The sequence below is a fragment of the Saccopteryx leptura genome, chromosome 1, assembly GCF_036850995.1.
Source record: "Saccopteryx leptura isolate mSacLep1 chromosome 1, mSacLep1_pri_phased_curated, whole genome shotgun sequence".
Lineage (NCBI taxonomy): Eukaryota > Metazoa > Chordata > Mammalia > Chiroptera > Emballonuridae > Saccopteryx > Saccopteryx leptura.
In genome coordinates this window covers 144253238-144829953 of record NC_089503.1, presented here as the reverse complement: position 1 = coordinate 144829953, position 576716 = coordinate 144253238, and the positions used below count along the sequence as shown (strand labels likewise).

The 576716-nt window shown below is 41.2% G+C and overlaps 7 protein-coding genes and 1 pseudogene across 18 annotated transcripts; 2 read left to right on the top strand and 6 right to left on the bottom strand.

Moving 5' to 3' along the window:
- Positions 1–19851: 19851 nt before the first annotated feature.
- Positions 19852–103660, bottom strand: LOC136388142 (large ribosomal subunit protein eL21-like; annotated as a pseudogene).
- Positions 103661–113308: 9648 nt separating this feature from the next.
- On the bottom strand, positions 113309–115529 carry CARTPT (CART prepropeptide). Its single transcript, XM_066360817.1, has 3 exons — positions 115206–115529; positions 114688–114771; positions 113309–113850 (listed from the first exon to the last, which is right to left on the bottom strand). The coding sequence occupies exons 1-3, from the start codon at positions 115362–115364 to the stop codon at positions 113743–113745; spliced, it is 351 nt and encodes a 116-aa protein (XP_066216914.1). The 5' UTR covers positions 115365–115529; the 3' UTR covers positions 113309–113742.
- Positions 115530–159303: 43774 nt separating this feature from the next.
- On the bottom strand, positions 159304–329581 carry LOC136400275 (methylcrotonoyl-CoA carboxylase beta chain, mitochondrial). Of its 3 annotated transcripts, XR_010750279.1 has the most exons (18): positions 329329–329581; positions 322524–322590; positions 318248–318332; positions 315506–315607; positions 310595–310722; positions 307442–307554; positions 297632–297745; positions 288362–288426; positions 287146–287245; positions 286942–287037; positions 282464–282536; positions 266221–266301; positions 256585–256647; positions 253537–253693; positions 252591–252705; positions 250634–250719; positions 244917–246066; positions 159304–159594 (listed from the first exon to the last, which is right to left on the bottom strand). XR_010750279.1 is itself a non-coding variant. In XM_066376650.1 (17 exons), exons 1-17 carry the CDS (start codon positions 329455–329457, stop codon positions 245949–245951), a joined length of 1692 nt encoding a protein of 563 aa, XP_066232747.1. In that variant the 5' UTR covers positions 329458–329581; the 3' UTR covers positions 243753–245948. The 3 variants fall into 3 exon arrangements, 2 of the variants coding, with proteins under 2 accessions (XP_066232747.1, XP_066232762.1); XM_066376650.1 differs by lacking the exon at positions 159304–159594 and having other exon boundaries at positions 243753–246066; XM_066376665.1 differs by lacking the exons at positions 159304–159594; positions 266221–266301; positions 282464–282536 and having other exon boundaries at positions 243753–246066; positions 256585–256651.
- LOC136400285 (methylcrotonoyl-CoA carboxylase beta chain, mitochondrial-like) lies at positions 159588–231648 on the bottom strand. 3 transcript variants are annotated; one of them, XM_066376678.1, is made up of 17 exons: positions 231396–231648; positions 228974–229040; positions 225325–225409; positions 222683–222784; positions 213105–213232; positions 211365–211477; positions 202944–203057; positions 195463–195527; positions 191819–191918; positions 191615–191710; positions 178592–178664; positions 177202–177282; positions 173321–173383; positions 170254–170410; positions 169307–169421; positions 166997–167082; positions 159588–160729 (listed from the first exon to the last, which is right to left on the bottom strand). In XM_066376678.1, exons 1-17 carry the CDS (start codon positions 231522–231524, stop codon positions 160612–160614), a joined length of 1692 nt encoding a protein of 563 aa, XP_066232775.1. In that variant the 5' UTR covers positions 231525–231648; the 3' UTR covers positions 159588–160611. The 3 variants fall into 3 exon arrangements, with proteins under 3 accessions (XP_066232775.1, XP_066232785.1, XP_066232792.1); XM_066376688.1 differs by lacking the exon at positions 202944–203057; XM_066376695.1 differs by lacking the exons at positions 177202–177282; positions 178592–178664 and having other exon boundaries at positions 173321–173387.
- Positions 329582–334630: 5049 nt separating the features above from the next.
- On the bottom strand, positions 334631–461305 carry BDP1 (B double prime 1, subunit of RNA polymerase III transcription initiation factor IIIB). Of its 6 annotated transcripts, XR_010750272.1 has the most exons (40): positions 460821–461305; positions 456569–456845; positions 447801–447910; positions 439980–440039; positions 435791–435919; positions 434456–434589; positions 433783–433877; positions 428013–428067; positions 424153–424296; positions 419945–420232; positions 418259–418406; positions 407997–408156; positions 405878–405969; positions 403826–404021; positions 402576–402712; positions 396086–397919; positions 392945–393132; positions 391890–392109; positions 388674–388849; positions 387543–387750; positions 385761–385900; positions 380638–380839; positions 380182–380366; positions 378291–378675; positions 376562–376684; positions 371874–371910; positions 370926–371018; positions 369293–369521; positions 368650–368810; positions 366881–367031; positions 365482–365662; positions 362376–362439; positions 361843–362029; positions 360878–361082; positions 357050–357089; positions 350708–350972; positions 349089–349338; positions 347297–347331; positions 345902–346036; positions 337123–337257 (listed from the first exon to the last, which is right to left on the bottom strand). XR_010750272.1 is itself a non-coding variant. In XM_066376604.1 (39 exons), exons 1-39 carry the CDS (start codon positions 461054–461056, stop codon positions 337126–337128), a joined length of 7839 nt encoding a protein of 2612 aa, XP_066232701.1. In that variant the 5' UTR covers positions 461057–461305; the 3' UTR covers positions 334631–337125. The 6 variants fall into 6 exon arrangements, 5 of the variants coding, with proteins under 5 accessions (XP_066232701.1, XP_066232671.1, XP_066232687.1 ...); XM_066376604.1 differs by lacking the exons at positions 345902–346036; positions 347297–347331 and having other exon boundaries at positions 334631–337257; positions 396086–397020; positions 397099–397919; XM_066376574.1 differs by lacking the exons at positions 345902–346036; positions 347297–347331 and having other exon boundaries at positions 334631–337257.
- A 3919-nt stretch (positions 461306–465224) lies between these two features.
- Positions 465225–469428, top strand: LOC136389044 (small EDRK-rich factor 1). The gene is made up of 3 exons (XM_066360816.1): positions 465225–465422; positions 466168–466276; positions 469225–469428. Exons 1-3 carry the CDS (start codon positions 465416–465418, stop codon positions 469295–469297), a joined length of 189 nt encoding a protein of 62 aa, XP_066216913.1. The 5' UTR covers positions 465225–465415; the 3' UTR covers positions 469298–469428.
- A 14266-nt stretch (positions 469429–483694) lies between these two features.
- Positions 483695–515463, top strand: LOC136400352 (survival of motor neuron protein). Of its 2 annotated transcripts, XM_066376892.1 has the most exons (9): positions 483695–483813; positions 494730–494801; positions 496856–496972; positions 499143–499343; positions 499491–499646; positions 503965–504066; positions 505574–505684; positions 506929–506988; positions 514855–515463. In XM_066376892.1, exons 1-8 carry the CDS (start codon positions 483736–483738, stop codon positions 506974–506976), a joined length of 885 nt encoding a protein of 294 aa, XP_066232989.1. In that variant the 5' UTR covers positions 483695–483735; the 3' UTR covers positions 506977–506988; positions 514855–515463. The 2 variants fall into 2 exon arrangements, with proteins under 2 accessions (XP_066232989.1, XP_066232979.1); XM_066376882.1 differs by lacking the exon at positions 514855–515463 and having other exon boundaries at positions 506929–507124.
- A 19954-nt stretch (positions 515464–535417) lies between these two features.
- NAIP (NLR family apoptosis inhibitory protein) lies at positions 535418–576013 on the bottom strand. Of its 2 annotated transcripts, XM_066376627.1 has the most exons (15): positions 575967–576013; positions 570977–571547; positions 568094–568193; positions 562792–562873; positions 561259–561310; positions 557410–557529; positions 554507–554606; positions 553536–553617; positions 551087–551144; positions 548288–550396; positions 544591–544755; positions 543367–543519; positions 542279–542365; positions 538077–538241; positions 535418–536518 (listed from the first exon to the last, which is right to left on the bottom strand). In XM_066376627.1, exons 2-15 carry the CDS (start codon positions 571542–571544, stop codon positions 536154–536156), a joined length of 4206 nt encoding a protein of 1401 aa, XP_066232724.1. In that variant the 5' UTR covers positions 571545–571547; positions 575967–576013; the 3' UTR covers positions 535418–536153. The 2 variants fall into 2 exon arrangements, with proteins under 2 accessions (XP_066232724.1, XP_066232733.1); XM_066376636.1 differs by lacking the exon at positions 557410–557529.
- Between the last annotated feature and the right edge of the window lie 703 nt (positions 576014–576716).

Below are 576716 nucleotides of genomic sequence, written 5' to 3'. Positions count from 1 at the left end.
TAAAGATTTGTCTGCAAGCCAGATGCAGCCATCAAAAGAGCCACATCTGGCTTGCGAGCCATAGGTTCCCAACCCCTGATTTATAAAGTGTGGTAGGCCAAATAATGCCCTCTCCCAAGATGTCCATGCCCTAGTCCCTGGAACCTGTGACTATGTTATATTAAATAACAAAAACAACTTAGTTTATAAGGGTTTTTTTCCTTTGCTTATTGACTTATAGACACAGACAATAGTGTGGGGATTGCAGGAGGAAAAGGGGTTGGGGAGGTTTAGGAGGGTAGAGGGGGATAAATGGTGATGGAAGGAGACTTGACTTGTGGGGTGAACACACAGTACAATATACAGAGGATATATCGTAGAATTGTGCACCTGAAATATGTATAATTTTATTAATCAATAAATACAATTAAAAAATTTTAAGGGGCCCTGGCTGGTTGGCTCAGTGGTAGAGCGTCAGCCTGGCGTGCAGGAGTCCCAGGTTCGATTCCCGGCCAGGGCACACAGGAGAAGCGCCCATCTGCTTCTCCACCCTTCCCTCTCTCCTTCCTCTCTGTCTCTCTCTTCCCTTCCCACAGCCAAGGCTCCATTGGAGCAAAGTTTGCCCGGGCACTGAGGATGTCTCCATGGCCTCTGCCTCAGGCGCTAGAATGGCTCTGGTTGCAGCAGAGCAACGCCCCAAGATGGGCAGAGCATCGCCCCCTGGTGGGCATGCCGGGTGGATCCTGGTCGGGCGCATGCAGGAGTCTGTCTGACTACCTCCCCGTTTCCAACTTTGGAAAAATATACACACACACAAAAAAAAATTTTTAAGGGGCTTTGAAGGTGGAATTAAGGTTATCAATCAGTGACCTCAAATAGGGAGATTATCCAGGTTAACTCAATCTAATCATGTGAGCCTGTAAAGCAGAAAACTTACTCTGGCTGTAAGAATGAAAGTTAGAGATTTAAAGCATAAGAGGGGGCCACATGAAAAGCATGAGATGGAAAATGGGCAGCCTTTAAGAGCAAAAGACCAGCCCTTGGCTGACAGCCAAGAAAATAGGGACTTCAGTCCAACAACCACAAGGAACCAAATTAAGCCAACAACCAGAATGAGCTTGGAAACAGGTTTATTCCTACAACTTCCAGAAAGGAACAAAGCCCTGCCAATACCTGCAGAAATCTAAGCAGAGACCCACCCAGATATCTGACCTACAGAACTGGGAGACAATAAATGAGTGTTGTTTTAAACCACAAAATGTGTGTTAATTTATCATAGCAGAAATAGAAAAATAATACATGGGAAGTCCCTAACAATTGCTTTACTTTAATATGATGAGCCTGTCCTTCCAGGACACCTCCTTCCACATCTGGATGCAGGATGGCAAAGCCTGGCCCAGGCCATTGGGCTCTGTCTTGCTTCCAGGAATTGACCTATTTTAAAAGCTTGAAAGAACGGATAAAGAATGCATAGATGAAGAGAGAGAGGAAAGGAAGGATGGAGAAAAAGAACTGACTCTGATACTGTTATGACAATAACTCCCTCAGGCATCAAAATCCCTACAATGTCCTCTTCATAATTAAGAAATGTGAAGTTGTCGGCTGTGACCATATGGAAGAGAAGGGCCCAGGAGGCCCCTGGGGACACTCTGGAATTCACCAACTTAAAGATCTGCGGAGAACATCTTGTGAGCAGCCCTTTGGCTGTGAAAATGCAAATGACCCAAGCTGGCTGCTGAGTGTCACTCGGGAGGCCCAGCTGACACAGGATTTAGGGCAGAGCTCCATTCTCAACTCTCCTTCCCATAGAACTGAATGGCAGAACACTCAGAGTGAGCTGTACCCGGGAGCCTGCCCAGAGCTGCTCAGCCAGGGAGGCAGGGCACCCACAACCTCTGCAGCTCTGGGGCTGCTCACCTACTTCTGAAAAAGGAGTGTGAGGGTGTGAGGTCAGTCTTTCTCTCTCTCCTCCTCTCACTTCCTTTTTAAGTTCCAAATTGAAAAGTGAAGGTTAATTTTGCCATCTCCAGCTCCTTTCTCTGATATCCCCTCAAATTTAGGCAGTGACATTATACCATTAATTTCTATTCCTCATAAAAAGAGATAAAATTCAAGAGGTCATTTAAAGATCATATATATATATATATGTGTGTGTATGTACATATACCTACATAGGCCAGTATATACACATAAAACTTGTATACACACATAAACTATGTATAGACACATAGACCGTATCATTCTCTAGCTCCAGAAAGTCACCTCCTACACAGACCATGCACCTCCACTCATACTTATCCTGCAACACTGATCCTTCTTCTAGCAAACCCTTATTATAAGCCCAGGCTATAGGGAAGCAGACAGCTGGGGGCAGAGCAGGGTGACCACAGATAATTCACAATGGAGACAAAACATTAACAGCCTTTAGGGCCTGAGAGAGTTCAAGAGTCCTTCCTATCTGGTAAAGCAATTATGACTGAACTCATTCTCCAAACAGCCTAAGCACCCAGCAAGGACCTGTGCTCTATTTAAAAGGTCACAAAGATGAGTCCATGACCTAAGTCAATGTTTCCTAAACTTTCTGTGGATGATCTGCTCATAAACTTCACACAGAGGAAATAGAAAACTGGGAAGGATTGAGAAGCAGAAGGAGGTTCGCTTCCCTGGATGTTCTCCTGTGAAGATGAATACCACTCCATCCACTTGTCTTTCCAAACACTATCATCTTATATGTATGTACACACACACACACACACACACACACACACACACACACATATACACACACACACACACATCCCAACCTCCTATTTATTCCTCCAAGCCCAAATCCAACCTCAGCATTTACAACCTACTTGGGGATGCCATATAAACGCAATCCAATCTGAAGAATGCCCTTTCTAATATGAGTTCGCCTGGAAAAAGAGAATGTTACCATGGTACCTCAAAGATGCCAGCACTACTGTAAGCAGAGCTGCGAGCCACCTTCAAGTGCCACCAAGCCCTCCCCGACCCAGCAGAGCTGTTGCCACCCAGCCCCACTGAACCCGGGGCACAATCTTCTATTGTGATTTCTTTTGCTCATGAAACTCAAGGGAGGAATCTGCCCCAAAATTTGGAAGAGCCTATCTCCTGATTTGATCATTGTTCTTTCTCCAATCCCATCTGTTAAATAGCTATTACTCTACTGAAACACAAACTGTGGCTATATTCATTTCTTTCTCTCTCTTGACTTCCAACCTCATGATACATGGAACAATTCTTTAAAAAAACAAAAACAAGAAAACACTTCAGCATTTGAGTCCCTACCCTGTGAATAGCAGCATAACACCAAGTCATTATCAAGTGTCAGGGACTGTTCCAGCACTTTACAGGATTTAATGCATTTAACCCTCACAACAGATCTCTGAGATGGATTCTATTATTATACCCATCTGACAGTTGAGGACACTGAGGCAAAGAAAGTTAAGTGAATTGTTTGCAGTCATGAGGTTAGGACATATGTAGCAAATTCAGAATTCAAATCCAGAGAGTATGGCTCCAGAGTCCACAGTCTTAAGTCTTAACCACTGTGATTTCAAGATTCGCAAACATTTTATCTAAGGAACTTCCCAGACCCTCGGAAGAAGATTGTAAAGAAATAATGCAGGCAAAATCCAAGATGGCAGCAGCGTAGGTAGATGTTGCGCTCACCTCCTCCCAGGAACAAACTGGGACTACAACTAAAATTAAGACCAATCATCCAGAATAACCCACTGAAGACTAACTAAAGAGAGTCTTATAACCAAGGATTCACAGAAGAAGCTATATCAAGACTGGTAGGAAGGGCAGAAATGCAAAAAGGGCCGGCACTGCTACTACAGGTGGTGGCTGAGGGTCCAGAGAGTTTTCTCAGCTGAGGGTGTGATAGTTTCCCCTGAAAAGTGTGGGGCCTAAATCCCAAGTCTGGTTCCCCAGCCCAGAGCACCAGATCTGGAAAGAGGCACTTATTTAACACCTGGCTGTGAAGAGCAGCAGGGTTTCTGTCTGCCAGAAAGAAATGGAGTCCACAGAAAGGTAAGCACCCTCTTAAAGGGTCAACACACAAAATTTTGTTCACAGCCACTCACACTGGGCTCCAGGGAAGGGAGAGCAGAGTAGGCTAGTGTCATGTGATGAGATTCTGGGGTTTGTGTCTCTGGGAAGACCGCTGAAGGGTCAGCCACCAGGATCTCTGTGCTGAGTCATTCTGTAATACCACAGGTGCCATCTTCTTGGGTGGAGCACTCCCCTTTGTGTGGCATCAGACTGGGGGAAAGCAATTGCCTCACCCTCTGGACTCTTTCTTACCCCATCCTGCAGAAGAAATTAGGGCCTGCTAAAAAGTCAGCTCCTTTGGCCAGGGTGTAGAGGTAGGGACAGACTTAGGAAGTGTCCGTGACTGAGTTGTCTGGCTTTGAGGTGAGGCCCATTCCCCCTACTTTCCCATGAACATGAGCAGCACTTCCCCCTCATGGGAGATCCAGTACAACCCCCTTGCCGGCTTCCGGCAGACCCACCTCCAGGCTCCAGAGGCCCTACTTGCCTGACTCCTAGTGGCTCTGCCCTGCCAAGGTCAGGACAAAATCTGGCACAGATTGAGTCCTGTGGCTCAGGGCCAGGTCCACATCCACCACCTTCCCTGAAGCCTGACCGTCACTTCCCCCTCACAGGATATCCACTAGCCCCATCCTCCTGATTCCACTAGAGACTCTCTGTTACTGAATCCAACAAACAGCCAGCAGGCAGAGGTAGCTGGAGGTGGATCTTATGGTACCCTGGGACTTTTGCTGACCTGCCCCCAAGCCTGGTGCTGATAAAATCCAGCCATGGTGCACAACTTGGTCCTTCCTCCATGCACTCAAGCCCAAAAGAGGCAGCCACAAACTGTGGATTGTTTGTAGCTCCAAACAGGTTGCTGAGGGCCAGCCACAAAGTTTGACATTGGCTTGCATCAGAGTCCCTCCCAAGAGGCCCAGAACCAACACACCCAGTGGCCAGCTTCAGACACCATGAGAGCAGGATCCGGTTAGCTTCAGAAGCAGCATATCCAGAGGGAGATCTCAGCAGGCACAAGACCCAGCTGAGGCGAATTTCACTTTTTGTGGCCAGCACCTGCACAGCAGTTCACATGCCTTGGTCAGGGTAGAGCCTCACAGTCAGCAAGCCTTAGCATTGAACCTACACACAATGGGCCAAGAGCAATCATGATTCATTTACAATAGGAGGGCCCACATAACCCACACAAGGGGCATTCCGGAACACCCAGCTCAGGTGATCAAGGAGACTGCACCACAGGACTCCACGAGACAACTACTACCTAAGGCCACCACATGAAGACTGGCCGTCATAGCAGATCTATCTGATATGTAGAAACAAATACAAAGGGGCAGCCAAAGTGGGGAGACAGAGATATAGGCCCCAAATGACAGAGCATAACTCTCCAGAAAAAGAGCTATATGAAATGGAGGTAAGCAATTTAGCAGATGTAGAGTTTAAAGTAATGGTTATAAAAATCCTCAACAGCATGAAAAAGGACATAAAAACCATAAAACAGTCATAAGTGAAGAATACAATATCTGACATTAAGAACACACTGAAAGGAATAAACAGTAGGTTGGATGAAGCAGAAGATAAAATCAGTGATTTGGAAGACAAGGTAAAGAAAAAATCAGAGAAGCAAAAAATGAAAAAGAATGAAAAAGAATAAGGAGAGTATAAGGAACCTATGGGACAACATGACGTGTAAGAATATTCAAATCTAGGGGTATAAGAACAATTCCAGGAAGTTCACAGAGTCCCAAATAAGGAGGACTGGAAGAGGCTCACACCAAGACATAATTAAAATGCAAAAGGTTAAAGACAAAGACAATCTTAAAAGCTGCAAGATAAAAACAGTTAATTAACTACAAGGAAGTTTCCATATACTGTCAGATGATTTCTCAATAGAAACTTTGCAGGCAAGAAGTGGTCGGCATGAAATATTCAAAGTGATGAAAAGCAAGCATACATCCAAGACTACTTTACCCAGGAAGGCTATCATTTAAAATTGAAGGAGAAATAGTGCACTTTCTAGACAAGTAAAAGCTAAAGGAGTTTGTTACCACCAAACAGTATTACGAGAAATGTTAAAGGACCTGTTTTAAGAATTAGAAGAAGAAAAAATAAAAAAAAACAGAGGAACATAGTTAAAAGAATAAAATGGCAATAAATTTATATCCGTCAATAATCTCATCAAATGTAAATGGCTCAAATGTGCCAATCAAAAGACATAGGGTAGTTAAATGGTTAAGAAAGCAAAACCTATATATATGCTATCTACAAGAGACCCACCTCAGAATGAAAGATACATAAAAACTAAAAGTAAAGAAATGGAAAAAGATATTTCATGAAAGTGGAAATGAAAAAAAAAAAAAAAAAGGCTGGGGGCCTGACCTGTGGTGGCGCAGTGGATAAAGCATCAACCTGGAACACTGAGGTCGCTGGTTCAAAACCCTGGGTTTGCCTGGTCAAGGCACATACAGGAAGCAACTACTATGAGTAAATGTTTACTGCTTCTCCCCTGTCTCTCTCTCTCCTTTCCTCTCTCTAAAAATCAATAAATTAAAAAAAAAAAGATTGGGGTAACAATACTTATAGCTGACAAAATAGACTTTAAGACAAAGGCTATAGCCCTGGCCAGTTGGCTCAGTGGTAGAGCGTCGGCCCAGCATGTGGCAATTCCTGGTCAGGGCACACAGGAGAAGGGAACATCTGCTTCTCCACCCTTCCCCCTCTTCTTTCTATTTCTCTCTTTCCCTCCCGCAACCAAGGCTCCATTGGAGCAAAGTTGACCCAGGCACTGAGGATGGCTCCATGGCCTCCACCTCAGGTGCTAGAATGGCTCCAGTTGCAACAGAGCAACGCCCTGGATAGGTAAAGCATTGCTGCCTAGTGAGCTTGCTGGGTGGATCCCGGTCAGGTGAATGCAGGAGTCTATCTCTTTGCCTCCCCACTTCTCACTTAAGAAAAATACAAACAAAAAAAAACAAAGGCTATATATAGTTAGAGGCCAGAAGGACATTGCTTAATGATAAAGGGAGCAGTCCAACAAGAGGATATAACTCCTATAAGCATTCATGCGCCCAACATGAGGGCAGCTAAATGACAGATATATGTAGAGAGACTGACAGTAACACAGAGAGACTGATATCAATAGATAGATCTTCCAGACAGAAAATCATCAAGAAAATGGTAGCCTTAAATGACACTCTAGATTAGATAGATTTAATTGATATCCTTACAGTTTTCACCACAAAAAAATAGCAGAATATACATTCTTTTCAACTCCACATGGAACATTTTCTGGGATAGACTACATGTTGAAACACGAAACAAGTCTCAATACATTTAAGAAGACTGAAGTCATATCAAGCATCTTCTCTCACCATAATAGTATGGACCTAGAAATCAATCACAAGAAAAAAACTAAAAAACACACAAAGACATGAAGGCTAAATAGCATGTTACTAAACAATGAATGGGTTAACAATGAGATCAAGGAAGAAAGCAAAAGATACCTTGAAGCAAATGAAAATAAGCATACAACAACCTAAAATCTATGGAACACAGCAAAAGCATAAACCTAACAGGGAAGTTCATAGCATTACAGGCACACCTCAAGAAGCAAGAAAGAGCCTGACCAGGCAGTGGCACAGTGGATAGAGCATCAGACGGGGAGGCGGAAGACCCAGCTTCAAGACCCTGAGGTCGCCAGCTTGAGCGCAGGCTCATCTGGTTTGAGCAAAGCTCACCAGCTTGGACCCAAGGTCGCTGGCTCAAGCAAGGGGTTACTCGGTCTGCTGAAGGCCCACAGTCAAGGCACATATGAGAAAGCAATCAATGAACAACTAACGTGTTGCAACGAAAAACTGATGATTGATGCTTCTCATCTTTCTCCGTTCCTGTCTGTCTGTCCCTATCTATCCCTTTCTCTGACTCTCTCTCTCTGTGTCTGTGGAGAAAAATAAAAAAGAAGAAGCAAGAAAGATCTGAAATAAACAATGTAACTTGACATTTAAAGGAACTTGAAAAAGAACAACAAACAAAGCCTAAGGTGAGTAGAAGGGAAAAAATAATAAAAATAGAGCAGAAATAAACAAAATAAAGTCTAAAAAAATACCAAAGAGCAATGAAACCAAGAGCTGGTATTTTGAAAAGATAAACCAGATCAACAAACCTTTAACCACATTCATCAAAAAAAAAGAGAGAAGTCCCAAATAAATAAAATCAGAAATGAAAGAGAAGTAACAACTGACACCAAAGTAATACAACAGATTGTAAAAAATTTACAGGACCTGACCTGTGGTGGCGCAGTGGATAAGGCATTGACTTTAAACAGTGAGGTCACTGGTTCAAGACCCTGGGCTTGCCTGGTCAAGGCACATATGGGAGTTGATGCTTCCTGCTCCTCCCTCCTTCTCTCTTTCTCTCTTCTCTCTGAAATGAATAAAATCTTTTAAAAAATACTATATACAAAGAATCTAAAAGATTCTACCAAATAACTACAAGAACTGATAAATGAATTCAGTAAAGTAGCAGGATACAAAAACATCCAGAAATCAGTGGCATTTTTTTTAAAAGATTTTACTTATTCATTTTAGAGAGGAAAGAGAAAGAGAGAAGCAGGGGAGGAGCAGGAAGCATAAACTCCCATAGGTGTCTGTACCAGGCAAGCCCAGGGTTTCGAACCGGCAACCTCAGTATTCCAAGTCAATGTTTTATCCACTGTGTCACCACAGGCCAGGAGAGAAATCAGTTGTATTTCTGTACCCCAATAATGAATTATCAGAAATGGAAACTAAGAAAACAATCCATTTACAATTACCCCCCCCAAAATAAAATACCTCAGAATAAATTTAACCAAGGATGTAAAAGACCCATACTCGGAAAATTATAAGACACTGAAGAAAGAAATTGCAGATACAAATAAGTGAAAGAATGAGCAACACCCCAGATGGGCCGAGCATTGCCCCCGGTGGGCATGCTGGGTGGATCCTGGTGGGGCTCATGTGGAAGTCTATCTGCCTTCCCCTGCTACTCACTTAGGAAAAATACAAAAAACAAAACAAAACAAAATCCCCACAAATAAGTGAAAGCATGTACTAAGTTTATGGACAGAAAAAATTAACAGCATTAAAATGTCCATACTACCCAAAGCAGTCTATAAATTTGACACAATTCCTACCAAGATACCAAGAGTGTATTTCATAGAACTAGAACAAATATTCCAAAACTTTACATGGAACCACAAAAGACCTTGGATAACCATAGCAATCTTGAGAAAGAAGAAAAAAGTTGGAGGAATCATGCTACTTGATATTAAACTATACTACAAAGCTATAGTAATCAAAACAGCATGGTACTGGCATAAAATCAGTCATATGTATCAATGGAACAGAATAGAGAACCAAAAAATAAACCCACACCTTTATAGTCAATTAATATCTGACAAAGGAGGCAAAAACAGACAATGCAGTAAAGATAGTCTATTCAATAAATGGTGTTGGGAAAATTGAATCAGATACATGCAAAAAAATAAAACTAGATCACAATTTCACACCATACACAAGAAAAAACTCAAAATGAATTGACGACTTAAATGTTAGACTCAAAACCATAAGAATCCTAGAAGAAAATGGAAGCAATAAAATTTCAAACATTTCTCAATGCAATAGTTTTTCTCATATATCACTTCAGGCAAGGGAAATAAAAGAAAAAATAAACAAATGGGACTACACCAAACTAAAAATTTTTTGCACAGCAAAGAAAATCATTAGCAAAATGAAAAGACAACCCACTGAATGGGTGTACATATTTGCTAATACATCTCATTAAAAGATTAATATCAAAATTTATAAAGAAATTATAAAAATCAACATCAAACTCCCCCCAGAAAATTTAATTAAGAAACAGGCAAAGGACCTGGATAGACATTTCTCCAAAGAAGACATATAGAAAGCCAACAGACATGAAAAGATGCTTAAAGATGCTAATCATCAGAGAAATGCAAATTAAAACCACAGTAAGTTATCACTTCACACCTGTCAGAATGGCTATCATTAATAAATCAACAAACAATAAGTGTTGTCAAGGATGTGGAGAAAAGTGAAACCGTGTGCACTGTTAATGGGAATGCAGTCTGGTGCAGTCACTATGAAAAACAGTGTGGAGTTACCTCAAAAAATTAAAAATGGAACTGCTTTATGACCTTGCAATTTCACTTCTGGGACTATATCCAAAGAAACCAGAAACACTAATTCAAAAGAATATATACACCCCTATGTTCGTTGCAGCATTATTTACAATAGCCAAGGTTTGGAAGCAGCTGATGTGTCCATCAGTAGGTGAATGGATAAAAAAGTGGTGGTACATTTAAACAATGGAATACTACTTAACTGTAGAAAAGAAGGAAATCTTACCTTTCACAACAGCATGGCTGGACATGGAGATTAATATGTCAAATAAAATAAGCCAGTCAGAGAAAGACAAGTACCATATAATTTCACTTATATATGAATTTAATACACAGAAGAAATGAACAAACAAAATAGAAACAGGGAGAAGACAAGATAGCGCTGGAGTAGGCGGACGTACTAACATCCACCTCCTAGAACCAAAGTGGATTACAAACTAATTTTAAGAACTATCATCTGGAAAAACCAACTTTGGACTAAACTAAGAGAACTCTTCAACCAAGGAACACTGAAGAAGCCACACCGAGACTGTCAGAGGAGAACAGAAGCTCCATCTCCACACATGCTGCAGATGGCTTTTCCAGTCTACCTGAATCATTACCAGCTAGAAGCAGTGGTCATTGGGACTTGGACGTGAGCTGCAAAGTATAGAATTGTGACAACAATTCCAGTGCCGCCTGACCTGTGGTGGCGCAGTGGATAAAGCATCGACCTGGAAATGCTGAGGTCGCTGGTTCGAAACCCTGGGCTTGCCTGGTCAAGGCACATATGGGAGTTGATGCTTCCAGCTCCTCCCCACCTTCTCTCTCTCTCTCTCTCTCCTCTCTCTCTTCCTCTCTGTCTCTCTCTCTCCCTTTCTCTCTCCTCTCTAAAATGAATTAAAAAAAAGTTTGCTATTAACAATTCCAGTGCCATGTGGACTTTTCCTGGACTCCTGATCCTTGTGACAGCTCCTAATGGACTGAACTGGGGTTGGGTTGCATTTGCAGGGATCTGGAATGGTGTTGGTGCCAACTTGGACTTGGTGAACATGTTAAGGACACTACTCTTTTATGGATTCTTGCTGTATTGGCCAAGAGTTTGCTTAAAGGCTTTAATCACTGTAAAAAAAAATAGAAGACTGGATAAAGAAGATGTGGCACATATACACTATGGAATACTACTCAGCCATAAGAAATGATGACATCGGATCATTTACAACAAAATGGTGGGATCTTGATAACATTATACGGAGTGAAATAAGTAAATCAGAAAAAAACAAGAACTGCATGATTCCATACATTTGTGGGACATAAAAACAAGACTAAGAGACATAGACAAGAGTGTAGTGGTTAGGGGTGGGGGGAGTGAAGGAGGGAGAGGGGGAGGGGGGAGGGGGAAGGGCACAAAAACTAGATAGAAGGTGATGGAGGACAATCTGACTTTGGGTGATGGGTATGCAACATAATTGAATGACAAGATAAGCTGGATATGTTTTCTTTGAATATATGTACCCTGATTTATTGATGTCACCCCATTAAAATTAATAAAAATTTATTTATATAAAAAAAATTGAAACAGACCTAACCAACAGCTAGCTGTCAGAGGGCAAGGGGGTTGAAGGCTGGGTGAAACAGGTGAAAGGATGAAGTAAAGAAAAAACAGACACAGACAACAGTATGTTGATTACAAGAGGGAAAAGGGGTGGGGAGGTAGAAGAGTGTAAAGGGGGATAAATGGTGATGAAAGGAGACTTGACTCGGGTGGTGAACACAGAGTGCAACATACAGATGATGTGTTATAGAACTGTACACATGAAACCTATATAAGTTCATTAACCAATATCACCCCCATAAATCCAATTAAAAACTAAAGTAAAAAAAAGGAAATATGCAGACAAACAACAGCACATTGTTTATAAGAGAAATGTGTTCTTTGCAAACATAATCCCCCACACTCATTCTCTCTCTCTCTCTCTCTCTCTCATACACACACACACACACTTCTGCCATGGATCAAGTACCACCACACAATGAGATTTCACCTGACTCAAAGAGTTATTGGGGCTGCATGGACACACACATACTCTTCATTACCCAGTCACCTTATGCTCTTGGGCGATGATTTATTTTATGTGTCATCCTGGGTGTGCCACAGCACCTGCATGTTCTGTCAGACATTATCATCTATTACTAGGTAACAGAGGCACTAAAAGCCCCAAGAGGCCGCACTTCCCATTCAAACCAGAATTTGCTTCAAATGGAGAAAAAGGCAATGGCGTTTTAAGGATCACAAACCACCATGAACTCTATCACCTTCCATTTACTCCAAAAATGATGGCATACAAGGGGAAAAAGGTCAACCAATCCATAGTTCTTTTTCTTTTCAGATCTTCCTTACTCCCCAGTAAGCCAAAGGTAGAAAGTGTGGGTAGAATGTGAACATCAAGAAGAAGAAAAATTAAAAGTTACATTCATTTTGTGTAGCGTTTCCATAGTTCTGCTAAGGATATAACCCACATGCATGTATGAGCTATGAAATACAATTTGTGTGAGTTTGGTGACACTGCATGTGACTTAAATGGTCTTCTATTTGCATTTAAAACTAAGCTTAGACCATATAAAGATGAACTGTAAATTCATGCTAACAATTTAAAATTTTAATTTTTCTTCACTTAGAATGACAGTAAATAGCAAATTTTTAAAAACACCATGACAAGACAAGAGAGAGGTTGAGGAAGGAGAGAAAACAACATAAACGACAGACAATAAAGCTCCCCAACTGGGAGGACTAAAGCAGGACTTGGTGGGGTACGTTACCCCACCTCCCAGTCTGCCCAGCAGGATTCCACCTGTCACCTTAATGGGAATTTGGGGATTTGTTTAAATTGCTACCCTTCCTAGGCATATTTGCATTTTAAGTGAAAGACACAAAATTTCAGACACCCAGTCAGCTAGAAGATAATCTGGGACTCGGGTCTGACTAGACCCTCAGATCACAGGAGAAAGCCATATTCAACTCTTCCTACCCAAAAAGGCGAACAAATTCAGCAATACCATCATCCTTGAGCTTCTTCTCCAGGTTTTGCTAGGGAGGGCAGTCCTTGCTCTTGAGTTCTGGGGAACAAAAGCAAACTAGCCCCGGCTTCAGGGGTAACTAAGCCTCTTATTAAGCTCCTCGCGGGGGTGAGGCCTGCGTCTACATCTGCTCTGAGGTCTGTTTCCACAAGCCTGCCTGGGGAGTGTTATTTAAAATCTGTCCATCTCCAAAGACAGCATCTTGTCACATGACAGCTGAGCCTGGGGAAGCAGCATGTTACAGACAGAGGTGTCCTTTCTAATGACACTTGCAGAGCAGCAGGAAGAGCTTGCCAAGGAAGGGGCTCCGGAAGTAAGCGGTGACTAACGCAGAGGCTAGGAGGGCACAGCTTGGAGACCGTGTTGCGCTGAGAAACATCCTCCCATCGACGTTTAAGAGAAACTGCAGATAACAGTTTAATTGAGTTGGCTCAGACCTTGTTTCCCAATGGTTTATCCTATAATTTGTTCATATTTTTGTTGAAAAAAAAAGAAAGGAATTTTACATTCAGGAGTCGCTATTGATCCTTGTTCATCTGGTCTATAAGGACAATTTAAACTGACAGACAGGTTGCCATGGTAATGTTCCTGTTTTATTTATGGAAACAAGTTCAAGGTATGGGATCTGGGCAGCAGAGCGTCTCGTTGCTGTGGTTTTCCAGCTATGTTCTGAGGAGTGGGAGTCTGGGGGAGACTGAAGCTGTGAGATTGGTTCGGCTCTGGCTCCCGCCTCCATCACACCTAGGGCTGCCTCAATTTGATCTCTTTTACATTTAAGGATTATATAGCTTTTAAAAATTAAGAAAAGAAAGAAAGAAAATCAGAAAACTGTCATAAAGAGCTCTGAATCAGGAATTAGAAGACTAGGTTCTGGTCACTTTCTCCCCTAAACAGGCAGAACTTGATGCCCATGGCATCTCCTGGCTTGAATAGCCATCGCTGTTGCCCTCAGGATTTTGGCCCAACCTTTAACCCTCTAATACTGCCACTTTCCCCTCGGGGTCTTGTCACAGAGGAGCTCATGTGTCTAATCCTCGCCTTTCCTTTCCTCTTGTACTTTCCCCACTCCCCAAAGGCGGTAGGTGGGGCAGGCTTTCTCATTCTCCATGTCTGGCAGGGACCTCTCTTATGTCATATTCTCCTTCCTGTGACAGCCTTCCCCTCCACCTTTACCTGGGCCAAAAGGGCAGAAAGGACACAGAAAAAGAAACAACAGAGAAAGAACCTAAGAACTATATCCCTACTACACAGGCCTGAGTGGAGCATGTGTGAAATCAGAGTCTCCATGCAGAGGGCTGTGGGTGAAATTACAGCTTCCCTTCTACCCCCTTGGCTGCTGAGGCTTTTTCTTCCCTCCACCCCACCCTTCTTTCTCCTCCTCTTCCTCTTCTTCAGTATCAAGGACAGCCTGATTCATACAGATAAACAGTTGAAAGGAAGCAAATTTCATAACAGTTCATACTGTAGCTTCAGGATTCTCCTTCATAAACAGAAATGGCAGGAAAAGGTTTACCACAAGGTCTGTGCAAAAACAAGTGAATCTGACCTTGCAAGTTATTGACTATGTACATGGGGAGGGAGAAAGGATAAGGTTGGGGCAGAAACCAGGCTTGAAGGCAAACCTGAGAGCCAAGCACATGGCTCAGAAGAGTCTAGAACAGAGGTTAATAATGATGCGCAACAAAGGAAGTGACCCTGACTGGTGGTATTTGCCAATTTCTGTGGTGTATGTACTCCTCCCATGGTCAAGTTCAAGCTACCAATGTGATGCTACCAAATGAGGAGTTGGGAAGAGATGGGCAACAACATCATGACACATTATTTCTATCACACAGACACAGTGGATGGAAATAGCTTCAAGGGCAAAGATAATGGTAAAAATAATTAGGAAATAGTCTTTTGTATGTTTATTATCTCTGTTTTGATATAATTTATTTCATTGTAAGTTCATATAATTTAATTTCCGTTTTTGTTTTTTTTTAGATTTTTTTTTATTTATTCATTTTTAGAGAGAGAGAGAAGGGGGGAAGAGCAGGAAGCACCAGCTCCCATATGTGCCTTGACCAGGCAAGCCCAGGGTTTCAAACCGGCAACCTCAATGTTCCAGGTCGATGCTCTATCCCCTGTGCCATCACAGGCCAGGCCTACTTTAATTTCTCATAGTAGCTGTGTTTAGCAACTGGCTCACAAGATTCCTGAACATTTAACAATGGGCTGTGATGAGCTGGTTTGAGCTTCCCCCAGCATGTCACTGCCCTCACACATCCCTGCTGCTCACTCATGTTGCAGGGTGACATTTATGAAGAAAATTCTCTACCACAGTGATAAAATTAATAAGAGTAGTAATAACACAAAGCTATAGTTTTTTTCTACATCTAAAGAGATGGTTTATTCATTTCTGATCCACTATGTATTGTCCTAAGTTTGGCCTGTTTTTTGGCCTGAGCATCTCAGTTGAGTCTCTTTTAGTATTCCACGTAGACCTGTTCACTTGACCCTGGCCCTGGTCCATCCACTTCGGAAGGCCCTGCCCTGGTCCTTCTTCATCTGGGTGAGGAGTTTGAGGAGCTAAGGGGATGGGGTCACAAGGAACTCTTGCCTCCCCATCCAGCCCATCTCCCGAGGTGTGCGGGATTCCCTGCCCCAAGGGCTGTGAGCCACTTCCAGAACTCTGTAGGTCTTTTCACTGGACCTGTCCTCCTAAGGGCAAACTCCACTGCTACTTGTGTGCATACCCATCAGTTTGAGTGTGGCCAGAGCAGTAGATGGAGGCTGGACATTCAGACTGGATGTCCTCAACTTAAGCATGTTTGCAATGCCCCTCATGGTGATAGATGGAACTAGGGATGGCATAAGAAGGGGGTACCATTTGCACTCTTGTTCCGTGTCCCCACAGGCAGGCATCAGCTCCCTGCATAAGCCCCCAGCTCCACAGGACCCATCTTTCTTACTTCTTGCCCTGCTCATGACTACCAAGACAGCCCCACAAATATCAGGGAAGGACACTCAGCCAAAAGCTGAACTTGATCACTTCCACGGTATGAGAGTCTTATCTCAACCTTAGCAGAGCTAACATGATTGCCCTTGAAGAACAGATGATGACAAGTTTTACCAGTGCTATGACGAGCTGTCTTAACCAGGCCTGCATCTCTCATGAGCCTGAAAATGCTGCCCTGAAGACCCCAGGTTGTCTAGGAGACTGAGAAATCTAAAAAGGTATTCACTTCAAACAGCACGTGCTGAGTTCCATCTATGGTCGAGGCACTTTTGTCACTGCTTTATGCCAAATCATATGAGAAAGACATCAGGCTCTGCCATCAGGGAATGTATGTGAGTGGAGGAAGTAAGGATGATGGAACTTGCACTTTAAACACTGTAATAGCAGACAAAATATTTTCAGTATGATAATAGGTTAGAATTGCATGAGAAATGGTCAAAAATTAGAAAAACCAAGATGTCCTCTATTGGATGCATGGATAAACACTGTAATATGTTCTTAAACTGGAATATTATTCAGCAATAAAAAAAAGAGCTATCAAGTCACCATATAAATATGCAAGGCAATCTGAAAAGGCTTCATACTATATGATTCCAACTATACAACATTCTGTATAAAGCAAAACTATAGAGTCAATAAAAAAGATCACTTATTGCCAGGGATTCGGAGGGAGGGGAATAAATAGCGGAGCACAGGACATTTTTAGGGCAGTGAAATTACTCTGTATGATAGAGTAATGACCGAAACACTACACTGCACATAGAATTGTATCACAGTGAACCTAAACGTAAACTATAGACTTTCTTTAGTAATAATGTATCAATGTTGGTTCCTGAATGTAACAAATGTACCACAATCATGCAAGATGTTAATAATATGGGAAACAGATAATAATAAGTGTTAATGAAGATGTGGACAAATTGGAGCACTGTATACTGCTGATGGAGATCTAAAGTGACTCCCACTGTGGAAAACAGTATGGAGGTCCCTCAAAAAATTAAACATAGAGTTACTGTATGACTGAGCAATTCTTTTGGGGTATATGCCTAAAAGAATTAAAAACAGGGACTTGAACAGATATTTGTAGAGCCACATTCATTGTAGCATTATTCACAATAGCCAAAAGGTAAAAACAACTCAAATGTCCATCGATGTATGAATGGGTAAACAAACTGTGATACCTGCATAGAATGAAATATTACCCAGCCCTAAAAAGAAATGATATTCTGACATATGCTACAAAATGGATTAACCTTGAGGACATTATGCTAAGTAAAATAAGCCAGATATAAAAGAACAAATATTGTTTGATTCCATTTATAGGAGTTACCTGGAAAATTCATAGAGAAAGAAAGTAGAATCAAAGTTATCAGGACCTGAGGGGGGGAAATGTGAAGTTATTGTTTAGTAGATATAAATTTCAGTTTGAAAAGATCAAAAAGCTCTGGAGATGGACAGTGGTGTGGCAGCACAACAATGTAAGTATACTTAATTAAAATGTCACAGATGCCCTTGCTGGTTGGCTCAGCAGTAGAGTGTCAGCCTGGTGTGTGGAAGTCTCAGGTTCAATTCCCAGCCAGGGCACACAGGAGAAGCGCCCATCTGCTTCTCCACCCCTCCCCCTCTCCTTCCTCTCTGTCTCTCTCTTCCCCTCCTGCAGCCAAGGCTCCATTGGAGCAAAGTTGGCCCAGGAGCTGAGGATGGCTCTATGGCCTCCGTCTCAGGCGTTAAATGGCTTCGGTTGCAGCGGAGCGGCACCCCAGAGGGGCTGAGCATTGCCCCCTAGCGGGCATGCCAGGTGCATCCCAGTCTGGCGCATGCGAGAATCTGTCTGTCTGCCTCTTGCTGCTTCTCACTTAGGAAAAATAAAAATAAAATTAAAAAATTAAAAAAATAAAATGCCACAGAAATCTACACTTAAATTATTAAAGAATTAAAAGTTTAATTTTTTGAGGGACCTCCATACTGTTTTCCACAGTGGGAGTCATTTTAGATCTCCATCTATAGTATACAGTGCTCCAATTTGTCCACATCTTCATTAACACTTATTATTATCTGTTTCCCATATTATTAACATCTTGCATGATTGTGGTACATTTGTTACATTCAGGAACCAACATTGATACATTATTACTAAAACGATAATTTAATGTTACATATATTTTACCACAATAAATTACAACACCAGGGGCAACTGCAGGGAGCAATATATGAGGATTCTCTGTGCTATCTGCTTACTTTTTCTATAAACCTAAAACTGTTTTAAAAGTGAAGTTACTAATTTTTAAGTGTATGAGAGTATCCTTAAAATTAATACAATGTTGTATGTCAATTATGTCTCCACTGTTTTTAAGTGCATAGGAAGTGAAAGCAAGGAGAGACCTCATCCAATCAGGGGCTTAGGCCAGAAAAGCCTCTGTGGAGGGAACAGTTTTTGAGACAAGCCTTAGAAGATGCGAGGATTTCAACAAAGGACGAGGTGAGAGAGGGAAGCCATTACAAAGAGAGGTGACAGCATGGGCAAATGTACAGCAAAAGTAAAGGATAAATGGCTGGGATGCATGATTGCAATGTGACTACAGTCTATAAGGATGCAGGTAAACAATGAGGAAAATAGTTAGAAAAGTAAGTACATTGATTTATTAAACAATAATTTAAAAACTTGCTACATGCCAGGCACAGGTATAGGCGATGAGGATGGAACAGTGAAAGTCCTTTGTGCGTGAAATTCATATTCTAGTGGGCTATATAAAGGGGTCTGGTATATCAGGTGTGGTGTTCGTATTTATACATCAGTCGGCACAGAGTCAGAGAAGGCTTTTAGCAGAAAAACTAATGCATATTCTTTTTCTGTGCAGTTTCCATGGTATCTAAGTGCACCAGGGTTAGAGGTTTTTTATTTTACTGTAATGTAACCTCATGAAGTGTACTGGCCCCTGCAGACTGACCTTCTTCAGAAAAATCTTATCCTGTCTCTCTTTCAATCATAGTGTGAAAGACTAAAATCATTATACAAGTAATTTTCAACTGTCAGCAGGGGGTCAAGGTGTTTCCTCACTGCTCAGTACTCTGATGGGAAATTTCAGACAGATTGGATTTAAAACTACATGTGTATGCCTTTAGAAATTCTGAGACATCTCTCTAGAAAAGCATGACCCACCCCCCAACACACACACACATACTAATTAAGGTTTGGTGAAAAAAATGGGTACCACTCAAAGTATTCAATGAAGAGATTTAATTCAGAGGACTGGCCTGACCTGTGGTGGCACAGTGGATAAAAGTGCTGACCTGGAATGCTGAGGTTGCTGGTTCGAAACCCTAGGCTTGCCTGGTCAAGGCACATATGGAAGTTGATGCTTCCTGCTCCTCCCCCTTCTCTCTCTCTCTCTCTCTGTCTCTCTCTCTCTCTCTCCTTTCTCTAAAATGAATAAATAAAATTTAAAAAAAAAGTCTAAATTAAAAAAAATAATAATTCAGAGAACTGAAGGCTTATGAAATTGTTAGCAAGGCTGAAGAAGCAAAGATCAAGGAAAGATGTCATTCACTTCAAAGAAGTCTGGAATTACAGGAGTTTCAGAAAACCATCACTGATAATCTCAGCTTCCTACAACACCAAAAGAGAACTTTTGCAAGATACTCAGAAGTTACTGCAAAACCTCACATCTGCCACTTAGCAAAACCTGTATCTTTGCCTGCTGTTACCACAGGAGCAATAACAGTTTCATTGCACAAATGCCTCTTATTGGCATTTGTTTGACAAATCAGAACACTGATACTCAGGAATTCTGAAGAATATAGCTCAAAGGCATCCAGTTCCTGCAGCACAGGAGAAAACAGAGACGGGACGAGGGTTGAATGCTGATTTCTAAAAAATACCTCCTAGAGTAGGTTGACCTATGTCACCCAAAAAGATATATTCAACTCCTACCCCCTGGAACCTGGGAATATGATTTTATTTGTAAATAGGTCTTTTTGTGGATGTAATTAAGCTAAAATGAAGTCATGCTGATTTAGAGTGGGTTATAATTCAGTGATTGGTGTCCTTATAAAAAAATAAGGAAATTCGGACACAGAGACAAGAGAGAGAGCCAAGTGAAGATGGAAACACGCCAAAGAATGCCAAGGACTCCCAGCAACCACCAGCAGGGGCACGGAAGGATCGTTGCTAGAGCCCTTGAGGGAAAGTGGCCCTGTCGCCATCTTAGTTTCAGACTTCTACCTTCCAGAACTGTGAAACAACAAATTTCTGCTATTTTTAACTGCCAGCTTGTGGAAATTTGTGACAGCAGTCTAGGAAACTAATATACCCCCCTATGCCCATTCATCCCAACATTATATACAGCCCAGTGCCTGAGTGGGTCAGCAGTACAGGCAGGAGTGTGTGTGGGAGCAGAGGCTGGGAGTGTAAGACCTAGGAGATGAACACTGCGGCTCTCCATGGGAGTGCCCTACACTTAGAAGGTGGGTATCATTGAAGCAGGAAGACAACGGCCCTCCTCTAAAGCCACAGCCCAACTGGACAGCACTACCTAAAAGAAAACCTTGGTTTCGCCAGATATGGAAAGCTGGTTACTTTCTTACCCTTGATAATTGCTGAAGGAGCTGTATATATATCTCTGGCATCGATTGTCCCACAAAAGTATTTTTCATTGATTTATTTGGTGTACAGCTACGCTGATTTTAAAGCAGCCAGCAAATCTATTTCTAAAATAGAAGGGCTGTCTTCTAAAAGTATATCCAGTTACCAAGTTCATGATGTTCTTGGACCAAAGTAGCTTAAAGAGGGAAAGAGGAGCCCACCTCTGTTTTTCTGTCTTCCCCTCAAGCCATAGATTCACTCCTCCGACAACTCCTCCCCCGGACACATCAGCACATTATTTGCTTTGAGGCTCATCTTTTTCTTACACAAATTGCCCAGAATTTAACGGAAAAATTCTAGGAGTAGGCAGTTGGCAGAAGTAGTGGAGAGGCCTGTTTGGCTGTGCCATGTGGGTGGAGGTAAGAAATCAGATGATGCCACCAACCTACAAAGACTGGGACACGTTAGAACACTCGTTCTTAGGAAACCCATTTTCTTGGGCTGATATCAAAGAGACTCTTTTCTCTGCATTTCCCTGGACAGCATTTCTGCATAGAGTAAACACAGAAATTACAAAGTACAGTTAAATAGCAACTACAATTCTGGGAAAGGTAACTAAGAAATAGAATTGAACGTTGTATATCTGATCTAGCACGAAAGCAGACTTACCAAGACGCAGACAACTGCAGCTGTTAACCGCTAGGGAATCCTCCCAGCTGACTGTGATGTGCCGGATAATACTACTGGCTTCTTCTTTGTCTTTAGCAACAGAGAAGCTTGCACATTTGCTAGAACCACCTCCTAGGCCACATGGTTGGTCACATTTGGAGGTGCTCCATGGCAGAAAATTTTCCTGCCTTCTCAATTGCATGAAACATCATGTCAAGACTATTAGAGTGGCAGAATTTTTCTACTAAATTCTGGCAAAGCCAAGCACATGCTTATTCTTGCCATTCTGACATGTCTTGGAAGGGCTGGCAGGAAAAGGCAGCTGGCAGTGAGCTCTGTGACACTGATGGGCTTTGCCCTAAACCACACCGCCAGAGGTTACAGCTCTAGGGCTCATATTTGCATGACATTTACATGGATTTAAATCTTGAGTCTCCTCTTTGACACCAGCCCAGGAAAATGCTGAGGTAAAAACTAGGCAGTGACTAGACATTTTCAGTTCTTACCCAGAGGTGATTTCTTCTCCCTCATCAGAATTCATTACCATCGAGATGGTAGGTTTTCTCATTAATAACCATGACAGTGACCAGCCCTCCTCATTTATCAACTTATTGCCCATCCAAAAATGTCAAGTGACCTAATATGATGAGATCACTATATGCAAGTGTCTCCTATCCGTCTCCTCTGGACAATCTAGGAGAAGGAGACAACCTGGCTTTGCGTAAAACCGAATAATCATCAGAGCCTTCACAGGACTATGAAGTCATAGGACTCAATGGAACCTCCAGATGTGAGTCAACTCATTTTCCCTGTCTCTACACAGAGATGTATGCAAGCCATTTAGGATAGTAAGCATAACTAATCCGTAACCACAGTATGGAGAATATTTTTTAAATAGGTAGGTAGGCAGGTAGGTAGGTAGATAGATAGATAAAAGGTGTCTCATACTTAAGTACTTTACATGCATTTTAACTCTTTCATGAGGTATTACTATTATTCCCAGTTAATATCAATATAAGTGTAAATCAAGGTTAAGAGAGATTAAATAACTCATCCAAAAAAGTGGCAGAGGTGAGATTTAGACAGAGGCATCTTTGATCCCAGAAGGTCTTTGTATCTAATAGAATCTTGTTCTTACTATTATGTTTGGTCTTTTCACATAAATCCATAAAAGAAGGATCAAAACAACCTTTTTATTCTACCCCCTAGGTTCAGTGCCTAGCACCCTTCAAATCAGACTGACGAAAGACTGATTAGTAGGAGAAAAGGTTTACTATTACACATGCATATGGAGGACTTCAGAGAAAAATGAAGACCCCCAAAAAGTAGATAAGCCTTAGAGCTTATATACTTTTTTAACAAAGACTGATAAATGGTGGAGACATGACCAGACAAAAGGGGGTTGGGAATAAGCATGGCAAATTCTGGGAAAGTGACTAGAAAATAACGGGGAAAACTAATGGAAAATAAAGGTTTTTTAGTAAGGCCTGTTTGGATACCTATCCCAGGGGTGACTTTTTGTCTTCTTTATGGCCATAAAGCCCCCAAAGAAAGACTTACAGCTGTCCTCATTTCTCAGAAGTTTCTGCTTTTACTCAGATAGGACAAGATCTGAGAAGGTTTCTTTCTGCATCTGTTGATTCTTATTTGCCTCCAGCTCAAAAGAATCATGCCAAAGTAGCATATTTGGGGGCAGCATATTCTGATTCCCTTCAAATCCATGCCATCTTTCTCTCAGAACAATTTAGGAAGTAGTTGCAATGTCAAAACAAGATACACATTCTTTGCCTCATTTTTAGTAATCATCTGATGGCTACAGACTCTCTTCATGTATCCTTGGCGCTACCCAACCACTCTTAAAAGGGAGGCCTTCCAAAAGTTTTATTTTAATGCCTCCCATTGCAATGCAAGCTCTCCCTCATTCTGTCTCTAGGGAAAGCATACAGATGCTTCCCATTTTTTTTTACATGGTTAAAGATTGCTGACTCTCTCTCTCTCTCTCTCTCTCTCTCTGTCATATATCTAACTACAGAGAGAAAGATGATTTTTCTATCAATAATTTGGAAGAGACTTGCTCTTGACAAATAATCTTCAGCTTCTTTAAATATTCCAATTGTTTCACTTGCATTGTTAACTTTCATGGTCAAAATGTAAAATTTAATGTGATATTTATACCACCCCCCCTTGTTAAGACTCTTCTGAGATTCATAAAGTGCCCATGACACTCTTGACTTATGAATAAACAGTTTCTAGTTCTCATGATCTGTGATTCATGGCCCAGAATGATCAAAGTGAAAAATTTACTATAACATCCAACGTTTGAGTAATGAAGACTTAAAGGAATCTCAGAGAAACCATTTGTCTCTGAAAAAGTCTTCCAGGAATCAGCAAAATTAGCTTTATCAGAAGCAGCCACAAATCTGCTGGTGAGGACAGATACATTATTTCAAAACAGGATAAATTTCTAAATCCCTTTAATTTTTTTATTGATTGATTGATTTTTAGAGGAGGGAGGGAGAAAGAAAGAGATACATCAATTTGTTGTTTCACTTATATATGCATTTATTGGTTGATTTTTGTATGTACTCTAACCAAGAATTGAACCTGCAACCTTAGTGTGTTGGAAAGACGTTCTAACCAACTGAGCTGCCCAGCCAGGGCTGAACTTCTCTATCTTAAAGTTAAAAACATTTGAAAGGGTAAAAGCAAGGCCTTTACTGATTCTAATTTTTTTTTATTTTTTTTTCAATTTTTTATTTATTCATTTTAGAGAGGAGAGGGAGAGACAGAGAGAGAGAGAGAGAGAGAGAAAGAGAGAGAGAGAGAGAGAGAGAGAGAGAGAGAGAGAGATGAGAGACAGAGAGGGGGAGGAACTGGAAGCATCAACTCCCATATGTGCCTTGACCAGGCAAGCCCAGGGTTTTGAACCGGCGACCTCAGCATTTCCAGGTCGACGCTTTATCCACTGCGCCACCACAGGTCAGGCCGATTCTAATTTTTTAAAACCATTTCAATTGTTTGTTTAATTATCTATTTTTATAGAGTCCCCTGAGGGGTTAGCTAAATAAATATTTATAATTTCTAACAGCTCTGCAACATTTGCAGTAGCTATAAACTAAGTTCCATCACCAGTGCTGGGTCAAAAGGCAGTACAGCGAGGGAGAGTGTGCACCGTGGAGTCAAGCAGCCTGTTGTGAATCTGGACTCTGCCACTTGTAAGCTGTGGAACCTTGGGAAAGTTTACATGACCTCTTAAGGTCTCAGTTTCCTCATTTCTAAAGTGGAAATAATATAGTACCTACATCACAGGGATGCTGAGTCAGTGTTAAAAGCTTTAAGTGCTTAACACAGTGCTTGATTCCTGGCATTCAGAAGCTGCTATTATCCCTCCCCATTGTGACCAAGGCACCCAGCTGTTGATATTAAGTTATGTGTACAACAAACTATATCTAAGACTAACTGATGCGTGTTAACAGTCAAATCCATGGCCAGGACCTCCTGAGCACCTCACACGAACTCATTGGGCCATCTATTCAGCTATAGTTTAAGTAGGTAGATCATAGGAAAGGTAAAAAGGTTGAGAAGTACAATGATCCATTGGGATTTAGCACAATACTCAGTAAAGTATATGTCATAGAATGAAGGATACAGGTAATGTGTGTGGTAAGGTACCAAAGAATTGAAAAATTAATATTGATGTTTTAGGAGAAAATGTCAGGTTTCTTGTCCTCTCCTTTCTGTGGGGAGTGAAGGGAAAGGGATGTAGGAGTTTTCTGGCTTGCAGAGACACACTCTGTAGGAAACTCCTTTTACTAGGAAGCTTAAAGGGCATTTTATAATTTGGGCTAAGCATACAGAGAGATTTTGTGAATATGATTTTTATACTGGTGTGTGATTTGCACCAACTCAGGATAGACAACAACATTGTATTGTAAAGAGATTTTGTGCTGGGGAGACTTAGATTCCCTCTCCTCCACTTCTGTGAGAAACAGGTAAACACCTACCCAAGTGTGGGGAGGGGGGGGGAGATTAAGCGAATCTTTTTCTCTCCTCTTCTTCCTTCTTTAATGAGCCATTTACAATCGCTTATTCCCTGGTGCCATGTGGGCTCCCCACCCCATCCTGAAAGCGTGTAATCAATGTATATACCTCTAAACAAAGGAATGGCAAATGAACAGTGAAAAATTTGGGAATATCTTTTAATATGTGAAACAACATTTTTCACTATTGTATTACCTTGTAAGTTTTAATGTGTAGAAATATTTTTATAAATCCTATAGACGAATGTTATAAGATTGCTAATGAATTGTGTCATCTCTCCCCCTCCTCCTTTTCCCGCCAACCTGTGTGTGATCAAAGGTATATAACCTGCCTCAGGGCTATATTCAGCGCTCATGATTTGGGTCAGCTATGCCCCGTGTTAGACATATGCGGCCAGCATATTAAATTTCTTCCTTTTAATAAAACTCTTTAAAAATTCATTTGGACTTGGTGTCTCTACGTACACCTGGTGCAGCAGTACTTTACAACATTTGAATCAAGTGGTCTGCCTTTATCATTGACAGACCACTACTGTTGTGATCTAGCGAGTGCTCAACAAAATCAGATCGCTGAACATTGCATTTCCGGAGCCGCGTTTCCCTCACCCATAACAGACGTCATAACATAGTCACAGCAGACAGTAAAACTGTGGGAATGGTGAGGTCATTATTACAGTTTCCTCACAGCATTAGTTTACCCACAAGCCATTCAGAGATTCCTGAAACATGAATTTAAAGTTACCAGTAGTTAGGCTGTGTATCTCCAGTGCATGGTAACTAACTCCAGAAAGTGATCAGAAAGGCTTTGTTTTATTTATTTCTGTCTTTGAGCATTTGTATGTGTTTTGTTTTGTATTTTAGAATTGGAAGGAAGAGGGGTGAAAGGGAGAGGGTGAGAAAGGGAAATGAAATATTTACTGACAGGCACCCTGGCTGGTTGGCTCAGTGGTAGTGATGTGGCTACGACTCCATGATGACAAAGCAAAATGCTTCACCTTAATACGGTTGTTACTGCTTCTTTGTTCTGCTTTTACTAATCCCACCTTTTTAGCTTCTGTAAATCCGCTTCCATATTCTGCATACCTCGTAACCCCACCCAACCGTGTGGCCTTAAAACCCCAAAGACCCTGCCATTCTGGGGCTTAGCCTTCAGGGAATCAACCTCCTCTGAGCCCGCCGGCATAATAAACCAGTTCTCCAACTCTCCAAATGTCATTTGACTTTCTACTTTCCATGCTGCTGCAACAGTAGAGCATCCACCCAGCGTGTGGATGTCCCAGGTTCGATTCCCAATCAGGGCACACAGGAGAAGCAACCATCTGCTTCTCCACCCCTTCCCCTTCTCCCTCTCCTTCTCCTTCTCCCTCTCCTTCTCCCTCTCCCTCTTCCTCTCCCTCTCCCTCTCCCTCTCCCTCTCCCTCTCCCTCTCCCTCTCCCACTCTCCCTCCCCCCCCCTCCCTCTCTCTCTTTCTTCCCCACCCACAGCCATGGCTCAATTAGTTCAAGTGAGTTTAGTCTGCTGAGTATGACTCCTTGGCTTCCATCTCAAGCACTAAAAAAAAAAAAAAAAAAAAAAGGCTTGGTTGCTAAGCAACACAGCAACAATCCCAGAAGGGCAGAGCATCACCCCCTAGTGGGCCTGTCAAGTGGGTCCCTGTCAAGGTGCATGCAGGAGTCTGTCTCTCTGTCTCCCCTCCTCTCACTAAAATAAAATAAATAAATAAAAAAGAATAAAAAGAAATATTTACTGACAGGCAATAGGCTATCTCTGAGAAAGCTATAATGACCAGGGAAGCAGTAAGATTCCATTTCTGCCTCATTCCCAGATTCCATTTCTGCCTCATTCCTCTGGGTCTTAGTCCCTAGGGAGGAGTTTAAACCTTGAGCCACCTGAAGTTACAAGCTAGGCTCACTCAAGACTATTTATAATGTTCAGTTGTAGGGTAGATCTCTTTAGATATTTCCAGCTCTTTCTAATTCAAAACAGCTCTTCCCAGCCCAGGGCCATAACAGTGTGTGTATAAGTGCTTTTACATATCAATAACCTGAGTGTCACCGGATGCATAGATTAAAACAATATTAGTCATCTTGGTTTACTTTATAGAGTAAAATAAATTAGTCAGTAGTAACTACACATTGTTCTCTTTTGTATTGTAGAAGAATTTCACCTCTGTGGTCACTGATTTATTCTTTTCTATCGTTTGTAAAGATAAAAATCCAGCTGTAACAATGGCTCCAGCTCTACTTCCTTTAAGCATAGTCTAAGATTACTCTTCCCCCTTTATAAGAATTCTGAGATTACAGTGTGTCCTCTCCAAGTTAGATAGCATTGTGAATTATGGATACACCATCCACTGTGAGGCCCACGAATCACTGATATTGAACAGTTCTGATGAAATACTGCAGCCAATTTAAATTGTTTTCCAGGGGACTCAGACTACTGATAAAACAGCTCCCACTGCCTGGTAAGGAGTGTGCCTTTATTTAGTGAGAAAACATGAGTTTGGTAAAGGAGTTTAGATTATCACCAAAAATGAATAAGAAAAATGAGAGGATTGCAGACAGGATCAAGAATTGTAGGCCCTTAAATCCCATTTCTTGGGATTTGTCTTGCACTAGGATGAATTTGTGGGGCAGAAGGGGAAGAATGGCATTTGTCCTCATTCTTTTCCTTCTGGCTACAGAAGATAAAAATTTGTATTAATATCAACTTTGGTGGGTAACTAGTCATCTATTTGACACTAAAATGAATTTCTTAATAGTTAGAAAGTATTATATTGATAAACAAGTTTTTAAAAGAGTGACCTAGAATATCAAAAGGCTTTAAAAACTTCCTTGTGATTGTATATGATATTGTCACAATATTGGGCTACACTATATACTTGCTATAGTCTCTGTTTTTCTAGAACTGTGTAAATGTCAGATCCAAAGCCTGAGAGTAGAGATCAACCAAGTCATGGAACCATTAGACTCCCTTCATTTTTCCCTTATGTACTTCTTTTTCCTTTTCCAGTCACAAAACTTGATACAGGTTTGGTGCAGAAAATTTGGAAAACATAAAAGGTATGAAGAAAAAAGTTACTCATAACCCCATACCTAAATGTAACTAATGTTTACATCGTATGTCTTAGTCTTTTTTTCTTTATACATGTATAAATATATGGGTATATATTTTACAAAGCTGATAACATACTATATATTTTAATTTATATTTTACTTTTGTCACTTAGTAAATTATAACATTTTTCTGAGATGGTAAATTTGATTTTTAATGGTTACCATATTTCCCTATGTATAAGACGCACCTTTTTTTTCAACATGGGGTCTAAAAACTGGGTGCGTCTTATACAGTGGTTGTAGTCTTTTTTTATTTGCATTTTCTGCTTTTTTACGCTTGTTTCTGTGCTCATTGTTGCAGACAGTGATTCATCATCAGACACAGATGAGGACAAGCTAATGGATGGGAGTTTTGACAGTAATGAGGAGTTGTATGAATTTTATGATGAATAAAACTTGAATTCAGTAACTTTACGTAATACATTTTTTTTTCAAATTTCGGGCCCCAAATTAAGGTGCATCTTTTTTTTTTTTTTTTTTTTTTTTTTTTGTATTTTTCTGAAGCTGGAAACGGGGAGAGACAGTCAGACAGACTCCCGCATGCGCCCAACCGGGATCCACCCGGCACGCCCACCAGGGTCGAAGCTCTGCCCACCAGGGGACATTGCTCTGCCCCTCCGGGGCATCGCTCTGCCGCGACCAGAGCCACTCTAGCGCCTGGGGCAGAGGCCAAGGAGCCATCCCCAGTGCCCGGGCCATCCTTGCTCCAATGGAGCCTTGGCTGCGGGAGGGGAAGAGAGAGACAGAGAGGAAGGAGGGGAGTGGAGAAGCAAATGGGCGCTTCTCCTATGTGCCCTGGCTGGGAATCGAACCTGGGTCCCCCGCATGCCAGGCCAACGCTCTACCGCTGAGCCAACCGGCCAGGGCCTAAGGTGCATCTTATACATGGGATCATCTTATACATGGAGAAATATGGTATATAATATTACATAGACGTACCACAGATTACCGTACTTAACAAATCTGCTTTGACTATGCATTAGATTGTTTCACAGTTACAAAAACTTTTTGAAAAACATCTTTTTGCATATATATATATATATATATATATATAGCCACAGCTCTGAAGATTTCTTCAGAATGGACTTTATAAGGCATACTTTTAATGCTTTTAGTCAAAACTACTTCCAGAAAGGATGTAGCCATTACCCTCCCCCGACTATGTTTGGAATTGCCTGTTTGCCCACACCTTCACCATCACTGGATGTTACAATTTTTCAATAACTTGTTGATTTGATACCAAAAATAAAAATGAAAATAGTGTTACATTGCTTTCCCTTTTATTTTTTTGTTTTTTAAACACATTTTTCTTGTATAAACTATTTTTTATTTTGCAGCTTGTTCATCTGTGTTATTTGTCATTTCTACAATGAGCTGTTTATAGCTTTCCCATAATTTTTAAGAGCCCTTATTTAAAAAATAAATCAGTGTTTCATCTATCATTTATTTTATAAATGTTTTCCAATTTCTGTTTGTTCACAATGTTTTATGACACAAAAGTTTCTAATTTTTATGTATTTAAACCTATTGTCATTGTCCTTTGATTTCCACCTGACATCATCCTTCCCCTTCTTCGCTCCAAGATCACATATTATTTATCTAATTTTACTTTTTCTTATTGGTTCATATTTCCATGCTTCATTTTTTATCAGTTAAGAACTTATCTTGGAGTGAGTCATGAATTAGGGAAACGAGTGTTTGTTTCCCAGGGGATTAGCCAGTTGCTGAGAAGTCATCTATGGGCTAATTGACCTTTTTCTCTGGAATCTTTGTAACACACTAACACAAATATATAGGTAAGATCTATTTATAAACTTTTAAGGTTTTCTATTTTTTCTTTTGTCTATGTATCCATCAGTAAAAATATTTAAACTTTTTTACTTTAAAAATGACTCTCGACATCTGGTAGTGATAGACGCCCGTTATTCTTGTTTAAACATGTGTTTTTATTTTTCTCGTTTTTGTCTCAAATATACTGAGAGTCATTTTAAAGTTAAAAAATAATGTTTGGACTCTGATTGGAATTATGTGATCAATTTATAAGTTGATAAGCTGAGAACTGACATCTCTACTTACTATCTCCATTTGTCTAATTGCTTTTAGAAATTTGTAGTTTCCTTTCTGCAAGTGATTTGACTCTTACAAGGGTTTTTTTTTTCTGTAATTATTTTATACTTTGGATAGCTATTGTGAATGTGAAGAAAACTATTGAGTTGGGCCATTTTGCTATATTCTGCTATTAATTCTGAAGGGTTTCATTAGTATTCTTTTTTTTTTCCAGATGGACAATTATACAACCCCATGAATAATGGTAATTTTTTCTTCTTTTTCAACATTTGACTTCACTTATTTTTATTTCTAATTGCTTTTTTTCACTTCTAGAATGATGCTGAACAATAATAATTAGCATTTTTGAAAGTATTTTTTTTTTTATTTTAACAAGAACAACAATAGCTACTATAAGGGCTTAAGATATGCAAGACATTGTTAAGCAATTTAGGTGTTTCCCCATTGAATTCATCCAACTGCCCTTCAAGGTAAATATTATTATTCCCATTTTATAGAGAGAGAGACTGAGACACAGAAATACTGAGCAACTTGCCCAAGATCATACTGCAAGTAACTGGCAGAACCAGATTTACCATATTTTTTGTTCCATAAGACACACTTCCCCCAAAAAAAACTGGAGGAGGAAATGCCCATGCGTCTTGTGGGGCGAAAAATACAGTATTTTAACAAATATTTTAACACAGCATTTGGTTCAGAATATTTTTTTTCTTACTTTCCTCCTTAAAACCCTAGGTGTGTCTTATGGTCAGGTGCGTCTTATGGAGTGAAAAATACGGTAAATTCAAGCATTCTGATGAGTAGGATGATAATGACCTATGGTGTGCTCTAGCATAACAATGAATACACTCTCTCCTGTCATGCACTAACTAGGGTACAGGTTGAAGAAGCTGCACTGGCATCAGAAGTATCTCTAGTGTCTCATGCTGTCAACACCAGCCTAAAGAGGATGGCCATTGGGCTCCCCAGTGTCAGTGACAGTGAAGAGCAGAGAAGTACATCAGAGGCAAGGATGGGCCATCAATATCATTAAGGACAGAAAGATCACAATGGCAGCTGGAGCTGCCATGGTATTCCCGAGGACTAAATAGATGGTCAACCAATAGGGCTATTGCTTGATCTATATAATCACAAAAGATTAAAAACAGATCAGCAGAATGCTGAGATCAGCTACCCAAGTGGAAGTTCATTATTACTAACCTTGTTTCCAAACCTGAGCCAATCCCCAGATCTAAAGCAAATCAGTTGAAGGGTGGTTGGGTCCCCTTGTGGCAAACTCTGCAATGACACGGCAAGTGTACACAGTAGTGATTCTACCAGTCCTTCCCAAAGCACAAAGCCATTCACCCGGATAATTTTATACAGAGAAATAAGAACAGCCATGTGAGTTTTCAAGGGCTACTGGATACAGAATATAAATTGACACTAACACTTACTGGCTCAAAATATCATCAGGGCCCTCATGTAACAGAGGAGGCATTGGAGGCCAGGTGATAATGGAGTCTGTCTTATAGATCCAGTGTGTTCAGAGACCTTCCCTGTGTTTTGGTTCATTTCCCTGGCTCTTGAATGAATAAGCTGGATGAATATGCATTGGTAGAACCTCCTATTGGTTTGCCTACCCTCTGGAATCCTAACCCTGTGCTAGCTATTAAGACATAGACTCTCAGCTTCAACTTCACCCACCTCCTTCTATGTTATTCTGTGATACTGGGGTTGGGGCTCTACAAACCACATCTCTGCTTTGCCGGCTGACTTTGTATTTGACTTGGCCAATAGGGCACACCAGAGGGATTAGGAGACTAGTGCTGCTTATTTACTTCATGTTCCTGTCGGCATCACCTTAGTCTCATCCTCACTGTGACATTGGCAGTTAGCTGCGATTGTAGCAGTTGAATTCAGTTTGCATTTTTCCCAACACTTGCAGGACCAGCCTCACGGTGGCCCTCAGAAACACCATCACCTCCTTGAGTTCTAGATCAGAGCCCCCCCAACACACACACACACTCTTCCTTCTAGCTCAGAGCCATCAGCAAAAGCTGAGTAGTGGCCCTTTTCAGAGGCCCAAGCTTCAACTCCTGTAATTCCAACTTTTTCTCCTGGCTCCCAGACATGAGAATGGTACCTGCTACCTGCAGTTTCTGGGATACTTTTTTCCTCTCCTTGCCTTTCCAGTTCTTTAATAATTACTTGGACATTTTTAATATTAAATTATCTCTCTTAACAAGTATGATATCAGTCTCCTAACTGAACCCTGACTGATACATTTTAGGAACAGCAGGTGAAAACCTTGAAATTGCCCCATCTGCCACTGACAGGACGTCAACAGCAGTGTTGCATAGCAGCTGGAGTCACAGAGATTGGGGCCACCCTCCGACACTTAAAGGAGGCAAGGATGGTGGTCCTTGTCATATTTACATTTAGTTCACCGGTCTGTCCCCTAGAAAAGCCAACTAGATCATGCTGCTAATAGTGGGCCACAAACTTAACCAAGGACTAACCCAACCACGGATGCTGTCCAGATGCAGAACCTTTATTTACTACAACACAGCGACATAGCCTCTGGCACTTGGCATGAGGCTACTGAATTGGAAAATGTGTTCTTTTCAATACCCATTAGGAAGGAGGATCAAAAGCAGTCTTCTTTCACTTGGAACACACAGAAATTTACGTTCAATGCTGTGCCCTCAAGGCTGTGTTAACCTCCCTGCTCTATGTCACAGCAGACTTGAACAGCCTCCTGATCATCTGGATATCTGTAGAAGGTCTTACAGTTTCGCTCTACCAATGACATCGCTTTTCGTGATGCCTGGGCACAGGAAGCAGTAAATACTGTGGATGCAAGGGTCAGACACATGGGGATCGGAGAGTGGGAGATAAACTCCACAAACAATCAAGGGCTTTGCATTGGTCTGTGAAGTTTGAAGCAGTCTAATGGTCTGGAAAATGCCAGTTCACTCCAAGAAGAGGACAGAGCAGCATACTTTCCACTTCCTATCACTAAGAAAGTGGCATAATGCTTGGTAGAACTTTTGAAATTTTGGAGATTGCATGCACCACACTTGAATACTGCTCCAACCCATTAATAGTGAATTCCAACGCTGTCAGTTTTCCGTGGGTGTTACAGGTTGCATTGTGTCCCCCCAAATTGATATGATGAACCTCCAGTATCTCAGAATGTAACTATATTTTGAGATAGGGCCTTTAAAGACGTGTTTAAGTTAAAATGGGGTTCCTAAGGTAGGCTTTAATGCAATCTGACTAATATCCTTATAAGAAAAGAAAATTTGGACACGCAGATACAGCAAGGGCTGATGCACAGAGAAAAGGCCATGTGAGCATACATCGAGGAGACAGCCCAAGCCAATGAGAGAGATCTCAGAAGAAACCAAACATGCCAACACCTTGACCTCAGACTTCTTGTCTCCAGACCCTAGAAAATGGGCCTGGAGCAAGAGAGAGCTCTGTCGCAGGTCTAGTTATGGTACATGCAGCCCTAGTGCTTAGGCTTTAAGTCAGATGATCCTATGGTGCTAGGCTTTGCAGAATCTTCGACAGATCCCAATAAAAGAGTCACAATGCAGACCCGTAGATGTATAGAGCAAGCCCATGCCAACTACAGCAGAAAGCTCTTTACTATTCAAAAAGCAATATTTGGGCCCATGGAGGGACAAGCACCTCAGGATGGTACATCAAGTGACCGTGCAACTAGCGTTGCCCTTTGTGGATGGGGTATTATCAGAGCCACCAGGTTGTAAAGCTTGCACAGAAGAAATCTATTATAAGCTGGACTTAGACATCTCAGAGATAAAGATCTCTCCACCAGGCAAGCAACCTAAACCCGCAGACATGCTGGCCACGGAGGAGGGGGTTCTACAAAGGGTGGAAGAGAGGGGAGCTAATGAACATCTAAGGACAAACTGCAGCAGTTAACAGTGAGAACTTGGTTCACCAATCTTCCTATTGTGGGTTCTTTTTCTTTGTCTTTGTGACATTGAAGAATCAGTGAAGGGTATAATAGCTTGCCACAGGGACAAAGGAATGTGAGTGGTATGAGGTCTCCACTGTAGTTGATGCAATCAGTGCCCTGGTCAAACACCCCTCATCCTTAACACTTCAGAACACAACAACCTTCTACTTGCCAGCACCTAGATTTATTTGCTTGGGGGTTTTCTCTGGCCTACAGAGCAACACTACTGTGTACAGAGTCCAGGTGTGCCAGGGAAATTACACCACACCCCCCAGGAGCAGTCTTAATAACTGATGGAGACTGGTGTATAAATATCCCAGTTCTGGCCCTGGCCAGCTAGCTCAGCGGTAGAGTGTCGGTCCTGCATGTGAAAGTCCTGGGTTCAATTCCCAGCCAGGGCACACAGGAAAAGCACCCATCTTCTTCTCTAAACTTCCCCCTCTCCTTTCTCTTTACCTCTCTCTTCCCCTCCGGCAGCCAGGGCTCCATTGGAGTAAAGTTGGCCCAGGCGTGGAGGATGGCTCCATGGCCTCCGCCTCAGGTGCTAGAAAGGCTCCAGTTGCAATGAAGCAATTCCCTGGATGGACCGAACATCGCCCCCTAGTGGGAATTCCAGGTGGGTCCCAGTCGGGCGTATGCGGGAATCTGTCTCTCTGCCTCCCTGTTTCTCACTTCAGAAAAATACAAAAAAAAAACCCAAACAACTCAGTTCTCTCACCTCTTAGGTGAGATGACCCTGAGACCCACGTTTCAGAACCCCAAGGTCTACCTGACCTTTGGTGGCACAGCAGATAAAGCATGGAATATCCCAGGTTCAAAACCCTGGGCCTGCCTTGTCAAGGCACATACGAGAAGCAACTACTATGAATTGTTCTTCCCTCCTTTCTCTCTCTCTCTCTCTCTCTCTCTCTTTCTCCTTTCTCAAATCATTAAAAAAATAATAATTAAAATAAAGCACCCCAAGTTCCCCAGAGGACTTAAGCTTCAGTCACCTACAGTGCTAACTTGTTCGGTAAGAACCTTTATTTGCTTCCCTGCTCTTCCTTGTGTTATTTGCTCCTCTACCACACTTTCTTATAATTATTTCCAAAGTAAATAATTGACTTTATTGTCTCAATGTCTTCTGTGGAAACCCAACCTAAACTAAGACAATGCACTTACCAAAATACAGGCAATCTCTAATCAACAACATTCCTAATTCCTTCCCATTGTTGCTCTCTTCTGTGTGCAGAAAAAATGAGGTAATGCGCTGAGGAGATGATGGGGAAATGACTTTGGCTGCTTAATGGGTCCACATTTGCAAGGTAATGCAACTACACTATTTTCTGCTGGATACAAACCCTGGGTTTCTTTCTAGGGCATTAGAGAGTGGAAAATGTATTGTCTCCCTACATTTTTCAGTTATTACTCTTGTGTGATCTAAAGCCTGGGTGTGACATAAGGCATTCCTTAAATATGCTCCATTTGCCTTTCATAGAGAGGAGGAATTTCTCCAAGATTCTAGCATTTGTTGTCCATCAGCGTTCCTTTTAGTCATCATTGTAAATTTCTGCATTTCCCATGTCTTCATTTTGTGCTGTCATAGGTATTTTAATGAAAGTTGAATGACACTGTGTGGTGGAGGCTGCTGTCCACATGATATTTTGATCTGAACATCTGCAATGAAGCGATACAATGGAGGATAGAATTACAAAGGGCCATGGAGCCCATCTTCCTGGAATACGGACATTGTTCTATATAGAGCCACAGTAGAGATGTAATAATAATAAGAGGCACTGGGTACAGAACTGGAAATTCAAGTCCTCGTTAGCATAATTCCTCAAACGATTTCTAAGAAAATTATTCATAAACTTAAAGAGAGAGAGAGAGAGAAAAGGGGGTTTATACCTCAAAGAGGCCTTAAGTCATAATTATTTCTCTAAAGACCTAAACTAGTCATTCAATAATGCTTAGAATATTTTGAGAAGAATTAAAAAACTATTTCATTTTGAAGTCAGCACTCTATTTCATTCTGCAGGTGACATTTTAATGACCAAGCAATCACAGTGCTGCAATAAATTCTGGAAGTGTAAGCGTTGTTTCCCTTTTGGGCTAGGTCATGATTTGAGTGATTTTTCATTGGTTAAGGTCTGTTTTTATCTGGGTGACACTTTTTTGTAATAATAACCTTGCCTTGTTCCCTATCTTGTCAATTTATCTTTCTTGACCAGCTGCCATTCACACTCTGACCTGTGATAGCAGCTCGCCTGCCCTGACCTTTGCAACTATTAAACCCAAGAGGGCTAATAAGCTACCAATACACACCAAGCCTAATTACCTATTTCCAACAGCTGTAGGAAACAGGCAGCTCTTAGTCATCTTTTCATCACAAAAATTGAGAGAAAGTTAAAATAAGCTGGAAAGGAAAAACCAAGAGGAAAGCATCTTGGAAAATCCAAGAAGCTTCCCAGCCAGACCAAAATCCCATACTCGCACTTCCAAAGCTTCCAGTGTGACTCTGAATCCTGCTTTAGGGAAGATGGTAGTGGTTTCATGATTCACATGTGCAATGCTCCCAAAAGGCACTAGGAGCTAAAGAATCCTGGGACCATATAAGTGAACTAGGCTAGCAAATAAGATGTGTTACACATTTCAATATAAAACATTTGGGTCACCTGGGTATCTAATCTCCTGAAACTCCCATTTAATATATTTAAACTATATTGTCTGGGAACATGCTTTGAAATCATGCATAGTTGTATCTTTTTATTTAGCAATGGAAACCCTATAGAGCAGTGTAGATTTAACTTGAATGGGCATTAAAATTACCTGAAGAGTTCATCTCAAGCCTCAGATGGTCTGCACTAGGACCTGAAAATCTGTATTTTAAAAAATATGGACTAAGTTTATCTTGAATTCTGCCTTTTAAATTTTTTTAAATAAATAAAGATTGAGACAGAATTGTGATAAAACCCAAAGTTTCACTGTAATTTAATGTCTTTGCCAATAGGGAATGTGAAGTCGGTTGGTGTAAAGCCAGTAGCCATGGCCACCATCACAGCAGCCTGGCCCATGCAGGTTCGCATTGGATTTGGACAGTCGGTAAAGAAACAACGGAGCCAAAAACTGGTGGGCCATCATCTATAATCCTAGCTTGCACCCAGCGGGCAAGTAAAAACACACACTGGGCTCCAAAACCCACTCATTCAGTGCTCACAAAGCTATTGACTTATCTGAGTTTCCTAGAATCAAAAGTATCTACAATACCTCACCAGACTTATTCACCTCTGTTCCCCATCTCCTTCCTTCTCCCTGCACAAACTCTGCACCAACTGGCTTATCACTCAACACTCTGCCATCTTGGCTGCTTCTCCTGGCCTCCTCGACATGGCCTTTCTCTGCTCTCCTCTCTAATGCTAATCTCAGGAACCAAGAGAGAGCAAACTCCCAGTCTGCCCCCATTTTATAGTATAAAAATCAAAATCTTTAATTCAATATACAAAATAGGGAAGTCTCTAATACAAAGTCACTTATCTGAGGCATGATGGGATTGCACCACCCCACATCAAAAAGGTTGGGAAAGGCTTAGTCCTAAAACCAAGCCCCAGGCTACAAGCATCTTGCCTGCCCACAGCCCGCCCCCAACACACATTAATATCACCTGGGCGGCGGGCCTCCACGTCGGCAGTGCCATCTTTTGCAAAGTGAGCATAATATATTTTATCTGCCCAACAACCAGGATGAGACAGATTACTCCAGCTCAAAAGCCCAATGGCTGTTGGAGTTCTTATATTTTTCAACTGGCCCCTTTGCATCCACACTGTTTTCGAAGTAAAAATTACCCTAGGACTAAGAATGCAAACCTACTCACTGAGCACCTAATTTGCCTAGAACTGTTCTAGTCACTGTAGGGAGTTCAGAAGACTACTTCCTCAAGGGAATGAGAGATTACGGTACATCATTCCCATGAAACCAGAAGAAAGCAATGAAATTCCAAATTCTAAATAAGTCCTGGCTTTCAGAAGAACAAGATCCATGTAGGTTACAGTGCCCAAAGAGGGCTTCATGTGGGGAGGTGAGAACTTATTGAATTGGGAAAAAGAAGGAAGAACAGGAGTGTTGGGCAGATAAAATGTATTATGCTCACTTGGTTAAAGATGGCGCTGCCCACGTGGAGCCGTTGCCCAGGTGATATTAATGTGTGTCTCTGTGGGCTGTGGGCAGGCAGGACCATTGTAGCCTGGGGCTTGGTTTTGGGATTAAGCCTTTCCCACCCTTTTTAATGTGGGGTGGTACAATCCCATCATGACTCAGATATGTGACTTTGTATTAGAGACTTCCCTATTTTGTATATTGGATTAAAGGTTTTTGGTTTTCTACACTATAAAATGGGGGCAGAACAGGAGGTTGTGCTCTTGGTTCCTGAGATTAGCATTAGAGAGCAGAGAGCAGAGAGAGGCCATGTGGAAGAGGTCAGGAGAAGCAGCCAAGATGGCAGAGTTTTGAGTGAGAAGCCAGTTTGTGCAGAGTTTGTGCAGGGAGAAGGAAGGAGATGGGGAACAGAGGTGAATAAGTCTGGTGAGCTAGAAACCTTTGATTCTAGGAAACTCAGATAAGTCAGTAGCTTTGTGAGCACTGAATGAGAGGGTTTTGGAGCCCAGTGTGTGTTTTTACTTGCCCGCCAGGTACAAGCTAGGATTAAAAATGATGGCTGACCAGTTTTTGGCTCCGTTGTTTTTTTACCGACTGTCCAAATCTAATGTGAACCTGCATGGGCCAGGCTGCTGTGATGGTGGCCCTGGCTCCTGGCTTTACAAGGAGCAATTTTTCAATATCTAGAATGAACATGCAAGTCAGAAGTCAAAGCCAAATATGTCAGGTTCCACCAGCTGATTGGATTTATATATGGGCCTTGGTCTCATACCTTTGAAAGTGAAGAATTCATAGAGATGGGAGTTGTGCCAAACTGTAACTTTCTGGGGGGGGGGGGGGGGACAGGTAAATGGTTGGCATGAATGTTGAACTGGGCTAGCCTTGAGTCCCACACCCAGTTCTGCTACTGCCTGTGTAGCACGTGGATCTTACATGTAACTTCCCTGTGACCTGGCTGCTCTTCATCCACAAGATGGAGCCAACCCTGCTGGCCTCATAAGGATCTCCCGAGTCCGGAATAAATGAGAGAGGCACCTACAAGGGAGCAAACCATTAAAAGAAAGTTTAAGAATTATAAAAACAAAAAGAAGTGGTGACAGTAACCAGTTATCAGGGGAAGAGCCCCCTTCAGCAGTGCAGCTGCTGCAGCTGACAGAGCCTGGGGCAGCCTAAGAGCTGGGACGGGAAGGGAAGGTCAAGTACCCTGCTCCCTGGGATCAGCCGCCTGAGGGGAAGGAGGCGCCTCTAAGAACCAGGGGCACAAATCTCAGATGTGAGCAGGAGAGGAGTGAAGCAATACTCTGTCAACATCTCACGATGGGGCTTCCTGACAACCTTGCCGTCACACTGAGAGGAGAAAGAATGTGTTTGACAGTGAGTGGTTAGAGGGGGCTTCGGGGTGTGCTGCCAGCCTCCAGCATCCACGGAAGGGATCTTTTCTCCTCCCCTTATGCACAGGATTTTCACATACCATTTACATCAATGCCAAATCAGACTTAATCCCCACCCTACTCCACTCCTCTATGGGAATACAGAGCCAAAGGGATTTAAGTAGCTAGGACAAAAGAGATCAGACAAATGTCTTTTAAAGAGAAAAGCTTTGTGTCCCAACATAAATCTCAAAGTATTTCTGGCAAGAAACTCTCAGATATTTCTTTTCATCTTAAACTCATAACATTTTTAATGTGATTTTTCAGAAATAAATCTGAAGGAGAAAGTCATAGGCAGTCAGTCACACAGTGACATCTGCCACATTGTAGAGGTTGTTTACTTCCTTTGGAGTCTTAGGCTTGTGAGTGGGTATTTTAACCAGGTAAGTGGTGATGGGTTAGTTCAGTGGCCGGCTGTAAGACCAGTATACACAGCCACCAGCACAGCCGCACAGCCCATGCAGGTTCGCATTGGATTCGGACAGATGGTAAAGAAACAATGGAGCCAAAAACTGGTGGGCCATCATCTTTAATCCGAGTTTGCACCCAGGGAGCAAGTGAAAACACACAGTGGGCTCCAAAACCCACTCATTCAGTGCTCACAAAGCTACTGACTTATCCAAGTTTCCTAGAATCAAAGGTTTCTAGCTCACTAGCCTTACTCACCTCTGTTCCCCATCTCCTTCTCTCTGCACAAACTCTGCACTAACTGGCTTCTCTTTCAGCACTCCACCATCTTGGCTGCTTCTCCTGGTCTTCCCCACATGGCCTTTCTCTGCTTTCCTCTCTGCTCTCTCTTCTAATGCTAATCTCAGGAACAGAGAGAACAAGCTCCTGGTCTGCCCCACTTTATAGTGCAGAAATCAAAACCTTTAACCCAATATACAAAATAGGGAAGTCTCTAATACGAAGTCACTTATCTGAGGCATGATGGGATTGTACCACCCCACATCAAAAAGGCTGGGAAAGGCTTAGTCCTAAAACCAAGCCCCAGGCTACAAGGATCCTGCCTGTCCACAGCCCACCCCCAACACATTAATATCACCTGGGCAACGGGCTTCCATGTGGGCAGCACCATCTTTAACAAAGTGAGCATAATATATTTTATCTGCCCAACACCGGCAAACTCATTAGTCAACAGACCCAAATATCAACAGTACAACAATTGAAATTTCTTTTGAGAGCCAAATTTTTTAAACTTAAACTATATAGGTAGGTACATTCCTTATTGAGATAGTGCCTGCATGTGGTATTTTGTGGAAGAGCCACACTGAAGGGGCTAAAGAGCTGCATGTGGCTTGCAAGCTGCAGTTTGCGGACCAGGGGGTTAGTTATATCCTAAGGGCAGAGGAGGACTCAGTATGTGCAGGCATTAAGTCCCCCATTCATCCCTGTAAATCTTATTTGCAATGAGACTTGTTAGCAGTGGTCTGACAGGCTCTTGCTAAGAGTGGACTCTACCTGTCTATACATTTCTGGATGAAGCCAAAGACTCAGGGCTTCTACCAGAAAACCAATTGTCAGATGACTAGCTGATAAGCCCAGGTTCAGAGCACTTGGGCCTTCCCACAACACTGGCAAACTGCCTGCTAATCTCAGGGTCAACAGAGGAAGCCCCATACTGAAGACTAGTGTTGGTTCCATCATTTGCTTATCAAGCATTTGTGGGCATGACTTTCTGTGTTATCCTGGAGGCAAAGGGAAATCATTGAAGGCTATCAGACTGAGGTGTAAATTGCTTAAGTCTCTATTTCATCTGACTGCATTGTGGGCAAAGAATGGTGAGGGCTGTCACTTGCCTCCATACTTAGAAAACATATGGGTGTAGGGCCAGTAGCCGCGGCCACCATCATAGTCGCCTGGCCCATGCAGGTTCTCATTTAATTCAGACAGACGGTAAAGAAACGGCGGAGTCAGAGCATGGAGGGCCATCCTTTATTCCTGCTCACAACTGGCGGGCCAGAATATACACACAACGGGGAAACACTTCCCTTTCCATTCAGAGTTCCCAAAGCCACTGACTTTCTCCAGTGTTCCTAGAATCAAAGGCTCCTACTTCACCAGTTCAGTGGAGCTTGAAAGCCCTTCACTTCTGTTCCCCTTCAGCTCCCTGCCATCTTGCTTGCTTCTTCTCTGCCACCACATGGCCTCTCTCCTTGCAACAACATGGTCTTCTTCTCTCTGACAAAATGACCTCCTAGCTCCTCCTTTTAAAACTTTTTGGTGCAAAAAACCCTCCTGCAGCACACATTAGCATAACCAAGCCCCTTCCTAAGCAGGAAGGTAATCAACCACCCCACATGGGCAGCGGCCATCTTTAACAATAAAAGTGAGCAAAACCAAGTAACACAAATTTTACAAATTCATTTGCCCAACAATGGGCAATCCTGAGAGCCCTTTTTAGAGGGCTCACTTCCCTCACACAGGTGAGGCTGACACTCCTGATGGGTGCAGTTTCCAGCCACTGCAATGCCTCCTGTCCTCCCAGTGTCCCCACATTATTCACTACCTCTAAATCCACTAAAGTGGCAGAAGACAAGCAATCTAATTACTGATGGTTGGCTACACAAAATAGTTGTTATGGACTAAGTTGTGTCCTCCCAAAATTACTATGTTGAAGGCCTAACCCCAAATGCAGCTAACTATCTTTAGTAAAGGGTCCTATAAGGAAGTCATAAATATTAAATGAGATCCTAAGGGTTAAGCCTTATCCTATAGTCTTATAGTGCTGCTGTCCTTATAAGAGGGCCACCAGAGATTGTTCTCTCTCCACACATGCACAGAGGAAAGTCTATGTGAGGACACAATGAGAATGTAGCCATCTACAAGTGAGAAAGGCTTCACCTTGATCTTGGACTTTTAGCCTACAGAACTGTGAGAAACTAAATTTTTGTTGTTTAAGCCCCCAGTCTGTATACTGTGATATGCTCGCCTTAGCAGACTAACACAGTTTTAAGCTGAGAAAACTATAAAAGTCTCCTATTTCCATTTTCTGTGATTATAAATACTTCCCCCAAGTTCTCCTATGATGAAAGGGAATGGAAGGGCTAAAGAACTACTTGTTTTTCATAAGCAATAGGCTCTTTCTAAACTAGCGTGGAAGGAAAGTGGGCAGGATTTCTAGCTATTACACCATTTGATGTGGTGGTTCAATCATTAAAATCTCTTTAATGAGATTATCCATGAATCCACAGAAGCTAAATTCTTTGACAAGAGAGCTTTAAGTATTTGTCACATAGAGTCAGAGTTAAGAAAATTCAGCCATGTACATAGAATTAAGCAGATGTGCCTGAAACACATCTGCCTAGCAGTAGAATAGTTACCACCCTCCATTTAGTTCCTAAAAATCCAGGATTAAATGGAATCAGCAATAAGCATTCAGGTACTGGTTAGGAAGGATCTTGACTTTCAACTGAAGAAGTCTTAGTTATGAAAAAAGAGTGGGTACCACAGAGCCCCAAAAGTAGTGGAAAGTAATATGAGTAAGTAGATTGCTGCATCAATCAGAATAGGCTAGGTTCTTCTGCAGTAACAAGAATCTCAGTGAATTAATCCAACCAAGGTTTATTGCTCTCTTTTAAAAAAAATTTTTTTTTTTGAATTTATTGAGGTGACACTGGTTAATAAAATTATATACTTCCAGGGGGCACAATTCTATAATACATCATCTGTATTTTGTATTGTGTGTTCACCACCCAAGTCAAGTCTCCTTCAGTAACCATTTTTCCCTTCTTCGCCCTCTTTCGCCTCCCCCGACCTCTCCCTCTGGTAATCACTATACTGTTGTCTACCTCTATGAGTTGTTGTTTTTTTAATCCTTTCACCATTTTTACCCTACTCCTGAAGCCCCCTCCCCTCTGACAGCTGGAAGTTTGTTCTCTGTATCTATGAGTCTATTTCTATTTTATTTTTTAGTTTATTTTGTGCATTAGATTCCCAAACTAGGTTTATTTTTTCACTCACCCAAAGTGCTCTGGGTGTCTGTCAGCTCTCTAGGGCAGCTCCCTTCCAGGGAACAACCTGGGTTCCAGGCCAAGGGAGTCCTTACTATTTTGTAGCTACATCACCTGGAACATGAGGCCATCGTAGTCACTATGGTGAAGAACAAGCTGGAGACTCATAAAAAAATTTTTTACTGACTCAACCAGGAAGCATCATGTCACATTTTGTTGGCAAACTAGTCACAAGGCCGCTCCAAACTTCAAGAGGGTTGGGAAATAAAATTTCCCAGTGCCCAGAAGGAAGCATATGAAAACATATTTGATGAACACATAGCTTTTCTCTTGAACAGTAGCTGAACACTGAGAACTACCAAACGGGAAGCAGCATTTCTGGGTATCAGACCCTAAGTTGAGCTTTGAATAGAACAGTTCCTAAATGTGTGGTTATAGAGCTGGAAGTCAGGATACTACTCACTCTCCTCCCCGCTGGGCACCTGGCAGATGAATTGCCTCCACAAAGATCATTAGACAAATAAAAATGTAGTATCTAGTTTCCAAGCTCTAATACCCCAGCACAAAAGTTGGTCAGAGCTGAAAAAAGGAACACATCTTAGGCTGGAGGCTGACACAGGAGTCTTTCTTCCTGGTCCTTCCTCCTTAAACCTAATTCTTGGGGTATAGACAGAGTGACCTAACCCAAACAGCAGCATGGACAATAGCAGCAGGCCTGACTTACCCAGCTGGATGAAGTCTCAGCAGAAAGATCTAGGAGGATGGCCAGGCACTATATGAGGGGATGTGGTAAATCCATGTGGGCAGGGATGGAGTAGAGCTTAGACAAGAAAAAGAAAGTGCAGGGTATGAACCATGCCTATATGGCACAGTGACCTTGTCTACACGTAAATATGGCCAGTTGAATGTCCTAGACTTTGACCAATCAGATTAGCAGCAAGGAAGGATCATATAGGCATGGAAGTTGGTCTTTGAAGTACTCTCTCCATTACTTCTTTGAGGAAAGAGACAGGGCAGAAATAGACTTCTTTATGGGGGGAGGACAAAGTACAATATAAGAAGAGAGAGAGAGCCTGACCAGGCGGTGGCGCAATGGATAGAGCGTCGGACTGGGATGCAGAAGACGCGGGTTCGAGACTTCGAGGTCACCAGCTTGAGTGCGGGCTCATCTGGTTTGAGGAAAAAGCCCACCAGCTTGAACCCAAGGTCGCTGGCTCCAGCAAGGGGTTACTCAGTCTGCTGAAGACCCGCAGTCAAGGCACATATGAGAAAGCAAACAATGAACAACTAAGGTGTTGCAATGCGCAACGAGAAACTGATGATTGATGCTTCTCATCTCTCTGTTCCTGTCTGTCTGTCCCTATCTATCCCTCTCTCTGACTCACTCTCTGTCTCTGTAAAAAATAAATAAATAAAAATTTTAAAAAAAAATTTAAAAAAAAGAAGAAAGAGAGATTGAGAAGGGTCCTCCTCTTAACAAAACGTGGGTGATTTTTTTTAATGCCAAGTTGCAATTATCTTGATATGACAGATTCCTACCCTTATTTGAACTCAACGAAGTCATGCTGCCATGGCTACAGACAGAGGCATCTGACTGCTCTGTGCTCCTCTGTCATCACTGCAGTAGCTTCGACAGGGAAGGCTGACCACTTGGAGACTTCTGACACTGGCCATCAACATCCAAGAACTCTCCAGCTGGGTGTCCAAGGAAAGCAGATGAGATTGGTTCTCAGGACTTTTCATCTGTGTCTCTAGCACCTAGCCTATGGAGTATCTATTAGATACTCAATAAAGCACTATCTGAATAAATAAAGAAATAGGGAGGAGAATTGTTTCTCTCTCAACATAGGTGACTGCAGCAAAAGAAAATCTGTGTCCTCCGGTGGTGTGCCCAATATTTTCCTGCTGAAAGAACAACCTTCTGTGCAGCTGACAGTTGGAGCAATAGTAAAAGTCACCTGGGAGTGGCACCTCCTTGGGACCCCCCCCCCCCAGGCCTGCCTTTTCTCTAGACCAGGGTATTCATGGGTCTGGGAGTGGTGGCAAAGTAGAATCCTTTTTTGTTGTTGTTGACAGAGACAGGGAGAGAAACAGAGAGAGGGACAGATAGGGACAGACAGACAGGAAGGAAGCGAAATAAGAAGCATCAATTCTTCATTGCAGCACCTTAGTTATTCACTGATTACTTTCACATATGTGCCCTGACTGAGGGGTTACAGCAGAGCCAGGGACCCCTTGCTCAAGTCAGTGACCTTTGGGCTCAAGTCAGCAACCATGGGATCATGTTTATGATCCCATGCTCAAGCCAGCAACTCCTCACTCAAGCTGGTGAGCCCATGCTCAAGTCAACGACCTCAGGGTTTCGAACCTGGGTCTTCCACATCCCATTCTGATGCTTTATCCACTGTGCCACCACCTGGTCAGGTAAAAAGTAGAATCCTAACACTAAACTCCACCACATCCCCAGTCCAATACCTTCATCCTCCAGGAAGCCTTCTCTGATTATTCCAGGGCTCAGTGAACTTTGAATTCCTATTAAATTTTATCTTTTCTGTCCATTTAGTTTTAATGATATTTTACTGATTACTTTGTTGGTTTTCCTCATGGTTATTGGGGACCGCAAGCCAACAAGGTCTTCGCTATTTACATTTTTGGGGGACAGAGGTGTGGGGAACTGGCAGCAAGCTGATAGTCTTCCCAAACCCCCACCTCACTTGCTTAGTGCGGTTGCTAAAGGCTGTTTTTCTCCACACCTCCGTGTTAGCTGTGGTGCTGGATTGTTTGTACTCATCTTCCACATCCCTCAGAAAGACTGGAGGCAGTTTCCTTTCTATCCTTTATTTTGTGAAGTTAAGATGTTATGTATGGTACGGGGGTTTTCTGCACTTGGGAGAATTCTTGGTTGCCTTGGAAATGTGACTTTGTTTTAATAATCTCTTTGATTTGCTGACCTCAGTTTGCCCTATAAGTAAATCAGGTAGAGGAGTGGAGACACATTTTTTGCAAGCTATCTTCTGTGTTGCAGAGAGTCCTCCCAAGCCCATCTTTTTCTCTCTTTAAGTCTGTTTTCTTAATTCCACGCCATTCCCACTCAGGACCTGGAATTACTAGCCACGCTGGTTTGCGGCACATAGGGTTTTTTTTCACGTTCCCTTATTTTCTCTCTCCAACTACAGTTAATACTTCTTGGTATCTTCCACAGTGCATACTTTTGGTCGACATTTAATATAATATAATATAATATAATATAATATAATATAATATAATATAATATAATATAATATAATATAATATAATATAATATAATATAATATAATATATATGTTGAATGATAGTAATAATAATGAAGACTTTATTGAGTGTTAATTGCATACAAGCACATGAAAAAGTACATTTATTATATTACTTAATTCTTAAAACAAAGTACTGCAGGTCCTTGAAGAATGTCATTTTGTTCAATGTCATTCTGTTTTAAGTTGATGAGATGCCTCAGGTACTTAACTCTTGTTTCTATTAATTAGCTTGTGGCAAAATTGACTTTTTGGGGTTTTTTGTTGTTTTTTTTATTTTTGTGGCAGAGACAGGGAGAGTCAGAGAGAGGGACAGATAGGGACAGACAGACAGGAAGGGAGAGAGATGAGAAACATCAATTCTTCATTGTGGTTCCTTAGTTGTTCATTGATTGATTGCTCATATGTGCCTTGACCAGGGGGCCACAGCAAACTGAGTGACCCCTTGCTCAAGCCAGCGACCTTGCGCTCAAGCTGGTGAGCCTTGCTCAAACCAGATGAGCCTGTGCTCAAGCTGGCGACCTCTGGGTCTCAAACCTGGGTCCTCCACATCCCAGTCCAACGTTTTATCCACTGCGCCACCGCCTGGTCAGGCAAAATTGGTTTTGTTGTACATCATTTCACCTAAAGTTGTAGAACATATATATCACCGACGTTAAGTGAACATTTCTAGAATTGCTACTACTCCCACGTTACAGATGAGAAAACAGAGTTAGAAAGGTAACTTGTCTAAATTCACACAGCCAGTCAGGATGAAGCTAAGACTGGGACCAACATTTGTCTGACTCCAGCTTGCACTCTTAGCCACCCTGAAAATGGGTAAATGGAAGGACAGAGCTTCTGCTGAAGATGGTCTTACATGGCTTTCTCTAAGTATAAGGTGAAAATCAGCCTTCCAGTTCCGTAAATCACAGGGAGATGCCCACAGATTTGTGATGGGGGTCCACTTTGAGTGACAAATATTGAGATAGCCTCTGGGTTTAATTTAGCATAAACCTAATTCAGCACCTGGGCTACTCCAAAATGAGCCTGAGACACAGCAACCCACAGAAGGACAGCTTCTCACTTCTAGCAGTCAAGGAAAGTCACTTTTGAGGCCCAAAGCTTTATAATCAACTGAACTCTTAGCTGATAGAAACTGTAAGGCAAAATATTGTTGGAAAAAAGTAAACAAAAACATATATTCTGGCTACTGACCTAGGTAATATGTTTCTGAGTTCAAAAGAGCCACGGTTTTATCTCCCTTCACATCTTTGTTTAGCTTGTTTCCTGCCCTTTGATTCAGGTGGCCAACAGCTCCCAGAGTTTGTTGGTTGGGAGACTGAGATGCGAGAGGCTGAAGTAGCAAGTGGCCCCATGTGTGCCCCAGGGCTGAGCACATACTCGTGGGGATGGATCTGTCCCTCCAGTGGGCAGGAAAGGCCAGCTCAGAGCTGCACTTTAGAAGGGTAATCAAATCCAGATGGGGAATAACTATTTCCAGCTGAGGGAGCTGGCCGCACTGCTTGGCACTCCCCCAGCAGAAGCAGGATGAAACTGACATCACCCTCTGCCATCTCCATGGGCCTCGTTGGCACCTGTCACAAACAGTCAGGCAAGGATCTTATGACTGAATTCAGTCTCTTTTCCATGCTGAAAGCTCCTCCTTGATAAAATGCAGGCCTGTTTCAATGCTAAAATTAACATTTGCTCTGGGGCTCATTTTCACTGCTTACTCACCTGGTCCAACATCAACCAAGCCCTAAACTGTGTGTCATAGTCCACAATCCCAGGAGCAGAGCCCCAAGCTTTCTCCTTGAGTCAGACAGGCCAGCTTCTGACCTGCCTTCCAAATGAATTCTTGGCAAAATCAAATTAGCCCAATATTCATCATACGTATGACTGGGATTCAGATAAATCTCAACCTAAAAATGAAACTGACTCTTTTTAAACAAGGTAATAGGGGTGAATTGTTTCCTGAGACGTTATCTTTTAAACAGCAAACTCTTCATCTGGATGGTAGAATACAAGGAACTGAGCCAGCGTGGGTCTGATGACTCCTCCAGTCCAGCTGGACAAGAGACCTGCAGTCGAAGCTCACCATTCTGTTGAGTTCTGATTTGCAGAAAAATTCATTTGTGATTTCATCACAAGGAAAAACATAATTAGAGGACTTTCAGTATCCACTTGCATGCCTAAAGCTGAGAGAATGCCAACTTATTAAATTTTTTTGCTTTTGAATGTAGCTGTTGGCAGCGTTTATGCCATTACAGCACCTTTCATCTTAGAACTCAAAAGGACTGCTCCATTTTTCATTAATTATTGGACAGTTGCTATTTATCATGATAGGGAGCCAGTATCAGAACCTTCATTTTTCAAATAACAAGCCTAAAATACAATCAAGTTCAAAAGCATAGCCAACGTTATATGCAAAGGTTTGCTCTCTGGAAATACTTATCTTTCAGTTTCTCAATTCCTTTATGCCTGAATGTTCTTTGCACCCTCCTTCCCCACCAAGTGCGTTTTGTCTGGTTAACTCCTATTTATTCTTCAGATCTCAGTTTAAACATCTCTTTCCTTATTACATGCTTTCATACAATTGTGTCCCTATTTCATAGCACTTACCATAATTTGAAGCAATATATTTATTTTTGTATTTATTTTACTAATATTTCTCTCCCCCACTAACTGTAGGCTTTTGGGGGACTGGGACTGGCCCTGTGCTTGTCCATCACTGCATCCCAAGTGCCCTGTGCAGCACCAGATATAATCGGTTCACAGAAAATGTCTACGTGGATGGATGGATGGATGGATGGATGGATGGATGGATGGATGGATGGGTGGATGGAGGCACAGACAGATGGGTTTACTCTCTGAGTAGTATATTCTTCTGCACAGCAGAACTACCTGATCAAAAGTTATGCATTGCTTTCTAACCTTGATGTAAAAGAGAAAACAATGATTTCAAAAATAAAAGCCAAGGTCACCTCCCTCAAACAACACCTACTAATTGCATTCCACTTTGTCACTGCTGCCATGGAAGAGCCTTTTGTTAAAGAGATCACTCTTTCTCCAAACATGAACACATGGTGTTTACATACATAGAATACACTGCAATATCAAATCATAAAAATTAATTAGCTAAATTTTCAATTCTTCAGAAATATCCATGACCACAATCTTGAGCTGCACCAAGATGTGACACAATCATCCATGTGACTTCTCAAATCAGTGAGATTATCTAAGATTGCATGTGCACCGGGAATATTTAATGTGTCTTCACTTGCAGTTTTTAATTACTTCAATATCCATAGCTCTAATGAAAATACATGTCAGCCAAGTTAACAAGGTCTCTGCAGGAAATCTGATGGAGAATTTGCAATAGAGGCAGCAATGTGAAAACATGGTTAAGCTTTTGCCTCCCCCTTTTAATGCAAACTTTCCTATGTCAAATACTGAGCAGGCTTGGTCCCTGACAATATTGAGAAGTAAAATTTGCCTTAGATCCTCTCCCATCTCTCTCTAGCGACACTTCACACCTCCCCTTTTTGTGTCATCCGCATGCTCTGTTCCTCTCCCAGCTCAGTGCTGGCCCCTCACTGCATGGCTCAGACCCCTTGCCCACCCTGTTTTCCCTCCCACCTAACCCGAACCCCTGCTCACTAAGGCTTGCTCTCTCCATCAACAGCCATGCGCTAGGGCTCATCTTCTTCTGGATGGTCCTCTCCTGTAGCACTCAACTTGTTGCTAGGAAACCAAGCTCTGACCAAATGTCAATAATTAATAGCAGGCTATGTGGTACCCTTGACTGTGTTTTAATTAGGCGCAGTATCACCTCCAAAAAGTGATTTTGCTAATGTTGAGACATCAGGCATCAGTTTTGAGATGGTAATATATCCAAAAATTAGAATAAGCTGAAATCAAATTTTCTTATACATAAGACAACTTCATCAAATGCAAAGAAGATTCTCTCTGATATAGCAAAAGAATTACACATTATTTTACTTCTAAAATTTGCAAGACTTTCTTTGCAGCTATAAGATACCCTGAGAAGACCTGTCAATGAAAAGCAAAGAATCTCCTTGTGTCTTTAGCCACTTCCTCCATTTCCCTTGACATTAGTATTTATCAGTTCAAACTATTTAACAGCAAAATGGAAGTTTTTCATATCTATCACCTTAATACACTCAGTTGTAAGGATACAACAACGAAATAAATGGAGTCAATAAGTCACTACACAAGGAGAATTGGCAACCAGCATAATGCCCTCTGGAAAAACAAAAGTCACTGCTGATATGTTTGCCTGGGTGTAGTTCTTTATCTGCTCTGGTATCTTTGGGAGGGAAGTCCGTTTCAAGCATGAGAGGACAGAGTTCATGCAAGGTCAGCTGAAATGTTCCTGTCTGAGTCTGATAAGGATGGCAAGACACAGTCCTAACTGTCTCAGTGGAGAGGTGATCAGAGCACATTACTCACTCTCTCTCTGTCTGCTCCCTGACTTTTATCTGCAGAAACCTCTTAGCCAACGCCCTGCCACCAAGCTGGGGACTTTCTCATCGTTCCTCACACAAAACAGACATAATCCATCTAAATACAGCAAACGGCCCAGCACAGTAGAGGGTCTAAGTAAGTGTCTGCTTATTGAGTGAATAAATGTAAATGGATAAAATCTTGTACCAAAGCATCAGAGCTTTCTTAATCTCGAGAGCAAGCCAGTTTCATTTTCCACATCTCTGTTGAGCAGGTAGGAGAAGGGGTTGGCTTAATGAACTAAATATTCCTAACAACTGCATTATGTTTTTAATCACCAAAATAGGGTACAAAACAGATTTCCCTCTAGGATATCAAGGTTCAGAGAAGCTACTCAGACTGAAGCAGAGTTAGGTAGGCGGTCTGAGACGAGGTGAAGATTTCTATTGTGTATATTACTTGAGATTTTTAAAAATCTTAAATAGGAAATGCATTTTTATGGTTCAAAATTTTTTCATTAAAAGTTTTACAGTGAAAAGTCTTCTCACTACCTGCATATTCTATTCAGTTCTTTTCTATTATTATTGTCTTATGAATTCTTAGAGTTCCTTCATGTATATGCCAAAAAAAATTTATCCCCTACACACTTTTTTTAAGCAAAAAGTAGCATGCTCTATACACTGGTCTGCAGATTCTTTCTCATAGTTGCATAGTATTTTGTTGTATGGATATACCATAACTAACCAGTTTTCTATTGATGAACATTTGTGTTTGTATATTGTAAAGCCAGCAGCCATGGCCAGAGCCACCATCACAGCAGCCCAGCCTATGCAGGTTCGTATTGGATTCGGACAGTCGGTAAAGAAACAGCGGAGCCAAAAACTGATGGGCCATAGTCTTTAATTCTAGCTTGCACCTGGCGGGCAAGTAAAAATACACACTGGGCTCCAAAACCCAATCACATTCAGTGCTCACAAAGCCACTGATTTATCCGAGTTTCCTAGAATCAAAGGTTTCTAGCTCACCAGACTTATTCACCTCTGTTCCCCATCTCCTTCCTTATCCCAAATACAAACTCTACACAAACTGGCATCTCACTCAGCACTCCACCATCTTGGCTGCTTCTCCTGGCCTCCTCCACGTGGCCTTTCTCTGCTCTCCACTGCTCTCTCTCTTCTAATGATAATCTCAGGAACCAAGCGCCCAAGCTCCTATTCTACCCCTATTTTATAGTGTAGAAATCCAAACCTTTAATCCAATATACAAAACAGGGAAGTCTCTAATACAAAGTCACTTCTCTGAGGCATGATTGGATTGTACCGCCCTACATCAAAAAGGGTAGGAAAGGCTTAATCCCAAAACCAAGCCCCAGGCTACAATGATTCTGCCTGCCTTTAGCCCACCCCCAACACACATTAATATCACCTGGGCGATGGCCTCCTTGTGTCATCTTTAACAAAGTGAGCATAATACATTTTATCTGCCCAACATATATCTTCAGGATAAATTCACAGAGTATAATTGCTGCGTTCTTTTTCCATTTGCTTTTAGTGGGCATCAGAACATCCCTGGGTCACAGTAACTGCATCAAAACAACCACATCGATGTTGATACAAAATGGGAGATGCATTTTAATGGCATTGACCAGTGTTGGAAAAGTGGTTGGTCAACTTTCAGTTTCTTTCCATCCCTTTCTCAAATGCTGTGGACATTTATTGTTTTTTGGCCACTCAGAATCAAAACCCTTAAAAAATATCTGGATACCAAACTTTAAATAGTGCATCTCCTGTTTACATTTCTCAGAAATTGAGATAACTTTAGGTAAAAATCTACACTGAATCCCAGCAAATATTTAATGGTTCCTTTGGACAGTCAGAGACTCGGCAGGAGCAAGAAAGAAGTGGTGAGAAAGAAAGATGGTTGGAGGAAAACTATCTGGATAAACAGCAGAGACTTAGGCCTGACATCAGAGACTATTTGTGCTCCATGCTTACCCACAGGCATTGGTGTGGAAGCATTCTTTAATAATCAGTTTGTTCTATGTATGCTATAAAAATTGAGGCAAGCATATAAAAGAGATCTTTAATAAATGGATAGACAAATGTTATTAGATTAAAAAAAGATTCAATATTATACCAACAACTCAAGCCAGCCTCACTCCTGAACTTCATTCAGATCCATATATTCAACTGCCTACTCAACATCTTCATTTGAATGAGTTGAACTTAATACCTCCAAGACTAAACTATTGATATCACCCTCAAAATCTTCTCTACTTTTAGTCATCTCCCTCACCGCTGAAGACAAATCCCATTGCTCAAGCCAAAAAACTTGGAGTTATCTTTTGACTCTTGCTTTTCTTATATATTCCACGCTGGCTAGTCCCTCAGAAATCACGCTGGCTCTATCTTCAAAATTGTTCGGAATCCCAGCACTTCTCATGATTTCTACTCTACTACTACCAACCTGGTTCAAGCCTTTGTCTTCTCTACTGTATGAGTCTCCAACCTGGTCTCCTTGCTTTTACACTTTGCCCCCCACAATGATATATTCTTTATGCAGCTGCTGGAGAAATGCTCTAAAGTATAAAGTCAGGTTATCTAACATCTCTAGTCAAAACCTTCCAGTGCCCCCCTATTTTACTCACTAGCTGGTCCCCATCACCTCACTGATCCCACCATTATATACTGTCTCCCTCTCCCACTGTCTTCCAGGGACAGGGGACTTCTACACTGGCCATTGGCTCTGCCTGAAACATCGTACCCATCAAAGTCTCAAAGGCTCACTCTCTCACCTGCTTTAAATCTCTGCACAATTGTCATCTTTTCAAAGAGGTCTCTTCTAACCATCTTTTTAAGTGAATCTGTCCCTTCCTCTATCCCAACCCCCTTTCCTTCTTTCCACGCTCTGTTTTTTTCCATAGCATTTATCAACTTCTAACACAGTAGTTGTGTACTTTACTTGTTATGTTCACTATCTGCCCACCCCTTGCTGGAGTGTAACCAACTCAATCAAGGTCGGTCATTTTTGTCTGTTTTGCTCACTGCTGTATCCCAAGTGCCTAAAACATCTCTGGCTACAGAGTAGGTACTAAAAAACTGTAGAGTACGTGAATTTTTAATGTAATTTTTTATATAATTAGCATGGGCCATTTTAATAATCAAAATATTTGGGTAAATGTCTGACTAGGTAGGTATTTTTCTCACCAGTCAACTCTTTTCAATTACAGATTAATCCAACAGGGTTTCTCTCCTTAAACTCGAATAGATCTGCATCCATAAATCTCCTAACTCCATGTTACTACCGTTAAAGTTTATCTGCAGCTCCAAGTCAACAAGCACTGCTGATATTAAAAGCTGTTTAGCTGATTTTTTTTCTGCCATTGGTGCAATGGTCACAAATATTCTCTTCACTCTGCTAAAACTATTGGACCAATGACGAAGACAGCCATAATTGGCCTTTCTAATGCTCCTGAACAAGGTTTTGCTTTGTTCAGAAAAATAGATATCTACATACCAGGAGACCTCGCACTTTCCTCTACCACCAGATTCCTTGTCACCTAGCTTTTACCTCTTTGGTAGACAGCACATGTGCTATTAGCTGATTTCTAGGTAATAGGATTTAGGCATTTAGCTCTTCTCCTGGTCTCATCACCAATAATAGTTCCATCAGATTCTCAGTTCACCAGCACTGCTGCTTTGGAGTCATCTTATTTTCAGCAACAAAGTTCTCCAGAGTAAATACCTGTGGCTAAAAACCTTCATACACCTGGCTCAGGGTGAAGAACTTTCCCATGCCCATAATCTCCATCAGCCACCACAAACAAGTATTTAATCAAAGTTAAGAAAGCTATGCTTGCAACTGAAAAGCAGGATGGTAGAGTGGTCAACTGCACAGATTTTGGGGTAATAAGACACAAGTCCTTTCATCACTATTTGTTTATGACCTTGGGCAAGTTAAGGTGTCTCAAATAGAAATCAGAACAGTGGGGTTAATAATAGAATATCTACCAAAGGATTGTTTTGAAGATTAAATAAATCATAGCCACCAGAATATGTTTTCAGTATATGGCAGTCTCAATGATTATGCAAGCTCTGCCCAGGTGCCCCACTCAACCAGATCAGCATCCCTAAACCCCTTTCATATACAAATTTGGGAGGACTCCTGATTTAGACAGGATTTGCCAAGCATTTTCTGGTTTTCCATGATCACTACTCTACCAGCTTTTAAAAGGAGATGTTAGTTTGCCTATGTTATTGATCGCCTGCTCACCCTCCACCAATACCTGAACACAGCAGGCGCTCAGTAGAGAACCAAAGAACCAGAAGACCACAGGCCATGCTGCCACTGAAGGAATGCCCCTTCTCTGGTCTGTAAAAATGGTAAAAACACTTCCAGATGGAGTCTGGTGTGAAGCAGAAACCAGCCATCCTAGAACCTAACTTTCCATGACTATCTCAATCCCACATTTCCAAAACCCCAAATATTATTGTTCCTCGCAGTTGCTGCTTGATAAGACTCACCAGTCACAGTGTGTGAATACAATTAAGATATCGATGTCTCCCATTTTTCATTTCAGTCAGAGATATTAATGTCAACCCTTCAAAAGTCAGAGTTTCCAGAACTCTGTGCCCAAATTTCAGGCCAAAAGCTGGAAATTGATGAAAACCCCATGTGATTTTAACCCCACACAGACTACTCGGGTTTCTAACATTTAACCCAAGTAATCTCATTTGGATAAAAGAAAAATTTTATTTATTGCAGAATTGTATTACATTCTAAATGGATTAAAGGAGAATTTCTTTTTTTTTTAATTTTTAATTTTTTAAAATTTTTTTTATTAATTTTACTAGGGTGACATCAATAAATCAGGGTACATATGTTCAAAGTAAACATGTCCAGGTTATCTTGTCAATCAATTATGTTGCATACCCATCACCCAAAGTCAGATTGTCCTCTGTCACCCTCTATCTAGTTTTCTTTGTGCCCCTCCCCTTTTCCTCTCCCTCTCCTACCCCAGTAACCACCACACTCTTATCAATGTCTCTTAGTCTCGTTTTTATGTCCCACCTACGTATGGAATAATACAGTTTGTTTACTTACTTTTTTAGATTTTATTTATTCATTTTTATTAGAGAGAGAGGGAAGAGAGAGAGAGAGGAAGAGATAGAGAGAGAACAAGGGGAGGGGCAGGAAGCATCAACTCCCATATGTGCCTTGACCAGGCCAGCTCAGGGTTTTGAATCGGCGACCTCAGCATTCCAGGTCGATGCTTTATCAACTGCGCCACCACAGGTCAGGCCTGGAATAATACAGTTTTTTGTTTTTTCTGATTTACTTATTTTACTTCATATAATGTTATCAAGATCTCACCATTTTGTTGTAAATGATCTGATGTCATCATTTCTTATGGCTGAGTACTATTCGATAGTGTATATGTGCCACATCTTCTTTATCCAGTCTTCTATTGAAGGGCTTTTTGGTTGTTTCCATGTCTTGGCCACTGCAATGAACAATGCTGCAATGAACATGGGGCTGCATGTGTCTTTACGTATCAATGTTTCTGAGTTTTGGGGGTATATACCCAATAGAGGGATTGCTGGGTCATAAGGTAGTTCTCTTTTCAGTTTTTTGAGGAACCACCATACTTTCATCCATAATGGTTGTACTACTTTACATTCCCACCAACAGTGAATGAGGGTTCCTTTTTCAAGGAGAATTTCTTTATTTGCCATTTAGTCTGGACCGTGAGAGGCCACCTTGCCCCCCAAGAATGCATCTCAAGAAGAGAAAGTGGGTTGTGAAGCGATGTTTGGAGTGTTCTGCCCAATCCAAGTGACAGGAAAGGGACCTGTAGGCACAAAGAAGCAATTGTACTTAGAAATATCACACAGCAGGTTTCCAATTAAAAAGCTTTGTTGAGATGCAGGCAGGCATGGGAGATGTCATGTGTTGTGAGAAGTTTTCGAGGCACCTGTGTCACTAGTGGGTGGGTTTCTTCCTTCAGCTTGGGCACCCCCTACGAAGTGAGAGAGGGCATCCCTGCAGTAACTCTGGGGCTCACAGAAAGAGTGTTGATGGAATGAAACACGCCAGTCTGAAACTCATATTATTATTCTACTACTGATTCCAGCACAAAAGGATCAGTCCTCGGGGCCTCGGTTTGTCTTCTGCGGAGTGAGGGTTCTGAGCTGGAGGGTCGCTAAGGTCTGTAACTCCAGCCACAGAGAACAAAAGACTACTCATTTCACAAAAGCTCTTTGTGGTGGCATTTCTTGCTGCTGACCCTCCAGAATCCATGCAAGCACAATCTTTAGAAATTAGCATTTTATTGATTTTTGACATGTGCTGTCATGGACACCTCTGTTTTATGTGTTTTAATTAAACCTTATTATTTGCCACACTGAGTCCTGAGGCCATGTGCTGGGAATGGGTGAGATTACATAAATCAGAGCTGAAGTTCTGTGTTGCAAGCCCATTGACTCATGCCATGATGTCACTGTAATTGTTTTCCTTCAGTCAACAGAGAATTTTTAATGTTCTTTTTATAGCCAAGAGAAGGCTTCTTTACATTTATCTTTCTTTTTGAAAATGCACAGTCCTTCTCTAAAACCCACCCTCCTTTGATGTTCAAATGAGAATTTTTTAATGTTTTCTTTCTCAGAGCCACATATACTTTGGTCATGTGCGCCACCTTACCCTGTGGTATGAAGTTCTGAACTGGGACTGTGGTTTCGGTATGTTCCTTTCTCTGCCTCCATTTTGGTTCCCCTTCTGTTCCCTACACACTACACTGCAGGCTCTAGACCACCATTTATTTGAAACTTCTAGATGCCTACATTGTCAAGGATGTCTTTCTTATTGCCCTCTCTATACCCAGTATGTCTGCCTTGCACAAAGTTAGTGCTCCGTGCATGTTGGTTGAATTTAGTTGAGGGGAGAGAACGAGGAATTTGTATTTCTCCCAAGTGGAATTCTCCTAGAGCCTCCTGAGGTTAATCCCAGAGCCTGAAGCTCATCAGGACAGGAGAGACCACAGCTAGAGAGCAGAGGGGCTCTGGCTTCTTTACATCATCACTGTGTGTGTTAAAGCCAAACAATACTAATGTCTCCCCCAAAAAAGTCCCGTTGTATATATTGAATTCCCAGAATACTTTGGGAATGGGAGTGGGGAGTGGGAGGGATTGCTTATTAGCCATTTATTGCTCATGCTCAAGGAATATTTCTTGAATAAATATGTAGAAATTAGGGACCAGAGCAATGTGAGCATCCCTCAGACTCCACTGCTCCCTCAGCCCAAATCCAGCAGGGGCTTCCCTGACACTAGTATTTTCATTTTTCAGAATTTCTAAAGCCACAGACTTTTGCTTAATTATGCCTTCATTTATTTAACAAATGTTTATAGAGCACTGTGTACCAGACACCATTCCACATATATTAACTCTCCACATATATTAACTCATTTAATCTTTATAACAATCCCATGAGGTAAATGGTATTATTTATCTTCAACTTACTGATGAGGAAACTGAAGCACAAAAGAACTAGATAACTTGGCCAAGGTCACACAGCTAATGGGTAGCAGAGTCAGAATTTAAATGCAAGCAGGTAAGCCCCCAAGTTTATTTTTCACCCACTATTCTAGGCTGCCTCCACCTTAGCTGTGGACTGATCATTAATTACTTCATGTCAGCCTGGACTCCCCGATTGTACTGCAAGCTTCCTGATGGGTGGGACCATGATTCCTACTGCTTTCATCACATCCTCTTACCATGTTTATTCAATAAATATTTATTAAGCAACTCCTCTATGTCTGGAATGATATAGGTTCTAGGAATATCGCAATGAGTCAGACTGTCAGAATCCCTGATTCATAAACTTTACATTGTGATGGGGGGAAACACACAATACCCAGGTAAATAAACCAACTAACCAATTGAGAGCTAAATAGAGATGGTCACAGTGTGACGAAGGGAATAAAAGGGAGTAACAGGATAAGGAGAACCTGAGGCAGAAGAACTTCACTGGATTATATGGTTCTTAGAGCAGGTGATGTCCACACTAAGTCTCAGGAAAAACAGCCAGTGCTGCGAGGATTTGAAGGAAGAGGGTCAGCAGATGCAAAGGCCCTGAGGTAGAAATGCAAATTCCAGAAAGAGAAAGGTACCTGGAGAGTAATGTCTAGGGTGAGAAGGGAGGAAAGCAGAGCTCAGATTGTGCAGGTCTCAGAGTTTGAATTCTTTGTGCAGAGAAGCCATGGGGTATGGCACAGGGCTGAGTCCCCAGAGAACAATCAATAACTCCCACACATTTTCCCTGTATGCCCCACACTGAGCTACCTGGAATCACTGAGCACTGCCTCAGGGGTACGCAATTTTCCCCCCAGCCTACTTCCAACCTGGAGTCAGGTTTCCTGGGTTTCAACCCCTGCTCCCCTATTCACCAGCTGAATGACTTCAGGCAAAGCATTGAACCAGTTTCAGTTCTCTGGTCTGAAAAATGGGATCATAAGGTACATATCCCAGAAGATACTGTGAGAATTAAATGAAAGGACGAGTGTCCCGTGCTCAGCACAGGGCTGGGAGACAGAAAGCAAGCACCTTAAGCAGCTTTTCTGTTGTGATGGTGATTTGTATTAATCTCAGTAGGAGATCAGCCCTGAAGTGTGAACAGTGTCTGGTAGAAGGTGCTAGAATCTCCGGCATCAGCTCTATTGATTTCTGGCCTTACAGAAGCAGATCAGTAAAAAGGGTCTGAAAAGAAAAAATAGCATAATCCAAAACATCTACTATTTCCCAAATAATATGATCTTTACTATATATTTTTGATGTAACATACTGGAAACTTCTAACATTATTCATTTTAAATCACTCTCTAAGCCTGATCTGTTTTGTGTTAGCATTTGTACCAAGACATCAGAAACCGTGTGACCCTCAGATGGAGAATCGCTAGTGGAAAATGTAGGGCACCAAAATGTTGAGAAACTCAATTCTTGGCCTGATAAACAGAGAAGAGTATTTAACCCAAGGAATGCAAGGCCAGGGTTTCTATTCAGATTTCCAGAGCCACAGAGTTTCATCAAAAAGCAACTACTAGCATTTTCTTTGGCGCTCTAAGGATCCATTAAGAACCAAGCCCTGGCGCCATCTGCTGGCAGTCTCCAAAACAGATGTTTAACACGAGGGCCACCTCCCCCTCATTGACAGAAATTAAGTTAAGGGAAAAAATTGGTGATTTTATAGTAACTTCTGTGTTTTCAACCTCCTGTTAATATTTGAATTGAGAAGAGCAGATGGTAACAGTTTCAGCCACTTACAGTCCCCACAAAAGAAAGTCCCTGCTATGCCACTACTTCCTTTGTTTCTGTAAGAGCTTGTCACCTGACAGAGGTTCGGAGAATCGGAGACAGCATGTTTATTTTCAATGGGCCAGCGCTCAGCCCCATTCCTGCCAGTGCACCCCATCTTACAAGAGGCTAGTTCTCTGCCCAAATTCACACCCTCAAATACTTCCACTTAATGAAGATACTTTCTATGAAGAAAACATGCATGGAATCTGCCTTCCAAGAGTTGGGCTACCAGCTCATTAAGAACCACAAGTCTAAGTTCACCTCAGTATCCACAATCTTACAATAAGAATCAGTTTGGGGTCTGCTCTCACTAGAAACAGAAATGGCTGCCCTTGTGATCATGGCCACTTTCACTTTCCAAGGCTCCAGGGAGAGCTGATGGCTTCCTGGTCCGGGGAACTTTGGCAGTTTATCTCCAGCTCCAGAGTCTTCTCCTTAGAGCCCAGACAACTGGGCATCGCCAGACACAGAGCCTGAAATGGCTAGGACAACCAAATCTGCAGCGTTGCTGGCCAGGGGATGAAGCTATAGCCTCAAGAGTCTGGTTCATTCCTCTGGGGAGATAAGCAGGACAGTTCTGAAGACAGGAAAGTCACTGGTTAGACTGGTTCCTCCCTCCCCTACTCAAGAATATATATTTGCTTATTTAAAATGCATTGAGCCCTTTCTGCTTGCCAGATAATTTGATAATCACTTTATTAAGCTCCTCACTTAATCTCAACAACAACCCATGCAATGGGTAGCATTTTTGTTTTCATTTAACAGGCATGAAAACAGGCTTAGAGAGAGCTTAGATAACTTGCTCAACATCTTAGAGCGAGTAAATGGTAAAGGAAGGATTCAAACTTGTACATCCTGATTCCCCTCAGCCAGTATCATAGGTATCTTTCAGAGACCCAGAACTTGGGATTGTTGCAAATACTACTACAAGCACAGTCAATCCTGATATGTGCAGATAAAGGATATGGGATAATTCTCCTTAGGTAAAGAAGTGCTTTCCAAAGCCCTGTGAATGTGTGTGGCGGGAGAGGAGGAGGTACATCTGCACAGGGCACCACCTTATCTTTCTTCTCGAACAACACACACCCAGTATAAATCCTCCCCCGTCTTCATACAGCTGATGCAGTTACTAACTGTAGTCCTCATCCCCAGCGAGTTTTTTAGGACCCTCACGGTAATTTTCTCACACCATCCGTGCCTGACAACTGATTTCTCATGGTTATTTGCAAAAGCACAAATACAAATGCTATTAACTGGTAATAAAACTAGCCAGCCATTTCTAAAACTCAGAGCTGGCAACTGATCTGTGGTCTTTGGGGCCCCTCTTTTTGCCAGATCCTGCTAAAGCAACTATTTCTTTTTGTATTAAATTGTCAAAGAAGGCAACTTTGTCTTTTGCTCTTTCCAAAATGTATAGAATAAAGAGATCTGGTTGGGTTAGGAGGAGGAAGATGGTCTTTTAAGAATCAAAGAAAGCTTTCAGGACTTCTGGTTCTAGAAATTATCCACCACCCTTAATATATAGAATTCATAGATTTTTCAGATAATATTTATTTTTTAAAGTAGTGATTTAATAAGCATTTATTAACCATCTGTTGGACCCCTGACATTATGCTATGCATTATGGATACCAAAGAAAAGACACCATACCTACCTTCACGGTGCTTATAAACTAGTTATGAGACATGACCCGCACATGAAGCAGCTCAAAAGTAAGACAAGGAAGGACACAATCAGCTGTCAGATGGAGAGGTACAGATAGCAGAGACTATCATGCTCATAAGTGGAAATAGTCAGCCTGGTGGGAGCAGTCAGAGGAGAAGTCCACCAGCTCTGCCCTCACTAGCCCACTTCATGTACCTGTTATCCGATCTGTAAAATGGCAGAGCTCAGTTATTCATACAACACATTTGTTTTAAGCACCCACAATAAAACAGACACTATTTGTGGTTCTGGTAATACAGTGTTGAAAAACATAATGACCCCACCCTAGTGGATTTTATAGTCTGGTGGGGGGAAGGGGAAGGTAGACAATAAATAGATCAATAGAAAAATATATTAAAGAAAAGTAAATCAAGGTAAGGGGCTAGCAAGTGACAGGGGGCTGTGTCCGGAGGGTGACTAGGGAAATCTCACCAATCAAATAACACTTGAGAGCAGACATGGCTGATGTAAGGGAGAAACCCAAATTGGTATCCATGGGAAGAGTGTTCCTGGAGGAAGGAAGAGTAAGGCAAGGCCCTGAGATCAGAATGACTTAAAATGTTTGAGGAACAGCATGAACGCCAGTGTGGCTGGATCACTATGAGTGTGGAAGTGGCAGAAAGTGAAGAGCAGCCAGGAGCCAGATCATGAAGGATCTAGAAGGGTAAGGTATGGATTTCAGATGGGAAGACCTGGAAGGCTTAAGAATGTGTACCAGAGTATTCAAACCATCCTCAAATCTAAGGCTAGGACCTGAGCAAGATGGTCCTAAATGAGTAAGATCTAGAATGAAGGAGTCCAAATACTAAGAATTCAAATTTAAGATAGTATGGACTCATGTATAGTTGGGGAGTAATTTATTTAGGGAAGGAACCAAACTAAGGGGGAAACATATCAGGGGTAGAAATCTAGAGACTAAGGAGAACCTCAGGCATTTTATGGGCAAATTGAGAAATATATTGTTTTTCCTTTGAGACTCTTTAGGCAACCAGTACCCTGATGCCATCCTTCTGTCCCAGATCCCCCAACGTGGTGCCATATTAAGACCACACAAGGACTCAACATCTTAAACACTAACCGACAGACCATGCGACACACATGGCCGCAGTTATCTCTAGTACAGATAACAGGTGGGTGCTAAAGTTAAGTAAATCCATGCCAATTGGTTAGTGTTTTCTCATTTCTGACTTTCTATTTACTAGTTCTCCTAAGACAGAAAAGAGAAAATACTTGGCCCCAGATTGTCTGGAAAATGTAAGGTGAAACAGATCACAGAAAGTAGGAAATTTAATTGAAGACTCATCTTATAATTCATTTGATTGTTGCATTTTATTTCAGATCTATAATACTTGTATGATCTTAAGAGCAATATTTTATGTTATTCAAGGAGCAAATATGACCCTTGAAGAAGATATACCACATTTATTCTATGCTTTGACACACACACCTAGGACACTATACTGCATCCCCAGGGCTGGACAAAGTCAACTTACAAAGCATGAAGTTGATAACTAAGCTTGACCCAATTAGAACACTCTTTTCTCTAGAAGGACCCCAAGTAGTTGCTAATATTTGGGATTTCAAGGATGATAACTCACTATCAGGGGTAATGAATGAGGCAGAGGGCTCCTAAAGCAGACTTGAGTATCTTCTTAAATCAAGTCCCTAATGCCAGGCCTTCTTCCACAATTATTTATCTTAGAAAAGCACAAGCCATTTCATATGTGAATTGCATTATTAATAGAAGTTGGAAACATCAACAGGAACCATGTGACGAGCATGTGCAATATGGCAGCTCCATAACTATTACACAAGTCTGAGTACACACCTTCAATGTCACACACTCTTAGGAAGTGATGCTGTTGCAATAAATAAGAAAGCACTCACAAAGAAACTGACATTTCTGTTACCTAAATGGTAATTTACAACATCTCTCAGGGGCTATGTTTCTCATATTATATTTGTTCAATATTTGACAGTATCTTGGCCCATACTGTAGTGGGTTTGAGATAAAATGATTACTTGTATATACACACAGATGGGAGAATGTTTATTTGGGAAACTAAAAGAAATTAGAAGAAAAAAACCCTCCACAATACATGCATCAAGACTACTATGATCACACAAAGCTATATTAATAATATTTGAGAAACTTACTCTAAATCACTGTTCTTCCTTCCAACTCAGAATCCACACAATTACATCTCTCTGGCTACCAGGGAAGCAAAGGCCGCCCCCGCTGGGTGGTAAGCCTGCTGATACTGCCACACAGTGAGGGCTGTTAAAATGGCAGCTGCAGGAAGCTTCACCTACTTCCAAAGAGAAAATAGAAAATATTTTTTTATGCAATTTCTATTTTCAATTCTCTTACGTTTTCCGCAATTAGATAACAAACATAGGATTCTTTATGTAATTCCAGCTGTATTAAAGATAAAGTAAATATGTATACAAAGATAGCATTTCATTTTTTTCAAATGTTTCATATACTACACACACACACACCTGTATTCATACATAATCCTTCTGTGTAAATAAAGAAGAATTTGGAGAGAAAAAATAACTTTTCACTTTATCTTCCTTAGGCATGTAACCATTGTATAAATTTCATTAAATTCCTGAACTCCCACTCTGACCTCAATGTCTGGTTATAGAAAAAAAAAACACTAGGAATCATTGAAAACTGTTAAAGCAGCAACAAAATGGAGAAAACGGGGATCCCCATAACTTTTTATTTTTATTTGAATTATCACTGTGCATTTTAGGAAAAAGGAAAATTCCTAATTTGTGCTCTTATTCTAACTCAATAGAGATGCAATACAAACAGTTTTATAAACTCTTATCACTGTCAAACACAGCCAATTTATTAGGAACAGGAACTTGGCAAACACTAATAGAGAAAATTTTAATTCAATTCAAACCATAAATTGCAAGAAATGTGCCCATGTGTTAGAAGCTCCTTGGAGGGAATATGTCTTTGACAATAAAAAAGGAAATATGATTTGGGAGAAATGTATTTCAGGTTATTATTTCTCTGTGGAAGAAAGCTAAAGCTTGTCCCCAAATGAGTTTTTATAGTCTAGACTGCAATCTAGGGAGAAATGAGACTATAATCTACACAGTCCTCTCGCTTTCACAATAGAACCGCTCACAGTTGTGATGAGAATTATCCCAAATTATAAGGCATAAAAACTGGCATTGCCTCACATGTTATTAGTCTATTTGCAGATGGCACCATACTTTACAATCTGATCCTATTACAAGAAACGCTGATTCTGCAAATACTTTGTTTGTGAACAAGAATGGAGCACTTAGAAATCACAGCAATGCCATATTCTGATGAGGTTTTGCAAAATTTACAGTAAAACTGTTCTTTAAAATTATGGAAAATAAATCTATCTTCTTTAAACCAATAAGCCTGACCAGGCAGTGGTGCAGCAGATAGAGCGTTGGACTGGGACGCAGAGGACATAGGTTCAAAACCCCGAGGTCGCCGGCTTGAGCTTGGGTTCATCCAGCTTGAGTGGAGGCTCACCAGTTTGAGTGATGGGGTTGCTGGCTTGAGCATGGGATCATAGACATGACCTGATGGTCGCTGGCTTGAGCCCAAAGGTTGCTGGCTTGAGCAAGGGGTCACTCGCTCTGCTGTAGCCCCTGGTCAAGGCACATATGAGAAAGCAAGTACTGAACAACTAAAAAGCTGCAATGAAGTATTGATGCTTCCCACCTGACCAGGCAGTGGCACAGTGGATAGAGCATCAGACTGGGACACAGAGGACCCAGGTTCGAAACCATAAGGTCACCAGCTTGAGCATGGGCTCATCTGACTTGAGCAAGGCTCACCAGCTTGAGCCCAAGGCTGCTGGCTTGAGCAAGGGGTCACTCAGTTTGCTGTGACTGATTCAAGGCACATATGAAAAAACAATCAACATCTAAAGTGCCGCAATGAAGAATTGATGCTTCTCATATCCTTCCCTTCCTGTCTGTCTGTCCTTTTCTGTCTCTCTCTCTCTCTCTCTCTCTCTGTCACACACACACACACACACACACACACACACACAAAAAAAAAATTGATGCTTCTCATCTCTTTCCCTTCCCGTCTGCCTGTCCCTCTCTCTGGCGCGTGCTCTCTCTCTCTCTCTCTCTCTCTCTCTCTCTCTCTGTAAAAAAAGAAGAAAAAAAAAAGCCATTGAAAATCTTTTGGACCAAAAGTGGATATACGCTAATAAATATGTTTGTTGCCCCCTAATTTAATCAGAAACAATTACACATAATTGCTTTATATAGTGGGAATTTAAAAGAACTTAATACGCTAAACAAGTAGCAAAACATAGCCAACAAAATTTTAGTTAATTAAGATTCTTCTAGCACAAAATAAAAAATATTGACTATGGAGCTGCCAAATCCAAAAATAAGCCATCTTACTGGCAATAGCAAAGAGGCCGCTGGCTGATATTAGGGGGTTCATCTCAAATAAAGAAAGACTAAGGATTCCAAATCTCAGGTCGTTTTTCTGAACTCTTACATGGATGAGCCACCCTAAGTCTACATGTTTAATGTGAAATCCAAAATAACCTGTCAATTCCTTCTATTTATGTTTATGATTGGACAAATGGCAATTCAAATTATCCTCAACCCTGTCTTCTTTGATTCAACAAACAGCTCCTGAGAATCTGCTGTTCGCATAATGCTCTGGGGTGAGAAATACATCTAGATAAAATCTCCTTTAGGAAGATATTCCTGCTTTACTCTTCCATTCTGTCTGATATATCTTTAAGTTTATTTTATAATTATTAAATAATACATGTGTATCACAAGAAACTTAGAAAATACAGAGAAATAGAATAAAGAAGGGGAAGTCATCCATAGTCTCACCAGGTAGAAGTAATTGTTAAGATTTTAATTATTTCCTCACAATATTTGGCTGAGAATTTTTGTATAATTTCAACCATAAAATATATCCAAGATTGTATAAATTGACTTTATGAAGAAAGATACAACATCATAAAAGAACTAGACCTAACAGAACACTTTACCCAACAGTAGCAAATACACAATCTTCTCAAGAGCACATGGAACATTCTCCAGAACAGACCATATCCTAAGCCATAAAATGGCCTCAATAATTTTACAAGAATGAAAATAGAAAGAATATTCTTCAACTACAATGGAATAAAATTAGAAGTCAATGACAGAAGAAAATAAGGGGAGTTCACAAGTGTGAACATTCAACAACACATTCTTAAATAATCAATAGGTCAAAGAAGAAATCATCACAAAGAAAATTAGAAAATACTTTAAGATGAGTGAATATATAAATGCAGCATACCAAAACTTCTGGGATGGAGCTAAAGCAGTGATTAGAGAGAAGAGTGAAGACAACCCACAGAATGGGAGAAAAATATTTGCAAATCATATATCTCTGCTAAGGCACTTCTATACAGAGAACTCTTACAATCCAACACAAATAACTCAATTTTTTTTTAATGGAGAAGGATTTGAAATGCATTTATTCAAAGAAGAAATGCAAATGACTATAAGGACCTAAAAATACTCAATATCATAAGCCATTAGAGAAAAGTAAATCAAAACCATTTCATACACACCAGGACGGCTAAATAAAAACAGAAAATAACAAGTGGTGACAAGGATGTAGAGAAATTAGAATCTTCATGCATTCCTGTGGTATTATAAAATGGTACAGCTGCTTTAAAAAACAGACAGTTTCCAAAAATGTTAGACAGACTTACCATATGACTCAGCAATTCTGTCATAGGTATATACCAAAAAGAATTGAAATCTTTGTTCACACTAAAATGTGTCCATAAATATTCATAACAGCATTGTTCAAAATACATAAAAACTGGAAACAATTCAAATGTCAATCATTTAATGAAAGGATAAACAAAGTGGTATAACCATACAATGGAATATTAGTCTATAAACGGAACTGAATGCTGACACAAGCTACAACATGAATAAAATTTGAAAACATTATGGTAACTGAAAGAAGCCATACACAAATGGCCACATATTGTATGATCATTGATATGAAGCTCTAGAATACGTAAACCCATAAAGAAAGAAGTAGATCAGTGATTGCCAGGTGCTGAGGGACGGAGAGAATGGAGAATGACAGAATGACGGCTAATGGAAATGGGGTTTCTCTTTGGAGTAATGAAAATGGTCTGTAATTGGATACTGGTGATGGTTGTGCAAATCCAAATACAGTAAAAACCACCAAATGGCAGGCTCTTAAAGGGTGAATTTTATGGTATGTGAATTATTAAGTTAAGAACGTTTAACATATGGTAATTTTTAAGCACAGTTAACACTGGAACAATCGTAGATCATAGACAGAAAATAATACACAAAAGTATTTATTTGATATCATATCAGTCCCTGAATCAGGTATTCTTTCCCAAATAAAAAAAAAATACTAAAGCCATTCAGGATGAATGATCTTTATTATTTTACCTTACTGGATTTTTCTTTCAGACTAAAAAAGTAATACATACTTTTATTGCCTTTTATTACAAGGCAAAAAAAAAATCCTAAAAGTACCAAAGAAAAACCCAACAATATCCTTCTTCCCTGTGACCCTCACTGCCAAGATTGTCTCTCCCTCAAGATGATAAATGTTAACAGTTTAATGTCTACATTCTTCTCTGTGCTCATAGTAATGAACACAAATGAAAATATTACCAAAAAAAATTTTTTTTTACCAACTTACAAAAAAGAGAATCATTCTACATGCACGTCTCTGCAACTTGCTTTGTTGTGGTCTTTCCCATTGGTCAACACATATAAATCTAACCCCTCCTTTTCAATAGCTACAGAATATTCCAGAAATATGGACATATCACAGTTTATTCAACCACTCTCTATCCATAGCATTCAAGCTGTTTCCTCTTTTCCCCCAATCAATGTATATCTTTATATGTATACTTACAAGCCAATTATTTTATTTCTGTAAGATAAAATTGTTCCATCCAAGTTTTAAAGATACATAAAATCATTATGTTGCTTGGCAATAAAAATGGTTTTTATGTGGCATCGAACATCCTGCTTGGTGGAAATGGGAAAGTGAATTTATTTCTCAGTTCAAACTCAGTACCTTGTGAATAGATTAGGTTTTGTGTGCAAATACATAAACAAAATACAAATTACAGGTGCTGACCAAAAACAGGCATCAGATTCTATCTGCATAAGGGGCAAAGGATGTGTCATTGCAGACATGCTTCCTGGTACAGGAACACGAGCAGCTGAGGAAGGAAGTAGCTTAGGGAAATGCTGTTGGACCAAGCTGCACCCTTTGACTGCAAAACTCCCCTGACAACAAAGAATTCATGGTGTTCCTAGGCTCAGGGCGCAGGGTTGGTTTAGGGTTAAACTTAGGTTAGGACCATGAGTTCTTTCCTACCATGGGTCCCCGTCCCTATTTAGCTCTCTACCTGCTTCTTCTTTTGGTTGGCTGGAGCACTTTTTAAAAGAAGGGCATGTGGGTGGTATGATCCCTTCCCCCTTACATATCTAAGAATAGCTTTCTATTGTAGTCATACACAAAAGTCAACTCGACTTATTTTAAATGCTTGGGTCACAGCCTTTTCTTCCTCCAAATCCGGAAGATACTGCAGTTTTAAAAGCCTTTTAGCTCATAGTGATTCTGAAAACAACCCAATTTTTGTTTCTTTGCTGGTGATTTGTATGTGTGTGCATGCATATAGAATATAAATATAGTAAACTGTAAATGCACTCTCTGTCGTCAGAACAGCCAGCAGCCAAACTGTCTGATCGAATATAGCTTCAGTTTATCCAAAGTAATAAGACAAGGAAGGAACTCCACAGGAACTATGCCTACAGCAATATGACCATTGCATCAGTAACTGTGTGTAGTGAAGGCTCCAAACAGAGAGACCATAGCAAATTAGCCTGAGGTGATAATTTAGAGATTTGATTTTATTCTTCTCTTGCTTTGTGTTACCCAATGCCATCAGAAGTTAGCTACCCCATTGCAGAATGCTTCACACCCTTTATTTTCTGGCATCTGCTATTCACTTTGTCAGAGCGCCACCCTCTGGTATATCTGGGATGAACATAATAGTGTTGCTGGTGTATACTGCGCATGGACGGTCAGGCCTCTGATAGGAAAGGGAATGTGACTGCCTTCTTCCTCATTGGGGGCCACTTTCCCAGTCCCCCAAAATCTTCCTCTCTCTTTGGGTCTCTTGCCAACTGGAACAAAAGAAAAATCTACAGAAAATATACAGGAGAATTCAAAATTAAAAAGAAAGACCAACAGGCGTGAAAAGACAGAAACAGAACGACTCCTGGAATTTCAGTTACAGGACCTGACAAGGGACCTTCTAACACTGCAACTAGGGCGAATGAGCAGAAGCAGCCCTCTTCTGTCTCTCCGTGAACTCTGTTCAAGTTCCAGACCCAGAAAGAGAGGGTCCTATTAGTCTCAGGTCACAGTCCCACTTTTTGGCAGGAAAGGATAAAGTATCTGACAGTTCCATTGTACTGACTCACGTGGGGAACAGGCAATTCCCCAAAATAGTATCAGAGTGCTTTTAACAACAACAAAAAAACCCCAAAAACAACAACAAAAAAAGCTCAATATGTTCCTCCAATTTGTAGATAAACTGCTTTCTCTAAGTGAATGTCTGTAGGATTTCTCTAAACTCATGTAATCCAATTTTTTATATCTCTAAATGCAGGTCTCTTCCGTTTTTGTCTGAAATGCATGAGCCACTTTAGCCTGTGTACTCAGGCTTTATTTCATCCTTTATTACTGCTTCCAGTTCATATGTTCCACTGCCTTCCCTAGAAACACAAAATGCCCATGTTAGACCTTTATTTTGACTTCCATTTTCTGTCTCCTGATACTTGTGTTTTTTTGTTTTGTTTTGTTTTGTTTTGTTTGCATCTTAGAAAAGCTTCTCAAAAATAAAAATAAAAAAAAAAACAAAACAAAAAGCCCTGGCCGGTTGGCTCAGCGGTAGAGCGTCGGCCTAGCGTGCGGAGGACCCGGGTTCGATTCCCGGCCAGGGCACACAGGAGAAGCGCCCATTTGCTTCTCCACCCCTCCACCGCGCTTTCCTCTCTGTCTCTCTCTTCCCCTCCCGCAGCCAAGGCTCCATTGGAGCAAAGATGGCCCGGGCGCTGGGGATGGCTCTGTGGCCACTGCCTCAGGCGCTAGAGTGGCTCTGGTCTCAACATGGCGATGCCCAGGATGGGCAGAGCATCGTCCCCTGGTGGGCAGAGCGTCGCCCTATGGTGGGCATGCCGGGTGGATCCCGGTCGGGCGCATGCGGGAGTCTGTCTGACTATCTCTCCCTGTTTCCAGCTTCAGAAAAATGAAAAAGAAAAAAAAAATCAAGAAAAGCTTCTCAAATCTGTTCTCCACACAGCTCGTGCTAATTTGCATGCGGCGAACCACGCACCAGTTTCGTCACTGCGTCCCTGTGCTCTTATTTTACCTGCGAGTCTTTCATATCTCAATCTCTTGTCTTTTCTTTTCAGCCTGTTGTCCCTTCTCCCTTCATGGTGTTTGAGCCTGTTTCACAACATTCAGTGCCTCAGTGAATTCTATTATTGTAGAATCTAAACAATTACCTTACAATTTTCTTCTGAATCCTTTAGTCTCTTCAGAGATAGAAACTCTTCATGGGATTCCAGAATCCTGTCCCCTACACTTTGTTCTGCGGCATTTTTAACTGGATTCATATTTTGTTTTGTTATGTTTACCCATTCTCAAATGAAGCCAGATGTATCCAGACTCATTGATAGATAAGAGGTAAGCATTTATCCTTTGTCTACAAGGTAGAAGTGAATCAAATAACCAACCTAAACCGAAAGGATAGACCAATGTGTGCAGCTCAAAGCTTATTTCCCAGGTAGTTACCTTGAGCAAACACCTGCTGGTGAGGTCGCATCTTTCCCTACCCCACAGCTCTCTGACTGACCGAGGACATAAGCTTGCAGTCCCTAGATGGATTGCCATTAAATTAGTGTGAGTTGGCCTTTGGAAGCTTTAAAACTGGCTACACTCTTCTCGCTTTACTTATTCCATCAGGCATCTTTTTCTAAAATTAAAGTCTTGCATCTACATTAAAAATCTCTTTAGGGATGTCACCCCCTTCCTTTCAACTCCCTCATTTCCTGATAACCTCCAACAGTATTCTAAAAAAGTTTTAGCAACCGTAAGCAAACGCTGTGATGGTCCAATCAGAACTCCTTGGCTCTCTTTTACCATTTCTGCATACTCCTCCAGCTTCTGTATGCTTTGGCTTCTAACAGCCCATATCTGTGACTCTTTTAGGGGACTGCCACTAAGCTACAAAGCCACTTCGCCCCAGTAGGCAGAGAACTGGAAACACTTGGGAATTTCTATGTCCCCAGGTGGCCCTAAGCCAATGACAAACTTGTATTAATATAGAACCAAGTTCCCTGGCCTGAGTCTGCACAAACTGTAAAGGTAACTCACTCCAGAGTCCCCCTGATAAATCAAGCTGATGCTACCCTCTGGAAGACCTCACCTGACAGAGCACCCTTCCTGTCCCTGTCCTGCTTCCGCCACTCCCTAACCAGTTCCTCTTGGGAACCTCAGGGTCAGCATCTGGAAACCTAACCTAAGACACAGGGGCTGTACCCTCCCCTCATCAGGATTCATTTGATGCTGTTCAAATTCAAACAAGCCTTGCACCTTTGCAATTAGCCAAGGCCTGCAGAATTTGCAACAGTATTTTCAGCAACAGCACTTCTGCCATATTTAATCTGTATTTTCTCAAGCCAACTCTTAGCCCTACCTGAAGTTAGCAATACATTAAACATCAACTGACATCAGATTTGATGTCAATGCTGATTCTATGGCCACTGTTAGAAAACCTTAATGATTTTTTTTCTTTTCCTTAGGAAACACACTGGACTTAAAAATTGTGATTTTTATTTATTGTACTTGAATTCTCATTTTTTTCAAAAAATAAATTATACACAAATTCAACAAGAGATGGTATCATTTAATGTTTGCCAAATTCCAAAGAGAACTCTCAGTCAGACCAGAAATCATGCTTGATGACTGATTTAATAAATACATATACAGTGTGTCTGTAAAGTCATGGTGCACTTTTGACCGGTCACAGGAAAGCAACAAAAGACGATAGAAATGTGAAGTCTGCACCAAATAAAAGGAAAACGCTCCCAGTTTCTGTAGGATGAGGTGGCAGCATGTGCGCATGTGCAGATGATGACGTAACACCGTGTATACAGCAGAGCAGCCCACGGCCATGCCAGTCGAGATGTGGACGGTACAGAGGAAAGTTCAGTGTGTTCTGTGGATCGCTAAATTTGAATCCATGACCAAAGCGCAACGTGAATATCGGCGCATTTATAACAAAGTGCCACCACATAGGAATAACATTACTTGGTGGGATAAGCAGTTGAAGGAAACCCACAGTTTGGTGGAGAAACCCCATTCTGGTAGGCCATCAGTCAGTGACGAGTCTGTAGCAGGCGTCCCCAAACTACGGCCCGCGGGCCGCAATGCGGCCCCCTGAGGCCATTTATCCAGCCCCCACTGCACTTCTGGAAGGGGCACCTCTTTCATTGGTGGTCAGTGAGAGGACCACTGTATTTGGCAGCCCTCCAATGGTCTGAGGGACAATGAATTGGCCCCCTGTGTAAAAAGTTTGGAGACCCCTGCTAGAGGCTATACGGGATAGCAACCTAAGGAGCCCTAAAAAATCAGTGCGTGCATGTGCTCGACAATTACAGCTAAGCAAGACTACAGTTCATAAGGTGTTAAAGAAACATCTCTGTTTTACAGGGTACAAATTGCGGCTGTTGCATGCTATCAAACCGACGGATAGACCCACACGATGCGTGTTTGCTACAGATATGCTTCATGAGATTGACAATGATGCAAGATTTTTGCAGAAGATTGTGTTTAGCGATGAGGTGACCTTCCATATCTGTGGACATGTTCATCGCCATAACGTCCGAATATGGGCTGCTGAACATCCTCATGCCTACGTTGAGTACAAATGTAACACCCCTAAAGTGAACATGTAGTGTGGCCTGATGCATGATAAGGTGATAGGCCCATTTTTTTTTGTGGAGCAGTCTGTGACGGCAAAGTCCTATCTTGACATGTTGGAATTATATGCAGTGCCACAATTTCCAGAAGGTATCATCTTTCAACAGGACGGTGCTCCTCCACACTACGCCACCACTGTTCGTGAGTTTCTGGATAGAACATTCCCCTGGCGGTGGATAGGCAGGGGTTCTGTGAAGCCATGGCCACCACGATCCCTGGATCTGACACCCTTAGACTTTTACTTTTGGGGTTATGTGAAGCAACACGTGTACATTGAAGGTATCAACAACATTAATCACTTAAAACAGAGAATCACAGACATTATTTATTCTGTTACACCAGACGACCTTATCTGTGTGTGGCAAGAACTTCACTATCGTTTGGATGTGTGTAGGGCAACAAATGGAGCACACATCGAACTGCACTGAATAGGTATGAAACTGGCAGAGTTTTCCTTTTATTTGGTGCAAATTTCACATTTCTATCATCTTTTGTTGCTTTCCTGTGACCGGTCAAAAGTGCACCATGACTTTACAAACACACGGTACGGTATATTTTAAATATGCTTCAAATGAAATACCAGAGGTATATTTGGATGCCCCAAATACCACAATGGCCCATCATTTGTTCCCATAGAAGAAATAAAAGAGGTCAGAGCACCTTCTATTCTCAAAAAGTTTCTTGGTTGTGTCCACCAAAAAAAACAATCAAATATATGGTGACATTAGAATAAACTTAATCTCACCATGAGGTAACCCCAAAACAGTACTCTGGGTATTATTTACCATTGTCTAGTGCAGAAGAAAAAGGTACACTAAGAAACCCTTTGGTCCAGTGGTGTGCTGAAGCCGACTCAAGCCAGCTCCCCAGATCTAGTTGTGTATGGCTCCTCCCACCTCCCAGGTAAGGTGTGGATATTAGCACTACTACACCCTTCTCCTTTTCCTCTGCTCCTCTACCATCCCACCCCCTAACATCTGCCAACCATTTATTTTGTTTTGTTTTTTAATGGTCAATTATATCCAAAGTTCATTTGAATTTTGATTGTTCATTTATATTTAAGGATGGGAGACTAAGTTACCACCAAAGATTTTCCCTACTGTTCTGTATATAGATCTGTTTCCTGTTTCCCTGTTTTATTCACCAATAGGAAATCCTACGCATCAGTGGAGCTTGACAGCTAGTCGACTTGACTCTAGTTGGGACACTAGAATCGGACATCTCCAAGTGCCATATTGGCATTTAAATTGTAAATACCTCAATTGTTATAGCCATAAAACCATGATGATACACAAGCTCCTGTGACATCTGACCAGCAGTGTTTCTCAATTTCCTATAAAATAAGCAAAATAAATAAATAAAAGAACTATGTTGATAACAACACAAAAAGTCCAGGGCATCATCAGTAGGAATGGACTGAGAAATAGCAGGCTGCACTTCAGCAGACTGACACAGGCTCCCACGGGAAGGACGAGAGGTGCTGGCTCACTCCCACAGTCAGACACAGGAGGGCTTCATTGGCCATACAATAAATGGACATTCCGCTGCTGCACACAAAACGTCTTTTATTTACTTATTTTTGTCTTTTAAATTGGTAGGTGCCACATCCTTCCACCACCACCCCCTTCAGCCATTCTGACTGTTACAGCTGTTGATCAACTGTAGCCACTATAAAGATAGACAGTGGTCCCTTGTCTATTGTGGGGGTTAGGTTCCAGAACTGCCCGCGATAGGCAAAAAACAGCAAAGTAATGAGCTTATATTTATTTTATTATTTATATATTTTAAGGCTTTATAAGCCCTCCCCACACTCTTATAAACCTTTCCCACACTATTATTAACCTTTTACACACTCTTACAAACACTTCCTATGCTCTTAAACACTTTCTAGCCTGACCTGTGGTGGCGCAGTGGATAAAGCATTGACCTGGACTGCTGAGGTTGCTGGTTCAAAACCCTGGGCTTGCCTGATCAAGGTACATATGGGAGTTGATGCTTCCCGCCCCTCCCCCATTCTCTCTCCCTTTCTCTCTCTCTCTCTAAAAATGAATAAATAAAATCTAAAAAAAATTAAAAAATAATAATAATAAAATTAAAAAAAACACTTTCTACACTCTTAAACCTACATAATTTTAACAACATATAAAATTCTATATGGCTACTCACCAGTGAATATACTACACCTTGAATGATGAAGATAATGATGATTTAATATCCTTTTAATATGTTTTAATTAATATTCTTTATATGTTTATATTGTTTCAATTTTTAGGCTAGAAAATGCTTCTTCTACAGAAAAAAATAATTAAAATAATAAATATATTTAAAAACCTATATACCGCTAAATCCCATGATATAACAAAAAACCCACAATAAAAAAATAGATATATACAATTTAAAAATCCGCAATACAGTGAGACCACGAAAAGTAAACTGCAATATGGCGAGGGACAACTGTAAATAAGGTAGCACCTGTACCTACACTAAGCCAAGCCAGGTGACCAGCACCACTAGTCCGCATGACTAAAACACCTCATATGACCCATATGCACTCAGATTGTCTTCCAACACCCTCCCATGTGTTCAGTCAGGGACGAAGAAGATGGAAAATAGCAACATTTGTTGTGGACAAGATACTTACTTTGTAAGACTCTTTACTGAAATGAATGTCTTAGTTTAGTGAGCCAAAAACAAATTAACATAGATCGGGTGGCTTATAAACAACAGAAATTTACACCTTACAGTTCTGGAGGCTGGAAATCCAAGCTCAGGGAGCCAGCCTTCTTCCAAGTTGAAGCAAGAGAGCTCTCTGGGGCCTCTGATAAGGGTACTAGTCTCATTCCCGGGCTCCGCCAGTCACAAGGCCTCCTAATGACATCACATTAAGATTAACATTTCAACATATGAATTTTAAGGGGACACATTCAGTCCGTTGCAGCAATCTTGCATTACACGCAAAAGAAATTAGAATACTAGAACTACGGAAAGCAAAGAAATTTCTAATAACAAAAATCACCAACTGAAACATCTGTATGAAAGCTAAAAACCACTAAACCCACTTAGGTTTGGTGGATTCTGTTTCTCAGAAGTTAAATTATTGCCTCTAGAGAAGTTAAGCCCCTAGACAACTTGCAGTGTCCTGTTCTTGCTGCAGAGGGCAGTAGAGGACTGGTCTCTGAGTGCCTGCTACAGGATTCTAAGAAAACAGATCTACTCAAACCACCGCCTCTGTATCAAAGCCACTGTCAAAAGTAGCAACTCTTTCTTCCACAGCAGGTTAAAAAAGACTCTTGTAGACTCAAAGACTGAGCTTTCTTCCTTATTCTTTCTGTATGAGTCAGTCTTTGAAGAACAAGAATTGGTAAAATAAAGATAATCAAGCCCGCCAAGCTCTACAAATCCAGAAGTATTACTACGCAGGCTCTTGGGGCTCAGGGTTCTGAGGATAAATCTGAAAGGAAGCTTTCCTGCTTCCTGTCCATAGCACAATCTTCCCCACACCCAAAAATGATACCTTTGTTCCTTTCTACATACATAAGATTTTAACCATAGTCTCTTCTGAGAATATCACTACAGGGGTTCAGAGCATGCCTTGCCAAAATATTCACCCTGGTATAAGGATTATTTTGAGCTGAAGGCAATTGAGAAGAAGCAGACGCAAGAAAAAATCATTGCCCTCCCTCTCTCTACCAAGAAGAACAGGGCTATTTTATTTTCTCTCTTTCTTTCTTTCTTTCTTTCTTTCTTTCTTTCTTTTTTTTCTTTCTTTCTTTCTTTCTTTTTTTCTTTCTTTCTTTCTTTCTTTCTTTCTTTCTTTCTTTCTTCTTTTCAAGAGAGAAGGACAGATAAGGACTGACAGACAGGAAGGGAGAGAAATGAGACACATCAATTCTTCGTTGAAGCACCTTAGTTGATCATTGATCACTCTCTCATATGTGTCTTGACTGGAGGGCTATAGCCTGAGCCAGTGACCCCTTGCTCAAGACAGTAACCTTGGACTTCAAGCCAGTGACCTTTGGGCTCAAGCCAGCAACCATGGGGTCATGTCTATGATCCCATGCTCAAACCTGCGACCCCGCACTCAAGCTGGTGAGCACACACTCAGGCCAGATGATCCCACTCTCAAGCCAGGGACCTCAGGGTTTCGAACCTGCATTCTCTGTGTCCCAGTCCAATAGTCTATCCACTGTGCCATCATCTAGTCAGGCCAGGACTATTCTTAATCACCATGGCAACTCTAGATGCTTATCAAACAAGAGCTGGACCACCACCAGCTATACTAGTTTGATACTAACCTATAAATTATCCATAGGAGTGATAATATAAATTAATTTGGAGACTAACTCCAGAAAAAAGAATGCATAAGAATGGATTATAAGGAGAGATGACATCAGAGTTACAGTGGCATGAGAAACACCCCTGATCTTTCCCCTTAAAATTTCTACAAATTGAACAGCTATAATATTGTAAGAGAACTCCAGCTGGGTTCACAGGCTTGCCTAAAAAGACCTGTGCATGGAATTGACTAAAGGTGAGAAGGATTGAGAAGGGGGTATGTGGAAGATAAGACACACTCCTCATGGGATCTGGAGAGGAGAGAAACCCAACTGTCTGGGTTTTTGTCCACTGGGGCTCTAGAGACAGAAGAAACCTGGAGTGACTGGGTCTTCTTCTACCAGGAAAAGCAGTGAGAATGAGGGGCAGTGGGGTAGATACTAAACCAGAAAGCAGCAGAATGAGGGGTGATTACCAGTGTTTCCATAATCTGCCAGAAACACACATTTGTCATAGAGACAGAGAAAAACAAAGTGAATCCCCCAGCCTCCCAGATCCTGTCTCCCTCACCTCACAGGTACGAGTGGCAGAGACATATCCCACAGCTGAAGAACAGAGATGCTCTGTGTCTGGTGTCCTGCTCTGTTGGGAGGCAGAGGAAGGAGAATCTGGAGGCCAGAGGTCAGCCCAGGAGTTTTAAGAGCTAAAACTTGTAGCACAGTGGCATCTACTGAAATTAAAAAGAAAAACTCAAAACTAAAATCTTTTTCTTTTAAATTTGATTTTGTCTAATTTTTATATTTTTTATTCTTATTTTTTGTGGGTGTTTTTATTATATTTTTTGGTTTTGGTTCTTTGCTTTTTGTAGTTTTTCTTTTTATTCTCATTATTTTTAATTTTTTTCTACTTTTCATTGTACTTTTTAATTTCATTTTATTTTTAATTTTTAACTTTTTTTGGTTATATTTCTTAATAATATCACTATGAAATGCCATCAAGGAAAAAGAAAATGAATACCATGACTACACAAGAAAGAGATGTAGTTCAGAAATAAAATAAAAAATCTCCAAAAAGCAATCTCAATCACATGAAAACCTTGGACTTAAACAATAGATTTTTCAAAACTGAAAGTCTGGCCTGACCAGGTGGTGGCACAGTGGATACAGTGTCGGACTGGGATGCGGAAGAACCCAGGTTCGAGACCCCGAGGTCACCAGCTTGAGCGCGGGCTCATCTGGTTTGAGAAAAAGCTCACCAGCTTGGACCCAAGGTTGCTGGCTCGAGCAAGGGGTTACTTGGTCTGCTGAAGGCCCACGGTCAAGGCACATATGAGAAAGCAATCAATGAACAACTAAGGTGTCGCAATGCGCAACGAAAAACTGATGATTGATGCTTCTCATCTCATCTCCGTTCCTGTCTGTCTGTCCCTGTCTACCCCTCTCTCTGACTCTTTGTAAAAAATAAATAAATAAATAAATAAAAACAAAAAAAACCTGAAAGTCTGAAATTACTAATGAGATGTGAGAAAACATTAATAGGCAATTTAATGAGCTCAAAAACAAATTAATGCACAAAATGAGTACTTTACCAAGGAGATTAAAACTTTAAAAACAGAGATGAGGAACCCAATACATGAATTGAAAAATGAAGTAGCAAGTTTAGCTAATATAACAGGGCAGATAAAGAGAATCAGTGACATCAAAGATTGACAACTACAGATACTACAGAGAGAAGAAGATAGAAACCTAAGAACTTTTTTAAATTACCAATTCTACAAAAATTGTGACTCCATCAGAAAAAGCAATGTAATAGTAATGAGTATATTAGAAGAAGAAGAGAGGGAGAAGGGAATCGAGAGCCTATTCCAATAAATAATGGATTAGAATGTCCCAAGCCTATAGAAAGAGTTAGAGCCTCAAATCCAAGAAGCAAACAGAACGCCATTACCTCAACCCAAACAGACCTCCAAAACACATCATAATAAAATTTTCAAAAATCAGTGACAAAGAAAGAATCCTCAAGGCAGCTAAGGAAAAGAAAAATATAACATATACAGGAAGGCTCATTAAGTTATCATCAGACTTCTCAGCAGAAACTCTACAAGCCAGAAGAGTGTGGACCCAAACATTCAAAGCACTGAAAGAGGAATTACCAGCCAAGAATATTATATCCATAAAAGTTATGCTTCAAACATGAATAAGAAATAAAAACTTTTCCAAACATACAGAAGCGGAGCAATTTATCACCAGAAAACACCAGTGCAGGAAATACTCAAGAGGGTTATTCTACTGGATTCAAAGAACAGAACAAAACAAATATACTAAAAGCTCCAAAAGGGTTACAATAGAAATAAGGATACTCTGTGACAACAATAACATAAAAGGGTAGAGGATAAAGATCTGCAGTAGCAAAAAAAGATGGCATGCAGAAAAAGCACTCATAAAACAAAGGAACATTTTTCTCTTATAACCTAATAGTAACCACCCACAAAAAAAAAAATCTGAAACACAAAGCTTAAAAAAAGAAGAAATGGGAAAGAAGTATGGAATACCACCAAACAAAAACAACTAACAGCCTGACCTGTGGTGGCGCAGTGGATAAAGCGTCGACCTGGAATGCTGAGGTCGCCGGTTCGAAACCCTGGGCTTGCCTGGTCAAGGCACATATGGGAGTTGATGCTTCCTGTTCCTCCCTCCCCCTTCTCTCTCTCTCTCTCTCTCTCATTCTCTCTCCTCTCTAAAAATTAATTTAAAAAAAGTAAAAAAATTAAAAAAAAAAAAAAAAAAAAAGAAGTACCAACAAAAACAACTAACAGAAACACAAAGGAAAAGAACCAAAGGAGACACAGAGCTACCAGAAAACAAAACATAAAATGGCTATAGGAAATCTTCAAGCATCAATAATTACACTAAATGCCCTGGCCAGTTGGCTCAGTGGTAGAGTGTCGTCCCAGCATATGGGTGTCTCAGGTTTGATTCCCAGTCAGGGCACGCAGGAGAAGCACCCATCTACTTCTCTACCCCTTCTCTCTTCTCTCTCTCTTTCTCTCTTTTTCTCTTCCCTTCCTGCAGCCATGGGTCGATTAGAGCAAGTTGGCCCTGGGCGCTGAGGACAGCTCTATGGCCTCCACCTCAGGCACTAAGAAAAGCTCAGTTACTAAGTAATGGAGTAACACTCGAGATGGGTAGAGCAGAACCCCCTAGTGGGCTTGCTGAGCAATTTATCACCAGAATACCTCACTGCCAGAAATGCTCAAAGGGGTTATTCTACTGGGTACAAAGAATTCCGGTCAGGGCACATTTGGGAGACTATCTCTCTGCCTCCCCTCCTCTCACTGAATAAAAGAAAAAGTAATAATAATTATTCTAAATGTAAATGGACTGAACTCACCAATAAAGAGGCACAGAGTAATAGATTGGATTAAAAAGAAAAACCCAACCATATGCTGCCTTCAAGGGACACAGCTAAGCTGCAAGGACAAAAGTAGACTCAAAGTGGAAGGCTGGAAAATGATTCTCCAAAAAAATAATACTCAAAGAAAAGCAGGTGTAGCCAAACAAATATCTGACAATGCTGATTTCAAGACAACAAAGGTAATCAGAGACAAAGATGGACATTTCAAAATGATAAAGGGGACATTGTATCAAGAAAACATAACACTTTTTTTTAATTTTTATTTATTTTTTACAGAGACAGAGAGTGAGTCAGAGAGAGGGATAGACAGGGACAGACAGACAGGAATGGAGAGAGATGAGAAGCATCAATCATTAGTTTTTCATTGTGCATTGCAACACCTTAGTTGTTCATTGATTGCTTTCTCATATGTGCCTTGACCACGGGCCTTCAGCAGACTGAGTAACCCCTTGCTGGAGCCAGCGACCTTGGGTTCAAGCTGGTTGGCTTTTGCTCAAACCAGATGAGCCCGTGCTTAAGCTGGCGACCTCAGGGTCTTGAACCTGGGTCCTCTGCATCCCAGTCCGATGCTCTATCCACTGCACCATCACCTGGTCAGGCATAACACTTCTTAATATACATGTGCCAAACCAGGGAGCACCAAAATATATGACATTTACTAACTGATCTAAAAATAGAAACAGGCAAAAACATAATTATACTTGGAGAGATCAACACACCATTGACAGTTTTAGATCCTCCAAACAGAAAATTAATAAAGAAATATTGGCCTTAAATGACACAGTAGACCAAATGGAAATAATAGACATTTGCAGAACATTTCCTCCCAAAACATCAGATTATACATGTTTTTCCAGTATGCATGGAACATTCTCAAGGATAGACCATATGTTGGGCCACAAAACTAACATCAACAAATTTAGGAAGATTGAAATTATACCAAGCATATTCTCTGACCATTAGGCTTTGAAACTAGAATTCAATTGCATAAAGGAAGAGAAAAAACCCACAAAAATGTGAAAATTAAACAACATACTTTTAAAAAATGATTGGATCAAAGAAGAAATAAAAGCAGATATCAAAAGATATATACAGACAAATACAAATGACAACATGACAAATCAAAACTTCTGAGATGCAGCAAAAGCAGTAAGAGGGAAGTTTATATCATTGAAGCTTATATTAAGAAAAAATAAAGATCCCAAGTAAACTTCCTAACACCATATGTTAAAGAACTAGGAAAAGAAGAACGAAGGCAACCCTAAGTCAATAGAAAAAAATAAATAGTAAAAATCAATAGCAGAACAAAATAAAATCGAAAATAAAAAACTATAGAAAAAATTAATAAAACAAAGAGTTGGTTCTTTGAAAAGATTAATAAAATTTACAAAGCCGTGGCTAGTCTCACTAAGGAAAAAAGAGAAATTATTCATATAAACACAATCTAAAAGGAAAGAAGAGAAATTACCACAGACATCATAGATATACAAAAGATCATACTAGAACACTATGAAAGCTTATATCCCAGTTTATATGAAGGTTCATATGCTAGATTATTAAATTAAATAATCTAGAAGAAATAGATAAGTTCCTAGAGCAATACAATCTTCCTGGACTGAGTCATGAAGAAGTGGAAAACTTAAATAGACTCATAAGCAGGGAGGAAATAAAAACCACTATCAAAAACCTCCCCCAAAATAAAATTCCGGGACCAGATGTCTACACTAGTGAATTCTACCAAACACTCAAAGAAAATTTGGTACCTATCCTTCTCAAAGTCTTCCAATAAATAGAAGAAGAAGCAAAACTCCTTAACACATTTTATGAGGCCAACATAACCTTGATACCAAATCAAGGCAAGGTCAACACAAAAAAAGAAAACTACAGATCAATATCTCTAATGAATACAGATGCAAAAATCCTAAACAAAATACTTGCAAATATAACACAACAATACATTTAAAAAATAATACATCATGATCAAGTGGGGTTTATTCTAGGAGCACAGGATGGTTCAACATATGTAAGTCAATCAACATAATACACCAGATCAACCAAAGAACAAAAATCATATGATCCTATCGATAGATACAGAAAAGACATTCAATAAGATACAACATTCATTTATATTTAAAACACTCAATAAAATGTGTGTGAAAGAAAAGTACCTCAACATAATAAAGGCCATATATGACAAACCATCAGCCAATAATCATACTAAATGGTGAAAAACGGAAGGCTTTTCCTTTAAAATGAGGAACAAGACAAGGCTGCTCACTCTCTCCATTCCTATTCATCATTATTCTGAACATCTCAGCCAGAGAAATCAGACAAGAGAAAGAAATAAAAGAAATTCATTTGGGGAAAGAATAAAGGTATCACTTTTTGCAGATGACATGATCCTGTATATAGAAAACCCCAAACACTCCACTGAAAAACTATTAGAAACAATAAACCAATACAGTAAAGTCACAAGATATAAAATCAATATACAAAGTCTACTCCTTTCATATACACCAACAATAAAACTTCAGAAAATGAACTAAAAAATACCAATTCTTTTTACAATCACAACAACAAAAAATAAAATACCTAGGAATAAACTAAAACAAAGGATGTAAAAGACCTATATACTGAAAACTACAAAGCATTATTGAAAGAAATTGAAAAAGGCACAATGAAATGGAAAAACATTCCATGTTCATAGATTGGAAGAATCAACACAGTTAAAATGGCCATATTACCCAAAGCAATATACAAATTTAATTCAATTCCCATTAAAATTCGATGTCATTCTTTAAAGAAATAGAACAAAATTACCAGGTTTGTATGAAACCGTAAAAATCACCAAATAGCCAAAGCAAAGCTGAGAGAAAAAAATATGAAGCCTGAGGTATCTCACTGCCTGACTTTACACTACACTTCAGAATCATGATAATCAAAATGCATGGTATTGGCAAAAAAACAGACATACAGACCAATGGAACAGAATTGAGAGCCCAGAAATAAAACTACATATATATGGACAAATAATCTTTGATAAAAGAGCCAAAAACACACAATGGAGAAAAGAAAACCTCTTCAATATATGGTGCTGGGAAAATTAGAAAGCCACATGCAAAAGAATGAAACTTGACTACACTTTGTCCTCGTGCACAAAAATTAATTCAAAATGGATTAAAGACCTAAATATAAGACCTGAAACAATAAATTACATAGAAGAAAACATAGGGCTAAACTTATGGACCTTGGCTGTAGAGAACATTTTATTAATTTGACCCCAGAGGCAAGGAAAGTAAGGCAAAAATAAATGAACGGGACTATATCAAACTAAAAAATGGGGAGAGGACCTAAACAGACACTGCTTTCAAGAAGATATGCAAATGCTAATGAATATATGAGAAGATGCTATTAGAGAAATGCAAATCAAAAAAATAATGAGATACCATCTTGCACCTGTTAGATTAGCTGTTAGCAACAAGACAGGTAATAACAAGTGTTGGAGAGGCTGTGGAGAAGAAAGCACCCTCATTCACTGCTGGTGGGAATGTAAACTGGTATAGCCATATGGAAGAAAGTATGGTGGTTCCTCAAAAACTAAAGAAAGAACTACCATATGACCCAGCAACTCCTCTGTTGGGTATCTACTCAAAAAACTCAAAAACATTGATATGTAAAGACACATGCAGCCCCATGTTCATCACAGCATTATTCACCGTGGCCAAAACATGGAAATAACCCAAGTGTCCCTCAATAGAGAATTGGATAAAGAAGATGTGGTACATATATACAATGGAATACTACTCAGCCATAAGAAATGATGATATATTGCCATTTACAACAACATGGATGGACCTTGAGAACATTATACTGAGTGAAGTAAACAAATCAGAAAAAGCTAAGAACTGTGTGATTTCACACATAGGTGGGATATAAAACTGAGACTCATGGACATAGATAAAAGTGAAGTGGTTAGGAGGCTGTGAGGGAAGAGTGGGTGGAGGGGAGTAAAGAGGGACAAATATACAGTAACAGAAAATAATTTGACTTTGGGTGATGGGCACACAACACAATCAACAGTTCAAGTGCTATAGAAATATTTACTTGAAACCTATGTACTCTTATTAATTAGTTGCCCCATTAAATTTAATTTTTTAAATAAAATTATAAAACAAAACAATGGGTCATAAGATGGAATTTTTTAAACCCTAGCCTTTGTTTTACAAAAGAATCAAGTTAAAACATTGTAATGGAATTGACTTTGCTTGCTTTTAGTGGCTCTTTTTTGTTACTGTTGCTTAGAATACTGGTTAGTTTCTTAGGTCATAATGAATAGCATTAGAAACAATTTCTAATTTTTAAGAAGCAAGTAATAATGTACACAAGAGGTTGGCAAACTAAGGCCTGCAAGCCAAATTCAACCCACTGCATGTTTCTGTATGGTCCTGAGCAAAGAATGGTATTTACATTTGTTCATGCTTGGTGGGCTGGGGGGGGTGGGGAGGCTGGATCAAAAGAAGAATGATATACCATAACATGTGCAAATGATGTGAAATTCAATTTTTAGTGTCCATAAACAGTTTTACTAGAATACCACTTCACTCATCAGGCAACATATTATCTCTAGTTGCATTCATATTACAACCGCAGAGTGGGGGTGACATAAACTCTGTGGCCCAAATAGTTTGCTAATCCCTATTGCAGGACACTAATTCACAATTATTCCAATTTTATTTTTAAAAGCCTAACATTGTGTGGGCTTTTTATTTAAAATAGGCAAACCAAAATGTTCTAGTTAGTTTCCTTTTTTAATATGCTTCAAATAAACAAGTGGATTGATTTCATGGTTTTGGTCAAGAAGTGTCTGAATGTGTGCAGGTGAGGGTTAATAAGACATGTTGTTTAGAATCTTGTATTGGACAGCTTACCAGTTGTCACTGCTCCCAAAGTTGTTCTAACCTGCTCTGATTAGATGTATCAGGTGAAAATAAAGTTACAAAAATAGTTCTGAATCAAAATAAACACTGAAATTGATAAAAATGTTAACATATACTGGCAAATTTTTTCGTATAAACTGATAAATTGCCCACAGTACAATTTACAATTCCACCCGTAGCATATAATATATTCTTGTATATATCCATGCCAAGATTAATTGTACCAATCTGATTAGTGAAAAATAATGTCTTTAAATTTGTAGTTTCCTGTTTACTAGTAACAAGGAACAACTCTTCATGTTTATGGCTCAGTTTACATTTTTTATGCTGTTAATTGTCTACTAATATTTTTGGCTTGCTGAAAAATATATCTTACTATCTTTTAATTTTTATATCCCTGATTATGAGAGAAGTTAAGCATTCTTTAATGTTTATTGGATTTATTTTTTATTTTGTGAATTGCCTGTCTATATCCTTTGCCAATTTTTCTACTGTGCTGCTTATCTTGTTCTTATTAATATTGAATTCTTAAGATATACTATTGTGTAGAGGTCTCCAAGTGCAGTCAGTTTGCAGGAAGCAAACATAATTTGATGCAACAATCTAAATTAAACTCTTGTCCAAGCCAGTTCTGGGGTTAGCACATTGCCCTTGTCTGTGTTGTACACCTACAATAAGGCACAGAAAACTGCCACATGATAAATTATTTATCTTCTCCAGCAAATGCCACATGCCTCTTCCTTCTTTTTCTAAATGAGCTGTTAGAAAGGAGGAAATTGATCATTAAAAATAGCTTCTGGCTTTATCAGCAGTAATCAATAACAGCCAAAATCAGTTTGGGGCTCACACAACAGCACGTATTGAACATCCTCCAGATGGGCAGTAACTGGTGATCCCTTAAAAAGAGAGCAAAGGACGTTCTAGACCCTCCTGGTGCTGGGAGGGATGGGCGGCATGGGGTTAAGCAAGACCAGACCAGCCCACCAGGGGAAAAAATCTGAGAAGAGGTCCCATTTGCGGCCCTTAGAGACTGCCGTGGTCAACTCAGGAAACAAGGATCTGACAAGTCCGAAGCATAGGAACAGGTCCAAAGGTAGGAGACAAGCTAAGATTTAGGGCACAGATGGACCCAGAAAAGAAGCTGAGGGGGGAGTGAAGGAAGGCCAGCCCTGCAAGTGAGACGTTCCAGAAAGGAAGGTGCCCAACTTGCTGTAACAGCCACAAGACACCTTGCATGAGTCCTCAGGACTGGCTTGGAGCAGGTAGGGTCTCCACTCTCACTGTGTAACCCGTGGGAGCCTGGAGCCCTTTCTATCGAGTGGATTCACTGGTCTTGGGTGCAGTCCTGGCATCAGCATTCTGTTAAAATACTTTTTTGGGTGGAAGGGACACCACATTTTTACTCAATTGAGAGAAACATTTTTTAACAGGACAGAGGTCTTTATTTTTTTACACTGATGCCATGAACTCACAGGGAGGGGTGCCAGCCGCTCAGACTCCTTCCCGCTGGTTCTCACAAAGAGCTTCTCTGGGCGGAGCAGGCTGACGCTTCAGTTGGACCCAGGTAGCTTTCCCTTTGGCTTTCTCCTCTTTCTGATCATTTCCCTTCACGTATCAGGAAGCTATCTCAGCTCTTAGAGTGCTTGATACGCTCAATACGTACATTAATTCTCTTGGCAAGAATCTTGCCCTTAACGTGCTTGTTCACAGCAGTGCCCACTACATGCTGGGTGACATTGTGGGGTCCCCCAGTTTGCCATGGGAACACGTGGGTGGAGTGCAGAGCCGTTCCTAGCAGCTGTGGCTGATGCAATGCTGTGAGAATACTCCAGCTCCCAGAAGCGTCCTGGGCACACCCAGGAAGGAAGCTCCCCGCTATAAGGAAGTGACTTAGCACCAACCACGCAGCTCCCTGATCTTTTCAGCCATTGGCTATGAAGGACATACTGTAACACCCTATAGGCTAAACCCATGTATATAAGCTAGCTTACTTCCTGAATAAAGTGGATCTGCGTCACTGAACCTGGTTCCCCGAGTCGGGTCTTTGCATCTCCGTTGTCCTCACCCCCAGCAGGACTTGTCCACAGGAACATAGTGGGGCACTCCGTTTGAACAATGTGCATCCCCTTGATGTCCACAACATCACCTTTCTTGTAGATTCACACGTATGTGGCCAAAGGAACAGCGCCATGTTTTCTAAAAGGCCCAGAGAGCAGATAGCGGTGCTTCTTCTCTGTCCCTTTCTGTTGGTCACTTTGGCAAATTACTGGAAGGTGGCAGTTCTGGCCAAAAAGAAGAACAGGCATCAGCATTTTTTAAAACCTCTCAGGTTAAACCTGAGGGTGGGGCTGAGAACTACAGGCTTAAAGAGTCAATCAACTGGAGTAGAAGAGAAATGTGGCCACAGTCTCATACATGTCATTAACTTCCGTGCTCTGAAGCCCAGCCTCTGGTGGAGCTCTGCTCTGGACTACCCAAAGTCAGGCCTAAGCGGGGACAAACCCAAATGCCACAAGGGAAGTCTTACGCCCAGAACTGTAGTGTCATAAACACATGGCAGAAGTGCCTGGTTTGTGCGGGTGTGTTCTCTGTGAGACCCTAACGAGTGTGTGGGTTAACTACATGTCAGTTTGTCTTAGTTAGAAATATAGAGAAATTGCTCCAGAGAGAACCCTGGACTAAGTGTATGCATTAGGAAATCACAAAGAGCTGCTATGGACTGAATTGTGTCCCCCCCCTCCCCCAAATTCATGTGTTGAAGCTCTAACCTGTAATGTGATGGTATTTGGAGATGGGGCCTTTGGGAGATAATTAGATTTAGTGCCCTTATAAGAAGAGACACCAGAGAGCTTGCTATCTCTCTTCCTCTATCTACTCCATGTGAGCGTACAGAAAGAAGGTAGCTGTCTTACAAGCCAGAAAGAGAGTCTTCACCAGAAACTGACTATGCTGCCACCATGATATTAAACTTCTAGCCTCCAAAACTGTGAAAACATAAACTGCTATTGTTTAAACCAATATTTTGTTATGGTATTTTGTAATGGCAGCCTGAGTTGGCTAACACAAAAGCCATGGGAATGAATCAGATTACACAAAGGAACACAGAGAGTGAGATGAGAAGTACCCCTAGACTAGAACCTTGGGGAGTCCTACATTTAAGGCAGGGCAGAGTACAGAGACCCAGAGAAGGTGCAAACAAGCCACCAGAGAGACAAAAAGAAGATTTGGAATGTGCGAAGGGAGAAGCAATTTGAAGAAGGCAGGAATGCTGTGTAGAGTAACTGGAGAGAAGGGCACAGTGTGGGGAAGGGAGAGAAGCCCTTCAAATCTGCACTGAGGACATTGGTTACTCAGAGATACACTGTCGAACAAAGGAGAGAGGCAGGCAACAGATTGCAGAAGAGGCTTTCTTTTTTCTTCTGGCCCTTGTAGGGCTTGCTGCCCAGTCCTGATTAGCCCAGCTATGGGCCCAGAGGCTTGTAGGTTAGAAAATACATCAGAAGCTCCTTCTACATTGCTGGTCCATCAGGAATGGTCTCCTGACACAGTCTGGGGTTCACGGCAGAAGCTAACAGTTCTTACCTCCTCCTCTAAAATGTGTGGTCAGACTACTTGGTAGACCTTTCCTTATATCCCAAGTTACTAGATGTAACCCCAGTGAGGCTGGAACCCACCCCCTGTCCCACCCTAACAAAATGGGAGCTGAACTCCCTCAGCTATTTCTTGCCAGCTCCCTTCCTTGGGACTGGTTCTTGCTTCCCTATATTAGCTTAGGTAAACCTCTGATTCATACCTCAGACACTTATATGCAACCAAGAGCCCTTGCCATCTTCTGGAAGCCCTGATTTCATGCTGGGTTAGGCATGGCAAGATCAGGCATGTCAGTATGCCCCTTTGCAATGGGGATTTGGTGCTGACATCCCATTGTTCCCTGTTGGTGCCTTTCCCAGCCCACCACTGGCCATGCCAGTTTAGTCTTTTCCCTGCCCCCTTTCCCTCTGCCTCAAGAGCTGCAATCATGCCAGGGGGTTGGGGGCACAGCAGTGATAATACATGTATTCACACTTTGCTCCAAGGTGCTGTCTTAACTGGCCTTTCTGTGGACCTTGGTGCTTCTGCCTATATAAGAGTCCTTTCATTACTTTTTTTAATAACATGAACAGACAGATCAACACATTTGTCTCAATCACAAGTCAACAGAGAATATTCAAACACTTAACAGAGTAAATATGAGAGCTGTCTCCAGGCTGCAATAATCTTGCTGGCACTCAGACATAACAAATCTCCTTTCATCTCCCTCTGCTGCAACACCCCGCTGAGGGCTGAGGCTTGTCACTCCCGGACCTTGGCGATCCCACCAGTGAATCAACAATTAGGCTTGAAGCAAGTTTCTGGACCAAGCTGAGCCTACACTGCCTGTGGCCTGATCTGTGATGAATGACCAGGGATCTTGGAAAACACTGTGCGTCATATATCATCCAGGGAACAATTTCTTGGTGTCAACTTTAAAAATAATTTTTTTTAAAAAAAGCCCACAAGACATCACCACACTGCTTTAGTTTAGTAGAATCTTCTGATATGCTCAGATGAAAGAAATAGTCCTATGTCATTAATCTAAGCCTGTGGACAGTCCCCTAAGGTCTGATGGGTATTGGACCAAGCCTGATGGGTGTATAAGAGGCAGCATGGGGTATCCTAGCCATGTCTGCTGCCATCCCCAAGGATAGTTAGACAAACCTGGCGCCTCTTCTCAGCTCTCCTCACAAACAGGGCAGAAAAGAAATCCAAACCCAGTGCTCTGCTGATAACCTGAATACACAGAAAGGGTATGATTATCTCTGGACCTGGCAAAACTACCGATCTGTCTCAGTTTCTCCACTGGGATTGAAGGTGGAGGAGGCTTGAAACAGATGCAGTGTGTGTACCTATAATGTTATTATTCTGTGCAGGTGTGCACCTTTGCTTCCAGCCCAGCCCCCACCCTCCTCCTTTAGCCACTTGGTTCCGGGAGAATAGCCAAGAAGGGTCAACCCATCAAGCCAAATGTCAGTATCTCCAAGAAATGATGCTGGACCTTTTCTTCAAAGCCTGGATGTTGCTAAGTACATCCAGTGTTCAGATCCTATCTGCTTCTTCAGGTCCTGAATATTGATCTTTCATTGTCTGAACCCATAATCCTTGGTGAGTAAAAGATCCAATATTATACAGAAATATAGATAACATGGCCCAGATAGTCTGTCATACTAAGCCATTCTAAACCATATACATCAGTGGTCCCTAACCTTTTTTGGGCCACGGACCGGTTTAATGTCAGAAAATATTTTCCCAGACCGGCCTTTAGGGTGGGACGGATAAATGTATCACGTGACCAAGACAGGCGTTAAGAGTGAGTTTTAGATGGATGTAACAGAGGGAATCTGGTCATTTTTAAAAAATAAAACATCATTCAGACTTAAATATAAATAAAGCAGAAATAATGTAAGTTATTTATTCTTTCTCTGCAGACCAGTACCAAATGGCCCACAGACCAGTACCGATCCACAGCCCAGGGGTTGGGGATATACATCAACATCTATTCTTACCATCTCAATGAGAACAGAGTTAAGGCCAGAGATAAACCAATTACTTTCCGAGTTGCCTAGACCAGAGGCTCATTAGTGGGAAAAATGGTTCTGGTGATGACAGAACATTCCTCCCACTGCCAACAGGTAACAGCTGCCAAGCGTCAGAACGGGCCAGTAGGAGGCAGAGGGAACATCAAATCTCAGTCCTAATTGTGTTCCAGGGTCAGTATGGGACTTTGTTCTCTTGCTGCCTCACCTTCCTTCCCTGTGGAATGAGAACACTGGCTGCCTCCCACAGAGAGCCAGGTCGAGAAGTCCCTAATGAGAACTCAGCAGCAATTGATAGCTGTCCTGTGTGGAACAGCACGTCCTTGTTAGCCCACATCCTCCACCTCCCCTCAGAGACACATCAGCTTACAGCAGGCAGCTCTGAGGCACAAACACCCACAGATCCGTCAGCATCAGGCCCCTGCGTGGTCTGGGGGCCACTATCTGCGATCTCACTGCTCATAACAATGTAATGCCTGCACTTCTATTTCCACCAATGATAAGTAATTTACTTAGGATATTTAATAAAAGCCAGACATTGTCACCTAACTGCTGGCTCACCAAATATAGTGGAGTCCATGCCATTAATACTACTGAGGTTTTATGTGGAGTCTGTTTTTCATCTAATGGGTGGGAAAAGTTTAGCTGTATGCCAGTCTTTTAAAAATTAATTTTAATTTAAGTATAGTTGATATACAATCTTATATTGATATATTAATATTAGTTTCAGGTGTACAATATAATGATTTGACATTTTTATACCTTTTAATGTGATCACTCCATTAATTCTAGTAATCATCTGTCACCAGGTAAACATCACAATATTGTTGACTCTATTTCCCTTCCTCCTTTTACCCATCCTCCCACTCCTGCTTTTTTGGTAACCATCCCTTTGGTCTCTGTTTCTACAAGTCAGTTTTGTTTTGTTTTGTTTTGTTTAGATTCCACATATAAGTGAAACCATACAATATTTGTCTTTCTCTGCTTGACTTATTTCACTTAGCATAATACCCTTTACATCTACCCGTTATTTCTTGACTTTTTAGTCACCATTCTGAATGGTGTGAGGTGGTATCTCATTGTGGTTTTGATTTGCATTTCCCTGATGTTGAATACTTTTTCATATGTCTTCTTTGGAAAAATGTTTTTTCATATCCTTTGCTCATTTTTCAATCAAAACAGTATGGTACTAGCACAAAAACAGACACATAGATCAAAAGGACAAATAGCCTAGAAATAAACCTTTGCTTATATGGTAAATTAATTGTGACAAAAGAGGTAAAAATATACACTGGAGTAATGACAGTCTCTTCAACAAGTGGTGTTGGGAAAACTGGACAGTTACATGCAAAATAATGGGACTGGATCACTCTCTTACTCTATATATATAAATAAACCCAAAGTGGATTAAAGACTTAAATGTAAGGCCTGAAACCATAAAACTCCTAGAAGAAAACAGAAAGCAAACTATTTTACATCAGTCTGAGAAATATCTTTTTGGATATGTCCTTCTCTTGTGTAAAACTGGACCTGCCTTGGGTCACAAAGAAATATTCTTTAAAGTTACCTGTGGAACCTGCCCCAGTATTTAGTAATGAACTGCATTCTGATTACACGAACCTCACCTGTGGCAACTCACTCCCTCCTCCCTCTTCTCCTCCCCTGTTCCTTCTCCTTCAGAAGCAACAGTGGCAGCCAAGGCTTCATTGGAGCAAAGTTGGCCCAGGCGCTGAGGATGGCTCTGTGGCCTCTGCCTCAGGCGCTAGAATGGCTCTGGTCGCAACAGAGCAACGCCCCAGATGGGCAGAGCATCGCCCCCTAGTGGGCATGCCGGGTGGATCTGGCGCATGCCGGAACCTGTTTCTCTGCTTCCCCGCTTCTCACTTCAGAAAAATACAAAAACAAAAACAAAAAACAAACAAACAAACAAAAAAACCCAGGGAGATTCTGCTTGAGAACTTAACAGAACTTACCACTTCCCCTTAAACTTGAATCTAGAGACTAACAGGCACAGATGTGCTTATGGAGAGGGATACAGAGATGACTGACCCTCAGGGTGCCCCTGAGTTGAACCATTCAACTCCTTGGACTCAACATGAAAGAGAAAGGAGTGACAGTTTACCAGTTCTACACAATAAGGTGAATGAGAAAGAACAAGAAAGAAAAGGGGGAGGGGAGGCAACGATAACATTCTTCCAGCCGTATTGCCCACACTAAGTATCTGGCACTCTATTCCATCAGCAGATTAGCAAGTATATAGCCCTTGAAGAGGTGGACAGAAGTCACTGCTCTTGAGAGGGATGAAGAGAAAGCACTGTTCCTTCCCTTACAATCGTTATCATCATTGTTGTTATCATCGAGCCTACACAAGCATTCCCATGACTAGGCAGCCATTCTAGGGAACTGCTCCTTATTTACTATGCTTCTCCTTTGTACTAGGCTGACATTTCGTCTCCTGCTCCTCTCAGAAGTCAGGCTGATACCTTTAATTTCTAGTCCCTTTGAGAGGCAAAACTGATAGATACCACGTGGCCCAAAACTCCCATTATAAATCACATTGTTGACTATCTAGTAACCAAAGCCCCTAAGCAAACAAACATACTCCAATCAGGCAGGAAATTCCAAGAGCGCACAGGTCACCCTCCAGAAGCTAAAGAAAAAGGCCAGATTCTCCTTAGGGAAGGTAGATTCTTCACTACACAGGAAGGTTAAGGTAGTCCTGTGTCATGGCACCCCATGGCTCTGCCATCTTCATTTTAGGCCAGCAGAATTAAGGTCAAGCAATAAACTCACAATTAAAATTAATCAAGCACTTGAGAAATTAAGCCATCATGTGTGACAGTCAATGGAAAAAAACATTAGACTTAGACATCTAAAGACTACAGATTCTGGGACTGCTGGACTCAGAATATAGAATAGCTAAATGGAAAATAGTTAAATAAATATATAAATGATGGAATTTGAAATATGAGCAAAAACCAAGATACTATAAGGAATAACAGGCATATCTGAAAAAGAATCAAATGGAACTTGTAAAAAATAAAAAGGGAATCACTACACTGGAAAATAGAGGTGAAGAAATTATCCAGACTACAGCACAGAGAAATAAGTAGATGGAAAATATGAACAAGAGGAGAAGAGTAATCCAGCATAGATTAAGAAGGCCTAAAGGTTTTAAAAGTTGCCCAGGATTAGTTTTAAATTGGGTATGGTAAGAAATGCAGGCACAAAATGACTGTCATGCAGAAAGAAGTTGTTATACTCAAAGATCCCTACAAACAAGAGGCACAGCATGGCACACAGGGCCACACGAGGAAGCACCAGGATTGACCAGGAAGCAGAGGAAGCAAGGAGAAAATGTGAGCAAAGGCCTCTCTTGTGATTTCCCTGGGAAGGAATGGGCAGAGGAGAGTAAGCAACCTAGGACTGGCTGCTTTAAATAATTCCAGCGGGAGTAGAGGCACTGCCTCTAGTTGTCTGGAGCCTGGCTATGGGATGACTAGTGCAGGGGGATCCACCCAGCACCCTTGATCTGGGGCTGATGCTCTGCCCACCTGGGGCCATGCTCACAACTGAGCTATTTTTAGTACCTGAGGTGGAGGCTCCATGGAGCCATCCTCTGTGCCTGAGGCTGATGTGCTCAAACCAATCAAACCATGACTGCGGGAGAAGAAGAGAGAGGGAGAGAGAAGGAAGGGTGCTGAAACAGATGATCATTTCTCCTGTGTGCCGTGACCAGTGATCGAAACCAGGACATCCACATGCCGGGGCTGATGCTCTACCACTGAGCTGACCGACCAGGGCTAAGAACAAATTTCTTAACAGCAACAATGAGTAGTTGAAAAAGGCAGAGAGAAATAACTATCAACTTAGAGATGATTCCTAACAAAATGACCATTCAGAAATGAGAGTGAGGCCCTGGCTCCAGACAAGATGGAGTAAACACACTTGACTGTCACTGTTACCAAATGCAGCTATAAACCACAGACAGAATGCACGGAGCAGCTACCTGAGGATTCTGAATGTAAAGGACAGATAACAAGAAGACCGTGGAAGGAGGTCAAGACTTTAAAAACTGAACTGGCAGTGAGTTTCCCTTTTCCTTTTTTCTTTCCAGTGTCACCAAACCTAGACTCAGAAGAAACCCAAAGCTGGATGAGAAACAGAAGAGTGGCAAGAGGTTTCCATGACTCTGGTCTGAGAAGCGGGAAAGGGAATTGTAAAGTTCTAAGAGAATAGGGGGAAACCATTTCTTTTTGTTTTTGTTATTAAAATCTTTTTAGTTTATTGGGCTGACATTGGTTACTAGCATTAAGTAAGTTCAGGTGTCCAATACATATCATCTGTATATTGCATTGTGTGCTCATCACCCAAGTCAGCTCTCCTTCCATCACCATATATTTGATGCCCTTTACTCTCTTCATGTTCTTTTTTCTCTCCATTCTCTCTCACCCCAGCCCTCCAGGGTAGTACAGTGGCAGCAGTGCAATGGTAGCAGGCCATACAGGCACCTACAGTTCCCCATAGAAGGAATCATTCTCTCTAACCAGAAGAGGAAAGTGGAGTGAATTCCTGCTTTCCTCTGCCTCTCTCTCTCCCACTCTCTCTGTCTGCTGCCATTGCTTGGTCTTTGACCTTGGATGGAGATACAATCAAGGGAAGTACACAGCAGAAGGAGGAAAATAAGACCCCAGATTTCTGGCCAGAAGATTAAGACTGGGGACCCCAGTCAGCTGGAAAGTGTTAGAGAGCTCCATGCAGAAGAAAGAGCTTGAAGAAGAGACACCATCAAGTTGTAATCCACATAGATTAAAGACCCAAATCAGAAAGGCCAAATTTTACAACTATTAAAAGAAAACAACAATATATATTTCTATTGAATAAAATGAATAGGACTATTTTTATTTTAAAAGCAAGGGAATGAAAAAACACAAAATTTGGCACAATGTTTACCTCAGGGAATAGAGAGGAAGCCTAAAGTTTAGAGTAATTTCACATGTTTGTTATATTATTTATGCTTTATAGATTACATAAAAGTCATATGATATCATTTTGATGTATTACATGTATATAAAATATAATACAGAAAATAAAATATAAAATTAAAAGAATACTATGTAGCACAAAATCCTAGCTATGTAAAAAATACATGTATTTATAGATGCAAAGATAAAGCTCTAGGAGAAAAAAGAATCAGAATGCTAGCAGTGTGTATTTCTGAGTTGTAGAGCTTGGGTGTTTTTTCTTTTTGTATAATTGCATTTTTCTATAATAAATATGCAACCCTTTATAATTAGACAAATGTGCTTATTTTTATCTTCAACATGTGTGGGATTCAATTTACTGTAGTCAGTTATTCTTCAATCCCTGTTTATCTCTGCACTGCCTCAGTACAAACCTTAAAAGGAACCCATCTTTATTCTCTACAATAGATGTCTCAGATGCCTTTTTCATGTTTGTATGAGTGATAACAGTAACAATGATAACTGACATTTATTAAGCACCAACTATGTATTCTTATGTTCTAAGTATTTATGAATAAATTCAGTTGACCCTTATAAAAACCCCAACAGCTAGGTACAATTATTTTCTCATTTTACAAATGCAGAAAAGGAGGTCCAGCACTTACTTAAGTAGTTTGGTTAAACTGCTTGCCCAAAACTATACAACTAAGAAAGTGGTTTCCCACCACGTCAGCAAAGAGGAAAGCAACGGTTCACATTTCATAGCTAAGTCCTGTTTTAGGGCCAGTTTTCTCAGAAATAACTTGGTAAGATTATCCTATTACCAACAAAAATCAGGGAGAGGACTCATGGAAAATTTATTAGATTTCCTGATCTAATAAATTAAAACAAGCAATTGTAATTACTACTGATGACAGAACTTCCTGGCCAAAATCAATATCTGTCTCAATGAGCAATGTTTGGCTATTCTCAGTCTAATCAAGACAAGCAGAAACCTGGATGACATCAGCAGTGGTCAGAGTCAAAAGAGCCCTCGGCTTCATCGGGCCCTAGGGACTCCTGCAATTTGGTACACCTTTAGAGAAAGTGGCCTAAAACTCATCAGCTGTGCTATTGACTGCTAGAGAAGGTCTCAGTGACCATTCCCTTCACTCTCCATGTGCATATATATATGTTATCTTTCATGCTGACATAATCAATCATCTTACTTGCCAAATACAATGGAAAATAGATGCTATTGGTTCATCTTAGCAACATCATGCTGGGATGCTGAGGTCATATCAGTCCACAGATGTTGTTTTTCAACCAAAAGTGGCCTGAGTCATCACCAAGCAGCTTGTTTAATTTTATTCTAAAAAAATCTCCAAACTCTTTTACTCAAAACAAACAAAAAAATTTGTTTAGTTTCATTTTAAGAAAGTAAGTACCTTATTAGTCAACCCAAGATCTCTAACCCATTGTGGCAGCAAAATGTGGGTATATTTGTGGGATCTAGCCTCAGAAGTCAGAGTTTGGATTTGATCAGGCTTAGAGTGACCCTAGTGGCTAGTTGCTTGGGACAGCTGCCAAGATAGGAGAGCCACAACCCAATCCAGGAGCTGAGGAGAGAGGATAGTCTAGGCAGAGAAAACAATAACCAATGAGCCCAAATTATCACAAGAGTCCTTACAAGTGGAAGAGGAAACCAGAAAGATGGCATCATGGACGGATTCTGCCTGATGTTGTTGGCTTTAAAGATGGAGGAAAGGGCATGACCAGGTGGTGGTGCAGTGGATAGAACATCAGCCTGGGATGCAGAGGACCTAGGTTCAAAGCCCCAAGGTGGCCGGCTTGAGCGCAAACTTATCTGGCTTGAGCGCAAACTTATCTGGCTTGAGCGCGGGGTTGCTGGCTTGAGTGCAGGGTCATTGGTTTGAGTGTGAGATTATAGACATGACCCCATGGTCACTGGCTTGAGCCCAACGTCACTGGCTTGAAGCCCAAAGTCACTGGCTTGAGCCTGGGGTCGCTGGCTTGGGCAATGGGTCACTCGCTCTGCTGCAGACCCCTGGTCAAGGCACATATGAGAAAGCAATCAATGAACAACTAAGGAGACTACAGAGCCATAGTGAAGAATTGATGCTTCTTATCTCTCTCCCTTCTTGCCTGTCTATCCCTATCTGTCTCCCTCTCTGTTTCTGTCACCAAAAAAAAACAAATAAAAAAACAATGGAGGAAAGGGGCCATGAGCCAAGAAGAGTGGGTACAGAAGCTGGAAAAAACAAGGGAATAGATTTCCTGAATTGATTGTGAGCCATGTACACAGCCTCTCATAACAAGCATTCTCCACAGTCCTATTCCCTGTGTGTTTTTTTTCTCTATTTCTCCGTTTTGCCAAATAGAGCAGAATGCAAAGGCCTTGGTACAGCTGTTGGCACCTGCCCAGCTTGTTCCTCAGGGACCCAGAGAAACACAACACATTCTTGGCCATATGCTTCACTCCAAAACCCTGTACTCCCTCAACTATTTAATTCCTCTGACTTTGAAGAACCCTGAGCCATGTAAAAGTACTCTCTAACACAACATTTACTGTGTGTCTGTCATGTTCTAGGCACTGTGCTTATCTCTAGAGAGCAAATGATGAACAAAATAGACATTATCCTTGTCTTTGGGAAATTATTGAGGGAAAGAAATGGTGAACAATAAACTACAATACATTAAAAAATAAAAGCAGCCCTGGCGGGACAGCTCAGTTGGTTAGAGCACCATCCTGAGATATAAAGGTTGTTGGTTCGATCCCTGGTCAGGGCACATACAGAAACAGATTGATGTTTCTGTCTCTCTCTCTCCCTTCCTAGCTCTCTGAAATCAATCAATTAAAAAAATATTTTAAAAAATGAAAGTAAAGGCCTGACCTGTGGTGGCGCAGTGGATAAAGCATCGACCTGGAAATGCTGAGGTCGCCGGTTCGAAACCCTGGGCTTGCCTGGTCAAGGCACATATGGGAGTTGATGCTTCCTGCTCCTCCCCCCTTCTCCCTCTCTGTCTCTCTCTCTCTCCTCTCTAAAAATGAATAAATAAAAATTTAAAAAAATTATTTAAAAAAATGAAAGTAAATACTTAGATAGGCACTGCTTTAAATACTTAATACACATTAACATTTTATCTTCCCAGCAATCCTAAAGGCTGTTATTGTGTATGTCCCCATTTTACATTTGAGAAAAATGAAGGTCAGAGGAGTTAAATAACTTGGCCAAGTTTGTCTAACTAGCAGTGGAGCTAGGATTCAAACCAGGATTCAGTCTTTTTAATGTATTATCTCTCTCTGACACTATAAATACATATATTCCCTGTACTAGCCATTTTTCTTCTGCAGCAAGATCTGTTTTATCTAGAGTGACAGATCAGAAATAATATTGCTAAAAAGTAGGATAAAGAAAAAAAATAATCAGAGTCAAAAGCTGACAGCAAGCCCAGAAGCCCAGCCTAGTTTGGGGCGAAGCTGTGTGTTCTGGAGTGAACAGCAATGCTGGAGCCCGCTAGCCGGACAGCAGACTCTCCACCATGTGCAGTGGCCTCGCCCCAGAGCAGTGGCTGCTCTGCTGGCCGCAGTTCTGGATAAGCTTCCTCTGGCCCCAAAATGGATCCCGGCCTTCATCAGAACAAGACTCCACCTATCACATTCTCTCCTAGTGCAAGAACTGGGATCTCTGCCTGAGACTTCACCACCAAGGAATGCCGACTGCATTAACAGTGTGAGATCACTAAGAAACCTGCCCTTGGCCCAACTTTCTCTCCTCTCCAAACTCAAATATGACCAGCTCCATTTTGGAGGCATTGTCCAAAAGCACCGGCTGCACTATGAGAGCCCCGCTCTGCATAGGACTTCTCCCCAAAGATATATTCAGTTCAGTCTGCAGAATAGTCCCCCGTGTCTATGAAGGAAAGAAATACAAAAAAAAAAAAAAAAAAGTGAATGAGACACCTAAACTCTCCAGCACTTACCTGTAAGGCCTAAGAGAACCCAACCTGTTCCCTGTAAGAAAAATGAATGTAGAGGATAAAGCAAAACAGTATTACCAAACAGAGCTTTGCTCTCAACTTTCTCTGCAAAAACCCTGAATGAGTCGATGGGTCTTACTTTGACTGACCTTGATTGGCCTAAGCAGCCTGTGTCCAAACCTGAGTGGCTTCCTTGTTCCACTGTCTCTAGGCCCAGGTCTTCCTTTGTTCCTGGAGATCTCACCAGGGATTAGAAGAGAGGAGGAAAGATAAACCTGTGGAAAAACACACCCTCCAAAGCAGGAGTCTTCCTTTCCCTTCAGGTTCCCAGTGTTGGCCTAAAGCTACCTGCCTCAAGGTCTTCCTAGGGCAGTGAGGAGGAGGCGGCTTCCCGAGGACCAGTCGGCTCCAGCCTAGCTCACTGTGCTAAGGGCGGGGCGTTCCACAGGAGACAGCTCCGGCTGGAACTTTTGCAGGAAACCCGGGAGTCAGGCTCACGGGGGAAGATGCAGGAAAGAAAATCTCCCCAAAGTCTCAAACAATAAACAGGAGTGGTAACATTCCTATTTTCTACTTCACTATGATTTATGAAAAATAATAATGAACTTAGAAATTAAGAACTAAAAAAAATAATGTTTATGTGCCTAGGAGAGTGTTTATTATTCAAATATGTGCTGGGTGAATATATACCTCTTTCTGCCCACCCAAGAAAAAATGCTGAACTTCCAGAACAGATATAGGATCCTATAACCACGCACTGGATCCCAAAGCCTACTAAACTTGGCACACGCAGCATCCAGCGGCCCTGCGTGTTTTGATAGGGGACACCCCATCTCAGAGACTACTTCCAGACACCTACCTGCTTTAGCAGAGAGGACAGGGACAACCTGCAAGCTGCTCAGGTGTGCTAGCGAAGCTCTGCTGCTGTGGCCCACAGCGTCTGAAACAAACCCCACAGAAGCCAGTCACAAACACAGCGAGCCTAGGAAATGATGCAGGCCTTCCTTTATTCTTTGGATAGTTGAAGTTTATTGAATAGTACTGTTTTCAAGTATTGTTCAGACAATATACCTCACTTAGTCCTCCAATGGGGGGGGGGTGCCTTCTTAGAGAGCAAGAGTCATGATCTGAACAGAACATCAGTGGCTTTACAACACTATTTTGTTTTAGAAGACTGTGTCAAGTTCTTGGTGCCACACTTAACAAAAGACTCTACCTGTACTGAGAAGACATCCCAGTAAAGGTGAACCCACCTCCCAGGTGAGAGAAAAGACAGGCTGAACGACAGCCACGTTAACATCACACTGACACTGACATTCAAAAAGCATCTTCGCCAGCTTCATCTTAGCCCAGTATGCCTATTTCCATTTTCTCTGTCTCTGCAGAGGAAGAGTCCAAGGGAATGCAAGACAAAACGCCCACCCCTGGCTTATTTATGAAATATAGTTTGTCTCCACTAAGCCTGCATAGGAAGGGAATTATTTTTCTCTTTTCCTGAGGGATATCATTAACATAGTGATGATTAATGAAAGGCAGCAGCCAGGGTTTGGTAAATTATTCATGGTTTCAGTCACCCAGAAAGCAGATAGCCCCTTTTTGCAGTTGTCCTAGGTGACAGTGTGGAAGTGCTCAGAGGAGACAGGCATGGTGGATGCAGACTTGAGCCATGTGTGGGCAGCTCAGCCTTCCAGAGTGCACACACGGTGTCAGCCTTTCTCATCCAAACAGACTGGGTTTTCATGCAGAGGTGTGAATGGATTACAACAGATAATGGATGCTATCAAATTCTCCTGATAGAATGGCTAAGAGAATTAAGCCTGGTTCCCGGGACCTGTTGGAAAGTTGCAGGAAGGAGATGGCAGGTCTCTTACAACAACCACGGATTGGGAACCAGAGTGTAAAACTGAGAAATGCATTAGATCAACGCTAAAGCGAGGCTGGAGAGTGTATCCAAAATGAGTAACATTTGGCTACCTTAAAATTTGTAACTCTGCATAGCAAGAGACACTATGGGAAAAAGATATGCCACAGATTAGGAGGAGATATTTGCAACACATTATAGCCAATATGAAAGTAGTTTTCAAAATATATAAAGAACTTCCACAGATTGACTGGAAAAAATAAACAACCCAACTGAAAAAACAGGCAATACATGAAAAGACAATTTACAAAAGAGAAGATTTGACTAAATATTAAAATATGTTCATCCTAAGTAGTCAGGGAAATGAATGAAAACTAAAATAATACTAAGATACAATAAGTAAGGTTGTGGAGCAATGGGAAGTCTTGTACATGTCTGGTGAGAATATAAATTGGCACAATTATTTTGGAGAGCAACCTGATAACATCTAGTAAGGGTAAGGTGAAAGATGTTCACACTACACAACCCAGCAATTCCACTACTAGACCTAGATAAACCCTCACAAAGCAATATGGAAAGAGATAAGGGGAGGGGGAAAAGAGAGAAGGAGGAGGAGGATGAAGAGGAGAATAGGGAGGGAGAGAATGGGAGGAGACGAGAGAAAAGAAGGAGAGAGCGCACATACGAGTGAGAAAGTAAGAGAGGGAATGAAGGAGAGAAAAAAGAGAAAGGAGGTAAAGATTCCTACTGGTTTGGGGTATTCAGTTCTTTTCCTTCACTTCTATTTCTTGCCTTATAATAACCTTGTATTAAATTCCTCCTTCAGACCTAAACTCAGAGTTGATTTATATTTTTGGCCACCAAATGGCATGTCATAGATTTTCAACCTCTTTTTATACTTGGGGTTGGATGACCTAGCCAGCTGGAAACAAAAACACGTAACAAATAAAGCTTTATCTTACCAGATATAATAGTGCAATATGGTACAAGCTGGTGCTTGATTTCCGAACTCCATATGTACAATGCACTGAATACTACATAAGTTTGTCTAAATGCTTTTTGTCTATTGCGCATGGTTTATAAATGCTCTGCACGATGCAAACGGTTGTTTGAAAGAGCCTATAAGTTCCAAAGGTGTCTAAGACAACCTCAATAGTATTTTTATTGATCGTACAGGCTGATAAGTGGCAATCCCCTGAGCATAGGTTAATTCAACTAAGTTCATCTTACCTGTTGATCTTCATACAACATCAGGGTGGTTAACTCTTTCACAGACCAGCTTGAAATTTCTGGCAGATTGGCAGTGGTCCACAGACCAGTGGTTGAAAAATACTGTCCAAGTTGATTAAAGCCAAAGTGAAATAAAATTTTAATATAGACTAACAGGAGATAGAAAGAATAATATAACATAATCAAGGAGGCTTTATTTCTCCCCAAAACACTTCTCAAGGCATTCTCCCAAACTAAGACAGTGCTTTACCTAAAGGAATTCTGTTGGATGAATGTCCTGCAACTTATTAATAAAGATTGATTGCTTAACTGAATCTTCACATGGTCACAGTAAAAAATGGACAAATCAGTACCTTTAAGACATCTGTTTCCTCATTTATAAAGTGAGCTTTAATTAAATGATTCCAAAGTTTCCTTTCAGTTCTGAAATTCTGTGATCAATCCCAAAATTAAACCTAAACCTAACTAGGTTTAAGAAGCTAAACAGTGGGAATCACAGCAAACACTTAATAAAACCCAACTGCTTCAGAACCTTAATGTAGACACTATAAATCATGAAAAACAACAGAATGTGCCCTGGCCGGTTGGCTCAGCGGTAGAGCGTCGGCCTGGCTTGCGGGGGACCCGGGTTCGATTCCCGGCCAGGGCACATAGGAGAAGCGCCCATTTGCTTCTCCACCCCGCCCCCCTTCCTCTCTGTCTCTCTCTTCCCCTCCCGCAGCCAAGGCTCCATTGGAGCAAAGATGCCCCGGGTGCTGGGGATGGCTCCTTGGCCACTGCCCCAGGCGTTAAAGTGGCTCTGGTCGCGGCAGAGCGACGCCCCAGAGGGGCAGAGCATCGCCCCCTGGTGGGCAGAGCATCGCCCCTGGTGGGCGTGCGGGGTGGATCCTGGTCGGGCGCATGCGGGAGTCTGTCTGACTGTCTCTCCCCGTTTCCAGCTTCAGAAAAATACAAAAAAAAAACCCAACAGAATGTGAAAAGTAGGGGTTGTGAACACTCAAAACCTCAGTTGAGACATAAGTTGAGACAGACATTAGAAGTGTGGATTTAAGATTTTAGAGATTAATGTCACCCCATTAAATTTAATTTCAAAACAATAAATAATTTAATTTAATTAAAAGAATGCATTTTCTTGTATAAATTTTCCAAGTTAGAAACACTCTTAATTCACCTGATCAGGCAGTGATGCAGTGGGTAGAGCGTCAACCTGGGACACTGAGGACCCAGGTTTGAAACCCTGAGGTCATTGGCTTGAGCGTGGGCTCACCAGCTTGAGCGTGGGGTTGCTGGCTTGAGTGTGGGATCATAGATATAACCCATGGTCACTGGCTTGAGTGTGGGGTCATAGATATAACCCATGGTCACTGGCTTGAGCCCAAAGTCGCTGGCTTCAGCAAGGGGTCACTGGCTCAGCTGGAGCCCGCTATCCGCAGTCAAGGCACATATGAGGAAGCAGTCAGTGAACAATTAAGGTGCTGCAACTATGAGTTGATGCTTCTCATCTCTCTCCCTTCCTGTCTGCCTGTCTCTGTCTATCCTTCTTCCTCACTCTCACTACAAAACAAAACAAAAATTCTCAATTCAATAAAAATAAAAATAAATAGATGCTATCAGTTATGGTTATATTTTTACAAAGCTCCTCTATGAAGAGTACATGAGTGCACCTCCTTCTAAAGCCCCAACTGGGTCCTAACCCCCAGTGCAAACTGGGAAAGAGAATACAGAAGGAAACAAATTCTACTGTGTGTGGAAGCAACTAATGTGTATGATTTATACACATACATATATATGATGTATAAATGATATATGCATAAAATATATTGTATTTTAAATATATTATACATATTATATAATTTTTAAATTATGTTATAAATTACATATATTATACATTTCTATATTAATATACATTTATAATTTAAATATATAATTAAAATATAATATATAACTTTTTAAAAATCTCTTCAAATTCCAAGTGCTTAGGGTTATTCACAAGATTGTTTAGCATTTTAAAAATCCAAACTTAGGAAACTGAGGTGATTTTAGATTTATTCTTTCTTGTTAAAGCCTGCAGTACAAGTCAAGTCAAAACCAATTTGGGCAGGAACATATCTGCTTTACTTCTCAATTGCTCAAACAGTTTATTAGATATGACCAAATTGTATAGAATGCAGTCTCGAAATATCTCAGCTGTACCAGGGGTCTTAGACGCCTGCCTGTCGGAGGCCCAGCGAGAGTATGTGACTTGCTCGAGGTTACACAGCTAATGATGGTCAGGGCAATGAGTGGCAAGCCAGCCTCCTGCCCCCACTGTGGCGCTGCCCTGTGCCTGCCTCCCTTCTGGTGAAGCCACTTCTGGATTGGATCTGGAGGAAACCTAGAGAAGCCCCGGGTCCCTCGCATGCTCAAAACGCCGGTCCTCTCCCCGCTATGAGCATCGGCCTCCTTTCCTTTCTTTGGCATATACCCTTCTCCCAGCTTCTCAAATCCCTCGTTTCATGAGTCCCCACAAATCCAGCTGTTTCCAGGTTTTTAGATTGTCTAAACAAGTCAAATTTCTCCCATAACTCTGGCATCGCAAAAGAGAGATGCTAAAATTTTTTTATTAATAGAAACCTTAGGAAAACAGCTACCATCTAGATCCACTACCATTTCATTATAGAAAGGACCTTTTAACACAGAAAATGCAAGATATATACACTTCAAAAGAATGAATTATATACAAATTATACCTCAATAAACCTGACTTTTTTTTTAAGTTTGTTAATTTTTTTGTGTGTATTTTTCTGAAGCAAGAAGCATGAGGTGGAGCATGGGAGGCATACAGACAGACTCCCGCATGCGCTGGACCGGGATCCACCCGGCATGCCCACAAGGTGGCGATGCTCTGCCCATCTGGGGCATTGCTCTGTTGCAACCAGAGCCATTCCAGCACCTGAGGCAGAGGCCATGGAGCCATCCTTAGTGCCTGGGCCAACTTTGCTCCAGTGGAGCCTTGGCAATGAGGGGAAGAGAGAGACAGAGAGAAAGAAGAGGGGGAAGGGTGGAGAAGCAAATGTGCGCTTCTCCTGTGTGCCCTGGCCAGGAATCAAACCCAGGACCTCCACACACCAGGCCAACGCTCTACCGCTAAGCAAACTGGCCAGGGCCAAACCTGACTTTTTACATGCAATATTTGCTAAACTTTGAATTAAAACAATTAGCAATTGGATAGCAATTAGATTAGCTTTGATCACCCTGCCCCCATGCCATTTCACCAGAGATGAGAGAAAACACCATCACAGACTAGACGAGTTTGGGGACACTGCTTCAAACTCTTCCTGGACAAGTGTCTTGCATTCCTCCTGTCCATCCCCACTACCTTTATCCTCCCAGGCCCACATCACTTCTTTTCTGGACTGCTCCAGTGTCTTCCTGCCTGCCCCGTGTGTGCCACGTCTCCCTCTCTGGTCCCTCCTCTAGAGTGCTATCAGAATGAGCTTCCTAAAGCACAGCTCTGATCAGATCATTCTGCTGCCAGGGATAAAGACCTGGCCCCCTTTCCTACAATCTGACCCACTCTCATTTCCTTTTCCACCATTTTATACCCACGGACTCAGCACTCAAGTTATTTCTATCTGCCTTCCCTTTCTCTATGTATGTTCATTCACACTATTTCTCCCACTTAAATTCTTCCCAATCTTTACTTTTTTAAATACTATACATTTTTCAAAGGATAATCAAAAACCACTTTGTCTATAAGCCTTGATAATCCATCTCTTGTGCCTTCTACAGTTATTTTTCACTTTGTCTAGTGCTTAACGTATATGTCTTATTATGGTGAATCTGTCACATTATGGTAGAGGTTTGGCTATCATCAGTTTCTATATTGTGTATATAGAGTTATTGAATGGATGAGTTGCTTCACTTCCTTCTCAGCAGATGGCTTTATATCCTACATCCCTTGGAAAAGAGAAGCCATAATATAACTACTGCAACTTTTTGTCAAAGCACCTACAAAGTCACCTGTATTTGCATACATCATGTGCTCTCTCACCCTCTTCTTCCTTCCCAAAATCAATCTTTTTCCTAGCTCTGAATCCCATCTTCTCATCCCTGACAAGAGCCTTGCTTCAGCAATTACCTCCTCTTTCTTCTACATTTTATGTATTTATTGATTTGAGATAGAGGCAAAGAGAGAGAGAGAGAGGGAGAGAGAGAGAGAGACAAACATTGATTTGTTGTTCTATTTATTTATGCATTCATTGGATGATTCTTGTATACTGTATACCTGAATGGGGATCAAACCCACAACCTTGGTGTATCAGGATGATGCTCTAACCAACTGAGATACCCAGTCAGAGCCTCTTCTAAAATTTTAACCTCTTCCTTTCTATTGATTCTGCTTCACAGTCGTTCAGGAAACACCAGTTAGAATATTTACATAAACTATTTTCAAGCCAGAACAGTTGAGCTGATACACCCACAAGACTAGAGACTCTGAAGAGCGTATCCACCCTTAACAAGGTAAGGGAAAGAAATTATAAACACCCATTGGTCAGGGAGAGATAATGATATGCAACCATCCTCAATGAGACACAGAAGACTGAAAACTGATGCCAGGATAACCACCCTCCTCCTCTCACCCTTCTTTCCCTTGAGATATCCCCGACCTATGAATATCTGTTCATTCCACCTGATACCTGATCGAGGCAACAGTATACATGAGAGGAGGCCCAATGAACTATTTACAGGGGTGGCCACATAGACCTCTTCTCCTCTGGCACTCATTTTCTGAAACTCCATGGTCTTTTTTCAGTTCTTCAAGCATATCAACATCTATTCTGCCTTTCAACTTTTATACTCTCTGCTGAATTTCTTTCTTTTCCTCTATTTATCCTGTCATTGACATTGCTGGCTCCTTAGCCTTCAACTCTCAGCTCAGATATTACCTTTCTTGACCACTCATTTGCTATTACAATGTCTTTCATAGAATTACTCATGACTTATAATTTTTATTTGTTTGTTTTTTATTAATTGTTCTTACCACTAGACTATGAACTCCATGAGGACAGGGATTGTGTCTACTTTGTTTATCATTATAATCTCAGAATCTAATACATGAAAGGCACTTATAAAAAGTGAGAAGGCAAAGTTACTTCTAACAATAGACTATATGAAAAACTAGCTCAGTATTGCAGTGGTTATAGGATAAGAAGCTTAACAGAACCATCTGATGATCTTATTGAAACTATACAATCCTATCCCTCTTCTATAACTACACTCCTGTAAGCTGTAAAAGAAAAACCAGAGCTAAACAATGGTTAAAGCTATAAAAACAGGTTTTATTCAGGACTATTGCAATAGGAGGAAAGAGACCTCAATATAGAATGGGGCTCAATTTCAAATACAGCCAGGCAAATGAAAATTTATTGTCAAGAAGTATTGTGGAGGTCAATGGATAAAAAATTACTAAGAGGAAACATTAGGGGTAAGGAAGGATTCTAGCTAAAATAACCTAACGATATCTTTGTTGAAGACAGGTTAGGGTAATCAAACATCACATGGGGAATGGTAGAAGATGAGGAACCTGGTAAGCTGGTGATGGGTGGGAGGTTCTTGGTAAAATGACTTAGCTGAGTTCTTGCTAAAACTGGATTTTACAAGGAAGTGCACAGGTGGGCCTAGAAAAAGCTTCAAGAGACTGACTAAAGTTTGGTCAATACCCAGATTCAGAGGTACCATTATCAGGACTGTGAGGGAACATAAGTACATAGGTAGATCATGTGTCCCTCACAGCCCTTCAGTTTCTGGTATAGGGTGAGTAATTACTGTGGAATGGGAAACAGTTGCATATAATTGAAAAAGCCCACGAGTAACTTTCACACATCATATCCAGGCTCCCGTGAGGATCCCAGTTCTACGTATATCATTTCTATGCCTTATACTATCCTCCAGATCTTTAGGTATAGCTGCTGGCACCTCTCAGACTTTCAGCCAGTCTCAGAAGGTCTACAGGCTCACATATGGGCAACTATTTTTATCATTAAAATGTTCTTAATACTTAACATTCTTGTCCTCTACAACAGGGATTATTAAACACACTAAGGCATTCTGTTTGAAGAAAAACTCTAATATTGATAAAATGAGAAGGCAAAGTTACTTTTAACAAGCCACTTAAGATTAAATGCTGCTATCATTAGTGTAGAATGTCAGTAGGACCATAAACTTAAAATGGGCCCCCTAGACAAAACGTTTGGAAAAAGCCTTTCCATACCCAGGAGGCCACAGATTCCCCATCACCAATTGCCCATAAGTCCATACTCTTTAGTCGTATCAAACAAGAAAGATGGGATAATAAGGTAGGAGCAGTAGTAGAGGGGACAAGTTAAAAAGGTTTGAGAGCAGTTCTGGTCCCTGTCTTTGAACTACAAATTCCTCCAGCATCTCTGCTTTCAGAGAAACATTCCAGGTTGAAATAGGAAGCTGTTCTAAGCAGTATCCTTGAGGGTCTCGTCTGTGCACTAATCAATGATTAAAGCAATTTTCTGATCTTTTTTATTTAGGACTGACACGAGTGAGAACAGTTAGGAGAGTCGAGGAAATGGTTAGGATTTTAACTGAAATGCCTCTGGAGAAGTAACAGGCTGTGAAACCATGAACTCTTTGCAGTTTTTAAAGGTTAACATATTTTAATCACAAACTAAGCCTGTCATTGAGAAATTCAAATGGAAATGTGACCTCAAAAAATATATCGGAACCCCCAGTGAACTAATTTCTATTGAAGAAAGAAGTGGCTTCTGGGGAGTGTGGGAGTGCAAACAGCCCGTCCAAATGCCTGGAGAAACATGGAGAGAAAGACAAATCTCTGGAGTCAGAGGGAGTAGAGCTGAAATCATGATTTAAGATCATATGACTTGAGCAAGTTCTATCATTTCGGTCTGTTTCCTCCGCTAAAAAAATGCTAAATAATATCTATATTTCAAGGTTGATAAGGGAATTAGCCATGTTACTGGTAACAATAAGAACATACAATAGCAATTGTGTACAAGAATACTTTCTTTCAGCTTATGCTCTCTCCCCATCAGTCAGTGGCAGGACTTTCTTTTAAACTCTACTCTTATGCAGGTTCCTCTTGAGTTTGCATTTAGAAAGCTGCAAGCATCTATTCCTCTCCTGATGCTCTTTCTTAAATGTTATTTGGTCTAATTTAAACCCTGAAAATTTTTACCTCAGGTAAGCACTCACACGTATTTAAAGGCTACTTTAATTTACAATTTTTTAATTTTTTTAGTTGAATCTTCTGCCATCAATGTTTATTTGTTCCCCTCAAAACTATTTTCTAAAATGTCTATTTTTCCTTTGAACAGAGAATTCTTCTAAGATTCTGTATTTACTAGTGGGAATGATTGGATCTCACACCTTTATAGCACCTGCTATATAGCTATTGCCCTTCCTTTCAACAAACCCCCAGAGTCCATTTATCAATGTATATTTTTAAATAACAGAGTTGCCAAAACAAAAGTCCTCATTTTTCAAATTGCTGTTAACGTGTCTAAGGCACAAAACAATTTATCTTTTATTAGTCTCACTGTTCAAGGTAAGGGATTTAACTAAAGATTTTAGTAAACAAAATCATTATCAGCTCAACTACAACCATCTCCATCTCATCACATCACACACACACACACACACACACACCACCACCACCACCACCACCACCACCACCACTGCAACCAAAGAAAAATAGAGCATACAAAAGCTTGTGTGACAAACTCCTAATTAATGACCAAACTCCTTGAAGTCAAGGTGCTGTTCTCTCAATAGATTACTATTTTTAAAATATTTCTCTTTGAAAACAACTGCATAATTAATTTCACCATTATTATTTAAATTACTTATGTAGAAACAACAGTGCAGTATGAACAATTACTAAAAACACTTTATTATGTATAATTTGTACATGCTTTAGTTTGTGATGCTTGGGGTGATTTATTTTTCAGGTTGTGAAATCATTCACCAACATTAGCTAGATCTAATTTTCATCCTTCCATGCTACATAGGAAAATACAATTTTCCAAGCAAAGTTCCCCTATTTTACACAAAGATACACAAGAGTTTGTCAGACAAATAAAACAAGAAAAGAATGCTTTTGCACATACATCAACACCACACAAGGCATTTTTCTTCACAGAGTAACATCTAATGTATTTTTTTTATTTGAAAACAGCAGGGAAAGAGCTCTTTCACCCTCAGAGGAAATGCAAACTTGGTTGCTAAAGCCCAACTCCAGAGATGAAGGTGTGGACCTCTAGGGGAAGTAGAGGAAGGAGGGTCTGATGGAGGAGGGTGGACGCTTCATAAGCACTTCAGGAGGAATGAATTGCAGGAGGTTCCTCGGGGACAGTCGCACAGCTTCCCGATCCTGGCTCCTTTTCGCACTGCGCACTGCTCACCAGCATCACACTGCAAGCAACAGAACGTGTCGTCATCTGGCATGTGCAAACCCAGGCACCCAAACGGCACATCTCCCCATCAGTACAATTTCTGCCTCATGGGAGAGACGGATGGACCCTATCACTATCACCAGAGGTCTAAGTATAGTCAGGCGTTAAATGGCAGGCAGCTTTATGCTTATAATTTCAGTGAGAGAACATAAAAAGAAATTTGAATTATTGTGCCCCTCCCATTTTCTTCCATCTTGATGGCGAGGATAGACTACAGTTCCTGGGTCTTTTAATTGCTCATCCAAAGGGGAAAAAAACCAACCAGATCTTTTTTCTAAGAAATAAACAATGGGTTTATATTTTCTTACAACCTCTGCTCCCTGCTTTCTGCCTTCTCATTCTAAGAAGGAAGATTTAAGTATGTGTATTTATTCTGCATGGAAAGTGATAAGCCCTGGTTAAGAATATCGACCCTAGAACTTAGGTCAAAAACTGACAGTGCTTTGGAAGGCAGGAGGAAAATTGGAGGAACAAGAAGTAGATTAAGGGCTCTACCAACTCAGAGAATTCTTTATGAGGTGGGGAAAAGCTCATCTTCAGGAAATGTTCCTTTGCACACGGACCCCGAGAGCTGGTTCCTGCACATGCTTTTTGGCCCTCTGAAATGGCTGGTGTACCCTCTGTCCTTAGAGATCAAGGGCAAGGGCTGGCAGTGGAAACAAAGAGGGCCTACAGAATTCTGCAAACCCACTTCCTGAATTATTTAGCCACATCCTAAGGAGAAGGCATATATAAGACTTAAGGTATTATATTTCCCCTAGGAAAAACACAAGGAGAGATGGCCCCAAAGCCTTACCATGGGGACTTGCCCATACTTCTTCTCATAGATCGGAATACGTTTACTCTTGAGCTTCTTCAGGACTTCCTGCAGCGCTTCAATCTGCAACACACCGCCCCGCCCCGGGAGCCCGAAGTTGCTGCCTTGGCTGCGAGCCCAGCCCAGGTGCTCACTTCCAGCCCGAGTTATAGGGAACCACAGAACCCCACACACTCGGCCCTGGGAGTCCGCGGACAGAGGGATGTTCGAGGGGTGGAAACTTAGCGAGCGCTGTCCCAGGTACTGACTGACAGCGGGTCCCGGAGCCGCGGAGGTTCGTGTGGCTCCGAGGAGCAGGGACAAGACATTCGCTCTACAGACTGCCGGAAGCCCGTGGGCTACAGATAGTCTTCGGATGACAGCGGAAGCCTGGACTTTGCGCTCATCTCCCCGCGCCCTTACTCTGGGAATGGGGGTGGGGAGGAGGGAAGAGAGGAGGTACAAAGGAAAGGACCGCGCGGCAGCCCTGGGGAGTCTGGGGCGTTGGGGATACCGACCAGCTCCTTCTCGTGGGAGGCATCGTCCACGGCGGAGTAGATGTCCACGGCTCGGGGCTGGAGCTCGGTGTCCTCCTGGGCACGGGCACCCAGCAGAGGTAGCAGCAACAGCAGGGCGGCACCCAGGAGGGGCAGCAGCCGAAAGCGGGGGCTCTCCATGGTGCTGAAACTCGGCGCTGCCGAGGCACCCCGCGCTCTTGCCTTTTATACCGAGCCAGAGCCCGGGAGCAGGGGAAAGGGAGGGGGCAAGAAAGGAAGCGGGTGTGGAGGAGGGTCCAGGTCAACCGTCTGTAGGCAGCGATCCGCCGCCGCTTGACGTCAATGCCCGCCAGGCTCAAGGCGCCCTGGAACGAGGCTCTGCGCACAGATGGGCAAGAGCACAGAGACCGGGGACCCTGAGCCCCCAAATGCCGTCAGCTGCCCAAGGGGTTTCAGTTGAAGTGGAGGGGCGAGAGGGCAAGAGGAGGCTAGGAAACGGAAGATGCCTTCGAGCTAAGGCACAGGCAGAGGAGTCTTTCTCCATCTCCTAGTAGCGGCAGCAGCAACCCAGTCCTCCTCACCAGCCCTGCCTTGACTTTCACCCCAGCCCCATGTGTGGCAGCAAGAAGGGGGTGCTGCCTCTAGATTGGCATGTTCACTCAGCACCTTACTAAACATGCTGTGGGATGGCACAGGCAAACATAGTATATAAAAGAAAGAGAAATTGTAGGCTTCCCCAGGATGAAATGTGTGGTAGTGAGAAAAGAAGACAAACAGACTAACCGTAATGCAGGGGTGGTTTGGAGAGTGGAGAGAGCTAGACCCTGGTTCCAATCCTGGCTCTACAACTTACAAGCTGTGTGACTTTGGGCAAAATAAAGAACCTCTTTGAGCCTCACAAGGGTTTTGGGGGGGGTTTAAACTAAAATGAAAAGATGTGCCTCACAAAGTTATCTGGAGGATGGAATGAAACATTAGGTTAATAAAACCCCTGATCATTAGCACTGGAAGCACAAAGCCTTCCTACCTCTCCCCTTGAACTTTGAGGCTGACCAGATAAGTGGCTGTATATAGTGTCTCAGCTTTTCTTTAGGACAAACTCAACTATCTTCAGAAGTGCTCTAACCCACTACCCAGTTCTGATATCCAAGGAAGATAATAAAGGGGTAAAAAAAAAAGAGGGAAAAAAAGCAACTTCCTGATTATGGAAGTATCTCCAGCAATCAGAAGTCAGTGGTAAGTCAGGTCCTCAGGGACTTGTGAAGACATTGCATTTTACAAAGTTGAAGTCCTTATAGCCTGAATACAAATGAAAGTTCTTTTAGGAGAGGTGATGTTTTGCCACTTAGACCTAGAGGCTTATCCCACCTGCCTGCCCACCTGGCTTCTTTCACAATACCCTCTTTCTCTTAAATGGATCCTCAATACATCCACTCTTCTCCATCCCCATTACTACCACCCCAATCCTGGAAAGCTGCTGCAAGATACTCCTAACCTTCATCTAACCCCCACCCCATAGCCTCTCACCTTCCTTTAATCCATAATTCACCATAAGACAGAGTATCATTCCCTTTAAAATATATTATGGCTTCTCATATTACTAAGAACTGAATCTAAATTCCTTAATCTGACTCATAAAGTATTAAATGATTTGCATCCCTCTCCAGTCTCATGTCCTACTGCTCTGCCCCAGGCCCCTCCCTCACCCACCTACTTTTTGGTCCACTAACAAGCCAAGCTTATACCCATTTTGAGGCCTTTGGACTGATCTGGAAAAGTCTTCCTGCATCTCCAAGTTGGCATTTAAATCTCAGTTTAAATGGCCTTGACCACCCAATCCAAAGTATCCACCAATTTATCCTCCCACATATTTATTACTCAGTAGATGATGCAGGTCATTGGGATAGTTGATACCTAACATGTGTCTAGATATTTCATTTATCAAGTATTTCATTGTTACTCAAATGCACACAGGGAAGAATTTCAAGAAGTAATATCTCTTCTGATGAACTGCACACATTGACAGCATCAAAATATTTCCCTTTGAGATATATGCAACTTGAAAATTTATCTAACACCTCCCCCAGCTCTACCTTCCACACATATCTTTTGATTCTACACAACAAAATTTCAGTGGTAGCACATTTTACTGTTTAAACTTTATAGAGATGTATTGGCACTCATTAAAAAAACATTTCCAGTGATTTAAAAAACATTCTAAGCTTCAGAAGAAAAAGAGCTCCAAACAAGGTTTTAGCCCATCCTTCTACCAAGATGGGGCATTTTCAATGCAATATTTTCTCTCAAATTTTGTTCCACCCAGACACAAGTCACACTTTCCTTTTCTGCCACTTCCGTTGGAAAAGTAGAATAGCATTGGCCTTTTGAGTTATCATATTGCTCAAATGCCAGACTACTTTGTTATCCATCAGCCCCATTTCCATCCCCTCCAAGCAAATCTTGTCCAACAGTAAAACTCCCTTAGTTTTACTGCTTTCTTAATTATCTGTATTTAAGATTGTTTCTCTTATATTCACTGTGCTTTCCTCCAAGTTAAACATCACTCTCTTCTCTTTAGTACACATTTATAATCTCTCAAGTGGCACCCTACATTGTCTACTTTCCACCCTCCTTCAGAAGAGGGATTAATTTCCATTGACATTCATTTACTGTTTACCAAGTTCGATCCATAGCCTTCCAAAGGAGCTGGTGGTCACTCTGTTCTGACTAAACACCTTTACCACTCTCTGGAAGAATATAATCTGCAAGTGAAGGACACTTGGTGCTGATGCTCAGTTGGGAAGGGGCTGTTGGAGATGCAGTAGGAAATAATTACAGACAGCCTCTGAAGGAGTAAAGCAGGGGAAATTAGACAAAAACTTCCCTTCATTATTTTAAGCTTTCAATTTAAAGGCTTTCAGTTTCAATTGTTTCAATTTTTTAAAAATATGAATGCCCAATATATTCACAGCACTGCTAAGTACTATGAGGACTGCTCAGATAATCAAGATGCAGTCCTTACCCATGATTTTTGTCCTTGGTCATGCCCGCAAGCACCTATCATACAGCAACTCTGTGAAATAAGGGTCCTACTAGAAAGGGAAGTCCAGAGAAGTGAGAAATTAACTCCCTCTCAAGAAAGGAAGAGTTATGAAAAAATGGCATATGAGCTGCTCGGTCTTATGGAGGGGGGTAGAATTTCAACAACAACAACAAACATCCCACTCTTGAGCCTTGGGCACAAGCAGGCAGTGTAAGCGAAGTCACAGAGGGAGGGACATCTGGGCGAACACTGAAGGGTCTGGGCTGCTGGAGAGCAGGATACGTGGAGAAAGTGAGAAGAGAGACGTGTAATGGGAAACCAGACTACAAGGGAAGAGTAGAGCAGAAAGGAACCCACAGCAGCAATAGTTAATTTCAAATTTGGAACCAGTGAACAGGAAGTATGAGCATAGGTGAACTCAAAGGGTATAATTTTTCAAATACTAACACTAAAAGCAAACTCTTTAACCTAAAATGTTTAGCCTATAAAAAGCAGCCTATGTCTGATATAGAAAGGTATCACTGATGAAGAGATACTTGCCCCAGTGCAAAGAACCCTTTCTCTGGTTTCTCTCTCAGCCGGCATACCTGGAATCAGGGGCAGGAGGGGCACACCTACCCCACACCCCTATGCCACATCGATTCTATATTCCCTCTAACTTCTCTGCATCCGGATCTCCTACGATTATAAAATGTGTAGGATTAGCACTAAAGCAGCAGACTAGGATGCCCCAGAGATGAACTATATGACTTAATAGAGAGCAATCTGATCCTTCAATGGCTGTTTGTTACCTACAGTTTCAAGTTAATTTCTCAGCATGGCCTGACCAGGCGGTGGCGCAGTGGATAGAGCATCGGACTGGGATGCGGAGGATCCAGGTTTGAGACCCCAAGGTCACCAGCTTGAGCACGGACTCATCTGGTTTGAGCAAAGCTCAACAGCTTGGACCCAACGTCGCTGGCTTGAGCAAGGGGTTACTCAGTCTGCTGAAGGCCCGCGGTCAAGGCACATATGAGAAAGCAATCAATGAACAACTAATGTGTCGCAACACGCAACGAAAAACTAATGATTGATGCTTCTCATCTCTCCATTCCTGTCTGTCTGTTTCTGTCTATCCCTCTCTCTGACTCTTAAAAAAAAATTCTCAGCATGGTGCCAAAGTTTCTCATAGTCCTGGACCATTTTCCTCCACTCCTGTCAGTTACCTTATATTATATTTTGCAGGTATATCATACTTATTTCTTTATTTTATACTGAATTAGAAAAACAGACTAGGTATGCTGCCATAACAAAAAACCTCAAAATCTCAGTGATTTGAAAACATAAAAACCAGATATATTTCTCACTCATGTCACATGTGCATCAAGGGTAGATGACGTGTTGTGTTCATCATGGTCACTCAGGGACCCAGACTGACTGAACAACCAGCAAGTCTAATGTTGCTGGTTATGTTCGAGATGGAAAAAAAAAAAAAAAAGAGCTCTGGACAGTGTTGAACAAGCTGTTAACAGCTTTGGTCCAGAAGTAATACTTCACTTTTGATTCCAACTCATTAACTTGAACTAGTCATATGGTTCCAAAATAAAAGGGTTGAAGAAGTACAGTGTTCCCATGTACCTGGAACACATTAATGACTACTATATGCACTCTGCATACTTACATCTCTGCCTTTGTCCATGACCGTCCCAAAGAATCACACCTTGAACATCTAAAAACTCATGCTTCGAGACATTCTGTCGAAGCCGCCCTCATTCACTGCTCCATCACACCACCATGCTTACGTTGCCTTTGTTTCTATAAAGTTTCTGCTTTTTAAAACACCTAACACTTACTACATCACATTTTCAGATGTCTGTCACACTTGCTAGACAAAGAGATCCTTGAAGGCACCTTTTTATTTCTAGTATTTAGTTTGGTGCTTGATGTTCAGATATATAGGGTAAATTAATTGCTATAAAATGAAGATAACAATTAGACACTAACTAGAAGACTACTTAATAAAGTATAGTTTCTATTACAGAATAGATTTATGAAGCAGTTTAAAAGCACTTTCCATTTAAAATAAATAATTTTTTTAAAATTATTATTTATTTATTTATTTGTATTTTTCCGAAGTTAGAAGTGGGGAGGCAGTCAGCCAGACTCCAGCATGCGCCAGACCGGGATCCACTCAGCATGCCCACCAGGGGGCGATGCTCTGCCCATCTGGGCTGTTGCTCTGTTGCAACTGGAGCCATTCTAGCACCTGAGGTGGAGGCCATGGAGCCGTCCTCAGTGCCCCCACTAACTTTGCTTCAATGGAGCCTTATCTGCAGGAAGGGAAGAGAGAGATAGAGAGAAAGGAGAGGGGGAAGGGTGGAGAAGCAGATGGGCACTTCTCCTGTGTGCCTCTTGACTGGGAATCGAACCCAGGACTTCCACATGCTAGGAAGATGCATTACCACTGAGCCAACCAGCCAGGGCCAAAAAATTTTTAAAAAGAGAAAAAAAGCACTGCCTATTTACTCTTTAGAAACAACATCATCACCCTGTATTAGGGGAAAAACATCCTAGAGAGAGGTAAAATTGTTTCCCAGGTAGTCAGTATCAGAAATGGAACTTCTGGGGTACAGGCTGCAGTCTCTCTCCCCATTTCCTGTGACAACTAAGGGCATTTCTGTGGCAAAATGGAAAACTTTTCCCAAATGCAAAACTTGTATCAGTAGGAAGAGGGCATTGGCTCCACATCCTGTGGCATACTCCTACTTCACTGCTTTTCCTCACACGTCATAGGATGTAATATGGAAAGCAAACTGGGACAGAATCGCATCTTTACAAAACCTCAGGAGGTTTAAAACCTGTCCCTGAGCACCAAACTCCAGATTGTAGACATGAAGTGACTCCTGTGCTGGGCACTTTAACTTCAATGGCATCTAAGGTCACTTTTAAAACCATGATCCTGGGACTCTTGCACGCCTCCCTCAGAACTCATCTAGGTGAAGTCTATTTCTTTTGACATAAACTCTAACCTCAGGAGAAACAGAATGGCATCCGGCATGATGCAAAGAGGCAGGGCCTGAGGGAAAACATACATTTTATAGGGGGAAGGATCCTCAACAAGTCTCTCCTTTACTTTGTAGGGGATCTCGGGCCCTGACATTTCTCTACTGTATGTCAGCCATCTAATCCGGTTCTGGTTTTAACAGCAGATCCATCATGTTAGCTTGGCTTACCAGCTAAGTCAGGCCCAAGTTCTCCTGCTCTGCAAGCTAGATGTATTGACACTCAGATCCGTGCACTTCCCCTCCAACTGCCTCTCTAAAGCCAGCCTGGCAAGGCCTCTGAGATGAATGGGCTAGCAACCATCCCTTAAGCTCCTCTAGCATTTGCAGGAAGTCCGCAGGGACTGTGCTTATTACTCAGGAAGGTGAGATTAGAGTGGACTCTGAGAAGACTGAAACCCACAGCATGGCAGTCTTGCCCAAGGTCATGCGTCCAGTTTTCCTCTTCTATTAAACTGACTGCTGGAAGGCAGTGTTTGGTCTTTAACTTTATCTAATTAAATACAGTTTAACTTTATGAACAGGATTATAGACAAGGGAGGCTCTTATATTTATATATAGAAGAAGCTTCAAGAGCTTAAGGCAATCAAGCCTGTAGAGGAGTGCCAGGGTGCATGTCCTAAAGCCGCATCTGCCATTGAGCGTCACTGTGTTAGGAAGACCTTAGGGAGGTAACTATGGAGATTTTAAGGATGCTGGGGAGGGGAGGGGGGACAACTCAATTTCACTCAGTCCTCCGTATTCCTTTAATTTTCATCCTTTTCTAGGAAAAATAGCTATTCTATTGCATTCTCTTATCTTAGCTCTGGGGCCACCACACACATTCGGCTGAGGATATAAACTATTCCTTCTCTTCCTGTGCATTATGGCAGTCTGTGGCTACCAGTCCCCTGACTCATTGTATGACACTATGTGTGGACTCTGTTACCATTCACAAATATTAGTGCTCCTCCCTGGAGAAGGGTTATCCCTGACCCTCTCCCTCAGAGCAATGGAGGAGGGGAGTCACTGCCCCCCCCCAACAACTATGTGGTCATGTGACTTGCTTTGGCCAATGAAATACAAGCCAAAATTTGATGCACTGTTTCCATGGGGAAGCTTTAAAAGCCAGAGCACACATTGCCCTGCTTTTTCTTCCATCTTCATGATGACTGCCAATGTTCCAGATAGAGGTGGCTCTGTCAGCCTGGGTTACAGAGGTTCTGGAAGGAAGAAATGTTGAGCACAGCTATGACCAGCCTTCAGTGAGTGTAAAGTGTGAAGGAGGAATAAATTTTTGTGGATGTAAGCTACTTTTGAGGTCATTTGTTACTGCAGTAAAATTTAGTTAAAAATGACCAATTCAGGTAGAAAGACTACCATGCCCATCAACCCATCTCATAGTATTAGTTAAATATTGCTGCATAACTAATTACCCCAAAATTTAGTGACTTAAAACAACATGTATTTATTATATCACCATTTCTGTGGGTCAGGAATCCAGGCATGGCTTAGGTCTGTCATGGGGCCAACATCAAGGTGTCAGCCTAGGGTCTCTCACAGGCTGCAGTCACAAGATCATGGCTGGGGCTGTAGTCATTTCAAGGTTCAACCGAGGCAGGATCCATTTTTAAGATAACTCAGTGGTTCTTGGTAAGATCTGTTTTCTCACAGGCTGTTGGGCTGAGTCAGGCTGTCATTACTGGCTCTTGGCCACAGGCCACACTCCATCCTTACAAGTGACCCTCTCCCTGAGAGCAAGCATGCAAGAAGAGTCTGAGAGAGAACACTAGCAAAACAGAAGTCATGCTCTCTTCTAACCTAATCCCAGAAGTGACAGCCCATCATTTTGCCATAGTCACTGGGACCTGCCCACACTCAAGGACAGGGGATTTTATAAGGACATGAATATCAGGATGCAGCGTCACTGGGAACCATGTTAGATAATGTCTACTACAATTATGCTCTCCAAAAAATTAAATAAAATTAAGTGAACATCACTGTGCAAAAACCTAAACTACTTTATAACTAGTGCTCTGAAACCCAGAAGGGTTAAATACCTTTCCTCAGATACACAGAAGAAAAGCTAGAACTGAAATTCGGATCAGTGTTACTTCTACTAGAAAGAAATACGTGAAAAATTAAATAGAAATATATGACAAACTGTATTCAATGGAAACAGAAGCTAGACTATCAATTGCTCATTGAATTGTCAAATAAAATGAATCACCCAGACAATAAGTGAATTAAAAGTGCAGAGAAGGAAAGCTCTTTAGGCTGGGGCAGTTGGAAAGGTAGGTCATGATACGAGCTAGGCTTTCCAGGGTGGAATTATTTGAGCAGAGAAGAAGGGAAAAGTCTTCCTGGCGAGGGACTGGCCAAGCTGAGGCTTCTTCGGGGCTATCTCCAGGCAGCACGTGGGAACAGCTCCTCCCTCCTCAATCTCAATATATCAGATGATATTTTCCAAACAAGCTACCTCTGGCACATTGTGCGCCAGAGGTGAGGCCAGATAGAGCAACCCTTCAATTTTCCATTAGGGAAGTGGTTCTCAGCCTGGTGTGAAAGTACCAGAATCAACTGGAAATTTTTGTTCACCAAAGTACATATGCTTATACTCCACCCCCAGAATCTGGGGTACCAGAGTCTCTGTGGGGGTGGGCAGTCTAACTCATGTCATTGGAAAAGGTAGCCCAAAGTGTCTCTAATGTAATATGAGAGATATAAAGCCCTGGTTAAGGAACACTGCTTAGATCTTGGCATCATCTGGTGAGGTGTCAGGGAGCTCACCTTGCCCCACAAGATCTCCAAGGCCAAGTCTTTTCAGGATTCTAAGACCCGTTTCCCCTAGCACGAGTAGCTTGATGGCTGACCCCATATGGATGGATAAAGTTAAAGTCAAGTTGCTCTGAGTTTAGTGGGCATCTCCTTTGTCTTCTCTTTAAGAGGTTATGAACACAACCTAAGGGGCATTCCAAGAGTGCCTAACATGCAGAGATAAGCCCCTAAAGTAGTAATAAGTAATTAAACCTTGATGAAAGACCATTTAACCCACCTTGATTAGATATTGTGTTCTCAATTTTGAAGGTGAAAAAACTGATCATTTAAGTAACTAGTTCGACCCAGATCTTTTGGAAACCTAGTGTTCTCTTATTTACATTGTCCTTTCATTTTATTTTATCAACTTTATCATTCTTTTTTTAAAAAAAAAGGGGGGGGGAGGAGATGAGAAAAAAGGAGAGAACAAGAGAAAGAAAAAATTAAACTTGAATTCTAAAATAACTTTTAAATATTGTAAAAGATATTCCCTAATGATCAAGTTATTTTCCATTGAAAACTACAAAAATGTCAGGTTGAGTCTCCAAGTGAAAGCACTGACTTTCCCACTGTGAAACAGGACCCTGTGTTATGACAGAGACATAAAACTTTGAATGGATCCATCTCGATGCCCTATCAGAGATCTCCGCGGTGGACGGGGGAGGCCCTGTAGGGCTTCTTGGCTGATGGAAGAGCAAAGAATTCACCCTGTGCCGATTCAACCCCACGTCACCAGACTGATGATGAGAGGCCCTGAGGAGCCACAGCAATGAGCATTTATAATGCTTTTGCCCAAATGCAAATGTCATTTTCTGCCATTTGCACTCTTGACCAGGGGAGCCCTGGATGAAGACACCACTGATGGACACGGCCTTTGCCCAGCACCCTGCAGGGGGTTGGAATGGACTATGACTGTAGCTTTGCCCACAGCAGACTCGGATAACCAGAGGCCAAGCTCTCCTAGTGTTTGCTAATAAAATTTCTCCTCAGGGGATGGAAAAGATTTCACAGATAGCTGTCAGGTTGGCTTTATTATTATGTTCTATTTCTGAGGCAAGGGTGCACATAAGAGCAAGTAGCTTCTAAATGTCACTACCTGTTTCCTAAGACTCTTAATATTTGTCATAAGATAAAATTGATGTTCAAGCATTTCAAAGAAAAACTTCAAAATAATTCTTTGTGTCTTTCTCTTTGTCCAGAATTCTGTTAAAACACATCTTGGCTCTAGAGATGTGGACATAAAGTCACAGGGCCCAGTTACACATGAGTAAATTAGGATGAGGTGCATAGGGCTGACTAAGAGGTGCTGGGAGATGAATGAAAACAGCAACTTTGCATGCAAGACTTTGTGAGCCCATTTCTCTGACACAGAGACCTGAAGCTGAGGTGCTAATTATGGGCAAACACTAAGCAGAAGTTCCTAAATTAGCTGCAGATTAGAAGGACCCTGGGAGCTTTTCAAACAATATCCACCTAACAGATTTAACTGGCCTAGGGTGTTGCCCAGCAATGGTCATTTAAAAGCTTGTTATGGTTACAACAAATTACTCTGAGACCAGATGAAATGCTCCGAGGAGCTGAGGGGAGGCAATAGTCCTGGTCAGCAGAGCAAAGGACTGAAGCCCCATCCCCGACCTGATTCAGATCTTTATCAGCCAGTACAAATAACTCAAGGAAGCAGATAGAAGTTTTCAGAGGGTGAAGTAAAGGACAAGGAACATGCTGACTTCTAATCTCCGTTCTGAGAGCCTAAACATTTCTGTTACTGAATCTTATCCTGCTGTTTTGCTGTTTCCAGTACAGGGTCAGAGGGGCCCTGGACTCTCATCCTCTCAGGGCTTTTGCCCAAGGGTGCCTCTGTCTCTGCTTGTTTTCCTGACTGTGCATGTCTTCACAGCATATTCCTACAAAATCCACCTCACACCTAGAAGCCAGAAGAATCTCCCTCTTTCAGTGATCAGTATGATGCTATGGTGCCTACACACTGAACTAGGCATTTGGCTTTGCTAACTTTGTTCTAACCTAGGGGTTGTAAACTCAGACATGTATGGAGGTCAGTAAGCAAGGTAAAGTACAAAAAGGACCAAGATACAAGGTGACAGACAGTGGAAGGAATTCGGTTTTTCAACAAGAGATGGAAATTTGAATTAGTATATGAAACTTCCAAATTTTAAAATGCTGACAACTGATTTAAAATGAAACTCTTTGAAGGTGCATAAGACAGCAGCCTTGGTTCCAACTCAAATTGTTCCCTACACTGGGTCCTCATGAAGTAGGTATCGCTTTCTCACTGGAATAAACTAGAAAATTGAGGAAAGAGAGAGCATGTCTGTGGAGCTTGACTGCATTACCTGGTGAACACTGGACCCCATCAGTGGGGAGGAAAGCAGTTCTCACGTATATTCATGTATCTTTAATTTCCATTCAACAAGACTGTGGTTGCTGCAGGAAAGGTACAGGAATATCCCCATAACCAACACGAGTGACCCTGACCCTAAGAGACTTCCCCAGGCCTTAGAATTTAAAGGACACCCGATACAAATAAGAAGGGGAATAACCGAACCTCCAGAAGATCTCTGTGAAGTCTTTCTGGTAAGCTCACCAATCTGAGGGTATGATATGTAGAGAAGAGTACAGGCATTGAAACCGGACACTTACCCCACTAGACAGCCCTGGGCAAACTAAATCGTATTCTGAGCCTCAGACTCCATATTAATAAATAAATGGGCATAAAAATACCTTCCCCAGAGAGGTGCAACGATGAGACAGAATGAATATGGATCACCCAGCACAACAATCAGAAAAGGCAACTATTTTCATTCCTCGGTAATCTAATTACACCCTTGTAGATGGAGAGTTCTTCCAAATATCTAATGTAGTTTCAATTTCCTTTTGTTCTTCTGCAAGAGCTGACAATTACACATTCCTTCTACATATTTGGACACAGTTAACAAATGCCTCCCCCCATCACACTTCTTTCTTTCCCTCCAGCATTTTCCCAAATCTCTGATGATCCTGTGGTCCTCTGAATTCTGCCCACCTCGCACCTCCCCAGGTATATCACAGTATTGCCATATCACCTGCCACTCAGCACGCTGGGATGTGAAAATGCCACAGCTTAGCAGACTACATATGATCGCGAAACATTACACTTAGGCTTTGAAGAGACTGTGTCCTTCTTCTTTTTATTCTCTTTAGATACAGACATGTCACACCAGGCATTGTCTTCCAGCCTCTCTCTGCAAAGCCTCATCTTGCCTCCAGCACCAGTCCTGAGAGCGTATCTCCCACCTTGGTGGGCTTTGCATTCTGGAAAGCAGCTGCCATCATGGCTCACCATCTTTCAGAGGACATCTATTTGTATTCAGTTTCATTCCACAAACATGTAGTGCAGGGGTCCCCAAACTACCGCCCGCGGGCCTGTGCTCCTGGAGTACTGTATGTGGCGGCTCCACAAAGCGTGGCATCGCTCACGTACAGTACTACTTCCAGTGATGCGAGATGCATGCCTCACGGCTCCGGAGCGCATCGTATCACTTGTTATGGCTAGCAGTGACAAATATAGAACCGGACATTGACCATCTCATTAGCCCAAAGTAGGCCCATAGTTCCCATTATAATACTGGTCAGTTTGTTGATTTAAATTTACTTGTTCTTTATTTTAAATATTGTATTTGTTCCCGTTTTATGTTTTTACTTTAAAATAAGATATGTGCAGTGTGCACAGGAATTTGTTCATAGTTTTTTTATAGTCCGGCCCTCCACCGGTCTGAGGGACAGTGAACTGGCCTCTGTGTAAAAAGTTTGAGGACCCCTGATGTAGTGACTTATCTTCAACCACTGAACTAAAGCCCTGAGGAGGAAAAGCAGAACACCATACAGCAGTGATCCCCAACCTTTTTTGGGCCACGGACCGGTTTAATGTCAGAAAATATTTTCATGGACTGGCCTTTAGGGTGGGATGGAAAAATGCACAAAATAAAATTATGCAACCGGCGTAAAAACTGTGGTATTTTTAAATATAATTGCCGAACTTACGAGACAAGCGTCAAGAGTGAGTCTTAGACGGATGTAACAGAAGGAACCTGGTCATTTTTTAAAAATAAAACATCATTCAGACTTAACTATAAATAAAACGGAAATAATGTAAGTTATTTATTTTTTCTCTGCGGACTGGTACCAAATGGCCCACGGACCGGTACCGGTCCCCGACCCAGGAGTTGGGGACCACTGCCACACAGCCTTTTGCCTGAGCTCCTACCATATTAAGATTATATAACAAGTTTACTTGAGGGGATGACATTCCATCAGTAGTTAGGCATCTTTTTATTAATATTTCTCTGCTCTACAGTTCTTTTTTTTTTTTTATAACAGACAGAGAGAGAGAGAGTCAGAGAGAGGGATAGACAGGGACAGACAGACAAGAACAGAGAGATGAGAAGCATCAATCATTAGTTTTTCGTTGCACATTGTGACACCTTAGTTGTTCATTGATTGCTTTCTCATATGTGCCTTGACCGTGGGCCTTCAACAGACTGAGTAACCCCTTGCTGGAACCAGCGACCTTGGGTTCAAGCTGGTGAGCTTTGCTCAAACCAGATGAGCCCACGCTCAAGCTGGTGACCTCGGGGTCTTGAACCTGGTCCTTCCGCATCCCAATCCGACGTTCTATCCATTGCACCACCGCCTGGTCAGGCCTCTGCTCTACAGTTCTTCACTAAGCCATCCACCTCTGATTCAGATTCTCTGGCCCAAAGTAGAGTGAGTATCACTGTTGGTCAAATAAGTTTGTAAATATGATATATATGTTTGCTCGCTTATAGTTTGCATTGTGTGGGGGGGACAGGCTGTAAGCAGGCCATGTTGTTATAGCCTGAGGCTTAGTCTTAAGACTAAGCTTTTCCCCACACCCTTGTCTGTTGCATGATGTGGGTGGTGCACTCTCATGAGGAATCTCATTATGCCTCAGATAAGTGACTTTGTATCAGAGACTTCCTTGTTTGTATATTGGATTAAAGGTTTTGATTTCTATACTATAAAGTGGGGCAGACCGAGAGCTTGCTCTTTCTCTCAGTTCCTGCTAATCACCATTACAGGGGCTTCCCTGATTCCTTGCCCTTCATGAGCCTTGTCTTCTCTTGTAGCTTGCCTGTCTTGGTGAGACACCAATAAACAGAATGGCCCACCATCCTCTGACTCCGCCATTTCTCTACCGTCTGCCCGAATCCAATGGGAACCTGCGTGTGAATGGCCACGATGGCGGCTCCTGGCCATACAATCACTATTAACTAATATAACTTGATTAAAAAAAAAAAAAAAAAAAAAAAAGCTTTTATGTCCGAATGGACATGGAAGGAAATCAGGATATGCTACCCCAAAATATACCACTTTGGCATAAGGATTATTTGGATAAGAGTTTGAGCTGAAGGCAATTGAAAATCAACAGATACAGAAAGAGTACTCTGCCTTCCTCTTACCTGCCTAAAAGCAGGGCCTAAATTTCCCTTTGTGAAGGTGCCCCCATCTCCTGTACCAGGAAGAGCAGAGTGACCTTTGTCACCAAAGATGAAGAGCCGGACAGCAAGGTGAGTCTGCAGAAACAAATCTTACTCAATAGCCCTTACCTTCCATTGTTTCCCCCATGTATTTCCTAGTCATTTCCTTAGAATTTATCCTCCCCTGAAGCCCAAACCCTCTTTCCTTTGTTAAGAAGGGCATATAAGCTCCTGGGTCTGCCTGCTTCTTTGAGTTTCACTTCCTTTCCATGAACTCTGCACATAGGCATTAATAAAAATTGTGTGCCTTTCCTCCTGTTAATCTGTCTAATGTCAATCAAATTGTCAGGCCCCACTCACTGAACCTAAGAAGGTGGAGGAAAAGGGTTTCTTCTCCTTCAAAGCAGACATTTTCCAAACCTAAAGACCTACACCTCTTTCCTGGAAGGTTCATTATAGTTTATCAAATTAGCAAACAATTATTGAGCCTTAGTGCATGCGGGGCTGCTGATGGATAATAACAAACACTTACTTGCCCTCAAACAATGGCTAGGCTGTCCGTGGTGGGATGAGGGAACACCAAACAATTACAGCACAGCGTGAGATAAGCTATTGAAGAGGAAAACACAGAATGCTCCACCTGGAACTCACAAGCTGTGCTTCTAGCCCCTTCAAATCCCATTCTCCAATACAAAGGCCATAGTGATCTTTTTAATATAAATCAAATCTTGTTCCCCTGCTTAGACCCCTTGAAGGCGTACCTCTGCACTTAGAATGGAGTCCTTACTACTTTCATGGCCTACAAGATGCAGGGTAGGCTGGTCCTGGCTCCCGCTCCACCCTCATTCACTAGACTTTTGAACATCAACTAGGCAGTCGGCCTCCATTCATCTCATGCCGTGTCATCCCCTTGACCCCCTCCTACTCCTGGCTGGTTCCTTCTTATTCTCTAGGTTTTGCTCTGATGTCACCTCAAAGAGTCCTCCAGCCACTCAAAATAGCTTCCCTGTATTTATTTTATTTTATTTTATTATCCCCCCCAATGAGAAGTGGGGGGGGGGGGAATGGGGCAGACAGACTCTTGCATGCACCCTACCGGGATCCACCTGGCATGCCCACCAGGGGGCGATGCTCTGCCCATCTGGGGCATTGCTCCACTGCAATCGGAGCCATCCTAGCACCTGAAGCGGAGGCCATGGAGCCATCCTAGCACCCGGGCCAACTTTGCTCCAGTGGAGCTTTGATTGAGGGAGGGGAAGAGAGAGACAGAGAGAAAGGAGAGGGGGAGGGGTGGAGAAGCAGATGGGCACTTCTCCTGTGTGCCCTGGCCGGGAATCGAAACCAGGACTTCCACACGCTAGGTCAATGCTCTACCGTTGAGCCAGCCGGCCAGAGCCCTTCCCTTTATTTTTTATCACAGAACTCTTTTTCCTGCAGAGCACTTATCACTTTTTGTAATTGATTAACTTGCTTCCTTGTTAAATGTTTACCTTCCTCCTTAGAGTATAAACTCAGTGAGGACAAGGATCTGTTCTGAGTAGAACAGTGTCAGGCAGTGTCCAGGGAATGAACAGCTCTGCATAAAGAAATAAGTAGCAGGTCAGCCTTCTGGGCCACTCCTCACCTCACCCCCGCCCCTGACATGCCGGCCTGGTGCTGTCGGCAGCCAGCCACCCCTCACCTGTCCATGCTCAGACCCCTTTGCAGCTGCATTCCTGTTTCCCTCCCTTCCCTGGGAAAGCTTTGGAAAGCCAACAGGCTGGAAATAGAAGACTGTCCCTCCCCCACCCTCCTCATCCCATCTCTCATGCTAGCAATCTCTCTCTTTCTCTCTCTCTCTCTCTCTCTCTCTCTCTCTCTCTCTCTCTCACACACACACACACACACACACACACACACACACACACACACACACTGGAGAAGCACACCTAGGGTTTCACAGAGGGAGACACAAACTGCCCAAGAGCATGTCTTATTAGGTGCCGTTTTGGCTTTATTCTAAGATCTTAAATTCCTGGTCCCTCACTCCCAGGCTGTTTCTCAGGGAGTCTATGCTGGGCCTTTGCTCTGGGCCTCCAGCTGAAACCCACAGGTCAGGCCTGGAATGACCTTGAGGCTGCCTCCCATAGCACCAACCATGACCATGGTTCCCGACAGTGCCAGTGAGTGACTGTGCACCCTTGGGTGACATCATGTGTGACCTAGCACTGGACTTTCAATGCCACACAGCACTGGCTTCATCATCAGATCCGGAAAATACAAATTGGATGCCTCCAAAGTGAATTTGCTAAGAGTGAGATCAGACAGACTGAGCTGAAATGGGTGTTGGTAATACCCACTGATTGCATCTCAAGGACCATTTCCCTGAACGAAGCCTGGGACTTTCTGTCAGTGAGCTTATTCCTTTATAGCTGCATCCATTGGGAAAATTTTAGTTTGAAAGAACCTTTACAATTGTATAGTGAAGAGGGGATGATAATAATCTAATTCATTCTTAGGCTAGCATAGAACTTGTTATTGAACAGTAGCCGTGAAGAAAAACACATTAGTGTTCTAGGGGGGACACACTCAATAGATTTGCCATCTGAACCCCACCATGTGGGGTCAGTCAATAACAGAAGCTAATAGAGCCCTTACTCTGGGCCAGGCACTGAGCAAAGAACATTTAAACTGACCACCACGAGTTATTCTCTCAATTTCACAGGTGAAAATTAAGGGTCAGAGAGGTTGAGTTGTCGCACAGCTTGTGGGTGGTGAGTCTGAGCCCTTTGGCACAGGGCTTTTCCTGCCACCATGTCTGTGCTTTTGAACCAGGGGGTCAGCGAGAAAGCCCGGGGAGGTAACCAGCTTGAAATCCACCAGCCACGGCCACACTGTCCTCCTTCTGCCCTCGTCTAAGTCGTCTCATCACAAGCCACCTTCGACAGAAAGTTCTTAAGACCAACTCTTCGAAACAGGACCTGCAGGAGCAGTGAGGAGAACGAAGGGCAGGAAGGTGGAAGCCTCCAGACCCTGACCTGCCGCCTGCTCACACGGCCCTCGTCACCTATCTCTAGGCCTCCCAGCACGCAGGACACTGATGACTTGGCTTGGAAACATAACAGTGCTTGGCACTGGTCACCACATTTTTACTAAAACTGAAAACAGCTTTTAAAAGCTGCTCTCTTTCAAAATGCTATAGACAGAGCTGTATTTATTGGATGCCCTTTAAATATAAGCTAGCACACATTTCTTCCCAATATTATAATAATAATAATAATAAATTCCAACTGTTTACTATTTACTACATGTCAGATGCTTTACATAGATATTCCTCTTAAATAGCTGTATCAGAAATAATGTACACAAAACTAATGCTTGAATCACTATTAACTTCATATTTATTAATGGTATGAATATACTAGTAAAGCATTTATTCATTTTAAATCATTTGCAAAATTAATGATTTCATTCTTTCAGACTCTTATACCACTTATAGTTTGGAACAGTTGCAGGTCTTATAAAATAAATGCAATGCTATTATCCCAGTTTTTGCAAATGACAGAACGAAAGCCCAAAAAGAGAAAGTAATTTTCCCAAGGTCATGTATCAGGTAGGTAGCAGAGCTGAGATGAGAACACTGGAATTCTTATTTCAGAGTTCAAACTATGCTCTGCTGCTTCACCTGCTTAATGATCTCAATGGCTAGACTCTTGAGAGGGCTAAGGATAATTACATGAAATTAATAATTGTTGTTTTTTTTAAAAAAGAAGGGGTAGCAGATTTAGGCAAGAGTCCAGCCTGTCACAATCAGAATCACATACAATTTGCAGAAACACAGTGTTGAGATAAAAATAAATGATAAGGTGCTTAATGTTAGATGTTATAGAGATACTAATTTTTTAAGATTAAGTAAATAAAAATTTAGAAATGCCTACAACACTTATAAGCACTCCTTATTGTCATTGGTTAGGTCACCATTTATAAATGAACAGGAAGGGTTTGTAATCTATTCACTGGATGTTTATGTGGTCAGTGAATGATCAGGTAAAACCCGCATATAGATGATTCTTGGGGGAACATCCCTAAATACGCAGTTGTATATCTGTGTAAAATATATCTCAGCCTCGAAGACTTGCTGAGGGGAAACAGGACCCTGGGGAGAATCCGTGTCTCCACAGCCGCAGTGAGACAGGCGGCAGAGGCAGGATCTGAAGTAGGCCTGGCCCACAGCACATGGGCTTCCTCTCTCCACACTGCTTTCCTCAAGAACAGGGTGGGAAGGGATTTCAGTCTGTTTTCCTATAGAGCCTTGAATTGATGTTAAAAAATTATTAATCAAGAGAGGATAAACAGAACTAATACTCATGAAGTAAAATATATCTGCCCCTCTTTGACTTACTACTTTTCTATCCTTCATAAATTTTATATTGCCAGGGTCTTAAAAAAATCATATGGGTTATCATTAAAAGGACTGTCTATTTAATTGATTGGTTTGAGTATGAAATTCTGTGAAGTTTGCGCGAAGCTTGGAATTCACACCTCGCAGTACTTTCTTCTAGTGGACCATAGAACTGTTCCTGTCTCTCTTTTCAGTAAACGGCTTATTTTAAACCAAAATATACAGCAATTGTAAGGCATTTTGTGGGAAACATATCTGTGGATATCATTATTAGTTCATCGTCTATTGTTAGTAATTGAAATCATAAACCTTATCACCGAGAACTCTGGATAAGACGTGGTCTACAAAGCAGGCAAGGGAGAAAGGGGAGAGAGAAGGAAAATGGCTAGACTTCATCAACTGGGTCACACAGACTGAACAAAATGCCTCTAAGCTGTGTTCCTTCCTTAAAATGCTTTATTTAAAAACCACAATTTGGCTTTCTTTTCCTTTAATCACATTTTCTGGAAAGTTTTCATCTTCCCCTTCACTTCAATTGGCCAGCTAACCCTGGGGTCATTCAAGATATCCTCCCTGATCATGTTAGGCACACACAAAGGATAATGGCTGTGACGTTAAAGGCACAGGCTGCTCCTAAGTTATTTAGATAATCACAACAGCAAGTGCGCCTAACCAGAACGTGGAGGGGGTGAGGATCTGACTGCCCGGCCCCCCACAACTTGAAGAAGAAAGGGACCCACTTGGTGGAAAGACCAGCTCTATGCTCTGTTGTCTATGCATGTCTCTCTCAGACACTTCTGAGACATGGGGTAAGGTTAAGACATGGGACACGAATGAGCTAAAGCAATACTCTCAATTTTCACAGGCTGGGGCTACTCCCCTTCTTCCTCTGCAATCATCCTGAAGTGCTCTTAGTACATCCCAAGCAACCATAATGGCGTGGCATTTTCTGGCACCATGCTGAGCCTTACCCACATTACATGACAGTTATGTGGAGTGAGTTCTACCATTTGCATCCTCGCCCAGGTGAGCAAAAGGAGGCACCGGCTGGGACCACAAAGCCAGGCATCTGGGCTCCAGAGCCCGCTATACCAAAGACACAATTCTGCCAGCAGAGCACCCCTGCCCCCTGCAGGAGTCTGGGTGCCTTGGGAAGAGTAATGGGCAGTAAGAAGGCAGGAGACTGAATGCCACGGAACAGCCTCATCTGTACCACGTCCTCAACCCTCTGGGCCTCAAGAGGTGAACAAGAGCTCCAGGCCCATCTTCTGGCAGCTATCCAGGCCTCAGATGCCTGAAGACGAGGATATAAATTTTCAACTTTCATTTTGGATCTACTGAAGAAAAAGGAAGACCTGCCTGAGGAAGGCTGTCGTGTGTCCCTGGTAATGGACTCCACAGGAGAGAACAGTCCTCTGTGCCGGTACTGAACTGGCTCTGGCAAACCAGGATGTTCTGCTGCGGCCCAGCCGACCTCCAGGGCAGTCCTCTTCTCTCCTCCTGTCTGTCCCTTTCTGTCTCCTCTACAGAGCTTCACTAATTTGACATTTTGAAATATTCTACATGACTACATTTTAGACAATAATTCCATGAGCTCCTTGAAATACAGATAATTAAATAGTTCTTGGCTCAGTGGTAAGACTCACTCTGTCAGACTGAAAAAGATATAGTATTTCAAAACCATTTATTCTCACAAATCATTACTCTTTCAAGCCTGAAACAAATATCTACAATTAAATGTTGATTGAATAAATTTTAAATTTTTTCTATGACCCCTAATTTTTTGAGCAATAAAATTATTCATGTTGACACCATCCCTGTAAATCTTTTTTATTTCTTCCTGTTGTTCTCCGTATATCTCATTCAGCTAAATGACCGATGTGGATTTATTTATAAAATGAGACCTTTAATGTCTCCCCTGTCCAAGGCCCCTCTGGATGACTACTGCCTCTCACGACAATGTTCATCGCTGGGGAATTTGTCCATTAGCCATGGGTCATCACCTCAGAATGTATTAAGTGTGGCTCTACATACGACTCTGTAACTGAGAGAAGTATAACACAGTGCTTTGGCATTAAGCAGGCCTAGGTTCAATCCCAACCTAGAAGTTCTACATTTCCACATGTGCATAATGAGCCATGCACAGGGATAAATATTATAGCTTTGTTGTTGTTGTTTTTTGTCTTGTTTTATTTTTGTTTTGGGGGGGTTGTTTGTTTGTTTTGTATTTCTGAAGTGAGAAGTGGAGGGAGGCAGAGAGAAAGGCTCCTGCATGCGCCCAACTGCATCCACCCAGAATGCCCACCAGGGGGCGATGCTCGATCCTTTGGGGCATTGCTCCTTGCAACCAGAGCCATTCTAGTGCCTGAGGCAGAGGCAATGGAGCTGTCCTCAACACCCGGGCCAACTTTGCTCCAGTGAAGCCTTGGCTGCAGGAGGGGAAGAGAGAGACAGAGAGAAAGGAGAGGAGGAGGGGTGGAGAAGCAGATGGGCGCTTCTCCTGTGTGCCCTGGCCGGGAATTGAACCTGGGACTTCCACATGCTGGGCTGATGCTCTACTGCTGAGCCAACCAGTCAGGGCTTACAGCTTTGTTTTAAACAGAAAAATAAATAGAACAACGTAAATGTCCATCCTTAGGGAAATACATTGAGATGATACAATATACAGGAGTTAAAAGAAGTTATTTAGATAATCACAGTAGCAAGTACTTACAATGGAATAAGTGGACACATGTCATTTCTATAGCTAATAATTTTATGTCTATCCCTGTGCAGCAGTGTTGGTAACGTGTGCTTGAGAATACAAGAAGAATTCAGAGAAAATCTATAGCACCAATTTAATAAGCGATTCAACCTCTTTGTCTTGGAGATGCACAGCCAGGGGCATCTTTAATAACAGCAACAGCACAAATGCAGTTACTGAGCGTTTCCTGTGTCGGGCACTGTTCTGAGTGGTTTACATGTTCAAGCCAATTGATCCTCCTGACAACCCAATAAAATAAAAACTGTTAGAATCTCATTTTACAGATAAAGACATTAGAAACAGAGAAGGCAGGAGATCTGCAAAGGTCACAAAACTAGTAATGGTAGAACTAGAATTCAACCCAAGCAGTCTGACTCCAATCCCGTGATCCTAACCACTTTTCTTTCTGTTTCTTTATTGGAATCTAAATGGATGGATGTCCAAATAAGATTTGAATTGAGTTGGGAAAGGAGGATGCAGAATTTTATGTAAGATATCATTTATGGAAACTTTGCAAGCATATATAATAATGCCATGTACATTAGCTACTAATATATAAATGTAATACAGTGGAACCTTGAGATATAAGTTTAATTCGTTCTGTAACCGAGCTCGTAAGTCAGTCAACTCATATAACAAATTTCTCTCATTTAAAATAACTGAAATAGATTTAATCCTTTCCAGCTCTGTGAAACATCCCCAAACCATCCTAAATTATGAAAAAAGACATGTTTTTAATTAAGAAACACACATGTATACTTTACCAATGCATAACAAAATATATGAAATAAAAGAAAAAAGTGTTATTTAGTACGGTATTCTTACCTTGGAGACAGACAAGTGCGGCTAACGAAGGTGAATGGCGGAGGAGGAGGGAGGGAGGGAGGGAGGAAGGGATGCAGGCACTGTAGACACGTAAACTAAAACTGCACTTTCTTAACACTAAATGTAAACTAAACCTGCATTTTCTTTACTTTAAACAAAACTAAAACTTCACTTTCTTTACTTAAAATGAAACCACAAAAAGTTAATTGTAAAAAAATGCACTTTCTTAACTTTAAACTTAACCTAAGCTTAACATTACGTATTTTTCATTTAATTATCACCTGTTTTTGCCTTTTTGGCTGCACTTCTGGCACTTTCACTTGCAGGACTTTTAAATCAAAATCTATCCAAAGACGTTTGCTTTTGCCTGCCTTTTAAAATGTTACGGAAATGTGACAAACAAGTGTCATTAAAAAGTGCTGAAGCAGGACCAGTTGAAATTTTTTCTGGGTGTTTCTTTTCAATGAAACTTCAAAGCTTCTCCCACATTACCAGCATGTCTTTAATTTCACTTGTAGAAATCACTTCCTCCGACTCTACCTCCTCCTCACTACTAATCTCTTGCAGAAGCTCCGTATGTTGCATCATCTGTAGCTCCTTTAACTTCTCAGTTGAGAGTTCCTCCTCATGTTCCTCAACGAGCTGGTTTATGTCCCCCTCATCTACCTCCAGACCCACTGACTTTCCAAGGGACACAATCTCTTCCAATGCTTCTACCTCGGTCTCAGTCTCTGGTTCAAAGTCCCTGTCTGCAACAACATCAGGCCATAACTTTTTCCATGCTGACTTCAAGGTTCTTCTTGTAACCTCTTGCCATGCCAAGTCAATAATGATAAACATATCACGATGTTGTAGTGATCTTTCCAAAACTCTTGAAGGGTTAGAATTGTATTCTCAGTCACCTCAAAGCAGTGGCAGAACAAGTGCTTTGTGTAAAGCTTTTTAAAGTTGGAAATGACCCGCTGATCCATAGGTTGCAAGATTGAAGTCATGTTGAGTGGGAGGTAGAGGACTTTCATGAATTTGAACTCATCGAGAATGTCATCTTCAAGACCAGGTGGGTGGGCTGGAGCATTTTCAAGGATTAGTAATGCTTTCATCAGGAGTTTATTTTCTTGAAGATATTTCTTCACTGCAGGATCACAGACAAGATTTACCCATTCAATAAAAAACTGCCACGTAACCCATGCCTTAGCATTGGTGCATCACATAACCTGCAGTTTTTCTTTAAGAATCTTGTGAGCCTTAAAGGCTCGAGGATTTTCGGAATGATACACTAGCAGTAGCTTTACTTTACAGTCACAGCTAGCATTTGCACACAATGCAAGGGTCAGACTGTCCTTCATGGGTTTATGGCCTAGCAGCTTCTTCTCCTCTGCAGTGATGAAAGTCCTCCGGGGCATTTTTTCCTAAAACAATTCTGTTTCATCACAGTGAGCACTTGTTGGGGGATGTAGCCTTCCTTTGCGATAAGCGCAGCAAAACGTGCGATGTACTCCTCAGCTGCCTTAACGTCAGCACTCACAGCTTCACCATGCCTCACCGCCGAGTGGATGCCAGATCTCTTCTTGAAATTTTCAAACCAACCATGACTTGCCTTAAACGTATCTTCTGCTGCCTCTTTTGAGGTTGATGGTTCTTTCTTCCTCAAGTTGCCGTAAATAATACGTGCCTTTTCACATATTAGAGTCTCTGTCACTGTATCTCCTGCCAGCTCTTTCTCTTTCACCCACACCAGCAGAAGCTTCTCCATTTCTTCAAGGATATTTGTCCTTAATTGGGACAGAATTGTAGTTCCTTTCACTGGATTTGCGCTTTTGATGGCATCCTTTTGTTTAAGGATGGTACAAATTGTAGATGTATTGCAGTCGTACAGCCTTGCCAGTTCAATCACTCGTACACCACGCTCATGTTTTTCTATTATTTCTTGCTTTACTTCTATCAACATCATTCTCTTCTTCTCACCACTGTCCTTTATACTCACTTTCTTCGGCCCCATGATAGCACACAAAAAAAGTTAGTAAAAAATGCAAAAATGATGCAAGAATGAGTACAGCGCATGAGATTCGACTTGATTCTGTGGGTAACATGTGAGAAAGAACGAGATGCTGGTGTTGTGCTGCCGATACTGGACCTGTGTGCCAATGCGCCAACTAGCGGCAGCTTCCCGAATCACAACTCGTATCTCAGAATTTCACTCAGATCTCAAACAAAGATATGGACCAAGTCACAGCTCGTATCTGAAAAAAAAAAAAATCGTATGTTGGTCTGCTCGTATCTCAAGGTACCACTGTAGTATTTTGTGTGTGCATGTTTAAAATTTCATTTTTATACATATTACATGGTTTAATGGTTTGAGGAATAGAAACAAATCACTGGTAATTTTCACCCCCAAGTATTTTCCTTCTAAAAAATATACAAAACCAAGATTGTAAAAGCATTTTTAAGTGGACCGGAAGAAGCTACACCCAGCTCCTGAGAATGGTTCATTAGGGAAAGACTAGGAAACACATGGGAATAACACATGGGGAGGCAGAGATGATAAAAGGTTGAATATCTCTAGTATTCTATCTCTTTTTAAAATAGATTCCTTCAACTTCAATGAGCATGTGAGGTTGATGCATTGCCCTTTAAGTTTTCCCTGTGCTCTTACAAGATATCCTCATTTTCCCCCTTACATTCATATTTGCATGCTTTAATTTTAATCCTATCAATTACTATTTGCATTTTGAGAGAGCCTTTAAATGGCATTTCCTTTTAAAGATTTTATTTATTCATTTTAGAGAAGGGGGAGAGAGGGGAGGGGGAGGAGCAGGAAGCATCAGCTCCCATATGTGCCTTGACTGGGCAAGCCCAGGTTTCGAACCAGCGATCTCAGTGTTCCAGGTCAACGCTTTATCCACTGCGCCACCACAAGTCAGGCAGCATTTCCTTTTAAACAAATTTTATTAAGGTATGCATTTTAATAGTGTGAAAAGATTAGAAGGAAAAAGCAAAATAGTTTAAAACAAATTCGTTATCTTATAATAAAAGTGACACAGATTCATTTAGAAACTTTAGAAAATTCCAATATGCAAAAAAAAAAAAAAAAGACACTTCACTACTATACTACTGTTTACATTCACTCACATGTATGTTATCCCAGGGTTTTTCTGATTAAATATGCCTGTATAATTTTATATAAAATGACATTATACTATTTATCCATCCCTATAAAAGGTGATTTTCCACTTAACATACAGCAAGTGTCTTTAAATGTACTTTGCATTATTTTAAACATATATTTCCTTCTATGGATGCACAATTTCACCAATTGTTATCTCCTCCTCAAAACATTTTTTAAATAAATAAAGACATTTTCAGAAAAAAGAGAGATGGGAAAATTTGTTGCCAGCAGACCTACACTACTAAATATGTTACAGGCAGTTTTTAGGGCTGGAGGGAAATCATTCCAGATGGAAACTCAGATCTACACAAAGGAATGCAGAGGATCAGATGGTAAATATGTGGATAAACAACTTTTTTGTTGTTTTTTTACATTTCTATAAAAATTACCATTTTAAGTAAAAATGAATAACGATGTATTGTAGGTTTTATAAAAATGTAAAATCAAAAGGTATGACAATATCACAAATATGAGGGAAAATAGAAGCAAACTGTTGTGAGTTTTTACTATTCATGAAGTGGTGAAATATTATTTGAAATAAAATGTAATAAGATGCACACTGTACACCCTAGAGCAAGCACTAAATGATTAAAGCAAAACGTATGAAGTAAGACAGTAAACACAGAGTCAAAGCAACAACTGGCATTTAAAGAAAGGAAGGATCCTTCACAGAGAGATGCAGGCGGACTTTACTATTTCCCCTGCTTCTAATTCAGAAATAAAAATACCGTGAACAATTTGACTCTAGTCTAATGCTTTAGTCCCACCTTTCAACTCAAGATATGGAGCCAACCAAATCAACTTGAGCAAACTCCTAAATAAACTGAATATAGGCAAATAGTCAAGAGGGGTCCACAGAGAGGATTAAACTTGATGAATTCCAAATATCCTTGTCCTAAGCCCATGACCTAAGCAGAAAAGCTTGGGATCTAAAGCTTTGACATGAATCACCTGTATTTCAGTTTTAACAACATTATCACCACTGAAGAAATATTTTTAGATTCCCTTTTAATTCAGTTTGATGTATAATAACCAAAGTGAAATGGTCCTGGAATTTTCAATATCGAGTGATTGCTTTTGCTAAGGTTCAGTTCCTTTTTGCATCCGTGTGTCCACAGAGACGAAAACATTATGACTTGGGCGTGAATGAGCCCTTCAGCGAACATCCAGCTTTTGATGCCAAATACAAACCAGAGTTCTGGTGACGGAAATCAAATAGACTTCCTCAATCATCACATCCTGTTGCCTAGACCCAGGGACAGCTCTGAGTGTCTCTGTAAACTCCTCCTGCTCAGGAAGGTGCAGACAGTGGTTGCAGAGTGCCTACTGGTAGAATTTTTTAAACGGTCCCTGAATCTCAAAATATATATTTATTACTCAATATCCACCCTACACTTCCTGTGAGGCTTTGGGCAAGTCACCTGAACTCCTAGAATCAGTCACCTCGTAATTATAGCTAACACTTAAGGCTTAGTATATGCTTCCCATGTACTTGAAGTGACTATATATGTGTATGTGTATCTCAACATAATAAACCATAAAATATAATAATATATAATATATATTCACTTAGTCCTCACAACAGATAATAAAACTGAGACAGAGAGAATGTGAGTAACTTGCCCCCAAATTATAGAACTAACAAGTGGTGGAGCTTGGACTCAAACCCAAGACTCAGCGGCAGCTCTTCACTTCTATATCACATGGCCTTGGATTAAAAAAAAAAAAAAAAAAAAAAAAGAATGGTGGGAGACTGAGACATCATGAAATCAACTCTTAACAACAATTTCTTTTTCCTAGCAACAATTTAAGGTGACAGCAGGCAGACCTGGGGCAGAGTAATCTCACCTCTTGCTCATGTCCCTACCACCAACCTGCTGCCCCCACAGCCTCCCTTGACCACCCAGATGTTCACCTTGTGAGCACTTTCCCAAAAGGGTGGTGGGCAATAATTGTCCTGCAGTCATACTCGAGAGGTCCATCTGTGTACCAGATCCTGTTCTAGGTGCTGACATGTCAGGCTCAATTGGCTTATTTTCCCTTCTTAAGGAATGCATTAATTTGTACATCCCGCAAACATTACAAATCACCTATTATGTCCCAGGTCAGGTGTTGTGCCAGGGACTGGGAATACAGTGCTGAACAAAACGGGACAGTCCTCATCCTTGTGACACATATAACACTGGGGAACAAAATTTTTGTTGCATCCACAGAAACACTTGTTCTTACATAATTCAAGTGTGCTGATCTCAAATCTGACATTAGTTTTTCTCTGTAAGCTACAGGATTTTTTGCAATTCAAGGTTTTAGGTTTTCATCTTATTGTAAAATTTTCAACATTTAGTTTACATAATGAAGTAGAATGTCTTCTTGGGCATCATCTTTGTGAAAATATAATTTATATAATGCAGTAAATACACTAATACACTAAAAGATATGATTGCATCAGAATTTGTCTACAATTTTGAAATAGAACATATTAAAACACTTATTTTAATCATAAAATTTGCCCAAAACTTATTTAAATTCTATTCAGGCAAAAAGTTGCGTTTATAGCTCTTGCATTTGTGTACTTGTTGAGGACAATCTCATTTAATGCTCCAGCAGTAGTCTGCTTATCACTAACAGCTCCAAGATTTTTGGGAAACTTATCAAGGTGACTGTTCAGGAAGTGAATCTTAACGCTCATGTTACATCCAATGTTGTGGAAGCCAACAGCATCCTTTGAACCAGAAGTTCATAGTTTTCTGCTTTTTTTTTGCCAAGGAAGTTCTTTGTAACTGACATAAAAGACCGCCATGCTGCTTTCTCCTCCTTATTCATCTTCCTGGCAAATTCTTCATCACGTATGAGGGTTAGAATTTGAGGTCCTTCGAATACATCTGCTTTTATCTTCTCAAAAGACAAGGCAGGAAAGCAGAAATAATATATTGAAAGCATTCACTTTCTCTATTCAAAGCCTGAACAAACTGCTTCATTACGCCAAGTGTGATGTGAAGTGGGGGAAAAATGATCCAGTCTCAATTAACTACAGGTTCATTCACAATATTTTGCATCCCTACTTTCAGAGCTTCACGTTTTGGCCACTCCTTCTGTGTCCAGTGTTTCTCCCGAGCTCAGCTGTCCCACAAACACAGAAAGCAAGGATACTTCGTGAAATCTCTCTGTTGTCCTAGAAGGAAATTTACCATTTTAAGATCCACACAAATGATCCAGTTATATTCCTCATACTTCAGAAAGTCGAGGACAATTTTTATGTCATTCTTACTAAGTCATTCAATTTGAATTGGCTAAACTGCTGAGGAGTTAATGACTGCTTGGCATCAGAAGAAGACCCTTCATATTCTACAACCATTTCCTCATGCATCTTATCAAAATACACTTAATCACCATGTTCACTTTCTTCGTCCTTAGAAGAAATAAAACCATTGAAAACTGGAACCGGGAGTGTCTCAGAGTATGAGATAGGTGGTATTGCTGAAGGAATATTAGAATATGCTACCATATGCTGTTTTTTCTTGCTCATGCCCTTTATATGGATCAGACAGAAATAACAATCACTTCTGTGGTCCTTAGGTTCGTGCCAAACCATGGGAATACCAAAAGGCATTCCTTTGCATTTTCCTTCTGTCCAGTCACGAAGCATTTCCTCACAATTATGACATACAATATGAGGAGCCCAATTCTTGTCTTGATCACCAAGGGGAACTTGAAAATAGGCAATATATGCACGTGTCACAAATGATGAAATATTGTGCCATTGATGTTGAAGTGTGTAACAGCTACATGTATAACATAAGGTGTCAGGACTATGATTACATTTATGCCTACTCGAAGAAGCCGTGATTCAGTCTTAAAACAAAGTAAGAGGGTGTTTTTATCAGATAATAATTTTTTACATTTAAAAACAACTACAATTATGTAAAAGTGATGTTTGTAAAACATTAATTGCATTGTGGTTATGTTCAATCCAAGAGTCGTTGCCTTTTAACTTCAATTTAAAAACCAATACATGCCATTAACTGTAACAAAAAGAAATTAAAAGTGCATAAAAAGTAGAGCATGCACCAAAAACCAGATTTCAGATTTGGAATCAGCAATGCAGAGATATATAGAAACAGTTCTAAAACCTCATGCAACAAAAAATGGAAAAAAAATTGTTCTCCAGTGATAATCAAGTAAAGAAGAAAGATATCAAATTCATAATTATCAACTGCTTGAAGAGGGAGGGCAAAATAAGGGGAAGTGTAATAGAAGAGTCAATATTTGAGCAGAATTTTGAAAATAATATAGTGGACTTTCAGATTAACTTTTAATTCAGTCAGACAAGGAGAATAACATTCTAGGCAGAGAGAGAACACACACAAAAGCATGAAAGAGGGACACATTTAAGGGTTTAATGGCTGTGGGATTATAGGCAAATGATGGCAGAATAGTAAATCAAGTTGAAGAGATTAGGCAGCCCTGGCCAGTTGGCTCAGTGGTAGAACGTTGGCACACCATATGGATGTCTCAGGTTTGATTCCTAGTCATGGCACATAGGAGAAGCGCCCATCTGCTTCTCCACCTCTTCCCCTCTTGCTTCTCTCTCTCTCTCTCTCTCCCCCTCCCTCCCTCCCTCCCTCCCTCCCACAACCATGGCTTGATTGGAGCAAGTTGGCCCCCAGCACTGAGGATGGCTCCATGGCCTCCATCTCAGGTGTTTAGAAGAGCTTGGTTGTTGAGCAACAGAGCAACATTCCAGATGGACAGAGAATTGCCCCTAGTGGGCTTGCCAGGTGGATCCCAGTGGGAGTCTGTCTCTGCCTCTCCTCCTCTCACTGAATTAAGAGAGAGAGAGAGAGAGAGAGAGAGAGAGAGAGAGGGAGAGAGGGAGATTAGGCAGGCTTTAACTGAAAAAGGCCAAATAAGCAAGGCTCTATGCTCCCTCACCCCATTTATCCATCAAAATGACAGAGGAGCATAAACGAATAAGCTGACAACAACTGAAATGTAGTCAAAAGGTTATTAATGGATGTACAAAATAATTCATCAAGGTGGAGTGTTGACTCATGACGCGGAGTAGAGGAAGCCACACTCTGCACAGAGTGGCTGCAACCAAATTCAGAGCCCTTGACAGAAATCTAAATTTGGGGTTTCCCAAAAGCAGACCCTGAGACAAAGACTTGTATACAGGTAGTTTATTTGGCATGTGATTCTCAAAAAGCATAATGAAGAAGTCAGAAAAGTGAGATTGGAAAGGAGAGGAGAAAAAGCCAATATATATACTGTCTACAAGAGACCCACCACAGAATGAAAGATACACACAGACTCAAAGTAAAGGAATAAAAAAGATATTTCAAGCTAACAGAAAATGAAAAAAAGCTGAGCTACCAACACTTACATCTGACAAAAGAGACTTTAAAACAAAGGGTATAAAAAGAGACAAAGAAGGACTCTACATAATAAAGGGAACAATGTAACAAAAAGATATAACTATTGTAAACATTTATGCAGCCAACATTGGACCACCTAAATATGAAAATCAAATCTTGATGGACAAAAAGGGAAATATTTAACAATCCCATTGACATCTATGGATAGATCATCCAGACAGGAAATCAACAAAGAAATGGCATCCTTAAATGACACACTAGATTAAGTGGTTTTAATTGCTATTTTCAGATTAGTATACCCCAAAGCAGCAGAATATACATTCCTTTTTTTTTTTTTTTTTTTTTTTTTTGTATTTTTCTGAAACTGGAAATGGGGAGAGACAGTCAGACAGACTCCCGCATGCGCCTGACCGGGATCCACCCGGCACGCCCACCAGGGGCGATGCTCTGCCCACCAGGGGGCGATGCTCTGCCCCTCCAGGGCGTCGCTCTGTTGCGACCAGAGCCACTCTAGCGCCTGGGGCAGAGGCCAAGGAGCCATCCCCAGCGCCCGGGCCATCTTTGCTCCAATGGAGCCTTGGCTGCGGGAGGGGAAGAGAGACACAGAGAGGAAGGAGGGGGGGGTGGAGAAGCAAATGGGTGCTTCTCCTATGTGCCCTGGCCAGAAATCGAACCCGGGTCCCCCGCAGGCCAGGCCTATGCTCTACCGCTGAGCCAACCGGCCAGGGCATACATTCTTTTCAAGTGCACATGAAACATCTGCTAGGACAGACCACATGTTAGGACATAAAAAAAATCTTAGTAAATTTAAGAAGACTAAATTTATACCAAGCATCTCCTCTGACCATAATAGTACAAAAGTATAAATCAACCAAAAATAAAACAAGAAACACACAAAGACATAAAGGCTAATAAACATGTTACTAAACAATAAATGGATTAACAATGAGATCAAGAAAGAAATCAAGCCTGACCAGGCAGTGACACAGTGGATAGAGCATCGAACTGGAACACAGAGGACCCAAGTTCATAACTCCAAGGTCACTGGTTTGAGCATGGGCTCATCAGGCTTGAGCACAGGATTATCAGCTTGAATTCAGGATCGCTGGCTTGAGCATGGGATCATAGACATGACCCCATGGTCGATGGCTTGAGCCCAAACATTGCTGGCTTAAAGCCCAAGGTTGCTGGCTTGAGCCTAAGGTTGCTGACTTGAGCAAGGGGTCACTTGCTTTGCTGTAGCCTCCTGTCAAGGCACATATGGGAAAGCAATCCGTGAACAACTAAGGAGCCATAACAAAGAACTGAGGCTCCTCAACTCTCTCCCTTCCTGTCTGTCTGTCTCTAGCTGTTTCTCTCTCTCTGTCTGTCACACACAAAAAATTAAAAGTATCTTGAAACAAATGAAAATGAAAACACAACAACACAAAATCTAGTAGACACAACAAAATCAGTCTTAAGAGAAATATTCATAGCATTACAGGACTATCTCAAGAAACAAGAAAAATTTCAAATAAATAATTTAACTTTACACTTAAAGGAACTTGAGAAAAACAAAGTTGAAAGTGAGCACAAGGAAGGAAATAATAAAGATCGAAGCAGAAATAAATGAAATAGTGTCTAAAAAACAATAGTAATGATCAATAAAACAAAGAGCTGGTTTTTTGTAAAGGTAAATCAGATTGACAAACCTTTAACCAGACTAATCAAGAAAAAAGAGAGAGGATACAAATTAAGAAAATCAGAAATAACAACTGACACCAAAGAAATTACAAAGGATCATAAGAAAATATTATAAACTATATGCCAACAAATGAGACAATCTGGATGAAATAGATATATTCCTAGAAACAAATAATTTTCTAAAACTGAATCAGGAAGAATCAAAGAATCTGAATAGACAAATTACAACTATTGGAATTGAAGCAGTAATCAAAAGACTCCCAACAAACAAAAGGTCAGGACTAGATGGCTCGACAGGTGAATTTTACCAAACATTTCAAGAAACTCATTCTTCTGAAACTATTCAAAAAGTTCAAAAGGAGGGAAGACTTCCAAGCTCTTTTTACAAGACCAGTATGATCCTAAACCCAAAACCAGACAAAGACATTAAAAATAAAGAAAACTATAGGCCAATATCCATGATGAACATAGATGCAAAAATCCTAAATAAAATACCAGCAAAATGGATTCAGCAATACATTCAGATCATATACCATGATCATGGGATTTATTCTGGGAATGCAAAGTTGGTACTACCTCTGCAAATCAATATACGTGATACACCACATAAACAAAATGAAGGATAAAAACCACTGGATCATATCCATAGATACAGAAAAAGCATTTGATAAAATCCAGTATATATTTATGATAGGAAAAAAACTCTCAGTAAAGTAGAAATAGAGGAAACATACCTGAAAGTAATAAAGGCCATCTATGACAAACCCACAGTCAACATCATACTCAGTGGGCAAAACTACCAGCATTTTCCTTAAGGTTACAAATCAGATGGAAAGAATGAAATTGCAACTGTTGTTATTTGCAGATGACATGGGACTGTATATAGAGAACCCTAAAGATTCCATTGAAGAAACTACTGGACCTGATAAATGAATTCAGTAAAGTACAAAAACAAATATCCAGAAAATAGTTGCATTTTTATATACCAATAATAAACTATTTCAGACAGGAAAACTAAAAAAACAATCCCATTCAATTTGCTTCAAGAATAAAATACCCAGGAATAAATTTAACCAAGGATATAAAAGACCTGTACTTGGAAAAATTACAAGACACTGAAGAAAAAAATTAAAGAAGATACAAATAAGTGGAAGTATATACCGTGTTCACAGACAGAAAGAATTAACATCATTAAAATGTCTATATTGCCCAAAGCAATCTATATATTCCATGCAATTCCTATCAAGATGTCAATGGTACATTTCACAATACCAGAACAAATATTCCAAAAATTTATATTGAACCACAAAAGATCCAGAATAGCCACAGCAATCTTGAGAAAGAAGAACAAAGTTGGAAGAATCATGCTACCTGATATCAAACTATGCTATAGGACCATAGTAACCAAAACAATATGGTGCCCTAAATAGACATTTCTCCAAAGAGGACATATAGATGACCAACAGACATATGAAAATATGCTCAATGTCACTAATCATCAGAGAAATGCAAATTAAAACCACAATGGATATCACCTAACAAGTGCTAGCAAGGATGTGGGCAAAAGGGAACCTTCGTGCACTGTTGGTGGGAATGCAGACTGGTGCAGCCACTGTGAAAAGCAGTATGGAGTTTCCACCAAAATTAAGAATAGAACCACATTTTCACCCTGCAATTTTACTTCTTGGAATTTATTCAAAATAACCCAAAACAGTAATTCAAAAGAATATATGCACCCCATGTTGATTGCCATATTATTTACAATTGCTAAGATTTGAAAGCAGCCCAAGTGTCCATCAGTAGAGGAGTGGATAAAAAAGCCATAGTACATTTACACAATGGAATACTACTTAGTCATAAAAAAGAAAAAATATTACCCTTTTGACAGGATGGATGGACTTGGGAGCATTATACTAAGTGGAAAAAAGCAGGCAGAGAAAGACAAGTACCATATGATTTCACCCACACTTAGAATCTAATGAACAAAATGAACTAACAAGCGAAACACAGACTTATAGATAGAGAGCATGGTGACAGCTGTTGGGAGTGGGGCTAGGGGTATGTGTGAGTGAAGGTATGGAGAAATAAAGAAAAAGAAGCAGAAAAACTCACGGACACAGACAACAGTGTAGTGATTGCAGGAGGGTGGAGAGGAGAGAAGGAGGTGGAGGAGGGTATAGGGGATAAATGATGGGTGGAGAGATGACTTAGGTGTGATCACACAGTACAGTGTACAGATGATATACTGTGGAACTGTGCACCTGAAACCTGTATAATTCTATTAACCAGTGTCACCCCGATAAATTCAATAAAAATGAAAAATAAAATTTTGTTTTATTATAGCAAGAATTAAATAAATAACTTCTAAAGTTGAAAAGCAAAGAAATACTAATGTACACATTTATGTACTCATATCACCAAAATAACACAGAGAAATGGTTAAAAATGGATGCCTCTGTTGATAAGGAATGGATAAGAAAGCTGGAGTAGGGGACTGTTGTGAGCTTTTCTATTATATTTATTTTTTTACTACTTGTAAGTATTACTTCATTTTTAAAATTTTTATTGATTGATTTTAGAGAGAGGAGGGGGCGAGAGAAAAAGAGAGACATTGATTTGATATTCTACTTACTTATACATTTCATTGGTTGATTCTTATATATGTCCTAGTGGGAATCAAATCCACAACATTGGCATATTGGGATGACACTCTAACAAACAGAGCACCCAGGGAAGACCTAATTTTTTTTTAATTTTAAAGATTTTAAGCAAGGTCCAGAAAACTCAAGGATAACAAGTAAAGACATTTGGATTTTATCCCTAAGTAATAAGAACCAAAAATGGTATTTAAGCAAGAGTATGGCATAAACGAAAACATTTTTAAAGCAGGTCAGGGCAGCCTGCAATGTGAAGAGTGCACTGCATGACTCACTTTTCTGTGGAGTCTAAAAATGTCAAATCACTGAAACAGAAAGCAGAGTGGTGGTTACCAGGCGCTGAGATCCGGGGGAAATGAGAATTTGGTCAAAGGGTACAAACATTCATTTAGAAGATGAATACATTTCAGAAACCAAATATACAGCATTGTGACTTTAGTTATTAATAACGTACTGTATTCTTAAAAGTTCCCACAAGAACAGATTCTAAGTGTTCTCACTGCATGTGAAGAAAAACACAGATCATTGGGTGATGGCTACGTCAGTTAGCTTGACCGTGATCATCACTTCAACAGCATGTATCAAAACATCACATTGCACACCTTAAATATATACAACTTTTATGTGTCAATCATACTCAATAAAACTGAGGGGAAATTAAGATTTTTTAAATGTAAAAGAAAGTAAATTGGAGGCCTACAGAATTCAGGGCACAAGATTGTATTGATGGTCAGAGGGGAACTTCCCACACAGGTTCTCAGAGCTGAACAGAGGACAGTGCATTAACATAGGCTTTTCATTTTATTCTACCAGTTATTAATTTGGGATATATGACTTATATATGGCCCCATACTGCACTGAGGCCCGATCAGGATGACTAGAGGAAAAAAAATCTTCCACTGTGAACCAGAGTCAGGGTGGATGCCTGAGGTTTAATGGTCATGGGATAAAGATGGGAACAGAATGAAGATCTGAAAGGCAAGCATGTGTCTTCTCCGGATCCCTTCAGGTACCCTGGGTACTTCCACGCCCAATTCCCTGCAGGCATGCATGGGTGACACTTGGAGGTGGAAATAATCAAGTGTTAAGATACTTGATATTTGGCCTGACCAGGTGGTGGTGCAGTAGATAGAGCATCTGACTGGGATGCAGAGGACCCAGGTTTGAAACCCTGAGGTCGTCGGTTTGAACACGGGCTCACCAGCTTGAGCATGGGGTTACTGGCTTGAGTGTGGGATCATAGACATGACTTCACGGTCACTGGCTTGAGCCCAAAGGTCACTGGCTTGCGCCCAAGGTCACTGGCTTAAGCCTAAGGTCACTTACTCTGCTGTAGCCATCCCCTGCCCCATCAAGGCACATATGAAAAGCAATCAATGAACAACTAAGGTGCCACAATAAAGACTTGATGCTTCTTTTTTTTTTTAAATAATTTTATTTTTTTAATGGGGCAACATCAATAAATCAGGATATATATATTCAAAGATAACATATCCAGGTTATCTTGTCATTCAATTATGTTGCATACCCAAGGCCTTGATGCTTCCCATCTCTCTCCCTTCCTGTCTGTCCCTATCTCTCCTTCTGTCTCTGTTTCTGTTGCAAAAAAAAAAGAAAAAAAGATACTTGATATTTGAACTGATCATGAATTTTCAAATTACATTTTAAAATGTTTCCCATAAAATTTTATCCCAGATGTTTATATAGAATGCATGAATGAAGAGAGAAGGGAAGAGTTTCAAAATGGTGGTTCTATCGCTACGTGATGTGATCAAGGACCCAGATCATTTCAGCCTGCTCTGCCACCCTGGATGCTTCAGTTAACCTAGAACAGGAACATTCATAGAGACAGAAAGTAGAATAGCAGTACCCAGGGGCAGGGGGAAAGGGAAGCATGGGGAGGTACTGTGTAATGAATACAGAGTTCCAGCCGAGGAAGATGAAAAAGTTCTGGAGATGGACAGTGATGATGGATGCACAACGTTATGAATGTACCTAATGCCATTGAACTGTGCACTAATATATGGTTAAAATGGTAAATTTTATTTTGTACAATAAAAACGTCTCAACTATCCTTGTTGGTGAATATTCTTTTCTTCATCTAGAGATGGTTGGTCGGCAGAACTGACCAAAGTCCTCAGAGGCTTAAGTCCTCTGTTTAATCCACTGAGAAGTTACATCAAAGGCACCAAGGCATAAACACGTAACTCAGAAAACAATTCTGTGGAAGCGAAATATCAGCTGTCACTGTGGCCCATTATGTAAATACTTCTCCTGTTCTTGCTTGCTTGTTTTTGGTCTCATCTTTCTTCTTCCCCATCACCTTGGATAAAGCTCATTAGAAACTTTCAGTTATTGGTAACCACTTTTAGTAGTGAGTCTGAAGTGAGGTACATATAGATATCAAAATAAGGCAAACTTTTATCTAGCTTGTTAGCTAAAAAAAAAAAGATATATACAACTTAATCTTTTAAATTCATGGAAATGTCTTGAAATGAACAGATGCTCCATTCTGAAGTCCTCTGATTTAGCCTTCCTCTGTGAAGTGAATCAGCTTTGGCTGTTTAAGAAGCCTTTCAGGTGATTCTGATGCCAGCTAAAATTTGAGAACCTTTGATCTAAAAAATTTATGGGGTGCTTTAAAATCATTCCTCCTAGACTAAGAGACATGGACAAGTGTGTGGTGGTTACCAGGGGTGGGGGGAGGGAGGACAGGGGGAGAGTTAGGGGGAGGGGGAGGGGCACAGAGAATTAGATAGAGGGTGGCGAAGGACAATCTGACTTTGGGCGAGGGGTATGCAACATAATTTAATGACAAGGTAACCTAGACATGTTTTCTTTGAATATATGTACCCTGATTTATTAATGTCATCCCATTACCATTAATAAAAATTTATTTAAAAAAAATAAAATAAAAAATAATAATAATAAAATCATTCCTCCTAAAGATTTTGATTCCAATATTATTTTTTAAAACTCCTCAGCTGGAAAAAAGAGAGAAAGAAAAGGAAGAGAAGAGGAGGGAAGGGGAGGGGAGGGGAGGGGAGGGGAGGGAAGGGAAGGGGAGGGGAGGGGAGGGAAGGGAAGGGAAGGGAAGGGAAGGGAAGGGAAGGGAAGGGAAGGGGAGGGGAGGGGAGGGGAGGGGAGGGGAGGGGAGGGGAGGGAAGGGGAGGGAAGGGGAGAAAGAGAAAAGAAAATTAGAAAAAGACAGGGGAAAAAAAACCTCCTCAGCTGATTCTAATGCAAAAACCAGAGGAGAAAACCACTAATATAGTCCCACTCCTGTATAAGAGCTAAGGAAAGACTAGGCCAAGATCAGACAGCTAGTGAGTCCCACTACTTAGACAAGAACCAAGTCCCTTGTTTCCAAACTGAGCTCTCTGTCCAGCAAGCAATTCTAGTTCTCTTACTCAGAATGCTAAATCCATTCTGGTGCAGACTTAAATCAGCACGAAGACCCCACTGTTCCCTTACTTGTAGTGTTCAGTCCTAGGAACTTAATCCTTGTAAGGCCAGCAGTTGCCATCGTCGTGGCCATGCACATGCAGGTTCGCATTGAATTCAGGCAGACGGTAAAGAAACAATGGAGCCAAAAAATGGTGGGCTATTCCTTTATTAAACTCTTCCACCAGCTGAGACAAGAAAACACACAGCGCTCCCAAAGCCACTGACACATTTTCTTGTTCCACATCCAGGAGAATCTTCTCTGGTTTCTCCTAGAATCAAAGGCTTCACCAGTCCCAGCGGAGCTCGTGAAAGCCCCTCACCTCTGGCTCCCCGTCTGCACACCTTCTCCCTTCTCTACCCAAACTGGCTTCTTCTTCAGCACCCTGCTTTCTCTTCGCTCTCCCTGCAAAACATGGCTTCCCTCTCTTTTCCTTCTTCTCTCTTTTCAAAACTTTCTGGAGAAAACCTCTCCTCTAGCAAACATTAGCAAAACAATGGCCCTTCCCAAGCAAGAATGCAATTTGCAATTTCACAGACCACATATACCTGGCGCTGTCCAGCCCCCAATGCAAACTATAAGTGAGCAAACATAAAAATCGCATTTTACAAACTCATTGACCAACAATCCTCTAGTCGCCTTTCCTATCCCTCAAGGTGGAAAGAAGTTAGAAGACAGGCCACATTAAATCAAAGTTAAAATAAAAGTACCAACAGTTCCAAAATATAAATGGGAGCCACAGAAATACTTGCAAACATTCCTGCAATAAATAGGCAGCATTAACATTTCAGAACAGATTACAAACATCTTTTTACCATTCATAAAAGACAAGCACTGTGGTCTTAAGGCTACCCAAGAAGTCACTTCAGTTCCACCTCCTGTCTTTTGGTATGGCTGTGTTTAAAATATCCCTAATGAAAGACTGTCAGATCCTTTTAGCCGGATTCTTAAGAGTAATCTAGAATCTTGCTCAGTGACATATTTCAGTAATCAAAAGGTTGCAATAAATCAAGTTTCTCATGTGGCAATTTAAACACTCAATCCATCCTATTTTTTTTTTAATCCTACTGATGGTGGTGGGGAGTCACATCCCTCCTTTGAATGCTCATGTCCCCGAGGGAGAAAGCCCACAGTTCACTTCTCTATTACCTTTTTGACTCAGATACCATGTTCCAGTGGTTTCATTTCTGAAAAGTCTTTTCAGTTAGTGTGTGTTGCTACAAGCACAGAGCCCAACTCTGGCATATATATATATATTTATTTATTTTTTTGTATTTTTCTGAAGCTGGAAACGGGGAGAGACAGTCAGACAGACTCCTGCATGCGCCCGACCGGGATCCACCCGGCACGCCCACCAGGGGCGATGCTCTGCCCACCAGGGGGCGATGCTCTGCCCCTCCGGGGCGTCGCTCTACCACGACCAGAGCTACTCTAGCGCCTGAGGCAGAGGCCAAGGAGCCATCCCCAGCGCCCGGGCCATCTTTGTTCCAATGGAGCCTTGGCTGCGGGAGGGGAAGAGAGAGACAGAGAGGAAGAAGGGGGGGGGTGGAGAAGCAAATGGGTGCTTCTCCTATGTGCCCTGGCCGGGAATTGAACCCGGGTCCCCCTCACGCCAGGCCGACGCTCTACCGCTGAGCCAACCAGCCAGGGCCTCTGGCATATTTTTTTTTAAATAATTTTATTTTTAATGGGGCGACATCAATAAATCAGGATACATATATTCAAAGATAACAAGTCCAGGTTATCTTGTCCTTCACTTATGTTGCATACCCATCACCCAAAGTCAGATTGTCCTCTGTCACCTTCTATCTAGTTTTCTTTGTGCCCCTCCCCCTCCCCCTTTCCCTCTCCCTTTCTCCCCTTCCCCCGTAACCACCACACTCTTGTCCATGTCTCTTAGTTTCACTTTTATGTCCCACCTACGTATGGAATAATGCAGTTCCTGGTTTTTTCTGATTTACTTATTTCACTTCATATCATGTTATCAAGATCCCACCATTTTGCTGTAAATGATCCGATGTCATCATTTCTTATGGCTGACTAGTATTCCATAGTGTATATGTGCCACATCTTCTTTATCCAGTCATCTATTGACGGGCTTTTTGGTTGTTTCCATGTCCTGGCCACTGTGAACAATGCTGCAATGAACATGGGGCTGCATGTGTCTTTACGTATTTAAAAGATTGTTAAAAAAAAAATACACCTGCCCTGGCCAATTAACTCTGTGAACAGTGTCGGACCTGCATCCAAGTTGCCATTTCGATCCCCAGTCAGGGCACAAACAGGAACAGCTCATTGTTTCTCTCTCTCTCTCTCTCTCTCTCTCTCTCTATTTCTCTGTTCCCCTCCCTCCTCTCTTCCACTAAAATCAATAAATCTGGTGTGAATAAATTAACATAAAAAAATACAGGATGCCAGGGTACCTCTGCTCACAGTGTCAGTAGCCAGACTGCCGGGGAGCCCAGAACAGGAGTGAGTGAGCAGCCTCTAACAGTTGCCTGGAACAACTCCGGGCCACTCGTCTTCCATCTTGATCCCTAAGCTCAAGAATCAAATGCGAGGGGGTCAACCTGGCCAAGACTCGGTGAGATGTCCTACGCTTAGCAGGGGACCAGGGCTGTTTGCTTGACGCTCACCAAGACTGCACAGAGCAGAAGGATAGCTCCCACAGGAAAATGAGGGTGCAGTTACTGAAAATGGAGGGGGGCTGAGCAGCTGAAAATACTCTCAAGACACTGATCCTGCTGCACAGGGACAGGAGCCAAGCCATACGTCTCTCTGTGCCCAACCCCCAAGGCAGACAGAGCAGGCCTCCAGGAGATGTTAGTTCATGTGAGCAACGTCAACTCTGACAAAGCTGAAGGATGCATCATCTGGTAACTAGTCTGTCTCACCAAGCCATCTGGCACACACTTATGTGTAGAATTTAAAAAGTTCTTAGCATGCCCTATTTTTTTTCTCCAGCTCACTTCTAACAATGTCATGTATTCTCTTCAGTAAGTTCTCTATTAAACCTTCACCTTCTAAAACCTTTCCCTCACCCCATCCATCTACTTGCCCCAGTATTGAGAGAAATAAATGGAACCTGAGGAGGTAGAGAAAAAAAAAGAAAGAACTTGGACATCCGGAAAGAGAGAAGAAAAACCGGAAGGTCAGAGAGGCTGATTTTCCCCACAATTTTCCTCAAGTTCACACAATTTTTAGTAACTTGAACCAGGGCTGACCCAGGGCAGAGCTGGTCCTCTCCCTGTCCTCCTCCCAGTCTAGGGTTCTCTCCAGAACCACGATGCCTCCCATGCATCTGTGCCAAGTCTTCACGACTTGTTAGCAATGTGCCATTATCACCTACATGCAACTTTTTTAAATTAAAGGGAACACTAGTGTCCTAAACAATTTCATTCCAATGAAGTCATTTCGGTATATAAAAGCACCAGGCTCATTATAATATCGAGCAGTACCGTACTTGTAGCATAAATGTACACTTATAGTGCAGCATTTAGCAACATGCCTTAGAAGTCTACACACACTTTCATCCAACTTCTAAAATTTTGTACAAATAATTGCAGTTATGTAAAGCAACCACAGGACATTTACTACAGCATTATTTATATTTGCGGGAAACCAGACATTACTAAAATGCCCAAAAGGGGAGTGGTTAAATCAAACAGAGCATCCATACAACGTAAAATCACACATCAAAATTATTGTACAGCAAATATTAAAAGACATGGAAACATGTCAATACATTTACACCACATTGCCGATTCACATTTTACAGAATGACTTTTTGCATGTGCCCAAACTGGGATCCACCTAGAAACCCGTCTGGGGCCTACAACCAACCCACCTATCTTCAGGTCATAGGGCTGATTCTCTAGTCTAACCAGTCAAGCCACTGGCTGCGGGAGGGGAAGAGGGAGAGAAGCAGATGGCCGTTTCTCTTGTGTGCCCTGACCAGGGATCCAACAGGGACGTCTGCAGGGCTAGCCGACCCCCTATCCACTGAGCAACCGGCCAGGAAAAATCTCTTCCTTCCGAGAGCCTGTTCTCCGTGGACACTCCTCTCCCTCAACATAGTAGTGCCTCAAACCTGGGACTCCAGGTCACCTTTGAGAAAGAAAAAGCTGCCAGACACACCAGAATACTGGGTGCCCCAGAAAACAAAATCGCCCTTGCACTATGGTAAACTCTTCTCTAGAGTCAAGTAAATGGCTCTGTAGAATGCTAGTGCATATCACATATTTGATAACTTTCTGAAATCGATATTAAAGTTACAAAGCAGGCCAAAGGCCCATAGAAGCCAAAAAAAAAAAAAAAAAGGCAAAAGAATGAATTCCCCTTCAGTTTCCAGAAGGAATGCACTTCCAGAATGAAATGAAAACATTTCATGGGCTCATGACAGTCTTCAATACCCTTCTAAAAATAAAACTTACCTCTGAATTGAAATAATCAGTACACATCTCAAAATACTAAATTGACCTGATACAAAGGCAGCCTAAATTGAACACCACAACAAATGTTTGAAATGTTTATTAGGAAAACATCTGATCATCGTATTAGATCATATGATCAAATCACTTAATTTTAAAGTGGATAAACTAAGGACATTAATTAAAATATAGATTTTTTTAAATTCACTCCACAGCTATTTGAGACCAAGTGTCAAACATCGGAGATACAGGGTAACAGGAGGATCCTTGCTCTGATAGAGCGTACATTCTAGCAGGAGAGCAGTATTACAGAAATGTTTATATTTCCTATAAACATAAGACAGACAGAGGGAGTGTATGGTGCTTTACAAAGGCACACTGTAGGTGAGGTGACTGACCCAGCCCAGGGAAGTCAGAGAAACAAAGACACGTGTTTAAGAAGATGAGAGAGAAGAACAGTTCAGGCAGAGGGAAACTTACAGATCCTAAGGTGGAAAAGAAGGACTCTGTAGAAGTCTAGAATGGCTGAAGGACCAAGGGTGTAAAGAGGAGCCAAGAAGATGAAACTAAAGAGATGGTCATGGAGGCCATTAAGGGTCTGGCAATTCTACAGAGAACCAGTGAAAGATTTAAGTAAGGGAGTAGAAGGACCAAATATGCATTAAGAATGGCCATCCAGGCCCTGGCCAGTTGGCCTAGCGGTAGAGCATCAGCCTGGCGTGCGGGGGACCCGGGTTCGATTCCTGGCCAGGGCACATAGGAGAAGCACCCATTTGCTTCTCCATCCCCCCCCTCCTTCCTCTCTGTCTCTCTCTTCCCCTCCCGCAGCCAAGGCTCCATTGGAGCAAAGATGGCCTGGGCGCTGGGGATGGCTCCTTGGCTTCTACCCCAGGTGCTAGAGTGGCTCTGGTCACGGCAGAGTGCCGCCCGAGAGGGGCAGAGCATCGCCCGCTGTGGGCAGAGCGTCCCCTGGTGGGCGTGCCGGGTGGATCCCGGTCAGGCGCATGCGGGAGCCTGTCTGTCTCTCCCCGTTTCCGGCTTCAGAAAAATACAAAAAAAAAAGAATGGCCATCCTAATTCCAGAGTGATGGAGATTAGACCAGGTAAGACTGGAAGCAGGTAGACCGCTTCTAACGCCTGCGGCAGTGAAAGGAACATAACCGGGGAAACTCAAATAGGAGGAAGATCCGTAGAACTTGTTGACTGACTCTGCAGTTCCAGTTAGATCCTCAGTGCAGAACCCAGCATATCTGTCAGACACGCAGGTCTGATGGTCGGAGAACTGTGGCAGGAACTGTCAACGCCGGAAACATCCTCATTTAAATGTCAACTGAAGCTGTAAGAAGGGCTGAAATGGTCCAGAAAGATTCAATTAAAAAATGAAAAACACGTACATTTAAGAATAAGGAGTTGGGGAATGGGAGTTAACGTGTTAATGTTTAACAGAGTCTCAGTCTGGGACGATGAAGAGTTCTGGAGATGGATGGTGGTGATGGCCGCACAACAATGTGAACGCACTTAGTGCCACAGAACTGTACACTTGAAAATGGTAAAAATGGCAAACTTTATGTTAGGTATATTTACCACAATTTTTTTCAACGAGGACAAATGGTGAAGAGGGTTGGATCAGCAGAGGAAGAGGGGCCGGCAAAGAAAACTGAACAAACGGCCAAAGAGGTGGGTAGGAAGCCTACAGGATTACACCACGGAAGCTGGCACAGCATTTCTAGAGGAAGTGCTCAGGAGACCACAGAGAAATTAAATCAGATACAGTTTAAAAAGAACCCACCAGTTTCAGCAACACGGAGGCCAATGGTGACCCTAGCGAGGGCTGTTGGCAGTGGAAGCCAGTGAGGGGTTGGGTGAGGAGAAAATGGGTTGGAAATAGAGCCCCAAATGCAGACAGCAAGAGTCTGTAATGGGAAGAAATGGGATGATGGCTAGAGAGAAAAGGAGGAGATACTTTTTAAAAAGTGTGTTACAATATCACCCATAATCAACACAGCAACATTTCAGTGGTAATACAACTTTCTATTAAAAGTTTTGATGATATGTGGATTTTATAGGTTATAGAACTTTCCGTTCCACTTGTGGGTTAGAAAACTAACTGTAAATTATCTCTCCATTTTAAGGGTGGTAGAGCTGAGTCACAGAAAAATCTAAAAAAATTTACAAGTTCATGGAATAAATATCTTCATTGATTTTTTAAGGGAGAAAAGTACAATGCATTGTGTTAATGAAACTATTTTATTATACTAGTCAAATATGGAAAAAGTCTAAAAACTGTAATGCTACTGAAGTATCAAGTTCTGGTGCACGTCCCATGGAAGATGCTTTGATATTCCAGTTACATCCTAAAGATGCCGAAGTCAGTCTTCTGGATTGGGGCGTTGAGGGCCGCACTAAGACTGAGACCCAGGACCAGCCTGGTGTCCGCTGGATCAATAATCCCATCATCCCACAGCCTGATGAAAGAACAAAATATGAGTTACTAGGAATCCGCCACCAAACTAGCATTTCTACAGTCCCTGTCCAGAAATGCTGAGCAGGTTTTTCTTCAGATAATACATGGATCTTGTTGTGTTAATATTATGTTAGAGTAATTAAATATATAGAAATATAAAAAACAAAGATATGAAAGATATATAAAAGTAATTAAAATATAATATTAAAAATAATTAAGGAAATTAAATAAAATTATGCCGTCTGGATAGGAATTAATATAGTGGGTGGAGATTTGATAAACAGACTGACTTTCAAGCAGGGCCCAGTTAGTGTGTGTGTGAAGTTACACATAGATAAGAAGTGGCTTGGCGTCATAACTTTGTAAGTTAACGTAAATAAGAACATCTTAAAAAGTGGCTTGATGTAAACATTTCAGTAGATTAACATAAAAGGGGTTCCCTGCGAGGAACTCCCAGAAAGATTGACACCTGTTAGAAGGCGTTGGCCAGAAAAGGTACTAAAGCTGAGGGACCCCCTCTGCTGCAGTAGTCACCCAGACTCCAACGTGAACGTGAACTGTCTCCACGCCGTTCTGAGCTCTGACCAAAGACAGCCGAGAGGAGCACACTAACAGGGCCCCTTAAACTGTACCCAGGCACACCAAAAGGATTTGTGAGTAATAAATTGCCTGTGTGATTCTTGCAATTAACTCTGTGTGTCGGTCGTGTATTTCCTGTGGTGGCAGTTAGTGTTGGCACTGATCAGTAGCATCCTCACAGCCGCCTCTAGAGTAGTCTCGAAGAGGCTGCCAAGCCCTGCTGATAAGCAGGAGTGTCCCACTGCACGGGGAAGTCGAATCAGGGACACCTGATCGACCTAGAGCTTGGGCTCTACTGGGACAGATCTACTCATCAGCTTCTGTGTACTATTATGTCACAGCCTGAACTGTGTACAAGATGGGGGGAGGCCTGACCTGTGGTGGCGCAGTATATAAAGAGTCCATCTGGAATGCTGAGGTTGCCAGCTCGAAACCCTGACTTGCCCGGGCAAGGTAAGACGCAACTACCTATGAGTTGATCCTCCCTGCTTCTCCCAGCCCCTCTTCTTTTTGCCCTCACTCTCTCTCCTCTCTCTAAAATCAATAAATAAAACAGAGTGGAGGAGAAAAAAAGAAAAATTAAGGAATTTATCCCCAGGATGCCACACGTCAAATCAAGCTTATGGCCTTAAAATCAACTTGCTATAAGAAACCACAAAATAATCCCTGGCTTAAAAATATTTTTACTTATTTCAGGAAAACTTTCCTGTACCTCTTCTGCCCACATAAACATACAAATCAAGTTCATATATTCCTGTTATTAATAATATGAAGAGCCACATTATACCCAGGTAATAGTCTCAAACCGAAGTCTCTACTGAAAAGGTATATTCCCCCAAAACTCCCTCATCTCTTAAGAAACTATGAAAATTACTAACTAGATTTCAAAGCATTTTAAAATAAAATACCTTTATATGCAGTTATTATTTGCTATAATAGAAAAAAAATACCTTTAAGCTACTTTCTGAAGAAACATTTAAGTCGAAATTTCAGTTTGCTTTTCACTGACAACATCAAATTTAGAAAACGAATGAGAAACATTGCTTCTTTAAAGGTCATTGATAGGTGGCGCCTTTGCTTTCTTTAAACAAACTGCCTTAGTACCTGGACACAGCATCAATTATTAAATCATACTTATGTTGACAGATCATGAATCAAATCTCTGCTCATAAAACATTTATAATAGGAACCCTGCCATATCAACTGCCAATAAAATAAAAGGCCACTCATGTAATTCGTAACCAGGTCAAGTGATTACACTCCCTTCGGAAGCCAACAGCAGAGTAATGCACAAGCGTGATGGTGCCGGGGGCAGGTAGGAGGCTGCTGCCTGATGGTCATTACAAAGACTGCTAAGAGTTCCTAATCAACTGCCTAGAAAGTTGGATTATAAAAACAGCTCTGCAGAATAAAACTGAGATGCTGCATATGTGTAATGCCAGTGGCCGAGGCAATGCAGGTCCGTCCACATTGGATTCGGGCAGACGGTAGAGAAAATGCGGAGCTGGAAAGCGTTGGGCCATTCTGTTTAATCAAGTCACAAAACAGTGGATGAGCACACAGGCAGGGGAAACTGCTTCTCAGGCAAAGAAACAGCAAGAATGGCCCCTCACAGGGGCAGGCAGGCAATTTGCCATCCGCCCTCTGCAACCCCCCTGAGCGCAAGCACCCATAGCCTTATATAGGCTGTGCACTCATGCCTCTGCCAGGTGCTTATGCACTAATCAAGGAAAGTGCTTGCAGCTGGTAAACCAGCAAGCAAACCTAACACAGCTGCCCCACATTCCACCCCTCTAGGGTTGCTCACCTCACAATAAGTATATATTATATACATATCAAAAGTGACAATTACAAAGATGCCCTTCACAATGTCTCCCTGAGCACTCTGCCCAGGGAGTTAACTGTAGGCCTACCTCCAACTCCCCACCTCATGGTGCCAACAGGCCACCCATCATAGGTGGGGGCCTGTATAGTCCAGGGCCATATCCATTGGAGAAAGTGACCGTGGAGCATCTCTGCAACTGGGTGGGAAGCAGTCCATGATAGACAGCCCAGTTGTCTGTGCAAATCACCAAGGTACAAAGTCCATTACAGGCAATGCCAACACCTGATGCACATTGGAAGGGGACCAGTGGATTGCCAACTTCACATGGGGCCTCTGGCCACCACCCATCCCTCTCAGACAGGTCCATCACCCTTCCTCCTATTCAAACTGGGACAACAGGTCTTGAGGATCCTGCAACCTTAATGCCAGCCATTTTCCTGGCAGATGCCAGGGCCACCTGCTTTCCCCACTTTTTCAGAGGCTGGAACCTCTGTTCTGACTCAAGCTGCCACCAAAGTTCCAAGACTTTATTAGGCTTGCCATCTAATTTCTCTTTATCTGTCCTGGCTGCAATAAAATCTACCCACATCTGTGTTTGGGTAATCTTCACAGGCCCAATTCTCTTGCTAGTTGTAGGGGGTGGGGGGCAGCAGGCTCACAGCCCTATGGTCCATCTCTGTTCTGGAGAGCATGATGCCATCCACCCCTATGTCCTGCAACTGCACCAAGCAGACTGCCAGGGGCTCAGTGGGTTTCTGCCTGAATTTTATCCCCAACTCCATCAGCTCTGCCTGGGTGTAGGGCCAGACCACAGAGTGCTCCACTACCTGGGGAGGGGTCTGTGCCTGCCCCTGAGGGGCTCTTGGCTGCTGGGGTTTTACCCTCTGGATGACCACTGTCTGGGCTCTAAGTCTGTAAAAAGCAGTTGCAGCCCAAGTCTCCCCTTCAGAAGAGGCAAAAACACCTGCTCTTGCCAACTCAGAGCCACTCTGCTGGCAGGAATGCAGCTCCATCTTCCACGCCCGCTTTAGTTCCTGTGGCTGCGGCTCTCAGCCTGAAGCTGACTCTTGAGCTCCTGAACCCACAGTTATTTCTCCAATAGCTGTTGCTGCCAACGTTCAGCTTCCAGGGAAAACTGGAGCTCATGAACCTGCAACTCCTTCTCCAGAGACCATTTCAGTTCCAGGTGCAACTGGTGCTCAGCCTGCATCTTACACTGTAGATCTCGAACCCGGTCAGCCTCATTCTCCAGCACTGGTTCCAGTTCATGCCATTATTGCCGCTCAGTCTGCAGCTCACCTTGGAGCTTTAGACCTCGCTCAGCTTCTCACACAGAGCACTTGGTTTCTCCTCACAGGGCAAAAAAACACCCAGCCCAAAATCCCCAACAGGAGAGCCACTGGGAACAGCCACTCCTCTATTCTACCATTCAAGGGTGTCAGTGGCTCCATACCAACCCGCTCCAAATCCTGCCAACTACGCCAAATGTAATGCTGGTGGCCGAAGCCAGGCAGGTCTATATTGGATTCAGGCAGACAGTAAAGAAACTTCAGAGCTGGAAACTGTTGAGCCATTCCATTTAATCAAGTCTCACAATGGCAGATGAGTACACAGGCAGGGTGAAACAGCTTATCAGGCAAAGAAACAGCAAGAATAGCTCCTCACAGTGGCAGGCAGGCAATCTGCCATCCACCCTCTATAATCCCCCTGAGAGCAAACACCTGTATCCTTATATAGGCTATGCAAACATGCTTTTGCCAGGAGCTCACACACTAATCAAGCAAAGCAATTGCAGCCGGTACACCACAGAGCAAGCCTAACACAGCTGCCCCACAATATGTAACATGCAAGGATTAAGAAAAACAAAGGTTATAGAAGAGCAAATAATGACAGCTTTCTCTGAAAAGACATACTGAGCCATATGAAAGCCTTTTATTGTTAAGAGATTTGTCAAACCCAGGAACGGTGCTATATACCAGCTTAAAAAACCTTTCATCTTTGGAAGTTGCTGTCCCCATGCCACCAAGTGTTTCAACTGAAGAGTTAAGCATCTACAAAGTAACAGAAAAATCTTTTAATTTCAATATTACCAAAGATAAGTCTTGTGGGACATTTGCCCTCCAGCCTTGAATATAATCCATTAAAAAAATAATAATGTAAGTATAAAAATAATCAAGGATTCAGTCTTTCTCAAAATATGACTTAGACAGGGCTGAAAAAGATTAATGACTCACACAAAATATGCTATTTTTCAAAGTTTCAAATTTCAACTATTCTTGTGAATTCAGTCAAATCTTATGTTTAAAAAAAATGTAGGTGTGCTTACAATGTGTATTTTCTCTTAACCTTTTAAATGCTTTTATAATTCTTCTTTGCTTCTACTGGCTATTATAAAAAAGAAAAATATGTTTATTTCTCAAATCAAAGACTATAAAATATTTTGTTCTGAATTCAATGAATAACTCACCCCAAAAAACTATACCTGTAAGATTACTTGTTAAAATAAATATTTAAAAAAGAGCAACAGACTTTTAAAAAATTCCCTAATGGCATCATCTGAATTCTGAGACTAATTATGCTCTGGAAAATAAGCATGTTCACTCTTTGAACTCCCAGCACTAGAAGCAGTGCCTGCAACAAAAGACACGCTCACATCACTGAAATAAATTTTAACATTTGATTTACTTCTCTCCCTCCTCTTCAGTAAATGGCATAAATCACAGTGTAACCTTATTTTATTTTAATTTCTTTTTTTTTTATTTTTCCAAAGTGAGAAGTGGGGGGCAGGGGATTGGCAGACAGACTCCCACATGCGCCTGAATGGAACCCATCCAGCATGCCCATCAGGGGGCGATGCTCTGCTGCAATCTGAGCCATCTAGCCCCTGAGGTGGAGGCCATGGAGCCATTCTCAGCACCCAGGCCAGCTTTGCGCCAATGGAGCCCTGGCAGCAGGAGGGGGAGAGAGAGAGAGAAAAGGAGAGGAGTGGAGAAGCAGATGGACGCATCTCCTGTGTGCCCTGACTGGGAATCGAACCTGGGACTTCCACACACTGGGCTGACGCTCTACTGCTGAGCCAAACGGCCGAGGCCGCATAACTTAATTTTAAAAGACACAAATAGTTATTTTCTTTTTTCCCATCTGGACAAGGGATGAAATGAACCCATGAAGCTTATCCTTCAAATACAAAACATGAAAGTTGTTGACAACAGGAGACCTGCAAGCATGTGTCAGCAGGTCTCCAGCTGGGACAGGCCGGGATCACTTACCAGCTTATTCAGTGATATGAGAAACAAGCAGAATAAGATCTGCACAGGAGTGTGAGGGGATTACTTGGGGTTCACACACGGGCTCTGGCTGTGCCTAATCACCTCCTCAATGAACAAGCACTTGTTAACAAGTGCCAAATAGTCTGCAACCAATCGCATGCTTAAATGGGGTAAAAACAAAATAATCAAAGAAAGGGGACACAGGAGTCCACGGGTTTAAGCAAAAATTATAACAGAACTGATTCCGGAAAGTTACACGGCCAGGATTACAGCCCTTCACTTCCCTGCCCAGCCTGGCCCGCATCTGGCCGCGGTGCCCCTCCCGGCCCCAGACACCTCAAGGAACAATGGGAAGAGGGCTGGAGGCTGGCAGAATCAGACCAGTGGCGCTGGATCCATAGCCCAGCTTGGGAGAAGGGGCTGTGTTTCAGCAGCAGGCATTCCCATTACAGAGACAGCAGGACTAAATTGAGTCCTAATGTTATTTTTTGGCTCTCATAGCGGCTGGACCATCCTGGCTGCCCAACACTGTGAAGCTGCTGTCCTGACCACCAACACGCACGCAGCAAGGAGTTAGTCATTCTCTGGCTCCCACCTTGCACTGGAATAGTAAGGGTTGCCCTCCTCTTCAAACCTCTTAATGATGGGCTCTTTTAAAGCTGCTTCATCAGCACTGGAGAACTGAAAGAAAGGGACCATGAGTAAATACACTGCAGTGAACACGGATCCACCCAAGAGAACCTCAGAATAAAGGGATACAGGTGGCATGGATAATGCTACAACCAACATCTCAGGGAGTACAGCTTACAGGTGATGCTTTAACAAGTGTCTCTCACCTGAGACATGGCTATCGAATTAGTGAAACGTACATCTCCCTTATCAGGGACAACAGTCTGGGCTGTTCAATGATAGGTCAAAACCAAAGGTGTCATGTATTCCCGCACAGTCAGCCATACAAAGGAATTCTAATATATAACAAAAGGGCTACATTGCATTTAGCAGCTTCTGTTTAAGAAGTTGAAGAAATGGGGGATTTATCTTTCAAAACAGACAATTTTTTTTCTTTTTTTTTTTTAACAGAGACAGAGATAGTCAGAGAGAGGGACAGACAGGAACAGACAAAAAGGAACAGAGAGATGAGAAGCATCAATCATCAGTTTTTCGTTGTGACACCTTAGTTGTTCATTGATTGCTTTCTCATATGTGCTTTGATGGCGGGCCTTCAGCAGACCAAGTCACCCCTTGCTCGAGCCAGCAACCTTGGGTCCAAGCTGGTGAGCTTTTGCTCAAACCAGATGAGCCCACGCTCAAGCTGGCGACCTCGGGGTCTCGAACTTGGGTCCTCCAGATCCCAGTCTGACGCTCTATCCACTGTGCCACTGCCTGGTCAGGCCAAAACAGGCAAAATTTTAAACAATTTAAAGCCAAAAGGGATAAAATATCTACCATACCAAAAATAACCTCTTCAATTTCCCAGGCAGTTCAGATATTTTCCCCTAACATAAAATTTAATGGCTTGCCCATCAGTATTGCCAGAAACAAGGGATAATCACTTCAAATGTAAAAATCTTTATGCAAATTGAATTTGAAACCCTAAAACATACTTTCAACTTAAAAATATTCTACAACAAAACAAATGACTTATTTCAAATAAATTCAACCTTATGTTACATATTTTCCTAGTTTAATATCACTTATAGGTCAAGAATTAAGAGGGAGAACCACTAAAACCCTGTACTTTCTTATGTAAAAACAGATGAATTCATATATCTGTATCTCTACATAATTAAAAAACAACTATTTAGGAAGAGATAATCGTGCTGGGCTAAAATTAAAGACAAGTCTTCCAAATAACAGGTAGAACCATTTCCCCATCCTCCCCATTACCCCTTAACGCGCGTGTGCGCGCACACACACGCGCGCACACACACACACACACGCAGGCACACACACAGCTACAATACACACAGGTGTAAGCTTTCCTTTTGCTTGGACACTGCTCAATACTCAGGTGAATCTGAAACCTCAGTTGGTCTTCAGAGTTCCTGCTGCTAGAAGACAACTGAGGGTGTGAGGCACGGTGGGATGCGTTCAGGGAGGCAGGAACCACCCTGGCTCTTTATTAGCTACACCACCAAGTAGGCGCTGGACCAGCTGCTCCCTAAAGGGCAGGACTGACAGCCTGAGCAAACTGGCCTCCTCCATGTTGCCCCTTGTTAGGAAACAGTGCACCTAGCATTCAGGAACATGCAATCATTTTCAGGTCTTATGCTCACATAGAATAGTTAAAAGCTGTAACTAGTAAAAATTAATGCAAACTTTCAGGTGACTCTACAGAGACGCAAACAAAGGAATTCACTTGAAAAGCGGCCACTTGCTGATCTCCTTTGCATCAGGCTTCCAGCCCCTTTCCATCTGACTTCATTTACACCGTCACCCTTTAATACTGCTGATCAATTCCCACCAGAACCGAGCCCTCCCACGCCAGGTTTCCTTAACAACAACCTAAAAGTGAAAGAGGAAAAACTATTCTGCTGCTTTAGGTCATAAAATCAAAGAAGAAAACCAGATCTATTTAAAGCTCACTAACTGCGAATGACTAAGAACCAAACATCTTGATGCCTTGGCACTCGCAGTTTCTGAAGAGTTTCCTTGGAATTCTGAAACAGCAGCACATTGCCACAAGAAGGCACCTCAAATGAATTGGCGCTAAAAAGACAGACAGAGAAAGCGAAAGTCTCAACTCCTGAAACACTTCCAGGGCAGCGTCTTCTAAAGAGGGGCCCAGCACATTGGACCCTGGCCCCCGACACGGAGGGCCTCCGGATGCGGATGCGCTGCTCCCTGGTTCAGGGTGTGCGCTGGTGAAAGCCAGACCTGGGGACCGAGAAGAAATGGCATTTACCTCCTTCCCTTCCCGAGCTCTCTGGTCCTTGGCTACTGTTGCCAGCACAGTGGCCGCCTGCTCTCCTCCCATCACCGAGACACGAGCATTTGGCCACATGTAAAGAAATCTCGGGCTATGAGGGAAAACAATGAATGACCAAATTAATCCACTGTACAACACAGATTTTCAGGGGCCCATGTTTACCTTTTAAACTTCCAGGTGCACATGAAATCAGCTGGGAATTAAAAACATTCCAACGCCTGGAACCCACCCCAGGCTATCTCCAGAGGTGGGGCCTCAGAACGGTGACATTTTCTCAGTTCTCTAGGTGATTCTGATGCTGTTTGCATAAACTGTTTTTTTCCATTTCAAGGAGATTTACTGGGTACAGAAGTATTCCAAGCATGCCCTGTTATCTGTGGTCACGTCCTACTGTCCTGTCTAGAGCTGCTCACTTGTGCCTTCTCACTTTATCTTTTAGTTTCACCAGGGGAGCATCGAGTTTGTCAGCCTTTCAAACAAAGCAACCTTGGGCTTTCCTGATTCTTCCGTCTTATGTTTCTTCCTTATTATGTCCTATTTTCTATTTTTCTTGTGTTCAAAATGCTGTTCTTGGCCTTCCTGAGCTAGCTGCTGGCTCACTGATTTTCAGCCTTACTTCTTTCCATGGCATATTTATGTCTACATGCCTTTCTCAAAACATCTGGCCACATCACCGTAGCTAGGACAAGTAGCATTCTCATTAACAGTCATTTCAAAATGTTTCCTGATTTCCATCAGGGATTTATTCCCAATAGTACCTTTAATATTAAATTCCATTTCACTCCCCAGGATGATACAAATTATGGTATAACTGCTCAAGACCTATGAATGCCATTCTATATTTCAAATAAACTGGATCACTATTTATAATTGCAGCTGAGGGACGATGCTTTCCTTCAGAGAAAACTGTGACGATCACGTACCTATATGCTCTGCCACACATGCCGTAATTGCCAGCCCCGTAGGATCCCCCAATGATGACAGTTATTTTAGGCACATTGGCACAGGCTACGGCAGTCACCATCTTGGCGCCATCCTTGGCAATTCCTTCAGCTTCATAGTCCCTACCAACCATAAATCCTACGAGAGAGAACAGAAAGACAGCTTCTGGCTGACGGATTAATGTACAGAAGTCAATCCCACCAAGGCACTGGAAGGAAGGGCACCTCGTCAGATTACAGTTTACTATAGGCCTCTCAGCCTAACTAAAGACTGATAATGTGAAATAAACCCCCAGAAAAGATTGCTTTAAAAATAAAATAAAATGTTCTTCAAATGGCCTGGCCGGTGGTGGCACAGTGGATAAACATCAACCTGGAATGTCGAGGTCAGCGGTTCAAAATCCTGGGCTTGCCCGGTCAAGGCACATAAAGCAAGCAATCAATGAACAACTAAGGTGAAGCAACTATGAGTGGATACTTCTTACTCCCCCACACCTTTCCTCTCTCGGTAAAGTCAATGTTTAAAATAATAAATAAATAAAATTTTAACAGTTCTAATGGATGCAGTGATCTTCCAACAAGGTAAGGGTTCAATTTAATTTATCTTTAAGGAATTATCTCAAACCAGTAGCTTGGTGATGACCGAATGTGACATGGCACACTAAGGAAAAATACTGTAGTCAGCCGAGCAGGGAAGGTTCAGTATTCAGTGACCTGGTTCAAAAATACAGAGTGTTCCCTCTGAAGTGCTGCTTAAACTTTGATGAAATAGATTGTTTCATAGAGCTGCTAAGAGTCCCTGTCACTGCCTCAACAGCAAAGTGAAAGAAGTTTTCATTGTAATTATGGGATCCTTCTGCTCCTTCCAACTCCCATCTCTGCTGAAACTGGTCTGCAGCTGCACTGGCCTCCCAGCCGGGGGCTCCTCCCTCTTTGCCTCAAGACCACCAAGTCAGGCTTCACGTGTCTCCCTCCCACCTGGAGACTCACAAGCCCACTTGACTGTTACTGTTCTTGCTTCACAAACCTCCAGCTTCAAATCATCCCATTCAATCCGACCCGTTTTTATGGAGCACCTGTACTGCTGTGGATACAAAGGTAGTGACCGGACAGCCCTTGTCTCATCGGGCACTGTCTGCTTCCTCCAGCTACGCCTCCGAGCCTGCTGGGCACTCAGAATATATCAAACCTCCTTAATCTCCACTCCTGCAATATTCCCACAATAGCTCTCTCCAGTATCAGCACGCTAAGCTCTCACCCCACACCAGCCACTGCCCTTTTAGTACCTGCAGATGACTTTACCCTCAGAAACATAAAAAGACCCTGCATGGGCAGCTCGGGGTCTATTATAGCATCATCCCCACAACCCAAAGTTGTAGGTTCGATCCTCGGTAGGCCATACACAAGAATCAACTAATGAATGCATAAATAAGTGGAACAACAAACTGAAGCCTCTCTCTCTCCCTCCTTTTCTCTCTAAAATCAATAAATATATTAAAGAACAAGACTGAAGCCACCTCAGCTGGCTTTTTCCTTCCTTCTCCCTTCCCCCATACAAAACAACATAATCGTGCCCGTTTCTCCTTTACTCTCATCTTTGTGAAAGAAATCAGTTATTCACAGATTGTCCCTGAGCCCTCTTCTCTCTTCAAATGTAAATATATATTCTCTATTTACATAGCTTCAAATTCCGTTTCCACATTCTGATGATCCCTCCTTTTCACCTCCAGCTAATACACCTCTTCCGTGGTCGAGATTTTTCAACTGCCTACTACATGTCTTCAAATGGATGTCACACAGGTCCCTCAAGTGCAATGTAGCGAAACCAAACTCAGTCTCGTTCTTCTGCCCCCAACCCAGCCAAAAATGGAAAAATACAACAAAACAAAAAGTTGGGAGTCCTCCAAGCACACAGTTTAACTTATCGGCGGCCAATGAGTCACGGTTCATTATTAGACACAAGGCCCTGCCCTAGTGAAGTTTCAGAATTTTTTTTTTTTTATTCATTTTAGAGAGGAGAGGGAGAGACAGAGAGAGAGAGGAGAGACAGAGAGAGAGAAGGGGGGAGGAGCTGGAAGCATCAACTCCCATATGTGCCTTGACCAGGCAAGCCCAGGGTTTCGAACGGCGACCTCAACATTTTCCAGGTTGATGCTTTATCCACTGCGCCACCACAGGTCAGGCTCAAGTTTCAGAATTTTTATGTGCCGTTTTTTTTTTTTTACATTTTATTTATTCTTTTTTTTTAGAGAGAGAGAGGAAAGAGATAGAACAGAGGGAGGAGCAGGAAGCATCAACTCCCATATGTGCCTTGACCAGGCAAGCCTGGGGTTTCAAACCAGCGACCTCAGCGTTCCAGGTCGACGCTTTTACCCACTGCGCCACCACAGGTCAGGCCGTTATGTGCCGTTTTTACAAGGTTTGCCACATAGGGCCCTCTCAGGCTGCTGTCTGGATGTAACTCCTCTCAAAACTCATCTAACCAAGGATCTTAAAGTTAAGATGAAGATGTTTTAGCACCAGTAATATTTAAAGCTCTGTTGACTGTCAAGAGCCAAACTCCTTCTCATGACGATTTGCTTGATCCGAACAACTAATTAATAAGGCTGTTCTTCCTTTAAAATGGAGAAAATGATGGACGAGTTCGAAGACTGAAGAAAAAAAGTTTACAGCTAACCTGCTTATCTGAGTGTCTCCTGTATGTCAGGCACCATACAACACACAAGAAAGTGTAAACAGGAAAATCATGGAGTTCTACGAAAAAGAACTCCTGAACCACAAGGGACTTTAAATCATTTCATCCACCACGTTAAGATCATCTATGGAACATGAAATCCAGAGAGCTGTCATAGATAACACCATTCTTCGGAGTCAAAGTCCCCCCTGTGGATGTAATGTACAGTTTAGGAAATACAGTCAATAATATCGCAGTAACTATGGACAGAGACAGACGGTTCACTAGACTTACTGTGGTGATCACTTCTGAAGATATGCTGGACAGTGCAGCCCTGGAGTAAGTGTAACCAAACTGAATACATTATTTTCTTACCAGTAATGTTCTGAAGGAACAGCAGGGGGATCTTCTTTTGGCAGCATAACTGGATAAAGTGAGCTCCCTATAAGCAAGAAAGATGAAAGTCTTTTCAAAAGGGGGGTTAACCAGTCTGGGTCATCATGCCTCCTACAAATGCCACACTTGGGTCAAAGAGAAGAATACCGCTATTTGGCTTTTCTGACTGTAGTAATAGTAACAATAATATGCAGTGCTACCCATTATCAATGCACATGTGACTGTGGTTATACAGCATGTTTTGCAGTCACTTGTGTCATTAGGGGCACACGGCTGTAGGAAGCTGCTGTGACACAGATGAAGTCAATCACTAACATTCCATAGAGGAAGTAAAATTTAAGTAACAAAAAAGGACTGACTGCTTGTCTATGAGACTTTCTGAGCCTCACTATGAGATAACTATTTAGTTCTCCACTTTAAAAAAGATAAAATATAAGCCCTGCAGGAAAATCTATGATGATATTTATATTTAATGCTCACCTGAAATTCTTTCATACACCAAGATTATACTAAAATATATACCGTATTTCCCCTGTATAAGACGCTCCCATGTATAAGAGCCCGAATTTTGAAAAAAAAGTATTACATAAAGTTAATGAACTCAAGTTTTATTCATCATAAAATACATACAACTCATCACTGTCAAAACTCCCATCCATTAGCTTGTCCTTATCTGTGTCTGATGACTAATCACTGTCTTCAACAGTGAGGGTAAAAACAAGTGCAAAAAAATGGGAAATGCAAGTGAAAAAACCATAACCACTGTATAAGATGCACCCAGTTTTTAGACCCCAAATTTTTCGAAAAATGGTGCGTCTTATACATGGGGAAATACTTACATCTCTCTTACCAATATATCCCAAATAAATGGAATTTTAGATAAATGTTGGAGACCTTCTAACCTTGAGTTTAGGAAACTGTTTAATGATACAAAAATGTAGTCCTTCCCTGTCCTCTAATCATTATGTGAGTAAGAACACTCTTATAAATTATTTCCTTTGTATTTTACCATCTATTCGCAGATCCCTTTAACTCTGCTGGAAATGCTTGGCAGGTACAAAATTTCAAAGCATTTGCTCAACCTCAAATACAAGAATGCCAAAATCACAGACCTTTGATGCTTAGTTCTACATCTAAAACATCGGACTGAGCCAGGCTTAACTCCTCCATGTTTATTTGCGCCAAACCACCAAATAAAGCTAGGTAAAGTATGTTGGCCTCAGCCTGACAGTTCCTCTATTGTAATAAATGTATTATATGTTCATTAAAAGTCATTAGTTCAGTAATATTTAATATTTTAGAAAACACTCTATATATATATATACTATTAAATAAAAATAAGCAATACCTCTATATATAGTAAGTCCATACTTAATGGTGTTAAAGGTTTTGCAACTTTAAGCAAAATGACACAAAAAAACCCATTTTATCATAGGATCCTATGGCATCTCATCAATGTTATAATGAATTTGTTTTTCTAGAACCTACTGTATGTGGACACTTCAATTTCATTTTTTTAAAGGGAGACTGTTTTGCCCGACCTGTAGTGGCGCAGTGGATAAAGCACTGATCTGGAATGCTGAGATTGGCAGTTGGAAACTCTGGGCTTGCCAGGTCAAGGCACATATGAGAAGCAACTACTATCAGTTGCTGCTTCCTGCTCTTCCCCCACCTTTCTCTCTCTCATTCTTTCTATCTCTTCTCTCTCTCCTCTCTATAAAGTCAATAAATAAAATCTATTAAAAAGGGGGATTGTTTTGAGCGAAAGGCAATTTTAGCTTCAGGTTCAAAAGACGCTTCTGCTCCTCCTTTTAGAAGAACTTGAATAGGGGCCTTCACCCACAATACGAGAGTATCACTGATGTATGGCAGCTACCTGGCAGGGAAAATTTCTATTTACTAAAACATCTGCTCTCCATATCATCCTGCAATGACCTGTGAAGCCCCCAAGGTGCACTACCTCCTCCCCAGCTCAGAATATCTTACAGATCTAGATTCGCCTTTCTGTCTCTGACTCTCTCACGTATGTGGGCTTCCTATATACGTGTTAAATTTGGTTATTTTATCTTGCTAGAAAAAGGTGTGGGGGACACTAAGTAACCATTATAAAATGTTACTCAAGATTATTTCTGGTATGAGTATAGGTGATTTTTATTTTCATTATTTTTACTTTCTTGTTTTTGTCTTAGAATTGTAGTGTGGGGAACAATAATGATCAGCAGAATATAGAAACTAACCTTACTGATAAAACATTCCCTCTAAGACAATTCTTCCTCAACAGGGTCTGAAAGAGCTTAGCTGTTACCTGCATCAATGTGAGACCATTAACCTTGTTATTTCCTCCATCATTAGAAGTAGAAAAACAAGGCTAGACATTTTTTTCCTTAAGAAAAAACTTTATCAAATAAGTACATTAACTACATTTATTCAAGTTAGGCAAATGAGACAATGGTGTATGAAACTGAATACTAACCCAAAAGACATTTGTGAATTCCCTATTTCAAAACCAGAGCTTCAGTAACAAAACCCACTACCTTCCCATTTCCAAAGAGTGAAAACAGTATCAAGTTAAACTAAGGATGGGAGAGAATAGAACAAACAGATCATGTCTCAGAACCACCTGGAAAGTACCTTTGAATTCCTCACATGTATTAAGCACCAGGGAGCGAAACACTTTCAAGACAAGTATTCTTATATTCCTAGAATATGTAAATGTCATTCAAGCAGCTGTAACTCAAATATAAGAACTTTCCTTAAAATTCTTTTGAACTTTTTAAAAATTGATTTTAGAGAGAGAAAGGAAGGGAGAGAGGGAGTGTGAGAAGAAGAGAGAGAGACTGAAAGAGATCAGTTTGTTGTTCCACCCCTTTATGCCATCATTGGTTGATTCCTGCATGTGCCTGACAGGGTATCAAGCCGGCAATGTTGGCATATTGGGTCAGTGCTCTAACCAACTGAGCTACCCAGCCAGGAATTTATTTTGAGAGTACATTTATTAAAGCTGGGTACAGTAAAACAAGGAAGGGCGTAGGGTAAAAGAAACAACAAGAGAGAGCCTAGGTGGTGCTGCTTTGGCTCACTGGTAAGTCAGAAAAAAGGGGGGCCTTAAAGACAGTTCAGGGCCCTGCCGGTTGGCTCAGTGGTAGAGCGTCAGCCTGGCGTGCAGGAGTCCTGGGTTCGATTCCCGGCCAGGGCACACAGGAGAAGCGCCCATCTGCTTCTCCACTCCTCCCCCTCTCCTTCCTCTCTTCCCCTCCCACAGCCAAGGCTCCAGTGGAGCAAAGTTGGCCCAGGCGCTGAGGATGGCTCTGTGGCCTCTGCCTCAAGTGCTAGAATGGCTCTGACTGCGGCAGAGTGACGCCCCAGATGGGCAGAGCATTGCCCCCTGGTGGGCATGCCAGGTGAATCCCGGTCGGGCACATGCGGGAGTCTGTCTGATTGCCTCCCTGTTTCTAACTTCGAAAAAATAAAAAAAATAAAAAAAATAAAAAATAAAAATAAAAAATAAAGACAGTTCAGGGGTTAGCCCAAAAGGAGCTGCCACTGCCCACTGCTATGCTGGTTGCAAGTCTCATGGGGACGCTTACAATTTAGAAGATGTAGCCTGAGAAGAAGGCGTGGTTGTGGCCTGAGAGGGAGAGCATGATTGAACTTTTACTAGTGCTCACGATCCTTCGTTATGTTTGTGTAAACCTTCACAAAACAGTTTCAAACACTAACGCACGCACACACATACATGACCATGCACACACACACACTATTCCTTTTTCCAAAGGCACCTGGTTAAATGTCTTAAAGCTTTTATGCAATAAATTTTCATGCTTTTAAAAGAGAAAATCTTGAAACCTGTTTATCAGTACTTGCCTTTTTTGCAGATTCAGAAAAAAGAACTCCATTATTTCCAATGATACCAATTGGGTAGCCAAATATTCTGGCAAATCCTCAAAAGAAAATTGAAGTATAGGTTTATGTATTTCAGAAGGCTTTTAAGTCACAACAAACAGACATGTTCAACACTCTTTAATTTCAAATCAAAGTTTTAAATGTAGAGATTTTGTCTATGGTAAAAAAAAAATCAGCTCATGTCACATTTTATTTCTAAGGTACTGGAGTCTGGGTTTTTTGCTTTCTTGAAAGGGGTGCTTTCCATACGTGACCCCGTTAAGGCACATATGAGGAGCAATCAATGAACAAGTAAAGTGATGCAACTACGAGTGGATGCTTCTCATCTCTTTCTCTTCCTGTCTCTCATGCTAGAAAAAAAAATGACAAGGACAACCAATCTATCTTTGAGAAAGAAGCAGAAATAGCTTTGACTTGCTTTAAACTGCTGCCCAATGAGAGCTACATCCTGAACTAGTAAAGGACAAATCCTGTCCATGTATCAAACAAAAGCTCTTAATCACTTAACACCTAAATGCAAAAACATAAATTCCACTCCCAATGCAAACACTTCTCTTGTTCACAAATCACACCAGGAGAAAGTGAGGTGACTTAGACATAAGCCTCAGTTTGTAACTTGTATTTTTGTAGCTAGTTGTTCATCCATTCTGAACTGTTGTCTTCAAACTAACTGCTACATTTCCGAGCTCTTAAAAGACCAAATAAAATGCCCACATTTGTTTTGCCATTTGTCCAAGATAGATTATTATAGATCTAGCATCTATGTTTCAAAAACTTTTCTTCGCAGGCCTAAAACTTAACACTTTAGATGAACGAATTAGCTTTTATAAATATCCTTGTTTTATTTTTTTCATATTTGTTATTCTGTCCTGTATTCTGGATCTAGTGTTTGCATAAATCAACATAATACCTACACAGAAGCTGTAAGAGGGTTTAACTCAGTCTATATTCTCCTGGGAAGGTGAAACATCATACAAATCTTCCCAGTTGAATTAGAGGCTAAATAATAAAAAAGTACTGAAATTCTCAAAATAATTATAGTTATCTAGAGAAACAAAAAGAACAAATATTTCTGCTAATTTTACTATGATAAGAAACTTTTCATAGATAATGCTGCTAAATCACAGATAAGGGCCTACACCTCAGCATCTAGACATCATCACTTTAAATTCTGGGTTCATGAAGCCATTCAGCTACAAATGATCTTTACAAAACAGCTCCCTTTAAATATAAACTCACACATTTGTACTGCTCTAAATAACAAACCTCATGCCAAGTGCATGAGGTAAGACATCACTTATTTTCTAAGCATCACAAAATTTCGTATTCAATTCTTCATCTGTATACCTGTAACTAATGTGTCTCCATATAAGGCTTTGAACTCATTGAATCTGCTCCCATCCACGATTCTAGCAATGACCTAAGAGGAAAAAATAACAGTGTCTCTGAGAAAATGTATTACAAAAGAACTGTTACATTAAAGTTATTTATAAGGAAAACAAATTTATAATAAAGTCGTCACAAAAAATTTCATTCTACACACAAAAATCTTCTCACTAGAATTTCAATTTATACGCATGAAGTCACTCTGGACTCTGATTGTACACTTCACCATAAAGCAATAGCACCACGTTGCATACCAGAGAAGCAGAGACTCCATGGGCTGGTTGCTAGACTCAAAGCTTCACTGGCTGTTCAAATCTACCAGCCCAGGGTCAGGGATTCAATCAGAAAGCAAGGTATAGAGCTAGGAGTCAGAAGACTTAGTTAGGCGCCAACTTTAAGTATCACATGATTTGTGTACCTGGAGTAAGACACTTCAACCCTCTGATCTCAGCTCTCGCTTCTGCAAAGATGAGACAAGGCTATGAAGATGTGAAGACCTAGTAGTAAAGTAACCTAATAAAATAGGGCTAAGATGAAGAACAAGCTCTGAGTCTCAGCCCACCACTGAGAAATGAGTCACAGTCTGGTTATCCAAAATCCTCTAGGCCTCAATTTCCTTATCTGTTTTGCAAAAAAGGGTAACACTTTAAAGTGCTAACTACAGCTCACTTTAGGGTTGTCATTAAAAGGTAGCTAGTATTATTAAACCTTTGAAGGGGTTCAGAACAGGCCTTCCCAAGACGTGCTATTTTAGTTTGGAGATTATTTTGAGCTAAAGAAAACCAAACCCTGCAGGCTCATAAGAAACTTGTACACCTCCACTGAATAATTGAGATGAGCGGCCTTGCCCACACTGAGAGTTATCACTGACCTACCTCTAAGACGGGGCAAAATTCTAATTACTGAACATCTGCTCTTGTTACCGTCCCGCAAACACTTTCCTCCCCTCTGAGGTTCCGAGACACCTTTCCTCAGTCTGAGCTCCAAATGCCTTTCGTACCTAATTCTAACTTCCCGTCTCCGAACCTCTCGTGTCTTTGCGTCTCTGACTCTGTTGTACATGAGGGGGGGCCCATACACACACGCCTAATTAAATTTGGCTGCTCTCTCTTATTAATATAATCTGCCTTGTGTAGATTTAATTATTAGACCAGACTAAAGAACCCTGATGGGTGGAGGGAACTTTCTTCCTTCGCCATACCTCAATAAGGTTCACTGATTCTGAATCAGATATACTTAAAGAATCATCTCATAGATATATGTGTGTGTGTGTATTATGTGTGTGTGTGTGTGTGTGTGTGTGTGTGTGTGTGTGTGTAATTAACCTAAAGGGAACAGAAATTACTAAATAGTTCATTGTTGGGGATCATCATTATACATTAGGACTATTTCAAAGATTTTCATATAAGAAGCATATTCCAAATTGCTTTATGATACATGTCATTTTTCTATCTAGTTCAAACTTTATTTTTCCTATTTACCACATCGACCTAAGCCTTCTTTTGCAAGATGCAAGAGTTCAAAAATGAATGAATGAATGCTTGCTTCCCAATATCTTTCTTTCCAATTATACAGTGGAACTATGACAGACATTTGTTCTGAGTTTGTACCTACAAAATGGTACCTATTAAAAACAATCAACACATAATAGCTACCATTCTTCCACATGAAGATGAAGGTACTCAAAGGGCACAACAGCAGAGGGTCACTTAGTATGAAACTAACTTCTATTTGCTTGACGACGAACATCACCAGCCACATAAAATACAGAAACTCACCTTCACAAGGATTCAAACTTCAGAAAGCAGACCTGTCATGTACAGTAGTACTACTATTTTGTATCTAGAAACAGAAATCAGTGCTCCGAGTATCAACCCCAGAAGCACTGACTAAGGAAACAAGGGCTAGAACCTGGGTTTTCTAGTTCCTATTCTGTGGTCCTGTCCCACAGCTCTGTACACTGCAAAGACTTACACACAGGCCACTTTGTTGTTATCAAAAAATATAATATTTTTTATATTATCACCACAATGATGAACATGAGGTAACAAAAGGTAGAAGTCCCGGATACTATTTCAGAAGGCAAAAGCCTATCTTATAAATAATCTCATTAAAATGAAACGGAACTACCATGAAATCATGGATTTGCATCTGTTTGGCTCTTTTCTGCACTCCTAGTACCCGAAACAATACCTTCATAGAACAAGTACTCAATAAATATTGTTGAATAAAGAAAAATGTGGTTATTCTTTTTTTTTTTAATTTTTTTTTTACAGAGACAGAGAGAGAGTCAGAGAAAGGGATAGATAGGGACAGACAGGAACAGAGAGAGATGAGAAGCATCAATCACCAGCCTTCCCTTGTGACACCTTAGTTGTTCATTGATTGCTTTCTCATATGTGTCTTGACCATGGGCCTTCAGCAGACTGAGCAACCCCTTGCTTGAGCCAGCGATCTTGGGTCCAAGCTGGGGACCTCGGGGTCTCGAACCTGGGTCCTCTGCATCCCAGTCTGATGCTCTATCCACTGCACCACCGCCTGGTCAGGCTATTCTTAAAAATAATAAATTCTTAACCATCTAGAAAACTTTGCCATCTAGAACAACTCATTTGTCAAGTACATCAGATGATAAGTACCATTTTTTCCGTGCCTGTAATCAACTGAAAAGTCAAGCTAAAATCCTAATTCTAAAAGTTATAGTTAACTGAGTCACCTTGTTAACCCTTTTAGTACAAACGTTCATGTATGTCCTCGTGCCTCCTGACCATCCAGAGTACAGTCGTACATGTATGTCTTTAAACTTGGAGCTGGAGCAGTAAAGGCGTGCATACACGCCTCCCTTTCAGAAGCATTATAGCATGTGTTGCCATCTACCCTGGAGGCTGGTGAGCCCAATTATCACTATAAAGTATGTCTAAAGAGTGCCACCACCATATATACTCGTAACTACGTTCAGCCTTGAGTACATGGCATACCATATGTAGCTGCCATAGTTCTGTTGACAGAACTTATTGCATTCACAGCTGGTTTTTGTCATTTTATGTTATTATTGTTGTTCTAATACCATGATATTCAAGATCTTACATGGTACAATTGTTGCTTTTATAATTTTTTGCTTTTTCCTCAATAATATACATCATTCATTCGTCTAAAATTTTCAGCTCTTCCCCAGGAAAGATGCTGAGACATAATCAGGCAGTAAGGCTAGCTCTGAAGATAGTCATGATATCTTGACAAATGCAGAGTCTGATGATGAATATTCATCTTGCAATGATAGTGATTTCACTGATGAAATCATTAATTCTTTGTATGATGAAAGTTCTTCTGATCTTGGGCCAGCAACACAAGCAAAAAGGACTCATGTGACACCAGATAAACCACTTGTATTGAGGAAGTGGAAGTCCGCAGAAAAGTTTCTTCCAACAATTTCTCCTGTCTTTGATGATTCAAATTCAGGTATTTTCGATAGTTTTTCTCAGAAACTGGATGATGCTGATGACAATAGACTGGAAATTTAAATTTTCAAAGAGATTGTTGACGAAGGTTTTCTGAGCAAAATTGCAATTGAAATGAATAATTATAAATTTATTCTTGAAAATACAGACATAAAAGAAAATCAAAGTTACACAAGTAGAAAGGAATTACTGTAGAAGATTTGTATGTTTTTATAGCTCTTCTTATGTTGATGGGGCACATAGAAAAGAACAGACTGAAGGACTACTGGCCAAAAAATTCTTTGATTGAAACGCCAATCTTTGGAAAAATTATGTCGTTGGATAGTTTTCAACTGACACTACAATTGTTGCACTTTTGTGATAACAATATTCAACCCCAAGGTGATCGACTGTATAAAATTAGGGCTGTTGTAGACCACTTCAGAAGACAATATCAGTCCATTCTTTATCCATTTAGAAATTTGTGCATCGATGAAAGCATAGTGGCTTTGAAAGGGCGCATTCAATGGAAACAGTTTATTCCATCTAAATGGCATAAATTTGGGATAAAGATGTTCCTTCTTCATGACTGTGAAATGAGATTTGTCCTTGACCACATAGTTTATACAAGGAAGGAAACTGAGATTGAATATGATGAAAAAGTTGGAATCTCAGGTTCTGTGGTAAAGACATTACTTATTCCTTACACAGGAAAAAAACCATAATGTCTACCTTGACAATTCGTATACAAATCCTAATTTGTTTGAATATTTACATGAAAACAGAACTGGTGTTTGTGGTACCGTTAGAAAAAACCGAAAGGAATGCCCAGTTTCCTAAGAATATAAAAAAGGGCGAATCCGTCTCAAGACATACTACAATCATGTTAACTCAAAGATGGCATGACGAAAGAGAGGTCAACATGCTAACTACAACTCATGAACACTTGATGAGTTAAACTGGCAAAATGATTATACTACTGGCAAAGCACTACCAAGCCACTAAGTGTGGTTAGGTATAATGAAAATATAGGTTTGATTGACAAGGCTGATAAGCAAGTAAGTTTCGCAGGAAATATAAGAAAAATCATGAAATGGTATATAAAACTTTTTTTTCATGAAATTGACATTGCTGCTTTGAACTCATACACTGTGAGCCAGAGGAAGACTGGAAGAAGACCACAGCTATCTGACTTCAGACTGAAGCTCACTGTTCAGCTTTTGGAGGAGTTTGTGAAAGAGAGGAAATCACCCAGAGGAGGCCGACCATCGTCAGTAGGAGACAGCCTTCGTCTTTCAGGGCATCACTTCCCAAAGCCAGTCCCTGCCACAGCCTCAAAGGATTAGCTAGGTCGAAAATGCTCCGCATGTCAGCACACTACAAGGAGGAAGCATAACCCGAGGCACACAGGGTGGTGTGCACTGAACATAACAAACCACTTTGCTGCATCCATGATTTGAGAAATACCACAGTCTGAAACATTTTTAAACATAAGGAATAAATAAAAATACCTCTAAATTGTCCTAAGAATATCATCATATGTGAGTACATATTTGAGATTCTGCTAGTAACAATACTTTTTATTTACAGATGGTAGGTATGCAAAAATTGCATAACAAAAATTTTTATTTTAAAAATGTGTAAAGCAACATTAAAAAAAGGCAAATGTATGTTCTTCTTGTTTCCCTAAATTGGTTATCAAACAAACATGATTTTAAGTTAATAAAACTGAAACTAATTTCATTTTTTGAAAAATACTCACTCCTGAGGGTCAGCGAGCATGAAAAAAACTCACTACTCAAAGGGTTAAATAGGAACTCCAAGAATATCCAGGATTTAAGTCCTTCTAACAAAACAAAACAAACAAAAAAAGACCCTCAACAACAATAGGTTATTTCCTAAATAAATAATTATATACATCCATGAGAGAAATACTGAGTACCTACCACATTGCCAGGTACTTTTATATAAAGAATTAGGATCTAGTTATGGAAAATGTTTCATGAGGAACCTTTAAATAATGGGGAAATGTTTGTAATTTAAACTGGAAAAGTATACTATCTCAACTATGTAAAAATGTATGTACATACACATTAAGCCAAAACACCAAAATATTGGCTGCTTTCTCTGAATGGTGAAATTACAAGCAATTTTATTTTATATTTTTCTGTATTTCTATATTTCACAATTAGTATAATAATAGTTTTATAGTCAAAAGTAAAAGTAACAAAATGGAAGACAAGCTGGTATTACAAAGATTTTGTAGCTTAAAAAGTATTCTGCCAGATACAGATACTGAACGAAATAAAAGATGACATGCTATATGCAGAGGCGAAAAGTATGACCAGTGTTGAGCATATAAAGTATATTATGCTCACTTTGTTAAAGATGGCACTGCCCACATGGAAGTCAATCGCCCAGGTGATATTAATGTGTTGGGGCGGGCTGTGGGCAGGCAGGATCCTTGTAGCCTGGGGCTTGGTTTTAGGACTAAGCCTTTCTCACCCTTTTTGATGTGGGGTGGTGAAATCCCATCATGCCTCAGATAGGTGACTTTGTATTAGAGACTTCCTTGTTTGTATATTGGATTAAAGGTTTTGATTTCTGCACTATAAACTGGGGCAGACTGGGAGCTTGCTCTCTCAGTTCCTGAGATTAGCATTAGAGAGGAGAGCAGAGAAAGGCCATGTGGAGGAGGCCAGGAGAAGCAGCCAAGATAGCAGAGTGCTGAAGGAAAAGCCAGTTGTACAGAGAGAAGAAGATGGGGAACAGAGGTGAATAAGGCTGGTGAACTAGAAACCTTTGATTCTAGGAAAACTAGGATAGGTCAGTAGCTTTGTGAGCACTGAATGAGTGAGTTTTGGAGCCCAGTGTGTGTTTTTACTTGCCCGCTGGGTGCAAGCTAGGATTAAAGATGATGGCCCACCAGTTCTTGGCTCCATTGTTTCACTATCGTCTGTCCGAATCCAATGCGAACCTGCATGGGCCAGGCGGCTGTGATGGTGGCCCTGGCTACTGGCTTCACATTTGGCGTAGTCTGTGGCAGGATTCGGAGATCAGTATGGAGCCACCACCACCTTTGATGTGGATGGTAGAGGACTGGTTGCTGTTATGGTTCCCCATGGCTGTCCTTTTGGGGACTGTAGGCTGGCTGACTTTTACAGCCATGTGTGAGGAAACCAAGAGCTCTGTAGAAGAGGCTGCCTGGGACCTGCAAACCGAGCAGTAGAAGGAGCTGGAGCAAACGTGGGAGAAAGAGATGCCAACCCTGGAGCTGAAGCAAGCACCGGAGGAGGCCAACCAGGTTCGTGAGATTCCTTTGGAAATGAAGCAGATGCTAGAGAAGGAATCACAGGTTCGTGAGTTGGAGATTGCCCTGGATATTGTGGAGAGCCAGGAGCAGTGGGAGGCCGAGGCTGAGGCCGGGCCCAGGGCTGCAAGGCCGGCAGCAGGAGCTGATGCTTCCAGTTCCTCTTTGGAGGATGAGGAGAATCGGGCTGGAGTGGCAATCCGCAGTATCCAGAAGGTGAGAGCCCAGCAGCAAGGAGTACTTACTATGTTCCTGGTAGGTCTGCGATTTTGATGGTGGCCACGGCCACTGGTTTTACAACCAGCATAAGAAACGGGTTTGTTGCTATTTTGAAAGAAAAAAATTAATCACGAGATACTTACTTACCATTACATCATTCATCAAGAAGCCCTTTGTGTACAGACATTTCCAGAAGAAATTTGCAAAGTTATGGAATTGGTGATTAAGATTATCATCTCCATTATAGCTAAAGCTCTTAATCCTCGCCAATTTAAAGACTTTTTACTTAAAACAAAAACTGACAAAAATACAATCATACTTGGAGACCTCAATACACCGCTGACGGCTCTAGATCGGTAATCCAAACAGAGAATCAACAAAGATATAGTGGCCTTAAACAAAACACTAGAGCACCTGGATATGATAGACATCTACAGAACATTTCATCCCAAAGTGACTGAGTATACTTTTTTCTCCAGTGTACATGGATTATTCTCAAGAATTGACCATATGTTGGGCCACAAAAACAACATCAGCAAATTCAGAAAAATCGAAGTTGCACCAAGCATATTTTCTGATCATAAAGCCTTGGAACTAGAATTCAACTGCAAAAAAGAGGAAAAAAATCCCACAAAAATGTGGAAACTAAACAACATACTTTTAAAAAATGAATGGGTCAAAGAAGAAATAAGTGCAGAGATCAAAAGATATATACAGACTAATGAAAATGACAATATGACATATCAGAATCTATGGGATGCAGCAAAAGCAGTGATAAGAGGGAAGTTCATATCACTTCAGGCATATATGAACAAATAAGAGAGAGCCCAAGTGAACCACTTAACTTCACACCTTAAGGAACTAGAAAAAGAAGAACAAAGACAACCCAAAACGAGCCAAAGAAAAGAGATAATAAAAATCAGAGCAGAAATAAATGAAATAGAGAACAGAAAAACTATAGAAAAAATTAACAGAACCAGGAGCTGGTTCTTTGAAAAGATCAACAAAATTGACTAACCCTTGGCAAGACTTACCAAGGAAAAAAGAGAAAGAACTCATATAAACAAAATCCAAAATGAAAGAGGAGAAATCACCACGGACACCGTAGATATACAAAGAATTATTGTAGAATACTATGAAAAACTTTATGCCACTAAATACAACAACCTAGAAGAAATGGATAAATTCCTAGAACAATACAACCTTCCTAGACTGAGTCAAGAAGAAGCAGAAAGCCTAAACAGACCTATTAGTAGAGAAGAAATAGAAAAAACCATTAAAAATCTCCCCAAAAATAAAAGTCCAGGCCCTGACGGCTATACCAGTGAATTTTATCAAACATTCAAAGAAGACTTGGTTCCTATTCTACTGAAAGTCTTCCAAAAAAATGAAGAAGAAGCAATACTTCCAAACACATTTTATGAGGCCAACATAACCCTCATACCAAAACCAGGCAAGGATGGCACAAAAAAAGAAAACTACAAACCAATATCTCTAATGAATACAGATGCTAAAATACTAAACAAAATACTAGCAAATCGAATACAACAACATATTAAAAAAATAATACATCATGATCAAGTGGGATTCATCCCAGAATCTCAAGGATGGTTCAACATACATAAAACGGTTAACATAATACACCATATCAACAAAACAAAGAACAAAAACCACATGATCTTATCAATAGATGCAGAAAAGGCTTTCAATAAAATACAATACAATTTTATGTTTAAGACTCTCAACAAAATGGGTATAGAAGGAAAATATCTCAACATGATAAAGGCCATATATGATAAACCATCAGCTAACATCATATTAAATGGCACTAAACTGAAGGCTTTCCCCCTTAAATCAGGAACAAGACAGGGTTGTCCACTCTCTCCACTCTTATTTAATGTGGTACTAGAGGTTCTAGCCAGAGCAATCAGACAAGACAAAGAAATAAAAGGCATCCATATCGGAAAAGAAGAAGTAAAGGTATCACTTTTTGCAGATGATATGATCCTATACATCAAAAACCCCAAAGAATCCACAAAAAGACTACTAGAAACAATAAGCCAATACAGTAAGGTCGCAGGATACAAAATTAACATACAGAAGTCAATAGCCTTTCTATATACCAACAATGAAACAATTGAGAACGATCTCAAAAGAATAATCCCCTTCACGATTGCAACAAAAAAATAAAATACTTAGGAATAAACATAACAAAGAATATAAAGGACTTATATAATGAAAACTATAAACCATTGATAAGGGAAATCGAAAAAGATATAATGAGATGGAAGAATATACCTTGTTCTTGGTTAGGAAGAATAAATATAATCAAGATGGCCATATTACCCAAAGCAATATACAAATTTAATGCAATTCCCATCAAAATTCCAATGACATTTTTTAAAGAAATAGAGCAAAAAATCATCAGATTTATATGGAACTATAAAAAACCCCAAATAGCCAAAGCAATCCTAAAGAAAAAGAATGAAGCTGGGGGCATTACAATACCTGACTTCAAACTATATTATAGGGCCACGACAATCAAAACAGCATGGTATTGGCAGAAAAATAGACACTCAGACCAATGGAACAGAATAGAAGTCCAGAAATAAAACCACATATATATGGTCAAATAATTTTCGATAAAGGGGCCAACAACACACAATGGAGAAAAGAAAGCCTCTTCAACAAATGGTGCTGGGAAAACTGGAAAGCCACATGCAAAAGAATGAAACTGGACTACAGTCTCTCCCCCTGTACTAAAATTAACTCAAAATGGATCAAAGATCTAAACATTTAAGACCCGAAACAATTAAGTACATAGAAGAAGACATAGGTACTAAACTCATGGACCTGGGTTTTAAAGAGCATTTTATGAATTTGACTCCAAAGGCAAGAGAAGTGAAGGCAAAAATTAATGAATGGGACTACATCAGACTAAGAAGTTTTTGCTCAGCAAGAGAAACTGATAACAAAATAAACAGAAAGCCAACTAAATGGGAAATGATATTTTCAAACAGCTCAGATAAGGGCCTAATATCCAAAATATACAAAGAACTCATAAAACTCAACAACAAACAAACAATCCAATAAAAAAATGGGAAGAGGACATGAACAGACACTTCTCCCAGGAAGAAATACAAATGGCCAACAGATATATGAAAAGATGCTCATCTTCTTTAGTTATTAGAGAAATGCAAATCAAAACTGCAATGAGATACCACCTCACACCTGTTAGATTAGCTATTATTAACAAGATAGGTAATAGCAAATGTTGGAGAGGCTGTGGAGAAAAAGGAACCCTCATACACTGTTGGTGGGAATGTAAAGTAGTACAACCATTATGGAAGAAAGTATGGTGGTTCATCAAAAAACTGAAAATAGAACTACCTTATGACCCAGCAATCCCTCTACTGCGTATATACCCCCAAAACTCAGAAACATTGATACGTAAAGACACATGCAGCCCCATGTTCATTGCAAGCATTGTTCACAGTGGCCAGGACATGGAAACAACCAAAAAGCCCGTCAATAGATGACTGGATAAAGAAGATGTGGCACATATACACTATGGAATACTACTCAGCCATAAGAAATGATGACATCGGATCATTTACAGCAAAATGGTGGGACCTTTATAACATGATACGAAGTGAAATAAGTAAATCAGAAAAAACCAGGAACTGCATTATTCCATACGTAGGTGGGACATAAAAGTGAAACTAAGAGACATGGACAAGAGTATGGTGGTTACGGGGGAAGGGGGGGAAAGGGAGAGGGAAAGGGGGAGGGGGAGGGGCACAAAGAAAACTAGATAGAAGGTGACAGAGGACAATCTGACTTTGGGTGATGGGTATGCAACATAATTGAACGACAAGATAACCTGGACTTGTTACCTTTGAATATATGTATCCTGATTTATTGATGTCGCCCCATTAAAAAAATAAAATTATTTAATAAAAAAAAATTTTAAAAAAGAATTTTTAGTTGAAATGGAGAGTGAGTATGCAGATCTTCTGCTGCATAAGAAGGTACGTTGGTTTTCAAGAGGAAACGTTTTGAAACGTTTCGCTTCCTTGTTAACAGAAATTAAAGCATTTTTCATTGAGAAGGGTGTTCACTATCCAGAACTAATGAACAATCAGTGGATCCAAAAATTTTATTTTATGGTAGACGTTACGTCTCATCTAAATCAGCTCACTCGTAAACTACAGAGAAAACACAATTTTTTCGATATTTGAAGAAGTTATTTCATTCAAAAACAAATTATATCTTTTTGCCAAAGATTTTGAAAGGAAACTTTGATTTACTTTCCAAGTCTGTTGAAACATTGCCAAGAAATTAATTTTGATATTGACATTTGCTCTTTCAAAACAACACTTTTAAATATGAGGGAAGCTTTTCTCAACAGGTTTCAGGAAATCAGAAACAGCAAAGTGATGTTAGTATTTGTTAAAAAACCTCTTACTGCTACTGTAACAGAATTAAATTTTTCTCCCTTTAATATTGACATTTGGCAACTTTGAAATACAATTGCTGGATTTAAAAAACAAAGAATTGTGGAGTTCAAAATTTAAATGTCTGTGCTGATACAGAAATATTGGAGAAAAACATATGTGAACTTAGTTCACAGCACAAGTGGTCTGTTTTGAAAGACCTGGAGAAGGAAGATGTGTTGATTTTTAACACCTGGAATAGTATCCCTGACTCATATAATCAGCTGGAAAAACTAGTATTTGCTGTTCTTTCCTTATTCGGGTCTACATATTCATGCGAACAATCATTTTCAAGCATGAACCTTATCAAGAGTAAATTGAGAAGTTGTCTTATTGATGAGAACCTGGAATCGTGCCTAAAATTAAAAACAACAACATACAAACCTGACTTCCCAAATCTTCCAAGGAGATGCAAGGCCATTGTTCACATTAGTGTTTGTCAGTCATTGTCATGATTTAATTTTATGGATACCTTACAATTTAATTTTATCAGTAAATAATATCATTATTAAGTAATCAAGTTTTATTCAATGTATAATTTCACTAAGACTTAAAACTTTAACTAAAGTTTATTAAGTTAACATTAGGGAGTGCTGTAGAGTGAAAGAAGATGTAGTGTCGAGGATTGAGAAAGGTATGTTGAGATGGTGTGGACATACAGAGAGGATGAACGAAAGGAGATAGACGAAGCAAGGATACAAGATGAGTGTGGATGGGAGAGTTGGAAGGGGTCGACCTCAGCGAACATACCTCAATCAGATTGAGGACGTTTTTAGCAAAGGCCAGCTTAGGAGTACCCTAATTAAGTTAATAACAATGTACCTACCTATATAGTTTAAGTTTAAAAAATCTGGCTCTCAAAAGAAACTTCAATCACTGTACTGTTGATATTTGGCCCTGTTGACTAATGAGTTTGCCAACCACTGCTCCAGACTATACAAGGTTATGTCGACAATCTAAAACCAAAGAAACACCTTCACCTGTAATCAAAAGTCTAATCTTTGCTAATGTAATATTGATCTAAAAAGGTATGTTGTTTTCTTTCAAAGACTTACTGACACTTCATACATTTCCTCAAAAAAGAATACTGAAAAGAAACAGCTGAAAATTATGAAGTTACCCAACATCAATCCTAATCTACACATTACAAAGTACTATTACAAACATACTCCCCAGACTGGTTAGCTCAGTCAGTTAGGAGCATCGTCCTGAAATGACAAGGTTGCGGGTTCAATCCCTGGTCAGGGCCCATATAGGAGCAGCTCAACATTCCTATCTCTCTCTCCCTGCCTCACTCAAAAAATTAAATTAAAAAAAAAGGCATTGCCATTGTGCAATGAAAATTTTCAGTAATTAAGAGGTTTACCCCTCCCTTAGTATTTGCTGTGTGCCAATGATACCTACCCTATGGGAAGACCTTTCCCTTATACTCACTCCTTACTGAGACCCAACCAGTTCCTAGGCATGAGCATTCTAAACAGACTCGGGCTTTGAAACCAGATACCCACAGCTCCATTTCACAAACCTCTCGGACATCAAAGTTCCTCTTAAGGTTGGCACCAACTATTCCGTACAATTCATCAGCAGGAAATAGAGGATCCTCAGAAGGCTCAATGGTAACCTGCAGAAAATAGAAGAACTCTATCAGCCATTTTAAAGAATTGTTTCAAGATGACACACATCAAAATGCTTTTCAGGAAAATGAGATGTAAGAACACATCCAACTCACATCCAATTTTTTCTGATAATTTAGACTCCTCACAATCTTCCTAGTTAAGTGAAGGGCATGATTATCATCCAAAGCATAGTAGTCACTGACTCCAGACTTTCTACAGAGTAGAGCACATAAAATAATTAGAATATTGAAAGGGGAAATAATTCAATATCTTAACCCCCAAATATCTTCTTTCTTTCAGCTAAGGATGTCATCATTTTGACTTTCTAACCACTTTAAGAAATGTCATTTAATTTGATCTTCATAATGTCCCTGGCAAACATGGGCACGTACCTGGTATTATCCTTGTTTTACAAACAGGAAAAACTGAAGTATGCATTAGAACCTCGCCCACAACCACCAGCAGCTGCACATAAACCGTGCCCTCTGTTTCCTACCCTGACCTTCTCTACTAGAGCCGGGGCCTTGTGGATAAGGACTTCCAGTTAATGGTCAGGCCATGCTCCTCAAACTATATTCTATGTGATAAAGATGGCATGCTTTTGGGATGTTCTTGGCAACAAAAAGTGTTTGTACCTAACTCAGCTCCCAAAGAAGATGCCAACTAAGGTCTCTCATTTCTGAAAGACTGCTGAAACCCCTCCCTACAAGGTTACATCTAAGAGCAAGCTGTCACAGGGTAACAAACACAAAGGTATGAAGACATTGTCCCTCAGATCATGGGTAAAATAGGTATTGATAAAATGATTCTGTGATAGAACCATGGAAGTTCCTGTTCAATTTCAAGTTCAGTGTCAATGAAGTACGGGTTTGTTCTGGTTATTCTGATTAGATGGCTTGTTATTTCAGATGTAAATGTTCTATGACATTCTAGTAAAATACATACAAAACTGTAAATGCACACAAAAGAACTGAATTTTGGTTCATTTTATGAGTGAGTACTAAGCTGCTGCAATCTAAATTTTCTTGTCTTGCCTATGAAAAATGTCAAACCCTTGGGAGCATTTCGAAGAATTGGGCTCTCACAGTGGTGTTATGTCACTCTCCACCTCTGGACTGCATGTCTCTTAATTAACAGCAGAGCCAGTATTTACTACTCATTAAGGCCCTCCAGAGCCTTTGCAATGGCAGGCTCTGCCAATTCTTCAATACGATAATTTACAACTGACCATTTCATTTAAACATTTCATATGTAATACCAGCCACAATTGCTGACTTCTGGCTACACTGCAGTAATTCAGAAAGCAAACAGAAGCAGAAGGAACTGCTTCCAAATCAGTACATATTTAAAATAAACTGTTTTCTTTTAAAAAACTGCCTAGTATTTACCAAAACAGGAAAGGGAAACCTTTGATGAGCCTGTGTCAAACTAATTTCTCAGGATGACTCATTAGAGAGATATAAATATGTATTCATAAAGACAAAGAGAACCTTTATAAATACACATTTATACCTGTTTGTTTAGACAGAAAGAGCCCAAACCAATCTGTGACTACTAAATTTTATGACACTCTTCCCATAAAAAGCCATCACCATCTCATCATTGTCCCATGATTTTGAACAGGTTATTGTTAATAATAATAGCTCGTAAACAGAGTTCTTAGTATGCACCAGGTACTGTGCTGTAATGAAGGAACTATTCTTATCTTCATTTTATATATGAGGAAAGGAGGCTAAGTTGTTTGTCTAGTCAGAATGGTACCAAGTGAGGAAAGTGGAAGATGAATTCCAGAACCTATACTCTAAACTGACACACTGCCTACAGCTTTCATGGGCACCAGATTACATTTATTAAACAGTCAAAAAAAATTTTTAATTAATGCTCCTCAAATACTACCTTCATCGACTTTCCCTGATTAAGCACGTATGAACAATGGCAGCCCATTCTGTCCTAAACCCACACTCACCCTATTCTACCCATGTCCTCTTTCTCTGCCAGCTGAAACATCCACTCACTGTCTCCTTGTAACAGTCAGTATATGGCCAGATATGGCCAGATAAGACAGTCATGTTGCATATCCACTCACTCGGTCATACTCAGGAAATAAAGCCATTTCATGTCATCATCTTTGTCACCTCATCCTTCTGCCCCCCTTACATGAAATCTATTAACAAGTCTCTCCATCCCCCCTTCAAACGAGAGCTCAAACTGTTCTCCCGCCTCTACCTTCACTACCACCATAAGCATCTATGCCACCAGCATCTCTCACCTCTGCTATCGATACAGCTACCCAACTGGTCCCCCATACAGACTCCTGCCAGCACTCCAAGCATTCTCCACTAACAGACAGAAGGAGCTATTAAAATAAAATACTCAGTAATAGCACCTTCTGCTCAAAGCTTTTAAGTGGTTTTCTAATTACTCTTAAAAGAGTCCAAAACTTTTAATGACCAATTAGGATGATAAACCACAGTAATAACAATGGTTGTTAACATTTATAGGTAAAAATTTTAAGTGGGTATTATTTCAAGTAATTGACATGTATCACCTCCGTTAATCCTCATAAATTCTAGAAGGCAGATGGTCTCCCCACCCCGGAACTCTAACCTGAAAAGCAGACCAGGGATGTGATGGAGTCAGGTTGCACCTCACTCAAAAGAGCAAACTGTGTGCAGCTTTTCCTGATTCCATGCTCGGTGGTATCCTGTTAGTAGCTTGAAACCGACTATGGTGGGATAATTTATACTATAGAAATGGGCAGATGCCACAAAGCAGGACATTTTCCCTCCCCCTGGGAGTCAGCTGTTGAACATTTACCTGCCAAGAGAGAGACACTCCATGGTATTGTTGCCTCAGTATTCATTAACGGCCCGGAGGCCTGCAGCGACTTTAAACTGACACTAGTACAGCTGCAGAATCACAAGCAAATGTATGACCTGATGTGACTTTCCCAACAGCTCTGTGATCAGCAGTTCCCTTTTTCCCAGCGCCCCTTACATAAGAACCCCCATGGCGCTTACCAAAATTCCGCTCTTTTGGATTGAACTGACCTATCTGGCCCAAGCCCAGGAACCACAAGCCACTCCAAACCTAGGACTCTATTAAATATACGTGTCCCAGTTTCTTTCTCTGTCTGCACTCTGCCTTGACCTTCCTGTGTGGCCCCTGGCCTCATGCCATGTACTTCCTTCAGGACCTGTGAGTAATCAACTTCTCTATCTCAGTTTCTCTTGTGGTCTGCTCTTCTTTTCTCTTTTGTTTCTTTTTTCTTTATTCTTTGTTTGCTTTCCTTTTCTTTCCTTTTTGTGGTCTGTTGGTGAATTGCAGCTCACCACCCAGCACCCTGCACTCCACTTCACAAATGTTAATCAACCCACAGCATTTGATCCACCTCCTGTACTCTTTCTGCCGTTTAGCTTTTGTAGGCTTTATTACACATACACATTTATACGAATCTCCGGTAATGGTTTCTTTATCACCTACCTCCCTGATTACACTGTAAACTCCTTGAGGTCAAAGACATTGTCTATCTTAACTCAAGCACCTACAATAGTGCCTGTCTCTCCACTCTTTCTATAATGAAAAAGCTGATGTTCTAGCTTAGACATGGAACTCTACAGTTCAAAGAACTGAAGCCTAAAACAGCAGATAAAGAACAAAAAAACTGGTAATTTTAACACTTGAAAAAATACTGTAAACTTTTAAAAACAAACAAGCAACAATCAATCCTGAAAAGATACAACCACTTCTGTTTCACCTGCAGTGAAGGTCAGCACCTCCAAGGTCCTCAGCTGACACGTCTTCTCCAGTTGCTGCTTTAACCTACAAGAGGAAAGGCGTGGTGAGATCTGTCCATCTGCAACAGACAACTGTTTTCCTAACACGCACATCTCCTATACTGACTATACACACTGCTCTTTCTTCCACAGAGCTAAAGAATATCTTGGTTTTACATTCAACTGCCTAGCAAACCTAGATAACATGGTCTCAAGTCTCCAAATAAAAACTCTGAACCCAGAGTCATTAACGCACTTGCCCACAGCCCCTGAACAAGTGATGGAACTTGATATGAACCCAGGCATTTCTGGCCTGAAGCCAGCACTGTCCCCTCCATTAGGCCCCTCCCTCCATGTGCACATGTCTGCGCCTTTGGGTTTGGGCCCAGCGCCGGGGTGCCCTTCTCCCTCTCTCACCGTCCTGGTGACTCCTTGCCTATCCATCAACCCGCCACCCCCACACTGTGTGGCTTCCCCTGACCCACCCAGGCCTCTTCATCATTAATGACACTGCATGGTAATAACACAGCAAAGCTTGCTTATCGGTGACCCCAGAGAATTCCTCTTATACCTGCAACATGGCACTAGCCAGACTGCACCTCAGTAATTTACATGGGTCTCTGTCGTCTCCTCTATACTGTGATTTCTTTGATGGCAGGAACTGTGACTTGTGCATCTTTGAACACTCAATAAATATGTGAAAGTAATACCTTTTATTCGCCTATGCTGAAACCTCCAGTGACTACTAAAAACTCTGATTGTTTTCTTTTACTTCAAATAGGACATGCATTAATCAAAATAATAAACATTAGTAGAAAATACAGCATAAAATGACTTATTATTCACTCTATCAAAAGCTGTCATAGGATCAAAAGATGGCGACGGAGTAGGCGGACGTTCCAACTCCCACCTCCCAGAACCAAATTGGAATACAATTTAATTTAAGAACAATCATCTTGAAAAACCAACTTTGGACTACACTAAGGAATGTAGAACCAAGGATCACCGAAGAAGCCACACTGAGACTGATAGGAAAGGCAGAGACGCAGAAAGGGCTGCCCCGCTCCCAGGAGCAAGCGGTGGCCCAGAAGGACTCTCACGGTGGGGTGAGTTGCCCTGAGCGGTGTGGGGGGTCCTCAGCTCCAGGACCGAAGCCCTAGAGACTAGAAGAGGTGTACAGAGAGTATTTAGCTGAGAAAAGACCCAAGTCACTGTTTGACAGAAAGAGACAGAACCCTCAGACCGAGGCTCCGTCTTAAAGGGACTGCAGACAAAACATCGTTCACAGCCACTTACCTGGGGCTCCAGCAGTGGGGACAGCCTAGAGGACTGGAGTTGCCAGAAGAGAGTGTAATCTCAGGGGCACAGGGAGAGACACTGTGGGGAAAGGCCACCCTGGTGCTGAGCCATTTCCCAACACTAAAGTGGCCCTTTTTCTAGGAAAAGCAACAACAACAAAGGGAAGCAATTACCATGCCCACCAGAGGTTCTCCCGCTCCAGTCAGAGCAAAGACTCGCTCAGAAGCAGGGGGCACGTCAGGGACACAAGTTTTGAGTGCTTGAGTGCTGAAGTCTGAGCTACACCGCCATCCCACCACCCCCCCCCCCCCACTGCTGAGTACTTGCTAGAGGGCGGGTGGGCCCAGCTCTTGGCAGTGGCGGCTGGTGGGAAGGAGGGTTCCCCACTAGGCAGTAGGAAGACCAAACCTCTGGATCTGAGGCCACACCCACTGGACCTCTGTGGCTACACCCTTCTGAGGGTAACAAAAAAAAGTCTGGACAGAAAGACATCTGAGGCTAAGGGGCAAGCCACACCCACTACCCTTCCTAATCCCTGAATTACCTACCATGCTGAGCCCAACAAGCAGCCAGCAGTAAGAGGCGGAAGAAAGCGGGACTTGGGAACTTGAATTTTTAAGCAGACCTTACCCAGGCCAGCTGATATTTACAACAGTGCCTGGGCCCAACAGAGGCAGCCATAAATTCTGGATCTCTTGTAGCTCTAAGAAGGTTGCTAAGGGCCAGTCATAGGCAGTGACCCCCACTGGTCTGTGCCAGGTTCCTGCTAGGGAGTTCCAGGGCTGGCACATCCAGCAGCCAGATGCAGAGAGCATCAGCTCAGGACCTAACAACCCTTGTTACAGTGGTATCTTATGGAAGGGCTCCTCACACTTGACCCAGCTAAAGCACAGAAAATGCTGACACAAACAGCAAAAAGAACAGTAGCTGCAGACAAGTAGTCCACAGCAAATTGCAAATAATAGCTGATGCCAACCTAAGAAGATCTAGAAACAATACAACTGGAAGCTGGACACAGCTATCCCACTTTTAGGAATATATCCTAAGAACACCAAATTATTGATTCAAAAAAAGATATGCACCCCCATGTTTATTTCGCGTTGTTTACAATAGCCAAGATTTGGAATCATCCCAAGTGTCTGTCAGTAGATCAGTGGATTAAAAACCTGTGGTACAATGGAATACTACGCAGCCATGAAAAAGAAGAAAATCTGCCCCAGCCGGCTGGCTCAGTGGTAGAGCGTCGGCCTGGCGTGCAGAGGTCCCGGGTTCGATTCCTGGCCAGGGCACACAGGAGAAGCGCCCATCTGCTTCTCCACCCCTCCCCCTCTCCTTCCTCTCTGTCTCTCTCTTCCCCTCCCGCAGCCGAGGCTCCATTGGAGCAAAGATGGCCCGGGCGCTGGGGATGGCTCCTTGGCCTCTGCTCCAGGCGCTAGAGTAGCTCTGGTCGCAACAGAGCGACGCCCCGGAGGGGCAGAGCATCGCCCCCTGGTGGGCAGAGCGTCGCCTCTGGTGGGCGTGCCGGGTGGATCCCGGTCGGGCGCATGCGGGAGTCTGTCTGACTGTCTCTCCCCGTTTCCAGCTTCAGAAAAATACAAAAAAAAAAAAAAAGAAGAAAATCTTACCTTTTACTACAGCATGGATAGATCTGGAGACTATTATGTTAAGTGAAATAAGACAGGCAGAGAAAGACAAATATCATATGATCTCACTTATATGTGGAATGTAATGAACAAAGTGAACTGAGGAAAGGAACAGAGGCAGAGAAAAGGTCACAGGGACCAAAGGGACAGCAGTCAGAGGGAGGGGGGATCAGGGGATGGGATCAGAGAAAGTAAAGGGATTCGTGAAACTATATATATATAACACAGAGATATAGATAGCAGGACGGCAAATCCTAAAGGGAATGGGGGAAGATGTTGAGGAAAGTGGGGCAAAGGGAGTATGGGGGATACATGGGGGTGGGGGATGAGGGAGCCGTATTTGGTGGGACACTTGAATCCATGTAAACACAATAAATTAAAATTAATTCTTTAAAAAGCTGTCATAAAGAAAAATTCTGGTCCTGGCTGCTTGGCTCAGTGGATGGAGTGTCAACTCGGTATACAGAAGTCCTGGGTTCAATCACCAATAAGGGGATGCATGAGAAGCGCCCATCCACTTCTCTTCCTGTCCCTTTCCCCATTCTCTCGGCCTTCCCCTCTCACAGCCAGTGGCTCAATTAGTTCGAGGATCAGTCCCGGGCGCTGAGGATAGCTCAGTTGATTCAAGTTGCTGGGTGGATCCCTGTTGCAGTGCATGCTGAAGTCTATCTTTCCACCTCCCACTTAAAAAAAAAAAGATTGCACATGGAGAGGTAATTGAAATGTTCACCTCCAATTAATCCATGCCCAAAACTTAATTTCTGTTTCTCCTCACAAAAAATTTCAGTGTAAAATATTATTGGGTCCCGACAATAACAAATTATGAGAGGTGTCTGGATATTTAAAGTTGTATAAAGGAACAAACAACCAATATACTGTGTTTATTTTCAGAGCTCTGACTAAACAATAAGGATTTGTCATGAGAGGGAATAAAACCAAATTTCCCCAAAAGGCAGATAGATGTTGTTCACTGCGGTATACAGGAACGCTACAGGCCAGAACTGTTTTTGATACCAACATTCAAACGATTTCAAACAAGAAAACTGCCAAGCCTTGAAGTTTTAACGAGGGAATAGAAACGAGGATGGGCTGAAGCACTCCTGACTATGAGTGAAGAGAAAAGGCTCGACGGGAGATGAACCTGACAGGCTTAGGGAAAGAACAGAGCCTGATGCCAGAATCCCAAGTGTAAAATTCACGCCCAAAGTAGAGTTTGCGGTAGGTGACTGAAATAGCACTGCTTCAGATCTAAGGACATCAGCAATGGCCTTGATGAAACTTAAGTAACTAGTTACAGCTGGTTAGCACTGAAAGGGAAGAAATAAACAAAAAATTCAAGGAGTTATGTTAGAATTTCTTTACTTTCTCCACAAACTTTTAGGAAATATAATCCACTATAAATCCCTGAAGTTTAAAATATTTCACTACTGCTGTGTAAAATACTGGTAAGGACAACTCATTTTACTTTTATCCCATGTTGTAAACTAAAGGGCTCAATGAAAATTTACCCAATGTAAAAGAATTAATGAAATTAAAAATAAATACATAAATGAGGACTGGTCATTGGTTAATATTTAGTGAACACCCACAAGACGTTTGGTACTATGATATGTACAAAGATAATAAAAATCAAAAACAGAATTAAAACAGCTCATTCTACTAAATTACTAGTTCAGAACATAAACAAGAGACAGGAGAACAAAAAGCTCCTTCACACTCCTGTATTATCACTATGCATTTTCCAAACCATGTTAAGCTACTGAAAACTACAGCAACTCAATCCCATATTATGTGTGAAACCTACAAAGCCTTTCCTCAATTTTCATAAAACAAGTGTCAAAATTTAGGTAAGGACACTGCTGCTGCTTCTGCTCTCTGTGAACAAGTCTTTGGATAGTAGACTCCTGAACAAGGTTCAGTCTGTGACAGAGTACTTGTTAAATCTGAATCCATCAGTAACTGCTGACCTTTAGACAAAATCTTCTCTCGAAAATAGTTAACATTGCCTGACCAGGCGGTAGCGCAGTGGATAAACCGTCAGACTGGGATGCGGAAAATCCAGGTTCGAGACCCCGAGGTTGCCAGCTTGAGCGCGGGCTTGGACCCAAGGTCGCTGGCTCGAGCAAGGGGTTACTCGGTCTGCTGAAGGCCCACGGTCAAGGCACATATAAGAAAGCAATCGATGAACAACTAAGGTGTCGCAACGCGCAACGAAAAGCTAATGATTGATGCTTCTCATCTCTCCATTTCTGTCTGTCTGTTCCTGTCTATTCCTCTCTCTGTCACTGAAAAAAAAAAGAAAGAAAATAGTTAGCATTATTCTAGTGTCATGATGCTGCCTTCATTCCCAAAAAGATGTTTTCAAATTTTAGTCATATCTTTACTCATTCACTAATGAAAAAGAAACAACAACTACTCATGAAGGTATGCACCCTTTCTAAACAAAGGTGAATTTTGAGTGAATTTTCCTTTAAGTGATAACTGCTATCACATACAGCTATAGAAACGTTAAAGAATAACAAACACCACAGGCTTTTTAAACGTGCCTTGAGGCTGATGTCACACTTGAAATGGCAAGCTGATCTGACCCTCAATAAAAGTTATTAAAAATTAACATAATTGCCCTGGCCGGCTGGCTCAGTGGTAGAGCGTCGGCCTGGCGTGCAGAGGTCCCGGGTTCGATTCCCGGCCAGGGCACACAGGAGAAGCGCCCATCTGCTTCTCCACCCCTCCCCCTCTCCTTCCTCTCTGTCTCTCTCTTCCCCTCCCGCAGCCAAGGCTCCATTGGAGCAAAGATGGCCCAGGCGCTGGGGATGGCTCCTTGGCCTCTGCCCCAGGCGCTAGAGTGGCTCTGGTCGCGGCAGAGCAACGCCACGGAGGGGCAGAGCATCGCCCCCTGGTGGGCAGAGCGTCGCCCCCTGGTGGGCGTGCCGGGTGGATCCCGGTCGGGCGCATGCGGGAGTATGTCTGTCTCTCCCCGTTTCCAGCTTCAGAAAAATACAAAAAAATAAAAAAAATTAACACAATCATTTAGAAAATGTATTTGCTTCACAACAAAGCATAAGCTCTTATCACACTTTTTAAAAAAACTTGTTATTATTCCAAAAACAAAGATGATTCACTGACAGACTTTTGAAGGAACAAACTTACTTTTTGAGATACAATTCTCATAACATAAAGTTCACCATTTAAAGTATACAATTCAGTGTTTTTAGAGTATTTACAAACTTGTGCAACCAGTACTGCTGCCTGCCTCCCTGACGTTCATCACTCCCAAAGGAAGCCCTGTGTTCATTAGCAGTCACCCCCTTCCACCAGCCTGGTCCTGGCAACTACTGATCTACTTGCTATCTCTACATATTTTACTATTCCAAATATTTCACAGATGTAAACCTATACAATCTTTGTCCTTTTGTGTCAACCATAACGTTCGCAAGGTTCATCCATGTTGTTTCATGTGTCAGAACTACATTCCTTTTTTATAGCTGCATAATACCCCACTGTATATATAGTTTCACAATATGACATTCTTCTTTTCACCTATTTAGTATTCTTGAATTTCACTTATATAATGGGACATTATGTTGTAAGGTGTAGGTATTACCTGTACCTTTACCCACCCTCTATCACGTTCAAGCCCAGGGCCATGCTGTGACGTCAGCACAGCCAGTGATGACTGCATTGCTGGAAATCACTGGAATGGAGCTGAACAAGGGGAGAGGAGAAAGAGCCAGAAGGATATAATCCAGGCCTCAGTGCTGCATCACCGGCAGGTGACCAGAGAGGTTACACAGGGTCCCTCTCTCAGAAGAGCCCTGCGCTTCAGGTTTAATGCACACTGGTGGTCACCCTATTGAAATTCTGATTTATCTTTGAACTTGTGTTCTGTAAAAAAAGCTCTGAGAGGACATGGAGAGTGTGTGTTGGGGTTTACAGCTTCAGCTCTTGGCCAGTCTGCCTCCTGCCACTCTCAGGGATGGGTTCTTGGCTTCCTGGGTCCCTGCTAACTGGTGCCTAGGCCCTGGGCCCTGCCCTACCTTCTTTTCCCTGCCCCCTTCCTAATGACTATTACATGTGCCTAAGTGAGAGCCTGGCATGGCCTGGGATCAGCGTTCAGGCACTCAACCCACGGCATCTCGGGGTAACGCACAGCAGCACCGTCACTGTCCTGGGCTGGAAGTGCTGAACCGTGTTCTCCAGCAGATGACCCGGGGGCAGGGGCCATGAGCTGAGGGCTAGCTTTTCACCCACTTCCCATCCGGGTACCAGGCACATCCTAGGATGGAGGCTGCCCACCCTTGGGAGTCATGTAAACACTGGGGTTGGTCTGGTAGGCTGCTGGAAGAAGAGAGAGCTGGAAGGGAAAAGATGAGAAGGTTCTGGAGATAGATGGTGGTCATGGTTGCACAACAAAGTGAATACACTTAATGCCACAGAACTTTACACTTAAAAATGGTAGATTTTATACTACATACATTTTACTTCAGTCAATCAATCGATACTATATACTATATTCTTACCAAGGGGGGCCCAGCCAAGGAAATGAAACCCTGCTTGCGTACAATGATTATTTCATCAGCCATTGCAGGAATGTAAGCACTTCCTCCTATGGAGGAACCCATGACAACCGCTATCTGGAATACAAGCATAGAAGAAACCGTCAGGAACAGCCAAGCAGGAAATTATATGGTCTGTGACTATATGGTCCCATAAACGCTGCTATACCAATGATACCACTAGCTTGGCCCTCTACTTCATTTTAAAAGTAGAGTCCTCTAAATATGAGAAGTCATTTCCCAACTTCTTGTATCAAAGCATTTAGAAGAATTTATGTCAAACTTTTACAAAGTTTATAGACAATCTCTCAGACAGAGAACAGAATAGCCAGTCTATTAGCCTAAACAACTAATGGATAAGAAATTCACAACCAATACCCAAATTAGCAAAACTGTATAAAAGGATAACTCAAGTCTAATAATAGTAAGTTCTCTAAACAACAGCCATTTACCTCACCAGCATACTGAAATAATTCTCAAATGAGTGATGTTAATACTGTGGGTTACCCTGAATATCATATGTTCTAAATATAAAACTAATGTTTATATCACGGTTGAAATTCTTGTGCAAAAGAAAGCCAATTGTATTGAAGCTAGGTGATGCGCAGAGGAGGGCTCACAGAACTGTTTTCTTGATTTTCATTTGCGTTTATATTTTTCATTAATAAAAGCTTAGAAAATATTCTTTCTTAAGAGATTATTATGACACTATGACACAAAAAACAGTAAATATGGGTTATCTCTAGATAGGAATAAATATCAAAAAGAAAAGATGGTAATATTTTTTGAATTATCATATGAAATCAGTTTTTGCTAATAATTCAGATATTTTACCAGTTTTCCTGTGGTCACACAAATAGTTGGGGTTTTTTTAATTAATTGATTGATTTTAGTGAGAGAGGAGAGGAGTAAAAGAGAGACAGGAACATTGGCCTGCTTTTTTATGTGCCCTGACCAGAGATCAAACCAGCAATATGTGTGCTTGGGGACAATACTCTAACCAACCAAGCTATCTGGCCAGGGCACAAATAGCTGTTTTATTTTTTAAATGCCACACTAGAATTAATCCTAAAATGCAGCACAAGTCAACATTTTTCCATCGAAATGGGTATCACAAAAAGCATTTTCCCCTATTTCATGCTGAAATGTAGAAACACCATACCCTGACCATAGAACAAGTTTTGCAAGATTTGCAGATGAGTAAATAAAAAGAGTTGTATAAAGACATAATGTGCCTGACCAGGAGGTGGTGTAGTGGATGGAGCGTCAGACTGGGATGCCGAGGACCCAGGTTCGAGACCCCAGGGTCACCAGCTTGAGCACAGGGTCATCTGGTTTGAGCAAAAGCTCACCAGCTTGGACCTAAGGTTGCTGGCTCGAGCAAGGGGTTACTCGGTCTGCTGAAGGCCCATGGTCAAGGCATATATGAGAAAGCAATCAATGAACAACTAGGGTGTCGCAATGCGCAATGAAAAACTAATGATTGATGCTTCTCATCTCTCCATTTCTGTCTGTCTGTCCCTGTCTATCCCTCTCTCTGACTCTCTGTCTCTGTAAAAAATAAAAATAAAAGATATAATGTTAGTTCTGTTAAGGCCATAAATGTTTCCTGATGTCTAGATTCCAGAAAAGCCCTCAGGATGCTGCTTTAACAACCTCTGGCCAAGATAAAAGGCCAAGATAACCAAGCACATTCTTTTGCTCTTTGTAAAATACTTCACTGAGCACTCTCTCCCTAGATTGTCCCAACAATAACCAAAAGCTTGTTTCGCTTCTGTAAAACTGCTTTGCCTGGGTGCTCACCCCCACCCCTCACTTCTTTTTGCCTTTAAAAGCAAACCCCTAAGTTTGTTCGGGGCCACAAGTTCTTTAGGATGTGAATCCACTCGTGGTCGCCGGCATTAAAGACTCCTTAATTTAGCTACTTGATTGTGTGGCAAAACTCACTGTCCAACTACAACAGTGTATGTTATCAATAATGGCTGCAGCCTGACCTCTGGTGGTACAGTGGATAAGAGCATCAATCTGAGATGATGAGGTCCCAGGTTCAAAGAATCGAGGTCACATACTTGAGCCAAGCTCATCTGGCTTGAATGCAGACTCACCAGCTTAAACATGGGGTTGCCAGCTTGAGCATGGGATCATCAACCCCATGGTTTCTGGCTGAGCCCAAACATGGCTGACATAAAGCCCAAGGTCACTGGTATGAGTCCAAGGTCACAGTTTAAGCAAGGGGTCACTGGCTCAGCTTCAGCCCCCTGGTCAAGGCACATATGAGAAAGCAATCAAGGAACAACTAAAGTGCCACAACTATGAGTTGATGGCTTCTCATCTCTCTCCCTTCACCCTCCATTCTCACTCGCTAAAAAAAAATAAAAATAATTTTTTTAAAAAGCCACAATATTTCTTTGTCAACATACTACAGCAATGTTTGTCACTTATCCTTTTACTTATCAATCACCCAGAAATTTGTTTAAAAAAAAAAAATTGTTTTCAAAATATCTATAACTACAAAAACTCACGCCTATGAGCACAATGACACATTCTTTGTAGCAGCGTTCATCACAGTGAAAATATACAAAAAACCAACATGTTCATCAAAACATTTTGAAAAGTCAAATAAATTATTAATAAGTTCTTAAAAATTTTTGAGGCAATAACACTGAAAATGTTAATACTTCATAATTTCGAGTTGAGGGTAGGTTCTCTGTACCTTCTGCATGTCTGAAACACTTAATGGGCTTTCCTTTAAGGTTCTATCAGGAGTAAAGGACCAGATTTCACCTTGTAGCCTGGTCTCTGTTCCAGAACACCGGATTCCGCTTAAACTAGTTCAGTGCTAAAAGAAAGCCAGGAAGCAGAGAACAGGTACGATGATGTAAGAATCTGAAAGAAGACACTTTCCAAAAGTAAGACCTTTAGGACTCAGCAGGCACAGCAGGGTTCCATGAAAACAACCAGGGACAAAAGGAGAGAAAAGAGCAGCACTTCCAGCAAGTATTCAGACACCAGGGATAGTGTGGAGGTAGGGGTGGAGGAGACAAGGACAAAGGAAGGAATTACCGTATTTCCCCATGTATAGGATGCACTCTTTTTCAAAAAATTTGGGGTCTAAAAATTAGGTGCATCTTATACAGTGGTTGTAGGTTTTTTTACTTGCATTTCCCGCTTGTCTACTTTTCAGATTTCAGCCCCCAAATTAAGGTGTGTCTTATACATGGGGACATATGGTAGTGGGCCAAAATGTAGCAAGACAAAAATTGAGGGAAATGACTGTGTTAAATGTCAATTAAAAAAGAAAATTAAAAACAATGAGGAAAATTAAATTGAATGCCATTATGCTATCTCAGGGGACGAAGAAAGATCTACCAATTTAGTAGAATGGTCTCACAAGTAAATCACACATTTATATCTGGGAATTTTACCACATTCTGAGGACACTTCCGATGCATTCTCTACACATAACCATTGAAACCAAGGAAATCAACAACCCACTTCTCTGACACCAGCTAATTACATCCCCTAATAATCCCTGACTATGGTACCACAGACCTCTTAAGTGTGTAGTGAATCTGGTCGTGTGCTTCTACCAAATGGCAAAAGACATGTCTGTGATCAAGTTATGAGACACTGATTTGTATTCTTGACAAATTTCTCTCTTGCCCACCTGCTTGCTCATTCTGATGAATACAGCCGACAAATGGTAAGACACTGTATGGCAGAGATAAGGAACCTTTTTGGCTGAGAGCGCCATGAACATCACATATTTTAAAATGTAATTTGTGAGAGCCATACAATGACCCGTGTATGTTACACATTATCCAATAAAAATTTGGTGTTGTCCCGGAGAACAGCTGTGATTGGCTCCAGCCACCCGCAACCATGAACATGAGCAGTAGGAAATGAATGGATTGTAATACAAGAGAATGTTTTATATTTTTAACGTTATTATTTTTTTTATTAAAGATTTGTCTGTGAGCCAGATGCAGCCATAGGTTCCCGACCCCTGCTCTATGGAGAGAAGCCCATATGAGAAGAAACCAAGGAAACCTTATAATAGCTAGTAAAGAACTGAGTGAGGCCTACAAAGACCTAAATCCTGCCAACAACCTGCTCATAAAGCTAGGGCTCAGAGCAGTGGTGGGATTCAAATAATTTAATAACTGGTTCTCTGCCCTAATGTCCATTTTAAGTATAAAAAAACAATATATCGAAAAGTAATTATTTCCTGCATTTAATACTTAAATAAGAATAAAAGAGATACATAAAATTAGATTATAAAAAAGTTTTAAAATATTAGTGAAAAAAATATTAAATAATACCTGACAAAAAACAATAAAACTGTTATTTATATCCATATTGCTGCCTTTTTTTTTTTTTTAAGCGAGAAACACAGAGTGGGACAGAGAGGAACAGACAGGCAGGATGGGAAAGAGAGGAGACGCATCAATTCTATGTTGTGGCACCTCAGTTGTTCATTGATTGCTTTCTCATATGTCCCTTGACCAAGGGGCTACAGCACAGCAAGTGACCCCTTAGCCAGCAACCTTGGGTTTCAAGCCAGTAACCTTTGGGCTCAAGCCAGCGACCATAGGGTCATGTCTATGATCCCACGCTCAAGCCAGCGACCACGCACTCAAGCTGATGAGCCTATGCTTCAGCCGGCGACCTCGGGGTTTCGAACTTCAGTCCTCTGCATCCCAGTCCAATGCTTTATCCACTGTGCCACCTCCCGGTCAGGCCCATATTGCTTCTTGATTGGCATCCTCACTTGCAATTTTTTTCACCTATGGACGAAATGAATATTAGTCCAGGTACTTAGAATATGCTGTTGTGCAGATGAACATTAAAAAAAAAGTAAGAAATGTAAATTTGTGATTTGCACATTGCGAAGCTGCCCAGCTCCCTTTAGAGAGAACTCTGATTACAAGTGCCATTTTAGCAACTGGTTTGCTGAACTCAACAAAAAATTAGGTATCTGTTCTGCCAACCCGGTGTGTACCGGCTGAATCCCACCACTGGGTCAGAACCTTCCCACTCAAGCCCTGAGATGACAGCAGCCACAGGAGAGAGCCAGAGCTAGAGGATCCAGAGGACTGTGCTCAGATTCCTGACCCACAGAAATTGCAGATAATTAATGCTGATGTAACAAATTGTTGAGCAAATAAGTTTGTAAAATTTGTGTTATTTGGGTTTGCTTACTTTTATTGTTAAAAATGGCCGCTGCCAAGGTAAAACTGCTAATTGCCTTTCTGCTTGGGAAGGGACTTTGTTATGCTAGTGTGTGCTGGAGAAGGGGTTTTGGCACCAAAAAGTTTTAAGAAGAGAAGAAGGAGGCCATTTTTTGCAGAGTGAGAACAGAGAGGAAGTGCTGGAGAGAAAAAAGTCAAGATGAAAGGGAAGGAGAGAGAAGCCAGTTTGTGCAGAGTAGAAAGCCATGTTGGCAGATGGAGATCCAGAGGTGACTTAGACTAGTGGGGGCCTTTGATTCTAGAAAAAAACAGAAAGATTCTCCTGGTTGTGGAACCGGAGAATGTGTGAGTGAGTTTTGGTGCCCTCTGTGTGTTTTCACACACCCACCAGTTGCGAGGCTAGAATAAAGGAATGGCCCACCAGTTTTTGGCTTCGCTGTTTACCTATCGTCGGTCAGAATCTAATGGGAACCTGCACCTGAATGGCCTTAAAGGCAGTGGCTACTGGCCATACACTTGTCCTGCAGCGATACATAACTAGTACAGGGAGCCAAACTGTCCACCTTAAGACACTGCAACTAGCTCACATCTGAAGACTTAGCACAGTCATAAGTCATGAGAAAGACGTGGGTAAACCCTGAAGCCATTATGCCAGGAGAAACCAGTCACAAAATACCACTTATCCTATGGTTTTCTCCACTTGTATAAAATGTCCAGAGTAGGCCAATCCATAGTCACACGGAGTGGATTAGTGGTTGCCAGGGGCTGAGGAGACTGGATAGAAATGGAGATAACTGCTAACGAATATGGCATTTCCTTCTGGGGAGACAACAATGTTCAACAGTGTAAATATTCTAAAAAACATTGAACGGTACATATAAAATTGGTAAACTGTATGGTATGTAAATTATATCTTAAGAAAGCCGTTATAAAAATATTTTTAAAGCAAGACCTAGAGTTTCTAAGTATACAAGAATCAAAATTCTCAAATTTTCATCAATAACAAAGGCCATTCCAGTCACACATATCCAACAGGAACAAAAGTTGATATCACTAAAGCCAATTCCAATTAACAGAAATAAAAGTTACTGCCCTGGACAGATAGCTCAGTTGGTTAGAGCATCATCCTGAAGCCTGGTCAGGGCACACACAGGAACATATCGATGTTCCTGTCTCTCTCTCTCCCTTCCTTTCTCTCTCAAGCTATCAATAAATAAATATGTTTTAGAAAGAAATAAAAATTAAACAAAGAAACACAGGTAGGTCGCCACAGTCACACAATTTTCTCTCCTCATCATTTAATTCTGAGCCATTCCCTCAGTCACAAAATAGAGTGAATGTGCACCAAGAACAGCCCTGCCTCTATCTGCTGCTGCTTCTCAAAACCGCACCGAGGACTTTGCAAGTCCCAAAGCACTGGTGTGTGGTACAAGATCTGACACTGGGCTACGCTGGACAAAGGATCTGGAACCCCAGAAAGGAAATGCTGCCGCTTTCTATACTAAAAGGACATTAAAAGGACATAACACGCTTGACCATAAACTCTTCTGACCACACTCAGTGTTGCGTGGGAGGCTCAGTGCAGGAGAGACATCACAGCGACCCTCAGTACAATGGAGCACTCCCAAGGACTGCACAGAGAGGCTACGTCCACCCACTCACCTGAGACGGGTCTGCTCTGTGACACGGACAAACCAAGAGTCTCTCTTGCAGGGTGAGGAAGTTCAAGGTAAATCCAAGACCTGAACCAACAGTAAGAAAGACAGCAGCAAGAAGGCTAAGAATGATGTGTAGCTGACAGTATGGTACCAGTCATCACCAGCACAGAAGGCACAGCTAAACTTTTGAGTAAAAAGCAAGAAAGAGAGATGCTATAAAACTGAGGTAACAATCTTAAATTAGAAAAACAACCATACACAGAATTTCATTACCCTCCAGGTCTCGTCTGAGCAGAGGATGGTTCTTACTGTATCCAAAACAAATTACAAATCATAGGTCAGCAATCTGTCCTATGGAAAGGGTCTCTGAGAGGAAGTCAAGAGGTTTCATACCTAATTCTGAAAAGCTGTGTGAGATCCTGACGACCTCCATCTTTTCAATGAAAAACTGCAGACTATTCACTTCAAAGATGCAGGGTGATAAATGTAATATAACTTCAAGGGGAAAAAACATGTCAGTTCCTTGATAAAAAAGCCATTAAAAATGTATTTTTAAATCTCTCATCTTACTTCTTTTTCAATTCAAAGTAAATGCAAAAAGCAAATACTGCCTTGGCCCTGTCAGGTTGGCGCAGTGGATAGAGCATCGGACTGGGATGTGGAGGACCCAGGTTCAAGACCTCGAGGTCGCCAGCTTGAGCACAGGCTCATCTGGCTTGAGCAAAAAGCTCACCAGCTTGGACCCGAGGTCGCTGGCTCGAGCAAGGGGTCACTCTGTCTGCTGAAGGCCCACGGTCAAGGCACATATGAGAAAGCAATCAATGAACAACTAAGGTGTCACAACGAGAAACTGATGATTGATGCTTCTCATCTCTCTCCGTTCCTGTCTGTCTGTCCCTGCCTATCCCTCGCTCTGACTCTCTCTCTGTCCTGTAAAAAAAAAAAAAGGAAGAAAAGCATCCACCTTAGAAGACAAGGATAAGTCTCACACTTAGAAAACCAGCAACATGAAAACCACAACGAGGAAAAGAAAAGAAGGGTTCTTCCAAGCTCATCATGGATCACACACAGCAATTGGCTGTATATTTATTCTACTTTTTTTACTTAAATATTTGACACTTATGTTGATGCATACAATTATACTTCACTCACTTTAACAGCTTAAAATTGTATTATTAATCTCCCATTAATAATCATTTAGGTTGCTCTTTAACTTTTGCTGTAACAAACAATGCTACAACAAACTGTCTTATACATGTCTCCTCATATATATGCTCCAGTTTCTCCAGAGCACAGTTCTAAAAACAATTATTCAGTGCCCAGTCTTTTTAAAACTCTTTTTCTTTGGTGAATTACCTTTTTTTCAGTAGAAGGGTATTCCCATAATTAAAGAATCTGATTGGAAGTAACCTTAATATATTTTCTGTGAAAAAAGCCTCAACACTGAATTCACTAGTGTTAAGTCATCTCAGAGTGCCTACATTACAAAATCATTTATAACAAAAAGCAATTTTATCTCACTCATGAGAAATTACCTGTGCAATATTTTGAGAAGACATAATCGCTTGATGATAGAATATGCGGCCAAAGTGATCTCGATCTGCAAATGCTTCTGCTTGTCGAGTTATGTTTCCCCCTCCTGAATCAACTGAAGAGAACAGAAATGAAAAACAATAAGGACATCTCTATGAACAAAATACACTACACTCAGGAAGAGTTTATCAATGACAGCATCATTTCTTAACCATATTCACAAAAACTTGCTCTGTCTTTCTCTAATTGTTCTACAGCATCTTCCTCCAATCCAACGCAGCCTAAAGGGTTCACTGTTCCCTCAAATCCATTAGGCTCTCCTACCCCTATACAAAAGGCCACTTGAAATGTGTAGGGTATTCTCTCTTCTGAGAACCAGCCTAATAAAGCTCCAGAAACACTGTAAATGCTTAACCCATTCAGCTAAAAAAGTCTCTTTTCCTCTTTTTAATAAAAAAAAAAAAAAACACCTACAGAATTTAGTGACAATTTAGCACATACAGCCTCTGGTACTGTTTTTACTGCAGGTTAGAGTGGTGCATAAGAATGTGTGCAGAGTTCAAAACAGAGCTTGGTTACTTCATACGTTTTGGTCACAGGAGTGTTTCCTAGCCATTCTATGCTGCGGTTCCCTCACCTTAAAATGAAGATAACAACAGTAGCTATCCCACAGAATTCTTATTGGCATGACATGAAATATGTGTGTGATATACTTCGTTCAGCACATACTATACACACAGTCATACTACAAAAACTTATTAGTATCATACCTATTATCCTTGCCTCCAACCATAAGTCTTTTATTGTTGTTTGATACATTATATCTTGTCTCCTATCATTACAAGTGGACTGAAGACAAGGATACCATAAAACTCTTCACTGCACCCTCTAGTGTGTGGCATAGCACCTGCAAGCAGGAGGACCTCATTTGCTGTAGTCTAGATATACAAAGTAGTCAACCAGGCAAACTGATGTTGTCAGGGAAAAACAAAAATTGAAAAGAAAAAAAAGAAAACATCTTTACATCAGTACCTGTACACTGACAGAAATGAATAGTATCTCTTGGCATTTTACTGAAGTAAACAAGTATCCTGAAAGTGGCAATATTATACTGTCTTACATTTATGTTCTTTTTGAAATATCCTTATATTTAATTGTATTTTATTTTTAAATATATTTTAATTTTAAACATAAATTTACTTTCATTTAAAATTAAATTAACATATTAGAGTTAGTAGGGTGAACATTTTGTAAGGTACATAATTGTCTAATCACTATTTGTACACCTAAAAGCAATATAACTGTTTAGCAACAGTTACTAAAACATTTTTAATAAATAAAATTTCTTCTTCAAGTTTTATCTGCTCAAATTATATACATACTCAAGCATTTAACATAGTACTTGACATAAGATATCTAAAATTATTAGCTATTATTTCTTCATTGTTTGAAACCATTATGTTTAACAGAAAAATAAAATATATAGAAAAAAAGAAGCACACACAGGTAGAGAAAGAACTGGCACAAACCAAAATACTGTCAGAGATTATTCCTCAGTGAGTTTATTATGGGTAATTCTTTTCTACTTTTTCTCCCCAAGTTCCCAGCCAAGACCATGCATTTCTTTTGTAATTATGGAAGAAACTAATAGTTTTTAAAATACTCATTGATAATGTCCTATACATAGAGCCTTCTAAACCGTCATGTATTTTACCAGGTTGTTTCATAAGTCTGTGACTTGCCCAGGTAGATGCAGGGGAGCCGGTTTTGCAGTGCGATTTCTTGTGCCCGTAAATGTTTTTTCACAGTCACTGGGTAGTAGACACCTCCTTTGATAGTAGCATCATTGGCAAAAATCATGCATTCTACTCTGAAAGGCAGAAATTTCATTGGAAAGAGATGAGAGATTTCTTCATAGTTAAAGCCAATTACATCACATTCTAAGACACTCCAATGTCACCTTCAACTTCTAGTACAGATGACCAATGACAGATAATACTAGACAATCTTATGATATAAAAGAAAGATTGAATCACAGTTCACATATTCATTTCTATAACAGAAAATGATCACTTTTAACAAGAGTCATCAGTCCTACATTAGTAGTGAAAAACTAACAACCTATGCCACATTTCATAATTGTTATTTAAATGAAAGGGTCCTAACAAGATAATAATAATGCTGCTACTCCCTGACCCCCCCCCCCCATCCAAATCTCAAAGGTGAGGAAATCCCTCATAATTAACTACAAGTTTCCTTTTAGTAAGGTAATTTGCAAAAATAGAAACTGACCCATCAAAATTATGTACTTTTCATGTTTTCAAATGTTCAACATTACTGCCATACTCACCTTGCTTAAAGAAACATCAGATGCAATCTTTAAAACAGCATATTAATAGCGTATGCTATAATGAGTCACCAACGGAACACATTCTCACCAAAACCAGTGTGTTGGGTACCTCGGCCCACAAGGAACACACAGAGACCAAGGTAGTGAACAAAGATGTCAGGTTAAGGAAACTGCTTAGCACCGCCAGGAAATCCGGAGATCAGAGGTTCCACTTGAAACCTGATAGACAGTGACATCCGAGAAATGGCACCGTGAGGAGCGCGACCGACAAATCTCCCCAAAATTTCAACAAGTTCATCAACCAGAGACAGAAAAATCTATCCTTGGAGGGTCCTAGAGTTCCACACACTGAAGGTGAAGGTAGGATTGAGCGAAAAATTGACTAAATATATATTCCACCCTAAAGGAAATAAGTCGGACAAAGGAACACTCTGCCTTCCTCACTAACCTGAGCAAAGGCTGCTTTCACTTGGAACTGAGAGTCGGGGGGGGGCTAAGGGTGTGGAGGAGGCTAGGCTTTGGCACGGACGCTCGTTCAAGCCAAGGAAAGAGTGTGCCTGTGGTGAGTCAGCCCACACAAGCAAACGCCCGTGTGCCACAAGCAGCAGCTGCCAGCGGCGCATGAGGAATGCGCCAAAGCAAACTTCCCTATGCCCAAGCTTCTCTAGATGGGCGGGGCACCTCACCCAGCCATTCAAGCTAACAATCAAGCATTGGGGGAGGGGCGCGTGGGCAGCTTGCAGTCCTTTCTGGAGCAGATCCAGGATCCAATCGCTGAAATTAGCTTAACCCACAGTCTGCTGACCTCCCAACTGACCTACGTGGCTCTAGTTGACAAGATCTCTCTCAGTTCAGCAATCTAAGACAAGAGGCGTGATATTTTTAGTGCCTCTTGCTAAAGGGGTGGGGGCAACTTCTGATTGGCAGAGCTTTCATACTTAGGGATATACGCTAAAAAGAGGGACTTGGCAGATGTTAAGACCTCCTGTACTGCAGGCAGTGACTAGGGCATCTTCTTCCCAGCCAAAACAGGTTACAAAATGTGGAAAGCCTGGGGAGAGTGGTCCCACAGAGTGCTAGGCATGCTGAACAGGCCTGGAGGCGCACAGAAAGTTACCTTGAGAGCAACTGGTTCCCAGCCCCGCCTGATTACGCTGGCGGCTCTGACTGACAGAGCCTTACCCAGAGCCCTGCATTGAGTGGGGATAGAGTGGGGATTTGCCAGCTCTTTGAGCCTCTTACTCCCCAGACAGAGGCGGCGGCAGCCTCATAGCTGGATCGTCAGGCTGCTAATTCAGGCAGGAGAGACTAGGAGAGAGGCTCCGGGAAAATGGACTCTCTTATTGTCAGAGCCTGCAAACGCTAACAAGCCTTGGCTACCAACGAGACTGAAGCCTAATACATGGCATCGCCATAGAGTCTCATCAACTGCAAATCTCTACCTAAGCATGCCACAGGGGCAGAGCCTGGGGTACAGAGTCACCAACCAGGAAGAGGGAGAGGGAAAAAAAAAGGAAGAAGAAGTTAACCTCTCAAAATCAAGAAAAATCCACAGACTTTATAACTTGTTCCACTATTTTTTTGTTTCTTTCATCTTCTTGCCTTTATTATTATTTCTATTTCCTTCACCTTGGTCCTTTATTCTCTGCCCGTCTTACTCTTTCCTCTTCTTGAACTACACTACCTATAAGTGTAACACTTTATTTCTTTTCTTCTGCCTTACTCTCCATGAGGGTTACACTCCAAAACCCTTAACTCTCTCTGTTTGTTTTTTTTATTTTATTTTCCTTTTCCCCTTTTTCTTATTTCTCCCTCTCTATTAGTTTCTTCTTTTCTCCTTTTACTTTTCCTCTCATTCAATCCTCAATCACGAACAAATTATTTAATTTGGGACTCAAGGGTTTTTTTGGGGCTATTTGGGTGCTTTTACTTCGCTTTTAAACTCATTAGCATTCCTCCCAACCCAGGATCTCCATTTTATTTAGTTTTTGCTCCACTTAATACAATAGTTCTTTTTTTTTCCTTTTTCCTGTTTCCCTCTTATCCCTCTCATTATATCTCTTAGTCTACCATCACTTACAAGCAAACTATTTTATACTTGACCCAAATTTTTTCCTTTTTTGCATTTTGTGGGTCCCTACGTCCTTTTTTTCACCTTGAACACTTCCCCCCAACTCAGGCCCTCCGTTATAGGCAGTTTTTGTTCCATTTAGCATAATATAATTCACAGTTTATCACGATATTTTCCTAAGGAGGAGGGGAGAGGAGGGGAAGAGAAGAAAGAAAATGGGGGGGGGAGGGATAATAAATTATTATTGGTCTTTTTGTGGGTTTTTTCCAAAATTTTTTCCATTTTTTTTACTTTTTTTTCTTTATTAATTCTCATTAGTGCTATCAACAAGACCACCCTCAGATGCCATTAAGAAAAAGGAAATCGAATATCATGGATACAAAAGATAGAGAAGTAGCACAGATAGATGTGGGAAAATCTATGGAGATAAAATTTAATATATTGGAAACCTTGTAGCTAAATCACAGAGAATTTAAAATAGAAATCCTAAAAATACTCAAGAGATCTACAAGAAAACACAGAAGGGCAATTTAGGGAGCTCAGAAAACAACTCAACGAACACAAAAATTATATTACCAAGGAAATTGAAACTATAAAAACAAATCAAACAGAGATGAAAAACTCAATTCATGAACTGAAAAATGAGGTAACAAGCTTAGCTCATAAAATAGGCCAGATAGAAGGTAGGATTAGTGACATAAAAGACAAGCAACTTCAGGCACAACAGAGAGAAAAAGAGAGAGACTCAAAAATTTTAAAAAATGAGAAAGCCCTACAGGAATTGTCTGACTCCATCAAAAAGAATAATATAAGAATAATAGGTATATCAGAGGGAGAAGAGAGAAAAAATGGAATGGAGAATATATTCAAACAAATAATAGACGAGAACTTACCAAGCCTGTGGAAAGAACTAAAGCCTCAAATTCAAGAAGCAAACAAAACTCCGAGTTTTCTTAACCCCAACAAACCTACTCCAAGGCACATCATAATGAAAATGGCACAAACCAACAACAACAACAAAAAAAAAATCTCAAGGCAGCCAGGGAAAAGAAGAATACAACATATAAAGGAAGGCCTATTAAATTATCATCAGATTTTGCAGCAGAAACTCTACAAGCTAGAAGAGGTGGACCCTAATATTCAAAGTCCTAAAAGAGAGGAACTTCCAGCCAAGAATACTATACCCATCAAAGCTTTCCTTCAAATACGAAGGAGAAATAAAAACATTCCCAGATACAGAAAAGATGAGGCAATTTATCATCAGAAAACCCCCACTCCAGGAAATACTAAAGGGGGTTTTCCAACCAGATTCAAAGAACAAAACAAAAACAAAACCACAAGTAAAAGCTCCACCAAGAACACAATAAAACCAAATTTAAACTGTGACAACAAAAGCAAAAAAAAAGGGAGAGGACGGAGATAACAGTAGCAAAGGACGATGAAGTACAGAAACACTCATAAGATAGGGTACTACAATGAATATGGTAGGTACCCTTTTCATTACTTAATGGTAACCACCCTTGAAAAAACCACCACAGAAGCACATGACTTAAAAAAGGTAGCAACAGAGGAAAGAAGTATGGAATACAACCAAACAAAAACAAATGATAGAAAAACAAAAGAGAAGAATCAAACAAGATACAAAACTAACAGAAAGCAATTTATAAAATGGCAATAGGGAACCCACAATTGTCAATAATTACACTAAATGTAAATGAAATAAACTCACCAATAAAAAGACACAGAGTAGCAGAATGGATTAAAAAAGAAAATCCAACTGTATGCTGCCTACAAGAAACACATCTAAGCAACAAGGATAAAAACAAATTCAAAGTGAAAGGCTGGAAAACAATACTCCAAGCAAATAACATCCAAAAAAAAGCAGGCGTAGCAATACTCATATCTAATAATGCTGACTACAAGACAGAAAAAGTACTCGGAGATAAAAATGGTCATTTCATAATGAATAAGGGGACACTGAATCAAGAAGACATAACAATCCTTAATATATATGCACCAAACCAAGGAGCACCAAAATATATAAGACAGCTACTTATTGACCTAAAAACAAAAACTGACAAAAATACAATCATACTTGGAGACCTCAATACACCACTGATGGCTCTAGATTGTTCATCCAAACAGAGAATTAATAAAGATATATTGGCCTTAAAAGAAACCCTAGCCTGACCAGGTGGTGGCGCAGTGGATAGAACATTGGACTGGGATGCAGAGGACCTAGGTTCGGGACCCCAAGGTCGCCAGCTTGAGTGCGGGCTTATCTGGTTTGAGGAAAAGCCCACCAGCTTGAACCCAAGGTCGCTGGCTCCAGCAAGGGGTTACTCGGTCTGCTGAAGGCCCGCGGTCAAGGCACATATGAGAAAGCAATCAATGAACAACTAAGGTGCTGCAACGCACAATAAAAAACTAATGATTGATGCTTCTCATCTCTCTCTGTTCCTGTCTGTCTGTCCCTGTCTATCCCGCTCTCTGACTGACTCTCTGTCTCTGTAAAAAAAAAAAAAAAAAGAAAGAAAGACTAGAGCACCTGGATATGATAGACATCTACAGCACACTTCATCCCAAAGAGACAGAGTATACATTTTTCTCTAGTGTACATGGAACATTCTCAAGAATTGACCATATGTTGGGCCATAAAAACAACATCAGCAAATTCAGAAAAATTGAAATTGTACCAAGCATATTTTCTGATCATAAAGCCTTGAAACTAGAATTCAACTGCAAAAAAGAGGGAAAAAGACCCACAAAAATGTGGAAACTAAACAACATACTTTTAAAAAATGAATGGGTCAAAGAAGAAATAAGCACAGAGATCAAAAGATATATACAGACAAATGAAAATGACAATACGACATATCAGAATCTATGGGTTGCAGCAAAAGCAGTAATAAGAGAGAAGTTCATGTCACTTCAGGCCTATATGAACAAACAAGAGAGAGCCCAAGTGAACCACTTAACTTCACACCTTAAGGAACTAGAAAAAGAACAAAGACAACCCGAAACCAGCTGAAGAAAGGAAATAATAAAAATCAGAGCAGAAATAAATGAAATAGAGAACAGAAAACTATAGAAAAAATTAATAAAACAAGGAGCTGGTTCCCTGAAAAGATCAACAAAATTGACAAACCCTTGGCAAGACTCACCAAGGAAAAAAGAGAAAGGACTCATATAAACAAAATCCAAAATGAAAGAGGAGAAATCACCACAGACATCATAGATTTACAAACAATTATTGTAGAATAATACAAAAAACTACATGCCACCAAATTCAACAATCTAGAAGAAATGGATAAATTCCTAGAACAATACAACCTTCCTAGACTGAGTCATGAAGAAGCAGAAAGCCTAAACAGACCAATTAGCAGGAAGGAAATAGAAAAAACTATTAAAAACCTCCCCAAAAATAAAAGTCCAGGCCCAGACAGTTATACTAGTGAATTCTATCAAACATTCAAGGAAGACTTGGTTCCTATTCTACTCAAAGTCTTCCAAAAAATTGAAGAAGAAGCAATACTTCCAAACACATTTTATGAGGCTAACATACCCTCATATCGAAACCTGGCAAGGACGACACAAAAAAAAGAAAACTACAGACCAATATCTCTAATGAATACAGATGCTAAAATACTAAACAAAATACTGGCAAATCAGCCCTGGCCGGTTGGCTCAGTGGTAGAGCGTCAGCCTGGCATGTAGAAGTCCCGGGTTCGATTCCCGGCCAAGGCACACAGGAGAAGCGTCCATTTGCTTCTCCACCCCTCCCCCTCTCCTTCCTCTCTGTCTCTCTCTTCCCCTCCCTCAGCCGAGGCTCCATTGGAGCAAAGATGGCCCGGGAGCTGGGGATGGCTCCTTGGCCTCTGCCCCAGGCGCTAGAGCGGCTCTGGTCGCGGCAGAGCGACACCCCGGAGGGGCAGAGCGTCGCCCCCTGGTGGGCAGAGCATCGCCCCCTGGTGGGCGTGCCGGGTGGATCCCGGTCGGGTGCATGCGGGAGTCTGTCTGACTGTCTCCCGGTTTCTAGCTTCAGAAAAATACAAAAAAAAAAAAAAAATACTGGTAAATCGAATACAACAACATATTAAAAAAAAACACATCATGATCAAGTGGGATTCATCCCAGAATCTCAAGGATGGTTCAACGTACGTAAAACAGTTCATGTAATACACCGTATCAACAAAACAAAGAACAAAAACCACATGATCTTATCAATAGATGCAGAAAAGGCTTTTGATAAAATACAACACAACTTTATGTTTAAGACTCTCAATAAAATGGGTATAGAAGGAAAATATCTCAATATGATAAAGGCCATATAGGATAAACCATCAGCCAACATCATATTAAATGGCATAAAACTGAGGACTTTCCTCCTTAAATCAGGAACAAGACAGAGTTGTCCACTCTCTCCACTCTTATTTAACGTGGTGTAGAAGTTCTGGCCAGAGCAATCAGACAAGAGAAAGAAATAAAAGGCATCCATATTGGAAAAGAAGAAGTAAAGGTATCACTTTTTGCAGATGATATGATCCTATACATCGAAAACCCCAAAGACTCCACAAAAAGATTACTAGAAACAATAAACCAATACAGTAAGGTCGCAGGATACAAAATTAACATACAAAAGTCCATAGCCTTAAAAAAAAAAAAAAAAAGTCCATAGACTTTCTATATGCCAACAATGAAACATTTGAGAACGAACTCAAAAAAACAATCCCCTACACGACTGCAACAAAAAAAAATAAAATACCTAGGAATAAACATAACAAAGAATGTAAAGGACCTATATAAAGAAAACTACAAAGCATTGTTACAGAAAATCGAAAAAGATACAATGAGATGGAAAAATATTCCTTGTTCTTGGATAGGAAAAATAAATATAATCAAAATGGCCATATTACTCAAAGCAATTTATAAATTTAATGCAATTCCCATCAAAATTCCTATGACATTTTTTAAAGAAATGGAACAAAAAATAATCAGATTTATATGAAACTATAAAAAACCCCGAATAGCCAAAGGAAAAAGAATGAAGCTGGGGGCATTACAATACCTGACTTCAAACTATATTATAGGGCCATAACAATCAAAACAGCATGGTATTGGCAGAAAAATAGACACTAAGACCAGTGGAACAGAATAGAAAGTCCAGAAATTAAACCACATATATATGGTCAAATAATTTTCGATAAAGGGGCCAACAACACACAATGGAGAAAAGAAAGCCTCTTCAACAAATGGTGCTGGGAAAACTGGAAAGACACATGCAAAAGAATGAAACTCGACTACAGCTTGTCCCCGTGTACTAAAATTAATTCAAAATTACAGAATGTGAAATAAAATCAGTCCACAAAAATATTACATTGTATACTACCAATTTACCTATCCAGCATCTCTTATTTTTGTAACAGAACTAAACTATTTTTCAGAAACTAGCTCTTCTCTAGTTTTAATCTAAGTGGGACTGACCCCAAAGCCCATCTTCAAAGGTGGGCACCAGAACCAGAGCTTTATACTCAGAGCTACACCGTGACTCAGCAATGGGCTGGCACAAGGCCTGTCCCCACAGGGGCTCCCTTCTACTGCATCTGCTACACTTACAGAATAGGAACCAGGAAAGCCTGCGGCCAGCTCTGAAACAATGACCAATGGCTAGAGCTGCACCTCCCCTGTAGGCACTGAGCTCTGGAAAAGCTGAGGAACACATACCAATAACCAGAATCTGAATTCAATCTACTTGTATCAATCAGGCTCAGAATCCAATTGCCTGAGGTCAAATCTGACCTTTGCCATTGCCTTGATCTTGGGCAAGTAACTTAACTCTGTAATTCCTTTTCCTTATCTTCAGAATATTTATGACAATAATAATACCCACTCTCACTGATCTGTGGTGAAGATTAAGACAACTAATCAGTGCAAATGCTACAGTGTCTGGCAGGGTAACTTCTTAGAAAATGTAAGATTATATAAAAATAAATATAGGCCCTGGCCAGTTGGCTCAGCAGTAGAGCATTGGCTTGGTCTGTGGAAGTCCCGGATTCGATTCCCAGTCAGGGCACACAGGAAAAGCACCCATCTATTTCTCCACCCATCCCCCTCTCCTTCCTCTCTATCTTTCTCTGCAGGTACCTCCTGCAGCTCAGGCTCCACTGGAGCAAAAGTTGGTCCAGGCACTGAGGACGGCTCCGTGGCCTCCGCCTCAGGCGCTAGAATGGCTCTGGTCACAACGGAGCAATAGCCCAGATGGGCAGAGCATCGCCCCCTGGTGGGCATGCTGGGTGGATCCCGGTCGGGCACATACAGGAGTCTGTCTGACTTCCTCCCCACTTCTAACTTTGGAAAATAAAAAATAAATATATACAAAAACACTCATCTTCTAGCAATCTAGAATTCCCTAAATCTATAGTATGTCTCCAATATTAGCACTTGAGAATACTGATTGCAGGATCCCACCCCCAGAGGACGATTTAGTACCTTTGGGAAACCTGATGACCTACATTTCTAACAAAGTCCTTAAGCAACACTGATGCTACCTGAGGACCACACTAGGCGAGCTACTCCTCTAAGACAGCGGTTTTCACCCTAGATGTGAGGAGATCACCTGTGGAACCTGGAAAACCACACAAGCCAAGTCCACCTGGAGATTCTGATTAAGTAGGGAGATCTGGGTTGGCTCCTGGGATCTTTGCTAGGGTTCCTTCCCTTCAATTTTTGTCCCTAAAGCACCACAAATGGATCTAATACATTCCTGTATAGGAAGCTGCAGCCCTATAAAATATCAATAGCATAAAACTTGCATGCTAATATACAAAGCAGTGAGTGGTGGATGCCGTGCCTTGTCAGTCTTGCTGACTCTCAATGTAGAGTGTCAGTAGAATACTCACCCTGATACTCTCCCAATGCCCGTAATAATGCCACCTGCAGGGACCTCCTCGTTTCCATATAGCTGGTAACCAGCAAACTGGGATAACTCCAGAAATGGAGACCTGAGGGAAAGAAAGGATGTTGTCTGAAATAATGTCATTTTTTATAAAAAAGTATATTTAAAAAGTTACACATGAAAAAAAAATTTTTTTTCTTTAATGAATCAATGTTTAATATATGCATATTATATGTAAAGACTATGAAAAGAATATCTCAAACAAAATCTAGTGTGAATATTTGGGGATTTATATGGCATAACCATACAACAAAATACAAGTTACTTATTTTAAAAGATGTTTAAGAATGTGTTTATTGCCTGACCAGGTATGGCACAGTGGATAGAGCATCAACCTGGGATGCTGAGGACCCAGGTTCAACTTATGAGGTCGCTGGCTTGAGCCTGGGCTCACCAACATGAGCACAGTGTCACCAGCTTCAGTTGAGCATGGGATCATAGACACGACCCCACAGTCGCTGGCTTGAGCCCAAAGGTCACTGCCTTGAAGCCCAAGATCACTGGCTTGAGCAAGAGGTCACTGGCTCAGCTGGAGCCCCCAGTCAAGGCACATATAAGAAAGCAATCAATGAATCACTTTAGTTAAAGTGCCACAACTATGAGTTGATGCTTCTCATTTCTCTTCCTTCTTATCTCTCTCTCTCTTAAAAAAAAAAACTGTAACTGTGTTTACTAATATAGAAAGAGCATCACACCTAAAACCTATGTAGCACTTACTGTGTGCCAGGCACACTTCTAGGACTTTCAGAAATCTAACTCATTACACCTAAGAACTACCTTCTCAGGTAGATCCTATTATAAATCCCATTGACTGATGAGAAAACTGAAACACAGAGACTGAGTCACTTGCCTGAGTCACTGGTAAGTAGCAGAGCTGGGTTTTTCGTGTGTTTTTATTATTATTATTTACTGATTTTAGCGAAAGAGGATGGGGGAGAGAGAAAGAGACAGGAATGATATCTGTTCCTGTATGTACCCTGACCAGGGATTAAACCAGTAATTTCTGTGCTTCAGGACAATGCTCTAACCCAGTGGTCCCCAACCCCCGGGCCGTGGGCCCATACCGGTCCGTGGGCCATTTGGTACTGGTCAGCAGAGAAAGAATAAATAACTTACATTATTTCTGTTTCATTTATATTTAAGTCTGAACAATGTTTTATTTTTAAAAAATGACCAGATTCCCTCTGTTACATCCATCTAAGACTCACTCTTGATGCTTGTCTCGGTCACGTGATACATTTATCCACCCACCCTAAAGGCCAGTTCGTGAAAATATTTTCTGACGTTAAACCAGTCTGTGGCCTAAAAAAGGTTGGGGACCACTGCTCTAACCAACTAAGCCATCCAGCCAGAGCAGAGCTGGGTTTAATAAGCAATCTGGAACCAGGCTTTTATCCACTGATGTATTCTAGCTCTTACTAAATGTTCAAACTACAGTAAGTAAGAAAAAACGGAGGATTAGAATACCCACATTCAGTATGATTCTATTTTTCTTTTAAAAAATTATGTGTCTAATACACATACTGTACTAACAAAAATGGTTTAGGAGGATATATGCTAAGTGTTAGCAGTACTTGTCTCCATTTCGGTGCGTGTGCACCCAAAAATACTTTTGGAGTTTTTATTTTCTTCTTTCTACCCCTCCATATCCTTCTAATCCAGTCCTTCAGGAATTCCTGTTGGGTTAGCTCTGTCTTGACAACAGCCCCAGAGCCTGACATTCCCATCATCTCATTACTAGGAAGTAGTACCCTAGTCCAAGTTGCCATCATGTCTGTCCTGAATCACTGCCATAGCCCGCTAAGTGGTCTCAGTGCTCTTAGCTTTGCTGCCCGCAGTCTACTCACAACATAACTTTTTTCAAACAAATCAAATACATCATAACAATCTCCTTTTCAAAACCCCCAAAATCTTTTCAATTTTCAAAGGGTAAGAGCCAAAATTCTTATCCTGGTCTACAAAGTCTTACAGAGTTTGATCCCATGTCTACTACTCTTGTTTCATGCCCTCTACCCAAACACATTGGCCTCCTGGCTCCTCGAGTCCATCAGTACATCTGACACATTCTCACTTCAGGGCCTTTCCACTGGTCATTTCCTCTGCCTGCAACAGCCTTTCCTCAGATATTAACAGGGTTGTATCTCTTCACTCCTTCAAATTTCTGCTCATATGTTGCAATGGTGATGCAATGGATAGAGAGTTGACCTGGAATGCTGAGGTCCCAGATTTGAAAGCCCAAGATTCTTAGCTTGAGCTCTGGCTCACAAGCATGAGCACCAGGTCGCTGGTTTGAGAGTGAGATCATCAACATGACACCAACATCACTGGCTTGAGGCTGAGGTTGCCAGCTTGGGCCAATGGTCACTGACTTGAGCAAGGGGTCACTGGCTCGGCTACAGTCCCCCAGTCAAGGTAAGTACAAAAATCAGTCAATGAACAACTAAAGTGAAACAACTACAAGTTGATGGTTGGTATTTTCTCTCCTCCCTTTCTCTCTCTTGAAAGAAAAAGAAAAATAATAAAATCATTTCTTTACAAAGCTCATGGAATGGAGAACACTGAGTTAGCACTTGGGTAGATACCAACCCTGGGTCCAAAAGACCATCGACTCTTTCTCTGGCCAGCAGTTTTCCTCTTGATATGTGGAGCTGTCTGGCTTTCTCGCTACTTCCTATGATAAAAGCAGGATTAGATTAGACTGACATGCTATAAGGTCTCCTTTTAATGCCTGTAAAATGTTAACAGTCCAAAATATGGAGCTTTTACAAGCTTAACATATCCTATAAAATAGCTAATTTTTCAAATCATTCACTCAACTTACAAGCTGCCAGTTTTCTGAAGTAAACAAATAAACAGGTGTTTTTTTCTTTTTGGATCAGTCTACCCCATTACAATATTAGGGGCTATAACTATGTATGGTGTCGGAGGTAAGACAATTATAAAGGGGATCGCTTTGTAAGTTATATAAAAATCTAATCACTATGCTGTACACATGAAACTACTGTAAAATTTAATATAACCATAATTGGAAGATTTTGAAATTTAAAAGAAAATAAAAAATAAAACTATCTCTGACTTCACAGCATGTCATACATTTTCTGAATTCACTAGTCATTACTTAAAGAAATAGCACAGCATTTTCTCTACAGTTCATGCATTGCAAAGACTGCCTCATCTGTACCACACGTATTAAATACCTACTACAAATATTCAGCACTGTGCCACATGAAATTTGAAAAATTCCTACCTTCATCTGTACCAGGTAAAAGTATTATTTTAGATATGACTTCCATGACAGCACTGTAAAACTTATCTAACGGTGCCATTAGTGACCCATGACTTTGTACACTGTCTCCAAACAGAAGAAAGTTAAACACCTTCCTTATACGGAAATTACAACGTCCCATTTGTTAGTATCTTGACTCAGAGGTTGTCTCTGGTGTTTCCTGATGTTGCTCCAGACAAAAAAAAAATCACAATTATTGAAGAGTCTGCTGAGCTAACCTGATGAGGCAGCTCGAGGTGGGCAGCGCACCAAACCTCACCCAGCCCGAGGGCTGCTGGGCTCCAGGTCTCAATAGCAAAGCAAACTCTCCCCAAACCAAGGCAACTGATCAGAAGGATCAGACTGTACTTCTACTATGTTGATTTGCACTGTTGCCCAAGAATTTCATCTTAACATATCCTCTAACGAAATGTTCAACTATTTAAGAAAGCTATTTCTTTGTTTCTTTAGGTGTGAAAATAGTTTATATCTATTTCAAACAAGCTTCCAAGTATAGCCTTATTTTTCAAACCAGGACTCTTTCCTGTATCTAAGGAGATTTTTTTTTTCTGCTGAAGAGGTAGATATTTTTAAGATTAAATCTGTTGTAAGGTTACAAAGGAAACATTACACATCTACTTTATAAAAATGAAAATAATTCTGAACAGAAGCAACTTAGTTACACATGGTAGAATTAAATCAACCCCTTTTTATCTTTTCTCCCAACCACAGGAAACTTAGAGTTCCCTACCGAGCTGGCTTTAGGGGTCTGAGGTGGGGGAGGAGGGAGGAGGGGAGGAGGCAGGACTGCCAAGGGGCAGGAGAAACTTCTGGGATGGACATGTTCATTACGCTGATTGTGGTGATAGTTTCATGGGTGTATACATATATGTCAAGACTCAAATTGTACTCTTTACATGATGCGGTTCATTGTATGTAACTTATACCTTAATAAAGCTGTTGAAAAATACAGAAACAGTGAAAGAAAAATGAACCTAAAGCATCGCAAGGTTGGCCAGGCCTTGGTGAGGGTCTCTGGAGAGTCAGGTGACGTCAGTGCCCACTACGGGGCCAGCAGGGGTAGGGGTGGCAGGGGAGGGTGGGATCACAAAGACACGATAGAAATGTTTAAGCACTTAAGACAGCCTTCTTCTTAATTCTGCCTACAGCTGAATCTGCAATTTGGAACAGCTAGTGAATTCCACTTTAATTAAGAAAATCCAGAAAGAGGGCTATCCTGATACAGAGTCTCAGATCACAGAATTAAGCTTCTCTGACATTTAAACTGACCGAGGATATATGGACCACAGACAGCTAGCTCAACACAGGATATTAGTTTTTCAAGGACTATTCTGAAAGATTTTGTGTTAATTATCTCCATTCCCACAGACTCAGAGCCATAAAAGCCTGTTTCCTTCTCTCCCATTTACCATACTGCATCATTTTGATACATACGTTTTGTTCACATTTTAAGATCCCCGAAATCAGGACTCAGTTTACAGCATCTTTCTATCACTGTCAGCAGCGGGCGATCGAAACACCACTAGCAGCCTCTGCGTGCACAGCGTGCTGCTGTGCTGAAACAAATCTTAAGAAGCCTCAGTTCAACAATCGATAAACCTGAATTTCTACTTTTCCCCAAATAGCGGAAGTGCTACATGAGCAGGAAAAGGGCCAAGTAATAGGAACAAATAAAATGTCTCCAAACAACCAAATGCACAAAAGCTTAAAGCTACTAGTTTTTTCCCAAAATTGGTAACTATGAACAGATATCTTAATTAAAAGTGTAAAAAATAGGCGGAGGTGCAGTGGATAAAGCATCAGATTGGGACGCAGAGGACCCAGGCTGAAACCCTAGGTCAGTGGTCCCTAACCCCCCGGCCGTGGACCGGACCGGTACCAGTCTGCAGAGAAAGAACAAATAACTTACATTATTTCCGTTTTATTTATATTTAAGTCTGAACGATGTTTTATTTTTAAAAAAATGACCAGATTAACTCTGTTACATCCATCTAAGACTCACTCTTGATGCTTGTCTCGGTCACGTGACACATTTATCCGATCCCCACCCTAAAGGCCGGTCCGTGAAAATATTTTCTGACATTAAAACAGTCCGTGGCCCAAAAAAGGTTGGGGACCACTGCCCTAGGTTACAGGCTTGAGCAGGGGCTCACCAGCTTGAGCACGGGGTCGCTGGCTTGAGCGTGGAATCATAGACATGACCCCATGGTCACTGGCTTGAGCCCAAAGGTCGCTGGCTTGGGCAAGCAATCACTGGCTTTGTTGTAGCACACCCCACCCCTGTTCAAGGCACATATGAGAAAGCTATCAATGAACAACTAAGATGCCGCAACAAAGAATTAATGCTTCTCATCTCTCTCCTTTTCTGTCTGTCTGTCCCTATCTGTCCCTCTGACTCTCTCTCTGTCAAAATAATTTTTTAAAAATGTGTGAAAAATAATACAAATGGACCCACTACCAAAGGAAGTCAGAGCTGCCATTTCAGACAAACTGCCTTGCACATCTTATTCCTCAAACTTCAGAATGTTAAAACTGGACAAAACTACCTTGGACTGGACCTAAGGCAGCACTGTATTCCTAACAAGTATTTGCAAAACAATCGAGAAAGCAGACATGACTACTGGACTGAAAACTAAAAGCATTCTTTAGACTTATCATCAATCACTATGTTAGCTTATCTACAGAAATTCCTTCCTTAGTGTATAAATACTCATAGAATTCCTTCACTTTCTATTCATGTAATTATTCCACCTAACTTTCCCATAAATATACTATCTTCACCTCCTAACTGGAACACTATAGTATTTGGGTTCTGGCCTGAATCAGTGCTTCCGGAATAGCTATTGTTTTGGATCTCAAATAAATGCTTGTTGCTTCTCACTTTGGCCTTTTATTTTTAGGCTAACAGCTGCATAAACTGAAGAATAAATAAGGGTTTACCAACTTTACCTCGTCTTATTTTCTGAGCTCGTTCATGCAGTTGCTTTACTAGTGCTTTCATCTGTTCATAGTTTTCCTAAAACAAACAAAGAAAATTATATTAGAAAGCAATTATCTGTTCCACCAAAATAAGGGTTAAAAATACCATGTGCCTGCCCCATGTGGCCTTCACACTGTGCCACCCCATCCACGTGGTCTCCATTCTATGGAAAGATTAATTGCTGCCTGTAGTTTTGGTCAAGTTCTTCACTACCCCACCCCTCTCTGGTCCATCTATGGAAAGGGTTTATTTCAGGGACATTATTTGGGGCTAATACCCAAGTTAGACCTTCCAATCATTGAAATATACTTCTGCTCATTCCTGTTTAGCTCAACAGCACTAGGAAGGGAAGGAATAGGCAGGTTGCATTGGAGCAATTAAAGAGGGGCGTTCAGCAACCCTTAGTGTGGTTTGTTGTCATTGCTATTAACTTTCTTTCATGCAAATTATCAAACATATACAAAAGCAAAGCACTAGTATGATGAAATGTACCCAATGCACTTCTACAACTATCCATACATGGCCAACGTTGTTTCCTTTATGCCCCTACCCTGAATTATTTTGAAGAAAATCCTAGATATAACACTTGTCCTGTAAGTATTTCCAATTCTCCAAAAGATGAGGACCACTATCGCCTATCAATAATCTGTTAATATCCTCAAATACCCAATTAGTGAAGACATTTTCACAGTCAAATATATTTGTTTTTTAGTTTGTTTATTTGATAGGATCCTAAGAGATGTACACATACCCACAATTGACTGATATGTTTCTGAAGGCTTTTCTAAAATATAACTTCAACCATCTTTTTGTCTTGAAATGTTCTATTTGTCTCATAGAATTTCCCCACAGAGCTAAAGGCATCCTCACAGTGTCCTTTACAAGTTCTTATCTTGTACAGCTAGAGACAATGGAATTCTGGTGTGCCTGTAGTTTTTTTATTCTTTCTCCCCCCACACTACTCCAACTACCTGCCAGTCTCCTCTCAACTTTGCAAACGACAGGCACCAAAGTTCAGAGCTGATGAAAACAGTTCAAATGCGTACAGAGAAAACAAATAAGTGTATTTACTTAAAGAGTTCACACACCACAGTGTACAGTCAATGCAGCCAATGAATTGTCCAACATAGAAGGCAGCAATCAAAGCTAACGCTGGTCTTTCCTCTCATCGCCTTACTCAACAACCATCAAGATCCAATTCACTGCTTCTTTCCTACCAGCAACTTTCTGTAACCATCTTTTCAAGCTTTAGGTGCTACTTGCTACTTATCAAAATGTACAACCATTAGGGTGGTTAACTCTTTCACAAAATGCAAATAATTTCTGGCAGACCAAAACCAGCCTGCCTGACCTGTGGTGGTGCAGTGGATAAAGCGTCAACCTGGAAACACTGAGGTTGTGGGTTCAAAACCCTGGCTTGCCTGGTCAAGGCACATATGGAAGTTGATGCTTCCTGCTCCTCCCCCTTCTCTCTCTCTCTCTCTCTCTCTCTCTCTCTCTCTCTCTCCCCTCCTCTCTAAAAAAATAAAAAAATAAAACCAGTCTGTGGATCTGTGGTTGAAAAACACTATTAAACAAAGTCACCACTTAATGTTTCTGAATTAAACATTCTCTCTTGACCTCAGGAATCCTAGACATTTGGAAGCTTCCCTTTGGATATTGTTTGTTTCAGCCTACTGTTTTTCTTTCAATTTCCTTGTTTTACCAAAGCCAGAGTTTCTTTAAAATGTCTTCTCTGAATGCTATTTACACAATTTAAATGTTACCTGTATAAATTTAGAAAACATGGGACAGAATAAAATGTTCCAGCTCTGACAGTTCAGAAACTGCAAGTTTTTTCTTTGACCTTATAACAACTCCTAGTTCCAAGAAAAGCCATTCAAAGATACTTTGAATACTTTGGGAGAAGTATTTTCTATTAACATAACCAAATACTGAACTAACGTTTGATAAGCACAACTTCCAAGGTTACCTGTCCTGAGCCAGTGGTTCCCAAAACTGGCTGTCACCAGGCCCCGAGGACTTTATTAACCGCGTGAACACCGGACCTCACCCAGAGACCCAAAAGGTCCAGGCGGGGCCCGAGTTCCCCAGCTGACAATGTTAAGCACGGTTTTGAGAACCACTGATTTCAAAGATACTAAAACAAACGAACGAACAAAAACAGTGGCAAAGCTAAAAGTAAACTAAAATGTATTTGATTGGGAATTTGTTTTCAATCTTCACGACCCTAGTGCATCCCAGAATCATGGCTGAAACTCCAGCTCTTAAAACGTGTCCACCTGCCTCGTAGACCGGATACACCTAGTCCCGCGGGCCCGGCACGAGCGACGCGAGGGAGGAAACCAGACTCCGCTCGGGGCTCCCGGCCCGGCCGCTCGCCCGGCCTACCTGGTACACGGCCGAGCCCGAGTCCGGCTGGGTGCCCAGCGCCGCCACCGAGTCCCCGTGATAGGCGCGCGGCCGGGGCGCAGCAGCGCGGCCGCACCGCCACAGCGCCGACCTCAAGGCGGCCCACATGACGGCGGGCCCACAGAGAGGAGGAAGCACGAAAGAGCCGTTCTCCCACAGCCGCTACTGCCTCCTCTCTCTCCCGGCTTCGGATACGGATCAGCCAGAGGCCAGCAGCCCCACGCTGCTTTAAACACCCCAGTTGTCAGGCCAGCCCTGGCACGTGCTGAGAACCTCGCCCGTGATTGGTGGGGACTGCCCAACTCAGCCAATAAGGGACAGCGGGGCGGCCCGGGAGACCTGGTCCTGTGCGAGCCAGGAGCTGGGGGTCGGGCCATTCCGCCTCCTCTAGTACCTGGTGGGTTTTCGGTGGGAGGATTTTCTTGCTCTCGGTCTCAGTTCATTTTCTTTGAGCTTTCTTCATCCCCGCTATCAGGAAGGATATTCCAAAACTTGAAAATCCCGTTCTTATTTAAGAGCTGGGAACTGAGCAGACATTCTGCTTCCCTAAGGAAACTTTTTTTTTTGTATTTTTCTGAAGTTGGAAACGGGGAGGCAGTCAGACAGACTCCCGCATGCGCCACCAGGGGACGATGCTCTGCCCATCCGGGGCGTCGCTCTGTCGCGACCAGAGCCATTCTACCACTGAGCCAACTGGCCAGGGCTTAAGGAAACCCTTTAAAGGGGATACTCATGTAACAAAACTTTCTTACTCCCCTTCTACATCAGGTGCTCTTCTTCCGCTGGGGATGCAGTGTAGAACAAAGTGCCTTCTTTAATAAAGCGGAAAGATCATAAACAAGTGAGTGTAGCATCCACCGGGTACGAGAACAAACGTCAGAGACTTTCAGGAGTTAAGATGTTACTTTATTGGCCAGTTTAACCTGGGCAGGGGTGAACTCCCAAGATGTCCGGAGACACCGTGCCCACAAGGAGCTGCAAACGGAAGCCGCACCTGGAGCTTACAGCCAGTCCCTTATATATCCTAAGTGAGCAAGCATAGTACAGAAGCAGATGTGGCAGTTTAGCTATTGGCTAGGGAGGTCACACGCAGCATAGCAACAGGGGCTGGTTTTAGCTTAGTGGCGAATTTCAAACCTAAACTTCTGATAAGGGTCTCTGACCTTCTTTGTTCCCAGCCTCACAGGAGCCATATCAGCACTTACTGTTCCTTCAATAGTTACACTCTTTGCAGGACTCCCTGTTCCTTCAATGGTTACACTCTTTGGCAGCCCCAGTACTCCCTGAATCTAACAGTGAGCAAAAATATAAATTCGAATTGTTATAGGCTGCAACTAAGAGGTACGATTTAAAGCACTTCGAAAATTTTGCCTATAACAGATCTGGGCTTTCTCACAATCCCTCACCTACTGGATAATGAAAAAAAAATTATCTAGTCCAGTTAGGGCTTTTTTTTTTTTTTTTAAGAGAGAGACAGAGAGAGTGACAGATAGGGACAGAGAGGAGAGGGGAGAGATTAAAAGCATCAATTCTTCATTGCCTCACCTTAGTTCATTAATTGCTTTCTCAGAGGTGCCTTGACTGGGGTGGAGGACAAAGTGGAAGTGGGGGTGTGGGGTGCAGGCATGTTCCAGCCCAGCTGTTGACCCCTTCCTCAAGCCAGCAACCTTGGGCTCAAGCCAGGGACCTCAGGGTTTTGAACTGGGTTCCTCTGCATCCCAGGACTGAGCGCCATCCACTGATCCACCTCTTGATCAGGGCCACTTAAGTCTTTGATTTAATTATTACATACGGTATTAGATAAGGGCCCAATTGTATTCTTTTGTAATTATGTAGTCAATTTTCCTAACATCGCTGTTCAAATACTGCCCTTTCCACATTAATCGTCTTGGCTTCCCTGTCAAATATCATTGACCACAGTATATGCAACAGTTTTTTTCTGGGCTCTATATTCTAGTATATTGGCCTATGTGTCTGTCTGTATGCCAGATCCACACAGTGGTGATTACGGTAGCTTTGTGGTAAGTTTTGGAATCAGTAAACGTGAGTGTTCAAGCTTTGTTCTTTTTTTCAAGATTGTTTTTACTATCCAGGGTCTGTTGAGATTCCATACTTATTTTTGGATGGGTTTTCCTATTTCTGTAAAAAAAATTTCTTTGGATTCTGATAGGGATTGCATTAAATCTGTAGATTGCATTGGGAAGTACTGACATCTTAACAATACTGTCTTCTAGTCCATGAACAAGGGGTGTGTCTCCATTTATTTGTCTTAATTTCTTTCATCAATGTTTTGTGGTTTTCATTGTGCCAGGCTTTCACCTCCTTGGTTAATTACTATTTTATTTTTTTTTATATTTTTATCTCCTTGATACCATTGTAAATGAAATTGGTTTTTGTGATTACTTCCTCAGCTTGTTATTAGTGTATAAAAACGCAACTATTTTTGTGACTTTGTATCTTGTTACTTTGCTGAATTTATCTATTCGATCTAACAGATCTTTCTGTGGGGAATCTTTAGAGTTTTCTACATGTATCATTTAGAACAGAGCTAATTTTATTATTCCTTTCTGATTTTCATGCCATTTCTTTCTTATTCTTGTCTAAATGGTCTGGCTAGAACTTCCAGTACTATATTGAATAGGAGTAGCAAAAGTGACCATCACCCTGGCTGGATAGCTCGCTTAGTTAGAGCATCATCCTGAAGCACAGAGGTTGCCAGTTCAATCCCTGATCAGGGCACATACAGGAACAGCTCAATGTTCCTGTTTCTCTCTCTTTCTCCCTTTCTCACTGAAATCAATAAAAATATTTAAAATTTTTTTTTTAAGTTAAAAAAATAAAGTGGAAATTCTTACCTTGTTCCTGGTCAAGAACATGTCTAGAAAGGAAGGAAATAAGTTTCCATATTTAAAAAGCCCATGAAGTACCCAGGAGCATGAATGTGGGAGCAGGAAACACAAGCAGGCTTACACCAACTCATTATTGCGTAGAATATCAGGGTCAATAAATATGTAACTAGGCAGCCACATTCAAAGGATAGGAACTCAGAATGGCACCCAACTTAAATTCTGAAACGTGGAAGACAACGGACCAGTAGTAGTCAACCTGGTCCCTACCACCCACTAGTAGGCCTTCCAACGTTCATGGTGGGCGGTAGCGGAGCACCCAAAGTATAAATAAAAAGACAAATTTAACTATAGTAAGTTGTTTTATAAAGATTTATTCTGCCAAACTTAGTGAAAATCCGACATAAGATACTTGGTAAGTAATTATTATTATATGCTTTAACTTGCTATCACTCTGCTTTAGAAATTTTATAAAGTAAAGTTAGTTCCCTACTTTATAAATCACCATTACTGTGGAACCAGTGGGTGGTTAGAAAATTTTACTACTAACAGAGATACAAAAGTGGGCGGTAGGTATAAAAAGGTTGACTACTCCTACAATGGACCCTGCCTTCAAAATGATGCAGCAATTCTTTTCAAATATTCAAGAATTCTATTCAGAGCCCAACTAAAAGAGTAGAATAAAGAAACTTTCAGACATGTAAAGTGTCAAGTAATGTTATCATCCATGTACACTTTTCAGTAAATAATGGGACATGTAATTATCCAAACAGAAGATGCTGATGTGGCCTTGAGAAACAAGGTACCCAAACCAGAAAAGAGGGGTAGGGAATTAATAGACTAATGACAGAGGAAGTCCAGGACGACACCTGTACTGCACGTGGAGAGCAATGATTAAAGAGCTCCAGAAAGTTTTCTTCAGGAAAAAATAAACATTTTATCTGACAGTATAACCATATGGAAAATTAGAATCAGAGACATTTTACAGGCTTGGTGGAGGGTTTGGTATGTTTAATCATGGGTAACTTTCCAATGCAAAGAGAAAAGTGAAGCAATTACTTCAAGAAAAACAGAGTGCAGGCCCTGGCTGGTTGGCTCAGTGGTAGAGTGTCAGCCTAGCATGCAGGAGTCTGGGTTTGATTCCCAGCCAGGGCACACAGGAGAAGCGCCCATCTGCTTCTCCACCCCTCCCCCTCTCCTTCCTCTCTGTCTCTCTCTTCCCCTCCCGCAGCCGAGGCTCCATTGGAGCAAAGATGGCCAGGGCCCTGAGGATGGCTCTGTGGCCTCTGCCTCAGGCGCTAGAATGGCTCTGGTTGCAACAGAGCAATGCCCCAGAGGGGCAGAGCATCGCCCCCTGGTGGGCGTGCCGGGTGGATCCCGGTTGGGCGCATGCGGAGTCTGTCTGACTGCCTCCCCGTTTCCAGCTTTGGAAAAATGCAAAAACAAACAAACAAACAAACAAACAAAAAACAGTGCATAATTCAAAAGCACAAAAGTTGCCAGTTCAATCCTCGGCCAGGGCACATACAATAGATTGAAGTTTATGGCTCTCTCTCTCTCCCTCACTAAATCAATAAATAACTTTTAAAATGATTTTAATTATATCAGAAAGAAAGTATCTTAGTATATTATGTGATACAGCAGTGAATAATTACAATTATACAATGAAAGTAGTAAATATAGTTTCATCCCAAATTGTGATTAACACAATGGGAGAAAGCAGGAGGGAAGTGGGGAGTGGAGAGTTGTAAGAAAGCTAAAATTCTTACGCACTATAAAAAAATCAATTGACAATGTCTAAAATTCATAAATTAGAAGTAGAATAATCAGTTTTAGAAATGTGTAACACCACCACAGCTTAAGATCTCACAGCAATACTTACCATTTTTTAATGTTTATTTTTATTGATTTTAGAAACAAAAAGTTTATGTATCTGGAGAAATGACTAGATTACCCTTCAGGATAGTTTCCAAAAATATTTCTCCCAACTAATTTTTTTGACGATATTCTTCAAAGTTCAGGATTTTGACGATATTCTTCAAAGTTCAAATATCCACTTCAGAAGTTCAGGATTGTAGAAAAACAAAGTGGGACATAAAAAAGAATAAAGAGATTCTTATACCTCAAAAGTCATACAAGGAGTAAATAAAAAAGCAATAGAGGTCTCAAATATAGGAGAAAGTCTATTCTTTGTTTGCAAGATGAAAATAATATTCTCTGCATGCATGTAAGAAAAAAGATTAGTTCTTGCAGTTATACAGTTGGCCCTCCATATCCATGGGTTCCACATCTGCATTCAACCAAGTTCATATTCAACCAACCACAGATCCTAAATATTAAAAAAAAAATAGTGGCCCTGGCCGGTTGGCTCAGCGGTAGAGCGTCGGCCTGGCGTGCGGGGAACCTGGGTTCGATTCCCGGCCAGGGCACATAGGAGAAGCGCCCATTTGCTTCTCCACCCCCCCTTCCTCTCTGTCTCTCTCTTCCCCTCCCGCAGCCAGGGCTCCATTGGAGCAAAGATGGCCCGGGCGCTGGGGATGGCTCCTTGGCCTCTGCCCCAGGCGCTAGAGTGGCTCTGGTTGCGGCAAAGTGACGCCCCGGAGGGGCAGAGCATCGCCCTCTGGTGGGCAGAGCGTCGCCCCTGGTGGGCGTGCCGGGTGGATCCTGGTCGGGCGCATGCGGGAGTCTGTCTGACTGTCTCTCCCCGTTTCCAGCTTCAGAAAAATACACACAAAAAAAAAAAATAGTTACGTTGTGCTGACATAGCTAGGCCTACCTACAATGGTTGTGTCAGTACTGAACATGTACAGACATTTTCTTGCCATTAGTTCCTAAATAACAATTATTTTTAGCATTTTCTATATATTACAGATTATAAGTAATCTAGAGATCATTTAAAGTATATGGAGGATGTGGATAAATTATAAGCAAATACAAGGACTTGGGCATCCACAGATTTTGGTACCCAGGTGGGTCCTGGAACCAAGCCCCACAAATACCAAGAGCTGTCGGTACTATATTTTTATGGAAGGAAGAAAGTAAATATAAGCTGTAGATGAAAAACTACCAGTTTTGCCTGGCCTTGGTGTCACAATGGATAGAGCATTGGCCTGGAACACTGAGGTTGCCGCTTCAAAACCCTGAGCCTGCCAGATCAAGGCACACACAACAAGCAGTCAATAAACAACTAAAGTGAAGTGAGTATGAGTTAATACTTGATGTTCCTCCGCCTTCTCCCATCTCTCTGTAAAATCAATAAATTAAAAAAAAGAGAAAAAAGAAAAGAAACTAGTTTGGGTTATTGAAACATTAAGAAAACAAAACAAAAATAGTATAAAATATCTTTTATTTACATCATTTATATCTATAGAACATAACTGCTTTCTTTAGAACAAGAAAATTTACAAATGACAGATATTGCTTTTTTGTCAGAGACTTCTTCAAGCAAGATAGTATGTCCACATGGTCAGTTCTATTTTAGATCATATAGTGGTAAACAGTGGATATTCATATTTTTATCTGTGCCTTAATCATTTACCAACAAATTAGGCTTTTGAACCATCATGTTCACCATTTCCAAAGACAAATATTCAGGAGGAAAGCTCAAGAAAAAATAAAGACCTTAAATCATCTCTCCTTTAAAATTTATATAACACAAGTTCTTCCTAACGTCATCTTACATGAGTTAAATTAAACACAGGTGTGAACAAATCTTTGCACTTTAAAAGGTAAATAAATACAACAATTTTCTCTTTCCCCAAGATTAGTTTTAAGAATATAACAGTAGGGTAATTGAGCTGGGTGACTTGATTCTCTAATACAACAGATGTCCAAAAGATAAAATTATTCTTTATACAGTAATAAATTACATCTTTCATAGAATTAATGCACTGTAGATGAGCAAAACAGACATTAACAAAGTTTAAACATATATTATACAAGAGATAAAATAATACTTTAATTGTGGCAACCTAACATCCAAATTAACATTAATCAAAAGAAACCTTTTCAGGCCCTGGCCGGTTGGCTCAGTGGTAGAGCGTCGGCCTGGCGTGCAGGAGTCCCGGGTTCAATTTCCGGCTAGGGCACACAGGAGAAGCGCCCATCTGCTTCTCCACCCCTCCCCCTCTCCTTCTTCTCTGTCTCTCTCTTCCCCTCCCGCAGCCAAGGCTCCATTGGAGCAAAGATGGCCCGGGCGCTGAGGATGGCTCTGTGGTCTCTGCCTCAGGCGCTAGAATGGCTCTGGATGCAACATAGCGATGCCCCAGATGGGCAGAGCATCGCCCCCTGGTGGGCATGCCGGGTGGATCCTGGTCAGGCGCATGCGGGAGTCTGTCTGGCTGCCTCCCGGTTTCCAACTTAAGAAAAATACAAAAAAAAAAAAAAAAAGAAACCTTTTCAGAATGAGACTTTTAAAACTTTATAAAAACAGGATATTAAAATACCAATGTGACTTACTACCATGATTCTTGTAATCACATGAAATACACACCTATAGAGAATTTCCACTGGGATTTATAGATCCTTATGACAAAAAAGTTCAACTGTAAATTTCATGATAAAACAATGGAGGGGGGAAATGCTCTAATATGAATTGTTTTAATAAATTAGCATTTCTGTTGTACTTCCTCCTGAGCCATATCTTATTTTACTAATGAACTTGAAAACTGCCCACCATTGTTTCTTCAATATGCAAACACAACTATCTAGAAAATAAAATATCAATTGAAATACCGATCAACAGTTTTGTTTTTTTTTACAGAGACAGAGAGAGGGATAGACAGACAGGAACGGAGAAATGAGAAGCATCAATCATTAGTTTTTCGTTGCGCATTGCAACACCTTAGTTGTTCATTGATTCCTTTCTCATAGGTGCCTTGACCGTGGGCCTTCAGCAGACTGAGTAACCCCTTGCTTGAGCCAGTGACCTTGGGTCCAAGCTGGAGAGCTTTGCTCAAACCAGATGAGCCCGTGCTCAAGCTGGCAACCTCGGGGTCTCAAACCTGGGTCCTCCGCATCCCTGTCCGACGCTCTATCCACTGCACCACTGCCTGGTCAGGCCTGATCAACAGTTTTAATTGTTAGGCACAACATATCACTTTGATGACAAATATCTCATAGATAAAGCATCAACACCTTAAGGTAAGAAAATTACTATCTCACGTTGAGGGTCAAACTAAAAGTACAGTTCGGCCACGTCCATCATTTAAGTGTAGTCTGTGGCAGTTTTCCACTGAAATGGCAGTTCAGTAGTTGCCACAGGTCCAGCGTCCATCTGGCCCCAAAACTCAAAAATATTTCATAGAAAATGTTTCTGACTTCTAATGTAATGTGTTATCAACTCAGGATAAATCTTCCTTTGAGAAGTTTAATTTGAACCACATCAAAGATCTGCTTGGGTGAATAACAGAATTATATGTGTAAATCACAAAATTGAAAACAACTCTTAAATTCACATTGATAATCACTGACTTTAATAGTCTTATCTTATATCCTGTTTTTAATATCACAATTATGTTCTGTACTTAATGGCCTAAGTGTTCCTTAAGCAGAATTTAATGGGGATAAAACTACCAAGAAATTGGTTCTTATAAAAAGGAATGTGTGTCTAAGTATATGTGTGTGTAAAGGAGACTGAGTTTTGTATGGGTATGATCTCATAAATGAAGGTAAGAGTTTTTCCCCCATACAAATCCTGAGATTATCCAAGAAATAAGAAAAACAAAATATTCACAGTACAAAGTGAATATACTACACAATGAGGAAAAAAGTATTAAAACATACACACTATCCAAATACTTTTAGTTATATCACTTTAAATATCTTTAAAATTAAAGAGGGAAAGGGGACAAACAAAATTGTTAATATCTTCTTTACCCATAATCTGAGAGATGAAAATAATTAAAACTGAATATTCTTTTAAATAAAAAAATTAAAAATAAATAAGCTTCTTGATGTTTAATCTTTATAAATAAGTTCAAATACTAGTTCTTCAATTGGACTAATTTTAACATGAATTAGAAAAATACATATTTAAAGTCAGTCAAATAGCTGATAATAGAAAAGATTTTAACAATTCATTTTCATATACATAGAGGCAACTGAAATGGCCTTAATCACCCAAAGAAAAATCCAAACAAACAAACAAAAAACCTTTACAAAAGTAGTTCGCTAAGTGTTAAATAGAATCCACCTCCAAATACATCTGGCACTGTGATTTATACACACATGATCCAAAATTTCCAGGTGTTTTCAGCACGGGAAGAGTCAAAATGTTAACAGGATTTGCAGTTTGCAGTCTTAATTGCGTGGTATTTCCAAAATGCTGACTCAATCAGAATAAAAGGAACCTCAGCGATGTTTCCCACTGATTCTAAAACTTCAAGCTCATTAATATTCAAAATCAACATAAGAAAACCAGACATGACACTCTATTCTAAATACTCTTTTGTTGGTATAATCAACTGTAAAAATTCTAACTAAAACAAAAGACTTTCATTCTATTTCATCCACTTCGATAAAGATATTATTAAAGAATTATTCAGAAGCTGTGGTTGGCTCTTCTTTGAGTGCCTGCTTTTGGACACGTTTACCTCCTTCTTTTGATAAGGAACAATCACAAGAAACCTAAAAAGTTAATAAAAGTAAGTAATATAACATTTATATATTGGTAATGGTAATCTACATTGATATCTGTTTAAAAAGCAGTATAGCACAGGGGGGCTTTATATATATATGTTCATACTCACTGATCCAATAATTTCAATTCTATACTATTATTTTAAGGAAATAACCCAAAAGATGGTAAAAGTTTTATGAATATGATAACCTTTGTAGAATTAGTTATAATAAAAATGGAATCAATAAGTTAGCAACACTAGACATATTAAGTTAACAATAGTGTACCCATGATCCATTAAATCACCCTAATTTCCATGAAAAAAAATTTATCAATAAAAACATAACATTATTCAGTCTACAATGAAAATATTTTAGTAAGCAATAAAAAAAACTGGTAGACACATGGAACAGAACAGTACCCAAAGAAATAATCAAAAAGTGAAATACAGAAAAGCTCTCAGCATGAGTAATTTTTGGCAGAACTTATTTCTCTAAAACAAAGAGACTTTGAGCAGAACTTACTTTTTCTAAAAAGACTCCCTACCCCTGGCCTTGAGGTTGGTTTCCCAGGCTGTGGCTTTGGATAGTTCTGCAAGGTTGCAGATGTTCCCAGAATGTTTCTCCCTGAATTAATCTTATAGATAAACATTGTAAGAAAGCTTGTTTCACTGCTTTGTTTTACTGCTTGCTTCTCCTCCCCATTCCCCAATCAGCATGTAATTTTGTCTTTAAAAGCTAACCCCAAACTGTGTTTGGGGCTGCTTGATTTGAAGACTTAGGTCTCCGTGCAGTTGCCAGCTTTAAAATGAAGTCTCCTTAATTAGGTTCCTTAATTGTGTGGCAAGACATCTGTTTCTCACTGTTCCGATACATTTTGGAAGCCCCAGAGAGATCATGTTCTCTGGACACATTTAGTTTATGCCACACATGGGCAACTGGCCTCCTCAGCCTGACTACTGGGAATGGAAACCCAGCAGGGGTGGCGCCACCTGAGATGTTCCAGGGCCCCACTGGCCTTTTCTGTCTGGCCGACAGTTAGCCGTGGACAATCGGCATGCCCATCCACTCATTTGGATTCATCAGGAAAGCCTTCGGAGGTAAGTAGAGCAAATTTGCAATTTGCTCAATCTGTAATCTGTCTGTGGCTAGCCAGTCTGAACTATTGTGATCAATGATCAGACGTGATCACACTCACACAATAGGCTCTCCAGAGCCAAGACGTTGGCGGAGAGTAATCTCAAGTCTGTTTTGGCAGAAGAGTCCCAGGACACGTTTAGATTTGCTCTCTCATATGTTTATCCCCTGCTTATCTTGTCGCCTTTATTTTTACAAGCTATCCTCGAGGACCTTTATTTTCAAGGGTCCCTCTCTGATTTTGCTCCTGCCGAGATCTCGTCCTTTGCTTTTGCTTTGTTATTCTGTCTCTACACCAAAAACCCCTGAGTGAATCGTGTGTGAATGAGGATCTCAGGTGCATGTGCCTGAGTTTCCAGTTTGTGGGTCCTCATGGGGCACTCTACATTGCCGATTGACTTTTAACAATAACATTTTTGCAAAAATACTCCTACAGATAGAAAAAAAGAATAGTATGCAAGAAAATATTAATAACAGCAGTTATCTCTGGTTGGTGGGATTGTGGAGAATTTTCCTTTTATTTCCTTTACTCTCTTTAAAGTAAAATTGTTGGATTTTAAACTAAAAGTAATGTTTTAACAATAGTTGTTTTGAATGATCCTACAGTTCTAGAAATGTGATGAATGGAGCTGTGGTTAAAAAATATCAAATACGTTCTCTACAGAAACCTCTTATATTAGCCCAGTACAGAGTCCTCGCAACGGTTTAGTAGGTTCCTGGAAACCATGACCAGAAGCAAAATGACACAAAGGTGAACTGATATCACAGTTCCTCTGCACATTTCTGGTCACAAAAACATCACCAAATTGCTAAGCAAAGACCCAAAATACTTCTCATATTAATCATTTAAACAAAGATGAATTATGTAAGAATGATTAATACAAAGCAGTGACCGTTTTCCTACCTCGTATGCAGCTCAGGGTCCGGGCAGAGCCTGTGGACGCTGGAGCAAGGGTTCCCCTGCATGACCCGTCCTGCCCCACCCACCTTGCTGACAACGAGGAACTATGGACCCTGCAGAAAACCAGGGCAGTCACCCTGGCCAGGAATTCCCTTTTTCTCTCAGCATGTCACAAGAACACAAACAAAAAGAGGTAAAGTGATGTAAAATTGTTATCCCAGGACCTGCCAATACTCCAAAATACTGAATTGTTCACTTCTTACAATTAAGAGTGGATTACACTTTTTCCCTCCAGTTTACCTCTAACAAGTAGTTCTGGTCATATTTTCCCTTCACTGAGTTCTCTATTAAATCCCCTCAAAGACCCTGTTCTCCGTTGACACTCTTCTCCTTCAACATAGTAGTAGCACAAACCTGGGACTCCAGGTCACCTTTGAGATAAAGCTGCCAGACACATCGGAATACTGGGTGCCTCAGGAGATAAAATCTCCCTTGCACTATGGTAAACTCTTCTCTAGAGTCAAGTAAATGGCTCTCTAGAGTGCTAACGCATATTATGTGTTTGCTGTTATACTGAAATCTATAATAAAAGTTACACAGCAAAAAGGAGGCCTATAGAAGCTAAAAAAGGCAAAAAAATTAATTCTCCTTCAATGTCCAGAAGGAAAGCAGTCTTGCAGAATGAAATTAAAACATTTTACATGCTCATGATGGCCTTCAACATCCTTCTAAAAATAAAACTTACCTCTGAATTGAAATTATCTATCTGTACACATCTCAAAACACTAAATTGACCCGATACACAAAGGCAGCCTAAAATGAACACCACACACAAATGTTTGAAATACTAATTTTATTGGGAAAGCATCTGATAATTGTAGTAAGAGCACATAATCAATCACTTAATTTTAAAATGATGTGACCTAAGGATGTTAATTAAAATAGTTTTCCATTCATTCCACAAACATATGAGCACCATCAAGTGTCAAACATTGGAGATACAGGGTAACAGGAGGATCCTTGCTCTGATAGAGCGTACATTCTAGCAGGAGAGCAGTATTACAGAAATGTTTATATTTCCTATAAACATAAGACAGATAGAGGGAGTGTATGGTGCTTTACAAAGGCACACTGTAGGTGAGGTGACTGACCCAGCCCAGGGAAGTCAGAGAAGCAAAGACACATGTTTAAGAAGATGAGAGAGAAGAACAGTTCAGGCAGAGGGAAACTTACAGACCCTAAGGTGGAAAAGAAGGACTCTGTAGAAGTCTAGAATGGCTGAAGGACCAAGGGTGTAAAGAGGAGCCAAGAAGACGAAACTAAAGAGATGGTCATGGAGGCCATTAAGGGTCTGGCAATTCTACAGAGAACCAGTGAAAGATTTAAGTAAGGGAGTAGAAGGACCAAATATGCATTAAGAATGGTCATCCTAGCCTGGCAGTGGCACAGTGGATAGAGCGTCAGACTGGGATGCCGAGGACTCAGGTTCGAGACCCCAAGGTCGCCAGTTTGAGCGCGGGTTCATCTGGTTTGAGCAAAGCTCGCCAGCTTGAGCCCAGGGTCACTGGCTCAAGCAAGGGGTCACTCAGTCTGCTATAGCCCCATGGTCAAGGCACATATGAGAAATAAATCAATGAACAGCTAAGGTGCTGCAACGAAGAATTGATGCTTCTTATCTCTGTCCCTATCTATCCCTCTCTCTGACTGTCTCTGTCACAAAAAAAAAAAAGAATGGCCATCCTAATTCCAGAGTGACGGAGATTAGACCAGGTAAGACTGGAAGCAGGTAGACCGCTTCTAACGCCTGTGGCAGTGAAAGGAACATAACCGGGGAAACTCAAATAGGAGGAAGATCCGTAGAGCTTGTTGACTGACTCTGCAGTTCCAGTTAGATCCTCAGTGCAGAACCCAGCATATCTGTCAGACACGCAGGTCTGATGGTCGGAGAACTGTGGTAGGAACTGTCAACGCTGGAAACATCCTCATTTAGATGTCAACTGAAGCTGTAAGAAGGGCTGAAATGGTCCAGAAAGATTCAATTAAAAAATGAAGAACACGTACATTTAAGAATAAGGAGACAGGCCAGGGCTGGGAGTTGGGGAATGGGAGTTAACGTGTTAATGTTTAACAGAGTTTCAGTCTGGGACGATGAAGAGTTCTGGAGATGGATGGTGGTGATGGCCGCACAACAATGTGAACGCACTTAGTGCCACAGAACTGTACACTTGAAAATGGTAAAAATGGCAAACTTTATGTTAGGTATATTTACCACAATTTTTTTCAACGAGGACAAATGGTGAAGAGGGTTGGATCAGCAGAGGAAGAGGGGCCGGCAAAGAAAACTGAACAAACGGCCAAAGAGGTGGGTAGGAAGCCTACAGGATTACACCACGGAAGCTGGCACAGCATTTCTAGAGGAAGTGCTCAGGAGACCACAGAGAAATTAAATCAGATACAGTTTAAAAAGAACCCACCGGTTTCAGCAACACGGAGGCCAATGGTGACCCTAGCGAGGGCTGTTGGCAGTGGAAGCCAGTGAGGGGTTGGGTGAGGAGAAAATGGGTTGGAAATAGAGCCCCAAATGCAGACAGCAAGAGTCTGTAATGGGAAGAAATGGGATGATGGCTAGAGAGAAAAGGAGGAGATACTTTTTAAAAAGTGTGTTACAATATCACCCATAATCAACACAGCAACATTCCAGTGGTAATACAACTTTCTATTAAAAGTCTTGATGATACATGGATTTTATAGGTTATAGAACTTTCCGTTCCACTTGTGGGTTAGAAAGACTAACTGTAAATTAGTCCATTTTAAGGGTGGTAGAGCTGAGCCACAGAAAAATCTAAGAAAATTTACAAGTTCATGGAATAAATATCTTCATTGATTTTTTAAGGGAGAAAAGTACAATGCATTGTGTTAATGAAACTATTTTATTATACTAGTCAAATATGGAAAAAGTCTAAAAACTGTAATGCTACTGAAGTATCAAGTTCTGGTGCACATCCCATGGAAGATGCTTTGATATTCCAGTTACATCCTAAAGATGCCGAAGTCAGTCTTCTGGATTGGGGCGTTGAGGGCCGCACTAAGACTGAGACCCAGGACCAGCCTGGTGTCCGCTGGATCAATAATCCCATCATCCCACAGCCTGATGAAAGAACAAAATATGAGTTACTAGGAATCCGCCACCAAACTAGCATTTCTACAGTCCCTGCCCAGAAATGCTGAGCAGGTTTTTCTTCAGACAATACATGGATCTAATCATCAGCTTCCATGTAATATAATCTCACAACTGAAACCATGTTCAAGAGAGGGAGAAAAGGAAAAATGAAATGAGTTTCACCCCAGGCTCCCAGAGAACTTCATATTAAGCTTAGGATCAACTTGCTATAAGAAACCACAAAATAGCCTGACTGGGTAGTGATGCAGTTTATAGGGCAATGGACTGGGACATGGAGGACCCAGATTTGAAACCCCGAGGGTACCGGCTTGAGCACAGGCTCACCAGCTTGAATGCGGGGTTGCTGGCTTGAGTATGGGATCACAGAGATGATCCCATGGTCACTGGCTTAAGCCCAAAGGTTGCTGGATTGAAGCCCAAGATTGCTGAATTGAGCAAGGGGTCACTCGGTCTGCTGTAGCCCCCCAGTCAAGGCACATACGAGAGAGCAATCAATGAACAACTAACGTGACACAACAAAGAATTGATGCTTCTCATCTCTCTCCTTTCTGTCTGTCTGTTCCTATCTGTCTCTCTCTCTCTGATTCTCTACATCTCTGTAAAAAATAAAGAAAAAAAAATTAAAAAAAACCCTGGAGAATTCTATTATTTTTTTTTATAAAAGAAACCACAAAATAATACCTGGTTTAAAAATATTTTTACTTATTTCAGAAAAAACTTTCCTGTCCCTCTTCTGCCCATACAAACATACAAATCAAGTTCATATATTCCTGTTTTTAAAATAAAAAGCCAATTTACCCAAGTAATAGTCTCAAACTAAAGTTTCTACTTGAAAAGGCAGATCCCCAAAACTCCATCTCTTAAGAAACTATGAAAATTACTGAATAGACTTTAATACATTTTATTAATAAAACAGTACTTTTGGCCCTGGTCGGTTGGCTCAGCGGTAGAACGTTGGCCTGGCGTGCGGGGGACCCGGGTTCGATTCCTGGCCAGGGCACATAGGAGAAGCGCCCATTTGCTTCTCCACCCCCCCTCCTTCCTCTCTGTCTCTCTCTTCCCCTCCCGCAGCCAAGGCTCCATTGGAGCAAAGATGGCCCGGGCTCTGGGGATGGCTCCTTGGCCTCTGCCCCAGGCGCTAGAGTGGCTCTGGTCGTACTTTCGTATGTAGTTCTTTATTTTTTGCTAAAATAGAAGAAAACATAGCTTTAAACTTCTTTCAGAAGAAACTTTATTAAGTAGAGTTGGCTCTTGAGATCACAAGTTTAGAAAAATGAATGAGAAATATTGCTTCTTTAAAGATCATTGTTAGGTGGGACTTTTGCTTATTTAAACAAACTGCCTAACTACCTGGACACATAATCAATTATATTTTTAATCAGAGAGAGGGACAGATAGGGACAGACAGGAAGGGAGAAAGATGAGAAGCATTAATTCTTCGTTGCAGCACTTTAGTTGTTCATTGTTTGCTTTTTCATATGTGCCTTCACTGGGGGGCTCCAGCGGAGCAAGTGACTCCTTGCTCAAGCCATAACATTGGGCTAAAGCAAGGAACCATGAACCATGGGGTCATGTCTATGATACCACACTCAAGTTGGTGAGTCTGCGCTCAAGCCAGCAACCTTGGGTTTCAAACCTGGGTCCTCTGCGTCCCAGTCCAATGCTCTATCCACTGTGCCACTGCCGAGTCATGCTCCCTTCCTCTTACTTAAAAAAATAAAGAAAAGACTGCTAAAAGTTCTTAATCAACAGCCTAGAAAGTGTGATTATAAAAACAACTCAGCAGAATAAAACTGACTTGCTGCATATATAACATGTAAGGATTAAGAAAATCCTAGGTTACAAAAGCAAACAATAATAGCTTTCTCTGTAAAGCTATTTGAGCCATGTGAAAACCTAAACAGACCACAAAATTTTACTGTTAAGTAGAGATTTTTGTTGCTCTGGCCGGTTGGCTCAGTGGTAGAGAGTTGCCTGACATTTAGAAGTCCTGGGTTCAATTCCTAGTCAGGAGACACAGGAGAAGCGCCCATCTGCTTTTCCACACTTCCCCTCTTCTTTCTATCTTTCTCTTCCCCTCCCGCAGCCAAGGCTCCATTGGAGCAAGGTTGGCCCGGGCGCTGAGGATGGCTCTATGGCCTCTGCCTCAGGTGCTAGAATGGCTCCCATGGCAATGGAGCAAGACACCAGATGGGCAGTGCATCACCCCCTGGTGGGCATGCCAGGTGGATCCAGGTTGGGCACATGCAGGAGTCTGTCTGACTGCCTCCCTGCTTCTAACTTCGGAAAAATACAAAGAAAAAAATTTTGTGTGTGTGAAACCCAAGAATGGTCCTATACACCACCTTGAAAACCCTTTCATCTTTGAAAGTTGCTGTCCCCGTGCCACACAAAGTAATAGAAAAACTCTCTTTCAATATTTATTTACACAGATAAGTCTTCCTGGGCCATCCACTCCCCTACCTTAAATATGATTCATTAAAAAAATAATAATGTTAAGTATAAAAATAATCAAGTATACTCTCTCAAAACATGGCTTAGCCAGGGCTGAAATGATTCACACAAAATATGCTATTTTTCAAATTTTAATATTTCAGCTGTCCTTGTGAATTTCAGTCAAATTATTATGTTAAAAAATATAAGTGTGCTTACAATATTTATTGTCTCTTAAACCGTTTATATGGTTTTATATTTCCTCTTTGCTTCTACTGGCTACTTCAAAAAGAACATGTTTATTTCTCAAATCAAAGACTATAAAATAATTTGTTCTTTGTTCAATGAATCAATAACTCACCCAACCAAACTCTACCTTGGAAACTCTTTATTAAAATATTCTTTTTTTACGTGTGATGAAAGAAGCACTGACTGGGATCCACCCGGCAATGCCATCTGGGGCCCATGCTTGAGCACAGAGCTATTTTTAGTGACTGAGTCTGATATGCTTCAGTGGAGTAATCCTCAGCAACCAAGGCCACATACTAACTATTTGAGTCACTGCCTGCAGGATGGGAACAGGAAGAGAAGGAAGATGCTTTTCCTATGTGCATTGACTGGGAATCGAACCCGGGACATCCATATGCCGGGCTAACATTCTATCCACACAGCCACCGATCAGGGCCAAAACAGGCTTTTTAAAAATCTCTAATGGCGGAGCCCTGGCCGGTTGGCTCAGCTGTAGAGCGTCGGCCTAGCGTGCGGAGGACCCGGGTTCGATTCCCGGCCAGGGCACACAGGAGAAGCGCCCATTTGCTTCTCCACCCCTCTGCCGCGCTTTCCTCTCTGTCTCTCTCTTCCCCTCCCGCAGCCAAGGCTCCATTGGAGCGGGGATGGCCCGGGCGCTGGGGATGGCTCTGTGGCCTCTGCCTCAGGCGCTAGAGTGGCTCTGGTCGCAATATGGCGACGCCCAGGATGGGCAGAGCATCGCCCCCTGGTGGGCAGAGCGTCGCCCCTGGTGGGCGTGCCGGGTGGATCCCGGTCGGGCGCATGCAGGAGTCTGTCTGACTGTCTCTCCCTGTTTCCAGCTTCAGAAAAAGAAAAAAAAAAAAAAAAAAAAAAAAAAATCTCTAATGGCATCATCTGAATTCTGAGACTAATTATGCTCTGGAAAATAAGCATGTTCACTCTCTGAACTTCCAGCACTAGAAGCAGTGCCTGCAACAAAAGATGTGCTCACATCACTGAAATGGATTCTAACGTTTCATTTTCTTCTTTTCCTCCTCTCTAGTAAATGGCATAAATCACAACATAACCTAACTTTAAAAGACACAAATAGTTAATTTTCTTTTTTCCCATCTGGACAAGGGATGAAATGAACCCATGAAGCTTATCCTTCAAATACAAAACATGAAAGTTGTTGACAACAGGAGACCTGCAAGCATGTGTCAGCAGGTCTCCAGCTGGGACAGGCCGTGATACTTACCAGCTTATTCAGTGGTCTGAGAAACAAGCAGAATAAGATCTGCACAGGAGTGTGAGGGGATTACTTGGGGTTCACACACGGGCTCTGGCTGTGCCTAATCACCATCTCAATGAACAAGCACTTGTTAACAAGAGCCAAATAGTCTGCAAACAATCGCATGCTTAAATGGGGTAAAAACAAAATAATCAAAGAGAGGGGGATAATCAAAGAGAGGGGGACCACAGGAGTCCACGGGTTTAAGCAAAAATTATAACAGAACTGATTCCGGAAAGTTACACGGCCAGGATTACAGCCCTTCACTTCCCTGCCCAGCCTGGCCCGCATCTGGCCGCGGTGCCCCTCCCGGACCCAGACCCCTCAAGGAACAATGGGAAGAGGGCTGGAGGCTGGCAGAATCAGACCAGTGGCGCTGGATCCATAGCCCAGCTTGGGAGAAGGGGCTGTGTTTCAGCAGCAGGCATTCCCATTACAGAGACAGCAGGACTAAATTGAGTCCTAATGTTATTTTTTGGCTCTCATAGCGGCTGGACCATCCTGGCTGCCCAACACTGTGAAGCTGCTGCCCTGACCGCCAACACGCACGCAGCAAGGAGTTAGTCATTCTCTGGCTCCCACCTTGCACTGGAATAGTAAGGGTTGCCCTCCTCTTCAAACCTCTTAATGATGGGCTCTTTTAAAGCTGCTTCATCAGCACTGGAGAACTGAAAGAAAGGGACCATGAGTAAATACACTTCAGTGAACACGGATCCACCCAAGAGAACCTCAGAATAAATGGATACAGGTGGCATGGATAATGCTACAACCAACATCTCAGGGAGTACAGCTTACAGGTGATGCTTTAACAAGCGTCTCTCACCTGAGACACGACTATCGAATTAGTGAAATGTACATCTCCCTTATCAGGGACAACAGTCTGGGCTGTTCAATGATAGGTCAAAACCAAAGGTGTCATGTATTCCCGCACGGTCAGCCATACAAAGGAATTCTAATATATAACAAAAGGGCTACACAGCATTTAGCAGCTATTCTTTAAAAAGGTGAAGAAATAAGAAATTTCTCTTCCAAAACAAACAATATTTTAAACAATTTAAAGCCAAAGGGGAAAATATATCAACCACACCCAGAATAACCTCTTCAATTTCCTAAGTAATTCAGATATTTTTCCCTAACATAAAATTTAATGGCTTGCCCATCAGTATTGCCAGAAACAAGGAATAATCACTTCAAATGTAAAAATCTTTATGCAAATTGAATTTGAAACCCTAAAACATACTTTCAACTTAAAAATATTCTACAACAAAACAAATGACTTATTTCAAATAAATTCAACCTTATGTTACATATTTTCCTAGTTTGATATCATTTATAGGTCAAGAATTAAGAGGGAGAACCACTAAAACCCTGTACTTTCTTATGTAAAAGCAGATGAATTCATATATCTGTATCTCTACATAATCAAAAAACAACTATTTAGGCAGAGATAATCGTGCTGGGATAGAATTTAAGACACGTCTTCCAAATAACAGGTAGAACCATTTCCCCATCCTCCCCATTAACCCTCAACGCGCGTGTGTGCGCGCGCGCGCACACACACACACACACACACGCAGGCACACACACAGCTACAATACACACAGGTATAAGCTTTCCTTTTGCTTGGTCACTGCTCAATACTCAGGTGAATCTGAAACCTTAGTTGGTCTTCAGAGTTCCTGCTGCTAGAAGACAACTGAGGGTGTGAGGCACGGTGGGATGCGTTCAGGGAGGCAGGAACCACCCTGGCTCTTTATTAGCTATACCACCAAGTAGGCGCTGGACCAGCTGCTCCCTAAAGGGCAGGACTGACAGCCTGAGCAAACTGGCCTCCTCCATGTTGCCCCTTGTTAGGAAACAGTGCACCTAGCATTCAGGAACATGCAATCATTTTCAGGTCTCGTGCTCACACAGAATAGTTAAAAGCTGTAGCTAGTAAAAATTAATGCAAACTTTCAGGTGACTCTACAGAGACGCAAACAAAGGAATTCACTCGAAAAGCGGCCACTTGCTGATCTCCTTTGCATCAGGCTTCCAGCCCCTTTCCATCTGACTTCATTTACACCGTCACCCTTTAATACTGCTGATCAATTCCCACCAGAACCGAGCCCTCCCACGCCAGGTTTCCTTAACAACAACCTAAAAGTGAAAGAGGAAAAACTATTCTGCTGCTTTAGGTCATAAAATCAAAGAAGAAAACCAGATCTATTTAAAGCTCACTAACTGCGAATGACTAAGAACCAAACATCTTGATGCCTTGGCACTCGCAGTTTCTGAAGAGTTTCCTTGGGATTCTGAAACATCTGCACATTGCCACAAGAAGGCACCTCAAATGAATTGGCGCTAAAAAGACAGACAGAGAAAGAGAAAGTCTCAACTCCTGAAACACTTCCAGGGCAGCGTCTTCTAAAGAGGGGCCCAGCACATTGGACCCTGGCCCCCGACACGGAGGGCCTCCGGATGCGGATGCGCTGCTCCCTGGTTCAGGGTGTGCGCTGGTGAAAGCCAGACCTGGGGACCGAGAAGAAATGGCATTTACCTCCTTCCCTTCCCGCGCTCTCTGGTCCTTGGCTACTGTTGCCAGCACAGTGGCCGCCTGCTCTCCTCCCATCACCGAGACACGAGCATTTGGCCACATGTAAAGAAATCTCGGGCTATGAGGGAAAACAATGAATGACCAAATTAATCCACTGTACAACACAGATTTTCAGGGGCCCATGTTTACCTTTTAAACTTCCAGGTGCACATGAAATCAGCCGGGAATTAAAAACATGCCAACGCCTGGAACCCACCCCAGGCTATCTCCAGAGGTGGGGCCTCAGAACGGTGACATTTTCTCAGTTCTCTAGGTGATTCTGATGCTGTTTGCATAAACTGTTTTTTCCATTTCAAGGAGATTTACTGGGTACAGAAGTATTCCAAGCATGCCCTGTTATCTGTGGTCACGTCCTACTGTCCTGTCTAGAGCTGCTCACTTGTGCCTTCTCACTTTATCTTTTAGTTTCACCAGGGGAGCATCGAGTTTGTCAGCCTTTCAAACAAAGCAACCTTGGGCTTTCCTGATTCTTCCATCTTATGTTTCTTCCTTATTATGTCCTATTTTCTATTTTTCTTGTGTTCAAAATGCTGTTCTTGGCCTTCCTGAGCTAGCTGCTGGCTCACTGATTTTCAGCCTTACTTCTTTCCATGGCATATTTATGTCTACATGCCTTTCTCAAAACATATGGCCACATCACCATAGCTAGGACAAGTAGCATTTTCATTATCAGCCATTTCAAAATGTTTCCTGATTTCCATCAGGGATTTATTCCCAATAGTACCTTTAATATTAAGTTCCATTTCACTCCCCAGGATGATACAAATTACGGTATAATTGCTCAAGACCTATGAATGCCATTCTATATTTCAAATAAACTGGATCACTATTTATAATTGCAGCTGAGGGACGATGCTTTCCTTCAGAGAAAACTGTGATGATCACGTACCTATATGCTCTGCCACACATGCCGTAATTGCCAGCACCGTAGGATCCCCCAATGATGACAGTTATTTTAGGCACATTGGCACAGGCTACGGCAGTCACCATCTTGGCGCCATCCTTGGCAATTCCTTCAGCTTCATAGTCCCTACCAACCATAAATCCTACGAGAGAGAACAGAAAGACAGCTTCTGGCTGACGGATTAATGTGCAGAAGTCAATCCCACCAAGGCACTGGAATGAAGGGCACCTCGTCAGATTACAGTTTACTATAGGCCTCTCAGCCTAACTAAAGACTGATAACGTGAAATAAACCCCCAGAAAAGATTGCTTTAGAAATAAAATAAAATGTTCTTCAAATGGCCTGGCTGGTGGTGGCACAGTGGATAAACATCAACCTGGAATGCCGAGGTCAGCGGTTCAAAACCCTGGGCTTGCCCGGTCAAGACACATAAAGCAAGCAATCAATGAACAACTAAGGTGAAGCAACTATGAGTGGATACTTCTTACTCCCCCACACCTTTCCTCTCTCGGTAAAGTCAGTGTGTAAAATAATAAATACATTTTCTTAAAATGGTTTAAATGGATGCAGAGATCCTCCAACAAGGTAAGGGTTCAATTTAATTTATCTTTAAGGACTTATCTCAACCCAGTAGCTTGGTGATGACCGAATGTGACATGGCACACTAAGGAAAAATACTGTAGTTAGCCGAGCAGGGAAGGTTCGGTATTCAGTGACCTGGTTCAAAAATACAGAGTGTTCCTTCTGAAGAGCTGCTTAAACTTTGATGAAATAGATTAATGTTTCATAGAGCTGCTAAGAGTCCCTGTCACTGCCTCAACAGCAAAGTGAAAGAAGTTTTCATTGTAATTATGGGATCCTTCTGCTCCTTCCAACTCCCATCTCTGCTGAAACTAGTCTGCAGCTGCACTGGCCTCCCAGCCGGGGGCTCCTCCCTCTTTGCCTCAAGACCACCAAGTCAGGCTTCACGTGTCTCTCTCCCACCTGGAGACTCACAAGCCCACTTGACTGTCACTGTTCTCGCTTCACAAACCTCCAGCTTCAAATCATCCCATTCAATCCGACCCGTTTTTATGGAGCACCTGTACTGCTGTGGATACAAAGGTAGTGACCGGACAGCCCTTGTCTCACCGGGCACCGTCTGCTTCCTCCAGCTACGCCTCCGAGCCTGCTGGGCACTCAGAATATATCAAACCTCCTTAATCTCCACTCCTGCAATATTCCCACAATAGCTCTCTCCAGTATCAGCACGCTAAGCTCTCACCCTGCACCAGCCACTGCCCTTTTATTTTTGTTTTCCTTTTTTTTTTTTTTTTTTGTATTTTTCTGAAGCTGGAAACGGGGAGGCAGTCAGACTCCCACATGCGCCCAACCGGAATCCACCTGGCATGCCCACCAGGGGGCGATGCTCTGCCCATCCGGGGCGTCGCTCTGTTGCGAACAGAGCCACTCTAGCGTCTGACGCAGAGGCCATGGGGCCATCCCCAGTGCCCGGGCCATCTTTTGCTCCAATGAAGCCTCCAAGGGGAAGAGAGAGACAGAGAGGAAGGAGAGGGGGAGGGGTGGAGAAGCAGATGGGCGCTTCTCCTGTGTGCCCCAGCCAGGAATCGAACCCGGGACTCCTGCACGCCAGGCTGACACTTTACCACTGAGCCAACCGGCCAGGGCCCCACTGCCCTTTTAGTACCTGTAGATGACTTTATCCTCAGAAACATAAAAAGACCCTGCACGGGCAGCTCAGGGTCTATTATAGCATCATCCCCACAACCCAAAGTTGTGGGTTCGATCCTCAGTAGGCCATACACAAGAATCAACTAATGAATGCATAAATAAGTGGAACAACAAACTGATACCTCTCTCTCTCCCTCCTTTTCTCTCTAAAATCAATAAATATATTAAAGAACAAGACTGAAGCCACTTCAACTGGCTTTTTCCTTCCTTCTCCCTTCCCCCGTACAAAACAACATAATCGTGCCCCGTTTCTCCTTTACTCTCATCTTTGTGAAAGAAAGCAGTTATTCACAGATTGTTCCTGAGTCCTCTTCTCTCTTCAAGGTATTCTCTATTTACATAGCTTCAAATTCCGTCTCCACATTCTGATGATCCCTCCTTTTCACCTCCAGCTAATACACCTCTTCCGTGCTCGTGTTTTTTCAACTGCCTACTACATGTCTTCAAATGGATGTCACACAGGTCCCTCAAGTGCAATGTAGCGAAACCAAACTCAGTCTCGTTCTTCTGCCCCCAACCCAGCCAAAAATGGAAAAATACAACAAAACAAAAAGTTGGAGTCCTCCAAGCACACAGTTTAACTTATCGGCGGCTAATGAGTCACAGTTCATTATTAGACACAAGGCCCTGCCCTAGTGAAGTTTCAGAATTTTCATGTGCTGTTTTTACAAGGTTTGCCACATAGGGCCCCCTCAGGCTGCAGTCTGGATGTAACTCCTCTCAAAACTCATCTAACCAAGGATCTTAAAGTTAAGATGAAGATGTTTTAGCACCAGTAATATATAAAGCTCTGTTGACTGTCAAGAGCCAAACTCCTTCTCATGACGATTTGCCTGATCCGAACAGCTAATTAATAAGGCTCTTCTTCCTTTAAAACAGAGAAAATGATGGACGAGTTCGAAGACTGAAGAAAAAAAGTTTACAGCTAACCTACTTATCTGAGTGTCTCCTGTATGTCAGGCACCATACAACACACAAGAAAGGGTAAACAGGAAAATCATGGAGTTCTATGAAAAAGAACTCCTGAACCACAAGAGACTTTAAATCATTTCATCCACCACATTAAGATCATCTATGGAACATGAAATCCAGAGAGCTGTCATAGATAACACCATTCTTCAGAGTCAAAGTCCCCCCCGGGGATGCAATGTACAGCAGAGGGAATACAGTCAATAATATCACAGTAACTATGGACAGAGACAGACGGTTCACTAGACTTACTGTGGTGATCACTTCTGAAGATATGCTGGACAGTGCAGCCCTGAAGTAAGTGTAACCAAACTGAATACACTATTTTCTTACCAGTAATGTTCTGAAGGAACAGCAGGGGGATCTTCTTTTGGCAGCATAACTGGATAAAGTGAGCTCCCTATAAGCAAGAAAGATGAAAGTCTTTTCAAAAGGGGGGTTAACCAATCTGGGTCATCATGCCTCCTACAAATGCCACACTTGGGTCAAAGAGAATACCTGCTATTTGGCTTTTCTGACTGTAGAAACAGTAACAACAATATGAAGTGCTACCCATTATCAATGGACATGTGACTGTGGTTATATAGCACATGTATTGCAGTCACCTGTGTCATTAGGGGCACATGGCTGTAGGAAGCTGCTGTGACACAGATGAAGTCAATCACTAACGTTCCATAGAGGAAGTAAAATTTATGTAACAAAAAAGGACTGACTGCTTGTCTGTGAGACTTTCTGAGCCTCACTATGAGATAAATATCTAGTTCTCCACTTTAAAAAAGATAAAATATAAGCCCTGCAGGGAAATCTATGATGATATTTATATTTAATGCTCACCTGAAATTCTTTCATACACCAAGATTATATGTACTAAAGTACATCTCTCTTACCAATATACCCCAAATAAATGGGATTTTAGATGAAACTAGAGATCTAACCCTGAGATTAAGTCATTTTTTTTTAATTTAGAAAATTAAAATTAACAGGGTGACAATGATCAACAGGAGTACATAGATTTCAGCTATACATCTCCACATCATTTGAACTGTTCATTATATTGTATACCCATCATCCAAAGTCAAACCATTTTCCATCACCTTATATTTGTCTCCTCTTTACACCCTTCCCACCACCCCTCCCCTACATGTCACTCCCCCTGGTAACCACTGCACTCTTATCTATATCCACAAGTCTGTTTTGTATCCCACCTATGTGTGAGAAATGATATACAAGAGTTTTTAGGCCCTGGCCGGTTGGTAGAGCGTCGGCCTGGTGTGCAGAAGTCCCAGGTTCGATTCCCGGCCGGGGCACACAGGAGAGGCGCCCATCTGCTTCTCCACCCCTCCCCCTCTCCTTCCTCTCTGTCTCTCTCTTCCCCTCCCGCAGCTGAGGCTCCATTGGAGCAAAGATGGCCCGAGCGCTGGGGATGGCTCCTTGGCCTCTGCCCCAGGCACTAGAGTGGCTCCGGTTGCAACAGAGCGACGCCCCGGAGGGGCAGAGCATCACCCCCTGATGGGTGTGCTGGGTGGATCCCGGTCGGGCGCATGCGGGAGTCTGTCTGACTGTCTCTCCTCGTTTCCAGCTTCAGAAAAATACAAAAAAAAAAAAAGAGTTTTTAACTTTTTCTGGTTTACTTATTTCACTTAGTATAATGTTCTCAAGGTTATCCATGTTGTCATCAATGATCCGATGTCATCATTTCTTATGGCTGAGTAGTATTCCATAGTATCTATGTACCACATCTTCTTTATCCAATCCTCTATCAAGGGACACTTTGGTTGTTTCCATTACTTCACCACTGTGAACAATGCTGCAATGAACACGGGGTTATATGTCTCCTTATGTACCAATGTTTTTGAGTTTTGGGGGTATATCCCCAGTAAAGCGATTGCTGGGTCATATGGTAGTTCTATTCTTAACTTTTAGAGAAACCACCATACTTTTTTTTCCATAATGGTTGTACTATTTACATTCCTACCAGCAGTAAATGAGGGTTCCTTTTTCTCCATACCCTCTCCAACACTTATTACCTCTCTTGTTGATAATAGCTAATCTAACAAGTATGAGGTGGTATCTCATTGTAGTTTAGATTTGCATTTCTCAAATAGTTAGTGAAAATCAGCATTTTTTCATATATCTGTTGGTCATTCGTATTTGTTTAGTTTTTTTTGTGACAGAGGAACAGATAGGGACAGACAGGAAGGGCGAGAGATGAGAAGCATCAATTCGTTGTTGCGACACCTTACTTGTTCATTGATTGCTTTCTCATATGTGCCTTGACGGGGGTGGGGGGCTACAGCAGAGCAAGTGACCCCTTGCTCAAGCCAGCCACCATGGTCTAAGGCCAATGACCTTGTGGCTCAGGCCAGTGACCTTTAGGCTCAAGCCAGCGACCCTAGGCTTAAGCTGGTGAGCCTACCCTCAACCCATTATGAACTTGTGGTCAAGCCCATGACCTTGGGGTTTCGAACTTGGGTTGTCTGTGTTCCAGTCCAAAGCTCTATCCACTGTGCCATCACCTGGTCAGGATGTATGTCCTCTAGGGAAAATTGTTTGTTCAGGTCCTCCTTCCATTTCTTAATTCGATTGCTTGCTTGTTTGTTGCTGAGTTTTGTGAGTTCTTTATGTGTTTTGGGTATTAACCCCTTATTAGAGCTGTTGTTTGCAAATATCATCTCCCATTTAGTTGTCTGTCTGTTTGTTTTGTAGTCAGTTTCTTTTTTTTTTAACTGCTGGGGTTTTTTAAAATTTTTTTTAAAATTTTATTTATTCATTTTTAGAGAGGAGAGAGAGAGGGAGAAAGAGGGACAGAGAGGGAGAGAGAGGAGAGAGAGACAGAGAGAGAGGAGAGGGGAGGAGCTGGAAGCATCAACTCCCATATGTGTCTTGACCAGGCAAGGCCAGGGTTTCGAACTGGCAACCTCAGCATTTCCAGGTCGATGCTTTATCCACTGCGCCACCACAGGTCAGGCTGTAGTCAGTTTCTTTTACTGTGCAGAAGCTTTTTAATTTGATATACATTAGTCCCACTCATTTATTTTTGCCTTGACTTCCCTTGCCTCTGAGATCAAATTCATAAATTGTTTTCTACGGTCACGGCCCATGTTAGCACTTACGTTTTCTTCTATGTAATTTACTGTTTCAGATCTTATATTTAGGTCTTTGATCCATTTTGAATTAATTTTTGTGCAGGGGGACAAACTGTGGTCAGATTTCATTCTCTTACACTTGGCTTTCAAATTTTCCCAGCACCATTTACTGAAGAGCCTTTCTTTTCTCCATTGTGTGTTTTTGGCTCCTTTGTCAAAGATGATATATGTGGTTTTATTTCTGGGCTCTTGATCCTGTTCCATTGGTCAGTGTGTCTATTTTTCTGCCACTACCATGCTATTTCAATTACTGTGGCTGAGTAGTATAATTTGAGTCAAGTAGTGCAATACCTCTGGCTTCAATATTTTTTCCCAGTACTGCTTTGGCTATTAAGGATTATTTATAGTTCTATACGAACCTGGTTATTTTTTGTTCCATTTCATTAAAAAGTAATATTAGAATTTTGATGCAAATTCCATTAAATTTGTATCTTGCTTTGGGTGATATGGCCATTTTAACTATGTTTATCCTTCCTATCCACGAACATGGAATATTTTTCCATTTCATTGTGTCTTTTTCAACTTCCTTTAATAATGCTTTGTAGTTTCCAGTATATAGATCCTTTACATTCTTTGTTAAGTTTATTCCTAGGTATTTTTTGTTGAGGTTGTTGCAACTATAAAAGGGATTATTTTTTTTAGTTCATTTTCTGAAGTTTCATTTTTGGCATATATGAAATCAATAGATTTCTGTAGATTGGTTTTGTTTCCTGGGAGCTTACTGTATTGGTTTATTGTTTCTAATAGTTTTTCAAAAGTGGAGCCTTTAGAGGAGAGCAGAAAAAAAAAAGTGGAACCTTTAGGGTTTTCTATATACAGGATCATGTCATCTGCAAAAAGTGAAACCTTTACTTCTTCTTTTCCAATAGGAATACCTTTTTATTTCTTTCTCTTGTCTGATAGCTCTGCCTAGAACTTCTAGCACTATGTTGAATAAGAATGCAGAGAATGGGCAACTTTGTCTTGTTCTTGCTTTTAGAGGAAAAGCTTTCAGTTTTCACCATTTAGTATGATATTAGCTGACGGTCTGTCATATATGGCCTTTATTATGTTGAGGTACTTTCCTTCTATACCCATTTTATTGAGTGTTTTAAACATAAAGAGTGTTGTATCTTATCAAATGCCTTCTCAACATCTATTGATAGGATATGATATTTGTTTTGTTGATATGGTTTATTACATTGATCGATTTCCATATGTTGAACTATCCTTGTGCTCCTGGAATGAATCCCACTTGATTGTGATGTATTTTTTTTTAATGTGTTGTTGTAATCAATTTGCTAGTATTTTGTTCAGGACTTTTGCATCTGTATTCATTATAGATACTGGTCTCTAGTTTTCTTTTTTTGGATTGTCCTTCCCTGGTTTTGGTATGAGGGTTATGTTGGCCTCACAAAATCTGTTTGAAGTATTGCTTCTTCTTCAATTTTTTGGAAGATTTTGAGAAGGACTGGAACCAAGTTTTCTATGAATGTTTGGTAGCACTCACTAGTGTAGCCTTCTAGTAATGGACTTTTATTTTGGGGGAGGTTTTTAATAGTTGTTTCTATTTCCTCTCTGCTTATGGGTCTATTTACGTTTTCTACTTCTTTGTGACTCAGTCTAGGGAAGACTGTATAGTTCTAGGAATTTTTCCTTTTTTTTTTTTTTTTCTTACAGAGGCAGAGAGGGATAGGTAGGGACAAACAGGAAAGGAGAGAGATGAGAAGCATCAATCATCAGTTTTTTGTGGCACCTTATTGCTTTCTCATATGTGCTTTGACCGTGGGGCTAAAGCAGACCGAGTAACCCCTTGCTCAAGCCAGCAACCTTGGGTCCAAGCTGATGAGCTTTTTGCTCAAACCAGATGAGCCTGTGCTCAAGCCGGCGACCTCAGGGTCTCGAAGTTGGGTCCTCTGCATTCCAGTCCAATGCTCCATCCACTGAGCCACCACCTGGTCAGGCATCCTTTTCTTGATTGTTGAATTTGGTGGCATATACTTTTTCATAGTATTCTACAATGATCTTTCGTCTATCTATATCTGTGGTAATTTCTCCTCTTTCATTTCAGATTTTGTTTATGTGAGTCCTTTCCCCTTTTTCCTTAATGAGTCTAGCCAATGCTTTGTCAATTTAATTGATCTTTTCAAAAAACCAGCTCTTTGTTATATTAAGGTTTTCTATAGTTTTTCTGTTCTCTGTTTCATCTATTTCATATGCTAATTTTTACAGTTTCCTTTCTTCTGCTAATTTTGGGTTGGCTCTGTTCTTCTTTTTCTAGTTCCTTAAGATGTGATGTTAAGTTGTTTACTTGGGCTCTCTTGTTTCTTGATATAAGCCTGTAATGATATAAACTTCCCTTTTATTACTGCTTTTGCTGCATCCCAGAAATTTTGATATGTCGTATTGTCATTTTTGTTTCTCTGTATATAGCTTTTGACCTCTGCTTTTACTTCTTCTTTGATCCAGTCATTTTTTAGAAGTATGTTGTTTAATTTCCATATTTTTTGTGGGTTTCTTTACTTCCCTTTTGCTGTTGAATTCTAATTTCAAAGCCTTATTTTAAGAAAATGTGCTTGGTATAATTTCAATCTTCCTGAGTTTGTTGGTGTTATTTTTGTGGCCCAAAATATGTTCTATCCTTGAGAATGTTCCATGTACACTAGAGAAAAATGTACTCTGAAGTTCTGGGATAAAATGTCCTCTAATGTTTATTATGTCCATTTGATCTAGTGTGTCATTTAAGGCCAATATATCTTTATTTTTGTGTTTGGATGATCAACCTAAAACCACCAATGGTATGTTGAGATCTCCAAGTATGATTATGTTGTTGTCTGCTTCTATTTTTAGATCAGTTAGGAGATGTATTCTTATATAGTTTGGTGCTCCCTGGTTCGATGTATACATATTAAGAAGTGTTACGTCTTCATGATACAATGTCCCCTTTATCATTATGAAATGACCATCTTTGTCTCTGGTTAACTTTGTTGTCTTGGAGTCAGCATTGTCAGATGAGTATGGATACACCTGCTTTTCTTTTTGCATTATTTGCTTGGAGAATTTTTTCCAACCTTTCACTTTGAGTCTACTTTTGTCCTTACAGCTTAGATGTATCTCTTGAAGGCAGCATATGGTTGGCTATTACTTTTTGATCCAATCTGCTAAGCGGTGCCTCTACTGGTGAATTCAGTCCATTTACATTTAGGGTAATTATTGACACTTAAAATTTTCCTATAGCCGTTTTATATACTGCTTTCTTATAGCTCTGTATTTCATTTGGTTCTTTTGTTTTTCTGTAAGTTGCTTTGTTTGCTGGTACTCCATACTTCATTCCTGTTTCTTCTCTTTTTAAGCTATGTGTTTCACTCGTGGCATTTTCAGGGGTTATTAAAAGAAAAATTATCATATTTACAAAAGTCCATTATCTTATGAGTGCTTCTGCTCTCCATCCTCCTTTGCTACAGTAGATCTTTATCTTCTCCCCTTTTATGTCATTGTTGCCACAGATTCTTTTTATTGTGATCTTGCTGGAGCTTTTTACTTGTAGTTTTGTTTTGTTTTGTTATTTGTATCTTGTCAGATAACCCCCTTTAGTATTTCCTGCAGTGGGAGTTTCTGGTGATAAATTCACTCAGCTTCTGTATATCTGTAAAATTTTTGTTTCTTCTCCACATTTGAAGGGTAGCTTTCATAGATATTGTATTCTTGGATAGTAATTCCTTCCTTTCAGTATTTTGAATGTTTGGGTCCACTCTTCCACTTATAGGCTTCTGCTGAAAAATCAGATGATAACCCAAAGTATCTTACTTTATATATTATACTCTTCTTTTCCCTATCTGCCTTGAGAATTCTTTCTTCATCATGGATTTGTAAAAATTTCATTACAATGTACCTTGGAGTAGGTCTGTTTGGGTCAAGGTAACTCAATGTTCTGTTTGCTTATTAAATTCAAGGATCCAACTCTTTCCATAGGCTTGGGTAGTTCTCATCAATTATTTGTTTGAATAGGCTCTCCTTTTCCTTCTCTTCTTCTTCTGACATACCCATTATTCTTATATTAGTCTTTCTGATGGAGAGAGACAATTCTTGTACAGCTCTCTCATTTTTTTAAGTTCCTGAGTCTCTCTCTTCTTCTCTCTGTAATATTTCTAGTCACCAGTCTTCAGTATCACTGATTATCTCCTCTATCTGGCCTGTTCTATTAGCTAAACTTACTACCTCATTTTTCAGTTTATGTATTGAGTTCATTTCTGTTTGTTTCTTTTTTATAGTTTGAATCTACTTTGTGAAGTACTCTTTTTGTTCATTAATTTGTTTTTTGAGCTCATTAAATAATCTATCAGTGTTCTCTCGCATCTCACTGAGTATTTTTAGAACTTCAATTTGAATTCTCTGTCACTTAACACCATGATTTCCATGTAATGGAGATTTTTTTTCTGGAGATTTTTTATTATGTATCTGAAGTACGTCTCTGTCTTCTGTATCCATATTTGATTTCCTCCTCCTTGATATCATTTGAGAGTGGTATTAAGAACCCTAACAAGAGCCCTGGCCGGTTGGCTCAGTGGTAGAGTATTGGCCTGGCGTGTAGGAGTCCTGGGTTCGATTCCTGGCCAGGGCACATAGGAGAAGCGCCCATCTGCTTCTCCACCCCTCCCCCTCTCCTTCCTCTCTCTCTTCCCCTCCCACAGCCAAGGCTTCATTGGAGCAAAGTTGGCCTGGGCGCTGAGGATGTCTCCATGGCCTCTGCCTCAGGTGCTAGAATGGCTCTGGTTGCAACAGAGCGATGCCCCGGATGGGCAGAGCATCGCCCCCTGGTGGGCATGCTGGGTGGATCCCAGTCGGGCACATGCGGGAGTCTGTCTGACTGCCTCCCCATTTCCAACTTCAGAAAAATACAAAAAAAAAAAAGAACCCTAACAAGAGGCAACTAAAAATTGAAAAATAAAAACTGAAAAAATGCAATGAAAAAATAATTCTAAAAATAAGTAGGAAAAAAAACTACAGAAAACAATGAGCAAGAACCAAGAAAAAAAGGAAAAAAGAATATAAAAAACACCACAAAAAAGAGTAAAATATATAAAAATTTGAAGAAAAATGATGTTAATCTGAGAAAGAGAAAAAAGTAAAGGAAGAAAAGGGAAAAAAGAAAAAAGAGTAAAAGAAAAGGTATCAAAAATAAAACACTAAAAGTAAGAATAAAAAATATAAAAACTAAGAATAATAAAATTCAAATGAGAAAAAAAGAAAGAAAATTAAAAAGACAAAAAACAAGAAAATGAATATTTTTTTCAGTTTTGAAAGGTTACTTTTTTCTTTTTCCAGTAGTATTAAAGTTTTGGCTCTGTGAAATTCTTGGGCAGAACTCTGTTGAGTCATTGCTATCGTAATGATGTACGCAAGGCAACAATATCATTGGTGGGTGGGGCATGATGTGACAGCTTTAGTTTCAGTTTTATGGCTTTGCAACTTTATGGCTTTGCAGTCTTATGGCTCTAGCAATGGTGGTTTCAGGTCTCTGAGCACTCCTCTTCACATCTCAACAGGCCAGGGGATCAGATGCAGAGCACCTATGCCTCTCAAGGGAGAAAATACACCCAGAGTCAGCTGTTGGGGGTCAACCATGGCCAATCTTTGTACTGTGCAGGGAAAGAGGCAGGATCTGGGAGGCTGAGGGGCCACACTTTGGTCTTCTTCAACACTGCACAGTGTGGGACAAGTGCACTTTAGTGCCTGCAGGCCAAACTCTGTGGGCTAAGCGTGTGTAGAGCACTGGCAGATGACAAGCAGAACAAAGTGATGTGGGTAGATCATGGGCACCTGGCCATGTACTTGGTTGCACCCACCTTAATTCAGCTATTTCCCCTCTGCCCCTCAATCTCTCTGTCTCTCCTGGCTCAACAAAAAACCCAAGCCAAATAAACCTCCCTCCCTCAGTCCATTCGCTCCTTTGGCTTCTCTCCTTTCCAAAGCCCACTGCAAAAGTATTTTATCTTCCACCCACTTTCAATCCATCCTACCCTCAGTCCCTTTGGTGCGAAGATCTTTAAGGTGCACGCTGCATTACAGTTGCAGAATTCGTTGAAATTTTAAGAGGAGAGACCAGAAGTATCTCTCACATTGCCATTTCTCTGATGTCACTCAGGAAATTGACACAAAAATATAATTATTCCTTTCCCTGTCCTCTAAACATTATGTGAGTAAGGACACTCTTATAAATCATTTCCTTTATATTTTGCCCTCTATGCACAGATCCCTTTAACTCTGCTGGAAATGCTTGGCAGGTACAAAATCTCAACGCATTTGCTCAACCTCAAATACAAGAACGCTGAAATCACAGACCTTTGGGGCTTACTTCTACAAATTAAATGTCAGACTGAGCCAGGCATAACTCCTCCATGTTTATTTGTGCCAAGCCACCAAATATAGCTAGGTAGTGTGTGCTGGCCTCAGCCTGACAGTTCCTTTATTGAAATAAATGTTGTATATATTCATTAAAAGCCATTAGTTCAGAAATGTTTAATATATTAGGAGACATTCCATATATATACCATTAAATAAAAACAAGCAATATCTTGTCAGCATGGTCCAACAGGGAGACCATGGCCTGAACTTTTACTAGTGATCAAGATAGTTCATTATGTTCGTGTAAACCTTCACAAAAACTGTTTCAAACACTAACACACACACATACATGATCGTGCGCACACACACATTGTTCCTTTTTCCAAAGGCATCTGGTTAAATATCTTAAAGCTTTTATGCAATAAATTTTCATGCATTATTTGGTTTTGAAAATTCATGAACTTAAAAACAGAAAATCTTGAAAAATGTTCATTAGTACTTGCCTTTTTTGCAGATTCAGAAAAGAGAACTCCATTATTTCCAATGATACCAATTGGGTAGCCAAATATTCTTGCAAATCCTGAAAAAAATTGAAATTTATGTTTATGTATTTCACAAGGCTTTTAATTCATAATGAGCAGATATATTTAACATTCTTTAATTTCAAATCAAAGTTTAAAATGTAGATATTCTGCCTATGGTACAAAACAGCTCACGCCACAATTTATTTCAAAACTCTGGGTTTTTTATTTTCTTGAAATGGGTGTGTCACATGTAATGGGACCCATTTCTCTGACTGGTTAATATGGTTAGCATAATTGCTTAGTGTGTTATCCATTCATTCATGTAACATATATCTGAGTGCTCACATGTACCAGACCTGAAGGATATTCTAAAATAAATCAAAGACCTTTAAAGGCCGAGTCCAATTGGATTGGATACCAGATGACATCAGAGCCATCACAGCGTGAGAGATACTTCTGATCGCTTCGCTTGAAATTTCAACAAATTGAACAACTATAACACAGCAAAGGAACCCCAGCTGGGCTTGCAGGTGCGCCTGAAAGATCTGCGCACCAAATGGACTTGAGGTGGAATGGGGTGAAAAGGCGGGCAGAAAATAAAACTCACTCATGGTCAGCTCTGGAGGAGACAAACCCAGAAGGACTGGTTTTTTTTTTTCTCTGCTGGATATGAGTAGGAAGGAAGCTCAGGCTGTTTGGAAAATACCTGTGGGGTATATAGAGGGAAACCCAGAATAACTGGGTGGTCTTCTGCTGAGAGGAGTGGTGAGACAGAGGGATGAGGGGGAGATAACCAAAGCAGCCAGAATGCAGGGTCACAGTGATCTGTCTGCAGCCCATACTTGGCAGACACAGAGACGACAAAAGTATGGACCCCAGCCTCCTAGATCTCACCTCCCTCACCTCACAGTACAAAGGGTGGCATAGACAAACCACACGGCTAGCTCTCCAGAACCACTCTCTGCCCTGAAGAACAGAGGTGTTCACCATCTGATCCCCTGGTTGTTGAGACATGGGGAGGAGCGCCCAGAGGCCTAAGATCACCATTGCTAAAGTCAGAAAGCCTAGGCCATAAACCCAAACCCGTAAAGCCCTTACAACACACACTCCCACCAACATGACTGCGGCTGCACCTATGTCATTGCAACAGCAAAATCACAGCAGAGAACAGCTCATGAACATCACAGAGCTAAAAGTTATACTACAGTGACACCTACTGGAAGAAACTTCTCAAAACCAAAATTTATTATTCCTTTTTTTATTCATTTCTTTCTTTTCCCCTTTTTTCTTATTCTTTTATTTTTTCTCTTTTGAATTTCATCCCCTTAATTTTTATATATTTTATTTTTATTTTTGAGCTTTTTGTTTTTTTCTTCTTTCCTTGTCATAATTTTTTTTAATTTTTCCTTTTTTTGGTATTTTTTAATTTTAATTTTTCATATCTTTAGTAGTTTCTTTCGGTTAGGATTCTTAACAATAACACTGTAAAATGCCATCAAGGAAGAAGAAATCAAACACCATGGCTACAAAAGACAGAGATGTAATTCAGAAAAAACTCCAGAAAATATCTCAATCACAAAGAAACCTTGGAGTTAAATGATAAAGAATTGAAAATTGAAGTTCTTAAATACTCAATGAGATGCGAGAAAACACCAATAGTGAACTTAATGAGCTCATAAAACAAATTAATGAACAAAATGAATACCTCACCAAGGAGATTGAAATTTTTAAAATACTGATGACCTCAATACATGAATTGAAAACTGAAGCAGCAAGTTTAGCTAAAAAAAAACAAGCTAGATAGAGGAAAGAATCAGTGACATCAAAGACAGGCAACTAGAGATGCTACAGACAGAAGAAGAGAGAGACTCATGAATTTAAAAAAAAGAGAGAGCTGTACAAGAATTGTCTCTCTCTCCATTAGAAAGACTACTATGAGAATAATGGGTATATCAGAAAAAGAAGAAAGGGAGAAGGAAATGGGGAGCCTATTAAAACAAATAATTGATGAGAACTTCCTAAGCCTATGAAAAGAATGAGAGCCTTGAATCCAAGAGGCAAACAGAACGTCGAGTTGCCTCAACCCAAACAGACCTATTCTAAGGCACATTGTAATTAAACTGTCAAAAATGGATGACAAAGAAAGAATCCTCAAGGCAGCTAGGGAAAAGAAGACCATAACATATAAAGAAAAGCCCATTAGGTTATCATCAGACTTCTCAGAAGAAATTCGACAAGCCAGAAGAGAGTGGACCCAAACATTCAAAGTACTGAAAGAGAGAAATTACCAGCCAAGAATAATATATCCATCAAAGTTATTCTTCAAATATGAAGAAGAAATAAAAACTTTTACAGACATACAGAAGCTGAGGGAATTTATGACCAGAAAACCCCCATGGCAGGAAATACTCAAGGGGGTTATTCGACCAGATACAAAGAACAAAACAAATCAAAACTACAAGTAAAATCTCCTACAAGGTCACAATAAAAACAAGGATAATCTGTGACAACAATAACACAAAATGAGAGAGGATAAAAGATTTGTAGTAGCAAAGGAGGATGGAGTGTAGAAGCACTAAGAAAAAGGATTCCTGTATATATGAACATTTTTCTCTTAATAACCTAATGGTAACCACACACAAAAAAGCCACTACTGGCCCTGGCCGGTTGGCTCAGCGGTAGAGCGTCGGCCTGGCGTGTGGGGGACCCAGGTTTGATTCCTGGCCAGGGCACATAGGAGAAGCACCCATTTGCTTCTCCACCCCCCCTCCATCCTCTCTGTCTCTCTCTTCCCCTCCCGCAGCCAAGGCTCCATTGGAGCAAAGATGGCCCCAGGCGCTGGGGATGGCTCCTTGGCCTCTGCCCCAGGCGCTAGAGTGGCTCTGGTCACGGCAGAGCGACGCCCCGGAGGGGCAGAGCATTGCCCCCTGGTGGGCAGAGCGTTGCCCCTGGTGGGCGTGCCGGGTGGATCCCGGTCGGGTGCATGCGGGAGTCTGTCTGACTGTCTCTCCCCGTTTCCAGCTTCAGAAAGAAAGAAAAAAAAAAAAAAAAAAAGCCACTACTGAAATATACTGCTTAAAAAAAGAACAAACAGGGGAAAGAAGTATGGAATGCCACCTAACAAAAAAAACTGACAGAAACACAAAAGAGAAGAAACAAACAAGACAGAGAACTACCAGAAAACAAAATATAAAATGGCTATAAGAAATCCTCAAGTGTCAATAATTACCCTAAATGTAAATGGACTAAACTCACCAATAAAGAGGCACAAATTAGTAGATTGGATCAAAAAGCAAAACCCAACCATTTCCCAAGCCTTCGAGAGACACATTTAAGCTGCAAGGACAAAAGTAGACTCAAAGTGAAAGGTTGAAAACAAAATTCTCCAAGAAAATAATGCAAAAAGAAAAGCAGGTATAGTCATACTCATATCTGAAAATGTTGACTCCAAGACAACAAAGGTAACCAGAGACAAAGATGGTCATTTCATAATGATAAACAGGACACATTGTATCAAGAACACAAAACACTTTTTCATATATATGCACCAAACCACGGAGCACCAAAATATATAAGACATTTACTAACTGATTTAAAAATAGAAGCAGAAAAAAACACAATCATACTTGGAGATCTCAACACACCATTGACAGCTTTAGATAGATCATCCAAACAGAAAATCAATAAAGAAATATTGGCCTTAAAAAACACACTGGACCAAATGAACATAATAGACATTTACAGGACATTTCATCCCAAAATATCAGACTGTACATTTTTCTCTAGTGTACATGGAACATTCTCAAGGATAGACCATATGCTGGGCTACAAAAATAACATCAACAAACTAAGGAGAACTGAAATTATACAAAGCATTGTTTCTGACCATAAGGCTTCAAAATTAGAATTCAACAGCAAAAAGGAAGTCAAGAAACCCACAAAAATGTGGAAATTAAACAACGTATTTCTAAAAAATGACTAGTCAAAGAAGAAATAAAAGCAGAAATCAAAAGATATACACACACACATACACACAAACAAATGAAAATGACAACACAACATATCAAAATTTTGGGGATGCAGTGAAAGCAGTAATAAGAAGAAAGTTACAGGCTTATATCAAGAAACAAGAGAGGGCCCTGGCCAGTTGGCTCAGCAGTAGTGTCGGCCTAGCCTGCGGAGGACCCGGGTTCGATTCCCGGCCAGGGCACACAGGAGAAGCGCCCATTTGCTTCTCCACCCCTCCGCCACGCTTTCCTCTCTGTCTCTCTCTTCCCCTCCCGCAGCCAAGGCTCCATTGGAGCAAAGATGGCCCAGGCGATGGGGATGACTCTGTGGCCTCTGCCTCAGGCGCTAGAGTGGCTCTGGTCGCAATATGGCAACCACCAGGATGGGCAGAGCATCGCCCCCTGGTGGGCAGAGCGTTGCCCCATGGTGGGCGTGCCGGGTGGATCCCGGTCGGGCGCATGCGGGAGTCTGTCTGACTGTCTCTCCCTGTTTCCAGCTTCAGAAAAATGAAGAAAAAAAAAAAATTTAAAAAAAAAAGAAAGAAAGAAACAAGAGAGGGCCCAATTAAACAACCTAACATCACATCTTTTTTTTTCTTTCTTTTTGTATTTTTCTGAAGCTGGAAACGGGGAGAGACAGTCAGACAGACTCCCTCATGTGCCCGACCGGGATACACCCGGCACGCCCACCAGGGGGTGGCGCTCTGCCCCTCCGGGGCGTCGCTCTGTTGCGACCAGATCCACCCTAGCACCTGGGGCAGAGGCCAAGGAGCCAGCCCCAGCGCCCGGGCCATCTTTGCTCCAATGGAGCCTCGCTGCAGGAGGGGAAGAAAGAGACAGAGAGGAAGGAGAGGGGGAGGGGTGGAGAAGCAGATGGGCGCTTCACCTGTGTGCCCTGGCCGGGAATTGAACCCGGGACTTCTGCACGCCAGGCCGATGCTCTACCACTGAGCCAACCGGCCAGGGCTAACATCACATCTTAAGGAACTAGAAAAAGAAGAACAAAAGCAACCCAAAGTCAGAAGAAAGGAAATAGTAAAAATTAGAGCAGTACTAAATAAAAGAGAACAAAAAGAACTATAGAAAAGATTAATAGAGCAAACAGCTAGTTCTTTGAAAAGAGCAATAAAATCAAACCACTCGCTAGACTTACTAAGGAAAAATGAGGAAGGATTCATATATACAAAATCTAAAATGAAAGAGAAGAAATTACCACAGACATCATAGATATACAAAGGATCATAGCAGAATATCATGAAAGATCATATGCCACCAAATTCAACAACCTAGTGGAAATGGATAAATTCCTAGAACTATACAATCTTCCTAGACTGAGTCACAAAGAAGAGGAAAACCAAAATAGACCAACAAGCAGGGAGGAAATAGAAATAACTATAAAAAACCTCCTTAGCCTGACCTGTGGTGGCATAGTGGATAAAGTGTTGACCTGGGAACGCTGAGGTCGCCAGTTCAAAACCCTGGGCTTGCCTGGTCATGGCACGTATGAGAGTTGATGCTTTCTGCTCCTCTCCCTTCTCTCTCTGTCTCTCTCTCTCTCTCTAAAAGAACTGAATAAAGTTAAAAATATTTTTAAAAAACAACAAAAAAAAACCTCCTTAAAAAAACAAAAGTCTAGGACCAGATGGCTACACTAGGGAATTCTACCAAACATTCCAAGTTTGGTACCTATCCTTCTAACGTCTTCCAAAGTATAAAAGAAGAATCAACACTCCCTAACACATTTTATGATCCAACATAACCTGCATACTAAAACCCAGTAAGAACACAAAAAAAGAAAACTACAGACCAATATCTCTAATGAATACAGATACAAAAATGCTAAACAAAATACTAGCAAATTAAATACAACAACACATTAAAAAATAATACATCACGATCAAGTGAGATTCATTCCAGGAGCACAAGGATGGTTCAACATATGGAAATCTATTAACATAATAACTACATCAACAAAACAAAGAACAAGAATCATATGGTCCTATCAATAGATGGAGAAAAGTCATTCATAAGATATAACATCACCTTATGTTTAAAACACTCAGTAAAGCCTGACCAGGTGGTGGTGCAGTGGATAGAGCATGGGACTGGGATGCGGAGGATCCAGGTTCGAGACCCCAAGGTCGTCAGCTTGAGCACGAGCTTATCTGGTTTGAGCAAAGCTCACCAGCTTGGACCCAAGGTTGCTGGCTTGAGCAAGGGGTTACTCGGTCTGCTAAAGGCCCACAGTCAAAGCACATATGAGAAAGCAGTCAATGAACAACTAAATTGCCACAATGAAAAACTGATGATCGATCTTCTCATCTCTCTGCATTCCTGTCTGTCCCTATCTATCCCTCTCTCCAACTCTCGCTCTATCTCTGTAAAAAAAAAAAAAAAAAAGATTTAAAAACACTTAGTAAAATTGGAATAGAAGGAAAGTACCTCAACAGAATAAAGGCCCTATATGACAAACCGTCAGCTAATATCATACTAAATGGTGGAAAAAATGAAGGCTTTTCCTCTAAAATCAGGAACAAGACAAGGCTGCCCACTCTCTCCACTCTTATTCAACATAGTTCTGGAAGTTTTAGCCAGCGAGATCAGGCAAGAGAAAGAAATAAAAGGCATCCATATTGGGAAAGAAGAAGTAAAGGTATCACTCTTTGCAGATGACATGATCCTTTATATAGAAAACCCCAAAGACTCCACCAAAAAAGTATTAGAAACAATAAACCAATACAGTAAAGTCAGGATACAAAAGCAATATGTAGAAGTCTATTGCTTTCATATATGCCAATGATGAAACTTTAGAAAATGAACTCAAAAATAACAATTCCTTTTACAATTGCAAAAAAAATAAAATAAAATACCTAGGAATAAACTTATCAAAGAATATGAAGGGTCTATACACTGAAAACTACAAAACACTGAAAGAAATTGAAAACGACAGAATTAAATGGAAAAATATTCCATTCCAAGTACATGGATTGGAAAAATCAACAGTTATTAAAATGATCATACTACCCAAAGCAATATATAAATTTAATGTAACCCCCATCAAAATCTCAATGTCATTTGTTTGGTTTTTTTTTTTGTACTTTTCTGAAGCTGGAAACGGGGAGAGACAGTCAGACTCCCGCATGCGCCCGACCGGGATCCACCCGGCACGCCCACCAGGGGCGATGCTCTGCCCACCAGGGGGCGTCGCTCTGCCGCGACCAGAGCCACTCTAGCGCCTGGGGCAGAAGCCAAGGAGCCATCCCCAGCGCCCAGGCCATCTTTGCTCCAATGGAGCCTCAGCTGCGGGAGGGGAAGAGAGAGACAGAGAGGAAGGGGGGGTGGAGAAGCAAATGGGCGCTTCTCCTATGTGCCCTGGCCGGGAATCGAACCCGGGTCCCCTGCACGCCAGGCCGACGCTCTACCGCTGAGCCAACCGGCCAGGGCCCAATGTCATTTTTTAAAGAAACAGTACAAAAAATCACCAGGTTTGTATGAAAACATAAAAGAAACCCAAATAGCCAAAGCAATCCTGGGGAAAATGAATGAAGCCAGAGGTATCAGACTACCTGACTTCAAATTATACTATAAAGCCATGATAATCAAAACAGCATACTATTGGCATAAAAGCAAACATACAGACCAATGGAACATAACTAAGGTGCCCAGAAATAAAACCACATATATATGGGTAAATCATCTTTGACAAAGAGCCAAAACACACAATGGAGAAAAGAAAACTTCTTCAATTAATAGTGCTGGGAAAATTGGAAAGCCACATGCAAAATGAATCTTGACTACAGTTTTTCCCCCACACAAAAATAATTCAAAATGGATCAAAGACCTAAATATAAGATTCAAAACAAAATATTACATAGAAGAAAACATAGATACGTTGGCTGTAGAGAATAATTTATGAATTTGACCTCAGAGGCAAGGGAAGTCAAGGCAAAAATAAATGAATGGGACTACATCAAACTAAAAAGCTTCTGCACAGCAAAAGAAACTGACAACAAAACAAATAGGCAGCCAACTAAATGGGAGATAATATTTGCAAACAACAGCTCCAATAAGAGGTTAATATTTAAAACACATAAAGAACTCACAAAGCTCAGCAACAAAAAAGCCAACAGTCCAATTAAAAAATGGGGACAGGACCTAAAGAGACACTTCTCCCAAGAGGACACACAAATGATCAACAGATATATGAAAAGATGTTCATCTTCACTAGCTATTAGAGAAATGCAAATCAAAACTACAATGAGATACCACCTCACACCTGTTAGATTAGCTATTATCAACAAGACAGATAATAACAAGTGTTGGAAAGGCTGTGGAGAAAAAGAAACCCTCATTCACTGCTGGTGGGAATGTAAAGTAGTACAACCATTATGGAAGAAAGTATGGTGGTTCCTCAAAAAATTAAGATACTATTCAGCCATAAAAAATGATGACATGATGATATTTACAACATGGATAGACCTTGAGAACTGAGTGAAATAAGTAAATCAGAAAAAGCTAAGAATTGTATGATTTCACACACAGGTGGGATATAAAACTGAAACTCATGGACATAGATAAAAGTGAAGTGGTTATGGGGGGTAGGGGCAAGGGTGTAAAGAGGGACAAATATAAGGTGACAGAAAATAATATGACTTTGGGTGATTGGGTATACAACACAACTAACAGTTCAAATGCTATAGAAATGTTTACCTGAAACCTATGTACTCTCAATGATCAATGCCACCCTGTTAAAGTTAATTTTCTAAATAAAATTTGAAAATTAAAATGCAGTCATTCCTCGCCATATCGCAGTTCACTTTCTACAGTCTCACTGTATCATGGATTTTAAAATTATATATATCTAATTTTGTATTGTGAACTTTTTGCTACATTGTAGCATTCTGCAGTACATAAGTATTTTTATATATCTATTATTTTAATTACTTTAGCAGTAAAATAAGCAAAATAAGTGTGGAGAAGGCTAATAACAATGTGGGGAAGGTTTATAAGAGTGGGGGAGGGTTTATAAAGCCTTAAAATATATATAAACAATAAAATAAATATAAGGTCATTACTTCACAGATTTTCGCCTATTGTGGGGGGGTTCTGGAACGTAACCCCCGCGCCAGACCAGGTTCCACTGTAAATAAATAAAGGCCAAGTCCTCTAAAAGTCAACTTTCAAAGCTGTTGACAACTTTCAGGTAACTAGCTTGCCTGAAAATGTAATAATAGGCCCTTGAGATAAAGGATATATTCAGCAAAGGCAATTAAAAAAAAAAATCAGAACTGGCCTGGCCAGTTGTGGCACAGTGGATAGAGCATCAACCTAGAATGCTTAGGTCACTAATTCGAAGACCTGGGTTTGCCCAGTCAAGGCACATATGACAAATAATCAATTAACAACTAAAGTGAAGAAACTGTGAGTTGATACTTCTCATTCCTGCCCCACCCCTTTCTCTTCTCTATGTAAAATCAATAAATAGAATCTTTACAAAAAGCAACAAACAAACAAAAAGGAATACTGTCAAGCCTGGTGGTAACCAAGTTTAAAGTAATAAATACAGTTAAACCTAGAAGAATGAATTATTCCACTTTCATTTTGTTTGCATCCTTTTCTTTCTCCTTTCCAAAGTTTTGTTTGTACCTCACCACCACTTCCACTAGCACTCTAAACACCCATTCTCCACACATACACACAAGAAAGAAAGAAGAAGAAAAAGATGAGGGAAAACATTTTCTGAGGTAGACTCTTTGGATGATTTCAGGAGGTTAAGTATTTTGTGAACCTGAAGAACTTGACTGGAGAATCCTTCCCAAGAGTTATTCTCAACAAGTTTACTTGTGACTATTTATAGATGTCAAATACCTAGAACCTAAAAGTCAACAGCGGTGCTGGTTGAAGTGGGTCAAAGACAACGCACTACCAAAGCTCCTAGAACTGCTCTGTCTTCAAGCTTAAGCTGGACAGGCTGCTACTCAGGCACTCATGGGTAATGCCTGACATACAGCAGGTGGTCAAAAAATTAATAAGAGAGAATGTCAACCTACTGATAGCAGAACACTTAATTTTTAAAAATTTATTTTTGTTCTTTACCCTGACCTTGTCTTGATTTATCTTTTTTTTTTTTTTTTTTTTTTTTTTACAAAGGCAGAGATAGACAGGGACAGACAGACAGGAACGGAGAGAGATGAGAAGCATCAATCATCAGTTTCTCATTGCGACTTCTTAGTTGTTCATTGATTGCTTTCTCACATGTGCCTTGACTGCGGGCCTTCAGCAGACTGAGTAACCCCTTGCTGGAGCCAGCGACCTTGGGTCTAAGCTGGTGAGCTCTTTGCTCAAGCCAGATGAGCCCACGCTCAAGCTGGCAACCTCGGGGTCTCGAACCTGGGTCCTTCCGCATCCCAGTCCGACGCTCTATCCACTGCGCCACCACCTGGTCAGGCTTGATTTATCATTTTAAATTATGTTTATTTAATGTGAGAAAATGAAACACCAACTAGATGGTCACCTAGATTTCCCTTGGTGTTTCAGGCCTAAAATCCCACCTAAAGCTTTACTGCACACCCTCACACTGCCACTTACAGAGTCAACCCAGACAGGGGTGAACTTTGGGAGACGTAGCAATCCACTGAGTCCTGCCCACAAAAAGAGTTAGGACTCTCTCCCCTCTCTCAGCAGTAAGGTGCTGCCCCTCACGGTATCCTGCTCTCTTTGCTATTTTAATCCCTCTTGAGCCCTGTCTGGGATCCAGGCAACACGACCTGCTGCAGGTCACATGCCCCACTATAACAGAGACACCCACGAAGGGAGTGTCTTCACCAGCTTCCTAGGGGCCAAACAGGAAAGTAAAATACCCAAGAAACTACTAGGGCAGACAAATGGCCAGTGCAGAGGTAGGAGGAAACCCTTAAGAGCTGCCAGGGACACCTGATCTTCAGAAAAATTGTTCTTCTTCCACATTCCCTTCTTCCATATGACCCCCACCGTGTCAAGCTTCCTCCTGTTCTCCCTCTCACCCTCTCATGCTCACCCATACCCTCTATTCCTCTCTCCTCTCACTCCCGTCTCTTTCCTGAACCTTATCTGAATTCTAGTAGAGTCAAGAACAGATGGAGGAAACAGGATATATCCCCAGTGTTGCAGGGAGCAAGGTTTGAAACCCCGAAGTTGTCAAATTCAGCATGGGCTCATCTGGCTTGAGCCCAGGCTCACCAGCTGGAACTCAGCGTGACTGGTTTGAGAGCAGGATCACCAACATAATCCCGAGGTCACTGGCTTGAGCAAGGGGTCACTGGATTGGCTTGAGGAACCCCTGCAGCCGGCATCAAGGCACTTATGAGAAGCAACCAATGAACTAAAGTGTTGCAATTATGAGTTGATGCTTCTCATCTCTCTCCCTTCCTATCTCTCTCTCTCTTTCTCTAGAAAAACAAAACAAAACAAAAAAACGATGAGGACAGCCCATCCACCTTTGAGAAAAAAGCAGAAACAGCTTTGACTTGCTTTAAACTGCTGCACAATGAGGGTTATATCCTGACCTAGTAAGTGACAAATCTTGTCCATGTATCAAACAAAAGTTCTTAACACTGGGGAACAAAATTTTTGTTGCATCCACAAAAACACTTGTTCTTACCTAAATCAAGTGTGCTGATCTCAAATCTGACATTAGTTTTTCTCTGTAAGCCACAGGTTTTTTTGCAATTCAAGATTTTAGGTTTTCATCTTATTGTAAAATTTTCAACATTTAGTTTAACATAATGAAGTAGAATGTCTTCTTGGGCATCATCTTTGTGAAAATATAACTTATATAATGCAGTAAATACGCTACTACACTAAAAGATATGATTGCATCAGAACTTGTCTACAATTTTGAAATAGAACATATTAAAACACTTATTTTAATCATAAAATTTGCGCAGAACTTATTTAAATTCTATTCAGGCAAAAATTTGCATTTGTAGCTCTTGCATTTGTGTACTTGTTGAGGACAATCTTGATTGATACTCCAGCAGTAGTCTGCTTATCACTAACAGCTCCAAGATTTTCGGGAAACTTATCAAGGTGACTGTTCAGGAAGTGAATCTTAACACTCATGTTACATCCAATGTTGCAGAAAGCCAACAGCATCCTTTGAACCAGAAGTTCATAGTTTTCTGTTTTGTTGCCAAGGAAGTTCTTTGTAACTGCCACAAAAGACTGCCATGATGCTTTCTCCTTCTTATTCATCTTCCTGGAAAATTCTTCATCAACTATGAGGGTTTGAATTTGAGGTCCATCGAATACACCTACTTTTATCTTTTCAAAAGACACGGCAGAGGCCCTGGCCAGCTGGCTCAGTGGTAGAGTGTCGGCCTGGCATGCAGGAGTCCCGGGTTCGATTCCCGGCCAGGGCACACAGGAGAAGCGCCCATCTGCTTCTCCACCCCTCCCCCTCTCCTTCCTCTCTGTCTCTCTCTTCCCCTCCCATAGCAGAAGTTCCACTGGAGCAAAGTTGGCCCGGGCGCTGAGGATGGCTCTGTAGCCTCTGCCTCAGGCGCTAGAATGGCTCTAGTGGCAACAGAGCAACGCCCCAGATGGGCGGAGCATTGCCCCCTGGTGGGCATGCCCGGTGGATCCCGGTCGGGCACATGCGGGAGTCTGTCTGATTGCCTCCCCATTTCCAACTTCAGAAAAATACAAAAAAAAAAAAAGGACACAGCAGGAAAAGCAAAAATAATATGTTAAAAGCATTCACTTTCTCTATTCAAAGCCTGAACAAACTGCTTCATTAAGCCAAGTTTGATGTGAAGTGGGGAAAAAATGATCCTCCCTCAATTAACTATAGGTTCATTCATTTGCATCCTTACTTCCAGAGCTTCACGTTTCGGCCACTCCTTCTGTGTCCAGTGTTTCTCCCGAGCTTGGCTGTTCCACAAACACAGAAAGCAAGGATTCTTCGTGAAACCTCTGTTTTCCTAGCAGGAAATTTACCATTTTAAGATCCACACAAATGATCCAGTTATGCTCCTCATACTTCAGAAAGTCAAGGACAATTTTTATGTCATTATAATCTTCTCGCAGATGAGTTGAATAACCAATTGGAACCGCTGCATAAACATTACCATTGTGTAGGAGAACACATCTCAGACTTCGTTTAGAGATGTCAGGAAATAGCCGCCATTCTGTTGGACTGTAAGTGGTAACACCTAGCTGGCTGAGAAGACTACCGAGATCATGACAATAAACAAAGTGTTTGTCTTCGGAAAAAAAGCCCACAAAAATATGTTCATGCTTCCTGAAATGGGATACTTTAGCTGACCAGTGAAGTACATTCTTTTCTTGAAGCCTGGAGGCTAATAACTCAGCTGCTTTCTTTGATAGGCCCAAATCTCTTACTAAGTCATTCAATTCAGGTTGGCTAAATTGCTGAGGGGTTAATGATTGCTTGGCATGAGGGGTTAATGACTGCTTGGCATCAGAAGAAGACCCTTCAGATTCTACAACCATTTCCTCATGCATCTTATCAAAATACACTTGATCACCATATTCACTTTCTTCATCCTTACAAGAAATAAAACCATTGAAAACTGGAACTGGGAGTGTCTCAAAGTGTGGGATAGGTCGTATTGCCTAAGGAATATTAGGATATGCGATCATATGCCATTTTTTCTTGCCAATGCCCTTTGTATGGATCAGACAAATAAGAGTCACTGCTGTGGTCATTAGGTTCACGTCAAATCATGGAATACCAAAAGATATTCCTTTGCGTTTTCCTTTTGTCCAGTCACGAAGCATTTCCTCACAATTATGACACACAATATGAGGAGCCCAATTCTTGTCTTGATCACCAAGGGGAACTTGAAGATAGGCAATATATGCACGTGTCACAAATGATGAAATATTGCACCTTTGACATCGAAGTGTGCAACAGCTACATATTTAACAGAAGGTGTCAGGACTATGATTACATTTATGCCTACTCGAAGAAGCCATGATTCAATCTTAAAACAAAGTAAGAGGGTGTTTTTATTAGATAATAATTTTTTACATTTAAAAACAATTACAATTATGTAAAAGTGATGTCTGTAAAACATTAATTGCCTTGTGGTTATGTTCAATCCAAGAGTCACTGCCCTTTAACTCCAATTTAAAAACCAATGCATGCTATTAACTGTAACAAAAAGAAATTAAAATTGCATAAAAACTAGAGCATGCATCAAAAAACTAATTTCAGATTTGGAATCAGCGATGCAGAAATATATAGAAACAGTTCTAAAACCTCATGCAACAGAACATGAGAAAGAAAAGTTGTTCCCCAGTGTAAATATAAAAACATAAATTCCGGCCCTGGCCGGTTGGCTCAGCAATAGAGCGTCGGCCTAGCGTGCGGAGGACCCGGGTTCGATTCCCGGCCAGGGCACACAGGAGAAGCGCCCATTTGCTTCTCCACCCCTCCGCTGCGCTTTCCTCTCTGTCTCTCTCTTCCCCTCCCGCAGCCAAGGCTCCAATGGAGCAAAGATGGCCCAGGTGCTGGGGATGGCTCTGTGGCCTCTGCCTCAGGCGCTAGAGTGGCTCTGGTCGCAACATGGCGACCACCAGGATGGGCAGAGCATCGCCCCCTGGTGGGCAGAGCGTCGCCCCTAGTGGGCGTGCCAGTTGGATCCCGGTCGGGCGCATGCGGGAGTCTGTCTGACTGTCTCTCCCTGTTTCCAGCTTCAGAAAAATGAAAAACAAAAACAAAAACAAAAAAACACATAAATTCCACTCCCAGTGTGAGTCTTTCTCTTATTCATAAATCAAACCAGGAGGATCTTAAGCCCCAATGTATATTTGCAATTTGGATTTTTGCTGCCAGTTTTTTTTCTACTCTGAAATGTTGTCTTCAGACTAACTACTACATTTGTAAGCTTGTATAAGACCAAATAAATGCCCACATTTGTTTTGTCATTTGTTCAAGATAGATTATGATGAGTCTAGCATCTATATTTCAAATACTTTTCTTTAAAAGGCCTATAATATTAACACTTGAGATGAATGAATTAACTTTCATAAATATCCCTCTTTTGTTCTTTCAGATGTGGTATTGTACTGCATTCTCAATCTAGTTTTGCAAAACTCAACATATAAGACCTACACAGAGGCCGTAAGAAGGTTTAATTCAGTCTACAACATCCTGGGAAGGTTAAACATACAAAATTTATCTGTTTATTTAAGAGATTAAATAATAAAAAAAAGTGCTGAAATTTTCAAAATAATTATAGTCATCCAGGGAAACAAAAAGAACTACAAATATTTCTGCTAATTTTACTATGATAAGAAACTTTTCATACAGCTAATGCTGCTAAGTCACCAGAGGTGGATTTAATGGTGGGTGCACCAGGCACACACCATGGGCTCAAACTTCTGAAGGGCCTCGCAAAACTCCAACTTTACACATTTTTCTAATGACACCCAGTTTGCTTTCATATGTGAAATTTTAACACTAATAGTATATAATATTTTTTATTTATTTAAAAATATGGTTAAGCCTGACTGGGCGGTGGCGCAGTGGATAGAGCGTCGGGCTGGGATGCTGAGGACCCAGGTTCGAGACCCTGAGGTCGCCAGCTTGAGCGCGGGCTCATCTGGTTTGAGCAAGGCTCACCAGCTTGGACCCAAGGTCGCTGGCTTGAGCAAGGGGTTACTTGGTCTGCTGAAGGCCCACAGTCAAGGCACATATGAGAAAGCAATCAATGAACAATTAAAGTGTTGCAACACGCAATTAAAAACTAATGATTGATGCTTCTCATCTCTCCGTTCCTGTCTGTCTATCCCTCTCTCTGACTCTCTCTCTGTTAAAAAAAAAAAAAAAAAAAAAAAAAAAAAAAATATATATATATATATATATATATATATATATATATATATATATATATATGGTTAACATGTATTTTCATTTTCACTGTCTCTTTCCTTTTTTTAAGGGACCAGGGCCTCAACTGACCTTAATCTGCCTCTGTAAGGACCTATACCTCAGCATCTAGATATCATCATTTTAAACTCTGGGTCCATGAAGCCATTCAGCTACAAATGATCTTTACAAAACAGCTCCCTTTAAATATAAACTCACACATTTGTACTGCTCTAAATAACAAACCTCATGCCAAATGCATCAAAGCCTTGAGGTAAGACATCACTTATTTTCCAAGCATCAGATAATTTCATATTCAATCCTTCATCTGTATACCTGTAACTAATGTGTCTCCATATAAGGCTTTGAACTCATTGAATCTGCTCCCATCCACGATTCTAGCAATGACCTAAGAGGAAAAAATAACAGTGTCTCTGAGAAAATGTATTACAAAAGAACTGTTACATTAAAGTTATTTATAAGGAAAACAAGTTTATAATAAAGTCGTCACAAAAAATTTCATTCTACACACAAAAATCTTCTCACTAGAATTTCAATTTATACGCATGAAGTCACTCTGGACTCTGATTGTACACTTCACCATAAAGCAATAGCACCACGTTGCATACCAGAGAAGCAGAGACTCCATGGGCTGGTTGCTAGACTCAAAGCTTCACTGGCTGTTCAAATCTACCAGCCCAGGGTCAGGGATTCAATCGGAAAGCAAGGTATAGAGCTAGGAGTCAGAAGACTTAGTTAGGCGCCAACTTTAAGTATCACATAATTTGTGTACCTGGAGTAAGACACTTCAACCCTCTGATCTCAGCTCTCGCTTCTGCAAAGATGAGACAAGGCTATGAAGATGTGAAGACCTAGTAGTAAAGTAACCTAATAAAATAGGGCTAAGATGAAGAACAAGCTCTGAGTCTCAGCCCACCACTGAGAAAGGAGTCACAGTCTGGTTATCCAAAATCCTCTAGGCCTCAATTTCCTTATCTGTTTTTCAAAAAAGGGTAACACTTTAAAGTGCTAACTACAGCTCACTTTCGGGTTGTCATTAAAAGGTAGCTAGTATTATTAAACCTTTGAAGGGGTTCAGAACAGGCCTTCCCAAGACGTGCTATTTTAGTTTGGAGATTATTTTGAGCTAAAGAAAACCAAACCCTGCAGGCTCATAAGAAACTTGTACACCTCCACTGAATAATTGAGATGAGCGGCCTTGCCCACACTGAGAGTTATCACTGACCTACCTCTAAGACGGGGCAAAATTCTAATTACTGAACATCTGCTCTTGTTACCGTCCCGCAAACACTTTCCTCCCCTCTGAGGTTCCGAGACACCTTTCCTCAGTCTGAGCTCCAAATGCCTTTTGTACCTAATTCTAACTTCCCGTCTCCGAACCTCTCATGTCTTTGCGTCTCTGACTCTGTTGTACATGAGGGGGGGGCCCATACACACACGCCTAATTAAATTTGGCTGCTCTCTCTTATTAATATAATCTGCCTTGTGTAGATTTAATTATTAGACCAGACTAAAGAACCCTGATGGGTGGAGGGAACTTTCTTCCTTCGCCATACCTCAATAAGGTTCACTGATTCTGAATCAGATATACTTAAAGAATCATCTCATAGATATATGTGTGTGTGTGTATTATGTGTGTGTGTGTGTGTGTGTGTGTGTGTGTGTGTGTGTAATTAACCTAAAGTTAGGAACAGAAATTACTAAATAGTTCATTGTTGGGGATCATCATTATACATTAGGACTATTTCAAAGATTTTCATATAAGAAGCATATTCCAAATTGCTTTATGATACATGTCATTTTTCTATCTAGTTCAAACTTTATTTTTCCTGTTTACCACATCAATCTAAACCTCCTTTTGCAAGATGCAAGAGTTGAAAAAAATGAGTGAATGCTTTCCAATATCTTTCTTTCCAAAAAGTAAAAGCTTACTTTGAATTATTTTTTAGTTATTTTCCTGAAAGATCCAATTATACAGTGGAACTATGACAGTCATTTGTTCTGAGTTTGTACCTACAAAATGGTACCTATTAAAAACAATCAACACATAATAGCTACCATTCTTCCACATGAAGATGAAGGTACTCAAAGGGCACAACAGCAGAGGGTTACTTAGTATGAAACTAACTTCTATTTGCTTGACGACGAACATCACCAGCCACATAAAATACAGAAACTCACCTTCACAAGGATTCAAACTTCAGAAAGCAGACCTGTCATGTACAGTAGTACTACTATTTTGTATCTAGAAACAGAAATCAGTGCTCCGAGTATCAACCCCAGAAGCACTGACTAGGGAAACAAGGGCTAGAACCTGGGTTTTCTAGTTCCTATTCTGTGGTCCTGTCCCACAGCTCTGTACACTGCAAAGACTTCCACACAGGCCACTTTGCTATTATCAAAAAATATAACATTTTTTATATTATCACCACAATGATGAACATGAGGTAACAAAAGGTAGAAGTCCAGGATACTATTTCAGAAGGCAAAAGCCTATCTTATAAAATAATCTCATTAAAAAGAAACGGAACTACCATGAAATCAAGGATTTGCATCTGTTTGGCTCTTTTCTGTGCTCCTGGTACCCGAACAATACCTTCATAGAACAAGTACCGAATAAATACTGTTGAATAAATAAAAACGTGGTTATTCTTTAAAATAATAAATTCTTAACCACGTAGAAAACTTTGCTATCTAGAACAAATCGTTTGTCAAGCATATCAGATGATAAGTACTATTTTTTCTGTGCCTGTAATCAACTGAAAAGTCAAACTAAAATCCTAATTCTAAAAGTTACGCTTAACTAATTCACCATGGTAAACAGGAACTCCATGCCTGATCAGGCGATGGCGCAGTATATGGAGCGTGAGACTTGGACACAAAGGACTGGGTTCGAAACCCTGAGGTCACTGGCTTCAAATGGGCTCACCAGCTTGAGTGTGCAATCATAGATATGAACCCATGGTCATTGGTTTGAACCCATAGGTCACTGGCTTGAAGCTCAAGGTTGCTGGCTTGAGGACAAGGTCACTGGCTTGAGCAAGGGGTCTCTTGCTCTGCTGCAGCCCCCCTCCATCATCAAGGCACATATGAGTAAGCAATCAATGAACAGCTAAGGAGACTAAGGAGCCGCATGAAGAATTGATGCTTCTCATCTCTCTCCCTTCCTGTCTGCTGTCCCTATCAGTCCATCTCTCTGTCTCTGTCACACACACACATACACACACACACACACACACACACACAAAACAAAAAAAAAATTGGAGCTCCATAAAAATCCAAGATTTAAGACCCTCTAAAAAAACAAAACAAAACAAAAAAGACCCTCAACAACAATAGGTTATTTCCTAAATAAATAATTATATACAGCCTGTGGAGGCTGTGGATAGAGCATCAGATTGGCGGTGGCACAGTGGATAGAGCGTCAGACTGGGATGCCGAGGACCCAGGTTTGAGACCCTCAGGTCACCAGCTTGAGCACGGGCTCATCTGGTTTGAGCAAAAAGCTCACCAGCTTGGACCCAAGGTCACTGGCTCAAGGAAGGGGTTACTCGGTCTGCTGAAGGTCCGTGGTCAAGGCACATATGAGAAAGCAGTCAATGAACAACTAAGGTGTCACAATGCACAACGAAAAACTAATTATTGATGCTTCTCATCTCTCTCCATTCCTGTCTGTCTGTCCCTGTCTATCCCTCTCTCTGACTCTCTCTCTGTCTCTTTAAAAAATAAATAAAATAAATAAATAATAATAATAATTATATACATCCATGAGAGGAATACTTACTGAGTACCTACCACATTGCCAGGTACTTTTATATAAAGAATTAGGATCTAGCCATGAAAAATGTCTCATGAGGAACCTTTAAACAATGGGGAAATATTTGTAATGTAAACTGGAAAAGTATACTATCTTAACCATATAAAAATGTATGTACATACATATTAAGCCAAAACACCAAAATATTGGCTGCTTTCTCTGGATGGTGAGATTATAAGCAATTATATTTTATGTTTTTCTATATTTCTACACTTTCATAATTAGTACAATAATAGTTTTATAGTCAAAAGTAAAAGTAACAAAATAGTAGAGAAGACAAGCTGGTATTACAAAGATATTATAGCTTAAAAAGTATTCTGCCAAAAAAAAAAAGTATTCTGGCAGATACGGATACTGAACAAAATAAAAGATGACATGCTATATGCAGACACAGGTTATGTTGACAATCTATAACCAAAGAAACACCTTCACCTGTAATCAAAAGTCTAATCTTTGCTAATGTAATATTGATCTAAAAAGGTATGTTGTTTTCTTTCAAAGACTTACTGACACTTCATACATTTTCTCAAAAAAGAATGCTGAAAAGAAACAGCTGAAAATTATGAAGTTACCCAACATCAATCCTAATCTACACATTACAAAGTACTATTACAAACATATTCCCCTGGCTGGTTAGCTCAGTCAGTTAGGAGCATCGTCCTGAAATGACAAGGTTGCAGGTTAAATCCCTGGTCAGGGCCCATATAGGAGCAGCTCAATGTTCCTATTTCTCTCTCCCTGCCTTGCTCAAAAAATAAAAAAAGGCATTGCCATTGTGCAATGAAAATTTTCAATAATTAAGAGGTTTACCCCTCCCTTAGTATTTGCTGTGTGCCAATGATACCTACCCTATGGGAAGACCTTTCCCTTATACTCAAACTCACTCCTTACTGAGACCCAAACCAGTTCCTAGGCATGAGCATTCTAAACAGACTCGGGCTTTGAAACCAGATACCCACAGCTCCATTTCACAAACCTCTCGGACATCAAAGTTCCTCTTAAGGTTGGCACCAACTATTCCGTACAATTCATCAGCAGGAAATAGAGGATCCTCAGAAGGCTCAATGGTAACCTGCAGAAAATAGAAAAACTCTATCAGCCATTTTAAAGAATTGTTTCAAGATGACACACATCAAAATGCTTTTCAGGAAAATGAGATGTAAGAACACATCCAACTCACATCCAATTTTTTCTGATAATTTAGACTCCTCACAATCTTCCTAGTTAAGTGAAGGGCATGATTATCATCCAAAGCATAGTAGTCACTGACTCCAGACTTTCTACAGAGTAGAGCACATAAAATAATTAGAATATTGAAAGGGGAAATAATTCAATATCTTAACCCCCAAATATCTTCTTTCTTTCAGCTAAGGATGTCATCATTTTGACTTCCTAACCACTTTAAAAAATGTCATTTAATTTGATCTTCATAATGTCCCTGGCAAACATGGGCACATACCTGGTATTATCCTTGTTTTACAAACAGGAAAAACTGAGGTATGTATTAGAACCTCGCCCACAACCACCAGTAGCTGCACATAAACCGTGCCCTCTGTTTCCCACGCTGACCTTCTCTACTAGAGCCCGGGGCCTTGTGGATAAGGACTTCCAGTTAATTGTCAGGCCATGCTCCTCAAACTATATTCTATGTGATAAAGATGGCATGCTTTTGTGATGCTGTTGACAACAAAAAGTGTTTGTGCCTAACTCAGCTCCCAAAGAAGATGCCAACTAAGGTCTCTCACTTCTGAAAGACTGCTGAACACTCTCCCTACAAAGTTACACCTAAGAGCAAGCTGTCACAGGGTAACAAACACAAATGTATGAGGATACCATCCCTCAGATCATGAGTAAAAAAGGTATTGATAAAATGAAGCCTAGAACAGCAGACAGAGAACAAAAAAACTGTAACAATTTTAACACTTAAAATAATACTGTAAGCCCTGGGAGGTTGGCTCAGTGGTAGAGCGTCAGCCTGGCATGAAGGAGTCCCGGGTTCGATTCCCGGCCAGGGCACACAGGAGAGGCGCCCTTCTGCTTCTCCACCCCTCCCCATCTCTTTCCTCTCTGTCTCTCTCTTCTCCTCCCACAGCTGGGGCTCCACTGGAGCAAAGTTGGCACGGGCGCTGGGGATGGCTCTATGGCCTCTGCCTCAGGCGCTAGAATGGCTCTGGTTGAAACAGAGCGACGCCCCAGATGGGCAGAGCATCGCCCCCTGGTGGGCGTCCAGGTGGATCCCGGTCGGGCGCATGCAGGAGTCTGTCTGACTGCCTCCCCGTTTCCAACTTCAGAAAAATACAAAAAAAAAAAAAAAATATATATATATATATAATACTGTAAACTTTTAAAAACAAGCAACAATCAATCCTGAAAAGATACAACCACTTCTGTTTCACCTGCAGTGAAGGTCAGCACCTCCAAGGTCCTCAGCTGACACGTCTTCTCCAGTTGCTGCTTTAACCTACAAGAGGAAAGGCGTGGTGAGATCTGTCCATCTGCAACAGACAACTGTTTTCCTAACACGCACATCTCCTATACTGACTATACACATTGCTCTTTCTTCCACAGAGCTAAAGAATATCTTGGTTTTACATTCAACTGCCTAGCAAACCTAGATAACATGGTCTCTAGTCTCCAAATGAAAACTCTGAACCCAGAGTCATTAACGCCCTTGCCCACAGCCCCTGAACAAGTGATGGAACTTGATGTGAACCCAGGCATTTCTGGCCTGAAGCCAGCACTGTCCCCTCCGTTAGGCCCCTCCCTCCATGTGCACATGTCTGCGCCTTTGGGTCTGGGCCCAGCACCGGGATGCCCTTCTCCCTCTCTCACCATCCTGGTGACTCCTTGCCTATCCATCAACCCGCCACCCCCACACTGTGTGGCTTCCCCTGACCCACCCAGGCCTCTTCATCATTAATGACACTGCATGGTAATAACACAGCAAAGCTTGCTTATCGGTGACCCCAGAGAATTCCTCTTATACCTGCAACATGGCACTAGCCGGACTGCACCTCAGTAATTTACATGGGTCTCTGTCGTCTCCTCTATACTGTGATTTCTTTGATGGCAGGAACTGTGATTTTTGCATCTTTGAACACTCAATAAATATATGAAAGTAAGGCCTTTTATTTTAACACCTATGCTAAAACCTCCAGTGATTATTACAAACTCTTTGATTGGTTTCTTTCAAATATAAAATACAGCATAAAAATGACATTATTTGCTACCTCAAAAACAGCCTTAAAAATAAAAACAGCCTTAAAATTCTTTTTTCCACATGGATAGGTAATTGAAATTTTCACCATCAATTATTCCATGCCTAGAACTAAATTTTTGGTTCTCTTCCCAAAAAACTTCAGTGTAAAATAGCATTCAGACCAAACAATAAGTAATTATGAGAGGTGTCTGGATATTTAAAGTTGTGTAAAGGAACAAACAACCAATATACTGTTTATTTTCAGAGCTCTGACTAAACAATAAGAATTTGTCATCAGAGGGAATAAAACCAAATTTCCCCAAAAGGCAGATAGATGTGGTTCACTGCGGTATACAGGAACGCTACAGGCCAGAACTATTTTTGATACCAACATTCAAGCGATTTCAAACAAGAAAACTGCCAAGCCTTGAAGTTTTAACGAGGGAATAGAAACGAGGATGGGCTGAAGCACTCCTGACTATGAGTGAAGAGAAAAGGCTCGACGGGAGATGAACCTGACAGGCTTAGGGAAAGAACAGAGCCTGATGCCAGAATCCCAAGTGTAAAATTCACGCCCAAAGTAGAGTTTGCGGTAGGTGATTGAAATAGCACTGCTTCAGATCTAAGGACATCAGCAATGGCCTTGATGAAACTTAAGTAACTAGTTACAGCTGGTTACCACCGAAAGGGAAGAAATAAACAAAAAATTAAAGGAGTTACTGTATTTCCCCATGTATAAGAGACACCCGTTTTCTGAAAATTTGGGGTCTAAAACTTGGGTACATCTTACACAGTGGTTGTATTTTTTTTACTTGCACTTCCCACGTTTTCGCACTTGTCCGCACTCATTTTTTCGCACTTGCATTAGCAATTATATGGTAGGTTACGTTTTGTCACGTTCTACCCCTAACACCACAGTGCTGAATTCAAGTTAAAAGTTATCCAGTTTGCAAAACTGAATGGAAATCGTGCTGCTAAACTTAAATTTGGTCCTTCTCCAACTGAGAAATCAATCAGAGACTGGCTACGGAAAGAAGAATTCTACTAAAAATGCCACGGCAGAAGAAGGCCATTAGAGGCAAGTCAGCAAAATGGTCTGATTTAGAGAGGGAATTGATGATATGGATTGAAGAGCAAAGGGCAATTGGATTTCCTGTGTACACAAAGATGGCTCAGCATGAGGCAAGAAGAACTGCTGATGAAAAGGAAGTTACTGATTTCAAAGGAGGACATAATTGGTGCTTCAGGTTCATGAAACAGAATGGACTAAGCATGTGTACACACACCAGACTTGCCCAAAAGATGCCTGAAAGCTATGAGCAGAAGGTCCTTGAATTTCATCGTTTTATCATTCAATGTCAGAAGACACATCAGTTTGAGTTGGGACAGACTGCAAATATGGATGAAGTCCCCCTTCAGTTTGATGTCCCAAATAACAGAAATGTTGATAAGAATGAGGTGAAAACTGTTAACTGTGAAGACAAGTTGACATGGAAAGAGCCATTATACAGTTGTTCTAGCTTGTTGTGCCGACAGAACCAAGCTGCCTCCTGATTTTCAAATGCAAAACAATGCCTAAAGAAGACATTCCTCGAGGAGTAATTGTCCACATTCATGACAAGGGTTGGATGGATCAGGATGAGATGAAGATCTGGTTTGAGAAAGTTCGGAGAAGGAGACCAGGTGGGCTCTTACGCAAACCTGCCCTATTGGTGCTTGATTGGTTCAGGGCACACATAACAAAAAACACAAGGAAGATTGCTGCAGAGCAGAAAACAAAACTTGCCATCATACCAGAAGACTTGACATCCCAGGTCCAACCACTTGATGTCAGCATTAACAAACCCTTCAAAGCTGCCATGAGAGAAGAATGGAACCCATGGATGAAGTCTTCTGGGGACAATTTGACACCAGCAAGAAGAGTGAAGAAACCAACTATAGGAGAAGTTTGTACCTGAGTGAAAAGATCCTGAAATAATATCAAGATTGAGATCATTGGCAAATCCTTTAAGAAGTGTGGCATTTCAAATGCCGTAGATGGAACTAAGGACGAGGCCATATATGAAGACAGTGATTCGTCATCAGAAACAGATGAGGACAAGCTAATGGATGGATGGGAGTTCTAACAGTGATGAGGAGTTGTATGAAATTTATGATGAATAAAACCTGAGTTCAATAAATTTATGTAAACATTTTTTTCAAATTTTGGGTCCCAAAATTAAGGTGTGTCCTATACATGAGAACATCTTATACATGGGGAAATATAGTAGCTCATTCTTGTTTGACCACATGGTGGTAGAGTGAATAGAGCATTCACCTGGGACACTGAGGACCCAGTTTTTAAACCCTGAGGTTACCAGCTTGAGCACCGGCTTAACCAGCTGGAGTTCTAGGTTGCCAGCTTGAGCATGGGATCATAGACATGAACCCATGATTACTGGCTTGAGACCAAAGGTTGCTGCCTTGAGCCCAAGGTCACTGGCTTGAATAAGAAATCACTGGCGCAGCTAGAGCCATCAAGTCTAGGCACATATGAGAAATAAATCAATGAACAACTAAAATGCCACAACTATGAGTTGATGCTTCTCATCTCTCTCCTTTCTACCTATCCCTGTCTGTCTGTCTCTTTTTTTCTCTCCCTCACTAGTTAAAATAAAATAAAATAGCTCATTCTACTAAATTACTAGTTCAGAAAGTAATCAAAAAACAGGAGAACAAAAAGCTCCTTCACACTCTTGTATTATCACTATGCATTTTCCAAACCACTTAAAGCTACTGAAAACTATAGCAACTCAATCCCATATTATGTGTGAAACCTACAAAGCCTTTCCTCAATTTTCATAAAACAAGTGTCAAAATTTAGGTAAGGACACTGCTGCTGCTTCTGCTACTTGTGAACAAGTCCTTGGATGGTAGACTCCTGAACGAGGTTCAGTCTGTGACAGAGTTACTTGTTAAATCTGAATCCACCAGTAACTGCCGACCTTTAGACAAAGTCTTCTCTAGAAAATAGTTAGCATTATTCTAGTATCATGATGCTGCCTTCATTCCCAAAAAGATGTTTTAAATTTAAGTCATATCGTTCCTCATTCACTAATGAAGAAAAATAAGAACTACTCATGAAAGTTTGTACCCTTTCTAAACAAAGGTGAATTTTGAGGGAATTTTCCTTTAATTAAATGATAACTGCTATCACATACAGCTACGGAAACGTTAAAGAATAATAAACACCACAGGCTTTTCAAACATGCCTTGAGGCTGTTGTTACACTTGAAATGGCAGGCTGATCTGATCCTCAATAAAAGTTATTAAAAATTAACACAGTCATTTGGAAAATGCACTTACTTCACAACAAAGCATAAGCTCTTATCACATTTTTTTTAAAAAAAACTTGTGTTATTATTCCAAAAACAAAGATGATTCACTGACAGACTTTTGAAGCAACAAACTTACTTTTTGAGATACAATCCTCATAACGTAAGTTCACCATTTAAAGTATACAATTCAGGCCCTGGCTGGTTGGCTCAGTGGTAGAGCATCGACCTGGCATGCAGAAGTCCTGGGTTCGATTCCCGGCCAGGGCACACAGGAGAAGCGCCCATCTGCTTCTCCACCCCTCCCCCTCTCCTTCCTCTCTGTCTCTCTCTTCCCCTCCCGCAGCCGAGGCTCCACTGGAGCAAAGATGGCCCGGGTGCTGGGGATGGCTCCTCGGCCTCTGCCCCAGGCGCTAGAGTGGCTCTGGTCGCAACAGAGCGATGCCCCGGAGGGGCAGAGCATCGCCCCCTGGTGGGCGTGCTGGGTAGATCCCGGTCGGGCGCATGCGGGAGTCTGTCTGACTGTCTCTCCCTGTTTCCGGCTTCAGAAAAATACAGGAAAAAAAAATTTAAACATCGTTCAGACTTAAATATAAATAAAACAGAAAAAATGTAAGTTAAAGTATACAATTCAGGGCCCTGGCTGGTTGGCTCAGCGGTAGAGCATCAGCCTAGCATGTGGAAGTCCCAGGTTCAATTCCCTGCCAGGGCACACAGGAGAAGCACCCATCTGTCTTTCCACTCTTCCCCCTCTCCTTCCTCTCTATCTCTCTCTTCCTCTTCCACAGCCAAGACTCCACTGGAGCAAAGTTGGTCCGGGTGCTGAGGATGTCTTGATGGTCTCTGCCTCAGGCACTAGAATGGCTCCAGCTGCAACGGAGCAACACCCCAGATGGGCAGAGCATCGCCCCCTGGTGGGCATGCTGAGTGGATCCTGGTTGGGCACATGCAGGAGTCTGTCTGACTGCCTCCCTGCTTCTATCTTTGGAAAAATACAAAAAAAATAAATAAATAAATAAAATATACAATTCAGTGTTTTTAGAGTATTTACAAACTTGTGCAACCAGTACTGCTGCCTGCCTCCCTGACGTTCATCACTCCCAAAGGAAACCCTGTGTTCATTAGCAGTCATCCCCTTCCACCGGCCTGGTCCTGGCAACTACTGATCTACTTGCTATCTCTACAAATTTTGCTATTCCAAATACAGTGGTACCTTGACACATGAGCACTTTAAATCACAAGCAATTTGAGATGAGCAATCACTCGTGGAATTTTTTGCTTTAAGTCATGAGCAGATACTTGAATCACAAGTGTTGGGCTAATGAGTTTGTAAAATTTGTGTATTTTTAGTTTGCTCACTTTTATTGTTAAAAATGGTGCTGGGCAGCCACGTGTGTGCTTGCCCTCAGAGCAGGAGGGTATATTGCAAATTGAGGATTACCTTCCTCCTTGGGAAGGTCCACTGTTATGCTAATGTTGGCTAGAGAAGAGGTATTGGTGCCAGAAAAGTTTTAAAAAGGAGAGGAGGAGGAGGAAGAGAAGAAGCCATGATGGCAGAGTGAGAGCAGAGAGGAGGCAGACTGCTGAAGGAGGAGCCAAGATGGCAGGGAAAGTGAGAGAAGCCAAGATGGCAGGGTGCTGAAGGAGAAGCCAGTTTGTGCAGAGAGGAGAAGGAAGGGAGAAGGGAGAAGGTGTGCAGATGGGGAACCAGAGGTGACTGAGACTGCTGAGGGCCTTTGATCCTAGGAAAAACCGGAGAAGAATCTCCTGGTTGTGGAACTGGAGAATGTGTAAATGGCTTTGGGAGCCCTGCATGTATTTGCTCATTGGCCGGTACGAGTCTTGAACAAAGGAATGGCGCACCTTTTGGCTCCACTGTTTCTTTACTGTCTTCCCGAATCTAATGGAAACCTGCATGTGTACGGCCATGACAGCCTCAACTAATGGCCATACATTTGGAGTAGTTTGCAGCAGGATTCGGATCAGATCGGTATGGAGCCGCCACTACCCTTGAGGGGTTGGGTAGAGGACTGGTTGTTGTTATGGTTCCCCAAGACTGTCCTTTTGGGGACCATGGGCTGGCTGATTTTTACAGCCCTGCGAGAGGAAACTGAGAGCTTTGTGCAAGAGGCTGCCCAGGACCTGCAAACCAAGCACTGGGAGGAGTTGGAATGGTCATGGGAGAAAGAGATGCAGATCCTGGAACTGGAGCAAGCGCTGGAGAAGGAGGCCAATCGGGTTCGCGAGTTGCACTTGGAAATGGAGCAGTCTCTAGAGAAGGAATTGCAGGTTCATGAGTTGCAGTTTTCCCTGGAAGCTGTGGAGAGCCAGCAGCCGCAGGAACCTAAGGTGGAACCATGCTGGAGGAGTGACTCTGAGTCAGCAGGAACAGGCGTTTCCCGCTCCTCTTCTGAGAATGAGGAGACTGGAGCTGAAGTTGCCGTCCGAAGGTAAAAGCCCAGAAGCAAAGAGTACCTACTAAGCTCCTGTTAGGTTTGCTACACATAGGAGTGGATGGCAGGATGCTCTCTGGAGCAGAGGTGGAAATGTTAACCGCCATTGCCATGTGCTCCCCCTTGGGGCAGCGTCTTAAGAGCTGCCTGGATGACAGGGATGAGGAGGGAGGGCTGAGGCCCCATGTTCGTGGACTGACCCTTGGACTGAGACCAAAGGAGCCACCAGCTCCCTTGTTGGATGGACATGCGGCTTTTGGACAATATGAGAGACCTTGATGGAAGGGGGAATAGGTCTGGTTGAAATTGTATGACTTATGCTGTTGCTGTAATTTGTTTGTGTGATGTGCCTAATTCCTTGGCCGGGAATGCTGTGGTGTGAATTGCAAAGTGAGCAAAAGGGGTGGAATGTTGGCCAAATGACTTTGTAAAATTTGTGCTTTTTGAGTTTGCTCACTTTTATTGTTAAAAATGGCACTGGGAAGCTGTCTGAAAAATTGCTAATTACCTTTCTGCTTGGGAAGTGCCATTGTTAAGCTAATACATCCTCCTCCTCTGCTAGCATCATTGCCTGACCTTGAAGGTAAATACACTTCATAAACCAGTTTATGTCTTTACATTCTCTCTTATTATGTGTGTATATATTTATTAGTTATTTATACAGTACATTTTCTTACTTAAAAGCATATAAAACAAATTCGTGTGGTTTTGGGGGGCTGGAACAGATTAATTGCATTCCCATTCATTTAAATGGGGAAATTCGATTTGACAAATGAGCAGATTGAGTCACAAGCTCGGCCATGAAACAAATAAAACTAGTGTCAAGGTACCACTGAATTTCACAGAAGTAAACCTATATAATCTTTGTCCTTTTGTGTCAACCATAAAGTTCACAAGGTTCATCCATGTTGTTTCATGTGTCAGAACTACATTTCTTTTTATAGCTGCATAATACCCCACTGTACATAGATTATAGTTTCACAATATGACATTCTTCTTTTCACCTATTTAGTATTCTTTTTTTTTTTTTTTTTTTACAGAGGCAGGAACGAAGAGAGATGAGAAGCATCAATCATCAGTTTCTCGTTGCGCATTGCGACTTCTTAGTTGTTCATTGATTGCTTTCTCACATGTGCCTTGAGTGCGGGCCTTCAGCAGACCGAGTAATCCCCTGCTGGAGCCAGCGACCTTGGGTCCAAGCTGGTGAGCTCTTTGCTCAAGCCAGATGAGCCCGCGCTCAAGCTGGCGACCTCGGGGTCTCGAACCTGGGTCCTTCCGCATCCCAGTCCGATGCTCTATACACTGCACCACCACCTGGTCAGGTATTAGTATTTAGTATTCTTAAATTTCACTTATATATTGGGACATTACGTTGTAAGGTGTAGGTATTACCTGTACCTTCACCCACCCTCTATCACGTTCAAACCCAGGGCCATGCTGTGACGTCAGCACAGCCAGTGATGACTGCATTGCTGGAAATCACTGGAATGGAGCTGAACAAGGGGAGAGGAGAAAGAGCCAAAAGGATATAATCCAGGCCTCAGTGCTGCATCACCGGCAGGTGACCAGAGAGGTTACACAGGGTCCCTCTCTCAGAAGAGCCCTGCGCTTCAGGTTTAATGCACACTGGTGGTCACCCTATTGAAATTCTGATTTATCTTTGAACTTGTGTTCTGTAAAAAAAGCTCTGAGAGGACATGGAGAGTGTGTGTTGGGGTTTACAGCTTCAGCTCTTGGCCAGTCTGCCTTCTGCCACTCTCAGGGATGGGTTCTTGGCTTCCTGGGTCCCTGCTAACTGGTGCCTAGGCCCTGGGCCCTGCCCTACCTTCTCTTCCCTGCCCCCTTCCTAATGACTATTACATGTGCCCAAGTGAGAGCCTGGCATGGCCTGGGATCAGCGCTCAGGCACTCAACCCACAGCATCTCGGGGTAACGCACAGCAGCACCGTCACTGTCCTGGGCTGGAAGTGCTGAACCGTGTTCTCCAGCAGATGACCCAGGGGCAGGGGCCATGAGCTGAGGGCTAGCTTTTCACCCACTTCCCATCCGGGTACCAGGCACATCCTAAGATGGAGGCTGCCCACCCTTGGGAGTCATGTATACACTGGGGTTGGTCTGGTAGGCTGCTGGAAGAAGAGATAGCTGGAAGGGAAAAGATGAGAAGGTTCTGGAGATAGATGGTGGTCATGGTTGCACAACAAAGTGAATACACTTAATGCCACAGAACTTTACATTTAAAAATGGTAGATTTTTTTTTTTTTTTGTATTTTTCTGAAGCTGGAAACGGGGAGAGACAGTCAGACAGACTCCCGCATGCGCCCAACCGGGATCCACCTGGCACGCCCACCAGGGGCAACGCTCTGCCCACCAGGGGGCGATGCTCTGCTCCTCCGGCGCGTCGCTCTGCCTCAACCAGAGCCACTCTAGCACCTGGGGCAGAGACCAAGGAGCCATCCCCAGCGCCCGGGCCATCTTTGCTCCAATGGAGCCTTGGCTGCGGGAGGGGAAGAGAGAGACAGAGAGGAAGAAGGGGGTGGAGGGTGGAGAAGCAAATGGGCGCTTCTCCTATGTGCCCTGGCCGGGAATCGAACCCGGGTCCCCCGCACGCCAGACCAACGAGCCAACCGGCCAGGGCCAATATGGTAGATTTTATACTACATACATTTTACTTCAGGCAATCAATCAATAATATATTCTTACCAAGGGGGGTCCAGCCAAGAAAATGGTACCCTGCTTGCGTACAATGATGTTTTCATCAGCCATTGCAGGCACGTAAGCACCTCCTGCTGTGCAGGAACCCATGACAACCGCTATCTGGAATACAAGCATAGAAGAAACCGTCAGGAACAGCCAAGCAGGAAATTATATGGTCTGTGACTATATGGTCCCATAAACACTGCTGTACCAGCGATACTACTTGCTGGGCCCTCTACTTCATTTTCTTTTTTTTTTTTTATAAAATTAAATTTAATAGGAGTGACACTAATCAACAAGAGTAGATAGGTTTCAGATAAGCATTTCTATAGCATTTTAACTTGAGTCCTCTAAACATCTGCATTAGGTTTCTAACTTTCCGTATCAAAGCATTTTGAAGAATTTATGTCACACTTTTACAAAGTTTGTGGACAATCTCACTGTCAGAGAACAGAATGGCCAGAGAGACCATTAGCCTAACAATTAATGAAGAAGAAACTCACAACCAAACCATAAATTAGCAAAACTGGGTAAAAGGATAACTTTCAAGTCTAATAATATTAAATTCTCTAAGCAACTGCCACAGGAATACTGAAAATAATTCTCCAAATGAGTGTTAACACTGTGGGTTACCCAGGATATCATATATTCTAAATATAAAACTAATATTAGCGTCACAATTAGCAATCTTGCTCAAAAGAAAGTCAACTGTGTTGAAGCTGGCTGATACACAATGGAGGGTTCACCAAACTATTTTCTCTACTTTTATATGTATTAAATTTTCCATTATTTTTTTAAATTTTTTTATTTTTTAACTTTATTTATTTATTTATTTATTTTACAGAGACAGAGAGAAAATCAGAGAGAGGGATAGACCGGGACAGACAGACAGGAACAGAGAGATGAGAAGTATCAATCATTAGTTTTTCATTGCCCATTGCAACACCTTAGTTGTTCATTGATTGCTTTCTCATATGTGCTTTGACCGCGGGCCTTCAGCAGACCGAGTAACACCTTGCTCAAGCCAGCGAGCTGGTGGGCTTGGGTTCAAGCTGGTGGGCTTTTGCTCAAACCAGATGAGCCTGCGCTCAAGTTGGCGACCTCGGGGTCTCGAACCTGGGTCCTCTGCATCCCACTCCAACGCTCTATCCACAGCGCCACCGCCTGGTCAGGCTTAAATTTTCCATTATTAAAGCTTAAAAGATATTATTTCTTAGAGATCAGTATGACACAAAGAACAATAAATATGGGTTTGAAGGTTACATCGAGATAAAAATAAATATCAAAAAGAAAAATAAGTGTATAATTAGCTATTTTCTTAAATTATCATATTAAAGCAGTTTCTGCAAATAATTCAAATATTCCATTACTTTTCCATATGGTCATGCTAGTACCTGTTTTAGAAAAAAAATTCCACACTAGTTTTAATCCAGAAGTGGAAGGCAGCATAAGTCAACATTTTTCCATCAAAATGGCTGTCACAGGCCCTGGCCGGTTGGCTCAGCGGTAGAGTGTCGGCCTGGCGTGCGGGGGACCCGGGTTCGATTCCTGGCCAGGGCACATAGGAGAAGCGCCCATTTGCTTCTCCACCCCCTCCCCCTCCTTCCTCTCTGTCTCTCTCTTCCCCTCCCGCAGCCAAGGCTCCATTGGAGCAGAGATGGCCCGGGCGCTGGGGATGGCTCCTTGGCCTCTGCCCCAGGCGCTAGAGTGGCTCTGGTCGCGGCAGAGCGACGCCCCAGAGGGGCAGAGCATCGCCCCCTGGTGGGCAGAGCGTAGCCCCTGATGGGCGCATGCGGGAGTCTGTCTGACTGTCTCTCCCCATTTCCAGCTTAAAAAAAAAAAAAAAAAAAATGGCTGTCACAAACAATATTTGTCCCTATTTCATGTATTATTTAATATGGCACAATATTTCTGTTAACATATCACAGCAATGTTTCCCACTTATAATTTTCCACTCATTTTTATTTTCATTTTATATTTATTTATTATTTAGTAAGAGAGACAGAGAAAGGGACAGATAGGGACAGACGAACAGATACACAGAAAGGGAGAGAGACGAAAACCATCATCAGTTCTTCATTGCAGTACCCTAGTTCATTGATTGCTTTCTCATATGTGCTTGATGGGGGCTCCAACTGAGCCAGTGACCCCTTGCTCAAGCCAGCAACACTGGGCTCAAGCCAGCGACCATGGAGCCACATCTATGATCCCACACTCAAGGCAGCAACCCTGCGCCCAAGCTGGTGAGTCCACGCTCAAGTCAGTGACCTCAGGATTTTGACTGTGTCCTCTGCATCCCAGGCTGACACTCTATCCCCCTGCACTACTGCCTGCTCAGGCTATTTTTATTTTATTTTTATTGATTTGAAAGAGAGAAAAAAAAACACATATTTGTTGTTCCACTTATTTATGCATTCATTGGTTGATTATTGAATGTGCCCTGATAAGGAATTGAATCCCAAACCTTGGTGTACTGGGGTGACACTCTAATCAAGTGAGCAACCCGGACATGGTTATTAATTATGGTTCTTACTTAGCAATCACCCAGAAGATTGTCTTCAAAATATCTATTAGAAAACTCATGACCCTCTAACTTCAAATATCTTCATAAAACCATAATCTTCAAGTATTTTCTCTACTTAGGAAAGCATCACCAACTGGCTAAATTTGGTATTGCAGCTCAGTTCTAGTAAATGCCCAGTTCTAAAAGAAGCAAAAGAAGTAAAAAGGGAAATTATTTCAATCACAAAATAATTTCTAATTCCCCATTACACCATGTTCCAGAAGTTCAGCCATATTTAAAATCTTTATCTTCTCTCAATTTTTCCATATCATTTAACTGCAGCATCCTTCTCTCCAAAATGTTTTGCTCTTCTGAGACTGCCTTTGATATTATAACGGATGCTAATGGGGGAAATAACGTACAAAAAAAAAGAAAGGAAATTCAGGCCCTGGCTGGTTGGCACAGTGCTAGAGCGTCAGCCCGGCATGTGGATGACCTGGTTTCAATTCCTAGTCAGGGCCCACAGGAGAAGCATCCATCTGCTTCTTAACCCCTCCCCTTCTAGCCTCTCTCTCTTTCTCTCTTTTCCCTTCCTGCAGACATGGCTTGATTGGAGCGAGTTAGCTCCAGGTGCTAAGGATGGCTCCGTAGCCTCTGCTTCAGGTGTTAAGAAGAGCCCGCTTGCTGAGTAATGGAGTAATGCCCCAGATAAACAGAGCATCGCCCCCTAGTGGGCTTGCCAGGTAGGTCACAGTCAGGGTGCAGTGCATGCAGCAGTCTGTCTCTTTGCCTGCCCTCCTCTCACTGAACTAAAAAAAATAATAATAGAAAAAAGAAAAGAAAATTCATCCCCACAAGCACAAAAACATTCATTGTAGCAGCGTTCATCATAGTGAAAATATGCAAAAAACCAACATGTTCATCAATACAACATTTTGAAAGGATAAATTAATTATTGATAACTAAGTTCTTAAAATTTTTGAGGCAATAACACTGAAAATGTCAATACTTCATAATTTCAAGTTGAGGGTAGGTTTTGTTCTATTATTCTCTGTACCTTCTGCATGTCTGAAACACTTAATGGGCTTTCCTTTAAGGTTCTATCAGGAGTAAAGGACCAGATTTCACCTTGTAGCCTGGTCTCTGTTCCAGAACACCGGATTCCGCTTAAACTAGTTCAGTGCTAAAAGAAAGCCAGGAAGCAGAGAACAGGTACGATGATGTAAGAATCTGAAAGAAGACACTTTCCAAAAGTAAGACCTTTAGGACTCAGCAGGCACAGGAGGGTTCCATGAAAACAACCAGGGACAAAAGGAGAGAAAAGAGCAGCACTGCCAGCAAGTATTCAGACACCAGGGATGGCGTGGAGGTGGGGGTGGAGGAGACAACGACAAAGGAAGGAATTAGTGGGCCAAAATGTGGCAAGAAAAATTTGAGGGGAAAGATCTACTAATTTAGTAGAAAGGTCACACAAGTAAATAGCACATCTATATCAGGGAATTTTACCACATTCTGAAGGACACAAGATGCATTCTCTACACATCACTGCTGAAACCAAGAAAATCAACAACACATTTGTCTGACACCAGCTAATAATATCCCCCAATAATCCGATTGGCACCACATCCTATGACATCTCATCCTCTTAAATGTGTAGTGGATCTGGTCGTGTGCTTCTACCAAATGGCAAGTGTCATGTCTGTGATCAAGTTATGAGACACTGATTTGTCGTCTTGCTGACTCTCTCTCTTACCCACCTGCTTGCTCATTCTGGTGAATACAGCCGGCCCATGGTGAGATACTCTATGGAGAAGCCCACATGGGAAGAAACCAAAGAAGCCTTACAACTAAAGAACTGAGTGAGGCCTGCAAAGAACTCAATCCTGCCAACAACCACGGGAGCGAGATAGGGGTCGGAGCCTGCCCCCTCGAGCCCTGAGATGACAGCAGCCACAGGAGAGAGCCAGAGCTAGAGGATCCAGAGGACTGTGCTCAGATTCCTGACCCACAGAAATTGCGAGATAATTAATGCTGATGTAACAAATTGCTCAGTTCTGGGGTCACCTGTCCTGCAACGATACTTAACTAGTACAGGGAGCCAAACTGTCCACCTTAAGACACTGCAACTAGCTCACATCTGAAGACTTAGCACAGTCATAAGTCATGAGAAAGACGTGGGTAAACCCTGAAGCCATTATGCCAGGAGAAACCAGTCACAAAATACCACTTATCCTATGGTTTTCTCCACTTGTATAAAATGTCCAGAGTAGGCCAATCCATAGTCACACGGAGTGGATTAGTGGTTGCCAGGGGCTGAGGAGACTGGATAGAAATGGAGAATAACTGCTAACGAATATGGCATTTCCTTCTGGGGAGACAACAATGTTCAACAGTGTAAATATTCTAAAAAACATTGAACGGTACATATAAAATTGGTAAACTGTATGGTATGTAAATTATATCTTAAGAAAGCCGTTATAAAAATATTTTTAAAGCAAGACCTAGAGTTTCTAAGTATACAAGAATCAAAATTCTCAAATTTTCATCAATAACAAAGGCCATTCCAGTCACACATATCCAACAGGAACAAAAGCTGATATCACTAAAGCCAATTCCAATTAACAGAAATAAAAGTTACTGCCCTGGACAGATAGCTCAGTTGGTTAGAGCATCATCCTGAAGCCTGGTCAGGGCACACACAGGAACATATCGATGTTCCTGTCTCTCTCTCTCCCTTCCTTTCTCTCTCAAGCTATCAATAAATAAATATGTTTTAGAAAGAAATAAAAATTAAACAAAGAAACACAGGTAGGTCGCCACAGTCACACAATTTCCTCTTCTCATCATTTAATTCTGAGCCATTCCCTCAGTCACAAAATAGAGTGAATGTGCACCAAGAACAGCCCTGCCTCTATCTGCTGCTGCTTCTCAAAACCGCACCGAGGACTTTGCAAGTCCCAAAGCACTGGTGTGTGGTACAAGATCTGACACTGGGCTACGCTGGACAAAGGATCTGGAACCCCAGAAAGGAAATGCTGCCGCTTTCTATACTAAAAGGACATTAAAAGGACATAACACGCTTGACCATAAACTCTTCTGACCACACTCAGTGTTGCGTGGGAGGCTCAGTGCAGGAGAGACATCACAGCGACCCTCAGTACAATGGAGCACTCCCAAGGACTGCACAGAGAGGCTACGTCCACCCACTCACCTGAGACGGGTCTGCTCTGTGACACGGACAAACCAAGAGTCTCTCTTGCAGGGTGAGGAAGTTCAAGGTAAATCCAAGACCTGAACCAACAGTAAGAAAGACAGCAGCAAGAAGGCTAAGAATGATGTGTAGCTGACAGTATGGTACCAGTCATCACCAGCACAGAAGGCACAGCTAAATTTTTGAGTAAAAAACAAGAAAGAGAGATGCTATAAAACTGAGGTAACAATCTTAAAGAAAAACAACCTTACACAGAATTTCATTACCCTCCACATCTTGCCTGCACAGAGAATGGTTCTCATTGCCCTGGCTGGGTAGTTCAGTTGGTACAAGTGTCGTCCCAGTATGCCAAGGTTGTGAGTTCACTCCCCGGTCAGTGCACATACAGGAGTTAACCGATGAATGTATAAATAAGAGGAACAAATCGATGTTTCTTTCTCTCTGTGTCTCTGTCAGTCCCTTACTCTCTCTCTTTCTAAAATTTAACTTTAAAAAATTGCAGGTACTCCTTGTTCAAAATATATGGATTTTAAAAAGACCTGGTTTTTAAAGCACGTCAAGCTTTAAGGTCCACAGGAACCAAGACTCTCTCTCTCTCTTGGTCCCTCCTCTCTCTCTCCCGCTCTGAGTACCACTACACCCTTTTCTTCCATTGAGGCCCTTTCCTTTACTCTCTCTCTCCCCTGGGCTCCAAGGGCCCTTCTTTTGCCTCTGTAACTTGTTCTCTGAGCCCAAGAGCCCAACAGCCCAACAGCCTCCCTTTTCCTGCCTCTATGACTCTCTAAATAAACTTTCACCTATATTTACCAAAAAAAAAAAAAAAGACCTACATAGAGATTGGAATCATGTAGCCACTAGGTCAAGGAATGCCTGAAGCCCCTAGAAGCTCAAAGAAGCAAGGAACAGAATCTTCCTGAGAGCATGTGAGAGAGCATGACCCTGCTGCTACCTTGATTTCAGACTTTCATCCTCTAGTCTAGAACTTGAGAAAATAAATTTCTGTTGTTTTAAGCCACCTACTTGGTTATCTGTTACAGCAGCCCTAGACACTAATGCAAGTTTAGTACAGGTATAGAAATTATGACATATACATTAAATGGACTCATTTCCCTAAAAAACAAAAGCTCACATTAAGAATTTCATACCAGACAATGCAAGAGCCATCTATGCAAAATTATATATTTCAGAGACAGAGGGGGGGAAAAGAGAGAAAAGAAGAGAGAAAGAGACAGAGAGAGAGAGAGAGAGAGAGAAAGAAACATCGATTTATTGTTACACTTATTTATGCATTCATTGTTTTTTCTTATATCTGCCCTAATCAGGAATCAAACCCACAACCATGGCATATTGAGACAAGACTCTAACCAACTGACCTTCTCGGACAGGGCCATGTTAAATTTTGTTTAGATAAATAAGCCATAAAAATAGCTTGAGTGGTGGTGGTGTAATGGATACAGCATTCAACCCAGAACACTGAGGTCGCTGGTTTGAAACCCCAGGTTTGTCTAGTCAAGGCACATACAAAGATCCAATCAATGAAAAACTAAAGTGAACATGCTTCTCACTCTGTCTCTCTCTCTCTATGTCTCTCTCTCCCTCTCTCTAAAAATCAATAAAATCTTTTAAAAAAAATTTTAAATAGGCAAGGTTGCTACATGAGAGTAAAATATATAATAATAGCATACTCTATTGATAAAAAAATAGATAACACTGGTAAGTGAAAATTGTTTGTAAAAATAGTACAAACTTAAGAAATACAATAAACCATAAACAAAGTAGAAGCATCAGTATTATAAAGTATTTCAAATATTCAAATAAGATTAGAGAATTATAAAGTAACCTTTCACCTAATTAATTCACCTAATTCACTAATTCTTAATAAATCTTGACATTTGGCTAAAATTAATTCATATTCTTTTTTTTTTTAAGTTTTTATTTATTGATTTTAGAGAGAGAAGAGAAAGGTGGGGGGGAGGCATGGGAAGCATCAACTCATGGTTGCTTCTCCTATGTGCCTTGACCAGGCAAGTCTGCGGTTTCAAACCCATGAACTCAGCATTCCAAGTCAACGGTTTATCTACTGCACCACCACAGGTCAGGAACTCAGATTCTTTTCTAAAGGAAGAAAATATTTCAGTAGCCCGGCCAGACAGCACAGTTGGTTAATGCATTGTCCCAAAGCGCAGAAGTGGCCCAGGTTCAATCCTGGGTTGTGACACATACAGGAATAGATGATGTTCAGGTCTATCTTTCTCTCTCTCTCTAATATCAATAAAATAAACATTAAAAAAATAAACAATAAACATCAAAATAATAAAATAATAATATATTCAGATGTACTGAAGCCTCTATATATCTCCTGATACATTCCTCTATTTGATATATTTATTTTAAAAATTGGCTGTATATATATATTTTTTGTGTAAGTGTCTTTCTGTGACAGAGAAAGAGACAAACAGAGAGAGGAACTGATAGGGACAAAAAGACACGAAAGGAGAGAGATGAGAAGCATCAATTCTTCGTTGTGGCACCTTAGTTGTTCATTGACTGCTTTCCATACGTGCCTTGACCGGGGGCTCCAGCAGAGCAAGTAACCCTTTGCTCAAGCCAGCAAACTTGGGCTCAGGCCAGTGACCTTTTGTTTTTTACTCAAAAGTTTAGCTTGTGCCTTCTGTGCTGGTTTTGACTGGTACCATACTGTCAGCTACACATCATTCTTAAGCCTTCTTGCTGCTGTCTTTCTTACTGTTGGTTCAGGTCTTGAATTTACCCTGAACTTCCTCACCCTGCAAGAGAAACTCTTGGTTTGTTCGTGTCATTGAGCAGATCCATCTCAGGTGAGTGGGTGGATTTAGCCTCTCTGTGTAGTCCTTGGGCTTCAAGCCAGCGACCATGGGGTCATGTCTATGATCCCACGCTCAAGCCAGTGACACTGCACTCAAGTTAGATGAGCCCACACTCAAGCCAGTGAACTCAGAGTTTCAAATCTGGGTCTTCTGTGCCATGGCCTCATCAAGGTCCACTAATTTTTTTAATTAAAATATTTTGAGCTCTGGCCGGTTGGCTCAGTGGTAGAGCATTGGCCTGGAGTGCAGGAGTCCCGGGTTCGATTCCCGGCCAGGGCACACAGGAGAATGCCCATTTGCTTCTCACCCCTCCCCCTCTCCTTCCTCTCTGACTCTCTCTTCCCCTCCCGCAGCCAGGGCTCCATTGGAGCAAAGGTGGCCTGGGTGCTGGGGGTGGCTCTATGGCCTCTGCCTCAGGCGCTAGAATGGCTCTGGTTGCAACAGAGCAATGCCCCAGATGGGCAGAGCATCGCCCCCTGGTGGTCAAGCCGGGTGGATCCCGGTTGGGCGCATGTGGGAGTCTGTCTGACTGCCTCCCCGTTTCCAACTTCAGAAAAGTACAAAAAAAAAAAAAAAATTTTTGAAACTTATGTTGATACAAACAATTATACTTCATTCACCTCAACAGCTTAGAACTGTATTTTAAATCTTCCATTAATGATCTTTAGGTTGCTCTTTAACTTTTTTGTAACAAACATGCTAAAACAAACTGTCTTGTACATGCCTCTTTTTTTCAGTAGAAGCATATTCCTATAATAGAAAAATCTGACTGGAGGTAACCTTAAGATACTTTCTGTGAAAAAAGCCTCAATTCTGCCTGACCAGGCGGTGGCACAGTGAATAGAGCATCGGACTGGGATGCATGCAGAGGACCCAGGTTCGAGACCACGAGGTTGCCAGCTTGAGTGCGGGCTCATCTGGTTTGAGCAAAAGCTCACCAGCTTGAGCCCAAGGTTGCTGGCACGAGCAATGGGTCACTCGGTCTGATGAAGACCCGCAGTCCAGGCACATATGAGAAAGCAATCAATGAACAACTAAGGTGTTGTAACACGCAACAAAAAACTAGTAATTGATGCTTCTCATCTCTCCATTCCTGTCTGTCTGTCCCTGTCTATCCCTCTCTCTGACTCTCTCTCTGTCTCTGTAAAAAAAAAAAGCCTCAACTCTTAATTCACTAGTGTTAAGTCATCTCAGAGTGCCTATGTAGCAAAATCATTTATAACAAAAAGCAATATATCTCACTCATGAGAAATTACCTGTGCGATATTTTGAGAAGACATAATCGCTTGATGATAGAATATGCGGCCAAAGTGATCTCGATCTGGAAATATTTCTGCTTGTCGAGGTAAGTTTGCCCCTCCTGAATCAACTGAAGAGAACAGAAATGAAAAACATAAGAACATCTCTATGAACAAAATACACTACACTCAGAAGAGTTTATCAATGACAGCATCATTTCTTAACCACATTCACAAAAACTTGCTCTGTCTTTCTCTAATTGTTCTACAGCATCTTCCTCCAATCCAACGCAGCCTAAAGGGTTCACTGTTCCCTCAAATCCATTAGGCTCTCCTACCCCTATACAAAAGGCCACTTGAAATGTGTAGGGTATTCTCTCCTCTGAGAACCAGCGAAAGCCCCACAAACAGTTTAAATGCTTAACCCATTCAGCTAAAAAAAGTGTCTTCCCCTCTTTTAAACCAATACAAAAACTATAGCCTGACCAGGCTGTGGCACAGTGGATTGCGCGTTGGACTCAGACATGGAGGACCCACGCTCAAAACCCTGAAGTCACCAGCTTGAGCGTGGGCTCACCAGCCTGACCACGGGATTGCTGGCTTGAGTGTGGGATCACAGACATGACCCTATGGTCACTGGCTTGAGCCCAAGGGTCACTGGCTTGAAGTCCAAGGTTGTTGGCTTAGCCCAAGATTGCTGGCATGAGCAAGGGGTCACTCGTTCTGCTGCAGCCCCCAGGTCAAGGTATACATGAGAAAGCAATCAATGAACAACTAAGGTGCCGCAAAGAAATACTGATGCTTCTCCCTTCCTGCCTATCTGTTCCTATCTGTTCTTCTTTCTGTCTTTCTCTCTGTCTCTGTCACAAAAACAAAAATAAACAAAAATATACAGATTTTAGTGAAAATTTAGCACATATAGACTCTGGTACTGTTTTTACAGCAGTTTACAGTGGTGGATAAGAATGCATGATGAGTTAAAAACAGCTTGGTTACTTCATAGTTTTTGGTCACAGGAGTGTTTCCTAGCCATTCTATGCTTCAATTCCCTCACCTTGAAATGAAGATAACAACAGTAGCTACCCTGACTGACCAGTGGTGGCACAGTGGATAAAGTGTTGAACTGGGACACAGAGGTGACGGGTATGAAACCCTGATCTTGCTTGGTCAAGGCACATACAGGAAGCAACTACAAATGGAGTTTTCCTGCTCTCCTGACCTTTCTCTCTCTCTAAAATGAATAACTAAAATCTTAAAAAAAAAAAAAAAAAAACAACCAGTAGCTATACCACAGAATTCTTATTGGGATGACATGAAATAATGTGTGGCCTGACCAGGTGGTGGTGCAGAGGATAGAGCATTAGACTAGGAAGCGGAGAACCCAGGTTCGAGACCCCGAGGTCCCCGGCTTGAGTGCAGACTCATCTAGTTTGAGCAAGGCTCACCAGCTAGAGGCCAAGGTCGCTGGCTTAAGCAAGGGGTCACTCACTCTGCTGAAGCCCCCCTGTCAATGCATATATGAGAAAGCAATCAATGAACAACTAAGGTGCCACAATGAAGAATTGAGGCTTATTTGTTTCCCTTCCTGTCTGTCCCTCTGTCTCTGTCACAAAAAAAAAAAGTGTGTGACATACAGTACTTAGTTCAGCACATACTATGCATACAATCATACTACAAAAAGTTATTAGTACCATACCTATTATCCTTGCCTCCAACCATAAGTCATCTTTTGTTGTTTGATACATTATATCTTGTCTCCTATCATTATAAGTAGAATGAAGACAAGGATGCCATAAAACTCTTCACTGCACCCCTCTATTGTGTGGCATAGCACATGTAAGCAGTAGGACCTCATTTGCTGTATTGTAGATATAGAACAGGGGTCCCTAAACTAAACTACGGCCTGTGGGCCACAGGTGGCTCCCTCAGGTCATTTATCCGGCCCCTGCTGCACTTCCAGAAGGGGCACCTCTTTCATTGATGGTCAGTGATGCATCCTGTGCTCCTGGAGTACTGTATGTGGCGGCGCCGCAAAACGCAGCGTCACTCACGTACAGTACTACTTCCAGTGACGCGGGACACACGCACCAGGGCTCCGGAAGCGTGTCATATCACTTGTTATGGCTAGCAGTGACAAATATGGAACCGGACATTGACCATCTTATTAGCCAAAAGCAGGCCCATAGTTCCCATTGAAATACTGGTCAGTTTGTTGATTTAAATTTACTTGTTCTTTATTTTAAATATTGTATTTGTTCCCGTTTTGTTTTTTTACTTTAAAATAATATATGTGCAGTGTGCATAGGGATTTGTTCATAGTTTTTTTTATAGTCCGGCCCTCCAACGGTCTGAGGGACAGTGAACTGGCCCCCTGTGTAAAAAGTTTGGGGACCCCTTTTATAGAAAGTAGTCAACCAGGTAAACTTACCTTCCGGAAACAACAACAAAAACACCAACAAAAATCCTCTATGTCAGTACCTGTTCAAATACCCACATAAATTAATGATATATATTGGCTTTTTACCAAACAAAACCAATATCAAGAAAGTGGTGATTTTATACTGGCTTGCTTTTGTGATCTTTTGAAAAATCCTTAGATTTAAATGTATTTTAATTTTAAACATGAATTCATTTTCATTGAAAATTAAATTTCCTTATTAGACTTAATAGAGTGATACTTTGTAAGGTATATAAATGTCTAATCACTATGTTGTACACCTGAAAGCAATATAAAACATTTATCAACTGTAACTGAAAAATAAATTTTAAATAATTAAAATTAAGATCTTAAAATTTTCTCTGCTCAAATTATATACAAACTCAAGCATTTAACATAGTATCTGACACTGAAAAGATCCAAAATTATTAGCTCTATACTCTTTTATAGTTTGAACCCATACGGTTAACAGAACAATAAAATATATAGAAGAAAAGAAGCACACACAAGTAGAGAAAAAACTGGCAAAACCAAAATACTGTCAGGGGTTATTTCTCAGTATGGGTAATTCTATTCTACTTTTTGTCTCAGAGTTCAAGCCAAGACCATGCATTTCTTTTGTAATTATGGAAGAAACTAATAGTTTTTAAAATACTCATTGATAATGTCCTATACATAGAGCCTTCTAAACCGTCATGTATTTTACCAGGTTGTTTCATAAGTCTGTGACTTGCCCAGGTAGATGCAGGGGAGCCGGTTTTGCAGTGCGATTTCTTGTGCCCGTAAATGTTTTTTCACAGTCACTGGGTAGTAGGTACCTCCTTTGACAGTAGCATCATTGGCAAAAATCATGCATTCTACTCTGAAAGGCAGAAATTTCATTGGAAAGAGAAGATGAGAGATTTCTTCATAGTTAAAGCCAATTACATCGCATTCTAAGACACTCCAATGTCACCTTCAACTTCTAGTACAGATGACCAATGACAGATACTACTAGACGATCTTATGATATAAAAGCAAGATTGAATCACAGTTCACATACTCATTTCTATAACAGAAAATGATCACTTTTAACAGAGTTATCAGTCCTACATTAGTAGCGAAAAACTAATAACCTACGCCACATTTCATAATTGTTATTTAAATGAAAGGGTCCTAACAAGATAATAATGCTGCTACTCCCTGACTCCCCCCCCAATCCAAATCTCAAGGGTGAGGAAATCCCTCATAATTAACTTCAAGTTTCCATTTAGGGCCTGACCTTTGGTGGCGCAGTGGGATAAAGCGTCGACCTGGAACACTGAGGTTGCCGGTTCGAAACCCTGGGCTTGCCTGGTCAAGGCACATATGGGAGTTGATGCTTCCTGCTCCTCCCCCTTCTCTCTCTCTCTCCCCTCTCTCTAAAAATCAATTAAAAAATCAATAAATAAAATATTAAAAAAAAAGTTTCCATTTAGGAAGGCAATTTGTAAAAATAAAAACTGGCTCATCAACATTATATATTTTGTGCCTGTCCATGTAGTGGCGCAGTGAATAGAGCATCAGACTGGGATGTGGAGAACCCAGGTTTGAAACCCTGAGGTCACTGGCTTGAGCGTAGGCTCACCAGCTTGAGCGCAGGGTCACTGGCTTGAATGTGGGATCATAGACATGGCCCCAAGGTTGCTGGCTTGAGTCCAAAGTCGCTGGCTAAGAGTACGGGGTCACTTGCTCTGCTGCAGCCTCCCCATTCCCAGTCAAGGCATATATAAGAAAGCAATCAATGAACAACTAAGAAGACTAAGAAAACACAAAAAGGCCCTGGCCAGTTGGCTCAGCGGTAGAGCATGGCCTGGCGTGCGGGGGACCCGGGTTCAATTCCCGGCCAGGGCACATAGGAGAAGCGCCCATTTGCTTCTCCACCCCCCCCCCCCCCCCCCGTCCTTCCTCTCTGTCTCTCTCTTCCCCTCCCGCAGCCAAGGCTCCATTGGAGCAAAGATGGCCCGGGTGCTGGGGATGGCTCCTTGGCCTCTGCCCCAGGCACTAGAGTGGCTCTGGTCGTGGCAGAGTGATGCCCCGGAGGGGCAGAGCATCGCCCCCTGGTGGGCAGAGCATCGCCCCTGGTGGGCGTGCAGGGTGGATCCTGGTCGGGCGCATGCGGGAGTCTGTCTGTCTCTCCCCGTTTCCAGCTTCAGAAAAATACAGAAAAAAAAAAAAACAAAAAACAAACAAACACAAAAAGAATCAACACTTCTCATCTCTCTCCTTCCTATCTGTCTGTCCCTATCTGTCCCTCTCTCAGTCTCTGTCAAAAAAAAAAAAGATCATATATTTTTTGTTTTCAAAAGTTCTTCAACATTGCTGCCATATGCTTTGCTAAAAGAAGTTTAAAATACAACATTCATCTAGCTTAAGAAAACAACAGATAATCTTAAAACAGCATATTAAAAATGTATCCTATGCAGGACCTGCGGTGGTGCAGTGAATTAGAGCATCGATCTGGAACACTGAGGTCACCGGTTTGAAACCCTGGGCTGCCTGGTCAAGGCACATATGGAAGTTGATGCTTCCTGCTTCTACCCCCTTCCCTCCCTCTCTCTCTCTCTCTCTAAAAAATGAATTAAAATCTTTAAAAAATAAAAAAAGGTATACAATGTCGAGTTGGTGTGTAGACATCCCAGGTTTGATCCCTGGTCAGGGCACATATGAGAAGTGACCATCTTCTCTCTCTCCTCCCCTTTTGCAGCCAGTAGCTCAACTGGTTAGAGCATCGCTCTGGGCACTAAGGATAGCTTGGCTGGGTCTTAGCATTAGCCCAGATAGGGGTTGCCTGGTGGATCCCTGCCGGAGTGCATGCAGAAGTTGGTCAATCTCCCTTCCTCTCACTTATTAAAAAAAAAAAAATGTATTCTACGATGAGTCATCACTGGTACACTTTCTCAACAAAACCAGTTTGTTTGTTTGGTACCTCAGCCCACAACGAACACACAGAAACCAGGGTGGTGAACACAGGTGTGAGGTTGAGGAAAGTGCTTGGGACTGCCAAGAAACCTGGTGATTAGAGGTTCCACTTAAAACTTGATAGAACTGTGTGTTGCTTATAAAACAATCTTCTTCATATGTATGAAGTTTTTGATACCTCAACTCTATATTCTCTAGAATTCTAAGGTAACACGCATTGAACCCCTGTTGAACAGAGAGCAGAACTGCACACACAGACTCAGGTAGTGCTGGGGTAGATGGGTAGCAGTGCTCACAACATAATAGGGCTCCTCTCCCTTGAGCATCTGTTTTGTTCACCTACATCTGTGGATGAAAAAACAAGTTCTATGGAGCCTCACCAGGCGATAGTGCAGTGGATAGAGCGTTGAACTGGGATGCAGGGGACCCAGGTTTGAAACCCCAAGGTTGTAGACTTGAGCGCAGGCTCACCAGCTTGAGCGAGGGGTCACTGGCTTGAGCATAGGATCATAGACATGACCTCATGGTCACTGGATTGAGCCCAACGGTTGCTGGCTTGAGCCCAAGGCCGCTGGATTGAGCAAAGGGTCAGTCACTCTGCTATAGCCCCCCTCACCAAGACACATGAGAAAGCAATCAATGAACAACTTAGGAGCTTCAACAAAGAACTGATGCTTCTCATCTCTCTCCCTTCCTGTCTGTCTGTCCCTATCTGTCCCTCTCTCTCTCTCTCTCTGGTTCTGTCGAAAAAAAAAAAAAAAAAAAAAGTTCTATGGAACATAATCTCACAGGGTGAACCAATCATAAATTTCAAAGTGGGAAGGTCATGGTGGGTAGTGGTGACCCAACATTTAACTTTTTAGTGAAGGTTTATCTTTGCCTTAAGCAAGCTGCCCATTATTTCTATATATCTAGAAACAGTTGAAGCCATAAACTGAAACCAGCTCAGGAGAGCAGAGAATCTTATGATCCTGTAATTTAATCCCCACCTTGTTTTTTTTCCCTCTAAAGGTCATCTTCCTTAGTACCCTCCTTAATTTCAAATGCTTAAAAGAAGATGCAAAACTGTTACTTTTTGGAGCATTTGTGATCTTACTCCCAGACATGTGTCTTATGTCATCAGTTTGGCTCAAATAAACTCATTAGAATTCTCTACAGGTTTGGATGTTTCTTGCACAGATAGGTTACACATATAAAACTTCGTAATTCCAGCCTGACCAGGCAGTGGCGCAGAGCATCAGACTGGGATGCAGAAGACCCAGGTTCGAAACTCTGAGGAACCAGCGCTTGAGCACGGGGTCGCTAGCTTGAACAAGGGGTCACTCAGTCTGCTGTAGCCCCCTGGTCAAGGCACATTATGAGAAAGCAGTCAATGAACAACTAAGGAGCTGCAATGAAGGATGGATGCTTCTCATCTCTCTGCTTTCTTATGTGTCTCTATCTGTTCCTCTTTCTGTCTCTCTCTGGATCTTCTCTAGTTTTAATAGTGGGACTCCAAAGCCCATCTTCAAAGGTGGGCACCAGAACCAGAGCTTTATACTCAGAGCTACACCATGACTCAGCAATGGGCTGGCACAAGGCCTGTCCCCACAGGGGCTCCCTTCTACTGCAGCTGCTACACTTACAGAATAGGAACCAGGAAAGCCTGCGGCCAGCTCTGAAACAATGACCAATGGCTAGAGCTACACCTCCCCTGTAGGCACTGAGCTCTGGAAAAGCGGAGGAACACACACCAATAACCAGAATCTGAATCCAATCTACTTGTATCAGGCTCAGAATCCAATTGCCTGAGGTCAAATCTGACCTTTGCCATTGCCTTGATCTTGGGCAAGTAACTTAACTCTAATTCCTTTTCCTTATCTTCAGAATATTTATGACAATAATAATACCCACTCTCACTGATCTGTGGTGAAGATTAAGACAACTAATCAGTGCAAATGCTACAGTGTCTGGCAGGGTAACTTCTTAGAAAATGTGAGATCATATAAAAATAAATATATACAAAAACACTCATCTTCTAGCAATCTAGATAGAATTCTCTAAATCTACAGTATGTCTCCAATATTAGCACTTGAGAATACTGATTGCAGGATCCCACCCCCAGAGGACGATTTAGTACCTTTGAGAAACCTGATGACCTACATTTCTAACAAAGTCCTTAAGCAACACTGATGCTACCTGAGGACCACACTAGGCGAGCTACTCCTCTAAGACAGCGGTTTTCACCCTAGATGTGAGGAGATCACCTGTGGAACCTGGAAAACCACACAAGCCAAGTCCACCTGGAGATTCTAATTAAGTAGGGAGATCTGGGTTGGCTCCTGGGATCTTTGCTAGGGTTCCTTCCCTTCAATTTTTGTCCCTAAAGCACCACAAATGGATCTAATACATTCCTGTATAGGAAGCTGCAGCCCTATAAAATATCAATAGCATAAAACTTGCATGCTGCCCTGGCCACATAGCTCAGTCGGTTGGAGCATCATCCCAGAGCACGGAGGTTGCCGGTTCGATTCCAGGTCAGGGCACATACAGGAGCAGCTCAATGTTCCTGTCTCTCTCTCTGCCCCTGCCTTTCTCAAATAAATAAATGAATAAATATTTAAAAAAAAAAAACTTGCATGCTAAGATACAAAGCAGTGAGTGGTGGATGCCGTGCCTTGTCAGTCTTGCTGACTCTAGATGTAGAGTGTCAGTAGAATACTCACCCTGATACTCTCCCAATGCCCGTAATAATGCCACCTGCAGGGACCTCCTCATTTCCATATAACTGGTAACCGGCAAACTGGGATAACTCCAGAAACGGAGACCTGAGGGAAAGAAAGGATGTTGTCTGAAATAATGTCATTTTTTATAAAAAAGCATAAACAATTACACATAAAAAAATTTCTCTTTAATAAACCAGGGTTTCAAATGTGTATATTTTATGTAAAATCTATAAAAAAAAAATCCAAAACAAAATCTAGCATCACTGTTTTAGGGAATTGTACGGTATAACCATACAATAACTAGGTACTATTTTAAAAGGTGTTTAAGAATGTGTTTACTAATATAGAAAGAGCATCGCACCTAAAACTTATGTAGCACTTACTGTGTGCCAGGCTCTCTTCTAGAACTTTTAGAAATCTAACTCATTACACCTAAGAACTACCTTCTCAGGTAGATCCTATTATAAATCCCATTGACTGATGAGAAAACTGAAACACAGAGACTGTGTCACTAGTAAGTAGCAGAGCTGGCTTTTTTTTTAACAATATTTTTTTATTATTAATTTTCATGCAGTGACATTGATAAATCAGAGTACATATGTTCAGAGAAAACATCTCCAGATTATTCTGACATTTGATTAGAGCTGGCTTTTAATAAGCAATCTGGAACCAGGCTTTTAACCACTGATGTATTTTAGCTCTTTCTTAAATGTTCAAAATACAGTAAGAAAGAAAAAAAGAGGATTAGAATACCCATATATTGTATGATTCCATTTTTCTTTTAAAAAATTTTGTATTAATAATATACATACTAATGAAAATGGTCCAATGGTTTAGAAGGATATATACTAGGTGTTAGGAGACTTTCTCTCCATTTGGGAGTGTGTGCATGTCATGAAAAAATAATTTTGCAGTCTTTCTGTTCTCTCCAATCCTCCACATCCCACTAATCCAGTCCTTCAAGAATTCCTATTGGGTTAGTCTGTCACGACAATAGCCTCAGAACCTGACATTCTCATCATTTCCACTACTAGGAAGTAGTATCCTAGTCCAAGTCGCCATCATGTCTGTCCTGAAATACTGCCATAGCCCACTAAGTGGTCTCGGTGCTCCCAGCCTTGCTGCCTGCAGTCTACTCACAACACAGCAGCCAGAATAACTCTTTTCAAATGTAAATTAGAGCCTTGGCTGTATAGCTCCATTGGTTAGAACATCGTACCAACACCCAGAGGTTGCTGGTTCAATCAGATTGATATTCCTCTCTCTCTCCCTCTCTCACTAAAAATCAATATATACAAATAAAATAAAAAGTCAGATAGAGCATAACAGGCTCCTGTTCAAAATGCCCAAAAAATCTTCCTATTTCCCAAGGTAAAAGCCAAAGTTCTTCTCCTGGACTAAAAGGTATTAGGGAGTTTGATCCCATTTCTACTACTCTCCTTTTCATGCCCTCTACCCCAACCATACCGGCCTCCTTGCTCCTCGAGCCCACCAGCACATCTGGCACATTCCCGCCTCGGGGCCTTTGCACTGGCCATTTCCTCTGCCTGCAAAACGTTACCCCAAGATATTCACAGGGTTATCTCTCTTTACTCATTCAAATCTAGGCTCAAATGTCACCTTTTCATTGAAGCCTAACCTAACCACCTCACTTAAAACAGCATCTTTACTTCCATCTTCTCCTGACTCTCCCTTTCTTCCTCACGGGACAGTTACTACTTTCTACATACTATAAAATACTTGATGTTTGTCATTTATTTTCAATCTTCTCTGCTACAATGTAAACTCCAGAGGGCAAGGATCTTTGTGTACACTGTCAACTGATGTATCAAAAGGACCTGGAACAGTGCCGGACACACAGTAGCGTCTCAATGAACATCTGTTATTGAAACTTAGGATAAGATTGAGCATTTAGCCTGACCAGTGGTGGCGCAGTGGATAGAGCATTGACCACAGACCCTGAAGTCCCAGGTTCTAAGCCCCAAGGTCACTGGCTTGAATGAGGGCTCATCCGACTTGAGTGAGGGGTTGGTACCCAGCCTGACTGCTGAATCATCAATGTGATCCCATGGTCACTGGCTTGAGCCCAAGGTTGCTGGCTTGACCAAGGGGTCACTGGCTTGGATAGACCACTCGGGTCAAGGCACATTAGAGAAGCAGTCAATGAACAACTAAAGTGAAGAAACTTTGAATTGATGCTTCACATTCTCTCTCCTTCTGCTTTGTCTCTCTAAAAAATAATAATAGGCCCTGGCCGGTTGGCTCAGTGGTAGAGCGTCGGCCTGGCGTGCAGAAGTCCCAGGTTCGATTCCCAGCCAGGGCACACAGGAGAAGCGCCCATCTGCTTCTCCACCCCTCCCCCTCTCCCTCTCCTTCCTCTCTGTCTCTTTCTTCCCCTCCTGCAGCGAGGCTCCCTTGGAGCAAAGATGGCCCGGGCACTGGGGATGGCTCCTTGGCCACTGCCCCAGGCACTAGAGTGGCTCTGGTCGCAACAGAGCGATGCCCCAGAGGGGCAGAGCATCGCCCCCTGGTGGGCAGAGCGTCGCCCCTGGTGGGCGTGCCGGGTGGATCCCGGTCGGGCACATGCGGGAGTCTATCTGACTGTCTCTCCCCGTTTCAAGCTTCAAAAAAATACAATAAATAAATAAATAAATAAATAATAAAATCATTTTTTTACAAAGCTCTCTGAGAAAAGTCCCATGGAATGGAGAACACTGAGTTAGCACTTGGGTAGATACCAACCCTGGGTCCAAAAGACCATCGACTCTTTCTCTGGCCAGCAGTTTTCCTCTTGATATGTGGAGCTGTCTGGCTTTCTCGCTACCTCCTATGATAAAAGCAAGATTAGATTAGACTGACATGCTATAAGGTGTCCTTTTAATGCCTGTAAAATATAACACTTAGTCCAAAATAGAGAGCTTTTAGAAGTTAAACATATCTTGTAAAATAGCTAATTTTTCAGGTCATTCACTCAACTTACAAGCTGCCAGTTTTCTGGAGTAAACAAACAGGTGTTTTTCCTTTTTAAGTCAGTCTATCCCTATTATAATATTATTGGCTATAACTATGTATGGTGTCATGTGGGTACAACACTTTTAAAGAGGATCACTTCATAAGTTATATAAAAATTTAATCACTATGCTGTACACATGAAACTAATACAAAGTTAAATGTCAAGCACAATTGGAATTTTTTTTTTAATTTAAAAGAAGAGCAAAAATAAAAAATAAACTAAAATGAATCTATTCCAAATTTCACAGCATTTTATACATTTTCTGAATTCACTAGTCATTACTTAAAGAAATAACATAATGTTTTCTCTACAGCTCATGCAATGCAAAGGCTGCCTCAACTGTACCACACGTATTAAACAGCTACAACAAATACCCAGCACTGTGCCACGTGAAATTTGAAAAATTCCTACCTTCACGTGGACCAGGTAAAAGTATTATTTTAGACATGACTTCCATGACAGCACAGTAAAACTTATCTAACGGTGCCATTAGTGACCTATGACTTTGTCTGCTGTCTCCAAACAGAAGAGAGTTAAACACCTTCCTTATACAGCAATTACAACGTCCTCTTTTGTTAGTATCTTGACTCAGAGGTTGTCTCTGGTGTTTCCTGATGTTGCTCCAGATAAAAAAAAAAAATTACAATTATTTTATTTTTTTCTGCACCACCCCACACCCCAAAATCACAATTATTGAAGAGTCTGCTGAGCTAACCTAATGAAGCAGCTTGAGGTGGGCAGCGCACCAAACCTCACCCACCCCGAGGGCTGCTGGGCTCCAGGTCTGAATAGCAAAGCAAACTCTCCCCAAACCAAGGCAACTGATCAGAAGGATCAGACTGTACTTCTACTATGCTGATTTGCACTGTTGCCCAAGAATTTCATCTTAACATATCCTTTGTCTAACGAAATGTTTAACTATTTAAGAAAGCTATTTCTTTGTTTCTTTAGGTGTGAAAATAGTTCATATCTATTTCAAACAAGCTTCCAAGTATAGCCTTATTTTTCAAACCAGGACTCTTTCCTCTATCTAAGGAGATTATTTCTGCTAAAGAGATGGATTTTTTTTTTTTTTCTGAAGCTGGAAACGGGGAGGCAGTCAGACTCCCGAATGCGCCCAACCGGGATCCACCCGGAATGCCCACCAGGGGGCGATGCACTGCCCATCTGGGGCGTCGCTATGTTACAACTAGAGCCATTCTAGTGCCTGAGGCAGAGGCCACGGAGCTATCTTAAGCGCCCGGGCCAACTCTTTGCTCCAATGGAGCCTTGGCTGTGGGAGGGAAAGAGAGAGACAGAGAGGAAGGAGAGGGGGAGGGGTGGAGAAGCAGATGGGCGCTTCTCCTGTGTGCCCTGGCCGGGAATCGAACCTGGGACTCCTGCACGCCAGGCCAACGCTCTACCACTGAGCCAACTAGCCAGGGCAGAGGTGGATATTTTTAAGATTAAATCTATCTTAAGGTTACAAAGAAAACATTATACATCTATAAAAATGAAAATAATTCTGAACAGAAGCAACTTAGTTACACATGGTAGAATTATATCAAACCGTTTTTATCTTTTCTCGCAACCACAGGGAACTCAGAGTTCCCTACTGAGCTGGCTTTAGGGGTCTGAGGTGGGAAAGGAGGGAAGAAGGGGAGGAGGCAGGACTGCCAAGGGGCAGGAGAAACTTCTGGGATGGACATGTTCATCACACTGATTGTGGTGATAGTTTCATGGGTATATACATATTGTAGTGGAATAATCCATTGCATGGCCTTGGATGGGAACACAGCCAACAAGAAAAGAATGTTTTGCCAAGAGAATTGTTTTGTGACTTGAAGGCAGGTCACTGAAACAGGTCTATGTGACTGAAGGCAGTTGCTGGGCTTTTTCTCAGTAAAACATTCTCATAAGATTTCTGTACCTTCCAAGGTTATCCCTTGAGATAAAGAGAGGAATGTTGTGGAAACCATAGAAACAATAGCAATTAATGCCTTTTGATATTATGTTGTTATTAAGCTATCATGCAGGTGTACTCCATGTATCTTTAAGTTACGCTTGAAGTTATGCCAATTTCTCAGTAAAAAGCTTTTTGAAGTCTTGTGAATAAAAATAGGACACAGCGCAAACTCAGGGCCATTTGCCTGAGTGAGCAGTGGTCCTTTGCTAGTCCTTGATGATTTCATCTGCTGATCTCTCTCTCTGCGCCCCCGACTCACAACAACAACATACATGTCAATACTCAAATTGTACTCTTTAAATGATGTGGTTCATTGTATGTAACTTATACCTTAATAAAGCTGTTGAAAAATACAGAAACAGTGAAAGAAAAATGAACCTAAAGCATCGCAAGGTTGGCCAGGCCTTGGTGAGGGTCTCTGGAGAGTCAGGTGACGTCAGTGCCCACTATGGGGCCAGCAGGGGTAGGGGTGGCAGGGGAGGGTGGGATCACAGAGACACAATAGAAATGTTTAAGCACTTAAGACAGCCTTCTTCTTAATTCTGCCTACAGTTGAATCTGCAATTTGGAACAGCTAGTGTGCAGGACAATAGCTGGGAATTACACTGTTGTCCTGAGACAAGTCTTTGTTGTGGACTTTGGATTGGCAAATCCTGCGGGGACAGAACACTGCCCCTGCAAGCACTGATAGGATTGTTTAAAGGAAACAGCTGATCCCTATGGTCTTTTCCCTACATACCTGAAAGGTATTAGTTAATTAGCCTTCTCTGCACCTGAACCCAGGCTCTGCTGATTTGCTTGATGAGCAAAGAGACCAATAAATACGATGAGGCTGCAGAGAGCTGGGCTCTCAGTCCTAGAGGCTGGGAGTCTCCTGTACCCATTTTTTCTGTATGTTGTGTCTTGTGTGTTTTTTCAAAAGTACTGCAGCGCCCTCCTTTTGTGCACACCCACTGCCAAGCTAGTTGCAGCAGTAGTGAATTCTAGTTTAATTAAGAAAATCCAGAAAGAGGGCTATCCTGATACAGTCTCAGATCACAGAATTAAGCTTCTATGACATTTAAACTGACCGAGGATATATGGACCACAAATAGCTCGACACAGGATATTAGTTTTCCAAGGACTATTCTGAAAGATTTTGTGTTAATTATCTCCATTCCCACAGACTCAGAGCCAGAAAAGACTGTTTCCTTCTCTCCCATTTACCATACTGCATCATTTTGATACATACGTTTTGTTCACATTTTAAGATCCCCGAAATCAGGACTCAGTTTACAGCATCTTTCTATCACTGTCAGCAGCGGGCGATCGAAACACCACTAGCAGCCTCTGCGTGCACAGCGTGCTGCTGTGCTGAAACAAATCTTAAGAAGCCTCAGTTCAACAATCGATAAATATGAATTTCTACTTTTCCCCAAATAGTAGAAGTGCTACACGAGCAGGGGAAGGGCCAATAGGAACCAAAATAAAATGTCTGCATACCACCAAATCCACAAAAGCTTAATGCTACTAGTTTTTCCCAAAATCAATAACTATGAAGGGATATCATAATGAAAAGTGTGAAAAATAATACAAATGGACGCACTACCATTTCAGACAAACTGCCTTGCACATCTTATTCCTCAAACTTCAGAATGTTAAAACTGGACAAAACTACCTTGGACTGGACCTAAGGCAGCACTGTATTCCTAACAAGTATTTGCAAAACAATCGAGAAAGCAGACATGACTACTGGACTGAAAACTAAAAGCATTCTTTAGACTTATCATCAATCACTATGTTAGCTTATCTACAGAAATTCCTTCCTTAGTGTATAAATACTCATAGAATTCCTTCACTTTCTATTCATGTAATTATTCCACCTAACTTTCCCATAAATATACTATCTTCACCTCCTAACTGGAACACTATAGTATTTGGGTTCTGGCCTGAATCAGTGCTTCCGGAATAGCTATTGTTTTGGATCTCAAATAAATGCTTGTTGCTTCTCACCTTGGCCTTTTATTTTTAGGCTAACAGCTGCATAAACTGAAGAATAAATAAGGGTTTACCAACTTTACCTCGTCTTATTTTCTGAGCTCGTTCATGCAGTTGCTTTACTAGTGCTTTCATCTGTTCATAGTTTTCCTAAAATAAACAAAGAAAATTATATTAGAAAGCAATTATTTTTTCCACCAAAATAAGGGTTAAGAAGAATACCATGTGCCTGCCCCATGTGGCTGCCACAGTGGGCGGGCCACCCCATCCAGTGGTCTCCATGCTAGGCCATTCCGTTGTACGGAAAGATTAATTCCTGCCTTTAGTGTTGCTCAAGCTCTTCACTAAGCCACCCCTCTCTGGTCCATCTACCCAAATTGTACCCACTTTTAAAGGCAAAGGTAGTTCCATCCCATCACCAACACCACTTCTGGTCACTCCTACTCATTTTAACACCTTTCTTCCTAAACATCTACTGAACTTAACTGATCTCTATTTGTTTTTCTATTTTCAGAAATACAAGCCATACAGTCATTAATTTTTAAGGGTTAGAATGACATCTTATTTTTTCTGTGCCCTCTATAACTATTTGAGGAGAGGGATTCTACCAACGCGGAATTACTTCCTTACTGACAAATTACACTTAAAAACAAAGCCCAGGAAAAAGGTGGGTCCTACTGACACATTACATTTAAAAACAAAGCCCAGGAAAAAAGTGGATTCAATTTTATATTTAAAAAGAAATAAAACTCTGTGGTAACATGTTTAGAAATTTTCTACAGTAATAGACAAGAAAATATAAACAATAAGAAGTGAAAAAAGAGCAGAGAAACTAAGTTTTCACCTTTCTTTTTTTTTTCTTCTTTTTTTTTTTTTTACAGAAACAAAGAGTCAGAGAGAGGAATAGATAAAACAGACAGACAGGAACAGAGAGAGATGAGAAGCATCAATCATCAGTTTTTTGTTGTGACACCTTAGTTCATTGATTGCTTTCTCATATGTGCCTTGACCATGGGCCTTCAGCAGATCGAGTAACCCATTGCTCAAGCCAGCGACCTTGGGTCCAAGCTGGTGAGCTTTTGCTCAAACCAGATGAGCCCCTCCCCCCTCAAGCTTGCGACCTAGGGGTCTTGAACCTGGGTCCTCTATATCCTAGTCCGACGCTCTATCTACTGCGAGGCTCTATCTAATGCACCACCACCTGGTCAGGCTCACCTTTCATTTGTAAATTTTGTTTAATCAGCACATTACTTTAAAACAATATTTACGTAGCTAAATATTTTTGAAAATTCAGTTTTTCCTGTTAACGCATTTTGTTCTCTATAATGGGATTAATATATCTGATGATTTAATTCCTTTCGCATGACCCCTTCCAGCTATTCAAATTTAGATGAATTCATCTGAATGATACAACTCCAATCCTACTTTGTTTAACATTGAGAAAGGGTTTGTTTCAGGGATATCATTTGGGTCTAATTCCCAAGTAAGCCCCTCCAATCACTATAACATACTTCTCCTGCTCATTCCTGTTTAGCTCAACAGCACTAGGGAGGGAAGGAATAGGCAGGCTGCATTAGAGCAATTAAAGAGGGGCGTTCAGCAACCCTTAGTGTGGTTTGTTGTCATTGCTGTTAACTTTCTTTCATGCAAATTATCAAACATATACAAAAGCAAAGCACTAGTATGATGAAATGTACCCAATGCACTTCTACAACTATCCATACATGGCCAACGTTGTTTCCTTTATGCCCCTACCCTGAATTATTTTGAAGAAAATCCTAGATATAACACTTGTCCTGTAAGTATTTCCAATTCTCCAAAAGATGAGGACCACTATCGCCTATCACTAATCTGTTAATATCCTCAAATGTCCAATTAGTAAAGATTTTTTCACAACTATCAGATATATTTGTTTTTTACAGTTTATTTGAGTAGGATCCTTGGGGAGGTCTACATACCCACACCGGCTGATATGTTTCTGAAGGCTTTCCTAAACTATAACTTCTACCATCCTTTTTGTCTTGAAATATTCTATTCGTCCCATAGAATTTTCCCACAGAGCTAAATGCATCCCCAGTGTCCTTTCCAAGTTCTTCCCTTGCAGATCTAGAGACAATGGGATTCTGGTGGGCCTTTAGTGTTTTATTCCTTCTCCCCCCATACCCATCCCGCATCCTACCTGCTGTCTCCTGCCAACTTTGCCAACCACAGCCCCAAAGTTCAGAGCTGATAAAAAACAATTCACATATAGAGAAAACAAGTAATTATTTAAAGAGCATATACACTGCAGGGTACAACCACTGCAGCCAAGACATTGCCCAATTTAGAAAGCAGCAATCAAAGCTAAAGCTGGTTATGCAAGAAATCTTTACCCTAGCCAAGCTAGCCTCCCATTAAAAAATAAGAAAACTGTCACTACCAAGCCTGTCTGAAGCACACAGTGGTCGGAGAAGTGAGGGCCAACATTACATTACTGGTCTAACATGAGTGACTAGGAACATTAGGCAGGGAGAAACTGGATTGTGGTCACAGCCCCTTTGTGCCATCTTCCATCTAAGGCCATCTGTACCCCTTTTATGGGTTGTTTTTTCTTTTTGGGTTTTCTTTCATTGTGTTTATGTGTTTTGCATCAGTTTATCACTTGTAGCCGAAAGTCCCAGGAAATATGGGTGCATCTAAGTGAAATCTTTTAACATCTAATATAATTTAAGAAGAACACACCTACTCTCCCATGCTGTTATTTTTATCTGTGGCAGACTATATTAGCTGCTTATCCACATCCATTCTTCCGGTCTTCCTTGATGATAGAACCTCAATTTTACTCAAAAAGGCAACAAGCCTAGCTGGAAAATTAATATATATCCTGGAGTTATGTAGACAGGTGTGGCTGTGTGACTAAATTCTAACCAATGAAATATGGGCAGAAAGTAAGACTTCTAGAAAGGCTTTTTTAAAAGAGCACAAGAAAAAATATTTTTAAATAACAAAAAAAATATAATAAAAATATTTTTTAAATGGCATGCAGTCCTTGCCGGGGGACACAGTGAAGAAAGCATTGTCCTGGTGCACCAAGATCGCAGATTTGATCCCTGGGTCAGGGCATGTACGAGACGCAATCAATGAGAGCACAACTAAATGGAACATCCAAGTGGAACACCAAGGTCTCTCACTCTTTCTTTCTCTAAAAAATCAATAAATAAATTAAAAATAAAGAAAGAGGGCAAGTAGATGAGGTTGTCCTTTTGGAACGCAGACATAATAGTTGCGTTCCAAGTATTAATAGCTCAAGCAAACATCTGAGACCATAAGGAAAACTGTATTACTTGTTCAAAATTCTTCCTTCCCTACAACTCTTGTCAAAGTTCACTGTGAGATATCACCCCATCACACAATCCATGACTGTGTTCCTATTACTTGTTTTGTTCAGTGGATTGTGGGCAAATGTGACAGTGTACTAATTGCAAGCTGAGGCATTAAAAGTGACAAGGTGTTTCCATTCTCTCCCCTGCTGCCCTGGCTTTCCATTATGAGAGAAGCATTCCCCCAGTAGCCAATGCTCCTTCAGTTTGGTCCTGGAATAAGAAACAAGCAGAGCAGACCTGAATCCAACGCACTGCTTACCGTAACTGCTACCATGAGCTCACAGATTCAAGAGCAAAAAATAAATACTTGTTATTTTGGACAATGATATCTTGGGACTGTTCAGTACATTGCATTACTGAAAGAAAAGTTAGTTAAGGCCCTGGACAGTTAGCTTAGTTCAGGGGTTGGGAACCTATGGCTTGTGAGCCAGATGTGGCTCTTTTGATTGCTACATCTGGCTCACAGACAAATCTTTAATAAAAAAAATAATAACGTTAAAAATATAAAACATTTTCATGTTTTACAATCCATTTCCTACAGCCCATGTTCATGGTTGTGGGTGGTTAGAGCCAATCACAGCTGTCCTCTGGGACAACACTAAATTTTTATTGGATAATGCCTAACATACACGGGTCGTTGTATGGCTCTCACGGAATTACAATTTAAAATATGTGGCGTTCATGGCTCTCTCAGCCAAAAAAGTTCCCAACCCCTGGCTTAGTTGGTTAGGACATCGTACTGATACACTAAATTTGAGAGTTTAATCCCTAGTCAGAAGCACACACAAGAATCAACCAATGAATGCAAAAATAAGAACAAATCAGTATTTCTTTCTCTCTCCCCCTTCCTCTCTCTCTCTAAAACCAATAAAAATAAAATTTAACAAAAAGCTGGCTAGCCTGACCTGTGGTGGCACAGTGGATAAACCACAGTGTTGATCTGGAATGCTGAGGTTGCTGGTTCAAAGCCCTGGGTTTCCCTGGTCAAGGCAAATATGGGATGATGCTTCCTGCTCCTGACCCTACCCTTCTCTGTCTCTCTCCCCCCCTATACCCCACCTCTCTAAAATGAATAAATAAAAAATTTAAAAAAAGAAAAAGAAAAAGCTGGCAAAATACAGATCATGAGATGACTTTGAGGAGAGGAGGTAATCATCAGAGTTAGTATTTTTTGAGGGTTTATTTATTATTGATCTAAGTAGTAACTAACCATCCTGATAACTCTTTAAAATAACCACAATTACACTGCTCACAAAAATTAGGGGATATTTTATAGCTTCATATACGTTCTGAAATATCCCCTAATTTTTGTGAGCAGTATATTAATGCTATTATACAGATGAGGTGACTGAGGCTCAGAGAGACTAAGGATATACTCCAGGATCACTCAGCCAACAGGTGGTATAGCCAGGATTTAAACCAAAGGTCTCGACCTCCAGAAACCACATCCTACTCTGCCTCTTCTGCCCAATGATTGGGCCACTGTTAACATTTAGCTTATTTCCCTTGAGGTTTTTCCCCCCTATGGAAACACATCGTTAGATTTTAACATACATAAAATACAGAGCAGTGCTTTTCCCACCACACCACGGCTACTTCCCCATTCTAATTACTGGTGCACAGACTGGACCAGAACATAAAACATCTACACAGAGAAAGAAGTTACATTCTCAGGCCCACATTCCTTAACCCCTAGCTAATAGCCACCTTCAAGAACGTGGGCCCGCACCTGATGTCAAAAAGGTGGCAGACCAGAAAGCTCTAGGCCAGGGGTCCCCAAACTTTTTACACAGGGGGCCAGTTCACTGTCCCTCAGACCACTGGAGGGCTGGACTATATAAAAACTATGAACAAATCCCTATGCACACTGCACATATCTTATTTTAAAGTAAAAAAACAAAACGGGAACAAATACAATATTTAAAATAAAGAACAAGTAAATTTAAATAAAAAAACTGACCAGTATTTCAATGGGAACTATGGGCCTGCTTTTGGCTAATGAGATGGTCAATGTGCTCCTCTCACTGACCACCAATGAAAGAGGTGCCCCTTCTGGAAGTGCGGGGGGGGGGGGGCGGATAAATGGCCTCAGGGGGCCAAATGCAGCCCGCGGGCCGTTGTTTGGGGACCCCTGCTCTAGGCCCTCATTCTTGAACGGAGACATTACAAAACAACCAAAAACTCGCTCAAGTTTTCCAGAGAAAACAGTCAAAGGCCTATAGAAACCAGGAGAACACCCAGACAAGAAGCAGTCATATTTAAATGGCAGGAAGTCCAGCTGCCACAATGCTGCCATGCTGAGATTTTACACCTTACCTACTTTCACACCTTACCAGATAGCCTGCAAAATGAAATCTAAATGTGCCTTCTGCTGGCAAGGTCCTCCATTATCTGACCACATAATCTCATCAATCGACACCCTAGCCATGACTTACAAATCCTCGCACCCACTGTACATTTTCACAACTTAGTGCCCATGTTCCTGTAACTCCCTTATATTCTATAGTCTTTTCTCTCATTCTCTACTCTGACCTGCTCAGCTCTTACCCATCTAAGTCCAACTTATTCATTCTTTCCTGTCTGTACCTTTCTGTTATCACCTTTCCAAGCTTTAGACACCCCTTACCACCGTGCATTCTAGGTACCTTTCTTGTCCATCCTCCCCACAAGATTATGATCCCATTTCCACAAAGCTATACCAAATACCTAAAATAGTGCCTAGACCACAGTAACCACTTAATGTTCCTGAATTAAACATTCTCTCCTGACCTCAGGAAACCTAAAAACTTTTGGAAGTCTCCCATTGGATATTGTTTTTCAGTCTACTGATTTTCTTTCAATTTCCCTGTTTTTCCAAGGGCAGAATGTCCTTAAAATGTCTTCTCTGGATGCTATTTACACAATTCAAATGTTATCTGAATGAACTTAGAAACCACTGGACAGAATAAAATGTTCCAGCTCTGACAGTTCAGAAGCTGCAAGTTGTTTCTGTGACCTTATAACAACTCCTAGTTCCAAGAAAATCCCTTCAAAGATACTGTGGGAGAAGTATTTTCTATTAACAAAACCAAATACTTAACTAAAGTCTGATAAGCACAACTTCCAAGGTTACCTGTCCTGAGCCAGTGGTTCCCAAAACTGGCTGTCACCAGGCCCCGAGGACTTTATTAACCGCGTGAACACCGGACCTCACCCAGAGACCCAAAAGGTTCAGGCGGGGCCCGAGTTCCCCAGCGACAATGTTAACCACGGTTTTGAGAACCACTGATTTCAAAGATACTAAAACAAACGAACGAACAAAAACAGTGCCAAAGCTAAAAGTAAACTAAAATGTATTTGGGAATTTGTTTTCAATCTTCACGACCCTAGTGCATCCCAGAATCATGGCTGAAACTCCAGCTCTTAAAACGTGTCCACCTGCCTCGTAGACCGGATACACCTAGTCCCGCGGGCCCGGCACGAGCGACGCGAGGGAGGAAACCAGACTCCGCTCGGGGCTCCCGGCCCGGCCGCTCGCCCGGCCTACCTGGTACACGGCCGAGCCCGAGTCCGGCTGGGTGCCCAGCGCCGCCACCGAGTCCCCGTGATAGGCGCGCGGCCGGGGCGCAGCAGCGCGGCCGCACCGCCACAGCGCCGACCTCAAGGCGGCCCACATGACGGCGGGCCCACAGAGAGGAGGAAGCACGAAAGAGCCGTTCTCCCACAGCCGCTACTGCCTCCTCTCTCTCCCGGCTTGGGATACGGATCAGCCAGAGGCCCGCAGCCCCACGCTGCTTTAAACACCCCAGTTGTCAGGCCAGCCCTGGCACGTGCTGAGAACCTCGCCCGTGATTGGTGGGGACTGCCCAACTCAGCCAATAAGGGACAGCGGGGCGGCCCGCGAGACCCGGTCCTGTCGCGAGTCCAGAGCTGAAGGTCGGGCCGTCCCGCCTCCTCTGGCACCTGGTGGGTTTTCTGCGGGTGAATTTTCTGGAGTTCCGTCTCAGTTCATTTTCTCTGAGGTTTCTTCATCCCCGCTAACAGAAGGGGTATTCCAAAACTTGAAAAAGCCCGTTGTTATTTAAGAGCTGGGAACTGAGCAGACATTCCGCTTCCCTAAGGAAACTCTTTAAAGGAGATACTCATGTAACCAAACTTTCTTACTCCCCTTCTGCGTCAGGTGCTCTTCCTGTACTGGGGATGCGGTATAGAACAAAGTGCCTTCTTCATTAACGCGGAAAGATCATAAACAAGTGAGCAAAAATATAAATTCGAATTGTTTTAGGCTGCAACTAAGAGATACGATTTAAAGCACTTGAAAATTTGCCTATAACAAATCTGGGCTTTCTCACAATCCCTCACCCACTGGATAATGAGAAAAAAATTAGTCTAGTTAGGGTTTGCTTTTTTTTTTTTTTTTAAGAGAGCAGAGAGAGGGACAGATAGTGACAGACAGAGAGGAAAGGAGAGAGATGTGAAGCTTCAATTCTTAGTTCATTAATTATTTTCTCTGAGGTGCCTTGAGTGGGGTGGAGGACTAAGTGGAAGTCGGGTTGTGGGGTGCAGGCGTGCTCTAGCCCAGCTAGTGACCCCTTCCTCAAGCCAGCAACCTTGGGCTCAAGCCAGGGACCTCAGGGTTTTGAACTGGGTTCCTCTGCGTCCCAGGACTGCGCCCCATCCACTACACCACCTCTTGATCAGGGCCACTTAAGTCTTGGATTTAATTTTTGCATACGGTATTAAATAAGGGCCCAATTGTATTCTTTTCTGATTGTATAGTCAATTTTCCTAACATCGTTGTTTGAATACTATCCTTTCCTCATTAATTGCCTTGGCTTCCCTGTCAAAAATCATTGACCATAGTATATGCAACAGTTTTTTTCCTGGGCTCTATTCTAGTATGTTGGCTTATGTGTCTGTCTGTATGCCAGAACCACACAGTGGTGATTACCGTAGCTTTGTGGTAAGTTTTGGAATCAGTAAGCGTGAGTGTTCAAGATTTATTATTTTTCAAGATTGTTTTTACTATCCAGGGTCTTGAGATTCCATTTTTATTTTTGGATGGGTTTTCCTATTCTGTAAAAAATCTCATCGGGATTATGATAGTGATTGCATTAAATCTGTAGATCGCATTGGGAAGTACTGACATCTTAATACCGTCTTCCAGTCCATGAACAAGGGGTGTGTCTTCATTTATTTATGTCTTAATTTCTTTCGCAATGTGTTGTAGTTTTCGTTGTACCAGGCTTTCACTTACTTGGTTAATTACTATTTTATTCTTTTTGTATTTTCCTCTCTTTGATACCCTTGCATATGGAATAGTTTTTGTGATTACCTCCTCAGGTTATTAGTGTATAAAAATGAAACAATTTTTAGGCCCTGGCTGGTTTGCTCAGTGGTAGAGCGTCGGCCTGGAGTGCAGGAGTCCTGGGTTCGATACCAGGCCAGGGCACACAGGAGAAGCACCCATCTGCTTCTCCACCCCTACCCCTCTCCTTCCTCTCTGTCTCTCTCTTCCCCTCCCGCAGCCAGAGCTCCATTGGAGCAAAGTTGGCCCCGGGCACTGAGGATGGCTCTGTGGCCTCTGCCTCAGGCACTAGAATGGCTCTGGTTGCAACAGATGGCTCTGGACACCCCAGATGGGCAGAGCATCGCCCCCTGGTGGGCATGCCTGGCGGATCCCGGTCCGTCACATGCGAGAGTCTGTCTGACTGCCTCCCCGTTTCCAACTTCAGAAAAATACAAAAAAAAAATGAAACTATTTTTGTGTTTTTTATCTTGTTACTTTGCTGAATTCATCTATTTGTTCTAACAGATCTTTCTGAGGGGAATCTTTAGTTTTCTACATGTAACATTTAGAACAGAGCTAATTCTATTATTCCTTTCTGATTTTCATGCCATTTCTTTCTTATTCTTGTCTAAATGGTCTGGCTAGAACTTCCAGTACTATATTGAACAGGAATAGCAAAAGTGAACATCACCTTGGCTGGATAGCTCGCTTAGTTAGAGCATTGTCCTGAAGTACAGAGGTTGCTAGTTCAATCCCTGATCAGGACACATACAGGAACAGCTCAATGTTCCTGTTTCTGTCTTTCTCCCTTTCTCTCTCACTGAAATCAATAAAAAATAATTTTTTTTAAAGTTAAAAAAACAAAGTGGAAAACCTTACCTTATTCCTGATCAAGAACATGTCTAGAGGGAAGGAAGTTTCCATATTTAAAAAGCCCATGAAGTGCCCAGCAGCATGAATGTGGGAGCAGGAAACACGGGCAGGTTTACACCAAGTCATTATTGCATAGAATATCAGGGTCAATAAATATGTAACTAGGCAGTCACATTCAAAGGATAGGGACTCAGAATGGCACCCAACTTAAATTCTGAGAAGTGGAAGACAACGGATCAGTGGTAGTCAACCAGGTCCCTACCGCCCACTAGTGGGCGTTCCAGCTTTCATGGTGGGCGGTGGCGGAGCAACCAAAGTATAAATAAAAAGATTTAACTATAGTAAGTTGTTTTATAAAGATTTATTCTGCCAAACTTAGTGAAAATCCAACATAAAGTACTTGGTAAGTAATTATTATTATATGCTTTAACTTGCTGTAACTCTGCTTTATAAATTTTATAAAGTTAGTTCTCTACTCTATAAATCACCGTTACTGTGGAACCGGTGGGCGGTTAGAAAATTTTACTACTAACAGAGATACAAAAGTGGGCGGTAGGTATAAACTGGTTGACTACCCCTGCAATGGACCCTGCCTTCAAAATGATGCAGCAATTCTTTTCAAATATTCAAGAATTCTATTCAGAGCCCAACTAAGAGTAGAATAAACTTTCAGACATTTAAAGTGTCAAGTAATGTTATCATCCATGTACACTTTTCAGTAAACAATGGGACATGTGATTATCCAAATAGAAAATGCTGACATGGCCTCCAGAAACAGGGTACCCAAACCAGAAAAGAGGGGTAGGGAATTGATAGACTAATGACAGAGGAAGTCCAGGACGACACCTGTACTGCACGTGGAGAGCAATGATTAAAGAGCTCCAGAAAGTTTTCTTTGGGAAAAAATAAACATTTTATCTGACAGTATAACCATACGGAAAATTAGAATCAGAGACATTTTACAGGCTTGGTGGAGGGTTTGGAATGTTTAATCATGGGTAACTTTCCAAAGGAAAGAAAAAAGTGAATTAATTACTTCAAGAAAAACAAAGAGTTCATAGTACCAAAGCACAAAATTACTGGTTTGATCCCTGGCCAGGGCACATACAGTAGATTGATGTCCGTGACTCTCTCTCTCTCTCTCCCTCTCTCCCTTAATCAATAAATAATTTTAAAAATATTTTTAATTATGTCAGAAAGGGAGTATCTTAGTATATTGTGATATAGCAGTGAATAATTACAATTAATACAATGAAAATAGTAAAGATAGTTTCATCCCAACTTGTGATTAACACAGTGGGAGAAAGCAGGAGGGAAATAGGGATGGGAGAATTGTAAGAAAGCTAAAATTCTTACGTACCATAAAAAAAAGTCAATTGACAGTGTCTTAAATTCATATATTAGAGGTAGAATAATCAGTTTTAGAAATGTGTAATACCAGAACAGCTTAAGATCTTATGGCAATACTTACCATTTTATAATGTTTATTTTTATTGATTTTAGTAACATAAAGTTTATGTATTTGGAGAAATGACTATATTACCCTTTAGGAAAGTTTCCACAAACATTTCTCCCAACTAATTTTTTTACTGATCTGTTAATATCTACTTCAGAAGCTCAGGATTATAGAAAAACAAAGTGGGACATAAAAAAGAATTAAAAGAGATTCTTATACCTCAAAAGTCATACAAGGAGCCTGGCCTGTGGTGGCGCAGTGGATAAAGCATCGACCTGGAACACTGAGGTTGCTGGTTTAAAACCCTGGGCTTGCCTGGTCGAGGCACATATGGGAGTTGATGCTTCCTGCTCCTCCTCCCCTTTTCTCTCTCTCTCTCTCCTCTAAAAATGAATAAATAAAAATAATTTCAATAAAAAAAATCATACAAGGAGTAAATAAAAAACATCTTTATAGAGGTCTCAAATATGGAAGAAAGTCTATTCTTTGTTTGCAAGATGAAAATAATATTCTCTGCATGCATGTAAGAAAAAAGATTAGTTCTTGCAGTTATACAGTTGGCCCTCCATATCCATGGGTTCCACATCTGCATTCAACCAAGTTCATATTCAACCAACCACAGATCCTAAATATTAAAAAAAAATAGTTACGTTGTGCTGACGTAGCTAGGCCTACCTACAAAGGTTGTGTCTGTACTGAACATGTGCAGATATTTTCTTGTCATTAGTTCTTAATAACAATTATTTGCTTAGCATTTACTATGTATTATAGATTATAAGTAATCTAGAGATAATTTAAAGTATAATGGAGGATGTACATAAATTATAAGCAAATATAGGACTTGGGCATCCACAGATTTTGGTACCCAGGTGGGTCCTGGAACCAAGCCCCACAAATACCAAGACCTGTTGGTACTATATTTTTATGGAAGGAAGAAAGTAAGTATAAGCTGTAGTTGAAAAACTACCAGTTTTGACTGGCCTTGGTGTCACAATGGATAGAGCATTGGCCTGGAACACTGAGGTTGCCGCTTCAAAACCCTGAGCCTGCCAGATCAAGGCACACACAACAAGCAGTCAATAAACAACTAAAGTGAAGTGAGTATGAGTTAATACTTGATGTTCCTCCGCCTTCTCCCATCTCTCTGTAAAATCAATAAATTTAAAAAAAAGAGAAAAAAGAAAAGAAACCAGTTTGGGTTATTGAAACATTAAGAAAACAAAACAAAAATAGTATAAAATATCTTTTATTTACATAATTTATATCTATAGAACATAACTGCTTTCTTTAGAACAAGAAAATTTACAAATGACAGATATTGCTTTTTTGTCAGAAACTTCTTCAAGCAAGATAGTATGTACACATGGTCAGTTCTATTTTAGATCATATAGTGGTAAATAGTGAATATTCATATTTTTATCTGTGCCTCAGTCATTTACCAACAAATCAGGCTTTTAAACCATCACGTTCACCATTTCCAAAGACAAATATTCAGGAGGAAAAGTCAAGAAAAAATGAAGACCTTGAATCATCTCTCCTTTAAAATTTATATAACACAAGTTCTTCCTAACGTCATCTTTACATGAATTAGATTAAACACAGATGTGAACAAATCTTTGCACTTTAAAAGGTAAATAAATACAATAATTTATTTTCCCCAAGATTAGTTTTAAGAATATAACAGTAGAGTAATTGAGCTGGGTGACTTGATTCTCTAATACAACAGATGTCCGAAAGATAAAATTATTCTTTATACAGTAATAAATTACATCTTTCATAAAATTAATGCACTGTATAGATGAGTGAAGTAGACATTAACAAAGTTTAAACATATATTATAAAAGAGATAAAATAATACATTAATTGTGCCAACCTAACACTCAAATTAACACTAATCAAAAGAAACCTTTTCAGAATGCAACTTTTAAAAGTTTATAAAGACAGGGCATTAATACAGCAATGTGACTTACTACCATGACTCTTGTAATCACATGAAATATACACCTACAGAGAATTCCACTGGGATTTATAGATCCTTATGATGAAAAATTTCAACTGTAAATTTCATGATAAGAAAATGGAGGGGAAATCCTCTAATATGAATTGTTTTAATAAATTAGCATGATTGGCAAAAAAAAATTAGCATGATTGTTGTACTCCTCCTGAGCCATATGTTATTTTACTAATGACCTTTAAAACTGCCTACCATTTTTTCTTCAATATACAAACACAATTATCTAGACAATAAATTATCTTCCCAATTGAAATACTGATCGACAGTTTTAACTGTTAGGCACAACATGTATCACTTTGAAGACAAATATCTCATAGATAAAACGTCAGCACCTTAAAGTAAGAAAATTACTTTCTCATGTTGAAGGTCAGACTGAAGGCACAGTCTGGCCACGTCCATCATTTAAGTGTAGTCTGTGGCGGTTTTCCACTGAAATGGCAGAGTTCAGTAGTTGCCACAGTGTCCAGCGTCCATCTTGCCAAAAAACTCAAAAATATTTTATAGAAAATGTTTCTGACTTCTAACGTAATGTGTTATCAACTCAGGATAAATCTTCCTTTGAAAAGTTTAATTTGAACCACATCAAAGATCTGCTTGGAAGAATAATAAAATTACATGTGTAAATCACAAAATTGAAAACTCTTAAATTTACATTGATAATCACTGACTTTAATAGTCTTATCTTATTTCCTGTTTTTAATATCACAATTATGTTCCATACTTAATGGCCTAAGTATTCCTTAAGCAGAATTTAATGGGGGAAAAACTACCAAGAAATTGGTTCTTATAAAAAAGGAATGTGTGTCTAAGTGTATGTGTGTGTAAAGGAGATTGAGTTTTGTATGGGTATGGTCTCATAAATGAAGGTAAGAGTTTTTTCCCCCATACAAATCCTGAGATTATCCAAGAAATAAGAAAAACAAAATATTCACAGTACAAAGTGAATATACTACACAATGAGACAAAAAGTATTAAAACATACACACTACCCAAATACTTTTAGTTATATCACTTTAAATATCTTTAAAATTAAAGAGGGAAATGGGACAAACAAAATTGTTAATATCTTCTTTACCCATAATCTGAGGGATGAAAATAAAACTGAATATTCTTTTAAATAAAAAAATTAAAAATAAATAAGATTCTTGATGTTTCATCTTTAAATAATAATAAGTTTAAATACTAGTTCTTCAATTGGACTAATTTTAACATGAATTAGAAAAATACATATTTAAAGTCAGTCAAATAGCTGATAATAGAAAAGATTTTAACAATTCACTTTCATATACTTAGAGGCAACTTAAATGGCCCTAATCACCCAAAGAAAAATCCAAACAAACAAACAAAAAAACCTTTACAAAAGTAGTTCGCTAAGTGTTAAATAGAATCCACCTCCAAATACGTCTGGCACTGTGATTTATACACACATGATCCAAAATTTCCAGGTGTTTTCAGCACGGGAAGAGTCAAAATGTAAACAAAAGTTGCAATTTCTGTGTGAGAAAGCAGTCTTAATTGCATGATACTTCCAAAATGCTGACTCAGTTAGAATAAAAGGAACCTCAGCAATGTTTCCCACTGATTCTAAAACTTCAAACTCATTAATATTCAAAATCAAAATAAGAAAACCAGACATGACACTTTATTCTAAGTACTGTTTTGTTGGTATATTCGACTGTAGAAATTCTGACTAAAAAAAAACAAAACCCTTTCATTCTATTTCATCCACTTCGATAAAGATATCATTGAAGAAATATTCAGAGACTGTGGTTGGCTCCTTTTCAAGCGCCTTCTTTTGGACACGTTTACATTCTTCTTTCGGTAAGGAATGATCACAAGAAACCTAAAAAGGTAATAAAATAAGTATGTAATATAACATTTATATATTGGTAATGGTAGTCTAAATTGATAGCTGTTTAAAAAGCAATATAGCATAGAGGAGTTTTATATATGTTCATACTCACTGATCCAATAATTTCATTTCTATACTATTATTTTAAGAAAATAACCCTAGCCTGACCAGGTGGTAGTGCAGTGGACAGAGCGTCAGACTGGGATGCAGATGACCCAGGTTCAAGACCCCGAGGTCACCAGCTTGAGCATGGGCCCATCTGGTTTGAGCAAAAGCTCACCAGCTTGGACCCAAAGTCGCTGGCTCGAGCAAGGGGTTACTCAGTCTGCTGAAGGCCCACAGTCAAGGCACATATGAGAAAGCAATCAATGAACAACCTAGGTGTTGCAATGCGCAACGAAAAACTAATGATTGATGCTTCTCATCTCTCCTTTCCTGTCTGTCTGTCCCTGTCTGTCCCTCTCTCTGACTCTCTCTGTCCCTGGGAAAAAAAAAAAAAGAACCCTAAAGACAGTAAAAGTTTTATGAATATCAAAACCTTTGTAGAATTAATTATAATAATAAAAATGGAATCAACAAGTTAACACCAGATATATTAAGTTAACCGTAGTGTACCTATGATCCATTACATCACCCTAATTTCCATGAAAAAATTTTAATAAGCAGTAAAAAAATGGCAGACTCGTGGAACAGAACAGTACCCAAAGAAATAATCAAGAAACAATCCTATGAAGAATTAGCATACATATAAAGCTATAAAAAATTAAGAAAGCATAATATTGGCACAGTAACACATACATCAGGTAAAACAGAAAACTAGAAATATTCACAAGACATATGGGTGGAAATTTAGAACATGATAAAGGCTATATCTCCCCCCAAATTAAAGATGGATTATTCAATAAATGATGGACAACTGTATAACAATCTCAGGGAAAAAAGTAAGACCTATACTTCACCAAAATAAATTCTAAATGGATTTAAAGATTTAAATATAAAAATATTTTTTTAAATCTATAAAACACCATGGGAAAACTTTGAAAATCTGGATCAGGGGAGAAAGAGTGTCTTTTTAAATGACAGAAAAACCAGAAGCCATAAAAGACCGAGAAATTCACCTATGTAAAAATAAAAAATTAGACACTGGCTGGCTGGCTCAGCAGATAGGGTGTCACCCTGGAGTGTGGATGTCCCAGGTTTGATTGTTGGTCAGGGTACAAAGGGGAAGCAATAGTCTGCTTTTCTCCTACTCCCTCTCTCCATTCTCTCCATCTTCCCCTCCCCCAAAGAGTGTTTGGATTCACTCTCTCATATGTTTACCCTCTGCTTGTTTTGTCACTTTTGTTTATTTTTACAAACTATCCTAGAGGACATCTCCTGGTTTAGTCCCTCTTCTGGATCTCCCTTCTACATTCTCCACTGGGTAGAGAACTTTTATTTTCAAGGGTCCTTCTCTGACTTTGCTCCTACCGCGATCTCATTCTTTGCTTTTGCTTTGTTATTCTGTCTCTACACTGAAAAGCCCTGAGTGAATGGTGTGTGAAAGAGGATCTCAGGTGCATGTGCCTGAGTTTCCAGTTTGTGGCTCCAAACATAAGCCACGGAGCCCGAGTGGGCCCTAACCTGTGGTTCCGTGGCAACCTCATACGACTCAGGGCAGTATTAGGCATGGCTTAATCCGAGTCGGATTTTTATACCGGCCTGCCAATGCTAAGAGGCACCTAAATTCCCATGAGAGACATGGCCAGGTGGGCATCTGTGTGGTCCCTTTTTTAAGGGGCACTCAACCTTTGTTTGTCCTTACTCTGTTTCCCATTTAGGACAGAGTGCAGTGACGGACTTCTTAATTGATCACTGAACATCACCACGAATTTTGATCCCATTCCTCCTGCTATCCATAGCTATTGTGACAGTCAGTTTTCAACGGGTGGAGGTTCTAGTACCCCACAGACACCCTTTCAGTGCATGCTTAAGAATTTTAAGTTGCGATTTTCTGATGATTATGGTGTAAAATTGTCTAAAGTTACATAGAAAACTCTGTGAATTAAAGTGGCCAATTCTTAGAGTAGACTGGCCCAGGCAGGGATCTCTAGACACAGGGAAGGTACGAGCAGTCTGGAATATTGTAACTGGGGATCCCGGGCACCCCAACCAATTCCCTTACATTGACCAATGGAGAACTTTAATACAAAACCCACCATCTTGGCTAAAAGGTTGTGCCATGAGCTCAGAGTAAAAGGTTTTGTTAGCCTGGGCTGCCAGAGGCATCTCAAAGCAGCCGCCTGTACTTACTGCAGGCAACCTCTGAGGATTCTGAATTGCCACCCCCATATCCCCTCCAGCTCCAGCCCCCATATTCCCTCCTCACACTCACACTCAAACCCGGAGGGAAGACTCAGAGGAGGCATCAGCCCCTCCTGTCCCTGTTCTGCCTCTCAGAGAAGCCCCTCTGGGGGAGGGCCGTGAAAGGAAGCAGCCATTCCTAGTTTATGTCCCTTTCACTTCAAGTGATTTGTATAATTAGAAAGCCTGAAATCCTTCTTTTTCTGAGAAACCTCATTCCTTCATTGGGTTATTAGAATCTTTCATATCCATCGCCCTATGTAGGATGATTGCCAACAACTCCTCGTAACCTTGTTCAATCAGAGGAACCAGAAAGAATTAGGACAGAAGCCAGGAGGGCAGCGCTTGGAACCAGAAGGGGCTCGCTAGAGGAAAACAAGGATCATGTTAAGAAAATGCTTCCCTCTGCAAGGACCCAATGAGACCCAAACACCTCTGATGGAAGGGAATCTTTGGACATTTTTCACTGTTTTCTGTTAGCAGGGATAAGGCGGGCAGCTAGGAAGCCTATGAATTTGTCAAAAGTATCAGAAACCATACAAGGGCCACAAGAATCTCTGGCAGCTTATCTACAAAGACTGCAGGAAGCATATTGGGTATATACCTCTATAGACCCACACGCAGCTGAGAATGCAAGGGTGATTAACGTAGCACTTGATTCAATATCAGCTCCAGACATCAGAAAGAAGCTACAAAAATTAGAGTTTTTCAGGGATGAACTTATTGCAGTTAGTTGAAATAGCTCAAAAGGTTTTTAACAGAGACCACAGGAGTCACCCGCAGCCTACTTAGAGAGACTACAAAAATTAGACGGCTTCCCTGGAATAAGCCTTTAAAAAGGTAGAAAGCCACAAAAGCATCGGCTGCTAAATAAAGCTAAATGCCTTAGAGGAGACATTGCCTCTTCCTCACTCACATCACCCTGTTTGGCCCCTAAGATGGCCAGTTATTCCTACTCCTAAAGGCAGGAATAATCTAAGACAGGCTCAGTCAAAAAGGGGCCATCAGGAGAAAACTTAAGAACCAATGCAGGGGCTTGCTCACCTGAAATAGTGGCCTTCATTCACTGTCCAGGGCAGCAACGGGGGAACTCCACAGAAGCCCAAGAAAACCGAGCAGCTGATGCTGCCACCAAAAAGGTAGCCCTAAAACCAGTAGGGCCTCTTGACATTCTATTGACTGTTTCAGACCTACAGCTCCTTACTACCCCAGAATACACCAAGGACGACCGAGCCCTTGCAGCAGAAAAGGGAGCACACTTAAACTCTGAAGGGTGGCTAATCCTCCCAGACGAGAGACCTGAGGTCCTTCGGAAGAATAACAGGAGATCAACTCCACCAGGCCACGCACCTTGGGTACACTAAGTTGAACTATTAAGGAAAAACTACTGTTTACCCAAATTAGACTCTATAGTAGACAGCATAGTATCTAAATGTTTAACTTGTGCTGAGGTAAATAATAAACAAGGAAAAAGACCTCCTATAGGTATAAGGGCTAAAGAAGCAAAACCAGGAGAGCACTAGGAAGTAGATTTCACTGAGGTTAAACCCCCAGCAGCAGGGTACTGTTACCTCTGAGTGTTTGGAGACACCTTCTCTGGCTGGGTAGAGGCCTTTCCTACTAAAAAAAGAGACTGCCGTCACAGTTGTTAAGAAGCTCTTACATGAAATTATACCCCGGCTTGGGGTGCCTTTAACCATAGGTTCTAATAATGGACCTGCTTTTATTTCTAAGATTTCACAATTAGCAGGAAAAAATTTAAATATCAACTGGAAATTACACTGTGTCTACAGGCCTCAAACCTCAGGACAGGTAAAAAAAAAAAATGAATTGAACTTTAAAAGAAATTTAACTAAATTCATTCTAGAAACTGGTGAAAACTGGGCCAATCTACTACCCCTGGCTCTGCTGAAAGCTAGATGCACCCCCTGCAGGGCAGGATTCACCCCGGATAAAATTGTATTTGGCAGGGCAACACCCCTTCTCCCTAAGCTCCATGATGAGTTTCTTGCCAAAATCCACAACACTTCAACAACATGCCCTGCTCCAGCCACAAACCGGAAGCTGGCTGGTCCACTTACAGCCTGAGGAACTTCACTATAGGGCTCCTTATAATTGAACTTTGGGAAAAGAGGGAAACTAGAGTCCAAGGAAAGCCAGAACAAGTAATCTTAAGGTTCGATGCATGTGCCGTTATGAGTCATACTGAAAGGGGGTGTAGGTCCCTTGGCCAGGAGAGAAGCTACAAGATAAATGAAAAGTATATATTTGCTCATAGCTACCCCTGTAGAATAACTTGTGAATATTGGTCATATGTCCAATAGACTACTTTGAAAAAAGACACTTCCAAAAAGAAGAATATTTTACAAGAGAATTGCCTATTACTAACAGTTGTCACTGAAGGTTAAGGTTTTTAAAAATTAAGAATTCTTATTAATTAGAAAGGAATTATATAGTTAATGATAAAAGGTATAAGGTATAGAGATACTTTTGAAAGGTAAAAGAAAAGTAAGTTATTGTAAAAGCTAGTTATTTCTGAATAGTGAAGAGGATTTGTGTAAGTTGCAGAAGGTTTGTGCAGGTTATAGGAGGTTTGTACAAAGGAAAAAAAATTAAGTAAAAAGAGAACTTCAAATAGGAGACTACAAAGATGATGAGTAGCCCCCAGAAATGATAATCCAATACTGTAAACCTGCCACCTGGGCAGAGGATGGCTTTTGGGGATACCATACCCCCATTTACATGTTAAACCAGATTATCCAACTGCAGGCAGTCTTAGAAACCATTACCAGTGAGACTGGGAGAGCCCTCCCAGTGCACATCAACAGACTCAGATGAGAAATGCCATCTACCAAAACAGGTTGGCAGAAGGAGTATGTGGGAAATTCAATCTCACCAATTATTGCCTACAAATAGAGGACCAAAGCCAGGCATTAAGGACCTTGTCCAAAAAAAAAAAAAAAAAGACAAGACTAGCATGTGTGCTTGTGCAACTTTAGCACAGATAGGACCCCAATAACCTTTCAGGGAAATAATATTCAGCTTTTAGTAGGTTTAAAACTTTAATAAGAATAGTTTTACACTATCAAGAAATCCTCCAGGAATTAAAAAAAAAAAAGGTAAGAGTCCAATATAATAAAAAGTTATAATTCTCAGAAGACAGTATAACCCACAAGCTACTCAGGACCTAAACCCAGATCTAGAAGAATCAATGATTTGACTCTATGTACAGAAAACCAGTAGGGAATGAAATGAAACAGTAAGACGTTTAGCAAAACTGACTTTCTTACTTTCTCTAAACAACTCCCTACTACTGGACTTGGGGCTAGTTTTACAGGTTGTGGCCTGGGGGTAGTTTTGCAAGGTTGCAGATGTGCCCAGAATGTTTCTCCCGGAATTAATTCTATAGATAACACTAGGAAACAATTTTTTTTTCATTTTCTGTTGCATGAGGTTTTAGAACGTTTTCTATATATTTATGCAATTTTAATTTCTTTTTGTTACAGTTAATGGCATGCACTGGTTTTTAAATTGCAGTTAAAGGGCAACAACTCTTGGATTAAACATAACCACAAGGCAATTAATGTTTTACAAACATCACTTTTACACAATTGTAGTTGTTTTTAAATGTAAAAAATTATTATCTGATAAAAACACCCTCTTATTTTAAGACTGAATCATGGCTTCTTCGAGTAGGCGTAAATGTAAGAATAGTCCTGACACCTTCTGTTATATATGTGACTGTTACACACTTCAATGTCAAAGGCGCAATATTTCATCATTTGTGACACGTGTATATATTGCCTATTTTCAAGTTCCCCTTGGCGATCAAGACAAGAATTGGGTTCCTCATATTGTGTGTCATGATTGTGAGAAAATGCTTCGTGACTGGACAAAAGGAAAACGCAAAGGAATGCCTTTAGGTATTCCCATGGTTTGGCGTGAACCTTAGGACCACAACAGTGACTGTTATTTCTGTCTGATCCATACAAACGGCATCGGCAGGAAAAAACGGCATATGATCGCATATCCTAATATTCCTTCAGCAATATGACCTATATTGGTTTTATTTCTTCTAAGAATGAAAAAAGTGAACATGATGATCAAGTGTATTTTGATAAGAGGCATGAGAAAATGGTTGTAGAATCTGAAGGGTCTTCTTCTGGTGCCAAGCGGTCATTAACCCCTCAGCAGGTTAGCTAACCTGAATTGAATGACTTAGTAAGAGATTTGGGCCTATCAAAAAAAGCAGCTGAGTTATTAGCCTCCAGGCTTCAAGAAAAGAATGCACTTCACTGGTCAACTAAATTATACTGTTTCAGTAAGCATGAACAAATTTTTGTAGACTTTTTTCCCGAAGACAAACACTTTGTTTACTGTCATGATATCAGTAGTCTTCTCAGCCAGCTGGTTGTTACCACTTATAGTCCAACAGAATGGCGGCTATTTCTTGACAGCTCTAAACGGAGTCTGAAATGTGTTCTCCTACACAATGGTAATGTTTATGCAGCGGTTCCAATTGGTTATTCAACTCATCTGCGAGATTATAATGACATAAAAATTGTCTTTGACTTTCTGAAGTATGAGGAGCATAACTGGATCATTTGTGTGGATCTTAAAATGGTAAATTTCCTGCTAGGACAACAGAGAGGTTTTACAAAGTATCCTTACTTTCTGTGTTTGTGGGACAGACAAGCTCGGGAGAAACACTGGACACAGAAGGAGTGGCCGAAAGGTGAAGCTCTGGAAGTAGGGATGCAAAATATTGGGAATGAACCTGTAGTTAATCGAGACAGGATCATTTTTCCCCCACTTCACATCAAACTTGGCTTAATAAAGCAGTTTGTTCAGGCTTTGAATAGAGAAAGTGAATGCTTTCAACATATTATTTCTGCTTTTCCTGCCTTGTCTCTGGAAAAGATAAAAGCAGGTGTATTCAATGGACCTCAAATTCGAACCCTCATATGTGACGAAGAATTTGCCAGGAAGATGAATAAGGAGGAGAAAGCAGCATGGCAGTCTTTTGTGGCAGTTACAAAGAACTTCCTTGGAAACAAAAAAGCAGAAAACTATGAACTTCTGGTTCAAAGGATGCTGTTGGCTTTCCGCAACATTGGATGTAACGTGAGCGTTAAGATTCACTTCCTGAACAGTTACCTTGTAAGTTTCTGGAAAATCTTAGAGCTGTTAGTGATGAGCAGACTACTGCTGGAGCATCCAATAAGATTGTCCTCAACAAGTACACAAATGCAAGAGCTACAAATGCAAATTTTTGCCTGAATAGAATTTAAATAAGTTTTGGGCAAATTTTATGATTAAAATAAGTGTTTTAATATGTTCTATTTCAAAATTGTGGACAAATTCTGATGCAATCTTTTAGTGTATTAGTGTATTTTTTGCATTATACATATTATTATATTTTCACAAAGATGATGCCCAAGAAGACATTCTACTTCATTATGTTACACTAAATGTTGAAAATTTTACAATAAGATGAAAACCTAAAATCTTGAATTGCAAAAAAACTGTAGCTGCAGAGAAAAACTAATGTCAGATTTGAGATCAGCACACTTGAATTAGGTAAGAAAATTTTGCAACAAAAATTTTGTTCCCCAGTGTATTGTAAATGAGTTTGTTTCACTGCTTTGTTTTACTGCTAGGCTTCCCCTCCTCCCCTTACCCTATTTTGCCTTTAAAAACCTGCTACTGAGTATGTTTGAGGCCGTGAGTTTTTTCGGAATGCTAGCTCCTTCGTTGCTCACTGGTTTTTGAAATAAAGACTCCTAAATTGATTACTTAATTGTGTGGCAAACATCTGTTTCTCACTGTTCAAGTATAACAGCATCAGTTGCAGGGTGGATCCCAGTCACGGCGCATGCAGGAGTCTGTCTCACTATCTCCCCTCCTCTCACTTAAAAGAAATAAAAAAATAAGCCTGACCAGGTGGTGGTGCTGTTGATAGAACGTTGAACTGTGATGCGAAGGACCCAGGTTCAAAACCCTGAGGTCACAGATTAAGCGCCGGCTTATCTGGTTTGAGCAAGACTCACCAACTTGAACCCAAGGTTGCTAGTTTGAGCAAAGGGTCATTCAGTCTGCTGTAGCCCCCTGGTCAAGGCACATATGAGAAAGTAATCAGTGAACAATTAAGGTGCCGCAACGAAGAATTGATGCTTCTCATCTCTTTCCCTTCCAGTCAGTCTATCCCTATCTGTCCCTCTCTCTGTCTCTGTCACAAAAAATTAATTAATTAATTAAAATAAAATAAAAAATGTCTGCCCTAGCCAGATACCTCAGTTGGTTAAAGCGTCATCCCAAAGCACAGAGGTCGCTGGTTTGATCCCCAGTCAAGGCGCATGCAGGAACAGCTCAATGTTTCTGTTTCTCTCTCTCTCACTCTCTCTCTCCCTCTCTCCTTCCTCTCTCACTAAAATCAATAAAAACAAAATTCTTTTAAATGTCTATGCAAAAACCACCATAAACAAAATCAAAGGACAAATGACATAGAAGACAAAAAAATCTGCAATGTATAAATAAAGCTACAAATCAGTATGAGAAAAACTATAACCCAAGGCTTTATAAAGTCAAATGACATGAACAGATGGCTCACAGAAAAAGCAAAAATAACTTAAGTACATAAAAAGATGTTCAACCTTACATGTGTTCATCAAATTTATGATAATAAAACTAAAAAAAAATTGTTAACATGTCTGTGAGAGGAAAACTCTCATCTCCTGAAAAGAATAAAAACTGATATAATCCCTATGGAGGACAATCAGCCAATATCTGTTCAAAGATTAATCAGTCCCTTTGACCAGCAATTCTATTTATAGGAAATTTAACCTGAAGATAAATATATAAAATGGCCCATTTATAAGTTATGTACATTGTTTGAAATAGCAAATAATTAAGATTAACCTCAGTATGAGACCAATATTACTTTATGGTATATCCAAATAACAGAATAGTATGTCATCATTAAAAATAATGACAGCACTCTTGGACACTTATTCCTAAAAAGTGAAAACAAATACCTGTATATGAATGCTCATATCAGCTTTACTCGTTAATAGCCAAAACTGAAAACAAGCCAGATGTCCTACAATGAGTAAATGGATAAACAAACCTGATACATCCACACTCTGGAATATTATTCAGCAATAAAAAGGAATAAACTATTGATACACAAACCATATGGATGACTCTCTAGGAAACTACACTGAGTGAAAAGAGGCCAATTTCAAAAGCATATTCCATTTACACAACTGTATATAAGATGCCCTTTACATCACTTTTTCAGAATTACAAATTTAATGGAGAACAGGCTTCCAGGAGTTAAGGAGAGAGTGGGAGGAGGTTGCGTGGGGAGTAGGGGTTGGAACTGGGTGTGTCTATGAAAGGGTAACACAAAGGTTCCCTGTGGTGATAAGACTGTTCAATATCTTTCCTTGTAGCAATGTCAGTATCCTGATTGTGACATTGTACCATAGGTTTTCAAGATGCTACCATAGAGGGAAAATGGATAAAGGGTATACTAGGATCTTTCTATATTCATTTGCACAACTGATGTAAATATACAGTGATCTCAAAATAAAATGTAATTTAACTTTTTAAAAAGGAAGCAAGAGAAGGAGGAAGCTCTTCACTTAGTGTTTTGTAATCATCTTCAAGACAAATACGTACTTACTGTATGATGAAAGCAGCATGGAAGAGAACAGTGTACTATCTATCATTCATATAAAAAAGAAGAAAAGTTTTTATATTTATGCATAAACCAAAAAACTGATAATTCTGTATACCTGTGGAAAGGGCAAATTAGAAAGCTAAAGGACAGATGTGGGGAACTTTTTACTGTAAACTCTTTGTTATACACTATGAATTTGAAGACATGGAATATGTTACTTATTTAAAAAATAGTAAAATTGCAATGTAAAAATAACATTTAGTTTAGATTCTTGCCCCTCACTATACACCTAAGTCAATAACCATGAATAGAATTCATTTTAAAACTGAATATTTTATGTCTCTGAATAAAAACTTCCTATTCAGAAAAGTAATCTAAGAAATTTCAAAGAGAATAATGGATTTGACTAGACATTGAAAACTTATGTATATCAAAAAACCTCAAAAAAATGTAAAAAGGAAATAAACTGGGAAAACTGCTTCCAGCAAACAGCTAGAGAGTTGTGGCTGTTTTACACACATAAATATCTCACACAAATCGGTAAGAAAACACTAAGATCCCAAAAGCTATAAATTGGCAAGATAGGAACAAAAAAGGAAAAAATAAAATATCTAGTAAATAGCCTGACCAGGTGGTGGCGCAGTGGATAGAGCGTCGGACTGGGATGCAGAAGGACCCAGGTTCGAGACCCTGAGCTCACCAGCTTGAGCGCAGGCTCATCTGGCTTGAGCAAAGAGCTCACCAGCCTGGACCCAAGGTCGCTGGCTCCAGCAGGCCCACGGTCAAGGCACATGTGAGAAAGCAATCAATGAACAACTAAGAAGTTGCAACGCGCACGAGAAACTGATGATTGATGCTTCTCATCTCTCTCCGTTCCTGTCTGTCTGTCCCTGTCTATCTCTGCCTCTGTAAAAAAAAAAAAAAAAAAAAAAAAATCTAGTAAATATATGAAAAAACAAGACTCTCGTAACTAAAGAAATACAAATTAAAAATATGAAATGACATGCCCATTGCTGTACCAGTATTGGAGCATTATTATCCAATGTTGGCAAGGCTGTCATTAGACTGCCACTGCGACGCCCCTAGTAATCACAGCACTGCACGCCAAAGCTATCTAGCTATGATAATGAAGACTCAGAAAATCTTGGTCTCAGAAGATAATTCTAGGAAATATTATAAAGTATGTATTTTTTAACTTAAATTTTTTTTACAAAAGTACTCCTTCTTTCGAGTCTCATGCTACCTGGGAGAGGTCACCAGCTTTTATTGAGATCTTAAGTCAACCAATGTTTTCAAGTCTTTAATACAAGTTCACAGATTTTTCCACCTAGAATGTCCAACATGGACTGCCTCGGAATGAATGGAAATTAAATATGCAAACAAATTCTAATTTTACCATTCCTAGAATTCTTGTGGATGTCAGGACATTTCTCTGAAAGCAATTAAGATGCAAGTAGCTGCATTGTTTTGCTTCCACAGGTCCGATGGGTTTTTGCTTGAAAAAAAAATAGCAATTAAAAAATAAAAGAAAATAAAAAATAAAGAAATGGCTGTTAAGTGTCCATTTACAGCTACTTCAGTGGCTCTGTACTAAACTAGCTGTAACCTCCTAACTCAACATCTTATCTTCTTCCAATATAGTGGGGCGATAGGTATAATGGGAAGGAGATGGAAAGATTTGTTCTGCAATGATTTCTGACATTCAAATGAAAATAACAATTGCCATATTTTTCCTTGTTGAGCCTAATATCCAACCCACTCTATATAAACTATACACTAAGTAGTTATCACATACCTGAGTTGCTGAACTGCCAATATCCTCAGACTGAGTATTAACAACACTCGGAGATGGAGGCAGATCAGAGGTCTCCTTAATTTTTTTCTGTCCTTCACTGCCTGGCTTAGATCTTTTCGAATTCTGTCTTGATGCAGGTATGAGAGGTGTTAGGCGTTTCCTACTACGAACATGACGAGTGGGTTCATCAGACTCCAAACTACTCTTTGAACATATTAAAGACAAAAATCCCAGCGGTCTTCTGCCAGGTCTAAAAATGCAAACGTAAAATTAGTCAAGAATATCCTGGAAGACGCATTCTTAATAACAGATCCTTTCCATCAATCCTAATATGGCATGTGTGATTCCACATTAGCAGTATCAGCACATCTTCTTAATACTCATACCACTATGCCATGACATACTTGTGACAAAGATCAAAGCTTGCTCTAGAGCAGGACTTCTCAAGCTTAAAAGTGAATACAAGTCACCTAGGGATCTTACTAAAATGGAGATTCCGACTGAGTTAGTGGGGGGCCTTAGTTCCGTATTTCTAACAAGTTATAAAATGATATTCATCTGCTGATCCCAGTTCCAGAAGACTCTGAACAACAAGGCTCTATAGGTCAGCAAGCTACTGCCCACAGGCCAAATGCAGTCCACCACTTGATTCTATAAATAACTTCTACTGGAACACAGTCATACTCATCTGTTTAAACAGGATTGCTTTTGCACTGCAAATGCACAGTTGAGGAGTTGCAACACAGACATATGGGCCACAACGCCTAAAATATATACTACACGATTGTTTACCAAAAATTTTTGCTGATTCTTATTCTAGACTACAGCTTCTCAACCAGATTTTAACCAAAAATCCCATGATGCCGCCCTCATTCTATAGTCAGCACATCTCTGAGATCAGAAAAGATACTGCTGAGCTTTTCTTTCTGTGGTTTCTATATCGAAAAATAGATTCATTAAATATGCCTTTTTAAGCTACATTGTCCTTTAGTGGAGGTGAGTACATGTCCTCTCCTCTTCAACTCACCAACACCATGTTAATGATTTTAGTACTGTTGATAAGTAAATAATTATCCATAACCCAGAAGGCTTGCTTCTAGAGTATGAGGAAAATAATGTGGCCTTGAGCTTCAATTCCACACTTACTCTCACAGGGAGAAAGCCATGGTTCACCTCTTTGGTGTACCACAAGGGAGAAAGAACACACATTTTGGGATACTTCAGTAAAACAACATCCATAGCCACTTCTGATGTTAGCTCTATGTCTCAGATAATCTACACCTGTATTAAGAGTTACTGTATGATAGAATAATGAGCAAAACAATATCCATTGGCAATATGGAAAACATAGTGTATAATACTAAACTCTAAAAAGTCAACGATTCAGCACTTAATATTAAGCTCTTGATAGATGGGATGTATTATTTACCTGAAACAGTCCTAAAAAAGTGTTTGACATTACTGTATTTCCTTTACATTGTCATCAGAGCACTATTTTCTGAAACACCATCCTTAGTATTGGGTTTAGTCTTTATATATGTATCTGTCCCATATAGGTTATATTTATGCCAAGAGAGAGAAATGGAGAGAGACAAACATTAGAGATTTTCTCAAGATACCTGGACAGTGAGGTTTTTGAAGATGATGTGATGTTATCCACTTGTTCAGACTTAGAAGCTGTGCATGTTGGTTCCTTATCAGACACAATCATCTTATTCTGAGGTAACTGGGGTACAGTCTTGTCTGTGTGAGTATCTATTATTTTAACAAGAGATGTATATCCTGTGCTCTGTAAAGTTGGTTCAAGTTGTTCTTTCTGAGGTTCTGGAGTTGTATATGTGCTTCCTAAAGTAGCGAAGGTATCTTGGCCCTTGTAAGACTTCCCTTAAAAAAAAAAAAAAAAGCAGATGGTAAGCACACATATTGATATTATTACATCCAACTGAACTGCAGTATCTGAAGAAAAACCCATGATATTCTGTCACAAATATGACCTAATAAAAATAAGCTAATTATAAATTAATGGAGTTACTTGGACTCTGAAGAAAAACAGTCAAACCCAAAATCTCGGCAGGGACGAAAAACTTCTATTAATAAAAGCATGATTTTTAGAGAAAAGTGAGGACGACTCTGTTCAATCCCAAATTTGAACAAGATGAATCAAAAATAACCAGGGGGCCCCTGGCCAGTTGGCTCAGCAGTAGAGTGTCATTGCAGCATGTGGATGTCCCAGGTTCGATTCCTGGTCAGGGCACACAGGAGAAGCGCCCATCTGCTTCTCTACCCCTCCACCCCTAGTGGGCTTGCCAGGTGGATCTTGGTCGGGGAGCATGTAGTAGTCTGTCTCTCTGCCTCCCCGCATCTCATTAAAAAAAAAAAAATCAGAAGTATGCCAGATAGCTCTGTTAGAGCATTGTCCCGAAGTGCAGAGGTTGCTGGTTTGATCCCATCAGGGCACACACAGGAACAAATCAATGTTCCTCTCATTCTTTTTTTCTCCCTCCCTTCCTCCCTCATTAAAACCAATACCTAAAATGTTAAAAAATAATAATAATCAAGGGTACTTAGAAAAATTTAATCACCTTAAAATTTATTTCACTCATTGATCTAGAACAAATATTCCAAAATTTACATGGAACCAAGGAAACAAGATGGCGCTGGAGTAGGCGGACGTACCAACAACCACCTCCCAGAACCAAAGTGGATTACAAACTAATTTTAAGAACTATCATCTGGAAAAACCAACTTTGGACTAAACTAAGAGGACTCTTCAACCAAGGAACACTGAAGAAGCAACACCGAAGACTGGTAGGAAAAGCGGAAACGCAGAAAGGGCTGCCCAGCTCCCCGGAGTGAACGGCAGCCGGGAGAGACTCCTGTGGCGGGAAGTGAGTTTAGCAGAGAGGGGAGGGTCCTGAGTCCTAGGAACAAAGCCCCAGCTTGCAGCCCCAAAGCCTAGAAGAGGTGTATGGACAGTATTTAGCTGGAAACAAGACAGGATACTGTTTGTGAGAAAGAGACTGACTTCTCAGACCCAGGGTTCTTCTTAAAGGGACCACGCAGAACACCTCTCCCACAACCACTCACCTGGGGCTCCAGGGGCCAGTGAGAGAGGAGAGGACCGGAGTGGCAGGAAGAGAGTACAGGGAGAATCATTTTGGGAGACAGCCACCCTAACCCCTGGACGAGTCACTCCCCAAATCTAAAGTGAATATTTCCCCCGAAAACAGCAATACCAGCAAAGGGAAGCAGGAGACCAGCCAAACAAGCTCTCCTGCAGCACTCAGAGCAGAGTTGCTTAGAAAGAGGGAACTTTTGGGGTTATAGTAGTGAGTGCTAGGGTCTGAGCTGCAGCCCCCCCACCCACATGGCTGAGGGTCGCCAGAGGGTGGCGGCGGTGGGACGAGGAAGCACAGTTCTGTCGGCAGGGGCGGAAGTCAGCTGGCCGCCACTGGGCTCAGGTGTGAGCTCAGTCTTGCCCGGCTGGGGAGGAGTAGGCGTGCAAAAGCGGTCAAGCCCAGCTGCTGGCAGCCTGTAATCCAGCCTGGAGGAGAAGGACGGGAACCCTGGAAGAAGTGGAGACCAGCCCTTGAGCAAGGGCGCAGGAGCACAGCCCTGCCACGCCTGTGGAACTGAGGCTTGTGGCCTGATTTGGGAGCCGGCTCAGAACAGGCAGAGTCCCACTACTGAGCGTGGGCACGCAGTCCCTGCAAGGACGGGGCGAAAGCCAGGAAACAGGCAGAGACCTGCAGCTGAGCAAGGTGCTTGCCACTGCCCTCAGAGCCGAGCATAACGCCACTCACGGGGGCGGGGCAAAGGCCAAGGCCAGCAAGGCTTGTGCACCCGAGCACGTGATCACAGCCACTCCCTCCATGAAGGAGAGGTGGAAACCACAGCAACAGCCCCAGTGGGCAGGCACTGGCAACGCCCAAACCCAAAAGCCCTAGGCAGCAACAGAAGAGGGGGTGGCGGGCCTGCAGACAAACCATACCTAGGGAACAGAGGCCATACCCAGTAGACTCCAGAGGCCAAAACCTTCCTTTACACAGAGAAAATGCAAAGGCAGAGAAATGCAACACAAATGAACCAAGAGAAATACCCAGAAAAGGACCTGAATGAATCAGATATAACCAAATTACCAGATGCAGAGTTTAAAATAACGATTGTTAGGATGCTCAAAGATATTAAAACAACAATAGATGGTCACTACGAAAACCTAAATAATGAGATAGCAAATATAAAAAAGGACATTGAAATAATAAAAAGGAATCAGTCAGAAATGAAAAATACAATATCTGAAATAAAGAACCCAAAGGAAGGATTTAAAAGCAGGATGGATGAAGCGGAGAATCGAATCAGCGAGTTAGAGGATACGATAAATAAAGGCATGGAAGCAGAGCAGAAAAAAGAAGAGAGACTCAAAAAGTCTGAGGAAACTCTAAGAGAGCTCTGTGACAATATGAAGAGAAATAACATCCGCATCATAGGGGTTCCTGAAGAAGAAGAGAAAGAACAAGGGATAGAGACTTTGTTCAAGCATATCATAGCTAAAAACTTCCCTCAATTAAGGCAGGAAAACATCTCACATGTTCAAGAAGCATTAAGGAGAAACCCAAAGAAACCAACACCAAGACACATCATAATTAAAATACCAAAGCTAAGTGATAAAGAGAAAATATTAAAAGCTGCTAGAGAAAAAAAGACTATCACCTACAAAGGAGCCCCCATAAGGATGACTTCTGACTTCTCAACAGAAACACTTGAGGCCAGAAGGGAATGGCAAGAAATATTCAAAGTAATGCAGAACAAGAGCCTACAACCAAGACTACTTTATCCAGCAAGGCTATCATTTAAAATTAAAGGAGAAATAAAAAGCTTTCCAGACAAAAAAAAACTCAAGGAATTCACTACAACCAAACCAAGGCTGCAAGAAATGCTAATGGGCCTGTTATAAACAGATCAAAGGAGAAAAAATATAGCAAAAGAGGAATACAGTTCTAAAGAATAAAATGGCAATATCAATAATAACCTTAAATGTAAATGGATTAAATGATCCGATCAAAAGACATAGAGTAGCTGCGTGGATAAGAAAACAGGACCCATACATATGCTGTCTACAAGAAACACACCTTAAATCAAAAGATGCACATAGACTGAAGATAAAAGGATGGAAAAAATTATTTCACCCAAAATTTACATGGAACCAAAAAAAGATCCCAAATAACCTCAGCAATCTTGAGAAAAAAGAAGAAAGTTGGAAATGTCACATTTCCTGATATCAAACTATTCTACAAGGCTACTGTAATGAAAACATGACCAGGCAGTGGCACAGTGGATAGAGCGTCAGACTGTGATGAGGAGGACCCAGGTTTGAAACCCCAAGGTCACCAGCGTGAGCGCGGGCTCATCAGTCTTGAGCGCAGACTCACCAGCTTGAGTGCGGGGTTGCTAGCTCAAGCGTGGTATCACACATAGATATTACCCCATGGTTGCTGGCTTGAGCCCAAAGGTTGCTGGCTTGAGCAAGGGGTCACTCGCTCTGTTATAGCCCCCAATCAAGGCACATATGAGAAAGCAATCAAAGAACAACTAAGATGCCGCAATGAAGAATTGATGCTTCTCATCCTCTCTTCCTTCCTGTCTGTCTGTCCCTATCTGCTCCTCTCTCTGTTTCTCTCTCTGTCACACACACACAAAAAAATTATTTAAAAAAAAAAAAACCAAACAGCCTGGTACGGGCATAAGAACAGGCATATAGATCAATGGAATAGAACAGAAGGCCCAGAAATAAACCTACACCTTTATGATTAATTAATATTTGACAAAGAATGCAAGAGCATATACAATGGAGTAAAGATAGTCTCTTTAATAAATGGTGTTCGGAAAACTAGACAGTTACGTGCAATAAACTGAAACTAGACCAGCAACTTACACCATGCACAAGAATAAACTCAAAATAAATTAAAGATTTATATATAAGTAATGAAACCAGAAATATCCTAGAGGAAAACATAGACAGTAGATTTCAGACATCTCTCCTAGTAATATTTTTGCCAATCTAGCTGCTCAGGCAAGAAAAAAAAGGAAAAAATAAACAAATGGAACTACATCAAACTAAAAAGTTTTTGCAAGGCAAAGAAAACTATCAACAAAATGAAAAGATAACCCAGTAAATGGGAGAAAATATCTGCTAATACATCTGATAAGGGGTTAATATCCAAACTTTATGAAGAACTTAAAAAACTCAACCTCAGGAATACAAACAATCCAATTAAAAATCGGGCAAAGGATCTGAATATACACATCTCCAAAGAGGACATACAGATGGCCAACAGACATAAGAATAAATGTTCAACATCACTGGTCATCAGAGAGATACGAATTAAAACCACAGTGAGGCATCACCTCACACCTGTCAGAATGGCTATCATCAATAAATCAACAAATAAGTGCTGGCCAGGGTGTGGAGAAAAGGGAACCCTCCTGCAAAGCTGATGGGAATGCAGACTCATGCAGCCACTATGGAAACAGTGTGGAGAGTCCACAAAAAATGAAAAATGGAACTGCGTTTTGACCAAGCAATGCCACTTCTGGGAATATATCCTATGAATCCCGAAACACTAATGTAAAGAATACATGCACCCTTACGTTCATTGCAGCATTAAGCCACAATCTACAAACAGCCCAAGTGTCCATCAGTGGATGAGTCAATTTAAAGCTGTGGTAGTCTGACCAGGCAGTGGCACAGTGGGTACAGTGTTGGCCCGGGATGCGGAGGACCTAGGTTCAAAACCTCAAGGCCACCGGCTCGAGCACAGGCTAGCCAGCTTGAGCACAAGGTTGCCAGTTTGAGCACGGGATCATAGACATGACCTCATAGTCCCTGGCTTGAGCCCAAAGGTTGCTGGCTTGAGGCCCAAAGTCACTGGCTTCAGCAAGGGGTCACTGGCTCAGCTGAAGGCCCAGGTCAAGGTCCATAGGAGAAAGCAATCACTGAGCCACTAAGGTGCCACAACTATGAGTTGATGCTTCTAATCTTTCTCCCTTCCTGTCTGTCTCTCTCCACTTAAAAAAAAAAAAAGTTAAAAAAAAAAAGTTGTGGTAGCCTGACCCATGGTGGTGCAGTGGATAAAACATCAACCTGGAATGCTGAGATTGCTGGTTCAAATCCTCACTCACCCAGTCAAGGCACATACAAGAAGCAACTACGAGTGCTTCCCGCTCCTCCCTGAATGCCTTAATCATTACCTCTCTCTCTCTCTCTCTCTCTCTCTCTCCTCTCTCTAAAATATCAATAAATAAAATCTTTTTAAAAAAGCACGCTGTGCTAGGTACACTGACACAATGGATTACTATGAGGCTATAAAAAAGAAGGACATCTTACCTTTTGCCAACAGCATGGACAGACCTGTAGTTTATTATGCTAAGTGAAAAAACCACTCACAGAAAGACAAGTACCATGATCTCACTTATATGTGGAATCTAACGAACAAAAGAGAGGATGAACAAAACAGAAGCAAAGCATGGACACACAGAACAGATTGAAAGCTGTCAGAGGAAGGGGTGTGAGGGGACTAGACCAGCGGTTCTCAACCTGTGGGTCGTGACCCCGGCAGGGGTCGTTCGACCCCCAATGGGGTCGCGACCCACAGGTTGAGAACCGCTGGACTAGACAAAGAAAGGTGAAGGGATTAGCCAAAACACACAGACAACATATACATACATAATAACAGTGTGGTGATAGGGGAAAAAGGGGGAATGGGGGCTAGGTGGAGGTGGGCAAAGGAGGTAAAAATGGGGAAGAAGAGACTTTGCTTAGTTTGGGGGGCATGTGATACAATGTGCAGATGGTGTCTGATTGAGTTGTACACTTCACTTAAAAACTGTATGGTTTTGTGAACCAATGTCATCACAATAAATTCAATTAATAAAAAAATATAAATAAATTTTATTTTACTCACCTGTTTCCTCAAAAATATTTATTAATTCCTTTGAACACACCTGTTTTAAGAAAATTTACAAAAAAATTAGAAATCCATTTATTAAATAAAATAAATTTTCTTTCTTTTTTCCTTAAGTAAAGAAAACATGTATCTCCCAGAAAAACTCTAGAGTCAAAATCTCTTATGGGAATTCTATCAAACATTTATAGAAAAGACATTATTACTGTTATTTGAATTGTTGCAGAGCAAAATAAATGAGTGAAAGCTTCCAAATACCTTTTATAAATCAAGCATAATACTGATTCCAACTAACCATTCACACATCAGTGAAAAAATATCAAATGAAATATTACAAAAGACCTGAAAATAAAAAAACAAAATACTTTTTGTAGAAAAAGTGTCCAATAATACTCATTCTTGAAAAGAAAACTTAAAAATGAATAGACATTTTCTTAAAACCCTAAAATACGGCCCTGGCCGGTTGGCTCAGCGGTAGAGCGTTGGCCTGGCGTGCGAGGGACCCGGGTTTGATTCCCGGCCAGGGCACATAGGAGAAGCGCCCATTTGCTTCTCCACCCCCCCTCCTTCCTCTCTGTCTCTCTCTTCCCCTCCTGCAGTCAAGGCTCCATTGGAGCGAGGATGGCCCGGGCGCTGGGGATGGCTCCTTGGCCTCTGCCCCAGGCGCTAGAGTGGCTCTGGTCGCGGCAGAGTGACGCCCCGGAGGGGCAGAGCATCGCCCCCTGGTGGGCAGAGCATCGCCCCTGGTGGGCGTGCCGGGTGGATCCCGGTCGGGCGCATGCGGGAGTCTGTCTGACTGTCTCTCCCCGTTTCCAGCTTCAGAAAAAAAAACAAAAAAAAAAAAACCTAAAATACGCCTGACCAGGCAGTGGCACAGTGGATAGAGTGTCGAACTGGGATACCAAGGACCCAGGTTCGAGACCCCGAGGTCACCAGCTTGAGCACAGGCTCATCTGGTTTTAGCAAAGCTCGCCAGCTTGGACCCAAGGTCACTGGCTCGAGCAAGGGGCTACTCGGTCTGCTGAAGGCCCACAGTCAAGGCACATATGAGAAAGCAATCAATGAACAACTAAGGTGTCGCAATGCGCAACGAAAAACTAATGATTAATGATTCTCATCTCTCCATTCCTGCCTGTCTGTCCCTATCTATATCCTGTGACTCTCTCGCTGTCTCTGTAAAAAACAAAAACAAAAACAAAACAAAACCTAAAATACAACTATGGCAAGCCAAAATCCAGCATCTTACTAAAAGTATTCCTATTAAAGTCAGGAATTTTTTTAAAAATCCAATATCACACCTATTTTCTGCTATCAATTATATTACTCAATATAATTTGAAAAAAGAAATTAAAGGTATAAAAACTTAGAGAAGAATTTTTAAAAAGAATCTTTTCTTTTCAAGTTATATTTGCATATGACTGTTTACTTAAGACAATCCAAGATAATTAACTGAAAAATTACTGCATACAATGAGGGGAATTCAGTAAGCTCTCCAGATAGAAAAGACTCAATGATAAGAGCAACAACAACAAAAATTCTTAGGATAACATAATTAAAAATGTACCAGATTTATATGAAAAAGATCTTAAAATACCACTGAAACAGACCTACCATGTTTTTGCACGGGAATATTCATCATAATTGTGATGTCAATTTTCCCTACTTTAACCTGTCAAGTTTAAGTTCTGAAATAGATAAATCTAAAACTGACATGAACTTTAGAACATATAAGCAACTAAAAGAAACTTGAAAAAAGAAGATAACTTTTAGGTGGGGGGGAGAAAGACCTGCCCTTGAAAATATTAAAGTACTTAAAAGCGACAATAATTAAAACAGTGTGATCCTGGCCCCAGAACAAATAGATGAATCAATGTAGGAGAAAAGAGAGTTTAGGAATATACACAAATGCATATGGAAATTAAATTTTTTTTTATTTAGTGATATTTAGAGAAAGAAAAACATCAAAACATCAATTTCTTTTATTTCTTTTTGAAACATTGGTTTTCATTTATGCATTAATGGGTTAATTCTTGTATGTGCCCTGACTAAAGACTGAAATCGCAACCTTGGCGTATTAGAACGATGATCTAACAAACTGAGCTATCTGGCCAGGGCTACATATGTGAATTTAATGTCTGATAAAAGACAAATTTTAAATGAGTAGAGAAAAAATGAATTAATTATTCAATAAATGATGCTGGGACAACTACATAGGCATCTGAGAATTAAGTTGGTTCCACTCTTCCTAACACCAAAATAAATTTTAAACAAATCAATAATGTTAACTAAAGAATTTATATTAAATCTCAAGATGGATTTTCAACATACTGTATAACATAATCACCAGAAGCCATACAAAGACTAATAAATCTGATCACAAAAAAATTTTAAATGTTTGTATGTATGTCTAGCTGAAGGCAGTATGTGTGCATACTAAAATTTAAAATTACAACTTTGGCCTTTATAAGCAATTTATTTTGTTAAAACGTAAAAGAAAAAACAAGTTAGCCCAACAAATAGTATACTTTCCATCAATGTAAAATCTATTTTTTAAACTATTTGTTTTGCACATAGTAATGCACTAAGATCTTTTTTCCATGTCATTAAGTATACTGTTAAAACAAAATAAAACAAAATACAATATCTGCATGAAATGCTAACTGTTGAAAATTGGGTGACTAGTACATAGGGATAAATTATACTAACCTGCCTACCTCTTTAAATGTTTGAAAATGTTCATATTAAAAAGTTAATGAAAAAGAAAGTCTGCATGAGAAAACCACATAAAATAGTCAAAAAATAACCAAATGGGAAAAGATATTTGCAACTCACATACATACTTAACAGTCCCTCCCAATCTATAAAAAAGAGATCAACAACCCAATTGAAAAGCAGATAAGGAATATATAATTATTTCACATAAAGAATATACAAATGGCTCTTAATATGAAAAGATGCCCAACCTTACTTATAATAAAAGAAATTAAAGCTATTGTTACCATTTTTCATTTTTCACCTATCAGATACACAAGGATACACTGCTTGTCTGCTATCATTTAAGGACTATTGGTCTTCAACTGTCACTTTGAGAATACAAATTATAAAGTAACCTTTCCAGGGTGATTACATAATGTAGTACATTATGACAAGTATGAAAAACAAAAACCAGAGGGTGCTAAGAACCATACAACAAAGTAGAGGTTGACTGTGCATAAGTACCTATATTATCAGGCTTCCCTAAAGTAGTGATGAATGAGCTAAAGAAGTCTATGTTTTGCAAGGGAGGGAATGTTTCAGAAAAGGAGACTGCAAAAGAAATGCCCTGGACAGTGAAAAAGTCCAGCTCTTTTGAGAAACTGAAAGATGGCCCATATGTTTAGAGTTAGGCAGACATTAGCACAAAATACGACTAAAGACAGATAAATAGAGGGCCTTACAGGTTCTGGTTTTATTTCTATTAGCAACGAGAAGCTTTAAGCATTATGATAATAGTGGTAGTGATATTACCATCATTATTTTACACAATAGGAAACTCAATCAAAGAGGTGAAGTATTTCTCCTAAGGTCCCACAGCTATTAAGTAGCAAGCCAAGATCCAGATCTATATGATGCTTTTGGCCTTATTTTTAGCTACCGACAGAGGTAGGAATGTATTTCCTGACTAATGTCCAACAGTTTTCACAAAGAACAGGTTGAAAGTGAAAATACAAAACAAGTTTTACCTGAATTATTTATGGTAAAAAGTATTAGAACTATCTTTATACAAAAAATCTAAAGGAAAAAATAGATCCATTGTAATATGGCCATCTTATTTAATGATTCTCTTACCTCAGAGGAGTACTTTTGACAATTGCCTCTTGAAGCGAGGAAACTTTTTTTGGCAAGAGGAACATGGTCACTTTCATCAAGCCTACAATGAAATCTCTTCCTAGATACAGGATCCATATTAATAGAAGGATTTTCAGAATCATCATTTCCAGAATTAGATAAACATTCAGCATCCTGACCAACTGAAGTTACTGGAAAACTCATACTGCATAGAAAACATACATATTAAATCAGTAAATTAGAAGCTACTTAATGAGGTTAAAGGCTCAACTATTCCAATGTAAACTGTCCAAAACACTCAAAGAAACTAACATATAAATGGACATGGCCACAAAAATATTAGTTTTGTGCTTCATTAATACTTAAAAGGCTTGGAACTGAAATTCCATAATGTTGAAAATAAATATAAGGTATAAAAAATGTTTTCCTTGTCTATAAAGTTATATTTTAATCTAAATGTCTCTTTCCAATATAAAGGGCTTTAATTTCTAACACTACTTAGTAGACATTTAAATATCTTAATTAATGACTGTTAAAATACAAATTAAGAATTCTACAGTAAAGAATTAAAATGAGTATCAAAAATATACAGAAATGTTACCACTCTCCTATTTTTGCAACTTTCTGTAACTGTATAATCATTTCAGAATTTAAAATACATAGAAATGTTTACAAAGTAACCATTCCTCTAATAAATGCCATTTTATGATCCAGATTGCTAAGTATTTTTAGCTTCCAAAATACATACAATACGAAACAAGCTGCATATAAAAGATTATGCATTTAAATGACATCTTTATCAGATATAAAATAAACGATTTCTTCTCTAATTTACCACATAATTACTGAACAAGATATCCAGGACAATTACAAATAATGTTGGTGAATGGCTCGTTCCAATCAATACTATTTGATTCATAAAGCACCTTTCCTCCTAGCAAAAAACAGTTTAGCTCGTTCATTACCTCATGTCATTCTTTCCTTCTGCAGTCACTGATTTGACCAATATGGGAGCTGGCAGGAAAGGGTTTGGCATTAACTGTGTAGTGGTATCAGTAAATTCTTCTACTGCATTGGTTGGAATTTCCACCAGAGTTAAAATAAATGCTTGTTCATCCTCACCATCACGATGTACGTTATCAACTAGATTCGCTGTCAAAATTTTAAAGTTAGTAATGAAAAACTGAACCATGAAGAAACAAAAAATCATTAATTTACTTCATTTCTAAAAAGTCTCAAAACAACTTAACACCAAGAGTAAAAAACTGTATACCCAAAAAAAACAAAAAAGTAATTTTAGAAAGGATAAAGACGTTTCACTATGGAGATTATAATTTTGAGCAATAAAAGTAAAACACAAAATACAAGTTTTTTAAAATTTAACTTAAAGCTATCACAGACAAAAAAAAAAAGGTTTGTTTATTCCATAGTCAAGTGGGGGATAAAAACCATACATACTACTACATTTTATGATACTTATTGAAGCAAATTTTCATACCTGCTAAATCTTGAGGATTGATTATACTCTCTGGTTGAACTTCTGGAATACTAGCTGGAGTACACTGCCATAAAAATTAAAATGAAAGAGGTTGAGCAAATCTGTTTTAACAAGTTTTCCTGAAGGTTTGATACAGTGAACAGTTGTTTCAAAACTCAATTATTTATCTAACCATATGCAATTTTTCATGTGCTTTGAAACTTTTAGTAATAACAATAAACTTTTAATTTAAATAAACACACATACACACAGGAATTACAACTAAACTGTTCAATATGTGTAGTCTATGAAATGATTGTTGAAGTAACAGGAAAGGGAGATCCAGACCCCTCAACCTTCTCTCTATCCTCATCACAGCAGCCATTGTACTATAAGCTGGTGACATCTGAATGAAGGTAAACTTGTCTCCTGGTCTCAGATATGGCTCTGTCCGATCTGTTTTCCATAAAACTGCAAACATTGTTTTCTCTAAAATGCAATTCTGATTATAATTCTATACTGCTTAAAATCTTGAAATTTTCACTTTGCAACCAATAATGATGAACTCTGGCAAGAATCATCAATGTACACTAAAACTACCAGGTACAAGGCTGCTGGGTCTCATTTGACAAATTATTTATTAAGTGGAGAAGATGCTATTATAATAGAGAAATTTGGCAAGCATATTCTAGCCAAGTAATCAGTCAACATCACCAATAATGGGACAAATTGGTATTATATGCCTCCCAATGTGAAGCAAAAGGAATAATATCTTCTATGTACTACAAAAAAGTGTTTAACCTGAATCTAATAATGAGAAAGTATTTTAAAAATCTAGATGTAGACTAGCCTAGACTCTTAGAAAATGTCAAGTTCACAAAAGAGAAAAAAGGACAAGGGAACTATTCTAGATTAAAAGAGAGTAAGAAGAAATGACAACTAAATGCAATGTAAAAGGCTTGACTGAAACTGTATACTACATAATATTATTAAATCAATGTTAGATAGTATATAGTAACAATGAGTGTGACAACAGATTGCCATTTGTCTGTAGGACATTCCTTGCTCTTATCAGATACAAGTTGAAGTGTTTGTAGGTGAAGGTTCATGTCTGAAACTTGAGTTTCAAATTGTTCAGCTTTTTATGAGGTTTTTTTTTGGGGGGGGGGGGTATTTTTCTGAAGTGAGAAGCAGGGAGGCAGAGAAACAGACTCCCACATGCACCTGACCAGGATCAACCCAGCAAGACCCCTAGGGGGCAATGCTCTGCCCATCTGGGGTGTTGCCCCATTGCAACTAGAGCCATTACAGTGCCTGAGGCGGAGGCCATGGAGCCATCCTCAGTACCCAGGCCAACTTTGCTCCAATGGAGCCTTGGTTGTGGGAGGGGAAGAGAGAGACAGAGAGAAAGTAGAGGGGGAAGGGTGGAGAAGCTGAAGGGCACTTCTCCTGCATGCCATGGCCGGGATTCAAACCCGGGACTTCCACACACCTGGCTGACCCTCTACCACTGAGTGAAGCGGCCAGGGCAACCATATTTTTAAGTAAATTAAAATATTATGTACTATTCATGTTAAAATTGCACATATGAAACCAAACCTGGTGTCATTAGAAAAAAGTGTAAAGTTGGGGGTTTGCGGGGCCCTTCAGAAGTCGGGGCTTGTTTGGCTTTTTAAAAAAGCACTTATCTTCAGCCAGACCAGATAGTGGCACAGTGGATAGAGCATCGACCTGGGACACAAAGGTCCCAGGTTTGAAGACCCAAGGTCACTGGCTTGAGCATGGGGTCACCAACTTGAGTGCAGGATCATAGACATGACCTCACAGTTGATGGCTTGAGCCCAAAAGTCACTGGCATGAAGCCCAATGTCACTGGCTTGAGCAAGAGGTCACTGACTCAGCTGGAGTCCCCCAGTCAAGGCATATATGAGAAACAATCAATGAACTAAAGTTATGCAACTATGAACTGATGCTTTTAATCTCTCTCCCTTCCAGTCTCTCTCAAGAAAACTTTTAAAAAAGGCATTTAATTACGGAAATGGAGAGCAAAAGAAGACAGACAAAAGAAAAAAAATAGAACCAATGAGCCAAAATGTTAATATTTTAATTCAAGTAAAGGGTATATAAGAATTCTATGTAAGATTATGTAAGATTCTTACAACTTTTCCCCAAGTTTAAAATTATTTCAAAATAAAAAGGTGGCGGTGGGGGAGAAATCCCTTAACTTTGGATGTGTCCTAACTCCTCAGCAACTCATAATAAAAATTCCTTTTATGATCTATCCCCAGGCTACCCATCTAACTTCATCTCTATCCACTTTCTTCATTTCCCTTTCTCATAACTACTTGTAATCACTCAACATGTCATGATGTTTCACATTTGTTCTTTATACATGTTCCTCTCCCTTTAATTGGTTAATTCATACTTGTTTTGCCACATCAAGAATTCTCTCAGTCCTGGTTGCAAATTAGAATAACCTGTGGAACTTTTTTCTAAAAAATGCTAATACCTGGACCCTACTATTCCTCCCAAAGACTGATTTCATTGGATTGGGCTAGGACCACTCACTCCTATGGAGCTACAGAGTCTTGTGCAATTCTCTTTCATAGCACCTGTCAGACTGAGTTTATTCATTTAATGTTTCCCACAATTTTGTATCTCCGTATCTCGCGGTGTTGGACATGCAGTCATAACATCTCAATAAACGCTGCTCTGTGAGTAAACTTCTCAGATACAAGGGCTAAGAAAAGGTGAGTTCTGTGTGTACAGAACACTTCCCTTTCAAAGCTTTTACAACAAAGCTAGGTATTGGCTTCTTTATCTCTATGCTCAGAGACTAAAAATGCAATAAAAGTTCTATCAGTACATTCTTGCAAAAGGCAAAACAGATCAGTGGTTGCCATGGGCTGGGGGTGATGGGGGGGTGACTCAAAATAAGAAATGAAGAATTTGGGGGGTGACAGCCTATTCATGTATTAGTCACATGACTGTCAAAACTTATAAAATTGCACACTAAAGAGGTTAAAATTTACTTAAACCTCTTAAAATAAGTATTTATAGTATAACTTTTTTTTTTAAATGAGGGACAAATATTTAACCACCATTTGTTATATCCTTATTCTTTTACCTCTGGCACGTATAGTGTAAGCACAGTGTCTTCATTCAAGTCTTTTCTCCGAGTCTCGCCAATAGAGTTCTCACCAAGCTCCCTACCCGAACCAAGTGTGTGGGAACCTGTCTCAGAGGAAACAGTTGGAGCAAATGACAATAACTGAACTTCTTGAGATCCCTGTTCTTGATCTTCCTTTCTGAAAAAGAAATCAGTATGTATTAAGAGTTTCAATATGTATTTGTCTTTTTTCGTTGTTTTGTTTTACAGAAAGTGTAGAAGCAAAGAAAGGAAACTATTTGATTGGCTATAGCTTCAAGCCTAGCGGGCTGTTTGTGATTGTCCTTAGCATTGAGATTTCATAAGCTGAGGCATACCTACCATTTTGATTTGCTTAAGTAGGCTGTCAAAGCATTAGTACCACTGTTACTGGACAGGGGACCTAGCCCTTCAGGTATGTCTAGGGCCAGCCAGTAGTGTGTGGATTCTTGACTTCAATGCAGAAAAATTTCACAACATGAGTCTAATTGACTTTGAGAGTATGTTTAATAAAGCTGGGGACAGTGTAACAAAAAAAAGCCTCCAACAGAAGAAGCAACAGGAGAGCCTAGGTGGGGCTGCTTTGGCTCACTGGGAAGTCAGAGAAACGAGGGCCTTGAAGATAAGATCAAGGCTGGGAATCTGCCACTGCCTAATGCTCCTCTAGCGCAGGGGTCCCCAAACTTTTTACACAGGGAGCCAGTTTACTGTCCCTCAGACCGTTGGAGGGCCAGACTATAAAAAAAAACTATGAACAAATCCCTATACACACTGCACATATCTTATTTTAAAGTAAACAAAAAACAAAAAACAAAACAGGAACAAATACAATATTTAAAATAAAGAACAAGTAAATTTAAATCAACAAACTGACCAGTATTTCAATGGGAACTATGGGCCTCCTTTTGGCTAATGAGATGGTCAATATGCTCCTCTCACTGACCACCAATGAAAGAGGTGCCCCTTCCAGAAGTGTGGCGGGGGCCGGATAAATGGCCTCAGGGGGCCGCATGCGGCCCGCAGGCTGTAGTTTGGGGACCCCTGCTCTAGTGGAAAGTCTCATGAGAACCCTGAGGGTTTAAAAAATACATGCCTGTGGGGAAAGGGAGAAGGGAAAGGTTTGGGCATGCTCCCAGGAGGGAGAGTGCCTCAATATGTATTTGAAATCAAACAGACAACCACAGAATAGAGAGCTAGGTATGTCAAATTCATCTAATTTAATATTTTTTAAATTTTCATGTTCTATTTTATGCAACAGAACCTGCTTTTTAGGGGGTTCTTTTGTTTGTTTGTTTTTAAATTAAATTCTTATAGCTACAGTGTATGACTATAGCTGAAACAGAAAAGAAATGAAATCCCATAATCTCTCCTCTTTTACCTTTCAGTTAAGCTTGCTTCCTGCAAAATATTGGTCTCTTCAACACCATGTACATGTGCCAACCTGCTCTGCTCCTTCCTCTCTGCCGTTGTAACTGATCCAAGGTTTTCATCTTCTAATCCTGTTGCTTTAAGAGCATTCTGCTCTGTTTCTTAAATAAAAAACACTTAAGATATAGTCCAAAACAGTACAGCTAAAATCTTCATATTAGAAACATATTCTCTCTTCTAAGACAGATCACCATATACTGGCTCTTCCAAACATCTCTTAACCCAGATAACAAGCTTATTCATAGAGCAGAATGGCAGTCCTGACCAATGAGATTTTTGAAGAGTAAAACAGATGACTAATGAATCCTGCACTGCACATCTTTCACAACTGGCTGCCACAATAATTGTATCTCTACTTTATGTTAATAGCAGTATAATTAGAAATTCACAAACAAAAGAGGTTTGAGGTGGGTTCACAAGAGGTCTCCACCTTGGGAAAAGTTCTGGGGAGAGAGCTCTTCTACAAGGAATAATCTCACAAAGGGTAAGAAAATGACTTCTATCTAGAAAAGGTTCTTGAGCTTGCATAATGAGAGAGCTTCTGGGTACTGTTCAAACTAGAGTTAAGTAATGAATTAACTAACTGAACCACAGGCATTTCTGGTTGAAAAAGAAATCCTAGAAATCAGGAATCCCAAAACAGAAAAAAGATGATGCTAACATACAAGGTTTAATAGTCTTGGTAAATATACCAAACACTACTAAATTGTACATTTTAAATAGATGTATTGTTTGTATATGAATTATCTCAATAAAATTATTTTAAAAAGTGCTAAACAGGCCCTGGCCGGTTGGCTCAGCAGTAGAGCGTCGGCCTAGCGTGCGGAGGACCCGGGTTCGATTCCCGGGCAGGGCACACAGGAGAAGCGCCCATTTGCTTCTCCACCCCTCCACCGCGCCTTCCTCTCTGTCTCTCTCTTCCCCTCCCACAGCCAAGGCTCCATTGGAGCAAAGATGGCTCAGGCGCTGGGGATGGTTCTGTGGCCTCTGCCTCAGGCGCTAGAGTGGCTCTGGTCCCAACATGGCGATGCCCAGGATGGGCAGAGCATCGCCCCCTGGTGGGCAGAGCATCGCCCCATGGTGGGCGTGCCAGGTGGATCCCGGTCGGGCGCATGTGGGAGTCTGTCTGACTGTCTCTCCCTGTTTCCAGCTTCAGAAAAATGCAAAAAAAAAAAAAGTGCTAAACAGTGTACAGTATGCAAATATTTTTATTCTTTCTGAAAGGACCCATATATATGGAATGCACATTGACACACACACCTCATTAAATGCTTATGTGTATAAAACATTTCTGGAAGTCTACAATAAAAACTGTTAGAGCAATCTGCTACTAGAAGTGGGTTTAGCAGGCTGGAAACCATAAGAAGGGAATTTTTAAACTGTATGCTTTTTGGGCCCTGTCTTATTTTTTGCAACATGCATGTATGCCTTTCTAAGAAATGTGTGCTTGAGTATTCTTGTGTACACACACATACACAGAAAAAAATATATATAAAGAGAAAGCTTGATCAAGTACAAAAAGCAAAAAGGTAATAATCACTAAAACTAGCTGGTGGATTTATGGGTATTTATTTCATAGCTCATTCTACATTTTGTACATTTGAAACATTTTAATAGTAAGTTAAAATAAGTTTAACAAGTGAATATTCCATTTGAAATGTTAATGCAATTTCTTATGTCAGAGTAATTGTGTACTTGCAAGGGAACAATAAAATTTACCTCTTTGAATTTCCACTTCTTTTCCTTTGGTTACAAACAAACTGGGAAGTTCCTGGTGAGCACCCATTCTGTTGGTCCCTAAAATCTTCCTAAGATTTGGCTTAGGCTTGACAAATCTACTTCTCATTCTCAAATTATTGGTCATTTCAGAAGTTGTATTCCTAGAAAAAGGGAAAAAAGAGAGAAATCTGTCAACCATGTAAGAATTCTCTCACATTAATACACTCTTTCTAGCACTGATATAGTTATATGCCACCTTCTAAGGAGCAATACTGTTTCTAAGTTTCATTTCTTAATGCTAAAATTACATGGTAATAACTCTACTAAATGTCTTGACAAGGGAAGAAAATCTGGACCATATTTGTAAAACTGAGACTATTACATAAAACTATTCCATTAAAGCTTCAATGATGCATATATTGCAGTAATTTTAATATGCAAAATATTAAACTAAAATCAAAATCAGCCAATCACTACTTTAAAGAGTGAGAAATTAGCATTATCTAATTTACATTTATACAAGTATTACTCAAAGCTATTAACTAAATTGGTGGTTGGTTTCAATACATTTATTATTTTAATACTATAACTTATTTTTTAGTAAAACTCAAAAGAAATAATAATTTAATAAAGCAAGATAAACCTGGTTGATGTCGTCTTTTCCTTTACTTTCTCCATTAAAACAATTTCTTCTTTAGTACTTTGTTCCTCCAATACAATCTTGTTTTCTTCTAATGATGAAGGAGGTATACTAATGACAGGTGAAGAAAGCTCCTGACATTCATGAACAATTTTGTGATTGGCATTATCTGGGTTAAAAGGAATATGGCTTTTATCCTTGGAATTAACATCAGGAAGCACAGATACTCCTACTGCAGAAAAAAAAAAAATTAAAATTCATCCAATATAAATGTCAAAATAAACCCTTTAACATTCAGCAACCACAAAATTCTATATTGTTTTAAGTTTGCTCTTTTTGGCTCCAAAATTAAATTTATGATCTCATATTTCATGCCAGAGATTTGACCTTGAATAGCTTAATTTTTAGAGACTGAAATTTTTGTATTATAAGTAAAAATGAATCTTTGTTCTTTTCAATAACTATATAACCTCAAATGAATTTTAAGATAGGACCACCTTTATTTATAATTTTTTAAGACCTGTATTATATGTTCTTGAGATTTGTGACAAGCAGCCTCCCATGCAATTCTCTGCCATTAAGGCCCTGGCCGGTTGGCTCGGCGGTGGAGCGTTGACCTGGCGTGCGAGGGACCCGGGTTCGATTCTCGGCCAGGGCACATAGGAGAGGCGCCCATTTGCTTCTCCAACCCCCCCTCCTTCCTCTCTGTCTCTCTCTTCCCCTCCCGCAGCCAAGGCTCCATTGGAGCAAGGGATGGCCCAGGCACTGGGGATGGCTCCTTGGCCTCTGCCCCAGGCGCTGGAGTGGTTCTGGTCGCAGCGGGGCGACGCCCCAGAGGGGCAGAGCGTCGCCCCCTGGTGGGCATGCCGGGTGGATCCCGGTCGGGTGCATGCGGGAGTCTGTCTGGCTGTCTCTCCCCGTTTAAAAAAAAACAAAAAAAAAACAAAAGGAAGCCCTACAGGGAACACAAATCAGAGATCATGATACACACACACACACACACAGTCATAGGCCTAAAAGTCGAATACTTAAACAGCAAGCTACTCATCACCAGTCAAAATAATTAACAAGAATTTAATTAATATAATTATACATTTAATATACTTAAAGTAAAAGGTACTTAGTCAAGATCATTTCACTGCTTCTCTGTAAGGTCAGCCTAAAATAATAAAACTCTGGGCTGATGTATCTTTTGGCTCGGTCTAATAACAACATTCTAAACCAAATGATCTCAGTGATGGCTACTACCCCTTTAGCTTGTATTTGACTGTCATGTAATTGTGAAAACTACCCTAAGAGGCAGCTCCTTTGCTAAAGAAACATGTATAAAGTAATCAGTGATAAATAAGCTCAGTTAACCAGTGATGTTTATGATGAGAAAGGTAACTATTTCACAAATACAAATTATTCTTAATAAACCAAGTATACTATCTCAAAATGGTGGCTACTACATCTAAAGGGGCAGTGAAGTGGATCAATCAATGCACACATATTACCTTTTCAGGAAAAACAACCAAGTGATGCCAAACTCAAATGTCAAAAGCAGGTACTCATTTATTACTCAAATGAGGGTATAATTTCTTAAAAGTTGGTTTTTAAAAGTTTCTTTTTATGAGTACTTATTTTTCATTCTTACCATCACTCGATTCTGTGCTGATCTCTGACTGCAACACTAGATCTCCCATTGTAAGTAAAGTTATGGCTGCTTCAGTGCTTCCATCATTGGTATCTTGTGAGAAAATATACCAACATTAAAAAAGAGTGAATCTGGAAATTTGTTTATTCAGACGAGTTTTTAAATCCAGGTGTTTAGCCCTGGCCGGTTGGCTCAGCGGTAGAGCGTCGGCCTGGCGTGAGGGGGACCCGGGTTCGATTCCCGGCCAGGGCACATAGGAGAAGCACCCATTTGCTTCTCCACCCCTACCCCGTCCTTCCTCTCTGTCTCTCTCTTCCCCTCCCGCAGTCAAGGCTCCATTGGAGCAAAGATGGCCCTGGCCCTGGGGATGGCTCCTTGGCCTCTGCCCCAGGTGCTAGAGTGGCTCTGGTCGCAGCAGAGCGACGCCCCAGAGGGGCAGAGTATCGCCCCCTGGTGGGCAGAGCGTTGCCCCTGGTGGGCGTGCCGGGTGAATCCCGGTCGGGCGCATGCGGGAGTCTGTGGGACTGTCTCTCCCCGGTTCCAGCTTCAGAAAAAAAAAAAAAATCCAGGTGTTTATCCTCTACTAACAAGTTTCAATATTCTCTGTACCCCTAATCCTTTACTAGGGTAATGTTTGGTTCAGTTTGTATACTACAAATAAAGAAATCATCAACTGTTGGCTTTTACTCACTGCAAATGCCTCCCTCCCATTAAATAATTTAATATCTTCAAAAATACATTTGTGCAGAACAGAGAAAATAAACACTTCTTTATTTAACTCAACTGATTTTCTAACTCATTAACATTTCAAGATCCATGTTTCTCCTAGAGAAACATTCAAAAACTGAATCTTTTTGTTCAACTCTCCTGCACAATGGCTCATTCATGAACTATCCCCTGTATTAGTGTTAATCAAGTCGTTTTTAACAGTTTCCCATTAACAGTTACCTGTTTCATCTTGGGTATGTACACCTATGGACATATCCTAAAAAAAAAAAAAAATCTTATTATTTTCCAAAATATATGTTCTGTCTCTCAAAAAGTGCTATGCTGTACCTGACCAGGCAGTGGCGCAGTGGATAGAGTGATGACCTGGGATGCAGAGGACCCGGGTTCAAAACCCCAAAGTTACCAGCTTGAGCTTGGGCTCATCCAGCTTGAGCACAGGCTCACCTGGTTTGAGCGTGGGGTTGCTGGCTTGAGCATGGGATTATAGACATAACCCCTTGGTCGCTGGCTTGAAGCCCAAGGTCACTGACTTAAGCCCAAGTTTGCTGGCTTGAGCAAGGGGTCATTGGCTCAGTACATATGAGAAAGCAATCAGTGAACAACTAAAGGTGCCACAACAAAGAATTGATGCTTCTCATCTATCTCCCTTCCTGTCTGCCCCTATCTGTCTCTCTGTCACTCTAGCTAAAAAAAAAAAGAAGTTTTTCTGTGTTTACTACAATGAAGTGGAAACTGGATTTTCCCCCTTATTTTATAATTATTTTATAAATAAGAACAGGAATAATTTAAAAGCTAAGTTCTTTTGTCTCTTGCTCCTTATTTTACCTTTTCCTTGTATTATATGCAAAATTTAACTGATTATATTGCAATGTGCATCTACCATTCTTATTTCACTTCTTCACTTTTATAATCCTTCAACTTGTCATAGCTGCTTCTAGTTTTGAACCAATGGAAACCAAGGTCTGAAAAATACTGCAATTTTTTTACACTACTAGGTAGTATAGAACTTTTATGAATTTTAATAAATTGAGAAGTTACAGGACTAGTGTTCAGCATGAGCGCACAAGGAGCTCTGCTGACCCTCTCTCCACTGAAACAGGTGAAATTTATTTACAAACAACTATTAAAGCCTCTGGAAATGGTCCTAAAGGCATAGGAAAAAGAAACACCTATTCAAGAAAACTGCAAATTTGATAACAAAGAAGAGAGTCTGTGGTATTTGAACAAAGACTGCTCTCTTCTTCCTTCCCCTCAGCTCAGCGAGGCAGAGACCACCTCAAACTGCTGCCAACCAAGAAGACTGGACCCCTTCTTACTAAGGTCTCAGCTGGAGGGATTTTGTCCCTAAAAGGAGCAGGACTTCAGCTTCTGACTCAAAAATCTAGTTTCAAAATCATAATAAACAGACCAATATCTAATATGAATATGAACACAAAAATCCTCAATAAAAAAACTAGCAAACTGAATCAAGCAACATAAAAATTACACATCATAACCAAGTAGAATTTATCCCAGAAATGCAATTTCTTTCTTAACATTGAAAATTAATCAATATATGTCAATGAAATAAAATATAAAAATCACATGATCATCTCAATAGATGCAGAAAAAGCATATGATAAATTCCAATACCCTTTTGCAATAAAATGCTCACACAAACTAGAAGTAGAATAAAATTCTTCAATTTGAGCCTGACCTGTGGTGGCACAGTGGATAAAGCGTCGACCTGGAAATGCTCGCCAGTTTGAAACCCTGGGAGTTGATGCTTCCTGCTCCTCCCCCCTTCTCTCTCTCTCTCTCTCTCCTCTCTCTCCCTCTCTCTCTCTCCTCTCTAAATAAATAAATAAATTCTTCAATTTGATAAAGGGCATCTATGACAAAACCATAGTTAACATCACACTTAATGGTGAAAGACTAAATGCTTTCCCTTAAGACGAGGAAGGAGACAAGAATGTCTGTTCTTTCCATTTGTATTCAACACTGTATTGGAAGTTCTAGCCAGAGCAATTAGGCTAGCAAAAGAAATAAAGGACATTCAGATTGGAAAATATTGTAAATTGAATTGTGTCCCCCAGAAAGAAAGAGACACTCAAATCCTAATCCCAGTACGGTGAACATGACCTTATTTGGAAAGAGTCTTTGTAGACGTAATCAAGTTAAGATGAGGTCATACAGGGTTAGGGTTGGCCCTAACCAATATGTATGGGGTCCTTATAAGAGAAGAAAAAACACAGACACACATACAGAAAGCCATAGCAATGGAGACAAAGGTTGGAACTGTGCTGCCACAAGCCAACCAATAACAAGGACCACAGGCAATTCCAGAAAGAAATGGAATGGTGTAGCCCTCAGAGCCAATGGATGGCTCTGTTCCCACCCTTCTTGCTTAAAAAAAAAAAAAAAGACAACCCAGATTGGAAAAAAATATTTGCCAATCATATACCTGATATCTGATAAAAGACTTGTATCCAGAACACAGTAGTCCCTCTTATACAAAGTTTCACTTCCCATGGTTTCAGTTACCTGTAGTCAACCATGGTCAAAAACTATAAAATAAAATAATTCCAGAAATAATTCATGTTTTAAATTGAACTCCATTCTGAGTAACATGAATCATCCCTTTGTCCAGCATATATATCAGGGGTCCCCAAACTTTTTACACAGGGGGCCAGTTCACTGTCCCTCAGACCATTGGAGGGCCGGACTATAAAAAAAACTATGAACAAATTCCTATGCACACTGCACATATCTTATTTTAAAGTAAAAAAACAAATCAGGAACAAATACAATATTTAAAATAAAGAACAAGTAAATTTAAATCAACAAACTGACCAGTATTTCAATGGGAACTATGGGCCTGCTTTTGGCTAATGAGATGGTCAATGTCCGGTTCAGTATTTATCACTGCTAGCAGTAACAAGTGATATGACGGGCTTCCGGAGCACGCATGCGTCCCACATCACCGGAAGTAGTACTGTACATGAGCAACGCCTCTCACTGACCACCAATGAAAGATGTGCCCCTTCCAGAAATGCGGGGAGGACCGGATAAATGGCCTCAGGGGGCCGCATGCGGCCCGCGGACCATAGTTCGGGGACCCCTGATATATTCTGTACATATAACAGTACAATAGATATTTTGAGAGGCCACATTCACATGACTTTTATTACAGTATAGTGTCATAATTGTCCTAGTTTATTATTGTTGTTGTTAATCTGTTACTGTGCCTAATTTATAATCAAATTTTATCATAGGTATGTGTATAAAAAAACACGTAATATATTAAGATTTGATACTACCCATGGTTTCAAGCATCCACGGGGTATGTTGGAACATATACCCTGTGGATAAGAGGGGACTTCTATATATAAAAAATTCTACAACTCAATATAGACAAATAGGCCCATAATTTTAAAAATGGGAAATGGCTCTGAATAGGCTTTTTTCCAAAAAAAGATTTAAAAACAGCCAATAAGCACATGAGAAGATGTTCAATCTCATTAATCATTAGAGGGAAAGCAAATCAAAACCACAGTAAGGTACCATTTCATAGCCACTAGATGGCGTAATCCAAAAAGTCAGATAACAAATACCAACAAAGATGTGAAGAAACTGGAACCCTCATACAATGCTGGTGGGAACATAAAATGGTGGAGCAGCACTAGAAAAGTTTGCTTTCTCAAATGACTAAACACAGTGTCATCCTATGACACAGCAATTATACTCCTAGGAATGTACCCAGGAGAAATGAGAATATATGTCTATATGGAAACTTGTACACAAATGTTTATAGCTCATTATTTAAAATAGTCAAAAGACAGAAATAATCTGTCCATAAACAGATGAATGGATAAACAAAATGTAGTATATCCATATGTAATATTATTTGACCACAAAAAGGAATCATTCATGCTACTATAACGAACTTTAAAAACATTTTGCTAAGAAGCCAGACACAAAAGATCATATTATATGAGTATATTTATACAAAATGTCCAGAATAAACAAATCTATAGAAACAGAAAGTGAATTATTGGCTAGTTAGGCCTGGAAAAGAATGGGAGGAAGTGGGGAGCAACTGTTAATGAGCATGCGCTTTCTGAACTGATGAAAATGTTCTAAAAGTAACTGTGATGATGTTTGCACATATCTGTATATTAAAAACAACTGGATTGTATAGTTTAAATGCATAAACCATATGGTGTGTGAATTGTACTTTAATAATGATGTTTTTAAAAAGTTGTAATTCCAAGTCTTCATATGCAAAAATAAGATAAATACTAAGCAAATAAGAATAAATGCCAAGCAAAATGCAATTAAATATATTCCAAATAATTTATATATAGAATAGTTTTAATGCAACATAAGTCTATAGGGATGTTAGGAGCTGTACCCACAAACATACACAAAGATCATTGCTTTTCTGGGTTGGTTTTTTTATTTTGAGAGAGAGAGAGACTAGAAAGGAGAGAGATGAGAAGCATTAACTCATAACTGCAGCACTTTAGTTCTTCATTGATTGCTTTCCATATGTGCCTTGACCGCGGGGCTCAAGACAAGCCAGTCTCCTCTTGCTCAAGCAAGCATCCTCACGCTCAAGCTGGTGAGCCTGCACTCAAGCCAGCTTAAGCCAGCAACCTCGGGGTTCTGAGCCTGGGTAATCAGCATCCCAGATCGACACTCTATCCACTGCACCACCACCGGTCAGGCAAAGATCACTGCTTCAAGTAAATATAAAACCTATGAATTATTCACTAATTATACTATTCATATTTACAGCTCACTACATGACAGAGATTAATGAAATATATAAATATAGAAACAGCTTGTAAATATAAAGTATTCAAAATGAGCTTCCAGTTTTTTGAAAGAAAACAAAACCAAAACATATTAAAACAGATGCTTACAACTGATAATGCATTAAAATTTTCTCCTTGTTTCATTTCCTGAGAGGTCACATCTGTGTTTGAGAGCTGATGTTCATCAACAGTTATGAATCCTATATCTGGGGCATTCACGGTTATTTCAAGCTGTCAAAATGAAGTTTCATTATTTCATTTTAGCATACTATACACAACGAAACAAGTAAAATAAAATGTTAAATTGAGAAAACAATTCACATCCATACATGATAAAAAACTGAAATATAGCCATTTTTAAACCAATTTGACATCAACTTGGCAAAAGTAAAACATTTAAGGTTTCTGAGGGGCTGTGATTCTTATGACCAGTAAGCAAAATTTCCAAATACTAATCTTCCTAGTTCCTAGCATTTAACTTTCCATTATTCCCTCTTTGTCCCTACTTCCCATAATTTCTCTCATCAGACTGTTAACATTTACAGTGTTTCCTAAAAACTTGAGCACTGTAGGTACAAGGATACAAAGCTGATTAATATAACTTTGGTCCCTGATCTCAAGGAACTCACAATCTAAGAAAAACAGATACATAATCAATGAACTAGATTGTCCTAAGTACTATAATGAGATGAGATGAGATGAGATGAGATGAGATGAAAGCACTTAGATATATTACCACCACCCCCACCCAGACAACTACCTTCTCCCACAACGCCAAACCTGTATCATTCTCGATAGCCATGGCAATGGCTATGTAAAATAATGGGTTCACTAACATTTACTAGTCTTATTGGTCAAAGATCCCTATAAATCTGGGGGCTAAAAAGACTAAGATTTATCTCCTAGACCAGTGTTTTTCAACTGCCAGTCCACCAGAAATTTTGTGCTGTCCGTGAAAGAGTTAACCACCCTGATGTTGTATGACCATTATCATACAACATCAGGATGATTAACTTTTTGAGGACAGCATAAAATTTCTGCTACCAGTCCACAGACCAGGGATTAAAAAACACTGTCCTAGACTATATACAACATGATCTCTATTATTAACACAAAGATAAGTATAAAAGACTGTGATTCAGTAGAAACTGAGCGCAGAGTCAAGTATGAAAATATTCTTTTGAGATACTTATGATAATAAAACCTGTGTGTTCTGTGTGTTTTCTCAGATGCAAAATTAGAGAAAAATCTTTGCTAATATTTTAAAGGTCTGGGATGATTGAAAAGTTTAAGTGAGCCCTGGCCAGTTAACTCAGTGGATAGAGCATTGGCCTGGCATGCAGATGTCCCAGGTTTGATCCCCGGTCAGAGTATACATGAATGAGAAGCGACCATCTGCTTCTCTACCCCTCGCAGCCAGTGGCTCGATTACTTCAAGAGTCAGCCCCAGGTGCTGAAGACAGCTCAGCTGATTTGAGCATTGGCCCCAGACGAGGTTGCTGGGTGGATCCCCTTTGGGGTGCATGAGGGAGTCTATCTCCCCTCCCCTCTCTTAAAAAAAAAAGTTCAAGTGATTTGAAAAGACAAACTATTTTCTGAAAGTTCAGTGAAAAATGGGAATATTCCATTTACCACAATTAAGAATATATAGACATATGTACCTTCTACCTTCACCAACCAGAGCTCAGCCTGGGCCTATAGAAATTACATTTGGTAGAGGTAATTTAGAGAATGAATTCTATAAACCCTAATAATCACTAAGAAAAGAAAAAGTGATCATCCACTAAAAGAAAAATACAAGTAAGATAAGGTTCTAAGCATCTGAAAAACAAATTACCTCTTCCATTGTTTCCTCAATCTGAGCAGAAACAGGTTCAGGAGATCTGAGACCAACAGGAACAAATACTGGGGCTTTGTTTACTTCTTCTGGAGCAAGGTGATAGGTTTCTTCTTCATAGTCAGACTCAAAATCTTCAACATCATCTTCGTCCTCTTCCTGGGAAGCCCGAAGAGTCACCAACATGGTCCTGGAAGCTCTAGGTTCCTTCTTAGACGTCTTACTACGAATCCGTTTTGCTCCACGGCCTTTGGTAACATTTGGTTTGTTTCGATGCATTCTTCTTTCACTACGATGTATCACACATCCGGAGGTGGAAGAGTTAGCTGTTCTTCGATTTGGGGCAATTTTAAAGTAATTTGATTGTTTTAACAGTTGTAAATGGCTGCAGGTTTAATCAAAATAATAGTCACTAAATGCACAAGGATAATTTTAATGAAAACCAAACTTTCAGAGTGTAACTCCAATTCAAGCCATTAAAATAAAAACTCATTCTGTCAAAAATATATACTATTAAAAGAAGAAACTTACTATTAGTTTCTCATTCAAAGTTAATTCTTAGTTATCTATACATAATTTTTTACAGTAAGTTTTCATTTCTGGGACATTTTCCCCCCCGCTATATAGGTGGAGGAGAAATACAAGACTGGAAATTATCAAAAGAAAAAATAAAGTTTGATGAGCCGCCTGACCAGGTGGTGGCGCAACGGATAGAGCGTCAGACTGGGATGCGGAAGGACCCAGGTTCGAGACCCCGAGGTTGCCAGCTTGAGCGTGGGCTCATCTGGTTTGAACAAAAGCTCACCAGCTTGGACCCAAGGTCACTGGCTCGAGCAAGAGGTTACTCGGTCTGCTGAAGGCCCGCGGTCAAGGCACATATGAGAAAGCAATCAATGAACAACTAAGGTGTCACAATGCGCAACGACAAACTAATGATTGATGCTTCTCATCTCTCCGTTTCTGTCTGTCTCTGTCTATCCCTCTCTCTGACTCACTCTCTGTCTCTGTTAAAAAAAAAAAAAAAGTTTGATGGGCCAATAAATACAGGATATGGGGTTAAAAAGAGATACTGATTTATCCTATTAAATAAAAAAATTAGATAAAAAGAAAAAAGAGGCAGAAAATCCACTAGAACAATGTTGTTTTTTAGAACTTAGGTTCCCTTTCACTTTTCTAGAAAATTATGGAAAAAGGGTACCCTTTACTTGTGTTTGTGATTCCATTTGAACTAGTACCCTAATGATTTAGGTACTACATACTACTTTTTGGTCAGGCTTATGCTCATGTCTAATATACTTAATACCCAGAGATTTTATATATAGGTAAAAGAAAATTTCTTAAAAAGATCAGGAAAAGGTTAATTTTAATAATTAAAAATCAAAAGAGGGAAAGAAATAAACCTGTCAATAAAAAACTTATTTTACAAGCCATCTTTTATTCTATCAATAAATTAAGGTACGCCTGACCAGGCGGTGGCGCAGTAGATAGAGCGTCAGACTGGGATGCAGAGGACCCAGGTTCGAGACCCCGAGGTTGCCAGCTTGAGTGCGGGCTCATCTGGTTTGAGCAAAAATCCCACCAGCTTGAACCCAAGGTCGCTGGCTCCAGCAAGGGGTTACTCAGTCTACTGAAGGCCCACGGTCAAGGCACATATGAGAAAGCAATCAATGAACAACTAAGGTGTTGCAATGCGCAATGAAAAACTAATGATTGATGCTTCTCATCTCTCTCTGTTCCTGTCTGTCTGTCCCTGTCTATCCCTCTCTCTGACTCACTCTGTCTCTGTAAAAAAAAAAAAAAAAGAGTTATCAATAAATTAAGGTACAACATTAAAAAAGAATAAGTTCTTATTTCCTCTTCTGAAAGTATGGTATGTTGCATAAAATTTTACCTTGCTAGTTTACCAAGATGCTGCTCTTCAACAACTGAAGACAGAGAATTATCCTCCACAGTTTTCTGTCCAACACTTCCCGATGGTCCAACTTCTGACTGACCATCTTTCTTGGCCAAACCAGCCTCTTTGGAAACTACATAATCTTTTCTTGCTGGAACCTCCAGAGATGTCTCATCTTTTCCCTTAAATTTAAGAACAGTTAATATGACCATAAAAACAATCTCATGTAATTTGATTTGATAGTTTGGCCTACAGTTCCAAGCTTGTGCGCGCGCGCACACACGCATTCATGCGTGCAGGACTGGTTTCTAAATTTTATAATACTGGAAAGTCATTCAATTTTCTTGAAAATAATAATATAAAAAAGGCAAAACTACATATTTTTTAATGCTCTCATTCATGATCCTGACAAAATATAGCCCATAGATAAAAATTATATTTTTTCAAACTTACTTTTTGAAGGAGCTGGGTGACAGAATCTCCTTGCGGTAGCAAATTATCTTCTGGCTTCCTTGCCTCGCTCTGATTTGCTCTGTCTTTTTCCTTACCTTGTTCCTCTTTCTTATCATGTGCTCTTCCCAAATTTGGCTTAGCCTCTTGGTATTGCCTTCTTATCAACTGTGCTGGACTAGGAACATATACATTATCTTCATGTCTAGAATGAAGACAAAAATCAGATTTTTTTTCTCAATATACCTGCTGTTTAAATTAAACTACTTTTGACACAAACCAATCGTATGTTTGAAGGACTATATATAAAAAGGCTATAAAACCAAGCATATAAAATGAAACCACACATGCTGATACAAAAGGAAAAATGTAAAATCTTTTATAACTTCCATTTTCTGTACAACCTAAAGACTTGTTTTTGGGGTGTTTTTGTGTTTGTCTTGTTTTAATTGATTTTAGAGAGAGAAAAGGAGAAAGAGAGAGACAGGAACATCACTCTGTTCCTGTGTGTGCCCTGACTGAGGATCAAACTGGCACCTTCGGTACCTTGGGATAAGCTCTATCTAACCAACTGAGCTATCTGGTCAGGGTTGAGGAATGTTTTAAAATATTAATCTTTTTTACTTTCATTAATTCTGGCTTGTAGTTTCATGCTACTTTAATTTTTCAGAGTAATAACTAGAAATAAACAACCAAAAAACTAACAGTGGAAGATGGATTTCTTAATGGCACTTTAAACAAATGCTTCAACTGGTCTCTGAAGCATGAAAAAATATACAATGATCACAACCATGGTCCTACTGGTTCAAAAGCAGGCTTGCAAGCTAAAGTCTGTTCTCCCTCCACATGGCTATCAGCTTATAGAAAAGGATTTGATAGCCAGTGTTATAAGAATCTCATTATAACCCATTTTGTCTGCAAAAACATAGAAAGGCCTGATTTTCACATTCATTAGAACAGCCATAGCCTCCAAGGGAACCCAAACAGTTGTCTTAAGGTTTCCTGGGAAGAAATAATCAACAAATATGTGAATTCTGAATTAGAAAGCTTAAAACCAATATAAAAGTAGATATTTATAAAGAATAACTGGATATATATTTCTCATTAATTCCCTAAAAGATCTGTATTACAGGCTATTCTTAAGTAGTATTTCTAATAATTCCCCAGAAGAAAAAGTACTTATATTTTCTTCTTTTTTGTTTGTTTATTTTATTGGTTTTAGAGCTAGAGGAAGGGAGAGAGAGAGAAACAGGGACATTGAGCCATTCTTCTATATGCCCTGACCTGGGATTGAACCAGCAACCTCTGTGCTTCAGGACAATGCTCTAATCAATCAAGTTATCCAGCTAGGGCTAGTTACATTTTCAAATGTTTCATCTTGACTAAGCTCTTCTGGCAGTGAAACACCAAAGAAGTTCACAGAAGAGCTAACAAGGTTATGATGCTAACTAATACATCTAGTGTAGGCGAATGAATTTGGGAAAACATATTTAACTTAAATGTAAGCCATTTATAATCAAGTGTGATTCTACAAAGGTATTTAAGAATAAAATATATACATAAGCCACTATGTGCTACTGAAGTCAAAAGGGAAAAGAAAATGCTATACATAATAAGGTAACTTTAAAACTTTAGAATATGCACTCTGAAGAAAGTCAAGATACAGCTGATAGAATAAACTACATGAACATGGAAGGTTAAAAGGAGGAGGGGATTTAGGTGGGGAATAAGTTTCCATATAGGAAATTTAAAAACTAGATCTCTCGCCCTGGCCAGACAGCTCAGTTGGTTAGAACATTGTCCCAAAGTGTAGAGGTTGACAGTTCGGTCCCCAGTCAGGGCACATACAGGAATAGATTGATGTTCCTGTTTCTCTCTCCCTCTCCCTTCCTCTCTATAAAATCAATAAAATAAACATTTAAAAAAGAAATAAAAACTAGATCTCTCTTCTTAAAAAATGCAAAGGCTGAACATAAAATCTCTTGGCATATGGAAAGCTTCTTTCAGAAACCTCTGCCTATATAACTAGAAATTTGCCAGTCTAAAAGTCATAAATCCTAAAAACTTAAATTTATATACTAAATTGCCAATATTACTTTGAAAGCCATTTAAATCCTCCAGATATAATTATTCAATTATAGATGAGAACATTGAGAAAGATGGATCTCAAAAGTCACTAGTCCTTAAAGGCTCACTTAGAATTAGAATCCAAAATCCATACAAAGGTCCTATATAATCTGCCCTTCTCCCTACCCAGCCTTTACCTTTCTTTCACCTACTATTCTTCCTCTCCCTGTGTTTCACTCAAACACTCCATGCCTGTTCTTCTCTATTTTTTTCTTTTTTTTACAGAGACAGAGAGGGACAGACAGGGACAGAGAGGAAGAGGGAGAGATGAGAAGCATCAATCCTTCGCTGCACCTCCTTAGTTATTCATTGATTGCTTTCTCATATGTGCTTTGACTAGGGGGCTACAGCAAAATGAGTGATCTTCAAGCTAGTGACCTTGGGCTCAAGCCAGCAACCTCAAGCTTCAAGCTAGCGACCTTTGGGCTCAAGCCAGCAGCCATGCGGTCATGTGTATGATATGATGTTCAAGCCGACGGTCTCAAGGTTTCAAACCTGGGTCCTCCGTGTCCCAGTCCAATGCTCTATCCACTGTGTCACTGCCTGGTCAGGAAGGCATTTTCTTCTCTTAAGTGCTTCTGAACTGCTGTTCCTGCTTCCCCTACAAATCCCCTTAACTTTCTCTGTCAATTCTCTCTCTCTCTCTCTTTTTTTTTTAAAGCAACAGAGATACAGAAAGGGAGAGAGATGAGAAGAATAAATTCATAGTTGCAGCCCTTTAATTGTTCATTGACTGCTTCTCATACATGCCTGGGGGGAAGGGGAGCTCCAACCAAGCTAGTTACACCTTGCTCAAGCCAGTGACCTTGGCCTCAAGCCAGCAATCTCGGGCTCAAGCCAGTGACCATGGGATCATATCTATGATCCCATGCTCAAGCTGGTGAGCCTGCATTCAAGCGAGATGAGGCCACACTCAAGCCTGCGGCTTCTGGGTTTCAAACCAGGGACTTTACCTAGTGTCCCAGGTCAATACTCTATCCACTGTGCCACCACCAGTCAGGAACTCCTCCCTACCAGTGGAGCATTCTCTGATCACTGCTAGTTGAAAAGTAAATACCCAATCATGATACTCCCTATTCCCTCATCTGCTTTATTCTTCTCTCCTTATTTATTACTGATATATTCAACTTATTTGTTTATAATCTGTTAACCCAATTAGAATATAACCAAGACAAGGACAGGATTTTTTTGTTTGTTCCTATAATGTCAGCACCTAGAACACTGCTTGGCACATAAAACATTAACATGTTTTGTAAATAAACAAATGTATAAGGCTCTTTTCAGTGGCTAAATTATGTAATTCTATAAGACCAAAAAGGGATTAAATTATACATCAACAAAAAATCCATAAACAGTAATTGTGAAAAGCCAGAGATGAAAACAAGTTCATCTTTAATGTTTGGGCATGAACATCTTCTCAGAAAGCGGTTTCTGAAATCATTTTTAGAGATGAATTACCCAATGGGACCAGTCATCAATCTAATTCAAAAAGCATTTGCAATACAAATGTTATCTATGATGCTTTTTAATGAAAATACTTCTCAGGACCATTTATATAAACAGCTAATTTAAAGAAATAAAAAAATGACTTAAAGAAAATTTGATATTAATGTAAAGAAAAAACAGGCCTTAGTTTTAAAATAAAAACAATATGAAAAGGCTTCTCGTCACACAAGTGCACACACACACAGAGAAACAAACGTAATGAAGAAATTCATACTAAAACAATAAAAGCTTCATATAAGAACCTGCCAAAGTAAAGCAAGCTGTTTAAAGTCATCCAAAATTAATAGCACTACTCATGCATTCAGATGACCTAAAAAGACCAAATTCTATTTCTATGGCTCCACAGAGGGTAAAAGAGATACAATAACATCTCTTCTGTATTGACCCAAAAAACAAGTTAATTCCATATAATTAAAGGAAGCTAGAATGTTCAAAGTAAATTTGTATGTGTTGAAGATATCCTGGAAGAAAATTAATAGATATTTCACTGAAACATATCTTAATTGCAAAGATTGCAAAAAGATTACAAAATTGCAAAGATTACAAAAGTAAATTAAATGGACCTAGACTATATTCAGAAAAGGAAAGGTGCTTTTATTTTCCATATAATAAAAAAGAAGAACCTAACACATCTTGCTTTAATATCAGTAACAATAAAGCAGACTGCAAGTAGTAAGTGTGGTAATGCTGATACATCTTCACTGTTCTAGCATAGCCCATTTAAAAGCCCCCATTCTTATCATTAGATTTGGGACACAGCTCCAAATGTAGCATATAGTAAATACTTTATAGCACTTCCTCTTCATGAATTTTAGTGAGTAATATAAATTTCTAAAAATACAAGGAACGTAAAAACCCGTCTACTATAATAGTTGTTTTAAAATAAAAAATGAACATGCTTGCCAAATTTTTCAGAGATCTTACAAATTAAGAGGACAGCTGTCACGTATCTCTTGCAGTATTTGAAGTAGATTTAAAATATTCCAGTTTCATAATTATTGCTTTATCCTCTTCATCAAAATTTCAAGATGTATATATATAAAATCAATTATGTAAAAACCCAACCTTTACCTTTGGAAAGTTTGATGCTTTCCTGCTTTAAAAGCACACTTACCACCTGACCAGGCAGTGGTGCAATGGATAGAGTGTAGGACTGGAACACGGAGAACACAGGTTCAAAACCCAGGACACAGGTTCAAAACCCAAAGGTCGCCAGCTTGAGCAGAGGCTCACCAGCTAGAGCGAGAAGTCGCTGGCTTGAGCCCAAGGTCAATGACTTGAGCAAGGGGTCAGTTGCTCTGCTGTACCGACACCCCCCTCCAACACCCCCCCCCCGCCCCGTCAAGGCACATATGAGAAAACAATCAATGAACAACTAAGGTGCTGCAACAAAGAAATGATGCTTCTCATCTCTCTACTTTCCTGTCCATCTGTCCCTATCTGTCCCTCTCCCTGACTCTGTCAAATAAATAAATAAATAAAAGCATACTTACCTCATCTTTTTATCTAAAACATTAATTTTGTTAACATGAAGGTTTTCTACGAGAGCAACATGATTCTGATTTTTATACATTCTTCCTTCAGGAACTTTGGAGGATACAACTTCAATTTCAGTTCCAATTTCAGAATTTTCCTGAAATGACAAAACCATACTTGTATTTTTTAAAATAAAATATACCTCCCAAAATACTTCTGTCATTAAGAAAAGTACTTGGTTTTATATATAGATTTTATTTATTGATCTTTAGAGAGAGGACAGGAGAGGAGAGGAGAGAGAGAGAAAAGTGGGAAGCATCAATTCCTAGTAGTTGCTTCTCATATGTGCCATAACCAAGCAAGCCCAGGGTTTTGAACCAGGGACCTCTCAGTGTTATAGGTTGACATTTTATCCACTCAGCCACCACAGACCAAGGGTATCTGGTTTTTTAAAATGAAGACACGAACTGGGTATATTCATGTTTTGCTGCCCAAAATACAACTGCCTAATTCAGAGTTTCAAAGATTGTCGCAATAATATGTTTAAATGATGCTTTAAAAACTACAATAGCTATCTGCTGTTAAAAAAAAAAAAGTTTAATGATTTCTCTTTAAAAAGAGTCAACAGGTTGAAATAAGGATTACAATCACTTAAATCTAGATTTTCCCGTAATAGATAGAGAAAATGACAGAAAAACAAGAACTGTTGAAATGGGCATTATACTACTTAATTTTTTTTCTAATATCAAAAGACATATCAGTACGAAATAGATAAAATCTCATTCAAAAGAGCAGAATGTTGGCCTTGGCCAGTTGGCTCAGTGGTAGAGTGTCAGCCCGGCATGTGGAAGTCCTAGGTTCAATTCCTGACCAGGTACATAGGGAAAGCGCTCATCTGCTTCTCTACCTTTCACTCTCTCTCTCTCTCTCTTCCCCTCCCACAGCCAAGGTTCCATTGGAGCAAGGTTGGCCCAGGTGCTGAGGATGGCTCCATGGCCTCTGCCTCAGTCGTTAGAATGGCTCCAGTGGCAACAAAGCAACTCCCAAGATGGGCAGAGCATCGCCCCCTAGTGGGCATGCCAGGTGGATCCTGGTAGGCCTCCCCACTCCTCACTTCAGAAAAAAAAAAAAAAAAAAAAGAGCAAAGAGCAGAATGTTATGTAGCAGTTAAAAATTAAGTCTTTTCATATTCTCCAACCAGAAAGTCAAGTTAATATATTAAATGAAAAATAAATCACAAAATAACAAGTATACAATGATTTCTGGTACTTAAAATTACATTAAGTGTCCACATATGAATGTAAAAGGATATATATATATCTGGTAACATATGTCAAATGGTTTTCAGTGGTTATCTCAGGATGGTGAAATCTGGGGTGGTTATTATATTAGTGTGTGTTGATTAAAGATTTTCGCAATGACCGTGTATATTAGTTAGAAAAAAGGTTATATTCACTGTTTACAAAATTCAGAATGGTAAATCTGAAACAAAACTAGACACATTATGTATTGATTAAGTAGAGAAAGTATCATATTATGTAAGATAAGTCTGAGCTATCATCTGATACTTTATTATTTTTATTTATTTATTCATTTTAGAGGAAAGAAAGAGAGAGAGAGAGAGAGAAGGGGGGAGGAGCAGGAAGCATCAACTCCCGTATGTGCCTTGACCAGGCGAGCCCAGGGTTTCGAACTGGCGACCTCAGCAGTCCAGGTTGACGCTTTATCCACTGCGCCACCACAGGTCAGGCTCATCTGATACTTTAATATGCATCAAAAGGCTCAACATAATAACTCACCACAGTCATGAATTTCTTAGCTTCATCTTTCTGTAGTATTGTTTTTTCTTCCTTACTTATGCCTTTGGCTTCACCTTTTTCTATCATTTGTCTCTGTCCTGCCTTTCTTATGTTTGGTCTGGGTCTCTGAAGTCGGCCCCTCACTGGTCGAGAAGTTTGGGTAACACTTTCCTTCCTTTCTTGTTGAAAAGTATCTATATTAAGAGTCCTAGACAGAGGGAAAGGAAAGAATAGAAGAATTTAACTGTAAAAATATGAAAACAACTATAAAGATACAAAATTTGAGTATTCTCTTATAAAAATATCCTCTTTATAAAAATATTTTATACCATTAAAGGTAAACTGTATTACTTTCAGATTATAAATACACCTTATTTCATAGTTCTTTCAATTATAAAAAATAAATTTATATGAAGTATCTATTATATTCAAATTCATAAATGTACAATTGTGATTGCCAAGAACTAGAGGGGGTGGATAGAGGGTACTGTTTAATGGGTACAAACTTTTAGTTTGGGAAGATAAGAGTTCTGGAGATGGGTGGTGTGGTGATGGTGGCACAATGTGAATGTACTTAATGCCACTAAACTGTACACTTAAAGATGGTTAAAAGGTAAATGTCATGTTATATGTATTTTACCACAATTTTTGAAAAGACAAATAATACCTATATACATATATTTTTAATGCACTGCTTTGTGTAAGATCTTTTTTGTTTTGTTTTTTGACTTTTTAGAGAGAGGACAGAGATGAGGAGGAAGTAGCGGAAAGCATCAACTCTTAACAGCTACTTCCCGTATGTGCCTTGGCCGGGCAAGCCTGGGGTTTCAAACTGGTGATCTCTGCACTGCAGGTCAGTGCTTATTCACTGTGCCACCACAGCCAGGTTGCTTTGTGTATGTTCTTAAGCAGTGAACAGTGAATATAGGCAGACAAGCATTAAAAGGTGTTGAACTCAATTTGATTTTCAATTTTATAAGCAGTCTGCCACATGAATAAAAAAAAATCAAGTATAGTATTCTTTATATTCACTTATAAAATACATTAACACATCTTAATAAAAATGGAAAAGTATTTGAAAGAATTCTTGCTTGTCTTAATTTAGATTTTCAAATGACTATCACTGTTTACCCCACAGAAACAAGTGATTCCTTTTCCTGGTCGAGTGTAGATTGAGACTCGTTAGCTTCACAAGAACTTGAAGGTGAAAGGATCTTTTCTGTCTGTACACATGATAATATCACAGCCTCCTCCTGCCTGTGACTTGATTTGTCTTTTCCCCTTGATGTCATTAAGGAAGATACATCCTAGAAAGAAATTTTAAATTTTTGATTAAGGGTTGGAAAAAGTCTGGGAAAATAAGAACTTTTAATATATTATGAGAAAAATAAATCAGCACAGTCTTTGTAGAGAACAATAGGCCTGATCTCTTAAGAATTTTCTCAGCTACTCCACTCCTAGAAATATCTTCTAAAATGGCTCAAATAAGTATATAGAAAATTATATGTGATAATATTTATTATGGCAATTTCATTGCTCCCCCCCAAAAAAACTGGGCATTGCACTAAAGAAAAACACAAATAAAAAATTGGAAACAAGACAAATCAGTAGGGAACTGAGTAAATAGATTATAATTTCTTTATAATGCATAAGTACAACCTGACCAGGTGGTGGCGTAGTAAACAGAGTCAGCCTGGGACGCTAAGGACCCAGTTTCGAAACCCTGAGGTCACCAGCTTGACCATGGACTCATCCAGCCTGAGCGCAGGGTCGCTGACTTGAGCGTGGGATCACAGACATGACCCCATGTTTGCTGGCTTGAGCTCAAAATACCTTGCTTGAGCAAGTGGTTACTGTCTCAGCTGGAGTCCCCTGGTTCAGGCATGAATGAGAAAAAATCAGTGAACAACTAAAGTGATGCAACTATGAGTTGATGCTTCTCATCTCTCTGCCTTCCTATCCATATGTCCCTGTCTCTCTTCCCCAATCTCTCTTTCTCTAATCTTGCTCTCCCTAAAAATAAATAAATAAATAAATAAATAAATAAATAAATAATGCAACGGTACAGAACCACTTAAAAGATAAATTTCTATATACTTTTTTTTCCTTTTTTTTTAAGTTGGAAACGGGGAGGCAATCAGACAGACTGCCGCATGCACCTGGCCAGATCTACCTGGCATGCCCACCAGGGGGCGATGCTCTGCCCATCTGGGGCATTGCTCTGTTGCAACCAGGGCCATTCTAGCACCTGAGGCAGAGGCCATGGAGCCATCTTCAGCGCCCGGGCCAACTTTGCTCCAATGGAGCCTTGGCTGTGGGAGGGGAAGAGAGAGAGAAAGTAGAGGGGAAAGGGTGAAGAAGCAGATGGGCGCTTCTCCATGGCCAGGAATTGAACCTGGGACTGCCACACGCTGCGCTGATTTATCCAAAAAATATGTTTACAATATTACGTTAAGTGAAAAACAAACAAACAAAAAAGCTGGCTAAGATGTCGTTTTTATTTACTTATTTATTTTTGTATTTTTCTGAAGTGAAAAGCAGGGAGGCAGAGAGACAGATTTCCACATGCGCCAAACTGGGATTCACCCAGCATGCCCACCAGGGGGCGATGCTCTGCCCATCTGGGGCACTGCTCCATTGCAACCAGAGCCATTTCAGCACCTGAGGTGGAAGCCACAGAGCCATCCTCAGCACCTGGGCCAACTTTGTACCAATGGGGCCTTAGCTGCTGGAAGGGAAGAGAGAGATAAAGTAGAGGGGAAAGGGTGAAGAAGCAGATGGGCGCTTCTCCATGGCCAGGAATTGAACCTGGGACTTCCACACACTGCGCTGATGCTCTAACACTGAGCGAGCCGTCCAGGGCTGTCATTTTTAAAAAACAATAAAAATAACCTCACATTTTATTATTTATGTAAGTATCTATATTTTCGTCTACGTGGATATATTCAAAATTGCTATTTGGGAGGGAAAGATGAGACATTATAAAGGACTTTCACTTTTTAGAGTCAATATTTTTTCCAATTTAAACTTTTTATCATCAGATAAAATAACCAATAAAAAATTATTTATCTTTTTTTAAATATAAGATGAGAAGAAAAAAGTACAAGTGTTCAAGCACAATAAGAACTAAGCTAAGAGCATTTTAGATCTTGCTTCCTAACATATTGTCAGTTTGGCTTAAGAAAACTCTTACAAAAATTTAAATAAAAACAAAAAACCCACTAATCTATTTTAAGGTGTAAAATGTTAATTATTTTTTAAGTGAAGGAGAGACAGAAATACAGACAGACAGGAAAGGAAGATGAGAAGCATCAATTCATAGTTGTGGCACCTTAGTTGTTCATTGATTGCTCTCTCATATGTGCCTTGACGGGGGTTGGCGAGGGTTATAGCCAAGCCAGAAACCTATGGGCTCAAGCCAGTGACAATAGGATCACATAGATCAGTGGTCTCCAACCTTTTTTGGACCACGGACCGGTTTAATGTCAGAAATATTTTCACGGACCGGCCTTTAGGGTGGGACGGATAAATGTATCACATGACTGAGACAAGTGTCAAGAGTGAGTCTTAGACGAATGTAACAGAGGGAATCTGGTCATTTTTTTTTTTTTTTTGTATTTTTCTGAAGCTGGAAACGGGGAGAGACAGTCAGACAGACTCCCGCATGCGCCCGACCTGGATTCACCCGGCACGCCCACCAGGGGGCGACGCACTGCCCACCAGGGGGCGACGTTCTGCCCCTCCGGGGCGTCGCTCTGTTGCGACCAGAGCCACTCTAGCGCCTGGGGCAGAGGCCAAGGAGCCATCCCCAGCGCCCGGGCCATCTTTGCTCCAATGGAGCCTCACTGCGGGAGGGGAAGAGAGAGACAGAGAGGAAGGAAAGGGGGAGGGGTGGAGAAGCAGATGGGCGCTTCTCCTGTGTGCCCTGGCCGGGAATCGAACCCGGGACTTCTGCACGCCAGGCCGACGCACTACCGAGCCAACCGGCCAGGGCCAATCTGGTCATTTTTTAAAAATAAAACATTGTTCAGACTTAAATATAAATAAAACGGAAATAATGTAAGTTACTTATTCTTTCTCTGCGGACCAGTACCATATGGCCCACGGACCGGTACCAGTCCGCGGCCCGGGGGTTGGGGACCACTGACATAGATGACCCCCCACACAAGCCAGTGACCCCTCACTCAAGCTGGTGAGCCTGTGCTCAAGCTAATGACCTCGGGGCTTAAACATGGGACTGCAGCGACCCAGGTTCAACACTTTATGTACTGCGCCACCATCAGTCAGACTCTACGAGTTTTACTTTATTAACTAAAATGAAAAACCTCCCTCTTAAATATCACTCACACGTTGAAAAGAGAGAGTGTTCATCTGTTCATCATCCTGCTGTATCACAGTAGTCACCACTTCATCCATTTCCAATTTCTTCCCAGGTACATGTTTCTCTGCTTCTGTAGTTACTCTCTTTACAGCTGCTCTTGATAAATTTGGTTTTGGTTTTTTGAATCGACTTCTCACAAAAGGTGCTGGCTTAACCTCAGATGGCTTCTGTTCTTGATGAGATTTGCTTTTGGAACAAGGATTAGCAAGCTTTAGAACAAACTGTAGGGGCAGTGGGAGTGGAGTCTTAGGACAACCTTAGAGATTGACAGTAAACATTTAATTCTAATTCTTTTTTTGGTATTTTTCTAAAGTGAGAAGAAGGGAGGCAGAGACTCCCACATGCGCCCAACCAGGATCTACCTGATCTACTCAGGAAGTTCACTAGAGGGCAATGCTCTGCCCATCTGGGGCATTGCTCTGTTGCAACAGGAGCCATTCTAGTGCCTGAGGTGGAGACCATGGAGCCGTCCTTAGCGCCCAGGCCAACTTTGCTCCAATGGAGCCTTGGCTGTGGGAGGGGAAGTGAGAGATAGAAAGAAAGGAGAGGGTGAAGAAGGGTAGAGAAGCAGATAGGTGCTTCTCCTGTGTGCCCTGGCCAGGAATCAAACCCAAGACTTCCACACGTGGGGCCAACGCTCTACCACTAGGCCAACCAGCCAGGGCTTAATTCTAATTATTAACAGGAAAATAAATCAGACTATTTGGTAGATCCTGAAAACTATGAGTAATATATTCAAGATATAAGCCTAGGAATTACATCATATTTGCACAAAGAAAATACAGGTCTGTCACACCCATACTAACTTAGAAGTATGTGTTATAATTCTCTATGTTAGTAATTCTACATAGTCAAATGTCAGAATAACCTCAATCCTCTCTCCCAGTCTTCCCAAAACTAGCTTAAAATCTCTAACAGTATGCTATAGATTATTATGTCTTGAAATCTCACTTAAACATAATCTGCCAATGTAACTTTATATGCTTTGTCTTTAAAAGCACACAGACCTATATACTTGTACCTTAAATTAATATCTGAAAACTGCTCTGGAACACCTGTAGATTGTGTCCCCTGGTCTTCTATTTTATCAATTTCAGAAGTCTGCAAAGAAGTCTTCAAATGACTCAACGAGCTTGAGGGTTTCTTTTCAGAATTTCTTTTTTCTTCGACAGTTGTATGCACCACGGATAGTACTTCACTGCTAATGTTCTAGAAGAAGTCACAGTAAATCAGCACATATACAAGACTCCTTAGCATCTCAAACAAAAACCTACTATATTCCAAACACTTTTCTTTAAAAATCTTAAAGTTGGCCTGACCAAGCATTGGCTCAATGGATAGCGTGTTGGACTAGGATGCAGAGAACCCATGTTCGAAACCCCAAGGTCGTCAGCTTGAGTGCAGGCTCATCTGGTTTGTGCAAGGCTCACCAGCTTCAATCCAAGGTCGCTGGCTTGAGCAAGGAGTTAGTCTGCTGTAGCCCCCCCCCCCGCCCCCCCGGCCGAGTTAAGGCACACATCAGAAAGCAATCAATGAACAACATAAGTGCTGCAACTACCAGTTGATGTTTCTCATCTCTCCCTTCCTGTCTGTCTGTTCCTATCTGTCCCTCTCTATGTCTCTGTCACACACAAAAAAAAAATCTAGAAGTTTGCCCTGGCCAGTTTGCTCAGTGGTAGAGTGTTGGCCCGGCATGTGGATGTCCTGGGTTCGATTCCCAGCCAGGGGACACAGAAGAAGCACCCATCTGTTTCTTCAACCCTCCCCCTCTTGCTTCTCTCTCTCTCTTTCTCTGCCCTCCTACACCCTGCAACCAAGGGTCCATTAGAACAAGTTGGCCCCAGGTTCTGAGAATGACTCCATGGCCTCTGCCTCAGGTGCTAAAAAATGACTCCAGCTGCAATGGAGGAAGGGTCCTAGATGGGGAGAGCATCACCCCCTAGTGGGTTTGCCAGGTAGATCCAGGTCAGAGCACATAAGGAGTATGTCTCTCCGCCTCCCATCCTCTCACTAAAATAAAAATTTCTTTTAAAAATCTAGAAGTTTGTTTTAATCTTTAAATAAAATAAAATTTACAAATGTTAAAACAAAACTCAGTTAACTCTTCTTTTTATATTGCATATTATCTTTCCAAGCCACAAATGCCACTATTACCTATCAAAAAAAAAAAAGTTTAGGAAAGAGCCCTGGAAAATGTAAGAATAGGAAGAACTTCAAATAACTAAAACCTTTTAATAAAAAGAACTTTTAAAAGTGGAGTAAGACCTGACCTGTGGTGAAGCAGTGGATAAAGCATTGACCTAGAATACTGTGGTCACTGGTTCAAAACCCTGGGCTTCCCTGGCCAAGGCACATGCAAGAAGCAACTACTAGAGTTGATGCTTCGCGCTCCTCTCCATCCCGCCCCATCCCTCATCTTTCTCTCTCTTCTCTGTAAAATCAATAAATAAAATCTTTTTTTTTTAGAGAGAGATGAAGAAAGAGAGGAATAGAGACAGATAAGAACAGAGAGACAGGAAGGCAGAGATGACAAGCATCAACTCATAATTGTATCCTTAGTTGTTCACCGATTGCTTTCTCCTATGTACCTTAATCAGGGGATTCCTGCTGAGCCAGTGACACCTTGCTCAAGCCAGTGACCTCTGCACTCAAGTCAGTGATTATGGGGTCATGTCTATGATCCCATGCTCAAGCTGGTGAGTCAGCACTCAGGCCAGAGACTGCACACTCAAGCTGGTGAGCCTATGCTCAAGCAAGATGAGCCTACACATGCTAACAACCTCGGGGTTTCCAAGCTGGGTCCTCAGTGTCCCAGGTCGATGCACTATCCACTGAACCACTGCCTGGTCAGGTAATAAAATCTTTAAAAAAAAAAAACAAACGGTGAAGTAAAATAGAGTAGGGCAGGAAAATAGAGAAAAATCAATACATTTATAGTCAAAAGAAATAATTTCAATGTTTGTTTATACTAGAGTTAACACAAATTCAGTCCAATTTTGCTTATTCCTTGTATCTAAAAAAGTAGAATAATGACATTAATAGTAACTTTTTGCCTGACCAGGTGGTGGCTCAGTAACTAGAGCGTCAGACTGGGACATGGAGGACCCAGGTTCAAAATCCCAAGGTCGCCAGCTTGAATGAGGACTAATTTGGTTTGAGCAAGGCTCATCAGCTTGAGCCCAAAGTCACTGGCTTGAGCAAGGGGTCACTCGGACTGCTGTAGCCCCCCTGGTCAAGGCACAAATAAGAAAGCAACCAATGAGAAACTATGGTGCCACAACGAAGAATTGATGCTTGTCCTCTCTCTCCTTTCCAGTCTATCTGTCCATATCTGTCCCTCCCTCTGTCTCTGTCACACACACACACACAAAAGAATAGTAACTTTTGCCCAGGACAGGTAGCTTGGTTGCTTGGTTGGTTACAGCATCATCCCAAAATGCAGAGGTTGCCAGTTTGACCCCTGGTCAGGACACATAGAGGAATAGACTGATGCTCCTGTCTCTCTCTCTCTCTCTCTCTCTCAAATCAATAAAATAAATATTAAAAATAATAATAATAAAAGAATAGGCCTTGGCCAATTGGCTCAGTGGTAGAGCACAGCCCCGTGTATGGAAGTTCCAGGTTTGATTCCCCATCAAGGCACACAGGAGAAATGACCATCTGCTTCTCCACCCTTCCCTTCCCCTCTTTCTCTCTCTTTCTCTCCCTTTATCTCTCTCTTCGCCTCCCACAGCCATGGCTCAAATGGTTCAAGCAAAGTTGGTTTCAGACGCTGAGGATGGCTCCATGGCCTAGCCTCAGGTGCTAAAATAAAATAGTTCAGTTGCCAAGCAACAGAGCAGTAGCCCAGATGCGCCGAGCATCACCTGACAGGAGGCTTGCCAAGTGGATCCTGGTCAGGGCGCATGCAGGAGTCTGTCTCTGTCTCTCTCTCACTTAATAGGAAAAAAAAATTGTAACGTTTCCACACTTAAATTTTTTTAAATTAAAAAAAAAAAGACACTATTATCTTCAAGGTCAAAATACACAGACTTTAGGGCTAAGATGTTAGGCTTTAGAGATTTTAAACATTGTTGGGCTTGGTAATTATCATGGAATTATTTTGATAATGTTTCTCTGAAAGAGCATTTTAAAAATGTTTTAAGAACAGAAAAATACATACTTGGATATTTAGTGAAGGCACAGTGCTGCAGTCAGCACCACTGCTCTGAATTAAATCTGTCTCAGTTTGTAGTGAGGTCCCAGTCTTCTTTGGTTCATTTTCCCTTAAACAAATGTCTGTTCCAGTTTTTTTCAAATCTGCCACCATTTCCTCAGTAGCACTGATCTCTTCTGATCCACTTTCATTCAAGGAAATACTTCTTCCAGTTTCTTTCAAATCTGTCTCTGTTACCCTAATGGCAGCCATCTTTTCTGATACCTTTTCCATCAGAGAAATGTCTCTTTTTCCATTTTCTTTCAAATTAATCTCCCTTTCCTGTACGGCACTGATCCCCACTAGTACGTTTTGCCTTGGGGGAATTTCTTTTTCAATTTCTTTCAAACCTTTCTTCACTTCTCCTGCAGTGCTGACCTCCTTTGGGGCACTTTCCTGTAGGGATAGTTCATTTCTTTCAGTTTCTGCCAAATCTGTCTGTATTTCCTCAATGGCACCAGTCACCTCTGGAATCTTCTCTCTTGGAGAAATCTCTCTTCCAGTTTCTTTCAAATCTGACTCCACTTCCCCTGCAGTGCTGACCTCTGGGGCACTTTCCTGTAGGGATAGCTCATTTCTTTCAGTTTCTGCCAAATCTGACTCCACTTCCCCTGCAGTGCTGACCTCTGGGGCACTTTCCTGAAGGGATAGTTCATTTCTTTCCGTTTCTGCCAAATCTGACTCCACTTCCCCTGCAGTGCTGACCTCTGGGGCACTTTCCTGTAGGGATAGTTCATTTCTTTCAGTTTCTGCCAAATCTGACTCCAAGTCCCCTGCAGTGCTGACCTCTGGGGCACTTTCCTGTAGGGATAGTTCATTTCTTTCAGTTTCTGCCAAATCTGACTCCACTTCCCCTGCAGGGCTGACCTCTGGGGCACTTTCCTGTAGGGATAGTTCATTTCCTTCCGTTTCTACCAAATCTGACTCCACTTCCCCTGCAGGGCTGACCTCTGGGACACTTTCCTGTAGGGATATTTCACTTTCAGTTTCTGCCAAATCTGTTTGTATTTCCTCAATGGCACCAGTCACCTCTGGAATCTCATCCCTTGGAGAAATCTCTCTTCCAGTTTCTTTCAAACCTGTCTCCACTTCCCCTGCAGTGCTGACCTCCTTTGGGGCACTTTCCTGTAGGGATAGTTCACTTCCAGTTTCTGCCAAATCTGTTTGTATTTCCTCAATGGCACCAGTCACCTCTGGAATCTCATCCCTTGGAGAAATCTCTCTTCCAGTTTCTTTCAAACCTGTCTCCACTTCCCCTGCAGTGCTGACCTCTGGGGCACTTTCCTGAAGGGATAGCTCGTTTCTTTCCGTTTCTGCCAAATCTGACTCCACTTCTGCAGTGCTGACCTCCTCTGGGACACTTTCCTGTAGGGATATTTCACTTCCAGTTTCTGCCAAATCTGTTTGTATTTCCTCAATGGCACCAGTCACTCCCGGAATCTCATCCCTTGGAGAAATCTTTCTTCCAGTTTCTTTCAAATCTGTCTCTATTCCCACTGTGATATCAACCATAGCTGGTATCTTCTCTCTGGGAGAGCTGTCTCCTCTTCCAGTTTCTTTAGACTCTGACTCGACCTCCTTAGATGAGTTAGCCTCCCCTGGTACCTTCTCCTTTGGTGAGGTTTCTACTCTTGCTGCTGTCTTTTCCCCAGAGGCAAGAAGAATAACCTCTGGTACCTCTTCCTTTGAGGAAATCCCTCTTCTTCTAGTTCTTCTTCCTATATTTGGCTTTGGTTTCTGAAATCGACTCTTTAGAACTGGAACTGGTTTGAGTATATTTGCTTTATTATCCTCTTGAGTACTGTAAAAAAAAGACACAATCAAATTTTAAACTAGTCTGCCAGTTGAAGAGATGATGGATGAGAACTCACTACTGAAACACTAGAAACTCTCAAATCAAATAAAATAATAATAAACATTAAGAAAGCCTGAAAAATCTCTGGGTAAAATTTAAAAATTCAAAGAGAGAAAATTCTCTTTTGAAATTATGATAAAACTTTTAAATAATGAAATATATCTATTTATACAGAGACACATAAAAAACCCCATCAGTAAGGTCAATTAGAGTAGCAGCTAATTGGCCATGAATAGTTTCTTCCTACTTCTCATCCACACCATTCCTCACAAACACTGGCTGAGAAAAATTCAGTAGGCTCTGCAGTGAAGCTAGCCAGTGTCTGCTATTCCTACATCTTTGCCCCTACTATCCTTCACACAGACATATGCCTTCCATAAGGGTTAAGAAACTTATTTATATGGCCAGACTTGACTGGCACCTCAAATAGCTGGATGAATGGATGATTTGAACAAGATATAGACTATGACTATAAACTCGGTTCACACCTCCTCATTTTTAAAAAACAATTTAAAGTGGTATTTCCTATACTAACATTTCTCTAAGAACTATGATTTCATAATACAAATTGGGAATAAAAGGAAAGATTAAACTAACAATAGTTTGCAGTTTGCTGAATGATATTGGGCATATAGTAATTAGTATCTAGAACAAGCACCTTGTTCTCCAAAACAGCAGCAACACTTAGGTTTGTTTTATCATAGCACTGCATGGTAAAAAACCAACAAAGGGCCCTGGCCAGTTGGCTCAGTGGTACCAGTGTGTAGATCTCCCAGGTTCAATTCCTGGTCAGGGCACACAGGGGAAGTGACCATCTGCTTCTCCACCCCTCCTCCATCCCCTTCTCTCATTCTCTCTCTCTCTTCCCCGCCAGCAGTCATGGCTCAGTTGGTTTGAGCACATTAGCCCTGGATACGGAGGACAGCTCTGTGGAGCCTCTGCCTCAGGTGCTAAAAACAGCTTGGTTGCAAGCATGGCTCCAGATGAGCAGAGCTTCAGTCCCAGAGGGGGGCTGCCAGGTGGATCCAAGTTGGGGCTCATGCAGGAGTCTATCTCCCCTACTCTCACTTGAGAAAGAAGGAAAAATAAATAAAAATACATAAATATATAAATGAATGAAAGAGCTCTTAGTGACTAGTTAAGAAAGGTCATTAATGTCAGGCAAAAGTTAGATCAAATGAAACACAAGATTTATTCAGCAACATTAATCTAAACAAGTGTATACAATTTAACTTTTAAAGAAAGATTAAAAAGACAACTTTTTTATTGTATTTTTCTGAAGTGAGAAGCAGGGAGACAGAGAGACAGACTCCCGCATGCACCTGACCGGGATTTACTTCAGCATGCCCACCAGGGGGTGATGCTCTGACCATCTGGGGTGTTGCTCCATTGCAACCAGAGCCATTCTAGCACCTGAGGTGGAGGCCATGGAGCCATCCTCAGTGCCCGGGCCAACTTTGCTCCAATGGAGCCTTGACTGCGGGAGGGGAAGAGAGAGACAGAGAGGAAGGAGAGGGGGAGGAGAATAGAAGCAAATGGGCGCTTCTCCTGTGTGCCCTGGCCGGGAATCAAACCCAAGACTTCCGCACACCAGGCCAACGCTCTACCGCTGAGCCAACTGGCCAGGGACAAAAACACAATCTTTTCTAAAAAGATTAAAAATTGAATACTTGCCCTGGCCGGTTGGCTCAGCGGTAGAGCGTCGGCCTAGCGTGCGGAGGACCCGGGTTCGATTCCCGGCCAGGGCACACAGGAGAAGCGCCCATTTGCTTCTCCACCCCTCCGCCGCGCTTTCCTCTCTGTCTCTCTCGTCCCCTCCCGCAGCCAAGGCTCCATTGGAGCAAAGATGGCCCGGGCGCTGGGGATGGCTCTGTGGCCTCTGCCCCAGGCGCTAGAGTGGCTCTGGTCGCAACATGGCGACGCCCAGGATGGGCAGAGCATCGCCCCCTGGTGGGCAGAGCGTGGCCCCTGGTGGGCGTGCCGGGTGGATCCCGGTCGGGCGCATGCGGGAGTCTGTCTGACTGTCTCTCCCTGTTTCCAGCTTCAGAAAAATGAAAAAAAAAAAAAAAAAAAAAAAAATTGAATACTTGTTTGAACTTGTCTCAGTCCTAACCTATCTTTCTTTATTGAAACAACTGTTTTTTATAATGCAATTTTTGATTACATAAGGCAGTTTCTTAGAAACAAGAGGCTTTTCAAATTGTACTTGCTTATATAACTGCAGTGTTTGGGTTTTTTCCTTAACTATCATTAACTTTAATAATAGAAGTTTATAGAGAGAAGGGCAGTGTCTTGAGACTAGAAATCCGATATGCAATTGTACTTGATTATTTTCCAACTGAAAACATACAATGGGCTCACAACTCTCTCCTCAGGTTATAGAATTTAAGGGGAAAAAAAGAATTACAATTGGAGATGGTAGGAGAAAAAATGTGTACAAAACTGTATCTGTTCCATGGTCCACATATCTGTTTTTCTAAAATACAGAGTTTAAGAATCAATAAAATATTTATAAACTTCTATAAGATAATCATCAATCATGGTACTAACCTCAAAATATTTACATGAAGTATACAGGATGCAAAATTAGCCTAGAGAAATAAGTTTCAAACATATATTTGCTAATTTATCTAAGCAAGAAGAATTTTTAATGCATTCTTCATCTCAGAGCCTCTTTCTCTATTTTCTCTTTCTTTCACATAGCATCTTGAATAGTTCAAAGTGTTTGGGAAGCAGGGACAACTGCCATAAAGATGCATATATCTTGATAAAACACAAAATCTTAAATTGTTTTTAAGGATGCTGGAGATTCAAAAGACCAGAAAGACCACATGATAAAACTGAAAGGCCAATGTCTTGAAAAGGAAAGTTATATCAGACTAGATATTAGTTATAAACTAGGGTTCTAAAACCCAAAGACCACTAAGAGAAAAGCTTAACATTCTACCAAGCCACACAAACTATTAAATGGAGTCTGATTTTAATTAAAGAATAAATAAAAAATCCAAACACTCATATATCTGTATCAGAGATATGACCAAGAAATGTCATACAAAATTCTACCCAGAGATTCTGTGGCAACGTAGTGAAGTAGGGGAGGCGGTACAGGAAGGGAAGTAAGAAGCGAAAGAATAGAGGAAGAAATGAGGAATAGAAGAATACTTCTGTCTTCTAAAAATGATCTTTAAAGTAGTTCAAGAAACCAAGCTTTTACTCTCAGTTAAGGTAATATTTAAACAAGCTAAAACAGTTGTAAGAGAGTATAGAATAGGCCAGACATTAAATGGAAAGACTGGAAAAATATTAATAATTGTTGAAATTAATAATAGGTACATGTAAGTACATTATTCTGTTTTCACTGCTTTTGTGCACATTCATTATTCCCAAAAGAAAAAAAAATTAAAATATATTAATTCCATCAACCTGGTTTTATGCCTTCCTGAGGGGAAATAACAAATATAAAGAGCATTGGCTGGGAGAAGTATGGGATTATTTTTTATTTTTTCTCCTCATACATTTCTCATTTATATATGAGAAGTATGGGGTTTACATGTGGTTTTACATAAAACTTACACAATCCTTAAATAAAGGCAATTATGTGATCAATCTAACCCCAAAGAACCAAATATTAAACAAATTAGCAGTGTTTTCACATTTGGACATAAATATCTGATTTAACATGCATGTTAAATTATAATGCTATCGCTGTTAACTCAAGGTCTAATTTATGATGAGTAGCTCTTTTCAAATCACCCATAACCAAGAAATCGTCATGAAGGTTACAAAATAAACAGCCTCGAAAAAATGAAGTTATATTTCTAAATATTATATAACTTGATATACAGAATACAAATCAGTCTGATTTACTTGTTTTTAAAAATTAACAATTTATGCCCTGGTCAGATAGCTCCACTGGTTACAGTGTCATCCTGATGGCTATGGTTGTTGGTTCCATCCCCAGTCAGGGCACACACAGAAACAAATTGATGTCTATTTCTCTCCCTTCCTTTCTTTCTAAAATCAGTTTAAGTTTTTTTTAAGTTTAAAAATATTTCAACTAAAATGTTTTTTAAAACCTAACAATTTTGCCTAAATAGGAGGTGGTGTCGCTGGCTTAAGTGTGGGATCATAGACATTACCCCATGGTCAGGTCAGTGGCTTGAACCCAAAGGGCGCTCTGACGCCCAAGGTCGCTGCTTGAGCCCAAGGTTGCTGGCTTGAGCAAGGGGTCACTCACTCTGCTGCAGCCCCCCGGTCAAGGCACATAAGAGAAAGCAATCAATGAACAACTAAGGTGCCACAACAAAGACTTGATGCTTCTCATCTCTCTCCCTTCCTGTCTGTCCCTATCTGTCTCTGTCAAAAATAAATAAACAATTTCTAGCCAGACCTATGGTGGCACAGTGAATAAGTTTCTACTTAGAATGCTGAGGTCGCCAGTTCAAAACCCCAAGGTTGCCCAATAAAGGCATATATGAAAACCAATTACTACAAGTTGATGTTTCCCATTCCTCGACTCTACCACCCATCCTTTCTTACTCTAAAATCAATAAATGAAATCTTTTCAAAAGAAAATTATATAATCAATTAGATGGTCCTTACCTTAGACATTCATTAACACACTTGGGCTCATCAGGTTGCATAGTTTGAAAAGAAGTATAATTTTCTTCTGACTGTGATATGATGATGCCTTCACACTCAAAACTGTTACATGACAGATCTTCTATTTGTCCAGGAGTCTTAATAACAAACACATTTTTAAATAATAAACACATATGTTTAAAGGTTTACAAACACAAAGTGTAACAATAATTTATAAAAAAATCTCATTGAAAATTGTGTACAATCTGAGTATGAAAAAAACAATAAACACTTCAAAATTCTAAGATAATATTCAAGGGACACTTTTTAATGTTTTTTCCTTTAGATATCTGAGAAAATGTCATAAGCCACAACTTTTACCTTATCTCAAAGCCATTTCTCCTCCAATCGTAAATCAAGTAACTGCTTCAGTCTCACCTGTAAGAATTATACTCTGGGGTCCGTCTTATTATTATAATCACACTACAGACCTTGGGAATTATAAGAAATTGAAATCTCAAATTATGCTAACTGTTGCCTTTGCCACAAAGACTAGTTATTATGTAAATAATCTAAAATAGATAATCGTGTTCTTAGAATTATATTTTAGTGCAGATTTTTTAATATTTTGTTTAAGCCAGTGTTAAAATTTGCATATCTAACAATATTTTCAAAAGGGAAGTGTAATTCAAACACATACACAATGGTGAAAAGCAAGTCCAAATATGAGGTAAGGTGAAAGCTGATGATTCACATCACATAAATGCCCAAAATCCAGAGAGCTGAGTCACGTTGCTTTACAATTAGTCAAGCAACAGGCTATGAAATTTTGGCCTTATATTTAATGAACAATGTACAAAATCATATAGCATTACTGTTTTAAAAGGGGGGTGCCTGACCAGGTGGTGGCACAGTGGACAGCGCGTCGGACTGGGATGTGGAGAACACAGGTTCGAGACCCCGAGGTCGCCAGCTTGAGTGCAGACTCATCTGGTTTGAGCGAAAATTCACCAGCTTGAGCCCAAGGTCGCTGGCTTGAGCAAGGGGTCACTCAGTCTGCTGTAGCCCTCCAATCAAGGCACATATGATAAAGTAATCAATGAACAACTAAGGTGTCACAATGAAGACTGAGGCTTCTCACCTCTCTCCCTTCCTGTCTGTCCCTACCTGTTCCTCTCTCTGACTCTCTGTCTCTGCACAAAAAAGGGGGTGTGTAAAAGGAGACTTATGTACTTGTTTAACAAAAAACTGGGAGGAATCAGCATACTCACATCTCTATCACTACAGGATTCATTTTCATTCTTTTCTACATTGGCGCCAATTTCTTCCTGTGATGCAAGAATTTCTTTTCTTTCAGCAACTTGACCTACATTTGACTGTAGCCTCTGCTGTCGGCTGCTCATTAGTCGTGATGGTCTGAAAGCCTTCAGTGGATCATCTTTCTGCAGACTTACTTGTTCACTCAAACTAGAACAATTACAAAGATTATACTGAAGTCACATACTTGCTGTTTACAGTACTGCCTTCTCTCAGTTAGAAATAAATAAACCATTTGTAACATAAAATAATTCATAAGTGCGTCTTCAAGAACATCCATCAAAGATGCTCATACTTCTACACTTTCTCTGGAACCCAAGACATAATCCTGGAAGTCTGAGTATAAAAAGCATTTTAAATTAAATTTTCATCACAAAACGGGAAAAATCTATAGCTGATAAGCATGTAACACAATTCTCCACTAAGGATACTATCGTGTAATGTACACCTTCAGGGAATGGAAACAAATTACAGCTAAATGTACAGTCCATACCCACTGGTAACTCCTTGCTATAAATAAATTACCTAGAAACATACATCTTATCCATTAACTTACCTTACAAAACTTTAATAATCTTGTTAATAAATTGAGGGAGAAATGTAATTGCTAATTCAAAGAATCTATATCATAATTTATTTCTACAACATGCATTAAACATAAAGAACCTTATTAAATGTTTTAACAGCCCTGGTTGGTATTTCAGGTAGTCAGTCCATCATCCCAATATGCCAAGGTTGTGGGTTCAATCCCCAGTCAAGGCACATACAAGAATCAATCAATGAATGCATAAATAACTAGAACAAATTGATATGTCTCTCTTTCTCTCTCTCTCTCTCCTCTCATCGCTTCCTCTCTCTCTAAAAATCAATATTAATTTTTTTACTTTTTTATGTTGCAAGAAAGAGACACAGACTGACAGGCAGGTTGCTCAAGCCGGCGACCTTGAAGTTTCGAACCTGGGTCTTCAGCATCCCTGGTCGACACCCTTTAATCCACTGTGCCACCACTGGTCAGGCAAAAAAAAAACCCTTAAATAAAATAGTTTCAATAACACTTATAGTTATGCCTGACCTGTGCTGACACAGTGGATAAAGCATCAATCTGGAACAGAGGTTGCTGGTTCAAAACGCTGGGCTTGCCTGGTCAGGGCACATATGGGAGTTGATGCTTCCTGCTCTTCCCCACCTTCTCTCTTGCTCTCTCTCTCTCTCTCTCTCCCCACTAAAATGAGTAAATAAAAATCTGAAAAATAAATAAGTAATAGTTATAAGTTAAAAATGTGCTTAAAAATCCTGACAGGCGCCTGACCAGGTGATGGCGCAGTGGATAGAGTGTCAGACTGGGATGCAGAGGACCCAGGTTCAAGACCTCAAGGTCATCAGCTTGAGCGCGGGCTCACCTGGTTTGAGCAAAGCTCACCAGCTTGGACCCAAGGTCGCTGGCTTGAGCAAGGGGTTACTCGGTCTGCTAAAGGCCCACAGTCAAGGCACATATGAGAAAGCAATCAATGAACAACTAATGTGTCACAACGAAAAACTGATGATTGATGCTTCTCATCTCTCTCCGTTCCTGTCTGTCTGTCCCTATCTATCCCTCTCTCTGACTCTCTGTCCCTGTAAAAAAAAAAAAAAAAAAATCCTGACAGGCTTGAGTGTGGGCTCACCAGCTTGAGCACAGACAGGGTCACTGACTTGAGCATGGATCATAGATATGACCCCATCCCTGGTCTCTGGCTTTGAGCCCAAGGTCATTGGCTTGAGCAAGGGTTCACTGGCTCAGCTGAAGCCCCCTAGTTAAGGCAAGAAACTATCAATGAATAATTAATGTGCTGCAACCATGAGTTAATGCTTCTCATCTCTCTCCTTTATCTCTTTCCCTAAAAAATTTTTAAAAAGGACTTCAAGTACATAGCTGAAAGTAAACTTCATAGAGTATCAAGTAGAAAACAAGTTATTACAATCACTCCCAAGAGTTACTATTTTTATTCCACTTTCTAAATACTTACTTAGATACAGTATCAGCTTCTGAGTTCTTGCTTTGTGAATTCTCCATTCCAGAAATGTCAAATGAATCCATTCTATCCTTTTCCATGTGAACCTATGAATTCAGTGTTTTACATTTAATCTACTTAACATAAAAAAGTTCAAACTTTGTTATAAAATAAGTGAAAATTAAAACAACAAAATTTATTTTGTACTTCTATTTTGAAAAGTTTTTAAAGTCATACAAATAAAAGTATAAAACATACAGGATGGGCAAAAGTAGCAGATTTACAGCTGTTCATACAAAAAATAATACAATAATCAATCAATAATAATACAAAAATAAAGTCTGTGTTTTGTGTAGTCATAACTGTAAACTACTTTGCCAAACCCTACATAACCTCATATACAGTATTGACAAAAGCACAAATCAGTGTATCCTTTCTGGAAAGACTTTTTCCAGTATGAATCAAGAGTCTTAAAAACGTTCATATTTCTGACCCAGCAGTATGATTTCTAAGTTTCTTCTCTAAAATATGTAAAGACTTAAGCACAAAAATATTCACTGGAATATTATGCTAAATAACAAACACTGCTAATAAACAAAATATTCAATAATGAGTAAATGGTTAAATAAATTCAGTCACACCCATTAATAGAATATCATGAAATCACTAAATTAAAATTTTAAATCGTATTTTCAAAAGATGTTTAATAATATGGAAAAATATTTATAAAATGGTAAGTACCAAAGGATACAAACTGATTTACTTCTATCCAATTTTGTAAAAGAAAAGCTGAAAGAATTAGATGTTAAAAAGTTGGTTGCATCTGGATAATAAAATTACAAGTAGTATTTGTTTTAATTTTTACATGAATCTATATTTCCCCAATTTTCTAGAATTTAAAAACGTAAGATTATAATATACCTATATATAAAAGTATGATAAATAAGTTATTTCACCTAAGAGGAAAAAAGGCAGACTAACATTTTAAAAACTATTTTAGTAAAAAAAAAAAAAAAGTATAGCAATATAATGCTGGCAAAAACATGAGAAAACAAGAATATTTATTTGAGACTGCAGCAATGTAAATAGAGTCACAGGCCCCTGGGTAGCTCACTTGGTTAGAGCATCATCCCTTGGTTAGGCCAAGGTTGCAGGTTCGATCCTCGGTCAGGGCACATATAGGAATCAACCAACAAATGCATAAATAAGTGGAACAACAAATCAATGTTTCTCTCTCTCTCTCTTCCTCTCAAAAATCAATAAGTAAATTTAAAATAAATTAACAGCATGTTTTTGTCAATTGAACAATGCACAAGAGTTATTCGATATACTGACCCGTTAATCGACCACCTCTGGAAATTTATCCTTTGCTTTATCCTTAAGACAGCCCTATCTACAAAATTTGTTTGCTTTTATTTCAAAAGTTTAAAAAATTGGGAATAACCAAAACATCCACCATTAGAGAAATGGCTAGGTAAATGAGTAAGTTAACTTGATGCAACTATTAAAAAATATCAGTCAATCCCAAAAAGTGTAAATAAAGAGTTTCAGAGAAAAAAGTTTTAAATCTTGTTATGATTAAAAACTACAGGAATGTTTACATACATAAAAAAATATAAAATTTATAAGGGACAAAGAGAGGAATATATCTATGTTTAGATGAAAGAGTTGTGGATATAATTTATGTATAGCTAGTTTAAAAGATATTTTGAGTACAAATTTTATGTAAGAAAAGCCAGATTTTCCCTGGCCAGATAGATCAGTTGGTTAGAGCATTGTCCCTAAGCAGAGAAGCTGCTGGTTCGCCCCCTGGTCAGGGCACATACCGGACAGATTGGTGTTCATGTCTCTCTCTGTCTCTCCCTCCCCCTTCCTCTCTCACTAAAATCAATAAATAAAAATTTTTTTTTAAAAAGCCAGATTTGTCATTACTGAGGATGTCTGAAATTTGTCCTAGGTTCTAAATAAAATGCATAATCTGACTAGTAAAACAAACAATATTAATTTGTGACTTCTCATATCTTTATTTTAGTATCAGAAACATTACTTTGAAATTACAATTAAACATTTTATACCCAACTATTTAGAAAAAACTTTAATAATTTTAATTTCCATAAAGTCTCTTACTCCATACCTTTTCAACTGAAGTTTCTGGATGTAAACTCTTGCTCCGTGTATCTGTTTTACCTTGTGAAAGAACCAATTTCTTCCCAACAGTCCTTGATAAATTGTGCTTAGGTCTCTGGAGTTGTTCTCTTGCCATTGGTTTAATATTTTCTGTTTGATCAGTTTTCCTAAAAAATAAACATTATTTATATCACTAACATGCAAGCATATCAAATAAAATTCTTTAGCCCTGGCCAGGTAGCTCAGTTGGTTATAGTGTCAACTCAATACATCAAGGCTGTGGGGTTCAATACCCAGTCAGGAGCACATACATGAATCAACCAATGAATGCATAAACAAATGGAACAACAAATCGATGTTTTTCTCTCTTGCTCTCTCCTTTTTTCTCTCTAAAATCAATTTTTTTTTAATTAAAAAGAATATTTGGCCCTGGCTGACTGGCTCAGTGGTAGAGCACTGACTGGGCGTGTAAAAGTCCCGGGTTCAATTCCTGGTCAGGGCACACAGAAAAAGTGACCATCTGATGATTCTCCTCCCCTCCCTCTCCCACATCCATGGCTCAATTGATTCAAGAGCATTGGCTCCAGGTGCTAAATATAGCTCAGTTGTGAGCATGGGCCCAGATGGGCAGAGAACATCAGCCCCTGATGAGGGTCGCCAGTGGATCCTGGTTAGGGCGCATGCAGGAGTCTAACTCTCCTCCTCTCACTTTGAATGAATAAATTTTTTTTGAGAAGATACAAGAACCGAGAGAGATTATGAGAGAAGTCAAGTAGCATCAACTCATAACTGCTTTCACTGTAGGTGTGTAGTGAATGCTTCTAAGAGAGAGAAGAGAGACAGAGCAAGAAGCATCAATGTAGTTGCTTTCACTTTAGCTACGCATTGAGCTCATACATGTCTTGACTGGGGCTGAGTCAGTGTGCCCTTGCTCAAGCCAATGACCTTAGGTTTTCCATGCCAGTAACCTTTGGGCTCAAGCTGTCAAACTTTGGAATGGTGTGGACAACCCCCCATTCAAGCCAGTAACCCCACATTGATGAGTCCTCATTCAGAACCAGCAACCTTGGAGTGTTGAACCTGCAACTTCAGCATTCTGGGTCAATGCTTTATCTACCGCACCACCAATGGGCAGGCTAAAAATGAAATTCTTTAAAAATCCACTCACAGCCTGGCCAGGTGATAGCACAGGGATAAACCGTCAACCTGAGACACTGAGGAGCCAGGTCTGAAATCCCAAGGTTGCCAGCTTGAGCATGGGCTCACCAGTTTGAGTGTAGGGTTGCCAGCTTGAGCACAAGGTCATCAAAATGAGCATGGGATCACAGACGTGATCCAGGGTCGCTGGCTTAAAGTTAAAGGTCAATGACTTGAGCCCAAGATAACTGGCTTGAGAAAGGGGTCACTGGCTTGGCTGGAGCCCCTGCCCACCCCCCGCCATTAAGGTATGTACGAGAAGCAATCAATGAATAACTAAAATGACACAACTATGAGTTAATACTTCTCATTTCTCTCCCTTCCTATCTCTGTCTCTCTCTTTCTCTCTCTCACAAAAAAAATCCACTCAGAGCCAATAAAGAACTCATTTAAGCTCACTTATAAGAACAGCAAAGAAAACTAAAATAGAAGACCAATGAGGAAATAACCAATTTAGTCTATCAGAAGATGTCAAAAATACAGTATTCAGTATCGATAATTAAAACACTGTGGTACTGATATATGGAGAAACAGATATACACAAAAGAAAACTGAGATGACCCTAAAATACATGAGTATAGTATAAAATAAAGGTAGGATTTAATAACAGTGAGGGTAAGATAAAACACAAAATAATATATATATTTTATATATTTATACATTATATAAAAAATAATGAAGAAACTGGTAACAATTGAGAATAAAATAAAACTAGCTCCATTCCTTGCACGGCACTCACAATATATTCCAAATAGAGCAAAGCTTTAAATGAAACCATAAAGAGAAAATGGATTAAGTATTCTTTAGATGCTTAACATCACTGATTATCACAGAAATACAAATCAAACCACAATGGTTGCCAGGAGCTGAGAGTAAGAAAGAAATAAGAAGTTGCTGTTCAATGCACAAAGACTTTCGAGATTCAGAAGATGGTGACAGAGTAGGGGGAAGTTCCAACATCCACCTCTCAGAATCAAATTGGATTACAACTTAATTTGAGAACAATCATCTTGAAAAACCAACTTTGGACTACACTAAGAGGAATTTATAACCAAGGATCACCGAAGAACCCACACCGAGACTGGTAGGAAGAGCAGAGATGGAGAAAGGGCTGCCCCACTCCCAGGAACAAGCTGTGGCCAGGAGAAACTCTCACAAAGGGGTGGTTTGCCGTGAGAGGTGTGGGTCCTCAGCCCCAGGACTGGAACCCCAGCCTAGAGCCACAGAGCCTAGAAGAGGCACCCTAACAGTATTTAGCTGAGAAAAGAGCCGGGTTACTGTTTGCGTGAAAGAGACAGAATTCTCAGACCAAGATTTAGAAACAACACATCTGGAAGCTGGAGGCAGACAACACAAACCCTAGACACAGCTAGATACACAAAAAGCAAACCCAAAGGAGGAGTCTATACACAGACAAAATGGGAAGATAGAAATGCAATCCTAATGAATCAACAAGAGAAAAAAGAAATGAATTAAGAGCCTGACCGGGCAGCGGCACAGTGGACAAAGCATCAAAATGGGATGCAGAGGACCTAGGTTCAAGACCCCGAGGTCACCAGCTTGAGCACAGCCTCATCTTGTTTGAGCTCTGTGACAGCATGAAGAGAAACAACATCCACATCATAGGGGTTCCTGGAGTAGAAGAAAAGAACAAGGGATAGAGAACCTGTTTGAAAAAATTATAGCTGAAAACTTCCCTAAATTGATGAAGGAAAAGGTCACACAATTTCAAGAAGCACAGATAGTCTCATTAAAGAGGAACCCAAGGAGGCATACACCAAGATACATCATAATTAAAGTGCCAAACTTAAGAGTAAAGAAAGAAAATGAAAAGCTGCAAGAGAAAAGCAGTTAATTACCTACAGAAGAGCCCCCATAAGAATGACATCCAGCCTGACCAGGCGGTAGAGCAGTGGATAGAGCGTCGGACTGGGATGCAGAGGACCCCAGTTCGAGACCCCGAGGTTGCCAGCTTGAGCGCAGGCTCATCTGGTTTGAGCAAAAGCTCACCAGCTTGAACCCAAGATTGCTGGCTCCAGCAAGAGGTTACTCAGTCTGCTGAAGGCCCGCAGTCAAGGCACATTTGAGAAGGCAATCAATGAACAACTAAGGTGTTGCAACGTGCAATGAAAAACTAATGATTGATGATTCTCGTCTCTCTCCATTCCTGTCTGTCTGTCCCTGTCTATCCCTCTCTCTGACTCACTCTGTCTCTGTAAAAAATAAATAAAATAAAATATTAAAAAAAAAGAATGATATCCAATTCTCAACAGAAACACTTGAGACCAGAAGGGATTACAAGAAATATTCAGAGAGATGCAAAACAAGAACCTACAACCAAGACTTCTTTATCTAGCAAGGCTATCTTCAAAACTGAAGGAGAAATAAAAAGCTTCCCAGATAAAAAAAAACTCAAGGAATTCAGTATAACCAAATACTGCAAAAATGTTAAGGGGCTTTGTAAACACAAAGGAAAAGAAAATCTAGAAAAAGAGAAATGTAAATTTAAAGAATAAAATGAAAATAAACAACTACATATCAATAATAACCTTAAATGTAAATGGATTAAATGCTCCAATCACAAGACATAGAGTAGCTGTGTGAATAAGAGAACAGAACCGTACATATGCTGCCTACAAGAGACTCACCTCAAAACAAAAAATATACATAGACTAAAAGGGATGGGATGGAAAAAAATATTTCAAACAAATGGAAACAAACAAAAAAAAAGCTGGGGTAGCAATACTTATATGTGACAAAATAGACTTTAAAACAAAGGCTTGCCTGACCTGTGGTGGTGCAGTGGATAAAGCGTCGACCTGGAATGCTGAGGTTGCCGGTTCAAAACCCTGGCCTTGCCCAGTCAAGGCACATGTGGGAGTTGAAGCTTCCTGCTCCTCCTCCCCTTCTCTCTCTCTCTCTCTTTCTCTCTCCTCCTCCCTCCTCAAATGAATAAATAAATAAAAATAATTTTAAAAAAATAAAACAAAGGCTATATAGTAAGGGAAAAGAAAGTCACTAGGCCCTGGCCGGTTGGCTCAGCGGTAGAGCGTCGGCCTAGCGTGCGGAGGACCCGGGTTCGATTCCCGGCCAGGGCACACAGGAGAAGCGCCCATTTGCTTCTCCACCCCTCCGCCGTGCTTTCCTCTCTGTCTCTCTCTTCCCCTCCCGCAGCCAAGGCTCCATTGGAGCAAAGATGGCCCGGGCGCTGGGGATGGCTCTGTGGCCTCTGCCTCAGGCGCTAGAGTGGCTCTGGTCACAACATGGCAACGCCCAGGATGGGCAGAGCATCGCCCCCTGGTGGGCAGAGCGTCGCCCCCTGGTGGGCGTGACGGGTGGATCCCGGTCGGGCACATGCGGGAGTCTGTCTGTCTCTCCCTGTTTCCAGCTTCAGAAAAATGAAAAAAAAAAAAGAAAGTCACTACAGGCCTGACCCCTGTGGGGGCACAGTGGATAAAGCGTCAACCTGGAAACGCTGAGTTTGCCGGTTCAAATCCCTGGTCTTTGGCACATGTGGGAGTTTATACTTCCTGCTCCTCCCCCCCTCCTCTCTATAATGAATAAAAATTAAAAAAAAAAAGTCACTACATAATGATAAAGGGAACAACCTAACAGGAGAATATAACCATTGTAAATATCTATACGCCTAATATATGAACACCTAAATATATAAAGGAGATTTTGATGAACATAAAGGGTGAGATCAACAGCAATACTTTAACAGTAGTGGACTTTAATACCCCAGTAACATCAAGGGATACATCCTCCAGACAGAAAATTAACAAAGAAACAGTGGCCTTAAATGACACATTAGATCAACTGGATTTAATATAAATACCTTCAGAACCTTTCATCCCAAAGAAGCAGAACACACATTCTTTTCAAGTGCTCATAGTAAATTCTCTAGGATAGACTACATGTTAGGACACAAAACAAGTCTCAATAAAGTTAAAAGATTGAAATCATATCAGGCATCTTCTCTGATCAAAATGGCATAAAACTAGAAATCAACTACAATAGAAAAACTAAAAAACATTCAAACACTTAGAAGCTAAATAGCATGTTATTAATTAACAAATGAATTAGCAATGAGATCAAGGAAGAAATCAAAAATTTCCTTGAAAAAAATGAAAATGACCATACAACTCAAATTCTATGGGACACAGCAAAAGCAGTCTGAGAGGGAAGTTCATAGCATTACAGGCATACCTTAAGCAGCAAGAAAAAGCTCAAATAGCGTGGGCTCATCTGGTTTGAGCAAAGCTCACCAGCTTGGACCCAAGGTCGCTGGCTCCAGCAAGGGGTTACTCAGTCTGCTGAAGGCCCACGGTCAAGGTCAAGGCACGTATGAGAAAGCAATCAATGAACAACTAAGGAGTTGCAATGCACAATGAGAAACTAATAATTAATGCTTCTCATCTCTCCGTTCCTGTCTGTCTGTTCCTGTCTATCCCCCTCTCTCTGACTCTCTCTCTGTCTCTGTAAAAAAAAAAGAAAAAGAAAAAGAAAAAGCTCAAATAAACAAATTAACCCTACATTTAAAAGAACTAGAAAAATAAGAACAAATAAAGCCCAGAGGAAGTAGAAGGAAGGAAATAATAAAGATCAGAGCAGAAATAAATGACATAGAAGCTAAAAAAAAAAATACAAACTATCAACAAAACCAAGAGCTGGTTCTTTGAAAAGGTAAACAAGATTGATGAACCTTTAACCAGACTCACCAAGAAAAAAAGAAAGAAGACTCATATAAATAAAATGAAAAATGAAAGTGGAGAACTAACAACTGACACTGCAGAAATACAAAGGATTGTAACAAAATACTATGAAGATCTGTATGCCAAAAAACTGGAAAACCTAGGCGAAACGGATAAATTCCTTGAAACATACAATCTTCCAAAAACCCATCTGGAAGAATCAGAAAACCTAAACAGGCCAATAACGACAAATGGAATTGAAACAGTTATCAAAAAACTCCCAACAAACAAGTCCTGGACCAGACGACTTCATAGGCAAATTTTACCAAATCTTCAAAGAACTAACACCTATCCTTCTGAAGCTATTTTAACAATTCAAACTCCTTTTATGAGAAGGGAAGACTTCCAAACTCCTTTTATGTGGCAAGTATGAGCCTCATTCCAAAACCAGGTAAAGACACTACAAAGAAAGAAAACTATAGGCCAATATCCCTGATGAACCTAGATGCTAAAATTCTCAACAAAATATTAGCAAACCGAATCCAGCAATACATGAAATAAATCATAAATCATGATCAAGTGGGTTTTATTCTGGGGAGGCAAGTCTGGTACAATATTCATAAATCAATCAATGTGATTCATCACATAAGCAAAGATAAAAATCACATATAAATAGATGCAGAAAAAGTATTTGATAAAATCCAGCACCCATTTATGATAAAAACTCTCAGCAAAGTGGGAATAAAGGGAACATACCTCAACACAATAAAGGCCATCTACAATAAACCCACAGCCAACATCATACTCAATGAGCAAACATCAAAAGCAATCCCTTTAAGATCAGGAACAAAGGCCCAGGCCGGTTGGCTCAGTGGTAGAGTGTCGGCATGCGGAAGTCCCGGGTTCGATTCCCAGCCAGGACACACAGGAGAGGCGCCCATCTGCTTCTCCACGCCTCCCCTCTCCTTCCTCTCTGTCTCTCTCTTCCCCTCCTGCAGCAAGGGCTCCATTGGAGCAAAGATGGCCCGGGCGCTGGGGATGGCTCCTTGGCCTCTGCCCCAGGCGCTAGAGTGGCTCTGGTCGCGACAGAGTGACGCCCCGGAGGGGCAGAGCGTCGCCCCCTGGTGGGCGTGCCAGGTGGATCCCGGTCGGGCGCATGCGGGAGTCTGTCTGACTGTCTCTCCCCGTTTCCAGCTTCAGAAAAATACAAAAAAAAAAAAAAAAAAAAGATCAGGAACAAGGCAAGGGTGCCCCCTTTCACTACTCTTATTCAACATAGTTCTGGAAGTCCTAGCCACAGCAATCAGACAAGAAGAAGAAATAAAAGGCATCCAAATTGAAAAGAAAATAGAAAACTATCATTATTTGCTAATGACATGATACCATACATAGAATACTCTAAAATCTCAGTCAAAATACTACTACATCTAATAAACAAATTTGGCAAGATGGCAGAATATAAAATTAATATTCAGAAATCAGTGGCATTTTTATACACCAACAATAAACTGTCTGAAAAAGAAATTAAGGAAACAATCCCCTTCACTATTGTAACAAAAAAAAATAAAGTACCTAGGAGTAAATTTATCCAATGAAGTAAAAGACCCGTACTTGGAGAATTATAAAACACTGATAAAAGAAATAAAAGAAGATAAAAACAAGTGGAAGCATATACCATGTTCATGGATAGAAAGAATAAACATCATTAAAATGTCTATATTACCCAATGCAATCTACAATTTCAATGTAATTCCTATTAAAATACCAATGGCATACTTCAAAGATATAGAACAAATATTCCAAAAATTTATATGAAACCAAGAAAGAACACGAATAACCTCAGCAATCTTGAAAAAGAAGAACAAAGTAGGAAGTATCACACTTCCTGATATCAACTTATACTACAAGGCCATTGTACTAAAAAAAGCATGGTAGCCCTGGCCGGTTGGCTCAGCGGTAGAGCGTCAGCCTAGCGTGCGGAGGACCCGGGTTCGATTCCCGGCCAGGGCACACAGGAGAAGCGCCCATTTGCTTCTCCACCCCTCCGCCGCGCTTTCCTCTCTGTCTCTCTCTTCCCCTCCCACAGCCAAGGCTCCATTGGAGCAAAGATGGCCCGGGCGCTGGGGATGGCTCCTTGGCCTCTGCCCCAGGCGCTAGAGTGGCTCTGGTCGCAATATGGCGACGCCCAGGATGGGCAGAGCATCGCCCCCTGGTGGGCAGAGCGTCGCCCCATGGTGGGCGTGCCGGGTGGATCCCGGTCGGGCGCATGCGGGAGTCTGTCTGACTGTCTCTCCCTGTTTCCAGCTTCAGAAAAATGAAAAAAAAAAAAAAAAAAAAAAAAAAAAAGCATGGTACTGGCATAAGAACAGGCATACAGATCAATGGAACAGAACAGAAAACCCAGAAATAAACCCACACCTTTATGGCCAATTGATATTTGACAAAGGAGGTAAGAGCATACAATGGAGTGAAGACAGTCTCTTTAACAAATGGTGTTGGGAAAACTGGTCAGGTAAACATGTAAAAAATGAAACTAGACCACCAACTAACACCATACACAAAAATAAACTCAAAATGGATAAAAGACTTAAATGTTAAGTCGTGACACCATAAACATCTTGGAAGAAAACATAGGAAGTAAGCTCTCCAACATCTCTTGTAGCAATATCTTTGCTGCTTTATCTCCACGGACAAGTAAAATATCAAGCTAAAAAGCTTTGCACAGCAAAAGACAATATGAACAAAATAAAAAGACAACCCACACAATGGGAGAACATATTCACCAATATGTCTGATAAAAGGTTAATAACCAAAATTTATAAAGAACTTCTAACACTTAACACCAGGAAGGTAAACAACTCAATTTAAAAATGGGAAAAAGAACTGAACAGACACTTCTCCAAAGAAGACACACAAATGGCCAACAGGCATATGAAAAAATGTTCAACATCACTAATCATTAGAGAAATGTAAATTTAAACCACAATGAGATACAACCTCACACCTGTCAGAATGATGCTCATTAATAAAACAACACACAATAATTGCTGGCAAGGGTGTGGAGAAAAGGGAACCCTCTTGCACTACTGGTGGGAATGCAGACTGGTGCAGCCACTGTGCAGAAGTGTATGGGATTTCCTCAAAAAATTAAAAATGGAACTATCTTTTGACCTAGTTATCCCACTTTTAGGAATATATCCTAAGAACACCAAATCACTGATTGAAAAGAAGATATGCACCCCCATGTTTATTGCAGCATTGTTTACAATAGTCAAGAGCTGGAAACAGCCCAAGTGTCCATCAGTGGACGAGTGGATTAAAAAGCCTTGGTACATATACACAATGGAATACTATGCGGCCGTAAAAAAGGAAATCTTACCTTTTGTGACAGCACTGATGGACCTGGAGATTATTATGCTAAGTGAAATAAGCCAGGCAGAGAAAGACAAATATCATATGACCTCACTCAGTTGAGGAATCCAATGAACAAAGTGAACTGAGGAACAGAATAGAGGCAGAGGCGAGATAACAGGGACCAGAAGAACAGTGTTCAGAGGGAAGGGGGATGAGGGGAAGGGATCAGAGAAGGTAAAGGGATTAGTGACATTATATATACATAACACAGAAATATAGATAGCAGGACAGCAAATCCTAGAAGGAAGGGGGAGGGTGTTTAGGGGAGGGCCAACAAAAGGGGTATAAGGGAAGACACGGGGGTAGGGGTGAGGGAGTTATATTCGGTGGGACACTTGAATCCATGTAAACACAATAAATTAAAATTAATAAAAATAAAAAAGTGGACATAAGGTTTCAGTCATGTAAAATGGAAAAGTTCTAGAGATGTGCTCTACAACACTATGCTTATAGTTAACAACCCTGTACTATATAAACTTAAATATTTGCTAAGAGAGATTTCATATTATGTTTTTTTCTATCAAAATTAAACAAGAATTCAATAGCAGGATATATATCATATCAAACAGCTAAAAAACAGAAATAAAGAGAAAATCTTTATAGAAAATGAGAGAGGCCCTGGCCAGTTGGTTCAGTGTAGAACATTGGCCCAGCATGTGGATGTCCTGGTCAGGGCACACAGGAGAAGCGCCCATTTGCTTCCCCATGCCTCCCCCTCCTCTTTCTCTCTTTTTTCCTCCCACAGCCATGGCTCAATTGTTTCAAGGGAGTTGGCCCTGGGCACTGAGGATGGCTCCAGTGGCCTCCACCTCAGGGGCTAAAAATAGCTCATTTGTCAAGCAACAGAGTAACACCTTATAGGGGACTTGTCCAGTGGATCCCAGTCGGGGACCATGTGGGACTTTTACACTCCCCACTGAGAAACTGACAGAAAAGGCAAACTCAAAAAAGATATATAAGCTACCTTGATGAAAGAACAGGGTCAGAACTGTTTACAACTTCGTCACTGGAGGATACATCCACAAGTTCACTGATGTTCTGTGCACAAGAAAGTTTCTGTTTGGTATTGCCTTCATCTTCATTTACCTCAAGCCTTAAAGACTGACATTTATCTACAAATACAAAATGAATGTTATTCTAAAAACGGACAGCAAAAACATCTATATTTTAAAGTTCAAAGGAATTCACATATAACACCATCTTTTCTTTTTAACTTTTTTTTTTTCTTTTTCTTTACAAAGAGAGAGTCAGAGAGATGGATAGACAGGGACAGACAGACAGGAACGGAGAGATGAGAATCATCAATCATTAGTTTTTTTTGTTGTTGTTGTTGTACGTTGCAACACCTTAGTTGTTCATTGATTGCTTTCTCATATGTGCCTTGACCGTGGGCCTTCAGCAGACCGAGTAACCCCTTGCTTGAGCCAGCGACCTTGGGCTTAAGCTGGTGAGCTTCTTGCTCAAACCAGATGAGCCCTCGCTCAAGCTGGCGACCTCGGGGTCTCGAACCTGGGTCTTCCGCATCCCAGTCCAACGCTCTATCCACTGCGCCATTGCCTGGTCAGGCAACACCATCTTTTCTTATAAATCACTAATCCATTTAAAACTCAAGTTCTTATATGCAAAGGGACAGATCTCATTTTTTAGAACTCTTAGGACACCAAGACTTCCCTAAATTCTTAGCCCTCATTCCCTAACAATTTCAATGTTTGCATTCTAAGGAAGTATAAAAATGAACAATGGGAGAATTATTTATTCCAGTAGCTCTTTTATAGAAATTAAAGCACTTATTGTGTGTTCACAGAGATGCTCTGAAAAGTTATCATGAACACCTCTGATTAACAGACACAAGCAATATACACTTAACTACAGTAAGTCCTCACCTGACATTGTCAATGTGTACTTGAAACTGAGGAAAAAATGACATATAACAAAACCAATTTTACCAGAAGTTAATTGATATAAACAAGATTTAAGTTTCTACAGACCCTCATCAAGTTGTAACACAATGATGTTGAATGAAAAGACATTATTTAAGGATCCGCATAAATATATACATGTGACTGCTTATTATTAATGGGAGTACATAGGAGGTACTACACCTTAGAGACAAACTTCAGAGAAAAATGTTCCCATTTGGCTTTTTTTCCTTTTACAACTCTTTTTCTACTAAATTAAAATATAGGGTTTAACACAGCACATAAATACAGAACCAAATAGGCTCTGGCCGGTTTACTCAGCTAAAAGCGTTGTTCCGAAATGACAAAGTTGCAGGTTCAATCCCAGATCAGGGCACACATAGGGAAGCAACCAGTGAATGCACGACTGAGGGGAACAACAAATGAATGCTTCCCTTCTCCCTCCCCTCTCTCTCCTTTCCTCTCTCTGTCTCTCTTTAAAAAAAAAAATCAATCAATAAATAAAAATTAAGCCCTCGCCGGAAAGCTCAGTTAGTTGGAACGTCATCCAGAGGTTGCCTGTTCAATTCCCCTGGGGTCCCTCTCTCAAAAAAAAGATAAATAAATAAACCAAATAATAAGCATTATTAATTGCTACCATCCAAAAAAAAGGCATTTAGGATAGATACCCTATTATTTGTACATATGTCCTCAAATAATACAGGGGCTATTAAAATATGAAAGAAACTTACTTTTCTGTTTTTCTCCTTTAGAAGGGCCTGGCTGAACAGTGGCGTTTTCTGTAAAATTCTTTATTTCTTCCTTACCAACTTCATCTCGATTTTTCCTTCTCCTTTTCTTTTGACTTAGGTCTGGTTCTAATGCAGTCTGTTCTGAATCCTCTCCTGATAACATCAGAGGCTGCTCTTGTTCTTCTTGTACTGTCTGAGCATCATTCTGAGATTCTTCTGTGTCTGAAATATTAGCACTCACAGTCTCATCTGGATTATCATTCACTCCTTCAGTAGCAACGTTTTTCACTGAAAGTAAGAGAAATGGTTCTAAATATGATATATAAACAACCTACAGAAAAATTCTTAAAGATGAGGTAAATACTCAAGGATGTCTTTTGTAGTATTATTTGTATGAGCAAATTTAGAAGATAACATAAAATGCCCAACAGAGAACTAAGTTATAATGCTACATGTGTGCTATAAAAATCCATGCAGTAGCCTGACCTGTGGTGGCGCAGTGGATGGGGAGTTGACCTGGAAATGCTGAGGCCGCCGGTTCGAAACCCTGGGCTTGCCTGGTCAAGGCACATATGGGAGTTGGTGCTTCCAGCTCCTCCCCACCTTCTCTCTCTGTCTCTCTCTCTCTCCTCTCTCTCTCTCTCCCTTTCTCTCTCCTCTCTAAAATGAATTTAAAAAAAAAAATCCATGCAGTAAAAAATAATGATGTAGGCTTATATGTAGTGATGTGAAAGATTTCAAAAAATATTGTTACACATAAAAAACCACGTTGCAAAATAGTATATATAGTATGATCTCATTTTTATTAAACAAAAATAATTACATATACTCTAAGACCCACAAACATATATATGCATAGAAAAGACTTTAGTAATAGTTATCCCTAGGAAACCTAAAGAATCTGATTCTGGCCCTGACTGGTTGGCTCAGTGGTGGAGCATTGGCCTGGCGTGCAGGGGTCCCAGGTTCGATTCCCGGCCAGGGCACACAGGAGGGGCGCCCATCTGCTTCTCCACCCCTCCTCCTCTCCTTCCTCTCTGTCTCTCTCTTCCCCTCCTGCAGCTGAGGCTCCACTGGAGCAGGGATGGCCCGGGCGGGCGCTGGGGATGGCTCCTTGGCCTCTGCCCCAGGCGCTGGAGTGGCTCTGGTCACAACAGAGCGACGCCCCGGAGGGGCAGAGCGTGCCCCTGGTGGGCGTGCCGGGTGGATCCCGGTCGGGCGCATGTGGGAGTCTTTCCAGCTTCAGAAAAATACAAAAAAAAAAAAAAAAATCTGATTCCAAGGTAGGACAGAGTTCAAGAATTTTACTTCCTATATCCCTTTCCAATGAACAATCTTTTTAACATATATTTTTAAACAATTTCTAGTGCCTTTTCCTTGGAGATATATTAACCCTTTGAGTAGTATGAACGTTCATGTACATCCTCACTCAAAAGGTTAACAAAAAACTCACTACTCAAAGGGATAATAGTCAACTGTATCAAAAGATGAAAACAAAAAAATTTAAAAACCAAAATTAGAGATCACCATGGAAACAGAATTTTTACTGTTTCTTACATATTTTAATAGTCCCTGTATTATTTGAGGACATATATACAAAAGCAAACTTCACAACTACAGCTGATCAGACATCTCTAAAAATATCTTAATCTTAAAAAAAAGTAAAATAAAATTCAATGTCATTTATTTTTTTAAGAGTCAAAACAAGATTTTAAAACTAAGAAAAAGCCCTGGCTGGCTGGCTCAGTGGTAGAGCATCAGTCCGACATGTAGATGTCCTAAATTCAATTCCCAGTCAGGGCACACAGGGGAAGCGACCATCTGCTTCTTGACCCCATCCACCTTCCCTTCTCTCTCTCTCTTCCCTTCCTGCAGCCATGGCTCGACCAGTTCAAGCAAGTTGGCCCCAGGCACTGAGGATGGCTCCATGGCCTCATCTCAGGCACTAAAATAGCTCGGTTTCTGAGCAATGGAGCGATGGCCCAGATGGGCAGAGCATCACCCAGAAGGGGGCTTACTGGGTGGATCCCGGTTGGGACACATGCAGGAGTCTGTCTCTCTGCCCCCTCCCTTTCATTTAAATGAATGAATGAATAAATAAATAATAAAACTAAGAAAATAATACTTGATTTATTTTTTATCAGAATAACAGCAATTTTTAAATTCTGAGACTTGTAATGACACATCAAAAAATTTCTCACATTAGTAAGATATAGTGAGTTACTAGTGCCATTCAACCATAATGTGAATATCACAAGCTTAATGCACGTATTTTAATCTTCTAGTGCTATGTATAGTAAGTTAAAAAAATGATTAGCCTGACCTGTGATGGCATAGTGGATAAAGTGTCAACCTGGGAACACTGAGGTCACTGGTTCGAAACCCTGGGCTTGCCTGGTCAAGGCACACATGGGAATTGATACTTCCTGCTCCTGCCCCCTTCTCTCTCTCTCTCTCTCTCTCTCTCTCTCTCTCTCGGTCAAGGCACACATGGGAATTGATACTTCCTGCTCCTGCCCCCTTCTCTCTCTCTCTCTCTCTCTCTCTCTCTCTCTCTCCCGCCTCTCTAAAATGAATAAATAAAATCTTTTTTAAAAAAATGACTAAATAATGAAATAACTTTGCAGTCATCAATACTACTCTTTAAAAGATATAGGCACAGCCTGACCAAGCGGTGGCACAGTGGATAGAGCGTTGGACTGAAATGTGGAGGACCCAGGTTCAAGACCCCGAGATCACCAGCTTGAGCGCGAGCTCATCTGGTTTGAGCAAGGCTCACCAGGTTGAGCACAAGGTCGCTGGCTCGAGCAAGGGAGCACTCCATCTGCTGTAGCCCCCTGGTCAAGGCAATATGAGAAATCAATCAATGAACAACTAAGGAGCGGCAACGAAGAATTGATGCTTCTCATCACTCTCCCTTCCTGTCTGTCTGTCCCTATCTGACTCTCTCTGACTCTGCCACAATAAATAAATAAATATTTTAAAATAAATAAATAAATAAAAGATGCAGGCACATACTTCAGAAAAGGAAATTCTAGATTGGCTCTGTGAAGAAAACAGTTAACACAGCAGGCTATCCTTTGAAAGGTCTACTTTAAAAGGTTGGCCTGTTGGCTTTGTCTAGACACTTCAGTTTGGGGAGAGTTCCCATCCGCCTGACAAAAGTGACTCACTGCACCAAAACTGTTTGTACTGAACAACTGCCTTCCTTCTGGAAATCTTAAATTCTGGTAGATGCCAGTCAGAGGGTATGACCAGCCTCCAATAAAATCCTTGGGCACTGGTTCTAACAAGCTTCCCTGGCAGACCACGTTTTACATACTTGGTGACAACTTGGTGATAGTGAAATTAAGCATATCCTATGTGACTCCACTGGACGAGAACTCCTAAAGGCTTATACCTGGGTTCCCCTAGATGTTGACCCATATGCTTTTTCCCTTTGCTAATTTTGCTCAGTATCCTGTTACTGTAATAAATCTCAGCTGTTAGTACAACTACATGCAAATAATTAAACTTGGAGGTGATCTTGGGAACCCCCAACATAGGCTCTCACAGTCCTATATTTGAATCCTGCCTCTGCCACTACTAACACTGTGAGACCTTATAAAAAAGTGACTAGGATCAGGACTATTTCTGGGAGATTAAAACAAACGGAGGCCATAATATGAACTAGCTAACATAAGATTCCCTGTAGGCCTAACACTCCTTACGTTACGTGATCACAGCTAAACATTGTCCTCAAAGATCAGAGTTTAAATAGTTAAGAAAATATAAGACTAAAAATTTTAAACACCTACATATAATTTTCTACCAAATACAAGTCAACATTAACCCTCAGAAATAAGTTATGCTCAAACAATCCAATTTAGTCACAAGTCCAAAGTATAAGAGTTCTATTATTTTAAATGTTAGAATTTTGTGCCAGATTTTTTTTACAGAAGAAAATGATAATAACTAACCAAACATGACACTCCAAAATTCTGATAACACTTTCATTAGCTACAACAATACACCAGATGCAAGAAAGATGTCAAATAGCCCAGCCATGAAAATTAGAAAACTTAAAAGAGAGCTGCTATTGGGGGCTAGGTAACTGGAATGCCCAGATGATCTCAACCACCTGAACTACAGGTGAATGTTCAAAGACTTGAGGAATAATCCTGCGAGTCTATTAAGTAAAAAAAAATTTTTTCCTTTAAAATAAATACCTTTTACAGTTTTCTGTGCTTTAGAAGATTTCTTCTCCTTTAAACTCTGATTTTTAATGGATTTTTGTTTTCTTTTCTCTTCTTCAGCAAGAACTTTCTGAAGCAAATGAGCAAAAAAATCGAAGTCAAAAGGGCGCTTTTCCTCTGTTTAAAAAAAAGAAAAAAAACCTTCAAGTTTTTATTTAAGTATCATAACATCAAAAGCAAATGGGCTTATCAATAGGAGAATGGATAAACAACTCTAGTTACTATGGTGCAGTTACATACGAGACCACTGAGTGATAGGAAAAAACTATTTTAGTTTTATTAAACAAGAAACTGCTAATAAGAACAATAATTCACGCCTGACCTGTGGTGGCGCAGTGGACAGTGTTGACCAGGAATGCTAAGGTCACCAGTCAAAAACCCCAGGCTTGCCTGGGCAAGACATATACAAAAAACAACTACTATGAATTGATACTTCTGGCCTCCCTATGCCCTTTCTCTATCTAAAAATATCAATAAATAAAATCTTTAAAAAAAAAAAAAACAACACCCCACCAATTCAAGTGAATCTCAAAAACATGATGAGTAAAAAAGCCAAACACAAAGGAGTATAGAATGTACGATTTCATGAATTAAGACATTCTGGAACAAGTAACTAATCTATGATGATTCAAATGAAAGTACTGGTTGCCTGGGTCAGGATAGCTGTGGAGATTGACTAGAAAGGGAAATAAGGGGTCTTTCTGGAAAGATGAAAATGTCCCATATCTTGCTTTGGGTGGTAGTTACACTACCAATTCTTTGTCAAAGCTCAAAGTACAAATTCCACTGTGTGTAAAATATGAATCAACTTTTAGAAAAACCTAGAACTAAGAAGCCCTCAAAAGTCTATGCAGACCTTGCCGGTTGGCTCAGTGGTAGAGCGTCCGCCCAGTATGTGAAAGTCCTGGGTTCAATTTCCATCAGGGAACAGAGGAGAAGAGCCCATCTGCTTTTCCGCCCTTCCCCCTCTCCTTACTCTCTCTCTCTTCCCCTCCCACAGCAAAGACTCCACTGGTGCAAAGTTGGCCCAGGCGCTGAGGACAGCTCCATGGATTCCACCTCAGGCACTAGAATGGCTCCGGTGGCAGCGGAGCAATGCCCCAGATGGGCAGAGCATCGCCCCCTAGTGGGCATACAGGGTGGATCCTGATCGGGTGCATGCAGGAGTTGATCTGACTGCCTTCTGCTTCTAACTTTGAAAAAATAAAAAAGTCTATGCACCACCATATGCCTTCTCTTTATTACTATTAACTCCACTCCTCCAAATATTAGCAAAGAAGAAAGCAAATGAATATTGATCAGGACCACTCTCGCTAAATTCCCATCAACAGCACTATATCAGAAAGAGCAATCTGTGAACAAATCAGGAATAAATAAATCCACTATAGGAGTTAAATCCTTGACTAAGCTGTACTCTAAAATTTTATCAAATGTAGACAAATGATGGTGTCTATATATAAGCTCCAAGATTGGTTTGATTATGATTATAAGATGGCCTAAGTAAAGAGGTATATACCAACACAAAAATAAATTAGCCTCAGTAAACCAAGCCCAAACCTGGGATTCCTGAAGGCCCTGTGTTATTGTGGACCCAGCCTTTAATCTGTTCTGACCTTCCAGAACAACAATGACAAAAAAAATATATAGCACTAAAATAATCCATAAAGATTCTCAGAGGAATTCAAAATATAATTTTAAGTTCTAGAAAACACCATTTAGGTTTTAATTTTTTTTTAATTTTCCACTACAAAGCACCAAAATCAGTGAAGTTTTAAGGTATCTATTATAATAATTTTAACAGTGGTTCCACACCCCATAAAAGACTATTTACATGTTTACAAATTCTGATTATAATACATAAAACATCATGAAAAGTTTCAGGAATACTTCTCTAAAATGGAGAGGGTTGAGGACCACGGTATTCAAAATCTTCCTGGAAGTGATTTCCCTAAGGATGCAATATAACATGGGGTGTAGGGCCCACTTATCTCCCTTAGTATTTACTCATCACATAAATGTTCATGCACCCTGGCCCAGTAACTCAGTTGGTTAGATCATCATCCCGACACCAAGATTGCAGGGTTCATCCCCAGTCAGGGCACATAAAAGAATGAACCAGTGAATGCATAAATAAGTAGAACAACAAATCAATCAATCTGTCTCTCTATTCCTCTCTCTAAAAATAAATATAATAGACACATACATGCTCCAAACCCCAAGTCTTCTCTTTAGTTTTCTAAGATAAGAACTATGACAAATAGAAATTGAATACATTTATATTAATCATGAAACATTAATAAAATTGTCTTCCAAATAGCAATGCCCTGGCCAGTTGGATCAGTGGTAGAGCACTGGCCTGGCGTGTGGATGTCCTAGGTTTGATTCCTGGTCAGGGTACACAGGAGAAGTGACCATCTGCTTCTCCACTCCTCCCTCTCTCGCTTTTCTCTCTCTCTCTCTCTCTCTCTCTCTCTCTCTCTCTCTCTCCACCTTCTGCAGCCATGGCTCAATTGAAGCGAGTTGGCCCTGGGCATTGAGGATGGCTCCATGGCCTCTGCCTCAGGTGCTAAGAAGAGCTCGGTTGCTGAGCAACAGTCCAAGATGGACAGAACATCACCCCCTAGAGGGCTTGCCAGGTGGATCCTGGTCGGGGCACATGCGGGAGTCTGTCTCTACCTCTTCTCCTCTTACTGAATTAAAAATAAAAAAGACCCTGGCCAGTTGCTCTGCGGTAGAGCATCGACCTGGGGTGTGGAAGTCCCGAATTTGATTCCCTGCCAGGGCACACAGGAGAAGTTTCTCCACCTCTCCCCCTCTCGCTTCTCTCTCTCTCTGTCTCTCTCTCTCCCTTTCCCACAGCCAGGGCTCAAATGGTTCTAACAAGTTGGCCCCAGGCACTGAGGATGGCTCCATGGCCTTGCCTCAGGCACTGAGATGGCTCAGTGACAAGCTACAGAGCAGCAGCCCCAGATGGGCAGAGAATCGCCTGGTAGGGGGCTTACCGGGTGGACCCAGGTTGGAGTACATGTGGGAGTCTGTCTCTCTGTCTCCCTGCCTCTCATTTAATAAAAAAAAAAAAAAAAAAAAGAAAAAGAAATAGCAACTACTTTATATATTTCATTTTCTTTACAGATCACCTGATGTCCTTCTCTGCATTTTAGAAGAAAACATGTTAACTTTAATGAGGCTATTACTTAGAAGCTGAAAGGTATACATCATTTCTTCAAATCAAGTGTAAATTCAAATATCATTTCTTCAAACAGCACTTTCCTGACCAATCTAAATATCCATCTACCTCTCTCTTTTTCCTTCATCTCAGAGATTAATCACTATCTGAAATTATCATGCTTATAGATTATATCCTTTCCCCCACCCTATTAGACTGAAGGCTATAAAAAAGCAGGATTCTTTCTCATCTGTCCTGTCACCAGTATATGCTCAATGCATAAACAGTGACTAGCACACAGCAGGTGATCAGTATTGCTGACTGACCACTGGACAGAAACATTTATAATATAGTATCTTCTAGAAACAACTCCTTCAATACAAGTTCTTCAGAATAAAGAGCACTTAGAAATGGTATCTTCAGTCCATCTGTGACCCCTTAGAATCAGAATTCTGCTTGCTTGCTTCTTGATATTTTAGCTAATCCATTACCTATAGATCTATTTAAGCAGCCAGACCTGCACTGCTAAGGAGAAAAATATCCAGTCTTACTCTTCCTATGACAATATAATACCAAACATATCTAAAACATACTAGAACCAAAGAGAAGGTTGGTCATTTTTTAGGATCTCCAAATGATACATTATAAAAGCAGTCTTAATACTTACGAAATGCTTTGTCTATTCTCCAACCATTTGTTTTCTCTTCACGTTTAAATTTATTCTGTTAACAAAACAAAAAATGCTATAGTAATTTTCTCCCATTAAATGAGTAAGGATTACGTTGTTTTTAAAAACAAAAAACAATAATAAGTATTAAAATGAAACTCTTGCAGTAACATATAATTCCCAAATAAATAAAAATGTCTTGCCCTGACTGGGTTGCTCAGTTGGTTAGACTCTGGCAGTCCAGTCCACCAGAAAGTTCGTGCCAGTCTATGAAAGAGTTAATCATCCTGATGCAGTATGAAGACTATAGACCCAATGATCTTAGTCAAAATCGCTAATGCTCAGGGTGATTTCTACCCTAGCAGTCCTCGAAAAAATTCCAGTTTCACCAGACCCCAAATGTAAAAAGGTTGAAAACCACGGGGTTAGAGCATCATCCTAATACACCAAGGTTGTGGGTTCAATCCCCAGTAAGGAAACATACAAAAATCAACCAATAAAAGCACAAATAAGGCCCTGGCCGGTTGGCTCAGTGGTAGAGTGTCGGCCTGGCGTGCAGAAGTCCCGGGTTCGATTCCCGGCCAGGGCACACAGGAGAAGCGCCCATCTGCTTCTCCATCCCTCCCCCTCTCTTTCCTCTCTGTCTCTCTCTTCCCCTCCCGCATCCAAGGCTCTATTGGAGCAAGGATGGCCCGGGAGCTGGGAATGGCTCCTTGGCCTTTGCCCCAGGCGCTAGAGTGGCTCTGGTCGCAACAGAGCATCGCCCCCTGATGGGCAGAGCGTCGCCCCCAGTTGGGCGTGCCGGGTGGATCCCGGTCGGGCGCATGCGGGAGTCTGTCTGACTGTCTCTCCCCGTTTCCAGCTTCAGAAAAATACAAAAAACAAAAAAAATAAATAAATAAAAAGCACAAATAAGTAGAATAACAAATCTCTCCCTCCCTCTCTCTCTCCTTCCTTCTTCCATTCTCTCTCTCGCTCTCTCAAATCAATTTTTTCTTTTTTTTATTATTATTAATTTTAATGGGGTGACACTGATAAATCAGGGTACATATGTTCAGTGACAACATCTCCAGGTTATTATGACATTTGGTTATGTTGCACACCCATCACCCAAAGTTAAATTGTCTTCCATCACCTTCTATCTGGTTTGCTTTGTGCCCCTCCTTTCTCCCCCCAATAAAACTTTTTTAATAAAAATAAAAATGTCTTGGCCAATAGGCAAGTTACCTTAACCTTTAGCTTTTTAAAAATAAAAATGATTTATACTGAGTTTCCTGAGACTCTATATAATCAATAGCATGAATCATCAATCAAAGCTGGATTTACAGATAAAAAAATAAAGTCCATCAGCACAGAAACAGATCAAACCTGTAATCAATTAAGCTAACCAGTACTAATTCTTTTTTTCTTTTATTTTTAGCAAGAGAGACAGACAAAGAGCATGCAAGCTTGTGACAGGAAGGAGAGATAAGAAGCATCAACTCATAGTTGTGGCACTTTAGTAGTTCATTGATTGCTTCTTATACATGCCTTGTCCGGGGGTCCAGGCAAGCCAATGACCCCTTGCTCAACCCAGCAACCTTGGGCTCATGTCAGTGACCTTGGACTCAAGCCAGCAACCTTTGGGTTCAAGCCAACAACCATGGGATCATGTCAATAATTCCACACTCAAGCCAGGGACCCTGCACTCAAGCCAGTGAACCTGTGCTCAAGCTGGCAACCCTGGGGTTCTAAACCTGTGACCTCAGCATCCCAAGCCAGTGCTCTATCCATGGCACCACCTGGTCAGCCCTAACTCATTTTTTTCTTTTAAATTTATTTTTTTTGACAGAAAGACAAGGAGAGAGAGAGAGAGAAGAATCAACCTATAGTTGCTTCACCTTAGTTGTGTATTGATTGCTTCTTGTATGTGCTTTGACCAGGGATCAGAGAAGCAAACTCAGAGTGACCTCTTGCTCAAGCTGGCAATCTTGCACTCAAGCTAGTAACCTTGGTTTCAAGCCAGTGACCTCAGGTTTTGAACTGGCAACCTCAGCACTCCAGGTGGATGCTCTATCCACTGTGCAACCATTAGTCAGACACCAGTACCAACTCTTTAAAAACTAATATATGCATATCAAGTTAAACCTATTATATTATTATTCTAATATGTTTTTAATGGCATGGAGGGGAGACCATAAAGAAACACCTAAGCAAAAATTAGAGGCAGACCAATTTATCCTTAGACTCTATAAGTTTTTACGGGCCCATTTTTAGGACACTTCTTATAACTTTAACATCTTTAAATCTACAAATACCCCTCATTACCATTCTTTATTTTTCTTCATAAACTTTACCAAGTAATATAAAACTTTTCAAAAATGATAATCTTTCTCCCTTAAAAGATCAGCTCAAAAATTAACAAAAGTTACATTGATAAAAAGTCACAAGCTGCCTGACCAGGCGATGAGTGGATAGAGTGTCGGACTGGGACGCTGAGGACCCAAGTTTGAAACCCCGAGGTCACCGGCTTGAGTGTAGGCCCATCTGGCTTGAGCATGAGCTCACCAGCTTGAGCGCGGGCTCACCAGCTTGAGCTCGAGGTCACTGGCTTGAGCCCAAACGTCGCTGGACTGACCCCAAGGTCGTTGGCTTGAGTCCAAGTTCGCTGGCTTGAGCAAGGAGTCACTCAATTCTGCTGGAGCTCCCCAGTCAAGGCACATATGAGAAAGCAATCACTGAACAACTAAAATGCTGCAACGAAGAACTGATACTTCTCATCTCTCTTCCTTCCTGTTCTGTCTGTTCCTGTCTGTCCCTCTCTCTCTCTCTCTGTGTCTATCACCAAAAAAAAAAAAAAATATATATATATATATAAACTATTTATACAGAAATGTATAATTACACAGAAATGTGAAACACACATTTTGTTTTATTTTTATCAATGGTCAATATAAGAAAATGAACATTTTCTCATCTCTCACACAAATAAAATTTAAAAAAGGCAGATTGTCAGACTAAATATAAAAGCATTACCCAAATGTAAATCTAAACTGCAATGAGGTATCACTCATACCTGTTTAAACTCTCATTATCAAAAAGAAAGACGTGTAAGCAAGGATGTGGGGAAAAAAGGGAACCTTTGTACATTGTTGGCAAAAATGTAAACTGGTACAGCTGCTTTGGAAAACAGATGGAGGGAACTTCAAAAATTAAAAATAGAATTGCCATATGATCCAGCAATTCCACTTTGGGTATTTACCAGAAGAAAATGAAAACACTAACTCAAAAAGATAGCTGTACCCCTATGTTCAATTCAGCATTATTTACAATAGCCAAGACACAAAAACAACTAAGTGTCCATCAATGTATGAATGGATAAAGAAATTATCATTCAGCCATAAAAAAGAATGAAATCTTCCTCCTTGCAACATGAATGGACCCAGAGGGTAGTATGCTAAGTGAAATAAATCACACAGAAAAAGAATACCATATATCTCCTATACTGGAATCTAATCTTTAAAAGAAACAAAAACCCAAGCTTATAGATACAGAGAAGATTGGTGGTTGCTGGAGGTGGGGTAGGGTGAAATGAATGAAGTCAAAGGATAAAATATTAAAGAAAAAAATAAGAAAGAGCCTGACCAGGTGGTGGCGCAGTGGATAGAGTGTCGGACTGGGATGCAGAAGGACCCAGGTTCAAGACCCCGAGGTCGCCAGCTTGAGCGCGGGCTCATCTGGCTTGAGCAAAAAAAAAAAGCTCACCAGCTTGGACCCAAGGTCGCTGGCTCCAGCAAGGGGTTACTCGGTCTGCTGAAGGCCCGCGGTCAAGGCACATATGAGAAAGCAATCAATGAACAACTAAGAAGTTGCAACGCGCAACGAAAAACGAATGATTGATGCTTCTCATCTCTCTCCGTTTCTGTCTGTCTGTCCCTGTCTATCTCTGCCTCTGTAAAAAAAAAAAAAAGAAAGAAAGAAAGAAAGAAAGAAAGAAAGAAAGAAAGAAAGAAAGAAAGAAAGAAAGAAAGAAAGAAAGAAAGAAATCTAACCTGTGCTATGATGGTATTAGGAGATGAGGCATTTGGGATGTAAATAGTTCATGAAGGTAGAGATCTCCTGAATGGGATTAGTGTCCTTATTAAAGGAACCCTAGAGAGCTTTTTTTCCTCTTTCCTCCTGGTAGGATACAATGAGAATCCTGCAGCCCAGAAGAGAGACCACACCAGACCCTGATTATGATGGCAACCAGATTTTGAACTTTCAGCCTCCAGAGCTGTTGTATATTAAAAACAAACAAATATTCCTCATGAACAAAGATACAAAAAATTCTCAAGAAAATATAACAAAATTTAGCAAAATATAAAGCAAATACTACAGTTAGACTAAATGAAATTTATCCCTGGAATCCAAGGTTTGTTTTGTGGTGGTGCAGTGGATAAAGCCTCGACCTGGAATGCTGAGGTTGCCAGTTCAAAACCCTGGGCTTGCCTGGTCAAGGCATATATGGGAGTTAATGCTTCCTGCTCCTCCCTTCCCTCTCTCTCTCTGCTCTCTAAAATGAATAAATAAAGTCTTTTAAAAAAATCACTGTAATTCACTAGTCTATTTTCATTTTTCTATACTGTGCCTAAAGACCTGCTGGAACTACACAACATTTTTAGGGAAAATAGTCTAAACAATTTTTTAGAGAAATAGTCTAGGGACAAATAAATCATTAATTACTCAGACCAGCTCCTCTAGACATTTTCTAGCCATCACAGAATTTTAACATTTTGTTTTCCTTATATCAAAAATCATCATCAGAAAAGGAACATTAGCCTAGCCTGTGGTGGCTCAGTAGATAGAGCATCGACCTGGAACGTGGGTATCGCCAGTTCGAGACTCTGGGCTTGCCTGGTCAAGACACATACGACAAGCAACAAGCAAGCAATGAACAACTAAAGTGAAGCAACTATGAGTTGATACTTCTCACTGCCCATCCCTCTCGCTCCTCTGTAAAATCTAGGGGGGGAAGAAAAGGAACATTAAAAATATAAATACTTTATCATCTCTTGTAGAAATACAGTGACCATTACACTCTATAGTGCTCCTCAGGTGATCAATCCATGCCTAGTTCAAAAAAAAATCTATCTTTCCTAATAGTCTCTTTAATTGATGAAGAGAAAAGCCCATGGTGGGATAAAGATCTATCAACTAGAAATGCATCACAGCAACACAGTGTGCGTACACTCAAATGCACTCCAACCCAAGGAATTTGTAATGAGGTTTCTCAACAAAAGAAACTATAAAACAGAGAATGCTCATCCTTTTAGACATATTAATCACTGGCTGTCTCATAGTTAGGTGGCCCTAGGAAAGCAATGGTTAGCTCAGATAATGAGAATTATGCAATTCAGCATACTTCTCTTCATGCCTTCCTAGAAAATATAGAAATACATTTTGTGATCATAAAGCTATCCTTAACCCAAATATTCTAGTGCATTTATCTTCCCTCTTCATTACCTAACTCTTCTTTTATCTTAATTTCAGTGGGTTTACTGGCATTCCCTCAAAGACATTTTAGAAGTGGGCAAGATATAAATAAGAAAATACAATACTAAAGTTAAGGAAATTGTATTCACAATAGAATTGAGAAATAGTACATTACTTTTTAAGCTATAAAAAGAAACAGGATTACCAAAAACATAACACAGTGAAAAAGGGTGGACTGAGATTTAAATGAAAGGCTAAAAAAAATTAGTAGTTTTTAGTCTCTTTTCAGTCAACAAACATAATGGGTTTACTTTACCTTAATTTCTATCCTTGCTCTGTGAGGAAAAAGCTGTCCAATCATAGAGAAGTCAGTTCCGACCATGCTGATGGCTAAAAAAAACATATCCGTTTCTGTAAAAATAAGATTTAGAAAGACCAAAAATTAAGCTTCTCAATATTTCAGAGAAAAGAAAAGCTAACCTAATTATATATTTTGAGTTAAAATTAATTTTACAGTACTTAGTTTTTTATTACAATCCAGTAAATCTTCATAGAAATATGTCTATGTACAAAATTATAGAAATCTCAATTTTGTTGCAAATAACCTCATGGATCTAAAAACACCTTCCTTAAACACTTTATATTAGAAACATGTAAAAAAAATTTGCATGCTCATACCAAAACAGCTGAAATTTAAAAATAAGACATACTGCCTACCTGGTCTCAAAATCAGTCATAGCCAATACAATATTACAATAATGTAAACAACTAAGATTGCTTAATAATATGTAAAAGTAGCTAGAAAAATACAGAAGAAACTGTTAACAGAATTCAAGAGAATAGGACTGTGGAAGTCAGAAAAGGGAAGTACAGAATCTTCCTTCTTCATTTTTATTTTCTGAGAGGAGAGCTGTTTTAATTCAGAAAAAGAGAAAATAATTCACTTCACTTCAATTAATGACCTACAATTTAAAATGAAAATCAGTTACCTTTATTTGACCATGGTTTAGAGTAATAGTTTTTCCTAAAGCTGGAATATGTAGTTGTAGAACCACGCTCAAATATGGGGTCATTGTCCTCAACAACACAGGAACCTTTTGTCCTTAAAACTTCTACAGTTAAACTGAAAGAAACACATTTTTAAATAGATCCACACTAAAAACAAGTAAGGAAACATATAGCAAATGATATTTAATAGCGATATTTTAAAATTTACCATGACAGTCATATCAAAAGTACAATATATATTTCAGATATGCATATTTTATAAGAATCTAATTTTCATTTAAAATGTGATTACCAGAAATTAAAAATAAATACCAACTGTTTTTCAAAATCCTTAAAAGCAATATAAAATTTAGAAACTATCTGTGGACCACCTAAAAAATTATTTGTTTTATTGACTTCTTCTGCATATTTCTGATATTTAAGCCATGTTAATCTTGTAACTAAGAAATTAAACCAGAATATTCATTAAACCTCATCATAACAAAAGTCAGAAAATATGTTAAACCTATGTTTCATTGCAATTTCACTAGTTCACTATATACCAGAATATCATATTGTTAATAATATGAAAACTTGAATACTGACTTCAAGACAGGTCTTTGAATTCTGAGGATGTGGCCCTAGCTGGTTTGATCAGTGGTAGAGCATCAACCTGGTGTGTGGATGTCCTGGGTTCTATTTCCAGTCAGGGCACACAGGAGAAGCAACCATCTGCTTCTCTTTTCCTCCCCCATCTCTCTTTCTCTCTATTTCTCTTCCCCTCCTGCAGCCATGGCTTGACAGGTTCAAGCACATCGATGAGCCTCTGCCTCAGGTGCTAAAAATAGCTCAGTTGTGAGCATCAGCCCAAAATGGGCAGAGCATTGGCCCTAGATGGGGGTCCTCAGGTAGATCCCAGTTGGGACAAATGTGTGAGCCTCTCTCACTATCTTCCCTTCTCTCACTAAAAAGAGAATAAAAAAGAAATCTACTCAGTAGAGGACAGATTATGATTAGCTCAGAAATCTACTCAGTAGAGGACAGCATATGATTAGCTCACAGCTCATTCCACTCACCAGAAAAGTTAGTCAAACAACAATGGTATGTTAATGGATGATAAATAAAACAGTACCATTTTCTGATACAAAATACAGAATTATGAAAACTGCTAAAAATTATAAATGATTCTAACAAACCTTGCTATTTACAATATCTATTATGCAAATATAAACATCAGAGTCTAAATGACTATGACAGAAAAACTCAATCTCTTTCATTTGACAAAGCACTTGTATTCTCATGAAATCACAATCTCTGGCTTTCTTTTTTTAACTTACCTTTCTTCATCCAAAATTATAGAACCATCCTCTGCAACTTTTACTCGGGGAACCAGCAATGGCCCATCATCCATCTCTTCTTCTAGTTCTTCATTATCTTCAGGATCAGAAGTACTCCTATCTTCTTGCCTACCAAAGGTAAAGACAGGTTAATTTATATATCCATGAGAAGTGTTTCTAATATGAATTTCTAAAAAAAATTATAAATTCAACCTTCTAGCTATTTACAACTTTCCCTATAACCTTATTGAAAATACTATGTGTTGTTAAGTACATCATTATAAGATATTCTAAAATTTATGGTGGCAGAGTGGATAAAGCAACAACTCGCATGACTGAGGTCGCTGATTCAAGTCCCAAGGTCACTCACTGGCTCTAAGTGTGGGTTCATCAGTGTACAGTCACTGGATTAAGTGAGGGAATCATCTGCACGATCCCAAAGCTCACCAGCTTGAACCTAAAATTCACTGCCTTAAGCAAGGGGACCCTGGTTTGGCCCTAGTCAAGGTACGCATGAGAAGCAATCAGTGTCCAACTAAAGTGAAAGCAACTACTAGTCAATGCTTCTCACCCTCTCTCTCCTTTCCAGTCTCTCTTTCAAAAAAGTTTTTGTTATTTCTGGTAGCATTTAATAAGAAGCCTTACTCTCTTTGAAAATAAAGAAAAATAAGCCCTGGCAGTTTGGCTCAGTGGTAGAGCATCGGCCCAGCATGTGGAAGTCCCAGGTTCGATTCCTGGTCAGGGTACACAGGAGAAGCAACCATCAGCTTCTCCACTCCTCCCCCCTATTCTCTCTCTCTCTCTCTTCCCCAACCACGGCTTGATTGGCTCAAGCAAGTTGGCCCCGGGTGCTGAGGATGGCTCCATGGCCTCCACCTCAGGTGCTAATAAGAGCTCGAACAACGCCCCAGAAGGGCAGAGCATCGCCCCATAGTGGGCTTGCCAGGTGGATCCTAGTTGGGGTGCATGCAGGAGTCTGTCTCTCTGCCTACCCTCCTCTCACTAAAACAAATTAAAAAAAAAAAAAAAGAAAGAAAGAAAATAAAGAGAAATAAATGCTCATCTTTTCTGTCTCAGTAGAGTTGTAGAGTAAATCATCCTGGTATTATAGATGTAACAAAAACAATCCACATAGTTATATAGTATTAGTTTCCAAATCATCTTATTAATTCTCAGAACAACAGTTTGGGGTATTTTCATACCCATTTGAGGCCTGGAGAAGGTAAGTAACTTTTGCTATATATTAAAAAAACAGTAAAGGTAGAACAAGAAGCCAAATATGATTTTTCAAATAATGATTCCAAATCCTGTATACTTTCCATTTAATTACATTTTCTCCTTAAGGTTTTACTGAAGCAAACATACCTATATATCTATAAAAACATAACCTATGTTATGTAAAGCTTAATAGTTCTGCTTTAAAACACTGGATTCTAAGCAAAACAGTAATCATTACTTTATAAGCCTTAAAGTACCAAACCCAAAATCCCAATGTTTCTGCTAATTAGCTACAATCCCCTACCATGAATTACAAAGCTATAATAACTTCCTGTGAGGTATCTTGGAGAGATTTTTTTTTTTTTTTTAATTTTTTTTTTTTTACAGAGACAGAGAGTGAGTCAGAGAGAGAGATAGACAAGGACAGACAGACAGGAATGGAGAGAGATGAAAAGCATCAATCACTAGATTTTCATTGTGCGTTGTGACACCTTAGTTGTTCAATGATTGCTTTCTCATATGTGCCCTGACCACAAGCCTTCAGCAGACCGAGCAGCCCCTTGCTGGAGCCAGTGACCTTGGGTTCAAGCTGGTGGGCTTCTGCTCAAACCAGATGAGCCCGCGCTCAAGCTGGCGACCTCGGGGTCTCGAACCTGGGTCCTCTGCATCCCAGTCCGATGCTCTATCCACTGCGCCACCGCCTGGTCAGGCGGAGAGATTTCTTTGTAGTAAACTAACATGACATTGCAACATGAAAAGCAACAGGAGCTTGTACAAAAAAGACTCTCCAGTGGCATCAAAACTGTACCTACTGCAGGACAGCATACATAGAGTGCTAAAAAAGAAAAAGAAATAAAACAAAAGGGAAAAAAAGGGGGAAGGGAGAAGTGAAAAGAAAGGAAAAATGAAAATACTATACATGCTTGCTTGAATAATCATAGAATAGAATTAGAATGATACATTAAAAATTTTTTAACATGCTACCTCCAGGGAAAGGAACTAGATGCAGAAAACAGAGTTGGAAGACCCTTTTCAGTATATTTTTCTTCTTTTTAATTTTGTACCATACGAATATATTATTTTTCTACAGCAAAAGAGAACCCCTTTTAATTCTAAAAGCATTAATTTAAAATCATAACATCGGTCATTTATATATGTCATACACAAAAAGTGTGGGGCCTTCTTTTTTACTTATTTATTTTTGTATTTTTCTGAAGTGAGAAGCAGGGAGGCAGAGAAACGGGCTCCATTACATGCCCAACCAGGATCCACCTGGCAAACCTATTAACGCAGTGGTTCTCAAACGTTTTGAAATCGGAGTGCATTTTAAAATTCTACAAATAATTGTAGGAGCACTATGTACAAATTTCTGAGAAATATGTTATAATAATGAAGTCAAATATTAAAGAAAAAAAATAAAGTCCAAGCATGCTTTTATGGTAATTAAATACGACAAAATTAAATTTATTCTGACATTAAAAAACATTTTTATGTTACATTTTTTGAGTTGTGCTTTTTAGAATTTGTAAAAAAGAGGGGTTAAAAAAATTAGAAAAACAAAAAAGTTATCTTTTTATATATATATAGATACATTCTTAGTAAGATTTAGTCAATTCAGCAGGTCCTGGCACGAATGTGTTAAGTTTTTTCATTCTTGTGTTTATGAGAAACATGAACCTGATGTGTCCTAGAGATTTCTTCAATGTTTGGGCATATATTTGAAAAGCAAACTCATTTCCTTGTCAATACATTGAAGAATTTCTCTCTTTTTACTTTTAATTGTGTTGAGTGCAGAAAACCCCCAACACACATATCATCTTAACTTTACACCAAACAAAGGATAGAAGAAACTTGCCTCCAATCTTTCCAGGGAACGTGGGGGGTAGTGTAAACAATCCAGCACCACAGTTTAACAGCCTTTTGCAACCTAATCAAGCCAGTGAGGTGGGGGGTTGGGCAGACTGTCAGCTTACAGCCAATTCCCCACACCTCTGTCCCCCAGAAATCTAAACTCCAAAACCCTGTTTGTTTTTTGGTCCCCAACAGGCACATATTTCTCTGAAATACCATAGGGTGCACCTGGAAATCTTCTAGAGCGCACCAGTGCACCCTGGCGCAACCTTTGAGAACCACTGCACTAAAGGGTGATGCCCTGCCTGTCAGAGGCATTGCTCCATTGCAACTGGAGCCATTCTAGTGCCTGAGGTGGAAGTCATGGAGCCATCCTCAGCACCTGGGCCAACTTTGCTCCAAAGGAGCTTCAGCTGCAGGAAGGGAAGAGAGAGAGAGAGAGAGAAAGAAGAGGGAGAAGAGTGAAGAAACAGAGCACTTTTCCTGTGTGCCCTGTCCAGGAATCAAACCTGGGACTTCCACACACCGGGCCAACGTTCTACCACTGAGCCAACCAGTCAAGGTCTTTATTTTTTTTTAATTCTTTTTATTTTATTTTATTAAGTGCAAGGTGGGGAGGCAGAGAGACAGACTCCCACATGCAACCTGATGAGGATCCACCCAGCAAGTCCTCTACCAGGCGATGCTCGGCCCATCTGGGATCATTGCTCTGTTGCTCAGCAACTGAGCTATTTTAGCTCCTGAGATGAGGTCATAGAGCCATCCTCAGTGCCAGAGCCAGCTTGCTTAACCTTCCGAGCAATGACTGCATGAGGAGAAGAGAGAGCGAGCGCGAGAGAGAAAGAGAAAGAAAAAGAGAAAGAGACAGAGGAGGGAGAGATGTGGAAAAGCAGATGGTCTCTTCTCCTGTGTCTTGAATGGAAATTGAACCCTGGACATCCAGTGTGGGGCCTTCTTATAGATTAAAATCAGGTAGTAACTTAATTCTTGTCAGTAAATCTATTTTAAAATTCCAAGTTACATGTGTAACTTGACTATAACTGGAAGTATCATTTGATTTCATTTTTTTTAATGTACCCACACCAGAATATATTCAAAAAAGAATAAATGAGATCCTTACTCTCTTGTCTGGACAGGTATCAATGATTTTTCAGTTTTCTTTTCTTGCTCCAGTGAAGAACTATTAAACACAAATAACAGAACACTTCTTAATAAAAAATATATTTATCTCTTATCAATTCTATCTGTAGACAAGAAGAAAAGTATTTTAACTTGTATTTTTTTAATGATATGTCATAATACTACCCTTAATGGTGTGTCTCAGTCAAATTTTCAATCAAAAATTTTTGTCATCAAGTATAAATAATTTGTTTGGTCCTAAGTAGAGAACTCTCTTACCCTTTAATTCCTCAGTAAAAAAAGGTTCCCAGTCCCCAGGACTGAATCAAAATAGCGGCTTATCAAACAACTCAAAACCTAGGTTCCTGGTTTCAACAATGACAAAGACAGAGTGAATCTGAAAAAGATTATACTGAAAATATGCCATTACTCCTATATCTACCTGCTAAACCATCAACAATACAACAATACAACAATCATAAACCCTCTACTTGCTCAGGTTAACTTTGATTAAAAAAGCTTTGTTTTGGAGGATTTGTTAATCAAATGCATTTAATTAAGAGCTAAATCATAAAATTAGATCACCCTTTTAGATAAAGAAATAGAAATTATAATCATGATTACAGAAAAATTTAGTTTTACTATATCTTAGTAATACAGCAAAGGAAATTTATTTTTAATCTCAGAGGTAATGAGCATCATTTACGATCCAAAAAAGCAGTAACCTGAAATTCCATTAATTTTTGTTGTAAAATTCTATTTAAAAGGAAATCAGTACCACCAACAAAAACGACAGAAACACAAAGGAAAAGAGCCAATGGAGGCACAGAGCTACCAGAAATGCAAGATGAAATAGCTATAGGAAGTCTTCATACCTCAATAATTACCCTAAATGTAAATGAATTAAATTCACCAATAAAGAGGATCAGAGTAGTAGATTAAATAAAAAAACAAAACCCAATCATATACTGCCTTCAGAAGACACATCTAAACTGCAAAGACTAAGTTAGGCTAAGTGTGTAAGAGTGAATAATGATTGTCCAAGAAAATAACATCCAGAGAAAAGCAGGTATACACAGCCATACCTGACAAAACAGATTTCAAAATAACAAAGGTAACAAGAGACAAAGATGGACATTTTATAACATTAAAGGAGACACAAATCAAGAACACATACACTTTTTTTGTGGGGATGAAGAGAGAGATGAGAAGCATCAACTCATGGTTGTTTCACTTCAGTTATTGATTACTTTTCATACATGCCTTGACAAGGGGGCTGAACCTTGAGCCAGTGATTCCTTGCTCAAGTCAGCGAGCAACCTACGGCTTCAAGCTAGTGACCTCTGGAATCAAGCCAGTGACCTAGGGATGATGTGGATGATCCTACACTCAAGCCGGTGATCCGGCGCTCAAACCAGCAAGTCCACGATCAAGCCAACAAGCCAATACTTTAGCCAGCAACCTTGAGGTTTCAAACAGGGCCCCTCAGGCATTCTAGGCCAACGCTTTACCACCACTGATCAGTCAACACTTCTTAATATATATGCATTAAATCAGGGATCACCAAAATATATAAAGCAACTAACTGAACTAAAGGGTCGGACCTGTGGTGGTGCAGTGGATAAAGCATCAACCTAGGATGCTAAGGTCGCCAATTCAAAACCCTCGGCTTGCCTGGTCAAGGCACACATGGGAGTTGATGCTTCCTGCTCCTTCCACCCCCTTCCCTCTATCCTCTCTAAAATAAATAAATAAAAATCTTTTTTAAAAAATTAACAAAAAAAATAAAAACACAATCATAGTTGGGGAACTTAATACTCCATTGACAGTATAGCTAAATCATTCAAATTTCAAAGAGAAAAATCAATAAAAAAATATCAGACTAGCCAGACCAGGTGGTGGCACAGTGGATAGAGCATCAGACTGAGACACAGAGGACCCAGGTTCAAAACCCCAAGGGCACCGGCTTGAGCACAGGCTCACCAGCTTGAAGGTAGGATCACCGGCTTGAGTGTGGGATCATCATAGACATGACCCCATGGTCGCTAGCTTGAGCCTGAAAGTCGCTGGCTTGAAGCCCAAGGTTGCAGGCTTGAGCAAGGGGTCACTCGCTCTGTCTGCTTAACCCCTCCACCCCATCAAGGCACATATTAGAAAGCAATTAATGAACTAAGGCGCCACAATGAAGAATTGATGCTTCTCATATCTCCCCTTACTGTCTGTCTGTCCCTCTCTCTCTGCCAAAAATAAAAAGAAACATTGGCCTTAAATGACACATCAGATCAAATGGACATAATTGACATTTACAGAGACTTATTTATTTGTGAGAGTAGGGGAGATACAAAGACAGACTCACTCCCGCATTAGCCCGACCAGAATCCACCCAGCAACCCCTATCTGGGAATGATGCTATGTCCATCCTGGGCCCACGCTTACAACTGAGCTATTTTTAGCACCTGAGGGAGAGGCTCCGGAGCCTTCCTCAGCGCCCAGAGCTCTCATGCTCGAATCAATCAAGCCATGGCTGCAGAGAAGTGGGGGAAGGGGGAGGCAGAGAAGCAGATGGTCGCCTATCCTATGTGCCCTGACCAGGAATTAAACCTGGGACTTCCATATGTCAGGTCAATGCTCTACCAGAGTCAACCGGCCAGGGCCTTATAGAGTCTTTCATTCTAGAACATCAAGTTATATATTCTTCTCCACTGCACATGGAACATTGTTTTTCTTTTTTTAACTAATTTTGAGAGAGATATGAAGGAGGAAACAGACAGAAAGAAACATCTAATCTGTTTCTGTATGTACCCTGAATAGGGTTCAAACCAGCAACCCTTGCATACTGGGATGATGCTCTTGGTTGGTTAGAGTCTAACCAACCAAGCTATCCTGCCATGGCCACATGGAACATTTTCAAGGACAAACCACATATTGGGTCACAAAACCAGCCTCAACAAACTCAAGAAGATTATAATTATACCAAGCATATTCTCTGAACAAAATACTTTGAAATTGAAATCAAGTGCAAGAAAGTAGTAAAGAAACCCAGAAATATGTAGAAATTAAACATAAATATTACAAAACTATGACTGGGTCAAAGAAGAAATAAAAGGTGATCTCAATAGAGACAAACATGAATGACAATACAACATATTAAACTTTTTTGGATGCTGCAAAATCAGGACTAAGAGGGAAATTTATATTATTACAGGTCTATTTCAAGAAACAAGAGAGATCCCAAGAAAACAGCCTAATATTACATGCTTCTTTTTTTTTTTTTAAGAGATAGAGGAAGGAAGAAAAAGAGAGAAACACTGATTTGTTGTTACACTTATTTAGGTATTCGCTGGTTGATTTTTGTATGTGTTCTGACCAGGGATCAAACCTGCAACCTTGGCATATCAGGACAATGCTCTAACCCAGTGGTCCCCAACCATTTTTGGGCCACGGACCAATTTAATGTCAGAAAATATTTTCACGGACCAGCCTTTAGGGTGGGATGGCTAAAAGTATCATGTGACCGAGATAAGCATCACAAGTGAGTCTTAGACAGATGTAACAGAGGGAATCTGGTCATTTAAAAAAAATAAAACATAGTTCAGACTTAAATATAAATAAAACAAAAATAATGTAAGTTATTTACTCTTTCTCTGCAGACTGGTACCAAATGGCCCACGGACTAGTACCGGTCCGTGGCCCAAGGGTTGGGGACCACTGCTCTAACCAATTGAGCTACCCAGCCTGGACTCTAACATTACATCTTAACCACTAGAAAAACAAAAACAAATGCAATGGAAAGTGAGCAAAAGAAAGGAAATGATAAAAATTAGAGCACAAGTGAATAAGAAAGAGAACAAAAAAGACTATAGCCTGACCAGGCGGTGGAGCAGAGGATAGAGCATCGGACTGGCATGCGGAGGACCCAGGTTCAAGACCCCGAGGTCGCCAGCTTGAGCGCGGGCTCATCTGGTTTGAGCAAAGCTCACCAGCTTGGACCCAAGGTCACTGGCCTGAGCAAGGGGTTACTCAGTCTGCTGTAGCCCCATGGTCAAGGCACATATGAAAAAGCAATCAATGAACTAAGGTGTCGTAACAAAAAACTAATTATTGATGCTTCTCATCTCTCTCCATTCCTATCTGTCTTCCCCTACCTATCCCTCTCTCTGACTCTCTCTCTGTCAAAAAAAAAAAAAAAAAAAAAAAAGACTATACAAGAAATTAATACAACAAAGCTTGTCTCTGAAAAGATTAATGAAATTGGCAAACCCCTGCCTAGACTCATTAAGGAAAAAACAGAAAAGACTCACATAAACAAAATCAGAAATGAAAAAGAACTTACCAGACATCCCAGATATACCAAGGATCATACAAGAATACTATGAAAAACTACATGCCACCAAATTTAATAACCTAGAAGAAATATATAAGTTCCTAGAAATATATAACCTTCTTAGACTGATTCATGGTAAATTGGAAAATCTAAATAGGCTGATAAAAAAGTGAAAAATTGAAACAAACATCAAAAACCTCTCCAAAACTAAAAGATGGCTTCACTAGTGAATTCTACCAAACATTCAAAGATTTGGTACCTATCCTTCTCAAATTCTTCCAAAAAAAAAATCAAAGACAAGGCAATGATTCCTAAAACATTTTATGAGGTCAACATAACCCTAATACTAAAACCTAGCAAGGACAACACAAAAAAAGACAACTACAAAACCAATGTCACTAATTGATACAGATTCAAATATCTTTAACAAGCCTGACCAGGAGGTGGCGTAGTGGATAGAGCACTGGACTGGGATACAGAAGACTCAGCTTCAAAACTCCAAGGTCGACACTTGAGTGCAGGCTCATCCAGCTGGAGAACAGGCTCACCAGCTCGCGCATGGGGTTGCTGGCTTGAGCATGAGATCATAGACATGAACACATGGTTGCTAGCTTGAGCCCAATGCTGGCTTGGAGCCTAAGGTCCTAGCTTGAGCCCAAGGTCGCTGACATGAGCAAGGGGTCACTTGCTCTGCTGCAGCCCCCCGGTCAAGGCACATATTAGAAAGCAATCAATGAACAACTAAAGTGCTGCAACAAAGAATTCATGCTTCTCATCCCTCTCCCTTCCTGTCTGTCTGTCCCTGTCCTTCTCTCTGACTCTATCTCTGTCTCTGTCAAAAAAAAAAAACAAAAAAAATCACATAATATTAACAACTCAAATACAACAATACATGAAAAGATAATCACAATCAAGTAAAGTTCATTCCAAGAGCAAAAGGTTGGTTCAACATACCCAAATTGATCAATGTAATATACCACATTAAAATGCAAAGGATAAATATCATATGATCTGATAAACAGATGCAGAAAAAACATTTGCTGAGATATAACATCCATTTGTGGTTAAAAAACTCAATAAAATGGGTACAGAAGAAAAGTACCTTAAACTAATAAAGGCCATACATGACAAACTCTGAGCCAATATCATAATCAATGGTTAAAACTAAAAGCTTTTCCTCTGAAATCAGGAACAAGACAAGGATGTCCACTCTCACCACTCTTATTCACTGTGGTTCAGAAAGTTATAGCAATCAAGCAAGCAAAAGAAATAAAAGGCATCCAAATTGGGAAGAAAGAAATAAAAGCGTCACTTTTTCCAGATAACATAATTCTATATATAGAGAACCCTAAAGATGTCAACAAAAAACTATTTAAAACAACAAGAAGCAGTCAATGAACATCTAAAGTGCCACAAAGAGTAGATGAGTCTCATCTCTCTCCCTTCCTGCCTCTCTCTCTCTCTTTCTAAAACAGTAAATAAAAACAACAAATACAGTATACTTGTAGAATACAAAAATCAATGTACAAAAATCCACTGCTTTCCTATATATACGGCTCACAAAAATTAGAGGATATTTCAAAAATGAATATGAAGCGATAAAATATTCCCTAACTTTTGTGAGCCATATATATTAACAATGAAACTTCATAAGTAGAAAAAAATTTTTTTTTGTAATTTCACCCAAAAGAATACTTAGGAATAAACTTAACAAAGAACATAAAAGACCCATATGTATACTGAAAACTACAAAGCATTATTAAGATTGAAAAAGACTCTGACCAGGCGGTGGCACAGTGGATAGAGCTTCAGCCTGAAAAACCCAGGTTCAAAACCCAGCGGTCATGGGCTTGAGCGCAGGCTCATCAGCTTGAGCACTGGGATGCTGGCTTAAGCATGGGATCATAGACATGACCCCATGGTCACTGGCCTGAGCCCAAAGGTCGTTGGCTTGAATCCCAAGGTCGCTGGCATATGCCCAGGGTCCCTAGCTTGAGCCCATGGTCGCTGGCTTAAGCAAGGGGTCACTCACTCTACTGTAGCAACCCCAGCCAAGATACACATGAGAAAGCAATCAATGAACAACTAAGGTGCCATAACAAAGAACTGATGCTTCTCATCTTTCTCCCTTCCTTTCTGTCCCTATTTGTCCCTCTCTCTGTTTCTGTCACACACACACAAAAAAAAAACTACAATGAGATACCACCTCACACTTGTTAGAACGGCCATATGAACAACACAGGTAATAACCAGTGTTAGAGAGGTTGTGAAGGTAAAGGAACCCTCATTCATTGCTAGTGGGAATGTAAACTGGTACAGCCACTTTGGAAAACAGCATGGCAATTACTCAAAAAAATTTAGAATAGAGTTATTATATGACCCAGCAATCCCTCTTCTGGTTATCTACTCAAAAACATTTATTCCCAAAGATATACACACCTCTATGCTCACCGCAGCCAAGACACAATGACAACCAAAGTGTTCTTCGATAGAGGATTGAATAAAGAACATATGATACGTATATACTAAAGACTACTACTCAGTGATAAGAAAAGATAAAATACTATTTGCAACAACATGGATGAACTTAAGAATATTATGCTAAGCAAAATAATTCTGTCAGAAAAAAACAAGAACCATACGATTTCAATAACATGTAGGATACAAAACTTAAAATCACAGATACAGACAATACAATGGTAGTTACCAGGGATAAGGAGATGGGGGTGTAGTGTAGAGTAAAGGTGGCCAAATGTATGGTGACAGATGATCTGACTTTGGGTAGTGGGAACACAATGCAATTTACAGATCACATGTCACAGAAACATACACCTGAAACTATATGATTCTATTAACCAATGTCACCCCAATAAATTTATCTATATTTTAAAAAAATAAAGGACATTAAACAGTACCTGGGAAACCTGAGAAGTTTACCTATAACTACCTGTTGCTAAATTTGAATAAATTCTTGAAAAATAAAAAAAGGACATTAGATGTGCTACAAATTTTGTCAACATGCTTTTGGAAAACATAAAACTGAACTCTATAGATGATACTTAAAACATTACATACTCAGCCCTGGTCGGTTGGTTCAGCAGTAGAGCATCGGCCCAGCGTGTGGAAGTCCTGAGTTCCATTTCCAGTCTAGGCACACAGGAGAAGCACCCATCTGCTTCTCCACCCTTCCCCCTCTCCTTTCTATCTCTCTCTTCCCCTCCCACAGTCATGGCTCCACTGGAGCATAGTTGGCCTAGGAGCTGAGGATGGCTCCATGGCCTCCGCCTCAGGTGCTAGAATGGTTCCAGCCACAACGGAGAAACACCCCAGATGGGCAGAGCATCACCCCTTGGTGGGCATGCCGGGTGGATCCTGGTAGGTGGGGTGCATGCAGGAGTCTGTCTGACTGCCTCCCCGCTTCTCACTTCGGAAAAATACAAAAAGAAAAAAAAAAACATTACATACTCAAAGAAAGTAAAACAAAAATAGCTTACTTACGTCATTGGATTTTTATCTGGCAGGTAATATATGAAGTCTCTCATAGTCATTTTTGAACGATCTTGTGGCCTCTGGCTTTCATTTATGGCATATTTGTTTTTCCACTGCTTCTAAATTCAGACAGAGAAAGACAGACAGAGAAAGATCCACTATTATTTTATAAATATAAAAGAACTTCAAATGTATTATATTTATATATGCAGTCCACTGTTGAATTTATTGCAAGTGCTTGAATATTACTCCTACCACAATTATGTCTAACTTTAGGGAAAAGCTTATAAAGTGAACATTAAAAAGTCACAAATATCATAGTAACCTCACTTATATGTGGACTATAATGAACAAAGTGAACTGAGGAATGGAATAGAGGCAGAGGCAGAATTACAGGGAGCAGAGGGACAGCTGTCAGAGGGAAGGGGAGGAGGAGATGGGATCAGAGAAGGTGAAGGGCTTAGAGAAAATATATATACATAACACAGAGATATAGATAACAGGACAGCAAACCCCAGAGGGAAGAGGGGAGGGAGGGCAATGGGGAACAAAGGGGTGGGGGTGAGGGTGTTATATTGAGTGGGACACTTGAATTCATGTTAACACAATAAATTAAAATTAATAAAAAAAATTTAAAAAGCCTGACCAGGAGGTGGTGCAGTGGATAGAGCATCGGACTGGGATTCCAAGGACTCAGGTTTGAGACCCAAGGTCACCAGCTTGAGCACGGGCTCATCTGGTTTGAGCAAAGTTCACCAGCTTGACCCAAGGTCACTGGCTCGAGCAAGGGGTTACTTGGTCTGCTGAAGGCCCGCAGTCAAGGCACATATGAGAAAGCAATCAATGAACAACTAAGGTGTCACAACAAAAAACTAATGATTGATGCTTCTCATCTCTCTCTATTCCTGTCTGTCCCTATCTATCCCTCTGATTCTCTGTCTCTGTAAAAAAAAAAAAAAAAAATTTTTAAAAAGAAAAAGTTAAAAAAAATTTATTCATTAAGAAATTTTAAAAAGTAAAGTGGCCCTGGCTGGTACCTAAGTGGATAGAACATCAGCCTGAAGTATGGACATCCTAGGTTCAAGTCCCAGTCAGGGAACACAGGAAAAGTAACCATCTGCATCTCTCCTCCTCCCTCCCCCCCTTTTCTCCATTTTCCCCTCCTGCAGCCAGTGGCTCTTTGGTTCAAATATGACCCCAGGTGCTGAGGATAGCTTGGTTGGTCTGAGCACATCAGCCTTAGGCACTAAAAATAGCTCAGTACTCAAGCATCTGCCAATGACGGCGTTGCCAGGTGGATCCTATTTGGGGTGCATGTAGGAGTCTGCCTGTCTCCCCTCCTCTCATCTAAAAAGAAAAAAAAAAAACAAAATCCTAAAGTGACTGAGACTGGATAAAAGCCCAGTGTATAAAATCATGCTTACTGATTTCTTCTAACTACAATAATTTACTGAAAATTTATAAATACATAACTTATCTTTAATTGCCCAAAATAAATCTAATTAAGCAAATTCCATAAAACAGATTTTTTTTTTTTTGCATTTTTCCGAAGCTGGAAACGGGGAGGCAGTCAGACAGACTCCCCCATGCGCCCAACCAGGATCCACCCGGCATGCCCACCAGGGGGCGATGCTCTGCCCCTCTGGGGCGTTGCTCTGTTGCGACCAGAACCATTCTAGCGCCTGAGGCAGAGGCCACAGAGCCATCTCAGCGCCCAGGCCATCTTTGCTCCAATAGAGCCTCGGCTGCGGGAGGGGAAGAGAGACAGAGAGGAAGGAGAGGGGGAGGGGTAGAGAAGCAGATGGGCACTTCTCCTGTGTGCCCTGGCCGGGAATCAAACACAGGACTCCTGAACGCCAGGCCGGCACTCTACCACTGAGCCAACCGGCCAGTGCCAAAACAGAAAATTTTTAGACTTAGATCTTAGAGCAGGCATCCCCAAACTGCGGCCCCCTGAGGCCATTTATCCAGCCCCTACCGCACTTCCGGAAGGGGCACCTCTTTCATTGGTGGTCAGTGAGAGGAGCACTGTATGTGGTGGCCCTCCAACGGTCTGAGGGATAGTGAACTGGCCCCCTGTGTAAAAAGTTTGGGGACCCGTCTTAGAGCATATGAATCCAAATACCATATCCTTCACTGATGTGTGACATAAAGCAAATACCCTCTCTGAGCTTGCTTCTTCCAATGTAAAATAGTGATGTATACTTCACACAGGTCAATTAAATGAGATAACAGATACAAAGTGCCAAGCTAAATGCCTTCCTCTTACTTAAAAAAAAAAAAAGGAGAGAATTCTCTAGCCCTGGCAAAATAGCTCAGCTGGTTATAGCGTCATCCCAAAGGACAGAAGTTGCCAATTCAATCCCCATTCATGGCACATACAGGAATAGATTAATGTTCATGCTATCTCTCTCCACCCCCTTCCTCTTTCACTAAAATCAATAAATAAAAAATTAAAAAAAGAAATTCTATAATAATGAACTGATATTTGTTTTCTTTTTGGTTTTTTTTTTTTTTTTTCAACAGAGACAGAGAGAGGGACAGATAGGGACAGGCAGACAGGAAGGGAGAGCGAAGAGAAGCATCAAGTCTTTGTTGCGGCACCTTAGTTGTTCAGCTGTTCATTGATTGCTTTCTCATATGTGCCTTAAGGTGGGGGGGGAATACAGCAGAGCAAGTGACCCCTTCCCCAAGCCAGTAACCTTGGGTTCAAGCCAGCAACTTTGGGTTTCGAACTAGCAACCTCTGAGCTCAAGCCAGCAACCATGAGGTCATGTCTATGATCCCATGCTCAAGCCAGCCAACCCACACTCAAGCCAGCGACCTCTGGCTTTCCAACCTGCATCCTCTATGTCCCAGTCCTTCCCGTCCAACACTCTATCCACTGCACCTGTGCCTCGTCAGGCTGATATTTGGAATTTTTTTTAACTTTTTAATTTATTGATTTTAAAGAAAGAAGGGAGAAAGAGAAACATCAATTTGTTGTTCCATTTATTTATGCATTCAATGGTTGATTCTTGTATGTGCTCTGACTAGAGATGGAACCCACAACCTTGGTTTATCAGGATGATGCTCTAACCAACCTGGCCAGGGCAAGAGCTGACATTTGTTAAGCTTTTATTATTTCTCAGACAATAATCTAAATGAGTTTTACATGTATTAACAAATTTAATCTTCACAACTCTCCAATTATGTAGATAATAGCATTAGTCCTATTTTACAGATGAGGAAATACACACATAAAGATTAAATTGTCCTAGCCTGACCAGGCGGTGGCGCAGTGGATGGAATGTGGAGGACCCAGGTTCGAGACCCTGAGGTTGCCAGCTTGAGCGTGGGCTCATCTGGTTGTTGTTTTTGTTTGTTTGTTTGTTTGTTTAATTTCTCTGAGGTTGGAAACGGGGAGGCAGTCAGACAGACTCCCGCATGCGCCCAACTGAGATCCACCCGGCATGCCCACCAGGGGGTGATGCTCTGCCCATCTTGGGGCCTCGCTCTGCCGCAATCAGAGCCATTCTAGCGCCTGAGGCAGAGGCCACAGAGCCATCCCCAGCGCCCGGGCCATCTTTGCTCCAATGGAGCCTTGGCTGCGGGAGGGGAAGAGAGAGACAGAGAGGAAGGAGGGGAGGGGTGGAGAAGCAGATGGGCGCTTCTTCTGTGTGCCCTGGCCGGGAATTAAACCCGGGACTCCTGCACGCCAGGCTGATGCTCTACCACCGAGCAACCGGCCAGGGCCGCTCATCCGGTTTGAGCAAGGCTCACCAGCTTGGACCCAAGGCCACTGGCTTGAGCAAGGGGTTATTCAGTCTGCTGAAGGCCCGTGGTCAAGGCACATATGAGGGCAATCAATGAACAACTAAGGTGTCCGAATACACATAAAAAAACTAATTATTGATGCTTCTCATCCCTCCGTTCGGGTCTGTCTGTCCCTGTCTGTCCCTCTCTCTGACTCTCTTTCTGTCTCAAAAAAAGAAAAAAAAAAGATTAAATTGTCCTAAATCAGGGTCAGTAAGGGATGAATCCAATATTTGAACTTTAAGTAACTAACTCCAGAGCTTGCATGCTTCATTGCTATTACACTGCCCTCTCAGAAAAATAATCTTAGCCTGACCTGTGGTGGCGCAGTGGATAAAGCGTCGACCTGGAAATGCTGAGGTCGCCGGTTCGAAACCCTGGGCTTGCCTGGTCAAGGCACATATGGGAGTTGATGCTTCCAGCTCCTCCCCCTGTCTCTCTCTCCTCTCTCTCTCTCTCCCTCTCTCTTCTCTCTAAAAATGAATAAACTAAAAAAAAAAAAAAAAAAAAATCTAAAAAATATAATAATAATAATAATCTTTAAGATTAAAAAGAACAGCGGAGGACCCGGGTTCGATTCCTGGCCAGGGCACACAGGAGAAGCACTCATTTGCTTCTCCACCCCTCCGCCGCGCTTTCCTCTCTGTCTCTCCCTTCCCCTCCCGCAGCCAAGGCTCCATTGGAGCAAAGATGGCCCGGGCGCTGGGGATGGCTCTGTGGCCTCTGCCTCAGGCGCTAGAGTGGCTCTGGTCGCAACATGGCGACCCCCAGGATGGGCAGAGCATCGCCCCCTGGTGGGCAGAGCATCGCCCCTGGTGGGCGTGCCGGGTGGATCCCGGTCAGGTGCATGCGAGAGTCTGTCTGACTGTCTCTCCCTGTTTCCAGCTTCAGAAAAATGAAAAAAAAAAAAAAAAGATTAAAAAGAACATGGACTGGACCAAATGCATAGGTAAATATTTTTCTTCCCATTTATAAAGTTTTCCATGTTGTCAATTTAGAAAATATTACTAATTCATTCTTGTTCAACTATACTTGCCTTATATCAAATGAATATAACTAATATCACCTGGACATCCTCATAAAAACTCTTATTAAGCCCTGGCTGGTTGGCTCAGTGGTAGAGCTTTGGCCTGGTGTATGAATGTTCCAGGTTTGATTCTTCACCAGGGTACACAGGAGAAGCGACCATCTGCTTCTCCACCCCTTGCCTTCCTCTCTCTCTCTCTCTCTCTCTCTCTCTCTCTCTCTCTTTCTCTCCTCTCTTTCTCTCGAGGTTCCAGTACATTGACCACAGGAGCAGAGGATGGCTCCATGGAGCCTCTGTCTCAGGCGCTAAAAATAGGTCAGTTGCAAGCACTGTCCCAAACAAGGAGTGCATCATCCCGACAGGGGTTGCCAGTTGGATCTCAGTCAGGGCATATTCTGGAGTCTGTCACTCTATCTCCCCTCCTCTCACTTGGAAAAGAAGAAGAAAATAAAAACCTTATTTGAAGTTATAAATATGCAGGTATGTGTATCTGTGATTCTATGTGTATGTATGAAAATTCTATTTGTGGCCTTCACCAAAAGCAATCAAATATATAGATGATGCACACACAAAAAAAGAAAGAAATAAACCATCAACAAAATGAAAAGGCATCCACTGAATAAGGGAACATATTTTCCAATAATAAATCTGACAAGGGATTAATGTTCAAAATATATAGAGAACTTATACAACACAAAGAAAACAAAGAATCCAATAAAAAAAATGGGCAAAGGGCCCTGGCCGGTTGGCTCAGTGGTAGAGCGTCGGCCTGGCGTGCAGAAGTCCCAGGTTCGATTCCCGGCCAGGGCACACAGGAGAAGCGCCCATCTGCTTCTCCATCCCTCCCCCTCTCCTTCCTCTCTGTCTCTCTCCTCCCCTCCCGCAGCCAAGGCTCCATTGGAGCAAAGATGGCCCGGGCACTGGGGATGGCTCCTTGGCCTCTGCCCCAGGCGCTAGAGTGGCACTGGTCGCAACAGAGCGACGCCCCGGAGGGGCAGAGCATCGCCCCCTGGTGGGCAGAACGTTGCCCCCTGGTGGGCGTGCCGAGTGGATCCCAGTCGGGCGCATGCGGGAGTCTGTCTGTCTCTCCCCGTTTCCAGCTTCAGAAAAATACAAAAAAAAAAAAAAAAAATGGGCAAAGAACCTGAATAGACACATCTCCAAAGAAGACATAAAGATGGCTAACAGGGATGTGAGGGCGATATGGCTGCGACATCTGTCATCCCATTGATCGCCAGGGTTGATTTGGCTGATCTGGCTGGCTAGGCGGGTGTCCCCTTCCTCCCTCACCACTCCATGTGCGTCCCTCCCGAAGCTGCGTGCTCGGTCGAAGAGGACAACCTTCCCCGCTAGAGAAGAGGACCGTTCTTCGGTCAAGGGTATACGAGTAGCTGCGCTCCCCTGCTAGAACCTCCAAACAAGATGGCTAACAGATATTTTTCCCCCAAGATATTATTTATTGATTTTCTAGAAAGAGGACAGAGAGAAAGAGAAAGAGAGAGAAAGAGAAATGGGGGGAGGAGAGGAACAGGAAACATGAACTGATAGTAGTTGCTTCTAGTATGTGCCCCGACCAGGCAAGCCCAGAGTTTCAAGCCAGTGACCTCAGCATTCCAGGTCGATGCTTTATCCACAGTGCCACCACAGGTCAGGCACAACAGACATATTAAAAGCTGCTCAAAATCACTAATCATCAAAGAAATGCAAAGTAAAACCAAAATGAGATACCACTTCACACCTGTCAGAATGGCTATCATCAATAAATCAGAAAAAATAAGTGCTGGCGAGGATGTAGAGAAAAGGGAACCCTCATGCACCATTGGTGGAAATGCAGGCTTGTGCAGCCACTGTGGAAAGCAGTATAGAGATTCCTCAAAAAGTTAAAAATAGAACTGCCTTTGACCAGCAAATCAACTTCTGGGAAGATATCCAAAGAAATCTGAAACACTCATTAAAAAGATATACACAGACCCGTGGTGGTGCAGTGAATAAGTGTCGACCTGGAATGCTGAAGTCGCTGGTTCGAAACCCTGGGCTGCCTGGTCAAGGCACATATGGGAGTTGATGCTTCCTCCTCTTCTCCTCCTTCTCTCTCTCTCTCTTTCTCTCTCTCTCTCCCCTCTCTAAAATGAATAAAGTCTTAAAAAACATTATAAAAAAGAATATACGCACCCTTATGTTCATTGCAGCATTATTTACAATAGCCAAGATCTGGAAATAGCCCAAGTACCCATCATCAGCAGATGAGTGGATAAAAAAGCTGTGGTACAGCCTGACCTGTGGTGGTGCAGTGGATAAAGCATCAACCTGGAATGCTAAGGTTGCAGTACAAAACCCCAGGCTTGCCCATTAAGACATATATGAGAGCCTGACCAGGTGGTGGCGCAGTGGATAGAGCGTCGGACTGGGATGCGGAGGACCCAAGTTCGAGATCCCGAGGTCGCCAGCTTGAGCGCAGGCTCATCTGGTTTGAGCAAAGCTCTCCAGCTTGGACCCAAGGTTGCTGGCTCCAGCAAGGGGTTACTCGGTCTGCTGAAGGCCCGCGGTCAAGGCACATATGAGAAAGCAATCAATGAACAACTACGGTGCCACAACGAAAAACTGATGATTGATGCTTCTCATCTCTCTGCGTTCCTGTCTGTCTGTCCCTATCTATCCCTTTCTCTGACTCTTTCTCCATCTGTTAAAAAAAAAAAGACATATATGAGAAGCAACAACTAACAATTGATGCTTCCTGCTCCTCCTACCCCACTTTCTTTCTCTCCTTTCTCTAAAATCAATAATTAAGGCCCTGGCTGGTTGGTTCAGCGGTAGAGCAGCAGCCCGGCATGTGGAAGTCTTGAGTTCGATTCCTGGCCAGGGCACAGAGGAGAAGCGTCCATCTGCTTCTCTGCCTCCCCCCTCTATTTTCTATTTCTCTCTTCCCCTTCCACAGCCAAGGCTCCATTGGAGCAAAGTTGGCCTGGTGCTGAGGACGGCTCCATGGCCTCCACCTCAGGTGCTAGAATGGCTCCAGTTGCAATGGAGCAACACCCTAGATAGGCAGAGCATCACCCCCTAGTGGGTTTGCCAGGTGGATCCCAGTTGGACGCAAGCAAGAGTCTGTCTCTCAGCCTCCCTGCTTCTCACTTCAGAAAAGTACAAATAAATAAATAAATAAAATCTTTTTAAAAAATAATTTTAAAAAGCTATGATACATTTACAGGATGCAATACTATTCGGCCATAAAGAAGAAACTCTTAACTTGAAGGACAACATGGATAGACATGGAGATTACTATGATAGATGAAATAGGAGAGAAAGACAAATACCATAGATGTCACTTACATGTGAAGTCTAATAAACAAAATAATTTAACAAACAAAATAGAAATAGAAGCACAGATACAGAGAACAGACTGACAGGTCTCAGAGAAGAGGAGTGGTGGGGGATCTGGGTGAAAAAAAGTGAAGGGATTAAGCAAACAAAACCCAAAAACCATTTATATATATCTAAAACACACATAGACACAGAAAACAGTATGGTTATAGCTGAGGAAAAGAGGGGTGGGTGGGCTGAGGTGGGCAAAGGTGGGATAAACGGGGACAAAAAGAAACTTTATTTTTGGGCAATGGGCACATTGTGCAGTGTGCAGATGTTTTGTTGAGCTGTAGACTAGAAACCTGTATGCTTTTAACCAATGCCACCCCAATTAATTCAATTAAATAGAAATAGCAATATAAAAGATATAACTGTATAAAATATATAAATATATCATGAAATAAAAGCTTAAATCTGTAGTGTTTCTTAATCGTTCTGTTAAGAAAAAGGGATACTCTATTAACATGAAGAATATTATTTGGTTTTGTTTCCCAATAAAAATGCTACAGATGCCTTACTTTTCCTCCAAATGATGTGACTAACATAAAAACAAATCTAGCAGACAACAGTCAAAATTTTGATTTTCCTCTCTTACCTTCTCTCTTCTTAATTCTTCTTTTAGCATTTCTCTCAGTTTCTGTGCTTTATATATTCGGTGTCTGTCTGAGTATGGTCGTTTCTCTTTTGTTGGAATTGGGATTGGCTGTGGAGCTTCTTGATTAACTGTAGATAAGGGATGAGGCTCTGAAGGAACATTGATACTAGGTTTAACCAGAGTAGGAGTACTTGATATTCGCTTTCTTCTCTGTGAAACACTAGAGGAAAATTTACTGGATTCTTCAACATCATTCTCACCATCAGTCTTTTCATCACTATTGAAATTCAAAAAGAAAATAAAAAAGGCATCATGGATGTTCTTTTAAGTATTCTAGTTGTTGTTTTTTTTAATGATTATCATATCTATCTTTTTTATTTTTTTTATTTATTCATTTTAGAGAGGAGACAGAGAGAGAAAGAGAGAGAGAGAGAGAGAGAAAGGGGGGAGGGGCATGAAGCCTCAACTCCCACATGTGCCTTGACCAGACAAAAGGCACAGGTTTTTGTTTTTTGATTTTCTGAAGTTGGAAACGGGGAGGCAAACTCCCGCATGCGCCCGACTGGGATCCACCAGGGGGCGACGCTCTGCCCATCTGGGGCGTCACTCTGTTGCAACCACAGCCATTCTAGTGCCTGAGACAGAGGCCACAGAGCCATCCTCAGCGCCCAGGCCAACTTTGCTCCAATGGAGCCTTGGCTGCAGGAAAGGAAGAGAGAGACAGAGAGGAAGGAGAGGGGGAGGAGTGGAGAAGCAGATGGGCGCTTCTCCTGTGTGCCCTGGCCGGAAATCGAACCCGGAACTCCTGCACGCCAGGCCGACGCTCTACCACTGAGCCATCCAGCCAGGACCCAAAAGCAGGGTTTTGAACTGGTGACCTCAGCATTCCAGGTTGACGCTTTATCCACTGCGCCACCACAGGTCAAGCCTTAGTATTCTAGTTTTAGCTTCAATCTTGAATAGTGAGGTTGCTAGATCAAAACCCTGGGCTTGTCTGACCTGTGGAGGCGCAGTGGATAAAGCGTCAACCTGGAATGCTGAGGTCGCTGGTTCAAAACTCTGCACTTGTCTGGTGGAGGCACATATGGGAGTTGATGCTTCCTGCTCCTCCTCTTTCTCTTTCTCTCTCGCTCTGTCTCCTCTCTAAAAAATGAATTCAAAAAACCCAAAAAACAAAACAAAACAAAAAAAACCCTGGGCTTGCCTGGTAAGGCACATGCAAGACGGAACTTCTATTAGTTGATGCTTTCCACCACTCCTCACTCTCCATTTATCTATCTTCTCTCTCTAAAATTAATAAATAAAAAATTTATCTGGTAGCCCTGGCTGGATAGTTCAACTGGTTAGAGCATTATCCCGAAGCAGAGGCTGCTGCTTCCATCCCGTCAAAGCACATATAACAGGGGTCGGGAACCTTTTTGGCTGAGAGAGCCATGAACGCCACATATATATATATTTTTTTTTGTATTTTTCTGAAGCTGGAAACGGGGAGGCAGTCAGACAGACTCCCGCATGCGCCCGACTGGGATCCACCCGGCACGCCCACCAGGGGGCGATGCTCTGCCCATCCAGGGCGTCACTCTGTCGAGGCCAGAGCCACTCTAGCGCCTGGGGCAGAGGCCAAGGAGCCATCCCCAGCACCCGGGCCAACTTTTTGCTCCAATGGAGCCTCAGTTGCGGGAGAGGAAGAGAGAAATAAAGAGGAAGGAGAGGGGGAGGGGTGGAGAAGCAGATGGGCGCTTCTCCTATGTGCCCTGGCCGGGAATCGAACCTGGGACTCCTGCACGCCAGGCCGACGCTCTACCACTGAGCCAACCGGCCAGGGTCAATGCCACATATTTTAAAATGTAATTCTGTGAGAGCCATACAACTACCCATGTACGTTGGGCATTATCCAATAAAAATGTGGTGTTGTCCCAGAGGACAGCTGTGATTTGCTCCAGCCACCTGCAACCATGAACATGAGCCGTAGGAAATGAATGGATTGTAATACATGAGAATGTTCTATATTTTTAACATTTTTTTTATTAAAGATTTGTCTGCAAGCCAGATACAGCCATCAAAGAGCCACATATGGCTCACGAGCTATAGTTCCTAACCCCTGACAGATCGAGCTTGACCAGGCAGTGGCACAGTAAACAGAACATCAACCTGGGACCTTGAGGTCAGCGGCCTGAGTGCAGGCTCATCCAGCTTGAGGGTGGACTCATCCAGTTTGGGTACGAGGTGGCCGGCTTAAGTGTGGATCAGAGACATGACCCCCATGGTTGCTGGCTTGAACAAAGGGTCACTGGCTCAGGTGGAGCCTCACCCCTCTCTGATCAAGGCACATATGAGAAAGCAATCAATGAACAACTAAAGTGCCACAACGAGTTTTTGCTTCTCATCTCTCTCCCTTCCTATCTGTCTGACCCTGTCTGTCCCTCTTTCTCTATCTCTCTCTCTCCCTTTTCCAAAATCAATAAATGTTAAAAATAAATCAATGATTTATTTATGATTGCCATAAAAATGTTAGTAATTATAGAAAAAATTAAATTATTTTAGTAAATCTTTATTTATTGATTGATTTTAAAGAGAGAAGGGAAAGCAGGAGAGAAACATCAATTTATTGTTCTACTTATTTATGCATTCATTGGTTGATTCTTTGTGGAGTATTCAGACGACATGCTAACCAACCAAGCTATCTGTCCAGAGCATTATAATAAATCTTTTTAACTGATATGTAAATTCTGATGAAGACTATTGATCTTGCTCAAATTTCAAGTTCTTATGCACATCACAGCATATCATTTTATGCTCATGCTAGGTACGTCAAAAAAAAAAAAATACCAAATTTTCAAATACAAAGCTTAATTAGCTTAATATGACTCACTAGATAACTGCGAGAAGTTTTTTTTTCATTTTTTTGTTTTCTTTATTGAGCTTAGAGAGAGAGGAACAGGGAGAGAAAGAAAGAGAAACATTGATTTGTTGTCCTGACAAGGATCGAACCTGCAACCATACATACAGCGGGGCAACGCTATAATTAACTCACTGGCTTGAGCGTGGGATCATAGACATGACCCCACAGTTGCTGGCTTGACCCCAAAGGTCACTGGCTTGAACAAAGGGTCACTGGCTCAGGTGGAGCCTCACCCCTCTCTGATCAAGGCACATATGAAAAAGCAATCAATGAACAAATAAAGTGCCACAACGAGTTGATGCTTCTCATCTCTCTTCCTTCCTGTCTGTCCCTTTCTGTCCCTCTCTGTCTAAAAAAAAAAAAAAAAAATTAAAAGCAGTCTACTTTTTTCATATTTATGGTTAGTTGTATATAAAAGTAAAAAAAAATCTATGCCTATAACCTTTCCAAAAAGTCCCTAATTTAAATTCTTATATCAGCCCTTATAATGTGATATGTGCACCATATGCACTTCACCCAATTATGTTGAATGCATAAGGACAGAATATACACCCTATAGATTTTTATAACTAGCAAGAACCTATAAAAAAGACACATGATAAAAAACAAAATACTTTCTAAATGTCAATTCTAAGAATTCAATACCCTCCAGTTTAAAGGTCAAGACTATATAGACTCAGTGATTTATCAATCATCATGCATTATACATATATATTAACAAGAGCTCTATGAACTTTACTAATTTAACAGTACCTCCCCTGAGGCTAGCTCAATTGGTTCGAGTGTAGCCCACCTAGTCCCCATATGCCAACGTAGTGGAGTTCAATCTCAGGTCAGGGCACATACAAGAATCAACCAATGCCTGGCCTGTGGTGGCTGCAGTGGATGAAGCGTGAATCTGGAAGGCTGCGTTTGCTGAGATCCGCAGTTGGAAACCCCGGGCTTGCCAGGTAAAGGCACACAGAAGAAACTACTATGATTTGATGCCTTCCGCTCTCTCTCCCCCCTTCTCTCCTTCTGTCTCCCTCCCTCTCCCCCCTAAAACAAATAAAGTTAAAAAAAATCAACCAATGAATGCACAAATAACTGGAACACACATCGATGTTTCTCTCTATTCCCCCTTCCTCTCTCTCTAAAAATCAGTAAGTTGGAAAAAAAAACAACAAACGTTAGACCTGGATGCCTTCCACGACGACTTAAAAACAAGACGTGGTCCTCTCCCTGAAAATCTGTATCATCCGACCTCAACCGTAAGACTTGGTGCAAGAGACGGGAGTTACTCCTACGGTAAATAAAGTTCATCTGCTCAGCTTTTAGCTGATGAAAATGCTCTTCTCTTCAAGCACTTACCTGCTCCTGGGAGCCTCTTTTTGGGGCTCTGCTCTCCCGATATCCACCAGGGGCACATTTGTGGGCTCCGCTGGCTTTGGGTCACAGGTCGCTGCAGGCTCTGGCGGTCTGAGAGCATCTTTTCCACGCTGAGGATGAGACACTTTTCCACGCTGAGGATTGGGGGCGGTGGAGCACCTAGCGCCCACACCAGGCCTGACATTCGGCTTCACGCTAAGGCGTGCCCTGCGGAACATGGCGGAGCCAGGGGGCCCGGGGAGGCGGCCGCAGGGCCGCTCTCAGCCCCGAGCCCCGGCAGCTGCCCGAAGAGCGGGTTAGGAAATACGCCCTTCTCACAAAGCCACAAACCAGCCCAGTGGGCAGCTATCGTAGATTCACGCCCCCGCCGCCTCCTCCGGTCTCTCGCCGCCGCCTCTTCTTCATGACCCTGTTACATTAAGGGCTAAGTTTCCCCCTACACCTTGCTCCTCGCCCTCAGACGGTGCTTGAACTAATTGCGTCATCAGGGAGCGCTGCGGAATGACGTAAGACGTAGAGCGCCCGGAACCATGGTAACTGTCAAACTTCAGAGTCTGGTTTATGAGTGAACATAAAGAGAAATGTGCCCCCAGCTCAGTTGGTTAGGGCATTCTCCCTATATGCTAAAGTTGAGGGTTTGATTCCCTATCCAGGGCACATATAAGAATCAATCAGTGAAAGTATAAACAAGTGAAACAAGAAGTTGATGTCTCCCTCCGTCTCTCTCAAATCAATAACAATTAAAAAAAAAGAGATGCAAGGTGCTTTCCAGGCCTTCTTAGGACTTGTTGAAAAGAGGGGAAGCAGTCAACTGCTTATTCCAAAGATTAATAGGAACTATTAAAGTCGCTGGCCGATTTTTTAAATTTTTAATACTTTTTTTATTTATTTTTTTTATTTTTTTGTATTTTTCTGAAGCTGGAAACAGGGAGAGACAGACTCCTGCATGCGCCTGACCGGGATCCACCCGGCACGCCCACCAGGGGGCGACGTTCTGCCCATCAGGGGGCGATGCTCTACCCCTCCCGGGCATCGCTCTGTCGCGACCAGAGCCACTCTAGCGCCTGGGGCAGAGGCCAAGGAGCCATCCCCAGCGCTTGGGCCATCCTTGCTCCAATGGAGCCTAGGCTGCAGGAGGGGAAGAGAGAGACAGAGAGGAGGGAGAGGGGGAGGGGTGTAGAAGCAGATGGGCGCTTCTCCTGTGTGCCCTGGCCGGGAATCGAACCCGGGACTTCTGCCCGCCAGGCCGACGCTCTACCACTGAGCCAACCGGCCAGGGCCTCTCTCTCCTCTTTAAAAATTAATTTTAAAAAATGTAACATAATAATGTTTTTTAATGTCCAAATAAATTTAATTTTGTCATATTTATTTAGTTTAATTACCATAAAAGCACGCTTGGACTTTTTTTTTTTTCATTAATATTTGACTTAATTCTTATAACATATTTCTCAGAAATTTGTATATAGTGCGCCTACAATTATTTGTAGGATTTTAAATGTGCCCTGACTTCAAAAAGTTTGAGAACCACTGCTCTAACCAAATGTGCTACCAGCTAGGGCAATGTGGGTATTCTTAATCTGCTTTAGGAGGTTGCAATAGAGCAATAAACAAGGCATTCTAGGTGGGGAAGGTAAAAATACACCAAATAAAAATTAACAGGAAAACTTAAGACTGCATTAAATACCATAAAAGAAATATAACAAAATGATGGAGATTAATAGAAGACTGGCTTGCTTTAGGTAGGATGGTTAGAAAAGGGCTCTATGATAGAGGATTGGTCAAAAAGGAAGTCAACTCTCCAGAGTATGGGCCAGTGTTTGAACCTGCAATACAAGTCCCCTGATTTGCCTGACCAGGCTGTGGCACAGTGGAAAGAGCATTGGACTGGGACTCACAGGACTCAGTTTTAAAATCCCAAGATTGCCAGCTTTAGCACAGGCTCACCAGCCTGAGCACGGGGTCGCTGGCATAAGCGTGGGATCATAGACATGACCTCATGGTCTCTGGCTTGAGCCCAAGGTCGCTGGCTTGAGCAAGGGGTCACTCGGTCTGCTGTAGCCCCCAGTCAAGGCACATATGAGAAAGCAATCAATGAACTAAGGTGCTGCAATGAAAAATTGATGCTTCTCATCTCTTTCCCTTCCTGTCTGTCTGTCCCTATCTGTCCCTCTCTCTGTCTCTCTGTCACCATAAAGAAAAAAATGTCAAAGGAGTAAAATCCTGAACTAACTGAAGAGATTGCTAGGTCATCCAGAAAAAGAAAAAAAGAGGCAAGTGCTTTTGACAGTAGGAAGGCAAGGCTGAAAGCACAGAAGAAAAAAAGAGATTCCTCCAAGATTGGAGGGGGGGGGGGGGGAATGGAGGTTAATGTGTCTATGCACTCCCTTCAGTACTCTAGGGAGGCAGTAGAATCTCAGATACACCTGAGGAAGCTCAAGAAATCAACAAAGGCCTGACCTGTGGTGGTTGGTGCAGTGGATAAAGCATCGACCTGGAACACTGAGATTATGGGTTCGAAACCTTGGGCTGCCTAGTCAAGGCACATACGGGAGTTGATGCTTCATGCTACTCTCCCCCTTCTCTCTTTCTCACTCTCTTTTTCCCTCTCCCTATCTCCTCTCTAAAATGAAAAGAAAAAGAAAAAGAAAGTACAAGGGATTTTTTAAACAAAAAGAAAGAAAGAGAGAAAGAGAGAAAGAGAGAAAGAAGAAAGAAAGAAAGAAAGAAAGAAAGAAAGAAAGAAAGAAAGAAAGAAAGAAAGAAAGAAAGAAAGAAAGAGAGGGAAGGAAGGAAGGAAGGAAGGAAGGAAGGAAGGAAGGAAGGAAGGAAGGAAGGAAGGAAGGAAGGAAGGAAGGAGAAATCAACAAAGAAAACCATGCTGTAGGTGTCTCAAGAACCTTGGAGCCACTGCCAAGACCATATATATAGCTTTGGACAGCATGTTCTGGTATAAACTAAAGACACAAGGCTTTTCCTCAATGTTCTGTTCCGCATAAGTGTCTAGGGTATTTCCACAATTCTGCAAGTAAGAAAGTCAATAATAACTAAGATTTAAGTTCCTATTAGTAAAGGGATGAGAACAGAGTCAAGAATTAATTTTATTAAGTCAAAATATGTGTTACACACCCAAATTTATGGAGTATATTCTTAGTGGCATCACAGTAATTTAAAAGTCTCCAGTTCCCTCTGGCAGACACATGTAACATTTCTCATGTACATGTTATACATTATATGTATCCCTACAACTCAAAAATTGTGTTTTCAGCTGCAAATAAAAAGCTCAATTAGACAGTAAATTAAGACTGTGTACAGAAAGAATAACTCTATCACTTACCTTCCAATCCCAAATTCCTTACCTCCATTCCTCATGATGTCTTTATCTCCATAAAGATCCTGGCCTGAAAGTCGATCTTTTTTCACCCCTGCTCAAGTTATTCCAGAAGAGGTTTGCTAAGTGAAAACAGATACCTGGTCTGTAAACTGTATTGAGGAGGAGGGATGGCATGTGGAGCATGATACAGCTTTCAGCGTTTGAGAGAATCACAATAATAGCTAACATTTTGAGGGCTGATTGAGGGTAATTTTAAGGCATTCAGACTAATTCTACACATTTGTCAATTTTTAATGATTAATGGAAGATAAAGAAAATAACTACCAACCAAAGAAACTATCAAACATCTTTACACATGTTTCTAGCAATGGCAGATGCTCCGAAGCTTTTACGTAGGTTCCAAGGTTGTTCTGGGCTATTCTAAGAGTATCCCATGCCATCCTCCCCATCACGCAGACCCAAGCACAAAGCCATTCACCTAAAACTACTAAAGTGCTGTACACCGTGACAAGGTGACTGGAATAAAATGAGAAATGAATAGTCTTTAGAGTCCATCTTACATCTGAATCTCACTTCTACCAGTCCCTACCTGTTAGGTTAGTAGCTTTCGGTATGAGTCTTGTCTCCTCTTGAGTAAACTGAGAACAATAAAGCCTGCCTACTTTGCAGGGCTGGTGCGAGATTAAGGAAGGAAATCAAGGGCCAGACACTGTCTTTCGTAGTTAACCCTCAATCTCTTCTGTCCCATTCATCCCCTTCCCGCCGATGCAAGGAGATGAATGAAGAAAGCTAACGTTCTTTGTCGAAAACGTAGATATTATATAGTGTTTATTGTCATTTTTGTCGTTTCCAAAAAATGGGGTTGGTCAAACCCCAGTGCCTTGTACACAGTGGGGAAAATCCACAGATGCCTATCCCTCTCTGAGACACAGAACTTGTTTTGGGAACTCGACCCAACTTGCAAGGCAGGAGACAACCGGGACGAGTATGTTTCCGCTCGCAGCAGCCCCAGAACCCCCGCGGCGCCCCGCCCGCCCAGCCGCGCATGCGCAGGGACTCGCCATCCACGCGGGTCGCTGTGGTCCGGTCACGGTGGGCGGGGCGGTGGACCCGGCTAGGCGTCGCCCCTCGGAGGGCCGGCGCTGGCTCTCCCTTCCAGATCAACTGGTGGGGACGTTCCCTGGGCGTACGGGAGAGCCGTTGCTTTTCCGAGTGGCTCTCTTCCAGGCTCGGTCTGGTAGTCAGCATGGCCCGTGAGTGTGCGGACGGGTAGGGGGAGCGGCGGGGAGCGTTGGAAGAGGAAGCCAATGGGTCGCCGAGGCGCGGCTGGCGGGGCGGGGGCTGGCTGGTGGAACCCCTTAGGTCAGCGGGGCGGGGACCCCGTTTACAATCAGCGGAGAGAAGGGGACCTTTTGCTCAGGTCCGGCCTGAAAGGGTGCCTGTCTTTTAGGTGCGAGTTTACACGGTAAGGAGCACCCCCCCCCGGAGGTGAGGTGTGTGGAGAAGGCCGCCCCGGGAGGGGTCTTGGTCTGGAGCTGGGTTAGAGCTGGTACTTTCAATCATAAGGCCTAATAAAACTGGGAGCTCCTGCTGAGTCTGCTCCCTCGTTCTTTTGTTTGGCCCTCTCAGGTAGTTTCACAGCCATCTGCATTTGCTCAATTAACAGGTGACTTGTGATGGACCAACTTGTGCGAAGTGGGATCTCTCTCTATGTCTTTCTTAACTCTCTCCACCCACACCCCGCAAAAACCGGAACTTATTTTGGAATACTGGCCCCTTATATACAGACAATTGGAATGCCCGTCTGAAGAGAACACCTTGATTAGGATAATAGTCAAGACCTTAAGTGTTTACCTTTAAGTTCCCTCCTTGTGGTCAGATCTGGGAACACACTCAGTGCAGTACTCCACCGGTTTGTCTATTAAAAAGTAAACTTCAGATGCACTTAAATAAAAGCCTTGAAGATAAGAAAAGAAGCATGACTATTTCTCTTTGTAGGTGGAAATCAACGAGAACTTGCCCGCCAGAAAAACATGAAGAAAGCGCAAGAAATTAACAAAGGAAAAAGAAAAGGGGATAGCTTGACCACCTCTCAGAGAAAACAGAGGTCGGTGATAACTAATGAAATTCTCAAGTCACTTAAGTTTCATTGTGAAAAATGGAAAACACTTTTAAATTTTTTTTATTTTATGATTTTAGAGGGGGGTGTGGCGAGAGAGAGAGAAAAGAAACATTCATTTGTTGTTCCATGTAGTTGTGCATTCATTTGTTGAGTCCCATATGTGCCCTGACCAGGGATCAAACCCACAACCTTGGCATTTTGGAACAATGCTCAAACCAACGCCTAACAGACCAGAGCCAGTTAAAACTGGCTTTAAAAACACTCCCCTGGTGATTCTGATGCACAGCCACAGTTAAGGATCATTATTTAATGAGATTGAAGCCTTTAAATATCACTTCACACTTGCTATGACATTTTTATTAAAATAAGTTTTTCCTTATATTTCAGTTTACTCACTTTGGAATAAAAGTGAAAGTGGCACGGACAGTGACCCTGAAATTTATAGTATTTTTATTGTAGAACTTAGTCTAGCTTGGCTCAGTAATAGCCACTGTTTAATAAACTCCTACTTTTTTATTGTTGTTCTGATCTTTTATCTGGCTTTCTTTTTTTTTTATTTATTTTTTATTTTTTTATTAGTTTTTGGAAAGAGGAAAGAAGAGAGAGACAGCAACATCGATCTGCTCTCCTATGTGTTTTTTTGTTGTTGTTTTTTGTTTTTTGTGTTTTTTTTACAGGGACAGAGAGAGAGAGTCAGAGAGAGGAATAGATAGGGACAGACAGGAACGGAGAGAGATGAGAAGCATCAATCATCAGTTTCTTATTGCGACACCTTAGTTGTTCATTGATTGCTTTCTCATGTGTGCCTTGACCACGGGCCTTCAGCAGACTGAGTGACCCCTTGCTTGAGCCAGCAACCTTGGGTCCAAGCTGGTGAGCTTTTTGCTCAAGCCAGATGAGCCGGCGCTCAAGCTGGCAACCTCGGGGTCTCGAACTTGGGTCTTCCGCATCCCTGTCCAATGCTCTATCCACTGTGCCACTGCCTGGTCAGGCTTTCCTATGTGTTTTAACTGGGGATCAAAACAGCAACCTCTGTACTTCGAGACAATGCTCGAACCACTTTTTTTCTTTTTGAGAGGGAGAGAGGGAAACATCAACTCATTATTCCACTTAGCTGTGCCATTGATTGCTTCTCATATGTCCCCTGACCAGGGCTCAAACCAACCATGCGTTCCAGCTGGTGCTCTGTCCACTGTGCCACAAGCCAGGGCTCAAATTCCTACTTCTTATAAAGCTCTGTGTTGGATGTCCTATATGTACTTTATTTTCTTTTTTTAGTAAGGGAGAGAGAGAGACAGGAAGGGAAAGAGATGAGAAGCATCAACTCATAGTTGTATCACTTTAGTTGTTCATTAACTGCTTCTCATATGTGCTTTGATGGGACTGAGGAGGCCTCCAGCCAAGCCAGTGACCCCTTGTTCAAGCCAACAACGTTGGGCTTCAAGCCAGTGACCATGTGATCGGGTTGATGATTCCACACTCAAGCTGGTGAGCCCGCATTCACATTAGATGAGCCTGTACTCAAGCCAGCAACCTTGGCGTTTGAACCTGGGACCTCAGCGTCCCAGGCTGATGCTCTATCCACTGTGCCACCACCGGTCAGGCAGTGTATTATCTCTAATCATCACAGCCCTGAAAAGTGGTATTGGGCTCAATGCATAGAATGGGAAACTGAGGCTCTGAATTGAGTAACAAATGCTAAAGTCATATAGTAAGCACAGCAGAGTTTGGATTCAAACAGAAAACTATCACTCTTCTTTTCTATGATACTCCATTTCTTTGTAGCTGTCTTGTTTTTTCTTCCTTCTATTTCCTTGTTTTTTCTATCAGCTTTGCAGAAATGTCTTACTGTTAGCCCTAGCCTGGTAGCTCAGTTGTTTAGATACTCCAAGGTTGCAGGTTTGATCCCCAGTCAGGGGATCAACCAGTGAATGCCTAAATAAGTGAAACAACAAATCAATGTTTCTTTCTCTCTCCCTCTCTAAAATCAGTAAATTAAAATAAAAAATTTCAATGTCTTATCATGAACAGATCTACTTATCCTGAATTAAAATCTACTACTAAATTTATGCAATAACAAGATATCAAAGAGCCTGAACTTTGAAATTGGACAAACCTTGGTTTTTATGTGTTTTGGGACAAATTACTTAGCTCTAAGCCTTTAAATTATTTTTCCTGTTGTTTCCTTAAAAATAAATTTATTTTAAATCTTAAACATGGGTCTAACTCAAAGTTGTCATGGGACTTAATCTAGAGCCAATAAAATGCCTAGCACACAATAGGTGTTAACATTTTTTTTAATATAGGTCACTTGAACCATCCAGCCCAGGTAGTCTGGTTGTAGTTCACACTTAATATGGTATGTGGAGTTTAGTCAGAGACACAAACTGTTAAGAAAAATGCCCTAATATCCTGCTTTTCTTTAGCGTAACCCATTTTTAATCACTACTGGGCATTTCAGCTTGTAAGAAACTGAATTGCTTCATACATCTTTATTCTAACCCTAGGTACCAGTTAGGATATCTGGAATTCTTAAATACCTCATTATTCTAGGAAAAAATTTAGAGTGAATTAATTTTGTTGACAACAAAGAATAATTGCCATTATTTCTTCATATACCTAGCTTATGTCAGATGCTTTTGTATGTATTCATAAATATTCCTCAGAACAACCCTGATGTGTACTGCTCTGATTTTGAAAGGCTTTGAGGTTATTTGCCCAACGGTAGAGATGGCATTCAAAATAAGATCTGACATCAGAGCCTTTCTATCCTCTGCCTTCACATTCTTGTCTCTGTCCATGAAAATGGAAAGACATGAATGTTTACATCTTTTAAATGGTCTTTTAATATACTGATTGGGTTATATAGAGAAAACAAGTGAGAAAATAATCAGCTTTTCGGAAACAACTTATAACCTTTTCTCCCATTATAGGGACTCTGAGATCATGCAGCAAAAGCAGAAAGCAGCTAATGAGAAGAAGTCTATACAGACAGGAGGAAAATGATGATCAACTCTTTGGAAAACCTGGGTGCTACTGCCAACTAAGTGTATCATAAGCTATGATCAAGATTTTGTAGAGTGAACAGTCATTATATATGTTATAACATATCCTTATAAATACTATTTTAAACTTTACCTATCAGCCTGACTTAGTGTGATGTTTCAGAACCATTCTTCAAAGAATAAAACAACCATGCATGTAAAATATTGGTGGACATTATTTTTTTATCAGCAGTGAGCATGAATATAATTAATTAGAGAGGTAATGTGATAAGTAATAGGATGTCTTATGTAAATCTAGTATCTTTGTCTTAAACTTTGTTAAAGTAGATCTTTATTTAGGGGGTTACATTTTTTTCTTTTTTGTTAAAGTAGATTTTAAAGTCACCTTTACTGTATAATAAAATTTAAGAGGCCCTGGCCAGTTGGCTCAGTGGTAGAGCGTCAGCCTGGCGTGCAGAAGTCCCGAGTTTGATTCCTGGCAGGGCACACAGGAGAAGCGCTCATCTGCTTCTCCACCCCTCCCCCTCTCATTTCTCTCTGTCTCTCTCTTCCCCTCCAGCAGCCGAGACTCCATTGGAGCAAAGTTGGCCCTGGCACTGGGGATGGCTCTATGGCCTCTGCCTCAGGTGCTAGAATGGCTCTGGTTGCAACAGAGCAACGCCCCAGATGGGCAGAGCATCGCCCCCTGGTGGGCATGCTGGGTGGATCCCAGTCGGGTGCATGCGGGAGTCTGTCTGACTGCTTCCCCGTTTCCAACTTTAGAAAAATACAAAAATAAAATAAAATTTAAGATGCATTTATCTGATTTTGCTTTGTAATCAACTGGTTTGCTTACAGACTTTACAATAGATAATACAGATGACCTGGAATAGCAGCTAAATGACCATAAACTAAATGAGGTCTCAGAGTTTTTTTGTTTTGTTTTTTGACAGAGACAGACAGGAAGGGAGAGAGATGAGAAGCATCAATTCTTCGTTGCAGCTTCTAAGTCTCCCTTAGTTGCTCATTGATTGGTTTCTCATATATGCCTTGACTGGGGGGCTGCAGCAGAGCGAGTGACCACTTGCTCAAGCCAGCGACCCTGGACTCAAGCTGGTGAACCTCTGCTAAAGCCAGCGACCTTAGGGTTTCAAACCTGGGTCCTCCATGTCCTAGTACAACGTTCTATCCACTACGCCACCACCTACCTGGTCAGGCAGTAAGAGTTTTACTTACAGCTTTAACATTTTTGGGATAAGTGCCTGATTTTTAATAGCCTTTATTTTTTAGAACAGAATTATTTTTACAACAAAATTGAGGTTTCCCATATACTTCTTGCCCCTTCACATATCCCCTGCATAGCCTCCCCTGTCATGAACATCCCCCACCAGAGTGATACGTTTGTTGCAATTGATGAACCTATACTGACACATCATTATCACTCAAGTACATAGTTTACATTCAGATTCACTTTTTGTATTGTAAGAGTGCCATTTCTTAGTCTGTTCTGAGCTCTTTAAGAAGTTGTGGCGTGCCCTTGCCGGTTGGCTCAGTGGTAGAGCGTCGGCCTGGCGTGCAGAAGTCCCGGGTTCGATTCCCGGCCAGGGCACACAGGAGAGGTGCCCATCTGCTTCTCCACCCCTTCCCTTCTCCTTCCTCTCTGTCTCTCTCTTCCCCTCCCGCAGCCGAGGCTCCACTGGAGCAAAGATGGCCTGGGCGCTAGGGATGGCTCCTTGGCCTCTGCCTCAGGCGCTGGAGTGGCTCTGGTGCGACAGAGCGACCCCCCGGAGAGGGGCAGAGCGTCGCCCCCTGGTGGGCGTGCCGGGTGGATCCCGGTCGGGCGCATGCGGGAGTCTATCTGACTGTCTATCCCCGTTAACAGCTTCAGAAAAATACAAAAAAATAAAAAAAAAAAGAAGTGGCGTAATGATGGTTATAAATTTTAAAATATAACTAGAGAAACTAAGATTTGAGACCTTGTTCTTTCTGAAGTAAATATGCATAATTATTGCAAAGAGAATAAAAATACCATTGAAGTAGTAAAATAAGTTTTTTAAGTGCTATTAAAATACTTGATTTTTCACAGCATACAAATCAAGTTTTCTCTGATCATCTGATATGTCTACTTCTATCCTAATGGACAGATCTTCAAGCGTTCTAGTATTTTAATGAAGGTTCTGGTAATCTTTTAATAGGTCACTAACCAATGTTACTACCCATAAATAGAATAGAATTCTAAGTCTCTCATACTGAATGAGACAAACATGACATTTTTTAGCCTGAGTTTATCTTCATATTAGCACAGATTTTCAGTAGCACAGATTTTCAGTTAAAGGTTTGTTCTATCTCTAAAGTTAACTTTGGCCCTGGCCGGTTGGCTCAGCAGTAGAGCGTCAGCCTGGCGTGCGGGGGACCCGGGTTTGATTCCCGGCCAGGGCACATAGGAGAAGCGCCCATTTGCTTCTCTACCCCCCCCCCTCCTTCCTCTCTGTCTCTCTCTTCCCCTCCCGCAGCCAAGGCTCCATTGGAGCAAAGATGACCCGGGCGCTGGGGATGGCTCCTTGGCCTCTGCCCCAGGCGCTAGAGTGGCTCTGGTCGCGGCATAGCGACGCCCCGGAGGGGCAGAGCATCGCCCCCTGGTAGTCAGAGCATCGCCCCTGGTGGGCGTGCCGGGTGGATCCCAGTCAGGCGCATGCGGGAGTCTGTCTGACTGTCGCTCCCATTTCCAGCTTCAGAAATAAAAAAGAGACAATAAAACACAAAAATAAAATAAAATAAAATAAAGTTAACTTCAATCTTCAAAACACTGTATGATGGTAGTCACAAGGGCAAAAGGAATATAACAGCTTAGGTTACATTCTAATAAAAAAGATAATGAAGAAGTCTGATTGCACCACAAAGATTCTTTATGGGTCTGATATCTGTAATTCTATCTAGAATTTCTACATGGAGTGATAGCCGTGAATACAAAGAGCATTTTATTCTTTAAGCCGTATCCTTTATTTGCTTTCTTAATGAATAATTTCATGTCTAAAATATCTCATGTAGTAGAATAACTTTGGACTTTTAAAGTTAACTCTTATAAATCTAGGGGAAACTACAGTTCCAAATGAACATGGATAGTAGGATAAAGATCTCTGGATTGTAATTAATTATTAAGATATATCCAAACTGAATTTTATTGATTTTTATGGTATTTACTTAATAAATTAATTGTTAAGATAAAGAGTTTTTTATAAAGAGTATTTATATATTAAAGCTGAGGGTTTGATTTTTTTAAGTTTTTTTACTTGTTAGCGAGAGACAGAAAGGGAGAGAGATGAGAAGCATCAACTTGTAGTTGTGTCACTTTAGTTGTTCATCAATTGCTTCTCCTACGTGCCTTGATCAGGAGACTCTAGTTGAGCCAGTAACCCATTGCTCAAGCCAGCGACCTTGGGCTTCAAGCCAACGACCATGGGATCATGGTGATGGTCCCACACTCAAGCCAGCAACTTCAGTGTTTTGAACCTGGGACCTCAGCATCCCAGGTTGCTCTATCCACTGCACAACCACAGGCTGAGGGTTTGATTTTTAACTTCAACATTACCAGACATCACTAGATAGAAAAGAGGAAGAAAATTAAGTGTAATTGCTGAAATATATTAACACTTTAGTTTCTTTTCATGTAGTATATTTAAATAAGATAACTAAAATATCTAAACTTCTAAAGAGGGAAACTGATTAATTGCAAAATATTAAAGGGAAACAACAGGTGAATCATTGTAATAAGTTAATAAAGTTTGTCCCAGTAGAGCCCAAGCTCTACATCGATCAGGTGTCCCTGATTCGACTTCCCCGTGCAGTGGGACACTCCTGCTTATCAGCAGGGCTTGGCAGCCTCTTCGAGACTACTCTAGAGGCGGCTATAAGGATGCTACTGATTAGTGCCGACACTAACTGCCACCACAGGAAATACACGACCGACACACAAGTTAGTTGCAAGAATCACACAGGCAATTTGTTACTCACAAATCCTTTTGGCGTGCCTGGGTACAGTTTAAGGGGGCCTGTCAGTGTGCTCCTCTTGGCTGTCTTTGGTCAGAGCTCAGAACAGCATGGAGACAGTCCACATTCACGTTGGAGTCTGGGCGACTACTTCAGCAGGGGGGGGCCCTCAGCTTTAGTACCTTTTCTGGCCAATGCCTTCTAACAGGTGTCAATCTACAGGATTACCACCTCAAACCACCTTTTTGAAAATTCCTTGCAGAGAGCCCTTTTTATGTTAATCTCCTGTCACATCAAGCCACTTTTAAGATGCTCCTAGGGAAGCTTCTTGTTTATGTTAATTCACAGAGTTATGACATCAAGCCACTTCTTATCTATGTATAACTTCACACACACACTAATGGCCTTGCTCAGAGTCTATTGATCACATATGCACACACTATATTAATTCCTATCCAGATGGCATAACTTTGATTTCCTTAATTAATTTTAATATTATACCTTAATTACTTTTATATATCTTCCATATTTTTTATATTTCTATATATTTAATTACTATAACATTATATTACTACAACAAAGTTAATCCATGTACCAACTTTAGATATTTCTTTGAATTGTTGCCAAAGCAAGATAAAATTTATTTAGACAAAGTACTGCCAAGTTTACAATGTAATTTGAAAAATACCAGAATTTCTGAAACATCCTTATAGACTTTAAAAATACTGTCTTACAGGCCCTGGCCGGTTGGCTCAGCGGTAGAGCGTCGGCCGGGCGTGCGGGGGACCCGGGTTCGATTCCCGGCCAGGGCACATAGGAGAAGTGCCCATTTGCTTCTCCACCCCACCCCTCCTTCCTCTCTGTCTCTCTCTTCCCCTCCCGCAGCCAAGGCTCCATTGGAGCAAAGATGGCCCGGGCGCTGGGGATGGCTCCTTGGCCTCTGCCCCAGACGCTAGAGTGGCTCTGGTCTCGGCAGAGCGACGCCCAGGATGGGCAGAGCATCGCCCCCTGGTGGGCAGAGCATCGCCCCTGGTGGGCGCGCTGGGTGGATCCTGGTCGGGCGCATGCGGGAGTCTGTCTGACTGTCTCTCCCCGTTTCCAGCTTCAGAAAAAAAAAAATACTGTCTTACATCATCCTTAACAGAAGGTAGTGCATTATTATTAGCAATCTTTGTAATTCCTGCTGAAAATAAGAGGGAGCAGCTGCTACTGTCCAAGGTAGTATACTGAGGTCAGTTTCATCAGTTACTTGATTCCCTTTGAATGCCATTTTCTATTAGTGACAGAATTGTTATTCATTTATCAAACTAGATTGTTTTTGAAAATTGGGCTAAAAGGGAATATTGATAACTGGCATTATTTTCCTAATTTTTAAAAAATATATTTTGGCCTGACCTGTGGTGGCGCAGTGGATAAAGCGTCAACCTGGAAACGCTGAGGTTGCCGGTTCAAAACCCTGGGCTTGCCTGGTCAAGGCACATATGGGAGTTGATGCTTCCTGCTCCTCCCCCCTTCTCTCTCTCTCTTCTCTCTCTCTCTCCTTTCTAAAATGAATTAAAAATATATATATATTTTGGCCCTGGCCAGGTAGCTCAGTTGGGCATTGTCCTGATATGCCAAGATTGTGGGTTTGACCCCCAGTCAGAGCACATACAGGAATCAACCAATGAATGCATAAATAAGTGGAACAACAAATTGATGTTTTTCTCTTCCCCACTAAAATTATTAATTTTTGTGTGTGTGTGTGTGTGTGTGTGACACAGAGAGAGAAACAGAGGGAGGGACAGACAGGCAAAAAGGGAGAGAGATGAGAAGTATCAATTCTTCGTTGCGGCTCCTTAGTCTCCGTAGTTGTTCATGGATTGCTTTCTTATTCATATGTGCCTTGACCAGGGGGCTACAGCAGAGCAAGTAACCCCTTGCTCAAGCCAGCGACCTTGGGCTTCAAGCCAGTGACCTTGGACTCATGCCAGCGACCATGAGGTCATGTCTATAATCCCATGCTCAAGCTAACGACCCTGTGCTCAAGCTGGTGAGCCCACACTCAAGCCAGATGAGCCCATGCTCAAGCTGGCATCCTTAAGGTTTCATTTTTTTGGGGGGGTCTCGTCCGGGATTCCTTAGGGTTTCAAATCTGGGTCCTCTGGGTCCCAGTCCAACGCTCTATCCACTGCACCAGGCTTTTTAAAAGTTTTTAAGAAAATAGCCTGACCTGTGGTGGTGCAGTGGATAAAGCATAGACCTGAAATGCTGAGGTCGCCAGTTCAAAACCCTGGGCTTGCCCGGTCAAGGCACATATGGGAGTTGATGGTTCCTGCTCCTCCCCACTTCTATCTCTCTCTCTCTCCTCTAAAAAATGAATAAATAAATAAAAATAATTTTAAAAAATAAAGTTTTTAAGAAAATAAACTTTAGGCTCTGGTGAGGAGTTCAGTTGGTTCAAGTTTTATCCTGACATGACAAGGTTGCAGGTTCAGTCCTTAGGATACATACAAGAATCAACCAATGAAGGCATGAATAAGTGTAACAATAAAAATGATGTTTTTCTCTGTCCCTGTCTCTCTCCCTTCTCTTTCTAAAAGTAAATAAATAAAGCCTGATCAGTAGTGTCACAGTGGATAAGGTGTCAACCTGGCATGCTGAGGACCCAGGTTCAAGTCCCAAGGTCATTGGTTTGAGCACAGGTTCACCAGGTTGAGCGCAGGGCCATTGGATTGAGCATGGGATCATACATGATCCCATTGTCGCTGGCTTGAGCCCAAAGGTCACTGTTCTGAAGCTCAAGGTCACTGATTTGAGCCTAAGGTCGCTGACATGGATGGAGCCTGCCCCCACCTAATCAACAAACAACCAAAGAGCCACAACTACATGTTGATTCTTCTCATATCTTTTCCTTCCTGTTACTCTGTCTCTCTGTTTCTCTCTCTCAAATGAAAAAAATCAATAAATAAAAATTTTAAATAAAAAGAATAAACCTTATTAAAAAAAATATATATATATATATATATATATGCCCAGGGTGGGCAAAGTAGGTTTACAGTTATACTACAAATAATACAATAATTAGTAATATACAAGAATAAGCTGTTTTGCACCTGCACAAGTGTAAACCTACTTTTGCCCACTCTTGTATCTATATTTCGCTCTTTTTCCCTACGTTTTTATTGATGGCAAGAGTTTACCCACTTCTAGAAAATGACAGTCTATTTTTGTATTTTCAAGTTTCACCTTATAAAAGGAGCTTTGCTTTTTTTTTTTTTTTGTATTTTTCTGAAGCTGGAAACGGGGAGGCAGTCAGACAGACTCCCATATGCACCCGACCGGGATGCACCCGGCACGCCCACCAGGGGGCGATGCTCTGCCCATCTGGGGTGTCGCTCTGCTGCAATCAGAGCCATTCTAGCGCCTGAGGCAGAGGCCATAGAGCCATCCTCAGCGCCCGGGTCAACTTTGCTCCAATGGAGCCTTGGCTGCGGGAGGGGAAGAGAGAGACAGAGAGGAAGGACAGGGGGAGGGGTGGAGAAGCAGATGGGCGCTTCTCCTGTGTGCCCTGGCCGAGAATTGAACCCCGGACTCCTGCACGCCAGGCCAACGCTCTACCACTGAGCCAACCGGCCAGGGCCAGGAGCTTTGCTTTTTAAGGCAGATGCACCACTGCTATTAGTTTTGAGTCTAAAATCTGTTTTAAAACTATTGAATTTTAAAAAGCATACCTGGCCAGACAGCTCAGTTGTTTAGAGCAGTCATCCTGAAGCACAGAGGTTGCTGCTTTGATCCAGGTCAGGGTATATAGAGGAACAGATTGCTGTTTCTGTCTGTCTGTCTGTCTCTCTCTCTCTCTCTCTCTAAATATATACAATTTTCATTTGTCAATTATACTTCTAAGGCTGATGAGGGACAAAAACATATCCCTAAAGTAAAAACTTAATATAAAATTGGCTCTGGCAATCAGATGATGAGATTTGTACATTTTTCCATTTGTGTCATGGTTTTAACATATATCAAAATAAGCAGGAAGTATGTCAACTTCTTTAGGTAAATTCCTAATTGCCTTTGGTAATGAAGATCTATTAACACCAAAAGTCAATTAAAGATTGAATTATTAGGCTCTGCCGGTTGGCTCAGTGGTAGAGCATCGGCCTGGCGTGCAGGAGTCCTGGGTTTGATTTCCGGCCAGGGCACACAGGAGAGGCGCCCATCTGCTTCTCCACCCCTCCCCCTCTCCTTCTTCTCTGTCTCTCTCTTCCCCTCCCGCAGCCAAGGCTCCATTGGAGCAAAGTTGACCCGGGCGCTGAGGATGGCTCCAAGGCCCCTGCCTCAGGCGCTAGAATGGCTCTGCTTGCAACAGAGCAATGCCCCAGATGGGCAGAGCATCGCCCCCTGGTGGGCATGCCGGGTGGATCCCGGTCGGGCGCATGCGGGAGCCTGTCTGACTGCCTCCCCGTTTCCAACTTCAGAAAAATACAAAAAAATGTTTTTTTGAATTATTTTTGTGATTGTCAATCATAGTTTTCCATCAGATCAAAACTGAATAAGAACATTTTAAAACTGCCTCCTACAGCTTCCTCTGCTAAAGTACTTGCTATATAATAATAATGTATTGAAAAATGTTCTTTCCAAATGGCCAAGTCATGAAAATGTCACCGAGATAATTAGAATGACTAGAAGTTGCTCATATGCACTTCCCTATGAATTACAGAAAGATTTAAAATTTGGAGGCTTTTTTTTTTTTTTCATTTTTCTGAAGCTGGAAACAGGGAGAGACAGTCAGACAGACTCCCGCATGCGCCCGACCGGGATCCACCCGGCACGCCCACCATGGGGCGATGCTCTGCCCACCAGGGGGCGATGCTCTGCCCCTCCGGGGCGTCGCCATGTTGTGACCAGAGCCACTCTAGCGCCTGAGGCAGAGGCCACAGAGCCATCCCCAGCGCCCGGGCCATCTTTGCTCCAATGGAGCCTTAGCTGCGGGAGGGGAAGAGAGAGACAGAGAGGAAAGTGCGGCGGAGGGGTGGAGAAGCAAATGGGCGCTTCTCCTGTGTGCCCTGGCCGGGAATCGAACCCGGGTCCCCCGCACGCCCGGCCGACGCTCTACCGCTGAGCCAACCGGCCAGGGCCAAAATTTGGAGGCTTTAAAAATTATTTTTTCCATTGATTCGAAGGGGGGGGGAAGAGAGAGAAAAGCATCAATTTGTTAATTGTTTCATTTAGTTGTGCACTTATTTTTTTTTTTTAATTTTTTTATTTATTCATTTTAGAGAGGAGAGACAGAGAGGAGAGAGAGACAGAGAGAGAGAAGGGGGGAGGAGCTGGAAGCATCAACTCCCATATATGCCTTGACCAGGCAAGCCCAGGGTTTTGAACCGGCGACCTCAGCATTTCCAGGTCGACGCTTTATCCACTGCGCCACCACAGGTCAGGCTAGTTGTGCACTTATTGATTGCTTCCCATACATACCTTGACCAGGAATCCAACCCACAACCTTTGGGCAGTATGACAACACTCTACCCACTGAGCCACCCCACCAGGGCCACAACTTTGCTTCTTAAAAACAAAAACTTTTTGGCCCTGGCCGGTTGGCTCAGCGGTAGAGCGTCGGCCTAGCGTGCGGAGGACCCGGGTTCGATTCCCGGCCAGGGCACACAGGAGAAGCGCCCATTTGCTTCTCCACCCCTCCGCCGAGCTTTCCTCTCTGTCTCTCTCTTCCCCTCCCCCAGCCGAGGCTCCATTGGAGCAAAGATGGCCCGGGCGCTGGGGATGGCTCCTTGGCCGCTGCCCCAGGTGCTAGAGTGGCTCTGGTCGCAACATGGCAACGCCCAGGATGGGCAGAGCATCGCCCCCTGGTGGGCAGAGCGTCGCCCCTGGTGGGCGTGCCGGGTGGATCCCGGTCGGGCGCATGAGGGAGTCTGTTTGACTGTCTCTCCCTGTTTCCAGCTTCAGAAAAATGAAAAAAACAAACAAACAAACAAAAAAAAAAACTTTTTACAAAGCGCTCATTAGCTAATAGTACACATTGAAAGTTCACAGGTAGCCTGCTATTGCACCATTTGCCCAGGAAAATTGAGATTTAAATTTTTTATTATAATATAGCTTTTATAGAAGTATTTTCCATGTCACATACTACTCTTGCTACTTTATCAGTTGGACGTGACTTAGCTTATTGGTATATGAGTGCAGGAACATTTCCCTGCAGTATAGTTTGTTGCAGCCATTCTCCACAGTTGTGAGTTTGTAAGAAATTGTCTACTGGACCTGACCAAGTGGTAGTGCAGTGGATAGAGCATTGACGTGGGACATTGAGGTCCCAGGTTCAAATCCCCAAGGTAGCCGACTTGAGCACGGGCTCATCTAGCTTGACAGCAGAGTCACTAGATTGAGCATGGGATCATCAACATGATCCCAAGGTCACTGGCTTAAGCAAGAGGTCACTGGCTCAGCTGGAGCTCCTCGGTCAAGGCACATAGGAGAAGCAATCAATGAACAACTCAAGTGTCACAAGTGCAAGCTAATGCTTCTCATCGCTCTTCATTCCTCTCTCTCTCTCTCTCTCTCTTCCTCTCTCTCTCTTTCTCTCTCTCTCTAAAAAAAGAAATTGACATTCTGGTTAAGGAATCTTCCCAAGGTTACTAGCTAGTAAATGGCAAGTTAAGGATATGGACTCAGCAGACTGAATACAGAGCTTCCAGAGTTTATTTTCATACTTATTGACATCTTTGTTTTTTTCCTCTATGAATAACTTGTTTTTACCTTTGCCTATCTTACTGTTTTTACTGTTAATTTGACAACACTTTTTTTTTATAATATGTAAGGAATATTAATATTTTCTTACATGTTACAAATATTTTCTAAACTTTCTGTTTATTTATATTGCTTTTGTCGAAATTTTTAACTGTGTAATCAAATGTCTAGTTTCTTTATAAGTGAGAATGCAGATTAAACCGCCAGCAGACTTATACAGTGTGACATGGTAAGAAAAAATTTAACATGTTAAAAAAAATTTTTTTTAAACAAATACTTATTTTTCACAGTTCTAGAGGCTGGGAAGCCCAAGATCAAGGTACCAGCTTGGTTGAGTTTGTTGAAGGCCCTTTTCTGGGTTGCAGACTGCTAACTTCTTGCTGTGTCCTCACATAGTGGATCTAAAATTTTAAATGTGAACTTGAATGTTGTTATTTGGGTGAAATAGGTGGAATGAGTGGTGGTGGTGGTAGTGGAGGAGGAATACTCTCGAATTAACTGGTTACAGTATCCATCTCCTTTATTGCTTACTCCTCAACTCATTTACATTACCTGCCTGACCTACAAAAGGTATTTAATTTTCACTCCTTGCATGGTTTCTTGTTTCTATCTTAAGATCTCACTTATTCCAAGTTTATAAAAATTACCTAGAATGTATTAGATGCATGATTTGAGGGTAGGAAGTCCAAACTTCACATACTAGATGACTAATTATATCTAGGTTGTTTATGAATTATACTGCCATTTGCCCATTGCATCATTCAAATATTCTTCCAAAATATCATTTGGCGTTTTTAACTTTCGGCTGCTCTACCAGTTTGGTGTGCACTTTTACATGCAAATCACTGACACGTCTCTGATCTCTTGACCCTAGATCCTGAAGAAAGGTAAAATTAAGGAACTAATTGGTTTTGCCCTTGTCTTTGGTTTATTCACTATTTCACAAGACAATTCCAATATATGTTACTCAAATTGGAAATCTGATCACTAATTATTTGAATTCTTTATATGATTATGGGCAAGAGTCATTAAAGATAGGTTTTTTTGTTTGTTATAAATTGCATTTGCACCCTGGCCTGTTGGCTCAGTAGTAGAATATCAACCTGCCATGTGAAAGTCCCAGGTTTGATTCCCTGTCAGGGCACACAGGAAAGGCAACTATTTGCTTCTCCCCACCCCTCTGCCCCCAGTCAGCCTGTGCTGAAGATGGCTCCCTGGTGCCTCTATCTCAGGTGCTGAAAGTAGCTCTGTTGCCAACAGCACCAGATAGGCAGAGCATCTGCCCCAGACTGGGTCGTGCAGTGGATCCTGGTGGATGTGCACGCAAGTCTGTATCTGTATCTCCCCAATGGGAACCCTGACAGACTTCAGTTTAAGAAATGCAGGCCTATGGGGGAAGAAGAGGGGAGGGAGAGACGAGGCTGTGCTCTTGGAGGGAGAGTGTGCCCATAAAACTCTTTTAAAACTCTTTCATTACTTTTTAAATTTTATTTACTGACATTAGCAAGTGCAGAGAGGGAAAGGCAGAGGGGGAGGAGCAGAAAGCACCAACTGGTAGTTGCTTCTCACATGTGCCTGGACTTGGCAAGCCCAAGCTCTCCAACCTTGACCTCAGCTTTATCCACTGTGCCAATACAGGTTAGGCCAGTGGTTCTCAAACATTTTGAAGTCAGGGCGCACTTAAAATCCTACAAATAATTGTAGGCTCACTACATACAAATTTCTGAGAAATATGTTATAATTAAGTCAAATATTAAAGAAAAGAAAATAAAGTCCAAGCGTGCTTTTATGGCAATTAAACAAAATAAATACAACAAAATTAAATTTATTTGAACATTAAAAAACATTTTTGTTACATTTTTTGAGTTATGCTTTTTAGAATTTGTAAAAAAGAGGGGTTAAAAAATGACAAAAAGTTATCTTTTTATATATCATATATAGATTCTTTCTCTTTCTTTCTTTCTTTCTTTCTTTCTCTTTCTTTGTATTTTTCTGAAGTTGGAAATGGGAAGACAGTCAGACAGACTCCCTCATGCGCCTGACCGGGATGCTCTGCCCATCTAGGGTGTTGCTCTGTTGAGACCAGAGCCATTCTAGTGCCTGAGGCAGAGGTCATGGAGCCATCCTCAGTGCCCAGGCCAACTTTGCTCCAATGGAGCCTTGGCTGCTGGAGGGGAAGAGAGAGACAGAGAGGAAGGAGAGGGGGAGGGATGGAGAAGCAGATGGGTGCTTCTCCTCTGTGCCCTGGCCGGGAGTCGAACCCGGGACTCCTGCATGCCAGGCCAACGCTCTACCACTAAGCCAACCGGCCAGGGCCTATATAGATACATTCTTAGTAAGATTTAGTAAATTCGGCAGGTCCTGGCATGAATGTGTTAAGTTTTTTCATTCTTGTGTTTACAAGAAACATGAATCTGATGTGTCTTAGCAATTTCTTCAATGTTTGGGCATATATTTGAAAGGCAAATTCTCATTTCTTCATCAATATATTGAAGAATTCCTCTCGTTTTTCTCGTGTTGAGTGCAGAAAACCTCCACCATACATATCATCTTAACTTTACACCAAACAAAAGATAGAAGAAACTCGCCTCCAGTCTTTCCCAGGAACATGGGCAGTGGTGTAAACAATCCAGCACCACAGCTTAACAGCCTTTTGCATCCTAATCAGGCAAGTTAGGTGGGGGTTGGGCAGACTATCAGTTTACAGCCAATTCCCCACACCTCTGTCCCCCCAAAATCTGAACTCCAAACACCCTGTAGGGTTTTTGGTCCCCAACAAGCACATATTTCTCTGAAAATATGGTGCCCCTGGAAATCTTCTAGGGCGCACACTTTGAGAACCACTGGGTTAGGCAATCACTTTTAAAATATATAATTGGTTACCTCTGAACTGATATTTTTTTTTTAGCTTAATCTTTTGTTTGTTTTGTCTTTTGTTTTACAGAGACAGAGAGAAAGTCAGAGAGAGGGATAGACATGGACAGACAGACAGGAATGGAGAGAGATGAGAAGCATCAATCATTAGTTTTTTGTTGGGACACCTTAGTTGTTCATTGATTGCTTTCTCATATGTGCCTTGACCACGGGCCTTCAGCAGACGGAGAAACTGCTTGCTCTAGCCAGAGACCTTGGGTTCAAGCTGGTGAGCTTTTTGCTCAAGCTGGAGAGCTCAGGGTCACGAACCTGGGTCCTCCGCATTCCAGTCTGACGCTTTATCCACTGCGCCACCGCCTGGTCAGGCTGAACTGATTTTTTTAATGGCATTTTTATTTTAATTTTTAAAATTTTTTAATTTTTAATTTTTTTAGAGAGAGGAAGGGAGAGAGCGAGAAAGAGACAGGAACAGCAATCTGTTCCTGTGCATGCCTGTCGGGGATGGAACTTGCAACCTCTGTGTTTCCGGACAATCCAACTATCCGACCAGGGCTGGACTGATTTTTATTGTTTTGCTTAACCCCTATCTTCTATATCACCTGCAGTGAACACTATCTTTTAAGAAAATTTATTGTGCAAAACAAATACACCTTGGTAGAATTACTCTACGAACAAAATTAAAAGTGAAATATAGGATTTACGAGAATACATAAAAGAAAATCAATGAAGACGCAGACCCCTCGTAGAGAGCGCGAAACGCTCCAGGCCACCGTCCTTTTCCGTTCCCAGAGGTCCCGGTGGCGGAAGTCGTCATTCTCAGAGGCACGGAGCCCACGCCGCGCGCCCCTAGGTATCCTCGCTATGGCGATGGGAGGAGGAAGCGGTGGTGGTGTCTCGGAGCAGGGGGATCCCGTGCTGTTCCGGCGCGGCACAGGCCAGGTGAGGTCGTGACCAGCCTGCGTCCCTACGGGCGCCCAGTGCGGACTCCTAGCGCCTCTAGCCGGTCTCTGCGCTTCTCCATCCGCGGGGCGATACTTGGTAGTCTGTTTATTGCAGACCTGTGGTCCGCCTGTTGCTACATCTTTTCCCATCCGGGAACCTCATTAGCTTCCTCTTGCAGCTTGGCTGTGAGCCGAGGCCCTACTGCAACTTACTCGTGCTTTAGTTGGTTCACTGAGACTGGTGCCGTGTGTGGAGGCAAGGAAACCAGTTAGGAATCTAGTGAAACGACTCAGACTCTAATCTGGGTGTTAGCAAAGGAGAACAGAGTACTTGTGTTTTAGATATATTTTTGAAACCAAAGACAAAAAGTGTTGTACATGAATTCGATGATGGAGATTTGAAAGAGGAAAATCAAGGATAACTTCAAGATTGTTCTGAACAATTGAAAAGATAAAGTTAGTTGCCTTTTACGGATGTGCTGAAATGGGGAAGACTGCAATGAACAGGTTTATAAAGGAGAAGATCGGAAATTAGGGTAAAATAGTAGGGGTAAAATCTTAATTGGAGTGAGTTCAAGAGTGGGAGAGGAGAAATTCAAGGCAACATTTGTAAACAAATAGTTCAAAGAGTTTTATTGTGAATAGAAAGTAGAGAGAATTTTATTGTGAATAAAAAGTAGAGTGGCCAATAAATAGATGGAGGTGAAGTGAGGTAAAGAGGATCCTTAATTGGTGGTGTTTATTTCAAAATGGAAGAAACATGTTTCCACATGTTTGTGAGCTGTTAGGAAAAATCCATTGAGGATGGAAACATTGACAATGAAGGAGTCAGAATTGCTGAACTAGTATTTTAGACTAGGTAAGAGGGCATGGATTTGGCCTTTGTTAGGAGCATTGACAGTTGATATGGTGACAGTTATATAGGTACAGATCGGTTGGGAGACTGAAACTTTTCTTTTGATTGTTGCTGTTCTGTCAGTAAAAGAAGGAGGTTTATAAGCTAGGAGTGAGAACAGGGCAGGTGTTGGAGATTTGAGCAGAGAAAAGAAAGGAAGTCTCTAGGAGAGTGGTAAGTGTTGGACTAGGCCCTAGTCACTAGGGAGATGTAGTGGAAGTGTTGCTAAGTCTACTTGAGATTGATGATCATGAGTTTAAAGGAGACTAGACAGCATGATTGTGTCTTTTCACCAGTTAAGTTCACTTCAAGTTTGTGAGGGCAGGCACAGAATTAACTGGTAGTTGAAAACTGCCCCACCAGTGCTGGTGCAGTGCATAGAGTAGCAACCTGGATGCTGATGTCCCAGGTTCAAAACTCCAAGGTCGCCGGCTTGAGTGCAGGCTCACCAGCTTGAGCACCGGGGTTGCTGGCTTGAGCAAGGGGTCACAGACTCTGCTGGAGCCCCCACCTCCTTGTCAAGACATGTATGAGAAGCAAACGGTGAACAACTAAAGTGATGCAACTACAGATTGATGCTTCTCATCTCCCTCCCTCCCCACCCCCTCTCTTGCTTAAAAAAAGAAATTAGCCTGACCTGTGGTGACACAGTGGATAAAGCTTTGACCTGGAACACTGAGGTCATGGGTTTGAAACCCTGGCCTTGCCTGGTCAAGGCACATATGGGAGTTGATGCTTCTTGCTCCTCCTTCCCTCCTTACCTTCTCTCTCCCTCCCCCTCCCTCCCTCCATCCCCCTCTCTAAAATGAACAAATAAAATCTTTTTAAAAAAAGAAATTAATAGAGTTTTACAGGCACACCTTGTTTTATTGGGCTTCACTTTATTGCGCTTCCCAGGTACTGCATTTTTTACAAACTGAAGGCAAAACACTCCACCTCCAAAAGCATTGCAGCTTGCTTTATTGCAATGTTCACTTTATTACAGTGGTCTGACTAAGTGCACAGTATCTCAGGTATGCCTGTAGTTCATACCAAGTGATTTTGAAGAATTGAAATAGAGGGGTACAAAGGAATTATATTCATGATTGACCATGGAATTTAAGCTGATTAAGAAAGGAAGTGGGACCTGACCAGATGATGGCGCAGTGGATAGAGCATCGGACTGGGACGTGGAGGACCCAGGTTCGAGACCCGGAGGTTGCCAGCTTAAGCACAGGCTCATCTGATTTGAGCAAGGCTCACCAGCTTGAGCCCAAGGTTGCTGGTTTGAGCAAGGGGTCACTCGGTCTGCTGTAGCCCCCCAGTCAAGGCATATATGAGAAAGCAATCAATGAACAACTAAGGTGCAGCAATGAAAAATTGATGCTTATCTCTTTCCCTTCCTGTCTGTTCCTATCTGTCCCTCTGTCTCTGTCACAAAAAAACTAAATAAATAAAAGAAAGGTAGTGGGGATATTAGAAAAGTGAGAGACTGTTTAAAAAGTGAATGAATTAATGTTTTGCTGTTCCCAGTGAAGTGGATTGATTGTCATCATCAAACTACTAGAAGGACTAAGTTGTAGATCCTAGAAGGTAATGGTTAGAGAGTAGGATTTATGGAGAGGTTGTAGTTACTGGCCATAATATAATAAAAACTGTATGAAAATTCCATTTGCTTCACATTCTTGCTAACAGTTGGTATGGTCAGTCTTGGGTTAACTTTAGACATTCTAAAAGATATGTAGTGGCATCTTGTGGTTTTAATTAGAAGTGGGTAGCTGAAATTGGGTGGTAGATCATTGATAGAGAAGAATTTAAAGACCTGTAAGGACAAAGTATTGGAAGGATCATCTACATGGGCTCTTTTTTTTTTTTTTTTAATTTTATTTATTTATTTATTTATTTATTTTTTACAGAGACAGAGAGTGAGTCAGAGAGGGATAGACAGGGACGGAAAGAGATGAGAAGCATCAATCATCAGTTTTTCATTGCGACACCTTAGTTGTTCATTGATTGCTTTCTCATATGTGCCTTGACCGCGGGCCTTCAGCAGACCGAGTAACCCCTTGTTGGACCCAGCAACCTTGGGTTCAAGCTGGTGAGCTTTGCTCAAACCAGATGAGCCCATGCTCAAGCTGGCGACCTCAGGGTCTCGAACCTGGGTCCTCTGCATCCCAGTCCGACGCTCTATCCACTGCGCCACCGCCTGGTCAGGCTACATGGACTTTTAAATCAAGAATTACGAAGAGTAGGATTGGTGAGATTACTGAATAAAACTCTCTGGGAATGAGGAGGTATGACCCATATGTTTGTAGATAACTGCAATAAGGGGCATAGTAGACAGTGAACTCTGTTGACAGGATTTTTAAAGCTAGGAGGTTTTAGGGAGAAGGAGGGAGAATAATCTGGAGTAGAAGTGAGGAGCAATGAAGATTTTCCACCACCTCTGGTACAGTGATTTAATGGATACGAGGGAGAAAACATTTCATTTGAGATGGCTGCAAGGAAAGTGGCATTCTCAGAGAATGTCACATTTTAGTTACAGCAAGAAGATAAAGGGCATATTCAGAGAAGAGATTAATTATATAGATATATGAGGTGAGAGTTTGTTGGTTACTCAAGAAAGCACAGTGGAAGTGTCAGTAGTGAGAAGTGGTGAAAGATAACATGAGGGATAACTTGAGAAATCTCGTCTACTGGTGGTGACTGAGAAACATAAAGGCAGCCCTGATGGTATTGATATATATATATATATATATATATATATATATATATATATTTTTTTTTTTTATTTATTTATTTATTTATTTATTTATTTATTTTCATTTTTCTGAAGCTGGAAACAGGGAGAGACAGTCAGACAGACTCCCGCATGCACCCGACCGGGATCCACCCGGCACGCCCACCAGGGGTGACGCTCTGCCCACCAGGGGGCGATGCTCTGCCCATCCTGGGGGTCGCCATGTTGTGACCAGAGCCACTCTAGCGCCTGAGGCAGAGGCCACAGAGCCATCCCCAGCGCCTGGGCCATCTTTGCTCCAATGGAGCCTTGGCTGCGGGAGGGGAAGAGAGAGACAGAGAAGAAAGCGCAGCGGAGGGGTGGAGAAGCAAATGGGCGCTTCTCCTGTGTGCCCTGGCCGGGAATCGAACCCGGGTCCTATATATATATTTTTAATAATTTATTTATTGATTTTTTGAGAGAGGGAAGAGAGAGAGAAAGGAGGGTGGGGAGTGGGAAGCATCAGCTCATAGTAGTTGCTTCTCGTATGTGTCTTGACCCAGCAAGCCCAGGGTTTTGAACTGGCTACCTCAGCATTCCAGATCGACACCATACAGATCAAGCCCTTCTGGTCTTTTTTTTATTGCTCTCTAACAGATCACTCAAAACTTAGTAACTTGAAACAATAATCACTTATTATTTCTCATAGTGTCTGTGGGTTAGGAATTTGTGAAGACCTTGCATTTCTCCTTGAGATTTTTTATGTGGTTGCGTCCACATTAAAGCTGAAGCTGTAATAACTGGGGACTGCAGGCAGAGATTGGCAGGCCATTTCTTTTTCTTTCTTTCTTTTTTCATTTTGATTTTCTTTCTTTCTTTCTTTCTTTCTTTCTTTCTTTCTTTCTTTCTTTCTTTCTTTCTTTCTCTCTCTCTCTCTCTCTCTCTCTCTCTCTCTCTCTTTCTTTCTTTCTTTCTTTCTTTCTTTCTTTCTTTCTTTCTTTCTTTCTTTCTTTCTTTATTTTTGTATTTTTCTGAAGCTGGAAACGGGGAGAGACATTCAGACAGACTCCTGCATGCGCCCGACCGGGATCCACCTGGCACGCCCACCAGGGGGCGACGCTCTGCCCACCAGGGGGCGATGCTCTGCCCACCAGGGGGCAATGCTCTACCCCTCCTGGGCGTCGCTCTGTGGTGACCAGAGCCACTCTAGCGCCTGGGGCAGTGGCCAAGGAGCCATCCCCAGCGCCCAGGCCATCTTTGCTCCAATGGAGCCTCGGCCGCAGGAGGGGAAGAGAGAGAGAGGAAGGAGAGGGGGAGGGGTGGAGAAGCAGATGGGCGCCTCTCCTGTGTGCCCTGGCTGGGAATCGAACCCGGGACCTCTGCACGCCAGGCCGACGCTCTACCACTGAGCCAACCGGCCAGGGCCTGATTTTCTTTTTGACACATTATTGACCGGCAGTTTTGCACAGAAATTATCTCACGTTACTGGCTATTTTTTCGTAATTGAGTATGAGAGTGAAACAATCTGAATAAACTTCATTATACTTTATTTATATTATAGATAATGAATTTAAATGGAACTTTGTACATATCTGCTACATATTATATTTTATACATATTATATATTTTAGTAAATTTTTTTGGTGTGGTATACTGTGTAGTAATCACCTACATGTAATGGTACGCAACATGTTTTGCAAATATATCTGGTTTTGCTGTGCTTTCCTTTTGAAACACACACTTACACGTTCTAGTTGGATTTTTTTTTATACCAAAGTTGGTGTGATATTTTCAGTCTACTCTTCAAAATCATTTTCACTATCAGATCTTATTGCATTTTTTTTGTCGTTTTGTTGATCTAATATCCAACTCATTGCTGTCATCCTATAAACTATCAATTTGTACATCACTACAATATATTTCAAAATCACTCGGACAATCAGATAAAGTGTCTGCATATAATTCATTGAAAAGTTCTTCACCTTCACGATCCATCATGGCTGAAACTTTTGTAATCCTATCATTGCGATAAAAACCTAAATATCAAGAAAAGTCACTTTTTTATAATAAACTGAACACAATTGAAATGATGAAGAAAGATTTTATGGCCCTGGCCGGTTGGCTCAGCGGTAGAGCGTCGGCCTAGCATGCGGAGGACCCGGGTTCGATTCCCCGCCAGGGCACACAGGAGAAGCGCCCATTTGCTTCTCCACCCCTCCGCCGCGCTTTCCTCTCTGTCTCTCTCTTCCCCTCCCGCAGCCAAGGCTCCATTGGAGCAAAGATGGCCCGGGCGCTGGGGATGGCTCTGTGGCCTCTGCCTCAGGCGCTAGAGTGGCTCTGGTCGCAATATGGCGATGCCCAGGATGGGCAGAGCATCGCCCCCTGGTGGGCAGAGCATCGCCCCTGGTGGGCGTGCCGGGTGGATCCCGGTCGGGCGCATGCGGGAGTCTGTCTGACTGTCTCTCCCCGTTTCCAGCTTCAGAAATGAAAAAAAAAAAAAAAAAAAAAAAGAAAGATTTTATAATATCCTTGATATGTACAAACTGCGAGCGTCTAGAAGACAGTTCAAGTATAGATGGCTCCGCACTGTGTTTTTGTTTACTGTACCTTCGATTTTGATTTTATGGTCTCATGCCTGAAGGAGTGGGAAGAAAAGGAGTCTGCATCAGAATATAGAACCGTGTGCTGTCTTTTGAACTTCGACCCTCAGGGCGAAGAGTCACAAATACAATAGTCCAATATTACCCTGAGTTTCAAAAATTGAAATAGCTAATGCAAGTGCAAACACAACTCGTGAGCGGTCAACAACGTTTGGGCATGAAAAACAGTTAACGTGTGAGCAATAAACAATTAAGTGAGAGGAGGAGAGGTAGGCAGACTCCCTCCCACATGCGCCTGGACCGGGATCCACCCGGCAACCCCTGTCTGGGCTGGCGCTAGGACCAACCGAGCTGTCTTCAGTGCCCAGGGCTGCCACTTGAACCAATCAAGCCACTGGCTGTGAGAGGGGGAGAGCGAGAGAGAAGGAGGAAGGGGAGGGGAAGAGAAGCAGATGGGCGCTTCTCATGTGTGCCCGGACTAGGGATCAAACCCAGGATGTCTGCACACTGGGCTGATGCTCTATTCACTGAGCCAACCAGCCGGGGCCTAATATTAAATTTATTTTATTGATTGATTTTAGAGAGGAGGGAGAGAGAAAGAAGTGGGGGAGGAATGGCAAGCATCAACTCTTAGTAGCTTCTCTTATGTGCCTTGACAGGGCAAGTCCAGGGTTTCCAACTGGCCACCTCAGCTTTCCAGGCCAGTGCTTTATTCACTGTGCCACCACAGGCCGTTTCTCTTCTTGTAGTCTCAGGGCTTTTTCATGTGCTCTGGGTGTGGCCTGTTTTGGATTCCCTTGTGCCCCTTTATAATCCTTCCCTCTCATCTCCTGTCCCTAGACAACTGTTGCTCCACTTTCTGTCATCATAGGATAGCTACCATTTTCTAGAACTTTATAAACATAGAATCTAGGATTTTATAAACAGACTTTTTTTTGGGGGGGGGGGGTCTGGCTTCTTTTACTCAGCATAGTTACTTTTGAGTTTCATCTACTTTTTTGTGTACGTCAGTTGTCCATTTTTTTTATTGCTGTAGTATTTTTTTGATTAATATACTAACTATGTTTACGCATTTACTTGTTCATGAACATTGGGTTGTTTTCAGTTTGAAATTGTTACAAATAGTGCTGCCATGAGTATTAGTATAAACGACTTTGTATGAATATATGCTTTCATTTCTCTTGGGTAAATACTTAGATCATTATTTTAACTTAGAAGCTGTCAGACTTTTTCAAAGTGGTTGTAGCTATCGTTTTACATTTCAACTAGCAATGTATTAAAGTCCATTTGCTTCTTCACATCATTGCTAACACTTGGTATGGTCAATCTGGTATTAATTTTAGACATTCAAATAGATGTGTAGTAGCATCTTGTGGTTTTAATTAGCATTTACCTGATGATGATGATGTTGATCATCATTTTATGTGCTTATTTGCCATCTATATATCTTCTTTGGCAAAGTGTCTGTTCAGATCTTTTGCCCATTTTTTTAATTGGCTTGTTTGTTTTGTTTCTGTTGACTTTTAAAAAATGTTTATTAATTTTTATTTTGAGAGAGAGAGAGCAAGGGAGAGAGACAGGAACATCTGTTCCTATGTGTGCTCTGACCAGGATTGAACTGGCAACCTCTGCACTTTGGGACGATGCTCTACCAACTGAGCTATCTGGCCAGGGCTGTTTTAGTTGATATTTGAGAGTTCTTAGGCGTCTAACAGCTGAACCACCCTGAATGCTTCCAACCTTGTGTGCTCTTGGAGAGTTCTTTATATATGGTACATACAACATCTTTATCAAGTAGGTAATTTGCAGATATTTTATCCCAGTTTGTGTTTTGGTTTTTCAGTCTCTTAACTGTCTTTTAGACAAAAATTCTTAATTTTGTTGAAATCTATTTTTTCAGTTTTTGCTTTTTAAAAAATGTTTTTCCCCATTGATTTGAAAAAAAGAGAGAAAAAGTGGAAGAGAGAGGGAGAAGCATCAACTCATTGTTCCATTTGGTTGTGCACTCATTGGTTGCTTCTTGTCAGTGCCCTGACCAGGGATGGAACCTGCAACCTTGGCACATAGGGACAGCACTCTCTGGGCTGCACCACCTGGCCAAGGTCCAATTTTCTTTCTTTCTCTCTTTCTCTTTGCTTGCTTGCTTGCTTGCTTGCTTGCTTCCTTCCTTCCTTCCTTCCTTCCTTCCTTCCTTCCTTCCTCCCTCCCTTCCTCCCTCCCTTTCTTTTCTTTTCTTTTCTTTTCTTTTCTTTTCTTTTCTTTTCTTTTCTTTTCTTTCTTTCTTTCTTTCTTTCTTTCTTTCTTTCTTTCTTTCTTTCTTTCTTTCTTTCTTTCTTTCTCTCTTTCTCTCTTTCCTTTCTTTCTTCTTTCTTGTTTCCCTCCTCCCTCCCTTCCTTCCTTTATTTTATTTTTAAGCAAGAGAGAGAGACAAGAAAGGAGAGACATGAGAATTATCAACTTGTAGTTGCAGCACTTCAGTTGTTCATTGGTTGCTTCTCATATGTGCCTTGACCCAGGGGGCTCTAGCTGAGCCAGTGACCCCTTGCTCAAACCAGCAACCTTGGGCTTTGAGCCAGCTACCTTTGGACTCAAGCCAGTGACTATGGGTTATTGTGTTTGATTCCACACTCAAGCCAGCAACCCCACACTCAAGCCGGATGAGCCCGTGCCCAAGCGGGTGACTGCAGGGTTTCTAACCTGGATTCTCAGCATCCCAGTTCAGTGCTTTATCTACTGTGCCACCACCTGGTCAGGCTCCAGTTTATTCTTTGATGGTTCCTTTGTTACAGGCAATCTAAGGTTGCAAAGATTTTTCCTTTTAAGTTTTTTTCTTTTTTTATGAAGTGAGAGGTGGGGAGGTAGAGAGACAGACTCCCACATGAGTGCCAACCAGGATCTACCCCAGCAAACCCCCTACAGGGCAGTGCTCTGCCCATCTGGAGCCGCTGCTCTGTTGCTCAGAGCTATTTTAACCAAGATATTTTAGCACTTGAGAAAAGGCCATGGAGCCATCCTCAGTGCCCAGGGCCAACTCATTCAAACCATTAGAGCCATGGCTGCAGGAAAAGAAGAGAGAGAGAAAGAGAAAGGGGGGAGAAGGGGTGGAGGAGCAGATAGTAGCTTCTCCTCTATGCCTTGACTGGGAATTGAACCCAGAACATCCACTTGCTGGGCTGACACTCTACCCCTGAGTGAACAGACCAGGGCCTCCTTTAAGTTTTATAGGTTGAGGTTATACATTTAGGTCTATGATGCCTTGTGAGCTTATTTTTGTATGTGACTCAAGATATAGGTCAAATTTTTTTTTTTTAATTTTAGAGAGAAAGGAAAGGAAAGACACAGATAGGAACATCAGTCTATTCTAGTACTTGTCCTGGCCAGAGAAGGAACTGACAACCTCTGCACTTCGGGGTGATGCTTAGTAACCAACCGAGCTATCTGGGTTGGGCCAAAATTTGTAGGGGGTTTTGCATAATGATTTCCAGTTGACCACCATTTTTTTGAAACTACTATACTTTCATTACTCAGCTGCATTTGTATCTCTGTTCTGAATTAATCATGTGTGTGGGAATATTTTCGAGTCTTGATTTTATTGCATTGATCTATTTATCTTCCTTGATGCTACAACCACACTTTCTTAATTACCACAGCTTTAGAGTACACTTTGAAGTCAGGTAATGTAAGTCTTCAATTTTGCTTTGCTTTTTCAAAACAGTTTTGGCTATTCTAGGTCTTTTGTGTTTCAATATGAGTTTTAGAATCAGCTTGTCAATTTAATATACTTTATTTTTCTCTTAAGTCTGCAGTTAAGTATAAATATATTTGATGCTGACAGGTTTTGTTTTTTGTTTTTTCTAACCCCAGTTTTCCATGGTCATGTCTTGCTTGGATGAAGCTTGTCTTCAATAGATTTCTTTGGAAAGTTGAGTGAATACAGTATTCTTCAACATTTTAAACTTAGTTCAGCTACTGCGGGACAGCTAGGATAAAGACAAAATTCTTGACTTATACTTTTTCTCATAAATTTTTTTTTTAGTGCATTTGTGTGTACAAGAGACAGATGAGAAGCATCAGCTCGTAGTTGCATCACTTTAGTTGTTCATTGATTGCTTCTCATAGGGGCCTTGATGGGGGGAGGGGACGTGGAGTGGCTCCAGCCGAGCCAGTGACTCTGGCTTTCCTCAAGCCAGCGACCATGGGATAATGATCCCATGCTCAAGGTTGTGACCTGGGACTCAGCATTCCAGGTTGATGCTCTATCCACTGTGCTACCACCTGGTCATGTACACTCATTAAATTTAAATTCAAAAATAAAAATAATTTTTATTTTTTTCTGGATTAATATCAGATTTTTTCCCACTAAAACTAAGTTCTTTATCTTATCCTGGGTTTGCCAGATTGCACCCTTTCTCTGCTCTTAGAAAAGATTGAAATGTGAGTTACACTTGAACAGATCCACTTATGGTCGGTAGATTGGGATTAATTTGTGGGAATATTTACTTCATAGCATACATCTTAGAACATTTACATATGTTTAGCTTTGGTGATAATGTCACAGAATCTCTAAGCAGGTAGGCTTCTTGTGGTTGTATTTAGGATTTAAAATACCTGTTTTTAGTTTAATTTTATGTTTGGATTAAGATGGCTCTTAGAACTCTCTAACATACTTTTTTAAGGAAACCCACCCAACCGTGAATTGTTTTCTTTTTTCCCCTTTCCAGAGTGATGATTCTGACATTTGGGATGATACAGCACTGATAAAAGCTTATGACAAAGCTGTGGCTTCATTTAAGGTATGAAGGGTTTGCTTTTGTGCTTATGTCCTCATGTTATTCACATAGGGAAAACATTAATTGATAACATTTACGGTAGAGCAGGGGTAGGCAACCTTTTTATACCTACTGCCTACTTTTGTATCCCTGTTAGTAGTAAAATTTTCTAACCGCCCACCGGTTCCACAGTAATGGTGGTTTATAAAGTAAAGAAGTAACTTTACTTTATAAAATTCATAAAGCAGAGTTACAGCCAGTTAAAGCATATAATAATAATTACTTACCAAGTACTTTATGTCGGATTTTCGCTAAGTTTGGCAGAATAAATCTTTATAAAACAACTTACTATAGTTAAATCTATCTTTTTATTTATACTTTGGTTGCTCCGCTACCACCCACCGTGAAAGCTGGAACGCCCACTAGTGGGTGGTAGGGACCAGGTTGACTACCACTGCAGTAGAGTGTTCAAGTTTTTATTATTTAGTTTTAATTTTGAAGATTAAAAGATAATATATGTTAGTTAAATTTGATATATTTTTTTAGAAGTTGGTAGATAGCCTGTCTGCATGTCATCTCTTCATGAGAGGTGATTTAACTAGAATTTTAAACAGTTGTTGCTTTTAATGTGCTTGTTTACATTGCATAAAACTATGGAAGTTTTCTAGTTCAGATTAGTAGTAGGACAGTCTGAATTATGATTTTAAACATTGACAAGTCTTTATTGAAATGATCGTGATAAACAGCTGCAGTGCAGTAAGTAATACTTGTGGAGTATTTCCAGTGTTTGAGGTACTCTTCTAGCTGCTTTACCTATGTTAACTTCATTTTCCCCAAATTAAATTAGTTGGGTATCAAGTCAGGTGTTTCTGATGGTAGGAATGTACAGTTCTTTTAGGGGTGTAGTCTATTTTTGTGGCCTGAGCAAGATATTTACACAGTTGTCCAATATCAACACTTTCCCCACTGTCTGAGGTATTTGGTGTTATTGAGCACCACGTGTAAGCCATGAGTAGTCCAGGCCGAGAACATACACTCGTACAGAACACCAAGCATAGAGTCCACTTCCTTCCTGTAGTCATTCCTGTGCCATGAGGTGAAAAGATCAAACCTGTGTGTCATCCTTAAAGCTGAATTCTAAACTCGTCAACAGCATACTTTCCAGTATACACTTAGACTTGATGTGCACTGACTCAGCATTACCAAAAGAGTTCTGTAAAATGGAGATTAAAATGGGGTTCAGTGTGGTATGGGGTAGGTGATATTGCCACATAAGTAGTCTGAATAGAGGAAAAGAACTGATTTGAGGAAAAAATTATTTTTAGCTGTGTTGAGTTTGAGGTAAATGTGAAGATATGAAATTGGTGATTGGAAATGTAGGATTGAACTAAGGAGAAAAGTCTCAGAGCTGGATAATAGCTTTGGAAGTCTGTTTGCATAGAGGTTATAATTGAAGTAATAGGAACAGTGGCTGATCATGGTCAGATAAAGAAGAATGGCCGAATTCTGTTGGGAATGGGCCTAAGTTAAAACTGTATCAGAGAAGTAATGAAAGCACTGGGCCCTGCAGGGCTTCGTCGTCCAGACTGTCTGAAGTATCAAAAAGAAAAATGATCAACAGTCAAAAGGTTGAAAGTGAGGAGACTTGAGTAAAGGGTTTTATTTCTTCCGCAGTATAATAAGAATAATTAATTTTGTTCATGAATCTTAACAGATACAGATCATCACTGTCCACATGGCATCAGCTGGGATGCTCACTTGGGGGATGAGGGCTCTGTTTTCATGATGGTTCACTCAAACCATTAGTGCTGACTTCCGCTGAGAGCTCAGCCAGGGCTGTGTGCTGGGGGCCTCTGTTCTTCAAATAAGTTTCTTCACGATCAAGAGGTCTTAAGGGCTGATACTCAGATATATGGGGCCTTTAAGAGCAGTTTCTGTAGCATGTAAGGTGGTGAAAAGAGGAAGTAGATACTCTTTCAGGTGGTGGGGCGTTGAGACCAGCTTATAATGAATGAATTACAGTGTGACTCTTTTTAAATCATTCCATAACATGTACATTTCTATTCATATTTTCATAGCATGCTCTAAAGAATGGTGATATTTCTGAAGCTTCAAATAAACCCAAAGGCACACCTAAAAGAAAACCTAAGAAGAATAAAAGCCAAAAAAAGACTACTACAGCTCCCTTGAAGCAGGTTACTTTTAAACACTAAGATTTAACTTTAAAGAATTTCTTTATATTGTTCTTAGAAAATAGTGTAAATATCTTTAATTTCAATGATTAGTATAGTGTTTTCCATTGATATGTAATAATAACATTTCTAAAACTATTAAACTTTCTTTTTTAAAACTAAATTTTCTATTGTTAGGAACATACATGTCAATGAAAGAATAGATGGGACTGGTAAATACGAAATTTAGGAAATGTTCACTTTATGTGGGGAGGAAGGCAATGCTATTTGGGAGGAGTTCCTGGGGGCCTTAAACTGAGCTGTCAGTGTTTTACTTTGTAAACTGGGAGGTGGATATCCTTTTTTGTTCTTCAAAAACCCCTAAAACTATTAACACCTGGGAACCTAAAATTCTGGGTACAGTATTTTCTCCTATATTTTTATTTATTTTTATTTTTTAATTAAGTGAGAGCGGGGGAGGCAGAGACAGACTCCAGCATGTGCCCTGACTGGGATCTACCTGGCAAGTCCCTTATGGGGCGATTCTCTGCCCATCTAAGGGTTTGCTTTGTTGAGCACCCAAGCTATTTTTAGCACCTGAGGTACAGGCAACAGAGCCATTCTCAGCACCTGGTGCCAACTCGCTGGAGGCGATCGAGCCATGGCTGCAGGAGGGGGGGAGTGGAATGAAGCAGGTGGTCGCTTCTCCTGTGTGCCCTGACTGGGAATCAAACCTGGGACATCCACATGCCATTCTGATGCTCTGCCGCTGAGCCAACCAGCCAGGGCCCCTTTCTCCTCTTTGAAACAGTAGACCTGGGAGCTAAATACTTGGTGTCTCATTAATCACTTTAGTTTCATCATTACCCAGGGGGAAAGGAACTAGTATGTGTTAAGTGTTTACTATAGCTGGGCCAGAGGTATTGGACACTTCACATATTTCCTCCTTTCTATTCTTTTTTTTTTTTTTTTTTTTTTTAAGTCTATATTTTTATATTGGGGGAGAGAGTAGAAAGGAAAGCAGCCCCTATACTGGGCCCTACTCAGTGGCAACTTCTTGTTCCATAGGGTTAAGGAAGATTTTTTTTTTTTCTTTCTTTTCATTTTTCTGAATCTGGAAACGGGGAGAGACAGTCAGACAGACTCCCGCATGCGCCCGACCGGGATCCACCCGGCACGCCCACCAGGGGGCGATGCTCTGCCCATCCTGGGCGTCGCCATGTTGCGACCAGAGCCACTCTAGCGCCTGGGGCAGAGGCCACAGAGCCATCCCCAGCGCCCGGGCCATCTTTGCTCCAATGGAGCCTTGGCTGCGGGAGGGGAAGAGAGAGACAGAGAGGAAAGCGCGGCGGAGGGGTGGAGAAGCAAATGGGCGCTTCTCCTGTGTGCCCTGGCCGGGAATCGAACCCGGGTCCTCCGCACGCTAGGCCGACGCTCTACCGCTGAGCCAACCGGCCAGGGCGATTTTTTTTTTTTAAAGTCTATATTTTCCTCCTTTCTATTCTTTACAACAGATAAGTGAGGTAGATTATATTATGTCCACTTAACAAATGAGAAAAATAAGACTCAAAAGATTAAAAATGTGTCTGTGATTATAAAAATAGCAGCATTTATATGACAGGATTATATTATTATTATTATTTTTTTGTGTGTGTACTTTTCTGAAGCTGGAAACGGGGAGGCAGTCAGACAGACTCCCACGTTCGCCCGACCGGGATCCACCCAGCAAGCCCACCAGGAGGCGATGCTCTGCCCATCCGGGGTGTCACTCTGTTGTGACCAGAGCCACTCTAGCGCCTGAGGCAGAGGCCACAGAGCCATCCCCAGCGCCCGGGCCATCTTTGCTCCAATGGAGCCTTGGCGGGAGGGGAAGAGAGAGACAGAGAGGAAGGAGAGGGGGAGGGGTGGAGAACCAGATGGGTGCTTCTCCTGTGTGCCCTGGCCAGGAATCGAACCTGGGACTTCCACACGCCAGGCTGACGCTCTACCACTGAGCCAACTGGCCAGGGCCTATATTATATTTTTATTGTGATTCAGGTTTATGTGTTTTGGGCTCCAGTCTTTTTCACTGTTTCATTCTGCCTTCCCGATCAGTTAACTGGAGACTGTCTTCTCTTCTCCCTACCCAAACAAGGTAATAGTTTGCCCTCTTTAAAAGAAATGTGTGTGTGTGAGTGTATCTTTGTTTTTGTAGTGGAAAGTTGGTGACAAATGTTCTGCCATTTGGTCAGAAGACGGCTGCATTTACCCAGCTACCATTGCTTCAGTTGATTTTAAGAGAGAAACCTGTGTTGTTGTTTACACTGGATATGGAAATAAAGAGGAACAAAATCTGTCTGATCTACTTTCCCCAACGTCTGAAGTAGCTAATACTATAGAACAGAATGCCCAGGAGGTAAGAATACAAAAAGATGGAATTCTTGGAAGCAGAGACAAGACGAGACTGTGTATAGAACTAGTTGTCAGTTTGATCCAGTGAGGCATTCAGTTTTTCTTAATGACACCTATATAACAAAAATACGAATATTTTTTCTTTTTAAAGAATGAAAATGAAAGTCAAATTTCAACAGATGAAAGTGAGAACTCCTCTAGGTCTCCTGGAAATAAAACAAATGACCTCAAGTCTAAAGCTGCTCCATGGAACTATTTCCTCCCTCCACCACCCCCCATACCAAGAACAGGACTGGGACCAGGAAAGGTAACTTCTACATAGAAAAGGTTGCTGAGGAAATAGTAATACTGAAACATTCAACAAATATTCAAACCTTCCATTAAGAGAACTGTAGCTTTTCCCACGAAACTTTTGTAGCTTTCTGTAGATGTTATAATACATACTTGAGAATTCTTCAGAAAGGAAATATGGCAGTAATGCACAATAGTTTATAATGAAAAGCTTTTCCAGCTACTTTTATGGAATATTAAGTATTAGACTAATAATATAGTGAACTTAAGTTACAAAGTATATTTTATCAGCTGACTATCCTGATAGTTCCTCAAGTCACTTGTGTAAGATACATAAAAAATTGGGAGAGAATACAGTACTTACATCTAATATAGGTAAAGTCTTAAGGAGCTCCCAGACTTTTATAGAGTAAATATAAAAATTGTTTTCCTTTGCCTGACCTGTGGTGGCGCAGTGGATAAAGCGTCGACCTGGAATGCTGAGGTCGCTGGTTCAAAACCCTGGGCTTGCCTGATCAAGGCACATATGGGAGTTGATGCTTCCTGCTCCTCCCCCTTTCTCTCTCTATCTCTCCCTCTCTCTCTCTCTCTCTAATAAAAATGAATAAATAAAATCTAAAAAAGTAAATAAATAAAAAAAATTGTTTTCCTTTACGCTTCTTTTGGTTATAAGAAGCAAATCAACTTTAAAAAGATTAATAAATCATGAAACCAAGTAGGTATATTCCTGTCTACTTGTTTTGTATAAAGAAATGATTTCCCTGCAAAGTTATGGTATTCAGGAAATAATTTTTTTTTAATTTTTTGTGGCAGAGACAAAGAGAGAGAGAGGGACAGATAGGGACAGACAGACAGGAAGGGAGAGAGATGAGAAACATCAATTCTTCATTGCGGCTCCTTAGTTGTTCATTGAATGATTTCTCTTATGTGCCTTGACCATGGGCCTTTAGCAGACCGAGTGACCCCTTGCTCAAGCCAGCGACCCTGGGTTCAAGCTGGTGAGATTTGCTCAAACCAGATGAGCCTGTGCTCAAGCTGGCGGGCAACCTCGGGTCTTGAACCTGGGTCCTCCGCATCCCAGTTCGACACTTTATCCACTGCGCCACTGCCTGGTCAGGCTGGAAATAATAATTTTTTTTTTTTTTTTTCATTTTTCTGAAGCTGGAAACAGGGAGAGACAGTCAGACAGACTCCCGCATGCGCCCGACCGGGATCCACCCGGCACGCCCACCATGGGGCGATGCTCTGCCCACCAGGGGGCGATGCTCTGCCCATCCTGGGTGTCACCATGTTGCGACCAGAGCCACTCCAGCACCTGAGGCAGAGGCCACAGAGCCATCCCCAGCGCCTGGGCCATCTTTTGCTCCAATGGAGCCTTGGCTGCGGGAAGGGAAGAGAGAGACAGAGAGGAAAGTGCGGCGGAGGGGTGGAGAAGCAAATGGGCGCTTCTCCTGTGTGCCCTGGCCGGGAATCAAACCCGGGTCCTCCGCACGCTAGGCTGACACTCTGGAAATAATAATTTTTTAAAATAAAAATACTGCCTTGGCCAGATAGCTCAGTCGTTAGAACACTGTCCCAAAGTACAGGGTTTTCCTTAGAGCAGAGTATCCCGGTCAGGGCACATACAGGGATAGGTCATTGTTCCTGATTCTCTTTCTCTCTCCTTGCCTCTCTCTCTAAAATCAATTTTTAAAAAATCCCAAGGTTGATTTATTAAAACTTTTTATTAAGATTTGTCTGTGAGATATTTCTCTTTTTGTTTTTTTTTCTTTTTTTTTTATGCCAGTAGAAATTCCACAGTGTGCATTCAATTCATCATTGCCATCACCGATGAAATACATTTGTAGGAATTTATGTTGACCATCTGGTAACAGAAGCAGGGAGCTGGCTTTATGATAAATTTGTCCTTTCACTTTGAAAGTTGGCATGAATTGAGCTGTTACGATTTCTGCGCCGAACAACGTCATTTGGAAGCATGAGTTCTATTTCCCGATGTCACATAGGAAATGCTTTGATTCGGCGGTATATCCGGCAAGCAAAGTTTTTTTTTTTTTAATTTTTTTATAAAGATTTTATTTATTCATTATAGAGAGGAGAGAGAGAGAGAGAGAAGGGGGAGGAGCAAGAAGCATCAACTCCCATATGTGCCTTGACCAGGCAAGCCCAGGGTTTTGAACTGGCGACCTCAGCGTTTCCAGGTTGACACTTTATCCACTGCGCCACCACAGGTCAGGCTGTGAGATATTTCTTAAAGTTTATATTATATTACAGTTCCTAGAATGATCCAGCTTTTTAATTGTGTGCGTGTCTGTTTATATTTGCACACACGCACATATATATACTGTTTCATTGGTCTTGGGGCTGATTTTGCTTGTTAAGTGGAAGATTTACTATATAGTTTTTATAATATATGCTCTAAATCAGCATATCCAACTACTTAAAGGACATCTATAAAAAGATTACAGTCTAGCCTGACCAGGCGGTGGCGCAGTGGATAGAGCATCATACTGGGATGCAGAGGACCCAGGTTCGAGACCTCGAGGTCGCCAGCTTGATCGCGGACTCATCTGGTTTGAGCAAAAGCCCACCAGCATGAACCCAAGGTTGCTGGCTCCAGCAAGGGGTTACTCGGTCTGCTGAAGGCCCGCGGTCAAGGCACATATGAGAAAGCAATCAATGAACAACTAACGTGTTGCAACGCGCAGTGAAAAACTAATGATTGATGCTTCTCATCTCTCTCTGTCCCTATCTATTCCTCTCTCTGACTCACTCTCTGTCTCTGTAATAAATAAATAAATAAATAATTTAAAAAGGATTACAGTCTAGTTAATGAAATTGTGGGGCATATCGTTTTTGGTTTTTTTTTTTTAATTTTTTTTAAAATTATTATTATTTTTTGTATTTTTCTGAAGCTGGAAACGGGGAGAGACAGACAGACTCCCGCATGCACCCGACCGGGATCCACCCGGCACGCCCACCAGGGGGTGACGCTCTGCCCACCAGCGGGCGATGCTCTGCCCCTCCGGGGCATCACTCTGTTGCGACCAGAGCCACTCTAGCGCTTGGGGCAGAGGCCAAGGAGCCATCTCCAGTGCCCGGGCCATCTTTGCTCCAATGGAGCCTTGGCTGCGGGAGGGGAAGAGAGAGACAGAGAGGAAGGAGAGGGGGAGGGGTGGAGAAGCAAATGGGCGCTTCTCCTGTGTGCCTTGGCTGGGAATCAAACCCGGGACTTCTACACGCCAAGCCGACGCTCTACCACTGAGTCAACCGGCCAGGGCCGTTTTTTATTTTTTAATTAAAAAAATTTTTTTTAGTGCAAGAGAGAGACAGACAGGAAGGGAGACAGATAAGAAGCATCAACTCGCCTGACCTGTGGTGGCGCAGTGGATAAAGCGTCGACCTGGAAATGCTGAGGTCGCCGGTTCGAAACCCTGGGCTTGCCTGGTCAAGGCACATATGGGAGTTGATGCTTCCAGCTCCCCCCCCCCCCTCTGTCTCTCCTCCCTCTCTGTCTCTCCCTCTCCTTTCTAAAATGAATAAATAAAAAACTTTAAAAATAAAAATAAAGGCAGTAAATTAAAAAAAAAAAAAAAAAAAGAAGCATCAACTCATAGTTGTAGCACCTCAGTTCATTGATTGCTTTCTTATATGTGCCTTGACCAGGAGGCTCCAGCTGAGCCAGTGGCCCCTTGCCAGTGAATTTGGGCTCAAAGACAGTGACCTTGGGCTTCAAGCCAGTGACCATGGGATTGTGTCTATGATCCCACACTCAAACCAGATGAGCCCACGCCCAAGCTGACAACCTTGGGGTTTTTTTTTTGTTTGTTTTGTTTTAAATTTTTTTTATTCACTTTAGAGAGGAGAGAGAGTGAGAGAGAGAAGGGGGAGGAGCAGGAAGCATCAACTCCCATATGTGCCTTGACCAGGCAAGTGCAGGGTTTTGAACCGGCGACCTCAGTGTTCCAGGTTGACGCTTTATCCACTGAGCCACCACAGGTCAGGCAACCTTGGGGTTTTGAACTGAGTCCTCAGTGTCCCAGGTTGATGCTGTATCCACTGCACCACTACCTGGTTAGCTGATATAGTGTTTTATGATTGAAATATCTTACTAAAGATAAGGTTTATTATGTAATTGAAAACTTTTCTTTGATTTTATGGGGAAAATCTAGATTTCTGCTTCTCTTTGACTTCAGCATTTGGTACATGCAATTCTATTTAATCTTTCTGATAAATATATTCTGGGGCAATTATTTTCATTCTTTTGACATTAAATCTTTTTTCCTCTTTTTATATTGAAATTGGTAATTAATCTTCTTTTGAAACACTTTTTGCAGCCAGGTCTAAAATTTAATGGCCCGCCACCACCACCACCACCACCTCCGCCACCTCCACACTTCCTATCATGCTGGCTGCCTCCATTTCCTTCTGGACCACCAGTAAGTGCAAAAGAATTTAGATCAAACTTTTTAAACTATCCTTAGGGCCAGGCTTTTTGTTTTTGTATTTTTCTGAAGTGAGAACAGGGGTGGAGGCAGGCAGGCAGACTCCCTCATGTGCCAGACCGGATTCACGCGGCACGCCCACCAGAGGGCGATGCTCTGCCCATCTGGGGTGTCCCTCTACTGCAACCAGAGCCATTCTAGCGCCTGAGGCAGAGGCCACAGAGCCATCGTCAGCGCCTGGGCCAACTTTGCTCCAATGGAGCCTTGGCTGCAGGAAGGGAAGAGAGAGATAGAGAGGAAGGAGAGGGGGAAGGGTGGAGAAGCAGATGGGCGCTTCTCCTGTGAGCCCTGGCTGGGAATCGAACCCGGGACTCCTGCACGCCAGGCCGATGCTCTACCACTGAGCCAACCGGGTAGGGCCACGTATTTTATTTTTAATGCCTTTCTCTACCAGACTGATTGCTCTTACTGCCCCTGTTCTTAGCCCTATTTCCCCCGCTTCCTTCTTGGCAGAAATTGTATCTTATTCTATAAGGAGTTAGTTTCTACTTGAAAGAATTTAATTATACCACACATAAGGATTTATATTTGCCCTTCCAGGTATTGTGAGTGGATGTTAGTTTCTGATCATGTAGTAGACCAGTGTTTTTCAACTGCCAGTCCACAGACCAGTCTGCCAAAAATTTCTTGCCAGTCTGTGAAGGACTTGACCACCCTGATGCTGCATGAAACATAGGCCCAATGATCTTAGTGGAAGTTGCTTATGCTATGGGAGGTTTCTGCCCTTGTGGTTCCCAAAATAATTCTGTTCTCACCACTTCCCAAGTATAAAAAGGTTAAAGACCACTGATGTAGACTGTCCTGATAGCTAGTGGTAGATTTTTAGATAACACAGTAAGCTAGATACAAAGATGCTTTCTGGCAAACTGTGTGTTTCGGTAGGAGCAGTGCAGATGTTCTACCCAAAACCAAGACTTTTATTTGAAAAGCTGTTTAGGTATTTTTGAAGGACAGCCATCAAAGTATTTATGTTTAGTCTTTCCCCCATGGCTTCATGTTGGAACAGAAAAATAGTTCTAACTAAAGCAAAATGCTTAGACATTTTATATGACCTATTGTCTTTTGATTGTTAATTTAATTTTGTTGAGTCTTTGTTGTTACTGGTTAGCTTTCTTTAAATATCAGATTTTTTTTTAATTTTTAAAATATTTTATTGATTTTAGAGAGAGAGGAAGGGAGAAAGAAAGAGATAGAAAAATTTATCTGTTCCTGGATGTGTCCTGACCAAGGATCGAACCCACAACTTTGTGCATCGGGACGATGCTCCAGCTAACCAAGCTATTCATTCAAGACAAATGTCAGATTTTTAAAAACATTTTAAATAGATAGCATGGAATTTAGGGAAAGATACAGATAACATTCAGTATTATCTCCGTAAAATGGATCTTTAGACTTACATTTTTGTTTACTGACTTTAAAGTATATTTTTCTCTATTTCCAGATAATTCCCCCACCACCTCCCATATGTCCAGATTCTCTTGATGATGCTGATGCTTTGGGAAGTATGTTAATCTCTTGGTACATGAGTGGCTATCACACTGGTTACTATATGGTAAGTGATCACTCACGTTCTTTTCCCAACACTGGTTATGTGACTTTGTTGAATTTGTGACTTAAAAAGTGATTTGTTACGTTAGGCAGATCCTAAAGGTTAAAAACTACCTTAAAGTTTAAAAAATGCAACTATTTGTCTAAGGCTTAAATTACTCTTCTATTTTCCCACTAAGTGTAGTTGTAGTGCATTTAAAATTCTTTCATGTCATTAGATTGTTTTAATTATACATTTTTCTATTTGATGACACTTTAAATTATTTTTAAATCTTATTAGTCTTTCCACTTTGATTTGAAATAAAATGGATTATAGAAGATGGGGGGCATAATGCCTTGCACTCCCCCTCCCCCAAGAAGAAAGACTAAAAATTAAGTTCTTTTATTTTTAAAAAATTTTTTTTAAATTAAGTTCTTTTGTGCATAGAGGAAAATCTGGCATGGTAAATGCCAAAATGGACCTTGGGGACTGAGCGTCAAACTTGTCATTTGATACATTGGTCTGTTGAAGGCATATTTTATTATAATTTAACAGGAAAATTTTTAAATTTTAAAAAAAGGAAACTGGAGCCCTGGCCAGTTGACTCAGCAGTAGAGTGTTGGCCCTGAGTGTGGATGTTCTGGGTTCGATTTCCAGCCAGGGTACACAGGAGAAGCGCTCATCTGCTTCTCCACCCTTCCCTGTCTCCTTCCTATCTCTCTCTTCCGCTCCCACAGCCAAGGCTCTAACTTTGGAGCATAGTTGGCCTGGGTACTGAGGACGGCTCCATGGCCTCACCCTCAGGTGCTAGAATGGCTCTGGATGCAACAGATGGGCAGAGCATCGCCCCCTGCTGGGCATGCTGGATGGATCCTGATTGGGTGCATATGGGAGTCTCTCTGACTACCTCCCGGCTCCTAACTTCAGAAAAATAAAAAATAAAAATAAATAAATAAATAAATAAGGAACGTGTTATGCCATACTCACATGATGATGTGATATAGCTACTGAAGCCAGAGCCCTGGGGGTTTCAACAGGAACCTCAGTGTTCCCTGTTGACACCACCAGTCAGGCAAAGGAGGAATTTCTTAATTACAGCCTAATTATTTAGTTTGGGATCACTTATTAAATACATTGGAAGGCTATAAACTTATTTTCCAATGATATTTTGTTAAATAGAATTAATAAAATATGTTTTGTGAAACAAAATAATTACTTATAGCTGTATAAAATGTATATGCTATTTTAAATTTCTTTGTTTCTTACAGGGTTTCAAACAAAATCAAAAAGAAGGAAGATGCTCACATTTTAGTTAAGGAGTAAGTCTTGTCATTATAGAAATGAACCTTTTGTATAAATTTTGTAGTTTGTAGAAAACATTTTTTAAAATGAATGTAAAAAAGTAGAAAAGTTAATATAAAACAATATTAAAGACATTTTGATGCCAAAACTATTTGATAAAAAGGTTTATCTGTATTCCTCTCTGTAATTCTCATGATATCAAGGTATCATCTCACTAAATACTTGTTGGTCAGTGTTATGGAAAGAAAACATACTTTTAATTTAAAAAACTTTAAAATCAGGCCCTGGCCGGTTGGCTCAGCGGTAGAGCATTGGCCTGGCGTGCGGGGGACCCAGGCTCGATTCCCGGCCAGGGCACATACGAGAAGCGCCCATTTGCTTCTCCACCCCCCTCCCCCTCCTTCCTCTCTGTCTCTCTCTTCCCCTCCCGCAGCCAAGGCTCCATTGGAGCAAAGATGGCCCGGGCGCTGGGGATGGCTCCTTGGCCTCTGCCCCAGGCGCTAGAGTGGCTCTGGTTGCGGCAGAGCGACGCCCCGGAGGGGCAGAGCATCGCCCCCTGGTGGGCAGAGCGTCGCCCCCTGGTGGGCATGCCGGGTGGATCCCGGTCGGGCGCATGCGGGAGTCTGTCTGACTGTCTCTCCCCGTTGCCAGCTTCAAAAAAAGAAAAAGAAAAAAAAATAAATAAAAATAAAAAACTTTAAAATCAGCCTGACCAGTGGTGGCACAGTGAATAGAGCATTGACCTGGGATGCTAAGGTCCCAGGTTCAAAACCCTTAAGTTGCCGAGTTGAACATGGGCTCACCAGCTTGAACATAGGGTCCCTAGCTTGAGCATGGGATCATAGACATGATCCCCTGGTCACTGGCTTGAACCCAAGGTCACTGGCTTGAACCCAAGGTCACTGGATTGAGCAAGGGGTGACTGGCTCAGCTGGAGCCCCCCGTGCCCCATCAAGTCACATATGAGAAACAATCAGTGAACTTAAATACAACAACTATGAGTTGATGTTTCTCATCTTTTTCCCTTCCCGTCTGTCTCTCTTTCTCACTTGCTTAAAAAAAAATCCTTCTAATCAGTGATGAAACTGTAGCACTGTGGTCATACAGCCAGATGTGCCTTTTGATTTGTGAGGCAGTATGAAATACACTGTTACCTAAGAAGTGTTCTGGTCAAAACAGTGTAACTGGAATTTAATCAGGCCTTTAAGATCTACTGTCTCATTTTACCAGAAATACTAGGGATAGAGCAACAGGTTAAATGATACCACAAAAGAAATGATCAGACAGCTCCATAATGCAGAATGTTCTGGAAGATAACAGGACTCATTTCTTCAAAAAGTCAGTGTCATGAAAGAAAAGATGGTGTGGATTGGGTAACTATACTAGTTTAAAAGTGACTTAATTTGATCCCTGGTCAGGGCCACATGGGAAGCGGCCAATGGATGCACCACTGAGTGGAACAACAAATGAATGCTTCCCTTCCCCTCCCCTCTCTCACTTCCTCTCTCTCTTAAAATTAAAAGAGAGCATCAGGCTGCAACACGGGGGACCCAAGTTCAAAACTGTGAGGTTGCTGCTTGAGCACAAGCTCACCAGCCTGAGTGGTGAGTGCAGGCGCACTGGCTTGAATGTGCGATCATAGACATGACCCCATGGTCGCTGTTGTGAACCCAACGGTCGCTGGCTTGAAACCCAGGGTCGCTGGCTTGAGCAAGAGCTCACTCTGCTGTAGCCCCCTGGTCAAGGCACATATGAGGAAGCAATCAATGAACAACTAAGGTGACTCAACAAAGAATTGATCCTTCTCATCTCTCTCCCTTCCTGTCTCTCTGACCCTGTCTGTCTCTCTCTCTGACCTCTCTTTTTGTCTCTGTCAAAAAAAAAAAAAAAAGAAAAGCCCTGGCCCAACAGCTCGGTTGGTTGCAGCGTCATCACAGTACGCGGAGGTTGGTGGTTCAGTTCCTGGTCCTGGCATGTTCAGGAGCAGTTTGATGTTCCTGTCTCTCCCTGATTCTCTCTAAAAAAAAATGTGACTTAAAAGACACAATAGCCAAATAATGTTGTAGTATCCTTGATTGGACCCTGGTTTGAAAAGACTAGGGAATTGAGAAAATTTAAATATGGACTGGATTTTAAGTAATACTAGATAATTATGACTAATTTTATGAACTGTGATAAGGGTATTATAGTTTATAGAAGAATGTCTTTAAATTTGCATACTAAATTACTTAGAAGTGCAGTGTTATAATGTCTCTATTTTTTTAAATGGTAGTAAAATACATATTTATTTTACTAAATACATATTTATTTATCTGGTTTGAGCAAAGCTCACCAGCTTGGACCCAAGGTCGCTGGCTCGAGCAAGGGGTTACTCGGTCTGCTGAAGGCCCGCGATCAAGGCACATATGAGAAAGCAATCAATAAACAAGTAAGGTGTCACAACGAAAAACTAATGATTGAAGCATATATGACTATTGTTGAATCTAAGTGGTATGTGCATGGAATGCATTGTATTGTTCTTTTCTAGTTTCTGTATTTTTAGAAAGTACATAATAGTTCAGTATTTTTAAGCTAAATTAGTAAAGGCTACATGTCTATCATTGTACTTTTTTTCACTTATTTTCACTTTTTGTCCATATTTGTCAGTATTTTGATATGGATGCCATAATAGTATGTGTCTCCATTTCACATTTTCAGTGCTTTTAACATGACCTGTCAGACTGTTGATAGGTTATTCCACTATTCCTTTAAATTTTTTTTTTAATTTTTATTTATTTATTTTACTGAGACAGAGAGTCAGAGAGAGGGATAGATAGGGACAGACAGGAATGGAGAGATGAGAAGCATCAATCATTAGTTTTTTCGTTGCGACACCCTAGTCGTTTATTGATTGCTTTCTCATATGTGCCTTGACCGTGGGCCTTCAGCAGACTGAACAACCCATTGCTTGAGCCAGCGACCTTAGGTCTGAGCTGGTGAGCTTTGCTCAAACCAGACAAACCACGCTCAAGCTGGCGACCTCGGGGTCTCGAACCTGGGTCCTTCTACATCCCAGTCCGATGCTCTACCCACTGCACCACTGCCCGGTCAGGCTCCACTATTCCTTTAGTTCAGTACTTTCTGGCATTCTGAATAATGTTGGAGTAAGTACTTCCTTACATGTAGTAATTTGATTCTATTCTGTCATAGCTGAAAGGTAAACTTCTTGATTTTGACTATTTGATGAAAGATCGTGGATATCATTATGATTTTGGTAGATGTTTCCATGTTTCCTTGAAAAGCAAATTTTGAAAATGTTTCCTTTTTGATTTTCAAAATGGAAGATGCATTTTTGGGAGTGGTTTTTTTTTGTTTGTTTTTTTACGTAGAGAGTCAGAGAGAGGGGTAGATAGGGACAGACAGACAGGAACGGAGAGATGAGAAGCTTCAATCATAGTTTTCGTTGTGACACCTTAGTTGTTTATTGATTGCTTTCTCATATGTGCCTTGACCGCGGGCCTTCAGCAGACCGAGTAACCCCTTGCTCGAGCCAGCAACTTTGAGTCCAAGCTGGTGAGCTTTGCTCAAACCAGATGAGCCTGCGCTGAAGCTGGCGACCTCAGGGTCTCAAACCTGGGTCTTCGGCATCCCAGTCCGACGCTCTATTCACTGCGCCACCATCTGGTCAAGCCAATGAGTGGTAATTTTTAACTTACATAAATCACAATCGAAAGTGTAATTACTGCCTGACCAGGCAGTGGCGCAGTGGATAGAGCATTGGACTGGGATGCCGAAGACCCAGGTTTGAGACCCCAAGATCGCCAGCTTGAGCGCGGGCTCATCTGGCTTGAGCAAAATAAAATATAAAAAAAATGCTCACCAGCTTAGACCCAAGGTCACTGGCTCAAGCAAGGGGTTACTCAGTCTGCTGAAGGCCCATGGTCAAGGCACATATGAGAAAGCAATCAGTGAACAACTAGTGTCGCAACGAAAAACTGATGATTGATGCTTCTCATCTCTCTCCGTTCCTGTCTGTCTATCCCTATCTATCCCTCTCTCTGACTCTCTCTCTGTCTCTGTAAAGAAAAAAGAAAAAAAAGTGTAATTACTTATATTTCATTGTTTGATTAAGATCATTTTCATTTTTTTTTCTTTTCTTTTTTTTTTTTTTTTTTTGTATTTTTCTGAAGCTGGAAACGGGGAGAGACAGTCAGACTCCCGCATGCGCCCGACCAGGATCCACCCAGCACGCCCACCAGGGGGCGACGCTCTGCCCACCAGGGGGCGATGCTCTGCCCCTCCGGGGCATTGCTCTGTTGTGACCAGAGCCACTCTAGCGCCTGGGGCAGAGGCCAAGGAGCCATCCCCAGCACCCGGGCTATCTTTGCTCGAATGGAGCCTCGCTGCGGGAGGGGAAGAGAAAGACAGAGAGGAAGGAGAGGGGGAGGGGTGGAAAAGCAGATGGGTGCTTCTCCTGTGTGCCCTGGCCGGGAATCGAACCGGGGACTTCTGCACGCCAGGCCGACGCTCTACCACTGAGCCAACCAGCCAGGGCCTTTTTTTTCATTTTTTTTTTAAGATTTTTTATTTATTCATTTTTTAGAGAGAAAGGAAGAGAGAGAGAGAGAGAGAAGGGGGAGGAGCAAGAAGCATCAACTCCCATATGTGCCTTGACCGGGAAAATCCAGGGTTTTGAACCAGCAACCTAAGGGTCCAGGTCAATGCTTTATCCACTGTGCCACCACAGGTCAGGCTCATTTTGATTTAGTTGAAGCTCCTCAGCTAGGTTATTCAAGGCCCAAGGTAGATCAAATGTCCTATCACTTTTCCTAATGCCACTCAACCTTCTTATACCCACATTCATAACATTTTTTCTCTTTGAATCTGCTCTCTTCTTATTTCTATTACATATCTTTTCCCATTATGTTATCTTTATTTTAATTTTAATTATTTTTATTGTTTTAGAGAGAGAGGAAGGAGGGGAGAGTCATCAATTTGTTACTCTACTAACTTTATGCATCCATTGGTTGATCCTTATGTGCCTGCACCAGGGATCAAACCTACAGCTTTGTTGTACTGTGACAGTGTTCTAACCAACTGATCTACCTGGATATGGCTATGTTATCTTTTTTTGTTTGTTTGTTTTTTTGTATTTTTTCAAAGTTAGAAGCAGGGAGGCAATCAGACAGACTCCCGCATGCGCCTGACTGGGATCAACCCGGCATGCCCACTAGGGGGCGATGCTCTGCCCATCTGGGGCATTGCTCGGTTGCAACCAGAGCCATTCTGTGCCTGAGGCGGAGGCCATGGAGCCATTCTCAGTGCCAACTTTGCTCCAATGGAGCCTTGGTGCTGGAGGGGAAGAGAGAGACAGAGAGAAATGAGAGGGGGAGGGGTGGAGAAGCAGATGGATGCTTCTCCTGTAGGCCCTGGCCAGGAATTGAACCCGGGACTTCTACATGCCAGGCCAATGCTCTACCACTGAGCCAACTGGCCAGGGCCTATCTTTATTGATTATATATCTTTCTTTCCTCTGTCATTAGAGGCAAAACACTTTTTTTTTTTTTTGAGAGGGACAGAAAGACAGGAAGGTAGAGAGATGAGAAGCATCAGTTCTTTGTTGCAGCACCTTAGTTCATTGATTGCTTTCTCTTATGTGCCTTGATTGAGAGGCTCCAGCCAAGACAGTGACCCCTTGCTCAAGCCAGCAACCTTGGGCTTCAAGCCAGTAACCGTTGAGCTCATGTCTAGCATCCCACACACAAGCCAATGACTCCACATTCAAACTGGTGAGCCTGCCCTCAAGCCAGCGACCTTGTGGTTTCAAACCTGGGTCCTCTGCATCCCAGGCCAGTGCTCTACCCACTGCACCACCACCTGGTCCAGCTATATCTCATTCTTTATGTCTATAGTATCTGGCACTGTTTTTTACTTAAAAGCTTAGAATGAAAGGACTGTCAAAGGAGAGAGAAAATGGTATGGTAAATGGAAAAGAGATTTCAGAGTTGTTTTCAAATCATGTCTTTTACCCTGAAAGATTAGGCATCAGCTCTTATTTCTTGCTAGTCTTAAAAGAAGAGTTTTAACAAATTCTACAAGTGAACGATTTTGAAAGTTAGTATATGGGAACGTATGTAACATTTTGAAGGTATCAAGTAGTATAGTGGGACTACCTTTTGGAGAAACTAAATTTTTAGGTTAGAAACTCTGATTTTTTCATTACTAGTTATTGTGACACATAAATTGACCTTTCACATTTTAAAATGGCATATAATTTTGAGTTGAGGTGTATTCCACTTTAAATAAAACCAGTTCTTGGTTTCTAGGCGTAAGACAGAGGTGAGGCAGTGTACTTGAGCATTAATGAGTCTTTGTGTTTACGTAAAGACTTCTGGTTAAGCATAAAAAAATCTTATTTTATAAATCTTGGTTTCAGTTTCTGTTAATTTGTATTTTGTTTTTTATTGTAAAGGAAACTAAAATTTTGTCACATGAAATATTTCTTCCCTCTAATAATCATAGCTTTTTGAGTGACTACTGTGTGTACTAGGTATAGTTATTTCATTTGATCTTTATAGCAACATCAAGTTAGATACTATAGTTATTCCCATTTTACAGATGAGAAAGGTTCATAGAGGTGAAATGACTTGCTTTGGGCCACATAGTAAGTGGTGGAACTCTGTACATACTACCTCAGAATTCTTTCGTCAGCCCTTAGCTGCCCTCCTCAGCCCCACCCCAGCAATGGCTTCTTCAGGTTTTGTGGAGTTTTGTCCTCCAGATGCATGATTTAAGATTTGGGCAAGGACCTAAGTGGAAATTGTAGACAAATATCTGGAGGTCCTTTTCTTTAAACTGCTCTTCTCTAAACCTTGCCTCTTCAAATTCCAGCTGCCTTCCTCCAAGGCTCATATTATGGTATCATTCTTCTACCCAGGGGGAACAATACTCTGCTTAGGTTTTACTTTCCACGCTGTAGTTTGGAAATTGTGTCCAGCTAAAAACGGGTGAAAGTGAAGCTCACTTTATGTGTTACCCTTTCTTAAGGATGTGCCCACTGCCCAGTGCCTGAAAACAGTTGTATCATATAGGGTAGAGCAAAAGTAGGTTTACAGTTGTTCATGTAGAAAATAATACAATAATTAATAAGTAATAATACAAGAATACACTTTTGCATATTCACAATTGTAAACCTACTTTTGCCCCACCCTGTAATTGTGCCCAGTTTTATAATCTGTAGCAAGGAAATAGGTACACTGCCAGCCATTCCCACTATTTTTAAGCAAACACCATTTTCCTCATGAGTATCTGGTGGGATGGAACAGTTCGTTGCAGTATCTTTCCCATTTTGGAACCATTAGTTTTTAGCTGTTGCATGTTTTCTGAAAGATTATTCTATTGTATGGTGATTAAAATGTACTAAATAATATTTACACTCTATACCTCTCAAATATGTAAGATTAATGTCATATTTGGGTTATTATAGTGTACATTTCTAGATGGCAGAAATCTGTTTTTCGCTTTTTTTTAAGAGAGAAACAGGAAGGGAGGGAGATGAGAAGCATCAACTCATAGTTGTGTCCCCTTGGTTGTTCATTGATTGCTTCTCTATTTTTGGCTTTTTAAACAAAGTTTCATAGAATTTTTTTGTGTATTGATGATTAATTTTATATATTAGGTTTCAAATTCTAAATTGTCTTGTAGATCATTGTATGTTGTCATATTGCTTCCCCAAAGGAATAAACTAGTTAATAATGCCCTTATTCTTCATACTTATCTGTTATAGTATTTACTTGTTATAGTTGAAGAATTCTGTTTCTTCATTGTTACTCTATTTTATAAAATAAGAATTTTAAAATTTGAACTACTGTTCAGTTTATTTATTTATTCTCTCCTTATTTTCCAAGTGAGAGCAGGGGAGAGAGACAGACTGCTGCATGTGCACTGACTGGGATCCACCCAGCAACCCCAATCTGGGACTGATGCTCTGTCCATCTTGGGCCATGCTTGCAACCAAGCTATTTTTAGCACTTGAGGTGGAGGCTCTATGGAGCTATCCTCAGCTCTGGGGCCAATGTGCTCAAACCAATTGAGCTATGGCTTCAGGAGGGGAAGAGAGAGAGAGAGAGAGAGAGAGAGAGAGAGAGAGAAAGAAGGAGGGAGTGGAGAAGCCAATGGTTGCTTCTTCTCTGTACCATGACCAGGAATCAAACCTGAGACATCCACACGCTGGGCTGACACTCTATCACTGAGCCCACTGGCCAGGCCTCAGTTTTTTCTTTTAACTTTTTGTTTTTTAAAACCACATTGTTGTTTGTTATGTATAGCAATCTGTCAGGAAGATATATTTAAATGAAAATAAGTCACAAAACTGTGTGTATTGTGCTACCTGTTTGTGTAAGTACATATTTTCATACATGTATATGCATTGAGTATCATCTCAGGATGATATTCAGTTTATCTCTGAAGATGGACTAGAAGAAAAAGTCCTGTGAGGGGGACTTTACAGTATATACCCTTTTGTATTTTTTCTACTGTGTACATTAATTAACAATAAAAAATATGTAATTAAAATAAATCTGATATAATGTATCATTATTATTCTTTTAAACTATTCTTTTAAACTTTTAATTGTTCATTTTTATAGGTACTTCACACATTAACAGATGTCTTTTTTTAAACGATCTATTGAAATATATGTACTATCAGTATATAAAACTTTTTGTTTTAAACAGCTTCAGGATATTATTATATATATATATAATGTGTATCATACTTATTTAATTGAGCTATTATGAATGGAAGTTTAGTCTGTTTGCAAGTGTTATTTAATATAGTCAGTATTATTTTACATATTTTTTGTAGGTGTATAAATATATCTCTAGGATTATCTAAATAAATAGAATTCGAATCTAGAATTCCAGTCTAGAATTAGAACAGCTGGATTGAAGAGGGTATGCATTTATAATTGTAATAGATTTTTGTTAAATTGCTCTCAGTAGAGATTGTGTTAATTTATATTCCCACGAACATTGTTTGAAAGTTCTGTTTCCCACAGTCTAGCCAATAATTTATCAAACCTTTGGATCTTTCTCAATCCACTAGTTGAAAATAATTATCTCATTGTATTTACAATTTTTGTGTATGTAGTGCCTTTTTTATATGTTTAAGAGCTATGTGTCTTTTCTGAAAACTTTATGAACATCACCTTTGCCCACTTTCAACTTGGATTGTAGTTTCCCTTTTGATTTACAAGAATTCTTTGTATGTATGGTAACCATCCCTTTGTGATATGAGTTGTAGATACCTTTATTTTTAGTTTATCATTTTGTTTGACCATGCTTATAGTGATAACAGTTGTCATTTTGACAGAAATGTTTGCTTTTTATGGTCTTACTGCTTTATTTTCATATAGTCAGATTCATTTCTCTCTTGCAGCTTTTGAGTGTTCTTCTGATGTTTAATTTTTTTGCTGTATCTATATTTATTTTCCCATTATCATTTTAAATATTTGTGTTTAGTCTTTCAAATCTTTGCTGATAAAATATTATCTACTCTAGATCCTCCTTATTCGTTGATTCTGTATTTGCAAATTTGCCTACTTCAGCCCAGGATCAGTATTCATGGCACTTTCATTGTTATTCATGGACAGATGCAGAAAGGGGAAAAATTTGAGACACCTGACACAGATGTTCCCAGCTGAGGTTGAGCAATATTTTCTTGTTTCAGCTCTTATACTATAAACAAGGCTTATTTTCACAATCTTAGTGCTTCATTTTTGTGCCTTTTGATTTTGCTCTTTAAAATGGCCCTCAAGCATTGTGCTGACATTCTGTCTAGTGTTTCCATGTGCCAGAAGGCTGTAATGTGCCTTACAGAAAAAAATACATGTGTTAGATAAGCTTCATTAGTGCTGTTGGCTCTGAGTTCAGTAATAATGGTCCAACAATGTATATTAAATAACATGTCTTTTAATAGAAATACATAAAAAAAGGTTATGTATCTTATCAATTGATAAAAATATGATCAGAGGCTTGCAGGAACTTAGCCTGTGTTTATTCTAGGAGCAATAGCATAGTATATATAAAATCAGTGTGGTGACTTTTTAAAAATTTTTTTTAATTATTTTTAAAGATTTTATTTATTGATTGGTGTTTATATAGAGAGAAGCATCAACTTATAGTTGCTTCACTTTAATTGTTCACCGATTCTTTCTTGTATGTTCTTTAACGGGGCAAGTCTGCGGTTTTGAACCAGTGACCTCAGTGCTCCAGGTCAGTGCTCTATCCATTGTGCCACTACAGGTCAGGCTGTGGTGATTTTTTAAAATATAACTGCTGTGAATAACAAGAGTCAATTGTATTTTTTATTCATTTTACAAATAGTATTCAGAAGAATAAAGAGACTGTGAACACATCAGGAGCAGCTTGATGTTCCTGTCTCCCTCCCTGCCTCTCTAAAAAAGAGATTGTGAAAATAACTTTGATAGTAATTTTAATGAGAATTCAAATGTAGCAAACCCAATTGTTTTCATATTTTCTTAGTTTTGAATTTATACATATATACATCATCCCAATGTATACTATTCTTTGCAGCTAACGTCATTAGCTGTAATGCATGAACTTAGAATATATTTATGTATTTTATAAATACTGAGTATAGCATTTTAAATGCATCTCTGCTATGTTGTAGCTTTATTGGTTTTTTTATTCATACACTTCATCAAAACACAGTACTTTGATATCTTCATGGATCATAATTTTGTTGATAGATGATAGCTATCTTTGTTGCATAACAGCAAAACAGTTCATTTATATATTTATAAACAGAATGATCTGTTCAATTATTTTTATTTCTACATTATCTTCCATTTAATTTGTGTATACATCAGCCTTCCACATTTATTCACTTATAAGCTATGTCAAGTAAAATTTGGTGCACAAGCATCATAAAAGATGAAAGAATAATGTCACACCTGACCAGTGGTGGCACAGTGGATAGAGCGTCAACCTGGGACACTGAAGTTCCAGGTTTGAAACCCCGCGGTCGCCGGCTTGAGCACGAGCTCACCAGCTTGAGCACAGGGTTGCTGGCTTGATCCCAAGGTCACCAGCTTGAGCATGGGGTCACAGGCTTGGCTGAAGCCTCCTTTCCCACGACGTTCAAGGCACATATGAGAAGCAATCAGTAAACAGTTAAAGTGACACAACTATGAGTTGATCCTTTTCATCTCCCTTCCTGTCTTTCTCACCCCCCCCCCCCCCCCCCCCGCTTAAAAAACAAAGTACTAGCCCTGGCCAGTTTCCTCAGTGGTAGAGCATCAGCCCAGCATGTGTATGTCCCGGGTTCAATTCCCGGCCAGGGCACATAGGACAAGCACCCATCTGCTTCATCCCTCCCCCCTATCGCATTGCTTCTCTGTCTCTCCCCCTTTCTATCTCTCTCTTCTCCCCTCCAGCAATGGCTCGATTGGAGCAAGTTGGCCCAGGGCACTGAGAATGGCTCCATGGCCTCTGCCTCAGGTGCTAAAAAAAAAAAAAAAGTGGCCTGGTTGCAACAGAGCAAGGGCCCCTGGTTGGCTTGCCAGGTGTATCCCGTGGGGGGAAAATACAGGAGTCTGCCTCCCTTCCTCTCACTTAAAGAAAAATACTGTCATATGTTGTTTTAGCAAAATGAGATGGGTTAGGTTTTGAGTCACAAATTATTATATAATGAAGTCCTTCCTGTTCAATGACTGAATGCTACCATATACCATATTTTTCACTCCATAAGATGCACCTGACCATAAGACACATCTAGGGTTTTAAGGAGGAAAATAAGAAAAAAAATATTCTGAACTAAAGGGTGTATTAAAATATTTAATAAAATACCGTATTTTTTTGTCCTCAGAAATATATTAATTTGAATTAGAGAAAATTCATTTAAGTAGAGTATATAGTATCATCTAAAGATACATTGTCTTTAGATTTTGCTTATGAACAGTATCACCACTGTTACTAGTCTAGAGTAGAGATCGGAAGTTTTTTTTCTTAAAGTATTCGGTAATATTTTAGGCCATAGTTTTCCAACTGTTGGTCCAGATGTTGCTATCTATCTACGTTCACCTTCTCATGAATTTAATAATAATAAACTGACTTCCTCTGTTAGTTTTCTCTTTGCCATTAAGGACAGAAAATGAAAAGGCTGAATTCTCAGTTATGTTCTGGTAAAGCTTGGGGAGGGGAGCCGGGAAGACAAGCATAGTGTCTTCAGACTTCCATTAAAACTTCCTGGGCCCTGGCCAGGTAGCTCTAAGAGTGCTGTCCCAGTACACCAGGTTGTAGGTTTCCTCCAGGTCAGGGCACACACAGGAATCAACCAATGAATGCATCAGTAAGTGGAACAACAAATGTCTGTCTGTCTCTCTCTCTCTCTGTCAATAAATAAAAACATTAAAAAAAAACAACTTCTTGAGGCCCTGGCCGGTTGGCTCAGTGGTAGAGCGTCGGCCTGGCGTGCGGGAGTCCCGGGTTCAATTCCCGGCCAGGGCACACAGGAGAAGCGCCCATCTGCTTCTCCACCCCTCCCCCTCTCCTTCCTCTCTGTCTCTCTCTTCCCCTCCCGCAGCCAAGGCTCCATTGGAGCAAAGTTGGCCTGGGCGCTGAGGATGGCTCTATGGCCTCTGCCTCGGGCGGTGGAGTGGCTCTGGTTACAGCAGAGCAACGCCCCAGATGGGCAGGGCATTGCTCCCTGGTGGGCGTGCTGGGTGGATCCCTGTCTGGCGCATGTGGGAGTCTGTCTGGCTGCCTCCCCGTTTCCAACTTCAGGAAAGTAAAAACTATTTTTTTAAAAAAAGCATAGCTAGAAAATCATTGGTGAGTGTGTAATCTATAGCTGCATAAGAAAATACCCCAAAATTTAGCACCTTATAACATCAAATTTATTATCTAGTTTCTGTGGGTCAGGAATCCAGGAGCAGCTTAGCCAGTTGGTTCTCATGAGGCTGCATCAAGTTGTCAGCCTCAAGACTATAGTCATCTCAGGGGGGCTGGAGGGCCTGCTTCCAAGCTCACTCATGTTAGGAGGCTTCAGCAGCCTTGCTACTTGGGGCTCTCCACAGGCAACCTGAGAGCCCATGTTAGAAACATGGCAGCTGGCTTCTCTAGCTAGAGTGAGTGATCCAATAGAAAGTAAGCAACACCATCTCGCTTCTGTAACTTAGTCTCTGACCCACACACCATCACTTCCACCTTTTCTATTCTTTAGGAGTAAGTCTATCCCACAGTCAAATGGAAGGGGATTGATTATACAAGGATGTGAATACTTTTTTTAAATAGATTTTTAGAGAGGTAGGAAGCGAGAGAGAAAGAGAGAAATAACTTTTTGTTTCACTTATTTATACAATCATTGGTTAATTCCTGTATGTGCCCTGACCAGGGTTCAAACCTGCAACCTTTGATATATCAGGATGATGCCATAACCAACGGAGCTTCTGAGCCAGGGTCCCTAGATACTATAGTTTTATAAGAGTCTAGTAGAGTTGTAGCACAATTATAATATAATATAGAGTTTTATTAATTTTTTTATAAGTCTTCTTTGGCAGACCTCTAAGAATCTGAGTTATGAACCCTTAAAAATAGTTATGACTGCTTAAAAAAGAAATTCAAATTCTAAAATTGGGCTCAGTGGATCCAGAGGACAAAGGGGGTTAATTTCTTCATTCTGCTATTTAAATAAGTTTTTAAAAATTGATTCTTTGCTCTTTTTTTTTGACAGAGCATCAGAGAGAGGGACAGACAGAAAGGGAGAGAGATGAGAAATATCAATTCTTTGTTGCGGCACCTTAGTTCAGTGACTGCTTTCTCATGTGTGCCTTGACCAGCAGAGTGAGTGACCCCTTGCTCAAGCCAGCGACCTTGGGCTTCAAGCCAGCGACCTTTGAGCTCAAGCCAGCAACCCTGAGCTCAAACTGGTTAGCCCGCACTCAAGGCTGCAACCTCAGAGTTTCAAACCTGGGTCCTCTGCGTCCCAGTCTGATGCTTTATCCACTGTGCCACCACCTGGTCAGGCTAAAAATTTATTCTTAACTATTATATTATTAAAATGGCTATTTTAATACCATAAAATTTCCCTTAAACAGTGCTTTAGTTGTATTCTCTAGATTCTACTATGTAGAATTCTTATTTTCTAGATATTGCAAAAGTTTACATTTGTTTCAAACTCTAGAAATGTTTAATAAATGTCTTAATTTCTAGGTAGGAATAATTTTTAGTTTTGCTGTAGTTGGAGAATGTTTGTATTGTTGTAATCACTATTTTTTTTTTTTTTTTTTTGTATTTTTCTGAAGCTGGAAACGGGGAGAGACAGTCAGACAGACTCCCGCATGCGCCTGACCAGGATCCACTCGGCACGCCCACCAGGGGTGATGCTCTGCCCACCAGGGGGCGATGCTCTGCCCCTCCGGGGCGTCGCTCTGCCGCGACCAGAGCCACTCTAGCGCCTGGGGCAGATGCCAAGGAGCCATCCCCAGCGCCCGGGCCATCTTTGCTCCAATGGAGCCTCCTTGGCTGCGGGAGGGGAAGAGAGAGACAGAGAGGAAGGGGGGGTGGAGAAGCAAATGGGCGCCTCTCCTATGTGCCCTGGCTGGGAATCGAACCCGGGTCCCCCGCACGCCAGGCCGACGCTCTACCGCTGAGCCAACCGGCCAGGGCCTAATCACTATTTTCTTAACACATGATTTTTATCATTGTTTTGTAATATGAGACAGCAAATACTAGTATTTCTTAAAGTGTCTTATTTTTAAAATTTATTGATTGATTTTAGAGAGAGGAAGGGAGAGAGAAAGAGAGATACAGCAATCTGTTTCCTGCATGTGCCTGACCAGGGACCAAACCCACAATCTTCATGCTTCAGGATGAAGCTCCAATTGAGTTCCCAACCAGGCCTAAAATTTTAAAAAATTATTCTTGCCCATTTACTTTTCCAAGTGAATTTCAAAATTAATTTGCCTATTCAACTATTCCATAAAGATTGAAATTAATACTACACTAAGATTATTAGCAGATTTTTATTCTAGTTTAATTGACCTTGGTGAATGTATAGCTTTACATTTTCCTTTATGATTTTTATAAAAACAGATTTTTAAATTTTATAATTATATCTAGACATTTTTTCTTCAAATTAAGGAGCAGCTCTGTCCCAAGGAGAGGGTATTTTGATGTGCCCTGGTAGATATGAACAGTTTTTATCATTTTCTTCATGAACACTTAGTTAAGTGGCAGAATCATCTGCATTTGCCCTTGTCAAATGTGACTCATGCTTAAATAATCAGCCAGGTGTTTTCCAAGGAATAACCAGTTTGAATAACTGAACGGTGGAAATAATTTTAAAAAACGCAAGGTTACATGTAATGCAGAAGTCAGTTTGTCAACACATTTGTATATTGTAACTTTCTCAGTATGTTAAGCTTTTTATTAATGCCTTTAAAAAATAAATGATAAATTTTTTCAATCTTGACTATCTGAAAAATTTTCTTTGGAATATACATGGTAAGGTAGGATGTATTGAAAGAAAACTACTCACACCCGATCGGGCGGTTGCGCAGTGGATAGAGCGTTGGACTGGGATGCAGAGGACCCAGGTTCGAGACCCTGAGGTTGCCAGCTTGAGCGCGGGCTCATCTGGCTTGAGCAAAATGCTCACCAGCTTGAACCCAAGGTCGCTGGCTCGAGCAAGGGGTTACTTGGTCTGCTGAAGGCCCGTGGTCAAGGTACATATGAGAAAGCAATCAATGAACAACTAAGGTGTCACAACGAAAAACTGATGATTGATGCTTCTCATCTTTCTTCGTTCCTGTCTGTCTGTCCCTATCTATCCCTCTCTCTGACTCTCTCTCTGTCTCTGTAAAAAAAAGAAAAATTAAAAAAAAAAAAGAAAACTACTCAGGGTAAAGGGGTAGTAGTATACAGATACAGCCAATTGTAAACAATGTTGCTGATAATCTATGGTTAAGAAACAAAGCTGAGTGTCCCAAGAACTGGATCTGTCCAGTCAGGAACCAAGGCTATTTTGTTTCTTGATAGTCATATTTTTATTTTTCTCCCTGTACCTTCTCTTGTCTGTCTGCCTCTCTCTCTTCTGCCTTCCGTGTGCTTATTATGCACACTGCCTGATGTGGCTGCCCTAGCCACTCCTTCATTACTACCTGTAGTCCCATCTATCATCCATTTGACTATATCTGTGATGCTCAGTTCAAATTCTCAGGAGAGGTAGGAGATCATACTGTTTCAGTGTAGTCTAAGGCTTGGTGTCCATGGCAACTTGGATTTTTTTCTACTCCATTTAGCTGTAGAAGAGGTTAATATGATAAATACTACTTTCAGAGGTTTCGCATGAGAAAACCAAATATGCCTAGCACATCAGTAGCTGCCTAGTACATACTTAGTGAATAAATGAATATTCAGTGTGTGGTAAGCTTTGCAGAATGAGTTGTTTCATGGCTTAAGCTTCCTTTTACAGATAAATGGAGTTTTGCCATTTTTCATAAGTCAGTATTTTATATATTTAGCATATTTTAGTTGCCTAAATATGTACCAGGTTAGATTTAGTTATAAGAACGCAGCTTACTTGCTTTCTTAGATATTAACTGTGTGCTAGGCACTCTTCTAGATTCTTGGAAGACAGCAGTGAACAAAGATGAAAATTCCTGCCTATAGTGGTGGGAACCAGCTAGTAGTGAGCAAGTGAACTTTATAAGGTGGAAGACAGTGAGTGAAATATGTTGTAGAGAAAAGTGAAACAGGGAAAGGAGTTAGAGACTGGAAGTGGGATGTTTTTCTAAAAAGAAAGGCCAGGAAACTTCAGTAAGGTGACATTTGAGCAGAGATCTGAAGGATCCTTTCTTTTGTCTTGGAGGTTCTCCCTCTACTTATGTGAATGCTCTCATTTCCTTCAGATCTCTGCTCAAATGTCACCTTAATGAGTAACTTCCTGTCCTTTCTTTTTAGAAAAGTATCCACTTCCAGGCTTCAACTCTTTTCCCTGCTTCCATTTTTTCTGCAGCATGTATCACTGTCTGCCACCTTATAAAGTGAGCATGTTTCACATATCAGGACACGAAAGAAACCAGCCTCTCTGAGTAGCAGTGAGCAAGGAGTAGAGATGAAAGACAGGTAAGAGAGATGGCCAGGAGTCAGGTCATTTGTAGGTCATTGTAAGGTCTTCAGCATTTACTTTGAGCTGAGAATCCACTGGAAGGTTTTGAACCAAAGGTATAGCATGATCAGGTTTATAAAAAGAGCCTTTTGAATGCAGTGTTAAAAATAGATCATAGGGAGGTTCACCCTGAGAGGTGCAGGTCCTAAGCCCCAGGTCGGGCACCCCAACCTAGAGCCCTAGAGCCTAGAAGGGATGCAAACAGAGCATTTGGCAGTGAAGAGCCGAGGTTTGTCTGTGAGAAAGATTGGAGCTCTCAGTGATGCAGGCTCTGTCTTAAAGGGCCAGCACAGAAAATCTCATTCACAGCCACTTACCTAGGGCTCTAGAAGAGGGAGGGCTGAGAATATTAGAGCTATATGAGAGTATGAAGTTGGTAGCCCAGGGGGAGACACTGTGGTGAACGGACATCAGAACCTCTGTGCTGAATCATTCTCCAATACTGCAGTCACCATCATTCTTGATTGGAGCAGTCCCCTCTGTGTGACATTAGTCTGAGGAAAAGCAACAACCCTGCCCTCGGGAGTCTCTTCTACCCCACCCTATGGAGACTGGGCCCTTCTGAGAAGTCAGCCAGGAAGGAGGGCATGTGTCAGTGACTCAGTTTCCTGTTGTTGAGACTGGAGCTTTCTCCACCCCACACACCCACCTGCAGGTTCCTGAGTCTATTATTGGTGCTTCTGCATCACGGGAGCCTCAGTAGAAACTGTTGAGACTGTGGACAGACCACATCTCTGGGTCTCAGAGGCCACACCCACCGGACTCCTGGGGCCACACCCTACTGAGGTCTGTGAAAAAAGTCTGGACAGACACCTGGGGCAGAGGGGTGGAGCCACACCCACTGCCCTTTCTGATCCCTGAATTGCCACAGGCTCTAGACTCCACCAGAGGTTTTATTTCAGTGGCTGAGCCCAACAAACACCCAGCAGACAAAGTTGCAGGAAGCGGGTCTAAGGGAACCCTGACCTTTAGCTGACCTTCCCCCAGGCCCAGTGTGGGTAAAAGTCAGCCTAGGTGTGTGGCTTGGTATGTCCAGGTGCACCTGGACCCAGCAGAGGCAATCATAAACTCTGGATCACTTGTAGCTCCAAGAAGGTTGCTGAGGGCCAGTCAGCAGTGTCCACCTCTGGTCTGCACTAGGCTCCCTCCAGGGTTGGCATATCCAGAGGCCAGCTGCAGAGAGTATGAGTTCAGGACCTAATAACCCTTGCTGGTGGCATGTCCTAAGGGAGGGCTTATCAGACACTGGGCCCATCTGCGGCAAGTTCTACTTTTTGTGATCAGTACCAGCACTGTGGCTCATGCACACTGGACATGCATGGTGGAGCTTCACAGTCGGCTGGCCCAGGTCCTGGATATCCTGCCATGCTGGGCTAAGTTCCACAGGGGTAAGGGAGAGAGGCTCGAAGCATGGATATTCAAAGTATGGGTCCCCATGAGTCTATTGTTGGGTCTGGTCAAGGGGTTTAGCCACTTTTGGGGGGAGCACAGTCAGCCCCAGGGAGGGAGGAGCCTCTGTCTTCCTTCCTGAGACCAGGAACTCATCATCTGGAAGAACTTCTGCAGAGGGTTCTGTCGGCCCCACTCAATCTGAACCTGCAGCTCACTTTGCTGGGAGAAATAGAATTGGAGTATCCAGCAGTATCTGAGGTATTAGGCTCTGGAATAGGAGCCCATTTTCCCATACTCAGCTTCTGACAAAAAGTCCCCTGAAGTAGGGGATCCCGCTAACATTGTGTTCCTGATCCCAGCTGCCCTAACCCACCAAGTTTGCAACCTGTGAAGGGGTAGGAGGAGTCAGGGCTATCTGAGCCCACACTACAGTCTTCCTATAGAAGACTGTGGGAAATTCACGCAGCTACAAGAGGAGGTAGAGCAGCTGAAAAGTGGAGGCAAATCTTACAAAGCTTGGGGTTTTCACAGAGCTACTGTCATCTTTAAGCAGAAGCAAACTGATCCCTATTCACAGGTTGGTCCCTCCTACACTGCCCAGGCACAGAAAACACAGAAACAAACAGCAAACAGAGCAGTAGCTCCAGACAGGTAGCCCATGGCAGGTTACAAACAACAGCTGATGCCAACCGAAGAAGACCCAGAACCAACACAACCAGTAGTGGGTGGCAGACAGCAGCAATGCTAGAGTCAGCTAGCTCCACAAGCAGAATGCCCAAAGGAGGAGTCCATCAGTCAACAAACACTGCAGAGAATAAATACACCCAACAGGACAGACAGTGCACAGTGTCTAATACATATGATCAAGGCTGACCGTAGAGCCAGCCAGCCCGAAGGAATAACCACCCATGAAGGACCAACTGCATTCAATACTCACATACAACAGGGGGTAAATACCACCCTCAAGAAATATTCCTAGAGCCCTGGCCAGTTGGCTCAGTGGTAGAGCGTCAGCCTGGTGTACAGGAGTCCCGGGTTTGATTCCCGGCCAGGGCACACAGGAGAAACGCCCATTTGCTTCTCCACCCCTCCCCCTCCTCTCTGTCTCTCTCTTCCCCTCCCACAACCAAGGCTCCATTGGAGCAAAGTTGGCCCGGGCACTGAGGATGGCTCTGTGGCCTCTGCCTGAGGCGCTAGAATGGCTCTGGTCGCAACAGAGCGACGCCCCAGATGGGCAGAGCATTGCCCCCTGGTGGGCATGCCGGGTGGATCCCGGTCGGGCGCATGCGGGAGTCTGACTGCCTCCCTGTTTCCAACTTCAGAAAAATACAAAAAAAAAGAAAGAAATATTCCTAGAGCAAGAAACTCAGTTGATTTGAAGGTCAGTACCACTGAGCCCACCTTCCTCATAAAGACATCACAACAAATTTCCCAACCAAGTACTAACCAGGCCCAACCCTACTGAGCTTTCAAGATAGACGAGATCAGGTTTGTTCAGGGTAGTATGATCATAGACAAATTTCAAATATCAGAGCTACCTAACACACAGATAATGGGCAGACAAATATGACCCAATAAGAGAAATCCCCCAGAAAAAGAATTAAATGAAATGGAAGTTATCAACCTATCAGATGCAGAGTTTAAAATAATGATTATTAGGATGCTCAATGATCTTAGAACAACAATGTATGATCACAATGAGAAAAACAGAGATAGTAAGCCTCAAAAAGTACATTGAAATAAAAAATGACAAATACAAGATCAGAAATGAAGACTGCACTAGAAGGAATCAACAGCAGGCTGAATGAAGCAGAGGATTGAATCAGAAATTTAGAGGACAAGAAAAACATAAGTACAGAAGCAGAGCAGCAAAAAGAAAAGAGGCTCAAAAATACTGAGGAAACTAAGAGACCTCTGTGACAGCATAAAGAGAAACATCATAGGGGTTCCTGAAGAAGAATAGAATGACAAGGGATAGAGAACTTGTTTGAAGAAATTATAGCTGAAATTTTCCCTAAATTAATGAAGGGAAACGTCACACAAATTCAAGAAACACAGAAGGTCCCGTTAAAGATGAACCCAAGGAGGCCTACACCAAGACACATCAGAATTAAAATGCCAAAGTTAAAGAGACAAAGTATACTAAAAGCTGAAAGAAAAAAGCAGTTAATTACCTATAGAGTAGCCCCCATAAGGATGACATCTGACTTTTCAACAGAAACACTACAAGCAAGAAGGGATTGGCAAGAAATATTCAAAGTGATGCAAAAAACAAACAAAAAAAACACTCCAAGAAAACCCCTACAACCAAGACTATTTTATCCAGTAAGGCTATCATTTAAAATTGAAGGAGAAATAAAAAGCTTCACAGAAAAAAAAAGAAAAAAGAAAAGACAACGAATTCAAGAGCATAGGAAAAAACAAATCAAGAGAAAATGGATTGTAGGTTTAAAGAATAAATGGCAATGAATAAGTACATACCAGTAACCTTAAATATAAATGGATTAAATGCTCCAGTCAAAAGACATAGGGTAGCTTCATGGATAAGAAAACAGGACCTGTATATATGCTGTCTACAAGAGACCCACCTCACATAGACTGTATCAAAAGATACACACAAACTGAAAATGAAAGGATGGAAAGAGTATTTCATGCATGTGGAAATGAAAAGGCTGGAGTAGCAATACTTATATCTGACAAAATAGTCTTTAAAACAAAGGCTATATAGTAAGGGAAAAAGAAGGTCATTACATAATGATAAAGGGAGAAATCCAACAGGAAGAGATAACCATTGTAAATATTTATGCACCTAATATAGGAGCACCTAAATATATAAAGCAGATTTTGATGGAACATAAAAGGAGAGATCAACAGGAACACTATAATATTAGGTGATTTAATACCCCATTAATATTAATGGATAGATCCTGCAGACAGGAAATTAACAAACTGGCCTTAAATGACACACTAGATCAACTGAATTTAACTGATATCTTCAGAACATTTCACCACAAAGCAGCAGAATATACATTTTTTTCAATTGCTCATGGTACATTTTCTAGGATAAACCACATCTTAGGACACAAAACAAGTCTCAGTAAATTTAAGAAGATTGAAATCATATCAAGCATCTTCTCAGATCACAAAGGCATGAAACTAGAAATCAACTACAATAGAAAAACTGAAAAACATTCAAACCCTTGGAAGCTAAATAGCATGTTATTAAATAACAAATTGGTTAACAATGAGATCAAGGAAGAAACCAAAAATTTTCTTGAAACAAATGAAAATGAACATACAATAACCCAAAACCTATGAGACACAACGTAAGCAGTCCGGAGAGGGAAGTTCATAGCATTACAGGCATACCTCAAGAAGCAAGAGAAAGCTCAAATAAGCAATCTAACCCTGCACTGAAAAAGAACTATGAAAAGAACAACAAATAAAGCCCAGAGGAAGTAGAAGGAAAGAAATAATAAAGATCAGAGGGGAAATAAATGACACAGAGGCTAAAAAATAAATACAAAAGATCAATGAAACCAAGAGCTGATTCTTTGAAAAGGTAAACAAGATTGACGAACCTTTAACCAGACTCATCAAAAATAAAATTAGAAAGTGGAGCAGTAACCAACACCACAGAAATACAAAAGATTGTGAAAAAATACTATGAAGATCTATATTTAAAAAAATTGGACAACCATAGACGAAATGGATAAATTTCTTGACTTTCACAATGAGTGTTCTCAGATTTAAGTTGTAATCTACCTTGGTTCTGGGAAGTGGGAGTTAGAGCATCTGCCTATTCTGTGGCCATCTTGGAACCTTCCTGGATAAATTCCTTGAAACATACAATCTTCCAAAACTCAATCTGGAAGAATCAGGAAACCTAAACAGACTGATTACAACAAATGAAATTTAAATAGTTATAAAAAACTCCCAGCAAACAAAAGTCCTGAACTAGATGGCTTCACAGGCAAATTTTACCAAACATGCAAAGAAGAACTAACACCAATCCTTCTCAAGCTACTCCAAAAAATTTAAGAGGAGGGAAGATTTCCAAGTTCATTTTATTAGATAAGCATTATCCTCATTCCAAAGCCAGGTAAAGGCACTACAAAGAAAGAAAACTAGGCCAGTATCCCTGATGAACATAGATGCTAAAATTCCCAACAAAATATTAGCAAACCAGATCCAGCAATATATTAAAAAGATCATAGCCTTACCAGGCGGTGGCGCAGTGGATAGAGCATCAGACTGGGATGCGGAGGACCCAGGTTCGAGACCCCGAGGTCACCAGCTTGAGCGTGGGCTCATGTGGTTTGAGCAGAAGCTCACCAGCTTGGACCCAAGGTTGCTTGCTTGAGCAAGGGGTTACTCGGTCTGCTGAAGGCCCAAATGCATCCTCCCTCCCCTTGTTCCCTTCAACATCTCCCTTGCCCCCTCCCTGCAACACCCTCCCTCCTTTCCTCCAGGATTATCCCATCCTATCATCCCTTTTCCCTCTGTGTCCGCTTTCCCTCTGGTCCCTTTGATCCCACCTCTGTCTCTATTCTGTTCCTCAGTTCATATTGTTCATTGGATTCCTCAAATGAGTAAGGTCATATGATATTTTTCTTTCTCTGCCTGGCTTATTTCATTTAACATAGTTAAGTGAAACAATAGTTTCCAGGTCCATCCATGTTGTTGCAAAAGGTAAGATTTCCTTTTTCGTGGCCCCATAGTATTCCATTGTGTATGTGTACCACCCTTTTTAATCCACTCATCCACTGATGTACACTTGGGCTGTTTCCAGATCTTGGCTATTGTAAACAATGCTGCCATAAACGTGGGGGTGCATTTCTTCTTTTGAATCAGTAATGTTGTGTTCTTGGGATTCCTAAAAGTGAGATGGCTGGGTCAAAAGGCAGGTCCATTTTTAATTTTTTGAGGAATCTCCATACTGTTTTCCACAGTGGCTGCACCAGTCTGCATTCCCACCAGTAGTGCAAGAGGGTTCCCTTTTCTCCACATCCTCGCCAGCACCTATCGTGTTGTTTTGTTAATGAGCACCATTCTGACTGGTGTGAGGCGGTATCTCATTGTGATTTTAATTTGCATTTCTCTAATGATTAGTGATGTTGAACATTTTTTCATCTGCTTATTGGCCATCTGTATGTTCTCTTTGGAGAAGTGTCTATTCATTTCTTTTGCCCATTTTTTGGTTGGATGGTTTATCTTCCTGGTGTTGATTTTTACAAGTTCTTTATAAATTTTGGTTATTAACCCCTTATCAGACATATTGTCGAATATGTTCTCCCATTGTGTGGTTTGTCTTTTTATTTTGTTCATATTGTCTTTAGCTGTGCAAAAGCTTTTTTTAATTATTATTATTTTGTTTTTTTTTTTTGTATTTTTCTGAAGTTGGAAACCGGGAGGTAGTCAGACAGACTCCTGCATGCGCCCGACCAGGATCCACCCGGCACGCCCACCAGGGGGCAATGCTCTGCCCATCTGGGGCGTTGCTCTGTTGCAACCAGAGCCATTCTAGCGCCTGAGGCAGAGGCCACAGAGCCATCCTCAGCACCCAGGCCAACTTTGCTCCAATGGAGCCGTGGCTGCGGGAGGGGAAGAGAGAGACAGAGAGGAAGGAGAGGGGGAGGGGTGGAGAAGCAGATGAGCGCTTCTCCTGTGTGCCCTGGCTGGGAATCAAACCCGAGACTCCTGCACGCCAGGCCGACGCTCTACCACTGAGCCAACTGGCCAGGGCTGTGCAAAAGCTTTTTACTTTGATATAGTCCCATTTGTTTATCCTGTCCTTTATTTCCCTTGCCCATGGAGTTAAATCGGCAAATATATTGCTGCAAGAGATGTCAGAGAGCTTACTGCCTATGTTTTCTTCTAAGATGCTTATGGTTTCATGACTTACATTTAAGTCTTTTATCCATTTTGAGTTTATTTTTGTGAATGGTGTAAGTTGGTGGTGTGAATCCTGTTTCAGTTGTGAATATGTATAGAAAATGTGTAAATTTTTTTACTAGAGAGTTCGTTACTGTGGGTTCTAGGTGTGGTTTTTTTTGTTTTTTTTTTACAGAGGCAGAGATAGACAGGGACAGACAGACAGGAACGGAGAGAGATGAGAAGCATCAATCATCAGTTTCTCGTTGCCCATTGCGACTTCTTAGTTGTTCATTGATTGCTTTCTCACATGTGCCTTGACCGTGGGCCTTCAGTAGACCGAGTAACCCCCTGCTGGAGCCAGCGACCTTGGGTCCAAGCTGGTGAGCTCTTTGCTCAAGCCAGATGAGCCCACGCTCAAGCTGGCGACCTCGGGGTCTCGAACCTGGGTCCTTCCGCATCCCAGTCCGACGCTCTATCCACTGCGCCACCACCTGGTCAGGCTAGGTGTTTTTTTTTTTAAGTGGAAAAAATGGGGTCTTCCTACAGGGAATGTTTAGAAAAGAGGTTGAGGATATTGGGCATGTTACTCATGTGGGCACAGCGGAAGGATTAGAAGTTGGAGAGGTTGGGATATGTGATCAGAAAGGAGGAAGTGTAGAAACATGAGTCTGAGTGACGGCAATGAGGGGTGACCCAGGAGTCCTATAGAGGCTGATATATACTGGAATAAAGGGTATAGTGAAGTAATAATCCAAAAATACTGTGTCATGGGAATTATCCATTCCCTATTAAGGGTCAGAATAAATTATTTTAGCTTTACAGGCTCACTGATGGTAGTCTCTGTCACATATTTTTTTAAATCATTAAAAATGTAAAAACCTTCTTAGCTCATAGGCTGTATTGGCTGTGGCCATACTCTGCTTCCCCCTGCTTTATACTGGAAGCACTTAGCAGAATCTGTGGACAAATATTTGCATGGAGTCCTGTGGGTTTATTAAGTATTTATAATAGTTCATGCACATGGTACAAAATTCATTTGGTACAAAAGGGTATGCAGGAGAGAAAGAGCAAACCCTCCTCCCTCTCCTGTCCACCGGCTGTCCTGGTCCCCTCCCTGAAGTCAGTTATCATTACCAGTTTCTTATATACTTTAAGAAGTTTTCTGTGGATATATAAGCATGCATATGGCATATATCCTATCAGTCAATCTTAAGATATTTAACTAGGTTATTGTTTATATATGAACTATTACATTTAATAAGTAATGCTTGTATCAGTTACCAAGTTAATTGCCTCTCATGTCCAAATCTAGCCTTCATTGCCTACTCTGCAATAATAGGTCTGGACCCTACCTCTCCCATATCTGTCATCAGGCACAGTGTAAAGCTTGTCACTAGAGGGTGCTGGTGAGCACCTAGAAGATCAAGGAACTTTTTTTCTTGGTTAATTTGCCCAGCTAGCACCACGTGGTTTCTGTAGCTCTCTCACATGAATGGCTTCCCCTGACAGCTCCAAGGCACTCCAAGCTCACACACCCCCGGCTGCAACTCCACAGCCTCAGCATACCTCTCTGTTGTCCATGGCTGCGCCCTCTCCATTGAGGTCTCTGTCTCAGCTCTGGGATTTCTTCTTCAGGTCCTCTGTTCAGGCTAGGGTGAAAGCCTAAAGGCTGTTCTCTACATGTTAACTCCTGTTAACAGTTAATAACTTCATAGCAAATTTCCCCATTCAAATTACTGTGGTTTCTGTCTCGTGATTTGACTCTTGATACAATACATAAAACCTTTTTTAAAATTATTATTCGAAATTAAATTTAATTCCCTGGGCTTGCCTAGTCAAGGCACATATGGGAGTTGATGCTTCCTGCTCCTCCCCCGTTCCCTCTCTTTCTTTCTCTCCTCTCTAAAATGAATAAATTAAAAAAAAGAGATATATATATAAAATTTAATGGGTTGACGTTGGCCCATGGGAACATATAGGTTTCCGGTGGAATTTTCCATAGTATGTGAACTATTCTTTGCATTACATGCCCATCACCCAAAGTCAAACCACTTTCTGTCGCTGTATATTCGGCCCCCTTTACTCCCCTCGCCCCAGCACCCTCTCTCTGGTAAACACTTCAGTTTTGTCTATGAGTCTAAGTTTAAAACCTTTCTGATTACAAAAGTATTACACTTAAAGTCAAACAAGCAAGACAATAACCCATTTATTCATCCACTAATCTCACCCTCCAGAGGTAGTTCCTCTTAATATTGTAAATTATACTGCTCACAAAAATTAGGGGATATTTCAAAATGAATATGAAGAGATAAAAGAAGCATTTGACTTTTTTTTTAATTAAACAAGAACATTAGAAAAGCAAACAAGTCAAAGAAAGTTGCTTGATTATGCAGAATCAACTTTTATTTCATTGGTGAAAAGGTACTATAGAAAAGGCTGAAAGTATTGGAATATCTGCATGTTCCCTGATCCCCTAATTTTTGTGAGCAGTGAAGTTTATTTTAAACTTGTAAAATAAAAGACGGTAGAAAAGGGAGAAAGTAGAAAGAACGCCATCCAGTCCCACTTGAGAGTTAGCCACTATTAACATTTTACTGTATATTCTTCCAGAAAATATTTTTCAATTACTGTTTATATTCAATATTATTTTATATTGGTTTCAGGTGTACAGCATACTGGTTAGATAATTATATACTTTACAACATGTTCTGAAGGAATTTTAATTGTGCACTGACATAAACTCGGAGCAGGAGTTATTGGAGGGCGTGAGAAGCTGAAGGAGTCTGACAAATAACAAGTCACCGGCCTGTGCTGTTCTGCACGCGGACACACAGGAATCTTGGAGGCACAGCACGAGATACAGATGTCTTGTTTATGATTAGGACTAAAGCATTTGTCCTGTCCTTCACTTAGTGTTCTGGGAGAAACGGAGAAGTGCATGATTTCAAGGTTACAGTTGGTGTTTAGAAAAGAACAACAACAGAGTCAGACTGGTGCACCCCCACTGTATGTTCACCAATAAATACACGGAGTGAACGATGTTCGAGGCTGATTCCACCTTATGAGTTTCAGTCCTCTGCTTTCTTTCATCCGTCTCTGACTTTTTATTTGCGTCCACATGAATAAGAAACAACAATGTTCTCCCCTGATATTCCCAGTACCCACTTGGCACCAAACATAGTTATTAGAATATTCTTGACTACATTCCCTATGCTGTGCTTTACATCCCTGGTGATGATTTTGTAACTGCCAATTTCTTCTTAGTCCTTTCACCTTTTTCATTCAGCCCCCTGATCCCCTCCCATCTGCCAACCATCAGTCTTTCCTCTTTATTTATGAGACTGTTTTTGTTTTGTTTGTTCATTTATATTGTGCTTTGGATTCCACATATAAGTGAAATGACAAATTCTTAATATATCTAAAAACATATGAGTATATATTTTAAATAAATGGGATCACACCATATATACTATTCCTATGTTTCATACTTGGGGTGAGAGGGAAGGATTGGCTTTTTTCTTGATAAAAATTAGGGTTAAAGAATGATTATTTTCCAATTTATACTGGCAAAAAGGATTTGGAGTGGGCTTCTAGCCATTCAGAAAATTCTGCTTAACTGGTAGGAGTGAAATTCTGAAGACAGAGATGGAGACATCAAATGTAATACCATGAGCCATATGAAATCACTAAAGAGACAATATATGTTCTCCTTGAGCAGAATGGATTTATAAGAAAACTCTAGGCCATTATAGCATATGTTGAACTCTAAAACATTGTCATCTAAAAAAGTATTGATACTCAATTTTCTGGAAAACAAATTTAGCTAATCTTCAGTAATGCTAATTCTGCATTTTTTGCTTATAAAGTAATGTGGAACCCAAAGCCTTTTGAATTAAAGCATTTTCTGTAAATCCCATTAATTTTTCACATTAGCAATGGATAAAGGGAACATATAACTAAACTTGACTATATTAACCCTGTGAGTAGTACGAACGTTCATGTACATCCTCATGCCTCCTGACCATCCAGAGTATGATCGATTTATTTAAAAAATGTGTAAGGCAGCATTGAAGAAAGGCAAATGTATGTATGTTCTTCTTGTTTCCATAAATTGGTTATCAAACAAACATGCTTTTAAGTTAATAAAACTTTAACTGGAACTAATTCTATTTTTTGAAAAAAACTTCCAGAGGTCATGAAAAAACTCACTACTCAAAAGGTTAAAGTTAGATATCCAGAACAGATTCTGCATGTATTAGGAAGTATCTTAGCCCATGAAAGATTCATCTGCACCCTGTGTTAAAGTGAACTCTTATTTCACTTATTTGTGAAACTGATTTAATCCTTATTTCATATATATTTATATACTCAGATATATATTTCATTTCATAAACCTGAATTCTTTCCTATTATGGCTTTAAGATAGATTGGTGTACCTCCTTCAACCCATTCCCTGTGGCTTTGTTACTCTACCAGTTAGCCTGAAAAGTTGATGCTGATGCTGGATGACGGAGGGCTAGATGTATAACCTTGAGTTGGGAGGATCATTCAGAGGCTTCAGAGATATTGATAATACTCTGTTTATTAAGCTCAGTGATGGGCAGGCAGGGTTGTTGTTGTTTCTTAGTTACTTTACATGTTTTATAATGTTCTTTTGTATGCAGTATTTAATAAAATGGTTTTGAATAATTGGGCTTTTAGAATTATTGACAAAAAATTTCTTGATTCGGCAGTTTTTTAGCTAAATCTTCTATTGCTGAATGATTGGAGAAAATGGCAATACCCATTTCCAGTGAATAATTAAGCGTTGAGATCGAGGATGTTTTTCTTTCATAGACGTAAGCAGCGTGATGTCTTCTTCATCCAGGAGCCAGCTTAACATGTTAATTCTGGTGAGCTTTGGCAGCCGTGACAGACATTGACCCAAAGACTTGACTGTTGTGGCTTGAGCTTTGATACATTCAGTGAAATGCCTGGAAATGGTCAACTCCTGCAAGTTCGGCAAATTGTCCAGTGCTTGAAAGAAATTCCTATATCCTTCCTCTGTAATCTTGTGATTTAGTGAAAGATCTAAGTCCTCAAGTTTCTGGAAACCTTCATTAACTGCTACTTTGGCTATAAAAGAAAAATATTTATGAAATCAGAATCATAAGGACTTTTATTTCAATAATAGTAGATTAGGTTATTTGAACCAACCTCCTCTCCCATCACCACCACCAGCATTGAAAGTAGAAACTGCCAATAAAATATTTTTTAAATATCTCCTTAAAAGTCCCAAAGATCAGCCCTGGCCTGGGTTCAATTTCCGTCCAGGGCACACAGGAGAAGTGCCCATCTGCTTCTCCACCCTTCCCCTCTCCTTTCTCTCTCTCTCCCCCTCCTGCAGCCAAGGCTCCACTGGAACAGTGTTGGCCTGGGTGCTGAGGATGGGTCCATGGCCTCTGCCTCAGGCGCTAGAATGGCTCCAGTTGTAACGGAACAATGCTGCAGATGGGCAGAGCATCGCCCCCTAGAGGGTGTGCCGGGTGGATCCTAGTCGGGTGCATGCGGGAGTCTGTTTCTCTCTGCCTCCTCACTTCTCGCTTCAGAAATAATACAAAAAAAAAAGTCCCAAAGAGCTGACATGTTAATAAAGAACTTCCTGGCCAGCTAGCTCGGTTGGTTACAATATTGTCCCTATTTGCAAAGGTTGCAGGTTTGATCCTTGGTCAGGTTGCAAGCAGAAACAGTTTGATGTTTCTCTCTCTCCCTTCCTCTCTTTCTAAAATCAATAAATAAATTTTTAAAAAAAGAAAAGAAAAAAGAACTTCCTGTCCAAAACCCAAGGGTAAAGCAGAAACCACACAAATAAAGGTAAGCCCTAGAGCACTGAAGCCACTTTTGCTGTGAGAGTTTTGTTATCCTCTGCACAATTGGATTTCTCTTGTGGTCTCACAGAGGATGGATATCAAAGCACAGTATGGCTAAGCAACAGGCTAAGTTAAAAGGGACATTAGATATTGTGGCAAACACATCTCCCCTTTTACAGAGAAAAATATTTCATATTCCTCAAACCATGTCCTCTCACTGTCTATTAATATATACCACCTATTGCCAACAAGAGGCCCTCCTGTCATTGAGAATTCTGAAGGATCTGGGAGCCTGGCACACAGTAAGTTCTCAATTATGACAGGTTGACTACTTGGACATGGATACCTAGCAAGGTTTTTGTTCTGTTTTTAATTGCTAAATCTCTTTTTCCTAGTTTGGGCAAAGGTTAGCTTGGTTTCACTCTAGAATCTAGGGCTGTAGCATGACTAACTTTAGAGACTAAGGTTTTCAGGAGATGAAAATTAATTGAGCTGTACTTATGATTTGTGTACTTTTTTTGATTGTGTATTAATATTCAATTTTTAAAAAATATATGAAAAGAAGTATATGGAAGGCATGCCTGAAGCACTGGGTGTCAAGAACACATATAGTCTCAAATGGGAGGACACCTTTTACTTCCAAATCTGACCAGAATGAACCCAAATCTATAGGATAGAGGGAATGATAAGATAGTGGAAATGAGGAGGATGTGGGTTGAACATTTTTAGAGACAAAAGTTTTTACAGACATTTTGCAGGAGAAAACTTGAGTACTATCTTTGACTTTCATATAAGCTGAAACATTTTATCTGAGGGTAACTCACCAACTTCCATTACACTGTCATCATTTAAAGTCTTGAAAAATGAGAGAACTCGGAGACATCGAAGATGCTGACACTGCTGGATAATCAGTTTGGCCACTTGATGAATCCCATCCCCAGTAGGAAGGATCAATTCTTCCAGGTTATTAAGAGAACCTAAAATATAGGCTATCAGAAGAGATTGAAAAGTTATTTTTCCTACTGTGTTCCCAAACAATGGTCTCGAGCCTCAAAATCATGCACAGTACAGATAGCCCCAAGTAGCATAGAGACTGTTCCTCTTCCTCTCCAAGGACAAGAGAAAGGGCTCAGCCTACACCTTGATCTTTTTTTTTTTTTTTTTCATTTTTCTGAAGCTGGAAACAGGGAGAGACAGTCAGACAGACTCCCGCATGCGCCCGACCGGGATCCACCCGGCACGCCCACCATGGGGCGACGCTCTGCCCACCAGGGGGCGATGCTCTGCCCATCCTGGGCGTCGCCATGTTGCGACCAGAGCCACTCTAGCGCCTGAGGCAGAGGCCAAGGAGCCATCCCCAGCGCCTGGGCCATCTTTGCTCCAATGGAGCCTTGGCTGCGGGAGGGGAAGAGAGAGACAGAGAGGAAAGCGCGGCGGAGGGGTGGAGAAGCAAATGGGCGCTTCTCCTTACACCTTGATCTTCATTGCTTCTTCCAGACAATCATTTTCTCACCTTCCCCAAACAATCTTTCTTGCAGTGGAGTCCAGAATACCTATCACATATCTATTTCCTCTTGTAGACTGAAGCTTCTACTGGCATCCTGGATACTCTTCTAGCTCCTCAAGGCTTTCAGCCCGCTCCCTTTCAATCCCACCTCCTGCTGTTATCTCAGGGATCTCTACCTCTGCCTCACAGCGCTACTCACTACCCACCACTCCATCTTTCTTTTTCGATTTCATTCCTCCTTAGCATGGTACATTGTGGATCACTTGGTTGCTAGAAAGTTCTCTACTTTTTTTTTAATTGACTTTAGAGGCACAGAGGGAGAGAGAGAGAGAAAGAGAAAGAAAGAGAAGCATTCATTAGTTGTTCCACTTAGTTGTGCCTTCATTGGTTGCTTCCGGTATGTGCCCTGACCAGGGATCGAACCCACAACCTTGGCGTTTAGAGATGACACTCTAAGCAACTGAGCTAACTGGCAAAGGCAAAAGTTCTCTACTTCTGAGGCTTCATACCTGGAGATGTTTTGAACACTTTCTATCATAAAACAATGTTCCAGGATTATCTTTTACTTTCTCTGTCCCAGTTCTTCTATCAGCCATTACTCCAAGAGCTTTAGTTCCTCTTAGGGAAGCCAGTATTTAGAAGTCAAGATTTGGGCATTTTGTATGTCTATTGCTATTAAGGTGATTTCTAGTGTGTCAGTTGACTGGGCTTAGAAATGTATATGTGTTTGTGTAAAGAGATATATAGATAAAAGGATATCTATATCTGTTTGTATATTGACCTGTTTATCTATGTGAATAGGTTAAAAACCGTGAGTCCACACCAGTGTTTCCAATTCTAATTTAATAGCTCAGAGTTCTTTCTAACCTACCCTTTCAATACAGGGTGGGACAAAAATAGGCTTATAGTTGTTCGTATGGAAAATAATATAATAATAAATAATATAAGAATAAACTCTGTGATTCACATACATCTGTAAACCTACATTTGCCCCACCCTGTATTTATAAATTTCTTCTCTAGCAGGAATCTTGGCTCTCATTATACTCTCTGTATTTGCTCAATCAACCTATTATATATACCAAGTGCTTCCTTGACCCCTGATCCAGCCTGTGCCCCTTCAGCCCTCGTGCTCCTCCGCCACCCACAGGGCTGCCTCCAAAGGAAGAAAAGAGGCAGAGGAGATCCAGGTGATACTTAAGCATGCTGAAGTTTAGGAGGCACGAAGTGCTTAACATCTGAAATCTCCACTGCCTCACGTTAGGTTTTCCTGTGTTAAAAATGAGACATAAGCCCAAAACAGAGTCATGCCACCAAACCAAGACTTGCACTTCTGGCTCTCCCAGAAATATAATCTTAAATCAGTCAATCAGGAATCACCCAATCAGCACTAGTTAGGTAATCGGCCTGCTAGAACCCTGCCATCCCCTACAGGAAAGTAACCTAGCAATCACCAACCAACTTTTCTGCCTAGTGTAACTTCCTTGTTCCTGCTCCCTTCTGCTTATAAGAGTTGTTCTGTATAGCTCATCAGAACTCCTTTCTATCTACTATACTGGATGCTGCCCAATTCAAATCCATTTTTGCTCAAATACACTCTTAATAATTTTACTATGCCTTAGGTTATCTTTTTCCCTAGGGGCATATATCACTTTTGTAATAAAAAAATATGAAAAAGTATGTAAGGTCTTTCTACATACAGCTAATCATTCTGATAAATCTGGGTTTTCATATACTGAGTTTTCTTAACCTTAAAAGATAAATTTTAGCCTGATCTGTGGTGGCGCAGTAGATAAAGCATCAACCTGGAACACTGAGGTCACTGGTTTGAAGCCCTGGGCTTCCCTGGTCAGGGCACATAGGAGAGGCAACTACTATGTGTTAATGCTTTCCACTCCTCCCCGTCCTTTCTCTCTCTCACTAAAAAATTCCATGAATAATTTTTTTTTTTTTCAGTGAGAGAGACGGGAAGCATCAATTCTTCATTATGGCATCTTAGTTGTTGTTTTTTTTTAAGAGTACTTTATTTTTTATTTTTTTTACAGAGACAGAGTGAGAGTCAGAGAGAGGGATAGATAGGTACAGACAGACAGGAACGCAGAGAGATGAGAAGCATCAATCATCAGTTTTTCGTTGTGGCACTTTAGTTGTTTATTGATTGCTTTCTAATATGTGCCTTGACTGTGGGGCTACAGCAGACTGAGTAACCCCTTGCTCAAGCCAGCGACTTTGGGTCCAAGCTGGTGAGCTTTGTTCAAACCAGATGAGCCTGGGCTCAAGCTGGCGACCTCGGGGTCTCGAACCTGGGTTCTCCATATCCCAGTCTGACACTCTACCCACTGCGCCACCACCTGGTCAGGCATGGCACCTTAGTTGTTCATTGATTGCTTTCTAATATGTGCCTTGACCAGGGGGCTACAGGAGAGTGAGTGACCCCTTGCTCAAGCCAGCAACCTTGGGTTCAAGCCAGTGACCTTGGGCTTCAAGCCAGCAACCATGGGGTCATGTCTATGATCCCATGCTCAGGCCAGCAACCCCGTACTCAGGCTGGTGAGCTCACGCTCAAGCTGGATAAACCCGCACTCATGCCAGCAACCTTAGGGTATTGAACGTGGGTCCTATGTCCAAGGCCGATGCTCTATTCACTGCATCACTGCCTGGTCAGGCCATAAATAAAATCTTTAAGAAAGAAATATATAATTTTAACCTGACCGGTAGTGGCAGAGTAGATAGAGTGTCCACCCAGGACATTGATGGCCCCTTGTTTGAAACCCTGAGATCACTAGCTAAAGTGTAAGCTCAGCAGCTAGAGCACAGGGTCATCGACATGATCCCAGGGTCGCTGGCTTGAGCCACAGCCCCTCCCTCACCGCCCTACCCCAGGTCAAGGCACCCATGAGAAGCAATCAAACAACTAAAGTGAAACAACAACAAATTGGTGCTTCTCATCTCTCTCCTCCCCTTCTCGCTTTCCCTTCCTATCTCTCTCTCTCTCTAAGAAAAGCCAATATCATTTTACCTATATCCCAGAAACTTTTAAAACAACACAGACTTAACATGTTTGGAATGGATACCTGCCAGTGAAATTATGTCGTGCATTAATGACCAACTATATATTCTAAGAAGTAAGGTACTCTGCCTGACCTGTGGTGACACATTGGATAAGGCATTGACCTGGAACGCTGAGGTTGTGGCCAGTTCAAGACCCCAGGCTTGCCTGCTCAAGGCACATATGAGAACAGCTGCGACTTGATGTTTCCCGCTCCTCCCTCCCGACAGCCTTTCTCTCTCTTTTCTCTCTTAAATCAATAAATAAAATCTTAACAACAACAAAAAGAAATAAGACACTCTGAGAACATTTGAGGCCTTTGAAGGTGAAGGTTGAGCAGCATGGTCCTTCCTCCTAGTTAGCTAGGGTGTTTAATACAGATAATGAGTTATTATAGCGATTGCAAAGTAATGAAGGCTTTTGGGGGGAAGAGAATAAAGATAAGTGAAAGGCTCTGTTTTGCAAACATACCAAATTTTTCCGATGTTTCCTTATCAGGAAATTCCTGAAATTTAAGATTTAGTATCTTCAGAGAAATAAAATTTGGCAAAATGGTGACTATAAAAGGAAAAATAAAAATCTGGTTATGTCAGCTACAACTCTTATACCAAGAAGTAATGTTTAAAGAACATTTTAAAGTATTAGGAAATAATACAATAATTCAGATAAAATTACTCAGCATGACTAAGTAGATAAATTTTTGCTCAGTAAATATGCCTCAGTTTATCTTCTTTTTCCCATGGGCATAAATTACTTTTGTAATAATAACAAAATGAAAAAATGATGAACAAAAACTTGACTTGGGCCTGACCAGGCGGTGGTGCAGTGGATAGAGCGTTGGACTGGGATGTGGAGGACCCAGGTTCGAGACCCCGAGGTCGCCAGCTTGAGCACGGGCTCAACTGGCTTGAGCGAAAAGCTCACCAGCTTGGACCCAAGGTCACTGGCTTGAGCAAGGGGTTACTCGGTCTGCTGAATGCCCACGGTCACATATGAGAAAGCAATCAATGAACAACTAAGGTGTCAGAATGAAAAACTGATGTTTGATGCTTCTCATCTCTCTCATTCCTGTCTGTCTGTCCCTATCTCTCCCTCTCGCTGACTCTATCTCTGTCCCTGTATAAAAACAACAACAACAACAAAAAACTTGGGGCAGTGAACACACAATATAGTATACAGATAGTGCATTATAGAATTATGCACCTGAAATCTGTATAATTTTGTTAACCAGTGTCACCCCAGTAAATTCAATAAAAAGGAAAAAATGGAAAAGTAAGCTCTTTCTATAGCGAATCATTTTGCTAAATGTGGTTTTTACATACTTAACTTTTTTAACCTTAAAAGATAGTTTTAACAAATAATTCTGATAACTAGAAATAATATTTAAACATCTAGAAACAAATACAACTTATTATTTGATAACTCATTTAAGATCATATATCTATTACAATAGTTCTTTGACATCAATTGCATGTTTAAAATTTGGCTGTTTTTAAAAAGTGCTTAACATGATGGTCCACAGACATCTTAAACCGAATATTTAAGATTGTAGTTCTTACCAAATGGGATAGCTTTAAAAAATGCTCCAGAAAATTTAATTTCTTTGAGTTTCTTGCAGGAAGCAAGTACAATCATGAGAGACTTAAAATCCGAAAAGAAATTACATTGCAGGTGGAAAACATGGAGGTTTGGAGAATTCTGAATTAATTTAACTGTAAAATATCAAAGATTGAAGAGATTAGGGAAGATTGCAAATTTCTATTAGGGTTCGCTATATAATTTGTTATTTTGATTCAACAATATTGAATTAAAACAAAGCATCATAATGTAATGATTCAAAAATTAGGCCACTTTGGGCTTAGGTTCAGGTTCTGCAGCTAACTCATGAGCTATATGAACTTGGCCATGTAGTTCCTGACCCTATCTGGATCCGTTTTCTATAACACACGGGCATTAAATTGACTCAGTGAAGTCATCTTCAGCGTTAACATCCTGTTTCTAAGTTTGCACATGACATTTACGCAATAGGAATACTATACAAAGAAACAAAAACAATGACAACTCTGAAATAAAACCTAAATTTGATGTGAAAATGGATAACAAATGTAAGAAAATAACTACTTCCAAGTTCAGCTCAGTAAACTCTGTTGCAGGCAACTCTGCTTGTCAGTTCCATAGAGATTTACATTTCCTCAGTCCTTAGTGTTCAGTCTTCACTACACTGAGGGAGTAATGATGTGTTTAAGAAAGGTGGCTACACAAGTTGTCCATTAATGGTGAGGATAAGCTGGTGGGAAAAATGAAAATGCTTCCAATTCCACCTAATCTTGCAATCTATAACTTAAAAATAGCTCTATAAATTATTTTGGAAAGAATATACCAGTGGTTAAATCTCAGACTTAGTAGTACTCAGAGTTCTTGTGTTTGAATCACAGATCTACCATTTCTTTAGCTGGGTAACCTTGAGAAAATTACTTAACCTCTTTATATCTCAATTTTCCCGCTGTAAAATGAGCATAGTAATAGTACCTTACCTCGTAGAATGGTTATGAAGGTTAAATGAGTTAATATTTGTAAAGTGCCTGTAACAATCCCTTGCATGTAGTAAGGTCTCAATAATTACACATAACTCTCTGCTTTCTTAATGAATAAGTGCTATTCCCACAATTTACCATGGATACAGTCTACAACCACAGATCCACAGAAGCTTTAACTCTTAAATGAATTATTTGGTCAAATAGCTCTACCAAGTGATGTAAAAACAAGTAAAGTGCCATCCTTACCTAGTTTGGAAGTACTATCCACCCCTGAAGCTTGGATTAATAATTTCTCCATATGGTGGAGATTTAGGAATTCTTCAGGAATAACTGAAAAAACATTTTGTTTATCTGTATCCACAGACAATTCTTTCAGACACAAGAACTTGTCCAAATTAGGAAAGAGTTGATCTAGAAAGCAGCACACAGGTCTCCATTAATATAAAGAGTTCCAAAGGGAAAATCTGAAACTCTTATTTTGATTCACCAAGCTATTTTCACATGAAAACTTTTCACATACCATAAAACATTCTTTTCTAGGAAGTACACATATGAAGATACTGCTGTATGCAGCATTCATTATCTGTTGTATGGAAGGCCTTGTGCTCATGTCTGGGTTCACAAAATAAGACCTCATCTCAACAGATACAACTAGGAAAAGACTAGTTCCACATGCAGAAGAATGAAGTTGGATCCCCAACCTCCCAGCACCATATACAAAATTAATTGGAAATGGATCAACAACCTAAATATAAGAACTAAACCATACAACTCTTAGAGGAAAATAGGGGTAAAAGTCTTCATGACCTTGACTTTGTCAATAGATTTTTAGATATGCTACCAAAAGCACTAGCAAAAACAAAAAATAGATAAATTGGAATTCATCAAAATTTAAAACTTAGTGCATCAGATGACATCATTGAGACATTGAAAAGACAATCTGCAGAACAGGAGAAGAATATTTTCAAATCACATGTTTAATAAGGATTTAATATTTAGAATATACAAAGAACTATAACTCAGAACATAAAGACACAGTTTAAAAATAGGCAAAGGCCTGGCTGGGTAGCTCAGTTGGTTAGAGCATCATGCCAATACACCAAGGTTTCAGGTTCAATCCCCAGTCAGGTCACTTGTAAGACTTAACCAATGAATGCATAAATGAGTAGAACAACAAAGTGATGTATTTTTCTCTCTCCTTCTCTAAAATCAATCAAGTAAAAATGTAAAAAAAAAATTTTTTTTTTAAATGAGCAAAGGACTGAATAGACATGTCTCTAAAAAGGGCACAAACAACCAATAAATAAGCCTGGCCTGTGGTGGTGCAGTGGATAGGGTGCCAACCTGGAGCGCCGAGACCACTGGTTCTAAACCAAGCCCTGGGCTTGCCTGGTCAAGGCACATATGACAAGCAACCAGTGAACAATTAGAGTTGAAGCAACTATTTCTTGTTCTGACCCCCCACCCCCATAAAAATCAATAAAATAAAAAATAAAAAGCTAATAGATAAGTACATGAAAATATGCTTGTCATTAGGGAAATGCAAATAAGTCAAAACCACGAGATACCACTTCACACCTATTTTTAATCTTTTATGATTAAAAATAAAAAAGCAGTGCGAGGATGGGGAGAAATTGGAGCACCCATACATTGCTCCAAGATGGTGTAAAATGGTGCAGCCACTGTGGAAAACAGTTTGGAGATTCCTAAAATATTAAATAAAATTACTATCATTCATATGAAACAGCAGTTCCCCTTCTGAGTATATAGCTAAAAGAATCAAAAGCAGATCTCAAAAGAGATATCTGTACACCCATGTTCATAGCAGAATTACTTACAATAGCCAGAGAAACAACACAAGTGTCAATCAATAGTTAAATGGATAAACAAAACATCATATATAGTTATATACACACACATACATGATATGTATATACACACATATATAATACACATACATACTATGGAATATTAGTTATAAAAGGAACAAACAGCCTGACCAGGCAGTGGCGCAGTGGATAGAGCATCGGACTGGGATGCAGAGGACCTAGGTTCAAGACCCCGAGGTCGCCAGCTTGAGCGCGGGCTCATCTGGTTTGAGCAAGAGCCCACCAGCTTGAACCCAATGTTGCTGGCTCCAGCAAGGGGTTGCTCGGTCTGCTGGAGGCCCACGGTCAAGGCACATATGAGAAAGCAATCAATGAACAACTAAGATGTTGCAATGCACAATGAAAAACTAATTGATTGATGCTTCTCATCTCTCTCCGTTCCTGTCTGTCTGTCCCTGTCTATCCCTCTCTCTGACTCACTCTCTGTCTCTGTAAAAGATAAATAAATTTTTAAAAAAAGGAACAAACAACATGCTACAACATGAATTAACCTTGAAAGCATGCTAAGTGAAATAAGCCAGAGATACAAAAAGACAAGATATTCTATGATTCCATTTATATGAAATATCTAGAATAGATAAACCATAGAGACAAAGTAGAATACACATTATCAGCAGCTGGGGAGAGGAAAGAGTTATTATTTAATAGGTACAGAGTTTCTGTTTGGGATGATGAAACTTCTGGAAGTGAGTAGTGGTGATGGTTGCCTGGCATTGTAAATGGACTTAAATCCACTGAATTGTATACTTATATACACGTTTATGTATACATACACATATATATATGTTTTATGTATATATTATTATAACAAAAGAAGTATTGAAAATAGCAAGCAAAGCCTGACCAGGTAGGGGTATGTGGATATAATGTCAGCCTGGGATGCTGAGGACCCAGGATCGAAACCCCGAGGTTGCTGGCTTGAGTGTGGGCTTGCCAGCTTGACCATGGGTTGCTAGCTTAAGCGTGGGATTATAGACAGGACCCCATGGTTGCTGGCTTGAGCCCAAAGGTCACAGGCTTGAAGCCCAAGGTTGCTGTCTTGAGCAAGGGGTCACTGGCTTGGCTGAGACCCCCCCCAAGACACGTATGAAAAAGCAACCAATGAACAACTAAAGTGCCACAACTATGAGTTGATGCTTCTCATCTCCCTTCCTGTCTTTCTGTACCTATTTGTCCCCCCAGCCCCAAGAAAGAAGGAAAGGGAAGAAAGGAAAGGAAAGAAGGGAAGGAAAGGAAAGGAAGAAAGAAAGGAAGGAAGGGAGGGAGGGAGGGAGGGAGAGAGGAAAGGAAGGAAAGGGAAGGGGAAGGGAGGGGAGGGGAGAGGAATGGGAGGGAGGGAGGGAGGGAGGAAGGAAGGAAGGAAGGAAGGAAGGAAGGAAGGAAGGAAGGAAGGAAGGAAGGAAGGAAGGAAGGAAGGAAGGGAACAGCAAGGAAAATTTTTATAAATTTGATGGTAAACAACCCACAAATCTAAAAATGCTCAATGACTCTCAAGCAAGATCAATACAAAGCAAAGCACACATAGGCATATAACAAACTGTTGAAAAACCAAAGCTATACTAGCAACAATTAGAAAATTTTTAAAAATTAAATATTATTTGCACAAGTATCAAACAACACAAGTATCTAGAAAGAAATATAAACCTACACTGTAAATTTTCAAACATTGCTTAAAGAAATGAGACACAAAGAAATGGGAGATATTATTTCCCATTTATTTATTTCCCAGAGAGTATAAGCCCTTCCTCCCAGTAAGCAGGTAGGATGAGGGTAGTTCTCAAGCATCATCTTTATGTACAGATCATTAATTTACTAATAACAAGTAATTTGTGTCTGTTTATTAAGTTTATATTTTATTATATCCTATCTGAGTTGTTTGAAAACCATTCTACTAACTCACACTACTGACAAAAATAAATTAGTGTTTATTTTGTATCTGTTCAATCAGCAAGCATTTTTGGTATCATGCTTTCAGAAGTTTTATTTACCTAAAACTAAAAATGAGCAAATAAAATTATCATCAGAATAGCCAGCTAAAATATATTCAGGTATACCTTGTACCTGGGTTGCTCCTGAGACTTCAAGAGATTCCAGGGAAGGCAGGTTAAGTAGCAATTCCTGTTCCACTGCATTCAGCTCAGATCTGCTTATGGAGCACTTGGTGAAAGAAGCCTTGTACTGCTCAAGAGCTGGGCGAAGGCTTTCAGTAAAGCCCCTGCTGTTTACTAAGTACAGTTCAATGTGCTGTGAAGCTGAAAAAACTTCCATTAGAACCCTGAGCATCTCTTGGTCCACACCATCAATATTAGTCACATGGACTTCCAGAAGGGGAATCTTGTACTGCTTTGGAGAAAGTTTCCAATAGCCAGTGCTGATGTCTGGTGGTGTTTTGAGTTGCATATTCTGAAATCTCATTATTTTTTCCATTTGTCCAGCTAAATTCCGCTCCCATTCATTCATAAGTTCAAAGGCAGAAGCACAGTCCTGATGTATAGTCGGTGCCTGTGATTTGTCCCAACATCTTTCCAGGTCTGAAATGTCTGGTATAGGTGACCTGATATTTATTTTTCCTGTTATGGAGACTCGGACGCTCCTCAACAATAACAGACTTTCTGGATGGTCGAAAAAATACTGTAATTTAAGCATATCCAAAGTCAGGGTTCTCCCTTGAAGGAATTGCAAAATAAATGGAGAACATGCAGCAACAGTGTTGCTTTGATAAGCAATTCTTATGGCACAAGCCAGTAACTTCTCTGAGACCAGTGAAAAGCAATGTTGTGGAGCTACTTGCCAACATGCCCTGATTGTCTGCACCTCCAGATTTTCTGGATGGTGCTTTAGGTTGTCATCTTTTTCACATATTTTCTCCAATGACTCTTCATTATCCAACAAATGAAGCAAATGAGATACAATTTTTGGCCCTGCCTTTGTTGAAGGGTAGCAGGAGACATACCTCAAAACATTGTTACAGGGACTTATCATGGATGAGTTAATTTGTTTCAAATAATAAAGTCCCAAATCTTGATCTTCTTGCCTATCTGAATCCAGGAATGCAATCAGCCTCATCCCAGCAAGAAATTCTTGGAATGCAGGATCTAAAAACTGGTAAACTGGTCTCAGTCTCTGGGCTGTGAATTTACTCATCAGGCACATGGTTAGGTCTTCATCTTCATCGACTCCTGCTTCTATAAGGTCCTCATTGCTAAACTCAAAGCAAGATGAAAAAAACCCTTTCAAAGCCAGCTTTCCACAGGAGGACACAGTTGCTCTGAGAAGTTCAGCTGAAGTTTTGTGCTTTAAGAAAAGGCATTCTATATAGGACTTGAAAACAGCCACATCAACATAGGATTGGTCAAAAGGATACCGAAACCAATTAGCACAGACTGCTGCTACGAAAAGGGGAGTTTTCTGAATTCCCTGCAAATTTTCATTTATCTTAAAGTGAATCATAAACTTTCGCAGACGGGCTATATTATCAGGATATACTCTCCGTAATATATAGATAGTATTATAGAAGGGAAATTCTTTGATCTCTAGAATTGTGTCGAGGTACCTGTGGATGTCCCTGGCTCTGTTTGTACGAACAGAAACCAACAGACAGGTCTTTGATGAGTGGTTTTTTTGAATCAGTTTCTTTATGACTTGAGGGACTGCGCTCATTTCTTTGTAGTCATCCAAGAGGAATAACACCTGATTCTTTAACTGCTGGATGGTGTTCCTTAGGCGCATTTCAGTAACATATCCTTCTTTCTCTAGGAGTTGTTCACAAATGATGTTGGCCAGCCCCTGGTCCAGTCTGGTAGAGCTAAGGGAGAGATAGAAGACCAGCTGGAACCTGTTTAACAAGGGACAGCATCCAGATGCCCAGAGAAGGGCGATTTTCTTCAGGAGAACCGTCTTTCCACTACCAGCTTCACCCTCCACGCACATGACAGAGTTCAAGTTGGCAAAGACATCAGACAACAGCACAGGCTTTTGCACGGGACTGCTGATATGTTTTGAAGCAAGGAACAGATCACAGTTCAGCAAATGGTCTGTGGCTAGATGGGAAGAGACCTCAAGCAAACACATGTGGCGGAAACTGGCATTGGTGTAGGCTTCTCTCAGTCGCTGGTTCAGACTCTTTGCCTCCTGAAACCACTGGGATTCACTCTGGGCCATCTCTGTGGAAAGATGAAAAGAGGCATAATTACAAATCCTCTTTCTCTCTTTTTTTTTTTTTATTCAATGAGAGGTGGAAAGGCAGATAGACAAACTCCCACATGTGCCCTGATTAGGATCCACCTGGCAATTCCACTAGGGGATGATGCTTTGCCCATCTGGGGCACTGCTCCGTTGCTCAGCAACTGAGCTCTTCCCAGCACCTGAGGCAGAGATCATGGAGCCATCCTCAGTGCCTGGGGCCAACTCACTCCAATCGAGCCATAACTGCAGGAAGGGAAAGAAGCGAGAGGGGGAGAGGTAGAGAAGCAGATAGGCGCTTCTCCTGTGTGCCCTGATCAGAAATCGAACCTGGAACATCCACATGCTGGCTGACGCTCTACCACTGAGCCAGCCAGCCAGGGCCTCTCTTTTAGATTTTATTTATTGATTTTTTTTTAGAGAGAAGAGAGATAGAGAGGGAGAGAGAGAGGGGTAAGAAGTGAGAAGCATCAACTTGTAGTAGTTGCTACCTGTATGTGCCATGACCAGGCAAGCCCAGGGTTTGAAACCAGCAACCTCAGCATTCCAGGTCAATGCTTTATCCACTGCATCACCACAGGTCAGGCCACAAATCCTCTCTTTTAAAACCCCCTACCTATAAATATATGTACACATATATATAATCCCATGAGCTACTTCAAAATCCTTACCTGACAGTATAGAACTAACTGCTGCTGAGTCTTCAAGATAGCTTTCACTTGTGGTTTCCTTTGAAAATAAAATTTTCTAGTAAATCAAAATTTGTATAAGAAGATGAGGTATCTCATTACAATTGGGAACCAAACATCATCTAAACACAGCCCACCCTCAAATATTTATGCCAGCTTAAGGGAAGAGTGCTACAAATACGGAGCAATGCATGCTCTGCAAACACCTGCCAGTGTGTGCTCCTAGGTGGTTCACATGGGTGAGTCAGGCAGTGATCACTGTCCAGGAATCAGAATCACAGCATCTAAAGCAAGACAAGGCCCTGGCCGGTTGGCTCAGCGGTAGAGCGTCGGCCTGGCGTGCGGGGGACCCGGGTTCGATTCCTGGCCAGGGCACATAGGAGAAGCGCCCATCTGCTTCTCCACCCCCGCCCCCTCCTTCCTCTCTGTCTCTCTCTTCCCCTCCCGCAGCCAAGGCTCCATTGGAGTAAAGATGGCCCGGGCGCTGGGGATGGCTCCTTGGCCTCTGCCCCAGGCGCTAGAGTAGCTCTGGTCTCAGCAAAGCGACGCCCCAGAGGGGCAGAGCATCGCCCCCTGGTGGGCAGAGCGTCCCCCCTGGTGGGTGTGCCGGGTGGATCCTGGTCAGGCGCATGCGGGAGTCTGTCTGACTGTCTCTCCCCGTTTCCAGCTTCAGAAAGAAAAAAAAAAAGAATAAAGCAAGACAACCCTCCCAAAATTGTTAGATACAGCTATTGACCTTAGTTATTAACATATTTAATACTATGTATCTGGTGTGTAGGAAGACAATGGTTCTTCCTTGAAAAACAAGTATTTATATATTCTCAAGCTTTTTTTTTAAGTGAGAAGAGGGGAGATAGAGAGATAGACTCCTGCATGTGCCCCAACCAGGATCAGCCCCGCAACCCTTGTTGGGGGCTGACACTCAAACCGATCAAGCCACTGGCTGTGAGAGGAGAAGGAAGAGAGAAGGGGGAGAGGGCTGGAGAGGAAAGCAGATGGTCACTTCTCATGTGTGCCCGGATCAGGATTGAACCTGTGATGTCCGCATGCTGGGCCACTGAGCCAACTGGCCAGGGTCCCCAAGCTTTTTTTCAATTAAATTTTAGCTCACAAATATAAACTTGAATCAGATGAATAGCCAGTTACTTTTTATTTCTATGGGATGACAAGCATACCTAACATACAGCCTCAGATAAAGTGTGTATGAGTGAAATTGATAATGGGTTATATCCCAGAGAACTAGAAGGATTTCTCAGTTTAAAAGGATCATTCTATGATCTGGGTTTATTATTTGGTTGGTCATTTGCTTTTTTTTTTTTTTTTTTTACAGGGACAGAGAGAGTGTCAGAGAGAGGGATAGACAGGGACAGACAGACAGAAACAGAGAGATGAGAAGCATCAACCATTAATTTTTTTTGTTTGTTTGTTTTTTTGTTTTGTTTGTTTTTTTTCTTTTCTGAAGCTGGAAACGGGGAGAGACAGTCAGACAGACTCCCGCATGCACCCAACCGGGATGGGATCCACCCGGCACGCCCACCAGGGGTGAAGCTCTGCCCACCAGGGGGTGACGCTCTGCCCCTCCGGGGCATCACCCTGCCGCGACCAGAGCCACTCCAGCGCCTGGGGCAGAGGCCAAGGAGCCATCCCCAGCGCCCGGGCCATCCTTGCTCCAATGGAGCCCTGGCTGCAGGAGGGGAAGAGAGAGACAGAGAGGAAGGAGGGGGGGGATGGAGAAGCAAATGGGCGCCTCCCCCATGTGCCCTTGCTGGGAATCGAACCCGGGTCCCCCGCACGCCAGGCCGATGCTCTACCGCTGAGCCAACCGGCCAGGGCCAACCATTAGTTTTTCATTGCGCATTGCAACACCTTAGTTGTTCATTGATTGCTTTCTCATATGTGTCTTGACCGCGGGCCTTCAGCAGACTGAGTAACCCCTTGCTGGAGCCAGCGACCTTGGGCTCAAGCTGGTGAGCTTTTGCTCAAACCAGATGAGCCCTCACTCAAGCTGGCAACCTCGGGGGTCTCGAACCTGGGTCTTCCGCATCCCAGTCTGATGCTCTATCCACTGCGCCACCACCTAGTCAGGTTTCATTTGTTTTTTTAAATGAAACATCTTTCCCACCATGTGAATGCAAGTCAGACCTTATTATCCTCCAAATGCAGATTACAGATGGAATCCAGGAAGCCTGGATGCTAATCACCTAAATCTAAGAGTCTGGGTCTCAAAGTGGAAGGGACTGACTGTACATTTAGTGAAGCTAGGTATTATATCTTACTTGTTTACAGTAGAATCCCCATCTGCACCTAGCACATCATAGGCGCTTAATAGATATTGGTAGAATGTATTTACTTATTTAGGGTAAGCAATTACTGTTCAAAAATAGTCTTCAACCATGTACTGCTAAATAAACAAGATGGCTTTGTTCGTTACCATTAGTTTAGAAAGATCATCCTGGCTCTGAGGGTCTGGAATCACTTCTGCACAGGCCTTCATATTTTGGAGAAACTGACAACTAAGCACAAAAGTTAAAAGTTATAAAATTAGGCAACTAATTTTGCATTAGGTTTTACAAAATACTGTTAGAGTTTTAATGGAAAATTAAATATAAAATTAACATTTCTAAGCCCTTGTAGGTTGGCTCAGTGGTAGAGCATCAACCTGGCATGTGGAAGCCTCGGGTTTGATTCTGGTCCAGACGCCAAGCAACCAATGAACAACTAAAGTGAAGCATCTATGAGTTGTCACTTAATGCTCCTCCCACACTCTCCTCTCTCTGTAAGGTCAATAAATAAAAATCCTTATCTTTTTTTCATTTTAAGACTTTATTCATTTTAGGGAGAAGAGAGAGAGAGAGAAAGGTGGGGGAGCAAGAAGAATCAACTCCTATATGTGCCTTGACCAGGCAAGGCCAGGGTTTTGAACCGGCGACCTCAGTGTTCCAGGTCAAAGCTTTATCCACTGCTCCATCACAGGTCAGGCAATAAATAAAAATCTTAAAAAAAAAAAAAAGAGAGAGAGCCCGACTAATGATGGTGGCAGAGTGGATAGAGCATTGACCTGAGACTCTGAGGTTGCCAGCTTGAGTGTGGGATCATAGACACGATCCTATGGTCCCAAGGTCGCTGGTTTGAGCCCAAGGTCCCTGGCTTGAGCCCAAGGTCGCTGGTTTGAGCAAGGGGTCATTTGCTTGGCTGGAGCCCTCGGGTCAAGGCACATATGAGAAGCAATCAATGAACAACTAAAGTGCTGCAACTAGAAGTTGATGCTTCTTATCCCTCTCCCTTCCTCCCTTCCCCCATCTCTGTCTCACTAAAAAGAAAAGAAAATGAGGAAGAAAATAAGGGACAAATTGTTTTAAACTACATCCAAATTCACAGACACTAAGCATTCATTCCACTCACTTAGGAAGATGTTTGGTATGATCTTTCAATGGGTCATCATCTTCCATACAGTTTCCCAAACATCTTCCACAGGAAAAACACTGGACACTGTCCTCTCTACCTGGATGTAAGGAAATTCAGTCAGTGCTAATGGCATGTGTATTTTTCAAGTGACACGGGTAATAACCACGAGGCCTTTATTAGCAAAACCCTACTTGCATTTCCAGTCAGATTTTGTGACAAAGTCACCAGTTGGGTCACAAGTGAGGCAATATTTTATACAAGACTAATGGCATAATGAGCAAACAGCTGTGGATGCTCCTTGTACCACGCACTTTGATGAACACCCTCTCCCTGCCCCATCCTCCTCCTTTGGATCAAGAGATTTATAAATCAGAGAGTGGAATTAAACTCCACGAAGGAAGAGGTTTTTGTCTGTTTTGCTCACCAATGAATCCCATGGACCTAGAATAGTGCTGAACACTTATTAGGTACTCTGTAAGCATTTGTTTAAAGACTAAATCAGAAAAAATATATTTGGAGCTCAGCGAAAAAAATAGGAGTAAATGTTGTAGCCCTTGTATAAGTACATGAAACATCAAATGCCTCTTACTAGATTATTGTCAGGTTCGTTCCACTAAAAGTATCATCAAGTCTCCTGTAAGACTGTATTTCTTTGGAAGGAAATCAGCATTTAAATCTACCAAAGGATTGAACTAGAAAGGGAACATCCATCATCTTCCCTCTATTCTGGGACCCCTGTAAGCACTGCAAAGCTAGGGCAGAGGAGAACCCTGCTTTGTGTCTGCATGAAAATATAAGGTCCTGAGAGGGTCAGATGATTAGGATTGGTGGGGAGAGGTAGAGGTTCGAACAGCAAGAGGGTGAGGACACTGGACAGAGGGTCTGTGAGGGAGGCTGGCAAGAGGAAGACAGGACAGAGAGAGTAGGAACACTGCTTTTCTAAATGCTTAAGATTGTGAATCATTAAGGTTTTTTGTACCAATGGAACATTTCTGTTAAAGTGACCACTACATTCCCCTGCACGGTACTGCTCTGATATTTGTGATACCTACTTAGCCTCTCAGTAAAAGATCTGCATGGACCTCCACTGTCACTCAGTTTGTGTGTTTGGTCTGAAGAAGGCCAGCAAGGTATCAAGGAAGGGCACAGCCTCCCTTCTCTGATCCTTCCTGTACCTCAGACAGAGTTAGCTGAAGGGAACCAGCCTACACTTTGTGGATTAGACTGGAACTTTCTGAATACCAGAAGCTAAAAAGAATACTAGGAACTGATGGCAGATCCTTCATTTAAAAAAGTATTTCCTGCCCTGGCCGGTTGGCTCAGTGGTAGAGCATTGGCCTGGCATGCAGGAGTCCCGGGTTCAATTCCCGGCCAGGGCACACAGGAGAAGCGCCCATATGCTTCTCCACCCCTCCCCCTCTCCTTCCTCTCTGTCTCTCTCTTCTCCTCCCGCAGCCAAGGCTCCATTGGAGCAAAGTTGGCCCGGGTGCTGGGGATGGCTCTGTGGCCTCTGCCTCAGGTGCTAGAATGGCTCTGGTTGCAACAGAGCGACGCCCCAGATGGGCAGAGCATCGCCCCCTGGTGGGCGTGCCGGGTGGATCCCGGTTGGGCGCATGCAGGAGTCTGTCTGACTGCCTCCCCGTTTCCAACTTCAGAAAAAAAAAAGTATTTCCTGATTTTCTCTTCTGAGGAGAATGTGTCAAAGACTGCCACTCCACACTCCCAGTATCGCTCATTCTTCCATAGTAACAGAAACGCCAATTTTTAGCTGGGTACATTGCCACCCAGGAAAAAGATTAAATGTACCAGCTTCTCTTATAGCAAGGCATAGCCATCTGACTGCTAAGTTCTGGTTAAAGAGATAGACACAGAAGGGTCATGTGACAGTTTTCTTGCACTTTGCTTATATGCACTTCACAGACAGTACATTTTTTACAAATTGAAGGGGAGAGCCTCCATCAGCAAATAAGATTAGGACTCACTTATTGTGATGGTTGCTTTAGTGCATTGGTCTGGGACCAAACCTGCAGTAACTCTGAGGTCTGCCCATACTAACGTACATATCTTTCATAAAAACAAAGTGGAACAGCCTGACCTGTGGTGGCGCAGTGGGTAATGTGTTGACCTGAAATGCTGAGGTCGCTGGTTCGAAAACCTGGGATTGCCTGGTCAAGGCACATATGGGAGTTTATGCTTCCTGCTCCTCCCCCCCTTCTCTTTCTCTCTCTCTCTCTCTCTCTACTCCTTCTCTTCTCTCTAAAATGAATAAATAAAGTCTTTAAAAAAAACAAAAACAAAGTGGAACAAAGCTAACTTTTGAAAAGTGGATACTTGCACTTCTGTTCATTGTTAGTCTCTAGACCTTAAGGCTTCAGTTTGGAGCTTCTCTGCCTAAAGGAGTTGTAGAAAATTGGGGAAGGATTTGCAATGCAGCAAGAAAAAGGGATATAAGGAGAGGTGAAAAGAGTGGAGATTAGCCTGACCAGGCGGTGGCGCAGTGGATAGAGTGTCAGACTGGATGGGGAAGACTCAGGTTTGAGACCCCGAGGTCGCCAGCTTGAGCGCGGACTCATCTGGTTTGAGCAAAAGCTCACCAGCTTGGACCCAAGGTCACTGGCTCGAGCAAAGGGTTACTCAGTCTGCTGAAGGCCCATGGTCAAGGCACATATGAGAAAGCAATCAATGAACAACTAAGGTGTTGCAACGTGCAACAAAAAACTAATGATTGATGCTTCTCATCTCTCCGTTCCTGTCTGTCCCTGTCTATCCCTCTCTCTGTCTCTGAAAAAAAAAAAAAAAGGAGATTGTGGAAACTAGACAAATACAAACCCAAATCGTGAAGTGTATGTGGTGTTTGAATTAGCAGCAAGGCAAGAGCTTGATGCAAACTACTGACTTACCTGTGTAGAAAAGACCTGCTTTGGCCAGAGCTGCAGCTCCCACTGAGGATACATCAGGCCATGTCTTAAAAGATTCCAGTCGTAGTTCTTCATTAGCAAAGATGCTGTCATTGCCATAAGCTTGAATAAAAGACACATGGTGAGAGCAGCAAGTTTTGATATTTCAAGTATCAGTGTTCAAGTTGTCACTTCATATTTACAGATAGAATGATATGTTTAGATTTTGCTTCAGTATAGTTAGAGGAGGGGTTAAAAAGAAGAAAGGGGTTTAGATGAAGCAAGATTGATCATGTGTTAAATTGTTGAAGCAGACTGGTAGATATATAATAAGTATATACTGTTGTCTTATTTCTGTATACTGTATGTTCACTTCTTTCTATAATAAAACCTTTTAAAATTATCTCTTCATCATCTAGCACCAGAGTAAAACAAACAAAATGCTAAAGGAGATTCCTGTCCTCCACAATTTAGTGTCAAGATTGGAGAAAAGACAAATTTTCCTGTAGCTCCCTTAAGATCAGACAGATTTATTCCTTGCCCTTTGGGTGTTCACTCTTTGGAGTGTTCTCCATTAGACTTCCCACCTTGGGTGGGCTCTGCGGTTTAGTTCCTATCATCTGTGCCGTATAAGGATTTGAAAATTAAACTTAATGTTAACTGGGTTCTGCAAATGTTCTAAAAGTGAAAGCTTGTTTCAAAGTTCCACTTATCCCAGGATTCCTGCTGTCACCTCTTTTTTTTTTTTTTTCTTCTGAAGTTGGAAACAGGGAGGCAGACAGACAGACTCCTGCATACGCCTGACCAGGATTCACCTCGCATGTTCTCCAGGGGGAGATGCTCTGCCCACTGGGGCCGTTGCTCTGCTGCAGCCAGAGCCATTCTAGCACCTGAGGCAGAGGCCTTAGAGCCATCCTCAGTGACCAGATCAACTTTGCTCTAATGGAGCCTTGGCTGCAGGAGGGGAAGAAAGAGACAGAGAGGGAGGAGAGGGGGAGGGGTGGAGAAGCAGATGGGCACTTCTCCAGTGTGCCCTGGCCGGAAATCGAACCCAGGACATCCACATGCTGGGCCGACGCTCTACCACTGAGCCAACTGGCCAGGGCTGTCACCTCATTTTTAATCCGCATATACTTAAGGTATTGGGAAAATTTGTCTTTCCTTTTGTTTCTCTCCTTTGCTCTTACACAATACAACACCTCTGACACCAGTATTTTGGTTTTCCCCCACCAAGCAATTCTCCGACACAGGCTAGGTGTCCTACAATTTAACTCAATTCTGACACTATCTGGAGACAGTGTCAGATACCACAGGTTAAGGGCTCAGTCCTATAAACTGCTCCCACTTCACTCCATTTACAGGAGTGGCTCACACTTACGTTCACTAGTTTATTAAAAGGTATGATAAAAGATACAGATGGCCTGTGGTGGCACAGTGGATAGAGCAGGGGTTGGGAACCTATGGCTCATGAGCCAGATGTGTGGCTCTTTTGATGACTGCATCTGGCTCGCAGACATCTCTTTAATAAAAAAATAATAACATTAGCCTGACCAGGTGGTGGCGCAGTGAATAGAGTGTCGGACTGGGATGTAGAAGGACCCAGGTTCGAGACCCTGAGATTGCCAGCTTGAGCGCGGGCTCATCTGGCTTGAGCCAAAAAAAGCTCACCAGCTTGGACCCAAGGTCACTGGCTCGAGCAAGGGGTTACTTGGTCTGCTGAAGGCCCGCGGTCAAGGCACATATGAGAAAGCAATCAATGAACAACTAAGGAGTCCCAACGAAAAACTGATGATTAATGCTTCTCATCTCTCTCCATTCCTGTCTGTCTGTCCCTATCTATCCCTCTCTCTGACTTTCTCTCTGTCCCTGTAAAAATAAATAAATAAATAAAAATTAAAATAAATTACTAAAATAATAACATTAAAAATATAAAGCATTCTCATGAATTACAATCCATTCATTTCCTACTGCTCATGTTCATGGTTGTGGGTGGCTGGAGCCAATCACAGCTGTCCTCCAGGACAACACCAAATTTTTATTGGATAATGCGTAAGGTACACGGGTCGTTGTATGGCTCTCATGGAATTACATTTTAAAATATGTGGCGTTTATGGCTCTCTCAGCCAAAAACGTTCCCGATCCCTGGGATAGAGTATCGACCTGGAACGCTGAGGTCGCAGGTTTGAAACCCCAGACTTGCCTGGTCAAGGCACATACAGGAAGCAAACAATGAACAACTAAAATGAAGCAACTACAAGTTGATGCTTCTCTCCCTCTCTCTGAAATCAATAAACAAAATCTTTAAAAAGACATAGATGAACAGCTAGATGAGGAGGCAGGGCGAGACCTGCTAGGGCCCCAAGGAGCTTCCATCCGCACGGAGTGGGGGTGTCACCCTCACAGTCTGCAGACGTGCTCACCCACCTGGAAACTCTCAGAGTGCCATACTTGTGGGGTCTTATGAAGGCGTTATCCTGTAGGCATGTTATCATTAACTCCATTTGCAGCCCCTCTTCCCTCTCTGGAGAATGGGGGGAGGGACTGAAAATTCTAAGCTTCCAAACATACCTTGATCTTTCTGGTGACCAGCCTGCATCCATGAGTCATCCAGGAGCCTACCCAAAGTCAGCTCATTAGAATAAAAGATGCTCCTAGTGCCCTTATTACTTAGGACTTTGTCAGGGATGAGGTGAAAGACCAAATATTAGAGTAAGAGATGCTCCTAGTGTTCCTACCACTTAGGAAATGATGAGGATTTTAGGAGTCCTGTACCAGGAACTAGGGACACATATATATATTTCTGTTATCTCACACTTAATTACTTTTTTCTTTCTTTAAGATTTTATTTATTGACTTTACAGAGAGAGGAGGGTGAGAACAAGAAGTACCAACTCATAGTTGCTTTTCTTTACTTGTTCATTGCTTGCTTGTTGTGTGTGCCTTGACCGGGCAAGCCCAGGGTTTCGAACCTGCGACCTCAGCGTGCCAGGTCAGTGCTTTACTACTTACTGCACCACCACAGGTCAGGTTCATCCTTAATTTCTTTTTTTTTTTTTCTTTCTGAAGCTGGAAACGGGGAGAGACAGTCAGACAGACTCCCGCATGCGCCCGACCGGGATCCACCCGGCATGCCCACCAGGGGTGTCGCTCTGCCCACCAGGGGGCGATGCTCTGCCTCTCCGGGGCGTCGCTCTGCTGCAACCAGAGCCACTCTAGCGCCTGGGGCAGAGGCCAAGGAGCCATCCCCAGCGCCCGGGCCATCTTTGCTCCAATGGAGCCCCGGCTGCGGGAGGGGAAGAGAGAGACAGAGAGGAAGGAGGGGGGGGGGTGGAGAAGCAAATGGGCGCTTCTCCTATGTGCCCTGGCCGGGAATCGAACCCGGGTCCCCTGCACACCAGGCCGATGCTCTACCGCTGAGCCAACCGGCCAGGGCCACCCTTAATTTCTTAACAGACACTAATTCATTTAAGAATGTTTTCAAAACCATTTTATCCAGAAATTTTAATTGTTTTAGGGCAAATGTCAGTCAGGGACCCAACCCTGCCACATTTCCCTATGCTCATTGATGCTAAAAAGTTAAGTCACTCCAGAAGACCAGAAATCCCCCCCCCCCCACTGAAAAGGCTGTGTCCACGAGTGTCAGTTTTATATTTCACCTGTGTGGGGGATATATTTGTCATCCTTTACCTCCCTCTCCCCTCCCCCTGCTAACCACTTTACTTTTATCTAAAAAAAAAAAAAAATCTTTTAATGACTATGAGGAAGAAAATGCAAGGGTTAAAATAAGGGCAAGAAGAAAAACAAAAGAAGACATAAACAAACTAAGCCTTTGCAATATGTCTGAGTATTTACCTGGTGGCATCGGTAGATCTCTCCTGAGCCAGGAATTCACAAAATGTTCTCCCTGAAGAAAATGAAAAAAATTTTTTTTACTTTGACTTAGAGTATACACGTATCTATGAATAAAAGTTGAAAAAACTACCCCCATTCCCAAATGAAGAGTTTTATTGGATTGAGTGGCAGGGTTGTTGGCAATCATTCTTTAATTTTTTGTTTCTATTCAGTGAGGCGACTGCCGGGAGTGGGGAGCGGAGGAGGGCGCAGGAGCAGAAATGGCAATGGGCGAAGGCTTGACTTGGGGCGGTGAACACACAGTACTGCGTCTAGGGATGTGTCATAGCATCGGGCACCTGAAACCTGTATAGTTATGTTAACTAGTGTCACCCTAATAAATTCAATATCAGCGTGAATATTTATTAGTGTCAACCTAATAAATTCAATAAAATTTTTTTGTTTCTATTAATGTTGGGATTTTTATGCAGTGCAAACAACAACAAAACCCCCCCCCCCCACCTGTGAGTGTTTATTTATACCTAATAGGACACCTTCTGGAGGTCAGTGTTTCAGAGACCCAGCTGCAAAGCTCATTACATGTAGACATCGCAGATACACTTTGACTAATGAGGAAGAATGAGATGTAAGAAGGAAGCTGGAGCCTGACCTGTGGTGGCACTGTGGATAAAGTATCAACCTGGAATGCTGAGGTTGCCGGTTCAAAACCCTGGGCTTGCCTGGTCAAGGCACATATGGGAGTTGATGCTTCCTGCTCCTCCCCTTTCTCTCTCTCCCTCTCTCCCCCCTCTCTAAAATGAATAAATAAAGTCTTTAAAAGTTTAAAAAAAAAAAAAAAAGAAGGAAGCTGGATTCAGACAGGCTAGGCATTGAGCGACTGATCCTTCTCTGCTCTTTGCACCCATTTTCTTTCCCAGGAAACACTTCTCCCCCACTTTCCCGTCAAGTTCTCTCTGCAAGGTTATCTTCTGAGTCATGTCAGCCGATAAATTTCCTTTTTCACTTTAGCCAATTTGGGTTGGGGTTTTCAATACCTGCTACTAGGGAATCCTTACTAGTTATACTGCTCAGAAAAATTAGGGGATATTCTGTCGCTTCATATTCATTTTGAAACATCCCCTAATTCTTGTGAGCAGTATAGTTATAAAGTAGCCAGCTAGGAGACAGCAACGCTGAGGCCCTCTGTGGGTGACGGTGCCTCAGTCCCCATGTCTTCCCCAGGCATTCGGATGGCGGCAGCCCTGGGAAGCTAGGGCAGGTGGTGGCCTCAAAGAGGGTAAGCCTCTCAGGAAGGCAGACAGACCAACCAAAAGCCAGCCCTGGGAAAAGGCATTTTAAGGGCTCTAGTTTAGCAAGAGAAAGTGATTTTCTTCACTCTGTCAGATAAGAAGCAGGGGTAGGAAAGAAGAAATAAGACAGAAGTGGACTCCATGACAAAAAACAAAAACAAAACACAAAAACCCCACCCCCTTCGAATTCAGACATTATTAGGTAATCAAAAGCCATATAAGAAAAAAATGCTGTTGTAATTACCGTGACACCAACAAATCCTTCGTAGCTTCGAATATACTGGGCAATTTCCTCTGAGGATTTCTTACTTTGAAGAAATTCACATCTATAATTAATAAACAATTAAAATTTACCCCAATACTGTGATAGAGTTGTCTTACATCTTTATTATTGCAGTAATGAACATTTGTTAAAACTTACTGAATTGTATAATTAAAATTGGTGAATTTTATTAAACTTCAAATAAAACTGTCAAGATTTATTCTACAACTTATTTAAGAGAATCACCATGATTCTCATGTAGTTATTCTTTATTCTATTAGTGACAACATGAATAATTTAAAATTAAATCTTTGGATTATCTTCTCTCTTGAAACAAAATATATAATACAATCAAAGAGAAGGATTTATCGCCTGACTAGGTGATAGCGCAGTGGATAGAGCATCAGACTGGATGCAGAGGACCCAGATTCGAAACCCCAAAGTCGCCGGCTTGAGCACAGGCTCATCTGACTTGAGTGTGGGCTCACCAGCTTGAGCACGGGGTCACTCGCTCTGCTGTAGCCCCTGGGTCAAGGCACATACGAGAAAGCAATCAATGAACAACTAAGGAGCTATAATGAAGAATTGATGCTTCTCATCTCTCCCTTCCTATCTGTTTGTCCCTATCTGTCCCTCTCTCTGTCACACACACACACAAAGAATGATTTACAGTAATATATAGGCTAGAATTTTTTTGGTTTTGTTTTAAATTAATTAAACTATGGTGAATAAATCTAGTTCCTGTGGTTATATGAAATTTTATTTTTCTTTTTTTTTAAGTGAGAGAGAGAAAAAAACACACAGGGACAGACAGGAAGGGAGAGAGATGAGAAGCATCAACTCATAGTTGCAGCACGTTGGTTGTTCATTGATTGCTTCTCATATGTGCCCTGACCGAGGGATCTAGCCGAGCCAGTGACCCTTTGCTCAAGCCAGCAACCTTGGGCTCAAGCCAGCAACCTTGGGCTTCAAGCCAGTGACCTTTGGGCTCAAGTCAGCAACCATGGGGTCATGTCTATGATCCTATGCTCAAGCAGCGACCCTGCGCTCAAGCTGGTGACCCCATGCTCAAGCTGGATGAGCCCGTGCTCAAGCCAGTGACCTCAGGGTTTAGAACCTGGGTCCTCCACATTACAGTCCAATGCTCTATCCACTGTGCCACCACCTGGTCAGGCTGACAGTTATTGGCAATAAGGGAGACTATATAAAAGAATAATTTACTTCATCTACTGCTCCTTAAAAAAAATTGAAATTAATGTTTTGAATTTTTTTCAAAAAGAGTATGTTAAAAACCATTTAAAAATCATATTTCTTTCTACACACGAAAAGGCAATTTTAAAATTAACTAGAAAGAATCCCTCTAATTCAAAGTAGGCTGGGAATCAGGCCAGAATGTTAGTCCCAGTTCTGCCACCAACGGGGATATGACTAATCTTGTCACTGTTGTTTTGTAATCCCATTAGAAAAGGAACTCTGTTAGAGATCATATAGAGTCACCATTCTGTGGCAGCCAGGACGTGGAGTAGAGACTATTCTACAACAAGACCACTCTCTGTCCTGCGAGCTGGACCTGGGCCAGAACAGAGGTTGCTTCCCACACACATACCCCTTAGAGACTCTCTGATCTTTTTTTTTTTTTAAATTTTTTATTTATTTATTTATTTTAGAGAGGAGAGGGAGAGACAGAGAGAGAGAAGGGAGGAGCTAGAAGCATCAACTCCCATATGTGCCTTGACCAGACAAGCCCAGGGTTTGAACCATCGACTTCAGCATTTCCAGGTCAATGCTTTATCCACTGCGCCACCACAGGTCAGGCCGAAACTCTGATCTTAATTGATGTTCATTCTGACATAAATCAGCACCCTTGCAACATGCTGGTCTCTAGAACAGGTTATGGTCCTGACCTGATCAAGCACATAAATTAATTTCCATACCTGGTAGCATTCACGTACCAGTACCTGTGACTGTGACTACACCCCCCCTTCCCCTGTATCATTCTCTGGCATCTGCCAAGCAGCATGGGGGTCTGTTTTGCCTTGCTGCTGCCCATGACATGCCTCATTAAGTCTCCCTTCATAAACTCTGTTGATTACCACATTGGAGTGGCCAGCCTCTTTCTTCTATCTTTCCCTGCCCTCCACTTATGGAGGCAGGTTTTCAGTCTCCGGGCTTTCCCCTGGGTCTGTGTTCTCAGCTTGCAGGTGTACCAGTCCTCCCAGGGATTGCCTTAAGTCTGCACATAACCTTCCTAGCACCCAGTGGGTGGGGTAGTGCTCTGCCCACATGCTGAGTATGGACTGAGGAGGCACTCAATACACAGTACTTTCTTTTAAAACTACAGTTAAATCAGTTAACATTTGTGGAATATTACATTTTTAAAAGTATGAGTACTCAGATATTTTGTCCATAGTTTATAAAAGATGCAACAAAGCCAGTCTATAAAATTGAAGTCCAAGCAGCTAAGGATAGAGCAATCAAAAAGAAACTTGGGGATTCTTAGTTCTAAGTCCCGCTCTGAAATTTACTGGCTAACCATGTGCTCATAATGACAGATAGAGGAAAGGTGAAACGGTCATCTTCACACAATACAGGATAGTTTGTGCAAGGCCTTTGCTCCATATAACTTTATAATCATTACAACAACCCTACAAGCCATAAATATCATCTGTATTTTTACCTACAAGACTCAGAGTAACTGGGATAGAATGTGGTGGTTAGGAAGTGGCTCTGCATATCTCCTAAGCTTCTGCACTCTGCCCTGCCCTTTTGTATCAGCGGGCCTGAGCTCCTCTCTCTTTGAGGCTGGTTACTGGACTGATATCTTCTCTCCTATGCTTCTTACCTTTCCCTCAAGCCACTGTCAGAGAAGGCACACCGGGACCACTGCAGCTGGAACCACTGCAGACAGGATGTGCCTTTCTCATTGGTACTAGCCACATGGTCTGTGTGAATGGTGTTACTGGGAGTTGTCCAGTGTATAACCCAATGACACTAAGCATGGTGGCCCTGAGTATAAGTGAAGCCTGAACTGGGGCCAAAACTGAGACAGATGCCCAAGAGCCAGGAATACTAAGCCAAGGCTGACACTCATCTGATACATACCCATCCGGTATATGGTAATACTGCGTGTGATTGGTTAGGTCTGTTCTGACTAGACAAAGAGCCAGAGTGACATTCAAAATATTTAGCAATCTTACAATTGTCTCATCTGCTTGTCAGGAAGTGCTTTTCTCTCCTTTCCTCCCACCCCGTCTCTCTTTCTCCTCTCTCACTTTGTTCCCTTCTTCTCTCCCACCCCCTCATGTTTTCTTTTTGTCTTCAAAAGGAATACACATTTGTTTCCAAAAATTTAACATAGAAGTGAAGAAAGTAAAATATGAAAATCCTTCTCCACTTCATCTGACAAACACAAACCCAGGTAGATCTATTGTTTGCTTCATATCTTTCCATAACTTTTTCTATATATTTTCAAACAAGTCTATATATAAGTTGAGTGGCTTTACAGATTTTTTAAGGGCTTATACTACACATTATTTTGCATATTGCTTTTTTTACTTAACATTTACAGTGTGTCCGTAAAGTCATGGTGCACTTTTGACTGGTCACAGAAAAGCAACAAAAGACGATAGAAATGTGAAATCTGCACCAAATAAAAGGAAAACCCTCCCAGTTTCTGTAGGATGATGTGGCTGCATGTGTGCATGTGCAGATGAGGACGTAATACACTGTATTCAGTAGAGCAGCCCACGGCCATGCCAATCAAGATGTGGATGATACAGAGGAAAGTTCAGTGTGTTCTGTGGCTCACTAAAATCGAAATGTGGGGAATTTTATAGGACAGATTATATGGTTCCTTTAATGAGTAAATGACAAGAAAAAGAGGAAAGGAAGAAATCTACAATATAAAATTAAAAATTTTAAGAGGTATATCAACGAAATGTAATGTGTAGACTTTGTTTGGATCCTGATTCAAATAAACCAACAATAAAGAGAGAGAGGGAGGTTGGGGGATGTGGACATGGAACACTGACTCAGCTATTTGATAATGTGTATTTTTTTTTTTTCTGAAGTTGGAAACAGGGAGGCAGTCAGACTCCTGCATGCACCCAACTGGGATCCACCCAGCATGCCCACCAGGGGGCGATGCTCTGCCCATCTGGGGCATTGCTCTGTTGCAACCAGAGACATTCTAGTGCCTGAGGCAGAGGCCATAGAGCCATCCTCAGTGCCCGGGCCATCTTTGCTCCAATAGAGCCTTGGCTGTGGGAGGGGAAGAGAGAGACAGAGAGAAAGGAGAGGGGGAGGGGTGGAGAAGCAGATGGGCGCTTCTCTTGTGTGCCCTGGCTGGGAATCAAACCCGGGACTCCTGCATGCCAGGCCGACGCTCTACCACTGAGCCAACCAGCCAGGGCTGATGATGTGTATTAATTAATCAATGTTAATCCTTTTTAGGAAAGATAAAGATATTGTGGCTTTGTTTCTTAAAGATATTTTGGTATATAACTCTAAAATACCAATAAATGACATATATGATGTCTAGGATCAACTTTAATATAATCTGGCTGTTATTATTATTATTTCTGGTGAAAAGGTGGGTGAGAAACAGATAGAATATGATCTGACCGTATATTAGTATTTATTATACTACTCTCTACCTTTGAAAGTTTCCATAATGAAGGTTTTAAAAATTCTAACAGCGAAAAAAAAGAAAGAAAAAAAGGAAAAAAAATTCTAAAGGGAATAAATATGTATTTGGTAGATATAAAGTCACATAGAAAATATTAGTAAATATAGCATTAAAAATAATTAAAATGCCTTTTATTTTCTAAACAGGGAAGTAAAGACCATTGCAAAAATCAAAACTGAGTTTTTTAAATAAAACATTTTTTGGTATGTAATCAGCAGTACATAACACCATTTGTAATCAAGTGTTAAACACTGTTTTACTTTCTAGCTTCCTTTATGTGCCATTTTACATTATCCTTATGTGAATTATTCTTATTATCAATTAAGTCAGATCCTGAAACTTCTACTTCGCAAAACATATCTTAGTGTTTAGAAAACTAAAACATTTTAAGAAATTATCTTAAAATTATTTGATTCAAATTTTTCATGCTTCCTGCCTGAATAAATTCTGGACTGTTCTAGTTTTGCAGAAGAAAATAATCAAAACTGATGATGCTACTCCAAGAAGGTGACTCTTGTCTTTAGTTTTGTTTCCTCCTTTAAACAAACAAACAACAACAACCAAAAAAAAAACCCAGAGAAATTTTAATTCACTTACTTGGGGAACCATTTGGCATGCTCCTTCCAAGGGTCATCTCCTTCCTCCCAATTTCCTAAACATCCGCCACAGGAAAAACACTGGACAGTGTCCCGTTTCCCTATAAATGAAAGAAAACATTAAAAAAAAGTTTTTTAAGACTTTTTTTATTCAATTTTTAGAGAGGAGAGAGAGAGAGGAAGGGGGAGAGAGAGAGAGAAGGTGTAGGAGCAGGAAGCATCAACTCCCATATGTGCCTTGACCAGGCAAGCCCAGGGTTTTGAACCAGCGACCTCAGTGTTCCAGGTTGACACTTTATCCCATTGCACCACCACAGGTCAGGCAAAGGAAAACATTTTTATTTTAATTTGTATTCATTGATTTTAGTGAGAGAGGAAAGGAGAGAGAGACGGGAACATTGATCTATTCCTGTATGTGCCCTGACCGGGGAAGGAACCAGCAACCTCTGTGCTTCAGGATGGTGGTACAAACGAGCTATCTGGCCAGAGCTATGAAATAAAAACATTTAGATTGCCCAGCAATGGCACCATGGGATAGTCCAGAAGTTGTGGTGTGTTTGGAAGTTGACTGCTCTGTGCATAAATAAGACGTGCTCTAACAAGTCTGCCCGTTCACACGGTCATCTGGCTGAGTCTCCATCCACAGCCCTGCTGCCCTAAAAGACCATTTGCTAAGCCTACGCCCTCACCCCTCAGCCATGGCCATACCTCACATACAGAACTCTAGCCTGCAGTATTTAATTCTATATGCCCACAAGGTGTTCCCAGAGCTGGTGTTTCGCGGTTTGAGCTCTCAAAGCCATAGTCAGAAAGCAGTGAAACCTCAGAACTCATGAAGTAAGGCGTAGTTAGAAAACGTAGTTGTAGCTTTGCAATGAAATTTTTGTGGCAGTTTTTTAAACTCTTTGAGCCTCAATGAACTTAACTGTGAAATAGGGGAAGGGATGAGTTTGTCGTTAGAATTAGTGCTTAATCCAAGTTTAGCATCAAGTAGGTACTCAGTAAATAATAGCTGTTAATTGTTTGTTTGTTTTTAAATTTTTTCCCATTGAATTTTAGAGAGAAAGAGACACAGAGAGGGGAAGGGAGAGAGAGAGAAAGAAAACATCGTTGTTCCACTTAGTTGTGCACTCACTGATTGCTTCTAATACGTGCCCTGACCTCAGTGGGCCTGGTTGATGCTTTATCCACTGAGCCAACTGGCCAGGGCAATAGCTGTTAATTGTTATTACAATTCTCATTCATGTCTTTCATAACATTTAGAGCATGCCTAGAACAATTCAAACAAAGTGCAGTTTAAAAATTTTCTTATTTGATTTTTTAGAGAGAGAGGAAGGGGGGAGGGAAGACAGATAGACAGGTAGGCAGACATTGAGTTGTTGTTTCACTTACTTATGCATTCATTTATTGATTATTGTTTGTGCCCTGACCTGGAATCCAATCCATAACCTTAGCGTATTGGGACGATACAGTCTACCTAACTGAGCTACCTGGACGAGGCCCTAAGTGCAGTTTTCTTAAATGCAGTTTGCCCTGTATGTTAGAGTTAGCCCTAAGATTAAAATCAACCAACCAACAAACAAAAATCCCCTCCAATATTGCAGCAATTAAAATTATCAAAGAAAGATTTTACGGAGCAGCAAAAGAAAGATGGGTGAGGAGACTAGGGTCCAGCTGACCTTATGATTTATTTTCAGGACCTTAAGAATGTTGTCAGTATTGGCCCTGGCTGGTTGGCTCAGTGGTAGAGCATCGGCCCAGTGTGTGGATGTCTCAGGTTGATTACAGATCAGGGCACACAGGAGAAGTGTCCATCTGCTTTTTTACCCCTCCCCCTCTCGCTTCTTTCTCATCTCTCTCTTTCCCTCCTGCTTGTTTAAAGCAAGTTGGCTCCAGATTCTAAGGATGTCACCAAGGCCTCCACCTCAGGTGTTACAAAGAGCTCAGTTGCTGAACAACAGAGCAATGCCCAGATGGGCAGAGCATCGCCCCCTAGTGGGCTTGTCAGTTGGATCTGGATGGGGTGCTTGCAGGAATCTGTCTCTCTGCCTCCCCTACTCTCAATGAATAAAAAAAAAAGAAAGAAAAGAATGTTGTCAGTATTGTCTAAGGTCCAAATGTAAGGAAAAGTAACTGTCTATATTTGTCAAATCAATACGCTACATGAAACATAAAATAAAACTAAAGTAAAATTACTGAAGTTGGATTTTATTTATTTATTTATTTTTAAATTTTTTACAGAGACAGAGAGTGAGTCAGAGAGAGGGATAGACAGGGACAGACAGACAGAAACGGAGAGAGATGAAAAGCATCAATCATTAGTTTTTTATTGTGTGTTGCAACACCTTAGTTGTTCATTGATTGCTTTCTCATATATGCCTTGACCGTGGGCCTTCAGCAGACTGAGTAACTCCTTGCTGGAGCCAGTGACCTTGGGTTCAAGCTGGTGAGCTTTTGTTCAACCCAGATGAGCCTGCGCTCAAGGTGGCGACCTTGGGGTCTCGAACCTGGGTCCTCTGCATCCCAGTCCGACGTTCTATCCATTGTGTCACCGCCTGGTCAGGCTGAAGTTTGATTTTAATAAAATAGACGTTATGCCCTGTCTGGGTAGCTCAGTTAGACAGAATATCATCCTAATACACCAAGGTTGCATGTTTGAACCTCAGGGCACATAAAGGAGTCAACCAACAAATGTATGGATGAGTGGGACAATAAATCTATGTTTCTCTCTCTCTAAAATCAATAAAAATAAAAATTTAAATAGAACTTATACCTAATATAATACCTTTATAAGTGAGAAAATATTCACAAAATATTGCAACTGAAATATAGAACCTAAATTTACAACTCCAGAGAAATTCTTCAGAAAATGATTTCAGATTACCTGTAAAGACAAAGCCAGCCACTGAGAGCTCCCTTAGGTATGTCCTGTGGGCATAAAATGGCCAATCTTTGAAGGATTCAAGTCTGGCCTTCTCCTCCTGGTACTTTGCTTTGTCTCCTCTCAGCCTGTTCTCTGGATTCTTAACTCTTATGTCATACTTGGCAATGTTACCGACATCTTTGCCCAAAAGGAACTCACAGTTCGGATACGACTCCTTGTGTTTTTCTAGGGGGAGACTCTTGAGGCTGGCCCCAAACAGGATTGAGCTACAGCAGAAGCACTGCACCCCAGATCTTACGCCAGTGAAATAAAACCCAGCCGCTGCCATCTCCTGTGGAGTCCACGAGCTGTAGGTGTCATAGTTTACAAAAGTCTTTAGCCTTTTTGATTCGCTGCGCATTTCTGAGTTAAAGCCTTTCTGCATATTCTCTCGCTCTTCCTGCTCCTCTTTTTCCATTTCCTTTGCAAACTGAACCAAATTGAAGGGTAGCACAGCAGACACTTCTAGAAACGAAGCGTGATCAAATAGGGAGGCCCCCTGCTCCGCGGCCTCGGCCTGTGTGGCCATTTTCTGAGAAGCAAAAGAAAAGCAGGTTAGCAGAAATTTCCACTTGTTTGACTAGTCCTGAGATTTTCTTCAACCCTTTTATTCTGTTTTATTTCTTCTGAATAATACTGATCTGTTCATCATTTAGCTCGGGTCAGAGCAAATATGTTAGTCTCCTACAGCCTCTCTCACTTCATCCTGCCCACCCAACAGAAAGGTCACATGTGAAGTCCAAGCAGTTGGAGGCCCTCTTATCACAGCATCAATTATCACTGAAGTCAAAGGCATACAGTAGGGGCTACCTTAGTATAATCATATAACAAGTCAAAGGGTGCTTGCTTGCATCCTCAGCTCTTCTGGAACCTCAGAAGCAGGATTTCATTTAATACCCACAGGTAGAATTAGATAGTTCCACTTTACAAGGACTGTTTTATGTGCTCCTGCCTTTATCCAACTCAGCTGATTTGCAATTTGCCCATCTACCTACATTTCTGCAAAAGTGGCAGCGAACAGCCTGACCGGCATTGGCACAGTGGATAAAGCATCAACCTAGGATGCTGAGGTCCCAGGTTCCAAACCCCAAGGTTGCCCAGCTTGAGTATGGGGTCACTGGCTTGAGCGTGGGGTCATTAACATGATCCCATGGTCACTGGCTTGAGCCCAAAGATTGCTGGTTTGAGCCCGAAGATTAGTGGCTTGACGCCCAAGGTCACTGGCTTGAGCAAAGGGTCACTGGCTAAGCTGGAGCCCCTGGTCAAGGTGCATATGAGAAGCAATCAATGAACAACTACAGTGCTGCAACTAAGAGTTGATGCTTCTCATCTCTCTCCCTTCCTGTCTGTCTGTCTGTCTGTCTGTCTCTCTCCCTCCCTCCCTCTCTCTCTCTTTCTCTCTCTCTCTCTCTCTCTCTCTCTCTCTCTCTCTCTCTCTCTCTCTCTCTCTCACACACACACACACACACACACATAGCAGCAAACAAAAGATCTTGAAAAAGACCAAGCGTGCCCATTATTTCACAGTACCTAAGGCAAGGAAGAGCCTCCTTTGTCAATAATGCGTTAAATCTACAGTGTGTTTGTAAAATCATGCTGCACTTTTGACCGGTCACAAGAAAGCAACAAAAGACAATAGAAATGTGAAATCTGCACCAAATAAAAGGAAAACCCTCCCAGTTTCTGTAGGATGATGTGGCAGCATGTGCGTATGCGCAGATGATGACATAACACCGTGTATACAGCAAAGCAGCCCACGGTCATGCCAGTCAAGATGTGGACGGTACAGAGGAAAGTTCAGTGTGTTCTGTGGCTCGTTAAATTCGAATCCGTGACCAAAGTGCAACGTGAATATCAGCGCGTTTATAACGAAGCGCCACCACATAGGAATAACATTACTCGGTGGGATAAGCAGTTGAAGGAAACCGGCAGTTTGGTGGAGAAACCCCGTTCTGGTAGGCCATCAGTCAGTGACGAGTCTGTAGAGGCTATACGGGATAGCTGCCTAAGGAGCCCTAAAAAATCTGTGCATGAGGCCACATCGAACTGCACTGAATAGGTGTGAAACTGGGAGAGTTTTCCTTTTATTTGGTGCAGATTTCACATTTCTATTGTCTTTTGTTGCTTTTCTGTGACTGGTCAAAAGTGCACCATGACTTTACGGACACACTGTATTTCAGCAGTGTTTCCTCCAGCCGCTCTCTGTGGCAGCCCACAGGGTTACTTAGCTTCCTGATTGAATAGCTCCTTTTGTTTCAGTGCTCCGGTGCCCTCTCCCTGTTGAGCCTCATCAGTGCTTATCTATCAGATGACGGTCACCTTCTAACCAGGAGAAATACCTGCCCACCTCTCTTTGGGCCACATGTTTCTTCCCTTCACAGTAGGAACCTGCCAAAGCTTGGTGGTCTAGGCAGCCTAAGGCTCTTTCTTAGTTACTTCCACTTTTGCCAAACCAGCCCAAACTAGTCAAGATACAGTATTCTTGGTTTACTCCCCTTTATCTGAAAATCTGTTTTAATCCAATAGCTCTTTCCTCTCTGGCTTTAGATCGATCACCTTTAAATTCCACTGCTGTGCTTTCCCTCCCATCAGTAATTACAGTACTTGAATTCAAACCAGGGATTCCACAGCTTCCAACCTGCCATCAGTGGTTCTAAATCTTTCTCCCACTTGACAGCTTTTGTTCTGCCAAACAAAGCTTTAGCCATTTGTAATGCTGGTGGCTGAGGCCAGGCAGGTTCGCACTGAATTCGGGCAGACGGTAGAGGAACTGCGCAGCAGGAAAGCACTGGGCCGTTACCCGTTTATTGGAGGCTCACAAGGACAGGCAAGTGAATAAACAAAGGAAAACCACTTTTCATAGTGGAGGGAAAAGAATCAGGAAAACAACCCCTCTCGGTAGCAGCGGCAGCTGAGGGAATCAGGGAACCACACCTCACAGAGGCGGGATAGCGACCGGGGATAATCGCCCCGAGGGAAAGCTCTTCATAGAGACACACAAGTAGCTTTCTGCCACATGCTCAGGCACTAATTGCGGAAAGTCCTCGCAGCCGGGAAACCAGCTAGCAAGTCTGACACAGTTGTTTTCCCCACACAATTATTTAAATTATAAAGCCAAAAACTATTTCAATTATCCCATTCACAGTACTGTTGAACTTCAGCAATTACACAGGGTTGGGTAACTGAAAAAACTTACAGGACTCTACGTAGTATACTTATAAAAGATAAAATACTAAAATAAAAATATTATAAAAACCAGGCAGCCTGGCCTGTGGTGGTGCAATGGATCAAGTATTAACCTGGAATGGTGAGGTCACTGGTTCGAAACTCTGGGCTTACCTGGTCAAGGCACATATGACAGCAATCAATGAACTAAAGTGAAGTAACTGAGTTGATACTACTTGCTCCAGGCCCCTCTTTCTCTTCTCTCTTTGTAAAATCAATGAATAGCCCTGGCTGGTTGGCTCAGTGGTAGAGCATTGGCCTGGCGTGCAGGAGTCCCGGGTTCGATTCCCAGCCAGGGCACACAGGAGAAGCACCCATCTGCTTCTCCACCCCTCCCCCTCTCCTTCCTCTCTGTCTCTCTCTTCCCCTCCCACAGCCAAGGCTCCATTGGAGCAAAGTTGGCCCGGGCGCTGAGGATGGCTCTATGGCCTCTGCCTCAGGTGCTAGAGTGGCTCTGGTTGCAACAGAGCAACGCCCCAGATGGGCAGAGCATCGCCCCCTGGTGGGCATGCCGGGTGGATCCTAGTTGGGCGCATGTGGGAGTCTGTCTGACTGCCTCCCTGTTTCCAACTTCAGAAAAATACAAAAAATAAATAAATAAATAAAAATCAATAAGTAAAGTCCTTGAAAATAAATAAATAAAAATAAAAACCAGGCAAACATCAAGGAAGTCTCAGATTCCAAGCCTAGTTCCTGGGGCCTTTCTCAGTTGCACAAGCTGTGTTGCATTTTAGGTAACGAATAACCTAGGTATGAGTAAGATACCTTGGTCTCGGCCCCCCCGGCTGGTTGGCTCAGTGGTAGAGCTTTGGCCTGGCATGCAGGAGTCCCAGGTTCAATTCCCGACCAGGGCACACAGGAGGGGCGCCCATCTGCTTCTCCACCCCTCCCCCTCTCCTTCCTCTCTGTCTCTCTCTTCCCCTCCTGCAGCCAAGGCTCCATTGGAGCAAAGTTGGCCTGGGGGCTGGGGATGGCTCTATGGCCTCTGCCTCAGGCGCTAGAATGGCTCTGGTTGCAACAGAGCAATGCCCCAGTTGGGCAGAGCATCGCCCCCTGGTGGGCATGCTAGGTGGATTCTGGTCGGGCGCATGCGGGAGTCTGTCTGAGTGCATCCCTGTTTCCAACTTCAGTAAAATACACACACACACACACACACACACACACACACACACACACACACACAGAAGATACCTTGGTCTCAGGAAACCATAATCTCGTCTCAGGAAGGGTCTTTTATACCAGTCTGGTCATGTGGCCAACACTAGGCTATGTGAGTCTCAAAATCAGGAAAGCTGATACAGGCTGCCCCCTGGTCTATTGCAGACCCTAGCACAGGACTATATTAATCACTACTTAGTACATTCTGTTTGGATTTGGCCAAGAGTCAGTACCATGGTTTCAGGCCTCCCTGGAGATAAATAAGCATAGGGTTGCAACAGACCAGATGGAGCCAATTTCCCTGGTTTAGTGGTCCATTTTGATAACTGGAGGCCATTTCTGGGGAGGAGAGGAGAGATCTCCGAGACTCTCTCCAAATTTCATGTCCTTTGACTACAAGAGCTAAGAGTGCCAATTGAAGCAACTATGTTGTGGACTTAGGATTTAAACAGAAGTCTGTGTGACTCTAGTGCCTGTCCTCTTGCCTCCAGAAAACAAAAATAAGAGAAATAAGGGGCATAACTTCAGGTATGGAAGAAAAGCCCCTTTGCCAGAGATGGTAACTTACCTACAGGTTTATCCAGAGTCCCATCAAACGGAGGAGAATGAGTGGCCTGAGTACAAATGCTCTGTTTGTCCTTTTATAGGAAGCAGTGAAACAATATTTGAGGAACTTAAACTCAAAAAGAAAGTACAGTTCACTGAGAAAGTTCCAGTAAATGTTCTAAGGTATTAAGTCTAGGGTGCTTAGTCAGGACCCAAAAGGAAAACAAAACCTACCAAGTTACACAACAGGAAGTTGTTTTTGTTTTTATTTTTTAAGCAAGAGACAGAGAGCAGGCAGGCAGGAAGGGAGAGAGATGAGAAGTATCAACTTGTAGTTGCAGCACTTTAGTTGTTCATTGATTGCTTTTCATATGTGCCTTGACTGGGGGGCTCCAGCTGAATCAGTGATGCCTTTGCTCAAGCCAGCGACCATGGGTCATGTCTATGATCCCACGCTCAAGCTGGCGACCTCAGGGTTTTGAACCTTGGTCCTCAGTGTCCCAGGTTGATGCTCTATCCACCTACCTGGTCAGGCAGAAGTATTTTATTCTAAACAGTTATGATTGGTTAATATTTACAGTGCTAGTATAAATCTTATGTCTCTGATTATGATGGTTTCTATTTTTCTAGTATCTTTTAGGATTTTGTCTTTTATCCTTCCAACTCTTAATTTCAGCAATTACAGTTTTAATTCTCCACATTTCTTTCTTGTACTCCGACTGTTCTTTATTTTCATGTTTGTTTGTTTTTTAACCAACACAATCTTTCTGAA

Coding starts and splice junctions, on each gene's coding strand:
- CARTPT (XM_066360817.1), bottom strand. CDS start 115,364: ATGGAGAGCCCCCGCTTTCGGCTGCTGCCCCTCCTGGGTGCCGCCCTG. Junction 114,772..115,205: donor CCTCCCACGAGAAGGAGCTG/GTCGGTATCCCC, acceptor GGTGTGTTGCAG/ATTGAAGCGCTGCAGGAAGT. Junction 113,851..114,687: donor AGTATGGGCAAGTCCCCATG/GTAAGGCTTTGG, acceptor TGTTGCTTGCAG/TGTGATGCTGGTGAGCAGTG.
- BDP1 (XM_066376574.1), bottom strand. CDS start 461,056: ATGTTCCGCAGGGCACGCCTTAGCGTGAAGCCGAATGTCAGGCCTGGT. Junction 435,920..439,979: donor ATACCTGTCCAGACAAGAGA/GTAAGGATCTCA, acceptor TACCTTTGGTAG/GCAAGAAGATAGGAGTACTT. Junction 387,751..388,673: donor GAATCACTTGTTTCTGTGGG/GTAAACAGTGAT, acceptor CCCTCTGTCTAG/GACTCTTAATATAGATACTT.
- LOC136400352 (XM_066376892.1), top strand. CDS start 483,736: ATGGCGATGGGAGGAGGAAGCGGTGGTGGTGTCTCGGAGCAGGGGGAT. Junction 499,344..499,490: donor TAGAACAGAATGCCCAGGAG/GTAAGAATACAA, acceptor TTCTTTTTAAAG/AATGAAAATGAAAGTCAAAT. Junction 505,685..506,928: donor ATCACACTGGTTACTATATG/GTAAGTGATCAC, acceptor TGTTTCTTACAG/GGTTTCAAACAAAATCAAAA.
- LOC136400275 (XM_066376650.1), bottom strand. CDS start 329,457: ATGTGGGCCGCCTTGAGGTCGGCGCTGTGGCGGTGCGGCCGCGCTGCT. Junction 318,333..322,523: donor AGCTCAGAAAATAAGACGAG/GTAAAGTTGGTA, acceptor CTTTTATCATAG/GAGGTAGCGAGAAAGCCAGA. Junction 266,302..282,463: donor TGGAGACACATTAGTTACAG/GTATACAGATGA, acceptor AATTTTTTTCAG/GATTTGCAAGAATATTTGGC.
- NAIP (XM_066376627.1), bottom strand. CDS start 571,544: ATGGCCACACAGGCCGAGGCCGCGGAGCAGGGGGCCTCCCTATTTGAT. Junction 550,397..551,086: donor AGTTAGTTCTATACTGTCAG/GTAAGGATTTTG, acceptor ATCTTTCCACAG/AGATGGCCCAGAGTGAATCC. Junction 544,756..548,287: donor AGGAGCAACCCAGGTACAAG/GTATACCTGAAT, acceptor GCTGCTTTCTAG/ATCAACTCTTTCCTAATTTG.
- LOC136400285 (XM_066376678.1), bottom strand. CDS start 231,524: ATGTGGGCCGCCTTGAGGTCGGCGCTGTGGCGGTGCGGCCGCGCTGCT. Junction 195,528..202,943: donor CCTTGGCTGGGCCCCCCTTG/GTAAGAATATAG, acceptor TTCCTCTTGTAG/GTTAAAGCAGCAACTGGAGA. Junction 178,665..191,614: donor GGAACTTTGATGTCCGAGAG/GTTTGTGAAATG, acceptor TTTTCCTCTTAG/GTCATTGCTAGAATCGTGGA.
- LOC136389044 (XM_066360816.1), top strand. Junction 466,277..469,224: donor ACCTCTCAGAGAAAACAGAG/GTCGGTGATAAC, acceptor CTCCCATTATAG/GGACTCTGAGATCATGCAGC.